This window comes from Amphiprion ocellaris, chromosome 15 (assembly GCF_022539595.1).
Source record: "Amphiprion ocellaris isolate individual 3 ecotype Okinawa chromosome 15, ASM2253959v1, whole genome shotgun sequence".
Lineage (NCBI taxonomy): Eukaryota > Metazoa > Chordata > Actinopteri > Pomacentridae > Amphiprion > Amphiprion ocellaris.
In genome coordinates, this window is record NC_072780.1 from 20819306 (window position 1) to 21279346 (window position 460041).

The window sequence follows — 460041 nt, forward strand, 5'->3', positions numbered from 1 at the left end:
TTCAAGATATCTGTATTTTCCCTTTTAAATAAAATAAGTCTGAACTAGTCAGATTGGTGCAGTGAATATCTCAAACTGAAATTCTGTTGAATAAAAATGCAAGCACGGATATTTGAATTAGAGTTTGGACTAGGCAAAATGACATTGCAGATAATATGTAAATACAGCAGAAGCTACGACAAATGGCAGAGGAAACTCGCTTTTCCAACTTAATATAGTACAACACCCACATACGGCATCTGTTTCACTGCTATGCCAGAGAGGTCTGAGGTTCTAGTACGCTTTGACCATAAGTCACTGATGAATGAATTTCTTCACAAACTTCTTGCTGGGAATTTCTTACGATTTCACGTCATTTTCTAATGGTCTTAACCACCACAACAGCCGCCATTACTTCAAAGTACAATGTTCAAATGCTTTGCCAGACCAAAATCCATTGGGAAGCCACACATGAGCAGTGGTATGCACATAAATTCAGATGAGTCATAATAACATTTGAGATATATGTAACTATTATTTTGACTTGTCAAAGTGACGTTGATATCTATAATTTTGATTCTGGATAGTCAAACAGCTTGACATAGGTGTCTGATGAACTTTTCATTTTGCTTTCCATTTTAAATGATCAGCTGAAGCAACTCAAGGCCTTGTGATAAAATGTTAGCCATAAATTTTGTGCTTACCAAACCTCTTCCATTTATATGTATATTCTGAAAGCACCTGTTGTTGAGTCTGGACAAATACAACCACTTTGGTCCAGACTGAAATATCTAAACAAATACTAGATGAATGCCTGTGAAATTTCATACAACTTTTATAGAAGTACTAATGAAAAATACAAGAAACCAAAGACACATTTGAAGTAATTTAATAACCATTTCAAACTTAAATCCCAGATATTTTAAATTCTTATTTGATTCATGGATGTACTGCTTAATATAATCAGGATGTATGCTGTAGGTGTGTCCAGATTCAAATGGTTTCACTAAAAATAACAAAGAAGCTGCATTTCTCTACATTTGATGAACAGAGATTTTAGAACATTTTAAAGCAGAGTACTTACAGCTGAGTTGGAAAGCAAGTTGTCAAGGTGACAAAAAATGATACAGGAAGCCAGCAGTCAATGTAGGCAGGTCCAGGAGTCAGGAACAAATCCAAACAAAAGAGAAAGAGAGACAGTAGTTAGTGAAAGCACACTTTAAAATGGCACAGGAATTCTCCTTTAGTTCAGCTAGGAGGCTGGCTACCTCCAGAGACTAATGAATAAGTGGACCAATTTACATAAAGACAGGAAATATCAGTCTGGCTCCCTGACTTACTGTACGCACAATGGAAAAATCTAGAAAAAGCTGGAAAACTCTTTTAACAGCAGTCATAAAACACAGGTGTGCTAATAATCTAGAACACAGGTTTCAGTCATTTTTATAAGTCTCCCTCTGATAGCTAACAGACAATAAAGCTACAAGGCTTTCCCTAATTCTTATACATTAATATAATGAAAAAAATGACATGTTAAACCATTATTTTCTACATGAATAAAAGTTTGTTAGTTGAGGTGTGAAGAAATTACCTAATTAATTACACTTTGACTTCATTTGGTCAATGAAATATAAATGTAATAACCCTCACAGTGCATTTTTACTCATCCCTTCAAAAAACAAGAATCTGTATAAAGCTAAATGTGGATGAGAATCATTGATAAGGCCCTAGGACACTATTGTACTATATGACTGACTAAACATTAGGAGGGAATGCTAGCTTTATTGAAAAAATACTGTCAGACAGAGGCAATAAAATTGAGCAGGTTAGAAGAACAGTTTTGAGAATTTTTTTCTGTTGCAGTTGTTACTGTTAAAAAAAAGTAGTGTAGGTACAATTTAGCCAATATTATATATTTCACTTCCTGACTATACTTATGTAGTTTTTAACTCATCCACATCCTTATACAGGATGTGGATGAGTTGTACTGACTACTCACCAAAACCCTTTTCTACATTGAACAAAGGGTTAATATCAGTCACAATTAGCTAACATGTACATGAAAAAACTGCCCAAATGTGCCAGAGAATGAGGGATGATATGGACGTTTTTGTATTCATCAAATAGACACTTTTCATCACCACATTCATGAGAATGCCACTCTAACCGCCTCAGCAAACCAAGCTTGTGAGGGGGAAACCCTGCCAAGTACTGAAGTCTGACTTACAGAAGGTTTCAGTGATCATTTCTAAAACAGATTGTTGACACATGACATTACTACAGTCTTATGGGTGAACAAAGTCTGACCTCCAGTAGAGTAACTGCACAGTATCTTTAAGCAGTTATTTCCCATGTGTTTATAGGAGCTGTCACCAGTTAATCTGAGCATTTAAGATGATGCATCCTCCACTTGTCACACTTTAATTATCTACACACGTAGACATTTCTGACAAGCTACCGGCATACTGGCTTACATCCAAAGGCCCTCTCCTCCCCACCACTTCCTGTTCTGTATACAGTTGACGAACAGCAGAGCAGTCAAACATTCAGACTGAAACAATGTGCAAATGCTGCAAACATAAGCTCATCTCTAATGTGAAGGGGCACACATTACACACAAACACAATGTAACCAATGACAGGGAATCTAGACATTGCTTTTGGTTACATTGTAAGTGATGTTTCTGTACAGTGCTGTACACTTTTATATGCATTTTATAAAGAACATCTGGAGCAGCTGTCTTCTGAATCATTGTGTGAGGTGCTCTGATCTGCACGAGAAATTTCACTTACATCGCCACAGGTGGCAGTTGTAACCACACAATTCACACAAATTACTTTACAAAACAGTTTGCTAAATTGCATCTCAGAAACATGCATTAAATTAACTTGTTTGCGGCAATTACAGCTGCTCGACATAAACACTATTTTAAAAGTAAGCAAAGAAAATGCTTTACAACTTCCTGACTGTGAGGTGTTAACCAAAGGAAGACGGGTTGTTTTAACAAAAGACTCCTTATATGTCACTGAAAAACCGAATCAGTGCAGGGAAGCAATGCAGCAGTAACAGACAGTACAATGCATGGTGCAGTTTGCCGTTTGCTAAATTACCGGAAACAATGCGGTGAGCCTCCCGGAAGCCGGGGTTATGAAGAGGTCCAACCAGCCCAGAGGCTGGGCCCTGAGCACTGAGCATGAATTCAACAGCAGAGAGGATCACAGTGCTTTGTAGACTAAGTTCTTCCCACGACCCTACAAGACATTTCATGCAGCATCCCACACTGTCCTTCCAAACTTCTCTGTTAAACTGGCGTGGCTTCATTTACATTGGCACTTAAATGCCCCAAATTAGATATTCCTCACACACTGGAAGAGATGAGGTTCCAAAGAGACAGGGATTTTACAGTAAATGCCTATCCTCTTACTCTTTATTAAGATGGAGTTACAGGTGTGTTTGCTGATCATCCGTAAGAGTCGCATAACACAACTGGACTTCTCTGCTGTCTAACTGTTGCAGTGCTAATGATCTCTGCAGTATAACTTTGTTAAAAAAAAAAAAAAAAAAAAAAAAAAAGTGTCTCACAGCTGTACGGTTTAGCTAGCTACCTGATGTTCATACTACCATTAAGCTAGGATTTTCAAACACTAACAGGCCTGGAGCTCAATGTCTGTCTGCAGAGAGTATACATTGCTGCTAATGCTGCTAACGTTCAGGTGCAACAGGATTCTGTTTACATGCTTCCAATATTTAAACTACAGTGATGAAGTTTATCTGTGATGCTCCGCTTAGACTATAAATATATTTTAGAGGTATTGATAAATACTGACATATTTCCTGGACTAATAAAGCTACCGTGACAGTAGTTGTTCTATTATCATATGACACAAGAAAACTGTGCATTATTTGTGTGGTTTTTCTTGGCAGATACCCCCACTTGCATATATCGCTTCTTACAAACATACATCCTTGCTGATAATCATGTGTTGCAGCTGTGTGCCACATAAGAACAGTAGGTAACTTGTATGTCAGTAGCAGGTGTCCCCCTTTCCCCCTTTTCATCAGCAGGTACCGTGTAAAACTGTTAGCTCTAAGACAACCTCTGCTTGCAGGCAGCTGTTCCTGATGTGATGAATGTTGCTTTTCTGGTAGTTACACTAGTGAGGCTAGCTGTGCCTACATATCACATCTGTAGGATTACCGTGCCATTTTAAGTTGTTCTGTGTAAAGAGTAGCAGCTGCTAGCAGAAGGACGATAGAATACTGTTTAAACATATTTCACGATCATGTACCAGTCATTCAAAAGTTCTGTTACAAATTGTACTTGTCTAGGATCATTTGCAGCTGTCTGAGAGAAACCCCTCCCCTAACATCCATTGTCTTAGTCTCAAAATCAATGAATAAATTGTTATGATACACCGTTAACACAATGCATCCCAACACTGATATGATGTTGTCTCAGCTTATGATTTTCAACAACCACCATCAATCACATGAGGCTGTGGTATATAATCTGTTCTGAAATAATTACAATTTACAGCTTATTTCAATGCACACACTAATGTTCAAAACAATTCTATTACATATTATTGACAATAATGTAGAAAGAGGAGAGAAACTGAAGACTATAGCTATAGTCACAGGATGACAACTAAACAGACCACAAACAAGACAATGAAATGCCAAAAATAGATGTGGTACTAGCATGGGCAAACCTCTTACTGCATATAGAGAAGGGATAACAAAGTCTTCCCTTCAGATGCACTCAGACATGACTCTACTACACTAAAACAACCTCAGAGCAGACTCAGATCAGTCATTACAGCCTTTCCCTTGGCATTTGACGGCCATGCCACCTTACACTCTCTGTCTGTCTGGCAAAATGCCTGACCTGCCCATCTGCGCTATGTCAATGCCACTATGCAAACACCACAGACAAGAAGTCACTTGTAGCCTTAGATTTTTAATTGCTCATCATGTAGTACCAAATATATATCTCCATCCTGGAGCTCGGGACCACATACTCTCTATTCTCTTCTGAATGACAAGATAAACAGCAGCCGGAAGGAACCAGAAAGTAGTTGACTATTTTGATGATTAGGCGTCACAATAATTAGGCCTGTGTCCCACACATGAACCTATCAGGCTCAAGGATTACATCAACAATGTAAATGATTCATATATAATTGCTCAAGAGAGGAATATTCCTGTGGCTGTCAGTGAAGTAATGCACTTGACATTCCAGTGAGACTCAGCTGACAGACTGGTGTTTGCAGGATAGCAGACTGACCTGTTTCACCACCTGGCAGGATAACTCCTGGAGCCCAGTCCTCTGTTATTCAGTCGCAATTCTGGTAAACAATGAACTTTAACAGCCTTTTAGGCATGTATAGTGGGTTTGATTGCGACAACCGAGAGCTGAGACTTCTTTTGTAACGAGCAGGCTTAACTACGTAGCTACTCACTAGAGGCAAAACAAAGGAACTGCCAGACTAACGAATGAGCCAACGACAGGATGGTTCAAAATGATAAGGTGCGATGCTAAATGTTGTCCAATGACCTCCTAGTCAAACCCCATTAATGAACCAACACGTAGTTTACCATAAACATTTAACTGAAACACTGCCTCAGCATAATTTAACGTTACTAATTAAGCTGTTGTTTGAATGAGGCATAACGTTAAACACCAAACAACAGACAGAAGTAGGGAGCTTCAACTTTTAAACATGGTTTCCATATACTTCCCATAATATTAACAATAGCCCCAGTTGTACCCAAACACATGGTGCGAGCAGCGTGAACAGGGTTCACTTCTAAATAGCTGCCAAACTTCTAGCTAAGGCTACACCAAATTTACCGGAAGACCAACAGCAGTTTGCGAGGTGTGAAGCTTCGCTGGCCGAAGAACAAAGAGAACCAACAGATTTTTACATGAAGTTCGGTGTGATATTGTTCCATGAGCAGAGTTAACCGAGGCTCGGCTAACAAACACTGGCTGACTAGTCCAGAGCGAGTCCCAACTTCACCTCCAAGCTTTTCGGTTCGCTTACAGAGAAAACTCGCTGCTCGCTGAACAAACGCCAAACTATTTAAAAAGTTAAACTAGGCTCAGCTTTACAGAGCACTGAAGGTTTAAAACTCGGAGAAAACTCACCCATTATGCCGCCGTTACCGTCTGCTTCACTGACCAATGTTTCTCCGCCTGACATTCCCTCTCTGAAACTCTGCACACAGCTCGGTGAGTAGTAGTAGTAATAGTGATACCTAGCGGGATACGCACATTATTGGACGTAATGGCATGTGATTGACGAGAGAACGTCAACGCATACTGCGTACGCTCTCTTTGGAGAATACGAGCAATGACATATCGCGAGATTTTCTACCGAATCAAATACCACTTGCAATTACAGCCTAATACGAGACATGGACAGTTTAGAGATTAATAAGAATACCAAGTATATTATTTAAGATAGGACCAGCTAAAAACTGCTATATGACGAAGACTTTCTACACTTCGTCGATACAAACTGATGAAACCACACATACGTTCAGCGTCCATGGAAAATAACCAGCCAATAGCGCCGTTTGGTGGAAATTTGTATGAACTATAGTTTACACTTGGACAGGTGTGTGCAGAGCATCATAATAAATATGTTGGCGGGAGAAGGATCGATGCTATGAAGATGCATAAGCTACCTCTAATTAAAAACAAAGAAAATAGAAAGGAATACCTAGATAAAACATTCATTTTAGTAACAATGCCACAGAAAATGATCAGTCAACGTTGGGTAGAAGCATCAGACAGATATTGCCTGAATCAGCAGTTCATTCACCCTTAGCAGTGGGTAGAAAGTCTTCCGATCATTTACTTAAGCAGAAGTACTCATGTATGAATGTAAAAATGCTCTATTACTAAGTCTAAGTTTGCTTGGTACACAACTGACAATTGGATTCTTAGTCACCTCCCTGACCAAGGTCCTTCTGCTGCAGTTACTCAGTTTGTCTAGACAGCAACCTCTATGAAGGGTCCTGGGGGTTTCAGTGTCCTCCTTGTCACAGTTATTGAGGTCACTGCACTACTGTGCATTAGCATCTTGCCCTGATCTATGCCACACTATTATTTTGTCATGGACATCTGCAAAGAGTACTTTGGATTTCATGGGTCACATGTCCTGAGTTGTGGAAGTTTATATGTGCAGGTGGGTAACTTTCTCAGCAATGTACAGTCAGTTCAGTTTGCCACAGGTGGACCCCTATCAGTCTTAACACAAAATGACTGTATATTAAGATATCACAGACAGACAGACAGACAGAGTAGAACAATGAATTTTTGTGACATATGCAGTAAGGTGAAGTCTATTGTACAAAAAATACAGTACGCCAGAGTGGAGTGACTTCAGTACCAGTGCGAGCATGTGTGTGAGTGAAGGTGTGTGTTAATTATTGCTGTTCATGGCAATTCATCAATCAATCTGAGAGTTGTGAAAATATTTCATTCTGGACCCAAGTGCTGCACTGACTGACTGGCTGCTGCTGGGGCCAAAATCACATATAATTAATTTTTCTGGCTTAATTAATTATGAAGAAAGAAAGAAAGAAAGAAAGAAAGAAAGAAAGAAAGAAAGAAAGAAAGCCTGGCAGAAAAACGCTACAGAATGCTGTGCGGGATTCTGCGTGTTTTGGGGAAAAAATAAACGATCAAAGAACATTGCAGATATGAACCATCCTACGCAAGGCAGCAGTAAAATCAATCCAGTGAGCCTGAGCAGCCTCACTCAGCAGCATATACGTACATGACATCCTCCGGCTGTGAAATCAAATGAAATGGAGTGTGGCAAAGGGGAGAATGAGCTTGTCGCATCACATTATTCCAAGCCGGCAGCTGATGTACAGAAGGCTTTACATGAACCACCTGCGTCTCTGTGCTGCTCAGTGTTATAACTGTGTACTGTTGATTAAGCCGTTGTGATGCTGTTACACATGCTGTAGCTGTTGAAGAAGATCTGCTCAGACTCTATTAAATGTGTAATTACACTGACAATTAACTGCATTCTTGTCTTGATTAATATCCTCCATCCTACTATGGTTATACAGTAACAATGAAAGGAAATATTTACCTCCGTTTCCTTAGCAGAGCTCCGTAACAGCTACATTTAAACAGATTAAAATGGAAATGTGCCTCCATGAAAATATAAACAAATTTCAGTGTATTTCTCTCTCAGTACAGTGTTGATTGATGCAGACCATGCTGTTGACAATAACAAAAACCAGATATTAGTATGTGGTTCAGTTTGATGCATGTGCACAGGTTAGTTTAATTAAAATTACTCCTGCATAACTACAACCTATGGTGGTATATGCATACGCTGTATTAATGTATTTGTCAAATATTTAGATTTATTTATTTTTGAAGAATCGTTTAAAGACATGCATATATATATTTATGCATGTACAGTTAGCCCCAAAATAATTCATACATATGATTTACAGTCAGCCAGGTTTCTTCTGGATCAAAGTGAACTAGGCGTCTGACAAAACATATTAGGTCAATGGGCAAGAGATACAAGTGGAAAAGATTTTATAAACTATTTCTGTTTTTTGTACTGTTCTGTACTTTCTGACTGGGATTCCAGTCTGGACTTTGCCTAGGATGCTCCAAAAATGTTCATTTTGTTTCCTATTAACATTTCTTCACCACTGTGGCTGTTGTTGGGAAGTCCAGTGTTGCAAGGCCAAGTTTTTCTGTGGGCTGCCTGATGTTTTTCTCCGCAATCTTAATACAGTCCTGTTTTAACATGATGTAATTTACTTTGACAAAGTTACTGACAAAAAACATATACACATGACATTTAGCAATGCTTCGACTACTGTAATAGTCCTTCAACTTCGATAAATAAGAGCAACAGAATAAAAAAAAATGTAATAACTAGACTATTATTAAAGGTTATAATATGTTACTAGCCTATATAGAGTTCAGGCAAAGGTATAGTTGTATGTATACAGTGGTGGAAAAAAGTTTTTGAACACCCGGTGCCTTTGTGAAATATTGCATTAGGAATCACTCTTAGGTCTTCAGATGCAATTTCTTTTGGTACAGTCAGAGTCAAAATACTAAACAAATCCTAAAATAGCCATGAAAAAATTGATTGCTTCCCTAGAAATGCATAAGAAATGTTGAGTCCTGGCTCATTCTGGTACCAGTGATCCACTAATGAAGGTTGTGCTCTTTATTAAAAGACACAATTGTTGCTGGGCTTTGTGTTTATAGAAAGCCAGCACATTTGAAAATTCTTCAGAGACAAAAATGGCTAAAACAAGGAACTTGATGCAGGAAACACGGCTGAAGATGCAGATTCTCAGCCAGAAAGGGTGTAGCTGCCACCAGAAAGCCAGGAAGTGCAGATGCAGTCCTTCAGCAGTTGGATACACTCTGCAGAAATACAGATGAACCAACAGCTTGGAAGACAAACCAAGATCTGGGCGTCCAAGGATTTCTTCAGCAAGAAATGACCACATCCTGATAGTAGCTGCCACCAGAAAGCCAGGAAGTGCAGATGCAGTCCTTCAGTGGTTGGATACACTCTGCAGAAATACAGATGAACCAACAGCTTGGAAGACAAACCAAGATCTGGGCGTCCAAGGATTTCTTCAGCAAGAAATGACCACATCCTAATATGCACGTGCAGGAAAACTGCTGCATGACATCACAGGAGCTTCAGCAGCAGTGGTCAAACCAAACTGGTGTCCAGTGTTCCTATGTGGCCGACTTGTAGATCATGACTTAAGGACCTTCAAGGCCGACAAGAAACCCCTGATCAATGAGAGACAGAGGTTAGCTCGGCGTTGTTGGGTCCAAGCACACAAGAACTGGACAGCCAGGAACTGGAATAAGATTCTGTGGTCAGATGAGTCCAGTTTCCAGCTTTATGTTCCTCCTGCTAATGTGAGGGTACACAGAAAGCCAGGCGAAGCATTATCTCCAGCATGGACAGTACCTACTGTCAAGCATGGTGGAGGCAGTATCATGGTTTGAATGCTGCTGGTGTTGGTGATCTCACTGTCTGTGATGGCATATTGAACTCAGCCAAGTATTGTGCCATTCTTGAAACCCACATGCTCACTTGCTCACTCACATGCACTGTTCTGTCAAGGTCAAAACTGGATGTTTCAACAAGATAATGCCCCTTGAACACGTCCAGGGTCAGTAGAACTTGGCTGCTCAATCCCCGGACATGAGTCCCATCGAAAATCTGTGGTGGATTATCAAAAGGTCTGTTCCAGAGAATTTAGAAGAATTAAAAGCAGTGATTCAAGACGAATGCAACAAGATTATCCCTCAACAGTGCGGAAGGTTTGAGGGGAACATGCCAGCCAGGATTAGAGCTCTAATGGCAGGACAACTAAATATGAATTTGTTGATGTGATGGTTTATTTATTTTTTGTTAATTTTGAACATATTTTCTGTTATTTGTTGACTTTGATACTGACAATATTGAGAACTGACATATTGAAACTGTCAAGAATTTAGTTTTGTTAGTTTTTCTTGTAAACAATTACATTTATATATATATATATATATATATATATATATATATATATATATATATATATATATATATATATATATATATATATATACATAAAAATAAAATTTGGATTTGTTTGTGTCTGTCTAATGCAGACACACCTTTTGAAACACAAAAAAGATTTTTTCCACAAACATCTCATGATAATATTTTAGATTGTGTAAAAATTTCAGGGTGTCCGAAAATCTTTTTCCACACCACTGTATATTAAAATATACATGTGTGTAGATACAGATGGGTATATATGTAATTGTGTTTTTGCTTATTTTGTTTTTGGGGTTAGTTTCACATGTTTTATTCTCACTTTTATTATAATCTGTAAATGTATGTGTGCACTGAATATATGTATAGCATTGAAGCTTACACAAGAAACTCCACCTATTCTGTATTGAATGTGACACATTTGTCCTCATGCATATGTAGCATGTTTGTGCTGTATGTACTGTATATATTTCTGAATGTGTGTGGACAGATGTTGGCGTATGCATGCATTTGCAAGTCTTTAATTTTGTAACCAAATTGCATCATATGCATCATATTAAATAAATGACGTGATTAACAAAAGTTCAAAATTAACACGTTTCAATCTCTAACAGAAAATCTGGTTGTTTTGCAGTGGCAGTGAATTATTATTATTGTTTTTATTACTTATGTGTGCGGTTCTGCACTGAGATCCCTGCTGCTGCTCACTCTGCACAGCCCAAGTTATGGCATAATGCTCACACAAGGTGTCAGTGTGGGTAATGTAATACAGCAAGCATGAGCCTGGTATATTTTATGAATAATAGCATAGTTATGTAAGAAAACACTGACCTCATACTTGATTATTTTTGCTGAGAGGTCCAAAAACAGAGTGATGGAAGGCTGACAGTGAATAGCAATGTATGGTGCACGAGGCTAACACCATGATGGAACATTATGAGGCTTAATACCAGTGCTGAGATGAAATGACTGCACAAAACAAAGCCATCTGTGTTTGAAATAGTCTTTTCAGAAATCTAATTTCAAGCTGGGGAAATCAAATTACTATTTAGCATCTTCACGCAATTACAACTTCATCATCAGGGAAGTCGTTTGCTTTCTCCAACATTTAGGCTCTCATTGGTAGAGGCTGAAGGGTATCATTCTCCTGCCTGGTGTGCTATTAAATTGGCAAATGACTCAATGTGTGCAATTGCTTTGTTTGTTTTTTTCTGGTCTATTATTTAGCCGTGGCAAAATGTTGAAACAAATAGAAGCTTCCCTCTGTTTCTCATCAATGTGGTTTGTTTCAGTTTAACAGCAAACAATTGTTCCTTTGCCAATTCACTGTGGATTTTCTCTGCTCATTTTCTGCTCTGTATCTATTTACTGTCCCTTTGTAGCAGGGGGCTCAGGGAGTGGCTGTGCATATGCACTCATGCATGAGCTACACGGGCACGCAGTGTGGTCGCTTTGTACGAAAGAATAATGATTGGAGCTGGTGGAGGAGCTGCCTGTCATCTCCAGCGGCAGCTCATTAGGAAGGAAAAGAAAGTGGGCCCTTCCTCCCAGAGCAGACCAAGGAAAGCTGGAGGCCTGTAGCAGCCTAACAGTTCTCTAACCCCACAGAACATTTTATTATATGCAACCCCAAGAGACACGCAAAAGGGCTTCATCCTCCATTCATTTTACATAGGGGTCACACAGACTGCAGGTCAGATTTTACTATCCTGAAACAAAAAGCTGTGATCTGTGCATTTATGTAAAGAGTTTATGTTTGATGTCTTAGGTTAATTTAATTGGACACAAAAATGATTCAGTAAGGGAAGACAAACACGTAAATAAAATATTTTTTAAAACATGCAAAAAGTGCTGGCATTAATGGAGCAGAAAAGCTGATGGCTTTGTGATTTGTCTCTAATAAATTGCATCATTCAGTATAATCTCTTGTTATTGAATTTCTGCTCTGCTGCCTGGATCCAGGGAGTGAAAAGGAGGAACAGGGAGCATTTTAACTGTGTGCTGTTTTTGCAGTTAATTTCTGTTTTTTTTTTTTCTGTAGCATCATCAACATGTGTAAAATTAGGCCATAACTGATGTATGATTCATGCATGAGGTCGAATAATCACCTATTCACTTTGATAAAGACATCAGCATGCACGAAGCTCTCACTGTCCCCAGTGAAGCATGGCAGCCCAGTATTAGTAGGATCAGATTAAACTAACTTTTTAGATAACAACCACTGAACAAAACAGAAGAACAAACTGTGGTGCTGAAGGTAGGCAGCAGAGGCTTCTTTTTAGTTTCATTATTATCAGTATTCTCATAAATAGTAATGATGATAAGAAAATGCTTAAATTGAATCTGTTGTGTCTGACAGTGAAAAAATGGGGAAAAAAGTAAAGTCTCCAGAAAGCCATGGTGTAGTTTGCTCTCCAGTCATTGATTTAACCCCTTATAACTTGTCTCTGTATCAAAATTAAAATTAAATATCGACATCCTCTGAAAGTAATGGCCAAAGTCATTTTTGGGGGTTTTACAGAAAACACAAAAAACTGAATCACACCACACTGAACCTCGACCTTGGCCATTTTACCACAGGGGTGGAATCACATGATCTGCTCAACCGAGGATTTAGGTGATTTTACCAGAGGTGACTAACATCACGAGGAGATGATTTAGACCAAAAAAAAAAAAAAATAATAATACTAATAATTTTTTTGATGTTGATCAAAAAAATTATTATTATTTTTGTCAAAAAATGACTCAGGCCATTGTTTTGGGAAGGTAACGATATTTGTAAGTTTTTTGATCGAAGTAATCCATTCCTGACTTGAAATGATTTGGATATACACTACCAGTCAAAAGTCTGGACACACCTTCTCATTAAATGGTTATTATTTAATTTATTTTATACATTGTAGATTCATACTGAGGACATCAAAACTATAAAAGAATACATATGGAATTATGTTGTAAACAAAAAAGAGTTAATCTTGAGTATTAATCTACAAGATAGAAAAAAAATACAAATAAATATAAAGCATTGAATGAGAAAGTGTGTCCAAACTTTTGACTTGTAGTGTAAGTCCTCTAGAATATACAGATCTATGAAGTCTTCTCCTCCCTCTCCACCCAACCCTCTGCTACTCACTGCAGATGGAAAGCACAGCTCCCCACCAACTCTGCTTCTGCGTCTCTGTGCTGCTCAGTGTTATAACTGTGTACTGTTGATTAAGCCGTTGTGATGCTGTTACACATGCTGTAGCTGTTGAAGAAGAGCTGCTTAGACGCTATTAAATGTGTAATTGCACTGACAATTAACTGCATTCTTGGCTTGATTAATATCCTCCATCCTACTATGGTTATACAGTAACAATGAAAGGAAATATTTACCTCCGTTTCCTTAGCAGAGCTCCGTAACAGCTACATTTAAACAGATTAAAATGGAAATGTGCCTCCATGAAAATACTAACAAATTACAGTGTATTTCTCTCTCAGTACAAAGAGTTGATTGATGCAGACCATGCTGTTGACAATAACAAAAACCAGATGTTAGTATGTGCTTCAATTTGATGCATGGACACAGGTTAGTTTAACCCTTAGATGCACAAGTGGGTCAAAAATGACCCGGTGAGGTTGTTTTCTTGCAATATCTTTGCAATGAAAAGTTTTTGTCATTTAATATTCCAGCTTTTCCTCAAAAAATATGTTTTTGACATCATTCCATTTAAATTTTTAGGTTACTTGTAATATTTGTATTACTACCCCAAGCTCTTTATTTCTGATAATATCATACAGGAGGTGATGCATCAACTTGAAAGGAACAGAGAGCAGCAACAGCTGCAGGAAAAGAGTGGAAAAATGTCAACAGAATAGATGTTGACATTCTTCTGTTGCTGTTCTGTGTAATATTCTTTTTCAGTTATCAAAATGTTCAAAACATGTTACAAAATGAAAAATAAACATATTTCAAACATGAAATTGTTCTTGTGTGGGCAAAAGCCTAATGCAAATAATAATAAAATGATTATTCTTAACCAAAATGACAAAAAATGGCATAAAAACACAATGACTCTTATATGGGTCATTTTTGACCCACTTATGGTAGAGTGTAGGGTCTAATCACTTGAAGTATGTAAATTTGCAGGCTACTCCTGCCATTCTGACCCACAGTCCTCTGTGCAGCAGAAGATACTTCACATACATCACATCACAAACAAGTGATTTTTCACATCAGACTGTAGAATAGATATACGAGTAAGGCAGTCAAAATAAGGTGCAATATTTTGATGACATAGTGTGTCCCAGTTATATGCATGTAACAGTATGCATTTTGTATAGGCATCTTTAATACACTCTGAAAGGAAAAATACGGAATGCAGGATAGCACTCTGGTGAAGCAGTCCTGTGCTTTCTGTGCTCAACATGCACCCCAATCATGTCTTGGTGATTCTGGTACAGTTCATATGTTGTGTTGTTTTCTTTATTTTTTTTTGTTTTTAAATGATGCTTGTGAACACTATCCAGGCAGTGAGTGAGTGACCAAACAATTTTGCAATATCTGAACATCGTTTCTAGGAAGCAGAGTTTCTGATAAGGATCCGTCCATGTTTAATCTCTTTCAAAAGAGATGTTACAACCTGAGTCACATACAAATAAGTTTACCATGTCTTTTTTTTGCTTTTATACTTTTTTTTTTACTCTTTGGGTCACCTGACTTCACTGAGCCTGACACTACTGATCTTGGATATTAGTATCAGTAATATAACTTCAGAATGTTGAGTGGAGTACATAATAAGATGTTGGCTCAATTTAAAATAATGCAGTGTGGTATTTATTAGGAATAAATTAAAGTGTTTCTGCAGTCAAAGGAACCGTCCCTGATAAGATCTGTCTGGGTGGAATGTCTTATTACTCGGCCAAGGAGGCGGAGCCTCGGCAGAGTTATGTGACGTTGGTTTGTCTGTCTGTCTGTCTGTTTGTTTGTCTGTTAGCAACATTACTCAAAAACAGACAATGGATTTGGATGAGAGTTCAGGGAAGGTCAGAAATGATACAAGGACCAATTGATTAGATTTTGGCAGCGATGTGGCTTATAGTCTGGATCCACGGATTTGTTAAAGATTTTTGTATCATTGCGAGATAGGCGTCACTGTAACTATGACTACAAGTGAACACTACGTCAGCTGCCTGCTGACGATCACATGATTGTGATCCTACTACAAATCGACTGCTGCAGACTTATCAGGACTCATCCGTCTGAAATGATACAAGGAACAATTGATTAAATTGTGGGGGTGTTTCTGAGTCCCATCAATTCCCACCACCCGCTACATATTTAGGTCGTGTGATTCGGTATCCGTACATAATGTACACATGAATAACACACGCCTGTGCTCAGCGCAAGGTCATTTTTAATTAAATATTTCATCCGTTGGAAATCATATGACTGAACAGCCTTGGCTGAGTACTGAGTGCTTTTCATGTTTATGATTATTTTCCAAATAAAAGACAACAGTCTATACATTTTTTCTTCAGATATCATCACATTGTCACCACGTTATTTTGACCAAAAAAATCTTTATGAATGATGAATATGAGATATGATAAAAGCAGGGTAGACATCCCTTCATCCATCCATTATCTATACACCGCTTAGTACTCATTAGGGTCGCGGGGAGCTGGAGTCTATCCCAGCTGACTTAGTGCAAAGGCAGAGGACACCCTGGACAGGTCACCAGTCTACCACAGGACTATATATACAGACAAACAATCACACTCACATTCACACCTGTGGACAATTTAGAGGTACCAATTAACTTCAGCATGTTTTTGGACTGTGGGAGGAAGCTGGAGCACCTGGAGAAAACCCACACATGCACAGCGAGAACATGCAAACTCCATGCAGAAAGATCCCCGGTTCGCATCCCAGCGAACCAGGGACCTTCTAGCTGTGAGGCGACAGTGCTAACCACCAAGCCTCTGTGCAGCCCCAAGGTAGACATAGAAAGTAAAATCTCCAGTTGCTGTTTAGTAGTTATCACTTTAAGGAAGAATGACTTTATTTAAATCTATTTTTTATGAGTGATCTGATTAGTCACATTGTTGATCAGATTTTCACAATAACAATCCAGGCCTTACTCCTTCTCCCTTCCCACTCTCACTCTATTTGCACATTTGTGGCTGGTCTGGAGTAGCACATTAAATGCCATTCCAGACGAAGCAGCATTAGGTGGTATTGTGTTATAAAGAACTCCACCACAGAGTCTGCATCGATGTATGCTTGTTACCCACACTCCATGCAAATCTGTACTGCAGGATATTTCTCACACCTAAACCTAATATGAATTCGACCTCAATAATAAATAAAAAGAAATGGCGTTGATGAAATTATTTCTTCAAGGCACATTGGCAGTGGTATGAGTCTGACATTGAGTGATGTTTTTTTTGCAATCAGTCACTTGTGTTCATTCATATTGTATTTCTATTGTTTTATTATTAAACAAAAAAATAAGAATAGACTTTATTATTGTCCTGTATGCTTTTTCATGTGTCTGCTTTGCAAGACAGACTCATTTCTTCTTTGTACTTTCAGTGGCCTTATTGTGTTTAAGTTTATTGTACCTTAAAGCTTTATCTGCATTTTACAGTAAAGCATGCTCTGCCTCTGTTTTTCAAAAGTTTTTTTAATATATTTTTTTCTTCTTTTCATTATTATTCTTATTAATGTTAGTAATTAAGAACAAGAAAATGGACACAAAATGAAGACACCTGAATGCTACTTAAACAGAATAACTCTATGATAGCATGTAATGGTAATATGATTATCATGACCTGATGGCAGTGTGAATCACCACGTTCTTGAAGTCTGGGTTGAAATCTGGAGATTGACTTGGCCAGTCTAAAACCTTCCACTTCTTGCCCCTGATGAACTCCTTTGTTGTTTTGGCAGTGTGTTTTGGGTCATTATCTTGCTGCACGATGAAGGATCTCTCAATCAGTTTTATGGCATTTTTCTTTAAATTGGCAAACAAAATATTTCTGTAGACTTCTGAGTTCTGAATTCATTTTGCTGCTGCTACCATGTGTTCCATCATCGATGCAGATTAATGAGCCCATCCCAGAAGAAGCTATGCAAACCCATCCACGACATTACTTCCACTGTGTTTCACAGATGAGCTTGTATGTTTGGGATCATGAGCAGATCCTTTCTTTCTCCAAACTTTCGATCACTTTGGTAAAGGTTCATCTTTGTCTCATTAATCCATAAAACTTTGTCCCACAATTTTTGAGGCTCATCTCTGTACTTTTTGGCAAATTCCAGCCTGGCCTTCCTATTCTTCTTGCTAATGAGTGGTTAGCATCTTCTGGTGCAGCCTCTGCATTTTTGTTCATTAAGTCTACTGCCAACAGTAGATTGTGAGACCTTCACTCCTGCCCTCTGGAGGTTGTTGCTGATGTCACTAACAGTTGTTTTAGGGTCTTTCTTTACAGCTCTCACAACGTTTCTGACGTCAACTGCTGTTCGTTTCCTTGGTCTACCTGTTTGACGTCTGTTACTGAGTACACCAGTGGATTCTTTCTTCTTCAGGACATTCCAAATGTTTGTACTGACTATGGCCAATGCTTGTGCAATGGCTCTGAAAGATTTTCCATCTTCTCTCATCTTCACAATTGCTTGTTTTCACCCATAGACAGCTCTCTGGTTTTCATATTGGTTACACCTCTAACTATAGATGCAGTCTGCACAGGTAAAACCCAAACCCGAAACTGAACGTAGACATTGAGCGCTATTTATTGTTGAATAATCAATGTAATAGGTAACACCAGGGCAATAAAATACACCTGCCAGTCACATGTTCCAATACTTTAGCTAACATGAAAAATGGGTATGTTCAGACAAAAGGTGCTATCTTTTAAGTTGTGTATCAGATCCAGATGTAAATACCTGAAAATAAAAGCTGAAATGTTGATCTTGTCCCATATTTATTGACTGATGTCAAACCCAAATGTTTTCAGTCTACAGCAAAAATAAACAAATTGACCATAAAATAATCAGAAAATAGCATAAAATGTACTATCCTTTTGGAATGGCCAAGGAATTGGAGGCAATAATCACCAGATTATGGGCTACTTTTTCCTTCAGCTGGGGATATTAAGCTGATTTGGGATATTTGTTAGAATTGGAGCTGTTTTTTGTATCATTAGCACAGTTTCGATACATAAGCTGGAGCAGGAGGCAAGCACACAGAATTCTGATTAATGCATTTTTATCTTTGGCTCTTTGTTATGGTGATGCTTTAGTAAAGATGATTTTTTGTAATAAAGCATCACTGATGTTTTGGGATAATTAGTACACAGAAGTGAGACCATATTGCAAACAGAAGTGAGGACACATCTGTGCATTATCACTACATGTGTTACGATTTCTATGAGGTGCAGGAAAGAGATGAGACGGGCAGGAACAGTTTAAACGGTTTATTTACAAAGAATAGGTTACAGGAACTGACCCGGGGATTCAACCGGAAGTGATCGACTAAGAAACTAAATAGTTCGACTAAAACACTGCCTCTAGAGGCAGGCAGACTAAACAAGGGAAACTTACAAAAAACAAAGAACGAACCCATGACAGGTAACACCTGGGCAGGGACGCAAAAACTAATTCAGAGACTCAAAGTACCGAGAACTAAAACTAACAAGACTAAGCATAGGATACACAACAAAGAATGACTACACTCCAAATACAGTAACTCAACCAGAACACTACTAAATATACTAACCTGTACAAGAACAAAGAACGTGGCAGGTGTACAAAGAACTGTACGAAAGAGTGACTACACTCATCAAAAATACAGAACACCCAACCAGAATACAACTAAATATACTAACCTGAATAAGAGCTATGAACATGGCTGGTGTACAACGAACAATACAAAAGAATGACTACAATCAATAACAGACACTAACTAGAAATACTCAAGCCAACGCTAGTCTGAACATGCATGGACTGAGACTCAGCTGAGGCCAGGGGACGACAGATGAGACGACAGATGAGCAGAGGGGAGTCCATGAGAGGGGAATGGCGGAGGTTGGAGCTTGTGGCTGAAGGTACGAGGCTGCAGCGGCAGGAATGCAGGAGGGGAGGTCATCAGGAGTAGTGAGGGAAAGAGGGGGATGAACCAGGTGATGGTCCAGGGGGGAAACTTGGTTCGGGAGTTGAGCAATGGTGGATCTGCATGAGCTGTGAGGGCCGAGTGGCCAGGAACATATTGTGCTCGAGCAGGTGGCCGTCCAGACTAGGAGAGACAGAGACACAAGTTACTGAAAGCTACAACAGCTGGACAGAATGAGTCAAGGATTGACCAGTTCATTCAACGATCCAGCATCGAGTGGTGAGAGGCGTCTGGTTATATTGCAATAGAGAGGAATGCTGATTGGCTTGGTCCACCTGCTCGCGCTTCTGCTGATTGCAGATTGGAATCACCTGCCGCCACAGCCTCCATACCAAGCACACCTAAAAAGGAAACAGAAGGAGGGAGAAGGAGGAGCCCTATCCAGAACCTGCAGAGGGAGGCCTTACAACAGGGTCAAATGTAAACTTCCCAATGATTCAATTACGTCAAAGTTGACATGTAGAATATTTCATTTATGAACAATTAAAAATAAACACATCAATAAAACTATACTGGAAATAAAAATCTCAATGTAGAAAATCAATGCAACGAAAATGCATCATAGAAAGAATGTGATCGATGATTTCTAAACACTTTACATTTCCAATAAGCCTGATTGCATGGAGATGGTTATAAATTGAGTGTGTCTATCTGCATGTCTGCATCATAACTCCACATGGAAAAGAATTGCTCAGGAATGGAAAGATTCTCTGGACTGTGAAAAAATACAGGAAGATCAGTGACCAGCTAAAATAAATGGAAACACAGCAGCAGTAAACAGGGGGTATAGAAGAACCATAGTACCACTAATCAGTGCTGCAGTAGTCATCATCCCAAAATGATGCCACATAATACTTGTACAATCTAGTTCTGAAAAACAGACAAGCAGCTGCCATAGACTTGCCACAAGGGTTACAAACGAGTTATAAAAGTGTCTCTGGGAGTTCAGACAATGTGATACACAGCTCACAAAATCAATCTTTATGAAGAAAATTAAACCCTGCTAACCTTCAACACAAAACTACAAGATTAAAGAACATAGGAAGAAGCCTGATGAATATTGGCACCATTTTTTTTGGTCACACAAGACCAAGAGAAATTTGTTTGGCTCAGACTGGGGTGACATGTTTGGTGTGAACGTGGTCAGGACAACCACACTGAATGCATAGTCCTGACAGTGAAGGATGAAGGTGGGAGTGTGAATACGTGGGGGTGCATGACTGCCAAAGAAGGTGCTGAGGAGATGACACTCATAGATGGCACCATAAATGCCAGGTAAAATCCATCCATCCATCCGTTGTCTATACACCACTTAATTCTAATTAGGGTCATGGGGGGCAGAGTCTATCACAGTCGACTTAGGGTGAAGGCAGGGGACACCCTGGAAAGGTCCTTAGTCTATCACAGGACTACATATACAGACAGTCACACTCACATTCACCCCTATGGACAATTTAGAATCACCAATTAACCTCAGCATGTTTTTGAACTGTGGGAGGAAGCTGGAGTACACAGAGAAAACCCACACATGCACAGGGAGAACATTCAAACTCCATGCAGAAAGATCCGGGAAAGGCAGAGACGTGAACCAGGAATCTTTTAACTGTAAGCCAAAAGTGCTAACTACTAAGCCTCGGTGCAGCCGCCTGTTAGAATGACTATTTAATTTTGACAAAAAAGCAAATACGGTACTATTTACTTACACTAATGCTACTACTACTTAGAAGTAATGCAGTTATGGCAAGGTGATACAGTTTGGAATCATTTGACATTAAAGTGATATTGCACAGGGGTGTAGCCACTTCTGTTGCATGTGCATTTCATATTCTATTTCAAATCATTTTTTTGAGGGATGTATGAATACATTTGTCACCATGGCTTATATGTGGCCCAGAATTCCAACTGCATTCCTCTCTTTGATGTTCCTGCAAGTTTGACATAAGAAAGCCTTATTGCCATCCTTTATTTTCATCTGAATGGGTATTTCTGTTTTATCTTCCATCCACTATAGTACAAATCCATGAGCTGTGCTGCACTACATACACAACCTTTATAATGTGGATATCAGGCACACACATGCACACACACACACACACACACACACACACACACACACACACACACACACACACACACACACACACACACACACACAGTGTCCTCCTTGAATTATGATTGGTGTTTTCCAGACTACCTTAAAAAATATCTGAGCATATTCATTCTTTTGGGAGATTTATCATCTTTTCTTTCTCTTCTGTTTTATTTCAAGGAAGTGCAATTACTGAAAAAGTGAAAATTTCCATCCCTGAGGTCGGAATTATACTCCTTCCTCTAGACATTACAATCAAGACCAGTAAGCAAGAGCTACTGAGCAGCTTCTCCATTTATCAGCCTCCACAAAGAGCTGAAAAACCACATATGAGCAGAGAGGCGAACAGACGGGAGGTCTGCATGTGGTGATGTGTGTGTGTGTGTGTGTGTGTGCGTGCGTGTGTGTGTGTGTATACAGTCTTTTCACTTCTTTGTTCATATGTGATAACCAGAGCTCAGAATTTCCCCATCTGCTGCGACATGGAGATGTTCCCTACAGCCATGTGAGCAACGCGCATGTGATAGAATTCAGCTATAGATAGGGGATACACCTATCGCATATTCTCATCCCATAATCACTGTTAAAGAAAAATCTTGAAGCAGTCAGTCGCAATTACAATGATTATGTGTCATAAATGGCTGTATATGAACGTTTAAACATGATTTCAAAGCTTCACTTGCTTTTAAAGCAGATGATGAGATGTTATGAGGAAGATCCCTATAAGAAGACAAAGTGTGAGTTCCACCATCATCTTCTACAGGGTTAAGAATGGATTCCTGATGCAGGTATTGAGTGAAAGAACACACTTTATGAACCATATGGGCTGCTACAGGAAGAGCTAGAACAGGAATGGCACGTAGAGAGCGTACAGAGCGGTTATTGATTCCCACATACTCACTGTTTACTGACTGAACGATTAGGACAGAGCTGAGGTGGGTGAGATCAGAGGGAATGAGAAATGCAGCTTAGGCTAAGAGGATGTGTTAAACAAAACAGTACAGAGCATCTGCGGTACACAGTAGAAATGAAGACACTTCTGTGAAATATTTAAATGTCAAATTGTTCAAAATTGAAGCACCTGTAATTTCTAATTAGCCTAATTTCATGAACATGGTTAAAAAAAATGAGCTGGAAGCACAGAAACTGCATGTCTACATCATGGCACTACGATAAACAGCAACTGCCAGAGAAACAAAAAAAATTTGATTGTGAGACTTCACAGAGATGAAGGGGGCTGCATGAAGATTGGAGACCAACAAAAAATAGTGAATACACAGTTGCAGCCAAAATATGATTCACATTTAAGATTCTTAAAAGCAGCCACTGTTGGCAGTTTCATGAAGTCATAAACTTAGAATGGTTTCCAGTTCCAAAGGTAACTGGTAGAATGTCTTATCTTCTTAATCCTTAATACTGTTCATATTTTATGCCTTCACAGTATGGTCCGGGTCAATTTTGACTAAGAATTCCTGGATTAGAAAGTGTCTAAACCAAATTTTAAATGACAGATCGATTTAGAATCTCTAAATAGCCTATATCACATCAATAAATGCCTGATTAATCCTTAATAAATTTTTCAGAGAGAAGAGAGAGTGTATTTTTTAAGTTTTAAAACACTTGTTTTTAGAGAAAAACATCGACTATTACACAATATCATGTCCTGTTTTACATAAGACATAAAAACATAAAAGCCATAATGATTTAGATATATTGCATTTATTTTAAAAATGACAAGAACATTTTGGAACTGTTGGAATTTATAATATAAGCATGTTTAATGACTGCAACCATTAAACGCTGTCCTCACTACTAAATCATAAGAAATCATAATTATCGATATAAATTCAACATTTACCACTTAGAGCACAAAACATTAAATAATAAAATTCTTATTATAAACTAGTTTATAAACTTTATGTGTGTCTAACTTAGTGTGGAACTAACCCTAACCCTCTTCATCAGAGCAGCTGTATTCTATACTCTGTACTCCACTAGTTTTCTTCGAAATTGTCTTCCTGCTCTGACACATCATCCTCAAAATCACTGTCAACCTCCTCATCTTGGAGGATCAGATCAAGGACCTGTTGCACACTAAGTCTTGTTGCCATGATGTCAGTCACTGAAATGGCAGCTCATGTACCTTTACAACGTTTTAAACCCCCCTCCACCACCCTCCCGACCCAAACTGATTCAAATTTGTTACTTAATGGATTATTGCAGGTTCTTGTGCTTGCAGATGCAGATCTTGTGTCTGTGTCAAGTTGCCCTCTGACTTCTGCATGAATTCTGTTCCCTTTGTGCATCATATATCCATCTATCCATCCATCCATCCATCCATCCATCCATCCATCCATCCATCCATCCATTATCAAGACGCCGCTTAATCCTCATTAGGATCACGGGGGGACTGGAGTCTATCCCAGCTGACTTAGGGTGAAGGCAGGGGATGCCCTGGACAGGTCACAAGTCTATCACAGGGCTACAAATACAGACAAACAATCACACTCCCATTCACACCTCTGGATAATTTAGAATCACCAATTGACCTCAGCATGTTTTTGGACTGTGGGATGAAGCCGGAGTACCCGCAGAAAACCCACTCATGCACAGGGAGAACAAGCAAACTCCACCCAGAAAGATTCCAGGAAGGCTGGGACGTGAACCGGGGATCTTCTAGCTGCAAAGCGGAAGTGCTAACCACCTAGCCCCTGTGCAGGCCTGCACCATGTATGGCCACTCCTATGCTGTTGTACTGTTTAGAGATTCTCCCATGCCCCTTCAAAGTCCAGCAGGTGTCTGTCTCTGCGGGAATATATGGTGGGAACAGACAGTTCTGGTGACAGTGTCGAGGTCCCTCTTGAACTCTGTCACCATTGTCCAATAAAAAAAATACACACAAACATAGCCTGTACAGTTTCACAGTTTCAGTTTCCCTAAAACCACCATTTTCCTTGATTTGACCCACACTGGTAGATGTAAAATCCATCTCAACAGATAAGGGTCAAATTTGACCCGAAACAGCCTCAGTGTACAAACATTTGTAGCACCTGTACAAATATAGGAAATTTTAAAATATTTTCATTTTTGTGTATTTTGGGTCATTTTAGGGAAATTCATCAAATTTCAGGATAAAGAATGACATTAAGGGTACTTTTACTGCTGTCAAAATGGGTCAAATTTGACCCAAACAGTATATAAGGGTTAACGTGTTGGAGAGCATCATTTGTGTGCATGGTCAGTCCTATGCAGTTACTGTAGTAATCTATATAATGGCAAGAACTGCTTAACTGAGAGAAGCAACAGTCGATCAAGACATGAAGTTCAGTTACTCCAGGAAATTTCAAGAACTTTGAAAGTTTTTCAGGGCTTCACAGTGGCCTGATGAATAGCACTTTCGCCTTGCAGCTACAAGATCCCTGGTTCACGTCCTGGCCTTCACAGGATCTTTCTGCATGGACCTGGCATGTTCCGACCCTAATGAGGATTATGTGGTGTATAGATGATGGATGGGTGGATGGATGAAAGTTTTTCAAACGCAGTCACAAAATGCATCAAACACTGTCATGAAACTGGCTCTCATGAGGCAGCTCAAGGTAGGAGAAGACCAAGAGTTCCCTCAGCTGCAGAGGACAAGTTCATTAGCGTGAACAGCCTCACAAATCAAAATTTTACAGCTGCTCAGATTAGAGCCACATCAGTGCTTCCCAGAGTTCAAGTAGCAGACACATCTCACCATCAGCTGTTGGGAGGAGACTGTGTGAATCAGGCCTTAATTGGTGGAACTACTGCTAATGGTGGGAAAAAAACACTACTGAGGGAGACCAAGAAGAAGAAAAAGAGAACTGCAGCCAACAAGAGCTCAGCATATTTGGGAACTCCTTCAAGATTGTTGGAACCTCTCCAGGTGACGACCTCATGAAGCCGGTTGGAGAATGAAGAGAGAAAAGCTGTTATTAAGGCAAACAGTTGCTACTTTGAAGAATCAGAAACATGAAACAGATTTTGTTTAGCCTACACAGTTTTGTTTTCTAATGATTCAGTGTGTTGTTCATAGCCTTGATGTCTTCAGTTTTGTTCTAGTGTAGAAAATAGTAAAAATAAAGAGAATCTTTTGAATGAGTTGGCGTATCCAAACTTTTGACTCATACTGTACATCAGAATGCATTCAATCACACCACAAACTCACAGCCAAATCAATTTTCTGAGTAACCATGCAACCTCTCAGGTAATAAGCTGCTACACATAAAAGCAGGGGCAAATAACACTTCTGATCCTTTTGTTTGCGTTGTCTAAAGAATAGGTGATGACTAATGCAGTAAAACATCCAGTCATCCAGTTCAGGATGAAAAGAGGAGTTTTTGTCCAGATGCTAACTGTCAGAATAACAGTCAAAACCTGGTCCTCTCACAAAGCCCTGCTCGTTCTTATACATTTTATGAGATTTGAGAGAACCTGGCACTTTTCCCATGACTCCCCTCCGCTGTCAAAACTATAGAGCAAACATTGTGAGCTCAGCGAGTTCTGCTGAGAAAGTGGGATTTCTTTGAAACCACCTACACAGTCCTACACAAGTAGAGGCTGCAAGTCAGAGATTTTCTGAGATGGTACCAAATGAATAAACTTTCAAGATAATAGCATGAGGCATTCACTTTTCACAAAGCAGGAGCTAAGACAAAGAAGCTGTCATCAGTGTAAGCCAACTTTGATTGCTTTGTCCATGACGAGAGAAACACACCTTAGAGGGCCTTCAAACATCCACAGTTTCAAACTTTGTTGCACATTTCCGGTGTTTTCCTTGAGCACTTATGCGCCTTTGTTCGAGGGTGTTTGTCTGAAATGTAAATTAGACATGTTTGATCAGATTTCACTGCTGGAGTGCCAAAGCTCTATTACTTGTGTGGAATGAGATTACTTTGATTACTGTGGAAACATAAAAGCAGCAAGCGGACGCTTCTTGTTCTGACTCATCTGACACATGGATTGATTCCTCAGAGGTCAGGAAGTGAGTAATTCACAGACTGGTGACATCTGGGGATGCACATCTTCCCAATGTCCCCTCATTAGTACAGTACAGTAACAGTCACGTACTGCTTCATCTAATTGTACATTTACTCCAAATGTCATGTTTTCCTTTTCAAAGTGTGCTGAGTTCTTGAAAGAGCAAGCCAGGAATTGTGCTTCTTTTTTTACTTAATGACGCTTTGCCCTTCTGAGCTTATCTGGAACCTTGAGGGAGTTGAGGAAATGAATGTTAAAGGAGTGAGAGAAACAAGTGAGCATCAGCAGTCATCAGGTGTGAAAGTGACTAAAAACAGATTGTCTTTAGAGGCGTGCCGTGTGCAGGCTCCTCCGGGTCATCCCACGTACTGTGCAGCATTCAAGAACAGGAGCTGTGACCTCAAACGCAACAGAAAGCATGTTAGAAACAACTACAGTAGCAGCAGAGGTAAAAACAGAAGCACTGTGGGAGTTAATGTGGCCTCAACTTTTCAGACTCGACACAGATGTTGCCACAGGGCAAGATCACCTCAGTTTTACATAACGCTGGCGGAAAACTGTAACTCTGCAGAAGTAAATGTGTGCCCCATACTCGTGTATGGAAAATGCAAAAATCCATGATGGGTGTGAACAAGCAGCATCCTCTGAAATCATGCAAGAACCATGGATGAAGGAATATGTTTTCAGTAGAGGGTCTGAAAACAAACAGCTGACAGATGTGGAATCCTGCTTGAAGGCTGAAGGTGAAATTTACACCAAAATAATATAAAAACTGAACAGTAAAACAATCTTTTGCGTACAGCAGGCTTTGCATATGCAGTACTTTTGTAGGGCTCTGTATATGTAAATAATTGAACTAATAAATACATAAATATCAAACCCCCTACCAAGTCACTACTTAGCACATGCCACAGTGTGAAAGATACCATATGGTGCAATTCCCTTTTATTGGGTTTTCTACATTTTTTAAAAAGATGTAGGCGTAAAATAATAGCTGTGAAAATACGTAGATGTTTACTACTGCCATTCATACCATCCCTCCAAAAGGTAGACAGCCTTCCTGCTTTACAAGCCAGTAAGAATATTATCCAGTTTCTACATTGAAAACAAGAAATGTAAGGATAGCGAATTGGGTGACCTAAATATGTGGCGGGAACTGATGGGACTCGGAAACACCTCAGCAATTGAATCGATTGTTCCTTGTATCATTTCTGACGGATAAGTCCCAGTGGATTTGTAGTAGGATCGCAATCATGTGATCATCAGCAGACAGCAGACACAGAGTTTACTTGTCAAAGTTACAATGATGCCGTTCTGCTATTTTGCAGTACAGAAATCTTTAACAAATCCGTGGAACCAGACTATAAGCTGCATCACTGCCAAAATCTAATCATTTGGTCCTTGTGTCATTTTTGACCTTCCCTGAAAATCTAAATCTGTTAGTCCATTTTTGAGTAATGTTGTTAACAGACAGGCAAACATATACTGATCGCTAATCTGCTGCGTTCCTTGATGGAGTAATGAATAGCCAGTAGTCCTCACTGCCTGCTGCTTCCAGCTGAACCATTCGGAATGAACCACTGCCACTCCGTCTGCCAGGTTTATTTACTTTCTAAAGCTGCTTCTGCTAACTCTCTAATGTCTCAGCTACGAGCAAAGCTCATCGAATTTTCTGCAAAAGTGAATAAAAGCATCTCCATGCACTCCTAGCATCTAGGGAATTTAAGATTCAGTGAATAACCTTTATTACTGATGGCAATGTCCCAAAATCAATAGTACAATCCAGTACTCAGTGTTTGAATGTTGTGCCGCTAATGTGGCTAATGTTACCATTAGGTTTGACTTTATATCCACAAGTCAGAGTTGTGTGGAAAATGTAATGCTGAGAGATAGACGGATGTGAAATCAATTAAAAAGGACTGTGTGGGTTACTGTGTTTTCATGTCACCTGTTGTGCTGAAGTGCCACCGAAACTAAGAATTTTTACGTTTGCTTCTCTCCTGCTCTCTCTGCTCAGATGTACTGCATTTTAATACAGATGAATTCACAATAAAGATGCTCTCATTTACATATTTTTCTGTTTCTTCTGCCAGACAACAGAACGAGTATGAAGCAGTGAATGAAATGCAGAACATTAAGACTGCATGTTACCAGCAGTCACCTCAGTGTCATCTCCAAGCTGCTCGGCATCAATCAACTACTGATATTAAAGACAATAGCTGTGCTGTGATTCGGTGATATTTCCAAGTAAATGTTTGCTCAGGAAGAAAATTAGAAGCATTAGAAAATCCTGGTCTCATACACTCAAACATGTTTGCCAGCTGTTGCACTGTCAGTCATGATGCAAAGAAAATCTTCTTCCTGAATGGTGCTTGGACAGCAGCAACTGCAGACACCAGGGTTTCTACAATCATGGTGAAACAAATCACCTTACAGTATTCAGAATTTTTCAGTCACTCCTCTCTGTGATATTTCCCAGATGCCCTGTAGGCACAGAAAGACCTCCTCACAAATTTCCAGTGATGGTCAGGTCAGGGCCTGAGAGGACCTCTTCTTCAGCTTGTGTTTAATGAAGCATTTCATGGTGGATTCAGAGGCCCGCTTCGGATTTTTGTCCTGCTGTAGAAGCTGCAGTCTCTTCACTTTCACTGTCTTGACAGATTGCATGACATCTGCATCCAGAATTTATTGGAATTTGATGGAACCTGCTCTCCTCTCTATCTGAGCAGCTGTTCTTTTCTTCAAATGCAAAAAATCTGAACCTCATCTGTCCACAGCACATGCTTCCAAAACCCCTCTGAGTGATGCTTTTGCTGCTTTGCAGGCTTCAGGCTTTGAGTTTTGTGATGAGGTGGCAGGCAAAGATTTCCTTCTGATGACTGTTCCCAGTAGACCATGTTTGTGCTTCAACTCTGCACAGTGGAGTAGAACCCTCCTGCAGTGTGATGTCAGCTTTATCTGAAAGTTTTCCTGCTCGTTCACATCACACAGTGTTTTAATCTAATGAAATAAAAACCTTATGAGACGTTAGATTTCAGACTCACTAAGAGAAATGTGGTAGAAAATATTTCATTGGTTTAGTAGCTGTAGAAAATAATATTTCACCAAAATCAAATATTGATTGATTAATTTCACTATAATTGGTCTGGCATTAGATCTTGTTACTTCACCATCAGATTGATGTTAGAGGGAGTTACATGTGATGTCAGAGTAAAGATGCATTAATCACTGGGCTATTTTATATTAATAATGGACTAAATTACATTGTGTAATGTGTCACTGGCTGTGACAAACCCAGCCAAGTCTGCAGTTCCACAAAATTAGTGTTTGACTCCATTGTTTTCATTTCCCAGCCCTCAGGTTTACTGTATGTTTCTCATTTCTCTCACCAGCCTTGTTTCCAGCAGCAGCATCAACAGCCAGTTGTTTTCATTGAAAAAGCTCAGATACGATATCACCATTTCAACAGTGATCATGAGGATACACACAGTGAACAATTTAATAGGAATATCATTCTATCCTGAGTATGGGCTCACTTTGCTCTCAAAAGAGCCTCATAACATGGATTCCTCAAGATGTTGAAAATATTTCTTTAATATTCTGCTCCATGATGGCATGTTTCATCACCTGATTACTGTGGACTTGTCAGCTGGACATTCATGCTGCCAATCTTCAATTCCTCCACATTGCAAAGGTGTTCTGCTGGATTTAGATCTGACGGTGGAGGCCACTAAAGTCCAATAACCTCACTGTCAAATGCATGAAACCAGGCTGAGATGACTTTTACTTTGTGACATGATGCAGTATCCTGCTGGAAGCAGTCATAAGAAGATGGTAAACTGTGGCCTCAAAGGGATGACCAGTACCAAACAGGCTGTACCATTCAGATGGTGGAGTCATGATTTGGGTATTCCCCAAATCATGACTCCACCATCTGCAGCCTCAGCAGACATCAACAGTGTATTTTTACATCTTCAGTTGTATAGTTTTGGTGAGTCTGTACTCAGAGCGGGCTGCACAGTGGCTCGGTGGTTAGCAGTGATCCTCGGTTCGCATCCCACCCTGTACCTGGGATCTTTCTGCATGTTCTCTCTGTGCATGCGTGGGTTTTCTCCAGGTACTTCCTCCCACAGTCCAAAAACCTGCTGATGTTAACTGATACTTCTAAATTGTCCGTAGGTGTGAATGTGATTGTGATTGTTTGTATCTATGTGTATTGCTGTGATAGACTGGTGACCTGTCCAAGATGTCCTCTGCCTTCACCCTAAGTCAGCTGGGATAGACTCCAGCCCAACCATGACCCTAATGAGGATTAAGCGGTGTATAGATAATGGATGGACGGATGTTCTCACAGCTTCAGATTTCTATTCTTAGCTGTCATAGTCCATCTACCTCAAGGTTAGACTTGTTCATTCTGAGCCGTTTTTCATTTTGGGTTAATTAAAAAGAGAAGTTATTGGAGTTATTGTACCCTTTCTATCTGCTTCAACAGGTCTGGTCATTCTTCTCTGAGCTTTCTCATCATTACTGTCTGCAGGTCTACAGCGCTTGTTTTTAGCACCATTCAGTTTCAAACTTTAGAAAATGCTGTAGTAACTAGCAGTTCTGGAAATACTGAAGCCAAACCGTTTGATACCGACAGCCAACACCTTTTGCCCCATTCTGAGGTTGATGTGAACACAACTCAAGCTGCTGGCTGCATCTGCAGGGTTTTATACATTGCACTGCTGCAGTATGATTGGTTGACTAGATAAAAAAGCAGATGCACAGTTATTTCCTAAGTGCTTGGTGGTTTATAGAAGTTATTTCCTAGTAGATTTCTATACAACCAGACTATTTTTTTGCAAGTCCCCCCTGCTGGTACTTGGAAAGAATGCAGGTTTAAGGCAATTTTGCAGTGGCTTTACTTTTCAGACCTAAAGGTTTATAATCACCTGTGTTAACATTTTGTTCGCAACTTGCAAGTTTGAAGTAATGTTCTAAAAAAGCATCAGAATGTTTTAATTTGAATGCATATAATAATCATAAAATGATTAGTAATGTAATAATTATCAAAATCACATCTCCAAAAGACATTAGGGTTTTATCCTGAGTAAAAATGAAATTAAAGTGGTTATGAGAACACAAGCATGTTTTAACAAGATGCATAATATAGAAGTAATTAGTTTGTCATCTCAATAAGTAGCAGCAAATTAAAAGCACCGTTTTAATTGAACTACGTGTGCATCGTGATAATTTTACACGAGTGCACGACTTCAGTCTGCTCACAGTTTTTAGGTTAGGTCCTAAATTTAACAATTTCTTGTGAAGGCATCATTGTCAGAGCTGAGTAATCTGACCGGGAGGTAATGATATGTGTGAGGAGAGTTTGTTCGCGTCATTACATCATCAACATGAAAACATTTCCAGATGGTCCATATTGTCCTTTTGTAAGGCAGACCAGGCGCTTCACTGCCGAGCTCTGCTTCATTTATTACTGTAGACAGAGCAGAAAGGCAGACTGCAGCAGAGGCAATGACTTGAAAATAGCCATGTCAAAAGACAATACTCTAACAAAAAATGCAGTCACATGGAAGAAGTGCTGGCTGAATGCGGAGCCATTCAGCAAATCATGTTTTCAATGTGACCATGAAGGTATTCAAATCTGTGACACCCTTATGACTGTGTCCACTGAATCAAAGCTGCTACACAAAAAGCAATAATGTGTTCTATTCTGATCCCGGATTCAGTAGTTCATCTCAGCCAATTTCATTTTTGTAATATAAAAAGCCTTAAGTCTAAATGTAAAAAGCAGAAGACCCCACATTAATACCCAAGCATCTCTTAAGATTCAAACTATATATTTTTCCACTGTAAGCTTCAGTTAATCTGAACAAGGTCATAATATGGAGATAAATGAATCTTACTAATAGTGATAAATAAGGGTTCTACAAAGCCAGATTTAAAAATGGTCACCGTTTACAAATGCATTGTTCAATCCACAGCTGTTTTACAAAAAAATACACCCTACCTTGAAAAACTCATTATTTCACGTAATAGATCTGACAAAAATTCTTGTGCATATACAACAAATACGTAAAAGAATGTGTGAACTTCTTCCACATTTATTTACAGCTTGTTAAGTTTGTGTGCAACAATTGTCTGATACACATGGATCAAGTTGCATTTGCGTGTGGACTTGTTAGACACATATTTCATACTCCCAAATCCTCAAAATGTGTGCTGCTTTAAAGCGCTGGTGGAAATCTCAGATGTCTTGGGTTTGGATGTCACCTCATTTGTGAGCGCTTTCAAAATGAAAAATATACTTTTCTCAAAAGATTTAATCAGTTGTCAGATGGATGATTCGGGTCCCTTCACCTTTGGAACACTGTTGTAAAAACTATTTTTTAATTAGAATTTACATCTGTGTCAATCAATCAACACATATTAACCCATAATGACACAGGAACAGAAATTTTTTGCAAGTTGATTCAAAATAAATGCAGCTCTCATTTACAAGTATTGAGGCTATAATCCAGTACTTTGTAGTTGTCTGGATTAATGGTCTCTTGTCTCTGCTGCTGAGCAACAGTGCCATTGCATGATGCTGCCACCACCATGCTTCACTGCAGGGATGGTATTAGCAGGTGATAAGCAGTCACAATGTTATGGCTGAGTACACCTTCATACACAGTCTATAGATGTGACAAAAACAGAGTCCTTAGATTGCATTTATTTTGGACCTTTTAGTTATTATTCCTATATTTTAACATGACAAAAAGCCTTCACCAGTCTGTCTGCAGATGAAGGCCAAAATGTGGCTGAAAGCTCTGGAAGATATCTAGTAACTTGACCTGTTGTTAAGGATTTTTTCCAAACTGCATCTGTTGTTTACCAACTGCCTACAACCTACAATATGTCTCCAGATGTTGTAACTGACCTGACAGGGACCTCTATTGGCTGTGTGTCTTAAGCATCTTTTCTGTGCAGAGTTTAAGTAGAGCTTATTGTGGTGCCACAAGCTTCATATAGAGGTCAGAGAAGATGTTGTGCATCAACAAATTGTGCAACTAGAATTATGGTCATAATCTTTTCCTAACTTTAATCAAGTTCTTTTTATAGTTTTTACCATGGCAATGACTAGCAGAATGAAATAGTCCTCTTTTCCAAATACTGGCCTATGGTCAATGTATTCAACATCCCTTCAAATGATGTTTGGCCACCCAACAAAAGTTTAAATGGTCTCTTTCATAGTTTTTATGAAGCTGGCTGTTTGCCTAAACCTGTGAGAGATTTACAGACAAGCCGCAGTTCTTCCATCTCTGTTCTCTGGCACAACAAAAGACAGTGACTTTCCGAGGCCTGCTTAAGATGAGCGGTATGTTTCTGAAGGAGATGAAGTTCAAAAGAGTTTCTTGGGTGGGAACAGAGAAAAGATCCTTAGAGTAATCTAACCTTCTGGAAATGAAAGCATGGATTAGTTTTTAAATCCTGCTGGGACGTGAATCCTCTGAGTCCCAATGAGGTCTGATAGAAGGCAGAATTTGTAATCAAGCTGAAATTGGTGTTTTAACCACGAGACCAAGATTACACAGAGAGACTTAATTGAGATGAACATTTATTTAGACTTCTGTAGTGCTAGATACAATCTCAGTCTTGTCTGAATTTAGCTCGGCAGAGTTAAGGCTCATCCACTTATTTTCTTTGTTCGAGTTACATGTGTTAAGAATGTCTGGGACTGTGGTCACTCAGTGGTAAAGCAAGTAATTAATTAGAGACTGTGTCCCAGATAAAGAAACTCCACCAAATAAACATCCCAAATTTTGCATGAGGGTGTAATGTTTCATCAGAAATCAAAACACCTTTGCCGAATAAGTTCTGATGTAAAAAACATTTAGCTACCAGCTGACATGAAAGAATAATTTCAACTTGCTCTACTGAAAGCCAACACTGATGACTCTGAAGGCCAAATTTTTGATTGTACCTCTTATTTTTGAGGTTATTTAGATCCTGGCAATCATTCTGATTTTGTTTCTGCCCTTTTCTACTACTTTGTTTGTTACAGCTGTGTGCAACTTAGCCTATGTCACCACCTTCCTATGGTACCACTCAACCTAGTCTATTCACTCTATAGCAGGTATTGTCAATAAGGATAATTAGCATTTTCTTTTTAAAAATTTTCTGAACTGTTTCAAAAGGTCACTTCAGAATCTCTCAACAATTATATCAAAACAAGACTGCTGTTTCACTGTTGAATCACAATAACTTTGTCCAGATCTGTGCAGTTTACAGGTCTTATTCTGTCTGTCCACCAACTATTCATTTCATTAATATCTGACTTCTTGATGAATTTCTCTTTCTTTTGTACTCAGTGCATGAATCACAGTCTAACTTCAGTGTTCTTTTATCAGTCATTCATTATGCTTTCTAGCTGTGAAGTGGATACTGGTTAAACATGCTGTTAAGACTTGTTCCTTGCTTAAGAAAATAAAGCTATTTCCTGAGGGAGAGTAGTACGCCACATAACTCTGATAAAGGGTGAGACAGCTGATAGCTCATAAGATAAGATAAGATAAGATAAGATAAGATAAGATAAGATAAGATAAGATAAGATAAGATAAGATAAGATAAGATAAGATAAGATAAGATAAGATAAGATAAACTTTATTGATCCCAGAGTGGGGAAAGTTCACTGTTACAGCAGCTCCAAGGAGAAACAATAGTATAAAGGCAGTACAGAATAAGTTAGAAACACACAGTGCAAAAACGCAGAGAACATTATATACACAGAAGATGGTTGACATCATGTTAAACATGTAAAGTTACACTACCTCTTAAAACTTTGGACACACCTTATCTCATTGAAATCATTCAATGGTTTTAATTTTATTATTTTATACATTGTAGATTAATACTGAAGACATCAAAACTATAAAGAATACATATGGAATTATGTAGTAAACAAGAAAGTGTTCATCTTCAGTATTAATCTACAGTGTAGAAAATACTACAAATAAATAAAAAGCATGGAATGAGAAGGTCTGTTGAGACTTTTGACTGATAGAGTACATGTAAGGGCACAGTTACTGAAATCAGCTCAAAGAGTTGCCTGCCACATGAGGAAAGTATTTGACACTCACCTTCAGAGGAGAACATCAGCTTCGAGGTGCTGTCTGGGCTTCTCTGCATTCTGAAGAAGGCTTCTGACCACACTGCCCACTCTACAGACTGCCCTCACAGCCTTCACCTCGTCGCTATTAAGGAGACGAAGTAGTGTCATTAACTCCTTAACAAATCCTTTCAGAGGATGCGTCTTCTCCACTTCTTTTCCATCATCAAAGCTGCATGCTGAACAAAACTTAATATTTATGGTCTAATGTCAGGATCCCTGATAGAATTTGATGTGCTGATCTTTATGTTTCTGTAATGCTTCACCAAAACACTTTGAATACTTATGCCATTATATTTTACGCTGCAGCAACTCAGTGCTGCTCGCCACTCATTCTGTCTCATTTCACTGGCCATTAGATCAAAGATGAAGCAGCTGCTGAGTTTTTTCCTGCTGAGCTCTTGTTTCCTGACATCATCTGCTTTCATGCAGTTAGGAAGGCTAGTCCTGTGCAAATCTTTAAATTAAAAGCACCCCATCTAAAATACACTGGCAGTCACTGGATGTAATGTAATGTGTGTTCAGAATCAGTCTCATTCTGTCAGCAGACTGTGGTCCTCTTTCTGTGAAATCACTGGAGGCCAGCTTGTGTCACCCACCATACTGATGGATGGAAGCCCTGTGGGTTTGGTGGGGTGATGTGCTGACAGGACCTGCCACTGTTTATCACCACCTGACCGAGAAAGACCTCAGTATCACATCACAGCACCATCAATGAGTCCTTTTGGTTTAATGTGCATTTTGGGCATCTACATATAATATATCTACACTTGTAAATTGTTATTTAATCGCTTGAAATAAGTGTCCGTTGTGATAATGATTGTAGTGACTTGACAAATGTGTTTCTAAAAGTTGACAGATGCATAATAATGTCTCTGCAATGATGTTGATGAAAGCTGACATTTAATTCCATTAAACAATGTTCAGGCCTGAAAACTATTCTGTTTACTGCACTGTTCTATTTTCTGAATCACAGGGGGAAAGCTTGAAAACAGTATTCAGATTCTACCACAACTACAGCTACAAATACTTCTACCACAGTATTTTGACTACAACTTGGCGAGTACTATTATTGCTACTAATATTACATCTGTAGGCACTGCTGCAGTACTCTTCCAAAAGTTAGAACTGTAAATAAAAATGTATTATAAAAATGCAATATATCATTGTACACACCTACATGTGACTTTTCCCTACGTCAGCTGGGGTAGACTCCAGTCCCCCGCAACCCTACAGAGGATTAAGTGGTTTATAGATAATGGGTGGATGGAGGAGGTTACAGCAGCATTAAAAAAAACAAAAAATGTTGGCCATCAGTTTGAAACAAAAAAAGAACAACTGTCTCTTGTGTCGAAGTCCAACGTTTAATCAACCCTCTGCCCACCCCAGCGTCCTCCCTATGTTGACATTGTGGCTCTGTAACAGATGATCGTCCTTCTTTGCTTTTGGCTCCCTTCATAAATACCTTGTAGGGTGGATAATGATGTTATCATGCCACAATGATCTTGTGAGACAGCTAACTTTTGTTGCTGCAATTGAGGATTTTTAGTGTTTGTTTAAGCTTTTAGTGTTGATATCATCAAATTTAGTTTGAATTATTGTACAGAAATATTTACCTGTGAAATGTACAACATATATGTCCTTGTAGAGTTGTGGAGAACATAATTTTGACCTCATGTCCCTTTCCTTCAGCTTGCTTCAGTCAAGAAGAACAGGTTGTTGTAATGGAAGAACATATGAAGAACATAAAAAAGGCATTTAGACAAAAAGCACTGTGACTGCAAATGCAAGAGAGAAATGTTGGCAGATAAATGGTAATCATCTAAGTTGACGTATTTATGAAACCACTCAGTGCACTCCTAATGCCTGCCCCTTATTTCTAACAGCTGCAAATTACAGCTTTTAAACTTTAAACTTCATAGATTTAAACATGATAGGAGGATGAACGATACATGGACACCACTTAAGTTTTTGGCCAGCTCAAAGTGAGATGAATGGGATTGATTGAATATTCTCTGTGAAAAATACTGATCTAATCTGTGTTCTATTAGCTGCAGGACCATAAGTGTAAAATGGACTTCACAGCAAATCAGGGCCAACGATTTTTGCGTTTTCTGCCAGAAGTTAATTTCTACCAAATGAATGCATGTACAGTGGTAGAGAAAGGTATTTGGACACCCCATGCGTTTGTGTAGTATTTCATTAAGAATCATTCTTAAGTTTTCAAGTGCAATTTTTTAGTACAGTTACAGCCAAAATACTAAAAAATGCTTAAAAAAGCCATTAAAAACTTAAAATTCAGTGGTTCCATAAAATACATAAGAAATGTTGAGTATTGGGTCATTTTGGTACCAGTGATCCACTAATAAAGGTTATGCTTTTTATTAAAAGACACAATTGTTGTTGCCGTGCTTCGTGTTTATATAAAGCCAGCACATTTCAAAGTTCTTCAGAGACAAAAATGGCTAAAACAAGGAACTTGATGCAGGAAACACTCCTGAAGATACAGATTCTCAGCCAGGAAGGACAGCTGCCACCAGATAGCCAGGAAGTGCAGATGCAGTCCTTCAGCAGTTGGATACACTCTGCAGAAATACAGATGAACCAACAGCTTGGAAGACAAACCAAGATCTGGGCATCCAAGGGTTTCTTCAGCAAGAAATGACCACATCCTGATATGCATGTGCAGGAAAACTGCCACATGACACCACAGGAGCTTCAGCAGCAGTGGTCAAACCAAACTGGTGTCCAGTGTTCCACCAGCACTGTATGTGGTCAACTTTTAGATCATGGCTTAAGGTCCTACAAGGCTGTCAAGAAACCCCTGATCAACGAGAGACAGAGGTTAGTCCGGCGGCGTCGGGCCCAAGCACACAAGAACTGGACAGCCAGGAACTGGAAGAAGATTCTGAGGTCAGATGAGTCCAGTTTCCAGCTTTATCTTCCTCCTGCTAACGTGTTGCAGAAGGTCAGGCGAAGCATTATCTCCAGCATGTACAGTACCTACTGTCAAGCATGATGGAGGCAGTATCATGATGTGGGCATGCATGAGTGCTGCTGGTGTTGGTCATCTCACAGTCTGTGATGGAACATTGAACTCTGCTGAGTATTGTGTCATTCTCCAAACCCACATGCTCCCTTCTGCACGTGCACTGTTCTGTCGAGGTCAAAACTGGATGTTTCAACAAGATAATTCCCCTTGAACACATCCGGGGTCAGTAGAACTTGGCTGCAGGAGCACAGCATCCAAGTCTTAGAGTGGCCAGCTCAATCCCCGGACATGATTGAAAATCTGTGGTGGATTGTCAATAGGTCAGTTTCAAAGCATAAACCCAAGAATTTAGAAGAATTAAAAGCAGTAATTCAAGAAAAATGGGACAAAATTAGCCCTCAACAGTGTGAAAGGCTCATGAGGAACATGCCAGCTGGAGTTAGAGCTCTACTGCGTATAGTTTGCCTCTTGCAACTACACGGCTTCTTTCAGTGACTTTATTAATGTATGGCTTCACACATTTGCAGGTATAACTTATTCCCTCAGCCGAGAAACTATATTACTCTTATATAATATTAATACTATAAAATATTAATATTACTGTAATAGCTAATATGGTCAGGAAAATACTTGTCAAAAAGATGCTGCTTCTTACAGCTGATATAAATTGCAAACGTAAAACAGATGTGGAGTAGGTTAGCTGTGCAGCATCACATATCATGGTGAATAAATTAACCTTTGTGACAGCAAAAACTCTGGATTGAGGCTCTACATTACCTCACTAACACATTAATCATACTTAACAGTACATCCTGAAAGATTTGCCATTCTGAATGCACCGGTATATTCACTTGACAGTTAAACATTACAGGCTTTTACAGGTTATTCATTATATGGAGGTGTTTATATGGACTGTTCTGACAAATGCACCAACCATTTTGCAAATGTTAAGGATGATTCCAGAACTATAATATTTTTTCTTTTAGTCACGTAGTCACGCTCTACTTCTTTTCCCTTATTTTCTTTTAAAGAAAAAAGGAATCTTTCATTTCATTTTAATTATTTCTTTCACACTAAGCATTCACGGTGCAAGTTAAGGTTTGGAAAAAGATAAACTGATCCCAGTGGAGCTGCAGAAAATGACAAGTGACTGTTCCTGTACTTGGTTGAAATATCAAGTTACTGCCTGCGCTTCATGTAAAATAATACTTTGAAGTGCAATTAAGAAAAGATAGAAGAGCTTATTTCCTGTGATGAGGCAGAAGAAAATTAACAGGAGGGAAATTTCTCCTGAGAGGTGGAGGCAGAGCCCTTATCTTGTTGGCCAAGAAGTGAAATTTATGTGCTTCATGTTAGAGAAAATTACAACTAAATAAGAACTAAAGATTTGGAGTTTTTGCCAAAGTGGAAAACTATGAATTTTACCCAAAGCAAAACTACATTTTTTGTAAAAAGCAGTTTGTGAAGGTCGCCTTTACCAAAACTTTGTTGTGATGAAAAATTAAATGTGTGACACAAACTGAATATAAACCATTGTATTGCAAGTGCTTAAGAGGGGGATGGAGGTTAGAGGGGATGAAGATGATGGTGGGAGAAGGCAGGATGCCGACTGAAGCTAGTGGCTGGCATAGTGGGCTGTAGAGTGAGAGGAAGCGGTTGAGCGAGTGGCAGGCAAGCTGGGTATGATGAGGTAGGGCAGAGTAGAGTGAAAGCAGGGGAGATGACTGAGCGGCTGGTAAAATGGACGCTGGCGAGGCCGGCGAGCAGGCGGGGGTGTAGTACACAAGGAGAGCAGGATCGATCCAAGAATCAAATCATCAGGAGGGATCAAGAGGCTTAGTCATTCCAATAGGCAGAGCAATGTTAGCGGCTGAGTGTACGAGCAGGAGAAGAATGGATGTTGTTGAAATACAGACGGGTTGATGAGTAGATGAGTGAGAGCAGTGGGAGAGAAGCACCACACCCACAACACAGACTTACAGACAGACTGACAGACAGACAGACAGGGAGCTCAGAGGTTTACAGCCTGTTCTACAGAGCAGGATTTGAGGTTATCGAGGTAACTTCATGTTTTCAGGACTATGACTATGAGGGCATCAGCTATGACCAGGGTACATCACCATGGTACCTCATGCTGCACACCTAACCTGCTCTGGAGAGTTTATGCTAGACATAACAGATCGATGCCTAGTTAAACACTGCCGACTGACCAATGAGTTTTCTTGCGTAGAGCTCAGTGTGCAGATAGTGAGAGGGTCTCTGAGGAAGATAAGAAGTTTTACATCTGCAGTTTCAAAGCCACTTCATAGTTGTATAGGCCTTCATACACTGCCGTTCAAAAGTTTGGGGTCATCCAGGCAATTTCATGTTTTCCATGAAAACTCACACTTTTATTCATGTGCTGACATAATTGCACAAGGGTTTTCTAATCATCAGTTAGCCTTTCAACACCATTAGCTAACACAATTTACCATTAGAACACAGGAGTGATGGTTGCTGGAAATGAGCTGCTGTACCCCTATGTCAATAAAAATCAGTTGTTTCCAGCTAAAATAGTCATTTACCACATTAACATTGTCTAGATTGTATTTCTGATTCATTTAATGTTATCTTCATTGAAAAAAAAAAAGATTTTCTTTCAAAAATAAGGACATTTCTAAGTGACCCCAAACCTTTGAACAGTACTGTTTATAAGCAGCTTGGTGTGGCTGCTTAGTGAGATAGTGGTTGTTAGGTTTAGTGAGACGGGCTGCACAGTGGCGTAGTGGTTAGCACTTTCGCCTTGCAGCAAGAAGGTCCCTGGTTCGCGTCCCGGCTTTCCCGGGATCTTTCTGCATGGAGTTTGCATGTTCTCCCTGTGCAGGCGTGGGTTTTCTCCGGGTACTCCGGCTTCCTCCCACAGTCCAAAAATATGCTGAGGTTAATTGATTACTCTAAATTGCCCGTAGGTGTGAATGTGAGAGTGATTGTTTGTCTATATATGTAGCCCTGCGACAGACTGGCGACCTGTCTAGGGTGTCCCCTGCCTTCGCCCGAGTCAGCTGGGATAGACTCCAGCCCCCCCCGCGACCCTAGTGAGGAATAAGCGGTGTATAGAAAATGGATGGAAGGTTTAGTGAGGCCAGATAATAAAACATATCATGGGTATGTTGAACTTGCCTCGTAGCACAAGCCTCTGTACTCTTCAATGTAATATTATACAGTTGTAATTATAGTCAGATGTACTCGTGCCTTAATGATCAGACAGTGATATTAATAAGCTTATTAACTTCAGCAATCCAACAGTCTGCTTTTTTTCTCCTTCCTTCCTACAGCAGCTGTGTTGCCTTTCACCTAGATTATATTTTTCATTTCCACATATTGGTTTATGTGAACGGAATTTGTTCCCCTTGCAAGAAATATGCACCTCTATACCTGTCTATGTTTGTGACTGGTCATCTAGTGCCAACGAAGCCCCTTTTTATGTGAGCATGTTCATAGCTAGATTCAGAAACTGTGGGTTTACGTCACAAGTTAATAACCAGCTTAGTGTGACTGTGGTTGTTAGGTTTAATGAAGCCAGGTAATGAAAAGCTTCGTACTCCAAGCCTCTGGCTCCACAGGAGACACAAGAGAAAGCAGTAACACAAGGGACAAACAGGAGACACATAGATTCAGCTTTTCAATAACTCTTTGACAGAGTGAATTTTAAAACAGTATCTTTTTCATTTTATTTCATACTCGATCTTTATGACAGGCAAAGGAAAACATTGTTTTAAAATTAATTTCAGCTATGAGACACAGAGATGTTTAAAACATCTGATTTCTCCTTTTAGATAGTCAATTCAGAGGTAGGTTGTTCTAAAACCGAAGCTTGAACATGTCAGCAACAATGATGCTGAACAGGAAAATTATGAGGTAAACACCAATAAACAGTTATTCTGTTTCTCAAAATTCAAGTATTATCCTCTGGTTGTGATGAATCTGTGTATAGGCCTAAACACATCTTTATAAAACCTTCAGCACAGAGGTTTGGGGGTTATCCAGTCCTTAACACTAACTTTAGTTAGACTTAAATCAGCAGCAGGCCTTTATACTGGAGTGTGTAGAACAGTGCCAGTGGGGTTTCTGGAGCAGAAAAACCACAGTGATCCTTGAAAAATTCACAAAAGTTTTATGCACAGAGTCTGGTATCTTTGACTTCATTTGTCCAATATGTTGATTCTGGGAACCCCATATAAAAGAAAGCAGTAGAGGAGATGCAACTAAATCTATGGCCCAGTGCAACTTGAGGAAATGCAAATAACATTTCTGGCAAAAGAATAGTGGAAAACGAGACTATCAGAGGATTAGATATCCACAGTGAGGCCAAATGCAGGCAATTAGGCTCCTTCATGACTTAGCTGGTTGCACACTTAAGTGCATCTTTGTCTCAAACTTTCTTAAATTCAGATTAAAGTCATATTTTTCTCCCCTTAAAAAATAGGTTTTTTAAACAGGATTCACATTGGAGATTTGTTTTAAAAAAAAAAAAAAAATACTGCCAAACTTGTGGCAAAACACATAGCAGTGGTGGTAGAATACAACAATAGCACTAGCAAATGGATTCATGCAGTATTGTTGACTTTTTGCCTACTTTGATAGATAGCGAACATAGCGTAGCTATTAACTTTAATTTCAAACTTTCTCTTCTGAAATTGTTGTAGCATGTAATATAAACAAGGCACTCAAAATGCCAGGAAGCCACAGAAGAAATAAAACTGTCCTATGTCTGTTGTCTTAATTTAAAATAAAATCTACATCTAAAGTTAAATTTAATCACAAGCCATGAGGTTCTAATTCAATATGATATAAATAATAAATGTGAATAGGATGAACTTTAGCTATGGCTTGATAGAGAGAGATTCTGCTCCTGTCAGCTCATAGGATCCTTTAGTTCAGCAATAAGCCATTCATTCATCAGGTATCAGATCCCTTAGCAGACAGACTGGCTGAAGTACATGGACAGTATTGGACTTTGGGGGAAAAAGAATTTGAACTTGCATCACATTTCTATGTTAGAGGTCTGTTCAGAGCCATGTCTGTACAACAGTGGCTTCACAATACTGTGGATTTACTCTGTGTATCCTCCTCTCAACAGTTTCTGCACATCAAATAGTGGTTTCCTCATTAATACACTGCTTAATCCTCATTAGGGAAGGCTGGAGTCTATCCCAGCTGACTTAGGGTGAAGGCACCAGTCTATCACAGAGCTACATATAGAGACAAACAATCACACTCACATTCACACCTACGGACCATTCAGAATCACCAGTTAACCTCAGCATGTTTTTGGACTGTACGAGGAAGCTGGAGAACATGGAGAAAATCCACGCATGCACAGGGAGAACATGCAAACTCCACGCAGAAGGATCCCGGGAAGGCCAGGACGCGAACCGGGGATCTTCTAGCTGCACGGCAACAGTGCTAACCACCAAATCACTTTGCAGCCAGCTGTAAGCCAGTAAGCTAATATTACTGAAGCAAGATTCAGAGCCAATAATGGTGCATACAGCTCACCAAAAGTAAATATTATATGACAATATGTTTAACATCAAGACCCGCTATGAATGGCACATTATTGTCCCCAAATCAATATAAAGAGTCTCACAAAGAAATGATAGAGCAGATATATTGTTGTCTACAGCCTGAAGTCGGGAGTTGAATAGCAAACGAGATGTGAGATGATTTCTGATGTGATACAAAGATTCATTAAATTCAGAGGAGCAGTGTGCTTCTTGCAGCTTGTATGTTACAGCCACCATCCTGTGGTGTTTAGATCTAGATCTAGATCTAGATCTATTATTTATTACTAATGGCAAAGTGTCCACAGGCAGCTGAAGCCAATTCTAGCAGAGATTTGAAGGATAGTCTACATATCATGATATTAATAGGAGCAATTTCGGGATACTTGCAACATTAAACCTTTAGGTTATTTCTTTGCCACTTTTAGGAGGCTGGATGTTTTATTCTTTTTCATGTTGTAATCACAGATTTGTCAAACAGTTTTGGTTTGAATAATTAAGACCACAGGTAGTAATTTGTGTTTTTATTGCAAAGAAACATGTCAACAATTAATTTTGCTGCATAAATTGGTGCCACTGAATTATCATTTTGCATCAGACCTAGCAGGAAAAAAACAGTGGACACCAATAGCTCTAATAGCTGTCTAATTTGAAGCGAGAGTGTAGGACTTTTTACTGTAAATTGAAATCTGTTACAGCGAAACCAAATGAATTCACACAATGCTAATCAGCTAATCAGCCAATCAGCACCAAATAAATCTCTTGGTATTTTTGCATGTACCAGAGGTGACATTCTGGTGGTGATATTCCTAGTCAATCAGTGATGTGTGGTTTGACAGAGGTGAAGAAAGGAGAAACCGTTGTGATGGTAGATGGAGGAGCAGGCTACAGCAGCTACAAATATGGTGACATCTGTAGTGGAAAAACCAAATAATTCAGAATTCCAGTTAGGAAAATCGGGATATCATGCTTGGAAGATGGGGATGCTATTCCAAACACTGTGGGGTTGGAACGGATCACTTTACACTGTGGAAAAGAACACAACTTGTGGGGCGCAAAGGGGACATATTCTGTATATTTTTTTGCATCCAAGAAAAATTTCTGATGCTCCAGATTAAAAAGAAGGATTATAGTTTAAAAAATAGAGTGAATACAGGCACACATTGTCATTAATCAAAAGTGGTTTTAAGTAATCTCACTGCCAGAAGAGGCAGACAAAAGTTGGGAACAACAGTGGTATGTCACTGACAGATATCTGACTCCTCTCCAGGTCGGTGTTCGGTTCAGAGGCTGTGGTTTGTGTAGGCCTGTTAAAAACACACCTTATAGCTCGAGTGATAAGGATATTAGTCATATTTTGAGGATGAAGGGAGACAATATCTAGCTTTATTCAAAATGTTTAGACTGTAATGTCTGCAGTAGTTCATAGATAATGAGTGTAATCTTCTCTTTGCTGATCTTTTCCAGCATGTTTCAGAGCAGGTGTGCCACGGCACACTTAGGGAGAAGCTAAATAGATTTATTATTTGCTGGACATTCCTGAAATGCATTTGCTAAAACTTGCGACCAGACACAGTGGATCGTCGGGAATGGCAAACAGTACGGGTGTGAACACTAACCAGTTGCAGTGCCTTTTTTGGCTGCCTGTAGACCGAGTCAGATCTTTCTTTCTCTTGATTCCCAAAGGAATAAAACCAGCCATCCATTCAGAATTCCAATTAGGAAAATTGGGATATCATGCTTGGAAGATGGGGATTCTGCGAATGAAAAATGACTCTCTTTACCCTTACTAAGGTATTTCCTCAGAGCTGGTACTGGCCAAGCACATGATCTATAACTTTGTGGTATCACTTCTCCTGATTTATCAATAAACTTTATTCTCTACCTAAGCCATCTGAGTCTCCAGTGAGTCTCTGTGTTTGCCTCCTCATCTTTCTCTCAACATCGATGAAATTCCACAACAGATGCTACTCCAAACGCTGGGGGGTTGGAATGGATCAGCTTACACTGTGGAAAAGAACACAACTTGTGGGGTGCAAAGGGGATATGTTCTGTAAATTCTGGGTTCTCTTGGGTTTTGTGTGTCTGGGTCATTTGGGTCCCTATCGTTCTTAATTTGTGAGTTGTTTGCCAGGCTGACATGTTTTAGTCCTTCCTGGACATTCCCCTCCTGGCCACACCAAGTCTACACAGTTGAAATGTGAACCACACTTTTCTGACCAGCCCAACAATATTGTCCAGATATACAGGAATGGTGGAGGCTGCCATCTTTAGTGCTTTCCCTGTTTCAGGAAATTCAAGTTTCAGGATGGCTTTAAACACCTCATTGCTACCCATGAATCTGGTGTCATTCAAGTAATTGAATGCAATGAGATGACAGTTATCACCGGCCCTTAGACTCGTCAGGCTGCACTCCTTCCCTGCCTTGCTGCACTGGACAGCAGCACAAAACTCCCCCAGGTTCTCATTTAGAGCATCAGCACCGCAGCTCTCAAAATTACAATCCATCTGTTTTTGTGCAAAGAAGTCTCTCGGTGTGTTGACCCACTTAATAGTTTTTTGGTGTTGATTTCATTTTTTTCATCTTGATCATTTAATTCTTCTGGCGTTACATCCTTGTTGCTATTTCTTTATTTCCTTTTCAATTTCGCAGCTGCATCCAGTCATCAAAATCATCATAAGCTCCCAAAAAGAAAAAGATAGTCGCTCATTTTTTTCAACTAATTTAATGTAAGCTTGTTAATGTGTTACAATACATTGGAAACAGAGGCTTTGGCTGCATTCCTGTTGCTATAGTTTCCTGTTTTCGATACAGCACATTTATTTATTACAGTAAATAGGCAGGTTCAATGAAACAACTTGGTTTCCTCTACTGGGAATTAATGAACAGCCTGCAGCCAGTCAAAACTGAGTATGACGAACAAAGAGTAAAACTGACTGAAGGATCTGAGGACACTACACAGAGCATACAGTAGTGATGTGTCAGTCACAAGGTAGCCTCACCCTGAAACATACTCCGCTTTATCATCTGTTTTACTTTACTGGGACAATCATTTTCAAAACAAACACCAGCCTGTACTGAAGAAGGCCTGAAACGAGCAAGGGACCAGAAACCCGTTTGGAAAATCTTTAGGGAAGTAATGAATCAAGAGAGAAGTAGGGAAATGGTTTCATAGATGCTTGTGCAATCAGACTTCTTTTTGCAACCACAGAAATTGCCCCCTGCTGGCTGGTAGAAGGAATGCATCTTAATGTTGCTTCAGCTTTGGCTTCACTTGTCAGATCTGGAAGCAACGTCCATCTTTATATACGCTACCATTCAAAAGTTTGGGATCACTTAGAAATGTCCTTATTTTTGAAAGAAACCCTTTTTTTTCTCAATGAAGATAATGTTAAATGAATCAGAAATACAGTCTAGACATTGGTAATGTGGTAAATGATTTTTCTAGCTGGAAATGCCTGCTTTTTAATGGAATATCTACATAGGGGTACAGAGGAACATTTCCAGCAACTATCACTCCTGTGTTCTAATGGGATATTGTGTTAGCTAATCCTGTTGAAAGGCTAATTGGTGATTAGAAAACTCTTGTGCAATTATGTTAGCACATGAATAAAAATGTGAGTTTTCGTGGAAAACATGAAATTGCCTGGGTGACCCCAAACTTTTGAACAGTAGCGTATTTTATGGTTCTGACATGCAGTTATAACAGGCATCTGCTGATGGTCATGGTCAAGAAAAGAGCATATAATGTACCAGACCAAGCATATAATGTACCAGACCCACTGAAAACAGTGTAATTTATCAGTAGAAAATGAATTAGGATAGGCAGACTGTATTATAAGTGGACAAACAGTAAAAAGAAATAGTGAACCACACAGCTGGTGTCTGCAGAATAGTCTCTGATAATGTCCCCCTTGTCTTCACTTCAGACACCATTGTCTTCATTGAAATGCAGCACTGATTAGCTCTGTATCTATCAGCTCATGCTTTATTCATGATATGATATTTTGCATTTAGAGATTTCTGTCATATGCAAACGACAAAAACAGTGTCTGAATGGCAGTCTCATTCCTCTAAGAAAAATATTTGCCTCCAAAGGAAAACTAATGTTTGATTCAAATGCCATTACACTGAGCTGGTAAACTGTTATAACAGGCAGTTTGTGAAATGTGTTGAGGGGTTAGTAACAAAACATGTTCATTGCTTTTAATCAAATGCACCTCTGGAGTTGGACAAGTTATTTCAAAGATTTAGACCAAACTAGGCTGTATATTAAAATTTGTTGATACATTCTGAAACCTTTATTTATGTTATTGACACTAACATAGACATAAAATACATCCATCCATCATCTATACACCGTTTAATCTTCATTAGGGTCGCAGGGGGGCTGGAGTCCATCCCAGCTGGCATAGGATGAAGGCTAGTCAGCCGGGATTGGCTTCAGCCAATCACAGGCCACACATAGAGATAAACAATCACACTCGGGATGTGAACTGTGGATCCTCTAGCTGCAAGGCAATAGAGCTAACCACCAAGCCACTGTGCAGCCCTCACAAAATGCTTGTTATTTTAAACTTATCAACATTTGTCAGTGAAAACTGATCTAATTCATGTTATACTGTCTTATCTTATTAACATATGTTAACGGGTGTATACGGGTGGTTGGAGACCGAGACTTCATAGAGCCGAGCATTCTAGAGAGGGCAACAGTGTAGATTTACACTACCAGTCAAAAGTTTGGACACACCTTCTCATTCAATGGCTTTTATTTAATTATTTTCTACATTGTAGATTAATACTGAAGACATCAAAACTATAAAAGAATACATATGGAATTATGTTGTAAACAAAAAAGTGTTAATGTTCAGTATTAATCTACAATGTAGAAGATAATATAAATAAATAAAAAGCACTGACTGACAAGGTGTGTTCAAACTTTTGACTGGAAGTGTACATCTAAAGCATTTTTTCGATCCAAAAACTTATCATGTAAACTTCATTCAGAGAAGAGATGAGATGTGAATTGAATGACACTGAACATCTGGTGACAATACAAGCTCCTGCTGGGATCATCTACTTTGACACTTACCACCCAACTAAACGTTGCCTGAGAACCAAAGAGAACAGCATTCCCTAATGGAAGCGGCATCCCTCAGCAGTACAATGCACGCTGCTACACAGCAATAACCTGCTCAGCAACAGCTCAAGGAACTCTACAAAGATCTGAGCATGGAGCTGGTCTCCAAACTCCCCAGATCCCAACCAGACGGAGCATTCATCTGATGCACTGGAACAAACCTGATCCACAGAGTCCTCACTTCACGTCCCACAGGACCCAAAGAATCTGCTGCCATAGTCCAGGTGCTAGACACCACAGGACACCCTAGAAGTGCTATGTCCAGGGAACGACACTTCAAAATTGTCTCGGCAGCACAAGGGAAGCTACACAATGTTAATGTTGTAGCTGATTGGTGATATAGCACAATATATTCTGGATCACTAAAGACTGTAGGTGTCCATTTCAGGGTTCATGCATTCAGCTGACTGTTATCCCACTAAGTACAGGTGTTTACTCAGATGGTCAAGCTCATTTTGACTTATGGGATTTTACCTTTGCTTTTTGTTACTTTTTAGGAGGCTTTTTTTCTATTTTTTTTTGTTTTTGTTTTGCCATTTTATTACCTGTTTCATTCAACTGTGCTTTTGTTACCCAGCAACTCCACGCTTGCATCGTTTGCCCCAGAGACCAGCTGATCATGCTGTGAGGCTACAGCAGACATCCCCACAGATATCAAAGCAAGACATGCAGAGGATGCAGAGGGGAATGAAAAGAGCTGGGTCCAGACCACAGAGACTGATGGAAAAGAGGAGGGATAAGTCATGGGTAATATCATGGGTAATCTGAGATTTTTGGACCATAAGATGGGGGAGTTAAAAGCCCCAGTGAGAGATGTGGTTACAGAAAAATACTCTGGATCCCATGATTACCATTGATGGCTTTCATATGGTTCTGGGCAGACAGGAAAAAATCTGAGAGTGGCAAGAAAAAGAGGCAGAGCGCTACCACTATGGTCACATAATTGTAAAGGAATGTTTCTGCAGCCCACACAATGAATTATTTGCCATGGGAGTTAGTTATGTCCACACTGCAAGATTGCCACCTTACTTCTTGGTTGCATCCCTACCGCTAACCTGTCAGATGTGTGTGATGTGATCCAGACTTCAGACAATGCACTCCAGTGACTATTTATTTTGTTGCATTCCTTGTATTCTTGTGTGACTTTACAACCTGTAGATATTTGAACAACTGTTGTGGATTACCAAAGTTTTTCTGATTCTGATAATGAAAAATTAACAAAATGTTAAGCAGTTAGAACATCCAGCTTTACAGGCATTAATGCAAAATGCCAAGACTGCTAGCCGTAAAGTCACAGCATTCAAAGTCTAACTGGAATCACCTTCCGTCATCCTGTTGTGCATGAGACAAAGTAAACCATGGGCAGGGCGCCCTTGTAGCTCAACAGGTTGAGTGGGTGATCCATAATAAACAAAGGCTATAGTCCCGATGCAATGGTCATGGGTTTGAGTCTGACCCATACTACATTTCCTGACTGAAGCAGCTTCTTACTGGACTCTATAGACTATATTTGTGAAAGAGTGCTGTTATCTGTTGGTTTGGCATTTGGCCATTGCCATCTTTGTATTTTTAAAAGCAGACATTACGAGCAAGGAGTGGATCTGACTGAGAACTTAAAGACAGGGAGATATAGTAGTGATCTGTCACTGACAGCATAACACCACTCTAAAAAATACCCATCTTCATTGTCTTTTAAATCTAAGTGGAACCAGAATTTATAAAACTAACATTATGTTGTATTCAAAAAAATCTTCAAAATTGCAATTGACACTATAAACATGTTAAAAAATGTTTACTGAGCCAACAGATCAAGGTAGAATTAGAGTCACTTTCTCCTAGATTTCTACAAAATCACACTTCTTTTTACAACCGGAGGAGTCACCCCCTGTTGGCTGTTAGAGATTATGCAGGCTTAAGGCACTTCTGCATTGGCTTCACTGTTCGGACCTGCATGCTACATACATCTTTTATATACAGTTTATGAACAGGGTCCCCAAGCGACATTTGCAGCTATGCTAATGAGCTGCAGCTGATTAGTGATCTCGCCTGCAAACTGACATTAACAGAGTGTGAGATTAATGAATATTAAGAGGGTTGTCAGTATTTACTTCGAAGGTCTGCTGACTCTTCATTGCAATAACCTTATTTTTGTCATGACTTCATTTGATGGAAGGTTAATTTGTAATTGTACCCTTTCTGTATGCATGGCATGTTTATGTTTGAAAAGTATGGGTGTGCTGTGACATTCTGGGCTGCAGCGTTTGTGAAGGAGCTCAGCTGCATAGCTAAAGCCACCAAGTTGTGCCTTTATGTGTGTGGGACAAGATGAGAAGTAGTTGAAGAAAGTTTTCTCTCTTTTTGTTGTTATGAAGTGCTGAAATAAAATTAAACCATATACAAATGTCTGCTTACTGACTAATATGATACCAGTACTCCATCAAATTAATGCAAAATTGCTGGGAGGAATCACAACACGAATAAATATAAACTATAAATTTACTCCTTTTTGCTTCTTTTGAAACATAGAACAAGTGATTGATTGAAGAGATGTCTTTGCTATAGCACGCAAAAAATCTGGAAAAGCATTTTGTCCATTTGAAAAGAAGTATATCAGCTAAATACCATCCATCCCATTCAACGATCCGTTTTCTTTCTTATTTAGAATCAGGTCATGGTGTAAGCAGGCTAAGCAGGGAATTCCAGATGTCCAATCATTTCCAGCTCCTCTTGGAAGATCCTGAAGTGTTCGAGGGTCTCCTCCCACTTTGACATTCTTGGAAAATCCCTAAAGATGCCTGAACCCCTTCAGCTGGCTCCTTTCAACACGAACAAGCAGAAAGTCTACTCTGAGCTCCCCACCCTATCTGTAATTCTGAGCCCAGCCACGCAACGGAGGAAACTCGTTTCAGATGCTTGTTTCCACAATCTCATTATTTCAGTCACTGCCCAGAGCTGATGAATACAGGTGAGGCTTGGAGGGCTGGTAGATCGACTGGTAAATTGAGAATCTTGTCTTCTGGCTCAGGTCCCTCTTTACAATGACAGTCTGGTACAAGCCTGGATTACTGCTGATGCTGCACCAATCTGTCTGTCTCACGCTCTATTTTCCTGTCACTCACCAACAAAATCCCATTTCCTTTACTTGGGGCAGCAACTCACCTCCAAACCAGAGGGAACAATGGTTTCCTCAGACCTGGAGGTGCTGACACTCATCTTGGTCTCGACATAATGAGTTGCGAAGCATCTATACACCACAGAATGGAACAAGAAAAGCACTAAGTGAGCACAGTACTCCACCAAGGCTGCTCAGTCATTGTATTATTTCCAGCGGATGAAATCTTGAAAAAAATTGTGGCAGAAATCACGGCACCATAGAGCGTGGCCATTTAATATAGATGTACCCACAAACAAAATGACCTTGCGCTGAGCACAGGCATGTGTTATGCATGTGTACATTATGTACGGATACCAAATCACATGGCCTAAATATGTAGTGGGTGACGGGAATTGATGGGACTTGAAAACACCCTCACAATTTAATCAGTTGTTCCTTTTATCGTTTCTGCCAGATAAGTCCCGATAAGTCGGCAGCGGTCGATTTGTAGTAGGATCGCAATCATGTGATCGTCAGCAGGTAACTGACATAGTGTTCACTTGTAGTCATAGTTACAGTGATGCCATGCCGCTATCTTGCATATGACAGAAATCTTTAACAAATCCGTGGATCCAGTCTATAAGCGGCCTCACTGCCAAAATCTAATCACTTGGTTTTTCTGTCATTTCTGACCTTCCCTGAAAATTTCATCCAAATCTGTTAGTCCGTTTTTAAGTAATGTTGCTAACAGACAGACAAACAGACGGACAGACAAACGTACGCCGATCGTCACATAACTCCTCCACGCTCCTTGGCAGAGTTATGAACTTTCAATTGGTCCAACCTGTTAACTTTTATTCCCTGCATTGCATAAGTCTGAAGTGAATGCTGTCAGATTAATGTAATCATAATATTACAGACCCAAGCTTCCGTAAGAAAATTTAAAGCTGCACATATCAGTATTTTTATGCACTTTTGCTATTATTGTAATGTAGAACTTATTTACTACCCATAGCTACTTTTTCAATCAGCAGAGAAAAAAAGTATCATAAACACCTCCTTTATTTCATTTTCTGTATGTCATGCCATTACAACACAACCATGATAGTCAGTGCTAACACTGTGTGAGTTATTCTATCACACACAACAAACAACAAATCTACTAAACAGTGAGAATCCTAAAGTAGGAGAGTTCAGAAAAAAGAGTAGAGGTGGAAAAAGAACTGAAATAAAAAAATAAAATGCTGAGAGAAGTATTCAGGCACTTAGAAATACTCTCGGGTCCTTGGCTACACTGTGCTTCATTACGTTGTACATGCATTTTTATAAACTATCCTGATCCTGTCATGAGGAGTATGAGGTTGCCTCTACGATACAAGGCTAAGGGGTGTAGCACATTCAAGAACAACTAATTAAAGGGATTTCAAGTATTTCACAAAACATCAAAGTTCCTATTTACATGTGATTCTAGTGTTCTCTACCTATATATTCTCATTGCATATCCCCCAAGATGTTATTCTAACAAGCATTATTGTACAAATTCTGTGACAAGCAAAACATGAACTGAAAAGAAAATTCACAAGATGTCAGCAACACCCAGAATCCAATGTGATTAATTATGTGTTCTTTTTGTTGTTATTTCATTTTAATAAATTCTGTTTTTTTTTTTGTGGAAAATGTCATTTCCCGAACCTTTACATAGTAATCTTGTCTTTCGATCTGGCTTTTATTGGCATTCTCTGGCCCTATGTTTTAGTGAGCTCCAGTGGCTCTGATGAGAAGGAAGCCATTTGCAAAAAGACAGCATCAATTTTCTCTTCAGCATCTGCTGGGAACATTATCATACACATTGTTATTAAAGGGAAATGATGCATGCATTGCCACCGTGACTTGAATTAGGTTGTTTAAGATGATTTGTCATGACTGAGGCTCTGCTCACACCTGACATTACCATGCGTCTTGCGTGATCTGACAACATGTGGGTGGCTCCAAGTACATCAGTCCACATTGGCATTAGAATGCATCTTAAGTGACCATTTCTGATTGGATCTCATTTCCTCGCTCTATATGCAACAGGTTTATACATAATTTCTGTTTGCAAAAACCAAATGCTTTGTTGTTTTTAACCACAGAAAGAAAGCTAGATGTAAAAACAACACAGACTGGGTCTATTTATTAGTATGTTCCAGACAAACAAATAGCAAAGATGTCTGACATAATGTACTTGTAACATATCAGTGTGGACTTGTTGTTGCACTTTAATAGAATGGCATTGGTGCAGAGGACATCCGTTGAGTAGGCGGTCCTTCAATGTGGCCGAGGACACGCTGTGAAAATTATTTTGCCATCTGTGGTTCAGACCACTTCTGGATTTTGGTCCAGTGATCTGATCTCAATGTACCTCAATATTTCTTAAGTGCATTCACTCCTGTACCAAAAACTGTCCACATGTGACGGGATCACAGAGGAGACATGTTGATGTCAGGTGTGAACAGGACCTGAGATGATACTGACTGCCCACGTCTGAAACATCTGTGGCTCCTTTAAAGACATTAGTAAGAAATAAATGTAGTGAAGGCAAACAATTACCAGTAACAGCATTGACACCGAAGGACCTGACTTACCACCAGACACCAACAAGAAGAAGAGACTGAACTGACATTTAGTCTTGTGCTTACTTCTGCTCAGTACAGATATACAAAGACTGGGTCTGATTGACAACAGCTGGCTAAAGACATCAGGAATAAATGTGGAAATGGAAGGAACAAATGCACAGTACAACACAGACATAGCCTGTCCACAGAAAACCAGAACCACAAACCCCTGATTTGAGAATAGTAGGCTTTTTGACTGCTTATTCCACAGCATTCAGTTATACTATACAGTCATTATCTGCTGGAATTTGTTCAGTTGTCACGGAGAAATTTTAGTTTTCATCACATAACCTAAGTAAGTTTAGTAATATATGAGGGCAATTCTGCAAAACCTGGTGCTCTTACTTACTACACTCTGTGCATGGAAACTATGAGACAGTTATCATGGGGAAAAGAAGGAAACTATAATTAATGGATCATTAGGATTGAAGGACTTAAGCACTTGGTTAAAGTTAGATAATACTCATGGTAAGGATTAATAAAAAGACAAATATTATTCTTATTCTGTAAATGGTTAGGGTTGGGGGTCAAGTCCTTCCACTAACCAAACCTAACCTTTACTTCTTGTCTCGTTTCCATAAAGGGCATACTGCTTCCTACAGTAACACTTGCCATTGGCACTGGACAGAAATCATGAGGTGTGGAATTGACCATCATTTACAGGGCAACAGGTTAGTTGAAAGATGGTCTTTAGTACCAGATCCTTTGCTCTCTTCAGCTGTTTTCTGATTACTGGTCAATGACTCCAATGTCTTCACCACCTGATTTGGATGTCATCATACATTCAACAGCGTTATCAAGGTACCTCATTCCCAAATTTATGGACAGGCAGGAACCCCACCACTTTTCAGTAGCTCAGTAGCTGTTACCATCCCATTTAATAGTGTTCTGTAATTACCTGATTTGATGGAGGTGTAGCCACGATTTAGGTCTTACAAATAGGGACAAAAGTCCACACTTAAAAACTAGAGGGAATGGAGGAGGGGTAAGTCAGACTTTCATTCAGGAGATTTTTTGTCTTCTTGTTTGATTGTTGTTTTTACTTTCACTTTTACTCACTGTGTTTGGTTAGGTTTGGGCACCAAACTACTTGGATAGGTTTATAAAAAGATTGTGGTTTGGGCTAAATACACACTGTTGAGGCATTTATCAGATGTGACAAAGCTCCATTTTGTTCAGTGCATGTAAGTTCCCCACCAAATTTTACATGTACCCACTCTCAAGACCACGGAGGTCGCCAATGTTATCAGGGTTACTTTCTGTTTATCAGTGATCAGACTGGATAACGCACCTCATAGAAAGTAGATGACATTCCTTACTGACTAATATGTATGTGAATGATGTGCACTGATAATTTAAAATTGTATCTGGTGTCTTCACAGACAGTGATGTGATCAGTTTTATTTTGGGTGCACTGACAGCGAATTTGTAAACTTACTGGTGATTCAGTCTTGTGTCCTGGGTTTTTGCTGTTTAACTGTAGTAATAGTTAAGTTTGGGTTATTATATACACAGGAGTTCTTTCATCAGGCTGTGCCAAGCAGAGATCTTAAAGTGTGGAATTGTTTGTTCCAAGCGTGAAATCCCCGGAACTCTGATAAATCCCATTGGACTTCTTCTAGTGGTCCACATTATCTAGCACTGTGCATCCTGGTCTTATGTTGGGTTGACTTTTTTCCCAAAAGTACCAGGAGAAAAAGCTGTTGTCACACGATCAAAGTTCCATACTCAGGTAATGCGACAACAATTAAGCCAACTCCAAGACAAATGAACAAACTCCATCCATCAATGAAGATTGTGATAAAATCAAAACCTCTGGAAAAGGCAAGTAATTGGATTTTTGTCCCAGGGTCAAAACTCGCTCACTCTAGGTTCAATTTCGTGATCCCTTTTAAAATGTTATTAAATATCTACTTATCTTGTACCCTCTAACATTCAGGGTCTTCATCAAATACAGTCTATTACCAAGGATATGCTGTAGCTTCCTTCACATTTATATTCAGAACCAGTGGATATATTGGACACCATTTTCTTGCAGTTCACCATTTGAGGCATAATTATCCTAGAAATCAAACTGAATTTATAAAAAATGAAATTTATTCTGTTTCCTGTAACAAATATGCTTGTGCTTGGTGGGTGACATTCTGAAAAGAGTCAGAATACACTGGTTGTATCCTTCAAATATCTGAAAAGGCCAAGAAAGGGCCAAATTTAATGAGAATGGGAATGGTTTGTGCAATGTGTCCTCCAAACACATCGGAAGTCAAAAGTGTAAAATTGGTTTGAATGACCACCTTCGGATGATGGGTGGATGAAAAGCCAGCCAACATAGAAAGCGGTGAGATGCAACATCACTAAAAAATGGGGATAAAAGTCCACATTTTCAGACGCTCTCTCCAGGAAGACACTCATACCAACATTCACACCCACCACATGCTAATCATAGCGTGAGGTGAGTGTGAAGGTCGGCTTATTGGTTTTGTAAAGTAACAGAAATGGTTGGATACAGCTGCACTTGCTGCATTCCAAGGCAGTGAAAACTTATTTTTCCAATCAGCTTTTTTGTACATGTGATGGGGTGTCCAGTCAGGATTTATCAACATTTAAATCAGAATCTGATAACAGTTGCTGAGTTGTTTGATCACCATCAGTTAAATCTAATCTCCACAAGTTCTGATGAAGCAGTTAGTTTTCAGTGTTTACCTCGAAACAAATAAAACTGCTTATGAACAGGACATGAATATAAATTTTGCAGAGCATTATTTACGATCTGATGCCAAGTTATGGACTTCAATGAGACTGATACACGATTTAAACTGTACTATAGAAGTGAACACATGTTGACACAGTAGAATGGCAGTTTATGCTCTTCAGCTGTGCTTTGGAAGGACTGGTGTAACCATAAAGACAGATTGGGGAATCCCAAAATGCTGTACCAATGGTAAAGTGATGGTAAAACACTACAGATTGCTTCCTACGTGAATATGTGGAATACTGCATTGTATGACAGACACTGTTTTATAGGAGTTTAATGACTCCAAAGTAGCCGAAACACAAGCATATATTGAAAACATGTGACCTGTGTGGATGTTTATTATAGGGTTGAGTCTATGGGTATATGTGAAGTGATTACAAAGCGCATAAAGCAAGTCTACATCTGATGAATTCAACATTAATTTAGTGGTTGTCTAAAGAGTTTGTCATTGCACTTTTGTCTAAATAAACAATAATTTTTATATGTTGTAAAAGTTTTCTTCGACAGAATTATAGACAGGTGGTTATTTGACGTTTTGCCAGGACAGCCTTTCACAGACAATGACCATGTTCATCTTTATTCTACAATAACACATAAAGATCTTGTTGTGTTTATGGATGATGAGCTGTGAAGTAGTGACTCACAGTCTGACCTGTGCAGTTTGGACTGGCAGCCAGCACATTGCTGATACCATGACAAAATGATTTTCTCAGTCTCTTAGTTGAGACCGTTATAACAAGACACTTTCGTGTTATAATTCCTGTTATTACTACACACTAAATTATTAAGTAATTTCTATTTTATTTCATAAAAGGGCATAGATTTGATTTCATAAGTGGTGTGTAAAACTGCTTATTAAGCTTTTCAGAATTAAGTGAGTTTACCAAAAAGGCCACATTAATTTGTTGCATTTCAATGGAATATCCCAGTAATCAATCATAGATTTAAAAAAAAAATATTACTGTTGTACAAGCATGGGTTATACAACAAATGCACTATCTTTGAATGGCCATCAGCTGTCGCATCATTTCAATAATTAAATAAAATAAATTAAATAATAACAACTAAGACATGTCTTTACCTGCAAATGTGAAGGAACTGGATGGAGTTGTTAAAACCTGAAAAATGTTTGCAGTTTTTCTTACATGTTGGATAGAGCTCCAACAACCTCCTCAATGAAGGTAAAGTAGCTTATGTTGCTTGTGAGGCAAAACTCTGTGCAAAAACATCTCTCTAATCAATTGTACTGTTTATAAAGCCCAAATGCTTTTGAGTACATGCTAACTGAAGGTGATACAGTTGAGCAAACAAACATTTTAAACCATCCAGAGCTTCTTCCATGTGGACTTTTGCAGTTGGAGAGGTGCACTTTAGTAAAGAACTAACTATGATCAAGATGTCATGGCTGCTTGTGTAGCTGTACATTACTGTAGTACATACGAATGAAGCAACTTCTGCTACCATGTCTTCTTTTCAGGAATTAACATCTTTATTTCGTAGCATAATATGGAAGTTGAATGTGCTATGTTTATATATGATTATAGTATTGAAGTTTTTTTGTTTTCAAGAAATGTTTTAAAACTACGTAAGTTTTGTCTATGTGATATGTCATTACAATAGCAAATGTTTCTTGTCAAAACAAAGTTATCTGATATAAGTAATAACAACTAAATGTGCAGCTATTTCTGGAATGGAGATCACAATAGGCTGCCCTATCTTTTTATTTATTTATTTTTTAACAAAAACTTGCCATCAGGTAGTGGGTCAGCACAGGATAGAGTGGATTATCCTACTTAAAAAGTGATGTTTTATTTTTCTGCTTGTTTGTTTTTTGTAACAAATTTTAGAGCAGTATATTATTTAATGTACAGCAACTGGAATAACCTGTAGCCTAGTGAGACATAAAATAGCCAGTGATTCATCGGTGAAAATTGAACTCATTGAAAACACCAGTGGGGATGCTACATGAGAGTTATCTAGTATGTTATCCAAATAAATACATCTGGCCAATCAAAATGGGACAAAAATGGCATTACTGCCTGGCCAAAAAAACAATGACATAAATGACGCAAATGTCCAATATAATAATACTACTGGTTGGTTAAAATTGTATTTTACTGAGCCAAAATTCCAAAATAAACCAAAGTAAAAATGATTTTGACCTAGTTTTACAAAATCTTTTTTGTTTGTTTTCGGCTTTTTCTGGGCAGAAGTGGGCCTCCATAGAATCCAGTGTTCTACATAGCCAGATGAAAGACGGTTTACTAAATTTGTTTCAGTGAAATCTTGTCTACCTGACAGTGTTCTGAAAGCAGTCTGCATCTAACAGAGCACCACAGTCCAAGGCAAGCTCAAAGATAAGACTATTTTATATCCCATATCTGCACGCCATAGCAACATCACACTATGTATGGATCAAACAGTCTCCATTAGCATGCCATGGATTCAGAAATATGGAATTTCTCTGCAGAAACTCTTAATTTAGATATATATTTTAAATTTGACTTTATGGGGCATGTAAAATTCAAAACATTTGTTTAGCAAGTGTTCATAAAAATTATTATATATACATCTCATTGTGGGCTTTGAGATTTCCAAAAAGGGTGCTGTCGGATGTCATGTCTTATAAATATTTTTTTTCTCTGATATTCCAAATTGTCATTTAAAAAACCATTACCATGTCAATATTTAAACCTGAGATTCAAATTTTTAAAACTCTGCAAGTATTTCTTTTGTAGAAAAGACGACGTTGGTGTGGCCTCCGTCCTCATCTCATCTCAGATCAGCCATGAACAAACCCTGATAAAGACATACAACAAAGTTTTCAAAATACAAACATTTTGATGCTCACATCACCTAAAAGTTCTAAATAGTAAACACTAGAAATGTGGGTCCTGTTACATAAACATTTTGGTGTTCATTATGTTTGTGGTGGACACAGTCCTGACGACACTGCTGTCAGACAACAGTGCTTATGTCATCAGCCTCGTCAGGTTTCTTGGGCTTGCTGGGCAGAGACTTGAGGTACTCCAGGTGACGCCGGGCGTCCTCCTGGTTCTGACGTACATAATACACTACGTAAGAAATGACCATGGCAAACCATCCGAACATGGTCACCAGCATAGCATAGTCTGTGGTCCTTTTGGCTAGGTTACAGAGGTCAGCATCCACGGCCAAAAAGGGTCGTCCCTCCTGATCACGGAGCTCTGAGCTCCTGCAGAGAACCCGGGCAGCAGCCTCGTGGTTGTGAGCCATTCCTCCGATGGCCTGCTGTAGGGCACAGTCACAATGCCAGGGGTTGTCATCCACAATGATGCGGGCCTTCAGCCGTGCGAAGGCATCCTTATGTACGCTAGTGATGCGGTTGTGGGAGAGATCCAGTACCTGTAAAGTCCCCTCTATGCCACTGAAGGCGCCTTCCCCTAAAGTTTCCACTGCGTTGTAAGAGAGGTTGAGCTCCCTCAAAAGCCTGAGTCCATGGAAGGCTTGATCGGGGACGGCCCCTATCTGGTTGTGGTCCAGCCTCAGCAGGATGGTGTCTACCGGAAGGCTGGGAGGGATCTCTTTGAGGCGGGACTGACTGCAGGTAACATTGAGGCCGTGGAGGTGGGGGTCGCGTTGGCACATGCAGCCCTTTGGACACATGCTGGCCGAAGGGAAGCACAGGGCCATGAGAACAAGGCTCTGAAGGAGCAGGCACATGGGGATGGAGCGCGACAGCCACAAGTCCAGCAGAGTCATACTGACCAGCTGTCAGCAGCATCCCGCCTGGGGCCACAACACCACCGCTGGTCCCTTACACACATCGCATAGTGGCAACTGGTCTTCACAATCCGCCCACTGGAGATACTGGAGTGTGAATGGATGTTATCATGCTGTGTTGTAGCCTGGAATGAGATAAAACAGAAAGTCAGGGTGAAAAAAGGTTGAGGACACTCTTATCATGTATTTTATCTTGTTGTGACATTTTATTCATTGTTCTGTTTGTCATCACCATCACACACCTTCACAGCTTTTTCTTGACAATTTGACAGCAGCCTGCGTTTGTAAGATTTTGCCAACAAAAGATTAAAATCTAGGTTTGATACATGGCGAGTAGACCGGTTTTGTGTCCTTTTGTGTTTCCAAGGTAGAAACCTAATAGCATAACCTTTGCAATTAAGGCTCTGCAATAACAACATTGTGTTGCCATATAAGGCAGCTTGGGTGACAAATTTATTGCCACGTGGCAATTAATAGTGTCTTTATGGTCGACAGGCAGTTGGTTATTCCTTCTTTCAACCTTCTTTGGTCCACACTAAGGTATCTCAGTGTATCTGGGATAGAAAACATTTTGAATGATTTGCTCTCTTTAGGATAGACTGTGATAATGTGTGAGTCATGGACTTACAAGTAACACTGGTGAACTAAACGCTAAATATACCTGTTAAACTCCTGTGTGTTACTGTTTCTATTAGGGGCATGTTAGCATGCTGATGATAGCGGTTTCTTATTTACTCTTTTAAATTACCTATGACACTAGAACCAACAGACAGAATAAGAGACATACATGAGTGAAATTCATGTCATATGGCCTCCAGCTAAAATTTTAATTAGCCTCACACATTTTATTTCAACTCCTATTTCACAGTCTCTTTGAAGTGTTATTTTAGTGGCGTTGCCAGTGTTTGATTTCACAGTTCACAAAAAAATATGTTTTTAGATGAGATATCCCGTAGCCTTGATCTCACACCCAGCTTCATTCAAACTCCATGGCTCAGCTGAAGAAGAAGGAAGGAGGAGCTGGTAAAGACCAAAAAAATAGAGCTCAAGGAATGAATACTGAACAAACACAACTCGTTCTGCAATTGCTGGATGTGCAGTTGTTTGCAAATGAGTTCTGTGTACCATCTGTAACTGTGATGATATGTTAATGTTACTTATTGTTAAACTGGTTTTGGGCTCTCTCATGGCCCAAACAACAAGTTCAGTCATATCATGATCAGTGGTTATTAGGCTCCAGTAATGTGTCCTAACATACAGTTGAGTCAGCTTGAAAAACCTCCTCAAAATCAAATGTATACTGCAATGATGCCATTAGTTTTACTTAATCTGTGTCCACAAAGACTCATTCAGTTGGTGGAGTCGTCATTTGCTACCTTACTTTAAACTTAAAATAGGACTGGGGTCATCCAGATAATTTCATGTCTTCCATGAAAATGCTCACTTTTATTCATGTGCTAACATAACTGCACAAGGGTTTTCTAATCATCAATTAGCCTTTCAACACCATTAGCTAACACAATGTAGCATTAGAACACAGGAGTGATGGTTGCTGGAAATGTTCCTCTGTACCTCTATGTAGATATTCCACTAAAATCAGTCGTTTCCAGCTAGAACAGTCATTTACCACATTAACAATGTCTAGACTGTATTTCTGATTCATTTAATGTTATCTTCATTAAAAAAAACAGCTTTTCTTTCAAAAATAAGGACATTTCTAAGTGACCCCAAACTTTTGAGCGGTAGTCTATGTAGTTTGACTGCTTTGTATTCTATTAAAAATAATGGATATGGCACTTAAGTAGCGAGTCATAGCTCTAATTTGAGTGGGTTTAAATCAATATATGACCCCTTTAACAATTAGTCCACAAATTGCAAGGATTGAAAGATAAATTGGTTACTTAATGTTACTTTGACAGCCATGTTTTATTTCAGTGTTAGTTCACGAACAAAAGAGCTCCATGTAGCTCGAAGTCAATTCAAAGTTGTCATTCAGAGTGAGGAGTTGTTTGTCTGTATTGGGAATAAAGTGGGGACCAAGCAAGCGCAGAAGATAATAATGAGACTCAAAACAAAGCAAAAATCTATCGGTAATGTCAAAGGCTAGACTAAACTAGAAATGGCAAACAAGTTGATGCTCACAGGTCTGTTTATGAACAAATGTAGCGAAGAAAAAGGCTTTCATAACTGCATAGTGATTCAAAGGTGCTCTGTACAATATCGGCAAACAAGTTTTCATGTCAAAAATCTAGAGAAGGCTTCACGTCCAGAGCTGTAGAAGATACAGCACAACATGCAGCATGCAATCCAGTGGAACTTAAACACAGAAAGGTCAGGCTGCAGTTCAGTTCAGGTCTATTAAAGTGATGGAATGAGGTAAGTGTAGTGAAATAAAAGGAACAGCTCATGACCAAAACACCACCTCATCTGTCAGGTATGATGGTGTTTCTGTTAAAGCTCGGGCAAGCATGGCTGTCAGTGGAACCGAGATGCTGTAAACAGAGGCAGCAGGATGAATATAGGAGTATACAGGAGAACTCTGTGAGCTCATGTTCAGACAAATGCATCAAAACCTGTAAAGCACATTTTACTGTTCATTGATCAGGACAAAAATCTAAAAACAAGGCCCAAAGTAATCAAAGAGCTTCTGAAGATAAAGAGGAGTATCCTTGACTGGTCAAGTCAGACACAGATCACCGATCACAGTCCACCTGCTGAGCCTGCTGTAGTATCCATTATTTCATTTCACACACGATGTACTAGTCTGATAAACAGCAAATGTGTAACTGTGCAAATTCTTAGAGCCACTTGCAGCTACAGTATATCCACAACATTCACTGTTTGGTAAGGAAGGAACTAACAGAATTTATAAGTTTATCAACGCAGCTAATGCTACCACACCACCTCACATTTGTTTTTCCTTCTTTGTTTGATAAATGTAAGCTGTCATTAAAGGTAAACTGGAAAATACATTTTGTCAGCCCACCCTTGTAGTTTATTTATAGTTTTTAATTGCACTGTTAAAGTGTGGAGATATAAATCTCAGCTTGGGCGCCTGACAGCTATCTCACTCACAGCAGTGAATGTCACGCTTCAGTTCACCGCGGTAGTTAAAGGGAAGACAAAATGCAGAACAACTCAGCTGTGTGGAAACTTTAAATGGAGTGATGATAAGATGAAGGCGATGTATTAAATATGCAATTTGAAACTGGACGCCAGGGTGACACAAGGACAAAAACTAACCTGAATGCTGTGGATACCTGGCTGTTGTTTGACAGTGTAAAAATAATTGTTGTCCTGCCGCTATGATGAAGCTGCCTAGGTTTGTGCTGGTCGATATCAACACAAACCTAAGTCCAATACTTTGTTTACATCCACTGTCACACAGGTGTTATAAAGGAAGAGCTCAATTTGTGGCAGGACGCTAGGGATACAAATGTTTGATAGCATGGCTATTCAGAAATGTATTAATTGATGACACAAATTGTACATAGCAGACATTTGTCCTTTGCAGGTTTCAGTGGCTCTCAAACTTTTTCTGTCAGGCCCTGCTTCGGAGGACAAAAAACCTTCGCACTCCCCCCAATAACTCTGTAATCTGGGGGGTGTTACACTGCACATTAACGATGCGTTCTATCATCCTCAGGAGTCCGTACTACCGAGTACATACTTGCAAGTACGCAGATCGGACGTAAGTACGGACTTGCGTACTTGGTATTGAGAAATGGCCAGTGCAGTTTGAGTATTCTTGTGCGCCACAAAAAGAAGCCAACATTAAGACAACAGTTCAGTTAATTAGTTCCACATAAACGGACCTTTCCTCCCAGTCACTTGCGCCTCCCTTGTCACGCATCTGCACCCCACACTTTCAGAAAGACCTGATTTGCATCACCCACATACTCTAGCAGGAGACCATTAAGTGTCACAGAGGACTTTATTATGGTGCTACATTGCTAGCTAAACACCCACAATGCTCTCTGCAGTCCAAGTGACATCCCCATGAGGTCACTACAGTGCTAAACTATAGGAGGCTCCACCTCGGCGCGCAAACAGATACTAGTGCTAATCTACAACACACTTGCCAACATGCAGGTACAGGTTTTTGCCCTCTTTTTGGAGCCATAGTATACCCTACCCTCTCCACACTACATTTCAGACAGTGGCTTACTGGAACTTTACAACAAGGTGTATGATCATCTACAGTTAACAAGCATATACACTGGATTGATTTTATCAACTTGATTGTAATAGAAGTGCACATTATCTTAGAAAATGGCCCCAGATTAGATTCTAAATATTAAATGACTTGGATTGGATCAGCATCAGAATACATTTAATCTTACAGGTGTTACATCCTCTACTACTTATGTGGTTGGTAATGGACTTTATACAGTCTCTGAATGTCTGGATGGCATGTGGAGACCTTAGTGATGTACAGCTGGCTGAAGACCAAGCTCCAGCTCCCTGGTATTCATCAGGATTGATTGGCCTGGAGCTCCAGACCTGCTCACAGCCCTGGTTCACCACACCTCCCGACTTGTTGGATTGGTCCACCGCCACAACACCTCCTCCCACAAATCACACATGAAGAGTATAAATCTGCAACCAAGCTCTCAGTCAGGGTGGCTGGGATGTAATGTGACCAATTTGCCCTGGTGCCTCTTTGTGTTATTGTGTGGTCCGTAGGTGCCGTAGCTACTGAGGGGTGGCTACAGAAATTCAAGCTTCGTGTCCTGTGTTTCGCCGAGATGTCAGTTTTGAAGCACCAGTTATATTTTGTTAATTCGGCACACTAGTCACTCATTTGGATTAGTTTCTGTTGTTTGTGGTGGGTGTTGCTGTTGTGTTTAGGTTTGGCTACAGATTTAGTTGTTTTGTTTGCGTTTAGCTAGATTAGAAACTCTGTCTTTTTTTTTCTTGTTGGAGCACTTTTATGTTAAACTTGTCACTGAGCATGAAATTGTTTTACCTAAACCAACTACATCTGGTTACTTTTGTTGCTCCCAGCTGACCCTAACGGGTGGGTCGTAACATTAGGTAGAGACAACAGATGCCATAGTGGAGTTCATCACTATGGATATGAGACCTATTAACGAAGTTAGAGGATAAAAAGCTTTGAATATTTGTGGCTGATTACTACTGAACCTCCAGAGCCCAAAATGCGGCATTCAGGACAGCCTCGCTTCACGATGATCTCAAACACATCCTATTGTCAGAGTAAATCACAGTCTTGCATCAGCTCTCGAGAATGCAAAAAGAGACAACACCTTGACCTGTGGGAAAAACATTACACTGACCCTCTTACCACCATTCTGTATTAGTTCAGCTGTTTTCTTCTATTCACTGTAGTTTTAAACATAATACACCGCCAATTAGTTGGTTCATGAAAGTTATAACGATTATTGTTCTTTGAGCCCGATAGCTCTTATCAAAGAAAAATGTTGCAATGTAATTGATGCATTTTACAGCCTCAGTTTGTCTGGAATTCAGTACATGGGGGCAGAAAGAGAAAATGATGTTTTACATCATTATTTCATACTTGTAAACTGGAAGGTATGAACTGATTTTTCTGAAGAGCCTTGAGGAAGATGAAAAGATATACATCTAGAACATCACTTTTTCTTCACCACATGCCAGGAAGCAGGCTCGGAAAGGCTGTGTATCACTCTTAGAGGCGTCTCCCATTCATCTGCTGGCACAGACAAAGCAATAATGTCTTACAACAGCCTATGAGGAAGGGGAGAGTCGAGGGATCATCTGTTTTCTGCAGCACTGTGAGGACCAGTGGTAGCTCCCAGCCCCTCAGCAAGCTGTTTATCCAGCTGCTGCTCTGCAAACAAACCTGTTTTTGTATGAAAACAGACTTTGTCTTCAATCTATTAAACCTGCATGGTGCTTATGGGAGGTTTGACACACATCCTCATTATTACAGGTCATTAAATCCCCTTACAAATTACCTCACTGCTACAGGTTTGATCATCAGAAAGAGTCAGAGCGCAGTGGGAACAACAACTGTCAGTGGATCCACATAAAATGAACGGAATAGCAGAAAACTGTTCCAACGCAATTCAGGCATGAGGGGAAAGGTTGGAATGCTTCATTTCTGTTGATACATTCAAGGTTTTTTTTTTTTTTTTTTAAGACTGCCATTTGTAATGTTCCTATTCAGTGTCATTACTCAAACAACTGTCACTGTAGCATGTCACATAGCGTTTGCCAATTCCCTGTACTGCGTCACAGCATATCATAATAATTCCCCTTAGAATCAAATACTCTCTTCTAAATTTGATTGTTAGTGGCGAACAATGCCACTGGATTCAGATTGTTTTTTCATTATTTCACCTAGGAGTGCTAATCACTTGTCTAGGGATGCTAGTGTTTAGCAAAGTTGGTTAAATATCTAGTAGTGAGCCTGTCAGTAGTTGGATCAATCACTGGTCTGACCATGGGGGTGCAAATTCTGATAGATTTCTTAATAATCAGCAGTGCATCAAATCAATAACATAAATCAATTTCAGAGAACTTTATTTAATAAATGTCAGGTGATATGAACCCTTCACCCAGCTTAAATATTTACACTATTGAGCAGAACACTGTCCAAACAGACTTCAGCTCATTTTAAAAGCATGTAAGCTCGCTGGTGCTCATTAGCCGTCACAGAAGACTTTTGTCATGGTGTCCCTTTCCTAGCTAAACCCCGACGATGCTCCATGCTTGCCAACACAAAGCTACCTGAAGTCTGAGTTAGTCAGGCCCATCACTCCTCCTGAAGCATAGGCCGCCGACAACAGTCCGCCAGAGTGCTCTGTCCTGGGCTGCTCTCTCCAGCTGTCTTCATGTCTTTCCCATCTTCTTGATGTCAGCATCGAGGTCTCGTTGCCAGGTGTTTCTTGGCTTTCCTCTCTTCCGCTTCCCTTCGGGGGTTCCACTTGAGTGCTAGCCTTGTGGTGTTACTGGCTGGCTTCCTCAGGGTGTGCCGAATCCATCCCCATCTTCTGCGCTGGATCTCGTCCTCGGCTGGCAGCTGGTTGGTACGCTGCCACAGGTCTGCATTGCTGATGGTCGCCCTGCTTGTCAGTGATGCTGCCCAAGTGTGTGAAGGCCTCTACCTTTTCCAGCTCACTCCCATGCAGTGTGACTGGGTCCTCATTTGCTGTGTCGATCTTGAGGATCTTGGTCTTGCCCTCGTGGATCTTGAGGTCAACCTGTGCTGAGGTGGCTGCCAACTCTGTTGTCTTGTCTTGCATCTGCTGGTGGCTGTGGGAGAGCAGGGCCAGGTCGTCTGCAAAGTCCAGATCATCTAGCTGGTCAAACAGTGTCCACTGGATTCCGTTTTTTCTGTCTGCTGTTGCATGGTCCAGTCGGTCATCAGGAGGAAGTCTGAGTGACCACCTAAAATGCTCCACCTGGTGGTGCAACATGGTACTACAGCCACACTACTGTACATTTTCTGACATGCGTGTGTCGTGTCTCCTGTTTTCTTCACTTTCAATTTTGTAATTATTACGGTCCGATTTCTCCATCAAACGCAACATGATGGTTTGGTTGTATTGGAAACAGGTAAACCTCATCTTCTGCTAACACAGTAACCATAGGATTTTAATTTATAGCTAAATGCTGCTGTCAGCATGCTAACATGCTCACAATAACAACATTAATACTAATGCTGCTGCTGATGTTTAGCTGGTATAATGTTTAGCATTTTCAGGATCAGTTATGTTTCTGCATGCCAACATTTGCTTATTAGCTGTGTACACAATGTAGTGTAGCGCAGTTTTACAGATACTGAGCCATCCATCAAAGTACTAGACAGAGTGAAATTTTGGTGCTAGTTGAAAAATCATGGGATTACTAAAGAAGTTTCATTCCATCCAGATGGACAAGAAGGATATCTGAACCAAATTTCATGCCAATCCAGTCCAACCATTCAAGTCACCTCATGCAAAACCACCCATCAGGCTCATGAAGGTACGTGAGGAAAAATCTGGGGATTATCAAAGGCATTAGGACTCCTCTTCTGTACAAAATGTCATGACAATCCATGGAACAGTTGTTGAGATACTTCAGTCTGGATCAGAGTGATGGATTGATAGACACTGACACCAATAAAGCCACACAGCCAGCGTGACTAAAAAATATCTTGCTGTCAAATAAATTTGGAACCCTTAGCTTGAAGGATCTTTCAGATGACATGAATATACTTCTGTGTGAAGTCTTGCTCTGGCTGACATGTTCCTTCATCACTATGAACACACACATGCTGCAGTTTATTTAGACTCAGTAACATAGACACCACCCTGCTGGCAGAAATACTCACAAGTGCACCAAATGGGTATTAATCCACAGCTGAAAATAGTCCCCATCAACAGTTTGAGTAATATTTGTTCGTGCCCAGCTGTTTTAGGAAATTAGTGAAGCTTTTTAAAAATGAAACGCCCAATTTATGACACTGCACTGTCTTATAGAGGGACTACTAGTAAATATCTTGTTTTAATACTTCTAATTCATATTGTGTACACATGGTGTATAAAACTAAGTTGTGTCAAAATGTGTGACTGCATTGTCAATTACCACAAACTAACTGACACAGAAAAAAAAATATGGGGCCATGCACTACTTCAGCACTGAAGCACTGCTTGGTCTCTGAGCGAATAACGAAGTTGCCAAGTGTAGTTTACTGTGTGGTGTGGACTTAATAGGAGAATGGAAGTGACTGCAGCAGGTGGGAGGACTATGGGGCATGGGATGGTGGTCAGTAGGGGCCCAACCCAGTTGTTTTGCCCTGCGGTTATGCAGAAACTCAGAACAGGTTCCCAGCGACCACCCGGGAGGCCCACTGTGTGTGCAGCAGGTAACAACACAGCAGACAAAAGAAGAGGTTATATACAAGGCCAGTGAGTTGCAGAAACGCTGAAGATCCCCAGTAATTCTCCTGGGTGTAACCGTTTCCTACTGCTCTAAACTAAATGGAAGATCTGTATATATGTTATTTGGTCAGTAGGAAATACATTTATTTTAAATGTTCTAGGGCAGCAACAAACACCACGAGATTTAACACACTTGTTGCTTGTTACATCCCATCTCTGCAGCTGCTCTTTGTAAATAACAATATTTCAGTTTATGGCCTTGGCAAACAACAGTGGGACCAGTGGACAGACTGGGCTCCCTTGTTGATGCCCCAGAGTGGACCCATTGGTGGAAAAGACCAGAGCAGAACAGCCATAAGTGTAAAAGAAGCAGAGGAAAGGTACAAAAGACAAATCTCACACTGAGCTGAAACAACATGAGTTTGCATTAATCAGGTCAATCACATAAATAAAATATTCTATTTTTGCATTTATTTATTTATTTTTTGGCATTTTGGGAACTGACTGTGGAGGGCCAACAGTTTCAAAGGGAGGGACTTACATGTACTAATATGTACACAAGCTGGACCAGTTGGAAAAACATAGAACAGAGAATCTTGGATTACAACACTCACAGAGGAACCATGACTTTATTCTCCTCTGAGGACAGCATTGCTCAACTATATCTTTACATAACAGATGTTAGGTTAATGCAATCTTATGGTCAAAATCTTGCACAATGCATCTTTAAAACACAAGAAGTTCTGACATGTAAAATGAAAAAAATGGTAAATTCTGCTGTATTTCTAGGTCAGCAATCAAACGAAAGCACCTTAATGGCAGTGACCATGTTAACTCCTTTGTACAAAGGTCAGACGTCTTAGAGTTGGATCCTTCCACAGATGAAACACAGTTGGATTTCATCGACTCATGAGGAAATTAAATCAATTTGCCAGCATAGTGTCCAATAGAACATTCCAACAATCAACTCTACCCTATCCAAGGAGATATAACAGGGCATGCTTGGGAGATCCTCTGGTTTGCATCTTTGAAATACTACTTGAAGGTCACACAACACCAAGTAGAACTGACCGTCATGGACTTTCCTCACAGTCAACTTACATAAACCCCACTGAGAACTTTGTATCCCACTGTATTGAATGGACATTACAATTTTAACCACCCTGGAATGGAATAGGAGAGACACAGCTGGAGAAATTTCAAAACCCAGCATGGTGTGAAGGAGTATGACCTCAACGACCTCTGCTTCCTCCGTTCTATCACTCTGCATTTCATATTAGTCATTCAAAATACTGGGCCATTCCAGATGTGAGAGATCCTCCTTGATTTGAGAAAGAAGATGATCTGTTGTCTTCTTTTCCTCCATTAGAGGTACACAACCGTCTGAACTACAGTCTTGTCTCATCTGATCCCCAGGCTGCAGAGGCTCAGATTTCGGTGGTATTTAAAACTAATCCCTGTCTCACAATCTGAAATCATTCATTTAAGGCTAAAATTGAATACTACAGAGTTTCCAGTGGATATCTTTCACATATAGATTCCTCTAATGCACTTAAATTGAATGTTTTTGAAAGACATGAAGAAATTGTTGTTCTCACACAGAATTTCTTGTTTAGGATTACAGTATGTGCAACTGAGATATCTCCTGTGTCAGGGCAGGGATTGTTGACAAACGCCTCTTCAATAGTTCTGTGTTTCTTAACAGCATCTCAAGGATTCTTGGCCTGGGTTATGAAACCTCCCTTTATTATTCATTGCTTGTGTACCAGTCAATTAAGTTGCCTAATGATTCAAGGCTGTATTGGGAAAAGGGATAAAATGTCCCACAGAGAAAGAGCAATGCTTCTGAGATTAATTAAAAAAGCTTACCCAGGGATGTCAGAACTAGACTCAGTTTGTCAGATTTTTATAGCTTTTTCCAGGTTCTATATAGATAGTCTAGACTATTGGGATTCTAAAGCATACATTTTAAGAGTGTTGCTTGTGTTGTATCTACTCTCAGATGTGCGTTGCTTTGGATAAAAGTGTCTGCTAAATGAATTTGTAGAGAGTTTTGGTAGTAGATTAAGGATTGCCCTAAAGCGACTACACACATGCATATCTGTAATGAAGACTGTCCATTGGAATGATTCAGTGATTTGTTTTTCAAAATAAGCCTAGTCAATCTGGGATAAACCTGGCTGGTCTAGGTTACATGTTAAATGAGTTTGTACAACACTGGATCATGTCTAAAGCCAAGCGTATTTATAGCTGTTCTAAATGGCCACACTCAAAGATGAAGAGATAAACCTTCCATTGTAGATTCTTGCTTCTAGAAATTACATTTCTGTACAACTAAACTGCAACAGCAAATATGTTTGGAAGGAAATGTAACTGCTTTTCCATTAACACAAGCCACAAACTGAGCTTATGAGTAAGATGTTAACTGACAATGCAAACTTGCAGGTTGATATTGACTTATAATGACTACATCAAAGTGCTTTTGTTGTCTAAACAGGTTCACATCTAGACAGCAGGGAGTCTAGATGTGAACCTCAAGCTCTGGTGTAGCATCAGATCATAATCCTTACAGCAACTGGAACTGTATGGCAAAAAATTTAGAACTTTGCTACCCTGAGTTAGGGCAGTCCCCTGATTTCTTTCACCAAATTTTAAAATCTATGGCTTGAAATCTCTAGCGCCACCAATGGATTGAAGTTTGGGGTGCAATTAAGCTTGTAAATTTTGATCTACACTACCAGTCAAAAATTTGGACACACCTTCTCATTTGATGGTTTTTCTTTATTTTCATGACTATTCACATTGTAGATTCTCACTGCAGGCATCAAAACGATGAATGAACACATATGGAATTATGTCGTAAACGAAAAAGTGCGAAATAAGTCAAAACATGTTTTATATTTTAGATTCTTCAAAATAGCCACCCGTTGCTTTGATTACTGCTTTGTACACGCTTGGCATTCTCTCGATGAGCCCTTTTCTTACACTTTTCAACTAATTGGGCACAGATCATCATCATACCGATCGTCACGTGTAACAAAAGTTATCATATGGAATTTTGATTTTTGAAAATATTTGTCAGTTGCAACCAATCAGTATTGTCGTTGAGGTCAAACAGAAAGCAAAGTCATGTCTCAGCAATGCTTTGGTCTATTAGCAAAACTAAATATGGTACATGGATTCAGGAAAACATTTTGAGGAAGCATAAAGCACTTTGTAGCAAATTTTATATTACTGCCTGTTGCTAGCTGATTTTGCTGCAGATTAATAATGTCATACTGGACCTGTAACAGCCTTATCATGCTCATAATTTATGAATAAGCTCTCTTGTATAAATTTTACATTCATCAAGTTACCTCAGGGGCTGCACAGTGGCTTAGTGGTTAGCACTTCACCTTGCAGCTAGAAGATCCCTGGTTTGCGTCCCGGCCATCCTGGGATCTTTCTGCATGGAGTTTATATGTTCTCCCTGTGCATGCGTGGGTTTTCTCCAGGTTCTCCGGCTTCCTGCCACAGTCCAAAAACATGCTGAGGTTAATTGGTAACTCTAAATTGTTCATAGCTGTGAATGTGGGCGTGTTTGTTTGTCTCTATGTGTGGCTGTGATAGACTGGTGACCTGTCCAGGTGTCCCCTGCCTTCACCCTAAGTCAGCTGAGATAGACTCCAGCCCCCCCACGACCCTAAAGAGGATTAAGCGGTGTATAAATAATGGATGCATGGAAGTTATTTCAGTTTCACAATTGGAAAAGAAAGTTGAAATAACTTTAAAATTACGGGGGTATAGGAATAGGAAGGGAGGAATTAATAAGAAGACAAAAAATGTCAGTGGAAAATGGAGTGAAGATACGATTAAATGAAGAGGAAACGTAACATTGGTTGCTAGGCAACAGTGGAAGGAAGAAAGTAGCGGAAGGCAAGAAGTATCGAGAAAATATGAACTACCAGCTTTCAAGCAAGTGAGTAGTCTGAAAACATGGTGCAGTCAGTGGTCCATAACACTGCAGCTGAAGAAAAGTTGAAAAAGTTAAGTAAAGTACAGCAGCACAGTGCGTGAAAAGAAACACAGACAGTGGAGGAACCTGACAGCTGTGGCTGCAGAAACAGAAGGATTGCTTGATCACTGTAGCTGGTATGTCAGCCAGCCTTTGTGGTGAAATACAGTTTAACTGAGCATCTTTTTAGCCATTTTTTTGGAATTAGAATATTTTCTGCTGTTGGAAACAAGATGTTTCTAAATCGTTTAGGGGGCATCAATTGAGAAATGGCCTCTTAACATGTATATATGCAACGATATGTTAACTAGCCATATGTTTGGTGTATCTTATGATAATTAACCACGTGGAGTTCTTGTTAGTGGCTGGTTGTGAAGTACGCTGGTCAGTTCAGGTAACTGAATTTGTGTATGGACCCTCCAACAGAGATGTGCATTCCTCTGTGACTGAAAAAGCTACGCAGCCATCAGAGCCAGATTAAACCGATTCCAATAGTTAGTAAAATGTCTTATTGGCACCAATTATTGGTTGACTTCTAGAATCACTAGTAGATAGATTGATTGTTGTCAAATTAAGCCGCTGAAAACTGGATTTCAGATGCTGTTTGCATATAGCGGAGCCTTAACCGCAGTTTCAACTGCATTTCAATAATGTTGTACAGGGTGTCCCTAAAGTCTGGATACATAGACAAAAATTCATATTTTCAAGAAATTAAATTTTGAACAACATTTTATTCAATATATTATTTTTAAAAATATTGAATTTAATGTATATTGGATAATTAATCAAATACATAATTAAAAAATAGCCATATTTAATCTGTGGAGGCAAAAAAAATTATAGTTAGTGAGATTTCCTATGTGTCCAGACTTTAGGGACACTCTGAATAGGTATGTAAGTAGTTTTTCCAGTAAAACAATGTGTTTTTTGGGGCTGAATGATTGCTTGAATAGTAAACAGCAATGGCTGCAATGTAGGATCCATGTTATGCAGCACGCGTGACATCCGGTATAAAATGTTGTATCAGTGTTTTACAAATTCATGCCATCCTCCTTGTGTAACAGTCATGAGATGGTATCTCAAGTGTTGATGCTCTATTCTCTGTTATAAATCTATTACACCACAAATATTAAAGTGAAGCTTGACTTTATAAAATATCCCAAATCAAATTGCAATCTGTCAGAAAGTCTTTCTTTCAGAGAAGGTGGTATTATCTATGTACTTTATGTAGAATCTTGTTAGAAAACATATCGTGTATTTTTAACTAGATACTTTAAGGTTTTCCCATTCACTTCAGTACAAACATCCAGTTGGAAGGCAGCATTAAGTGGCCATTTGAGGAACTGCACCTCAGTGGAATCATCATGTCCCACGACAACCATGACTAAAACTTTGCGCTTAGTCTATACCAATATTAAAACCTCGCAGCTGCTTTTTCAGTATTACAGTTTAACAAGATTCAGACAATTAGATAATGATAGTTATATATTAAAGCTTCAATTATCAATGAATGAATTGTATTTTCAATCTTACTCTGGAAAAGATTGTGGAACAAAATATCTGGCAAGTTGCAGAAGACTAACTCAAACAAAATCTCTCAGTTGCTCTGCCGATGACGCTTGTGCAGGTCTCCTGAGGTGTGCTAGTCTGCAGCTGCCACCAGACCCCCACTGGTGGTCGCTTCAGTTTGAATGTTAGCAATGTTAGCAGCGTTAGCAGGTACAGCTGCTCTCTGTTGACAGACACTCAGATCCTGGTCTGTGCTAGTGTTTAAAAATCTTAGTTAAACATTAGAATGAGCCTCAGGTAGCTAGCTAAACGAGACAAACTGTCAGACACCTTTCTGGCAACTTTTGATGCTGCAGAGTTCATCAACACAGCTGATTCCGTTAGCAGTTAGACAGCAGAGAGCACTTATGGACTTTTATAGGTAGTCAGCTAACACATCTTTAACTTCATCTTAACAATCAGTGAGAAGCTCCACCAGGTGGTAAGACCAGGTGCTACAGCAAATCTGCAATACATTTTCTGATATCACGTCCTCAGCTTCTGTTCAGTTAATGTATTTTTAATCAGTTACACTGTAAGGCAGTTAATTGATTAACTAGTAATCATTAACATCCCTAATCTGTATCAAGATGAGGGAATTTTCCTGTACCCTTATTAATTTCTATTTATGACTGTAAATGTATTTGTGTTTTTCATTTGTGTGTTTACCATGCAATTGTTCTCTTTACATTGATCAATATTTATCAATTGTAATACAACATTTTTTGATACATTTTTTTTTAACCTGTACTGCCCAGCTGTAATTCACATATATCAACTGCTTAAAAATATAATTTCAATGCATACTAGCTGTGGACATTGACTAACACATCAGCTATTAAAACTCAATAAGGTGATAATATTCAGTGCTGTCTTATTAGTTTATCCTGATGCACATAGCAAAAATAAATAAATAAAAAATTTAGGTTGACCTGACTGAAACAATGCCATAAGATAAGACAGAACAGGAAGCTGAGCTGAATCACTGCATCAAATTCAGTTAGCCATTGAGATGGTGTCACTATAAATCCTCAATTACACAACATGCACAGATATGAATGTTCAAAGTGCAACCAGTAGACAGAATTGATTCATACACAGCATTCGCCCTTCATTCTGCCACAGAGTAAAAGCTGTCTAACAGAGCTCTACTTTCAAAGGAGGCAAATTCGAGGAAAATAGGGCTGTTACCACCTGCCTCAAAATTGCTTGCAATCAAAATGTTTGTTTTTTTCCTGTGAGGGGAGGAGTTGGCAATCAATGAAGCATTAGCCTGCTGGTGAGAAGCTCTTACTGTCTCTGCTGTTCTTTCAGCTGCAATGATTACAAATCAAGGCTGGTCTGACATGCTACAACCTCCACATGCAGAGCAAAGCTGCTGCACTGCTATGGCAGGTTAGATCGTGAAAGATCAGCTCACCTCTCCTGTGACAGTGAGGGATTACATGCTAACAGGCTAAAATAACAGGAAATATGTCCCCACACTGCAGCAGCGTTTACTGAAGGGAAGCTAATGCACAGTGTCTAGTAGCAGTGACGGTAATGTCCTAAGATTAATAATAGGGCCGGTAATGAGTTCAAATTAACCGCACATCCATAAAAACTCAGTTTTTCACCTTCATTTTGTATTTAGAGTCGGCTTCTCTTGGCTACTGGCATATATGTGAAAACCACAGCTATGCGCATAACACACTGAGTGTTTATCATCAAAGTCATGTAGGCCATCATGTGGCCAAACTGAATACATGCAATCAATTACGTATTTGACTGGTGAATGTCTACATGATTTTATGGAAAACTTGCCACTTGATGGACCATAAATGATAATAATTTACCATATAACCACTCAAAAAACCCATAATTCTCCATGTATTATATTGCTTGCATTGTTGTAAATCACAAGTGGCTGTGTTTAACCATCCATCCATCCATCCATCCATCCATTTTCTATACACCAATTAATCCTCATTAGGGTCGCGGGGGACTGGAGTCTATCCCAGCTGACTTAGGGTGAAGACAGGGCACAGGTCTCCAGTCCATTGCCACATAGAGACAAACAGTATCACACTTACTTTCACACCTATGGACAATTTAGAATCACCAATTAACCTAGGCATGTTTTTGGACTGTGGGAGAAAGCCGGAGAACCCGGAGAAAACCCACACATGCACAGGGAGAACATGCAAACACCATGCAGAAAGATCCTGGGATGATTGGGACACGAACTTCTAGCTGCAAGGCAAAAGTGCTAACCACCAAGCCACTGTGCAGCCCTTGTGTTTAACCAGCATTTTCTAAACATTTTGTCAATACCATAAACAAGCTACTATATTTTTGTATCCAGGCAGATCACACAAGCTTTGCAGCATGATTGACATTGACAGACAAAAATAAGTAGTAAGAAGGAGGCTAATCTGCTGCATGTTGAGAACAGAAAACTCAGTATTTTGGATGGACTGAAGGCCCAAGGTGGACCATTCACAGCAGCTGAGCATGTTGATGAGTACCTGCAAAATACAGCAGATGACCTAAAGACAAAGACCAAGAGAATGACAGATGAAGTGACATATGTCAGAGATACCTCAGTGTCCCTATCCAGAACAAGCCATGTCTTCAGGATGTTCAACACCGAAGGACGAAACCGGAAGATGTTTACTCCTAAACAGTTTGGCGACAACCTTAAGGTTCTATTATTCAGGACCAAGGACAGCTCTGCAGTGACACTGAGACACTTTTGTTTGGTCATAGAGCAACTCCTCTTACATTAGGTCTTGGCTGAATGAGCATAGCTTTTCGTGTGTCAGACATACAAAGATGCATACTGAACATTCTCTGGAAAAATAGCGATTTTGAGCATAATTATGGTATCTCATAAAATGCCAGTAGCTGCAAGAAGCAAAATTGCACAGAAAAATAAAGCTAGGATATCTTCTTGTTCTACAATAAAGATTGATTTTAACTCATTGCCGGGTGTTTTTCCTCCCAAAAGGCATTTCTAGCCTCCCCCTATTAATAATAAGGTAACTGTTAAGGCAGATATGTTGCACAGACAGTCAAGTTTTTAGACGGATCTGAATCCAGGAAACGTTCCTGTAGAAGCTTTTTCAGGGACATTTTCAAAGGAGAAAAATAGTACTTCTGAGCACTTTTCTACACGTTTGCTATCCTTTTCCAGTAGCAGTTTTCTCTTTTCAAACATCACCACACAACAGCACACCAGCTCCCTCAGGTGTCTCCATTGTTTAGCCGTGCTCAGAAACTGATGTAATGTTTAAAGCTGTCACAAAATGATTCCATCACGCTATGAGTCTGGTGGATCCCATATCACAATGAAGACAGAAAAAGTGGAAAGGGCCGATTAGGGAGCCTCCACCTCACACCTGCCCTGAGTTGCTGCAGTGGAAAGACACTTAATGTCAGTGCAGCTTGTCCTGCTCCCGTCAAGTGGCAAAAACCCCTCCACAAATAACAGAAAAAAAAAAATCTTCCAAATGCATCTCTAAAAAAAATATCCCAGTAAACAGAATAACTATGGACATAAATCCTCGTGAAAATAAAAACAGAAATGTAATTATCAAACCTGTGGTTCTTGCACTATGGGAATATGGCAGCCTTGCGGAGTAGGCTATAAATTACCTTACCCGGACAAGCGGCCAGTGGTGGTCAAATGTGACATAATCAGTGCATTCCATGGTCGCATTAGAGCATTTTAGCCTCATTAAAATCCCTCCAGCTGCATCGTTTAACCTATTGTAGCAGGCTGTTAAGAGCACAGAGTCACATCCTGCAGCCGGTAGGGTAATGGAGTAAGTATTACTAACAAGTAAGATGGCTTTTTAAAGGCACATTAGACGGAGTATGCTGATGCATTTTTAGCTGGAGTTGATTACAACCAATGATTTGTGCCAATATTTTAACTTCACTATGGCCATTTTCACATAGGAATAAAAATTTTAAAGTGACAAGCATCATTGCAGAACAGGAGTTTATGTTACTAAAGTTAGAAACCTAAAAATTAAGCATATTGTAAAGACCAATTTTAGTATATTTGGACTCATTATACTTAGATTTGACAGATAGGCAGTTATTTTCCAACTCATTTCACCTGCTTACTGATACAAATATATGCACATAATTGTTCCACCTAATTGCAGAAAACATCAAGTTTCTCCTCTAATGGAATTAACTTATTTTATGACTGATCCTACAGGGGATGTGAGGACAAAACACACAAAGCTTTTCAAACGTGCACATTCACTGGCAAAGTAAGAAAAGCACATGCAACACCTGCCATTTTTATTTCTATGCAGCATTTTCAAACAAAACTGGAAGCGTGAAAGGTGTTACCACCTGTAGATATCAATTTAATTGGATGCAAATGTTTCATTTTAAGGCATTTATTGGTCAATACAGATGACGTGCCAATACAATCATGCAATATGTTAGAAACTTTTATGTTACGTTCGGACATTTTTTTTTAAAGTGACAAATAAGTGAAAACAGCACAATGCTTTGACGGATAAGCATTTCCAAAATCAAACATTGGCTAAGTTTTGCAAAGTTTTGTGGGGCCTGTACCACAAAGCAAGTTCAACATACCCGGGGTATCTTTGTATGATATGGCTTCACATAACTAAACAAATGCAGTGTGAAAAACAATCTTAAGAAGCTGCTTATTGAGCAGCTAAGTCAACTCAGAGCTTCTGAACCTGGATATGAGACGTGAACGAAGAGGAGCTGGCAACAGATGACCACAGACATGGACACAGAGTGATGAAAAGCAAACTAGAATATTATATTCCAGAACGGACTAAAAGCAGCAGCAGCAGACGAAGCAGGAGGGAAACCTGCAAAAACCTGCAGACTGTGTGAATGTTAACAGGTTGATCAACATCACTACCACATTATCAGGGCATGAGTAGATGTGATTATAATCATAACTGTATATTCTATACATGGTTGTGATGCTTAGCTGTATTCTTTTGGTGTGTACCCCAGTTTAGTTTCTGCAGCTGAAGCCATGGTGATGTCTGAGAGAGTAAAAGAAATGGCCATAAAAGCATTAAGTAGGCTGACTCTCATATGGTGACAACTTTCTCACAAGAACAAACTATGATCCTTAACCAATACGAGGAGTTTACAATATATTACAGGCTACAAAATGCACAACTGGGTGCTCAGATAGCTCAGCTGGCTGAGTGGGCGACCCACAAACAGGGGCTACAGCTTCCGATGCAGCAGTGATGGGTTTGAATCCAGCTCATGGTCATTTACTGCATGTTATTCCCTCATTCTTCTACTCACATTTCCTCTCTCTCTCCACTGTCCTATATAATGAAGGCCAAAAAAATAACCTTTAAAAAAAAACACCACAACTGCTGCAGCCGGAGTCACAAAGCTCCAAACAACACAGACTGTGTCAACCCATAATTAATATGCTGATTCATATCACTAATAAATTGTGTATAGGTTGCTTAGATGTATGTTTCTTATTCAAGATTAGTTTAATTATCATCATGCATCACAAGACTGCATAATGAAATTACAGATGCTGTCATTTTACGGCACTCATTAAGAAGACACATTAATCAACGAAATAATCAAGTCATAAAAAACTATTTTCATGGTGATGTGGACGACGAATTCAGTAGTCTCACATTTAGTTACATTCTGCTACTGAGTGGATCTTCTAAAGCTGATGTCCTTTTCCAAGAGCACTGATTGGTCAGTAGGAGTTTGCTTTTATATGTTTTGATGCTGTACGTGGAACATAACCTACTCCAAAGTAGGTTGGGTGTTCAACCTAAGTTACTATAATAATCACAATAGTCCTAAAACACAGAGATAAACCTGAAGTTACCTCACTAACTTCAAATCCTGCTTCGTAGTACTTATTCAGGGGTGTCAAATTCATTTTAGTTCAGGGGCCACATTCAGCCCAGTTGGATCTTAAGTGGGCCAGACCAGTAAAATCATAAAATAATAACCTATAAATAACAACAACTCCAAATTTTCCCCTGTTTTAGTGCAAAAAAAGTACATTCTGACAATGTTCACATTAAATGAACTATTTTTAACAAAAAATTATGAACAAACTGAAATTTCTGAAGATTTTCAACAATATTATGCCTCACTTTATCATTTGTGTATCACAACTTACAGGTCACAGTGTATCTACATAGGCACATAACATTTAGTCACAGGTATCTGGAAAAGAACAATATTTTACATTCATTCCGACGGATAAAATCTTTAATAAAAAATGACCTTGCAGTGAGCACAGGAGTGTTTTATGCATGTGTTCGTTATATATGGATACAGAATCACGTGACCTAAATAGGGGGTGGCAGGAATTGATGAGAAACACGCCCACAATTTAATCAATTGTTCCTTGTATCATTTGTGGCTGATAAGTCTTGACAAGTCTGCAACAATCGATTTGTAGTGGGATCGCAATCGTGTGATCGTCAGCTTGCAGCTGACATCGTTTTCACTGGAAATCATAGTTACAGTGACGCCATGCCGCTATCTTGCAATGATAGAGAAATCTTTAACTAATCTGTGGATCCAAACTATAACCTGCATCACTGCCAAAATCTAATCATTTGGTCCTTGTGTCAATTTTGACCTTTCCTGAAAATTTCATTGAAATCCGTTAGTCCATTTTTGAGTAATGTTGCTAACAGACAGACAGACCAACAGACGGACAAACATATGCCGATCGTCACATAACTTGTTGGCGGAGTAATAAAAAAAATACATAAAAGTTGTGCCAGTGCATCAACAAAAGGGTTCTACCAAACCAAACTCTGTCGTACTGAAGCTGCTGACTCACATTATATTGCACAATGTTCAATGTCTTTATATATTTTAACAGTAAAGATTCCTTTTCACATTTGTCATTTTTACACCTTGCAAAGTCATCCTGGGGGTCGGATTGGACCGTCTGGTGGGCCGGTTTTGGCCCACAAGCCTTATGTTTGACACCTCTGTACTAATTCAGATCAGCGCTTTATGCTAGTGTAGGACCATCCTCACATGCCGATTCCAAAAAAGACGATCTGACTTCACATATTAAGTAGATATATTTATATGTATACAGTATACGTGTATATTATAATGTATTTCAAATGTATATGTTTGCTTTACATCTTACATACATAGACCTCAACTAGTTCAACCCAGATGTGGATCCCAAGTCGAACCAATCGGTCACATCAACATGCAGCCACACAACAAATCGACTCCACACCCACTGCTGAGGAACAATCAAATTCCCTGCAGGAGGGCCCACATGAATATAATGATAGTGGATCCTGCAGACTGCTGTACATGCTGTCGTTTGTCGCCATTTAGGCCAAGCGTACATGTGGGCTTAAATCGGCAAATCAATAAGCCGGTAAAAAAACAACAGACCAAGTATTTTTCACTGGTTTCTTTGGAGCAACACTCAGAGCGATGAAAACATATTGTTCTCACCAAGAAATGTATGAAGATTTGACACAAAGAACCGTGAAGAACAGGCAGAGTCGGTTCCTGGAAATTTGGGCAAAGTTTGGGAAGCATTTCATTATAAGAAATTTACATTAAAATATAAGTGAACAAACAGGAAAAAAAATCCCGTCTCAACCCAGCCATTCTCTGCAGAATCATAAACATTAATCTGGATACCAATGAATGTGAACGTTGAAGACCTTCAGACTCTCCTCACTATCAATTCTATTTTAAACTGCTTCCTAAAAATATGTCACATGTTGGTAGACGAATAAATAAAAACAACTGATTCATTTTCTACAGTCTAACTGAAAAGTTATTCTCAAACTCACTGTTTGTCGAACTAAATTATATCTACATAGTTCTGTATTTAAATGTTCTCATAAACAATAGCAGTCGCTGTTTATTTTAGAGTGATATTTAAAATTGACACTAGGGCTGCACAATATATTATTTCAGTATCGATGCTGTGATACGTGCAGGTGCAGCAGTCACATGGCAGGGAATGTGATGTGAAATAATTCGAATGAACTCAAACACATCATCACAGCTTCTTTTCTGTTTGATGCATAAACAACTTGCACAGTTCTCATTCTAGTCTGATAGAACATCTTTTACTCTGATTTAATGATTCTTCGATACTTTCTAGAAGACACAATTTGTTGACATGTATGGTCCACATGTGCACAGGAAAATTCAAAATTCATCTCCTCACCCTCAAAGCACTTCTTCACCATCATGATTTGTCATTTCAGTGCAGATGCCCTCCACTACAAAATTGTAAAGAAGATGGGGTTTTCCAAGTCATCTGCTGAAAATTCTTGTATTTTTTCATATTGCAGAATAAATGCAATCTCTGCAATCTTGTTATACATTGTATAATGACAATAAAGAATGTTCTTTTCTATTTTAAATAAATCTCAGAATGTCATTTTAATTAATCCCCAGCATACAATACCAGAGCTCATAGCAAAAAAACGGTCTATTCCTGAAAGTTACAGCTCTGGTCTGAACAGCCTATACATGTGGATAAAGCTTTAAATAGACAGTTTAATGGAGTTTATGTCACTGCTCTCTATGCAAATGAGACAGGACTCCATCAGGGTGGAGGGGTTTTCCTCGTCCGTAGGGAGTCTGGTTGCTGCTCTGACAGTCTGAATGAATTTCCCAGATGTAACCTGACTGGGATGTACCTGCAGTCTGATAGGATGCACCTATAATCCCTGGAGCATCCAGCTGTTGCCTCACGTGGAAAGCCTCTGCGTGAAAACTGTTTAACTGCTGCATGCATTTGATGCATTGAACGCTGAGCTGCTACATTACAGACAAGTCTCTGAAAACACCGATCTAGAAGAACAGTAGCAGACGACATAACAATTAGCTATCAGCTCTTCTAGAACAGTAGCCTACACCGAATGCTGTTTGAACTGTGGACGCGATGAAATGAAAAGGACGTCACGCAAAACTCTATTCAATAATTGAGTAATTTAATATGCTCGCCTATACGGGCAAACAATAGCTATTCTTATTGTGAAATAAATAACCTGCTAGGAATCTACTGGAAATATGCTATAATTCGGCATACAACAAACACACCCAGCAGTGGTTATTTCAAAAATATTCTAACTTTTATGAATGGTTCACACCGGCCGATACCGCCCTGCGAGCTGCGTTTTGCTGAGAAAAGATCGCTAGGAATTGCGGATGAAACAGGAACAAAGTTTAAATAATACAATAAGGAAATAGTTTTTTGCGGCTTTCTTATAAGCCGAATTAATGTGTGACTTCTCTGCTCTTGAATAACATCTTGACATAAATTTAAGGTGCAGTGGTATTTCGATAATAACCAAATAAAAGTGAAATTCTATTTTTTAAAATGGCGTCTGGCACGACGTTCCCTGTGAAAACATCACGCATCAGCCTACCTGAACTGCCGACAGCAAATCAAAGCTTTGCTTAGTCCAATTAAATGAGGCAAATTACGAGATACAAGTAGATGCTCAAAACCAGCCATCATCAACGTTATTAATCAAATGCATCAAAATTGTTGTTCCCTGCAAACATGAATGAAAGCAGCGACCGTGGCAGAGGACAGACAGCTCAACCTAATACAGGCACACAGACAAGAGCAACAGGCGACACAAGCCTCCTCACCTGCAGACAGTCAGATGCAGTGGAGTGAAGCTGTCCTCAACACATGAAGCAGCTCAGACAGAGACAGCAGCCTCCTGCTCTACTGTCCGCTCACTGTCTACAAGTCGCAGTGTGAATTCGCATCTTTTACCTTTCAGTCTGAAACCCTGCACAGGAGTGAATGGGAGGAAGGGAGGGGTTCTCTGTGTGAAGGCACCGATCACACACTCAGCCACACTTCCAGCCTCAGCTTTCAGTGTAAAACGGTTCCCATCTCAAATCATGCAAGTTGTACAGAAGGAAAGCAAGTATTTTGGGTGTTTCTATAGTGTGCCCACATTTAAGAGCTGATTAAATCACAAATTAAAATCATATTGCATTTTCAGAGAAATGTTTCCATCTATTTTTCATTTATTGTTTTCCGCTTATCAGGGTGTTGTTGCATTGCCATCCCAAACATCCCACAGCAATGGCAGTTCCTCCTAGGGATTCCCAAGGTGTTCCCAGGCCAGATGAGATACATAATAACTCCAGAGAGTTCAAAAGTTCTTTATTGTCATTGCTGTAAAACGAGAAGCACTGCATCTCCAGTGCCACAAAAAATAGGCTGTAATAAAATAAATGAAATTAAAGCATTCATAGAAAAATAGAAATCTTAAATGCTGAAGGTAACATAATTTTTACAGAGCACATTGCATAGCGTGAGTCAGTCACAGTGCAGTGGTGGTGAGTGGCAATGTGCTTGATCCCAGATCAAGTCTTGTGGCCATGGTGGGGGGTCGGGGGTAGTAGGGGTGGGACGCCCTGTTGTTGAGGAGTTTTATGGATTGTGGAAAGAAGCTGTTGGCCACTCTGGAAGTTCTTGTTTGGATGGATCTGAACCTTCTCCCTGATGTTAGCAGTTGAAACAGATGGTGGGCAGGGTGTGAGGTGTCTCTGATGATTCGGTGTGTGCGTTGCAAGGAGCGGGAGGTGGAGATGGTGGTGATATCTGGTTGTGGAACCCCAGTGATTCTACTAGCTGTTTTTATGACTGACTGTCTGGCTGCCTGCTCTGCCTTCGTGCAGCTGCTGACCCAGACAGCCACACAGTAAGTCAGCACGCTCTCAATAATAGCACACCTGTAGAAATTTACCAGCAGTTTCTGTGGTAGCTTCTGTCTCCTCAGCTTCCTCAGGTAGTAGAGACGCAGCTGGGCCTTGACTGATGCGGTGTTGGTTCTGGGTCTTCCTCATGTGCTGACCCAAAAATTTCCATTATAAGGTGCCAAATAGGCGTCCTAACAGCCACCTGAACCATCTGCTGACCTTCCTGCTAATGTCTAAGGCTAAGTGCACTTTCAGGTAGAACATGGTTTGCGCAGCACTCGTCCACGTTTCAGTGCTCTGCTCAAAGAGAGTTGTGGAGCACAGAGAGGACTACACTACCTCGTAATTTAAAATGGGAAGCTCCCAGACACCTCGACAAGAAAGACACCTCATTTCTATTGGCCACACAGGTACATGTCATAGACCACAGCACTTAGAAGTTCACCATAGTTAAATCTGGAGTTCTGCAGGCGTGTAAGCTTGCCGAACAGAGTGTTGTGATGTGTTTGCACTTTTCTTGGTACAGCGGAAAGCCGTCAACGCATGCTGCAAGCCATTGGAATGAGCACTGTAATGCTGTTGCTGAATCCTGTGTGAAGTGGTCATAAGCCCAGTTACCCTACAGAGGGAACTCACGCTTATCTGTGACCTCATTCGTTTGGCCACTACCCAGATCTCATGACCATAGGTGAGGGCTGGAATGTAGATCGACTGGTTAATTGAGAACCCTGCCTTCAACAGCAGATAGCTACTTTCAGAAGCACTTCTGATTCAAGACAAACTAAAGCTTTGTTGGGTTTTGAAAGTTGTGGCACCTCCACTCTTTACTACAGCTTAGCAGACAGCAGCTAAAAGCCAAGATCTTCCGAGAGTGTGGGTTTGTGAGATTTTGTGACTTCCCAAGTCGGAAAGTTTGACCTGAAAAACTTCTTGCCTGTCTATAGGAGCTGGTCCAAGCACCTACGATAACTTTATGAGACTCCCTTAGTTTCTCTCAGCACTGAACTGGACATATCTTGACCACTGGACTATTTAGAGCTCACTATGTCTGAGCTTAGTTAATTTTTATGCTCTGATTCACTAATGACATGAATCCATCAGTAGCCTCAACTGCATTCATCTCCAGAAAGACCCCAAAATACTTCAATCTCACTAGTATCACACAACTGATGCTGATCAGCAAACTGGACATCCTGGTGCTGCACCGTCATCTTGCTGTCACAGTGGGCTAAAAAAGACAAACTTCTTTATCAGTGTGTCTGTACTAGTTCACAGTAACAGCGAGACAACAGTGCTATCATCTTTAGCCCTGTAAATGTTTAGTTTAAAACATTAGAAATAACATTTTGACAACTGAACATTGTTAAAGACTAACAGTTTGAGATGAACCAGGGAGCTGCTTAATTGTACACAAAAGCACAGAAAAGCTTGCAAACATGTTGTTTTTCAGGTTAGAAAAACAGTTTGGTGAACAGAAAACAGGCAGAGGCAGAATCCATGCTACAAGTGAGGTCCAAAAACTGGAGTACAAACTGAGTAACAAGTAGAGAACTGAAACTGAAAAGCAGTTTTAGAATAAAGCAGCCATAAATGTAGCAGAATAATTTGTAAGTTTTGCCTTTGAGCTAATTTATTTTGCTTTCAGCTTATTTTGATTTACTCTTTATTCCTTTAGCCTACTACTGTTTAAATGTTGAGATTTTCAGTTATTGTCACACAGATTTCATTTAATTTAAATAATTTATCTACTAATATTAATTGACTGTTTCAGTCATTAATGTTACTTTTAACCTTTTCACAATGTCCACTTAGTTAGCTTTCAGCTGTTTATCCACTCAGTGTTACTTTTAGACAACTAGTTTAACAGGTTATTTTAGCTTTCAGTCATTTCTGCTATCTACTACTTTCAGTCCTTTCTTAAAAATATTTTATAGCCGACTACTACAACTGAAAAAAACAAGTGATATTTTAAGTTTGGAAGTACAGACTGGTGTGATCCACGCTGTAGTTATCCGAGATCGGAATTCTGATGATCTGCTTTTACTTTGATAAGAAAATCCTGAGGAATTCAGGCAGCGTTGTGGTGAACTATTGCAGCTTGATGCAGCTGATATGTTCATGTAGAGAGCAGAAGAAATGAATGGAAACTCCTCATTTGGCAGATAGGTAATAGGTCCTGCATGTGTTAGCATGTTAATGACAATGAATTTCCAAAGAAAAATGATTCATTTTGTTATTAGCGATAATAAATAACGATGTCGTTGTTATTGGATCTGTATTGCTTAATTATTGTCGTTTTATCACACCTGAAAGGATAATTTTCCCCTGGAATTTTGCTGATGATTACTGGATGTTCAGTAATTTTTCAGTTAAACAGTGACAAGGCAAAACGGTGGGACAAAATTGTTATTTGAAAGTGTAATCGTCTTTGAAAAGCGTCGCACATGTTGGAACCCTTGGTGTTACACCGGACACTGACCACCAAAGGCAATTTATCATTCAATAAATATTGCGAATGGATGGTGATCTTTATCAAAGGAGGATACTGGAAAAGTTGCTCTTTATGGAATTCTAATCAGCTAGACTAATCTAATGCGCCGCTCACAGAGATATTCAAAAAATATCTCATCGACAGCTGCTACTCCAGATTGCAGCTACCACAGATTGAAAAAGAAAATGTGACCACGGAACACCTGTTCTGAGGTCTTTACAGTCATTTCTAGTAAATTTTAGAGTTGATTTTACAATTTTAATGCTAGCTTTTAAGACACTACATGCTCAATTATAGTACAATGGCTGTAATCCTACCATATCTTAAAATTACACTGAAAATGGTCCTTTTTAACTGCACCTTTCAGCTTATTTCACCAGTATGGTTTGCTGGTCTTGATTATTATTTTATTATTACTTCTTTTATTGGTTTCAACTTGAATTCTTTTTTATATTTTATTGGCAAGCTTTTAGCCTTCACTAATAATTTATCTTTTCTTTTTTTATTGCGTTTGATTCATATGTATTATTCACTGTCACAGGCTAGTTTGCAAATCTTAATTAGTCTATTAGATTATTGTTTTTTAAAATCTCTCTTTGGTCGCTGATTAAACTGATAAAATTTCATCTCTGAGTATCAAAGTTACATATGAAGATTTTTTTTTTCAATGAAAATAATCATTCACACCTCATGCCTTAGATGTAACTCTACACTGTTGCTTCCTGTAGAATTTATTTATTTACCTTTATTTAACCAGGAAGTCCCATTGAGAATAGAGCTCTTTTTTTACAAGGGAGACCTGGATATAAAACAGATACATAACAAACAATTAAACAATAAACAGGAAAACAATAAAACAGATTGACAGCTATTCAAAGACAGTGACCTCTCAGTGATCACTGAACTCCCTGCTTCTCTCTCCACCTACTCCTCTCTATTTACAGCAGCTCAAGCACACCAGCTCACCTGCGACTCCAGTCAAACATTGTAAGACTACTCTATGTAACACAATGACAAGTCGTGTTATTGGAGTGATTCAGTCATAGAGGTCCACAGTAAACAGATCCCACCCTGCAAGTTGGCAGGATTTGTTCTTTAGATTTACTACATGACAAACCCTGGAAGTCTGAATCCTTGCTTTTACGACTATTAGTCCACTGCTATTTCAAGGTGGAAATTCTCAGCCATTGTGTTGACTTCCTCCCTATGTGCTTTCCAGCATATAACAAACCCCATATGGACATGTTAACAAGGTAAATAGGCTGATTTTCACTGGAGGTGGTCTTTAACTCACATGTACACTGATCAGGCAAAACATTATGACCACCTGCCTAATATTGTGTTGGTCACCTTTATGCTGCTACAACTCCTCTGACCCAGTGGGGCATGAACACAGGACCTCTGGGAGACCACAGGGTGGGACCTACCTAGATCAGGCTTATCCTGGCACATCACACAGATGCTCAGTGAGATTTTTATCTGATCAATGTGGAACCCAAATGAACAGCTTAGCTCTGTCATGTTCCCTGGGCCACTCCTGAGCAGTTTTTGCAGTGTGTTGGGGTGCATTGTCAAATGGTGAAACATGTTAAACATCCACATGAATGTCAGGACTCAGGGTTTCCCAGCAGAACGCTGCATTATAACAAGATGGTCGATGTCATTCACTTCAGTGTTGTGGCTGATCGGTGTATGAGTTTGTTTTTGGGTTTTTACTTACACAACTGTTCAAAAGTTTGGGGTCACCCAGACAATTTCATGTGTTCCATGAAAACTTACACTTTTATTCATGTGCTAATGTAATTGTAATGTACAATGTACCATTACAACACAGGAGTGATGGTTGCTGGAAATGTTCCTTTGTACTCCAATGTAGATATTCCATTAAAAAGCAGCCATTCCAGCTAGAATAATCATTTACCACATTAACAATGTCTAGACTGGATTTCTGATTCATTTAATGTTTTCTTCATTGAAAAACACTACTTTTCTTTCAAAAAATAAGGACATTTCAAATTGACTCCCAAATTTTTGAAAGGTAGTATATGTCTAATGGATTCTCTTTGCACTGTCCACATAGTTTATGTGGCTAGAACCTCCATGTTAGCTCATGTTTGGTGCAGAACCTTTTGCTTCCACCTGGAACACCTTGCTTGTTTACAGTGCTATGTGTAGTTGCTTGGGGAGGGGGTTTGCCGAGGGTTATTATTTAAGGGCCCCACAGCTGCTGGAGCCCTGTAACATGCCAGACAAATTTTCCATCTCCACATCTATAAGTTCATCTGTACACTGCGTATACCAGAGATAGACTTGTTTTTGATTTTCAGAGCATAACATTTTAGCTTTGTTCTGTAACTGAATGTGAAGCTGTTGCAGGACATTAAAGTTATGAGAGTCATTTGCTTGTCAAATTGTCCCGGCCTTTCAGCAAGTCACACCGACACAAAGAGAACGAGGTCACATGCATTCCTACCAATCCAGGCCACGGCTGTGTTCCTGCCTGCCAGTCATTCTTCACCCTCGTTCAATCCCAGCACAGTGAGACATGTATACTCAATAATTCAGCTAAGTGTTGTCCATCACATTTAATTATCACATCTGACAATCATTACGGCATTCTACCTCAGGCAAGAAGCAGAGATTTCATGTCTGCCCCCATCTGGTCTGTTTAACTGATATACAGAAAACACAGCAATGAGGTTTTCACTGGTATAAAATTCCCTCTTCCACCATTTCCCCAAACAACACCATCAGGCTTTCTGTTTTCTCAGAACATTCCTGGGCTGCACAGTCGCTATCCAAATACCCTTTTGCTCAGTTTCAGCATCAGGCTGAATTATTTTGGTTACCTTAATCTACTCAGCACAGTATTGAAAGTTACATAACTTAGAGCTTAGGGCTTGGTGGAAATGTGCTCTGTATAAACTGCTTTCATATAACCGCAGGATTGAAGAAGCTTTGTCTAACAGACCTGGCATTATGGGTGGGTCCTTTTGGCCCTGCCAGGACAAGTCAGCATTATTATTGCTATTTTCAAATATTTTTTAGTTAGTTATGATATATTATTGTTGTTGTTTTTGTTATTGGAGATATGTGGGCGTAATCCAGGTGCTTCTTTTGTATTCGGCTTCTTTAACCCAACAATTCAAAGTTTCCTTTGGATTCCCTGAGCAGCTCTAACTATAAGCTTTATCTGAGAGGATAGTTTTAAGCCCAATCTTAAAAGTAGAGATGGTGTCTGCCTCCCAAACCCAAACCTGGAGCTGATTTCACAACAGAGGAGCTGAGAACTGAAGACTCTGTCTCCCATTCTACTTCTGGAAACTCTGGAAACCACAAGTACACCTGCAGTCTGAGAGCGAAGTGCTCTGTTAGGATGATAACAGAGCACTTCTTTAATATATGATGCAGCTAGGTCATTAAGAGCTTTATATGTTAGAAGCAGGATTTTAAAATCTATCCCAAAGCCAACGAAGAGAAGCTAATATGGGAGAAATATGATCTCTGTTACTGGTTCCTGTCAGACCTCTGGCTGCAACATTTTGTATCAGCTAGAGGTTTTTAAGAGAGTTATTTGGACATCCCGATAATAAGGAATTACAGTAGTCCAACTTAGAAGTTACATGTTACAAGAGTTGTACATTCGTTTAAATCATTAAGATGCTTCACTTCAGCCAATATGTGGCTATTTTTGTCTAAGTACTAACAAACATCTTTCTCTAGAAAAGTGGACATAAGAAAATTGTTCACCAACAAGAAAAGCTGACCTAATGAGGATAGTCACTCAGCAAGTACAGAACCACTAAAATTAGCCCCGCCAGCAATTTTGTAGATTCCCGGAATGAAACAGGAACAAGGATTGATCTTGCACCTTATTTGGATATTATCAGCCCATTAAATTGACCATTATCAGTGCACTCCCATACATATGGGCCAGTAGGGACCTGCTCCACCTTCTAGTCTGCTCAGCAGGCACGTTATCATGCATCCTGATCACTGATAAACAGAAAGCTCCTCTGATAATGTCAGTGACTTCTTGCAGTCATTTGAATAAGTGTCTGTAAAATCTCTGGTGCAAAACACTGGACTAAGTTGAACCAAACAGTGAAAAACAGAGGGAAAGCTGAAGTCAAAATGAGACCTAAGCCAAAATAGAAAACTACGTTATGGTCCGAGTTAAGATTCAAGCTCAAGTTACCCGACTGAAAGCCCTCTGATTGATGCCTCCTCCACCCATTCCAGCCTCAAAGTGTTAGCCTTTCCTTCCTTTCCTTAAGTGCTATATCACAGCTACACTGTCATTAAAAGGGGTGACATTGGAGCACTATTGCTGGTGTACTAAAAGCTAGTGAATCTTCCAGAGGGTGGAGAAGGTCTCTACCTGTCCGTATGTATGATATATGGTAATGATATATGGTAAACAAGCATAACATTTCATGGTGGTCCTTTAACACATAAGCAATAAAAAAAAAAAATCCTCAAAAAAAGACCGATTGTCAGGGTCAGCTAATGAAAATCTCATGCTGACCAGTTATGTTCCTTTGGGACTGGGACTGGTAATGATGCCAGTCGTCTAAAATATCGATCTTCAGCAACTTGGTATGTCTGAATAACCTAAAATCTCTCTCTTGTTTTTGATTTAATGTCTAAAAACTCATCTTTGTGTAGTAACATACACTAGCATTCAAAAGTTTGGGGTCACTTAGAAACGTCCTTATTTTTAAAAGAAAATCTTCTTTTTTTCAATGAAGAGAACAAATTAATCAATAATACAGTCTAGACATTGTAAATGAAGTAAATGACTATTCTATCTGTAAACGGCTGATTTTTAATGGAATATCTACATAGAGGTACAGAGGAACATTTCCAGCAGCCATCACTCCTGTGTTCTAATGCTACATTGTGTTAGGGTTTTTTTAATCATCAATTAACCTTTCAAAGGTTAATTGATGATTAGAAAACCCTTGTGCAATTATGTTAGCACATGAATAAAAGCATGAGTTTTCATGGAAAATATGAAATTGACGGGTGACCTCAAACTTTTGAACGGTACAGTATGTAGATGAAGACTTTTTCATGAAAAAAAATACCTTCATGCCTTAAAATGTCTTAAAGGCAACATTACACTGTTCCTTGTTTCTGGTTGTGCAGATCCATCAGGTCCCACCTCTCTCCACTCATACCTCTGCTACTTGCTGCAACTCAAGCACACCAGCTCACCTACAACTCAAGCTACAAGTTCAAGCACTGTGAAACTACTCAAGGCAACACAATAACAAGTTGTGATATTGGAGTAATTTAGCTATACATGTGTAAACTGAAGACTGATCTTTTGCTCTGAGACCCTTCCTGAGGTACAGACTGTTGACAATGGAACTCTAGAGAAACTGGTCTTTGGCTTTTCCTTCCAGCTGGGTCCAGGTGTACGCAAGTCTCTTCATGTCTGTTTGTAGATCCCTACTACATTATACATTCTTTATCACAGTCTGAGGTTTAACTGGGGGGTTTTCAATTAGACCTTTTTTTTGTACATCTTCTGTTCCTTCTACTGTGGTTCAATGATCTTCTCGACAAACCAGCTCCTAATATTACAACAGTGACGGCTGTATAACTGGCATTAACTTACTTTTATGTTCTGGACCTTTTTCCTGAAATTAACTGAAATTCTGAGCTATATTTGAACACATTTTTTAGTTGCCTTTTAGCAATCTTGACCTTACATAATAAAATTGGGATTTTTCTTCTTCTCTTGGGTGATCCACTAACCACAGTAATTGTATTGTCTTCACCAGTTACTTCAGCATTTTAAATGCTCTCATGACCAGGCCGTTTGACTAAAACTAAACCAAAATCAGGAGCAAGACTGAGGCTTTGTGACACTCTAACCCAATAGTTTGCAGGTCCCAGGGATGGGGCTTATTTCACACAATTTTCTGGCCTACACAATAATACAATGGCTGTCAGTGGAGACATTTCATCTAAATTGTTGTTGTTATTGTGATTATAGTTGAACTATTGATACTATCTTAATTACCATGTTCTATTAATAAGTCACAGACTGGTTACATAGATTCTTGTTTAAATTCCTTGGCAACTCTATTGTCACGAGAAACCAACTCTGTTCAGCTGAGCTGCTCATTTATTATGATGAGTACATCTCCAGAAGATTCATTAGCACAAGATGAGTCACTGTCCCAGAATATGAGGGCCAAAACCCCTTTTCACTGTACTTCAATGCTCCTTCGAAGTGTTTCCGCTGACATTTAGAGGGACAACACACTGAGGAAATCCATTTAATATACAGGAAACAATGGCATGATTTGTTCCTGTCTACACTAAGTGGTCAATCTTCCTGTAGCTTGTAATTGTATGCTGTGTATAGAGCCACAGGAAAGAGAAGGATAATAGATGCTTCCGAAGCTTTTATCTGCTCAGTGCACAGCTCATTATACCATTCACCTGGTGTGAAACTTAAACAATGTTTCCTGTTCAAATGTCACACTATGACTCATGTGCGTTCATTAATTTTTTGCATACAATCGTTGGCCAAGTATTCTTACAAATATATTTATACACACAGAAACCTGACAGAAGAAACACTTAAAAAAAAATCCTCACAAAAGGAATATCAGCAGCTCATAAATCATTCATGAATCATTACTGTCTTGAGTTTGGATGATACAATGGCCCTGCACAATTTCTTTGAACATCAACATGACCGTCAAATAACATTTCATCGATCTGCGATGCTCTCGTGGAAAGGTCAGCCGCTCTGATGTAGTGAGTTAGCGGAGTCTCAGTGGTGGATAAAAGCAGAGGGATGGTGGAGAGTTTGACAGCAGAGCACAGATGGAGGGATTTGCTGAACGGCTGCTCATCACCGACAGTATGTTGTTGTTTTTATATCTGCTAAAAGAAGATAAGATTATATTTATATATTTGTACAGCTAAAAATTGTCAGACTGCTCTAGCCTAATTACCATCTATCTGTCTGTCTGTCTATCTATCTACTGTGGATGTTTGTGGTCCCCGGAGGATGAAACTACATTCTCTTGAGCACTACCACTGACCAGTATTTTAAAACTTTAAGAATAGTTTTCATTTTTTATGGATAACAGTTGTCCCTACAAAGTCAAAATTGTGGTGACCTGTTATTTTACAGCTTGAGCCATCAGACAAAAATAAAATTTTCACTTGCAGATAAGAATAGTCGAAATGCAGCAGAACCTTATGGGAGCACCGTCATCAGGCCAAAGTAGTAACTCTGCATTCAAGCAGTCACACAACCAAATGGACATTTTGTCATCAAACTTGTGTTATTTTGATACCTACGTTAGCTATAGACACTTATTCTTGAGGGCCACAGGTATCTGGGACCAATTCCAGCTGACACTGGGTGAGTGGGTTGCAAGTTTTTGCAAGTAAATCACACTGTTGACAGAAATGGAGAACATTCATGTTTACATTTACACTGATGGGAATTTAACCAAGCAAAGCAATAAACCAATGAAAGTCCTCATAGACATTTAAATTTATATCCACACTGAAAGACCCCAGCTGGCCAGAGGATTTCAACCCAGAACCTTTACTCCTTGACAGTGTGACTTACTGTGTCACCCAAAATCCATTAAAATTTGACTTTCTAAGGCCTAGGCAAGATATATGAGCAGTGAGATGATCAGTGCGGCATTTGCACATGCCAACAGTTAAACCGATCACCTAATATCACCTTTGAGACAGAGGAACAGCTGTGCTTCAAGCTAAATACTAAAATCAACATGCTACTTGCTCACAATGACAATGCTAACATGCTAATGTTTTGAGAGTATAATATAATCTACAGCAGAAGTGAGTATAAATCTGTGCAAGATCACTTAAATATCAAATGATTACAAATTGTACCACCCCTCAATATTTGTGGTATTTCTAAGTTGAAGAGTAGAGTATTTCCTCTGATAACCAATCAATCAATCAATCAATCAATCAATACTATATTGAGACACTGGTGATCACTGACACTAATTAGAAAACCTGTGATCACTGAAACAACACTGAGTAAACCTGTGATAATCAATCAGCCTAACTGCACGAGCATGTTTCTAAAATGAGGTGTAAAAAACAGTGAAAACTTTCCCAGTTTTAGATCTATGCCTTCCCTTCTTCCTTCACACAGAAAAGAAATGAAATGGAAAACTCCAATTCTAAGACTTCACAAAGATCGAAAAATATACAGAAGCATTGGTGACCAGCCAGTGGACCAAATCAGTGAACACACCATCAGAGATGTAAACAAGCCATAATTCCACAGTTCAGTTGAAGTGGCTATCCTCCTAAAATAATGCCACAGACAGTGCACTATTTGCACAGTCTAGCTGCCTTTAAAAATCACAGATGGGCAAGTGCTTCTGACTTAACATAGAGGTTATCAATGGAAATCAGAGTTTCTGTAACAACTGAGACAGTGTGAAGCATGTGTCAACTTCTATGGATGGTGTCCAAGAGAAAAACCCTTTCTTGCTCGTCAACACTACAATGCAAGGTAAAAATTTGCTAAAAAAAAAAAAAAAAGAAAGAAAAAACACCAACAGAAACCTGATGAATAGCTCATTCATGCAGGAGCACATTCTTAGGTCAAATGAGACCATCATACATTTGTTCAGCTTAGATGGAGTCCAACAAGTTTGGCATGAATCTGACCAGGACTACTATAGTGAATGTATCATCCTGAGAGTGATAGTTGATAACCTGAGAATAGATCTGTAAATATCCAACATGGCTCTTAACACTAAGCAATTAATTTAAACCCTGTAATGGTTAAAAAAAAAAAAAAGGTGCAAGTACAAATTAAATGCAATCCTCAAAGCAAATACTGTATACTACGAGAACACTTGATGTATGGTGGCATGTAGAGTTCCTGACTTGTGCTGCAGCTAAACTTGCCCTGCTGATAAAAGGGCTAAAAATGGCCTTCTTTCATGCAGCAATTAAATATGAAGAGGACATGATTATCCAGCCATTTCACCCTCCGATCTTCTCGTCTCATTCCTCTGGGAAGGTTTTCACCCTTCTCATCCCCAGCTTAACTTCAGTATGGAAGAATGAGGAACACCTTCTTTGTCATTTACAGTTAATTAACGGTTTGCAGAACTGAAATAGGGTGAGATCTCTGGGTTGTATTTAGATCTCAAAAAAAAAAAAAAAAAGACTTCTGGGGTGACTTTTCAGTTCGTTCATATTTAGAAGCAAGCTTTAACACTTATGTTTGAAGACACAAAGACACATTATAAATGGTAATTGCTGGAAAACTGTGCAGAAGACAAATGCTATGTGGAATCATCTGAACTCCTTCACTCCTGAAACACAACTTTTACCTTCTCTGAAAATAATATTTCTTTCAGACTTTTAGCACAAAGTTTCAAGAATAAAGAGAGGTCCTTCAAAGCAAATTGTATTCACTTCAGGATGCAGTAGGAACATAACCTTGGTGAAAAATGGAAGAATTTTGGAACATGTGCTTATTTTCTTTCTGTCCAAGAATATAATGAGAAGATCAATATCACTCTTGAAGTAAACTGACTATAATGAATATTAGATGACTGTTAAAGCTGCTGACAGCTCTGATGTATACATTGACAAAATTGTTGGTACCCCTCGGTTAATGAAAGAAAAACCCACAATGGTCACAGAAATAATTTGAATCTGACAAAAGTAATAATAAATAAAAAAAATTCTATAAAAATTATCCAATGAAAATCAGACATTGCTTTTGAACCATGGTTTAACAGAATTATTTTAAAAAATAAACTCATGAAACAGGCCTGGACAAAAATGATGGTACCCCTAGAAAAGACTGAAAATAATGTGAACATAGGGACATGTTCAATCAAGGTGTGTCCTCTAATTAGCATCACAGGTGTCTACAAATTTGTAATCAGTCAGTCGGCCTATTTATAGGGTTACAAGTAGTCATTGTGCTGTTTGGTGACATGGTGTGTACCACACTAAACATGGACCAGAGGAAGTGAAGGAGAGAGTTGTCTCAGGAGATTAGAAAGAAAATTATAGACAAGCATGTTAAAGGTAAAGGCTATGAGACCATCTCCAAGCAGCTTGATGTTCCTGTGACTACAGTTGCACATATTATTCAGAAATTTTAGATCCATGGGACTGTAGCCAACCTCCCTGGACGTGGCCACAGGAGGAAAATTGATGACAAATGGAAGAGATGGATAATACGAATGGTAACAAAAGAGCCCAGAACAACCTCTAAAGACATTAAAGGTGAACTCCAAGGTCAAGGTACATCAGTGTCAGATCGTACCATCCGTCATTGTTTGAGCCAAAGTGGACTTCATGGGAGACGACCAAGGAGGACACCATTGTTGAAAACAAATCATAAAAAAGCCAGACTGGAATTTGCCAAACTGCATGTTGAGAAGCCACAAAGCTTCTGGGAGAATGTCCTATGGACAGATGAGACAAAACTGGAACTTTCTGGCAAGGCACATCAGCTCTATGTTCACAGATGCAGAAATGAAGCATATGAAGAAAAGAACACTGTCCCTACTGTGAAACATGGAGGAGGCTCTGTTATGTTCTGGGGCTGCTTTGCTGCATCTGGTACAGGGTGTCTGGAATCTGTGCAGGTACAATGAAATCTCATGACTATCAAGGAATTCTAGAGAGAAATGTGCTGCCCAGTGTCAGAAAGCTTGGTCTCAGTCGCAGGTCATGGGTCTTGCAACAGGATAATGACCCAGAACACACAGCTAAAAACACCCAAGAATGGCTAAGAGGAAAACATTGGACTATTCTGAAGTGTCCTTCTATGAGCCCTGATCTAAATCCTATTGAACATCTGTGGAAGGAGCTGAAACATGCCGTCTGGAGAAGGAACCTTCAAACCTGAGACAACTGGAGCAGTCTGCTCATGAGGAGTGGACCAGAATACCTGCTGAGAGGTGCAGAAGTCTCACTGACAGTTACAGAAATCATTTGATTGCAGTGATTGCCTCAAAAGGTTGTGCAACAAAATATTAAGTTAAGGGTACCATCATTTTTGTACAGGCCTGTTTCATAAGTTTATTTTTTTAAAAATAATTCTGTTAAACCACAGTTCAAAAGCAATGTCTGATTTTCACTGGTTAATTTTCATAGAACTTTTATTTATTATTACTTTTGTCATATTCAAATTATTTCTGTGACCATTGTGGGTTTTTCTTTCATTAACCGAGGGGTACCAACTATTTTGTCCATGTGTGTATAACCAGCTGCCGAGCAGTTGGCTGATTTTATACTGAGCTAACTGTAATGCCTTAAACTAGCAGACTAAAGATACTACTGACTGAAGACAGTCCTAATCAGACCTGTCACTGTGTATAATGATATGGCACTTCATACTGTATGTAGTGCCCTTGCATAGTGCGATTGCTAAGCTTAGGGTAAAGTGAAAATAAAAAACAGACACTGTGCTATAAATCATCAAAGTGATTCATGATTTCTCCAGTGTTAAGAAGACGACTGGTCCAGGGCTATATCAGGGAAGAAAAAGTCAAAAATTTGTTTACTGTAACTTTAGAAAAAGCCACGGTAGCTGTATGCTATTCTCAGTTGGTATTGTCCTGGAAGCATTAATGAGCATTAAGGTAGTGTCTGCAATTCTGAGAAAGACTGTTGAAATGTAGCTAGTTATCTCCTATCTGTGCATCAGACAAACTGCAACACTGTTGTGTGGATCAGTTGAAGCCACTTAATTTCCCACTACAGCTAGCGGTCCATGAGGAGATATTCACTTAATTTGCAAGTATATGAGATTACAATCACTGACTTTATCTTCAATGTTCACTGTAAATTTTAAGCTTCAGTTCAAAAGGTCATCACATAACCACTACACTTTGGCATCTGATGTCTCCCTTAGCTAAAATGTCATTGAACAAATCAGACAAACAGAACTGGAAAATAAGACGTGGTAACTTCCAGAATCCTTCAGTGTACTGAGTTGAATATAGTCACTAGCAGGCATGTGGATCCTCTTGGCTGGGTCAGGACTGACAGGCTCTCATGGTGAGCACGGCAGGTTGTTTCCCCTGATATTTGGCGTAATAACTTCTACATTGCCTGCACTGACAGCTGCAGCTGTGGTCTTCCTTCTCCTTTCCCTGGTCGGACATTAATAACACTCGACATGCTCGCACACCATGAGCAGCACACTCTACATAGGGGTCAGTATACTATCAAATGGCAAGTAATACAAACATTATACTTGACAAAATACTGAATGCGTGTTGCTGCTTTTGGCCTTTAAAATGGTTCAATGCAATGCAACGGACCAGCTCTATCAAGTACTACGAACAATGATTTGGCAATGATATTTCAAGTAGTGCATTAGAATAAAAAGAGAGGCTAATGTATGGCTGTTTCAAAAGTTGCATAAATTAAATTTTGCTTGAATGTCAGTTTGCATTTGTGTAGTTCTATTTTTGGTTACAAAAGCGGAAAACATTAATATTCTTGGAGGTCACAAGGAACCCCAGAGTGACATCAAAGAATCTAGGCCTCTCTGGCATTGGCTGACATCATTGTTGACAAGTCCATGATTCGACAGCCACCGAACCACAAAGGTATAAAGCAAGGAGGAAACCACTGGTCTGCAAAAACAATACAATGTTGCACATCTAATATGAACCCATTTTCCTTAAATGAGAATCTCTATATCCAGAAAAAAAGCAAGCCATGTGTTTCAGCATATGACCCTCATCCCACCTGTAAAACATCAGCAGTATTATGGTTTATGGCCACTTGCTATAACTGATGGAACTGTAAATTCACTTTTGTACCAGCAAAAGTCAGGACAGAAAAAGACAGCAACGCTACACACATAAGCCAAGTTAAAGTCTGGGCCTCAACCTCTTAACATTCATTGCTTTTTTTCCACAAAAGATGCTAAAATATTGGAAGCATTATGTTTGTTTGACATGAAAACAATGTGCAACACATAAGAAACTTAAGGCACTACTATTTGTTTTCTGTCTGCACATTTAAAACACAAAATACAAATTATTGCTCCTGAGTTATCTTAAAATGTTAAACCTTGAGGCTTTGTGATTTTAAGCATGTATAGTTTGTCAGAATAATATAGACTCACTGAGCACCCTACAAAATATAACTGTTACAGAGCATTTTAGCATTATCTGACTATTTAGCTTTATAGAACCCAGTGCTACTGTTTTGGGTCTCTCACACCAGCAGCATTTACAGCCAAAAAAGTACTAAAACCCCACTGTACACTACCTGCATCGCCACAAGCAGTACAAAAGAAATGAGCAACTAGTAGGGAACATAGTGGATCATTTAGCAGCTAAAGAGACCAGACAGCATCCTGTTATTGCAGATGGTTTCTCTCAACACAAATGTAGTACACTCAGTGGCACCGTTTAACAGATTTTAGTGCAGGCAGTCTTTATAATGGAGCAGGAATCCAGGGGTGGGTATCTGTAGATGAGCAGTTTGCTGCTGGTGAGTATTTGGTGTTTTGCAATGCGAGGCACATGACAGTTGGTTCTGAGTGTGGCCTTGATAGATGGCTGTCTGACCGTTTAGAGATGAAGGAGTTGACCACAGGGTTATGACCTGGGTCAAAATGGCCACAACAAAAGGAGAGGCAAACCAAGTATAACTGTCACGGTACAGGGAGGATTTCAAACACAAGGTGTGTGCATACAGAGCAGGTGGCAGGCAGGTCACAGTCAACAGGTTTTGTTCTCAAAAAATAAACAATTATGCCACTCAGGCAAAAACTCACAACGCCCTTTCTCCAGAGGGCAACAGGGGTCTCCGTCCTTTCCCGAAGGACGGCAGGGGGAAGTCTGGCTGTTCCCCGGCTCAGCGCTGCAGCGTCTTCTCAGAACAAGAAACAAAGCAGTATGGTTTCCCCTGCCGTGTGAAGCTGGTCTGTGTAGCAGCAGATGGAACCAGTTGCAGGTGTGAGGTTCTCGCAGCTGCACCAAATCCAGTAATCAGCAGCTGCAGAGAACCTCACAGACTGGTTACACACCGGCAGGGGAACGTATGGCCAGAAGGGGGCGGTGCTGGGTTAGGCCCGTGACAAAAACACTTAAAGCTAGGTTTTAATAAATCCAGTCAAATTAAAGTCAAAACAATCTGGGGTTGTAAAAGACATTAGAATCAGTGATGTGTGTGTGTGGTGAATGTGTGAATAATGTCTGTGCAGGTGTTGTCAGGAGCAAACCAAATCGAAGCGGCTCACAGTTTCGCAAGGTCTTTTTTTTTTTTTTTTTTTTAAAGATTTCATCCGTCAGAAATGATACAAGACTAAGCAGCCTTGGCGAAGTACTGCACTGTCTGATTGCTTTTCTTCTTACATTAAGCAGACACTTGAACCAATAGAAATGAACTATCACTCCCACCCTCAAGATAACCTCAGGGGTCATCACAATGGTGAATGTTAATAATTTCAGATAGTTGTACTATGCACTATACCACATCCAGATGACATGGAGCAACATCGGCATTCAGTAAAAGTTGTGTTTTAGTAGTCAGTATACATATAATTTTTTAAAGCTCTGTTTTGTTCGTCAACAACAAAAAATATCTAGCTGCTCAGTTGCTGAATGCAATCTACAGAGCACCAAACAGCAAATGGTTTATCAGAGTGTTTTTACTGAAAACAGCCGCCTGCTGCTGCTGCTTGAAAATAGACTGATGGGAGTTTCTGATCCAAAAAGCCAAAATAACCAGTTAAGAGGCTAAAAGCTCAGCTGGGCTTAGAGGAATTGCAAATTTGGGAGATTTATCTCTCTAGCTAGTGACTCTTTGCACATAATTTCATCCATTGTTAATATAAATGGACTAGTGCTGCTTTAAAGAAAGTATTAATGTGTTTACTAGCTGCCAATAACCAGCAGGCTCATTTGAAATTTTAAATATTAGTCTCAGTCTGTCAGATTTAGTATTCAATTCCATGTTGTCATGCTGCTTAAGACTCTGAAACAGCATAGCTAGCAGAGGAAAAGATGTTTCCCCTGACACCCAGAATGAAAGTGGTGTCACATTGCTACATCACATTACATAGTGATCAGTCATTGGATCAGTGGACACAAATTAGAGTTGTGGGCACAGTAATCATTTGTTGACATTGCATTTTCACCAAAACTTGATAAATTCTGTCTCAGGAGAAAAGTTGTCCAGGACTTTCTCATCTTACATGATAACTGACTGAACATAAACTGTTCATGACCTCCCTTTATCTTTACACCGAGTTCTGTTTTCACTGATTACAGCTTTCACACATCTTACAAACAGTTAGTGAAATCTTTGTTTATTGTGTTTCAACGAGTCTATTGTTGCTGGTTCTGCTTTGTCATGGAATAAACAAGAAGTATGGGAACATTCCTTTGAGATTCTGATCATTTTAGTTCTGCAGATTTGTTAGCTGCACAGTCATGCTGCCACAGTCAAAGTCACTATAATTTCCCCCCTTTCTGATGTTTTATATGAACATAAACTAAGGCTTCTGAGTTGTATGCACTGCACTGCTGCCATATGGTTGTTAAAAGAAGTACAGAGGAATGTGTATTAGATTCTTACACATCACAAACACTATCATAGAGGCATCTTATCGCCCCAAATTCTTTCTGCAGCGGGACAATGGGACCAATGATGACATGGTTCCCACAGAGCTGATCTCAGCATCATGTCCGGGATTAAGAGACAGAAGACACAGTGGCAGCCTTAAACCACAGAGAAACTGCAGCAAGTTCTCTTGGCAGTGCTTAAAATTTTTCCACATCTTATAAACACTTGATGTTGGTATGATCTTGAACTGGTGTGTTTCACCGAATCCATCTTTTGTTACTGTTTCAGCTGGCAGATACTGGAGAGCTGAAGTGGCACAGACTGAACCATGAATCCAGTACAGTTATACTTGCAGCATATATCCAGGATTAGGATGACAAGAACAGGCAGCAGTCTCATCAGCACTGAAGTGTATGAGAGCTTACAAGGCTTTCTGTCAGTCTATTAAAGGTGCTAAGATTTGCTATAACCTGAAATAAACCTGCACCTACATTTTTAGAGAAAGAAGTGGCAGCATAGTCAATACACAGTGTAATCCAGTATCTGGCATTATGAACTGTGAGCACAAATGCTGGCTGTCATCCACATACGTAGTTTGTGAGCATGAAAATAATGTATTATTGAAGTATATGATCATCTGGCTATCTGAGTTTACATGTGTGTAATATGCATGTGGAAATATATTAGCTAACAAGAAAAGTCTTCAGAGAGCGCAGTACTCTGCCAAGGTTGCTCAGTCGTTGTATGATTTTTGACGGATGAAATGTTTAAAAAAATCTGTGGTCTGCAGCAGTCGATTTGTAGTAGGATCGCAATCGTGATCGTCAGCATACAGCTGACGTAGTGTTCACTTGTATTCATAGTTACAGTGACCCCGTGCCGCTATCTCGTAATGATACAGAAATCTTAAACAAATCCGTGGATCCAGACTATAAGCCGCATCACTGCCAAAATCTAATCACTTGGTTGTTGTGTCATTTCTGATCTTCCCTGAAAATTTCAACCAAATCTGTTAGTCCATTTTTTAGTACTGTTGCTAACAGACAGACAGACAGACAGACAGACAGACAGACAGAGAGACAGACAGACCAACGCTGATCATCACATAACTCCAAAGTGTTCCTTGGTAATGTAAGTAAAGATGGTAAATATTATGAAAGTTGAAAATCATAATATCTAAGGAAAGGTCCATGCATCAACTGTCTAAGTGAGCTCCGATAAGAATGTTTTTAAAAGCAACTGCTTTATTTCTCCTGCTCAGGAGACACTGTACAAGGTCGCAGCATTCAGGAAACAAGATCGGCTGAATAGAGATTCTGTGAGGTTTCAGTGTAAACAGGACATACAGCTCCTGAACATGAGGGAAGAATCAGACGATTATGCAACATGTTGGGAGAACTCTATAAGGCATGTGTTCTGTGACAATATTTAGTTGCTCTTCAGACTAGTACAGTTTGTTCGTACTCTCTGTGAAGTGTAGACTATGATAAATTTAGTGAAGATCACTGACTTTTATTTTGTTCTTCTCAAGTATTTTGGGATGATTTAGAATAATTTAGTGAATGCAGTAGTCAGAAAAAACTCCCCATCTCTTCTCAGTTGGGATAAAAGGGCTGCATTCATCCTGGTTCTCCAATGGTTTTACATGTAATTACACAGTTTTCTCCTTAAAAACTGAATACTGAATCAATTCAAGAGAGCATTTTGAATGAAGCTAAATCTTAGCAGCAGAAATTACCATTAAACACAGGACACTTTTATTAACAAAAGCAGCCCTTTGTTCAATGAACAAATGTGAAAACAAAAAGTCTTGGAGTTCGAGCTAAAAGGAGAAAAAACATTCAAGAAGTATTTTCAGTATTAAGTATTTTCTGTTACATTCCTCTTTTATATTCAGCATGCCGACATTATTGGCTTTAGACCAGGGCTATACAAACCTTCTTTGATGCAAACGAGTAAAGATAAGGACTGGTCTCTCATAAAGTTAAATCATAAGGCCCTATAAACAGTGAGGCCCTGAGTTCAAAGTGTCACCTTAATACCTGCCTAAGTATCTGACTTTTACTCATTTGTACCATGTACGTGTTTGCATATATAAATCCAGTAGGCACAGAGCAGCATTAATATTGATTTAAAGCGATCTTTGAATCCACATGTATGTGAAACATGTATTCTCTTTTAGCTCTGTTGTTGTCTCCTGAGGAAAATATGTACCTCATTAAATGCTTCACAGTACAAAATGTGAGTATATAATGTGAGTTCCAGGCTTTTTAAACTAAGAACAGCTAGTCAGTGAGTGGAACAATAAAGCTCTAGGCCATGAAAGCAAAGCCGTGAGCTAAAAGACCCAATGGTAGGTTGTAGAGATGGGACAGATGGGTTTGGAGGGTGGTGATTAGTAATTGTCTTAGGGTCAAACCAGACAGTGGCACAGCCACACACTTGGGGAGATGTTGGAATGTACATCATTTGGATCCTACTATACCCTTGTGCAGTCATACAACACTGGCCTAAGTCTGTCAAAATAGCCTTCCAAGCTTCTACCTACTTTGCCTGTACAATTACTTTCGATTATCATTGGAGTTGTTTTTTTTTAAATCAGGATTGTACATTATTTAATTCAGCAAAGATTCTTTTATTTAAACGTAGTCAATCTCATGAATTTGCTAACTCATTGTTCAATTGTTTGCTAATGAGACAATACATCTGATGGATGTGATGGATGCATAACCAGGACAACCTGAATCCAGTGGCAGGATCTGGTGGCTTTGTTAAACTGTGGGGGGTAATTTTTTTTTGCATGGTTTGGGTCCACTTGGCTCCTTGGAGAGAAGAGCCATTGCAAATCAAGCCGAAGTAATTCTGAGGAAATCATTTCTATTCTAATCTCTTTCAGAATAACAATAACCCCATCCATAGGACACGAGGGCTCAGCCAATGGTTTTGATGAGGTTGAAAATGATATGAATCCTATGCTCTAGCCTTCACCATCACCAGATCTCCACCCAGTTGAACACTGATGGGTGGGTTTGGACTGACATGTCAAACTGCACCCTCCACCATCATTAAAACACCAAATGACAGAATATCTGTTCAAATAATGGTGTTCCATTTCTCCACAAGAGTTCCAGAGACAAGGCATGCTGAAGCTGTTCTGCTGGCACGTAGTGACCCAACATCTTACAAAGGTTTCATCTGGGCTTCTCCTTTTGTTTGTCACTTATGTGAATGTACACTTATTCAAAGAAACTCTCCCCAGGGAACAGGAATTTTTTGAAGAAGTTATTCTGAATTAAGTTCTAAATGAGTTTTTCCCACTGAAAAGGTCCCTACTCATGGTGTAGTATTTTTTGAAGGTTCAGGGACTTTTGGGTTTTGACTCATTCAAAGTTTGGTGGATAAGCATCCACAGTATATTTCGACTCCGGTCATATAACTGCAAAACATGTCTCTATTGGTTAGAAATTTATATTCCAAAAAAGGACATAATTAAAAAATTGACACTACAATTGCTAATAAGCTACAACAGCTTCTGCTATTTAAGATGTTTCAGCTGTCTGTTCCCTGAAAGGTCAGTGCTACCAGATAGCTCACTGTTGGTCAGTGCCTCTAATTTGTTGGTCAAGTTTAAGCTGAATTCAATGTAAAAATGTGCTATTCCCAATAAACCCATTTATGAACTGAGCAAAAAAGTCATAAAAATCCATTTTGTTTAAGGGGCAAAAATAAAGCTGTGTTATCTCATAAATACAGTTACACAAGAGAAGTGGGGAAATGAGAATAAGAACAATGTTTCTGACTCATTTGTTATAAAAAAGAAATTAAACATCAAAAGTGGATCGTGGGTTGTTCCATGTCCTGTTGCTGGCTCTCTGCTGAGCGCAAGTGAATATCATTATCAAAATGACCATTTTAGCATCACAATGAACTGCCTCTTTCACTGCCTAAGAAGCAGCTCATTGTGATTTCACAGCAAATGCTAACATCTTGGGACTTATAGTATTTGTCATTAAAAAATTAATTGATTTCATGAGATGAATCAGATTTGCATGTCTCAACAAGGCCAGGAGACTGAAGTCAAAGTAAGTCTAAGAGTCTAGAAGAGAGAATACAGCACTTTTCAAGACTTATGCTCCAGTAGTTCAAATAGTCCTGTTGGCGCCGAATTGAGTTAAATCCAATGTTGTTTTTATTGATGTGAGTAATAATAGAATGGACAGTTGGGTGGATGTCAGTAGCATCAACTAAAAGTCCAACCATGTCCAGAATTTTGATGCTAGATCAGTAGTAGTAGTATGTATGTATTTCCATTTTGAGTTTGAACAAACCTTGGACAATGAAGTCTCCAACTAAGAAAAACTCAGGTTCTCTGTCTGCACAACCTCCACTCTAGATCGCAAGGTTCATGGGAGCCCCATCATGGATGAGGACAGCATTATTTGTAGCACCAATGTCAGTGATGACCACAGGTGCATCTTCTGCATGCATGACTCTCTGCAAGCCTGGGATCAGTGCTGCACAGTCATTTCTGTGGTCTGCTTGTAAAGGTGAGGGTGCAGGCCTTCCAGAGTTACCAAACAGGAGCTCATGTAGGTGGTACAGTATACTGAGCATTTTCTTACTTGCAGCACAGCCCTTTGGTCATGCACTATGAATCTGCTCACTGGAGTCTATCAGAGAGATCATGTAAGTATGCAAAGGAGTCTGAGAGAGGCGGGGTAGTGTCATCGCTGCTTGGATCAAAGACAGAGAGAGATCCTGTGCTTCTCCATTCACAACATCAGCCATCATCCCACAAGTTGGCTTCAATAGATTTGGTACATCTTGCTGAAGCTTCAGGGTGACAAATCAGGCATTTGCCACTGAAAAAGGTTATTTATTTAGTTCTCAGTGGAAAGCAGCTCAGATTTGATGCTTGAGGCAGATTGTTAGTCCCAATATTGCATCTCTGTCTATCAACAGCTCTGGCAGTTTGGACTCATCCTGAGTACATGGCTGCTTTGTTCCTAGTGATTTCGCTGTAGAAACTTGGATTGTGTGCAGAAGACCGAATATCAAATGAGTATTTAGGTTTAATAAGCTCACCATAACATCACAATGATATGTCAGATGAGCTAAATGGTAAACGAAGTTACCGCTACTGTGCCACATGCATGAAACTGAGCATAACCCCTCTCTTAATGTAGAGACACACCCATTGATCCTGCTGCTGTGTGATGATTATAGCTGATAATTAAAATTTAAAAAGTTAGTCTTTGTCCTACATTTGTTTGGGTAGCAGGAGAAAATATTTTAACCCAGTTGCCTGAGCCAAAAGTGTGACAGTTAACAATGTTGAAAGGATGCCATGTGGTTTTCAGCAGGGCTAGAGTCCAGATCACCCCTTGCTTGTACAGGGTTATGGTGATGTTTTCGTCTGTCAGTGCTAGCTGTGATACACCTATTTTGCGGACACACTGGAAGGAGGTACAATATATCATCACCACCAAATATGTAGCCAATCACAGTGTGAAGTGGTTTTGGAAAGTTATAGAAAATGGATGACACAGACTGTGACTATCTGACATCAGAAAGGTATAGGGAAAGGATATCTGATCCTATCTGTAAATGTATAAATCCTCCTTTGGTATGTTTCAGTTGAAACTTTGGTTTTTGGGTAGTTGAACAGCTACCATTTTGACGCCTCAAGTTTGGCAATTTGGCAGACACTGTCTTGTTGGGGTTTTTTCAGTCAAAAGAGTTAGGAGCTGGAGAGGAGTTGTGGTGGATGTGACTGAGGATACTACGTGCCCACATACAGTAGCAACTATTCAATCATAAAGTTGCCACGCACTAAAACATGCCCTCCCTTGTGTCTATTTTACTCTAAATAGGACTATGATTTATTGAATAAATGTTGTGCTGTATTGAAGGAGACTTTAAACTAGTGACTGAGGTCATAAACTCGTGAAGAAAATGTTTACTGAGGTAAAAGATAGATGGAGAAGTAAGGCTATTCTATTGTAGTTTCCTATACAATCAGACTGTCTTTTTGAGCCAATAAAATCGCCCCTGCTGGCTGTTAGAAAGAATGCAGGTTAGAAAGACTTTTGCATTGGCTTCACATTTGAGACTCAGAGGCCATGTCTGCTTCTTTTATAGTCTGTGTTCCACATCTTTACAGTTATATTGTTTAAGATATCAGAAAGTTTTAAACTCAGGTGTCTTTTTCTAGACATCAGTGCACCAGTGTTTCAGATACGGATGATGATATGAGACATGTGTTACAACATGGTTGCTTGTTGTGCCTAGCTGTAATGTAGAATAATCAATAATAATTGCATGCATGATCAGTGGTTACCAGAGACATTATGGATTCTAGTGGCGTTGTGAAATGCTAATGAAACTGTAAAAGGCCTTGCAGTGGAGTTATGGTTTCTGCTGGTGATCCTGGCTTGTGGGACTGTGTTTTGAGAAATGTTTCCATCTGTGCTGTGAGAAGCGTCTGTTGAATTCCTGACAGCTCATGGAGGCTGTCTAAACACTACAATGGTGCTACTCCAACAATTTCAGAAAACAATAAAAAGGCCATTGTCATTCTCATGAGTATGTTTTTTTAGAAAGGGGAAAAGGTACCTAATCTTGCTTATGTGATATAAACGTGATTCAAACATGCAGACAAGACAGAAGAAAAACGTTTTATGGTAACACAATAAATAAACTGACATTTAACAATCTGGTATCTCCTCGTGAGGCCTTGTTCTTCCAAAAAAAGAAAAGAAACAGTTTGCAGAGGCCTCACATCCTTTCTACTACTCACTGCAATCTGTCAGAGAAGAAGATCAAGATGTTTCTTGGTAATATCTCACAATGAATGTGTCACACTAAAGCCATTAGCCCATAGAGGCTTTTATGATCTTCAGGGGAAAAGTCTATTTGGCTTAATTAGGTAGTGTTTACAGAGGTAAGTAGTTCATCAGGAAAGTTTATTCTGCAGTCAGTTGGTAGTGTTTTATCAGTGTTCTTTAATGACAAGACAAATAGGATGAGAGAATCCATGACAACGTCTCACCCACAGCTGGTTTTAGACAAACAGATGGTAGTCTTTACCCCTATCAAACCTCAGTCATATGGGTCAAACATTAATCTTATAAATGACACGGAATACACAAGCTGCCATCTGCTTCTATCATACATAAATTACTTTCAAAGCTACGATATGGTATACATGGTTTGAAATGACATGACTGCAATCAATAATTTGATTCTGAAGCTTTCCTAACCCCGGTCTCAAAGAAATTACAAACATCTAATGTGTAAAAGCAAACACAGTGCCCTCCAAAAAGATGTAAGAAGGAATTTCAGTCTATCATTTCGTCTATTGACATTATGTTTTGAGCCAGAAGGCAGATACCAACATGAAGACCGGAGAACTGACAATAACAGATCATCTCCAAGTAGAGAAGACCAAAAAATCATTGACAGCCACAGCACAGGAAATGGATATATCAAGCACAGCAGTGTGGAAAGTTCTGAAGAAAAAAGGAACCACTGTGGGACTCCAAAATAAACATAGGAGGTTGCCCATGGAAGACAGCTGCAGCTGATGACAGAAAATCCGTCGAGCTGTGAAGACAAACCCCAAAGCAATGGCAAAAGACGTCAGCGCTGGTCTAGAGAGCAGGTGTTAAAGAATCCAATCCACAATTCATAGATGACTTCAACGTCACAGAATTATAGAGGCTGTGCTGCAAGATACAAACCTCTTATCAGCTGCAATAGTCCATAGACTAGACTGGAATTTGCCCAAAAACACAAAAAAAAGCCAGAAATGTTGTGGAGCAAAGTTTTTCATCCAGATGAGACCAAAACCAAACTTTAGCCAAGTGATGGAAGTTGGAGAAGGTTGAGTGATAGCCTGGACCTCTACAGACACATGACAAAGTAAAGTAAAAACATACATTAATTGTAAAAACAGCTTCAATGCCCCTTTACATTGATTCTTCAAGCCTCTGGAACTCTACTGGATGAATGAAGCAGAATTCTTCCCCAAATTAGCCTCTCAGTTTTCATGATGATGGTGGGGTGCGCTGTCTAATGCATCGGTCCAAAACCTCCCATAGCTGCTCAAACAGGTTGAAATCTGGTGACTGTGAAAGTTGTAGTGTATAACATCATTTACATCAAACCGTTCAGTGACCCCTCATGCCCTGTGGATAGCAGCACTGTGTTCCTGGAAGAACCCACTTCCATCAGTATAGAAATGTTTCATTACAGGATAACGGTGATCACTCAGAACTATTTTGTATTAATTTGCAATGACTCTTCCCTAAGAGGTAGACTAAAACCATTGCAGCAAAATGCCATCCATGGTGTAACAGAACCACCCAATCACCTCAGTGCAGGGGACAAGGTTTCAGGTTTTTCCCGTAAATATGTCTGTATGGCTACTTCTCAGGCTGGTTCACTCATCTTCAGTTTTTATTAATGGTGGAACAGATCATAGCAGCTGCAATTTCCAGAGTGTAGACAACCACATTCCGTCTGGCGGCATTTAAAGCAATTCCTTCAATTTCATTGGCTTTGACCTTCATCGTGCAACAACACAGTGAGGCCAAGCACAGCTTCCATCAACCAAAGCTTTTGTCAGTGACAGAAAATGAAAGGCCTCAGACTGGTAGAAAAAAACATCAAATCACTCTACTGTTAGCATTCTTCTGGAGGGCCCCAGCATTTGAAGATAACAATAATGCAGATTAAACTACATTTTCTATCAACATAAAAAGGAAATTGTTGTTGATTAGGTATTTCAGCAAGTAACAAGATGATACTAAATGTACAAGTAATAAGTTCATCCATTCATCATTCTTACCCTGCTTAATCCTCATTAGGGTCGTGGGGGGTGGGTGGGGGTGGGGGTGTTGGAGTCTATCCCAGCTGACTTAGAGTGAAGCCAGGGGACACCCTGCACAGGTCATCAGTCTATCACAGGGCTACATATACAGACAAACAATCACAGTCGCAGGCCAGAAGGTGAACCGGGGATCTTCTAGCTGCAAGGTGAAAGTGCTAACCACCAAGCCACTGTGCAGCTTGTACTAAGTTCAGTTACAATTTTTTTTTTGACAAAATATCTAAATTCATATTTGTAATTGTACTGAGGGCATGTGGATAGGAACTGATGCGGTATATCTGGTGGGACACATTAAGAGGACGGAATCTAGTGTAATGTATGGACTGAGTGATCAGTGATACTAAAAGTTTTAGTTCTAAGAGTTACCACTACCTCCCGACTTACTGGTCCTATCGTGCATGGTCAGACATAATAGTACAGTAATGACTATGGCATTATTAACCCTTTCAATCCCAGAGCATCCTGTGTCAGGACCAGACCTTTCTTTTAATTCAAACGCAACCCTGGCCATTTGTCAAAGGTTGCCCTGTGCCGCATTCATTGAAGAGGCCACCTGGTACTACTGTGACTAAAATGGTTTTGGTTTTGGCATGGTTGTGCTTCATTTCTGTTTCATCACATTTGGTAGAGTTGCAGAGGAGAATTTATAGAACAGGCTCAATAACGTCATTGTCACTGACTCATTGTCATAAGGCTATTTACTCTCTAATTTCCAGTTTGGATTATGAGGAAGTAAATGAGTGTTTTTGCTTTAGTGTTTCAGATCTGGTGAAGGAGACACAGAGGTGTATTGCATTTCAAAATTCTAGTCTGATCTGAGTCCAATGTTGAATTTGGCCCCACACCTGTGGAGCTGTGGCCAACTGCACTTGTTTTCTCTGTCGGAAGTTTTAAAAAATAGGCTAGGGTTTAAGGGGTCAAATACTTTCACTGTAGTCTTGCACAGCCAGACCATTCTTTAGGTGACAGAGTGTTGAGTAGTCTAGCAAAAGGAGGAACAAAAAGGTCTGCCATATTTGTAAATCACATTCCTCTTGTGTGGGGTTAAGAACAGGATGTACCAATCGTGTTCACTCAAAATAGTGACAGGAAAATTGTTATGCTGGACCATTTCCATGCAGAGACTAATTAAAATTGAAGATTCGAGAATTTGAGACAGAGCATACCTGCTTTTCCAAAACCATAGATTAGTGCTTGTCATTGTACCTTCCAATACAGAGTATCAGGGTGACCTCGTTATATCTGAATGCAATTTTCTAGTCAGCTTGCAGTCTTAGCTTTACCTCCAAACTTTACACATGGGCATGGAATTGATATTGATCTTGTCATCTCATTCTCGGAAAATAAGGTCTATTTCATTTATGTAGCCCATTATCACCAATTTGCCTGAAGGGGTTTTATAAGTTGTACAGCATATGACACTCCTTGTTCTATGAGCCCCAGTTTGATTTGCAACATTTACATACAAAAGAAAAGTAACAGAGCAGATTTAGAATGTGGAAAATTATCGTGAGAAATTTTTATTATACATTATTATTATTAAACTAGTCCAGTAGGACAGACAGAAATGTGAATTAGAAAAGAATTCATTCAACTACAGTATTTCTCATATTGTTGGAAAGTGAAAATCTGCATTTCAAAATCTCAGTACACCCCCTCCCCAAACAACATCTGTTTGGTTCCTAAATAGAGCATCAACACACAGGTTCTTCCCAGCACACTAGCGGCAATAACAGTCTGAGGGAAAAGGGAAATCTATAGAAGTGAGATGGATAATTAGGACAGAAAGATTAGACTGTCCTAAAAGGAGGAACAGAAATCTGTTTACCCTCGAACACAAGCAACTCAGCATCCCAGTGAAGTGGGTGAATACTGAATAAGGATACACTCATATGAAAAAAGCATGAATGAACATGTGCTGGCTTTCATTTGTTTTCACAAAGCTACCGAAAATGCTTTATTAGTATGTATTAAAGACATAATTTCTATGCTAATAAATGTGAGTGACTCTCAGCACTGCTCTGATGACTTGATGTTTTTTTCTAACTAGGCTGGAGAGACTCATCACATTATGCAAAGCGACTGCTGCAGTCCTTGACTATAACTGTTGCAGCAAAATGTTCTCTTTTGGTAGATAATTACTAGGACGACAGCAGAATGCAGGACAGTATTAACCACTTTTTAATTGGCTAATTACAGTGCATATGGTGCTTTATAATGACTGATAATCACCAAATATGATTACAGCTTGTAAACAGCTCATGTGAATGTCGTAAGGATCATAATGGCCATTGTAATGATATGCAACAGCTGTTCAGGTGGAGGTCGGAAGGATAACTTTTGTTACGAGGGAATGAATGTCTGGTGAAAGGACAGAAAAGGTGTTTTTTATTTGTGACATTCATGCTTTAGTGCAGTATGTCAGTTTTGCTGAGTGCACAAACTCTCAAAACATCTTTTCAATAGCTGTGCTCTGCTTTCACAGGTACAGAATAGCTCATGGTAACAAGGTCAAAAAGATACAGCGGCTTTTGATTCTTTAATTCTGGTTACCAAAGATGACCAACAAAAGATGTGCTTCACCTACCTGTACCTGTTTACAAGTCACTGAAATATCAGGAGATTGCTAACTTTAACAATTTAATGAACATATCTTTGTTGTGTGTGGATACACTTCTGTGCAGGGAGACTTACAGAATGCAACAATTGCATATACAAACAATTGCATATAATTGAATTGCTTCTAAGTTGAACACTTGAGTATGTCGTCTCATGAGCAATCAGAAAAAAAGACTTTAGGAGGACAGTATTGGAAAATACAGGCCCCAAAGTAGAATATCAATGCATCAAAGAAAAATCTAACACACAAATTAGAAAACCTGTGTTAACTGAAACCAAGACTGAGAACACCAGTGAACTACAATTAGTCTAACTGCATGATCATGGCTATAAAATAAACTGTGAACACGAGAACCTTGTCAGTTTTGAGTCTATGTATTGTGTCTATCTGCATATCTATATCATGGCTCCATATAGAATAGAATTGTCAGAGAAATTGAAAACTTTGATTGTGAGGCTTCACAAAGATAGATAAGGATACAGGAAGCTCGGAGACCAACTAAAAATCAGTGGAAACACAGCTGCAGCATTAATCAAGAGGTACAGAACAAGCCACAGTACCACTAATCAGAGCTGCAGTTGGTTGTTCTGCTAAAATGATGCCAGGGACAGTGTAGCATTGTTACAAATCTAGCTCTGAAGAAGGCTGTTTTAGACTTAGCACAAGGATTATCAGTGGTAACAGCTTAGACAGTGTGAAGGACATTGCAAAAAGTCAGCACCTATGGATGGATTTATACATGAAATATTCCCATTTCAAGCTTACATTGAAAATCTGACTGTTCTGTTTGTAAAGTTTCTGGCTCTTGGTAATTTATTAAAGAAAACATACCTTCCAAATCCAGAAGACACGTTTCTGAGAGTCAACAGCTTGGGGCTGTTTTGCTGGATCCAGGGTTGGTGACTTGTACAGAGTGAGAGGAACCCTGAACCAAAACAGCTACCACAGTATTCTGCAGCACCATGCAGTATCCTCTGGTATGTTAACAGTTGGTCAGGGGTTCATCCTACAGCAAGATAATGACCCAAAACATAAGTCCAAGCTATGCCAGAACTACCTTAGGAAGAAAGAACAAGATGTTAAGTTTGAAAACATGGAGTGGCAGCACAGTCTCCAGACTTAAAGCCCATGGAGCTTGTTTGGGATGAACTGGACAGAAGAGTGAAAGCAAAGCAACCTACAAGTACCATACATTTATGGGAACTTCTGTAACAGAGATGGAAAGAACTTTCTGAGAAATATTTGATTTCCATTGTGGAAAGAATGCCACAAGTGTGTTCAGCTGTTATATCTGCCAAAGGTGGCCACTTTGATGAGTCAAGAGTTTAGAATACATTTTGGTTTATAAATAGATTTTTTTCAACTTCATTTGTTTGTTTGTTCTATGCTTTCATTTCAGAGTACAATGAGACAATAACATGCATCATTTCCAATAAAAAAAACTGGAAAAACTGGGGCGCCCCAAAACTTTTGACTGGTAGGATATATTTGCCAAATAAATGTGTAGTTTCAATGAAATGACCTGTTGACCTCTTCAGCATTTGGACTGTCTTCTCACCGCACCATCAGTCTGCATAAAATTAAGTTTTAATCAGGATTTTGTGACTAGTGCTACTCCACCACCAACACATTAGTTGGACATTTCAGTGTGTTATGCCTTATACAGACGTTTTTGGTTGTCAGAACTTTAGCCCCAGCTAACACTGGTTTAAGTCCTCAACTGACATTAACTCAAGACATTTACCAGACTTCACACTTTTTCATCTGGAGGCACTCAGGCTTTCCAGTGCTGTCACATATGTAGCACTACTCTCCAACACCTACACCAGACAGTGAGGTGTAAAATCAATGGAGGTCCGCAAGTGAACAAGCATACTTTGTCATGTTAGAGTCATGTTTTTCCTTATATTGAGTTAACTGTCCTTTTTATTACTGACTTTTGTTCATCACCTAAATAATAAAATGTTCTGTCAGTATGAGCCAAAAGATTCTGGCCACTCACAGTAAAGTGAATGATACTGATTTTCTTGTAACTACAGGTAAGTGTTAAGTCATATGCAGGAGAAATTGACTTTATAGCTAATCAACTGGGTTGGAGCATCTCCAAAGTAGCAAGCCATATGTGGTGATAACTCCGTGGTCTGTGGAGAAACAAACCATGAATTGATGACTGGGTGTTGTTCTGATGTGTAAAGTCTCCAACCCTAACTCAGGGCTTTCAGACTTGAAGGATCTGTTGCCAACATCTGGTAGCAGGGCACCTTCTGAGTTCTTGTGGAGTTCATGACTGGGTAATGTTGTGATTGCACACCCAGGACAAAATGGTGGTCATGATGGTTTGGCTGATCTATTTTGACAGACTGGTGCCAGATACTCAGATCTTTTTCTTTAGGTCAGCGGTTCAGTTTTAGTACCTCACCTTATGGAGTCACTGACTTTGATATGTAGTATGGTACAATTGTGAGTCAGAAAAAGCAAAGTTGGGATAATGAATCTTTTTAATTGTAATCATACGTTGTTACGCATGATCATGGTATGTGTGCTTTATCTAATGATGGCATGATAGTGACTTTCAAAATATGCCACAAGAACTAAAGGAGAGAAAAACACTTTCACCACGCAGTCTGAAATAGCATCACACTGCAGTGTCCACAGAAATGTCTGTCTCAGTGTTTCACACAGTGCTGTCCTATCACTCATACAGCATTTCACCATTACAGCCTTCACACATTCCTGCTCTCAGGACACTTACAGTGAGGTCACATGAGGCCTGGTTTAGTTATGACTCTGTTTTTCTTTGCCTTTTCTCCTTCACCATGCTGTCCTCCACGATTTTGGCTCCACAAACATTGGACAGACTGCTGGGAAATTTCTTTAGGTATTCTCGAGCCCAGCAGCATGAATCCTAAGAGACTGAATTGACTTTTCTCCTTTACTTTAATCAGCATAATTGACATAGTTTTATTGGTATAATTAGGCAGCAACTTGGTGCAGCAATAAAAGAGTGCTTTACAAGACTTGTAACGTTTGTGTTTTAGCTGGAAAAGTAGACCCTGAGGTTGGAGTAACGGTTAAGAGGTTTCCTGGGGATGAGGGAAGTGGGTGCTGCAGTTGGCAGGCTTAGAGAATCTGTCTAGGGCAGGAAGAGATGTTGGCTTAAGCAGAGGAGGCAGTCTTGAATGTAGAAATCCTTCATCCACAGGAGCAGCTTGGTGAGTGGTCAAGGATGCACAGAGAGCAGTTAGTGGCAAGAAAAGGAAGCTCAAACAACCAACACGTGCAAGAATCTGCTGCCACACATAGTTGCCTGACAATCAAGTAACCAGTTATTAGGGAATTGGTGTCTTCACACTGTGGAGGGTGATCAGATCAGGACCAGGTGCTTGGGTGCTGAATGTAGCGCAGGTGAAGAGGGAAGCAGAGGGGTGACACTCAGGCAGAGCAGCAAGGAGAACAGAAATAGTCACAAAACACTCTAAATACAGTCAATCTTCTGGAGGATATTACATTGAATTCCAGAATTAGACTGTAAACAGATGTAAGCTTCACAAAACTTATGTCACAGAACTATGGCTTGGTAGCCAAATAATAATTTAAACAGAAAGGAAGCCGACATTTGGTTTTGTCAGCCATCAGTAATCTGTATCAGACACTGTGTGACAAGTCTATTGAACAGCCCATGTAACACTGCGCAGTTCTTTGTTCAGTTTGCACTATTAAAATAAATCAAGTAAAAAGGGGTTTTAACTTTGATCATCGTTTTTTTTTTTTTTTTGATTGATTGATTAATGAATGCATTAATTCATTTTTACATTCTTATGTTTGTGTTGTAGGGCTGCACAGTGTGTTGGTGGTTATCACTTTCACCTTGCAGCTAGAAGATCCCTGATTCATGCTCCCACCTTCCCGGGATCTTTCTGCATGGAGTTTGCATGTTCTTCCTGCACATGCATGGGTTTTCTCCGGGTTCTCTGGCTTCCTCCCACAGTCCAAAAACATGCTCAGAATAATTGGTAGCTCTAAATTGTCCGTAGGTGTGAATGTGAGTGTGATTGCTTGTCTCTATATGTAGCCCTCTGATAGACTGGTGACCTGTCCAGGGTGTCCCCTGCCTTCACCCTAAGTCAGCTGGAATAGACTCCAGCCCTCCTACGGCCCTAATGAGGATTAAACGGTGTATAGATAATGGATGTATGTTTGTGTTGCTGGTTCAACATTATTTCTGAAAAAATAACACAACAACAGTACCAATACAGTGTTTCCAGTCAGTGTCTTCTAACCCACTGAAACAAGGGTGGCCAGTATGCTTGCATGGTCAGATGCGCTACATGCATAATGCAGTTGTGCTAATGGGTTTCTGGGCCGAGTGTAGGTGACTCCCCTGGGTGCTACTGTTACAGTTCAACTACAAGCACAAAACAAAAATAGAAAATTATAATACCAACATATTTTAAACACCTAATTATGAATCAGAAAGCCAAATGTGACCGATTAACAGTTGAATCAAGAGACAACTGACCATTTGTAAAGCAGTTAAAAAACCAAAACAATGGATAATAAAAGTTTAAAATCATAGACTGAATATTAAAGCTGGGTACAGTGACTTGACATCAAGGCCCTGCCTTAAAGTATACCCTGCTTCACTCAAAACAGGACCGTAATTGTCAACATCAACATCAAGCCATACTGCATAAGAGGCATTTTTGAGTTTTCATAGAGGTGCAGGATTTTGTTGCAGTAAAAAAATGAGCCTATCATGTGTAAAAATGTAATATCCAGAAATATCTAGGAATTCAGAGGGTAAACAAAGTTTCCTCTTAATGTTGGTAGTAAACACGAGTTGCTCAAATAGTGTTTGCTGTTTCAGTTTAGCAGTACAGGATTGTTATATATTTATGAAGTCATTAGCATTGATTTCTACTCATGTTGAAAAGTTGTCTGCCTGTGCACCAACATAGTGAATTTGTGTCTACACATGCATTATGACTAAGGATTTCTGCAGATGACTGACCTCTAAATCTCCCTTAATGCATTTCTCATTTAAACAGAGTCTTCTCTAGCGTTACCTTAAATTGGAATGGATTCTTAATGTTTGTCTTACATTATTACTTTTTAAATATTTGTCAGAAGTTATTAATTAGCACATGAATACTGGCTCGTGTTCATTTCAAAAAATTATTCCCCATCATGTGTTTATGGGTTCAACATCCAGTTACTACTGCAATCATGTGACATCTTTTTAGCCTGTTAACGTCAGTGTGTTTAGAGTGAAGCATATCTGTGTTTGCCCTCCTGTTAATTACAAGAGTGGAAATAAACTAATGAAAACACAGCACTGTAAGCATTGTTTCTTTCCCACTATTGTGCAAATGCTTTTGGAGTGCCACTGTGAGGACATCATCTTATGCACTCTATTGTGTGCTTTCATCAAAGCAGTTTTCACACATACTTAAAGCCTGGGAGCTGGTGGAAAGGAAGCCTCTGCGCTTTTTCATATTGCTTAATAACTTAATGAATTCAAATTCCAGTTAGTACCTTTGGTGAAGTTCCTGTCTGTCGACGCTTCTCCAGGAAAGAAAAAAAACTATTCACTAGAGGTGAGGTTTGGAGAAGGGTTTGAATAAAATTACAAGGCTGCAGCCAGGTATTATTATCCACCTTTGTGAAGAGATCATAAACATTGCTCTTTGTTGTTAAAGCTGGTAAATTGTACATGTGTTTATCAGAAGTTGTGCCCTCACTCTGACTGGCATTTTATTAAAGTTAGAAGCTGAAGAGCACAGTACCACTGATGTATAATCTGATGCAACAGCTGTGTCATGAGTCAGGTCTTGCCATCCTTGACCCAAGCTGCCTGCACTGCCCCATGGTTTATTACTATAAGCCTTGACTATAGGACTCACCATTCCTTACATATCTTATAAACTGTAGCTTCATTTCAAATGCATAGGTGCTCAGCCTGTTACGTTTGCTCTATGGAGAGTATCAGCTTCCCTCTGGAGTATAGATAAGTCACATGACAGTGTGACTGTGGCTTTAGATACTTGTATGTACACATAGAGTCCCAACTGGGCCTCAGAATGTCCTTTGTTCACCATTTGTCAATTATTTTTGCTAATCTGAGAGCAAATTGCGTCAGAGAAATCAATTCAGCTTGACTTGTAGAAGAGAAGCCCATTATTTATTGTTATTTCAATTCATACAGATCGTTTTTAACCCTTTGAAACTCAAGTTTTAGTTTTTTGTTTTGCCCCTGTAACATTTTTTCTGACTATGTACTCATTTTCCACTGCAATATAAAGCCCTGCACCTCTATGGAAAGACACAACTATGGCTAGAATTCTAGAGAATTCAAAGATGTCTCTTGTGTAGTATAGTAAAGTAACAATGCCACAAACCATTAAAAATGTGAAAATGAAGCATTTTTGATTATTTGTTTAATAAACACTGCCAACTTAATCAATAGGCACAATAGTTTCAAAGTCCCCACAGGTGTTACCAGTGCTGTAAAAGATAACAGTGGCTCTGCATACTACATACTACAGAACCTCAACAAACTTTGTGCTCCTCGGACTACTCTGCTCATCAATTCTAGAAAGCTATTTCACCATGTTCAATGTATCTTCCAGCAACTTGATAACATCTTGCTCTCTGTATACAGTTTATATGCTGTGCTGTATTGCCTCCGGTGGTTTATTGCTCTGTAAGATTTTTACTCTCTGTGGGCTCATTTTTCACTTCTTCATTATTTTCCACTGACTGGCTTGTTCCACTGTATGTGTTGGGAAACTAGTGAGCTGCAACCAGTCTGGCACAGACTTGACTAGGCTGATGTTTTGATGTTTTCTCTCATGTGGATTATCAAGAATATTTACCTTTACCAAATCACAATAGTGAGGCATTTTCACTACAGCAGTCATTGTTGTTTTTACTTCACATGACTGTGCAAGTACTTGGCCGCATTCTGAAACATGCACCAGCATCCTAGTTTCTACCAGAGTGCTCCAGTTAGCATTTCAAGGTTCTCAATAATAATATAATATTAAACATCGTTTAAATGAAGTATATAACACTTATCATGTCATTACAAAGCAATGTTTTGCTGGTAACTAGCATTAATGTTAATGTTACTCTGATACACATCACTATCCTAAACAGTACTCCCTGACATCCCCAAGAAGAACAGTGGATCCTGCAATGCCACTGCAACTCAATAACTGCTCAGGAACAGCTTAAGGAACACGACCAAGAGCCCAAGACATTGACTCAACCTCTAACTCGACCGGAAGAAGCCTCCTTCCTGGTGGCACCACCACCTGACCAAAGCTTCCAAAAGATCCACTGAAAACGTCCTGATACCAGACACCACAGGACATCCTCAGAGCTCTCATGCCCATGACCTGATGGATCAGAGCTGTTTGGTGCGTGAAGAGGACCTATACAATATTAGGCAGGTGGTGTTAATGTTGTGGCTCGTCAAGGGTATGTCATACACTCATTGTGAGGATACTTGCCATATTCTTACAATGTGCCTGTGGTGCTTTCATACCTTATGGGTGCATAACATCAAATCCAACCAAAGCCTCGCATTAAAACCTGTGTTTCATGTACCATTGCGCATTTGCAATCAAGAAAATCTGCCAGTTGACAATGGTTTATAAAATGTCCATCACAATTTCCAAACCACAATTTCAAGTCAAATCACATCTTTTTATTTGTATTGTCCAATATCATAATTCACAAAGCTACAAACTCTGTATAGCATGCTGCACCTTCTAAACACTTTTCCCTGATATGAACTGTAGACTGTATGTACAGATATACTATGCATCACCACTTCCTTCCATTGCACAAAGGTGATGCAATATATTATGGAAATGGACGATGCCATCTTGTGTCTTGTGCTTTTGACATTATTTGCAACATAGTGTGCACAATACTGATGAAGTGGAGATGTAGTATCGAGATCAAACCTAATGCAAGGCTCAAATTTGAGCTCACATCACTTGAATATGAAGAGGACTGTTGTTTGAAACCAGGTACCTGGGTGTAATGAATATATTTTTGACTTCCCTTCCAAAGAGCTGTCATGTCATCTAACTGTATATACAGTCTATGGACATGGAATGTGTGTACATTTAGGGAATTATAGATAGAGTGTACACATGATGAGTAGATCTGGGAGGACAATGAGCAACTTGCAAACAGATAAGACCTGAGTCATAAGACCTTTTCGGTATGGAGGCCTGGGAAGAGGACATACCCACACAAACACAAGAGGCAAAGCTCAAGCACACTTTTCACACATCGAGGAGAAAGATAATAAAAACACAGAAGGACAGGGAGAGATGAGGACAACATGTACACAAGGATAAGACAGAGAGACACAAAAAAGGTGTGACTCCCTGTGTGATGTCATGTGTTTTCTAAATAACAGTCCAAAACACAAAGATATTCAACTTAAGTGAAGCCAAGAAAAGCAACAAATCCTCATTTAACAAGCTCTATGATTGCCTGTACTACTATGAGAAAAACACTGTGCAGCATTTGGGCATTTGATAAGCCTCACATTTGATAAGACTCACGTATCCATTGCTCAAATCAGCCATCCTGGATCACATTTCATTTCCTGGATCATATTTGTACTGGATCCATATAGCGACATGACTGCAACACCTTACATTGTTGTAACACTATGCTGTCTTTGGTCTCAACATCCACCCATGAATTTATATAAAAAGAATCAGATATCAGATGAAAGCAAGATCATCCTCCTTGATTCTTTGGGAGAATATGAGCTGCAGCGAAATGTAAATGGAGGTGGTAATAAAGCAAATGAAACTTTCACAAGTGGTTGTAAACCCTGTTAACAAGTGACTCTTCAAAACAAAATAAAAATCAGCTCACAACTCCTTGTCAGTGTTAACGCATCAAACAAAGGGATTAATTATTGTCAAACAACACAGAAATTTAAGTGAAATCTAGGTTTTCTTGTTAGTTAGTGTACATAGTGATATTTTATTTTAAATTAACCCTATTAGCTCTATAGGCTATTTTGAGTACTTGTGTTCTTATCGTGGTTATTATGATGGCTATAATCATACGTATTGCAGCTTGTTTTTTCTAAATAGCCTTGGCTGTCCAGATCTTAAATCATTCTACAATACCAGTCAAAAGTTTCGACACATCTTCTGATTTAGTGGTCTTTCTTTATTTTCATGATTATTTACATTTTAGATTCTCACCGAAGGCATCGGAACAATGAATGAACACATAAGGAATTCTGCAGTAAATAAAAAAGTGTGAAATAAGTCAAAACATGTTTTATATTTTAGATTCTTCTAAACAGTCACCCTTTGTTTTGACTACTGCTTTGCACACTCTTGGCATTCTCTCCATGAGCTTCATGAGGTAGTCACCTGAAATGGTTTTCTAACAGTCTAGAAGGAGTTCCCAGAGATGCTGAGCACTTGGTGGCTCTTTTTCCTTCACTTTAGGTCCATCTCATCCCAAACCATCTGGATTGGGTAGTGTATATATACACTACACACACACACACACACACACACACACACACATATATATGTATATATGGAAACTTAGAATTCTGCTTTTTTTTTTTTAAATTGACATATTGCATGTCAAAATGTATTACTATTGATGCAATGACTGAACTGCACAGATATAAACATATCTATACAATGATGGGTTCGTGAGAACTTCAAACTAGAATAATGGTTTTGGAGATGGATGCAGAACTATATGAAGGTTGTAACCTCATTAAATTTGATGTAAATTCAATCTAATAGTTGTTTTAGCTGACACTTCCTAAAACAAACAAGCAACAAGCATTATTAAAAAGATCAAGATCCTATCTGTTCCACCTCACTGTAAAAAAATATTTTAAGCACAGTTCAACCAGGATGCAGGGATGTGAATTTGGATTGTCATCATCCTCAGCATGCACTGAGATTCACTTTTTAGTTTAGTTTTTTAATTACAAAAAACACTCATCATGACTGTCAGCGTGATGCAATCATCCATTCAGCTGAACATTTTAAGCTAATTAACTTGGATGTTCAAGTTCAGTTAACCTAACCCAGCTTCCAAGATGACTTTTAATTAACTATTCAGCCTGAGTTCAGCAGATACTTTTTAACTGAGCTGGGCAACTGCTTTTCTGCTTTGAAAAATGTTTGATTAATGAACAAAATCCTAAATAAGTAAATAGAGTTGATAGAAAAATATCACTGACATTTATCTCTAGACTTATGGGATGTCCCATGGGAATAGGAGCAAGTGCTTCAGATAAGATGTATGTAAATCTAACTGCATTTATTGTGTCCACAATAAATGCAGAAACATACTTATTTGACCAAACTTATAAATGCTACAATTCCATAACTCAAAAGCTCAACAAAAATGCTAACACTGGACCTGAATAATGGTCACAGCAGAGGAATGAAAGCCATCTAGCATGTGCCACAGAGTGAGAGGTCTAATTTTAGAAGCTAGTGATGAGCTGTGCTCCCCGTGGGACAGGGTGATATCAAAGGGAATGCATGCTGACTCTGTTGCCATGGTGATCGTAATTCAGCTTGGATTTCTCCTAATTAGGAAGCAGGGATGTAAAAAAAAAAAAAAAAAGAAAAAGAAAGAAAAAAAGACAGAGACCAGAAGGAATACCATGAACAAAAGTCTTCATCATTACAGCAGCATGAATCAATAGGCTAAGACACTATTGATACAGATGGAGGAAAGGGGACTGTCAGGAAATCATAAAACAGATAAGCCTGGAATCACTATGCAGCAGCAGCTGCAAAATGCTCCTCCTCAAGACTATGCGTTAATAGTGTAAAATATTTTTTTGTACAGATACCTGATCACCTTTAATACAGTGTAAAGGGAAGAGATCTCATTCACAAAATGATGCTGTGGTTAGAATTTGATGTGGAGAAAGTCAGTAGTGCATGTTAGGTGTTGTTGTAATTTTTGGGAAACTGTAAGAAACTGCAGAAAGACACCTACAGATATACTGGGTGTTTCATCTCAGCATGAGACCCTGAGTTAAACAGAGAGTGATGTATAATGCCCTAAGGTCAAAATATTCCTCATGAAGATGCTGGGTTTTCCTTTCAAACCTGGAAAAAACTTGCTGCAGCTCATTTATCTGTGTCGGATTATTTCAAATTTTTAAAAAATAGATGAATAATTTATTTATTCATTAGCTGGATGTGACATGCAGAAGAGTTAATAAAACGTAATCTCTAAAAATGGCTCTGGAAAGACATTCCCCAGTATAGTAATTCATCATTTGTGTCCGGCTCTACTTCATGCTATTAAATTCAGTAGGGACAGTGCCACTATTCATCAAATGAAATACAGAACAAGAAGTCAAAGCTGGCCTTTTACAGGACACGAAGCAAAGGTTTCAGTTTCAGGCTTTAGTTCAATTTGGCTTCACGTAATGCTCACAAGGCATCGCTGCAAAAATAGGAATGTTTGAGTTGCTGGCTTTGGAATTAGGGCTACATTTTAAGTAATTTATATTAATGATTTTTAATCCAACTCAGGATGTACTACTACTGGCCAGATTTCCATGATATTTGGAATGAATATTCATGGTCCTCAGAAGCAGTCCCCTGAGGAGGCCTATGAGAGGAAAATAAAACATAAATACATTGGGGACACTGGATGAGTGGGCCAGGGGCAACAATGTGGTGTTGGGCCCCTGTGTGCATGTCGTTTTCATTATTTCCCCAAACATTCAGAAATCAGCCAACAACCTAGAGCTGAAATAATTGAGTTGATTTAATAATTAGTAAATTAACAGCAAAGTTACTTGACAATTTGTTAAGTGATTCATCAGTTAAGTAATTTTTAAACAAATCTGTCAAAATTCACTTGCTCTAGTTTCACATATGTGTTTTGCTAGAATTTTCAAAGCAGTTAAAATCATTTTTTTGTTTTCTGGCTGTTGGCCAGCAAAATAATAAACTACACTACTGTTCAAAAGTTTGGGGTCACTCAGGCAATTTCATGTTTTCCATGAAAACTCACACAATTGCACTATTGTTTTTCTGATCATCAATTAGTCTTTCAACACCATTAGCTAACACAATGTAGCATTAGAACACAGGAGAGATGGTTGCTGGAAATGGGCCTCTTTACCCCTATGGAGATATTCCATTAAAAATCAGCTGTTTCCAGCTAGAATAGTCATTTACCAAGTTAACAATGTCTAGACTGTATTTCTGATTTATCTAATGCTATGTTAAGTATCTATCTATCTATCTATCTATCTATCTATCTATCTATCTATCTATCTATCTATCTATCTATCTATCTATCTATCTATCTATCTATCTATCTATCTAACTAGCTATCTAGCTATCTAGCTATCATTTAATATAGATGTACCTACAAACAAAACGACCTTGTGCTGAGCATAGGCATGTGTTATGCATGTACACATTATGTATGTATACTGAATCACGTGACCTAAATATATAATGGGCCGTGAAAATTGATTGGATTCAGAAACACTCCCATGATTTAATTAGTTGTTCCTTGTGTCATGCCATATCGCTATCTAGCAATGACACAGAAATCTTTCACAAATCTGTGGATCCAAACTATAAGCCACATCACTGCCAAAATCTAATCACTTGATCCTTGTGTCATTTCTGACCTTCCCTGAAAATGTCATCCAAATTTGTTAGTGCGTTTTTGAGTAATTTTGCTAACAGGCAGACAGACAAACCAATGCCAGTCGTCACATAACTCTGCCGAGGCTCCGCCTCCTTGGCAGACTAATAATACACGATGATGTGTTATATTTCATTTTATGGTACAACACTTGCACATCCTTTAGTTCGTTGATGGTTGATGACCCTCAGACCTTGACTGTGGTAGCACTATCGAAAAAGATATTCTACATAAACCATACAGTGGACACTTGCTGTGGATATTCAAGGTTCCCAAAGGACAGATATTTTTGGTGACCCTCAATCTTTCCTCTAGTACCACCATCAGGCCAAAAATATTCTCTGTACACAAAGAATATCAAAACCTAATAATAAACCTAATAAGCTGGACAAAGTGTAATTTGATCAGCAGTAACCTTAGAATAGGAGAATATGACAAAAGCACAAAGTGTCATAATAAGGGTGTTAAGGTAGATCCTGTTACACCTCGAGGCCCCAAGTCAAAACCCATTTTTTTCAGAACCTCTAGTATTTCAGCTGGTGTTGGGCATCCATGGTACACATTTCTAAATTCATTTCTGTTCAGTCCAGTCACTGCAGTGATTGTACACTACAGCATTCATTTAAAAAAAAGTATAGGTAAGATGATTAAATACAACCCAGTAAGTACAGTGTGAGTGACAGATGCCTACATCTGAAGTCTTATCAGTCATTATATTTCGAGGCCTATCAGATTCTTTACTCTGAGTCTATAGAACAGTGCAGAGTAATTACTGTGACAGTCATTTTCTCAGTGATTGTGAGGCAAATTGTGGAACGCTGCTCATGTTACAGAATAATCTTCCAGGATCATGCACATGACCCTACTGATTGGCCAAAGCAGGTGCTGCTGCTTATGTGAAAGTATAATCAATCATTAGCTCTTAGGTTATCATTCATTATTTGTGTGTTCATTTCATGGTCATGTATCTTTGTTGCTGTGGAACTATTTCTGTTAGTAGATTAGCTATCTGGAAGCTCAGCATAACTGTTGCGTAAAAGTCAAAAGAAGAACGTTAGAGGTTTGAGACGAACCAGAGCATGGTATCTTTCTGTGTGGAGTTTGCATGTTCGTGGGTTTTCTCTGGGTTCTCCAGCTTCCTCCCAAAGTCCAAAAACATTTTAAACAAGAAAAGCACTCAGAAAGTGCAGTACTCCGCCAAGGCTGCTCAGTCATTGTATAATTTCTGACTGATAAGTCCAGATAAGACCACAGTGGTCAAATTGTAGTAGGATCGCAATTATTTGATCGTCAGCAAGCAGCTGACGTATCTTGCAATGATACGGAAATCTTTAACAAATCCATGGATCCGGACTATGAGCCACATCACTGCCAAAATCTAATGAGGCTGTCCTTGTGTTATTTCTGACCTTCCCTGAAATTTTCATCCATATCCGTTTGTCTGTTTTTGAGTGATGTTGCGCACAGACAGACAGATTAACAGACAAACGTAAGTTCCTTGTCTAAGTAACAACAGGTTAATTGAGGATTCTAAATTGTCCATAGGTGTGAATGTGAGTGTGATTGTTTGTCTCTATATGTAGCCCTGTGATAGACTGGTGACCTGTCCAGGGTGTCCCCTGCCTTTAACCTAAGTCAGCTGGGATAGTTTTGTATTGAATAATCCATCCATGCTGTACTCCAATATGGTCAGTCCTTCATATTACAGTCACCACTGTAAATTACCAAGCAAAAGTTTTTGTTTCAGTTGAAAGTTATGCTTATATTCAGTGTTTCCTATTGAAAGTCACTGTCTAATCCTTTGATGCCTTTGATATACTGAATGCATAAACATTTGGAAAGGAACCTTTATAGGATTTTTTTTAGCCTTGAAAATTGCATTTCTTTCAAGTTTACTTGCTTGCAGTATTCTTTCTTCTGCCTTTATTGTTTTTGTTGTTGTTGTTGTTTTGATACATTCCTTGGCATGTTGTTTTCACCAGTAGTGTGAGACCTTTGGCAGGGAGGGTATCATGTCATCTGCATGCTTCAGCATGTTCATTTTAGGGATGCATGAGAACAAACAAAACATTGACTGTAAAAGTCATAACAACAATGTTACATACTACCATTAGCGTTGAAAAATCTCACTGGATACTTTTAACTCTCCTCGAAACTAGAAACTAGTTGGGGGTTTTACCTTTCTGTTTGTGTAAGAACTGAACAAACACTACCAAGGTTGCAGCTGAAAGAAAAAGGCTAAAATCGCCTTTACACACCATAAGAATGAGACTGAATGTGATATTGCTGAGTTCATCCCCCACATCGCCATGAAAATAATTATAATTTAATTAGTTTATGTATTCTTTAAATACTTTGTCTTCTTTTGTGAGTAGCATAATGGGACAACATATTTCATTGCACAATCTTGTGATGCATTGTTAAGAAAAAAATGAATCTTGAATAAGAAACTACATCTAAGCAACTTATATACAATAGGATAATCTTATTGATAAGCATATTATACTATTTTCTGTATTATACACATTCACACAGTCTACTGTTCTGTGCCAGCTTTCCTTCCTGACTCTGGCTGCAGCAGCTCTGTTGCTTTTGTCCTGTAATATATTTTAAATCTCCTTATACTGCTATAATCCATTCTTTGTGCAGCTTTAAACCCATCCATGTTTGTGACTAGTCAACTGGTACCGACACCACCACTTTTATGTATTTTATGTATCTAGTTTTGACTTGAAAAGTTGGTAACCTGCTTCTTAGCAGCATATGACCACTCTTTAGATCATATACACTTAATTCTAGAATTATTTTCAGATGAACCTCCAGAGCACTGATTAGAAGGAGGTAATTTAACAAAAAAGTCAGAATTACTTGTGGAAAAAAATATCGAATTAACTTTTTATGATGATTTCTGAATGGGAGTTGATGGGAGCCAGAGCTTTCTGACTGGTCTTTATGTACAAACTGTTGTGCCTCCTGGCTGCAGCTCCGTGCATAAAATACAGACATGGGATGGGAAAATGGTGTATTTCCAAAAATGTTTAACCATACTTTTGGAAAAAATACCAGATTAATCAGCAAAGGCAATGTTCATTACTCCGCCAAGGAATGCGGCAGAGTTATGTGACGATTGGCGTTGGTTTGCCTGTCGGTCTGTTTGTCTGTTAGCAAAATTACTCAAAAACGGACTAAGATTAGATTTTGTCAGTAATGTGGCTTATAGTCTGGATCCACAGATTTGTGAAAGATTTCTATATCTAGCAAGATAGTGGCGCAGCATCACTGTAACTATGACAGTAAGTGAACACCACGTCAGCTTACTGCTGATGATCACATGATTGCGATCCTACTACAAATCTACCATTGCAGACTTATAAGGACTTATCCGTCAGAAATGATACAAGGAACAACTGATTAAATTGTGGGGGTGTTTCTGTGTCCAATCAATTCCCACCGCCCACTACTGTTGTGGCATTTTATGACTGAACAAATGATGAAGTCTGATGAATAGGATGTGTGAATCAAATTTAAGAGTAAACAATGAGAAGATTGGAAGACCCAACATGTCTACTGAAATTATGAACACAATAAATAATCCTGTGGAAAGCAACAGCCCAATGGAAGCCCATGGAGCCCATATAAGACGTGAGACCAGAAGTGGATGCCCTCTCTTTGTCTGCGCTCGTGAGTTGAAACCAAGGTCACGCTAAGCTAAGCAGAAATAATGCCAACCTAGCAGACATAAAAAAGAGGAGGTGGTTTAACTTTTGATACAGTTACATAATATACATCCTGATTGGGTCTTAAGACAATGGGTTGTGGCTTTCCTGAACAGAAGAGGGGTGTTTAGAAGTATTTTGCATAGGTATAAAAGATGATGTAACACTTTGTGTAGTCAGTTAAAATTTCAAGATTTTGCTAATGCTTGTTCTTACAGCCTCTGTATTGAATAAACATTATTCGCATCAGACTCTGAGGACTGTTTGAAGACTCTTTCTTGAAAACTTTTTGAAGACTCTAAATTTTGATCCAGAATTGATTTTTGACTGTATGTTTGACAAAGCTGCTTGATCATCGCTGGCAGACTGAGTCACAACACTACATATTTAGGTCATGCGATTCGGTATCCGTACATAACGTGCACATGCATAACACAAGCCTGTGCTCAGCGCAAAGTCATTTTGTTTGTAGGTACATCTATATTAAATGGCCACATTCTATGTTGCTGTAATTTCTGATCATCAATAATTAATAAACAAATGCTGCAATTAGAAAAAAAAATGCTGCATTTCTGATGATGCTATATGGGGGAATGAACAGCCTTGGCGGAGTACTGCACTCTGAGTGATTTTCTAATTCTAGCTACTTTTACACAGCAGGATTTAAAGAACACTATGGCACTGTATTAGCTGCTCTGTTTAATGTTGGTCCATTTATTACACTATTAAACCTGTTCTTCTCCTGCTCTCAGCGGAATATGATTTACTGTCAAATGTGACATTTCTTTCTTTTCTTAAAATGGCTAGGGGTGTTTCACAGCCTCCAAAATCATCGTGGGAAAATTTAAACACATACAGTATATTCAAAGCAATCATATCTGCAGGGATATGAGGCCCAAAGCAGTCATTCAGTGTCCCCTATATAGTCATTATGTGTCTCCTCCAGGAAGGAAGAAAAGTCCTGAGTATCTCCTCTTCCCTGTAAAGCTGCAGAATAATAATAATGCTGTTCAAACTTTTAAGAATAATTGGAAAACAGTCCCCTTAAGGGGTGTGTTCATAGGAACTGTTTTCCTGCTTCCTTCACATTTCTCCTGAAATAACAACACTTCATTCTGATTTATCCTCTGCCACTCTTCCTTTTCTTTTGTTATTTTTTTTTAGTTGTTTCCCCACCACTAAAAGTAAAAAGGTCGAAGCAGGCTGAATTAAAAGGAGCAACACAGAGTCAGAGGTCTTGCTTCGTAAAGTGCCTTCATAAGTGATCATAAAAGGCTCTGTTGTGAGATCACGCCTCTCTTAGGAAGTTATTAAGGTCCACCGTGAACACTTACAGCACCACTTATTTCCTAATAGCATAAATTGGCCAAGCTTTTTGGAGTGTGTGTTCCTGTTAAAAGATCACAGCAGGTTGGATGTAGGAGGCTAACAGCAAGCAATTAACAGTCATTTTTGTGTTGTTAACTTTTTCTCCTGAAAGATTATTGAATAGAGATTTCAATCAGATTTCAATACAAAAATTTTCAGTCTATTTACTTTCATGGAGCCAAAAGTCTTTTTGTCTCGGATTTGCTATTTCTTTTCCACACACACACATATTCCACAGCATCTCTCTGGCCAGGTATGATGCATATATTCCTATAGAAAAGCTACACTACTGTTCAAAAGCTTGAGGTCACTTAGAAATGTCCTTATTTTTGAAAGAAAGTAATGCTCTTTAATGAAGATAGAATTAATCAGAAATGCAGCCTAGACGTTGTTTGTGTGGTGAATGACTATTCTAGCTGGAAATGACTGATTTTTAATGGAATATCTACACAGGGGTCCAGAGGTCCATTTCCAGCAACCATCATTCTTGTGTTCTAATGCTACATTGTGTTAGCTAATGGTGTTGAAATGCTAATTGATCATTAGAAAACCCTCAGTGCAATTATGTTAGCACATGAATAAAAGTATGAGTTTTCATGGAAAACGTGAAATTGTCTTCGGTGACCCCAAACTTTTGAATGGTAGTGTATACATAGATATTTACAGTTATTTAGAATTTTTAAGCTACACCTTTTTATTTTCTTCTTCAGCTCCAGCATTTCTGTTTTCTTGCTGTTATATTTCTTTACATTACTGTTCTGACACTTAAACCAAAACAAAATGTCACTACACAGACACTGGGAGAAAAAAGAGGGACTATGTCTGAACATCCCTGAGCCGTGACCTGTGACTCCAGTCAATTTCAATGATTGTAAATGTAGTAATGTTTATTTTTCTGTCCGTGACCAGATTGACCTCCTAAGGGGCAAGGATATGTTGTCAGGCACCTCCTGACCTTACTCTATTATTTCAGATCAGTTTTATTCACATAGCTACATTATAACTGAGGTTTTCTCAGGGCACTTCACATAGAAACACAACAAATCCAACAATTTATACATGGTACATTAATTATTTCCTCAGGCACCAGGAAGTCAGCCAGTGGTAAATGATTATTTGATGAATTAATTTGTCAAAACTGTTGTTGTTTTCACCTTGCCAGTTGTTCACACATACAGTTGATGAGTTCCTGATTGTTTGGAGATTTACATTACTTTGCCTTGGTCTTCAAATCTCTTCAAACCCAATGTCCTCTGACTCAATCACCTGAGTAACACTGCCATTGTTTTGAGAGCTCAGTATTTACACAATGAGAGATTTAAAAGACTTTTTTGCAAGTCAAGTCACCTCATGGCACATTTAAACACGATATTAGACAAATGAAACCATTAAAACTAATTAAAACAAATCAGTCAAATATAAAAAGAAAAAACATAAAGCAATTCTAAAATAGAAATTAGAAGGAGACAGAGAAGGGTAAATTTGGGACTTTCGGGTCCTCTGAGCAGTTGCCTGTTTTCTTTTTCACACTTAAATGCCGACTGCATGCATACAATCAAAACTGCAGTGGAATATTAGGGGGAGAAAGTCACATATGCACACGATTTGCTGTGAGTCTATGCCACCTACTGGTGTCAGGCAACACACACACACACACACACACACACACACACACACACACACACACACACACACACACACACACACACACACACACACACACACACACACACACACACACACACACACTCACTCTCTCTCTCTCTCTCTTCAGCCTCATTGTGAGCAGGTGGAGGTTACAAAATGCACATCAATCATGTCTTTTCTGACTTGATTCTCACTTGTTCTTTAGTGTATACTTTTTTCTGTGTACTGTATGTGATCCCCATTATGAAGTATAACTCATTTCAGACAGCTGATCATCCTTTGTATTATACAACCTATCCTTTCCTTTTGTTTGTCACACTGTCGAACTAAAATTTAACTACTGGTAGTATATTTTCAAATTAGTCAAATGAGTCCATTTCAGTTACAAGACATAAGCAAAAGAGAATTCCCAGGCATTCCCCACATTTTTTATACAACATTATGTTTTACAAAGATGAAACTATTGTTTACATTATTTTCATTTTTATTGACAACTTCTTTTGACTTTCTAGAACTAGAGAGGAGACTTTCTGGGATAATGGTTGCTTTAATTCATCCTGAAAAACATACAGTCTGACACTGTAGCAGTTAGGTGCAAACTAAACAGTTTAGGTTACACTATAAATTGCAGCTAGTTTCTGTTTTCTTCCCCCATTCAGCGGTGAACTGACTGAATTACTGACATTGTCTTTATACAGACCATAATGTTGCAGTATAACTTCACTGGTCTACTTCATTTAGTGCTGAACTTTTTTTTCTTCTTATATACACATTCCATTGCCTTACATGTGATAATTTGTACAACCTCATCCTTTTGTACATAGTGTTCTTGAAGATTTCATCTTGTATATACATTTTCTGCAATTTTTGCACTGCTTTTGATGTCTTTTGAGCTGCTGTAATGGTGAACTTTCCTCACTGTGGGATCAATAAAGTTTATCTTATCTTATTTCAATACATTTCCATCTAATTTTGTCTGTATATTTGATTATTTGGGTTTCAAAACAAACAAAAAATGACAGACATTGAGTGTTACCATCATAACTCTTTATCAGTACAATCTAAAGTCAATCACTGAAAATCCAGTACAAACAAGTCCAATCATGTGTGGAAGAAACCACAATACAATCAGTTCATAGGACCAACTAAAAGCTGCATTAATCAACTCTCTAAATAAATATTTACTCACTATGTGAGTCTGTGATGTGATCAATGGTAAATATTACAGACTGGATCAGATCTGGTGGTTAATATAAAGTCAACACTCAGTCTCAGAGTGTCATCGGATGCTGCTGAGACATAATGAGGCGTTGGTACCACCGAATCCAAATGAGTTTGTGAGGGCGACCCTTCGACCCTGAGTCCTCCATGGCTGCATCGTGCAGGGAACATAATTCAGATCAAACTCCGGCTCTGTGCGGTCCAGGTTGAGGGTCGGGGGCAGGACTCCATGATAGCAAGCCAGAGCAGTGAAGGCTGCTTCCAGAGCCCCAGCAGCCCCAAGCAGATGTCCTGTGGCTCCCTTGGTGGAGGAGACAGCCAGGTTGTCAGTGCTTTGCTGGAAGAGCCTCTTGATGGCTGCATTTTCTGCGGCATCACCCAAAGGTGTCGATGTGGCGTGAGCGTTGATGTATGTGACATCTGAAGGTGAGACGCCACCATCTCTGAGGGCTGCAGACATGCACCTGTAGAAACAAATGGTTGATAGATAAGGATAGTGCAAATTTATCACAATCTGGGTCTTACTGTTGTTGTTTTGGCTGACAAAAGATGTACAATTACCTGCTTCAGTGGGAGCATGTAGTTTTGTGGAATAATTTATAGCATTTGTTTTATTTTTTTAAAATGGAATATCAGGAAAAAAAAACATACTAAACCTCTGATTACACTGAAATAAGTCACCTGAATGCCCCATCTCCATCCGCAGTGGGTGCAGTGATATGGCTAGCATCTCCTGAGAGTCCATATCCCAGGACCTCTGCATAGATCCTAGCTCCTCTCTTCACTGCGTGGTCCAGCTCCTCCAGTAGGAGCACCGCTGCTCCTTCTCCCATCACAAAGCCCTCTCTATCTGGGTGAAAGGGTCTTGAAGCCAGTGTAGGGCTGTTGTTCCATTTCGTGGCAAGTGCGCGAGCCCTAGCAAAGCCGGCAATTGAAAGAGGCCCTACGCAGGATTCTGTACCTCCTGTAACCATAGCAACTGCATCCCCATGGGCAATGAACCTTGCTGCATCGCCTATGGCATGTGCACCCGTGGTGCAAGCTGTGGACACAGCATGGTTGGGACCCTTCAGTTTGTGTTTGATGCTTATGTGCCCAGCAGCCATGTTGACAAGGATGCGAGGCACGAAAAAGGGACTGACTTTGTTGTAGCCCTGTTTTTGGAAGGCAGAGGAAGTACGAGCAATCTCATCCAGCGACACCATGCCCATGCCAACAGCCACCCCTGTGCTGAGCTGCTCCTCTGGGCTTTTGGGGCTCCACCCTGAGTCCTCCAGAGCCAGCTGAGCAGCTCCAAGAGCCATTACAGTGGCTGGTGACATGCTATTGATTTCCCCACGAGAGGCAAAATTCTCCCCCTTAAACTGACCCTCCTCAGTCCCTCTAGGTACCAGAGCTGCCACTTTACAGGGGACAGTCTTGTACTCCTCTGAATCCAGAGCAACAATCCCACTGTGGCCTTGGATCAGGCGTTCCCAGGGCAGAGTAGTGCCTGTGCCCAGAGGACACACTAACCCCATGCCAGTAATAACAACCCTCCTTCTCTGCTGCTGTCCGGAGCTGTGGCGCTTGGAGTCTTGGTTTGGACAAACACTGACAAACTTTTGAAGAAGAGTCCTTCTGTTCTGTGTTCTCAGCTGGAGTTTCGTCCAGCAGCTCAGCGATAGAGCAGCCATCCTGCTCTCTCTGTCAACTGTAACAGCGAACTAACCTGAAGCTTTGGTGAATGACAATGAGAGGCAAGACTTAAAGGTGAAATGTCCTTCACACAAAACGGAACTCAAGCTGGTATACTCCTCAGCAGAACACACACCAAAGTCAACTGTTACTCGCCAAAACACGCGTCCATGCCATCCTTGTATTTACCTTTAGCTAACTTTAGGCAGCATTTGCGAACGCCTGATCAGTATAACTATTAAATATTCAATAAAATGCAAGCACCACAATTCCATTGTAAGCAATCGAGTAAATGTCCTTAATCAAATATTAATACGGTAAAACACAAATATGCACAGCATTTTTAAAGCTGCGAACATGTATTCAGGCGTTCATATGACAGCTACATCCAGGACCCCAAACACAGTCGAAAGACACCAGACTGAGTTAGCCAGGTTGCACTGTTAGCATTAGCTACCATATTTAAAAGTGACAGGACTTTCCAGTTTGCCGAAGAAACAGCAACATGGCTGTGTCACCAGCAGTCACAGCACTGTGTGAGAATCCAAACGAAGTCTTCTTAGACGTCGCAAAGTTGCTCCTTACGTACGCGGACAATATTTTAAGGTAAGGTTGTGAACTTACCAACGCAATGACACACCACAGCAGTAGGACATGTCAAACTGAGATTGTGTTAGAAACATTTTGTACATTACAAATAAACGCCACAATAGCTACACCATGTTGTCAGCAAAACGCTAGGAAAAGATACCTAAGTTGTAAAGGATCCGCGATATAAGCTGCTATAAGTTACTGTTCACACACAGTGTGAACCAAACTAAAAAAAAATCTGTTCTTTTACTTTGGTGTTATGTCTCAGCACACGCCCATTCACGCAGGATCCTGGAACAAGTTCAGGTTTTTTAGGGAACTGGACATATAGGTGACTCGGCAGAAAGCAGTTTTCAATTGTTAAAGTATCCACGAAGTTACTCACTTCTTCCTCCGCGATATATGTCAAGCTAAAGTTGGCCCATTGATGACTGTTACTACAGAAAACAAAACTGTAGGAAGTTTCAGCAAAAAAAGAAATATGTATGTGGCCATTTCTGGAGATATGCTCTGCCATTCTTAAGTGACTATTTTTCCCTCTACCCTTTTTCTGTGCTTTTTTTTTTTTTTTTTTTTTTTTTTTGGCCAAGTTTCATCTTGCAGTTTTGTGCCATTGAACAAGCAAGGGTATTCTTCTGTATGCACTGTTCTTCACAATGTCACAGATTGTTTTTTTTGGTGATATTTCTTGTGCCAAGTCTGGAACACTTGTCCATCTATTTTTCACAGGTAGATTAAGTAAATAGTGCGTCATTTTAGGTGGACGGCCACTCATAAGAGGAATTTCTATTGCTTGTCAACTTAGAACTCATGCAGTTACCAAGAGATGTTTCAATTTTGTATCACTTGACTAACGTTTAAGTAACATTGCACGAGTGCACTCACTTCTGCTGTATACAGTGTATGCATATGTAAAGTATGACATCAGTATGTTTGTGATAAATTAACACAGAACTCTTTTATTCTTAGAGCACACATTTGCTTTGGTTGAGAATTTACTGTGCACTAACCAGATAGTGTGCTGATACTTCCTTATATGATCATCATATGCCACCCCGACAGGTATCCCAATGAGGAGAAGTACAGATCAATTCGTATTGGCAATCCCACTTTCTCTACCAAAGTGTTGCCCATCAAAGGTGCTGTGGAATGTCTCTTTGAAATGGGATTTGAGGAGGTAATTGATAATTAACTTCTTGGTATCTATAGTAGTAGGTTAAATTAAGTGTATCATTTACATCATTGCCTAGAGCTTTATTGGTCATTTGAATAACTATGGGTAAACTACTTCTTTTCAGGCTGAGACTCACTTAGTCTTTCCCAAATCTGCATCTGTGGAACAGCTGAAGTTCATCAGGGAATCTATTGCAGAGGAGAGGGATCAGAGGCTGCGTGGAGGATGTCCTATCCAACCTGCTACTCAGGCTGCTTCAGCTTCAGCTTCAACTTCAGCTCCAGACAGAGCTGCTGCTACCTCCAGCCAGCCAGTAGTACCACCTCCACAGCAGCCATCTTCCCTGGTAAACACGGTTCTCCTCAGTGAACTGAATGGTTGAAACTGTGAATGAACACGTGGAATATTCTGCTGTAGTATCAGTATAACTCTACAGTTTTATTATGAAGTTTAGAATGATGGACATGTCTGCTTGATGGAGAGCTGGATAGCTCAGTGACTAGCACCCCTGACTTTGGCATGGGAGATTGGTGGCGCAGTTGTCCAGTGAGGTCCCCTAGGTCCTTAGTGCTGCCCCGCCTACCTACCTCGAGTTGTATCTACTCTCAGATGTATGTGACTTTGGATAAAAGCGTCTACTAATTGAAATCGTAAATTGTAATTAGAAGTGAATGCTACCAGACCAGATAAGAAGGTTGGCACTGAGATATCTTTACATCATACAGAAACTCTAATTTATGCAGGTATCTGAATGTTGCCAGAGACATTTTGAATAGTATAGTGTAGTATTGTAGTAATGGAAAATACTGTTAGGACTGTTAGCTTTCTTCTGTCTATTTATTCATCTACCTGTATGTTTTTTTGTCTATGTGACAGGAGAGCAGTATGAGCTTTTTTGTGACTCTACAGTCTAACTTCCAACACGTTATGCTGTATGAAAACCCTGAGTTGCAGCTGAAAGCCAGGAGCGCCATCCCTCACCAAGAGCTATCTTCTGCTGCTCAAAAAAAGCTCAAGGAGGCTAAAGAAGCTGACCCAGGTGAAGTCCCATCACTCATTCATAAGACCCTTTATGTGTAATGAAATGTATTCAAATTGATTCTTTAATTGCACTACATTTATAATTTGCTGTGTGTTTGTAGAGTGTAAACTTGGAATAGAAGATTTCCTGGTGCTGGAGTTGCTCAGGTGGTTCAAACAGGACTTTTTCTCCTGGGTGGACTGCTTGCCTTGCAGCCGCTGTGGAGGTCCGACCCAACATGGCAGCTCCCTCAGTCCGAGCACTGATGATCTCCGCTGGGGAGCTCAGCGAGTGGAGAACCATTACTGTCAGAGCTGCCGAATCTCCACCCGATTCCCCAGGTGTGTGTGCGTGTGTGTGTTTGCATTTTTGCTCATTAAAATTAAGATTGCGTTGTAGAACAAGTTAGACATTAGTAGTACCAGTTAAAAGTTCGGACACACCTATTCATTAAAGCTTTTTTTTTAGATTCTTCTAATTTCTACCATGTAGAACAAAACTGAAGACATTAATATTTTTAAAATAGCACAGACTGAATTATGTAGTAATCAAACAATTGTAAATCAAGCCAAATATGCTTTAAAAGTGAGCTTTTTAAAAAAGTAGTCGCCTTTTGCTTCCATAATAGTTTTGCACATTCTTCATTCTCCAACAGCTTCATGAGTTCGTCACTTGCAGCTGTTCCAACAGTCTTGAAAGAGTTCACACATATGCTGAGTTCTTGCTGACTGCTTTTCATTCACTGTGTTCCAACTCGTTCCAAAGTATTTCTGATGGGTTTTGGTCAAGTGACTGTGGAGGTCGAGTCATCTGATGCAGCTCCATCACTCTGTTTCTTGATCAAGCAGCCTTATTGTCCTTCTAGAAGCCTAATCATGGACCCACTGAGCTCAAAACAGATGAGATGTTGAGTCTCTGCAGAATGTTGTGGTAGTCATGCTGCCTTTAATTCTGAATAAATCTCCAACAGTGTCACCAGTACAATTCCTCACATCATCAAAGTTTGTGTTCCTTGGTCCAACCAGTTCTTTTCTTCCTCTTCTTGTTCTCCCCTCAGTAGTGGTTTCTTTGCAGCAGTCTCACAATGAAGGTCCGATTCATGCAGTTGATGTTGACGTGTCTACTGCTTTAACTCTGTGAGGCACTGACATGGGCTTGATGGTTTTTGCCTTGAAGGAATTCTTATTTTGGTTCATTAATACTTTTTGCCCATTTGCGTCATTTTATAGTTTAGATATCTTCAGTTCAAATTACTTTTATTTTTAACATTAACTGTCAGTCAGTTTTAAAAATAACTTGTGCTGCATATGGAGTACATTTGATTGCTTTGGTTGATGTAGATTTTCTGTGCTTATTTTGTTGTTATTGATAACCCCAGGTACAACAATCCTGAGAAGTTGCTGGAAACCAGAAGAGGGCGCTGTGGGGAGTGGGCCAACTGTTTTACCCTGTGCTGCAGAGCTCTTGGACTTGAGGCCAGGTACATCTGGGACAGCACAGGTATGTCCATGAGTGGCCGATGAGGCTCCTAAATTACTTATTTGATTTTCTGCACGAAAACAAAAACTAGGAGTTTACTTACACTGCTCTGTTTCATATATTCATCACAATCTTCAACATCACACAATTTTAAGCAGTCCAATCTGAATACTGGTTTTTGTTACTTTAGATTTTAAACTACTCATCCTGGCATTGATTCAAACCCATAAAATGTTATATTATGATTATAATATAATAAAAATTATTACAAATATAATAATTACATTTAAAAGTTCTTTTTTTTTCAATGAACATAATCCCTTCATGTTTTCAAATGACTTCTATGTAACGTGCCTTTTGGCTCTTTTACTATGTATGGATCTAGTATCCCCAACCCTCTCACCACCCACCCCTTTGCTACTTGCTGCAGCTCGAGCACACCTGCTCAACTTTGACTCTTTTCAGAGACACACATCAACTCTACTCTACACTGTGGCACAGTGGCAAGTTGTAATGTTAAAGAAAGTCAGCCAGACATGTTTGAACTGGAAACCAAAGCTGAAGACTGATTGGTTCCTTAGGTTTGTTATGTATGAAACTCTGGCTGTTTGAGTCCGTGTTTGTGAGACTGTCACCAGTAGCATCAAGATGAAATTGGTCAGCCATGTTGTTGACTGCTTTTTTATTTACTCATGATTTGTCTTCTAACACATAAAAACAGAACATGAATATGTAACCACAGACAAATTATTATTATTTTTTTTTAACCTCATGACATCTTGTCAGTGTCTCAGAGTACAGTTTCAGTGTATGTTGGCAGGGCTCTTTGATACATGTGTTTGATATATTAAGTGCATGTCACCACATCTCTTAACTTCTTGGTCTGCTATTAAAACTATCGCCGCTTACAAGTATGTGTTGTTTCAGACCATGTGTGGACAGAGATTTACTCAGCTGCCCAGCGTCGTTGGCTGCACTGTGACTCCTGTGAGAATGTCTGTGATAAACCGCTGTTGTATGAAATCGGCTGGGGAAAGAAGCTGGCCTACGTTTTGGCTTTCTCTAAGGACCAGGTCAGACACATACTAATACTGTCACTACTTTTACTATCAATTGTTCAACTAAGCACTATCAGTCGAGTTTCATTTTTAGTTGAGATTTTTGTCTTTTTATGATCTCTTTTCTGGGGTCCATTAAAACAACTGTCAAGTAAAGAATAATGTAAAAGTATCATGCCCTTAAAGATGGGTTCAGTTATATACTTTATTTGCTATTAGCAAATCTATTAACCAAAACCAATAATGCATAAGTCCAATCACTTTATACTTTCTGTCTTTCTTCTTTGCCTGTGACAATAAAATTAAATATATGAACTGCATGGAAACCCCCCCACATCCACAAACTCTTCTAACAATTGAAAAGTGCAGTCTGTGGTAGCTATGAACTAATTTAATTCATGGATTCATTGTATGTCTCTATCTAGCTTTTCTTCTTTGAATGGGTACAACCCATATGTACTGTTAAACTATCTCCATTTTGAGAAGGTCTGAGAATGTGCGGTGTGTTATTCCCATTTTTGAACAATACTGTGTCTTCCCCTTTTCTGTGACAGCCTGCTTTCACTTTGCTTACCAGCACTAACTTTGGAAATGACTATAAACATGTTTTCTACATGGTTGAACATCATGTCTTAAGACGGGTACATTTTTTATCAGATGTTCTCAAACATTAGTAATTGCTGGGGACTGCTTTCAGCTGCAGATTAATGTATATAGCATACGAGCATTTGGACAATAATTGACCTCAGTGGCACAGACAAATGAGATATATTAAGCTTTGGATAAAACACTACTTGTAAGTTGTGATTTTCTGAATTACAGGAACTATGAACTATCTCTAGACTACTCCTTGAAGAAGTTTACATTCAGCGTTACTCAGTAAAACACACGTACCTCCTTGAGGTCTAACAAACAGGTTGAATGTATTTCCATCCTCATAAAACATATGCGAAAGCAGTTTGCCTGATAGGTTTGAAACCTGCATCTTTTACTTCTGAGGAATCTTCTTCAGTTAGTGTAAAAATTAGCACCATCTGTTGTGTTGTTTTGAAATGCACAAATTCCTCATACCTCTTTAGTTGTGTTGGAGGCGCTCGACACAGTTTACTGTCGTTTACAGAGGGATTGTCTTCCGGGTTCAACAGATTCTTGAAATAGTTTAGTGTGTATGTTGCTTTGCATTGCTGTTCTTCTGAGGACGTTTCAGTCTTAAACCATTTCAATGAAAACATTTATGCATTTTAAGGACATATGGGCCAGTCCACACCATAGACTGTATATAAAGACTTTATATATAGTATATGGTCCACACTACCTCAAGGGGCTGTTTGAGGGTTAAGAATCTGTTTCAAGGATAAAATTAGTAATTAGGTTTAGGTTAGGCATTTAATTGTGATTGTTATGGTGTTGGAAAGGGCATGCATTATGTTAATGAGGGCCCTTACAAGTATAGAAAGACAATTGTGTGTGTTCATGCTGCAGGTGGTTGATGTGACGTGGAGGTATTCCTGCAAACATCCAGAGGTTTTGTCAAGAAGGACCAGGGTACAGGAAGCCTGGCTCCTGCACACCATTAATGGACTCTGTGCCTCGGTAAGTCTAGACCCTTTTAGCCCTCTCTGTAAGATTAATTGCTGTGGTGGCTGTGATGTAAACCACCATTTTTCTGCTCTAAACACTGAAGAGGCAGCAGTCCCTGAGTCCAGACAGGAAGAAGGAGCTGACAGAGAGGCTCCTGGTAGAGCTGGTAGAGTTCATTTCCCCAAAGAAACCAAAACCAGGAGAACTGGGGGGTCGCAACTCTGGCTCTCTGGCCTGGAGGGTAGCACGGGGAGAGACTGGTGGAGCTGACACTGGGACCTCCACACAGGTACATTACATTACATTATATAGGGGCTTAAACATATATCTGTTTTACTAGCCCTGTCAGTAGGCCTGTTCCCATCAACAAAATAATTGTGCCACAAAGAATTTCTTTAAATTTTGGCTAGGGAACAATATCAGGCTTCAAACTATATTTTGGATGGTCTTTACAGATAAGTGAAGCTACTTTTTTGTCTAAGTTCTGAAATCCTCGCTGGAAAACCAGAGTGTATTTACATTGTGCCTGTGAACTCAGGACAATAGTTCGGTTGCTTAAGATAACATTACAATTACAAAGTAACTGCTGAGAAAACAAAAGCTAATGGAAACATGATTCCTGAGACTTGCTGCTTTGCTTTGACCTACTGAACTTTTTGGACAATTTTTCTATACACCAACAGAATATTACAGACACAACTGGGGCAACCATTTTCAGTTTACCTCCGAATAGTGGAGACTGATCTGGCTTAGGTTCATCAGTTTGTTGCCTGTCACCATGATATACGGTATTTTTGTGACTACAGTACTACCACTACTAATAGAACCCACAGCTAAAAAATTAAACCCCCAGATATAGTACAGTTTTTGCAAATTGCATGTACATTTCAGACCCTAAGAATTTGGACAATTGCAAAGATGATGTAAGTCATCAATACTCAGTTGCCATTTTATTAGGTACACCTAACTAAAATGATACAGTCTAAATAAGTCCTTCCTTAAAGAAGGCTGTACTATTCTGTTTGTGTTGAAACTTTTTTTGAAATAAAGTGAGACAGGTCAAATGGAGATAACAATAAATGAGTTGACAACAATTATTAACATTCATTCAGTGTATTTTTTTGTTGGTTTTCTTTCATAAGAATGAAAGAAACGTATTGGGAGGTGGGGCCAACATGCCTGTTTGTTTTGGTCTGAGATGCTGACATCCAGTGGTTTGGAATGTCCCATACAGCACCATGAATAGATTTTTTCCATAGACTGATTGTGGTTCTGGCTAACGCTAGTATTAACTTACTAGTTAAGTTCAAGACACAAACTTAACTTACAGAAAAACACAGTCATGGCTAGAAATTATGATAACAGTTTTTATAGCCTCAAACAATTAATTCAAAACATTTTGATTCTTTTTTCAATGTATTTATTTAAGTTTTCTACTGACCATCCTCTGACATGAAGGGAGCTATACTGCAATCAGCCACCATGGAGCAATCAAAATGTTTTGGCATCACTCACGAGGAGCTATCGTCTGCATCCATCTTTATATATGGCAAAACTGACCGTTTCAACATTCATGAAGATCATTTTATTTCAAGGTTGATGATGATCAACTGTAGTCATTTTAGTTCAATATACCTAGAAAAAGTGGCAACTGAGAGTGCATTAGAATTATTTAATTTTCCACATACAACCAGTTTGTATTAATACAATAATTCAGTATTCACAACAGCATTAGAAACACACAGGGAGATCAGTGTTGGATGCTAAGCCACCTGTATTGTATTCTTATAATTTTAGGAGTTTTGCACGTCATACCTGGATTGTTTTAATAGGTGGATGTATAATTCAGCAGTGTATTTTGCTGAAAAAAGTGTGTCTGTGCTTTTTTTTCAGGATGCAGGTTTCGTGTTTACTCCTACTGAGAACGAAAAGAGTGACAAGATACTACATGTACGCTACAATATCACCAAAGATCAGTACTGCCGAGTATCCAACAACTGTGAAAAGATCCAGAACTGGGATCAGTGCGTGTGGAGGAAAGAGTCAGTTTTCAAAAAAGTGGAACATGACTGGAATATGGTATGTTTAATATTAACAAAGTTGTAGTTTTCAATTCATTTTTTTTATCAACCCTAAATGTAACAGTGTCTTTATCATGCATTGCATACATTTATAATGACAACAAAAATATAAAAGTAAAACCAGAAGTCCTCTTTAATTGCATGCACGATTATTTTAAAGACCAAAGTGAAAAATGATTAATGTAAATTCATATGTTTTTTCATTTAGTTTGTGTCCAAAGGGATATGTTACAGCCCTGGGCCACTACACTTTTCCACCTCCAGCTATCCTAGACAACTGGGTCGCAACAGGATGTTTTGTTATGTGCACACATCTTGTTTGTGTTTTGTAAATCAGTTTTGACCTGTTTAGGCTCACTAACTTTTTTTTTAGTTCCCGATTGGATCAAAAACAGATTTATCCCCAGGGACTTAGTCTTACACATCAGCAGGTTAGAGACTTGTACAGACTAATCTCATAAAAAAGAAAACATATTGAAAATGTATGTAGCAGAGGAGATATCTTGACTTTCACTTATTTAGTATGTTTTTTTTTTTTTTTTTTTTAAGTAGTTGAACTGGTCAAGCCTGATGAAGCTCTGCAGTTGCCACAGAAAAAACAAGAAAAGCACTCGGAGAGCGCAGTACTGGGCCAAGGTTGCTCAGTCATTGTATGATTTCTGATGGATAAGTCCATAGTAATCGACCTTCCCTGAAAATTTCATTCAAACCCGTTTGTCCGTTTTTGAGTAATGTTGCGAACGGACAGACAGACCAACAGACAGACAAACGTACACTGATCATCACATAACACTGTGGCGTTCCTTGACGGAGTAACAAAATAAAATTCTATGTGGAACTAGTGACTAGTTTGATTATCAATGAATCTGTTCATTTGTTGGTGAATGAAACATAAACAGACCAGAGCCTGCAGTGGTGTCCTTACATTGTTTTATCTTCACAGTCCAAAACCAAACAATATTGAATTTAATATTGTATGATGAAAACAAGCCTTAAATCTTCTTATCTGGAACCAGCAATTATTTTGTGTTCTTTCTAGTAATCTGACAGTAAGCAATCCCCAAGATAGATATTAATTTTCTTGCAACTGATTGACAATTTGTCAAATAATCAATTGCTCAACTCTCAATAGAAGAGCCAAAAAATCAGCAAACATCAACACTGTCAGGCTGACTGAATGAAATTATACTAAATGACAATTTAGTCTGATGTGAGGATAGATGAACAGCTGTCAGTTGTTGAATGTGACGAAGATTAACAACAGATTGTAAATGTTTATCACGATATAAGCTCAGTATGGTGATGTGTATTAGTAAGGGAATAGAGGAAATGAAAAGAATCTCTGGATATGTGGGAAGACATACAGTTGCAAATGTGATACCTAATTGTATTGCTTTCTTTAGGTGTACATAGCCCGAACAGAAGAGTCTTCTATGGGAAGAATCAGCTGGAAGTTTGACTTTGCTTCAGCAGGATTGAAGATAAAGCAGGCCTCTATCATAGCCAGTAGCCAGACTTTCCACTCTGGGAAAGTGTGTTGGCGCTTACATTCAAGCCAGACTACTACAGAATTCTCTGGAGGTACAGTCGTGTGCTATATTATGTAAAATACTCCAAATGTTAGCGTGATCTTTCCTGATAGTTTCCTCCCCTGTTTCTGAATCTTAAGATGGGAAGATGCAGTCGTTCTCTAGTCTGTGCGGTTCTTCAGAGTTCATCGTTTCTGCAGAACTCAGCGGGGGAGAAGGGGACCAGTCATGGCAGCATTCTCAGTTGTTCAGACAGAGCTTGAAGGAGGAAGAGGAGACATCATTTGAAATCATCATCCACCTACAAGATGCTTAACACCTGTTTTTACCTATAAAAAAAAATAAGGGACCTCTACTTTTACAGTTTTTTTTTTAAATTATTGTTCTGACAAATTTGAAGCTAACTGTTGGGGTGATAGTTTGGGCTCTACAATTGACCTGTGTTGATAAATCAGTGCAATATTTAAACGTGTAAATCCTCCAGGGTGATTAAACATGCATGGCCTAATGATAGATGAATAAAAAAAATATGAAATTTGTATCTGTAACAAACTTAATTTGACCTAAGGGCCAATTAACCTATGAGACACGGACAGTTAACAAAGTTGTAGTTTGTTGGTAAAATTTGCCTCTACTGTGAATGTGTCTGTACTTTGTGATGCATGGGGACATTCTACATAGCAAACCACGGTTGATGTTATCAACTCAGTTTGCTCCAGATCTCGTTTTAGTAATAAACTCTTTTTTTTGTTGTTCCCTCTGTTGCTAAATAATAAATTAAGATATTTTTACATCTTCTCATTTCCCTTGTTATACATTAAATAAATGCAGGTTAGTGTGGGTGTAATGGGGAGGGATGGACCTTAGTAAACGTGTAGAGGTAGAGTAATGAATTACGATATTTTTGCAGTCGAGTCTAGTGTAAAGCAAGGGCAATGTATCTATCGCACTGTGGGTTTTGCAGCGCCAAAGCTTAAGTGGATTTGCCGCCATCTTGCGTTGAAAACAGAGCAAGGGTCACTACAAGCGGACTTATCCTATTGGTCAAACAACCGGCGCTTTTGAAAAGCAGCCGTCTGATTGGTCGGTTTATCTGCGAGACGATTCGCCGTCTATCTTGCAGATGGCGGAGCCGGACAGCGGGCGCTGTTGTTAGCTAATATTCGTTTTATTACTAAATGAAAAGGATTTAATTATATCCTTTCAGAGCTTTTCAATTAAACTGCTCTTTCATTATATTTTGTTTGCACATGTCGTTGTAAACCTTTTTAATACGTGCGTTTTGTACAGTATTTATTTTGCAGCAAGTAGCCGGGTTAGCATCTTTGTTGGAAGTTTAGGCCTACTGTGCCACCGCTTGTCGATTTTAACAATAGCTGGGATTACACTCCCCTCTCCTTGTTTTGATACACTCCAGGGATTATATATAAAGCAGACGGAGAAAGAACATGAGAGAAAAACAGGTTTGGGTACCTTTCAGCAAGTGAGACATTTGTTATGTAGACGGACTTTTAATTTTACTGGGACTGAAGACATTTTGCGAGCTGCATCACGAAAAATAAGGATCACAAAGGAAGATGTCCAACGGCGCTGCAGGAAGCGGGGCTCTGGCTTGGATGGTAAGTTAGTTTGGCTTATAACTAACCAACTTACGTTGTTCAAAATTTTCGTGGCACCTTTGTAATGCCTAATAGTGCTTTTAAAGCCAAGCACAAGCCGCTAGCTCGCTCTTAGCTTTCGTTAGCATTTAAATCCCCCAGGAAGTCCATCATGTTTATTTTCCTGCCCATTCATACCTAGTTAAAGTCCGCCGGCTGCGGTCTCCATTTAAATTTCTGACCGGTATACAAAGGCTGTAATCCTGATTCAGGACGGTTGAACGGTAATCTCAACGCTAAAACTATCTAAAAACCAAAGTAGTCTCTTTAATCACTCGTGGGACGTCAACCGTAACGCTGATGCAGCCCGAAGCGTCCGTAGATTACAGCGTGAATGAAAGTTAGGGAAATAAATCGTCCCAACCCGCTTTACTGAAAGTTGATTTTAGAAATTAAACTTTGATACACAGTAGAGCCTTACGGCCTAACTTACCACAGTGCATTGTTTATTACAATGGACTCACGCGATGCCCAACACAGTAGATCACTTATTACGTCTACTCCATGTGTAACTAGTCCACGTCCTGAAATATGTGGTGGGAGATGTGGAGGCTACTGTTGGCCAGGAGCTGGGATTCCCAGCAGCGTAGGGACAGATAGTTCACACAGGGCTGGACACCAGTATGCTGACCCACATCCCAGAGGCCTACACACACACACACACACACACACACACACAGTCTACAACTGTCTGCTCTGGAGCTGCATTGGTTATGCGTGTAGCTTTAGATTTTATTACCAATTTTTTTTTTTTTTTACTATAAATTGGACTTTTTGTGTACAGGTTAATAACAAACAGTACTACAGGGTTATAACAGGGACAGATAAAAACGAGTGCACAAGTATGCTCTGACAAGCTATTGTTTACCTGCTTTGTAGCAAGGGTAAACTAAGAAAACAGTTAGGTACATGACACAAACAATTGGCTAGTAAGAAAACTACAGTGTAAGGTGACAGTACTGCTTCTTACTTTCATACAGGACACTTACTGTCACAAGTTATATTCTGAATAGTTGTGTGTAGATGGTAGATGCTGTACCTTTTAAATCCACTACTCTTTAAATGCTATTGTGATGTTTGTCTCGTTACATTGTGTCTTTTATCTGTAGTCCTAATACCCTATATGACATATATAAAGAATATTCACTTGTGTTGTTGTTTAAAAGGTTCTGAATGAATTAACGTTCTCTGCCTTGTCTCACCATATGTTGCATTATGGTGTTGCAAATGATTGAAGCTAGCATTGAAGAATATTTCTGCACTCTTGAAATTGTTGCTTCATTCAAGTAAAATGTTATTGAGATAAATTTACCTCTAGCCAGCTCAGTGTTCAACAGCAGTTTTGGAATTCAGCTCACTATCTGCCTCATGTTATAGTTTGTTATTGTCTTTTATTGAGTGCAGTCTAAGGGGCTGAACTCGGGTCGCTGCACTGTCTTCATATACTAAATGCATGTTGATGAGAGGCCATTCTTGAGGGAAATCATGCAGAGACTGCCGTTTATGTCAATGTGATTTTAGTGAGGGGTCTGAGGACATCTGGGTCACCATACTGGTCTCTGCACTTGTATGAAGTGTCTAGCTCCACGCCATTGGGATTTCCTTGTTATTAGTATAATAGTGTAAAATGATGTACCAGAAGGACATTCCTGACAAAGAAAAGAAACAGTTTACCTTTTATAGTATAGACAAAGATGAAAATGTAGATGCCTTTGTCTCTAGTCAGACGGCAAATTGTTTGGTTTTTGTCTTGGATGTAAAATGTTAAACACAACCTGCAAGTATCTGATTTTCTTGTACGTTCTCATAAATTCATCTTATAGTCACCAACAGAGTGTGTGATTTTTTTGTAGATATTACTGTAGTTTGGAATAAAGAATGAGGATTTAAAAAGCTGCCTTAAAGTTACTTTAAAATCGTCACTAGTTTGCCTCTGGTGCCTATTTTTCACCAAACTCACAAGCCCCATTATGGGTTCTTAATACTGGTAAGCGCCAGTAATAATGTTAACAACACAGCACAGTCGTTTTCTCACATGTTCTAGGGTCTTCTCCAAATGTAGATCTACTAACAACACAAACAATTTCACCAAACAGGAGGCTGCAAACGGCAGAGGTGATAGTGTAAAGATGGAAGGGTCCAAGAAAGACAAGGCAAGCTCCAAATTATCTGTGGAGCGAGTGTACCAGAAGAAGACCCAGCTAGAGCACATTCTTCTCCGTCCAGACACATACATTGGCAGCGTGGAGCCCATCACTCAGGTGAGTTGGACATGAACTGCTTTCTGACAGATTTGCACTGTAATTCAGAAACACTGCTAATTTTAAATGGTGGCATTATTTTAAAAGAGGACCTCTAGACATGTCTCTGTAAAAGTTAGTATTCTGCTAACTGAGAACCCTGTGACATTTTGTATCAATACCTTCAGCGCAGATGTGAGCAAGAGCAGCTACATCAAGCTGGTTTATGTGTAGATAGTCGGTTATTTGTGACGTATGACTAATCAGATAACGTTGTGGGCAGCACATTGCTTGAGACCACAGAGTGGGGACTACAGATAAAGAAGAGCGACTGCATCGGAGAAACAATAATACATTTTAAAATTAATTTAGCTCATCTGAAATTGGTTAAAAATACTGACAATTCTGATAAGTGTAAAAAGGATGAATATCAGATTGTAAAATTGGTTGATTCCTAGTTGATCCCAAAAAGATGCTCTTTTATCACCATTACAATGTCCGTGTACTGGTGCTGTCCTTCCATGCTCAGGTGGTGATAACAGAACAGCTCAGCAGCATGCTGTGGTAAACAACCTCTCATGCAATATGTAACTTCCTGTCAAGCTTCGCAGTCTGTTTACAATCTGAGCACTTCTTGCAACTGCATAATGATATAGAACTTCTCCTTATCAGAAACCAAGTGTATGTGTAAAAGGCGGAAAGCTGTTATTTCTACACATGCATTTAGGCTAATATGATATTTATGTCATCCAGTACTGTTACACAAGTTCTTTCTTTGACCTCTGTCTGTAAAAACTAAAGTACACTTCTATGTTAAATGTTAATTGGTAAATCAGGTGTCCTCCATGTATTGTATTTTATTTTATTTTAAGGCTACTAGCTTCTCCAACCACCTGAGTAGATGTGTTAGTGTGCCATTGTAGTTTGTGTCAATTGAGAAGCTGCTGAGCAAAAATTTTACAAAATTACGACCAATAAAAATCTTGTTGAATTATTAATCTTTTAAACCTTTTAGAAATTAAATATCTATTATCTAGAATCTCCTTTCACTTCCTCAAAAGTTGTCAATTATTTATTTAATTAATAATCATCTGAATTAATGAATAATCAGTTGCCTATTTATATTTAGAATTCCATATCCGGCTTTAGTTAAGACTGCGCCAGATGAGCTGATACATGACTGGCCTAATAAATCATCATTTCCTTATACTTGATGCTTTGGGTATCACCAGTATGTTCTTTGTGCCTTACAATGCTGTGGTCTCAGTGTTTTTATTCTGAACTTTTCAGCAAATGTGGGTGTTTGATGAAGAAATTGGAATGAACCAGAGGGAAATCACCTATGTTCCTGGACTGTACAAAATCTTTGATGAAATCCTTGGTGAGTAAATGTGAATCCTTCATCTTACTCTGCTCCGTTAATGTAAAGGCCCATTTGTCATTTGAGACTGTCCTTCCATACTTGGGATATTAAAGGTTTATTGTCACTGTGAAATTGTCAGCATCATTTACTGAGTCAGTCTGCTGCTGGTGCTGCTCAGCAGCACTGATCTGGGACTGGATGCAGAGATTAGTTTCCCTCTGTGAGCTTATCTTTTTGTGCTTGAATGCAGACATTTGTGACAAATGAAAAGCCGACTGAGAAATGATTTCAGGTGTTGGAGGCAGCTTATAGTCAGAGCTGCAGCCTTATTTATTTTCTTCTGTAAAGGGCAGTCACACTCAGTCAGCTCTCCTTGGCTAAATGAGACTTAATAAAGCAGCCTGCCTGTCAAATATTGTTTTTAATGCTTAAGTTAATTGTGGGAGTAATGCTGTTCTTGATGCCTGTACTAGTAAAGTGCACCGTTGTAATCAGCTTTTAAATGATGCTACTAAACACTGTGCTCACCACATGGGAGAGATGTTGATCATCACTTTCCTCTCTACACACTTGGCCCTCTTAGCCTGCGTGTCTATAATGGTGTTTGATTTTTGCTGTTTCATAGTCAGGCTATTACTGCTGTGTCCATGTAGTTATAAAAGAGGCACATGGCTGGAGTGGATGTTTTTAAGTAAGAAACACTCTCACAAAAAAAAAAAAAAGAAAACATGTTTCCTTAAGCCCTTTTAAGATCATGTCTCTTTGTGGGCATTGAACTTAACCAAGTAGGGTACACGGTTCATCTTCTTCTTAATTTTATCTAGATGTGTTCAGTGATTATTTCTCTCATTTTGAAAGGTATACCCTGCAGTTTTTGTATCATGAGTATTTCCCTTACTATGCCCTTCTTATAGTCTTTTACAGGTAAAATGTGGAGTATAGGCTATTGTATGTACTGCCGTAGTTCTAAAAATAAAGTTTCATAGCTTATGATGACAAGTTTTAACTGTTTGTCTCTCTGAAGCAGTTGTAGCCAGAGAATGGTAGAATTGGCAGTACTGCTTGAAGAATGGCTTAGTCCTATGAACCTAAAGCATTTTTTGTGTCTTTTTTTGCTAATAGATAGATAGATAGATACTTTATTAATCCAGAGGGAAATTCCAGGATTAACCATCAACATAACACTACAAAGCAGGAGCATAGTTGCAAAACACAATGCGGCACAGTAATTCTTTTATTTGGATTATTTTGGTTCCATAATTGTTAGAATTCAAAATTTATACTGAAAATAAATTCAGTTAATTGCCCAGCCCTTGGGTGTTTTCTCAAATTTCTTAAACTAAGCAATTAATTGTAACAATAGTAGATAAATTGATGATAAAAAAATAATCTTTAGTTGCAGCCCAAGTCAATTTTGTCATCTAAAAGCATCAGTTGAATACTGTTTTGTGTCTCACTTTGTTTTTTGACATTTTCCTTGACAGTTAATGCAGCAGACAACAAACAAAGGGACAAGAGCATGACTGGCATTAAGATCACCATAGACCCGTGAGTACATTGTTATATAATTACCAAAAAGAGTGAACTTCTGTCAAAGTACTGTTGGATTTACATTCTTAAAAAGAAACGGGCGGCTTCTTGTGTGTCCCCTATTCTCAGAGATTGTTATTTTGTTTTTGTCTGTAACTTGTGTAATTAATTGTCTAGCTAGAAATCTGCCTCTGTCAATATCCAGCCGTATGTTCGTTATCTTCATGCTTGGAGCACAAGTGTCTCCTGTTTAAACCAACTTACCAGGGTGTGGTAAATGCATATAGTAGATGGAGGAAGTTTGAGACATGGATCCAGATGAAACACGGTATCATGAGCTTGTGCTGAAAGCTGAGCACTGAGCACTTCTTTGTATGCAGTTCACCTCTAGACTGCCAACTGCATCCACATCTTAATGCTGAAACATCAGTGTGTCCTTCAGCCAAGCTGTTGCTCTCACTAATGTCCCCTGCTGTATGAATGCTACCATTAGCCCTGCTGCACTCAGGTGTCTGCTGCTAATGTGGTTTCATAGAGATGTTAATGTTCCCCTCCACAGCTCCCTCAGCCTGTTTGTATCTGAGCCTATTAAGCATCTTTCTTTTGAGTTACTGCAAACCAAACTGCATCACAGTTTATCAGATGTAATGGTCTCTTACATATTTAAAAATTTAGGTTTAATATTTATTTTGCATTTGACAAACCTGCACCCAGAAAAGCACCCCATTGTTACCCCAGGCTCTTTCCTCATATTTAAACAGGATATTTTTGCAGTGCAAATCACTATTTAAAGGGCGTCTGGTCATCCAGAAAGCATAGAACCCAACTGACATATTAACTCATATTTTCACATGTATTCTGGCTGCGTAATGACTCGTGTTGTCCCTGTGACCTGAAGTGTTTGTTACCAACTTAGTGAGGCTTTAACAGATGCAGAGACACTGGACAGATAGAAAATAGAGGTTTATGACTGACAGAAAGAATGCAGTGTTTTTGTAAAATTGAGATAAACTCTACTTGTATGAAAGGGAGCAGCTAACTAACATTGTAGTCTACCGGTGCAGTAGTAGTACAAGCAAACTACCCAAATACTATCAAATGAATGCAGCTCAGATGTTTCTGTTTTTATACGGATTCCAAGACAATGCACGGCTCAGCACTGATAACAAAACAATCCTTCTTTTGTTTTGCCACATAGAGTAATAGGAAAATGTTTTCCTACAAACCCCCCTATTGTATTGGAGGAAATAAATCACCAAATTCTCAAATGCATCAGCTTACCTTTGTCTTAATACAATTTCATGTCATTTGACAAACAAGTATTGCAGTATTTCTGAAAAGCAAAACAGCTTGCAGTTGTTCACAATACACTTAGACATAAACAAAAGATATAATTCAGATAGACTGATTTCAGATTCTACTCATATAGCCTCTGTAACTCATCCCTGCTATTATTTTGCCTTCACCAGTGAATCCAACACTATTTCCATCTGGAACAATGGTAAAGGAATTCCTGTGGTGGAGCATAAGGATGAGAAGATGTTTGTCCCAGCTCTCATTTTTGGCCACCTGCTCACCTCCAGCAACTATGATGATGAAGAGAAGAAGGTCACAGGTTAGAGCAGCTACCTTCATATCTTGATCAGTTGTTTTTACTGTGTGCCGACAGATGAATGTTGCCACTTACTATATGGAATGCTAATTGTTTGTCTTCAGGTGGAAGAAATGGGTACGGTGCTAAACTCTGCAACATCTTCAGTACCAAGTTCACAGTGGAAACTGCCTGCAAGGAGTACAGACAAAGTTTCAAACAGGTAATGTAGCTCTTCTCTTGAATAAACTACAGAGTAACAGCAGTAGTTTTTATACTTTGATATAATCGCCATACCTTTTTCAAAGTATTAATCTTCATGTTAGCATGGATTTTATTGAAGACTACAATACTCCCTTGCCCTTGTGCTTATCTAAAAGTGAATGTTTTTCGATTTATTTTTGCTCAAATATGATTTTTACCACTACACTAAAAGATAAAATTTTGACTCGAACAATCAATATCTTTTTGTTTTCATTCTGTCTTCATCTGAAACTCTGCATACTTTTTGCAGCATGTATTATGAGCAGTGCTTATTTCCTGTCTGGTACTTTAATTACAGTGAATGCAGCATATTTCCTGTAACGTCTAACTACCACATGATGGTTTACATGCTATAGAGGCTGTTATATGCTGTACTTAAATTTATGTTCTGTCACAGTAACCCCAAGGCCATAGTCTTCCATGTGTACAGACCGTAAAACCCAAGTTCATCTAATTGTAGCACTTTGTGATATAAAAGTTTCACCAGTGCCACTTGATCTGTGAATAAAGTAATTGCTGTTTTTCTAGGGTTGTGACTTGTGGTCATACCTCAGGTAAGGTTGTGTATATTATCACTACTGAAAGGGTTGTAAAACCACAGTAATTAAGTCACAAGGTGTTTTCGCATCGAGGCTCTAATGGACAAACACTAAATGCACTTGATACACGGAGGGTGTTCTGAGTTTAATATTTAAATCTGTATACAGGATGGGTTTTTACTCATGCAAGTCATGGAATAAAAGACATTTGAAGTGGACTTTTTAGTAAGCACAAGGCATACATCTGTGTGTTACTAAGTTTTTACCCTCCTCAGACGTGGCAGAACAACATGAGCAAGACCTCAGACCCCAAGATCAAGTTGTTTGACGGGGACGACTTCACCTGCGTAACCTTCCAGCCAGACCTGTCCAAGTTCAAGATGGAGAAACTAGACAAGGATATTGTAGCGCTTCTTACCCGCAGAGCATATGATGTAGCCGGCTCCTGCAAGGGCGTTAAAGTGTCACTGAATGGCAAAAAATTACCCGTAAGTGTCTTTTTCCAACTTCATATATTTTCCCTTTTTATGCCGCACATGCTTTAAAGTTAGTGTTGAGTTTTAAAACGGCTGAGCACTTCATTTCAAATTGAAATCACAGCTTGAAATATTGCAATTAGCAAATCGCAAAGACTGCAGTTTTGGATAAACGTTGTACAGTGTGTCTGACTCAGTTTAAACTGCTGTGTCAGTGCTTTTACATATTCATGGGATCCTTCTTGTGTGACAATCATGCTTTTGATGATGTTACGTATGATAATGCTCCATCATGTTTTAAAACCTATTACACAGGGAATATTAAGGCTCTGCTTGATTTGAAAAAATATAATCAAAAAATTAGATCTTCCCCAAATCGTAACGCTATAGGGTTAAACTAGTGTGACATTATAGCTACTCTTAGTCCCAAGTGTAATTGTACACTTTAGGTTATTATATTATTAATTATGTTAGCACATGAATAAAAGTATGAGTTTTTGTGGAAAAAATGACATTGTGTGGGTGACCCCAAACTTTTGAATGGTAGTGTATACTGTATATTGTGACATTTCTTCGTACAAGGATGATCCAGCTTGGCATTTTTACAGTTCCCTCTGACTCTGCCTGGTGTCTGCAAACAGCACATACCTTAAGTGCCCTGATATGACATATGTTTAAATATTTTAAAAACTGAATTGAATGACAGGCTTGGAGCAGTTGTGATTGTTAAAGTTATTTTGCACGAGTGAATATCACTTATCAAACCTAATCTTTATCCTGCTTCTTTGCCACTAAAGGTTAATGGATTCCGCAGCTATGTGGATCTGTATGTGAAGGACAAACTGGATGAGACAGGCGTGGCCCTGAAGGTGGTGAATGAAAATGTGAACGATCGTTGGGAGGTTTGCCTGACCATGAGTGAGAAAGGATTCCAACAGATCAGCTTTGTTAACAGCATCGCCACTACTAAGGTGTTTGGATTTGTCAGGGTGCATGCGAAGTGGAACAAGTTGACAGAGAAGCAAAGTAAAATGTGTTTCTAACATGGAGACTGTATGTTTCAGGGTGGCAGACACATTGACTATGTGGTAGACCAGATTGTTTCTAAACTTATTGAAGTGGTAAAGAAGAAGAACAAGGCAGGAGTGTCGGTCAAACCCTTCCAGGTAGCTTAACAAAGACTTTATGAAAAATTTATGTTGGTGTAACTGTAATTGATTCATTACAGACATGATTAAACCCGTATTGTCTCATACTGTCTCATACAGGTAAAGAACCACATCTGGGTCTTTGTGAACGCGTTGATTGAGAATCCATCCTTTGACTCCCAGACCAAGGAGAACATGACACTGCAGACCAAGAGCTTCGGGTCCAAGTGCCTTTTGTCAGAGAAGTTCATCAGGGCTGTAAGGACATTTCTCACGTGTTTTCAAATCTCCATTGTTTTTGGGTCATCTAATCTCACCTATGATGGTTGTACATCAATCATGAAAGAACGCTTTTGTCACCCACAGGCAACCAACTGCGGAATCGTGGAGAGTATACTCAACTGGGTGAAATTCAAAGCTCAGACGCAGCTGAATAAGAAGTGCTCATCTGTGAAGCACAGCAAGATCAAAGGCATCCCCAAGCTAGATGACGCCAATGATGCTGGTGTGTTAACAGTGTGGTCAATATTTAACGTGTATAGAAGAATGGGTTACAATGAATGTCCACCACCAGCTGCACAGCGGTGGTTGTTGCCCTTCAAACTAAATCATGAGTGTTGATGTGGAGGAGAGAGTGAGCTTTCAGGGCACTGCAACAGGTCTGTAGAGATGCCTGCAAGGAATTACAAGGCCTCAGGAGTAATGAATATTATCAGTATTACTTCAGAAGTCTATATTTATCCCAACTATAGAGTGGACTAGGCTTTTATTTGACACAGGCTTTTGCTAGAGACAGGCTTTTATTTCCAATTTTCTGTGTTTTTTTAAGTGTATCGATTCCAGTTATTCCAACATGTTGATTCTAGTTGTGGATAATGTCAAAATAGAGTTGTGACTTACTTACATCTATTAGCATTAGTTTCTGTATTGAACAAAGGCCGTTCCCACTCACTTCATCTCATTTCAGTTTTTCATTGTCAGTGAAATTTGCCACTTTGTTTGCAGTCTTTGTGCCTCCTCCAGATGAGTCCTTTTCAGTCGTTAGAGATATTATTCAAGTTTCATCTAGACCGCAGAAGCAAACATTAAGCACTCAGTTTAAAAAAGTTATATTAATGTTAAGCACTTGCAGCTTTGTACAGTGAGCAGCCTTGATACGCCACTGTCATTCTATTGTTGTTTTAAGGTTTGTCACAATTAAAGCTGGGATGTAGTGAGGCATTTTACATCAAACTGCCATTATTGGCTTGCCAGAGCTGAAGAGAGCAACCATAGTGACATGGATGGAGTAAGAAGAATTATAGTCTAATAAAAAAAACTGTCTTGAAAGCTGATAGACTGACTCAAAGGAATTTGAGTCAGCATAAAGACTGTACAAAGTTACATACTGATGAGTTGTTAATCCTTTTCACATCTGTGTCCAAGGTGGCAAACACTCCTCTGAATGCACCCTCATCCTCACTGAAGGAGACTCAGCTAAGTCTCTGGCTGTCTCTGGTTTGGGAGTGATCGGACGCGATCGCTATGGAGTGTTCCCGCTGAGAGGGAAGATCCTTAATGTGCGAGAGGCAACACACAAGCAGGTATGATATTCAGATGACTTGCCCAGGTAAAGAATGCATTAGTGAAATGTTTACTGACTGAATAACTTGAACATTGCAGACATAATGACACCCCATGAAAAGTACCTGTAGAAACTAAATATTATTTACAGACAAATCTATTAAGGTGAGTCATAGAGTAAGGATGTGTTTAAAAATTGGGTGTCTACCAGACGGTGAGAGCCTAGTAAACAAATGCCATCCAGATGTATTATGGAAAGAGTATGGTCCAGGTTTTTTGGAGCCTAATCTATATTTGATATGAAAGTCAGTACATGTGCTATGATCATTCCCCCAGCTGTCTGGACCTGCAATACAAGATTGGTGGAGAACTCTTTTCATAAAAATAGCATCAAAGAAATTGCACATGTAAACAATATTCAAATATTCAAATCTCATTATCAGTCTTGTTGGCAGTAAATAGACAATTAAATAATAAAATTGTTAAACTTCAATGTCCATTTTTGTGTAGATGAGTAAAACAGGGCTTTTTTTGTTTGTTTTCTATATACTGACCCTTTTGTCTGCTGCAAAATCAGAATGACTGCAGTAAGAGTTTGAAGAATGTATACCAAAAAATCTTGAATTCATTTAAAATGACAGCGCCCTCCTCTGCTTCTACGTGACAGTCGGCATGATAAAATCCAAAGTGTCAAAAACGGAAAACAGCAGCACAGCTTTGTTGGATCCGACTGGATATGTTGGACTCATTTAACAATTTTAACATTATTTGACCCAGTTTTCATTTATTAAAAAGCCTTCAACAGTAAATAAACTGCAGCCTTATCAAATAGATATAAATCCTGGCTTGCCAAAGTCACTCCACAGCAGGCTTAAATCATATTGGTTTATTATAAAATAGCATGCATGTCTGTTCATTGTAGTTAAGGTTAGTCAAGCTGCTGGAAACAGCTACTCAGCTGAAACAGATGTCTGCAAATACTGTTGCAGCAACTTCATCAGTGCAGGAAATCTGTCAGTATTTACTCCCACCTCTAAAATGGATTTTTACTCAGGGTAGAGGAGTGTCATTGATTCAGTTCCACACATTAGGTTTAATGTTGTTTGAATCTGCTGCTCCTGTATATTACCAGTGATAGCTGCTCTAGTTGCTCTCTGATGTCTGGTACAAAGCAAAATTTCCAACCCCTAAACTTTTACAGAACTATATTGTTGAGAAACAACAGAAGCAAAGAAAAATAAATGTATTCTTGGCTTTGGTCCTTTGTATAAATATATTGTAAGATGCTACTCAGTTTTTGGCTAAATAGATATGTCGTTACAAATCTGATAGTCTCTTTGCTCTGACTCCTATATGTCAGGTATTCACTGGTCAGTTCTGGTTTGGATTTCTAACTCTGGACAAAACCTTCTACGTGTTTTTGGGGTCACTTAAATGTTCTGCTTTTCTTATCACCTGTATGTTTACTTCACTTCTCTGCCATTTGCTGCAAAGGAGGTAGTGTATTATGAATGTACACAGGCATTTTTGCAGGAGGAATCTGCCTTCACTTTACTGTATGGTACGGTTTTGCCAAATCAGTAAACTTAAATCTTATCAACTGGAATTTATCATCAGTGGACATAATCTCCTTCTGAATTATGTTTTTACGTTGCTCTTTGTCCTACATCTGACATTGCATTTTTTTTTGTCAACAGATAATGGAAAATGCTGAGATAAACAACATCATCAAAATTGTTGGCCTCCAGTACAAGAAGAGCTATGACGATGCAGAATCATTGAGGAGTCTTCGCTATGGCAAAATCATGATCATGACAGATCAGGTGAGCTCCTCATGGACAAGGTCTCACAGCTCTGTTCTGATCAACGCTAGTGCCTGTGATTGTAACATTTCTTGACTTGTCCCAGGATCAAGATGGCTCCCATATCAAAGGTCTGCTAATCAACTTCTTCCACCACAACTGGCCTTCGCTGCTGAAGCACACATTCCTGGAGGAGTTCATCACACCCATTGTCAAAGTAAGAGATAGACACATTCACTAACAAAACTTGTACATTACTGTTTAAATACACCTCATGACAACCAGCACATATTCAGCCCAAATTTTATTCAGTTCACCAGGCATGTTGCAGTTGACATCACAGTCCACAGTTATCAGATATCCAAGTGAAGCAGCTTACAGCTGTGGCAGGCTATGAATGCTCTATTTCAAGGGTGTCAAGCATAAGGCCCGCAGGCTAAAACTGGCCTGCCAGAGGGTCCAATCCGGCCCGCGGGATGACTTTGCAAAGTGTAAAAATTACAGAGATGAAAATGAATCCTTACTCTGTGGAAATATTTAAAGACATTGAACATTGTGCAGTATAATGTCAGTCAGCAGCTTGAGTACGACAGAGTTTTGTTGAACGCTTTTGTTGATGCACTGCCACAACTTTTATGTGTTTTTTTTTTTTATGTATAATTTTTCTACATTTACAAGACAGGGGAATACTTTAACATTTTTCCTCAGTAGTTCCCACTTTAATTTGTGTGTTGTGTTACTGGGTATCTACACAGATGTGGAAATGAATGGGAATTTAAAATAATTCGTAGATCTTAACAAGTTGTAAAATACTGTATTGTTCAGTTCCATATACCTGCGACTAAATGTTTTGTGCCTTTGTAGATACACTGATCTGTAAGTTTTGATACACAAATGATCAACTGAGGCTTTATGTTGTTGAAATTTCACTTACTTTGCTTAAGAAATTTCTGGTTGTTCATAGTGTTTTCTAAAAAGATAGTTCATTAAATGTGAACATTGTCAGAAGATACTTTTTTGCACTGAAACAAAGGGAAATACTTGGAGTTGTCGTTATTTATAGGTTATTATGTTATGATTTTACTGGTCTGGCCCACTTGAGATCAAATTGGGCTGAATGTGGCCCCTGAACTACAATGAGTTTGACACCCCTGCTCTGTTTGGTGCACAAGATAAAAACTGAACACAAACGTACAATAAACCTTGTCCTGAGCATTGTTGATTATTTGTCTGCAGGCGACCAAGAACAAGCAGGAGATGGCTTTTTACAGCATTCCAGAGTTTGACGAGTGGAAGAAACAAACAGAGAATTATAAAACCTGGCATATAAAGTACTACAAAGGTTTGCTGTTAAAATATTTATTATCAACATTATAAAAGGAAACTTTTATTATCTCAACCAGAGTTTCTGTTTGAAAAATAGTTATGTGTTCCAATTTATGTTACAGGTTTGGGTACAAATACAGGCAAAGAGGCAAAAGAATATTTTGCTGACATGGAGAAACACCGCATCACATTCAGATACAGCGGTGCAGAGGACGATGCTGCCATCACTTTGGTGAGTTTATGTCAGGAAGACTGTAAGAAACACCTTTCTGTGTAAATCAGTACTATGATACACCACCACGAACTGTCGCCACAAAGAAAGTGCAAGTCAACGTGGGGATGCTGCAGTGATGTGGTATTAGGCTCCCAAGGTACTCATAGAAAGGACATTACCTGCCTGTATGTGTGGATGCTAAGAGCCAAAATAAATAAATGGAGGCTAATGTGCTTGCTTTGTTCCAGGCCTTCAGTAAGAAGAAGACAGATGACAGGAAGGAGTGGCTGACTAACTTCATGGAGGACAGACGTCAGAGGAGGATGCATGGCCTGCCGGAGGTTTGTTTTTTTCTCAACAGTTGTGTGGTTCGGTGATGAGAAGTGGAAAGTTTATATCTGAATATGTTTTGGGTTTTTATGTGTGATCCTTCAACTGTGAAAATTATTTGGACAGAGAGTTTAAAAACTCTTGTTACATCACACTGGTTTATTGGTAGTTGATGATGTTGGAATTGAAATGTAAACAGACAAATGATCACATGACATTTGATGACATTGACATTCCTGAATGAATTGTTTTCTCAGCAATACCTTTATGGAAATCAAGCCAGGCACCTCTCCTACAATGACTTCATCAACAAAGAGCTGATTCTGTTCTCTAACTCTGACAATGAGAGATCCATCCCATCCTTGGTTGACGGTTTGTATAATTCCTCCTCCTCTGAACTGTGCCACTATGCTTTGCCATAGGAATTTCCTTTTTTCTGACACTGCAGTGAAAGAATCATGAGCCCATGCTAACACGTAAATTCAGTATTTAGCAAAACTATGATGGATATAACCATCATATTTTGTTTTGACTTTGGAAGAAGGATGATGTGTTGATAATGTGCGTCTTATTTTCAGGTTTAAAGCCAGGTCAGAGGAAGGTGTTGTTTACCTGCTTAAAAAGGAATGACAAGAGGGAAGTGAAGGTGGCGCAGCTTGCTGGCTCCGTGGCAGAGATGTCTGCCTACCATCATGGAGAGGTACAGTCAACTCATTACATGAATTAAGAGCAATAGTAACTATAGGCAAGATGCACAGCAATTAGGGTAGTTTGAGATTTCTATACAGCATTCCATCCAGTGTAAAATAATGAGCTGAGCTTGGAAAAGATAACCACGTGTATGTATTAGGATATAAGTTTGACAGAGCCAGGCTTTATTTGTTTTGGCTGACTTGACAAAACCTAAAACCCCAGTCAGTGGTAATGAGTACCTCAGTGGTTATCAACTCTTGCTTCTGTTAAAAGTACTGTTACTGCAAATGATAAAAAAAAGAAGAAAAGCTGTCAATTGTGGAAGTCTATATGTTTATTTTACCACGCATTGAACTCTTAATGCAGCCACTTACTCCTAATACCACAGCTGCACATTACAGCCCTTAGACTTTAAACTTCCTACATTTAAACATGATAACTGAGAAAGTGCATTTCTCTGACAATGTACCATACTGAATCAAAGTAAAACGTAAGTAAAGTAAGTAACTTTAGTATTACTGATTGAATATTCACAGTGATAAATACCCGCATCTAGTCAGACTTTCTAATCTGGGGGAATCACTTTGACTGGGCCTGATGCAGCTAGTAAAGGTAATAAAAGAATTGTTATCTATTAATTCTTAGACTGACAGGTGTTTTATTAAAGGGAGGATTGTTAGAATCAAGCCTGCTCCCAATAGTTCAGTTCACTCACAAACTGTGCAATAAAAATGTAAAAAAAGATGCTGTGCAATTTCATAGGAATTTTGCTGTAAATATTGTATTTTTTCTTCTAGAAGAAGAAAATATATCTATATACTGTGTGCATTGTGTGCTGCTCTCTTTTTTATTCAAACTGTTCTATTTGCTGCTGTTACACTGTAAATTTCCCCGCTGTGGGATCAATAAAGGTTTTATCTATCTATCTATCTATCTATCTATCTATCTATCTATCTATCTATCTATCTATCTATCTATCTATCTATCTATCTATCTATCTATCTATCTATCTATCTATCTATCTATCTATCTATCTATCTATCTATCTATCTATCTATCTATCTCTAATCTAGTGGCAATACTGGGTATCAGTTGTGACTGTGTGGCTATGGAAAAATGGTTTGCATGGCTCACTGGTCAGATAGGAGGGTACCTTAGCAACATTTTGCCAGGGCCCTGAAATCTAAATGTAACCAAATTTAAATTAACACATAAAGAAAATGAAGTTGGTTAAAAATTGTGATTAAAATAATTGATATTCAATCAGCTATCAAAACAATATGTTGTTTTCTGGTTCTATTACAATGACACAACACTTCCAAAAGACAAATCGCTTGCCCTCATACCCATCGACCTGTTTTAATCTTTGTATCTTGTTGACCTAATGACAACCAGAATACTCATGTCCACATAAACACACTTATTGATTCTGCCTTTTGTTCACTGTTACTGACCACCCATTTCCCATTTGTCCATTGCAGCAAGCTCTCATGATGACCATCGTGAACTTGGCCCAGAACTTTGTGGGTAGCAACAATGTGAACATCCTCCAGCCTCTGGGTCAGTTTGGTACTCGCATCAATGGTGGCAAAGATGCTGCCAGCCCTCGTTACATCTTCACCATGCTCAGGTATAGCAAACAAGAAACATAGTAGATGATTCTTCTGCTTATGCCAGTTGGCAATTATAGTATAGTTTTACTTTTAATTTGACATTCACATTCCTTTTTTTCTGACAAATTTTAGTTTTTCACAAAAGTGGTTTCTTGTCTGAAACCTTTACATAAACTCTAAAGATTAATTTTAATGCTCAAAATGGTGATCTCCTTTGTTGCAGTCCTCTTGCCAAGCTGTTGTTCCCAGCAGTGGACGCCAACCTGCTCAAGTTCCTGTATGATGACAACCAGAAAGTGGAGCCAGAGTGGTACATTCCCATCATTCCAATGGTTCTGGTGAATGGTGCAGAGGGCATTGGAACTGGCTGGGCGTGTAAAATCCCCAACTACGACCCCCGAGAGATTGTCAACAACATCAACAGAATGCTCAACCACCAGGAACCCATGCCAATGGTAAACAGTCTGAAAACTCACAACACAAAAAGAAAACCATTTATTTAAGCCAAGTGGATTTACTGCTTTAATTGGAAGCAGCCGAGTCAATCAGTCCCTGATTTCTTACAGGCCAAGAGTAGGACTTGAAGGTGTGATCACATCTAATCTCTGACACATTGACTCACCGTCTTTTCCATACTTAAACAGTTTTTTTTAATTGCCATTACATTATTGAGGACAATGTTTCATACATATAAAGTAATCTGCCTTATGTCAATCTGGGATTCATAGAGTGTATCTGTGTATGACATAGCTGTTTTTTGCCAAAAATATTCCACTCAGTTATTTTGTTGACCTGAACAGTCTAAATTGAATCACAGAAAGTTTAATGTATACAACATATATCAAATGCTCTATATTAGTGATGTCCTGACCCATTCCATTTATGCCTGGATTGATCCAGGAATATTTAATGGATCCTTATCTTATGATTAGCTAAAATGGATCTGATCAAAGTGTGATACTCTCTCTGATGAAGTCTACTGTATGTTGTGGACGTCAGCTTGCTAATGTTGCTACTGAATAGGAAGCTAATCTCCTGAATGCAGTGAGTATCCACAGTTCACAAGATGCAGAAATAAAAATCAAAAGTAAAGCAGCCAGTTCCAAAGGAGGGAGAACCTTAAACGACAAATAAACAAACAGCAGGATAATCATTACTAGTCAAACTAATGTTAGGATCAATCAAATCTGAATGTCAGCAGGGTTCTGATGGCTTACATGTATTCAATCATTGTGGGAATCTTAATGTCCAAAATGACTGTTTCAGTGCAGCCAGATATTAATGGGTAAATAGGCCAAATGGGGATGGGGTGTTTGACAGAAAACCTTCTAACCAAACAGGCATACTATTCATTTGGGTATTTACAAAAACATTAGGAGGAACAATTGTAAGTAATATAAGAAGACTAGCACACCCTTCCTACAAATTGAAAACCCATTCCATTAGTTAAAACACCAGTCAACAATAGAGCCTGGTGACAGCCAAATGCTCTCAAACTTCAGATTATGCAGCGCAGCAACTGATACCTAGGTTGCTTAGTTCTAACTGTTCTAATTCCAAAAATGAACTCACATTGGCTGTTGGAAACAAAACACAGGAGACCTTTTGGCAGCTGTCACCACATTTAGTAGGGAAACACAAATCAGCTGTTTCCCCTATTCCCCTAAAGACCAGCATGGCTTGTTGTTTGGTACGTTTGGTGAACTCCTTCAGTTATTCTTTCTGTGTAATTTTTTGTCTACAGCTTCCCAGCTACAAAAACTTCAAAGGGGTGATTCATGAACTGGGTCAAAACCAGTACCTTGTCAGTGGAGAGGTGTCAGTCATAGACAAAAACACCGTTGAGATCACAGAGCTTCCAGTCCGGACATGGACACAGGTACGACGAGCTTCTTTTCCTAGAATATCTTGCATTAATGTGTATAAATAACAATAGACCACAGCAAAAAACAGTTGAACACGTGAGGTAAACGTTTCTGTTTCTGTATTGTTAGATGTATAATTGGAATAACTGTATCTTTGGTCCTGTGTGCAGGCCTATAAGGAGTCTGTGCTGGAACCCATGCTGCAGGGCACTGACAAGACACCAGCTCTCATCAACGATTATAAAGAATACCACACAGATACTACAGTCAAGTTTGTGGTTCGTATGTCTGAGGAGAAGCTGGCCCAGGCTGAGGCAGTCGGCCTTCACAAAGTCTTCAAACTGCAGTCCAGTCTCACCTGCAACTCCATGGTAAATGACGACATTGGTTGATTGTCTTCGTTATTTTACTGTTTTAAAATATGGATGTTACGTATTGAACAGGTCATTTTGAAATACTTAATTGTCAGGTGCTGTTTGATCACATGGGCTGTATGAAGAGATATGATTCAGTCCACGACATCCTCAGAGAGTTCTTTGAGCTCCGCCTGCACTACTATAAACTGAGGAAGGACTGGTTACTAGGCAGCTTGGGGGCTGAGGCCTCCAAACTGTCCAACCAGGCTCGCTTTGTACTGGAGAAGATCGAAGGAAAAATTACAATTGGTAAAATACTTCAGTGATTACGTTTACTTCTGTCAGCTCCGTATGTTATGGAGAATGTTTGTTTGAATACATTTTCTTTTCTAACTCTTTTTTTTTCTTTTTAAACAGAGAACAAATCCAAGCGTGAACTGATCCGCATGCTGGTCCAGAAAGGCTATGAATCTGATCCTGTGGCTGCCTGGACCAAATCTCAGGAAAAGGTACAATAGAACTGCTAGAAAACACATCTGCACTCTCCTGCACATCTTACGAAGTCAAAGAAAATCAATAAAAATACAGTGATTAGTACTGGTAACTACCACAAGAGGGAGACCCTCCTCTGAACATGTCATGGCAGCAGATCAGCAAATCTGCATTAGACATGGCAGAAAGTACAGACAGCAACATGAGTGTGATTTTCTGCTGTGTGATGGGATCTTGTTTTTCCTCTGACAGTCTCAGGAAGAAGATTACCGTGACGGAAATGACAGTGACGGCTCAGTGGGCTCTGGCTCCTCGTCAGGGCCAGACTTCAACTACATCCTCAACATGCCTCTGTGGTGCTTGACTAAAGAGAAGGTGGATGGGCTGCTGAAACAGAGGGACATAAAGGTATTTATCAACAATATTTATTTGCGTTGTCTCATCTAGTGACTTTCGTCAGAGGTTTTCTCTTTATTCATGCCTGCCAGGATTTTGTGGATATTCTGGGTATTGTAGTGGTTGTATTTATTCATCAGGACTTAACTAAATGGGAGCCCAGACATGATGATAAACTCACCACGATCAAGGACCGTAGCTGAGATATAGTATGTGAAAATGTGTGGTGGATTTGTGTTGATTAGCAGGTGAATGTGTGTTTGTGCAGAGAGGAGAGCTGAATGATCTGCAGAAGAAATCTCCTGAGGATCTGTGGAAGGAGGACTTGGCCATCTTCATTGAAGAGCTGAATGTAAGTTTTGTGTTGAAGTCAGTTATTGTGGTGGTGGTGTAGTTACAAACGACTGAACATATTCATAATAGTGAACATCGATGCTGCCAGACAGCAGCTGCAAAGGCGACTGACTGACCGTCTGAAACATCTTAACAGTGCTCATGAAAAAAAAAACATAAACAAAATAGAACTAAATAAACTAAATCAATTAGTGAAATAAAACAGAACTTCTCTCATCTCAACTCCAAGCAGTTTTTGTTTCATGTTTACTCACCCTTCACCCCTCATTGCAGTAAAAAATCCTGCACCTCTGTGGAAACAACACAACACAAGTTGTCTTGTCTCCTCTCTGCTCTATGTAAACACAGCCTGCACTTCAGCTGAATAGTTCCTGAATTTCTGTCACATGACTGCTGTTTGCTACTGAGACAGTTAGGACTTCTCAGTTGTTTAGAATATTATTATTTTTTTATATTACCTGGTTTATTTGGTTTATTTTGGGTTGATCTTAAAATATGACATGTCCAATAAAGTGATATTGATGAAATACCATGATTTTAAGTTTAGATTGGGTTTATTCCAAACCAGATTGCACATCACACACAGTTTGTTCAAGGTCTGTCAGAAAGTTGAATTATTCGATGATTCTTTCTGTTTTTCCTATTTCTGCCTTTGATAAATTTTTATGATTTTGGTGATATTTTTTCCATTTAAAAGATAACATGCTCTTTAAACCTGCTGGCAGGTTTTAGGCTTCAGTGGGCTACAAAGGAGGCCAGTGGAGTGTGACCTTTCTGATGGAATTAAACGTACAATTGAATCATGTGCTATTAGATGACAGACATGTCCACTTCTCCTAAATGGTCTTATCTGACCTTCATTTTATTTGTTTGTGAGCTTTTGACTACCGTGATGAATGGACAGAAAGCAATGTTGCGTTATCATTTTGGTGTTTTGTTTGTCAGAATGTGGAGACTCAGGAGCGAGAGGAGCAGAATTCAGGGAAGGCCATCAAACTGGTGAAGGGTAAAGTGGGCAAACCTAAAGCGAAGAAGCTGAACCTGCAGGAGACAATGCCTTCACCCTTTGGCCGCAGGGTGGAACCTCCAACTCAGCCAATTAAAGCTGATGCTGCCAAGAAACTGACCAAAAAGAAGAAGGTAACTACTTTATTTGGGTTTAAAAACACCTGCAGAATGATGGATGAGATAAATGTAACTGGTGTGAAACTAGCAACATACACATACATAATGTAGCTTCTACTGTAAAATTACTAAAACACAAATCATCACACAGGTATAACAACACTTACTCTTGTAAACATTTACTCAGTTTCTCATTTTGGCTTTAACAATAACATTTTGCGTTCCTCCCCTCAGAGTGATTCCGACCCTGCAGTGAAGTTGGAGTTTGATGATGATGGTTTGGGAGGTGAGGGAGGAACAGGAGGAGCAGGAGAAAACTCTGTACCCAAACCCAAAGCTCCCCGTGTCAAGAAAGAAAAGAAAGAGCCTGGTCAGTACTTTTCATTGCACATATTGAAACCATTTCACTAAGCTTCATATTTGTGATTTATTTGATAAGAATACTAAAAACAGATTAACAGCACTTTGGTATCAGTACTAATTGCTGTTTTTATTCCAATGTGTTACGTGAAAAAGGATAGATTCTCAGCTGGTTTTTTGAAGGTTGAGGAGGAAATCGAGGTTGTGAGCACTGCACTTGTAGGTGTAAATAAATAATTCATTATTGGAGACAGATTGACGTTTTTGCGTGTCAGAAAGTGTGTCAGTTCTCCTCTGTATGTTGTGTTGAAGCAATATGAAAAGTACATTTTACCCCAAGCCTGTTTGATGCTTTGTAGTGCAGTGAGAAATAAAACTCATCCATTTTTGAAGAAGCAGGAGCTCCTCCTTCCAAAGTGAAAATAGTCAACAAAGAGTCTGGTAATCTTGTTTACTGTGTTACAGGAGCTCCCAGAGTTAAAAAGCCTCCAGGACCCAAAGGTGCTTCTGCAAAGAAGATGAAGAAGAGAAACCCCTGGTCTGATGACGAGTCCAAGTCAGACAGTGACGTAGAGAACAGTGAACCTGTCATTCCTAGAGAGACCAAGTCCCAGAGGGCGTCAGGTACACTTTCAGTTACAATAAATATTTACTTTCACCGCCAGCATTCTGTTTCTTGCAGGGACTGTTCATTGTTTACATCTGTTTTTAGTCTATCGACATGCTGTGTGTGTAGCAAAGCCTGATATATTCCTCTGTGCCTTAGAATTTCATTGTTCTCCAGAAACTATTAAAAACATGCCAGTCAGTGAGTCACAATAGCTCTGTTTACATGTAACTGTCAGTTATAGATCGAAATGTCGCAGAAAAAGAAGGACTAATATATGAGGCAGTGTAGTGTCATCAGAAGGTGCTATTTACAAATGGCTGAGATGAACAGAGTAGAAAAACCAGAAACAATACCAGCGTGCCATATCACATACTTTTTACTCCGCCAAGGAATGTGGTGGAGTTATGTGACGATCGGCGTTGGGTTGTCAGTCTGTCTGTCCATTCTCGACATTACTCAAAAACAGAGTAACGGATTTGGATGAAATTTTCAGAGCTCAAGCTTATTTATCCTCAGATGAGATACCATGACCTGTCACGTATCTGCACAGATGATAGAGGGTCAGATTGGCCAAAAACAGAATGCTGACTGGCAGGCCGCAAAATCCGACCAAATGAACATGCTGGTGTTTTTAGCGTACTGTATTTGACATACTTTGAGTAGGAAAGAGTCACTCTTTTTTAGGCATACTAAATAGTGTGGATATTGGAACACACCCCGGTTCTTTGCTAACCACTGAAAACCCTTACAGACGAAACAAACAAAACTTTGTCCATCTGTGAGAAAAAAATGGAGAGAAGTCTTCAAAAATTATTTTCACTTAAGCAAGTTGTAATTATTCTGTCTCATGCGTCCTGGTGTGAAGACAGTGGAAGTCATCTCAGTCTCAGTCATCTGACCTAAATATTTACTACGTCAGAACTTAGTCGGAAAAGGTTTTTCCATCTGCAGTTATGTGCATTAAATCAAAAACCACCTCAAGTCAGCGGAAAAACTTTTTTTGTGAAATTAAGGACGTTTTTCTGTTTTTTGCCATTTCCACTAACATAGGAAACAGGTTGAAGCTTTTAAAATAATTTGATTAAAAGGTTCAGACAAGCCTCACTGACAGTTTAAAGTACTTTGGACATAAATTTTAATTATAAAACTGTACACTATTAAGTGAGGCCAACTACACTTATACAGATTTTTACTTACTGTACAAAGCAGTTTGCCAGATATCTGTATGTACACAAGATGAAAAAACACGTTCACTAAACAATAACTCCTTCAGTGTGTGTACTGTATCTGAGTGTTCTATAAAAACCTTTAAAAACATGCTAATCCACATCAGCAAGATGAGAAATTTCAAAGAATCTGAATAAATAAATAATTAGTAGTAGATATAGCAGTAATTTATTAGTGATTTGAGATTTCCTGTTTTAACTTGTTTTCCTGGTACAGTATCTAGCTGGTTTCTCTTTTTAATACATCTGAATTCTTTGATACGACCCACCGTCAGCATCAGGTAGCTGGTTACTGTGCCTGGGAGTATTTCATTTCAATCCACAGTGAACTCCTTCACTTCAAACCGCCTGGGGCTGAAAATAACTGATTAGCCTCTGACGGCTTCAGGTGTCTGAGGGCGCTGAGTGATGTAACCCAACTGCAACAGAAACAATAATTGTACAAGGCATCAGAATCCTCGGCAATAATAATGTGCTGTGACACACTCTCTGCTCTCATCTTTCAGCTTCCAAGCCTAAGTACACGTTTGACTTCTCGGAGGAGGAGGCAGACGAAGAGGAGAACGGAGACGACGATGTGGCTTCTTCCCCGGTGAGGTCGTTCAAAGATGACTTCACTTTCTCCGGCACCAAGGACCGCTACAATGACCACGACAACGACGACGACGAAGATGAAGACAACGAAGACTCCTACCCTCCACCCAAACAAAAGACCACGTAAGATTTAGGAATCACGCTGTGTGTTCAAAGTACAGTGCTAGTTGTTGTAGTTGCTTTGCAGTCATTTGTGTTACATGTCTAATACTTTCCATCATCCTTGTGCCCAAAAGAGTGCAAGACACTGACAATGTAGCTGCAGTGTCCCCAGTTCAAATCCATTTGTGCTGCATGCCTGTTACCCTCTTTCTCCCACTAACATCCTGTCATCTCTGTACTTGTCTGCTTTCTAATGAAGACAAAAATGTCCAAAAATATTTGGAATGATGATAAATGTTGAATGCATGTCTCTGCTTCTCCGAAGGTCTGCACCTGTAGCTAAAAAGAAAGACACAACCAGCATCTTCTCATCCAAGTCAGCCTTATCTGAAAAGAGCAATGACAGTGGTGAGTATCAACGCAGTGTCAATATGCAGTCACACAACCTACCTGGACTCTGTAGTGACACGAGTGTCACCGTCTTTCAACCTTCTACCGTGCTGACTCACTCTATAACTCACTGAACATGGAATGTGCAAATGGTTCACAGAGCAGCTGCCACATCACTACATTTTCACTCTTGTCAATCAAACTGGCTACACCAAGCTAGAACAGCAAGTAGTGTGTATGCACCAAAGAGGTCCACGCTGCAAACGTAGAAATTAGGGCTGGGACTTTAATGCGTTAATTTAGATTAATTAATAATGAAAAAAAATAATGCGTTAAAAAAAATAAAATAACGCATTTAATCGCATCTTTCTCAGTTCCCTAATTTCTGGCACATCAGTAACACTGATGCACACTCCAGCCTGGTAGATGAAGTAATGAACCTAAAATCTATTTTCCAGCTGCAAAGAAGATGCACAGGATGCACTGAGTGATGTCAGCGCATAAGAAAGTCTGGTGAACAGTGAAGGAAGATCAGACCGTATTGAGCTTGTTGGGTGGAAAGTTTTCTTTAAAAAACTTCCCGATGGCAGCTTGGATAAAAGCGTGGTTTTGTGAAATTTGTGCAACAAAGAGTTTTCTGATCACTGCAGCACTTGAAGCCAACAGTCTCATTTCAATACAAAACATGTCGCTGTTAGCACCAGAGCTAACGTTAGCTACGACAGCGGTACCAGCAAACGATGTATCCAGCACATAATAGACCACTTTTCAAGACATTGAAAGTGCTTGAGTTTAGTCTTAAAAAGTTGAATATAGCTGTTATAATTGGACACTGAGTTTGCAGTAATCTGTGAATGTAGTAGACAGATGAAAAATGCACATATAAATATAAATGAAACAAACAGTTTTGCTGTTGAAGTTCACGTATATGTCTGTTCATCGATTCAGTCATCAACCAAAATTTATTTGAATTGAAAAACTTTGCTTATTGTGTCAAATATTACAATTTGACAAAAAATGTGATTAATTGTGATAAATTAATTAAAAGCCTCTAATTAATTAGATAAATGTTTTTAATCGCGTCCCACCACTAGTAAAAATAGACCCGCCTTCTATTTATATTTTTGCAATAGGTTTGCACAGCCCTCGAATTGTTTTCACAGTGCTCATCTGGGTCCCAGAACTGGCACAACCCCAAAATGGAAGTTCACTGTCTTGGTGTAGCCAGTAACAAGATAGATTCCACGGCACTTGCACTTCACAAACAGTCCACATATGTTATGTGTTCAGTGTAGTTACAGCAGTATGTTCTTTTCCTCCATCAATCCATTTTCTATGCACTGCTTCTTTGTCTATAGAGGATTTGGGGGCTGGAGCTCCCAGCTGACATGGGTTGAAATGCAGGTTACATCCTTCACAGGACCAACACAAAGAGAAAAAGCCAGCACTGCCTGCTCACACTCACACTTAAAGTTTAAAATCACAGTTAACCTACGCTTGTTTTTGGATTGTGGAAGGAAGTCCGAGCACCGGGAAAACCCACCCAGGCATCAGTGCAAATCACCTTACCAACATTCCACCCTGTATAATCAATAACGGGAAAAGATTAAGTTGCTTTTAAAGTAATGGAATAGTAAACTTGTTTTTCGATTTGTTTTTGAATGAAGACGTGATGACACTTTTCAGTTTAATTTTTATTTTTCCTGTTCTGATGTGTATGTCTGTCATATTCCACCTCAGTTCATTCCTGCCCCGCCTTACATCAACACAGTTTCATGTTTGCTGTACTTTAAGGATGTTTCCTTTTTACTGTGCCGCCCATGAGTTAAAGGTGACCTGTGGAATTGTCCTGTAAACAAACAGAAGGTTACTCACCAGAGTGTATTGTGTGAGCTGTAGCAGATGTGCTGAACGTGTTTCATCTTTATAAGTTTTACATTTTATTATTCTTTTATTATTTAGTTGCTAGCAGCTGTCTTTGTCGCTGTTTTTGCTGATGCACCATATTAGTACCTGTAGGTTAGTCTGTTAGTGTGAGTGAACTAAAAATCATTGCAACTAAAAACATAGAACTCAACTGAATGGCAGCTTTAAGCATCCAAACTTCCATGTAAAACCCTGAAGGAGGTCAGATTGCCCAACTGTTCTGTCATAAAGAGCATCTTTACATCAAAGCAAACTGTCACTCTTACAAGAAGTAAAAAATTATTTGCAAGATGGAATATGAGACATAAGTAACACATCACATACACATTTATAAATTGATAAATTAAGGAAATACAGATCCATCCATCCATTGTCTATGCAGCCCTTAATCCACATTAGGGTCGCGGGGTGCTGGAGTCTATCCCTGCTGACTTACGGTGAAGACAGGGGACACCCTGGGGACAGGTCACCAGTCTATCACAGGGCTACATATAGATTTAATTTTAGTGTTAAATAGCAAATCGATGAAGTCAAAACAAGCACATTTGGAACATGACTGAGTCATCTGATGGACCTTCTTTATCTGAGCTCAGATCTTTTGGAATCACTGATTTTAAAATCAAATCACATGAAAATTATCTGTTGCAAACGTAATAAAACTAACAATTAAGCACTGGACTGAATACAACAAAGAAAGGTTGCAGATTTGAGGAGATGATATTTTGAGGAGATGAAGGTGAAGATGTGGATGTTCTCTTTACTGCAGTGACGTGTACTGAAAGTGCAGCAGCTGAACGCTGGTTTGTGTTTGTCTTGTAGACGGGTCCAAGTCTGACAGCGATGATGACAACGGTCCAGTGTTCTCCACTTATTCCAGCAGCTCTGCGTTTGACAAACTATCGCCAGCAAAGAAAGGTAATGTCCCAGTATGTCCAGCAGAGGGTGTTCCAATGCTACCACACAGTATCAGTTCAATGTGAATCAGGACATAGTGGATGCTACATAATGTGTTACGAAATGGAGCTTCCTACATGAAACATTGTGGCAGATAACTCACTGTGTAAATGACCCTGTGAGGTCCGTGTGTGCAGTATTTAAACGCCTGCTTTTTCTTTGTGATGTGTAGCAGCTAAAAAACCCTCTGATGCAGCTCCCAAACCGAAGAAACCACCAGCACCCAAAGCAAAGAAACCAGACAAATCCATCTGGGATTCTGACTCCGACACTGGGTCCAAGAAGCCAGCACCAGCTCTTAAAGGTACGGAGCACATTCAGTGTTTCCTTTTATAGAAAAACAAAACAATAAGAGTCATATTGCTGGCAGTGAGCTTTTGGTCACTTTAAGTTTATGTTGCAGGTAAAGGTCGGGGGAGGAAGAGGAAGGGCTCTGGTTCTGAAGACGAGTACAGTCCGATGAAGAAAGCAGCAAAACTTGTTGGCAGAGTGAGTACCCTCCTGTGTTTGAAGGCAACATCTTAATGGAAGTTTTTTGAGGCGACATACAAATTAGAAATATCTGCTTTATCTGCCTATGTAAAAAACAGAACATGAAAAAGTGTGAGCAAAGACAACAAGAACACAGTATTAAGACTCAGGAAAATGTATTTAGAAATTACTGAAAGACATCTGAAAAACAATTAAATTCCATATACGAGATTACTACAGTCAGTAGTTCGTCTTTAACAGAGGATTTATATTGGAAATGTATTTTCAGATTACACTATGAAAGTAATTTTATTTCCAAAACACTGAAAAGAAGTAGTTCAGACACAAAAACAGCTAAATTAAAAGTCTGTAGAGGAGAAGTAAAAAACGTGCTGAGTTAAGTGACCATTGATGTTTCCTGAAATCTCTACAATGGAGTTGTAAAGTGTGAAGTTAGCACAAGCCACAGAGCCACAATAGCCACATTAATGAGAAATGCACCAGGTGGAAATAATCCATGAAGGACTTATCCTTCTAGTGACATTTTGAACACAGAAACTGACTGTATGTGCATTTTATGCACACTACTGTTCAAAAGTTTGGGGTCACCCAGGCAATGTCATGTCTTCCATGAAAACTCACACTTTTATTCATGTGCTAACATAATTGCACAAGGGTTTTCTAATCATCAATTAGCCTTTCAACACCATTAGCTAACACAATGTAGCATTAGAACACAGGAGTGATGGTTGCTGGAAATGTTCCTCTGTACCCCTATGGAGATATTCCATTAAAAATCAGTCATTTCCAGCTAGAATAGTCATTTACCACATTAACAATGTCTGGACTGTATTTCTGATTCATTTAATGTTATCTTCATTGCAAAAACCTGCTTTTCTTTCAAAAATAAGGACATTTCTAAGTGACCCAAAACTTTTGAATGGTAGTATAAATGAAGGCTATGGATTGCTATCATACGCTTCCCATGCAGTGCAGTAATAATGTAAGTGGTCACCATAAAAAGCATTTTATCATCTTTTTGCACAGAAGCCGCAGAAACCTCCATCTGATGACGAGGACGACGACAGCAACAGCCTGAGCGCCCTGAGTGCTCCGTCCCGTGACCGGCCGGGCCGCGCCAAGAAAGAGGTGAAGTACTTTCACGAGTCGGACAACGAGGAAGACGATGACGACGATGACATGTTCGATTAAAGCAACCTTCAGTCACGTTCAAACACACTCCACTCTTATTATGGAAGTTTCCTCCTCCTGTGTCCCCACAGACTTTTGTACATTTCCCGTTCTGTTTTATTTTCATTAATGGTGACGTTCAATGATTTTTAATGTGTAGGTGTTTTACACTTTTTATTATTATACATATACAGGTTTCTTTTTTTATGCTCATTGAATTGTTCTGTATTTGTCCGAAGCGGCTTTTAGAAGTTTAGAATGCTGTGCTTTAGCACATTTTAATTGTTAAAATACTATGTAACTTTTTGAACATGAGGTTGAAAGTAAACAATGAAATGTTCCTGGGTTTGCTTCTGACTCTTTCATAATATTGCAGGTCGAAGGACTGAAATGAAGTCATCACACGATATTAATATATTAATAAGTGCAGTTACACAGAACGTGCTCTTGGTGATGGAAAGGAAGTCCGTTTGATTCAGTGGTGTATAAAGTGTTGATGACATCATTGGCTGGAGCAGTTGCTACATGAAGTCAGACTTCAGGATGACGCAGAACGTAAAAGGGACTTTAAAAGAGTCTTTTTTTACTCCGCCAAATAACGCGGCAGTCATGACAAGTGGCGCACGTTTTTCTGTTCACAACATTATTCAAAAACATATTAGCAGATTTGGTTGAAATTTTCAGGGAAGGTCAGAAATGACACAAGGACAAGTGATTAGACTTTGGCAGTGATGCAGCTTACAGTGTGGATCCATGGAAGATTTCTGTATCATTGCGAGATAACGGCATGGCGTCACTGTAACTAACAACAAGTGAACATTGCCTGCTAACAATCACAGGATTGTGATCCTACTACAAATCGCCTGCTGCAGACTTTTCGGGACTTATCCGTTGGAAATGATACAAGAAATAATTGATTAAATTGTGGGGGTGTTTCTCAGTCCCATCACTTCCTGCCGCCTGCTACATATTTAGGTCATGTGATTCAGTACCCGTACATAACATACACATGCATAACACACGCCTGTGCTCAGCACAAGGTCATTTTGTTTGTGGGTACATCTATATTAAATGGCCACATTCTATGGTGCCATGATTTCTGATGATCAATAACAAACGCTGCATTTCTGACGATGCCATATGGGGGAATGAACAGCCTTGGTGGAGTACTGCGCTCTCTGAGTGCTTTCCTAGTTTTAGTGATGTGATGCTTTGAAGAAATGATTTCCTTGTTGGGTTTGAATTCTGTGCTGCTCCAGAACACATAAAATGTTGAACCAGATCCAGAGGGAAATAATCGGAAATCTGTCCATATCTGATGTGCATAAATAAATGATGAAGCAAACAGAGAGCCAATCCAAAACATGGTTGTCCTGAAGAGACCCAAGCAGAGAAGCAAACACTGGCAACAGCATGATGGGATTTACGATCAATCAATTCGATTATATACCAAGCAGTGGCAGTGGGAAAGAACAGCCGTGTTATAGGGAGAAGAAAACCAAAATAATTAGCTTATATGGAACTGAAATCATGTATACTTTAGAAACACATTCTCATGAATGCAGGAGTAACGGGTTTGCAAGCCTTTTGGAGTGTGGCTACCATTATAAAAAAACATGAATTTCATTATAGTTTTTTAGAACACTCCAGTTATTTTGAACACATTTGTGGCATTCTTTTCACAGTGGAAATCAAATATTCCTCAGAAAGTTCTTTCCATCTCTGTTACAGAAGTTCCCATAAATGTGTGGTACTTGTAGGTTGCTTTGCTTTCACTCTTTTGTCCCGTTCGTCCCAAACCAGCTCCATGGGGTTTCAGTCTGGAGACTGTGCTGCCACTCCATGTTTTCAAACTTACCATCTTGTTCTTTTTTCCTAAGGTAGTTCTGGCATAGCTTGGACTTATGTTTTGAGTCATTATCTTGCTATAGGATGAACCCTTAACCAACTAGGAACATACCAGAGGATACTGCATGGTGCTGCAGAATGCTGTGGTAGCTGTTTTGGTTCAGGGTTCCTCTCACTCTGTACAAGTCACCAAACCTGGATCCAGCAAAACAGCCCCAGACCATCACACTTCCTCCTCCATGCTTGACAGTTGATGTCACACACTGAGGAACCATCCTTTCGCCTACTCAACAGCGTACAAATATCCTGCATGATGAACCAAAGACTTCAGATTGTGATTCTTCAGTCCATAGTACCTTCTTCTAGTCTTCAGTAATCCATTGGTGGTGTTTCATGGTCCAAGCAAGCCTCTTTTCCTTATTTTGATGTCTGATCTGCCGAACCTGCAAATCCAAGTCTTCCCTTCACAGCTGAAACTGAGACTTCTTACTACGACCACTATCAAGCTGTGCTTAGAAATGTTGTCCTGTGAGCTGCCTATCACCAAGCTGTTGACTCTCAGAAACTTGTCTTCTGATTCTGTTGTGGCTTTGGGTCTTCCAGACATCTTCCTGTCAGAGTTACCCCCCAGTTTCTGAGTGCCTATTGATGGTGAAGAAAACTGGACTCACTGACACCTTGACTTTCTTCGCAATTTCTCTGTAGGAAAGACGTACATTTTTAAGTGCTATGATGGTCTGTCTCTCTTCTATTGTTAAATGCCTTTTCCTCGCCATTTTTGTAGCAACACACTACTTTCTGCTGTACAATACTGTTCAAATAATGCTCTGGAGGGTGTGGTGCCAAAATGTATTCCAGCACTACTTTTATGCAGACAGAGGGGGTTGTAAGTAATCAAGAAAAGTTGGAACATCTGTAGGATTTGGTAGCACCAGTTTTCAAGACTTGACTGACCTCCATTGGTGCAGAACAGCTTTAAGTTGTTAACCCATTTCTTGTCCCCTGAAAAAGGCCTTTTTGTATAATTGTGAAATGTACATTATTCTTCAGTTTTGAGTAACCTTACCTTTTTTTAACCCCTGGCAAATCACCACTTACCTTTGTACCATTTCAAGCTATTTGTTGGACTTGAATACTTGAATTTCAATTTTTTTAAAAAATGGAAAAAAATGGGGCATTCTAAAATTTTTGACGTGTAGTGTGCATTATATAAAACATATCTGACACATATTTTTAGTGTCTTAAATGTAAATAATAGGACTATAGTAAAGAGTTGGTTTCTCGTCTGGGTATCCATATGACTGAATGATGGAGTTTCTGAGTGTGAAGAGCAATGTCCTGAAGACTGTGAGTACACATTAAATATACTGTATACTGTCTGAAAGTTTTCTCATCTGATCAGTTTGCTTATGCTCAGTTATTTGTTCTATTTTGACTATAAACAGTTTATGTTGTTCTGACTGACAGCTGCTCTGAATCAGGTAGTCCTGGAGGCAGCTGTTCAGTAACTGTACATGTTGTCCAGTCATGCACACGTCACAGTCTTAAAATAAATATATTTTATTACTTTGCCAGGACAGTTCATGGTAAAGTTAAACAGTATATGAACATAAAAAGCATATGTTAATGTACAAACAAAGACAATATTTAAAATGGAGCGCAGAAACAGATCGAAGCTCAAACCTTGGAGCAGCTCCAGAGGTCGACTTCACCCTACAGGCCGGAAGCAGGGGCTGATGGGAACAGCCCCCACACCTCCCCTTCCCTCCCCTCATGTCCAATAAGATGTGAGCTTCATGTCTCATATTAACACGACTATACAACACTGCATATGATCAGTGGTGAGGTTCTCTGATACTGATGGGAAAAGGCGACTGTGGACACCGATGTTTACCAAGAACACCTTCAGGACAGACGACAACAGAGCTACTGGTAATGATTGATACTGAGGTTCACAGTCATGAGCTCTGGCTCCTGGTTCAGCTGCTTCATCTGGTGTCGGACCGATATGTGGGGCTGATGTGGGGCCTTTACACCCCTCATGTTTTTCTCTTTTTCTGAATGTAATGACATCACTGTGACACAATAGAGTAACAGTTTCAAATCTGCTACTTCTTAAATTTGAGTCAGAAAAAACTACAAGTTGTCAACAAATTTGTGGCATATCAAGTTGATATAGTTATGAATATTAAAACCAATATTCCTTCTGCACTCTTGGCTTCACTTTGGTTCAATTTATGGCCGTGAACAAACCAAAACTCAATATTTCGGGCAGTAAAACCAAAGCACTGCTCTAAAAGAGGCTAAAACACAGATTATTGTTTAGTGCAGCTTTAAATTCCCAGCTGAGGATCTGAAGATCTACTTTACCTTGGACTGAATATTGGCACATAATATTGACTGCAGCTGATTCATTTATTGTCCGTTAGTTTTCAAAACCACATATCGGTCAAACCCACGTTCATTAGCTGGCCTGTTCACCAAATAGCTGTCAATTGATTGGGTTTGATTGATTGACGACAGCTGATTGGCTTCCTGGCTGAGGAGGAGGGGCAGCAGCTCTGCTGTTTGACATGAACAGTAACAGAACATACCAATGATATCTAATGCTGAGGTGACTTGGTCGTCCATTTCTTACATTCCTGGGCTTCTCTTTCCTGTTGTCCTAAATGACATTATGTGTTGTGTGTGACCTGGATGTCCAAACCAGCGCACCATGTTCCAGTTCCTCCTCTATTTTTCTTCTTTTTTTTTTTTTTTTTCTGGATGTGAGTTGATGTTACCAAGGACAAATAACAGAGCGTCTTTTCCACAGAGCTGCCAATTGGAATGCAAAGCACACGCCATTTATATAATCTCTGCAGTGAGCTAGATAGTAGAGTATTACAGTTACGTCGGTACAACATTCAACAGAAACGAACAAGAGTAATTCAGCATTGTGAAATTGTTTCCTAAAGGAACAGATAACAGTCCCTGCTGCATCCAGGTGCCCAAAGGCTGGCCTGACGCTGCAGAGATGGATGTGGACATTCTTCGGCTGTGAAGGTTTTCCAGCTTCAAAAAAAAAAAACAAAAAGGAAAGAAAGAAAGAAAAATAAAGAAAGAAAGGAAAACACCAAAACATCTCCCTTCATCTCTCACCAGGAGAGCAAGACAGAGAGAAAACCAAGGGAGAGAATTTCCTTTGTTACATTGAGATAGAAGTAAGTATTCCTTAACACTGCATATCATTCTTCTGACAGAGTCCATGATATTATTCACATTCAAACACGCTAAAACAAAACAAAACAAAAAAAAACTGAAACAGCTCTGGTTTCCCTTATGATATGTATTTCCTAGCAGGGATGGAATGCAGATGTTCTTTTTTACTTTGTGCCGCTGGGACCCAGAACCCGTCACTGCCCTAAAGGGTCGCCTGGCCGGTTCGAGTTGTTTAGGATGATGTGTATGAGAAGATGTCAACAGTGAGGCGCCCACAGTTCTGTCACAGTTGAACCAACGTGTGTCTGAAACCACTCCTTCATCCTCTACTCCGGATACAACAGACATGACGACAGTAAACAGTGAATGAGATTTTGGAACTTTTGGTCGATCTACATCTATCGAATGTGAGTCTTGCCAGAAAATACGTGCCGTGGATGCAATGTTTGGTGAAATTCTTTGCATAAAGCATAACTAAAAAGTTCAGAATCTGCACACTTTGGACACAAAATGCCAGTGTAAATGTTGTGCAATGAGGAGTGATTTCAAATTTCATGAGAACCAAAAAGGGGTTAGGGTTAGTAAGTTTTTTTCAACTCAAAAATGAATGGTCATGCTTAACCTTTAAAGGGACAGATTTACAGCAGTGTCGTGTGATTTATAGGTTTCTTGGTGATCAATAGCAACATTGAGGGGTCTTGTTACTGGCTACCAAGAAACCGTTCCACAAGTAACTTTGTCAAAAACTACAGATTAAAGAAACCAATGAGGTTTAAATGTGTAGTCTGCTAAATTAAATCTTTATGCTGAGGAATGTTATTAAACTCGGGGCTCTAGTTTCGTTAGTGCACAGCCAGTGAGAAATGAATTCTCTCATTTTACTATCAGCAAGAAATGATAAATTATTGCTTTCAGCTATCTCATAAAAGGTTTCATGTCACCTAAACAAATTCTATTTGCTAGATGAAGAAAATGTGAGCAAGTGCACCTTGAGAGAGACTGTTTTGTTGTCCAAGCAACTGTCGAGCCCTACACAATTAGATAAGATCCAATAAGATAGACGAAATGTTTTTTAACAATCATTTCAACTAAAGAATTTTGTTCTGCAAAATTCCAAGTTGGACACAAAAGAGAACAGATTCAACCATTTGACTGTTTGAAAAGCTTGACACATATCAGTCCTTTGAGCAACCACTGTCTGAATTTCAGTTTAAGAACTGTAGCGCAATTTAATTTGGGTCAAATTCAAAACTCAATCCACAGTTTGAAATAAAAACACAATCACATTTACAAAAGTCAACACCTGCTGGCACAAATATCTGCTAAAAAGTCTCATTTCGTGCCAAAACTGAAACTGAGATGTCTACTCCTTACTGCATTTACTTTGTATAAGGGGAGTGAAAGTCATTCCAAAGCTGTTTAATATCAGTGTTTTCTGTGATCTATAACTTTTGTGCTTAATGAGTTTATAGTTGAACTTGGTCTCGGTCTTGGCTGTTAGCCTTCATATTGTTCTGTTTCAGTACTACAGCCACCTTTCAAAGGTTCAGCAGGTTTAAGTGCTACAGTTAGTTTGTCCCTGTGCCGTCAGTGAACAGACACTTAATATTACAGTGAATGGAGTTATTATTCGGCCAGCAGGGACAGTGGGGTAGTGAGGGATCTGGGTCCTACAAGAGGATATAAGAGAGTTTATTTCTTATTGTTCACTATCATATGTGACCTCGGCTGTGGAGAAAAGCAGCTTTCCAGGATCATCTTTTAATTTCAGCGGGACCAGCTCATCGGATGTAAGACACACCATCCACTTCCCTGCCAATGAGATTAAGAGCTCAGTTGGATCGACTGTCCAAAGAGAAGCTTTACTCGACTGCACTTCTCAGAGGGGGTAAAAGGTCATGTGGAATCTCCTTTTGCATCGTTAAATGTAGCTTACACTGTCAAGTCTGAAGAGCAAGGCGAACGTTTGGAGTGGATTCGTGGATCCTACCCCAACGTGTGCTTTCTACATTAGTGTACAATCGTCCCGACCCACGCGGCTCGGTCATCAGTGTGTTTTAAGGATTGCATTGCCCCCGTGTTTCACCGGTTGAAACAAGACACTTCTGAAAAGGGAGAGAAAAGCGGGTTGAGGAGCTCATCTCGTAAGGCCATAACAGAGCCCATGTGCGGTTGGTAGTACATGCTGTTAGCGGTAGATACACACTCATTAGGCGGACATTCAGGCATTCATTTTTTAAAAGTCAAAGCTGCTGAAGGCTGTGATCACAATGGAGAGTCAGACACAAACCTTAGCACTGCTAGCCAACGAAGAAAGCAAGAATTCTAATGGCACAAGTGAAGGGAACAATACAGATAGAGACTTGTGAATCACTTAGGGAGGGTCTCTTCCTCAGGACATGGCGGCAGCTGATTGGAGGAATCCCATGCCAAAAGGCTGAGGGCATGCCTGTGCACCAACAACAGAGGGCTAAGTCTAAACCATGACTCCTAGCCAACAGTTTTTAACCAATAAGATTGTAGCACATTTCATAAAAAGACTCTGTGTACAGTGAACTTCATCCATTCCTGGGAAGATGTCTACAGATGAACACTTTGTTGACAGTAGTTCTCTGAACAGTCCTTGATATCAAGCTAATCTTGCATTGCAGAATAAACAACTTTAATAGAAAGAAGTTGCTTGTCTTCAATCTCAAACAATAAACATTCTCAACAGCAACAATAAACAAACCCTACAGTTTCACAAAATGTGAGTCTTATTTTTGTAAATTTGACTGGTCAGACCATCAGATAAGTTGTGAGTAAGCTAACACTTTAATGAAATTAGCTACTGCTTTATTTGATGGTGAAACTGCAAGTAGGTGTATCCATAATGTGGCAAACATTAGACTGGTTTTCATTGCAGGAATTTGCAGGTAGCTTTAGGGCTACCTGAACCTTTTGCGGTTCTGACTGCAGGAATTGAACTCGGAGAAAAAAGAGAAAAAAGTACCAGCCCATGCGTAGCTATTTCTGAGCAGCCCTGAAATACTGCTGTCTGGGTGTCAACCCTGATCGGAGATGTTGGAGAAGAAAGATGCTGACTGGTTAACTCAGAGCAGCAGTATTCTCCTCTAAAAAATCACAATCACCAAGTAGAATTCACCGTAGAGTCTAACATAACAATCCTGCACATAATGAAAAAAGAAAAGCTGAAAGAAACAATTACAGGGCTGCTTACACCACCTTGTGTCTGCCTCAAGTTCCTGCAGTGGAAAGTTGCCAAATTTTCATATATTGGTGCTACTGTCATATTATGTTTTAGAAAGCTACCATCTTTATTTCTTAGGCAACTGTTCAGCAAAAATTACACAGAGTGAGTTAAAACTACACCAGAACTGTCTCTGCATTCTACAGCAGAAAGCTAACCAGCAAGTCTGGAAACACAGATACATGACATCCATTTCAGGGATTTATTTTTAGCTTTCTTTGATGTTGTGCCAGCATCTGTATTCTCTAAGTTCCTGGCTATGAGACATTTTTTTGTATTTTTTCTACCGAACAAGGAAATCATGTTGGTGGAAATTAGATTAATAAAGAGCAAATAGACTAATTACATTTTCCTGATATCAGTGAATCAATAGACACCAGTGCAAATTGACTTGATACTTTAAAGAGCATTTCTTTAAAGAGGAAACAAAATTGTTAAACTTTTAACTGAACACGTTATTAATAATAAAGTGCGACAGGGTTAAACCTGAATCATGGGGAAGTATAAGGTAACAGAGAGAGGGGTCTATGTGATCACAGCCTGCTGCAGAAAAATCTCTGGCATCTATCAGCAACCTAATTTCCCCGATCTGTTTGGACAGTGAGGTAAACTGATTTACTGAGGACATACATCCACCAAATGAGCTCATTTCATAGACTGGTTTACTGTAAATCTAATCTGCTACGTCAGGTCTCGGCGGTTCATGTTAAGACTGGAAAGTGGAACAGACGCTGTCAGTCTGATGAGTGTGTATCGAAGGCTTCTGCTGTTGTGCTTCCCTCCTTTGAGGAAACAGTTGAACAGACTCGGCTGTCGATATGGAGAGAAGCTTTGCATTCTGGCGGTGTGGATGCACACTCATTCATGTAGAGACATGAACCAATAAGTGTTATAAAAGACAAAGACAGTTTTAAATATAGGAACAAATATAAAATATTAGACTTCCATAATGTCTATATGCAATAACATTCTAGATAACTTTTTGACGGACTTAGAATTAGTCCGGCTTTAAACCTTGATGCATCGCCTCAAAGATAATATTTAAGACAATGAAAAAAGCACCACAAAATTCATCATAGAAACAGAGACCTAACCATACAATGGTATGTACAATGTATGTATGCCAACAATACGAGAGATGGAAAGAGATGACAGAGAAAAAGAGAAAGAGAGAGAAACCACTTATCAAACTCCCATCATGCAGAATTTACACAGGAGACCTGAGGAGTATCATCTCTGGCGGTTTGCGTGGGCCATGCCCTTCCTGTCACAGTCCCAGTCCCAGAGACACCACGCCAAATTAGAGCTCAATTCAGAATTATACACAAAGCACTGATCCTTTGAGGCCTCCGTGTTGACGTTTTCTTTTTAAGGAGTGAATTTAGGGAATCTGGAGAGAAAACTAGGACGAGGATATAAAGATAACGTAATACCAAGCGAAGGAGTTGGGGTAGGGGGGTTATAGGGGGTTGGCGCCTTGCCAGGCTGTTCTTTTTTGTGCAAAGGAATGTCAGAGAGAGTTTCAGAGGTACCCGCGGGCCCCTCCTAGGGCTCGTCGCTGGGTGGTGTGGCCGTTGCCCCCTCGGTGTCCAAGGACTCCGGTGACTCCAGAGCGGTGGCATCCTCGCTGGGGCTGCCCTTGCTGCTGGGACTGGCCCCCGCCTCGGCTGAAGTGCTGCTGCTGCTGCTGCTGCTGCTGCTGCTGCTGCTTTTGCTGTTGCTGCTTTTGCTGCTGCTGCTTTTGCTGCTGCTGCTGCTGCTGCTGCTGCTGCTGCTGCTGCTGCTCTGGCCGTCTTGGCCCTCTGAATTCTCCAGCATCTCCTGGATGAGTGGCGGCATGGAACCAGGAATCTCCATCTTCAGGGAGATGACCCGCTCTGCTCCTGCAAATTAGGTTTAAAATTGGAACATGAAATCTTAACCACTTACTTGCTTTTCTGGTCTTTAAGGACCTCTCATGGTCTTGATCGACCCCTACCCCATGACCAGTGTTAATGACCAAAGTCTCACTCTGATGCAACAGAAATCCAGCAAGCATCCCGGCCTTCCTGGGATCTTCCTGCATGGAGTTTGCATGTTCTCCCTCTGCATGCATGGGTTTTCTCCGGGTACTCCGGCTTCCTCCCACAGTCCAAAAACATGCTGAGGTTAATTGGTATCTCTAAATTGTCCATAGGAATGAATGTGAGTGTGATTATTTGTCTCTGTATGTGGCCTTGTGATAAACTGGTGACCTGTCCAGGGTGTCCCCTGCCTTCACCCTAAGTCAGCTGGGATAGACTCCAGCCCCCCCGTGGCCCTAATGAGGATTAAGAGTTGTATAGATAATGGATGGATGGATGTATATTTTAGTCATAGCCATTTTTAATGCAAATGAGGCAGGTTTCATTGCTGTTTTTACACACTGTTGAGTGAAGTCAACACGAGTCCAACTTTTGTAGTACAAATATAATAAAATGCTGTTTTAAAGGACACCAAAAAGGGGAAAATAAAGCCAAAGAGTAAAACCCACAATCTACGATACTTAAGGGATTGGGAGACAAATAAAAGCCGCACAAACAGTAAAAGTGTCAGTAAGAACATAAGCTGGTAAAGCAACCAGATAAACCTGTATAATGTTATAGAAAGGCAAGTTTAAAGGACTGGGTTTAGAGAAAGATGTAGAGGAGGTGAAGTATAGGGAAGTCTCAAATAACTTCTTCAAGCCCTTCTGAAGTCGAGGGGCACAAGTGTGAAAAAGGTTCCAGAGAGGCACTTGAGGATCGTTAAGTAGACACCAGCTCATATGGCGTTAAAGGCTCAGCACTATAGGCAAGTTCAGAATGTGAAAGAATGTGTTAAAAGTTAGCAACAGAAAGTTAAAATCGATAGTTTTACAGGAAGCTGGAATAGGGCAGGTAAAAGCTTCATCCTTTGTCATCGCTCCTGCTCTGTTGGACAATATTTGTTTGGATTCTCAAACAGATCACTGACATTCATGATGGTGGGCAGAAGCGTCTGCCCACCATTATAGCGGCAAGTCTAGTAAAATACGATGGCAGTTCCCCGAGTCAGAGACATCTGAATAAGGCTGAAACTTTTTCAAATTGTTCAAAACTACTTTTGCTCTATGGGAGCTTCATGACCTGTACATTGGAGCTCCTCATACCCCCAACCAAACAAGGTCACCTCTGTTGAGCTTTGTCACTGTATTCTACTGGGTGGGAAGATTCGGACAAATGTTACACAAATGTTACTGAAAAGGCAACAGCAGGACAGACGTCCTCACTTTTATGTGTCCAGTATGTACTCCACTCTATTCTTCATTCTGAAAAGCTTTAAATGTCCTCATCAATATGCAAACAGAAATTCATCCATCCATCCATCCATTATCTTTACACCTCTTAATCCTCATTAAGGTCACTGGGGGCTGGAGTCTATCCCAGCTGACTTAGAGTAAAGACAGGGGACACACTGGACAGGTTACCAGTGTATGACAGGGCTACACATAGAGACAAACAATCACACTCACATTGACACCTACTGACAATTTAGAGTTACCAATTAACCTCAGCATGTTTTTGGACTGTGGGAGGAAGCCGTAGAACCCAGAGAAAACCCACACATGCCCATGCAGAACATGCAAACTCCACATGGAAAGATCCCATGCCCATTCCGGGACACGAACCAGGGACCTTCTAGCTGCAAGGCAACTGTGCTAACCCAAACAGAAATGAAAAGCTATGTTCTGATATGTTGTTGTGTCAAAACCCACCGTCTTGTGAGCACCCACCTCCTGCAACTTGTTCCAACTACAAGTTCAGTCATGGATCTTAAAATTCCTGTATATGTAAACAGGTACTTTTGTGACATGGAAAGCTGGGAGGAATTCAAATTGGACTAATCAAGGCTGAACTCAGCGACCAGTGTGGAGTCACATATGACTGCCACTAAGGTATTAAATGCAAATGTATGAATATCTACCTGACACAACACAACAAGGGGGTTGTTCATGGACATTTCTGTATCCTGTACAGATACGGATCTGTAAAAGCCAAAAGTTTGTCTACAAATCAGTTTTATGCACAGGAGTTTACCTATCTGTTTCCAATTTAATGGAGTGGTAGTGGAAAAGGACTTCATATTGAAAATGTGTTAGCATGAACAGTGAGGAGTCCATGTCAGAGGTTTTATTCACAATAGGTGCTTTTCTCCAAATGTCCTAGGAACTCAAATTTTCCAAGAGCTAATGTCCAAGAACTGTAATCCAGGTTTCTTTAGGACTGTGAACTGTGTTTCCACAGCAGGATCAAGGCCCCCAAAAAAGGAAGTCCTCTGGAGACATGATGACATCAAACTCCCTCTGACTGTTGGCATCTTCTAAGAAAATGGACAACAAGCCTTGTTGGACTAGACACTGGAGGCCACAAAAAAAAGAACAAAACCAAGTGATCGGCGCTGCAGGTTTTTAAAAATTGCAAGTCTAAAGTACTTGAACTTTCTGAAAGTGCTGGCTTAGAAATAAGGACATTGTAGAGGGTTAAGTACCTTCTGGACTCCACTTTGGAGTCTGGTTCCCTCGGTCAAAATAAACCCAACAAACATGTAACCATTAGTATTTGAGTCCATATGTGTGACAGACAGATAATTCCCCCCACCTGCTGCAGACCTGTACCTCTCCTTTATGAAATATCCTGCTATCTGTAACAGGAATTTCTCTATATTACTGTATGTTGATCTCCTTCCTACCTTTAGCACTGATGCTTCGCAGATCTGTGATCTTCATCAGGGTTTTGGGGAACATGTGTGGTTTGCTGGGTCGCCGCTTCCTCACATAGATCTTCAGAGCTTCCAGCAGTGGCTCCTGAAGCTGGTCCACCTTAGAGGGCTCCTCCAGGTCCTGACGGTCTGATGCACACACAAATGCACACACAAATCAAGTCAGACTCCAGCAGGGTTAGTCATGACAAATCCACGTCTTAGCTTTATCTGATGTAGACGAGCTGGAAGCTAATACATGTACCACAGCGTGAAGCCTGGTCTGATTAAGAAAGAAGAGTTTATCTCATTATGTCAGCTCATTCGCTGCAGAGGAGAGATCGCAGAGATAGCTACAATTAGATAACTTGAGCCGAAAACTTATTTCAATCCCTATGTTTTGATAAGTGCTGCTCAGTCCTGATAAGTGTGAAATCTCACACAGCAGGGAGGCAATAACTCAACGCATCAGAACTGATCTGCAGATTTGGTATTCAAAGCTATGCATCTCTTTAGACAAAGTGGTCAAATGGACCAGCGGCTCTGCTCTCTGAACAGACACTGGCTCAAATCCGCCATCAAATCATGTTTTGGAATTTTGGTTCCCTTTGACTCTTGCTTTTATTAGTCTTTTCTATTTGGCTTATTCGGCTTTCTGGGGCTCAGCTGGCAGAGCGGGCTGTTCACTAGTTATCAGGTTTGCGGTTCAATTCCAGGCCCCTAATGTGTCGACGTGTCCTTGAGCATGACTCTGGACTCTAAGTTGCTCCCTGTGGTAGTTGAGCGCTTTGCATAGCAGCTCTGTTGCCATTGGTGTGTAAGTGTGTGTGTGACTGAGTGAATGAGAAACATGTTGTAAATTACTTTGAAGAACCTAGCTCAGGTTTAAAAGGTACTAGATAGGTGCAGACCATTTACTAGTTACTTTATTATATATCATTTCCAGTCATAGGAAATATTTAAAACATATATCTTGATTCATTTTGCAGCAGATTACAAAATTCTGGCTGACTGTTACAAGTGGTAGCTTTTTAATTTTAAACTTGATGATAATTCAAATTATTTTGACTTGAAAAGATACCAACCATGGAAATAAAATAACGTGCAAAGAACAATTTCAAGAAGTCCTCACAATAATTTATTGGCCGTTATACAATACAGTGCACTCTGCACTGAATCAATGTTCCCTTTTTTATTACTTTTATATCACTTCAAAACATACTATATACTGTACACTACTGTTCAAAAGTTTGGGGTCACTTAGAAATGTCCTTAGTTTTGAAAGAAAAGCTTTCTTTCAATAAAGATAACATTAAATGAATCAGAAATCCAGTCTAGATATTGTTAATGTGGTAATGACTATTCTAGCTGGAAACAGCTGATTTTTAATGGAATATCTCCATAGGGGTACAGAGGAACATTTCCAGCAACCATCACTCCTGTGTTCTAATGCTACATTGTGTTAGCTAATGGTGTTGAAAGGCTAATTGATGATTAGAAAAACCTTGTGCAATTATGTTAGCACATGAATAAATGTGTAAGTTTTCATGGAAAACATAAAATTGTCTGGGTGACCCCAAACTTTTCAACGGTAGTGTATGTCTTGCTAATGTAACTATTGAGTCTCTATGAGTCTTGATAACTTCACACTCCACACTTCCGTTGTAGAGATTTGTGGAAGAGTTGCACAAAAGATCGTGTGATCAATTTGCAGCTTTCCAAAATACAGAGTTTTTACCTGAATCATTGTAAATGTTTGTTTTCAAGCCTGCAATGCAATTTTGGCTGGATGATGCTCAGAGGTAACAACTGGTTTGTAATGAATGAAGCATTACGTTAATGAACTGTATTAGTGTCAATAGGGTCAATAGAGAGCAAAAACATTTGGTATGGGATGTTAGGATTTTAAAAATAACATCTGAACAGGTCTTTCAGCCCTGATAGTCTGAATATCTGACAGATCAATAATGAAAGCTGTTATCTTGCATTTCTTTCTACTGTACTTGATTATTTATCAGTGTTTTCATTTATTTATGTAGCCTGAGCAGGACAGGTCTGATCAACTGATTTATATACAGCAGCAAACTGATTTGACAAATGAAAAATTCATGTAAACTGGAGGCTGAATTATGAACAGAGATCACAGATCACTTATACAGTATCTATAGGATATCCTGTAATAATTAGCTTTTAAAAAACTGCAGAGACTGCATATAAACTGATATATGGATCTGATAACATTTTAATAAATCATGTTCCTGTAAGTTTCTGTACAGACTGAAGACAGCTGGAAATTTTCCATCTGGACTGCTGACCTTTAGCTCCGCAACTGCTGTAAATATACACACATGGACAAAATTGTTGGTACCCCTCAGTTAATAAAAGAAAAACCCACAATGGTCACAGAAATAATTTGAATCTGACAAAAGTAATAATAAAGAAAAATTCTATGAAAATTAACCAATGAAAATCAGACATTGCTTTTGAACTGTGGTTTAACAGAATTATTTTAAAAAATAAACTCATGAAACAGGCCTAGACAAAAATGATGGTACCCTTAATATTTTGTTGCACAATCTTTTGAGGCAATCACTGCAATCAAATGATTTCTGTAACTATCAGTGAGACTTCTGCACTTCTCAGCAGGTATTCTGGTCCACTCCTCATGAACAGACTGCTCCAGTTGTCTCAGGTTTGAAGGTTCCTTCTCCAGACGGCATGTTTCAGCTCCTTCCACAGATGTTCAATAGGATTTAGATCAGGGCTCACAGAAGGACACTTCAGAATAGTCCAATGTTCTCCTCTTAGCCATTCTTGGGTGTTTTTAGCTGTGTGTTTTGGCTCATTATCCTGTTGGAAGACCCATGACCTGCGACTGAGACCAAGCTTTCTGACACTGGGCAGCACATTTCTCTCTAGAATACCTTGATAGTCATGAGATTTCATTGTAACCTGCACAGATTCAAGACACCCTGTGCCAGATGCAGCAAAGCAGCCCCAGAACATAACAGAGCCTCCTCCATGTTTCACAATAGGGACAGTGTTCTTTTCTTGATATGCTTCATTTTTGCATCTGTGAACAGAGAGCTGATGTGCCTTGCCAGAAAGTTCCAGTTTTGTCTCTTCTGTTCATAGGACATTCTCCCAGAAGCTTTGTGGCTTGTCAACATGCAGTTTGGCAAATTCCAGTCTGGCTTTTTTATGATTTGTTTTCAACAATGGTGTCCTCCTTGGTCGTCTCCCATGAAGTCCACTTTGGCTCAAACAATGACGGATGGTGAGATCTGACACTGATGTACCTTGACTTTGGAGTTCACCTTTAATGTCTTTAGAGGTTGTTCTGGGCTCTTTTGTTACCATTCGTATTATCCATCTCTTCCATTTGTCATCAATTTTCCTCCTGCAGCCACATCCAGGGAGGTTGGCTACAGTCCCATGGATCTTAAATTTCTGAATAATATGTACAACTGTAGTCACAGGAACATCAAGCTGATTGGAGATGGTCTTATAGCCTTTACCTTTAACATGCTTGTCTATAATTTTCTTTCTAATCTCCTGAGACAACTCTCTCCTTGGCTTCCTCTGGTCCATGTTTAGTGTGGTACACACCATGTCACCAAACAGCACAGTGACTACTTGTAACCTTATAAATAGGCCGACTGACTGATTACAAATTTGTAGACACCTGTGATGCTAATTAGAGGACACACCTTGATTGAACATGTCCATATGGTCACATTATTTTCAGTCTTTTCTAGGGGTACCATCATTTTTGTCCAGGCCTGTTTCATGAGTTTATTTTTTAAAATAATTCTGTTAAACCACAGTTCAGAAGCAATGTCTGATTTTCATTGGTTAATTTTCATAGAATTTTTCTTTATTATTACGTTTGTCAGATTCCAATTATTTCTGTGACCATTGTGGGTTTTTCTTTCATTAACCGAGGGGTACCAACTATTTTGTCCATGTGTGTATATGTTGTATATTTAACCCTTAGATGCACAAGTGGATCAAAAATGACCGGTGTGGTCGTTTTCTTGCAATATCTTTGTAATGAAACATTTTTTATCATTTCATTCTTCAGTTATTCATCAAAAAAAGATGTTTTTGATGTCATTCCTTTTACATTTTTAAGTTACCTTTTATATTTTTAAAGAAATTATAATATTTGTATGACTACCCCAAGCTCTTTATCAATGATAATATCATATAAGAGGTGATGCACAAATTTATAGGGATGGAGAGCAGCAACAGCTGGAGGAAAAGAGAGGAAAAATGTCAACAAAATGGAGGTTGACATTCTTCTATTGCTGTTCTGTGTAATATTCTTCTTGTTCAATTATCAAAATGTTCAAAATCCATCATAAAGAAAACCTATTTCAAACATGAAATCATTCTTGCGTGGACAAAAAAATATTACAAACAATAATACAAATTATTATTTTCAACCAAAATGACAAAAATGGCAAAAAAAACATTGATTTTTATACGAGTCATTTTTGACCCACTTATGGAAGAGTGTAGGGTCCAGTCACTTGTGCATGTAAGGCTTAAAGGATTTCTTAATCAGTGCAGTGTTAATCATCAATAACTGATTCATTTGTACGATAAATTGAACAATCTGGACATTTATCTTCTGCTGATACTACCAGGGGTGAAAAAAACTTGACTTCAAACTCTTCATTAGTTATATGGATCTGGACAGACATGGATGTGAGCTGCGACTAGACTGGTTGTTGGAGGGACACAACCATGAGGCGGTGATTCTAGTTATAGTAATATCATGAGTTCTGAGATTCCAGGAAAGGCTTTGGTAAGTACCCTTCTATTGCAATCAATAAAACTAATGGCTTTAATAAAGACCCAAATTATCTGTAAATTGCAGTATTACTTTAAAGTTTATTAAAGTTACTGTTCCACACTAGGATCATCAACAGTTACAGAAATACTGAAACTTAAGACACTATATTTATATTATATATTATATTAAGTTCCCAGCAAACCGCCCTCAGTGCAATGAATGATAAAGTTCAGCTAAAGGTAATATATCAAATCAAATATATCAGGTACAGTTATACTCTATATATACGTGGGAGAGTGGCAGAATATTCTCATTTTTTTCTGGCTGCACCTACAACACAACTCAACAGGGAAGCAGAATAGAATATTTTCTTTACTAAAATTCTTTGGAAAATATCCACTTCATTTGTCTCACATTTTAAGGCAGGCTTGACAGAACTATGCACTTTTCTTTTAAAATCAATGTGGTAGTTCAACCAAAACTTACTGAATTTACTGAGTTGTTTAATGTTGTGTTGCTGTATGTTTGAAGGTTTAAACAGTTGCATAAAACAAGACAGTTTCTAATGACTATAATAAATAATCAGTAGATTAAATAAGTGTTTGTATAAAGTAGACCACAGTTATCCATGGGATTATTATTTACAACTATGTTTCAGATATTGAACACAGATGTTGAATAAGCATTTTCAAGATAGTATGTCACACTGAACACACACTACACCTGCAAGCCATAAGGTGGCAGTGTGTGCAATGAAATCAGAATATGTTGGAGCTGCAGGCAAGGTGTGTGATTACAGATGCAATCAGAGGTGTCTTGTACTTTTCATGGATTATGCAAGAGCCTGTAATATGTGCCAAGGCTCTGTGGGTTGAGTATATAAATATATACTGTTGAATGAAAAGCCAGCAGTGATGAAGTCTGAGCACCGATGAAAATGACGGGTAGAAGGGAGAGATGAGAGCGATAATGAGAAGTGAAGCTGTACAACTTTTTGGGTGAACGTACAGTAAAACTCTGTGCATGTGTGTGTGTGTGTGTGTGTGTGTGTGTGTGTGTGTGTGTGTATGTAGGGGGAGAGGACAGAAATTTGTGTGTTATTTTTTTGTGTAGCCAGACATGAGGGAGTTAGTCATGCCTCAGGTATCCTGGTGGAAAACAAGCAGCGCAGGCTCATTTCCTCTGGGAGGGCAGTTCAAACATTCCACTCTGCTACGTGACGCTGCTGTGACATACCTGTACATCATCCCTCTCTGCCCTCTCCTTCCCATGTTTGGCAGGCAGAATAATGCTGCCTCACTGACAGCAACCTGTGGTTGACCTGGTTTCAGACTCCCGCAGAGGCTGGCTTACTTTCATCCCAAACTGGGCTGCAGCTCCACTCAATATTTAACTGGAGGAATCAATATGGGCTGACGGTGTTGAATGGAGAGCAGTCAAGCATAGTTTGGTGTGGACTGGATCAGTTTATTTATTCCAGTTGATGTACTCAGCTCTATTTATGTCTTCAAATCAGGATTTATGCTAAATATATGATGTAATCAGGCTGCAAACAGCCTTTAATTTGATGTTTCTATCTTGGACTGATACAGATGGTTCCTGAGCTGAAGCTGTCCAGACTTAATACTTTGCACTTGCAGTTCCTTAACCTGAATTTGAGGCACTCCAGGTGGTCACAACATTAATCTGAAGGGCCCTGAGGAAAACAAAAGACTCATTTTTTCTTGAAATTTCACCTAATATGATTTTAAATTTGTTTTTATGAATCAGTGACAGCAGTACTGATCCGCCTAATGTCTCCTTTTAGAAAGCACTTACACTACCATTCAAAAGTTTGGGGTCATCCAGGCAATTTCATGTTTTCCATGAAAACTCACACTTTTATTCATGTGCTAACATAATTGCACAAGGGTTTTCTAACCATCAATTAGCCTTTCAACACCATTAGCTAACACAATGTAGCATTAGAACACAGGAGTGATGGTTGCTGGAAATGTTCCTCTGTACCCCTATGGAGATATTCCATTAAAAATCAGCTGTTTCCAGCTAGAATAGTCATTTACCACATTAACAATGTCTAGACTGGATTTCTGATTCATTTAATGCTACCTTCACTGAAAAAAAAAATTTTCTTTCAAAAATAAGAACATCTCTAAGTGACCCAAACTTTTGAACGGTAGTGTATATTAGATTACATTTAGGTTTGCTTTAAGTTTGATAGTTGTTCCACGCTGTCGTTGTCAACACTGAGAGAAATACTACAACCCAACGCTGCAAACTTCCATCAAAGTGAAATATTCTGCATGTTTACAGCAACATATATCCTAAAAATGCACAAACAAAATCCAAAGCCCTTGGAAAAAGATGGAGCGAATTTTACAGCTCAAGATACTATCAAGTTAGACTGAAGGTAGTATATAATTGTGGTTTTTGTGACTGTCCCCCTACTGCAGCTTAATGAAGAAGCACTACAGGAAGATACTCCTGATACTTCTACTACTACTAAAACTATTACTACTAATAATACCTTCATGCTGTGGTTGAACAGCTCACAGCCTGTATACAACATGCCATTCGGAGTTTCAAGTATTGCTTATGAAGCAGTGCTTGAAGCTGATATTTGTGTCCTTTCTCAGTAAGTTACAGTCTTATCTTGTCCTTCCTTCTTTGCTGTCCCCCCTCACCCTCCCCTCACTAGATGCCCAGCACTCTGCCCCCGTTTGCCCACCTCCCGAGATGAGACAGATGGCGCTGAGGAGGCCTGTCTCCGTGTCGTCCATCTCGATGGGCAGCAGCTGGTTGGCAAAAGTGAACACCAAGTCGGTGAGCGGGCCGAAGCCAGCGTTGTGCATCTGCGTCCGGTTGAGAGTCAGCCCGTCTGAAAAAGTCATGGTGTCCTGGTCGGGGGTGTACCTCGTACAGATGCGCAGGATCTGACAGAGAGAGAACGAAGGTATAGAGACTATCAGTCAGCAGGGATTTGGTGCACAGAAAGCTGCAGGTGAAACACAGCTGGGGGTTGTTTTATGAAAGATTGGCTTTAAACATTTTTAGGCTGACCAGTTTTTTTTGCAAAAGTTGACACGGATTGAATGCTTACCTCAGACTTTTACTCTTGTCAGGATAAAAATGGTCTTCAGAAAGCATTAAATCACATTATGGATACTAAAATACCAGGCTGTGTCCTCAATCACTCCTTATTCACTATACAGAGCACTACAATTACTGTCTGCCATTTTATTTCAGTGTCTGAATTCTGAGTGTGAACTTTTATCGACTGTATAGCGGTTTTAAAATTCTGCAATGGAATGAAGCAAGTGGAGTCCATCCCATGTGCACTGCTGTCTGTTAACAGATGTTTAGTATGTGTCCTAAATCACACTTTTGTGCTCACTTTCAAGTGTCTAACATGTAAGGTGTAACTAATGGTTGTGCAAGAAGGTGATTTTGGACAAAACTCCAGTGTAACTTCAACATAAGAAGAATAACTCACTCATTATGTGACAGGATACAGGATATTTTCATCTGATATGATGGTCACTGTGTTACATTAGAAAATCGTAGTATCAGAAATTCTCGCTGTCACTTAGCCGAGTGCGTAGCATTCATTTAAAAAATAGACAGCCACCATTACGCATTTTGCCCAATTGCCGCCTGGGGTATGTTTTTAAACCGGTTCTAACTGAGAGCTCAAGGATGCGATGCACACATACATGGCTGCAACCTGTCAATCACAAGGTAGACCCGCCCTAAAATATACCCCGCTTTATTGTCTGTTTCACTCTAAATGGGACCAAGATTTACAAAATGAACATCATGTTTCATTAAAGGAGACGTGAGCTAATGACTAAGACCATAAACTCAATGGGTAAATGTTTGCCAAGGTAATAAATCAAGGAAAAGTTAGACTTCTTTTTGCAACCACAGGAGTCGCCCCCTGCTGGCCCCCTGATCTACTGAACAAAATGGCATCTGCAGCAGTGATCCTGGCCTCCTGTGTGTTTTTTGTTGGGCTGATGTTGTAGAGTGCTACAGCAAGTTGGTGATCATCTTTATGAATCTTTCATGTCTTGGTGTCAGATTTTTTTTTGCTTATTTCAACAAAAATGTCATGCTCGAAGCTAAACTTCACTGATGTCAGTCTAAGAAGTTCACAAGTCATGATTTATAAAAGAATTTTTTTAAAAAGTAAGATAGGGCATACTTTATGAAGTGTTTATGAGTCTAAACTGATGACTTTTTTAGTGTTCAGTAAATCAGTTACAAATGCTTTATGGATCGGTAATAAGCCATTTATGAGAACAACTTTTTGGTGTTTGAGTGATTAGACCGTACGACAGCTCTGCACCACAATCCATTTGTTAACAATGTAGAAATCATTTATTCATAAATTAATACTCTTTTTGCTGATCTTAGAGATAACTTTTCACATCAAACAGTCTACAGTTGTGCTGAAGTTGTTGGGGTGGCCTGTCCTCAAAAAAACTAACATAGTTATTAATTCTCCTCACGGTAGAATAATTTCTAATACCTTGCAGACTCACAGGCTGTGGGGGTCCTTTTGACAGTCTGTAGATATTGTGTTGATGACACCAAACATGTAAATATTGCAGAAAACTGCAGCCCCTAGATGTCAGATGTCAAGTTTACCACCTGCAGAGATTCTGATCTTTGGGATCTAATATGGGACCCCTGGTTGTAATTTGGGAGATTTGAAGGTGTGATAAATGTAGGGCAGTTTGAATATCACTTTTATTAATGTACTGTGTAATAAGATCAAATGTTTGCTTGTTCTAATATGTCCAAAAAGTTAACAATTATTGAACCTAGATTTCTCCAGTGGGGAGTCCAGAATCCACTAATGATAAAGCTTTTTGTGTTGTCACTCGATCCAGTACCTGCCTGTCAGGTTCAATGTGTGTTTTGTAATGGATGCGAAATGCAGTATTTTTTTCAGCAAGACAAATCTACCTATGGGTATAAATAAAGTAAGCTTGAACCTTGAAGTGACCAGAGACACAAGTCTATATGAATGTTAATGTTACGCTGCAGTATGCTGAACTGATCATATCCTTTGATACAGCTTTGAAGTGAGAAGACAAACAGACGTAAAATGGACGTGGAATAACTGGAATCCAGGTTCAACAACCTACCACCTCTAACACAATGCCTCATTTTTATTTTCATACCATTACATACCAGACATATCAGTGGAATCCATCATAAACACAAGAGTAACAAGTAGATTATATGTCAGAACTCTGAAGCAGGTCTATCAAGCTTCCCATAAACAGCAGCACAACCAAAACAATGACCTTCCACACACTCAAAGAGAACAACCTTTGGGTCTCCCTGCTGCACTGCACGTGTGTGTTTGTGTGTGTGTGTGTGTGCACCTAATGAAGCAACTGATGGTGGATGTGAAGCCTACAGTTGCCTTTGAAGCTATTTGAGTGGGCTGGCTCTGACAGTGAGTGGCAGGCGTGTCTGCAACATGAAACAGAATAAAACATGGCTACTGGCGGTGACTCGCACCGGCTGGCCAGGCCTGCGCTTAGACACACGCACACACACACACACACACACACATACACACACAGTGTTTGATCTTTTCTCTGACGCTCCCTCACCCAGCCCTTGTGCACAATATCTACGCCCTTCACCATAAAAATGTGCTGGTGAGCCGATGTTGATGGCTGAGCGAGAGCCAGAAAGTCATCACAGTCGGCCTTCAACTTCTCACCTCCGTGTCTCTGGGAGTTCACTCCACTGCTTTGTCACGTCTGACAAGTATGACTTGGTCAATACAAACTCCCAAACAGCAGTGCCACTGAAACTGAACCCTTTAAAAACATATACACGCGGAATAATAAATACTATACATGCAGCCAACCACTCCTCATTTTCATCAGCATTCATTTATCCACGCTGCGTCTGGATCTGATTTAGCTACTTTGCATTTCCACTTCACATTATTATGCACCTTCATGCATTAATCATCAATTTTACATTCCCTCTTCAAAATATAGATCATCCTGTATGTCAGGCCTTGTGTTATATTTCATGTCTTTTAACATTTCTTTATGACATGTTTTTGATTTTTAATTAATGAGTTGGTCAATGGTTAACAAACCATTTATGTGTGTACACAGGCTAGTTTATGTAGATGTGTATGTAATGAAGGGTGCAGCATATTTGTGTTCGATTAGATGGTCACTGTGCCACATTAGACGACTATAGAGTCGTGATTCTTGTCATGACTTGGCCAAGTCCAATGACAGACTGTACGTTGGCCCCTGACCAATCAGAGGTTGCTGTCTTAACCCCTTGATGCCTGAATTTATTTAGAATTAAATTTAAAAAAAAAAAAAATTGTGTGTTGCTTTTGCAGCTGATGCTAAAAAAGGGGAGATTGTTAATTTATCTATTACACATAGAACAGATATATAATAACAGATATATAATAATTAGGTCTCACTCTGACCGGTCCTACAAGAAACCAGTGCTTGCAAAAGGTTCCGAGGTACGTATTGAATATGCACAAACCGGCATTGGGGGAATGAATATGCTATCTCAGCTGCAGTCTGAATGAAAGTAGTATGTGGCGAATTTGCAACAATAGGCGTCAAGGGGTTAATGTTTGATGTGACCGATTTCCAGAAACAAATGAAAAGCAATAATGTGTAAAAAAATAAATAAATAAATAAAATTATTAGAAACCAAAAAGGAGTGTGGAAAGTGAATGTAGTCTGTGCTTTTCAGTCATTTATGGAGGAGCATTATCTGCTTCTTTTAGTAAGTGTCTTGGAACACATTAGGAAGATGCCAAAGAAAACCAATGAAATGCATAAAACATCTTTATAAATGATTTAGGGAAAAAAGTGTCAATAAAAACTATGATGAAAAATACATATCAAATAAATCTGTAAACTATAATTAAACAAGAAAAGCACTCAGAGAATGCAGTACTCTGCCGAGGCTGCTCAGTCGTTGTATCATTTCCGATGGCTGAAATCTTGAAAAAAATTTGAGGCAGAAATCACTGCACTTATAGAATGTGGTCATTTAATATAGATGTACTCACAGACAAAATGACCTTGCACCGCTGAGCACAGGCGTGTGTTATGCATGTGTATGGTATGCACGGATGCCGAATCGCATGACCTAAATCTGCAGCGGGCAGCGGGAATTGATGGGACTCGGAAACACCTCCACAATTTAATCAATTGTTCCTTGTATCATTTCCGACAGATAAATCCAGATAAGTCCATAGCGCTGGATTTGTAGTAGGATCGCAATCATGTCATCGTCAGCAGGCAGCTGACGTAGTGTTCACTTGTTGTCATAGTTACAGTGATGCCATGCCGCTATCTCACAATGATACAGAAATCTTTAACAAATCCATGGTTCTAGACTATAAGCCACATCACTGCCAAAATCTAATCAGGTCGCCCTTGTGTCATTTCTGACCTTCCCTGAAAATTTCATCCAAATCCGTTAAGTCCGTTTTTGAGTAATATTGCGAACAAACAGACAAACCAACGTCGTCACATAATTCCACCTCTGCCTCCATGGCGGAGTATTAAAATGTATTATTCCAAGACAAGAACCATGATGAATAAACAAATAAAAGCTCAAAGATAATGTTAAAGACAAATAGAAAACTAATGATATAGGGAGGTGTTACAAACATACGACTTGATAGGATTCAAATTTATATTAGAATAACTAAAAACACACCTTAACAGACTCCTCTTTTGAGATTGATGTTGATGGGGAATTTTTGTCATTGTAATACTGTAAGAGACCACCAGGAAAGATTTGTTGCAAGAATGAGTTACAGAGCTGCATTCAGCTGTATTAATATGTCTCTGGTTCTCACATTGGGACCAGGAAAGAGGTTGGACCTCGATGTTTCCACCTTTCAATTACTACTAAGTACGCTCCAGTTTCATATCACAGCAGTGCCCATTTCTGTTTGCTGTCGCTGTTGTGATGATGTCTTGTGGCTCCATATACAGGCTGTTATAGCAGCATAGGACAACATACACTATCAAAAGTTTGGAATCACCCAGGCAATTTCATGTTTTCCATGAAAACTCTCTTTTTTTTCATGTGCTAACATAATTGTAATGTATAATGTACCATTAGAACACAGGAGTGATGGTTGCTGGAAATGTTCCTCTGTACCCCTATGTAGACAATCCATTAAAAAGCAGCTATTTCCAGCTGAAATAGTCATTTAGCACATTAACAATGTCTAGAGTGTATTTCTGATTCATTTAATGTTATCTTCATTGAAAAAACTCCCCTTCTTTCAAAAATGAGGACATTTCTAAGTGATCCCAAATTTTTGAAGAGTAGTGTATATGATAACATAAAACATGTCTGTGTCTCCTACAGCTCATTGCCACATTTAGAGACATTCTCTGTTGAAATCCTCGATAATCTAAAAGCAATGAAGTGATTCTAGTACTGAGAGTTAAACTCTGAATTTCAGTTCAGGTCACAAAATAAAACACAACAATCCTGCCATCACTTTCTTCCCACTTTCTCTTCCTTCCTCTCCCTCTGAGCAATGAATGCTAATCAAATCACTGCCTCCCCAACACCCTGTGCCTCCTCCCTCTCTGAAACACCACAACAGCCAAGCATGCATGATAGAGACAGAAAAGGAACAGAGACAGCCATTTGCCTTTTTCCATCTCATTACTGCGGCTACATTAGTACAGTACATCGCTCCACTTAACAACCCCTAAATAACAAACAAACACTGAGCCGCCGGCAGCCTGCAGACATTTCCGCATCTGTACTCCATAAAGAACACACTGCATCATTAACAAATGGAGAGCGACTGACTGCCCAATGTTTAAAAAAAAGTCCTAAAAAAGATTAGAGACTGAGAAATGTCTCTCTGTGTGTAATCTAATCTCCACAGCTACTCCACATGATGAATTGAATTGAATGGAATGATCAATTAATCGGATCTTACCGAATCCTATTGGCCGGCTGAGTAGGTCATCCAATAAGGTATGAGGGCTGTTCTAATGGGAGCTGGACTGGAGGTTAAACCCACCAATCCCCCAGAGGTCTGAGGCTAATGACTCACCACACAGTTTAAAGGAATGAATGGATTCTTACATGCTGAGGAACAACAGGGAAATTAGAAAATAAATACTTAAATATACTCAAGTAGACATCTCACTGTCTGGTAAAGAGGTGTGTTTATGTAACTGTGTTATGTCACTGCTGTGAATAGTTTGGGGAGGTTTTTAGCTTATTGCTGAATATTTTAGGAGAGCTTAGACTCTGGTGAAAATGCATCTAGACTTTGCATTCTGGAGTGATTGTATTAAAGGGAAGCTGGTTCACAGTATGATGACTAATGTATGCAAGGAAGGTAAAGTGACAGAAATTCATACTGCGCACACTGCAAACTTGTGAAAATGTCAACACGTTTTTTTTAGTGAGTTTTATTGTTTTACTGATTCAAAATGGGGGCTGCACAGTGGCTCAGTGGTTAGCACTTTCACCTTGCAGCTAGAAGATCCCTGGTTCGTGTCCTACCTTCCCGGGATCTTTCTGCATGGAGTTTATATGTTCTCACTGTGCATCCATGGGTTTTCTCCAAGTACTGCAACTTCCTTCCACAGTCCAAAAACATGCTGAGGTTAACTAGAGATTCTAAATTGTCCATAAGTGTGACTGTGATTGTGATTGTTTGTCTCTATATGTAGCCCTGTGATTGACTGGTGACCTGTCCAGAGTGTCCCCTGCCTTCACTCTACGTCAGCTGGGATAGACTCCAGCACTCTAGATAATGCATGGATGGATGATTCAAAATGATTGGAAATTTACAAAGATGTGCCTTCTAAAGGTGATCAGATAGAAGCAGTACAGACTACCCAAGTCCTAATGGTGAATACCTAACCAGTAACAGTATTCTGTTGTCAAACATGATTAAAATCTTGTTTCTCTAATGATTTCATCTAATACTTGTGTCCCTTATTTGATGACAAATACCTTTTTTTTGTATTTTAAATGAAAGGAATGTTAGAGATATAACAAACCTTTACAGTGTCTATGTTTTTGCGTGTTTTAAAACTTTTTTTGCTACATGTGCAGTAGGGAGGCTATCCCCTTCCATCACCACTGGCCTGGCTGCTCAGTGTGCTCTCTTACCCGTCAATGCCCCCCCCCAAGGGTGGGCTCATTATACTAGCAGTGGTGGTAACTAGCAGGCTCTGTGGCAAGTTAGCTGACAAGCACACTCTCGCCTCTCATGCAGGGAGACAGCAATAGTCAGCAACATGCAGTTCCTGGCATTCCAGACCACAACAGCAGCTCTGCTCATCTGCATCGATGATGTCAGGACACTACGAGCACCTCACTGACAGGCCACTGGCTGCTCCATGGTCGTTGTGTCTCTGCCTCCTGCCCAGTGTGGAGCCAGTAGGGGTGGAAGTGCAGTGCAGGAGTCATGCAGGGTTTCCGTTGTGAATAAAGGGTGCTGACCCAAACCTTACAGCTGCCTGCAGAGTTTTATTCCTGCAGTCACACAGGTGAGCTCAGATGTTGGCTTAAGCAGAGGGGGAGAGACTGGTACACAGCAGTACCTGTATTCTGCTGACAAATTAAATGATTATTAAATCATATATAATGTGTTAACCCTCATATCATGAATAATGTGGGGGTGAACAGGACGACTGGAGATCATACACTTGATGTGGCCCAACGAATCTGGCACCAGATTGGCTGGCCGGTTGCCGGCCTATTGTCAAATGGGGAGAATGCTCAGCGCTCACTTTAGTTCTCTGTGAAACCAGCCCCCGTGCTCTGAGGGTGGACGCCTTCAATCATCATCAGTGTAGGAGCTGCATATCTGAACCCTGTATACTCAAACTCCTGGTAAAAAACTTTCCGATTGGCCGTTATGTCCCCAGCTTGTTAGAAACGTTTGTGCTAAAGTCGCTTCACCATGTGGCCACTTTTGCAACAGAAGAACTAGTCACCACTCCCACCCCACATGTTTGCACTTTAAACCACAAGAACCAACACCAACCAGAATGTCCAGGCAGGCAGCTTTCAGGAGCGTGATCTGGTCCGCGATGGTCAGCCCCGTGAAGCCAGGCACTCTTTTGGCAAACTCCACGATCTTGATAATGCACTTAGTGGCCAGCTCACTGAACTTGTCCCACAGGCCCAGGTCCAGCCTCACACGGTGGTCTGCACTCGAGTTCTGCAACACACATGTGCATACAAACACACAGACAAACAGAGAACAAGGCATCAGGCGAAGCAGCAGCTACTTTTGTCATTGCACAGACTGGTGCTAATGATCTCCTCAGCGCACCGTCTTCACTCTGCTCTATATGTGTCACACTTACATACAGTAAATAGGCTCCATAAGACCCAAGCTCTCAAGAACACTGGCAGGATTGTTGTTGTGAATACGCTGAGCTGAGCCGAGCCGGGTGGCCAGGCCCTGCGATAATGAGCGTAACAGTGTCAGTGGGATGCTTTGGCAATGATGGGATGCAGAAACAGAGCGGTGACAGGTAGCGCTGAGTGGTTTGAAGCCAGAGGTGCCATTAATACAGATATATGGTCCAGAACCTACACAAACGCGAGGGGAGCGGGGATGGGTGGAAGCCACAGAGCAATAAAGACAGTGTTCAGAAAGAGGAAAAAGTGGAAGGAAAAGTGCTGTAAGGTACCAGAGAGAGGAAAGAAAGAGAGGAAATGACAGATGAAAGGGAGGGAAGTTAACTATGTGAGAGCAGTGAGATAATGTGGGAAGAGGGAGGCAAGAGAAGTGCTTGGAGATTCTCTCATGGGAGGTTATGGATAAGGCAAGGTGAGACTGATGCATGAGTTTGTTGATTTACGGGCTGATACTGGCTTTGACTAAAGATCATTAGACAGCAAATGGCATGCACCTCTAATATGTTTCTTTCTGGTTTTAATTTTGTTTGCCAAAAGGAATCAGTCAGAACTTTGAACACCCTTAGTTATAAGGGATAATTCTAGTTCATTGTCATTTTTGCCTTCTTTTTTGCACTTATACATTTGTGCTTTCCATCAGTAGGAGTAACAATCGGCTATCATTTTATCAATAAAGCTAACAGTGTACTCGTAAACGTAACCAGTGAAAGGGGAACATGTCAGCACTGTTGCAACAAAGTCAAGTAGAGCAAAAAAGCATTTTAAACAGATTATCTAAACCACATTCTTTGTAGATAAAACTGAGTGTGTTTGAAATGTTGGGTAATAACTGTTTACAATGCACAACTCATAGTATAAGGGGTGTAGACAGTCGATCCATTAAAATGGGTGAGATGGGGGATTACAACAGGTGTTTGGTGGTTCTGCTACCAAACTTGCACCAAACGGTCTAAAAATATTTTAGATTCTGTGTTGGATTTGGATGGTTTTGTTGTGTAAAGCTTGGCTTTGTGTGCATCTGCATGTTGGGAATAATACAGGACCTTTAAAGGAATCCGGTTCACATCTCTGTTTATGAGTCTAACATACACAAATGGTTGTGTGTGGTTGCATGGAACAAAGAGGAAGTCGCTGCTGTCCAAAAAGCGCATCAATATGTGCTTGAAGTTTGCCAAAGAGCACCTTAATACACAACAGTGCAGGGAAAATGTTTTTGGACTAATAATCAACCCAGGTGGATGGCTTTAAAACAATACAGCGCTGCATACGGTGTAAGAAGGCCCCTGAGCACTAACAACTTCATCACAGACGTGAAGCACGTTGGAGGCAGCACCATGATGTGGCATCCAAAAGATCTTTCTGAGCTGTAATAATTCTGTGGGGAATAATGGTCCAAGATTCCTCCTGAACATTGTGCAAGTTTGACCTGCAGCTACATGAAACACATGTCTGGTTGGAGGTTTGATCAGTTATTAAACCAAGAGTTTACTTACTCTGTCCACCAGCACTCAGAACATGTAATAGATGGGTTCAATAAAGCCGTGAAACATAATAATTGTGTACGTATCCCACTGTGTTTGTCTACAGTTGTGACTTACATGAAGCTCACATCACTTCTTCAAAGAATAAAAACAAAGGAATAATTACAGAAGTCTTCATGATTGGCATGGTTTTTAACTCATTGGATACAGTAGTAATCATTTTAATCTCAACCATTTCAATATGGTCGTAACAATGAAACTCAAGTTGTCACAAAGTAGGATTTTTCTCAAATTACATGCTGTTTTACCTTCATACCTTGCAGCACTGTAGACATTCTATCCTTAGAAGAGACAAATACTATATCAGAATTACAAAAATATCAGCATATCAGTATTCCTCTTGACTTGTTAGAAACTTTGTCAAAAGAAGCTGCCAGTGTCAAACTTTTCTTTGTCTGTCTTCTGTTATGTGCCTACAGAATCCCCAGTCTAGCAGAGTTATCTTCCTTTTCTTGAGCCTCTTATTAGCTGTCAGAAAAAAATTCAGTAACTGTGTCAACTAATGAAGTTTTCAATGATCAATTTCTATATGTAGCCCTGTGATATACTGGTGACCTGCCAAGGGTGTCTCCTGCCATCACCCTACGTCAGCTGGGATAGACTCCAGCACTCCCATGACCCTAACAAGGATTGAGCGGTATATAGATAATGGATGGATGGATGGAAGGAATTTGTTGCCAATTAATCAAAAACACTCAATCATTTAGTCTTAAGTTTCAAGAAAATAAAGGTGTGGTAATAAAAAGGTTGATTATCTGTTCTAAATGAGCAAATCCTTCACACTTTAAGCCTGCAGGAGGTTTGAACGTCTACGATACAGCAGTCTGACCATGATGGAACACCAAAACTCTCCAGTAATTACTCAGACTAATGAAATTCTTCCAATTCTAGACTCTAACGGATGTATCAGCTTCACTACATTTTCAACAACATGCTTCTGAATGAACACTGAACAGCAATTCTGAGTTTGCCATAACAGGAAACAGCCAGGAGAAGAGAGAGAGAGGGAGAGAGAGAGGAGAAGGCCATCAGAGCAGAAGATAGCATGATCCAGGCAGACAGAGAAGAAATGAGCAGCAGTTGGGGAATTGTTCGGGTGTAAGTGGGGGAAAGTGGTGTTGTGCCGGCTGATGGTGGGGACGGAGCATCTGATGATCATTTGTTTGTTTTCTGATGGTTTACAGTGAAATAGCCCATCTGTCCTGCATGAATGAGTCTCCACATGTAGCAAGGACGCAGCAGCCACACTGATAGACACAAACACGCTGAGCAGCTCTTTACAAAGGATGTGTTCTGGTTGGACACCAGAAAAAACAGGCCTTTGAACCCTGTGAAATGTAGTTATCCCACTGCCTGACTTCATAGTAACCATGGCTCTCAAAATTACAAGAGAGATAATATTTCTACCTGTAGTCTTTTTTCCATTTTTTTAACAGCATATTTGGTCTTAGCTATTTAGTTCTTATTCCTGCTGCCTTGGATATTTTACTACAAATCTTCTAAAAAATACTACTTAATACTTTTTTAAAAAATTCTTTCATTATTCATTTGGCACAAATTGAAAAAAAAAACATTAAAAATTAAAAACATTTTACCAACAGCTGGTACGATAATGGAAAAAAAAAGGGGGGGGCTTCTCGTGCATCACATATTTACATTTTACAACCTCTCCAAAGTAAAGACTTTTCTTTTCTACTAATAGAGTATATATCTTCCAATCCAGTATGTTTTACTTTGCTCTCAACCTCTCTAATGTGTTTCCATACTTGAACAGTTTTACTTTTTTTTTTTTTTTTTTTTTAACAGGACCTGGTGCAAACAATTTATTTTTTCACACATGATCTATTTATGAAAAATTGAAAATCTGATGATTCTTCCTGCTTTTACAGTGTCTGGCTCTGATCAATTGTATAATTTTATCCATTTTGTGTAGGTAAAATTTCTAAAGACATGCACATTCCAAAGGAACACAGGACATGCAAGAAAGCCACGATGAACACCGTAAGCTTTAGGCAAGATTTTTATAGGGACTCCAAATATTTTCTGATGCTATAAAACAGTTTGTTAAGAAATGCAAACACAGCGATAACAATTTGTTTACACAAATTATACTCACAGATGTGAATGTACATGTAATTTAAATGATCTAATGTCAGTTACAAGTTCTAGAAAAAATTGACAAGTGGACCTTGAGTCCAGGTTATTTTGTCCAGATGATATCAGTCAGTATCTGTTTTACACTATATTTTACACCACAAGGAGAATGTTTGGCAGTGCAGAAAAGAACTGTCAGTGCTCTCTAGTGGACAAATTTTGTAGTGGCAATGTTTCGAAGTATCTTGAAAATATACTACCAGTCAAAAGTTTTAGAACGCCTCAATTTTTCCAGTTTTCTGCTGAAATTCAAGTAGTTCAAGTCCAGTGAATAGCTTGAAATGATACAAAGGGAAATGGTGAACTGCCAGAGGTTAAAAAAGGTAAGGTTATCCAAAACTGAAAAATAATGTACATTTCACAATTATACACAAAGGGCTTGTTCGGGGAATGAGAGATGGGTGAACAACTTAAAGCTGTTTGCAGCAATGGAGGTTGATCAAGCCTTGAAAGTTGGTGCTACCAAATCCTACAGATGTTCCAACTTTTCTTGATTACTTACAACCCCCTCTGTCTGTATAAATGTAGTGTTGAAACACACTGTGGCACCACACCCTCCAGAGCATTATTTGAACAGTATAGTACTGCAGAAAGTAGTGTGCTGCTATAAAATGGTGAGGAAAAGGGATTTAACAATAGAAGAGAGACAGATCATCATAACACTTAAAAATGTAGGTCTTTCCTACAGAGAAATTGCGAAGAAAGTGAAGACGTCAGTGAGTCCAGTTTTCTTCACCATCAAAATCACTCAGAAACTGGGAAAAACTCTGACAGGAAGAGGTCTTGAAGACCCAAAGCCACAACAGAATCTGAAGACAAGTTTCTGAGAGTCAACAGCTTGGTGATAGGCAGCTCACAGGACAACATCTCTAAGCACAGCTTAATAGTGGTCGTAGTAAGAAGTCTCAGTTTCAGCTGTGAAGGGAAGACTTGGATTTGTAGGTTTAACAGGTCGAGTTGAAGCAAGTAAGCCATTGCTAAGATGTGAGAATGAGAAAAAGAGGCTTGCCTGGGCCATGAAACACAACCAATGGACTACTGAACACAGGAAGAAGGTATTATGGACTGATGAATCAAAATCTGAAATCTTTGGTTCATCACACAGGATTTTTGTATGTCGTCTAGTAGGCAAAAGGATGGTTCCTCAATGTGTGACATCAACTGTCAAACATGGAGGAGGAAGTGTGATGGTCTGGGGCTGTTTTGCTGGATCCAGGGTTGATGACTTGTACAGAATGAGAGGAACCCTGAACCAAAACAGCTACCACAGCATTCTGCAGCACCATGCAGTATCCTCTGGTATGTTAACAGTTGGTCATGGGTTCATCCTACAGCAAGATAATTAACCCAACCCATAAGTCCAAGCTATGCCAGAACTACCTTAGGAAAAAAGAACAAGATAGTAAGCTTGAAAACATGGAGCAGCAGCACAGTCTCCAGACTTAAACCCCATGCGGCTGGCTTGGGATGAACTGGACAGAAGAGTGAAAGCAAAGCAACCTACAAGTGCCACACATTTATGAGAACTTCTGCAATAGAGCTGGGAAGAACTTTCTGATGAATATTTAATTTCCATTGTGGAAAGAATGCCACGAGTGTGCTCAGCTGTTATATCTGCCAAAGATCTTTAGAATACATTTTGGTTTCTAAATTGATTTTTTTCAACTTTAGTTGTTTATTTGTTATATGCTGTTATTTCAGAGTACAATGAGAAATTAATATGCACAATTTCCAGTAAAAAACTGCAAACTGGAAAATTTGAAGTATTCTAAAACTTTTGACCTTTATATCTGCTGTTTCTTTAGCACAATCACTGTTGGTTATCAGCCAACATAACTTATAAACAGACTGTGACTGATGTATACAAATATTACACTGTATAAGCAATGACCATGTATCAGTCTGGCACTGAAACTACTTTGTATTCATTTATTTATTTTTTATCATAGGTAACATGTTTTTCTACTTCTCCACTGTTTGATTCCCCATTGCATAACAGCTTTAGCATATTAACAGCTTTCGCATATGAACACACAATATACAACGGTATAAAAAGTGCTCTTGACAGCATCAAATGTTTGGTGGCATGACCCCGGCCAGCACAAACCGTGTGATGTGTGGAGTGTACACAGTATGATTCACAGGCCTCAGGAGACGTGGAAACAAAGCCGTCATGCTGCTGTAATTGACTGTTGCATAGCCTTTTTTTTATTTTCTGATCATGAATGCAACGGCAAAGAGACGCTGACAAAGAGCGCTTTGTGTCTTCAAGCAAACTCCTTGGACACTTAGCTTGTTTATTCAGCATGAACAACTGTAATGAAGTCAGCGCATAGTATCTCCATCCAAATTAGATTTGCAGACCACCTGGAGCGACTGATCAGAATGTTTGTGTATTTTAGTCGGTATTAATGACAAGACCTGTACACAGCTGCAGCTTGAGATTTACGACGGTCCTGACATTTAATGTGGTTATATCTGACACTTTTATTTTTATTTGGAAAATGAAAATAAACCCTACCATCAGTCTCTGCAGTGTTAAAAGCACTCAATTAACTTAACTGACAGAGGAAGCAATGAACACGTAAAAAATAGGGCATTATATAACTATGCATATTAAAACACAGATATAGGGAATATTTAAGTACAACTAAGAAAATCAGTCTCTTAAATTCTGATTTTCAAGTCTAAACTTTTATCAGTCCGTGTCTACTCAGCTTTCACAAGAATATTCTTTCTTAAGTCTAGTAAAAGGAGTGTTATGTAATCATGTGATCAAACCATTCATGCCAAATATGACATCATTGTCTTTTTGTGTTTTGTTCATGTCAGGGATCTTCTGTAAGATTCAGACCAACAACTCAATACTGAAACCCAGACTGAGGATTATTCACTCCTTGTACATAATTAGAAGTACAAACACTGTGTGTTCGATGGGACTTTTAGTGGCCAATGGAGAGAAGTGACAACGATCCCACTGGCTGCCATTACAATTTGTACACCTCTGAGTTTCACTTCTGGATCTCAAAATGTAATAATTAAAATTTTGTGTTCCAGCAGTGGTCGGTTTTTCCACCTGTCGTCACCCTCCTACACATGAGCAGTAAACTAAACTGCTTTGCTCTCCTTTACAGTGTACAGCAGAAGTAATTACACCCAAAATGACCCAAATGTCAAATCATTCCAAATGGTATCACCTCTCAATAACTGCTTTATTTCTAAGTTGAACAGCAGAGTATTTCCACTTAGAAAAATCCAAAACAAATAGGCTACTTTAAAATAGACTATATTGAAAGTACAAGCCCCAAATTACAAACCCATTGCAACAAAAGTGAATACAGCTGTGATCGCTGAAACTAAATTAAACACAACAGAGCAAACCTGTAATTTTCAGTTAGGCTAAATGTATTGACATGGTTCTAAAATGAGCTGTGAACACCAGAACCTTTTCAGTTACGAACCTGTCAGCTGTGTCTATCTGCACGTCCATGGCTCTAAGTGGAAAAGAATTGCCAGAGGATCTAAAAAGTCATTTCAAGGCTTCACAAAGATTAAAAAGGATACAAGAAGATCAGTTACCAACTAAAAATCAGTGGAAATTAAGTTGCAGCTGTAATCAGAAGATATGGAACAAGCTATAGTACTACTAATCAGAGCTGCAGTGGTCGTCGTAAAATTATGCCATAGACAGGGTGCTACTAGCTTTGAAAAACAGACTGGAAAGTGCTTAACACGTTGCACAGGACTTGCCTCTATGGATGGTGTCCCTAGAAAAAAAACTGTTGCTGCAAGGCTAAAGTTTTCTAAAGAACACAAAAAGAATCCTGATGAATATTCAGAGCATATTCTTTGGTCAGATGAGACAAAGATACATTTTTTTGCCTCAGGTGGGATCAAACATATTTGACATGAACCTCATCAGTACCACCACAGTGAATGCATAGTCCTGACAGTGAAGCACAGAATTGGGAATGTGATATCATGGGGCTGCGTAAGTGCAACATTTTTAGATGAAATTATGAATTTTCTGAATATACCAAAAATACTGGCTGAAAAGATGGCTCCCAGTCTGAAAAAAGCTAGGCAGAGAAGAAATATTTCAGCATAATAACAATCCAAAGCACAGTGTCAGAATCACACGAGTTTCTGAAGAAAGAAAAAAGTGAAAGGTATGACCTGGCTGCATGTGTTGTCTGGATTAAATCCAATAGAACGCTTTTGGGGCATCTGAAAAAAAAAAGAATGCTAGAGCAACACAACCCCTCTATCACAGGACTACACACAAAAACAGACAATTACAATCACACTCACATTCACACCTACGGACAATTTAGAGTTACCAGTTAACTGCAACATGTTTTTGGACTGTGGGAGGAAGCCGGAGAACCCAGAGAAAACCCACACATACACAGGGAGAACATGAAAACTCCATGCAGAAAGAAAAAATAAAAGATGTGAATCTCAGTAATAAGCGTCCTGACTTTTGCTGCATTGAGTTCTTAATTGTTGACTTGTGTTTTCACTGCTGTAAATCTAAACTGCTAGTTTTTAAGGCTACATAAGAGAAAGTACTCTACTGTTCAACTTAGAAGCATTCCAATTACTGTCAGGTTATCCAATGTGGAATCATTTGACATGTAGGTGATACTGCACACACTTCTGTTGTATACTGTGCAGGGTAACACTGTCTTCTGCAAATGAAAAGTACAACAAATAGCAATCACAAGTTAAAAATAAGGTAAGTTAAAAACCCAGTATACTTTCTTTACATCGTTGACCAGTCATGATGTGAAGAGGTTGTGAATGTCAGATTTTTGGTTTCGGAAAGTTACAAATACGATATCAGAGAGGTATGGGAGGAGAGGGTGTCTGAGGTTATACCGCCATCCAACAAGCAGCTGGCTTAAGTGTATTTCCCAAAATGTCAAAGTCTTTACCTTAACAGTTCTTGTAAACCCAGCAGAGCAACATGACCAATATGACAACATACTGGTTTTGAGCTCAGGTGGATCATATGTAGTACAGTGAGGCGGGTTTTACACCCCTGAAGCTACTGAGGAAAAAGGAACAGGTGAGAAAACTGACAACCTAATAAGACATCCTTTTCTGAAAATCCAATATGTACTCAATATGTTGGCAAACTTCACCATCAGTCTAAGCCCAGCCCCGGGAGCTCTTTCAGCGTGAGAGGACTTGAACCAGCAACACACTGAAGTGAGTGCAGAGACAGCTGGAGCAGCCCTTACCCTCACAGCACATCCATCCCCCTGAGGTTGTTACTGTGAGGCAGTTAACACCACAGCTGCTGGACACCGTCACAAGCAAACAATCTATTCTGTGGTCACCCGAGAGCGAGGGAGATAAAGGGAGACAGAGAACAGCAGAGAGAGAGAGAGAGAGAGAGATCATTAAATATGATCTGGGGTTAAGTGAGAGGCACATTAGGGCCGTGCTTAAATCACAGACAACGAGCTGCAGTCGACACAACAGCACTACGGACGCACATTCCACTGATTGACGTCCGATTTGATGGGGAAGGAGGAGGTGTAGGTGCAGCCCTCTAGCGTGCACGTGTGTGTGTGTGTGTGTGTGTGTGTGTGTGTGTGTGTGTGTGTGTGTGAGAGAGAGAGAGAGAGGGAGACTGTGTTTGCTCAATGCACATATGTTGGGGAGGGTGGCAGTGGCTGATATTAAAGCAACTTATCTTGTTCTTCCCTCTGGGTGGAGAGGCAAAGGGAAAGGAGGGAGAAAGGGAGAGTCGAGGAGGGAAGAGGATGAGATAATTTGCAGTTGGATTTTTTTTTTTTTTATACCCCCACACCCTCCCACACTCCACCCCCAATCTCAGTCAATTACACCAACCCCATAATTCAATAGAGCAAAACAAGGAAGTTGCCGGGGAATTCTAATTTCATTTAAGAACATTTATCCAAACAAATTAGACAAGTTGCAACATTAGAAAAGAAGCTGGCAGTGTAGAAATGGGCGCTCTGCAGTACATCAGCAGGCTCGTGTGTACAGATGCAGAAAGGGAAAAGGCAGTAAAAGCAGCCAGCACCTGTGACGGATGGTGACAGCGGACAAACTCTAATGTGGCTAATATCAGCAGGCTGAGCCGTGTACTGCACAGCAGCAACCGCCGCCGCTGCCTGGAGCCTGCCGGGCCCCCTCGCCGAACGCTAATGTTTTATTTTGTCTTTGAAACTGCCAGGCTCGTTTTTCATCACCATCACTGTCAATGAAGCGTTATTCATTGTGGAGCTAAGCCCTCTCACTCGCGCAGCTATCTCTGCTAACCCAGCAATGAACTCCTAAATCACTGCAGACTAGGATTTGAATATTTCACCACATAATTGGAGCTTTAACCTAATCTAGGGGCGCGGGAGTTCCTCTACTGTTTCCGACGAGGAGGACTCAAAAGGCGCATCAGGATCCAATCGCTTGTAATAATGAGGAACTTCTCACAGTCTGTGAGCAAGCATAATTACCACTGATCCAGATTACTGCTTTATCTGAGGCCCGACTGCCACTCCAACAAACAGCAAACACTGGCTTATATCATAACCAGGGAGCAATATTTCTGATATCATGTCCTATTTTCAGCTGTGGATTTTGTCTCAATACGGTCTGTTTGTTTAGTAAAATCAGAAAGTGTCTCATGAGAAGGGGAATGGGATGAGGGTGGAGTAGAGAGGAGCTACAGTGATTAGGAGCTTTGCGTTGGGATTGAAAGGAGAAAAAACAGATATAGAGATGGAAGCTTACTGTACACTGAGACGACAGCAGCGGCAGTGTACAGCTGCACACAGTGGAGAGCTAATAGCTGCACTGTGTGCCAATTTGCTCCATTTTAGCATCTCTTAGCCATCTTCGCTCTGAAGTTTATTGTCAGCGGCTGAATGAATTTCATCACCGCAACAAGAGAGATATTACTGCACATTATGGCTGCCACCGGATTTGTTTATCTTAGTATAAACAGTACTTTACATGATTGACAGGTGTCATGAGAATTCTAAAACTGGCACTACCAAATAATTAAACATACACCTCCCCCCTCCTGCTCCCAAACACTCCCTACTGAAGAGTGTTTGTGGAGCTCTGGTGTCAATCATAACTCACTCCCGCCGACTGTAATCTATATGTAAGTCAGCTTAAAAACAAACACATTAAACGCTGTCAGCTCCCTGCACAATGCTGCCATGGCTATGTGTCAATCAAAGCACCGCCATCTCTACTTGCTATCGAGCTATCAGCCGTCCTGCAGCTCCAACCATTTGCCTGTCAAGGCATCACAAAACTCAGCTGAACAAGGGTTTGCCGACATCAAGTGCGTGATGGCATTCCCTTTGGAGCTTTCCTTGACATTTCTATGACCTCTAACTTTTACACAGAGTCACGATGAGTGCAGAACTGTCCCTCTGGGCGGACAGAGAAGCTGGTTGGTGCACAGATGAGGTGGATGTACCCTCCTTTCCATGCAGGGTCGGCCACTTTGAGACAGGATGAGCACGGCCCTGACGTGTCCAACTGACGACATCATTCTACAAGCCCCTGCATAGTTTAGCCTCCCCTCGCAATCTGGTGCTGTCCTGTCATGGGTTACTAGTTTAGCACAGGGACCGACATTTGAAGGTTCAGGGGACAGCACAGAACTTGACATCTATTGGGAGATGAATAAAAAAGAGGAATAAAGCCCTCACATGCCTTGACAAGCATTCTTGATACCCAGCTTAGCTCTGTCACGCAAATCCATCGCTTGATTTACGGAAGCCGATAAAGACGCAAGTTGGATTAACCACATTTATTCCACTTTTCAGACATGTCAAAAACTGGAGGCTGAAGGGAGCCCCAGCCAGATTGATGGGCAGGTGCCTGGTTTGCAAGCACTTCCCTGATGAGGGTTTGCTGTTGGCAGCTGTACATATTCCAGTCCTGACAACTTCTTTTAAATTTCTCCTCTCCGTTGCGACATATAAAAACTGGGGTAAACAGACCCAGTTGCCATTGCACATCCGTCTCTGCAGAGACAGCTGGAAGTCATGATGTGTTAGCTGCACAGTGCTATTATGATGTGTGTTTTTTTAAGTCTTTCCATCACACTTAAGGTCCAATCAATAGCTACTGAGAGAAGAATAAGAAGCGTTGGTGAGGATTTGCCTGGACAGTCAGAGGCGTACGTCTTAGGGTCTCCGTTTGCATTAGAGGGGGAATTGATTATCATTATGAGCTCTGCACCCACGGTGAGTTTGCAAGATCAGATCAAAGAAGCACAGTGCAGTCAGCAATACATGGTTGTGGTGTCAAAGAAACATGTTTAGGACTGAAAAATGAGCGTAACCAAACTTTCACTGATCTATTGTAAAGATGTGCAGAAAGATGTTTTTCCATCTCCTCAGGTCAGCTTACTCACCGTGGTGTATTTGCCAAGCTGGCAGAGGGAGGGGAAGGTTTCTTGATGGGCCTTACGAATCTTTTCAATGATGGTCTCCAGCTCGGCTGTCAGCTCGTAGCTCTCTGCCAGCTCTGGCTTTGGGCTCTCCTTCTTCTTCTTATTCCGGTCATTTCGAACAGCTGGAGGAGAACAAAGGATTAGGATTAGCATCAACAATGGCAACTGCAAAAGGATGGCTCGATCACTGTAGCAAATGTGGATGTTGGTGAAACAAAGCAAAAGGCAACTAATGGAGGAATAGCAGAACTTTGTTGCTGCTAAGCATTTTTGCGGTTACTTTCTAGAGATGCAGCAAGTTGTCAAGTTATAAACTAAGACCTTACATAAGGGCAAAAAGTTTCAAGCTACAGTCTGCACTGTCAGCTCAACCACTCTCTATCAGCTTATTGCCGCCAGCAAAGTCTCAAAGAGGGAGACAACAAAAGTGGCTGTAAAGACTCAAATACTTTTCAAATGGATTGTATGATTTATGTGGCCATTTTAGATTAATTGTTTTGATTGTTCTCCTCTCAGAGCTATGTAAGTGCTTTTTGTGGCCCATCTGATCTATCTAAACTGTCAGACAGAGACATTGCCCTTTTCTGTCGTACATAAGTTGAATGAAAGATTATAAAATGTAGCCCAATTTTTATTAATCTCTAATTCTAAAAATGGTGTGCTGTTTCATTGTTAGGGAGCTAATTACTAACAAAACCACAATACAAAACTGAGAAAACACTAAAATATAGATTTTGCTACAAAAAAATCTGTCAGATGAAGCCTCAAAGAAACACTGTTTTTGGTTGTATTCCATGTAGTAACATTTTATCATATCAACAAACAAACTGTCAGATCTAAATTTAAGAATTGTATTCCCAGAGCTATAAACAAGAATTATAAATATGAACAACAGGATTTTAAGTCAGAATACAAACTCTATCTGGATTGAGAGGAAAAAATAGTCACTCACTGCTCATGAAGCTGATACATAATCTATGTTGGCCCTGATTTTCTGGCATGTACACATTCAAGAGTTTTTTCTCTTTGCTTTTTTCCTCTGTTTGTTCTTGGAACAAAACTGAAGACATCAAACTAAGAAATGTAAATAAACCAAAATATGTTTTCAGTTTTACACTCTTCATAGTAGCCTCCTTCTGCTTTGACAACAGCTTTGCTCTCTTGATTCTCCAACCAGCTTCATGCGGTCGTCACCTGCAGCTTTTCCAACAGTCTTGAAGGAGTTAACACATATGCAGAGTTCTTGTTGACTGCTTTTCCTTCATTCTGTGTTCCAACTCATCCCAAACCATCTCAGTCCTGTGTTTAGGGTCACTAAGCATAAACCAGATGGGATGTAGAGTCTCTGCAGGATGTTGTGGTAGTCATGCTGTTTAAATGTTGGCTTTAATTCTGAATAAATCTCCAACAGTGTCACCAGAAAAGCTCCCCTTCACCATCACAGCTCCTCCTCCATGCTTCACGGTGGAAACCACACATGAAGTTAGCATCACTTCACCTTCTCATAAAGACAAAGCAGCTGGAACCAACACACATTTTACATTTCAACTCAGTGGATCAAAATCCAGATTTCTGGTCTGTCCTTTGTGTTTCTTTGTCCAGTCAGTTCTCTTCCTCTTGTTGTTCATCCTCAGTAGTGGTTTCTCTGCAGCAGTTCTACTATGAATGTCTGATTCACACAGTCTGATGTTGGTAAGTGCCTTCTGCTTGAACTCTGAAAAACATTGTTGTGGGTTCAAATCTGAGTTGCTATTAATCGTTGATTTCTGAGGCCGGTAACTTCTCTCTGAGGAGGGATGAAAAGGGAACTTCTGATCTTCCTTTCCTGGAGCGGCCCACATGAGTTTCATTACAGCATTTGATGATTCTTGACCTTAAAGAGATATTTCCTTGAAATTCTCTGGACTGACTGACCTTCATGTCTTAAAGTGATGATGGTTGTTTGTTGTTTCGCTTTACTTAGTCAAGTATTTCTTGCATTAATGTGCATTGTTACAGTGGTTGCACAGAGCCATTCATTGTATACCAACAGAACCTCAGCACGACACAAATGATGGTCTCAAACACATTAAGAAGGCTCCTGGTAACTTCAAACCACTGCAGGTGACACCTCATGAAGCTGGTTAACATATTACTGACAGTCTGCAGAACTGTCAATGAGGCAAACAGCATCTAGCTCAAAAATCCAAATTATGAAACATATTTAGATTTGTTTATTTTTTTCACAACATAATTGCCTATCTGTTATTTGACAGTTTTGATGTATTCAACTTTGTTCTACACTGAACAAAATAGTAAAAACACAGAAATACCTTTCAGTGAGAGGGACTGCGTAAACTTTTGACTGCATGCACATAGGTGACATGGATGTAGTGTTGCCAGAGGCTTCGTGTTGTTCCACTGATCAACAGTTAGTGGCACCACTGTGTCAAAAATGAAGGAATGCATCTACAAGGACGGTGAAAACTGATAGCTGGCAAATACAGACGTCAACAGTGTCGGTCCCATTTTCACCGAATATTTGTTCTGCTAGTGTTGAGAAAGGAAATGTATTCAACACATACAATGAGCCTTCAGAACATATACCTGTTTGCTTACAACACAGTAGGACACCTGTATTGTAGTAGATACAGGGTGATAATTAGCCTAGATGAGCATGCCATTTTGTATTTAACAACCTAGATCTTGTCTTCTATTAATTATGCTAACTGAACATTAAGAGATCCTGAATAGTGGACTACATGTAGAAAATGCTTTTAAAAATCACAAATAAAAAGGTTCAGAAAACCCCTAGGAGAGTCCCACTGTACAAAGCAGGCATGAGCTACAACAAAAGCTCACGCTTGTTGTGTGTAAAGTGCACCCTGCGAGACCGCAGTCCACCGAGTGCTTTGCTTCATTAGGTGCAGATCTTTGAAGTCTGTCACAGCAAGAGATTCAAACAAACCAGCCAGGTTTATTACTCAACACGCAACACGATCACCCCAACATCACACGTCTCTGATCAGCTGCATACTCCGCTTTAAAATAAGAAGGATAGGAGCAGGAGGGAGAGGGATGGGGAGAGAAAGCTGGGCCAATTGTCGATGCTGAGACACCCAAGGGACCTGTCTTGACTGACAACACAACAGTCACATCCTCTGCCCTAGTTTACAATGAAAGACTCTTTATAATCACGAACTACAGCCATGGCTGGAAACCGTTAAAACCAATCTATAGACATGCACACACACACACGCACACACACACACACACACGCACACACAGACACACACATAGCTCTGAACACGGTTTCTGAGAAACCCTGTGACATGTGCATTCATGCTCTAACTGTAACACAAAAGGCATAAGGAACATAGTGTAATAAAAAAAACAAAACAACAAATGTGAATTGTCTGGAGAAGGTTTTCTGGAGCCTGAAGGCCACAGAACCTAAGGCTTGCATTGGACTAAGAGGATGCTGGGTTTATTTCTGATTCAGATACACAGTCGGGAAGCAATAAGAAGACATGGGAAATGTTACAAAGGTGCACTACCGGTCAAAAGTTTGGACACACCTATTCATTCAATGCTTTTTTTTAATTTGTATTATTTTCTACAGTATTATTGTATTCTTTTATAGTTTTGATGTTTTCAATATTAATCTACAATGTAGAAAATAATGAAATAAAAACCATCGAATGAGAAGGTGTCCAGACTTTTGACTGGTAGTGTAGGTCCAAGGAAGGGTTTTAATTTGTGTCAACCTGATAACCATCAATATGTGTGATAAAGTATTTAGTCTTGTTAACATGAATCAAAGTTCATCTCAAGATAATTCACAGTCTACATCAAAATTGTTCTTCTTTGCAGTTCTTTATTTAATTATCATTACATATTTACCCAGAACACCTTCCACCTTAAAGTAGCCTCAGTAGGTGCAATAGCATCTTTTCTGATCACTGACAATTTAAACATAATCCAAATCTCTGGTGGAGTCATCATCCTGACAGCATACAGAATGGAGCTTTGCGATGGAACACCAGTAAAAATCAGCTGTAAATACCTGAGAACTGTGACCATACATGAGAATTGTATGTGCTTATAATAGTAATTTAATGGGCCGATGGCACCCAGGATGTATGGCTGCTGAATAAAAATAATTATTTACACTAGAATTCAAAAGTTTGGGGTCACACAGGAAAGTTCATGTTTTCCATGAAAACTCACACTTTTATTCATGTGCTAACATAATTGCACAAGGGTTTTCTAATCATCAATTGGTCTTTCAACACCATTAGCTAACACAATGTAGCATTAGAACACAGGAGTGATGGTTGCTGGAAATGTTCCTCTGTACCTCTATGTAGATATTCCATTAAAAATCTGCCGTTTCCAGCTAGAATAGTCATTTACCACATTAACAATGTCTAGACTGTATTTCTGATTCATTTAATGTCATCTTCATTGGAAAAAAAATGCTTTTCTTTCAAACATAAGGACATTTCTAAGGGACCCCAAACTTTTGAATGGTAATGTAAATCTGCAAACTGATGTACAGGACATGTATCAGGACAGGAGTTACTAACATTAACATTTTAGTCTCTTCATGTTTTGGCTTCAGATTTGAAAAGTTTGTATCTATCAACCTAATTTCCAGGGTTTGGCAGCAGTGACGTATCATTTAACAAGGGCTGGATACAACTTATTCAATAACTTAGTTTTTATTAATTATATTCATTTGTGTAGCGTAGCCGTTTTGCTATGTTTAAAGAAGTGTAGCGTTTCCAGCAACAAGCAGTTTTTCCACGAAGCAGCAGTATACCACTAACAGTACTTTATTTCAACAATGTCCCCCAAAAACATGCTGGTCTTACACAACTAAACTCCATTAATTTGTGTTGAAACAAATGTATTTTTTCAGTGAAAAGTAAGGCTGATTGTTTTGCCTGCTTGCTACAGTACAAAAGCTCCCACTGTACACTACCTATGGGGCTTACATTTGTGAGGAGGACACAAACACCACTCCAAATAAATGATAGCATTGATCTGTGTCTGCTGGATGTAAACAGTACAGAGTAAACTGCACTCTACCCTTTACACTTTCATATAATGAAGTAATCAGTGTTATATTTTTAACTGTCATGCTGCCCCCAAACAGCAAAAATTCATTCATGTAATTTTGTTTAACAGGCGGCAGTGTGGGGGTTACATCTGCTTATTTCTATACAATCAGGTGACTACTTTTAGCTTAATGCAGTCTATATACTCTAATCCCGGAGTGTCATACTGATGTGTGCTTAGGGATAAATCAACAAATCTCCATACAGTATGCTGACCACGACTGTTTTCCCTGGAATCTGCTGCAAAGACCTCGGCAGATCTGAAAACAAGGTTATGTTTTTGACTTTCACAGTTTTTCCACCTGTGTGCTAAGCTAGGGTCAATACACACCACAGCTGTGTCAGATGCAAACATATAAAACCGATACCAGTGATATAATAGAACTTTGGATGTGTATAATATGACAAAGGTAGCGGAAGCACATAACTAAAGCTCAGTTCCATGAACAAACCTCACATGTGCTCCCTCCCTGACTCACACAGCCCATCATATCTCTGAAAATCGAGTCCCTTCGTCCTTCATTGTTCTCCCCATGCCTTCCATGCAGCCTTCTGAGGCTGCTGCTTGTGGAACAGGTTCAGTCCATACAGTAGCAGTTATGGGTTAAATACATGTGTATTATTAGTAATATATATCATATTCACTACCAGTCAGAAGTTTGGACTCACCTTCTCATTCAATCCTTTTTATTTATTTGTATTATTTTCTACATTGTGGATTAATACTGAAGATTACCACCTTTTAGTTTACAGTATAATTCCACATGTATTCTTTTAGAGTTTTGATGTCTTCAGTATTAATCTACAATGTAGAAACTAATTAAATAAAAACCATTGAATGAGAAGGTGTGTCCAAACTTTTGACTGGTAGTGTGTGTGTATGTATATATATATATATATATATATATATATATATATATATATATATATATATATATATATATATATATATATATATATATATATATATATATATATATATATACCACACAATCTCCTAAAAATAAGTTTTTCCTGCCTTACCGCTCCCCTTTTGCTTTCGTGTTCTTAGAGAGAGGTAAGCCAGATTGCGCTGTTGTAATTTGTGTGTTTTAATGTAATATAATTCTACTTACAAGTTCACTAAACCATCCTAATATGGTTATGCACGACTTAATTTCTGTAGGAGTACAATTCTGCGTGACAGAAGATTTTGTGTGTCTTTTTTATCGACTGTAAAGGGCTGAAATAAACGGAGATTGCCTCCAAAAAAAGATCTATGTGTCGACTGAATTAATACAACGCAGAGGAGAGAAGCCACCGGTTACACTTGGACGAGGTGGCTGCCCTTGCAACCAATTTATTTTACAGTCAAAAAAATCCCCACCACTCTGACAGATTTGAGGGGTACATACAGAAGCTTTTTGGAGGGTCCTCATCTGTGGATCATTCCTTCATCCTTGTTTGTTTTTATTCATGTGTGTAAATGCATTACTTCTCTGTGTTTTTCATAGTTGTGACATCAAAAGTCTTTCCTCTGTGATTTGACAAAAAGCCTAAAGGGGTTAAAGTCAAATGAATCCTTTTCCTTCCTGTTTTTTTTTAAAGTACAGTAATTAAAAATGATGAATGATTATCTGTATCAACTGAAAATAATACATTTTATTGTGACAAATCTTTCAACTAAATCGCCCAGCCCTATTTGGGAATATTTGAAAAATGCTTGACCTCGCTTTAATAGTAGCACACTGATGCTAAGACAGCATGCAACCACCACTGTTCCCACCACCATCAAGACCAGACTGTGTGTTGACTGACTCTAGTGCTTATCTCCATAATCAGGCATTAACTCCAGATGGAGTCCCGTTTCATCAGCAACACTACATATCTCCTTAAACCTGTCTCTCTCGATTGAAATGATGCCTGCATCCACACAACTCAGCAAAGATGCATAAAGCCCATATGTACAACAGACAATTTTGAAATTGTGAGCTCTATATAGTCTTAGAGCTAAACCCATCCCAACCAGGGAGGGCATATGTTGAGTACAGCATCTTTAACTCTAACATATAGGACATTCCACATTGCAATCGCTGTCTTTGTCTTTGCAATTTATCTAATGTATCTACCTCACTGACAATTTGCACCTTGTTCATCTGTATTTGCACTAGTATGTCACTAAGTTGTGTGTTTTCTTTTCTTTCTTTCATTTCATTCTATTTTTTATTCTTATTTTAGTACTTGTTCTATATTTGTACAAATATTTATCTCTATTTGTTTTATTTATGTTACTTATCTCTAATTTCTTGTTTTTTACTCAATTTCTTACGTCATTGTTGCACTGCCCCATGAGGACAAATAAAGTTTTCTGAATCTGAATCTGACTCTTGTCTCACCAGATCATCTAAAGGAATCAAAATGGGAGCTCTTTCACAAACCTATACTGGTTTTAGTCAGAAGTAGGCTTGTTCTGATTACTGTCACTGCTGAGAGGCAGCAGTAATGTCCTGACATTAATTGCTCCATACATTTTGACCTACATCTGTGACCTATATAACCATAATATTAGAGTATATGGTTGTGCAGTGGACCTTCCACTCCATCAACTACTATTACATTGTCATTAAAGCAAACACTGACAGTAGAAATGCTAATGACTTCATTAGGACAGATTAAAATAAAGACTGCATCTAACCAGACAAATGAAACAAAGAACAGAGGGATCCTGGGCACTGACTGCACCACTTTAAACTGTATTTCTTCCTCCGTACCTGGTAACGATAATCTTCAAAGATGTGAAATAAAACCAGTGACATAAGAATTGATCCTAACTGTGTCTGTCATCAGGGTTTATAGTGTCAGTGTGGGGGCATGTGGGAGGGGCTCGACTGACAGGATAGAGAGCTCTGGGCATCATTCTATCTGCTGCTCCACAGAGAAAAGCTGCCATTGCTGAGCACAGCTGCAGCAGATAAAGGAGACAGTAGGGATTTAGAATGGAGCAAGAGACCTGCTACACCAGCTCTTACTGCATGTAAACAAAAAATTATTAGGAATTTATGTGAAAGCAGCTATTTAAATTTGCAGCAATGAACAATATAATAATATTAATAATAAGCAGAAACACATTAGGGACTTTATTCCTCTATATTTTGCTAAATTTCTAATGTACTGATATTTAACATACACTACTGCTCAAAAGTTTGGGGTCACTTGGAAATGTCATTATTTTTGAAAGACATCAAATTGTCTGGGTGATCCCAAACTTTTCAACGGTAGTGTATATTTTTTAAACTAATGTGAAGCTGTATTATTGTGTTTTGGGACTTCAGGTTTCACAAAAGTAAACTTTATTTACACTGTGGTGCCTCTCTGTGTAGGCTATTAACCAATCATTCCACCCAAGTTATTGCAATTACATGTCAGGTTGTTTTCAAATGTGATATCAGAGAAATCCCAAGTGCACTTTAGCATTAAAATCTGTTACATATGAAGGGTCTTTAAACCACAATTACTTGCAATATGAGAAAAAACCACATCACAAGTGACAAGAAAAGCACTCAGAGAGCACAGTACTCCACAGTTGTATCATTTCCAACAGAAAAGTCCCGATAAGTCCGCAGCGGTGGATTTGTAGTAGGATCACATTTGTAGTCATAGTTACAGTGACACCGTGCCGCTATCTCGCAATGATACAGACATTTTTAGCAAATCTGTGGATCCAGACTATAAGCTGCATCACTGCCAAAATCTAATCACTTGGTCCTTGTGTCATTTCTGACCTTCCCTGAAAATTTCATCCAAATCTGTCCATTTTTCAGCAATGTTGCACACAGACAAACAGACGGACAAACAGACAAACAAACAGAAGGACAAATGAATGCCGACTGTCACGTAATTCCTCCACTTTCCATGGTGGAGTAAATATATCAAATATTTAAAATGCCTTACTATGCAATATGACTTCAAAATCGGATACTTCCATTTACAATAAGTGTAAGTGATTCAAAATTGTGATTTTAAAATGACTGCCTAGAACAATCTATTTCAGTATTGTGCAGGCAAACACATTAAGGGTTATGATCTCTATTGACAAGAAGGGTAGAATTGTTCCTTACATCAGTTATGATTATTATTATTTGATGACTGCTACCCAGCAAGGTCAAACAAACATTGTAATAACCAGCTCTGTACAAAACTCTGCTGTCAATCATGGTGCTGGAGTGAGGGCTGAACCAAAACACCTCCATACACACCAAACAAAATAAAACATGCTGCTCCACGGGAAGGGGGATGGTACAGAATAATGGTGCAGAAAGGGGGATGGTCCACAATCTGTTCACGTGTGTGTGTGTGTGTGTGTGTGTGTGTGTCATTTATCACAGTGCGGTGACAAACTATGTCTGGAGAGGGGGTTGTGGTCCTCACAGAGGCCAGAGAGCCACGAGATGTGATTTAGGAAGACAGCAACTTGGCAAGTGCAGCCCACACCCACCCAGGGCAATCAATTACCACTACACTCCAAGGAAATTACCGCGAGCATGAGCAGATACATCCAAATGATGCATCAGACAAGAGGCCATGAAAATATATGGCCTTTTAATACTCACAAAAGGGGCAGAGGGAACCCATCCAGTGCAGTGCCTCTCATCATAATATAGTGTCTGTGATTACTACTGCTAACTTCCATGAGAAAACTATCTGTCTTCACTCCCCTATATTGTGCTTAATTTGCTTTGCTTAATTGTTGCTATGGGATTTTCATAAGTAATATGAAGGTTTAAGAAAGTAAACATTTTTCTCACATATTATTATCAGTGACATAAAAAACAATCCAGGCTGGGTTAAGCAACAGATCAGTGTTCCTGTTACATATGAGAAGCACCATTGTGAGCAGTATGTAAAAGCATATGGCGGCTTAAATGGAATGCTAGACTTTCTTTTCATAATTAGCTCGATTTCGTTTTCAGAAAAATAGTTTTCCGGCCAAATTTATAAATGTTTCATAAATCCCACACCTTTTATCTATACAGATCTTTAAAAGGAAAGAAAAAAATCTAGATTTATGTGGCCATAAATCTCTTTCTCCTTGGAACCAGATTTGTGATTTTTACTTGTCATGTTCTTGTCCGGTTTGGTCACCATATATAGGAACTTGTGGAATCGTTAACTTAAATTTTTTATACCAATTCCAAATCATAAAAACCCTATACAGACATTAATACAATGTCTGTATAGGGTTTTGAGTCTGAAGTCCCTGATTTTTGCTGGATGATCCTGTGTTTTTTTGCAAGCTTGCTTTGTATTTGTAGCCTTAAAGCTGTGGCCTTGAAATGAATGAGACTGCTGTGTTTATTTATTCAGTGCTGTTCTGTGTTTGAACGCAGCTTTGCTTCCTGTATCTGTGAACAGATTTCGCCTGGAAAAATGAATTCAAATATTAATCAAATATTTATTTTAATTTTGCAATTTTACAATCATTCTGTGTGAAAACACACCCTTCAACATTTTCCTAATAGACTGTGTCCTTCTGTTTTTTACACAACTAGTGGAACATCATGTTTAAAACCTGCAAATGTTTTGCATTTCTGTGGCATAAATTAATTACTTAAAGCTGCACTAATACATTTTTTTGGCCATAAGCAAGCTGAACATGGAGTCACATGTATACATAGACTCTGTTATAGGACAAATATGTCAAACATGTTGATAAAAAGTTGCTTAAAAGTAGCATCAATAAAGCATAATGAAATGGTCAAGACCTTAAAGCAGCTTGAATCTGTTGACTTCATCAGCTAGTTGGTAAAAGTTTCTGTCTGCTGTTTGGTGCTGAAAACTAAACAGTCACCTGTCGTTAATAGTTACATGCAAAACTAAACCCAAACCAGCTTAAACAAGCTAAAACAACCCTGAGGGGCGCTGCTTAGCAGGTCATACTTCTCAGTGGACTCATCAATACAAGCAACCATTTTCAAGCTACATTTAGTCGACTGAGAAATTGTGAATATAAAAATATTGATTAGTACAGCTTTAAAATTATTTTACACAATTAACACATACATTTAAAAATATATTATGTCCTCTAATGAAAGGTAATCCTCTAACATCATGGAATAAAGTCCAACATTCATATTACCACAGAAATGTGTTTACCTGCTGTGTGGCTCCGTCCATTCTGAAATCAGAGTATTTACAGTAAAACATGGTTCAACTGGTGGACAGAGCGCAGGGCACCAGAACTAACTGTATTCAAAGAGTGATCTCTGAAAAGTTGTCTATGCTGTGAAAAGATGGGAGCACAAGCCGCCATCTGATTTCTATCCAGAACTGAAAGCTGAAAGATGTGGGTGTTCGGCATTTACTAGGCCCCAGCCGCTCTGTCAGGCTTGGAGGCAGCGCTGTGAATGAGCGAGTGTCGAGTGTTTCTGGATTGCTCTCCAGAGTGTAAGACCAGGGGATGAAGGGTCATTGAGTGGAGTTCAGACATGCTGTTAAATACACTCTTCTAAGCGATGCCTAGTGTGACACTCCCATCCCTCAGCTTTCCAGGGCACTCATGTCCCCCTCTTTTACTCAGTGAGCTATGTCCCACCCTCTGTCTTTTGTCCCGCTCAGTTTTTGTTGTTGTTTTTTTACAGCTGCCTTTAGCCCTACCGGAGCAGCCTGGTTTTTTTTGTTCTCTGCTCTGCTGCTTTAGCGGGATGCCGTGAGGCTCGGCGGCAGCAGACGTGGACGGGGGTCGTTTTGAGAGGCCGCTGGACAGCCATCTGCGTGCTGCCAAGCTCTGCACAGTGTCTCTGTGAACAAACAGATGCAGGAGTAAATAAACACCATCTATCTGGAGCTCACGTGGTGAAGCCCGTGGGCGGCTTGCCACAGCACTTAACATGGCAGCTCCCTAACACTAACCAGGTGGGTGTCGAGGAACGATGATAATTCTTTGCTGCCTAGGGAGCATTGAGATTAGGCTAATGGTCCTGATGGGAAAAGAGGTAGAGGGAAGAACGGGGACCTGCATTGTGAAAATACGACCTTGGAGCAACAGGGGAATGACAGTGGCAACTTTGTCTCATTATGGTGTCACTGCTGGTTTAGAGGCCTTTTCCACCCTAATATTACAAACAAAAAAAGAAATAACAGCAGCGCAGCTTTTGGCAATTGCTGTATGCAGATTGGTATTATACCAAGATGAAATGATCAATTATAGTTTTAATTATGAGCATCCAGTATCAGTAAATATTACCTCCATCATAACATAACAAGACTATGAATCCACAGTCATGTTAGTGGCTCTGTGAGGCTGTACATGTGCACAGTAGTGCTTTTAGTGGAATGCTACTGTCAGCAAGCTAATATTTGCCATGTCATGAACCAATATATTGGGCAAAATGAAAACTTTACCTCTGGTACAAGAAAGGTCAGCGGACTCTCCATGCCCCTGTACAAAGGGTACAATGCTTCCAGATCACACATGACTGCAGCTCACACGCTATAGTGTTACACTAGTATTCAAAAGTTTGGGGTCACCAAGACAAGTTCATTTTTTCCATGAAAACTCACACTTTTATTCATGTGCTAACATAATTGCACAAGGGTTTTCTAATCATCAATTAGCCTTTCAACACCATTAGCTAACACAATGTAGCATTAGAACACAGGAGTGATGGTTGCTGGAAATGTTCCTCTGTACCCCTATGGAGATATTCCATTAAAAATCATCCGTTTCCAGCTAGAATAGTCATTTACCCCATTAACAATACCTAAGCTATAATTCTGATTTATTTAATTTTATCTTCATTGAAAAAATTGCTTTTGTCTTAATAATAAGGACATTTCCAAGTGAGCCCAAACTTTTGAACGGTAGTGTACAAATGGTATTCCTAAGGATTCAGAGCTTTGCCACTGTCGCCCAATGATGCTAGGGAAAAAGGATCACAGTCCTTCCATGTTGCATAGGTTACTGACAGTTTCAGGAAATCCTCTGTGATCTATTGCTGCCCATCATCTTCTGTTGGGTTATGTAAAGTCATCTTGGTGGGATCTTGAGTGGAGCAGCTGGTCTGGTACAACTTCTGTAAGCTTGTGAGACTTCTGTCTGTTTGCTGGTCTTGTCTGTCAACACCCAGACTGGACCTTGTTGCAGTCACTTCAGACGCTCTGCCAGTGTGGTGCCACACTGGGTGACTGATATCTGTCCATCTCCTTTGACCTCTTATACTACCACCGCCACCCAACACCTGCTATACACATATATGGACATAGTTCACATGCATATAAAAGCCAAAGCTCTCTACTTGTACAGCCCAAGCAGCAGCAAACATGGCGTGAGGCTAAAAAACAATGTACAAATAAGTACCATACTCTGAATGGCCCATAGATGCTGGCTCCAAAAAATCCCTGGCTCCAAATAACTCCCATCCTTTGTATTACCATATTGTTGTTCTCAGCTAGTGTTCACCCTGGTGTGAGTCCAAAATATGAAAGGTTATGAATACCTTACACACCTTATTTGGAAAATCCTGACTCAAAGCCTAAAATCTGGTGATAAGCTGCAACTCTGGGTTTCAAACTGATGAAGGCCAGAGATGCAGCCATCTTCATTAACAGCAAATGTTAAGAAAGATCCGTTAAAAAACAACAAAAAACACACATTTTTGAACATGAAAATAATGACACTTCAGAAACTGAAAATTGGCATTGAAGAGTTCCATTACAACCAGATATTTTGTTTTCAAAACGGACTTCTGTTAAACTTCCATATCATCACAAGAGTTATCTTACTAGCTGTGGCAGATCACACACAGTTAATAAAAAAACACACAGTGCAGGTCGAAACAGTGCTCCTCTTTTTCCTCTGCACATTCAACAAATCAATAATGAAGCAAATCTGTACTCATGATGCTATGAACTCATGATCAGTTACCAAGGAAAACATACAAAGAGGCATCTTGTGGAATGACGCATTCAATCACGTACCTATTGGTGCTACATACACCCACACATAGATGGACACAATTATGGAGACACAAACACACAAGCTCATACATGCACAAACCCAACATTGCTCCCTTTGTGCTCCCAGTAACAGCTGAGTTATCTCCACAGGCACATGACAGCACGAGTCCTGTGTCCAAAAGCAGAAGTTCCATCCTCTGACTCAGACTAAGCTCTCAGCAACCTGCTTTCATTATGAACTATCACTACTAACAGAAGATTTTCAGACAGCCCGTGGTGGTCATTTTGGACATTGTAGCATTAATCTGGAGTCATGTGTCCAACCCGCGCTCCCTTTTTAGCTCTGTTTTGGTCTCACCAACTCTAGAGAGAAAAATATCATTCTCTTAAGCTCATATGAAAATATTTATTAGTGCAGCTTTTAGACAGACTGCTATTGTTTTTAAGCTTTGCAATGCCATGGTTTCCAATCAGAAGTTACTTGTAAAACTGAAATTTATAGCCTGAGCATAGCTGAATTCCTACAAATCCTGCAGCTGTTCCTTCTCAAATGTCCACTCTGGGAATACATAGTCATATTAATCTAAATTTGTGTACATATTTACCTTCGCAAACAATCATACACCAATACTTCTTCCCTGTCACGTTGCTATGTATTTGGACATTCACCTTGACCATCACTTTCAGGGAATTTCTCTGACAGTGTCATCTTTGGTTTCTAAAAAGGTATGTGAAAGAGGCTGCTGCAGGGACTATCTGGCTGGTATGGACCTTCTGCAGCAGACGTTCAGTGCAGGAAGCTGGGGCACCACTACATCACCTCCATCCACAGATATAGGAAGGAGAATAGTCCCCCTTTCATCAGCGGCCCTGTAGGGGGGTTTAGCCTGAGGATATCAAGACATCATCTTTTCCACGACTCCTCTGCTGAGCTGTGAAACAGATATAACAGAAGGGAATGGCAGCCCCCCCCCCCCCCGATTGAGACTAATGGAGCATGAAGTGGACCTGAGCTATAAATGCTGATGCAATCAAAGGGTGCCAATAACCTGTGAAATGCAAACTGTTCCTATGGATGACAATGGAGCAGAGAGGACAGGAGGGCCTGCAAGTGACTGGATTTCCTAAATACACATAGGGTCTGAAAACCCATTTTATTGTGGGTTAACTTTTTTGTTTGCTCACTCATTTGCATCTCTTCATGGTTTCACCAATAAGACCTTCAATTTGAGCAACCTTGTAGGTCATTTATGCCGATACTAACCCACCGAAGTGTTTGAAAATATAGAACAGATATTTTTTGCCTCTAGTTAGGTTTAAGGGGAGATCAAGATTTGAATAAAAATAGTTTGTTGTCATATGTACAAATATGAACACAAGGTTCAACCTATATAAAGGTCATTATTACTCTGCCAAGGAACAGCGGAGTTATGTGACAATTGGCGCATGTTTGTCCATCTGTCTGTCTGTTAGCAGCATTACTCAAAAACGGACTAACGGATTTGGATGAAATTTTCAGGGAAGGTCAGAAATGAACACAATTGCCAATTGATTAGATTTTGGCAGTGATGCAGCTTATAGTCTGGATCCATGGATTTGTTAAAGATTTCTGTATCACTGTCAGATAGCGGCACGGTGTCACTGTAACTATGACTACAAGTGAACACTACGTCAGCTGCCTGCGGACGATCACATGATTGCGATCCTACTACAAATCCACCATTGCGGACATATCGGGACTTATTCAGAAATGATACAAGGAACAACTGATTAAATTGTGGAGGTGTTTCCGAGTCTGTATGTAGCTGCCCGCTACATATTTAGGTCACGTGACTCAGCATCCTTACATAACGTACACATGCATAACACACGCCTGTACTCAGCGGATGGTCATTGTGTTTGTGGGGACATCTATATAAATGGCCACATTCTTTGTTGTCATGATTTCTGCCACAAATTTTTTCAAGACTTCAGTCATCGGAAATGATGCAAGGAAAGAGCAGCCTTCGTGGAGTACTGCGCTCTCTGAGTGCTTTTCTTGTTAAAAGAAGTGTTGACTTTCAGTTTGAAAAATGCAACAAACAGCTTCCTCCTGTGATATGTCCAATGTTTTGTTGACCTGTCCATCTACACTGCCCTCCTCCATATTTGAGCATTATATTTATGTTGTTTCACTTCTTCTTTTGCAACCACCATAATTATTACAGTCAGTAGAGAGCAATGTCACAATAAAGCATAACCATCGGTTGTAACAAACGGTCTACAGGGTCATTTTTTGTGGGAAGAAAGTCTCGATTCCTCAGACAGCGCTGAGCGGATGTTAAATAAAACTCTGTGAATGATGCAACTTCACCTCACTGGCTGAAATACTGGTCAGTATTTGGAACATAAGACTGAATGAAACATGCCTCAGATCAACTAAGTTACCGTGACAATCCATCCAGCAGCTGCCATACCTCACGAGTGATCATCCCCGCATCATACTGATAACAATAAAGCTATTACTGTGATAATTCAGTGCTGTTGACCAGCTCAAATCTTATCTGAGATAAAATGCTGTCCACTCATATTAATTTTCACACCTTTTACCCTACAGTGTGTAGCCAAGGCCACATGGCTTTCCTGCGTTTATTGTATATTTTGTCATGGAATATACAGACTACTCTATATTTTTATTTTGGAAAATGTAATGAAATGTTTGGTTTGACATTGCATTGTTTTCAGTTTTAATGAAAAAAATCATAGAATGTGTGGTCATTTATTTCTACTGTTAAAAACCAACTAAAATTTAATAACAAAACAGCTAATAAATTTAGGTCACAGTCTAATTTAAAAAATAGCACTTGATATGTACTGTAACTGTTGTTTCATTGCTCTGAAAGACTCCTGCTACATAATCATTTGCATATGCAGTTCATTTGCATTTAATACCCAATTCCCCCTCACAGTCTATTACTGGAAACATATTTTTTTTCAGTGTGAACTGTAAACAATGCTGAATACTGTCTTCATACAACAGCAAATGTCATATCCAATGACTGAGGGCATACAATTTGGCTGAAAAAGGCCTTTTCTGCAGCCTATTTTTCACTTGTTCAATCAGAAAAAGTATGCATGGTACAAGTAACATCAACAATGGTTCTGTTCCGTTCAATTGTCCCAGTAAATCATGACAATGTGACAGCATAAAGTAGAATGGGGATCCTAAAATTGAAGCGCTAAACAGTATTCAGTCATCATTCATTTGACTATTTATACCTGCAGTTTTGTTACTGTTCAAGGTCAAACTAGCCAGGCTGGATCAGAGGTTAGATTTCTGTCTGACTTCCTCTCAATTTGGTATGACATCATATAGACAGTGGTGATGACATGCTCAGGAGATCAGCGTGGGTTTTGGAACCACACTTCATGTTTGCCGGGCATGATGGGAAATGCTTGGCTTTAGCTTGATCGAATAGCTAATTGGTTTGGACGATGGATCAGGAACATGACATTAATCTAATATACTATAGTCTGCAAATAATCTATCAGTTCAAATCAATTATATATGAACATTAGGTTCCTGATTTAATTTTCAAAGTATTTAGTGACACAAACCCTTGTGGTAAATGGGGTGTGGGATGTGTGCAGATGGTTAAGCCCTGACAGCCTGTATATTGCAAATCAATAATGAAAGCTATTGTTGTGTATTTATTTCCTCCAACAGTGTAGCTGACTATTTTTACATTTATCGGTGTAGTTTGAGAAGGACAGGTGCAGCATTAAAGTCAGTTCAGCTGAAATTATGCTGCTTTAGCTGTGAGGTCACAAAAGATGGAACGATAAACACAGGTAATGGCATTTTACTATAGCTATTCTTTCACAATTAAGACAACTGGAGACAGATGTAAAAGCTGAATAGGTTGGTCTGATAGCATTTTATTAAAGTGGAATCAGATATAACCGGATGTGAGTGCTGCTGTGACCTGCTGTACAGACTGAGACATGAGACATTCTTGCTTTCCAGGTGGGTTTGTCTGGAACAAGCCCACTGTTTTTCTGTGACAAAGGATCATCCTTTACCCAGACGATCCCTTAGGACAGCCCTGCAGGTGTTTTCACTTGTACCTGGTCAGAAACATTCTCAGGACTGTCCGTCACTCTTCTGTCTCTTCTCTTCCACCTGTTAGCTCCAATCAACTCCAGCCTAAGCAGAATTTAATGCAGTCTTAAGTAAAAACACCTGCAGGGAAGTGCAGGACCATTCAAAAAGAGCCACTCTAAATGAATGCTGCATTCATTCAATGTTGGCAAAAACTTATTGTGGGAGCATTATTTAAGGTGTTTCGGTGCGTGCAATGGCATCACCCAATTAGGGGAGAGCCAAACTAATAAGCAGACTCATAGTCAACAGTTGTGCAAGACTGCAGGCTGCCTCCACACTGACTGCCTTTCTCAAACTACCCCCTCCACCCGCTCCCTTCTCACTTCCACTTTGTCTGTGAGCTTGCATTAAGTGCCAACCTAAACCAACTAATGAGGAGTTTGAGGTAGTTATAAACTCTCTAACTGTGCATCTGCATCTATATTGGCTTACTGACAAAGTGGAACACTGGACGTAATAGACGTTTAATGAAGCAGACGTCAACATTTTGAAGGTTACACTGTATTTATTTCAAATATATCAGAGTCTGTTGTCTAGCCTATGGCAGACGCGGTCATTTGATTGTATGGTTCATCCTGAGACGTTCATCCTGAAGCTTACCTCTGTATTTAGACTCTAAATGTTAATGAAGGTGCTTTATTCAGCTAGTTACACTCCATGACCGAGTGGGGAGTCCGGTTTGAGAAATGCCCTTTGTCAGACTGATAGTTGTTCAGTTGTGGCTCTGGTTTTTTGAATCTGTGTTCTTTTATCAATGTGCTAGGGGGCACAAGCATTCGGAAGTGTTATACTTTCCTTATCCTCATGACAGAGCGGGTCTGTCGTGACTTTTACTGTGACAATGCTCTCTTTGTCTACAGCACAGAGCACTGGCTGCTGTTTATTTCAGTGTTTTTTCTAGTAAGGTTAAATGTAAGTTGTATTCAGCCATGTACAATAGATTTTTTTAGCAACTACATTGTGATGTGTGCATGATCAGTAATCACACTGCAGGAACTGCTTTAATATACTCATCTATGACAGAAATATATGTAATAGAACATTATGAAGTCAGATTTAAGTGTTCTTAAATAGAGTTTTTAAAAAACTAAACTGTATTTACAAGATATGAAGATGGCTGATATGCTGGATCACATGTGCAGTGCCTTGCATTTGTCGCAACACAACTGGTTTGTTTGTTTAAACCACAAAGCCTGATCTGAATGTCATCCAAAGCACCATATGACCAAGGTTCCAAGTGGTAATATAGAGCTTATCAACATCATTTTTAATTTTTGATGTATGGTGATTACCCTGCAAAGGCACCTCAATTGTTTTAGAATGTTTCATTCTTTCTGAAAAGGAATTACTGACATCATCTGAGTCCTAATTTTTCATATCATGATAACTATTGCAGAAAACCAAATATTGATATGTCAGTTTTTACCAGTATTGTTCTGGCCTGCTTGTATTTATCTTTTTATTGCATGTATTTGTCACAAATCTTTTAGCATTTATTCTAATCTTGACTAAGGGTCCTAATTCAGTTTCTCAGATTTTTTTCTATGGGTACGGTCAATGTGCAGGGAGTTCAAATTGTACATTTTGAAGGCGGTGCACATTTTGTGACAGTACTGAAGACTGGTATTGGGTATTGAAAGAAATATGTAGCTATGTAGCAAAATAACATGTTTACCAGACATCACCAAGATGGCTGCACCTATTTCTCAAATTTTTCAATTCAATTCAATTCAGTTTTATTTATATAGCGCCAATTACAGTCAAATTGTCTCGAGACGCTTTACAGAACCCATATGCCTGACCCCCAGAGCAAGCCAAAAGGTGACAATGGCAAGGAAAACATCCTTTTAACAGGGAAAAAAGCCTCGAGCAGAACCCTGCTCTTTTTGGCTTCACTTCTGTATTTACAGCCAATTGTGTGATCAGACAGAAAGCACTGTCAATCTGTCAAGCCATCCTGGTGAATTTATACATTTTTGCATGTTGAATAATGTATTTTCATTGACTCTGTAGGCAGTCGGGCCATTTTACCTAAGCTTGTTCTAAATTTCATACACTTGGAGCTAAGATATAATACTAGTTATTTTCTCTATGTGACTTAAGCATAGTTATAACAGTAAAAGCTTAAACCAACATTTACTTTCATATTTGTCCTTTTTGAATGTTAAAACTGTCTGAAAATTCTTATAAAAAATACTTTGTCATTTTCTTGAATGATACACTGGAAAGCAGTGGATAGTAAAATTTTCCTTTCTAACCCATGACAATATTTAATGTAATCCCACGCCAGCATACTGTGAATTGCTTGTGAAACTCACACTCTTTGGACATCCCCACTCCGAAGCACTTCTGCAGGCGGCAGTACTGACAGCGGTTCCTCGTCACCTTGTTGATAATGCAGTTCTTGTCCCGATGACACGTGTACACCATATTCTTCTGGATGCTTCGACGGAAAAAACCCTGAAGAAACAGACAGATGGGGAGGTGTGCCATGAAAAGGAAGCTCTCACGATGTTAACCTCATTTTGCTTCTAATCTTCTGTAGCTGCCTATTTTCTAAAACATCCACACAGCTCCATTAAAATTCTCCTGCCACTGGATATCATAATGTCACGACAGTCTGTATAACAATGGGCTGGATGTTTTGTCTATTCATTGCCATTAAGGCTGAGAGAAAAGAGAGTTGGTGTGTCCCTGCTGGGAGCTCTGTGGAGCTTCAAATGCTGAATTTAAGCTCAGAAACAGAGTACTAATGGGAACAGAGTGAGGAACCTCAGGGTATCAAGCAGTGAGGCTGCTGGTGCAGTATGGAAGCATAACGGAGGACTTTGGTTCAGCTGCAGGCGGGGAGCCTCATGTCTGAACTTGACAAGGTGACATTGAGCTTCTGTGGAAGACCAAAGCCATTTGTCTTTCAAATGAATGCTTTCATTGTAATTCAGTGGCACAGCAGTGAAGTAATGGATCTTAATTGGGCTCATTCACTGTGTTAGTGTTCAAAAAGATATAAGTACCTAAGTACCAAAAACAGTTGTGACAGTGGAAGAGCTTGTGTTGGTGGAGGGGATCATTACAGTTTGAGGCACTGTGCTTTGGGATTCACGTCAAGCTCAGGGGCTGTAGTTACAAAGACTTTGATTACCTCTAGGACTCTTCTAAATGGCACTAAAAGTTCTTAGCTAAGAGTCTCCTCCTAAGAAGTGCTCCTAAGCGCATCTTTTAGTAAGGAGCAAAGAGAACCCGGAAGCTAAAGGAATGCTGCTATGGATGACACCATCTTTGACAAATGAACACTTCATAAATTATCCGAGTTAAGTTAGCACAAGGTCCACAGTGACTGGTTGACAAGTTACCAGTCACTACGAGTTAAAGTGAGGGATAAATCTGAGATACACAGAATGCATTAAACTGCAAGTATGGTTTGAAGAGCAGTTTTGGTTTGATGAATAATTCTGTCAGACAGCTGAGAGATTGCAGTTTCATCAGAGCTGCAGATGCTATTTTTCCAGTGTCTATGTAGCAGAGCTAAATGCATTTTCTCTTGTGTTTTTGGTTTGTTTAGACCTGAGCTGCCTGAGTCGTTAACATGCTACCATCAAAATATCTCAAATGCAGTGACACGCATTACCTTTAGCACAGTACGATGAGCAGGATTTGGTGACTCTGGAGTCATCTAAACTGAGATGCACAACGGTTCAAACTTAACAATAATCTGGATTCATGATCAGGCACTTACAGTCCTGACATGCCTCAGGTGAGAGACATGACAGAGAGTATGTTGATTCCTGACCAGTCATGGATTGAATAGCTTTATTACAGGTACTTTTAACTCACTTGTGTATATGTATTAAGAAAAAAAATAACAAACTTATTCTCTTTTAAATGTGGCTGCACTCTTTGCATTAATTTTGATTTCATCAGTTTGAATTGCGTATACATTTACTTCTTCTCTCAGTGTCAGACACTCTGCATGTCTGAAACTACCACAGCCCACTTAAGTTTCCACAGTTTCACCTGGACACAGACCACTATTTTGCAATTTTGACTTTGGAAATTAGGCATCTTGTTTTTTTAACCAGGTCTGACACAGACTACTTGAATAGTTGTTGCTAATTGTAACTCATGCTTTTCCGTTCTATAGTCTTCTATTTGCTGCTCAAACACAGTTGGAAGTTGTCCACCCACTGTGCTTGGTACACAACCCAGTCTGTAACTAGCAGCTATAAGCTGAAAAAAAGTGCAAACAGTTTAAGAAAATTCACAGAAGCCTTATGTGTGTTCTTATGTGTTTGATCTGATTTGCAGTGTGACTGTTTGCATAGCTGACCAAAGCTTACCAATTGTAATAAGCATGCAATTAAATTTGTCTGTCTGAATTTCAAATTCATTCATCTATTATCTAAACACCACTTAATCCTCTGTAGGGTGGCAGTGAGGCTGGAGTCTATCCCAGCTGACTTAGGGTGAAGGCAGGGGACACCATGGACAGGTCACCAATCTATCACAGGGCTACATATAGAGACAAAGAAGCACACTTACATTCACACCTACGGACAATTTAGAGTTACCAATGAACCTCAACAACCGCATGTTGTCGGGCTTTGGTCGAAGCCTGTGAACCCAGTGAGAACCCACGTATGCACAGGGAGAACATACAAACTCCACACAGAAACATCCCAGGCTCAGGCCGGGACACGAACTGGGGATCTTCTTGCAATATATGGTTTGCATGCCAAATTTAACCAAAATTTTGAGTAACTTTTGACTATGAATCATGCAAAGCATACTTGGTTCACTTTGCAGCAATAGATTTATGGATTTTTTAAAAATTAAACGTGTGAAAATGCCAGCCTACTTTTTGCATTTCATCACATTTTTCCTTCCATTTTTACACAATGCATATTTTGAGCTGCACTGCTTCAAGAGAACAAATAATGAGTCGAATACCATATTTTTAGAGGTGAATTTTATTTAGACTTTCGCTAGGTGAAATCATCAAAAAAAGAAATTGATGGGTGTCATTTCTGTAAGGGAACACAGTGTTATGTGCCAAAAACAATCAATTGTGTCTCAGTTTTCATGGCAACTGACCAGTTCGAGGTCTCTTTCCATACAGTTAGTATTAATTTTCTTAATAGAGGCCTTGATCCTGGCTGATATAAACTGAGTGAGTTGGTCGACTATGCCGGTGAGATTTGACGGATGACCATGGAACATGAGGGAACTCAAATGTAAATTCAATAACCTTAGTGTCGTAAGTCTACCTGAGGATCTAGATGCTTGATGCTGACCAAAAGATGTTTCCAGCTTTCGAATACCTTTGATCCAGAAGGATGCTTTCTGCTCTCATACCATCAAAAACCTTAACAAAGCTAATACAACGAGCTCACATCTAAAAATCCTACATTTAGCTGTCACGCTTGTGTGATGCCATAAATGACCCTTTAGGACCGTCTTTATCTAAAATCACATTTAGCCATGTGGTGTGACACCACACACACACTGGACTACTACAAGAAACATGATAATGAAGACAATGTGTATCCTCCTTGAAAGTCTCAGGACACAGAACCAAGGCCTGAACTCGGCTGCCTTGTTCCCAAGCAGAGCAACAGAAAGCAGAGGTGCATCTATTTGAAGCAGGAGTCTTCACTGATTTTTTTTTCCACTCGATATTAATTTGACGTTGGCGTCTTTTGCAAGGATCGTCTATCATCCAGTCCTTTTGCACATGTTTGCGGGCGCTGCCTGAGGAGCTTTGGGGTGGGGGGGGGGGGGTGGGGGGGTTAAATTTCCATTTACCATAGCTCCCTGTGACAGATGGGACCTTGCCTTTTCATTAGTGAAGCAGGATGCATGATGGGTAACAGATTAGATCACAGGACTGAAACGACTGACTCTGTAGCCCATCTCGCCTCGGCCTCAAGCATCCGTCAACTGCCGGGCCACCCCCTCGGTAGCATAGATACTAGCCAAAAGCAGCCAATCGTGATTGAGCCTTGATGGCACGTGACCAGTCCGAGGTCACCTCCCCTCAGTTGGTATTATTCATTTTCTTAATAGAGGCCTTTATCCTGGCTGATGTAAGCTGGGTGAGTTGGTCGACATTACTTGTGAGGTCTGATGGATGACAATGGAAGCGGCCTGCATCCCCATCAACTGCTATATAAGTGTGTTCAGGTTGGGTGCAGAACCCAAGGCTACTCAGGTACTTATGCCATTCAAAGCTGAAAGCATGCAGGTCACTTAGCCTTGGAAATCTATCTGTGTGTGTATTAAGTGCTGTACAGTGTGATGGGAGGTTATACTGGGAGCTAGGCTACTGCAGTTTGGGTGTTGTGCACTTACTACAGAATGTTTCCCAAGACAGATTTGCATTTTGTGAGCTTCAGCTATAATGCGGAGGCTTCATAACAGTTCAAGGTGTGGGCTGCAATGCTCCTCATTTAAACTTTCTTATCTACATTTTGGATATATTGCATTTAATATACAGAATGATGAAAAAAGAAAACATTTTACTAGTATAAGAAGTAATAATCTGCAGTGTTTGTAGAATAATTTAGTTCAACTTAAATTTGCTGTGAGACATCATTAGGTGAAGTTTAATTTAATGCAGCTTCGCGCTACTTCATACAGGCACGGATTCAGGCCGGTCATAAGGTTCTACGCTGTCCAGTCGTGCTCGTAGTAAGTCCACTCCTTCCTATTAGCACGCCTTATAACTTAGGCAGCATTCATTCATTCTTCCCGCTCTATGCTTGCCACATCGCCGCTGCTTCAGACTTGAGTCATCAGCCTTCTCCTCCTCCTCTCCAGCTTCCTCCTTGTTATAAGAAAGATCTGTGCATGTATAGATTTGCTTCCTGTTTAGACTGTTCCATTCTGTATTCCTTTTAAAACAATGTCAACATCAGGCTCTGCAGGGGGGTTTGTGATCTCAGGGACAGTCTGTGTCCAGAGCATCACTCAAGCAGAGTCACCGCCAAACACATATGCATGTCAGTCTGAAATAAATGGTTAAAATCTGACAAAGTGTCCTGGCTGAAACTGGTTAAGCTGAGACTGGGTCTAATTAGGCTACATTTCAGAAAAAACAAACTAACTGCTTGGATTTCTTCCTACTGAAAATAAATAATATGGTATTTATTAATTTTCCTGGCAACTTGTTTTCTTGTGAGACTGTTAAATTGTCTATTAAATGTCAGTCTCACTGCTTACATTTATACATTTTATGAAATTAGGGCTATAATGTACTGCTATAATGTACTGCTCAAGTCTTTCGTTTGATTCACTGTGCAGGGTATGAGATTAAGGTTTGTCTGCTTGTCTGAGACGTGTACATTTTATGTGGCACAAGTGAAATTGAAATTTACTTGCGCCACAAGATAAGTTAAAAGTCCTTTAAAAAAGTCCCTAGAAATTGACCCTATCCCAGCTGACTTAGGGTGAAGGCAGGGGACACACTGGACAGGTCACCAGTCTATCACAGGGCTGCATAGAGAGACAAACAATCACACTCACATTCACACCTACAGACAATTTAGAGTTACCAATTACCTCAGCATGTTTTTGGACTGTGAGAGGAACCTAGAGGAACCCCATGCATGTACAGGGAGAACATACAAACTCAAAGCAAAAAGATTCCAGGAAGGCCACCAAGCCAATGTGCAGCCTGGACTCAGTGCTTTTTATTATATTTTAATATCCCTTAAACATTAATGTTTGAAAAATCTTTCTTATTATTTCTTCTTTTTTTGCTTGCTGTATCTTTTTTCTTGTGGATTTTCAATAATTGTGAAGTGTGTTGGGACTGTCCTGATTGGTGTACATTATACATACTGACTGAGAAACCTGAATGTGCTTATACGCTGCAACTGGGATAAGGGAGCCAGGCCATTTGGGTTCTGTAAAGCATCTTGAGACAATCTGGATTGTAATTGATGCTATATAAATAAAATTAAATTGAATTTGAATTGAGTTGCAGTGCTGCTGTGAGATCTACTGTTTACACAAGATCAAATTTTCGAAGGATTTTTATTGTTAAAACTAAAATAATTAATAGGACTGGTCTTATTTAAGCAATAGCACATGTAGGCATAAGCCTGAATGCAAAGCCAGTAGTGCTGTCTCAATTATGTTACTGATTTAATAAAAGAACATTCTGCAGTGACGTAAACAAAGCTTTTGGTTTGCTTTGAAGATTTTGTTTTGGTCCTTGGCCAAGAAAATCTCACTCTATTCTCTTTTGCTAAGCAGCTTCATGAACTTTATGGAATCTTATAGCACACTGTGTCATTGTTGGTTAGTACAGACAAAGTACGGTATATTGCTCATAGTGAGAGAAAATAAGCAGCACAACCACTGTTGTAGTACACTTTTAAGTACATTTAAAATTTTGTTCTCTGCATTAATAAGCCTCATACTTCAGTTACTGTTCCTGTCATGATTTGCAGCCTCACACCACATATACAGTAGGTTGCATACACAATGACTAGTGGCAAATTTGTATGTACTCAGTATGTATTCAGATCATTACTTAAGTAAAAGTACCAATGCAGCAATGTAAAAATAATCAATTTCAAGTGAAAGTCCTGCACGACAACTCATACATATGTTAAAGTACATAAGTATTAGCAGCAAAATGTAGTGAAACTGTTAAAGTATACAGTCATAAATATTTGGATATTGACACAGTTTTCAGCATTTCAGCTCTGTACACCACCACAATGGATCTGAAATGAAACAATCAAGATGTAATTTAAGTGCAGACATTCGGCTTTAATTTGAAGGTATTTACATTCAAATCAGGTGAACAGTGTAGGAATTACAACACATTTTATATGTGCCCTCCTTCTTTTCAAGGGACCAAAGGTAATTGGACAATTCGTTGCTCTGCTGTCCCATGGCCAGGTGTGTGTTATTCCCTCATTATTTCATTTACAAGGAGCAGATAAAAGATCTAGAATTCATTTCAAGTGTGGTATTTGCATTTGGAATCTGGTGAAGTCAACTCTCACTATGAAGATCAAAGAGCATCACTATCAGTGAAGCAAGCCATCATTAGGCTGAAAAATCTAAACAAACCCATGAGAGAGATAGCAAAAATATTTGGTGTAGCCAAATCAGCTGTTTGGTACAATCTTAAAAAGAAAGAACACACCAGTGGGTTCAGCAATGCCAAAAGACCCGGTAGACCTCAGAAAACAAGTGTGGTGGATGACAGAAGAATCCTTTCCCTAGTCAAAAAAAACCCTTTCACAATAGTTGGCCACATCTAGAACACTCTCCAGGAGGTAAAATTCGACAATTCAGAGAAGACTTCACCAGAGTGAATACAGAGGGTTCACCACAAGGTGGAAACCATTGGTGAGCCTCAAAAACAGAAAGGCCAGATTAGAGTTTGCCAAAACACATCTAAAAGTGCCTGTGCAGTCCTGGAACAATGTCCTACGGACAGATGAGACAAAGAGAAATTTGTACCACAATAATGGAAAGAGAAGAGTCTGGAGAAGGGAAGGAACTGCTCAAAATCCAAAGCATACCACCTCATCAGTGAAACATGGTGGTGGTAGTATCATGACGTGGGCATGTATGGCAGCCAGTGGAACGGGTTCTCTGATATTTATTGATGATGTGACTGCTGACAAAAGCAGCAGGATGAATTCTGAAGTGTTTCAGCCAATATAATCTACTCATATTCAGCCAAATGCTTCAGAACTCATTGGACGGTGCTGGAAGTGATGACAGCAGCAGTAGAGGCCTGGCAGAGCATCACCAGGGACCAAACCCAGCGTTTGGTGATCTCCATGGGTGCCAGACTTTAGGCTGTAATTGACTGTAAACAATTTACAACCAAATATTAATTGTGACACTTTGATTTATGATTATGCTAGTCTGTCCAATTACTTCTGGCCCCTTAAAAAGGTGGAGGACACATATAAAATGTGTTGTGATTTCTACACTGTTCACCTTATTTCGATGTAAAAAACCTCAAATGAAAGTTGAAAGTCTGCACTTAAAGCACATCATGATTATTTCATTTCAAATCAATTGTGGTGGTGTACAGAGCTGAAAATTGTGTCACTGTCCAAATATTTATGGACCTGACTGTAAGTCTTGGTTTGGTCCCTGTGACAGGTTAGATCAATAATAGTGAAGCACCAGTGTGTCAGCAGAATGTTACTAATGAAGCTGCTTCAGGTGGAGAAAGTTTGAAGTACTTTATATCCAGTTATGTATACAGGGGAAGCAGACAAATCTGAGTGCTCCTTGCATGATTAATAGGAGAGGAAAGAAGAAAACAAAGTTCTTGATCCACAAATCTGTTTTGGATTTAGGACTATTTCTTTAATTTCTGAGTTTTGGTGAGATATTGAACCAATGGAATATTTATTTAGGTAAGTTGGTTGAAAACATCATATCCAAATCCCTCTTTATTGTACAAGCATGACTAATTTTAAACTTGGAATCTTGTAAAAGGGAAGTGATGACTCACATTTCTTGCTCAAAGACAGAGGCTAACGGTATCAGACCTCAGGTAAAAAGTTTACAAAATCAGTTTATGATCCATGTAGGAAACATGAACATAAACAGTTTTGTGGAGAATGTGTTAGTCCTTGTATCATAAGTATGAAAAGGTAAATGTAAGATGAAACTGTTATTTTGTTGAGATGCAACCTTATTTGACTGCTTAAAAACTACACTATATTGCCAAAAGTATTCGCTCACACATCCAAATAATCAGAATCAGGTGTTCCAATTATTTCCATGGCCACAGGTGTATAAAATCAAGCACCTAGGCATGCAGACTGCTTTTACAAACATTTGTGAAAGAATGGGTCGCTCTCAGGAGCTCAGTGAATTCCAGCGTGGAACTGTGATAGGATGTCACCTGTGCAATAAATTCAGTTGTGACATTTCCTCGCTCCTAAATATTCCACAGTCAACAGTCAGCTGTATTATAAGAAAGTGGAAGTGTGTGGGAATGACAGCAACTCAGCTACCAAGTGGTAGGCCACGTAAACTGATGGAGGGGGGTCAGCAGATGCTGAGGCGCATAGTGCCAAGAGGTCGCCAACTTTCTGCAGAGTCAATCACTACAGACCTTCAAACTTCATGTGGCCTTCAGATTAGCTCAAGAACAGTGCTTCAGCAGAGAGCTTCATGGAATGGGTTTCCATGGCCGAGCAGCTGCATCCAAGCCATACATCACCAAGTGCAATGCAAAGCGTGGGATGCAGTGGTGTAAAGCAGGCCACCACTGGACTCTAGAGCAGTGGAGACGCCTTCTCTGGAGTGACGAATCGTGCTTCTCCATCTGGCAATCTGATGGACCAGTCTGGGTTTGGTGGTTGCCAGGAGAACCATACTTGTCAAACTGCATTGTGCCAAGTGTAAAGTTTGGTGGAGGGGGGATTATGGTGTGGGGTTGTTTTTCAGGAGCTGGGCTTGGCCCCTTAGTTCCAGTGAAAGGAACTCTGAATGCTTCAGCATACCAAGACATTTTGGACAATTCCATGCCCCCAACTTTGTGGGAACAGTTTGGAGCTGGCCCCTTCCTCTTCCAACATGACTGTGCACCAGTGCACAAAGCAAGGTCCATAAAGACATGGATGACAGAGTCTGGTGTGGATGAACTTGACTGGCCTGCACAGAGTCCTGACCTCAACCCCATAGAACACCTGTGGGATGAATTAGAGTGGAGACTGAGAGCCAGGCCTTCTGGTCCAACATCAGTGTGTGACCTCACAAATGCACTTCTGGAAGAAAAAAATCTAAAATTCCCATAAACACACTCCTAAACCTTGTGGACAGCCTTCCCAGAACAGTTGAAGCTGTTCTAGCTGCAAAGGGTGGACCGATGTCATATGGAACCCTATGGATTAGGAATGGGATGTCACTTACGTTCATATGGGAGTCAAGGCAGGTGAGCGAATACTTTTGGCAATATAATGTATTTGCTTATTGTGCTAAAAAAGACACCTTCCAAACCCAAGGTTTGACAGGAGACATGACACACATTACACTGATCAGTAGCTTCCTCAACACACTAACCCCCCACAATGTAAAGCCTTTTCACTGTATAGGCTGTAATTGTATGTATAATGTGTGTGAAGAAGGGCTGTTGTGTACCTCCAGCGGCAGTAGTGAACAGATGCCACCACTCAAAGCACTTCATCTCTACAAGCCTTCAGGGAAACACCATCAGTGTCTGCGATGACACTGAGACACACACAATCATCACGGAGACACACAAACATAACATCTGCTCTTTTGCCTTGATTCTTTCCCTCCTTGATCCTCTTTGTTTCCTTCACCCACCAGTATTTTCTCTTTTCTCCTTCCTGTGTCTTCCACTTCTCTTTTCATTCTCTTCCACCGCCACAGGACACAAGTATTGACCCGAGACTGCAGACTGCTCTGATATTTGCCAGCTCGTGTCCTGCGGGTTTACTCATTTGAAGCTTATAAATGTGCAACCAAAGGACACCCTTGAGCTGAGCGTTTTACAAAGGTGTTTACCCAGGTCGCATGCAGCGGGGGGAGGAGGAGGGCTGCTGTTGGGCTAAATAAATGATAGGATCAGAGGTTTCAGCTGTGAGGACATGCTGAGAATGAATCACACCTCATACACAAGGATGCGGAGGAGGGCAGAGCTGCTAAACTCAGTTTACCCTCCTGCAGCATCTGTCTGCAGAATACAGAGCTCAAGAGTTGTTTCTTCAAGGAAATCTTGATATTCTTCTATATTTTCTAAAGCTGGGCTGCACCGTGATTCGGTGGTTAGCGCTGTTGCCTCACAGCTAGAAGATCCCAGACCGGGGCACGAACCAGGGCTTGGGATCTGTCTGTGTGGAATTTACGACCCTACAGAGGATTAAGGGGCATATAGAGGATGTATGTATGTATGTATGTATGGATGTATGGATGTATGTATGTATGGATGGATGGATGGATGGATGTATGGATGGATGGATGGATGGATGGATGGATGTATGTATGGATGGATGGATGTATGTATGTATGTATGGATGGATGGATGTATGGATGTATGTATGTATGTATGGATGGATGGATGGATGGATGGATGGATGGATGGATGGATGGACTTTTTGAAGCTGCTGAACAGCTTTTGTTGCAATACTGAACTTTTTTTTAATCATGGTTCAGATATTCACCAATCAGCATTTTATTACAGGATAAAAACCTTCAACTCTTTTTTGAGTTAAATAACCAAAGGCAATACAACATAAGAAAAGAGAAAATGATCTTAATTCTGTAAACCTCTGAAAGGAGTTTCTGGGCCTTCTTTTCTTTTGTTGCATTTTTACTTACTGTGGTCTTTTCATTGCAATATAATATATAAAATATATTAATGGAAATGGCTTAACCCTGACTACAAGTAGATAGAACTTTAAAAATAGATATATTTTGTGAGGACAACGTAGCTAAAATGCCCTTAACCAAAAAGAAAGAAAAAATGTTAATTTTTAAAATTTCTTTTATTTTCTAAAAAAAAAAAAAAAAGTAAAAAAAAACAAACAAACACTGAAATCAACATTTTCCCCATCTCCATTACTGGACAATCCACTTTCTCTGGTGTGCAAACAGACCACCAAGAGGCAAAATCGATTGAATAAAGTTGCCAAACAACTTCAAAAGCCACAAAAGTACCACTAACAGATGCAAAATGACCAGAAAACACTTAACCAAGAAACAGAAATGACCAAAAAATGTACATAAATAGCTGCAAAACAACCGCAAAGCGACACAAAAGGACCCCCTCAAGATGCAAAACAACCATAAAAATATACAAAGCAACTACAAAATAATGCAAAGTGACCAGAAACAGATGATTAAACTATGCCATAGGTTTTCACCAAATAGTTATAGATAATCCTCTCTCCAAAGGTAATTGTGTTCACGTTGACAACTACAGGCCTCTTCATATCAGAGCTCTCTTTACTCTATTCTGTAGATAAGGTCATGTTGAGATGTAATGTCGGGGCATCAGGGGACATGGGCCCAGCCACCTGGGAGACGAGGCCACTTCCCCCTGGACTGATAAACTGCACCTTAACCGAGATCATTATCCAACATCTTGTTATCTTAATGGGCCAGGGATAGGGTGTCAGAGCGACGGCCCCGCCATCTTAGGCCTTCTCATTTACAGATTAAAAAACGAAAGTGCCGCCCATTAATTATTTAGCTACAATCCAACCCCTTGTCCACCTGGCCTCCTCCTCTTTCTCTCTCCCTCTTCTCTCTCTCTGCCTCGCTCTGCTCCTGCCATCCACTGGCTGTCCGGGTTGCTCGGCCCGGCTCTTTGGACTGGGCCGTGGTGTTTTGTGTTGCCTGAGCATTCAGTACAGCCAAGGGGGGAGAGAGGATTAGCTTTCGCTCTTAATCGTGTCGACATCTTATCACTGCCGTGGAAAGTGGAGAGGACACTGGAGACCCTGGGGGGTTCCAGAAAAATGAGGAGCGGTAGAGTAGAGAGTAGAGAGAGGGAGGGGTGTGTGTGTCTGTGTCTCTGTGTGTGTGTGTGTGTGTGTGTGTGTGTGTGTGTGTGTGTGGAGGGTTGATATTTATCCAGGTTTATCCAGACCAGGCTATTACTTACACCTGGAGTTCACTGGAAAGACATGACAGAGTTCAGGGAGGGGACTGGGCCAGCTGAACCAGTATGGGCAGAAACAGAAGTTAGAAAGAGAGAGGACAATGATGGAGGAGAGAAAAGTGTTTCCTTTAAAAAAATGTTCCTTTTCGGAAGCAAAACAGACAAATTAAGTGTAAAATGAGAAAATAATAGTACAAAAAGTCAAATTATTTTGGAGGGTTGCAATTAACGCAGGAAATGCTAAAATGCCTTCATCTTATACACGATTATATTTCAAAAGTGAAACTTAATTAAGGGTAAGACTTGACACTTTAGTGTAGGATCCATTATTTTATATTCTTTCATTTGAACATGCTGAAGCACAGGGGCCAAAAAAAAAAAAAAAAATTGACGATGGTCCCTTCACACAAGCATGTGCAAGGTCTCCCCCTCCACCTCTTTTGCATAGTAGCAAAACATTTTGCAACTCTTATGGTGTGTTTTGCACATTTTGTGTCTCTTTTGTTTTGTTTGTTTTTTCTACATCTCTCTGTAGCTATATTGTGTCTACTTTAGTCATTTGGATTCTCTTAGTGGTTATTACTCTGGCAATGAATGCGGCGGAGTTTTGTCATGATCAGTGTATATTTGTCTGTCTGTTTGTCTGTCCGTCTGTGTGTTAGCAACATGACTCAAAAATGGACTAATGGATTTGGATGAAATTTTCAGGGAAGGCCAGAAATGACACCAGGACCACCTGATTAGATTTTGACAGTGATGCAGCTTATAGTCTGGATCCATGGATTTGTTAAAGATTTCTATATCATTGCGAGACAGTGGCATGGCGTCACTGTAACTATTACTATGACAAGTCAACACTATGTCAGCTGTCTGCTAACGATCACATGATTGTGATCCTACTACAAATCGACTGTTGTGGACTTATCGGAACTTATCCATCGGACATGATACAAGGAACAACTGAATAAATTGTGGGGGTGTTTCCGAGTCCCATCAACTCCTGCTACAAATTTAGGTCACATGATTCAGCATCTGTACATAACGTACACATGTATAACACAAGCTTGTGCTCAGGCAAGGACATTTTCTTTGTGGATACATCTATATTAAATGCGACTGAGCAGCCTTGGCGGAGTACTGCACTCTCTGAGTACTTTTTTTTTGTTTTGATTGGGGAAATTTATAAATAATGGCACTGAAGATTTTCAAGATTTTATTGAGCCACATGGTTTAAAGAATTCATTATTAGGTGTCTGGCTGACAGTGAATGGAAACAATGGACTGTTCTTACCATTTGTGTTACTTTGGTCATTAAACAATTAATCTATCATTTTTAACAGTCTAAAACTTGTCCAATAGCAGAACAAGCAGAGAACAGGATGTCTGGTAACAGACTCTATGTAAAGTTGACTAGTTTTACATCACAACATAAGCTACCAGGTATACCAGGTCAAAAAGGGAGACTAAGTGTCTAAATGCAAAGTTTAGACACTTAGTCCCCCTCAAGCATTTTATTTTTTTTTAATCAAACCATGACAAATCCTCTTGGATCAGTTGTAAAGTTCAATGACTGACTTTTATCTCGACCTAAATGTGAAAAATTTGAAGATAAATGGTTTTCAACTAACACTGACAATGCCACATCTTTATATTAAATTATCTGTCCTTGCACCTTCTCCATTAAGCAGATCACTGAGTATGTGTGCTATGTGGGTTTTGTAAAAGCTAAAAGCTGACAATTTGGAAGCACAAAATGTCACAGCATTGATGTTGTGGTTCACCTACTGTATCAGCTGAAAATACGGAACAACTGGACAAAAAAGGAGTCCAGATCGCACAAAGACCTGCATTGTTACTGCGGCAAACGTGAAACCTCAACAGATAAGGCACAAACAGAGCAGCAGTCAACAGGTAACACACAGAAAACAAGACACAGCTCTCGCAGACCCCCACTCCTCTCTTCTGTTCCTGTCCTCACCAACTCCCCCCGAAACCCAATCAGTGCTTATCTGTCCGTCCGAGCACCTGAAAAGCACAGATGGAGCAAGAGATACGGTAGAGATTGAAAAGTGAATAAAGGAAAAGTAGAAGGGAGAGAGCAAAAAAGGAGGAAGAGAACAAGAGGAGGAAGGAAAGCGAGAGATAGCTAGTGAAAGGCCTGAACAGAGGAGCTGTGTGACTCACCCCGTCTGCTCTGAATAGCTGCAAAGACAGAGAACTGGAGACCGAGCGAGGGACATAAAAAGACAACGGAGGAGAGAATGAGAAGGATTCAGATCACCCAGTCCTCCCCAGACACCCCACTGTGGCCCTTTTCTCCTCGCCATTCTGTGCTTGTCTTTCAGCCCCGAACCTGGCGAGGGCCCTCAAAGCGATCAGAAGCCATCTTTAAGCTCTCTCGCTCTCTGATTGGAGGCCTCCACTCTGCTCACTTACACATTAACACACACCACACAGACTCAGGCCTGTTGTGTGTCTTTGTGGTCGGAGCTGTTGCTGACCCCTTCCATCCAGCACAGCGAGGCCTGCACTCACTGTCATAGTGGTGTGTCACTTTGGAAGGCCAAGGCTGGTTTTGATTAGGCAGATTTAATTTTTTTTTTTGTGTTGGGGACAAAGGGGACTTATTGTATTCTAAAAATCTCTGCTCTATTGAGCCCAAGGATGTTCATTTTGGCCTCGCAGTTGTGGAGCTAGAACTGACTAAATTTAAGATGTTTTTTCAGATAGAAATTTGGGGAAAAAAATACCCTAAGGCTTAAAAAGCTATTATGAGAAATATTGATTAGTGTAGCTTTAAGTGTCAGGCACAGCAGCATTTAATACCAGCACTGTGACGACCACAGTCAGTTATTTTCAGAGGAACTGCCACAATCAGCGGATTAGCTGGAGGGCATACATTTCCAATTGCATAAATTTTAGCTTTGGCAAAGATGCAAATTTGCACTGTTACCAAGGCTGCAAGACATTGTGGCACTGCTAACCTTATAACAGAAGGAACTGTTGGAGGGTTGTTATTGCGTAAACTGTATGCCACACTGGCACCATAAAAACTGTGCCCTTCCTGATCATAAATTAGTCCACAAAGGGGAATAGAATGGAGCAAAAAATAAACTGGCAGATAGGTAACAAGCAAGAGTGGAAGTTTTGGAAAATTTTCAGTGTCAATTTAAGGTGTGGCTTGACATACATGCACAAAGGAGATGATTAAAAGGAAAAACTTAGTGATGTCTTCAGTCACAATGTCCCACCAGTTTCATTCCTCCTAAACAAGAGGTCGGCAACCTGAGGCTCCAGAGCCATATGTGGCTCTTTCAACCCTCTGCTGCTCCTCCTGTAGCTTTGGAAAATAAATAATGACTATTTAATTCACATTTATTTTATTTTAGCTTGTTTGTTTTTATAAATGTAATTCTAAATTTGAAGATTATGGTGATCTTGTAACATCAAAATAAAACATGTTTAATTGTACATGTATTCTGTTTTTGTTGTTCATCTTGTTGTGTGCCACCTCTTCACTAGGCTGTTATTGTAAATGAGAACTAGTTCTCAACTAACTTACCTGGTAAAATAAAGGTAAAATAAAAAAATACAAAAAATAAAAGATTTTTTTGTTGCTCAAAATATGCGTCACAGCTACCAATGTGCGACACCCGCCGGTATGCGAGTATACATTTGGAGTCCTGTCGATCTTCGGATCCTCATACATATGTGAGCAGGTCTTCTACAACATGAAATACAATAAAAATAGACATCCCTCACACCTCACAGACGACAGCCTGCAATCCTATGTGAAGATGAAGGTGACATCTTACAGCCCTGATGTGCAGATGCTGTGCGTTGAGATTCAGGAGCAAAAATCACATTAACCAAGTAAGATAAATATTTTAATTGCCGATTATTTTGCACATATTCATATGATTAGGGTTCATGTAATTTCATTTTCTCTGTAGCAGTTCTCTGATTTCATGAATGCAACACATTATAGTTTTTTATGCATAGCATAAAGGTGATATATGCAGTGTTATCCTGATTTTAAATGTCAGAGGGGTTTTGTAGCTCTTGGTGTTTTCTTTTCTGTGGGAAATGGGTCCAAATGGCTCTTTGATTGTCTAAGGTTGCTGACCCCCGTCTTAGTGATTCTCCAAGTCCTTTTCCACTAAGGCAGCTGAAGGGGTCTTTTGGAGGCGGTCCCTAATCTTTACGTTTTGACAGCCAAAGAACCAGGAAAACTGGCCAAGAGTAGCACCAATATTTTGCTGGTCTAGAACCAAGAATAATTTATGTCAGGGGCTGGGGTGGGATTATTGCAACCATCAAAACCAACTAAAATGGCCACCATAAAAAAAAAAAACCCTAACCCAAGCTTTAAATATATTTCCCTGTGTGTGTCTCTCCTGTTCAGCACCTTCCTCATACTGATATGGTAAAAAGACCGTTAGTAAAACCATGGAGGCTGATGCACGCAGCATGCTAACTCAATTGATGTTTCCAGCCCAGCTGCAGTGCTTCAGTTAGAAGGCAACATGATTTCTTTTTTGGTTCCCTTAGACATTCCACATCTCATTCAAGAGGCTCTTTTTGAAAATCTATCTGTACCTCCTCATGCCTGCCGGCTCTGTAACTGATGGTAAACACAGATATGTAACAGTGTTGCTGATGATTCTGCAGCACGACCAGATACGGCACCTGGTGCAACCACAGCTGCAGACCTCATAAAGGTTCAGCTCAGGTTGGGTCTGCTCTGAATCCCTCTCATACACACTCCATGACCAAACAAGACACAGAGAGGACTGGGCTCAAAGGAAAGAGTTAAAAGATGAGGAGATGGGGAAAAAATTACATATATCACTGTTTTTTGCAAGCAAATTTTCTAAACAGTTTTAAACTTCAGATCCAGATATTATCTTTAATAAAACAGCTAAACCACAGCAAACCCTGCTTGCACTGTAATATCAGCTAACATCACATTAAGGTGTGCAAACCCTCTAATCCAGTACAATGATTAGAGGGGAATAGGATTTTCCATTTTGCATTGGCAATACATTGTATGTATAGTACACAGTATATGTAATATAAATATATAAATATTACCAGGTTGCTGTTTCTCTGTTTGTTTTTGTGTTTTCTGGGGCTTGTTACCACAAATCGGACCTGATATCATTTTGTCATTAGCGGAATAAGCATCTACTCAGTGCCTGGTTTATGCCTCAGTGCCAGACAGAGTACATAATTGGTGCACAGGAAAGTACAAATTCATCGGTCAAAGAGCAGGAAGGATTCAAATCCACCATCACAGCGGCATGTGAAAGCACACTTCACATACTGTTACACCACTTCACACATCCATAACAACCTGCTCTGCCCAAACATGGACACCCTACAGGAAACACACAGAAAAAATCGCAAGTTGCCTTTTAACTGGCCATCTAGTGATGGCTGAAAAAGACACGGCAGCTTCATCGGTTTAGCAGCGGAGTGCACTGCAGGGAGAGGAGAGGGATGTCATGGCATAACAAACAAATCCATTTCCTGTCACAGCTCTGCCACGTTGACCCTCTCTGTTTGATTCTTCTCTCTCTATTAGTGCTTGCGCCTCTTTTATTTTGTATAACGTTGACAAATCACATTATGGAGTATGTGTTAGCACTAAGGGGAGCTGTATAGATTATTGTGACAGGCAGAGAAAGGCCCAGGCAGATCCATGTCCTCTTTTTGCTTTCTGTCTCTGCAGTAAACTGTCAGCTCAACTGGGTTCTTCATCATTAGCGTCCTGCAGCAGCAGGGAGTAAATAAAGATATGAAGAGCACATGGGTGGATGGAAGAAACTGCTGTGGACGTATGGGTTAACTCTGAGCTGTCATCATATGGCAAACAATACGATTTGGGGATCAAAGTGTTCACTGAACCCAGGGGCAGACAGATTAAACTAATAAGCAGATTCAAAATGTGTGTATGCACAGAAAAAGAAATATGCAGATGCAGTCTTGTTACCACTTTTGTAAACTCCTGCATAATTTATTGTTACACCAAGGAGAATATATTTTTAGTCCTGTTTATGTGTTTGTTACTCAGCAGGATATCGCAAAACTATGACGCTTTGTGCTGCACACACAACCTCCAAAACAGAATAAAACAGCCACATGTTAAATTTAAGAACACAGTTATTCGTGCCGCATGGCGAGAAAAAAATATTTGTGTTTTAAAAAAATGTATGTTTTTAATCTTTTCTTTTCTTCCCTGCAGAGTCCTACATGGTTCCAGTTTTGTTAACCCATACTATACCATACATAAGTGTCCCTTTGTCTCCAGATATCGCAACACCAGGTCTGCAGCTTGGGTCATGCCAAACATTAGCCTAGCTTAGCAAAAACACTGACTTCTTAAACATTCTGTTGCAGTTTGCATGTAGTGAACTGGATATGAAGCAAAGTAAATATAGAAGTTCTTTGTTTAGACCAGTGGCCCCCAACCACCGGGACACAGACCAGTACCAGGCCATGGGTCATTTGGTACTGGGCCACACAGACAGAATAAAAACACTTTATTTTATATTTTATTTCAGAGGGAGTCTGCAGGGTGTTTTATTTTGAAAAATGACTAGCTCATCTTCCTGTCACTTCTGTCTGTGCTTCTTTCCTGCATTTGATGTTAAATGAAGCTGTCAATCTGCCAAAATTAATAAAAAAGACAAATGTCTCTGGAGAGCTTCTTTTAAAAGAGCGAGAGACTTGATGCTGACAGAAGAAAAAGCAAGTAAATATTTAGCAAAAGCAAGCAATTTTATTTATTTAGTACTCTTTTAAAAACAAACAAACAAAAAAACAATCATTATCACTCCGCCAGGGAACATGCATTATGTGACAATTGGCATACGTTTGTCTGTCTGCCTGTCTGTCTGTTAGCAACATTACTCAAAAACGGACTAACAGATTTGGATGAAATTTTCAGTGAAGGTCAGAAATGACACAAGGACCAAGTGATTAGATTTTGGCAGTGATGCAGCTTATAGTCTGGATCCACGGATTTGTTAAAGATTTCTGTATCATTGCGAGATAGTGGCATGGCGTCACTGCAACTATGACAAAAAGTGAACGCTGCATCAGCTGCCTGCTGATGATCACATGATTGCGATCCTACTACAAACTGACCATTGTGGACTTATTGGGACTTATCTGCTGGAAATGGTACAGGGAACAATTGATTAAATTGTAGGGTATTTCTGAGTCCCATCAATTCCCACTGTCTGCTATACATATTTATGTCACGCAATTCGGTATCCGTACATAACATACACATGCATAACACTCGCTGCAGGGTAATTTTTTATCAAAAATTTCATCCGTCGGAACTGATACAACGACTGAGCAGCCTTGGCAGGGTTCTGCGCTCTCTGAGTGCTTTTCTTGTTTGTTGTGTGTGTGATGACCGTTCCATAGAAAATTGTCTTGCTTGAATCCGGTCCGTGTTGCAAAAAAGGTCAGAGACCACTGGTTTAAACCCTTACCAAAGCTATGTATTATTTACCCATCAGGTCCCTGGTGAAATGTAGGCTCTGAGAAAAGTGAAAAAAACTCTGTCTAAAAACTTGATAATCTGGTGTGTTAAGAAATCAGAATTGTAGGTGAATATAGGTGTGATTTCTCCTACACTTTATCCCTGCATGTGGGTTTGAGGTGGAAAAACAGAGAAGAGAGGGCTGTGGGGCTCAGAGAGAAAAGTGCTTCTTTTCCAATGTGAGCATTCTGAATTGTGTTTTTATTCGCAGAGGTTATGGTCTCTCGCTTGTCAAACCAGTTCCATCAAACTAATCCCGCTGTGTCAACGCCTCAGGACCCAACAAGTAGAAAAGAGAGGAGGAGGAGTGTTCGCAGCTCAAAGTTTTGTCTTCGTCCCCAAAGAGCTGTCAGCGCTGAGGACACGCGTACAGATTCAAGCCGTCTTTCTTTCTGGACATTTCAGGGCTTATGCAAAACAACCTTAACACGTCATTTTCTGAAGTGTTCACTGAGGAAAATACATGGTCTTCTTATCCCCTCCCTGTGGTATGCATTCATCCACATAGATATGATTTGTACAAGGTTTTGTCTCTTTAGAGGTCATCATAATATTCCATGAAAAAGGATATATATAAACCCTTTTTAATATTACTGGATTCAGATCTCAATGCCCTTTTCTCTTTCAGTCATGGACTGTTACATAAATGTTTATGGTTTCATCCAAATAAAACAAGTCCATGACAGAAACGCCAAAATGTTCAAGTTGAGTAATAACAACATGTCAGTGTTAACAATGTATTACTGATGAGGTGTGATGACTAAAGCAGACACTAACAAGTTTCATCATTTATCAGGGATTTCCATTTTATAATGTCCAGCTGTGCACAGACACACTTATATTGCAAGATGTTAATGCTGGAACTGAGTCCTACTTTCCTACAGGAGAGATATTCACAGTTTCTTCAAATTGACATGACTAAAACTGAAGATGTGGCGAGAGTGTTCACTTGATAATTGTATTTGTACCATGTTTTCTCTGCTATCATATGAAGAATTGTGTTTTCCAACTTAAACACAGAGAGGGACAAGACATGCTTTTAAACTTGTATTTCTTCTTTTTGCTTCTTTGCTAGTTCGTCACCGGGTTTTTGCCCCTTGGGGCAACAAGATTAAATGTCAATACAACAACAACATAACACTTGACTCCTGACATTAGCAACATGTTTATGTCCGCCTGATAAATGCAAGTATTCGGTATTAGGTGTGGGGCAGGTAGTGCACAGGGGCTTTATCAGTGGTGTTTTTTTAATTAAAGCAGTTTCTTGCCGCTGCTGGAGGAAAGCTGATGAGAGCACTGAGAGTGAATCAGAATGGTTAAGTTGCAGACTGTACAACTAAAATAATGAACTACAAGATGCTGAACAATTCACACCGAGAAAAACTGCAGAATCAGGCAATAATTCCCTGTTGGTCTGCCATTATCAAAGATCCCTTTTACATGACATAGAGATTTAAACTATTGTTAATATAAAAATACTGATATGTGCAGCTTTAATTTTTCTTATGAAAGTTGGGGCCTCTGATTACATTAATCTGACAGCATTCACTTCAGACTTATGCCATGCAGGAAGTAAATCTGAACAGGTTGGACTAATTGAAAGTTCATAACTCTGCCAAGGAACACAACAGACTTACATGACAATTAGCGTACGTTTGTCTGTCCATCTGTCTGTTTGTCTGTTAGCAACATTACTCAAAAACAGACTAACAGATTTGGATGAAATTTTCAGGGAAGGTCAAAAACGACACAAGGACCAAGTGATCAGATTTTGGCAGTAATGCCACTCATAGTCTGGATCCACAGATTTGTTTAAGATTTTTGTAAGATTTTTGCAGGATAATGGCACGGCGTCACTGTTACTATGACTACAAGTGAACACTACGTCAGCTGCCTGCTGACAATCACATGATTGCAATCCTACTACAAATCGACTGTTGTGGACTTATCAGGAATTATCCATTGGAAATCATACAACGACTGAGTAGCCTTGGCGTAGTACTGCGCTCTCTGAGTGCTTTTCTTGTTTAGACATGTGATCTTCATGTAAATCATCACATTTATGTAACGGTGCATGTTTGAAAGAGGCAATAAAATGTACTGCAGTATGTAGTATTCATCAAATCTGTCTAGTGAATGACTGGCAACTTTAAAATCAATGAAAAACAACGAGGTTTATGGAGACAGATACTATCGTGTTACAGCTTTTAAATTTTGTTTCATTTCTATGGCTCTGTGCTGGTGACAGATGTGGTCGGAGGCACTATGTTTTTGAGATGTCATGCATTTTTTTCCAGTCTCATGAATGTAAAACCTCTTAAATACTATATATCTAATGCTCACTTGAACCTGAAGATTAGCTGAGTAGAATTTAGTGGCCTAAGGTCAGGGCCTGGAAAGACAAGGGTGTAAACTGCAGCTTGACCAGTTGGCAGAGTCATACAACTACAAGGTAGTATTTCTGGTTTGATTTGAACCTGTCCTGAACCAGTCCCTTAAGTTTCCTGTTCCATGAGAACTGTAGTTGTTGTTCTGTAAAGCGTCTTGAGACAATTTGACCTGTAATTGGCACTGTACAAATAAAATTGAATTGAACTGAATTGAATAGTGCACTTGATTAGGAGTGAAACAATAACTACAGAAGTAAATGGCAAAGTAAAAGGTTCACAGGTAGAAAGACAGCTGATAGCCAGAAGTTCCTCATGCTTCAAAAGCTAACTATAACAACGTGGAGTCAAGAATATCACTTTCATTTGTTTTTTTCCTCATCTGTTTGTCATCGGAATGAACAGCAGGTGCACATAACGCTAAGCTAAAGTTACGGGAACTTATTTTAGATTACTTCTGTCATTTTCAAAGTGGTTCAATGGCACTTGGTGAAGTTTTCACCTGGAGTTTTCGGAAGGACACTGTCTCTTCTGAGCAGGAAGTGTAGAGGGTGACTGAATGTGAAGGCTGCCTTGACTTTGGAGCATTTCTTGACTTTGGGTCAACACAAATGAGACTGTCATCTGCTGCATATGCATGTGCTTCTGGAGGCCCATATGCCTGCACCCTGTTTTAACAATTCAAATCAGCTCTGTCCACGCAGCAGATCTGCAGAGGCTGGGAAACACACTAACTCAGTCACTGCTAAAATCAAACACTGCTAAAAGTACAGCCAACATCTATTAATGCTGTTTTTTAACTGGTGATCATGAAGCTGCTCTCATGCTGGAATGATTGAGAACTTACAGAAACAATTTTACAACAATTTTAATAATCAATCAGCTGTTCTGTATTATTGCCAACTTCTATAGTTCCAGTTTCTGAAATGTGAGGTTTTATCCTCCTTCTTCTCTAAGAAAAAGTTTGAGGATTTCGATGTGAGAATTTCTGACATGTAAAATGAAGAAGAAATATTTCAGAATCTTCTGTATTTCTAGGTCAGCAATTCAATTTTCAATCAACTTTGTACAAAGATCAGATTTCTTTGAGTTGGTGGACTTGATCTCTTCATCAGAGGACGATCAACTGAATCAATCTGACTGCAGTGACCAATCACTATATAGCATTGTGATAGTGAGAAACATGGCACCAGAACTAAGAGAAAGCAGTAGAGGTCAAATTTTTGGCCAGAGCCAAAGCTTCTAAGGGAGCAGTGCATTGAGTTATAAAACACTTTGTGGAACCTGGATGAGTTGCATCCAAAGCGGGATCTGTCGGACAAACACTGAGCACAGCATCACAAGATCAATGCATCAAGCTTTGCTCACTGAGCAACAGAAAAGCAGCTTCATCACAGATACAGGGATTGCTCAATAAAGAACGGGAGACTCCAATCAGCAAAAGAAGGCTGTCTAGTAGTGTCTCCCAGGATGAGGAGGGTTTTGAAACCACATCTCAGGAGGGAAAAGAAGGCCAAATGTATAGAGTGGGATAAGACACACCAGCAGAAGGTTGCATGTAAGGAAACCAACAGGAGACAGGATGATACCACAGTGGATCAAACCCAGAGAGAAACACGTTGCTGGGAATATTCAAGAATATTCTCTGGAGTTGGACACCTGCAGCAAATTAACTCCACCCTGACCGAGGAGAAGTAGAGCTCCATTCTTCAGAGACACACTCCAGCCTCTGGTTTGCATCTTTATGGAGAAGAGTTCATGCTACAGCAGGATAATGAGCCCAAACACACTGCAAAGCTTTAAAGAACTATTTAAGACCACGAAGTGCTGACTGTCATGTACTTTCCTCCATAGTCCCTGTAAATGTGCGCAACTCTCTCACTTTGGAGAACATATAGATGCTGCTGCTGTTTGATGCTGCAGGTACTGACTCCTACAAACAGCTAAAAGCGGTACACTAAACTTAAACTCCTCATAAAATTTTTATTAAAACCCGGATTACATTCATTATTAGTGAGTCACAATATGAGTGTATTCCCATACACAGTCCAATATGTAAGAGAAGTGAAATTATAGAGCAAAAAGAATTAACTCACAAAGAAAGCAACCAAAATGTGTCTCTGTGATGCTGGTGTTAAAAAGTGTGGAAAAAGCCTGATATTCATAGTTTGTCTTCTGTGCAGATAAATACTGTTTAACATTTATTTTTTTCATAAAAGAAGGGCTGTGAGGCTTCCTTTTATTTGGCGTGAGATTTGTTTGGACGGTGTGAGATCCTGAGACAGAGCTGGTGTCTTACCCTGAAAGCATGATCGTTGATAACACTAGCATGGTAGGCCAATATTGTTTTTATATAATTATAAATCTGCTATTAATCCCAATTTTTACCGAATACATTGCTAATCTTTTTACTTTTGTTTTTTAACCTGAATAGAATACAGCAATCTTTTGCGCTTCATATTTCCTTAACCCTGTGCTGTGTATTCTGTTACCCTTCAAACCTGCTTTTTTACATGTTTAGATGTTACACAGAAACTATATTGTCTGAATGGGATCTCTGGTTTGGGAGTTAACAGACAGACAAGAAATGAGGAGAGGAGCAGGGCACAAAAGGTTAACATACCCCGTGTTCTAAATTGCAAGCTTTTCCCCGTTCCTTTCAGTACATAATACAGCTGCCCTTACCAAGTTCATACTGTTGCATACAGTATCATGACATAGTACTTTGTCATATTATTGCATCTTAATCTTTGACTATCTTGCTCATACATTCACTGCAGTCTGCAGGGTGAAATCATCTCTCTGTGTGCTCTTCGCAGTTCAGGCTTGTTACTTGAGTGAGACACCATGACGTATGTAACTTATCTTCTGCTGCGCAGGGGATTGTGGGTCAGACTGGGCAGAAAAGTGTGCTGCCTTGCAAAATCCAGTTGAATATAGCTCAAGCTCATACTGCCATGGACATACTATGTGTTAGAAGATACTATATTTTCACTCACATACTGTATATTATGATAGCATGTGTATTAAAATATGACCCCAATGTAATATTTCCTCTGTCTATCCTTACTCCACCAAGGAACTGATTGGCGTTTGTCTGTCTGTCTGTCTGTCTGTCTGTCTGTCTGTCTGTTCGCAACATTACTCAAAAACTGACTAACTGATGTGGATGAAATTTTCAGGGAAGGTCAGAAATGACACAAGGACCAAGTGATTATATTTTGGCAGTGATGCAACTTATAGTCTGGATCCACGGATTTGTTAAAGATTTCTGTATCATTGCACGGCATCACTGTAACTATAAACACAAGTGAACACTATGTCAGCTACCTGCTGACGATCACATGATTGTGATCCTACTACAGATTCACTGTTGTGGACTTATTGGGACTTATCCATCAGAAATGACACAAGGAACAATTGATTAAATTGTGGGGGTGTTTCTGAGTCACATCAATTCCTGCCTCCTGCTGCATAATTAGGTCACACAATTCGGTATCTGTACATAATGTACATATGCATAACACACGCCTGCGCTCGGTGCAAGGTCATTTTGTTTGTGGGTACATCTATATTAAATGGCCACATTCTATGCTGTGATTTGCATTTCAAAAAAATACTGCATTTCTGACAATGGTATACGGGGGAATGAACAGCCTTGGTGGAGTACTGCGCTCTCTGAGTGCTTTTCTAGTTTTATGATGTCATGTCTGTAAGTTAAATTCACTGTGGAAGTAAATATTGAGTGTCTTTGTAGTGAATGAATGATCAAGCGAATGATTTCTGACAACAGTTTAGTACAAATGTTCATAAAAATAAGTGATGAAACTTAAATAACCATATATTATGGCAGATTTTGGCCAATATTTGAATTAAATTCTATGGTTGTGTATAAAAACATCAGATTTATTGGTACTGAAGACCTCAAAATGCATTGGCAATAAATTCAAATGAACGATTATATGTTTCTGTAAGGGCTGAGAAAAACCAACAATTGTATGGATGCTCATTAGTAAAATAGTTATTTACACAGCTGGGACTGGCCCTCTGTGCAAACAGTTTCTTAATATATTGCTGCATATGTGTCCTTTAAAAAGTTCTTCTTCACACACCCATCCACGGAGCCTAAGTGTCCTCACAGAAACCCTCCGTGTCTCTCTTTGAGTCTATTTGTGGCTCTAATTGGCACATTCACTGGGCAGTAAAAGGCTCTTCTTGTTGGCTAAAAGCCTACAGCTGTACAGCATGCTTGGTTGCATCTGTCCAATAGAAGAGGCTTGCCCCTCGCACCACAGACAACAATGCCTTTGCCATGGAGACAGAAATACAACACAGAAAAAACCTATAATCCGCTGGCTAATCCTCTTGAGTCAGGATGTCACAAAAATCAAGGCCATTCTGTCATGATTTGAACTATTTTTACATCAGTGTTGTAGAGCAGGAGCAGACGGATGGAATGAACCTCTGCCATATTGTTTTCTCAGAAACACTCTGACAGCAATTTCGGTTCATTCGCCGCCTGCGTCTGTCATTAGCGAAGCACAATCTGCACTCAGGGTGCTCGGTTCTACCGCCATGTGATCCACTAATGTGATGATGAGTCTTCACTCATGTGCCAATGTGGGCTGTATGTGCCTGAGCTGAGCGATTGTGTTTATACCGCAATAAACACTGTAGATACATTTCTGTGATTTCTGTATTGTGGGCTCCTGTTTAACCAAGGACCTAACAGAGAGGTCAGAGGGCACCACAGGCCTTTACGATGAGGCTTATATTGGCACATAAACGGCATGGGAGTCCACCGAGAACTTAGTTTGACCCAGAGCTTAGTGAGTGAGCTGATCACCACCTCCCTCTGGGCCAAAAACTCCAAAGGATTCCTGGCATACCACTGCTTCAATTACAGAGGCGGGGAGGAGAGAGGACATCACGTTGCAGTCTGACTGCATGGGAGAAAACTGCATTGCCCACTAAGGAATTATACAGTCCGTCTGCAACAAATACATGTGGATTTCTCAGAAAAACCTCACTGTCACTTACAGTTTCCACTAACTGATTCCTGTACATCTTTGCATGTGAAATGTTATAAGCCGAAATCTTCAGCAACACTTTAAAATCCACACTTAGCAGCCTATTCACTGACTAGCCTACTTATTGCTGTTTGTATGTGTCTATGTGCATGTGGGCGTGAGAAGTTGCCTAGCAACAGCTGCTGGAAGGAGGGAGAAGACAGACAAGTGCTGGCAGGACAGATGTTGGAAGGAATTTCTAAAAGTAGAACATTTGAGAATGGCAGACAGAGACTGAGCAGTGGCGCTGTCATGTCTTAAAGAAGCAGTGCAGACAAAGTAGAAGAATAATCAGATTATCTCACTAACATCTAATGGGTTTTACTCCTGCAGATAGGTAAATGGAATTTATTTTATTAAGCAATGAAAAACCAGCACAAATAAAGCTGACATTTAGAGAGCAAATTATTCTTCGAGGTAAGTGAGAAAATTGGATCAAGTGACCCTTTAATAAAGACCTTTTTTGTGTTGTTACTTCAAAGATTCATTCTGTGTTACTTCTAGAATACAACCATTTACACTCACAGTTACACGAGTTACATCGATGGCTATTTAGGATATAGTGTGAGTAGTGCTGGTTAGTGATTATTGTGGCCAGTACCAAAATCAGTATTTGAGAACTGAAATAAAAATGTTCAAGATTTAACCCACACCGATGATTTGTAGGTCGCAAAAGTGTTTGGTAAGTGAGTTCATGGTCAGAATAGCAATTATGCAAAATGATGCAAAATGTGAAACTGAAAATGTAATTTTCTATCTGCTACTGTTATGTGAGGAGTTGATTTATAAAGATAAGCAGCTGGGGGAGCTAATTCTCCTGGCAGTGGCATCTACTCAGTGGACACTGAAGTCAGATGCTCCATTACATCATTATTTATCCACCAAGTCTGTTCCTCTAACATTTTCTTGTTATTTTGTTGTTTTTTTTTTATTGATAAACTAATGTTTATCAATAAAAAAAGCTTTGTCTGCGATACTGCAAGACTTTTTCCACACTTGGCATTTCCACTTGGGGTGTTTTGTACACAAATGAAAAACAGGTATACAGAAACACACATGAACGTTTATACGTTTACAAGGTTTGTCGAATAATAATTTTATGTTTTGTTTATTATTGTTAGATTTCATGTGTATTCTCTGACTGTCATTTAGTATATTCAGATTTCTGTTGCTCCAGTTTACAAAATCAGTCAACTATTTTTACACTAACCTCAAACCTATCTTTATCTCCCTGCACTGCAGTGCACAGGTTAGAAACTTAAGGGTTTACCACACATAAAGGTGGAGAATGTGCAAACTTCATACTGAAAAGCCCTTTAAAACCTTCTTGATACAAGGAAACAGAGAAAATGACTGAAACTGTGTCACACAAAGTGTCAAAAGACAAGGCTACAAAAGGCCACAACCAGGGCTGATTATAGCTTTTGAATGCAACTCCAGGATCTTTCAGGGTGCTAAACTTGTGACAAGGGGTAAAGGAATGGAAATAACTGTACCCTTTATACTTGCAGTCTGCTCTTTGTGGAAGGAGCACAGCAGTAAAAAATAAAAATAGTAACTTCCTTAAGTAGTCAGGACTTTACTTTCAGAAAAGGCTTCCAGGCTTGTCAACATGTAATTTAGACTGAGTACAGCCTTGATTATTGGATCAGTTTTAAATCAGCAAATTCCATAAATTGGTTTAAAGAAGTATAATAAAACCTAGAAAAATCCCAGCACTACCCTCTGAAGGTACAGTAGTTGTATGAAACCCTGTCCTTTGTCTCTGTACCATAGATAGAAAACACAGCTCCCTGCTTGGTGAGATGAGGTAAGGCGGTCCTACCTTGCAGCCCTCACATGCACTGACACCATAGTGGTATCCAGAGGACTTGTCCTGGCAGACAAAGCAGGGCTTGTAGACCCGGGGAGGGGGCGGCGGGGATGGCGGGCTGGGGACGAGCTCCTCAGAACTGGTGCTCTGCGTTTCAATGGCTGCAGGGAATGCAAACAAGAGGAGGAAGATGAACAAGCTTGTTCTCAAATGACTAAATGATTCAGTTAGACATGTAGAACCAGACAAGGACATTTACATTTTAAACAAGGAAACAAGACATTATTTAAAACAGCCACAGTACAGTTTCCTTCTCACAGGCATAGATTCTGTTGGCCACAAATTCCACTTGTAAATTTTTCGCATCAGATTCAGTTTTCTATTGCATCTCATGATTTGTCGACTTTCAGTGAGTGTGAGGCTTGGTGCTGGTAGGCTGACTGGGTTTTGACTAACAAAAAGCGTTCCCTGCTAACATGCTCATGTCTGTTAGTGTAAAACAAAATGTAAATGTAGCCTGATATTCTTTATTTTATTCTTTATTTTACCAGGTAAGCGAAAAATTTCTCATTTACCATGATGACCTGGTCATGTATTAGAATTTTAAAAGTATTTATTTTTGTCTAGTCTCAATATCAGGGTTATCTGTTAATATACATGTCAAAAATTCAAAAAAAGCAGGTTAGTTGTGTTCCTGTTCAAGCGGTGGTTAACAGTGACTACGCTGCTTGTCTATTACTTCATCTTAACAGTAGCCTTTGGATTTTTCAAACTGCACAGGAAATTTCTTGAAAATAACCTTCATTTTTCCATCTTCATCTCAGCTCATTTTTAGTTAATTGCATGTCTTAGCAGAAGCATTAAATAGTTGTATTTATGTGGGATGTTCCTGTAATATACAGATAAAATAAAGCACTAACAGTACTACAGGACAGAGGCTGGCAATCACAGTGCACTTAGCACTTTGAAGTGAAACTGTACCAGACTTTGAACCTACACAGAGACCAGGCAGCCGTCCACACAAGCACAACCTATCTGCATAGAAAATGGAGAGCAGTCTCTCCAGCATCTCTGCTGATTAGATTACATTCTTCCGTACTTCATCAGAGTAAACTCAATTACTGATGGTAAGGGACAAGCTCTTATAATTACTAGACCCTCGTCCCTGTATGGAATTCCCTGGTGGTTTAATCTAATCTTCCGCTACATTCACCCTGTGTGACTTTTTGCGCATGTCGACTTCGCAGCTTTGCGTTTGGCAACTTCAGTGGCTCGAGGGAAGATTTAACAAGTCCACGGCACATACAGTGCTATAAGTGAGGAGAGAAGTTACCTCTGTAATAAAGAACAAGAAAGTAAGATGAGCACTGAGGTTAATTAGAATGAGATGATTTATACAAATCTATCGATTGTCCTTCTTATCTGGCTTTGAGAAGCAGTTTGGGCAGCGAGGAGAAGTCTCAGGGAGTCGTTATGAAACAGTGACAGCATCGTTGGCTTCAAACTTCTGCAGACTCTTTAAGTAGACTTGCATAAAGCTGACATAATGGTGCTGCGTTCGGATTTAGAAAAGTTTGTTGGTCTGAATTTCAAGTGGTATTCATCTGAAAGTAAACAATTTCAGCAGTGGAAGTCCACCATGTTATTTCTTCATTCTTTAAACGACTGCAGTGCGGCCTGGTTTCATTGATGAGGACAGAAACCGACATTGGTTTTCATTGAAGTCAGGTCATTTCATTGCTCCAAATGCTCCAAATGGTTTCCCTCTGTGGTTGGCAGAGAGCAGGCAGAAGCAGCTTGCACATAAAGCAGATGTATGTTTAGACACCAAACTGGAGACAAGCCAGTGGTGTGACACACAAAGCCATCTGAAAGAGGAGGAGGGAGAAAACAGACACTTTTTGTGCATCTATTCACGGATATAATTAATACAGTACGAATGCGGTAAGCTGAGCTGGAGATTCTTTGTATAAAATAATGTGGAACAAATGGTTTTCTACAAATCTGATAGTGAAACCAAATGCCCTACTTACCAGTGTCATTTAAAGTGTCTCGGAAAATCCAGATGCAATTTCTTACATTTTTTTTTCACATTGAGCCACATGTACAGTATGTCCCTGTTGGCCAGATTAGAAATCTGACTGTAATGTGTCTTGGTTTTCTTACACCATATGTAAATCCAAGTCTGACAATGCAGCTGATTTTATGCATTGGAAAAAAACAGTCAGTCAACAAAATCACATGCATGAATTTGCCACAAAAAAAGTGATGGTTGTCTTTACAGACATGAATAAGCTGCCACTATTATCACAATAATAATACATTGTCAGGGGCTATTTCTACAGAACACTGACTGACTAGTTACTCTTAGAGAAAGAGACATTTTAATAACTGACTAGAATGAGTCTCCAACCACCCATCAGCCAGGCTTTAGTCCATCTTTACTGCTCCTATGTTGCATTTGCACTGCTGTTTAATAGCTTTCCAACCAGTCCGTGATGCATCAAGTGGGTAAAGACTAAGTGCAGGAATTAACTGGCAAATTTTGGTTAAGATTGAAATAAAAAACAAACTAAGAATTCAGAATAAATCTGACCAGACATATAAGGCAATTTCTAGTTACCGAAAACATTCCGCTTTTTCACCTTTACCATGGAACTTACGTTGGTATTGTGTTTGTTGGTCTGTTTTTATTTTTTTTATTTTTATTGTGCAAACACTACCAAGCTGAATTTCATGAAACTAGAAGGTAAAGGAAGAACCCATTATATTTTGGTGCAGATCTGGTTTGGGGTGTAAAATTGCTCACATAGATGAGTGAACCACTGGCCATGGTGGAGACCTGTTCTCTCCATAAGCTCTTCTAGTTGGCCGATAAATTGCTTTAATGAATAAACTGAATATTTAAACTGAACAACTGAATTTAATTCATTTTCCAAGTACATGCACCTTATGTAAGACACATTTAAAATACAAAAATAAAACCTACGGGCAAATGACAGTTTTGTGTTCGAGGTTGCTGCACACTGCCTGCCATTTTCCAACAGCTATCATCAAGATTTTAACTCGCAAACATGAAACAGGTTTGAAATTCATCGGCGTGGCCCTGATGAGCCTGTGAGCAGTTTGGGAGGTTTCAGCCTGAATCTGTAAATGCTTCACTTTACCAAATAATCTGGGCCAACATCGGTTTAGACTGAGGTCCGAGGCCAGATTTATCCTCCAATTCTCAGTAGGGTTGAAATTTGGCCCAAAACTCCTGCAGTGAGGACCTGGCTTCAGAGACTGTGCTGCAAAGCTAGAAATTACAAAACTAGGATGCTTCACATATTTTCACCCCACAGCAAGGAAGATCTATACTACCATTCAAAAGTTTAGGGTCACTTAGAAATGCCCTTATTTTTGAAAGAAAAGCAGTTTTTTCAATGAAGATGACATTAAATGAATCAGAAATACAATCTAGACATTGTTAATGTGGATAATGACTATTCTAGCTGGAAACGGCTGATTTTTAATGGAATATCTCCATAGAGGTACAGAGGAACATTTCCAGCAACCATCACTCCTGTGTTCTAATGCTACATTGTGTTAGTTAATGGTGTTGAAAGGCTAATTGATGATTAGAAAACCCTTGTGCAGTTATGTTAGCACATGAATAAAAGTGTGAGTTTCCATGGAAAACATGAAACTGTCTGGGTGACCCCAAACTTTTGAACGGTAGTGTACATAATCAGCATAGTCTGAAGGATGTGTGTCATTAATTCAGGATCTGAGCAAATATGAAATATGATCAGCAGAAAAGTGTCTTTGCATTTGTTTTCATTATTTTTTGTGAATTGAACTTTGACTTTGCGGATCTAAAATCTCTTCACTTGATAATTTTATCCTGTTGCACATTTTTGTTAAATTTTCTTTTGTTTTGTGTACAAGACTTGCATGAATATTTCATAACGTTAGAGTAACCTTGATCTTTAACCTTTAAGTGCCAAATTCTCATCAGTTAATGCTTGAGTCCAAGTGAACATTTTGCTAAATTTGAATAAATTCCCTGAAGGCGTGCCATGACGTGATAATCGGATGGACAGACAGAGGGACGGATGCTCAACCTCAAAACACCCGCCGGCAAAGGGTGAATTTAAAATAGCTTCCAATATAGTTTTGGACATGACATGCAATTTGTAGTTCACATTTATTTTGCTAAAATGAATTACCTAGCAATGTAAAAAGACAACAAGTTAGTGAAGTATATTTTCTTCAGAATGACACCTTGTTATCCCACTTAATGCACATGAGATCAAAAGGTCACAAAACATGCGTACAGGTAAACGCATAAAAACTCAAAATAGCATTTTATTTTTTCATGCAATAAATGCAGATTTGAAAACATCAAATTGAGAACTGGATTAATTTTAATGTTTAATGCTGACACAAATGGATAATGTTTTCTTTTAATTAGAATTCATTATTTGACTGTAACATTGCCAGTTCTTGACTTGAATGCATTCTGTACACATATGTGGTTCCAGTTGTGGGGGATAGCTAGAAATGGTGAAGAATAAAGAGGCACACTTTTCTACTTTTATCACATTTATTTCAACCAATCCTTTTAGCACTATAATTCCTGTAACGCATTTTGCAATTTAGTTCTGAAATGATATTGATATATATAAAAATGCATCACTTCTAGGATAAGTATGGCTTCTTGTTATGACTACAATATGGATAGAAACCTCCTGTTCTCAACAGCTCAGTTACAAGATGTGTTCATTTTACTCACAGGCTCAGTTGATCCTTTGCTGCCCTCTTCACAGACAAACCACACAGTAATATCACACATCGTATCAGACATGTAATAAGTGAAACAAGGTGTTCGCGTTAGGTGATAATGAGCACCTATGACTACCGGAGCACAAAAACAATGTGCAATAGCCTTCACCAGGTGGTGCGGCACACTTTAACATACATCTAGAGGAAAAATACTTTTTGCTACTGATATGCCTTTGGAGCATTTGTGACGGCTGGATGGTCCCACGCTGAGGAGAGGCAGCGGCAACAATTCAGCCCCGCCGCCTATTTGAAACTCATGGCTGCTTCTAAGAGGCAGTGTGACCACCTGCAGACAGATGGGACGCATAAACGTAGATGCATTACAGCCGTCAGCGTGCATGTGTGTGTGAGTGAGAGTGTGGGGGTGGTCACTGGGTACCTGTATGGGCCCTATCAGGTGCAGGGGAGCCTTTTTCCATTTTCTGCGTGATTAAACTTTGAGTCGACTTCTCTGCATGTTAACATACACAGAAAGCTCCATTAGAGGAATAAAGGCCGGTGACAGACAAACGCGCATGATGAGTCTGGCTTAGGAGCAGGCAGAGAAAAATGTGCGGCTGCTGAACCCTTAGCCTCTGGCTGAACCTGCCGGTGGGGTCAAACAGGAAAGCACACACTCCCTGCTGGAGGCTGCAAGCTGAATGAGGGGAAAGACTAGAGAAAACAGCTCCTCTGATTAGGCCGTCCACTGGGACCGAGGCTACTGACACCAGGAGCACGCTGATGTACACGGCCGACACCGGCTTTTATTATATATCAGGCTGTCGGTGTGAGAGATGAGTTCAAGGCACACATCTGCCAAACTGGAAAATTTTGCTTTTAACCCGTTGGACCCCAGCCGTCCCAGAAGCAGGAACAGACCATTTTAGGCTTTAAAAATAACTCTGGAGACTGAAATGGATGTACCACTGAAAATGTTTTAAACCTCACTCTGGCCCGGTGATGAGGAGGCCGAGACTTATTATAATTCTCTTAACCTTTAAGCCCAATGTTGCTTTTTCCCCCCGCCAGCTGTGGAGTCATTGTTGTTTGAGTATATTTTCTACATATATTTTCTATATATATATATATATATATATATATATATATATATATATATATATATATATATATATATATATATAAATAAAATATTTTTCAGGGCCGATACCACTTTCAGTTATTAGTAATCAAGGAGACAGATAAATGATGTCTTGAATCATATACATTTGGAGAAAAAAATGAAAATCTCGGCATCAAAATTCCGAGTAACTCAAAACTTTGTTTATGTTTTACATCTTTAATTCAAAAGCATATTTAAAAACATATAATCTCAAACCATAATAAAATTTGCACAGCAATTTTTGCACTTCTGCATCTTGCACTTTTACATTTATTTTACAAGCCACTTTATATTGCTGTTGTCTACAGTGTGTTAATACTGTATTTATTCATTTTCCCTCCTTGTACATATTATTATTATTGTTATTATTATTATACATATGTTTATTGCTGCTGTAAAAATGTTGCTGCTGTAACAATGTAAATTTCCACTGGCATGGGGAGCAATAAATGTTTATCTTATCTTATATTTTTCAACATTTGTCCTTTAGTGTTGATTGGCTTGATTGCTCGTGATGGTGATGTAACAGTGCTGTGGGCAGAGCAAGAGGGACTACAGACAGAGGGAGCTACATCAGAGGCAACATTTTGAATCTTTAATAATGATTTTCATCAGTTTAAAAACAAAACAAACAATACAGATAATTTTGAAAATGCTTGATACTGGATCTGATAATCAGCTGGGCAGATAATCTGTCGACCCGTAGTGAAGACATGACCTGATAATCTCACTACATCTTGATCTGACAAAGTCACGATCAGTTCTAGTCATGTGCCATTAGCAGCAATATTTCATATAAGTTCTCTTTAGGTGAGACTTTGAAAGTAGAAGTAACACATGTGAATGTGAATGTTCTTCTAAAAAATTTAAATATTAATTCATAAACAACAGGAACAGCAGCTTCATCAGAGCTTTGAGCTGAAGGATTAAACCAGAGCAGAAAACATGATAAAAAAAAATATTCATTCGTGGATTACTTTGGGCAGGAAATGTAACAAATTACTATGATTTTTTTTTCTGTTGTCCACGTATTAAGAATAATTAAATAAGCCTTGAAGAGGTTCAGTTCAACAGGATCACATGACTACATGCCACTATGTGCACATCATGTTTTTCTTTTTTCTAATTAATAATTTCAGTTTACTGACCTCTTGAACATTTACTTGTTTATTTATTTTATCTGTTTTTTGGTCATCTATCTGAACTAGCCCTTTGAACATTTTTGAATGATTTTCTGGATCTAGTCTGGGCGATGTTGTTTGTTTAACCTGGACGAACTGATCCTTTTCCATTTTTTATTTGTTGATAATCGAACTGAACTGAACCTTTGAACATTTTAAATGTTTTTCAGGATCTGGGGTTACTTGAAGGTAACGTAGGAATAATGGAGCCGTGGCGTCATCTATCCGCTCTGCACCCTCTACATCCTTAGATCCAGTTCCCCCAGTCAGGAAACCAGTGACATGTAAAACTCTGCCCACATGTCCACACAACCAACAGATGGCAAAGAACCTGAACCAAAGTCTGTCGCTGCACACAGGCAATTTAACACAATGATGCTGCTTTCGAAATTAGGACAAAGCTGCTCTTCTGTAGGCAGGAGAGGTGCGCTTAAAATCTAGCGCTTCCTTTTAATTTAAATAAAAATTGATTGAGTGCTACAACCATAAATCACGAGATTGAATTAAAGCTGACAAATTATAACAGATCACCAGAGACAGGATGAAGGGGAGGAAAAGAACAAAAAGAGGAGGGGGAGCAGGAGAGGCATTTCCTGAAGCTCCTCGGGGTATTTGTGTATTTGGTTTGTTTTAAGGAGAAAGCTGTGGTGATTTGGGTGTGGAGCGCTGGGCATAGCCTGGGAGGATTAGAGGAATATTACTCCCAGTCGGTGGATCAAGCCCCTCTCCTCTTCCTCCTCCTCCGCTCAGCTGACGCTCCTTCCAGTCTGGAAGTGTTTTTCTTCCAGGTTTTCTCTGCAGGAGCGCAGAGCACATAGCTCACATACAGCAGGCCCAGTCAGAGGAAATGCTCAAAGTTCACCCAAAGTACAGCGAATTAGAAGCAGCTTTGCGCCGCTCTCCAATGTGCTTCACTGAAAGGCATATTTAGAGGAGCTTTAAACATTCAGGAAAAGAAAATAACAATGGGGTACGGTCATTTGACTTCATGTCTGGTGGAGAAATGTTAGAGGAGAGAGGTGAGGATCTGTTTTTCATCAGGGCTTCAAAATCTAGTAAGCGTTTGACAGGAAAAACCTGCCAAACCTGACTTTGCATCCGACAAAGTCATCAGGTGGGTTGAAAAATTCGCAGGTGGTCACATGACCAAACCCTCCCCGTTCTGACCTCCTCTCTGACCCGGCAGCGACCTCGGGATGACGGCAGCACAGAGGTCAAACTGCAAGTCGACGGGAAGCTGGTCGACTCTATGCGGCGAACACAACAGGTGCAAACTACTTCAAAGCTTCCATAAAAACGACCGACATGGCCATAAAAGCAGATGACAGGGGAGGCAGAGAGCTCAGGGAAGGAACAAGGAATAAAGTGGTTGAAATGTGAGAGGATTCTTTTTAATCTGCAGGAATTTGTGGCCTTAAAAGCACAGCAGCAGTATGAATTTATTCCCCCCTCTGCCAGCTGTGGGGTGGGTGTGGCAAACACAGGAAAATAAAATACAATTCAAAATTCTTTTTTTTCCTTTATGAGGGAGAAAAAGTGCTTGAAATGACTAATGTAGCAATCATATAACAAGAAAATGTAACACCTTAATTTTATGTCAATAAAAGCTCCATACACTTCCCATATAGAAGTTTATGTAAATTAAATTAATTGATAAAACAGATTAAAAACTGATGGTAAAGAGATCAAAATCTAGGTTGACTGTGAAATACTCACAACATACACTACCGTTCAAAAGTTTGGGGTCACCCAGGCAATTTCTTGTTTTCCATGAAAACTCACACTTTTATTCATGTGCTAACATAACTGCACAAGGGTTTTCTAATCATCAATTAGCCTTTCAACATGATTAGCTAACACAATGTAGCATTAGAACACAGGAGTGATGGTTGCTGGAAATGTTCCTCTGTACCCCTATGGAGATATTCATAGATATTCATTTGAAAGAAAATGCCTTTCTTTCAAAAATAAGGACATTTCTAAGTGACCCCAAACTTTTGAACAGTTGTGTATTTATGCTATGAGTTATAAGCAACAAGCATTTCATAATGAATATGAGATATACTAATATTGAAATCTGTAAGCCCCTGAAATAAATAAAGTCTAATAAATTGCAATTGAATCTTTGAATTAAATGGTTTAAAGTGTGATCAAGCAGGAAACCGTAAAAGATACATCTCACTGACTTAATCATTTCTTTTGAAGATAAAAGTGACTAACAGATGTTTTTGATGCCAAAAAGGAATAATTATAAGCCAGCAATCATCCTGAATTTTAGAAGCTTGGTGTAGTTACAGACTCAGAGCTTATTGTCACACTTCAGTGCAGCTGGACTCCTCTCTGACAATAAAAAGGTCAACGACATTATTCCAGATCTATACATCCTGTTCATCAAAGAACTGGTTTTAGACCATCCATTTATAAAGTGCTGAAGGGTTTAGATCCAAGCAGACCTCTCAGCTGGTCTGGGGCAGGCTTTACTTTCTGTTTCCACCATCATATCTGGAAAGAACTCACACAAAACTGGGAGTGTTGCTCCCCTTCCGGCTTTTAATTGGAGCTTAAAAACATTTGTCTGTTCCTTCCTTTAATTATCAACATTTTCCTAAAGTCTCCCTTTCTTACTGATTAAGAGTTTTTTGTTTTGTTTTTTTTTTTTAAAAAAAAGCCTGATCCAAGGGTCTGAAGATAGAGGATAATGTGTGCTGGACAGATTGTAAAGCCCCTTGTTTTTGTATATTACAAATATTACATATTTGTGATTTGTAAAATGAGTTTATGTAAACTGTGACTTGACTTGAGCAAACATTCAATAACTGTTTATAACACAATGTGACAGTTAGTCACCTAATCACTTCATCAACCAAAAATAATAATAATCTGCTGCTTTTCTGACAACAGAATAATCATTGTAGTCATTTTTCAACACAAAATAAGACTTCTAACTTGTCACGTCTTAGGATTTTATCTTTTCTTGGGATTTATGTGGTGTCTGGACAACCGATCAGACGAAACAAGATGTAAAGATGCAACCTTGAGCTGGAAGAAATTAAAATGAGCTTCTGACATTTTCTTTAATCAGCAGATTAATCGACAATTAGAATGAATTAAGATACACATTGTTCCCTAACAGTTCACTAAAATGTCACTCCACTGCAAACAATGTTTTGTATATATACAAACTTTGAATATATATACATATATATATATATATATATATATATATATATATATATATATATATATATATATATATATATATATATATATATATATATACACACACACAAATGTAACGTTCTGCACAAACCAAAAATATCACTTTAACTGTACACTGTTGACATACTCTTTTAGGGCACTGTCTGTGTTAGTTAAACTGTAGGTCCCATCCCATAAACACTGCTGTAATCACAAAATGAAGGAAACCTGAGACAAATGGGTTTATATTTGCTTACAACCTTTTAAAGCCTTTATTAAATGTTTATTTACTGCTACATTTAATTAGAATGTGCTTCTTATTCACACTTCTCCAATTCTTTTACCCCACTGTAACTCACTCTGTATTTTGTCTTACTTTTAAATGCATCTATATGCATCGGTGTGCATTCTATGCCTGTTCTTAATGCTTTTGAATATCCCACCTGAATTGCCTTATTGCTGAAAAGTGCTACACAAACCATTTTGCCTTGTATCCTTTCCAAAAATAATGATAATCAGTTTTGAGTTTTTTAGAATTGAGTAAAAGCCTCTGAAACAGCAGGTATTCTATTGTGCGAAAGTAAAATTCTCCACTTTATATAAAAAACACAAAAGAAAAGAGGGGCCTACATAAAGCCTACATTTAGAGTTTCCAAAGGCCATTATTTTGACATAAGAAACTGTGGAAAGTCTTGAAATGAATCATTGTTGAAGATAGGAAACATGAAGGTGTGCGTATCTGCAGCTGCGGTCCAGCCTGTTGGTATTTGATATTTATTAAAAGGCCAGCATCTCCGCTGACACGCAGTATCAGTGTAACCCTGGTGGGACCTTAACGCCGTCCTAATCATGTCGATTAAACATGCCTGGCATCAGACAGCTCTCCTTTCATTTCACTGTTGTACACGGCTTTTTATTTCCCCCCATCCGCCTTTCATTTCACACGCCCACTAAATTAGCTTGGTGTGCAAGCTGTGCTAATGGCCTTTCATGTCCATATCAGAGGCGCTTAAGCCTTGAAGACAAAAAGGCCCCAATTATCCCATAACACACATCAGCCGTACAATACATATCCTGCTGCAGCATCACAGTCTGTCTTTTTAAGTCACCTTTCTGCCGATTTGTCTGATGGCTTTTTGGATTTGTTTTGATGCCACAAAATGATGCTTTTAATGTGAAATCCAGTTGCTTCTTTATTCGCTGTGGGTATCATGTGCAGCCATTTCTCAGCCGCAAAGCCCATTTTATCTGTGTAAAGGAGGTCCTTGATCATTCTTAATTAACATCTAAACTGGAAGAGGAAGTGCATTAATGGTCGGCTCGTTGTCAATGCAGCTAATTAACACCCAGGAGGTTTCCATTATCCCGAATAAATAAATGAATAAACCAGCATTTCAGTGACCCTGGGAGAGGCTTTCTCAAATCAAAGTCTTATTTAAACAGCATCTTATTGAAACAGCAAAAGGGCAGCGGGGAGGCTGGTCCTGTCTCATCGCACAAAAGGCCAACGTGCGGCTTTGCGGGCCGAGGACGAGTTTGTCGTGAGAAAACGTGAAGAGAAACATCAACACTGTCTACTTCCGTCCCATTTAGCGCTCCATGAGTCCTACCTTAAAGGCCAGGGTGAACACGTGTTAAAGGCCACTGGCTGTCTAATCGCAAGGCAAATCAAAAGCATCTCGGCGTGCTGCTGCTATAATTTGATGGGTTATGGAAAATGACGTGACGTTGGAGGAACAATGTAAACCAAATATTATGTTAAGTGCCCTGGGAGACGAGATGTGCTCTTCTTGCTGATCTAATTGAATTCCATGATAACTGGAATACATTAATGGAGAGATTATAATTAAACTTAAACATCTAAATCACTAAAAAGAAAAACAGAATTTTTATGGGAATTTTGAGGGGATTTTTTGGGACCTAAATTTAGTAAATTAGTGTGCACACAGTGAAAAGCAGGATGTGACCTCGGCTATGGACCAATCAAAGAGCAGGTTAAAGGCATGGGCCTGTATTGCTACTATTTAAATGGATCAATATGCATACTTCAGTGTGTACTTTTTGTTTTGCCACTAATTTCAAAATTTACAACTAATGTTAAAAATGATTTTGGATGTTTTTAGCAATAAACATCAGGTATGAGCTGTTTCACTGAAAGATGTGACTTCACAGGATTAATGTCCACAAAATATATATATATTTTTAAATGTAACAACTACCTCTGTGTTATAGGTTAAAAAAGTGCAAAGACAAATTATAGTTTTCAAAGATAATGGAATAACAGAAAAGGACATAAAAAATCTAATTCTTATTGGTGTGTGGTCAAAATGTTCTAAAGGAGGAGGAGGGCAGGAGGTTTGGAGCAGACTATGGCCCAGTCGCAGCAGCTTCTGCCTGGACTGCAAATATTTAAACAGGTAAATAAGCAGAAGCTGCTGCGTTCTCCTCAGTCTACTCTCAATTTAATTTAAACTTTTTTGAAGTATTCAGCCCCGTTATGGATTTTATGAAAGAGCTGATCTGATGTTGAGCGTTTGTTGAAGAGATTAAGTCTTTCTAGCCTCTATAATTTCAGTGTTTCTACTTGACTTGAAAACGATGTGGGATGAGCCTCTCCTGATGAAGACAAGGAACCTATGGATTTGCTGAAGAACGTGACCTCACGGGATTAAATTCTAAACCAATTTTAATTTAAATAAAAACCAGTGTAAAGACCAAATTTATTTTTTCACACTTAACAGAACAAGTGAGGAAATAATAAATATAATAGTTTTTGGTGTTTGGTCACAATTCAGTAAGTAGTTTGACAGCCTGATCATTTGTAAAATCCTGCTTTTGGCCTGTCAAAGAGCAGCTAATTACGCATAAGAATGCATATAAAATTAATAGGGAATGTGGAATTTTATTAGCAATGATGAAGACTTATTTTCTTTAGACATAAATGAATGCTTAAAAAGTTTTAGGTTTACAAGTGTGTCTGAATTATTACTGATGTGTTTCAAAGCTGAATCTTTTAGATGACTAATTAATTAGTGGATTATTGGAAAATTATTGCAAACTATTTTATTAATCACTTGTCGAAACTTAAATGAATCCCTAAAGATATTTTGCTTTTCTTCAGGTTGCTGCTGCTTGGACGGAGATTCAAAGACATCACATTGGGAACAAATTCATTTAGAAAGTCTTTAGAAAAATCTATTGATAATAGGGACAATAGTGAGAAGATTTATTTGTAAGACAAACATTGCAGCTCCCTCTACCTCAGACCGTGGACTGCAGCAGAGTGCTGCATTTGTGAGGCAGCTGCAGCTGGAACTTCTGCATTTTAACTGCCGAGTAGAGCTGCTTGGATTGAAGTGCCCTTGAGCAAACCCTTGGTGAGGAATGACAGCTGGAGGCTGGTCATTATCAGATAAGGATAAATCACAGAGCAGCAGCAAGGCCTCAGAGAAAAACAAACACCGACAAGTGTCTACAGTGCAGTCTGATGGCCTGGTTCAAATACGCACTTAATTTAGTGACAGCAGTTTTATTCAGGTGTATTTTTCTTTCTAAAGAATAACTATAATTGTCCTCACTCATAATGCCCCTACATGTTATTGCTCTGATTAGAATAATTATGATGTGGTGTTAATGTGGTTTTATTCTCATATGATGCACTTCAGTTTGCAGTGCCAGCTAATTTTATTTTAACCAGATATTTCTGTATTTCTCACCTTTAAAAAAAATAAGACTAATCACTTCTTCTACTCCAAGAACTGCAGCTGCCCTTAATGCATCCACTCTGTCTGCTGAATAAAAACTAGCAGCAGTCCATCAATCAGACTTGGCCAATCCGTGTTCCGATAGCAGACCGCTAATCTTGTTGAAAAGTCCGCAGGGTCGTTTATCTAAATCAGTGTCAGAGAGCGCAGGTCGCGGCTCGTCAGGCCGCCCCTCCTGTCATGTGCGGCCCGCGGAGGGAGGTGTGGAAACAGCGCCTGTGTTTACGCTCTGCATTCCTCCAGCCAGCACGCTGCTCTCTGAACTGAGCTGATCTGAGACAAGCCATACATCAGCAGGTCCGAGCTGCTTCCACTGCGCACGATTTATGGAGGCGAACGGCAGGCGTGAAATATGACGTTGGGGAGAGTTTTCTACTCAATCTGACATCAAAAATAAACTTTAAAAAAATATCTGACAAGCAGCAGACATCACACTTTATCCAGGCTACATAAAGTATCCCCTCCATGAATCCTGTGTGTTTATTAATAATTATTCCTTCTGATATTTTATGATGCGTCCTGCTGTCAAGAGTCCCTCTAAAACTCTTCCCTGCCTGTTTGAAATACGCTGCTTGACTTTTTCACTATAATTATCACCTGCAGGCCCTTTATGGCAACTTGTTGTGGATCATGTGGATGATGGACTCAGCCAGCATCATCATTTAGAGCTCATCCCCGCAGCTCTAAGAGGCAATAAACACAACAACAACAACAACAACAACAACAGATGATGATGAGAAGTTGGACCTACAGTGTGCGCTCCGGCGGTGCTGCCACTCTCTGTGCGCCAGTCCGCTGATGCAGGCTTTCAGAGCTTTCTCCTGCAGCATGCAGGAGGACGGACTGGACGTGTAGAAATCCAGCATCTGCCCGGGACTCACGGCCAGCACGTCCATGCAGTCAAACATGATGACGGCGCTTCGTTCAACTACTCTTGTGCGTTATGGATAAAAATCGCCGGCATAAGCGCACGCAACTCCATCAAACTCCTCTGCTTCCCCCTCCTCCTCCTTCTCCTCCTCCTCCTCTTCTTCTTCTCCCTCTTATTCTTCTTGGCACGGTAGATTTCGCTTCTCTTCTTCTCCTTCGTCCCGCACCGGGATGATGAATTATTTCGGACCAAAACGCTCCGCGGCTTCTTCTAAATGCTCATTTACCATTTTCTCACACAGAGTCCAGTGTGCGCGCTGCCGGGGACGTCCGAACGGGACTCCTCCATAATAATAACAATAATATTCGGACGAGTTTTCACTGAATCGCACCGTCCCGGTTGCCGACAGCGGTGAAAACGGCGCTGAAGCCCGCCCGAACTGGAGGATCTTTCTTTTCTAATATCAAAAATAACACGGACGGCGTTTAAAAGCACACCTTTTCCTCTGCGATGACGAATGGGTTATCCGTCCCCCCGTGCAGCTCATTTCCAACTAGTTTTGCCACAGAGAATGAAAGATTGAATTGCCTAATATATGCGAGTGAACTTTGTATGAACCCTTCCGAGGCTGCTGACCTTCAAATGACCCAGGCAGGCTGACATCACTGCAGCTCCGCAGCGCGGAACAGGCGGAGAGAAGAAACGCAGGGGGAAAATAATCAAGATTTTTTTTCTTTTCTTTTTTTTTTTTTTTTTTTTTTGCTCTTGGAAAAGAACAAAACACACGACGGTCCCCAAAAATTAAAACTAGCTCCTTTTCCCACTACCACAGCTCCAAGTGTCTGCGGTCTGATTGTGTTGCTTTTTACGCACGGCGACCCGAAAATGCCCAATTCAGCGGGATAAATGGTCACGTAAAACACCACACTGCCGATTTATGCGCTTATTAAACAGCAGAGTAAAGAAATAAAGTCTCTGGCTCATCTTCTTTATGACATTTCTGATGATAAACTGCTCGATGACTGATGTTTTAATATCTGCTCACTGTGATCCAACATGAGGGTCGTTTTTAGAGAAAACTTTCTGAGAAGAAGTTTATTTTCACATTTCTGGAGGTTGCTGTTTAGTTTGCTCTTTATTAAATTACAATTTTTCATCAGAAATAATACAAGATTTAAACCTGGTTAACTTTATTTGGACAGTTTTGCTTATTGTTTTGTTAAATAAGAATAAATTGTTTAAGAATAAACTGAGGAAGTTTTCCTGAGTGAAATGCCCGTGATTGCCATAAGTATTGATGTTTAGTGGCACGATTTCTGCATGGCTTTGTAATGACATTAACTGGCTGGGTTAAAGAACAAATGGGAGCCGGTAGAGAAGAAAACACTTCTGCATTAGGCTCATTACAGTAACTATTACAATAACTCACAGACTGATTAAAATGTGCATGTTCATGGTAGATCAGTGTGCTCTAGTTTACATTCTGCAAACTGTGTGTGTTTTTATTGTAAGCTGAAGTACAGCACTGTGGACAACCTGCAGCAGTGACCGATAACTAATGTGTTATTATCTACTCAGCATGATCAATCAGGACGGCCAGACTAAAGAAAGCACCATTTCAGATACGGATACTGATAAAAACTTCATTTTCACATTATTGGAGTTTTCTGTTTCTTAATTAAAATGATACATTCTTGAGTTAAAATAATACAAGAATTGAACCGGTTCAACTTTTTTTGGAGAGTCTGGAGAATAATATCACGTCACATACGAAGAAAAAACATAGAATTTCATGAGGAAAATATGTGTGTGTGCTGTCAGTGTTGATTCTCTATGGCATGATTTCTGCATGACTTTATAATGAAATTAATTAGCTGAGTTAAAGAACAAATGGGAGTCACTGGGCAATGAACTTCAAAACGCTTCTGCATTAGGATGCATTACAGCATATAACTGATAAACTAATTAAATGAACATTTTCACAGTTGATTGATCACAGCGTGCACTGGTGTACACTCTCCACACTGTTACTGTTTTATTGTAAGCTGAAGGATTACTACAGCTCTGCTGACAACCTGCAGTGACTGATGACCGACATGTTATCATCTAGTCAGTGTAATCAATCACACAAGTGTCATTTTAAAGAAGACATTATTTCTGAAGGTTATACTGTTAAGAACTTCATGCCTCTGAAACTTCCTTAAAAGGATTTTCCATTTCATTAAAATAACACAAACGTCATGATACGATGTAATTTACACTTTATATGTTAAAGAGAAAGATGTAGAAAAATAATCTGTAAAATGTATATATTTTATGATTTCAGAAAGAAAATATTACAAAAAATGACCACTTGAGTTGGATAGAACAACAGTCACAATACAGTTTGTAACTCATAAACTGATTAAAATGAGTTTATTCACAGTTGCTCAGTGTGCAACAGGGAACATTCTGGAGAAAAAAAAGCTGAATAAATGTCCTACAGGTTTATTATTAATGTGACTTATCAAGTGTGATTAATTATTAAGTCATAGGAGTGCCATTTCCAGATCTTCAAGTCTTGAAATCTTTGAAAAGTTACAATATATAACCTGCAACCTGCAGAAGTATCCACAATAAGCTTATTTAAGATTTATCATTGAGTGATAATAATAAGCTTTTGGGAATTTGAATGGAGTGTCTAGCGTAGAGATGCCTTCACAAACTGTGATGCATTATGCAGTTTATAGCATATGCAGCTTAGACATGCTTTGAGTTGCTGAAATATGCACATGATTGTAGATTGAACAGTTATTGGCATGACTAATTATTGGATCGAATATTTAGCATTTTCCCAATTATTAGTGGTGCTTTAATCAATTCCAGATAAAATTAGTTGAAACGTGCTACTTCAACTCTGATTTAATCGCTTCTCTCTATCTGCTGTTCTCTGCAGTGGAATTTGTATTATTCTTCATTGTTGACAGCAAGATTTTCCTTTACACTCTTGGATACTGGCTCTAAATATTACTTTTCTGTCTCCTTGATTACCAACAATCTATATCAGCACTGGCCCTGAACAAGCCGTATTGGTCGACTCCTACTCATAAGCATTTCTCTGAACATTATCTTTTTAATTTTGGCATGTATTGTTCATTTACCCACAACTATAAATACATGAAATTCCTGATCATAAGATATAAGATTTATGTCATTTGTTATTAAAGTGACAAAACATTTCTGCCAATAACTGTAAAATCCAGTGTGCTAATCATGCATGATAAACCAGTTCAAATAAATTATATGATGGTTGTTTTTAAGACTATGGAGAAGCACTTCAACTACTTTACTACAACTTTGCAAGTATAGATTTAAGGGGTTAGTACTTTATACATCCTCTGCTTTGTACTTCTTTTCCTCTATAATTCAGAGGTTAACATTGTACCATTGCTACATTTTAGTAGATGGACAGGGTTTTAAAAATACTGAGGTCATGAATTTAGGGCAAACCATGAACTTGGTTATATCATGGTTATATAAGGACTTATCCACTGCATAGGAGACAACTAGAACCAAGTACTACATTGCAAAACAAAAGATGGTTTGGTCAATAATCGTGATAATGGACAACGATCTTAGGATTTCCTTTTTGCTGACAAGAACTTCGGTGTCTTCAGTGATAGCTGTGGCCTGGACTGGATTTATTTGGCAGCACTATTTGTTACAGTACAACTTGAGGTTTTGCACCGTATTAACACAGGTATATACAGACAATATTACATGATTAAGCTGTGATTAAGGGGCTGCATCTCTGATGGACAAATGAAGAACAGCCCAAACCATTTCTTCTGAAAGATTCAATTGGAAAGTAAGAAAATTTAGAAGACTGTTGTACAATACTAAAAGTTATATTATTTTTGCATAAATCACCATTAAAACTTGTTAGGTGTGGGAAACATGAAATATCAGCAAGTAAAGCTGGAACAGAAACCTGATATCTTAAATTGTTTGATCCTTTACAAGCATAGAAAGCTCCCACATTCTTTAGTTGAAAAATGCAGAAAAACAGTTCACTCAGTGTTTACTTTATCCTGTGAACTGTATAATCTCAACTAAGAAAAGTTATATTTGATAAACCTTTCTTACATTTCATTATTTAATTATCACTTTCAGAGCTAAAATCATGAGTTTGTTAACTAAGTGCATATTGAATCCTTAACTCATCGAATTTAGTTACTTGTTAGCTTATTTCCTTGCTCACATGAATTTTAACCCATTAGGATTAAAATTGTCCTGAATTGAATCATTTTCTCATATGGAAAAATTTTGATAGATGTCATTATGTGCCTCTAAATACATCATGTGTCTCAGAGGAGTCAACAGTGTATATAGGTGTGTACTTCACATACTTCTTACATGTGAAGTACACATGATGTGGTGTTGAGTCACAGTGGTCATTTATGTATATTTAACAACTATGTTTCTTGTCGTAACCTGTAGATATAATTGAGTTTTACTAACGTATAGACAAAGCTTACAAAATCAGCACTATTGTTCACATGACCACGTACTTTCTGAAGTAAGAGAGAACATCTACTAGGGTCTAAAAATCTCTGGCTGAAAAGAATATCTTCACTGTGAACGTCAGCTCACACACAGCATAAACAGAAACCAAGGTGACACTTAAGGAGGTTGCAATGTTTTGCATTTTGAGATCACAACAGAAAAAAATATAGATGGATTGTCAGTTGGAGAAAGTCTGGGAGTCTTTCTTCAAAACTTTCCTTCATTGTTGTGGTGCTCCAAAACTGCTGCTGACCTTTCTTTTTAACACTACTCACCGTTCCTGTGCTGAATTGCATCTCACAGATGCAAGCGTTTATTTGTGAGAATGTGCATAACCACTTTCCCAGGGAGGTAGCCTTGGAGTGTAAACAAATGCGTCGTTCAAAGCAAGTAAAATGGTGGCTTTGTCGTGACTGTTCGCAGCATTCCAAAAACCTAACAGAAAAATTAACAGAAGCAAAAGTTCAGAGTTGCGATGGTGTAAATTCTAATATGTTACTCTAACTTTGCTGCTAGCAGTATAAAAAAAACCCCAATCAGATGCTGTAGCTTATAAGAGAACAGACTTGACAGCGTAGTGACGGGATAACAGAGTAGCAAAATACAAAATTTTAACAATAGGGGAAAGTATAGATTTGAGTTATTTTAACAGAAATGAACATTTAAAATGACTTGAGATACTCTGTTTAATCAGATCTTTCTTTTATAAGGTCTGCAATGGAAAGAACAGAAAAACTATATATTTGCTTCAGAGCTTTCTTGTTACAGTTAACCTAATGTTGTTCAACTGAGACTCCCCTCATTGACTAAGTTTTGATTGGTCAGTTAATCACAGGAAAAAAAAAGACAGACATTATCCTTTACTATCCCCTGTAGTCATTGGATAGTCCTTACAAATGTCCTGCAGGCAATGCAAAATGTGTAAACATTTCAGAGGGCCAAGGATGATCCCAGGAAGGTGATATACAAACATAGGGTATCCACCAAGGTAGTTGTTAGATTCAGTGGCTGGGATCAGGCATGGTAGAGCTTTTTGCAAACACTGAATGGCAGTCACAACAAGAGGCCAGGTAAAGAGACAGACAACCCCAGTAAAAAGCATCCATACATTGTCTAAATCTCTTAACCATTTTAAGGTTGCAGGAACAACAGGGGAAACAGAGACACTCGGACCTCGCTGTCTCCTGAAATTTCCTCCAACTCCTCCTAATGGATCTTCAGCTGCTCCCAGGCCAGCTAGGAGATATAACCCCTCCAGAAAGTCCTAGGTTTGCTCCAGGGCCTCCACCCAGATAGTTTTCCCTGGTACACCTTTAAAAGGACACACCCAGAGGGCATCCTTAGTAGGTACTAAAACAACCTCATCTGACTACCTGCTTCCTGGATTATCGAACTTCTCACCAAATCTTGACAGAAAGGACAGCCACCCCGCAGAGAAAACTCATTTCTGCCACTATCTCATTCTTTCTATCATTACCCAAGGCTCACAAACACAGGTGAGGGTAGGGATGTTGAAAAGATTGCAACAGACTGGTAAATCAAAAGTTTTGCCTTAGCTTAGCTCCCTCTTTGCTATGGTATGGCACAGTGACTACATCACTATAGAAGCTGCATCTAACTTATGGTCAATCCAATGAACCCTTTTCCTGTCTCTTGTGAGCAAAACCAGGACAGACTGTCCCTCTTTGACCTGTTTAACAACCATGGGCTCAGATTTGTAAGTGCTGATTAAGTCACATTACACTCAGCTACAAACCATTCAAGTGGGTGCTGGAGGCCCTTGTGTGATGGGTACAGAAGGACAACACTATCTGTATGGAGTAAAGATGTGACTTTCTGATCCCCATCGTGGGTACGCTTGATTTCCTGTTCATGAATCACCAACAGTTGTGGAGACAAAATACAACCTTTGAGAAGCCTTATGGCCAATTTAAGCATGTCTAACTGACTGCTGTGCATGCAAAAAGAGCTCTCACTCCCAGTGTATAGGGGCCTAACAGTACACAAAGACAGTGATGGTACCCCATAGTCCCAAAGTACCTTCTACTGAATCCCTTAGGGAACCTGAGGGGCCCACTGAATCAGCTATGCAAGAGAAAAAACTCATCATAGTGAGCATCATTGCTTCTCTTGAATCCAAGACTTGACCATTGGTCTTTACCTCCTCTTCAGTACTTTGGCATAGCGCTCAATGTCATGCCATGCTAACTGGCACTCATACTTTGATCCTTCACCCTGTTTACAAGTCTTGAGGTACCTCTTCAGAGGTCCATATAGGGAGCATGTCAAACAGGATAGTGTCTTCTAGAGCCATCCAGAGCCTTCAGCAACTCTAGACAAATCTTATTCATCCACAAAGTTTCTGTGACTTTGGCTTGAGAGGTAAATTCAGACCCACTGGAAGCCTTCAGCGATGCCTTCTTTGGATTCATTAGTTTCTCTGAGTGCTTCAAGGTTAGAGCATCACCTTCCTTGTTGAACACAGCTTGGGTGATGTCCCCCCTTCCTTTCCTGAGCTTTTTCCAGAGCCTATTCAGGGCCAACTGATGGTCCCTCTCCATGGCCTTTCAAAACTTCTCCCAGGCCACAGAGTTTACATGTGCTGCTCCAGTGGCCTTTTTTTTTTGTCTCCAGTACATATTGGTGGAATATGGGGTTCCCCAGGACAGCCTATCCCAGAGAGCCTCTGTTTTTAACCTGACAGCCTATGGCATCCAGCAGTGGGTCTTGTGTTGCTACCATGAGTGGCCAGAACAAGATTCAGACCACAGCTATATGTAGCAACTTATACAACAGTGTTCTTGAAAAGGGTCCCTTTGGACACTATTCTCTACATCTCCTCCAGAATGCAAGGAAAGCTCTCTTGGACATGGGATTTGAATTGGGTCTTTTCCCCCAACAACTTGCTTGGGTCTACAAGGTCTCTCTGGCAGCCTCCTCATCATCTGATCCATTTCTCCAGCAGATGGTGATCAGTTGACAGCCTTGCTCCTCTCTACACCCAAATGCCCAAAACATTAAACTGGGACAAAGTTCACCCAAAGCATGTTGTAAAAATTCACTGTGTAAGTCAGGCTAATGTATTTGCCACTACTTTGCTAAGTATGTTAGTTCTGCTACATCCTTCACTCTTTTGACAAAGTAGTGACTAACAGACTCGCACTGTGATGGTTTACTATTAAATATACCTAATAGATTCAAATAATTCTTATTTGGATATAATCCCTAGAAAATTATCATAATTATATCATCATGTCATTTACTGTCCTGCTGCCCCAATAAACATTCATCCTCCTATACACAGTGCACATCATATTTATGACACTGTGTTCTGATTAGGTTCTATAATCCTGCAGTCACAATGCATTATGTGATGCCATAGTACAACATGTGAGGATCCCTTCTTGTGCATACTTCCAATTTTGCAGAAACACAATTTTTTGTGAGGAATATAGACATCATAAAACGAGGGAATTGGAAATGTGCACTGTTTGCCAGCTAAAGTGAGCCTAATAGAGAAAATGAGTTTTCAATCCACCTTTAACAACTTTATTCCTATATCCTGAGACCCACACATGGCCCAACAGTTACGGCTCAGAATCTTGTACCTATCTTTATAATAGGTACAAGATGTACCTATTATAAATATATATATAAATAGATGTAGGCAAATGGATATTTACCTAAACCAAAGCCAAATGAACCCTCCTTGGAGTCCTGGGGCAAAAGTGACCTGTAGGCTTCTGATGACACCTCATTCAAACACACGTCTTGGCAGACATTCATCAAGGTTGAAAACTACTTACTCCAAAAATCACATTTACATTTTGTTTCACCAATCCACTACCCCATCAGCACCACTCCCAGAAGTCTAAACCACAGAAAATGTTGTTTTGCACTACTTTACAGAGTGCTTTTTAAAAAAAAAAAAAAAAAGGTAACCATTCTGTTCAATGACATGGGACACCTCTGAGCAATGCCAAACCAATGTAGGAACAGCTTTAAAAACTTTTCAAGCTGCTTTCTCTCCAGTGAAAGTATATTTATGATACCTTTCTCTGGGGCCAACTGAACAGATTAGACATCTGAAAAGTTAACAGTTTGAGAGATTTTACACACATTTTGGTTTTGGAATGATGTTCTCTTTTCTTATAGATTACATTGTAAAGAGTATCCAAAACAAGTGAAACTACCTCCACCTCAAACATCTTCTGCAGTAAAAAGCTGCCTTCACAGGAATTCAGCATAATCCAATAATAGAATGTAGCACTCACAAGGGACATAAAATTAATAAAGAGATACTGTAAGTAATTTCTTGTTGTAAGTTAAAACTTTCTAAATCTGCGAGGCCCGTGTACACCTGTTCTAGTATTAGATCATTAATTTTTAGGGTGGCTTAGGTAGTAGAGTGGGTTGTCCACTGATTGCAAGGTAGGCAGTTTGATCTCCAGCCCCTCTGCATGCTGAAATGTCCTTGGGCAAGATGCTGAACCCCAAGTTGCAGGCACTTTACACGGAAGCTCTGTCACCGTGTGTGAATGTGTGTGTGAATGACTGAATGGGAAACATTGTAAAACACTTTGATTACCACTAAGGTACAAAGGCACAGATCATTTACTCTCTACATTTTCAAACTTTACAGGCTACGTATGTGCCTACATGTAACTGCACAACCATTAAGACCCTGCTGCAAACACATATGCTAAAAATCAAATTTTGGTGTTTGTTTAATGCTTTAAATGGGTTTTAGAAACATATTTTATTAACTTTTTTAAAAACACATTTTTCTTTATATAATGTATGATAAAGACACAAGCCAGCTCTTGTCTTTTAACATCAGATCTTATTTAAAGCTTCAAAGTCTAACTATTAGCAATGTGAAAGCTAGCCTTGATCCATGAACTTCACCATTAGTCTTTGGGGTCCAATGTGAGCAGTTCACGTAGTTCTTTTAGTAGTGGCATCATACACAGAGAACCATGCCGCTTTTTTAGATTTTAGACATAAAGGCATCAACATTTTAATTTCCTGCTTATCTGAGTTGCCTAGGGAATATTTTCTAAACCTAAACTTCCAGTAATGTACAAGCAGGGAGATAAATCTCGTTAGTGTCCACCAACTTAAGTATGTATTCATGAATAATTCCTTCATTATCTAATTAATGTTTTACTTTAATTTCTAGAGCGCATACAGTTCCTCATTGAAGAATGTACTGTATATGGAACATGGTTTAAAGTAATATAAATTCAAATGCTACAGGAAGAGATCTTAGAGCTTCCTGTCTATTATGGACACACAGCACTTTTTTCATGTTCTTCATCTATTGAAGTAAGGACTTTAAGAATAAATAATTGGAAAGACACACCAGGCAGACAATGATCATATCTGAAATCACAATTTAAAATTCTTGTAAAAGATTCAACTAACTGCTTTACAATATGTTATGTTTGTCAATGTAGTAATATTTATTTATTATTATTTCTTTTGTTCTAGGCAGGATTTTAAACTAAGCAAAATTACAGCAAGTTGTCTCTAATAGACATGCACTTTCAGCAGGGCAAACCAAGGCAGAAAGAAAATGAGCAGGAATAAACATCCATAAATTTGCTTAGAAATCAAAACTTTCAAAAGATGCTTCATAATATAAAAGTTTCTTTAGGTTCAGAGTTATCCAGCAATGGTTGTCTATACATACAGTATTTGGGTACATTACAAACAGCAACTGCTGCAAATTCAGCAACTCTGAATAGCACCAATTTAATGAAATATAGGCAAAATCAGGGCTGATGAGGGAAAAGCAACCTGTTGCAGACAGTGCACTGCCATTACACCATTAACAAATTTGGGAGTTGTAGCCCTCCTTAAGGCTTTAATTTCTTTCCACCTTTGTATCTGTTCCTAAATAGCCTATATGATGCTGTTAACATGTTTTCATCAGATAGGGAAAAACATTATCAGCTTCCTCCATTTTCACACAAAGGTAGAATGACACTGGGCTGATCAAATGCAAGTGAAGGAAAGAAGATCTTCCTGTGAAAAAAGATTCAGATTCACTTTAAAATACAAGGACATGACTCAGGTTGGGATTGAAATTAGAGTCAATGTTACACCCACATAAATTCCAGGGCCCAGCGGCAGAACATTGCATTGTCCGAAAATGATCAATGTTTCATTGTATGTACTCCATCTTTTTTTCTATACTGTTGCCTATTTCCCAGTAGGAAGTTTGTAAGCAGTTACTAACAGTAATAAACTAATAATGCCTATTTAAGTGTCCTAGTAAGCCATGACAGTGTAATAACAAATCAACAATACATGGGCCAACAAGGACATTGTAACTGAAGCAGTAAAATAGACCACCTTCTACCAGTGGTTGCTGCTTGGTTATAAAGAGTGACTAGATAAAAGAGATAATGGAAGCAGCAAACTAAACCTCTTGTAAGAAAAAAGGAAGTTCAATTCACAAATCACACATTATCTTCAGACTTTTTCCAGAACACGTCTCAATATCTTGTCATAGGCTTCTGATGGCTCCCTTCTTGGATGACTGTCATTAGAAACTAGCCACTGCTGGCTGGAGGAACCCCAAAATCTTTTCTGCTTTAGAGATGTTCCAAACAAGTCCTTTAATGATTCAACCTTTGTCAAAGTTTCTCAGGTCTTTACATCCACTCGTTTCTCATCCAACAAGAGCCAACTGTTCACTTACTGTCTAATATATACTAGATCTTGACATGTGCTGCTAATTAACATTGTGTTATGTTATTGTGAGTAGTCATAATATGCAATTTCCACTGCAAGAAGTTTGTGGGCTGGTTCATGGTGGCCCCAACATTTGTGTGTGTTTGATCTCAGGAACTGCCCCGTGGACCGTCTTACAGGTTCATGTGTAGGTGAGAAACGCTGCCTCCCCCAGGCTAGGTACTTCTGAGTGGAGACTGGTTTAACTTGGAGGAGGCATCACTGAACAGAATGGCTGAAGGGACCAATGAGGGGGCGATCCTGTAAATGCTTGTGCTCCCTTGCACCTGCCCTGAGTTCCTGCAATGGAAAACTACCTATTGCTTTGACTTATCAATATACACTGATCAGGCATAACACTGTGACCACCTGCCTAATATTGTGTTGGTCCACCTTTTGGACATGGGTATGTATTCCGCTAGAGCCCTGAAGGTGTGCTGTGGCATCTGGCACCAAGATGTTAGCAGCAGATCCTTTAAGTTCTGTAAGTTGCGAGGTGGAGCCTTCATGGATTGGACTTGTTTTTCCAGCACATCCCTCAGATGCTGCATTGGACCAAGTCAATACCTCAAACTTGTTGTTGTGCTCCTCAAACCTTTCCTGAACCATTCTTAATTTGTAGCATGGTGCATTATCCTGCTGGAAGAGGCCACAGCCATCAGGGAATACCATTTCCATGAAAGGGTGTATATGACCATGGTCCAGTTCTGATGCTCACGTGCCCATTGTTGGCACTTTCAGCGGTACACAGGGGTCAGCATGGGCACACTGACTAGTCTGCAGCTATGCAGCCCCATACACAACAACTGTGATGCTCTGTATATTCTGACACCTTTCTGTCAGAACCGGCATTAACTTCTTCAGCAATTTCAGCAACAGCAGCTCGTCTGTTGAATCGGACTACACAGGCCAGCATTCACTCCCCATGTGAATCAATGAGCCTTGGCCGCCCAAGACCCTGTCGCTGGTTCACCACTGTTCATTCCTTGAACCACTTTTGATAGATACAGACCACTGCAGACTGGGAACAACCCACATGAGCTGCAGTTTTGGAGATGCTCTGACCCAGTCGTCCAGCCATCACAATTTGATCTTTGTTAAACTCGCTCAAATCCTTGCACTTGCCCATTTTCCTCCTTCTGACACATCAGCTTTGAGGAAACAATGTTAACTTGCTGCCTAATATATCCAACTCACTAACAGTTGCCATGATGAAGAGAAAATAAGTATTATTCACTTCACCTGTTAGTGACTATAATGTTATGCCTCATCAGTGTATATTCATAAGCTGTAAACATTTCAGCACAAAACATCATAATCTTTAAAGATTTAACCATTCTAGAGGCCCAAATGGCCAAAAACTCTCCAGCACTTGTCATAATTCTGAAAAACACACCAAAGTTTGAGCAGCATAGATGTTTTTTTTCCCTTTTCCCAAGCTCTCAGATTTATCTTGTGTTTTCTTTGGGGGGTTGGTATGTACTGGTTTAAAAAGCTAAAGTGAGGAGTTAAAAAAACAGTTTGACTGTGTGGTTATCGAAGCTCTCTGTTGTGAAACTGTGTCTAACAGGAATGCTGCATCCATAGTTGGATGATTGAGTGTTATTAGGAGTAATGAGAAGGAATGATGGTTACACTGTCTGTATTTATGTTTAAGAAGGGGTTTTTCCAGCTACAATAACAGCATTAATTTAGAGACATTTACCTGATACTGTACTTTATTAGGGCTAGAAACCAGGAGGAACAACAAACTAAGAGTGTTTTTTATTTCAACTAAAGTTGACACAGCGTTAATTTTCACGTCTTTGATTTAAAGAGGCAGTCATATTCAGCCAGCATTATGTTCATCATGAGAAGTCCTACACAGCCTGTGAAAACAGTTACATACAGTGATGCCTACTGTGGTCCTGTAGGTGCAAATCTGTGAAAATAACTCCATAATTATGTCATAGAGTTGTCATCAGGGTTGAAATCATGGGCATTTCCCAGACAGGGAGAGTCTTATAAATAGATACAATCAATTTGCATCATGGGAAATGTGGGGTCGAGCTGCTTTGGAACCTGACCCATATTAAGTAGTAAAAGCTTAAATTCTGAACAGTCTTGTTGACCAATAAATCTCCTAACTTTGTGGAAGTGTAATACTGAGTTGCTGAAGAATCCCTTTAAATGATCATTAAGAAGTTCACTAAATGTCTGTAGAAAGGATACATTCTCTTGTTTGGCATCAATTTTATTCCACTTAAAGGGGAAACTTGTGGAAAAATATTGGTTTTAAATTGACAGATGTATTATATATTAACATATACAACTTTAGAGATACTAAATATTCTTAAAGGGCTCCCAGTATTCACAGCTTCAGTCCGAAAATATCACTATCAGCTTCAAATCCCACGCTAGACACCCACTGAAAAATTCATGTATGTAGAAAAACTGCAAACGGCAATGTTAGAGCTTCATATTCACCCCATATACAGAATATATAGTACATGTACTGCAGCCACAGTGGTCATTGTGCTGAAAACCAGATGCACACTACCACTGGTGATAGTGTATGATGGAGTAAAGGAGGTGGTTTGAGAGGCAGAGCCGGCTGGAGCGCTGCACAGCACACTGATCCCCATGGAGCTCATGAATATTGCAGAGAGCCTACAGCAGAGCTGAAACAGAAACCCCTGGACCCCCCCAACACACACCGGCTGACCCCTTGCAGTTCAGCCAGTGTAACAGTAACCCCTGGACGCACACATACACACAACCCCGGTCAGCACAGGTAATGAATACACCTGAAAATCCACCTGTAATTAGAAGGTGATAATGAACCCATCCATCAAGATAAGCCGCTTTTTGGCATCAGTGCTCCACAGCTCGTGGCTGCTGCTGCCAAAACTCACCAGGCTGTGACAATACACATCGTAGCTGATCATTTAATAAGGCCGGGTAAAGCCTGACAGCTTCGAGGACGACACACGTGCAGCGGCTGCTTTTCACTCTGTACTGAGCCTCAACACAACCAGTAAGTGGATAACTTATCCACATCATCTGCAGCTTCACGTACACTTTTAATTCCCATTTCTTTTCCACAAGAAACCCTGATTTCATAGCATATTTATGAGCACAGCTGAATTTGGTGCTCACAATTCACTTGTGGGTCAAACCCCGTTCAAACAGCTATATTTAGTTACACTTGCACTTAGCCTATTGGTAATTTAATTGAAGCTGCATGGCAGAAGCAAATATATTTTCCACTCGGGTTGTGTATCATGCATGCTCTGGAATTATGCCTTTGTGTTGCAATATGATACACAGTGAAACTGAAGATTAGGATTAATTTTGGTACACATCATTAGCATAAATTCTTCATATCTGAAAAGTGGGGGAGCATTTATGGATACTCATACCTTTCTATTTCAGATGTTTTATTCAAAATAGAAATCTTGTTAAATATTAATTACATGTAGAAATATAAGCTTTAACAACGTTTGTATTCGATCTGTGTGGAGCGTAGGCAAAGGTGTGAGCATGCTGAGGATCAAAAGCTTAGGCTTTCAGGGTGTATTTACAATAAACTAGTCAAAAAATAAGTAAATAAATGGAGCGCCTGAGTTGAATGAGTGGATTTCATGCATTATATTAACCCTTAATATATCAAAAGTCTATTCTTATAAAATATAAGCACCAATCTTATAAATTATTCTGGTGTGGCATTTCCTCTTCTGCAGTAGTGAGCAAAGTTGTGAGTCAAAATGACGCTCTAACTCTTTGGAAGCGCAGAAAGCACAGAAGCACTTTATTCTGAGATTCACAAACCAAGCAAAGCCAAAGGGTTGAAAATGTATTTATCATCCCTTCACTACATTTTGTTTTTCTACTATCTTTTGCAGTTTGACTATATATCCTGACTTCAACAAACATCAGACTTAAAAGTTTGGAAAGTGAGCACATGCAATGTTTCTTTCTTTGAAATTTCTCTTTGAAGAAAAAAGTGAGTGAGAAAAAGTAGATTTTTCCCATCAGGAAAAGATAAAGCACAGGATACGAAAAGCAGGAAGCATGTTGACGCGCAGATACTGAGGAAAGCGAGAATGTGGAGGTTAAGCAGAGTTTCAGTGTGGAAATATTTACCTTTAACTCTGACTAACTGGGTTCATTTTCCAAACCAAAGATGTCTGATGCATCAAAGAGTCTGAAGAGTCAGTTCTCTAATTAAAATGAAAAAACTATAGCAAAATTAATGAGCTTTGAAACGCAGCTCCCATCTGGAGATAAAGAGGCAAAAATGCTGAAAATGCGCAAAAAGCTTGTAAGTAAACCTCGAGGTAAGAATACTCAAAGTATTCCTTCAAAGGTCAAGAACTCAACATAATTAAACATGCCAATCAAACTACAGAGTGATCATCATGCCTAAATGTCTTCTGCAGGCCGGTTGTATCAGCATCACTATGGTCATATTAAACAAGAAAAGCACTCAGAGAGCACAGTACTCCACCAAGGCTGCTCAGTCATTGTATCATTTCCAATGGCTGAAATCTTGAAAAAATTTGTGCCAGAAACCACGGCACTACAGAATGTGGCCATTTAATATAGATGTACCCACAAACAAAATGATGTTGCGCTAAGCACAGGTGTGTGTTATGCATGTGTACGTTATGTACTGATACACTGAATCACGTGACCTAAATATGTAGCGGGCGACAGGAATTGATGGGACTCAGAAACACCCCCACAATTTATTCAATTGTTCCTTGTATCATTTCCAATGGATAAGTCCTGATAAGTCCGCAGTTGTGAATTTGTGGTAGGAACGCAATCATGTGATCATCAGCAGGCAGCTGACGTAGTGTTCACTTGTTGTCATAGTTACAGTTACGCTGTGTCGCTATCTCGCAATGATACAGAAATCTTTAACAAATCTGTGGATCCAGACAATAAGCTGCATCACTGCCAAAATCTAATCAATTGGTCCTTGTGTCATTTCTGACCTTCCCTGAAAATTTCATCTAAATCCATTAGTCTGTTTTTGAGTAATGTTGCTGACAGACGGACAGACAGAGAGATGGACAGACAGACAGACAGACAGACGCCGGTCATCACGTAACTCTGCCACATTCTTGGCAGAGTAATAGCATTTTATTACAAATATTTTCCTAATTCATTTTACTTAAAGAGGGTTTGTTACAAATCCATCTATGCTGAGGGCTCCATGGAGACTCATAGCTGTTTTGGATTATCCCATCAAACCTCTCCAAGTGCTCAAACGAGGATGTCTATTATTTTAACCAGTTCTTTGATCATTCAATTTTTAAAACTAGGTGCAATTTTTGTTTGCTTTTTGTTAAAAAGACTGCTTTATCTGTTGATTGTTTTTTTTTTTTTTGCATTATTCTTCCTTTCTGGTTGTTTTCAAGATTCCTATTGTCCCAATAGTTAAATCTGGCCCTTTGTAGCATGTTTTAAAAACACAGACAAAAACAATAAAAAATATCTTCCAGAATGAATGGATTGCTTGTTTTCACTTACTCAAAACTAGAGCGTGAGATTTCTTCAAACCTGTAACCCAAGGCCTCAGGCAACAAATAGAAGCATCAGTTGATGACTTTTTCAGTCACTCGTGAATTTCCAATCATTCATGATGGAAAAAACCATAGACGTTAAACTGACCATTCTTTTCCAGGTCGTTTTTGCTTTCAGTCAGACAGAAAACAAATTTGAAAAATGATTTGTGTAAAAATCTGTTTTTGGAAAGCTGCATGGAGCTTGAGCTTCTGCACATGCACAGTTTTTCATGTAAATTCCTTGTTTCCCCAAATCTCTGAAATGGAGGCAGGGAGTGCAAAGTGAGCAGGACATACAGCGCACCAAAAATCACATTAATAGGGAGCATGCCTGGTTGAAATGAACCAGAAATGAATGATCAATTATCAATGATTCCACTGATTACTTGGATGGAAAAAGAAATCCCCATTGCATTTAGAGGTGGTTTGAATTGAGACCCCTTCGTAGAAATGTATTTGGAAGTACATGTCAGACAGTTTGACATCTCAGATCTGATTTCAAAGTGTCTGTTTTTATTACTGGCACTGTAATTAACAGTGGTGATGACAAATTCAGAATACAAAGGTGCTAAGCAGTACTGATGGACCTCTATTTCTCCTGCATTTGTGTTGGAAAGCTGCGAGACCAGAATGGATATATTGTTACTGATTCATTAGTCACTATCGCATCAACTGATGTAGATATCTGGACCGATCAGATCACTTGCAAATGACAGTGCAAGATCTTGTTGGAGTAACAAATCTGATCTCCCTGCAGCCTGAACAAGACCTTTGTGGTTATTTTGTGTCTTCTTATTACTCCACCAAGGAACGCGATGGAGTTATGTGATGATCGGCATTCGTTTGTTCGTCTGTTTGTGTGTCTATTCGCAACATTACTCAAAAACGGACTTGGATGAAATTTTCAGGTAAGCTCAGAAATGACACAAGGACCAATTGATTAGATTTTGGCAGTGATGCGGTTTACAATCTGGATCCATGGATTTGGTAAAGATTTCTGTATCATTGCGAGATAGTGGCATGGCAACTCTGTAATTATGACTACAAGTGGACAGTACATCAGCTGCCTGCTGACGATCACATGATTGCAATCCAACTACAAATCGACCGCTGTGGACGTATTGGGAATGAGAAACCTTGGCAGAGTGCTGCGCTCTCTGAGTGCTTTTCTTGTTGTTTTCTATGTCTTTGCTGTTGTTTCGTCTCTTTGTACTCCCTCACTTGTCTGTACACACTTGTTTTACCTTTTTTTGTCATTTTTTGTTTCTTTGCAGTTACTTTGCATTGCTTTGCAGTAATTTTGTATTGTGTGTCTTTGTGGTAACATTGTATCTCTGCTGTTGTGTGCCTCTTGTTTTGCCATTTTTTGTGGTTGGTTTACTTCTCAGTGTAGTCATTTTCGTTTTTGTGGTTGCTGTGCTTCACTTTATGGTTGATTCTGTCTTTTCCCCTACAACAATAGCCTTCATTAGCTTTGGCTGGTTTGTTAATCTGTTTGTCTGTCTGTCTGTCAGCAGGATGATTCAAAAACTACCAGTCTGATAGTTACGAGAGTTGGAGGAGAGATGGACTGTTGGCAAAAGAAGAACTGAATCTTGAATCTGAATCTTGGTGTCTATCAGGATTTTCGATGTAGATTAATAGAACAGTGGGTCTTTTGCCTTGAGCAAGGTCAGCGCTGTTTGACTGCCCTTCTAGTTGTAGGGTTTTTAATATCTCATTGTATACACTGAGCATCTCTTTGTAGTTGTTTAGGTCTTTTTGTACTTTATTTATGACTCTCCTTCTCAGAGTGTGTCTCTTTTAGTGATATTTTGTATGTGAAGCTCAGGTTCATTCAGCAATCCAGCGAAATAAAGTAGCTAAAAACTCTTCACTAGACATGGTTTGTGTTTACATGATGTAGCATGGGTTCTAGATTTGGGCTCACTTCAGGGAGACTTCACCGCCAACACTTTCCACTTATTGTGCGTCTGTGTTTGGTTTAGTCACCGTCTGATAACAACATAGGAAGCTGGTTCCAGTCCTGCAATTCACCCAGTCACAGTGACCCCGTGACCCTGAGGGGGGCCGTCTGCGTCGCCTTCCTTCTCTCTCAGCAACAGACTCAGAGACAATAATACATTTCAGTAATAATAAAACAGACTTAATGCTCTCAGTTGATCTGTTATGGACAGCTATTTCCCCCAAACTGCTCCATACATACTCAAACTGTGATACCAGGACAGGGTGAAGCTGTTTAGCATGGCGGTGGTACTTATTTGAAATCCTTTTCTTACTGTCCTCAGTCATAACAACAGTCACTATGAATGTAGTAGAAGTTCAACATCAGATTTTATTTTATTTTTTGATATACTACATCATATTTTTGATATGATATTCTGTGGAGTTGAAATATGTGTAAGGTTTTTAAAGAGTGCATCTGGAATTTCGCTCGGGATTAATTAGGTATCTATCTATCTATCTATCTATCTATCTATCTATCTATCTGTCTGTCTATCTATCTATCTATCTATCTATCTATCTATCTATCTATCTATCTATCTATCTGTCTGTCTGTCTGTCTATCTATCTATCTATCTATCTATCTATCTATCTATCTATCTATCTATCTATCTATCTATCTATCTATCTAATCACAGAATGAACTGATTTTGGTAAATCATAAGTTCTTCCATGAGTAACATTTAAGTCATATATTTTCTCCATTTCTGTACCCTGACTCAAAAATGTACATGCTTTTTTCAGTTCTCATTCTTAATCCTTCAAACTGTGACTAAAACGAGTTTTCACTCATATTGTTAGATTTACTCAGACTGTTCTTGATTGTTGCTGTAGTTTATGTCTCCTCTACCCATTCGGCCTCCTAATGTGGAATTTGCTCCCTTTTTTATGGAAAGTGATAGATACTTACAAATCAAGTGAAGTACAGCGTCTCACAATTTTACATTCTTTACTGTTAAAATAATGTTTTTTTTAAGTCTCTAATTTTTTGGTTTTAATTTCTAACTTTTAACCTTCAATCTTCAAACACTTCCTAGTTCCTTTGTTTGATATGCATGCTAAACTAGCTAATTACTCATTTACTATTTATTTTAATTAACTATTGTGCTTTGTCTCCTTATGTCTTGCTTGCTTGATTGTGTTTGCATGTTTTGACTGTCAAAGCACCTTGTGAACGCTGTTTTTAAGGGTGCTATGTAAATAAAGTTACAAGTATTATATTTTTATACCTTTGTTAGCATATGTGACAATAATCTGTAATTGCAGGTATGTGTGGTTTTTTATTGTTAATTATGTTTTGCATGTTTATATAAAAAAGAACTTCCACACATTTATCCATCAGCACTGATTGGCTCCTACTGATGATCTGTAACCAATCAGACACTGCTGTGGCTGGGACATTGACCAAGAAAACACAGAGATGGCGACAGACAGAGAGAGGTGACTGCATCAGAGCCAAAGCATTTTTAAATTAATTACTTTGACCAGAAATCAGTTGAAAAAAAAAGATAAAGATATTGGATAAAACACTGAATATTAGATGTGATATTTGGCCAGGCCAGTAATCATCAATCCTTATTTTCAACCTTATTTCCCAGAGATGCACACAACATCAGCTGTGCGACGTCAAAAGTTAAATGGACCATTTCATGGTCACCACACATGAAAGCAAAAGGTCTTCTTCTACCATTTTCAAACTCAATGTCATTTTCCTGCAAATCCTTACAAAATATCTGTTTATTCTGAATCTACGTCCTCTCCTTGAGTCAGCTGTTTAATCTGTGGCATTTAATTAGATGTAATTTCAATGCTTTTATGAACGTGTAACTCTTCTGTGTTCATTTAGCATGTCCACAAACTGCAGAACACACCCTCTGTGGTGAAGGTCATGAAAAGAATGCAGCAGCTGTGTGATATATGGAAGTGTAAGAACAATGTGATGTTGATGAAGTGTACATATAAAGGTCCTACAGCAATAATAAAAAACCTGAGAAACAGCAGAAACAGAAATACTACTGATTAATGGGAAGGGAACATCTATTTTTTGCAAAGAAACATGTTTCTGAAAATAACAAACACTGTGGCCGCACAACTAAGCACTAACAAGCTAAAGATGCTACAAGGTTAGAGGTGAAAAAGGAGATCCAGTCCTATGAACCGCTCACTTTTGTTCATGCTTGTGTTTGTATATTAATCATACGATGACTTGAATTTCATGATTCATCTTGCAATCTGCTGCCTTTTGAGCTGCTGTCTAGAATTGCACTAGGACAGATGATTTCCATCCTCAGATGTTTCCAGCAGGTCAAACTGCTGCCAGCTCCATGCGTCTCAAAATTTAAATGCAAATAATCTCTTTAATGAGCAAATACAACAACAAAAAATGAGCAATTCATGAGGCTGGTTCCAGATTGCGGAGGACATTGTGAGGTTAGTGTCAGTCATATAGAGAAAAGTAGGACATTTATACATTATTTAACTGAGCTTTTCTATAGAAACACAGAAACAAAGTTGAATCCAGTTGTGGAGGGATTATGAAACAACGTGTCCCAAGAACAGACATGTGAAAGGCCTACTTCCCGCCAATGTGGAAACGGACGCCAAGAATGAAAGAGACACAGAACGTTGTTTCATAGTCGGTTTGTTTTGTGCCTCTTTGCAGTTGCTTTGTGTCTCTTTGTGGTTATATGGTGGCTCTCAGTAGTCATTTTGCATCTTTTTGTCATTGTCTGTATGGCTGTTTTGTCTCTCTCTAGTCATTTTATGTCTCTCTGTAGCTGTTTTGTGTCTATCTAATCTCTTTTTGATTGTTTTGCATCTCTTTTAACTATGAGCTATTCATGCCATAATGTATTATTTTTTGTACATTTTGTATCTGTTCATTTTGTATCTTATTGTAGTTGGGTTTGTGGTCATATCTCTTTTGTTTGTTTTTTTCACAGTAGCCGTCTTGTGTCTCTTTTGGGTCCTTTTGTGTGTCTGTATGACCATTTTTCCTCCATTAGTAGTGTTTTCATGTCTCACTATAGCTGTTTAATGTCTATCCTGGGATAATTTTCTGTGTCTTTGTAGTTGTTTGAACCTCTGTGTAGTCACTTTATACAGTGCCGTGAAAAAGTATTTGCCCCCTTCTCAAATTCTTATTTTTACTCATTTTAATGTTTAAGATCATCAAACAAATGTAAATGCTAGACAAAGATAATCAAAGTAAACACAAAATGCATTTTTTTAAATTATGATTTATTGAGGAAAAAAAACTATTCAAAGCTACCAGACCCTGTGTGAAAAAGTAATTGCCCCCTAAACCTAATAACTGGTTGGGTCACCCTCAGCAGCAATAGCTGAAATCAAGCATTTACTATAACTGGCAATGGATCGTTCACATCTCTATGGAGATATTTTGGTCCACTCTTCTTTGCACAAGTGTTTTACTTCAGCAACACTGAAAGGTTTTCCAGCATGAACAACCTTTTAAAGACCATGCCACAGCATTTCAATTGGATTCAAGTCTGGACTTTGACTAGGCCACTCCAAAACCTTCATTTTGCTTTTTTAAGCCATTCAGAAGTTGACTTGCTTGTGTGTTTTGGATCGTTGTCCTTCTGCAGAACCCAAGTGTGCTTCAGTTTGAGGTCACTAACTGATGGCCAAACATTCTCCTTCAGAATTTTCTGATAGAGAGCAGAATTAATGGCTCCATCAATCACAGCAAGTCGTCCAGGTTCTGAAGCATGAAAGCAGCGCCAGACCATCACACTTCCATCACCATGTTTGACTGTTGGTATGATGTTCTTTTTCTGGCATGCTGTGGTACTTTTACTCCAGATATAACACACCTTCTAAAAACTTCAGCTTTCGTCTCATCAGTCCATAGAATATTCTCCCAAAAGTCTTGGGGATCATTCAGACATTTGTTTGCAAAAGTAAGACGAGCCTTTATGTTCTTTTTGGTCAGCAGTGGCTTTTGCCTTGGAACTCTTCCATGGATGCCATTTTTGTCCAGTCTCTTCCTTATTGTTGAGTCGTGAACACTGACCTTAACTGAGGCAAGGGAGGCCTGCAGTTCTTCAGATGTTGTCTTGGGTTACTTTGTGACCTCCTGGATGAGTCGTTGCTGTGCTTTTGGGGTAATTTTGGTAGGCTGGCTACTCCTGGGAAGGTTCACCACTGTTCCAAGTTTTCTCCATTTGCGGATAAGGTCTCTCACCATGGTTTGCTTTAGAAATGGCTTTGTATCCCTTTCCAGACTGATAGATGTCAGTTACTTTATTTCTCATCTGTTATTGAATTTGTTTGGAATGTGGCATTCTGCTGCAGCTTTCCGAGATCTTTTGGCCGACTTCATTTTGTCAGACAGGTTCTATTCAAGTGATTTCTTCATTGAATAGGTCTGGAGGTAATCAGGCTGGGTGTGTGGTCAGTGAAATTGATCTCGATTTCCACAAAATGTGATTAGCCACAGCTAAGTCATGATTTAACAAAGGAGGCAATTACTTTTTCACATAGGGCCAGGTAGGTTTAGATAGCTTTTTTCCCTTAAAACATTAAATCATCATTTTAAAATTGCATTTTGTGTTTACTTTGGTTATCTTTGTCTAATATCTAAAGTTGTTTGATGGTCTCAAACATTTAAGTGGGGGGGGGATGAGAATTCAAGAAGGGGCAAGTATTTTTTCAAGGCACTGTACATAGACTTTGTGTATGACCCCTTTGTCCTCTGGTTATAAGAATGATAAGACAATTCAATAATCCATCAACGAGTCCATTCAGAAGTTCTTCAGTTTATATGCAGATCACCAAGATGAACCCACTCATAATCACTGAATGATATCCGTCCCGTATGCATTAAGTTCAGAGCACAAAGTCATAATGTGGTTGACCAAACTGAGTTTGGATAAAAGGGGCAAATAGTTAGCTCAGCACTGTCCAAAGTCAGACACTATACCAACCAACAAGTGATATTAAGGTGTTGTTTATGTCAAATTAATGTTATTGTTTATGTTTTCCAAAAATTAAATATTTAATAGTCCACACTTATACAGCACCTATTAAATATTTTGTGTTTCTTGTTACACTCTCACACTCACATATCAGTGGTGGCAGAGCTGCTGTCACCACAGTGATCACCTGCCATCAGGAGCAGCATGGAGTTTAAGTGTCTTGTCCGAAGACACTATGGCATGTAAACAGGCCATGGACTGAACCATCGACTTTGCAATCAGTGTACAGCTCCTAAAAATGAATTCCATTAAACCATTGCCTCAAATGATGTTAGTGATACAGATGGAAGAAGGCAGCACACAATGTACCCTGGATCAGCTGATACAACAGCTAACTTCATCAACGGACAGTCTATTTGTCAGTCTGTCAGGTTCATGCTCTGTCCTCAGTCAGTGCTGCAGCTGGTTGTCATCTCCCTCTACATCCACCTGCATGCTCCTCATGGTTCACCTCGACAGGCTTGTATTGATCTCTCTCTGCCTTCGCTTCTTCTGGCTTTAAGTCAGCCGATAGTGATAGAAAACAGAGCCTTGGTGCCAAAATACAATTTAGATTTACATCTATTCTCAGTTAATGAGGTGGCCTGCTGCTTGACTTTGATCTTTGGAGTCTCTGTTTGCTTTTAAGAGCAGGAAAATAAGATCAGATGAAAGATGAGATGAGATATGATGAGATAAGCGTTTTGGATCCTACACAAGGAAATTAAAGTGTCACATCTACAAGGAAATACAAATGGGATCTACTATATATATATATATAAATCTCCCTCACACTCCCACTTGGAGGGTTGGTGTATGTCTCAAGCTGCATAGAGTCTGAAGCTCCTGAGTTGGAGGGTTCTGAGCAGTATTTTAGCTGTTCCTAGGACTTGACTCTTCTGGACAGAGACCTCAGTGGTTGTATCTTTGGCCAATATGTATTATATATTATTGTCTAATATATTATGTTATTGTAGTCAAAACGTATGTAATCACCGCACTGTGATCAGGTAAACAGTGCACTGGAGTGCCCATGTACCATCACACCACAGGCCAGGTTGTGTGCATTGAATGTTGTCATTCAGACACCTCAGGACTTTATAGTAGAACTCTGTATCAACAGTCCAACCATGGAGGATTAATTCCCAGTGCACAGCAACGTGAAAACTGCAGAAAACAAGCGTGTTCCTATTGCTCCTGACCTGATCTGCTTTGTCCAGCATTTGAGACTGTGGCTCTTTCACTGTGAAAAATGTCTTTTGGTCTGTGGGTCACCACCTCTCATTACCAGTGAGAATCCTCCATGTGAAGAGTGGATCAACCCACCAACTAACTGATAGAAAGTGATTTTTCCTTTCTGCTCCAGTGTGAGATCCATGGAGAAATTATTGGAATTGTTTGATTAACATCCATACATTAACCAGCTGGCAGCACTATGTTAAATTCAGGAAATCGCCCAAATTATTCGGATTCATCCTCTGAGAATCAAGACTTTTAGTAATATGTTTTATAACATTGTAGCCAATAGTTGTTGCTGGAACTGCTGGACTTGTTGTCTGTACATCCCTACAGCTGCAGCAGGAGGTAGCACAGTAAACTGAATCTGTGCCTTTGTGAATATATATCGTTTGCTTTCTTGCTAGGCTGCTGGACTAGAGACATCCAGCCACCATGGCTTTCCGAAACTATTCGAAACTATCCGAAAACTATCCGAAACGAATTTCTGTCTTAAATTTGGGAATAAATGGGTTGGCACCACCATATTTAGCAAAGTTCTTACATCTTCACAACCTGCCTAGAATCTGGGGTCTACTAACCAAATGCTCCTGGATGTTCTGAGATCTAGGCTCACAAATTAAGGTGATCAAGCCCTCACAGGCTGCTCCTAATCTCTGGAAGCTTTTCATGTGAAAGCTGCTCAGACTTTGGAAATTTTAAGGTAACTGCTGAAGATCCTCCTTTTCATAGTTCAGCTTCACACTCTGACTTCATCTCTTATTGTCTTGTATCCTTTACTCTTGCTAATTCATTCAATTTTATTCAGATTCGTCCTTTTCTTGTTCTGTTAATGGCCTGCTATTTTAACCATACAGCACTTTTGTTCAACTCCTGTTGTTTGTAAATGTGCTTTATAAATAAATTTAAATCTGACTTTGACTTTTTGTTTCCTATTCTTTTTGTGCTGGGGCATTTATACCCTCTATGAAAGCTTCCCCTATGTTCAACTCTCAACAGTCAGCACTGTTAAGACGGCTTGCTATTGGTATCACAATAGAACTAGAGAGTTTCACTTGATATGAAGAATTAGCAAGGAAATCCACAAATTTATAGCACGTCAGTTGGAATTAATGGATTTTCCTTCAAGGTATTACTACTTTCACCTGACCTGTTGTTTAGAGCAATTCATTTTGCTTTCTGTCTATTTTATTGTCATACTTAGTTCCACTGATTTACATGATATACTTTCACTAGCCTTGTTCTCATCATAATCATTTTAACCTTACTTGGAAAATGTAAAACAAATTCATTAACTGGCTAAAAGATATTCTGATATAAGAAATTATGTTATATTAGGGGGTTGCACAGCGGCTTGGTGGTTAGCACTTTCGCCTTGCAGCTAGAAGATCCCTGGTTTGCATCCTGGCTTTCCCGGGATCTTTCTGCACGGACTTTGCATGTTCTCCCTGTGCATACGTGGGTTTTCTCCAGGTATTACGGCTTCCTCCCACAGTCCAAAAACATGCTGAGGTTAATTGGTAACTCTAAATTGTGAATGTGAGTGTGATTGTTTGTCTCTCTGTGTAACCCCTGTGATAGACTGGTGACCTGTCCAGGGTGTCCCCTGTATAGGTGATGGATGGATGGATGTTGTAATAGTAAACACTGAGCTGATACTGAGCACCTTCCATAAAAAAATTCCCATTGAATAAATGTTACCTGTTGTGTTGCACAGCAGAAGATTCTGCAAACTGACTGCAGTTCTAATGCAGACATTTGACCAGACACGTATGAACAAAAGCCAATATATACATGAATATATTCATCTGCTGCTGTGTGGAAGACAAGGATCAACAATAAAACCCCTCCACCCCTAATCTGCACAGTGCACTGAACTGTACTGAGTCGTAAGGACAAGCCTCCTGTGGTCATGACAGGGCATTTCAAGTCAAGTGCACATTATTGTCTGCTCTGTACAAGACAATAGCTAATAAACATTGACTGTGTGGGCTGACTGTGATTGGTTAAAGATGTGTACCGCTGGCCAGAGGTATGGAAGAGAGACCCATTTCAAACTAGAAGGCAATAAACTGAGCTCATTTACTCCTAACAGCCTAAGTACCTTCAGCGATGGGTCCCCTGCTGGAAATTTGGGTCGATGGAGAAGCAGTAATTACACTTCTGTCTAAGTGTCTTAATGTGACTGCCTCCATTGTTTACTTTTCTGTCTCCTACAAAACACTCGCTGACAGATCGTTTTCATTTCCAATCAAATCTACTAGTGCATGTGTGTATCTCCTTGTCGCCACATGCATGTGCAATAAGTATGTTGGTGTATTTTCTCAAACATAATGTAATGTAATGTCTTAATTAGTCTAACACGATTTGTTCCCACAGAAAACAAAGGCTTTCTTGGAAAATTGCTCCTGTCTTAATCATGTTTTTCAGACTTGTTTTTATACACTTAGTCTCTGGTGCTAAGTACTCATTGCTTTTTATTTACTACGTTTTGCAGTATTACAGAGATCCCCTTTCAATACAACCTGTCTCATGTCCCCACAATTACAATCTATACATCTAAACTACATTCTCAATTATGTCTGGGGGGGAACACATTTTATATTGGATTACATTTATGAGATTTTTATTGAACATATCTTTGCTATTTATTTTATTGTGTTACAGCCGCTCCTGTTCAGCCAACCAATCATAGATGGAGTGGGACTCAACAGCTTGGTAACTCATAATACTGGAAAAGCTCCATACATGTTGCGAAAAGGTCGTATCTTAACCCAAACCGTGACATTCTGCTAAACTGAAAACTTTAATTTCTTTGTCAAAACTTAATGTCTGAGAAGTAGTTATCATTGTGAAAGTGTCAGTCAAATCGTGATATGTCCTAAACCTAATCAGACAGTCTTAGTGCCAAAAACTAACAAAACAGTGAGTGAAAATTGGAAATAAACAAGTTAAAATGAAAGTTGAGTCTAAGAATATTGGTCCCACATATGACATAAACCTTCATCGCCTGGATGACAGTCCTGTTACTGACTTCACAGACTTTGTAGCTCTTTCTCACTGGAACCCACAGTCATACCTTTCGGTGAGAAAATATGTTTACTTCAAATTGAAATTGCATTTCTTTCAAAACATGAATGAAAATGCAGTTTACTTGTACAGGAACATTATTTCTGGGCAGCAGGGTGGATCTAATAGTGTGACTGCTGCTGTAATGCTAAGGCTTTTGGAACAGATGTTGGGTCAGGCCCACCTTGGCTTGACTCATGTCTAGAAATTATCATTCTAGCAGAGCAAAATCTCACACTGTAAGCAAATAATTTCAACAGAACCTGTATGTGAAGACTCTCTCAGGCTTTGCAGTCATGTAGATCTATCGTATAGCATACATCCATTAATTCATCCCTCTGTCCATCAGTCCTACAGCCTAGACATCATTTTCCTGAACATCCTGAGATGTTTTCATCACAGATGCGCTTCCTCCAGTTTGTTCTGCCCTACAGTTGTCCCTCTGTTGCATCCTAACAAATGTTAAATCTCCTCACCCTGTCTCAAAGGCTAAACCTTGTGACAAACTTACTTTTAGTGACTAGGCAAAGCTCATGACCGTGGGTGTGTATTGGAATGTAAACTAACCGGTAAACTGCGTCGCTGTCACAGATCAGAGCTGCCAAATCACTGAGTCAGTCTGGTAGCATGTTTGAATTATTTCTGATGGCCAACAATCTTCCTGTTGATCTTGCTTTCAGTTGTGTGCCCCGCTGTGAACAAAACCCAGAGGCTGCTTCATTTGGGGCAGCAGCTCACTGCCAGTCCACAGTCTGTGATTCAGTGTATCCCCAGCAGCAGGCTCTCACATGTGGTGCTGCCGCTCACACACAATTTTATGCAACAAACTACCCACTAAAAAAGCTTTGAGGCTTTTGGTTGCTGTTGAGACAGTTGTGCGTCCATTGTACAAAGATGCTCTGTCATATTTAATTTACCTAGGACATTCATCCATCCATTATCTATAAACGCTTAATCCTCATTAGGGTTGCAGGGGGGCTGGAGTCTATCCCAGTTAGGGTGAAGGCAGGGGACACCCTGGACAGGTCACCAGCCTATCACAGGGCTACAAATAGAGACGAACAATCACACTCACATTCACACCTACGGACAGTTTAGAATTACCTCAGTATGTCTTTGGACTGTGGGAGGAAGCCGGAGAAAACCCACGCATGCACAGGGAGAACATACAAACTCCATGCAGAAAGATCCCAGGCCCAGACCAGGACATGAACAAGGGATCTTCTAGCTGCAAGGCAACAGTGCTAACCACCGAGCCACTGTGCAACCCTACCCAGGACATGTACACTACCGTTCAAACATTTGGGATCACCCAGACAATTTCATGTTTTCCATGAAAACTCACTTTATTCATGTGCTAACATAATTGCACAAGGGTTTTCTAATCATCAATTAGCCTTTCAACACGATGCACTATTAGAACACAGGAGTGATGGTTCCTGGAAATTGGCCTCCGTACCCCTATGTAGATATTCCATTAAAAATCTGCCAATTCCAACTAGAATAGTCATTTACCACATTAACAATGTCTAGACTATATTTCTGATTCATTTAATATTATCTTCATTGAAAAAAGCTACTTTTCTTTCAAAAATAAGGACATTTCTAACTGACCCCAAAGTTTTGAACAGTAGTGTATACATGGTAGACCTATAGTCATTGAAAACACTTTTTGCAAGTCAAATATCATATGAACCAGTACTTCCAAGCGCACCCTGTCTGTCAGACATTTTAACAAACGACCAAAGCTGTTGGTTTTCATGTGAGCACAGTTTAATATATGGGCTGAATTACAGGACCTACAAGCCCTCTGAAGGTGTCCTGTGGTATCTGGCACCAGTTGCAAGATGCAGCAGCTGTGAACCAGACTTGACCCAGCACATCCTGCAACACGCTGTCACTGGTTCATGGTTTGTCTCTCCTCGGACCGCTGTGGGCTGGAGGTGTTGACCACTGCAGGCCAGGGACACAGAGCATCTGGAGATGTTCCAAGCGACTTGTCTGGTGATTAGGATTTGACCCACTCAGGTCTTTACATCTGCCATTTTCACCTGCATCCTACACACCGACTCCAAGAGCAGACGGTTCATTTACTTTCAGTTTTGTTCCAGACTTTGACTGGCAACACTGTCATGAGTCAATCAGCATTATTTACTTCCTGTGTGACTGGTCATAGCGGTTTGGATGATATATGTATGTAGACAATGACAGCAATGAAAATGATTTTACTTTGAATCCAAAAATGAACAGTAGTGTTGGAAAACAGCAACATCACACTGCTGTGATCTCTCAGGTTATTTGGCAGCAAAATCAACTTTCTCCTCGGCTCTCCCCACTAAACCATCACCTCAGCCCTCACCTCCTTAACCTACCTGTAGTCTTCCCAGTCCCGGCCGTGATGAAGTGTTTTAGAGGCAGAAGCCTGGTGTTTGCAGTGAGGGAAGCTGCCCATCAGTCAGGCGGGCTTCTCTGTGGCTCGGGGAGGGATTACTGGGCATTCAGGCGGCTTCACACGGTGAGCCACAGCCCGTCTGATCAGAGAGGCACTCGTCTATCTCCCCACCTCACCCCTGGGGCCCGTGATTTCACAGGGATTAGCACACAAAGTCGCCTAATCTCTCCCTCCACTCTCTTTCTATTGATGGCCATCTCAAACATAAATGCACACATACACTGGCAAACGCACACACACATGATGAAATACACAGACAATGATGTAAAACAATTTATTAACCAACAAACTGCATAGAAACCCAGCTGCATACTTTGGTAGACAATTGATTCACGAATCAAATGAAATGGAATTGTTGGATAAAGCATCTTAAAGGAACAGCGTTTCAAAAGTCCTTGTAGATCAGTATCAATCTCATGTTTGTTGGAGTCAGAGGATGGTATACAAACTGGAACTGACTCCCAGCTTCCCTAAAACGTGTAACTACCCCACTAAGAGTTTCCTTATAAATTCACTTGGAAGGCACTTTTACACAAAAGCACATTCAAACAGGAGTGTTTCTTGAAAGATAGTTCATCTTTAAGCTGTTTCTTTTATCTCAAAGAATTCCTTAAAATCTCCAGATCATCTGCCTTTTTCAAAGAAGACAGTTTGACATGTTTCCCAGCAGAAAAAGCACAAAAGTCAAAGATAAAATGAATGAATTTCATGTACAGTTCTGCTATTGTGCATGCTGGCTCTGTCACTCTGTCATGGCTTACTGGGATAATGTTAACGTCATTTATGTAACATGATGGTGACCTCAAGTCAATGTCTACTACTGAAACGGATGATTACACAAACATAGTTATCAATTAAAATCCAATGACGGAAGTTAGTTGTGAATCTAAACTAAGTTATTATGTAACATCAGCTTTTTTTAGGGGCCTGCCTCTGTTTTGGGACACACAGACAGTTTCTACGAGTCCTCATAATGTAAAAAATTAAATTTACTGAGCCGTGGTTAGCACTGTTGCCTTGCATCTAGAAGATCCCAGGCTCATGTCCCGGCCTGGGCCTGGGATCTTTCTGCGTGGAGTTTGCATGTTCTCCCTGTGCATGCATGGGTTTTCTCTGGTACTCCGGCTTCCTCCCACATTCTAAAAACATGCTGAGGTTAATCGGTAACTCTAAATTGTCCGTAGGTGTGAATGTGTGTATGCTTGTTTGTCTCTGTATGTAGCCCTGTGATTGACTGGTGACCTGTTCATGGTGTCCCCTGCCTTCACCCTACATCAGCTGGGATAGACTCCAACCCCCGCGACTCTAATGAGGATTAAGCAGTGTATAGATAAAGGATGGATGGATGGATGGATGGATGGATGGATGGATGGATGGATGGATGGATACTTATGGTTGGAAATGAATCTATGTCAGTGTAATGCCCTCTGAAGTGATGGAAACATGACTCTGTGTGTGTGTGTGTGTGTGTGTGTGTGTGTGTGTGTGTGTGTGTGCTTGTGTCAGTTAAATACCTCTGAATATCCAGTTTTTTACCTTTCTGAGATGCGGTGTGTTTATATACTGGAAGGCACATCATGAGCTAAATTAACAGGCATGTCCACCTTGAAACTGCAGCATACCAATAACAGTCTCAAAAACACATATTCAGAACCTAACTTTAAAAAAAACTTTCAGAGTATGTATATATCTCTGTATTCTTGGGGTCCAGTTCAAACATATATGGCTGACTTACCATTGTGTAGCACATATTAGTTTTACAGTGTTTGAACAGAGTCATAGATGAGCTGGTGTGCTCAAGCTGCAGTGAGTGAGGAGGGGTGAGAAGAGAAAGAGGAGGAGACTTCATAGATCTGTGCATTCTTAGCTGTTTTAAGGCTGAAAAACTTCTAATTATGTACTTTTGATACACAGAGATGAATTTTCAGGGGATAAATCAACACCCAGAAAGGAACTCTCAACAACAGAGTTAGCCAGTATTTAGCTGGGATAATGCTTCAGATACATGAAGCAGATGATATGTACAGTTCTGCTACTGTATCATCATACAAAATGCTTTAAACAGGTTAAACTGGTAAAACTGTCTACACTTTAAATGATGCTAAATGTGGTCCAAAAAAAGAAAGTTGTGTACAACAGGGTGCTGATTGCAGTTATTTTATGGTGTTTTGATATATGCTTTGATTTAGTGCAGACACCACAGTGCTGCTTAGATTAGTAAAGTGTGTGTACTGTACTGCAGTCACAGGCTTTTGCACAAGAATCTAAATCCTGTATGAAATGTGCTGATGCATTATGTGCACAGGCAGTCACAGCATGGCATATAAGGAAAAGTAAACAGTTTATATTAGCTGCAAGAAAGCTGGGACACTCTTAATTACTGAATTTATGAACAGCAGCATTGTTCATTTTTTCAAATCCCCTCTTTAAACAGTAAATAACTTCTGCCCCCATTAAGTGTTGGGAATACTTCAGACTGGTACCAAATGGCAGAACACAGACGCCTGATTCAATTAGAAAGCCCAAGGGCGGCCCAGCATGGCTAACTACATCACCGTTAAGCATCTTGATTTTGTCAGAATTATAGAAAATGACAAGTGAACTCGACATGAACCAGAGAGTCGGGGTGGAATCCTCGTATTGGCATTTCTTAATCTAAGCAGGGCGGTGCCAGAAAATCAATACTTTTCAGCTGAGATCCTGTTCTGCTGTTTTTTCCCCACGAGCCTGAAGACAAGAACTCCCAAGCATCACAGTACAGCATAACAATAACAAACAGATTCTGTACCGTCATGAGGCACAAGGTAGAAAAAAACAACAAAAAACCCCAGAGTATTGCTTTGTTGTCATTTGTTTAAATTCATACGCACAAGATCTGATTTAATTTACTCATAAATTACCTTCATCTCCGTTATATGAAGTCAAGTAAAGACAAGACAGACCGGTAAAGACAGTTAAGTTTCCTGTCGATGTAATCATTTATATACTAACTTGGCTTTTAAAAAGTAGCAACAGAATAATTGGTAGACAACAAAATGTTTACTGTGGCTTATAACAGTATGAAATATCAACATTTTGCACATCTGAAGATAAAGAACACAGGAAGGTTCATACCTTCTCTACACTAGAGAATTTTAGTCAAATTTGAAATTCATCTGACTCACAACAGTGCAGCAGTCTACAATGACTACAAGATGGCTCACACACTACATACAACACACAATATTGTAATTGTATGATGTTTTATAGGTTCGTTTATTGTAATTTTTCTATTTCTCTGTTACAGTAGTGAGGTAGATAAAGTAGACATTAAATTAAGCCTTTCAGTGCAGTTAAAAAAACAATGATAGAATAATACGTCAAGCGGTTGCAAACAGCTGTGTATATATATATATATATATATATATATATATATATATATATATATATATATATATATATATATATATATATATATAGCAAACAAAAAACTATATTTAATTAGACCTGATATTAATCACTGTATTACATTAAAATCACTATAATCAGAGATGATGGTCATGGTGCCTCCTAAAGGCAGATCTTGTAAAGCTGCTCTTTCCACAACTGAAGTCTGAATGTTCCTTATTTTGTTGAATATTGGACATTAAACTTTTCTTTTTTACAATTTGAAGCACATTTGAAATATCCACAGTGTATTTTTGAGTAATGATTATTTGCTTGTTTGTATTTATTTGTTGTGGATCAGAAGTGGGTCTGACTATTGTAAAGACATTGAAAATGGAAGGGGGTGTTTGTGTTGTTTTATTGAGTCGTTTTCTGTCTCTTAAAATAAAACCTGTTAATGTAACTTCATGGTGAATGTGACCATGGTGGCCTGTTGTTCTTTACACAGCTAACATCCTACACTGTGATATGTGGTCCTATTTAGAGCACTGACAATTCTTTAAAAAGTTGTTTTCTTGATCCGAGTTATGAAATCCAATGTTACTTTGTAAAAACCAACACAAAAGTAAGATTAATCATCTTGTTTTTGGAATTTCAAATGAAATGTTTTGAACAACTGGGCTCAGAGGATGCAGTTTTGGGTTTTTTTTAATTATTATAGTTGTTTTTTCCTCATTGATTGTGAAGCAAATTTTAGACTCAGGGTTGCATGTAAGAGCAATAAAGAGATGCTTGATTGGATACAGTGGATTCAGTAGCTGCACAATAGCTGCAAAAATTTGTTCGCTAATAGTATTCCACTTGACCAAAAAAAACCAAACAAAAAAAACCCCACTCATCCAGGGCTGTATGAACGTCATAATCAATATGAGAGAAAAAAGAGAGAATAAAAGTGGAGTCCCTGGTCTCTGATCAGTTAGAGGGTCATGTATCACATAAAACAGAAACATGGAATTGTGCGTTCCTGGCACTGTGGCCCGTTGACTGTTTAATGCAAACAACTGCAAAACTCCATATCAGATCACCACATTGTCTTATAGTATACTGCTTTGTGGTAATCGGTATGTTGCATTTAGATTGAAAATGGTAAAATTTTGTCCTTGCAGTGATTTATCTTTTTACAACCTAAAAAGTTAGTTTAGCAGTGAAAGTGGGCTTTGGTCTCATTGCCTCCTTGTATAGTTTCCTGTAGTTTCCTGATACAAACACGGGACCATGGGGAGAAAGCAAAACACAGAGTGGAAAAAAAAAGTAGAAGAAAAGGAAAAACTCAGAGGGACTCCTTTCAGTACAAACAAACTTACTTTTCATCAGGTGCTATTACACGTCCCATTCACATTTATTGGATTGGGTCCATGCAGCATAACCAAGGTGCTGACAGGGGCTGATTACTCCAATAAGTCTGGCAGCCCTACAGGAGGGGTCACCCAGAGGACAGGAATGCAGAAGGGCCTTCCTGAGGGCCAACAGTGACCCGGACTAGAGCCCTGGCCAAAGGACAGCTAACATCTCCTCACCCCCACCACAAACGCTGAACTCTTCCTCTGCTGCACTCATTCTTCTTCAGTCTGGCCTTCAGATATCCTACTTCCTTACACTTCTCCTTTCCCCTCCTGTCCTTTTGCTTTGACTCATTATTAGTTTTGTGTTTCTAATCCTTTAATCAACATGGCATTTTGGGTTGAACATGTTTAAACATTTTAATGACAAAGGCCCAAAACAGATATTTTAATGTATGTATTAGACCAAGACTGTGCCCAAAAGGGGCCAAAAAATGGCCAAAATAAATCTGAGGGGCCAATATAACAGTGCTTTGAGCTTTAAATCTAATTAGTGACCTCAGAAACTGACTGAATAAAGTCAAAGCCAACATATTATATTTAGTATCTGCATTAAATGAATATTTGCTCAGGTTTTGGTCACAATATGTGAACAGGAGAAACATCTGGAAAATGATTAACAATCTTGGCATGGAATTATTTATTATTTTAACACACTGGATTTGTTTTACTCATACTTTAGTATCAACTAAAATCTGAGAAGGATAAACCTCTCTTATTAAACCCACTGCTAATGTCCAAAAGGCCTTGTTTAAAGGGCTCACAAATATTCTCTGAAATGTTGGTAAGACGGGCACCATCTTTGTAAATCATCTGTTTATCACAACACAGACAGACTTTTGGAGCTTTGAACATTTTTTTAAATCTTTACTAATACCACTGTATTCTTCACATTAAGCGGTGAGTTCAGGGAATGTGGCGATATTGCTAGACTGAAGTGCAACAATGCTCGAAACACAATTCCTCAGAGGATCAGAGAGGTTGAAAACCGGCAAAAAGTTTTTCTTAAAGTTGGTCTGAGTATCATTAACCTTACCAAGCTTCACCTGTCTCCAGAGGCTGGATGTAACCACACCTGAAGAGCTCAATTGACAAAATCTGTGTCGCTATTTTAAATAAACTTTTCTAGCTAGGTAAAACAAAACAAACAAAACAAACAAAAAAACAAACAGGTGATTCCAACTTGTGCCAAAACGGATATCGTTGCAGATTTTCTGTCGGAGGTTTCCCATGCATGAGCCTGCTCAGGGCACTGGATTAAAGCTTATCTCAGGCATTTATAGTCCACTGGAAGGAAAGAAGGGAGAATAAAGGCTCTTTCTATCTACATGCAGAAAATTATTTGACTGGAAGAGGAATGTTTCTGCTTCTGTGAGATTGTCCTGACATATAAAAATTGCACGCATGCTAAACCATGCAAAATCAATCATTATCCAGTCAATATATCATCCCTTGGTATTTCATTTCCTTGTCTGTCATTGAAATCATTTAATGTTTGTTTTGTTTTGTAAATTATGCTGAACTGGTGGAGTACAACGTTGTTGCGAGTGAAACCATCAATCTGTCACTAAGCTGTTTGCTCTCCGTTTGTCTTTTGTCTCTCTCGGCTATTTTCTGCCTCAGCTCCATACATCCAGCGGTTGTTAATCAGTCGCTGGAGCGCTACAGTGCTGCTGCTGCTGCTGCTGCTGTTCTGCAGGACCCAGGAGTATGTGGCTTAGGACCGTTCAAAGCCTGCCTGCCTGCATTGGAACAAACAGACGCAGCGAACCCAGCTCCCTCTAAGAGAGAACAGCTTCCACACATAAACAACCTTTTGTTCAGGCTCTCAAACCCCCCAAAAAAGGCTCCACAGTCTGCTGGCCTTTCCCCAAGACAAACTCACTCGATTAAAGGGATCTGTTCATGGGCTGTGCGTGCTGGTGGAGGCCAGGAACCAGCAGCCAAGTACAAAATGGAGATACTGAAGAAAGCCGCCTCTATGTGATGGCCCTAAAGTCCCGATAATGCTATCTCTTCAGCCTACCGCTGCACCAACAACCATACATCCAGTAGCCGTACGCTAGAAGAATGCACTCAGTCTAGTGTAATTGATGAGCTAGGAGCTAAGTTGTGACCAGAGGCTAAATATAGTGCTGTGGCTAAACAAAGGGCTCAGCCGAGGCAGACACTGCAAACACAACCGCTCAGTGTGTAGACCACAGCATGACGGATCGCGGCAGAGGCAGCAGGGCTCAGAGCGTCTGTGGGAACTGGCCCCTTTCATACTTCCAAATGTTACGTGGCCATATGATCTCTATTTACTTGTTTGTTTGCCAGCAGCAGTGCACATAAATCAATCCTAAAGGGTAATTCCAGTTTATCCAGCCCAGTATTCCTGGGAAATGTGTTTATATTGGACGAATCTGTAGTGCGTGATTCACGTCCAGTGCCAAGTGTGGAGGTTTGTGAAACATCTGACTTCCATGCTACAGTTTCCCTTCTCCAGCTAGCAGCTAATGCCTCACAAAAAGGAAACCACAATGTTTCCTTAACCCTAATCATACTTACTGTACAGCAATAGTTCATTCAGCTGAATCACATATAATGGAGTGTTATTTGAGTGCAGAGCATCTATAGCATTGTTATGTTAATAAATGGCATCTAGGCTCCGATTTCATTACTCTCCAAAAGGGTTTCAGCATAGCAGGAGTGTCAAGAAACTTAACCCTGTAAATTAAGATCCAGAGTTTAAAGGTAGATGTTGAGGTGGAGGGAGGGCTTTGTGATGCTGTATGAACGTCAGGAGAGAAGAGAGCATAACACCAAGTGAGAGCATAGTTTTCAGGTAAGTTTTCAGTGCAGCAGCAGAAAAAGCAGCAAGAAAGTATGGAGCGCAAGGAGAATATCACCATGGGCATGATAGATATTTTCGGTTTAATTTTGTTCGTAGTAACTTCAGTCTTTCTCTTATTTTACATGGATGACATCTTAGAATGAAACAACCTTAAAAGCATTAGCACTGGACATCATGGAGTACATATCCCTTGGTTTCCAAAATACTGTTTTCTGCTAAAGAAGTTCCGTTCATCACAGCTTTGATCGTAGTTTTCTAGCTTTAAACATCATGGTGACGTATAATAATGCCACTGTTTTCATCAAAATATGTGACGAGTTGAGCAAAAGTGGCAATATTGCTAGAGTGAAGTCCAGCGGAACAGGAAACACAAATGGAAAGTTTGAAAGTTAAATTAAAAGTGAGCACACCAGAAATAATAATAATTTGCACTCAATGTACAGGCAAACTGAGAACTCTGGTAAGTAGGACAGGCGGCTGAAACTGGAAATTTCTCTGCAAAATGTGATGGACATTTACAAAGAACAGCCTGGAGGTTTTATACTTTTAGCAATATTTCCATGTTCCATATTTTAGGAAGGAACTTGGTGTGTTATTATTCCAAAAGCAAATGGTGACCAATACTATGAAAATAAGACCCATGTTGGTCTAAATTTGAATGATCTTTTCAGTGCATTCACTTAATGTTGCTTTCCAGGATGTCAGAATGACCTACCTGCACAATAAAGTAAGTATGTGAGTGTGTTTGCTTATATAGAGAACACTTGTGTGCTTGTGCCTTTTTACTGATATCCCCTTGTTGTTCCATGTCTGTGTGTATTTCAGAGTCACACAGCATGTTGTGGAGTATCCCCAGCCCATTTAGCAGAGTAAAGCGCATTGGCTTCCTATGAATGAGAGCGAACATCCGTCCAACTTATCTCTGAGTGCAGACTTGGGCTCTGTGCCTCATAATTGCAGGTTCATACACACAACTCATGGACACACACTAAATAGCTTCTTTGTGGGAAGCTTAAGAATACCAGTCATTTCCCATCTCCTCTTTCCATTTCTGAGTCCAGATCAAATGAAGGAAAACACAGTGTGAAAACTGGACTTCGCTCCCCATCTTGCTGCGACTACCAGGTTCTATTTGCATCGTCGCATAAGACTCTTATGAAAACCACAGTTGCAAAAACATGATACATGTCCTGTGATCATGTATCTAAATCTCAAACCTCAACCATATTTTAAAAGTGGGTGCATCCTCTGCAGGGCACAAGCCTGGGTGCGGTAAAGTGTCCTATAGACACAAACCAAATTTAGCACTGAAAAGTTCACATTGGCCCGTGTTTGACTCCTGGATCTCCAGCTCCACCTCACTCTCCCTGCCCCCACATCCCTTCCTGTGATGAAATCTAGTCCTTATGGTTAGTTTCAGAGCCCCTCCTCCACTCCCTTACCACCCACTACTACCAAAAAAGAAGCAATCTTTGAAGTGAGCCGCATCTCTGCTGGCCCTGTCGAACAATGAGATGCTCTCCGGCTGCTTTGTGCTGCGGGCCTCTCAATGCAAACACAGCTCTGAGAACTGCTTTTTCATTGTCTCATCTTCAAGGGGTAATAAATAAGAGTCTGGACAGCTAGACAAGCTGCTACAGGGCGAGAATAAGAATGCCGTTGTTAAAAAGACCAGCTTTCAATCAAAGTCCATTCAAAGAATAGTTGGGGTTTTGTATGAACGCATGTTGTGCCTATTAATGAACACACAAAAGGAGCCATTTTCTTGATTTATGGACGGCTACCATGGAGATTGCACCGTGACCACAGGCAGAGGAGGCCATATGTTAAGATGGGCATTTGGATATTTACCTCTGACAAACCACCAGCATCACTTGAAGAACAGAATCCTGATGATTTGCTTGTTGATAAAGAAGTCAATATACTTTCCAAGAGAAAAATCTAAAATGAGCTTGGATTCAGGCTGCACAGTGGCGTAGTGGTTAGCACTTTCGCCTTGCAGCGAGAAGGTCCCTGGTTCGCGTCCCGGCTTTCCCGGGATCTTTCTGCATGGAGTTTGCATGTTCTCCCTGTGCATGCGTGGGTTTTCTCCGGGTACTCCGGCTTCCTCCCACAGTCCAAAAATATGCTGAGGTTAATTGATCATTCTAAATTGCCCGTAGGTGTGAATGTGTGAGTGATTGTTTGTCTTTGTATGTAGCCCTGCGATAGACTGGCGACCTGTCCAGGGTGTCCCCTGCCTTCGCCCGAGTCAGCTGGGATAGGCTCCAGCCCCCCCCGCGACCCTAGTGAGGATTAAGCGGTGTATAGATAATGGATGGATGGATGGAGCTTGGATTCAGTCCCAGCAACAATCTCTTCCTTGTTGTTGAGCAGATTCTCATGGCTCTGAGGTGCAAACACAGTGTAGAGAAGCCCTCGGTCTGCCCACAGGTGCAAAGCACAGGCATGATATCAATAAGCTACAGTAAGCTCTACAATCAGCACAGCTCGGATCACAGGTTGCTTATTGCTTTGGGGAGTAAATACCCTAAGATGCATTTCTAAACTGAAGCTCTTCCCTAATCAGTTTTGCTCCATTTTAAAATTTTTCCCCTTACAGACTGTTATCATTTATGTATCGACATCATTTGGCTTTTGCCAGAGAGGAGATGAGGGCTGAAGTCTCTTGACATCTTGATAATGAAGCGGATTGATGGTGGGCTCGGAGAGAAGAGTTGGGCAGACCGAGCCTCTCATTAAAGAGCTCCAGATGTGTGCCAGATGTCGGGGGGTCTCTCCCATAAAAGAAATTAAAAAAAACATTTTAAAAAACCCCATGGTCGGTGTGATCACAGCGGGAAAGTGGTGTTCCTTGCAGCAGCAGCTCAGTCGCGTTGCCAAAAACGAGACGAACTGCAGCTCCTGTCGTAAACACTGCTTTAGTATATGTATGGAATGTGCGGTGGCATGTACGCATAGGATTCTAAAACGCTACGCAGGGAAGGTGGGGGGTGCGGAGACTCTTGGCAATGTGAACTGTGGTTGAACTGTAGGAGGGAGTGCACTGAAAGGTTGGAAACAGTGGGGGTAAAAAAACTCCCAGCCCCTTCTTTAATCAGTCATACAGCACCGACAATGCTCTCGTTCTCAGACATTCCTCTATGCATTGTCAATGACCAGTAATCTTTTTCTTGCTTTTGTAGTTTTTGTTCCACGGGCCTTGTTCTCATCACATTGAGCCTTCAGTGAATGAAGACACAGCGCCTCTCTCACACAGCACATGAAAAGCATATCGTAGTTGGCAAAGGCTTGGAACCTGTTAAAATAAAAATGCTGTTAAACCTTAAGGGTACACCATGAGGTGTAGTCCCTGCTTTCCTGTCCTTCTCTTGGCGGAGCGACTGGCCAGTTAGCTCCATTCATTTGCCAGCCACTTGAGTGCACATTGATTTTCAATCCAGAAGGTTCGCACATGGTGTAATGAGAGAAGTCTGCATTATTCATACTTTGCCAGGGCTAGAAACCGCATGTGACCTAAATACCCTGCAATGGATTCTAAAATAACAACAGGGAAACACTGACAGACAGTCAGGCAGACAGTGACTTGAAATGAGTGAGCTAGACAAAGAGAGGGGTAGGGAGAGAGGAGGGGGTAAATCTGGGGGGGAAACAGATGAATGTGTAGGTGTGATTGTGCATTTGCCAAGTTTGAGTGCAACCTGACAGCGGAGTCTCTTTTAAGATTTGTTAGCATGCAGACATGTTGTTTCAGGATGTTAGAGCAGTGCACAGACAACATGAAAGCAAACAGTATGTAGAAGGTGTGTCCAGGCTTTCATGTAATGCAGCATCTTTCACATCACATATGGATTTTATTATAATGAAAATTGGAGTAAGTGTCCTCCTAGTGTAGTGGTGTTATGAATTCTGTCTGACACCACTCCCCCAGCTCATTCATCACACTTTAAGTGCTTCGGCTGCTTTAAAGGTGACATGCATCAATTTTTAACATGTTACGTAAGAAGTGATGGTTGATAAAAAGGTGATCTCCAACATATTAATTGAACACCATCCCTGTAAGAAAGAAGACTAGAAGAATAACAGTGGAATTGGATGGAACTGAAGGGTCGTTTTACTTCATTTCTTCTAGCGCTGTAACAGATAAAATGGCAAAAGAATTGTGGAATATGTGCAGTTTTTCAGTGATAGTCCAGCGAGAATCAAGTTTTATGTAAAAAGGGCCCAAAACTCTTGGCCTTTGATGTAGTGTTGCATACTCATATCATTCTCTACAGTGTTGTGGAGAATGGTCTGACTATACCTATTCAAATCAATACAGTCAGCTTAGGAGGTGCAGAGGATGCAGAATTGTGTCAGGGGAGTTTTCATGGAAAATATTTCATCAGAATTTTTTTGGGCCATAGATGTCACTGGCCAAATTAACACTGCTTCAGTGAAAAGACTTGATTAGTTGTTTTTGTTTTTTTAATAATATAGTTCAAGTAGAACAGAATGAGTTTCAATCATCATATTGCGTTAAAATCTGTTGCATATTTTCATGTGATTGCATCCCCCGAGTGATGTCTCTTTATTTGATGTTGTAATGTAAATTGTAACTTCTAAGGATAAACTGGTCTAATTACTTTGTTACAGCAGCAAGTTAACATGCAGACAACCCACAAACCCGACAGAACACCAACACTAATAGTCATCAAGTATGACCACATGCGTAGCATATAAATTAGAAAAATTATAAAAGTTAAAAACATGTGCATGGCATATAAATCATGAAGTTAAAAACTTAATGTCCATTGAAAAGCCTGATAGGAAGGACTTCCTACTGCGGTCAAATCTGCAATGAGGAGGGATGAGTCTGTGGCTGAAGGTGCTCTGACTGTCGAAACATCTCCAGATTGTGTAGTGGGTTTACACCTGAATTAAACCTGGGACACTTGTCTTGATGGTCGGCTCTTACACAACACCTTTAACTTTAACACTGTGTTTCTAATGGTGGTGGAACTGCCACGCAGGGTACTCGGGAGCAACTTTGGTTTCGGTGTTTTGCCTGGGAACCCTCTAACATATGAAGAGGCTTAGATTGAACCCTCCAACCTTGTGATTAGTGAACAACCTGCTCGACCACGTAAACCATTTGAACAATATTTAAACAATTGGCCTCAAATATTTAGACCCACTGTACCATTCAAAAGTTTGAGGTCACCCAGGCAATTTCATGTTTACCACGAAAACTCACACTTTTATTCATGTGCTAACATAACTGCACAAGGGTTTTCTAATCATCAATTAGCTTCTCAACACCATTAGCTAACGCAATGTACCATGAAAACACAGGAGTAGTGGTTGCTGGAAATGTTCCTCTGTACCCCTATGTAGATATTCCATTAAAAATCAGCCGTTTCCAGCTACAATAGTCATTTATCACATCAGCAATGTCTAGACTGTATTTCTGATTCATTTAATGTCATCGTCATTGAAAAAAATGCTTTTCTTTCAAAAATACAGACATTTCTAAGTGACCCCAAACTGTTGAACGGTAGTGTATTTGTACTATATTTGAGTGTCATTGACAGTTTCTGAACAGTGACTGGAAAGAGGGCAAAGATACATTAACAGGAACTTATAACATGCAATCAAATGCTGTAAGAGTTGAGAAACCTAAAGCAGTGAAGTAGTGATGTGACTTTGTAGTCCTGATAAAATCAGTGCTGTGGAATTCGACATGTAATGACCACGTGTCACCATTATGGTTCAGGTCCCTCTATCACTTTGTCTCACCTTACTTACTGACCACCATTAGACATTTTTATCTCTTCTTAGTTCTGTCTTCTCATTCAGATGAACTACACACATACAGTATAAGATAAGACTATCTAAATCCTAAGACCAAAGGAATTTCATTTGTGGTTCTCACAGCATTGAACAATTACATTCAAAATACATTTTAGGTAGTTTGAATCAAAATGTCACATCATCCAGAGTAACCGGTGCACTGTTTAAACTTGTTTAAACCCCAACTACCTGCAAGGCCAGAGACTACCAAGAGAGTTTTATTCCTTTTCACTATTTGGGTACCTAAACCATTAAATTCTGCTTCTTTCCTGTCATATTAGTACAATGCATCTTGCTGTAATGTTGCTACACTGTAAGTTTGCCTCAGAAGATGTTTGCCTTATCACAGTTGACAGGTCGCTTGAGGCCTCATGGAGGAGAGAGAATAAAGCTTTTCCTGGAAGATGGGAAAGGAATGTTTCCGTTAGCATCTTGGTAGAAGACATGGAGCATGTCGACGCTCCCCTGTCAGATGAAGGCTTTGATAATCTGTTGGGGTCATAAGCAGGTAGGACACTGACAGGTTGGAAGTACAGGTATCCCCTCCCCCATCCCCCTCAAGGCCAGATGGGAGGAGAGTACAGGGAGGGGGAGAGACAGATGGGGAGAGGCTGGAAGTGTTTGAGTGACAGGATCCATTAACCAACTTCCTGACATGCTCACTGTATGTGATGTTTTTTTATACTGTCTAAGAATCTGCTGATGATGCCTTCACTGATCTTTGAACTGATGGCAAATCATGTGCTTCTGTTTCATTGGACCTTCAATCAGCAGTTTAAGAGTTTTTTTTTCATTAATCTTCTTCTATGCCAGGTATCATTCACCTCTGCATGATGAATAAGACATAGATTAAAACTATTCTAATATTTGTTACTCCACTTAGGAATGCAGTGGAGTTATGTGACGATTGCTGTACATTTGTCTGTCTGTCTGTCAGCAACATTACTCAAAAATGGACTAACGGATTTGGATGACATTTTCAGGGAATGTCAGGAATGACACAAGGACCAAGTGATTAGATTTTGGCAGTGATGCAGCTTATAGTCTGGAGCCACGGATTTGTTAAAGATTTCTGTAACACTGCGAGATAGCAGCATAGCATCACTGTAACTATGACAACAACACAGAGTTTCTCAACTCTTACAACACTACATCAGCTGTCTGCTGACGATCACATGATTGCGAATCTACCGCTGTGGACCACAGATGTTTTAAAGATTGCATCCATTGGAAATCATACAACTGAGCAGCCTTAGCGGAGGAGCACTGCACTCTCTGAGTGCTTTTCTTGTTCTAGAATAAACTGATTCTGCACACTGAAAGTCACTGGGTTCAATGTTTTGGCCTATCAAGCACAGATGCACTGGCCATGTTGTTAACTTTATGTAGTGTCAAAAAGTTATTTTAACCTAGTTTTCAATGTGGCATCACATGACTTAAATTGGGCCAAACAGCACTGAGGACAGGCCAACCTTGTTTCAACCATAAATCAACATCTAATTAACAAACCCTGTCTCTTACAAATGAGGCTTCCATACAGCTAAATTGCAACTGGAAATGTGGTTTTGAGGAAATAAAATTGTGACCCAGTTACATTCTTTCACGGTAATGAGGCAATGTTGTTAATTAACACATTTGGCAAAATGCAGATTCTTTGATATGGAACATAACAGCATTATGTTCACTGAAAACATGTCGTTTTCTGCCAAAATATGCAATATTACATTAAGCATACATCAGGCAATAACAGTACCTGTTTAAGGTTAGAGAAAGACTGGTCTGATCCACAGGTCCCGTTTTCTCTGTTTGCAGCTCTTTTTTTAAATGCTGCTCCCATAATGCTCTCCAAGGCCACAGGCTCCCCGTACATCTTCACTAAACCAACTCAAACACTGATACAGTCCTTCACCTCTCTGAACCCCAAAACCCACTCGTGTGTTTAAAAGGCATATTACATAAACACCATTTATCTGAGCCAGAAAATGTAAAAACAGGACTTTCTAATGGTCCTCGATCGTATGATGTGTGCCGTGCTCTTCCATCAGATAAATTAAACAAATCTTTAATTCTAAAACAACACTGACCTGCAGAGAGACAATTAGCAATTTCAGTCAAGTAAAAACAGAAAAGAATCAAATGCATCAGGCTTCAAATGATCCCATCTGTTGAACTCCTGTTGTGTATTGAGACAAAAGCTGCAGTGTGAATGTAAATTTCAAAATAAATGTATTAATATGTGCGCCTGATTATAATTTTCTTTTGTCTTTTCATCTATCTCATGCATACACATCCTCTCTCACACATGTTGACTGGGCCACTGGAGCTCCCAGGAGGTGTGTGATGTATGCAGCACAGTTCAGCTTCCTTTGTGAATCCCCCAGTGGAGGTAGAAGGCAGCAGGCAGGGGGACCAGACCACTGACCCACAGCAGTGTGTCCCCCGCAGGGACGCTGCCATGGCAATCATTTATATGAATCTACAAATAACAGCATTCATTACTATACTGTTTGTTTCATCTGTTTTGATTTTTTATTATGTCCAAAGTTCAGACATGCTCAGACATATCTATATCAGACGGCTGGCATTCATTCTTTTGTCTCTTTGTCTCTAATGTTGGAAATAATACGGTCTCTGCTTTAGTCTGTTTCACACACCAAAGGATGATCAAGGAGGAGACAGCATCTGTTGTCTTTTTGTCTCATTTTTGATATTGTTGTTATTCTTTATATTGATGTTTCTACATATTTCGTATCTAAACTTTGTCCTGCCCCAGTCAGTAAGGTGAGATCATACTAATGTACTGACATGCCTTTTATCATGCTTCCTCTCACAGAAACTGCCTCAGTGCAATGATATTTTTGAACAAACAAACAAAAAAATCAATGTTGTTTTTCTATAGTTTGACTCATTGATTGACATGAGTATCTTTACACTACCGTTCAAAAGTTTGTGGCCACCCAGGCAATTTCATGTTTTCCATGAAAACTCACACTTTTATTCATGTGATACATAATTGCACAAGGGTTTTCTAATCATCAATTAGCTTTTCATTACAATTAACTAACACAATGTAGCATTAGAACACAGGAGTGATGGTTGCTGGAAATGTTCCTCTGTACCTCTATGTAGATATTCCATTAAAAATCTGCTGTTTCCAGCTAGAATAGTCATTTACCACATTAACAATATCTAGATTTATGATTCATTTAATGTTATCTTCATTGAAAAACTGCTTTTCTTTCAAAAATAAGGACATTTCTAAGTGACCACAAACTTTTGAAGGGTAATATATATAGTACGTGTTGATGTGTAGGCACTCCTAGGAAAATATTTTTGAATCTTTGTTTTCTGTGACTCCTGCATTTAATTTTTAAAAAGAGCCTTTCTTCTGCACCGACAATTACTATTTTATGACATTCAAAAAAAAAAAAAATTGTGGCATGCCACTCAGCTAAGTCTCTGAACTTGATAAACTTTTACATACTAAAATGAAGCTAACTGATGCCTACAAAGCAAAGTGAGATGATGATCAACGGACATCAGAGCACTTCTAGCTTCAGTTTCCACCGTATGAAATGTCGTTAGAAACTGTGGAAGTCAACACCAGGTGTGGAAGAGTAAGAAAACTTTTAGATGTGCCGGGCAGAAAGGCAAAACTAAACCCCTGAGCGACTGCAGAGGAGCTGCAGGGAGGTTCAGCTGACACTGGAATGGTGGGGAAAAAGGAGCACCATTTGAAGAAAAGGACCACTGTTAAACATGAATGTGGAATAGTGTGCTTTGGGGTTGTGTAGCAGTCAGCAGTACAGAAACACTGCAGCCAGGCAAGAAAGTGAAAGTGCAAAGAGGCTGGCTTCTACAGCAGACAATGATCCAAAGCAGACCTCAGGATTCAGCATTTCAAGAAGCACAAGCTCTTGGAGTGTCCCTCAAAGGCCCCTGACCTGACTACCACTGCAAATCTGTGGGGAGAACCTTAACATGCCGCGCTGCTGAGAATATGCAGGAAGAGTGGCTGGAAATTCATCACTCAAGAACCAAAAGGTCAAGGCGAGTTACTGACTCAGGAGAGTGCCCAAACTTTGCTGGTGCTGCAGTAACTATTTAATTTTAAAAAAAAATGAAATGATATGCATTACTATTTGAAAGACACATTTACAAGGATGTCATTTACTTTTGTTTTTCAATTACAAATCCAGTAATCTGTAATTTGTTCAGGAAGCCACAACATTTGGATGCACATCTATGTACTAACACATACTTCACCTGCCTGCCATTCCACTGAACATTTCTCCAAGGTGTAACTAAAACAAACTGGGGTGAAATGTTTTTAATGTCAAGCATTAGTGCTTCAATCACAACAGCTTCACAATCAACGGACAAGCACAAAAATACAAGCAAATGGCTGAATTAGTGAGTAAAAACAGCATTTAGGTAAAGCCTTGATTATCTTCCCTTGTAGATGTGCACATGGACAGTTGCAGACACGACAGATGTGTAGCCATTGCTTTTGTTCCACTAGAGTCCTGGAGAACCCTGATTCATACATGTGCAGTAGGTCATATCTATGTATTCTCTGTATGCACACTACTGCACTTTGAGCATAAACTGTCACAAATTTTGGAGAGAGATGAAACTACATCAAACCCTTGCGACCTCAAAGACGTGAAAAGTTTAGCACCGATTTAACATTGTCGTTAAAAGGCAAAGTTCAACGTCAAAGCGGTGTAGGTACAGCATGACGGAAAAGATGCTGAGTTTCTCTTTGCAGCAAATTCCAGACATGAACAAAACCAAACTGAATAGGGAAGCTCTGTGGAAACTGAAAATTAGAAATAAACTCTAAAAAATAAATTCTTTGGCCACCATGTGAGGGTATACAGCAATATTAAAATGTAATGTTGCTTGTTGTCCATGCTGAGACAGGCCTGCAGAGTGTGCCCTGTATATTGAACTGAGTTTATTTCCATCCCAGACTGCAAGCACACTCTCACTGATCTTAAGACATGTCTAACTAGCTGTTGCTCTGATGAATGAGAAAATAGAGATTTTCCATTTTGATTTAGATGCTGAACATCCAATTCCCCTACACATTAGAGGACGAGGCAAATTAACAGGAATAAAACCTCTGCTCCACAAAAACAACCAATATTGAAATTGCCTGTCTCTCTGTGTTGTGTCTATTTACACTTCAGAGTTCAGCAGCACACAGAGCTGCACACCTGAGCTCTTTGCCGGAAGACGGATCCCCCCTGGGTGAACCCGCCTGCTGGTTTTCATGTCGGAGCAGATTTTTTAGGTGGTGGTGAAAAGACAGGAGGGAGAGAACGAGAGGGAATAAATATGCGGAGCTGAAAACAGCGGTGCTCAGGCGAAGGCAACACAAACCAGAGTGTGTCAGAATATTTCTACTCAGCGGGAAATACCAGGGGCCACTTACAGAGAGGAAATAATTCAGCAGCCGTCTGGTTTAGTCACCGCTGTCTGAGATCTTATCGTCATGTTCTGACTGATTAGCTTCAAACTCTCAACTGTGACGCCTTCACTTTTTGTTTCACAGCCAGTGTAGTCTTCTCAATGTAAATCAACCTGAATTTCAATCTGCACATGAAAACTAAGGTTTATGTTCAATAATAGAAATTGAACATAATAGTTTGCCTCAATCTTAGTACATTAGTGCAACATGTTCCATCAAAAGTAGTAGCAAGTGTAGCCTAAACACTGTGCACGATTCCACAGTTCACATCACAACTGAAAATATGCCCAAATGGACTGCTTTAGTAGAATTTACTTGTAAAAGAAATGAGACTCACCTTGAAATGTCCCTTGCATCATGTTTGTTTAGCCTACAAGATCCTGCCACACAATCTTACGATATCCAGGTAGGCAGGGGAGGGGACTTTAAATCATGAGCTCAAGGTGAAGAAAGTTGCCATTTTCATTAAGTTACCGACTTATATCAAATCAATTTTTAAATCATGTCATTATTATGTCAACCCAACCTATCAGAATAATGTTTGCAACTTAAAAGGTTAATCTAACTCCTTAATTTAACTCCTTTACTTAATTTTTACTCTGCCAACGAGTGGCTGAGTTATGTGATGGTCAGCGTACGTTTGTCTGTCTGTCCGTCTGTTTGTCTGTCAGCAACATTACTCAAAAACGGACTAACGAATTTGGATGAAATTTTCAGGGAAGGTCAGAAATGACACAAGGACCAAGTGATTAGATTTTGGCAGTGATGCAGCTTATAGTCTGGATCCACTGATTTGTTAAAGATTTCTGTAACACTGCAAGATAGCAGCATAGCATCACTGTAACCATGACAACAAGCGAACACTATGTCAGCTGCCTGCTGACGATCATGATTGCAATCCTACTACAACTCAACCGCTGCGGACTTATCAGGACTTATCCACTGGAAATCGAGCAAGGAACAATTGAATAAATTGTGGGGGTGTTTCTGAGTCCCATCAATTCCCACCGTTCGCTACATATTTAGGCCACGCGATTCGGTATCCGTACATAATGTACACATGCATAACACACGCCTGTGCTCAGCGCAAGATCATTTTTGTGGGGACATCTATATTAAATGGCCACATTATATGTTGCTGTGATTTCTGGCACAATTTTTTTTGAAGATTTCAGCTGTTGGAAATGATATAATGACTGAGCAGCCTTGGTGGAGTACTGTGCTCTCTGAGTGCTTTTCTAGTTTATTCATGCAACTATGTATTTAATGAAGTGGTGGGAATATGTCGGCTAAATTGCTTTTTAGAGTGAACCCCAAGAGACTAAACCTGATTTTACTGTCGGACATTTAAGACTCCCTTTATCAAGCAAATTAAATGCTATTTTAAGTGTCTTGTTTGAAGTAGGTTTTCCATGTCACAGACAGGTTTACTAACCACTTTAAGCTTTTTCCTCTGACCACATGTTCTTGTAGTCATTCACTCATTTAAACATGCACAGCAGGTGTGAGTGGAGGGTCGGCAGGACTCACCAACAGGCGACGGGGTGCTGCCGCTGCTGGACGGCTGCTGGATCTGCAGTCTCTGAGGTGATGGCGGCGGCAGCTGAGGCAGGGAGCTGATGACAGAGGGGAACAGGAAGGGATAGACAGCGGGCGTGTAGCGCCTCATCTGGACCAGCGGAGGACTGCTGCGGGGCTGGGCACGGCTGGCAGTCTTCATCACAGCGATGGGCGAAGGACGCGCTGAGCACTGAGCGAGCTGAGGTGTGGAGAGGCTGGGAGGCCATCGGGTGACCCCCTGGCTGCAGTTAGTGTGTCTGGAGCAGGCGTGGTACCACCTCAGCACTCCAGAGATGCATGGTGGTGGAGTTCAGCATCACCCAGGTGGACTCAGTGGCTTGTTGCACTAACTCTGTAACACAGACACACATTAGCTACGGTTAGCTCCAGCTCTACAGGACATGATGAATGAAATTGTATATTCTCATCAACAGAAATCCAATCTGATTCACTATCATGACAAGCCCAGGGGATTTGACTGGATAAAACAAGGTGTACGACTGTCAGTTTGTATTTGTCTGTTGCTCTTTTCCTGTCTCCAGTTCTTCCTCACTGGCTTCTACCGATACAGGCAGAATGCCGGATCAACTTCTCATTGGCACATCTGCAATCTGGCTGTCCAGTCACTGTCACTAACACTAAAACTTTGTAAATCCAAAGCTTGTCCACTTTCTTTTACTGTATACAACTGCCACGCCATTTAATTGTTATAATATTTCTATCGCTGTCCAAGAACATTTGAAAGTACACATCCCTTATTTAAACAGATCACATTTGATACTCAGGTTTTACCCAGGCTTGTGGTTTTGCTCTCTCTGTTGCTGAGTTATGTTGTCAGTGGGTCCACCACTGAATTTTGATACACATATCAAGATCTCCTGAGTCTATTGCCTTCAGGAATTCCTCTGATTTTCCTTTCAGCATCACCAGCAGGTTATAGTTTTCATTTATCTAGTCAAACATCTCAACATCCTTCATGGTGTGCATGTGAAGAAGGCAGGATTACTGGATGTCATTTTAGAAAGATTTAAAAGCACAATCCCTCTTAACATTTAAAGATTACATTCATAAGCAACCAGGTTTAGACTCACACAACGGTGCTGTTTTTAGTACATTCTAAGCTGGATACATTGTCTGAACAAAATAGTCGAATGCATTAGCATTGGGATCCCGCAGGTCCCAATGCAAACTATGAGGGAGCGGGAAGTCAAAAAATAAACTAGATTGCCTGCATCCAGAAGGAGGAGACAACAAAAATTTGCAGGTTTTTACAATAGAAAAGCAAAGCTAGTCTGACATGGATAAATTTCTCTGTTGTTACGGATGTAGTTAGAGAAGAACTGGACATTGTTGCGTCAGTTGTGCAAAGTATTGCAATAATTATGAAGGCATAAATCTGCCTCTCTGGGTTGTAGTGACACCGGCTCCAATCTCCCAGGTCAGAGTAAGCGCTCCTTAAAAGATAAAACACTTCTTCTGCACATATTAAACAAGATAATATCAAGAAATGTATGAGAGCTGTACTTATTGCTTTAGAAGAACAAATTGTTATGAATGCAATTGTAATTTTGTTACGTTAATATTGACAGTTATGCATCTTTTTATACAACACAGTAAAATAATGTGTTTTCTCTGTGGGATGGGAAAAGACATACGGTCATTGGAACGCTCCATTTTGTGGGTGTGAATGTTTGTGGGTGCAGATCGGAGAGAAACACACTTTGTGCGAGTGGAGGTTAATGGTCAGAAATCCAGCATGGCGACTTTAACCCTTAGATGCAGAAGTGGGTCAAAAATGACCCAGTCGGGTCGTTTTCTTGCAATATCTTTGTTTGTTCATGAAGACCACTGGATGTCCTTCTCTATAAAGATGACTTTAAAGTGAGCTATCGGTGCAGCAGCACTTAACATTGTCACAAAGAGAGAAAACTTGTTGACAGAGACTCTTTAAAAGTCTCAAGCCTTCCACGCTGTAAAGTAACAGTTACTGCAAGCTTGGTTCGGCCATTGAAACTGATACAGTAATGGGGGATATCTGAGCTATTCCCTGCAGAGAATTTGTCTTCATAAATCAACTGGAGCTCTTTTCATCTTGCACATCCACCGTGCATCTCCTCATGCCAAGGTCGCTGCCTCCTGACTGGAGGTGCAGATGAAGATGAGCAGGGTGGGGCTGGGGTCTGATCAGGAGCCTCTGCAGGATTCTGGTTAACAGAGTTATAAACTGCTACAGTATAATGGTGCTCATAACGCTCTAATCTGCAGTCAAGGGGCCATTAATATGATATGTAACCACACTTTGTAATTAACAACCACCAGATAGTGTCTTGGCTCTGGGCTGCATGCTGCTGAGAAGAGCAGGGATGTAGTATTAAAATGTGATCCAGATTTCTTAATACAAGATCTGAAAGCTCAGCATACACCAGGCGTGTCAAACAGCCAGCCTGCAGGCCAAAAGCGGCCCACCAGAGGGTCCAGTCTGGCCCATGGGATTGTCATTTTGTGTCTCATTTTTGTAATATTTTGTCTTGTTTTTGTTGTTTTTTGCTATAATTGTTCTTTGTCTGACTTTTGTCATTTGTCTCACATTTTTGTCGCTTTGAGTTTCGCTTTATTCATTGTTTTGTATTGTTTTTGTCATTTTGTTCCACGTTTTTGGCATTTTTTGTCTCGTTTGTGTCATTTGTCCATTTATTTTCTTGCTTTGTAACTTGTTTGTCAAATTTTTTGTCTCGTTTTGTTTTGTGTTTGTCTCATTTTTTGCAATTTTGTTTCTCGCTTATGTTGTTTTGTGTCTCATTTTTGTCCTTTTGTGTCCCGTTTTTGTAGTGTTTTGTCTTGTTTTTGTAGTTTTTTGTTGTTTTTTAAAGTAAAATACTACATCATTCAGTTCCAGATACCTATGACTAAATGTTTTGTGCCTTTGGTGATCCACAGTGATCTGGAAGTTGTAATGTGTAAATGATAAACTGAAGCATAATGTTGGTGAAACTGAATTTATTTTTCTTAACAAATTTCAGTTTGCTCATAATGTTTTGTAAAAAGATAGCTCCTTCAATGTGAACATTTTTGCATTAAAACAAAGGGAACATTTGGAGTTGTCGCTATGATTTTACCAGTCCGGTCCACTTCTATGTGGCCTCTGAACTACGATGAGTTTGACACTCCTGGCATAGACTATGACCTAAAGTTACACTCTTACAAATTTTCTTGTGAAAATTACAGTAAAATACTTTCAGATGTGCTTGCTGTTGTGACAAATCCTTTTGTTTAATTCACGTTTTTACAGCATTCTGCTGTGGTTGATCATTTTTGTTTTTAGTTCCACAAAAGCTTCAGATTTTATTTTAATGAACTGCATTATTGCAAAACAATACATTACTGCTTGAAATGTATTGTGATTTGTTACAGTGAAGCAAATGATCTCTTTACATGTAATTTATGGGATTTAATCCATAATAAGTCTAGTTTTAAAGAACATTTTCTGTGTGCAGGTTGTCAGCAAGCCTCTTTTTAAGCTGGATGAAGTAACTTAAGTCTCTGCTGGCTGCAAGGTAGTTACAACTTAGAATGTTAACCCTTAGATGCATAAGTGGGTCAAAAATGACCCAGTGAGGTCATTTTCTTGCAAGATCTTTGCAATAGAAAGTTTTTGTCATTTAATATTCCAGCTATTACTAAAAAAAACATGTTTATAATATCATTCCATTTATATTTTTAAGCTACCTTTTATACTTTTAAAGAAATTGTAATATTTATATTACTACCCCAAGCTCTTTATCATTGATAATATCATGCAAGAGGTGATGCACAAACTTGGAGGGACAGAGAGCAGCAACAGCTGGAGGAAGAGAGTGGAAAAATGACAACAAAATGGATGTTGACATTCTTCTATTACTGTTCTGAGTGATATTCTTCTTTTTCAATTATCAAAATATTCAAAATCTGTTATAAAGTGAAAAATAAACATGTTTCAAACATGAAATCATTCTTGTGTGGTCAAAAATATAACACAAATAGATTATTATTCTTCACCAAAATGACAAAATGCCGTAAAAAAACACACTGATTCTTTTACGGGTCATTTTTGACCCACTTATCGGAGAGTGTAGAGTCTAATCCCTTGTGCGTCCATTTAAAGGTTAAATATGTTACAACATTATATATATTTTATTTTTAAGAGAACCAACATCCACTGCTGTGTCAGCTTCATTCACTTTTTTCATCATCAGGCTGATGATTACTTATTTGTCGCATTGCATGAATCTGTGTGGAAGTTACATCAGCTAACAAACACTGTTCTCCAACACTGACAGTCATTAGGAAGTGTTGAGCTGGCATCTAAAAGAGGCATTTTTTTGACGTTTAAAGGAATATGTATAGCGAAATTTGTGTTTAATATATGGTTAATGAGAAAGTTGTGTGTAAATGTATAAAGTATTCTCTCTACCTCCTGTGAATAAAAGTCATCTGAGGTTGTGGGAGGGGAGCTGTCTGTGTCTCAGTAACAGGTTGAAGCAGTAGGAGATAAGAGAGGCTGCAGCTTCCAGCAGGAGGAGAGCTGCTGCTCGTTTGGCTGCAGCAGACTTTTCTCTCCTGTGGTTTCCTGCTGTCATACGCACATTACTGTAACAAGTTCAATCAGGAGGGATGGAGGAAACACACACACACACACACACACACACACACACACACACACACACACACACACACTTTCAGCAAGTTCGGTTCTCACGCAGAAAGGCTCAAGCTGACCTAGAGATTCAAACCCTGGACCTTCTAGCTGTGAAGAAACAGTGCTAGACACTGAGAGACAGTTTATACTGAACTTATCTAACTGCATGACACAAGCCACATAACATGCTAGTGAGAGAGGTGCTGTTCTGAAGCTGGATTTGAGGTTTTTAGCTCTGTCAGTGGGATTTTAAATAAGGTTATCCTACTTATGGAATAGAACCTGGAAGTTTTAGTTCACCGAAAAAATCATCAAGGCTTTGATGAAGTAACACCAAACTACAATTTCTTTATAGATTGGTTACTTAATTACAAAGCGGCATTAATTCAAGCTAGTATCACAGATATGTGCATACATTTAGAAATACTTTAAACCGTGTAACAACAGTGAATATTTATCATTGACTTGTTTCATCCATATTCACTGTTGTAAAAATGGATTTCCTTCTCTGACAGATTCATACAAACCTGTTGTTCCTTTTGCTTCTACTATTTTGGTTTCTGTTTTTAGGCGCACTACCGTTGAAAAGTTTGGGGTCACCCAGGCATTTTCATGTTTTCCATGAAAACTCATACTATTATTCATGTGCTAACATAATGGCACAAGGGTTTTCTAGTCATATATCAGCCTTTCAACAGCATTAGCTAACACAATGTAGCATTAGAACACAGGAGTGATGGTTGCTGGAAATGTTCCTCTGTACCCCTATGGAGATATTCCATTAAAAATCAGCTGTTTCCAGCTAGAATAGTCATTTACCACATTAACAGTATCTAGACTGGATTTTTGATTAAGTTAATGTTATTGTCATTGAAAAAAAAACAAAACATATTTTCTTTCAAAAAATAAGGACATTTCTAATGACCCCAAACTTTTGAACAGTAGTGTATGTGTTTGCATCTTCACCAAAATATTCTCTGAAAAAGTAACTACGAAATGTTACACCGACCAGTATACAGTATTCTGCGTTATTTTCTGTATATGTTTTGATTGCTTGGTTTGCATTTGCATTGGACATAGCAGCATCACATTCATAGAATCTGGTCCTAAATTCCTGATTGAGTTTTGCAGTAGGTTGTCTTTGGTTGCCCAGCCACTAAATCTTCTTTCCATGAACGTATTCTACAGTTGGATCGACAACCAGATTTTATTACGAGATTTTATTTATGATTTTCATCTCAGACATTAAAAATCACACATTAGGAAGACTTAAGGCAACTTTATTGTTTCTGTTTGGGTTCTAATCATCATATGTCATGTTAGCTTAAATTGTTAAGACTGATGAGCCAGATAAACCTACCTTATATATTCAAATTTAAGAGGAAAGTAAACAAACAGAGTCGCAGGTAACGTTATAGGTTTGGATAAGGATGGATGTTTTTGGATAAAAACATCAATTATGAAAGTCCATTAAAGAAAAGCACTTACAGAGAAAAGTTCGGATTGTGCTTCTTATGTACTTGTCATGTCGTCATGGTAATGCTTTGGTGCTCTCAATAAGTAAACAGCCTCTTCAGTACTATTGTGAGGAAATTATTCCTAATCACTGCAAAAGTATTGAGTGCTTTTTTGAAGAAATGAGTCACTCAGAGGAAGGCAACTGGCTTAGTTTGGAGTATTATTATAACCAGAAGTAAGAATTTGCCAGAAATGTATAAAATTATCCAATTGACATCCAATCATCAGAATTTTCAAGGACCTGCTAATGCTTTTAAGTAACAGTCCAGACATCTAGCTCCACATTTAGATGTAATAAGATGATGTTTGGACACATGGCAGGGTAAACGGTGCTATTCTAACGATTTGACAAGCTAAAGAGAATGGAAAAACAATTGTCAAGGAAGAAGCCTCAATACAGAGGAGGATGACGAATTCTTCTGGGAATACTTTGTGAGATGTTAATACTGCGGATAACTTTTTACAGTCTGGTATTATTCACTCAGCAGTTACAGTCTTCTGCAGGTGCATCTTGCAACATCTAAACAATCTGCATTCGCTGTAGCAGAAAACAAGGGGTAACACAATGCAAGAATAATTCATGAGGCTTAATTTAGAAATGTAGCTCCTGCTGCTGCAGCGGATAGAAACCACAGCCACTGAGCCAAATAAAAATAGAAGACATTAAAAACAGCAAGTTCGTGCACGTGGAGATGACAGCTTGACAGACCTCACATGTGGCACTGAAATACACTAGCCTCCACTTGGCTGGAACCTTCTGTGTGTGGTGCACTTTTGTACTTCTAAAAAAGTCAGGGTACATGTAATTTATTACATACACACTTAAATGTACGTCGGGGTGCAGCCTCCTAAATATTGTACTCTATGCACTGAATTTCAGGCAGTTCATCTGGGATAGCATCAGTTAGTGGTTAGGAATATTATATTCCTGACTTAATGGAGCAGTAAAAAGAAAATTGTTGTAAAGTTCTGTCTTTTGTCTTATACATTGTATTTTTCAACCTATACTTCTACAAGCAAACATTATTATTAATTTATTAATGTCCTGTTCTGAGCCTCCTGGTCAGCTGGGGTCTTCCTGTGTGGAGTTTCAATGTTCTCCCTGTTCTTCCTGCATTGGTTTCCTCTGTATGCTTTCTCCAACGGTCCAAAGACATGCAGTGTAGGTTAACTGGTGATTCTAAATTGGCTGGGTGTCCGTCTCCCTGTTAGCCCTGTGATGGAATGTCAACCTGTTCAGGATGTGAGCAACCTCTGTCAGCAAAAGTAAGCTCCAGTCCCCCACCAGACTCTGTGGATGAAGCAGGTAAAGAAATGGATGGATAGGTGTGCTGTTCTTTCTTTCAAGTACATTGATTAAGTGGCTATGATCAAGATGTTAAAGGCTACTTTCGATATGTCTAAATGTCTATTTCACAAGTCCTTTTAAAACCTTAGATGCATATTTGTCCATTCTTATGTGCACAAGCATTAAAGTTGTCAGTGAAATGACAAGATAGATATACAGTACGTATATCTTGAGTGTGTGCCATTAGTCAAGATGTAGTTAGCTTAATTTTGTATAAGGTCTGAAAACAAACAAAAACATACATCCACTAACACCTCTGAAGTTTGATATTCAACCTCATTTTTTGAATCTATGTACAAACTGAAGAGTACAAACAACTATTGGTGTTTTGGAGGAAGTTAGACAACCTGGCAAACAACAGCCAGGGAGAATATATGCTTTCTAGAGTCTTGTCGTCACAATCAGGCTGCCAGATTTGGTACCATCATGTGTGTACAAAGACCAGAGACGGTTTCTTTGAGACTCCTGTAATTCTGAACTGAACCTGACAATGGATGTTCTGACTATACTGATCTTCAGTCAGTGGTTTTTCCAGTTACTGGAGCTGGATATTGAGCTGGTCAGTAAAGTAGCTTAAAACAAACCAGAAGCTGTTTGTTGGCACAGACTAAGCATGTAGATCCCATTTCCTCAGGCTCTGTTCAGGCCTTAATCCACTTCACTTTGGCGTTGGTCTGTTTCTCATCTTTTCAAATGGAAATGTACATCAGAGCTCTAGGAAAGTCATATGTACCAGGTACAAATTTGTCACTGCAAAACACAGCAGGCTAGGAGACGCAATGAACATGTAAGTTATGCTTTCAGAGTAAAGGAATTCAAAATTTATTTTGGTCGAATGCTAGTTAAAAATGTCAATTTCCCATCAATAGTAGTTTTTGATGTCATCTATGTTAGTACAATATGTTTATCTCTGTCTTTCTGATCCTTCTTTTCCCTTGTCTCCATCCTATAGTATTTTCTTCTCGCTTGGTTTAGCAACTCCTCTGATAGATGGAGGTTTCCCCGATGCCGACCTCTGGCATCTGGAACATTGCCGTAATGACCAGGCCAAGTGGTGCTAACATGCGTCAGAGAAAGGTCAATAGACCTGAATGGCAGTACAGATATCGACAGTGTCATCTATCAGAGACTGGAGGGCCTCTGACAACAATTGATTGTACATCAGTCACATGGGGATCAATTACAAAATCATTTCTGCATCATTTTCAGTTGCAGGGAAATCAAAGTGAGCAGTCTCTGCACCCTTAAGGGACAAGATATATGACAGGCTCTCACCTAATCAGACAAACCGCACAAACACGTTACCTTCATTATTCATACAGGAGCTATGAAGGTTTTTTTTTCTTTCATGGTGTGCATTATTCATTATGCTGCATGAGAGGAATTTCCTCAGTGTGGAAGACATGCAGGCGAGCAGCGTGTTTCATGTTGAGCGCAGAGATGCTCCAACTGGGAGTCTTGGGACCCATTGTGAGTATCAGGTGTTAGGAAGACACCAGAGTACAACTCGCTTTATTAATTCACATGCACTCACGGTCACACACAAGCACAAAGACGCTCACATGAAACAGTTGACTGGAGAAAATGACAGGAATGTGGTACACCCTCATTATTCTGTACTCTGCTGTTAGGAAGAATACTTTTACATACATGAAGATTTATTTTTCAGGCTTGTTGAGGAGAAACAAAAGGTAAAGCAAGGAGCAATGATCAGCAACAGATGCATAAAAAGAAAGTACAAAGAGGTTCTTTGTGTAATTACTATGAATAAACTGAAAAAAACCTTTAAAACGGGCACTCCGGGATTAATACTACACTTGCATGAATCTGGATGAATCACAACAGAGGTTGTGAGAGTGGGAGTGTATTTTATTCCTTTGTATATCAAGCCTTTGTGCTTTGTGTGGCTTTGTATGGCTTGACATGTCCAGGCCTGAGCCACAGAACACCGTTAGTCTGTCTCAACACCTTATGTAGATATACACCCACCACAAGTTCTAGACAAAACCAACATTAATCCACAGATTAATGTTGGTTAATCCAAAGTTTCAGCTTATGTCATGTTGGAATCAGGATGAATATAATTAGTCAATTCATATTAAAACACTACGAAGTTAGACAGAATTTTCACGTGTTCTTTATTTACAGTTAAACTAACACTGTCAATACAAATATAAAATATATCCTCTCATCAGAGACAACAATTGGTTCCACAGAATAATAAACAAGATATTATTTTGTCTCTTCCAACCCTATAAAACTCATCTGAACTTGTGTTATTGTACAGTATTTCTATTTGCATTACAAATGTCATTAATTAAGCCTCTGCCAGTGAGCTCAACATAAACTAAATTTTTTTACAGTTCTATACTGCAAATGTGGATACCAGGGGGAGGTATCACACATCTGCCTTAAAAACTGAGTAGTCCTAGTAGTCATGATATCTGTATTATGTCCTCCCAACTCTACACAATGCATTTTGACACAACATACACTACCGTTCAAAAGTTTGGGTTCTCCCAGACAATTTCATGTTGTCCATGAAAATCACACTTTTATTCATGTGCTAACAGAATTGTGCCAGTATTGTCTAAACATCAATTAGCCTTTCGACATGATTAGCTAACACAATATAGCATTAGAACACAGGAGTGATGGTTGCTGGAAATGGACCTCTGTACCTCTATGTAGATATTCTATTAAAAATCTGCCGTTTCCAGCGAGAATAGTCATCTGCCACATTAACAATGTCTAGACTGGATTTCTGATTCATTTAATGTTATCTTCATTTAAAAAAAAGCACTTCTTTCAAAAATAAGGACATTTCTAAGTGACCCCAAACCTTTGAACGGTAGTGTAGATGAACATACACTAACCAAATACCTGTATTTCTACCTTTACTTCTACTCTTGCATACAGTCCTGCAGATACAGGTGAGGAGCTTCAATTAATGTTCAATTGAAGCATGAGAATGAGGAAAGAATGTGATCTCAGTGACCGTAATATGATTGTTTGTGGCAGACAGACTTCTTTGAGTATTGGGTTTTTTCATAGAGCAGTCTCTGGAGCTTACTCAGAATCATGTAAAAACATAAAACATCCAGTGAGCAGTAGTTCTGCGGACTAAGACACTTTGTTAATACAAGACTGTCCAAGGCCAGACTGTTTGGAGCTGACAGAATGGCAGCAGTAACTTAGATAACCATAGATTCTTTGTGCCAAGAAGAATAGCAATGAACAACCCTGAGATGGATAGATATCAGGTTTCACTCCTGTCTCTGTTCGAATCTCAATCCCTACTAAAGCTGTAGATGGTAGCCTCATGGCTTAACAGTTTTGGGTCAACTGTCCAGGCTGCCACTGCTGCTGATGTAGGAAGTATTTTCTTGGCCTGTTTGTGGTCCTAATTGTTGCTGACCATGGTTACCATGATGAGTCCATGCTATGAGACTGCTTTAAGAGCAAAAGGAATGTCTACTGAGTAATACCACAGTTGTATTTGTAATGAAGTCCTTGGGCAGTACCATACCAAAGGAGAGATCAAGCAAACCACCAAAGAACTTCTTTCAACAAAAGAACACAGTCCTGAACAAGAAGAGTAGCTCAGTTTCTTTTCAATAACACCAGCTACATTTCACAAAATTTTTTAAACAATCTTTTGATTTTTGATCAAAAGGAAAATCAGCACACAGAGAGATGCAGAGAATGTCTAAAATGTAATATTAGGTTAATCACAGTGCCTTGAGATATTTACAGTAAACACATGAGATCAGACTTGCATTCCCAATGACACTAGATTAATAATTTTCTTTTTTTGGTGGATGATTTAAGAATTCTGGCAGGCAGAACAAAAGGCGTGAAAGTTAAATAGGTGATGCTAGACTTCTGTTGACGTACTGTACACTCACAGAGACTACAAACCAGGTTAGCTATCCACCGACATGCTACACAAACAGAAACATGAACTGCAAATTAGTGCTGCTTAAAAGATAGAATAAAGATATGGTATGTTTCGGTCAGCAGTAATAAAAGTGATCAGAATTTCTGGGCTAAAACAGGGAAGGATATATTTTGCAGTGAGCTCACATTCACAAATACAGATACCTGCACGTGTCTGACAGGCTCAGAAAGGTGTCCAAACTGAGCCTGTTCCTCTGGGTGTTATTATCTCCACACAGAGGCACTCTGGGAAAATGTCTGAAAGCTGCTCCTAATCATGCTAAGTGTGACTAACCAACCCTAGCCACTGTTTCCTCAGGACACACACAAACAGACGTACGGCTGTGATGATAACTTCTGAGGGATATACCGTTACAAGCAGACATTTACTCCTCTGTCACTGGTGTGATGAGTGGACCCATCTACTCCAGCAGGTATACTATGTATGCTATATAGTACAGAGGCTGCTGCCAAACACAAACACTGCAAAGAACATGTTTTTTTTAATTATTATAAAGAGTGTTGTAAGGATCAACAACCATATTGGAAGCAGCTATTCCATAACACCATGTCATTAGAAGTGCTACATACAGTGTTTAGGTAAACTGAGGTAATTTCAAGACACAATGTAACACTGTTCAGGATGCTTTGTGGCTATTACACCTTAACAGTTTATCACTGCTGTTCTTTTCTTATTCCACTCTCCCTAACTACACTGCCTGTCCAAATAAAAGTCACCACTTGGATTTAACTAAGCAAATAGGTAAGAGCCTTCCATTGGATAATTACTGCAGTGATGAATATGTTTCAGCTGCAACAACTTATTTAACTCTAGCTGATGCAGTGAGGAGCTTCTCATTTCTTAAACAACCATGTTGGAAGACATATCCTGTGGTCATGGAAAGGATGTTAATCTGATTCAGCAGCATCAAATTATTGGCCTGTATCATGTATCAAGCAAAGAAAACAACTAAGGAGATGTCTGAAACTACTAAAGAACTATCCAACACATTAGTAAAACTTGAAGGATAGTGGTGAACCATCATCTTCAAGGAACAAATGTGGTCAGAAGATGATTGTAGGAAATCAACAGTAGAAGTCATGGCTATGTTTCATAGTGACAGTAAGAGCATTTTTACTTGTACAATGAGAAGGAAACTCAAAGGATTGGGACTAAACAGCTGTGTAGCCCTAAGAACTGATCAGTGTGGCTAATCAAAAAGGCTTCAATTTGCCAGTTAGCAAAAAGTTTGCAAACTGGAAAAGTGATGGGTGCATAAAGGTAAGAAGAGAGACGGATGAAGTGATGCACCCATCATGCCTAATGCCTACTAGCCTGTGGGGGTTAGGGTTATGATCTGGGGTTGGTCAGGTTCAGCAACATTATGTTCCCAAAGAATGAGGTCAGCTACTACCTGAATATATTGAATGACCAGATCTTTCCATCAATGGAGTTTTTCTTCCCTGATGGCATGGACATGTTCCAAGCTGATGATGCCAGGATTCATGGGGCTCACATTGTGAATGAGTGGTTCAGGGAGTATGAGACATCATTTTCACACATGGATTGGCCTCCACAGAGTCCAGACCTCAGTCCCACTGAGAATCTTTGGGATGTGCTGGAGAAGACTTTGCACAGCACTCTGACTCTCCCATCATCAATATAAGATCTTGGTAGATAATTTATGCAACTCTGGACAGAATTAATGCTGTGACATTGCAGAAGCTTATCGAAATGATGCCACAGCGAATGTGTGTCATTCTCAGAGCTATAGGCGATCCAATGAAATATTAGTGTGCGACTTCTTTTTCGGACAGGCAGTGTAGTTGAGGCTGATGGTCAACCTCATTGAGCCTGGTTCTGCCAGAGTTTTCTTCTCTCTCCATGTGCAGCTCAAATGGATATTGTCGGATTTGTTGGGATTCTCTCAATATTAACACACCGCCATTGTGCTATTTAATACAAGCTCATAAAAGTGGAGTTACATCCACTAACTATTAACTGTTGTTATTTTGGTGCACTTGGATTGATTGTTTTAATCTGATCTGTTGGATTCTGCACCACACTAGTAACATAAAGGCTGAAAGTGCCGGTTACAGGGTTGTTCTTGTCAATTTGTACACTACCTTGCATGGAAAGCTGCCTAATGTAGTCATCCTGCTACAGTACCTGGGCTGGCCACTTTTGAAACTGTTTTTGATGGTCCTGTTTTTGGCTTCCTTTCCTTGTCAAATCCTGCAAGGAAGTGCAATATTTATTTTTGAGCATCTCTGGCATTTTATTTTGGTCTTGTGCAGATTACATAAACAATAGGAATCTCTGGTAACAGAAGCAGAACACTCCATGTAATTGTCGACCTAATGCATTGTTTTCCATCTAAAAAACAAACTTTCTACAAGTCTTGCTTTTCACTAATGCAGTCACATCTTCACCTCAATTTGTCATCTCCTATCTTTCTATTTACTGCACATGCAGTCACACTGATTCAAAACTCCATGCCCAACCACCTTTGAGAAACTCTGCCGTGATACTGAATCGAAAAAAACATGTAATGATGCTCTCACATGCCTCACAATGACCACTTTCACTAAACTTACCAAAAAACATACAACACTTCTTTGTATAATAACATATAGATTTATGTTTGTTAGCTATGCACTACCAGTCAAAAGTTTGGACACACCTTCTCATTTAATAGTTTTTCTTCATTTTCATGACCATGTACTTTGCTGATTCTCACTGAAGTCATCAATATTATGAATGAACACATATGGAATTGCTGCTTTGCACATTCTTGGTGTTCTCTCCATGAGCTTCATGAGGTAGTCACCTGAAATAGTTTTCCAATGGTCTTGAAGGAGTTCCAAGAGATGCTGAGCACTCGGTGGCCCTTTTGCCTTCACTCTGCAGTTCATCTCATCCCAAACCATCTGGATTGGGTTTAGATCAGGTGACTGTGGAGGCCAGGTCATCTGATGCAGCACTCCATCACTCTCCTTCTTGGTCAAATAGTCCTTACACAGCCTGGAGGTGTGTTTGAGGTCATTATCCTGTTGAAAAATAATTGATGGTCCAACTAAAGGCAAACTGGATGAGATGGCATGTCGCTGCAGGAAGCTGTGGTAGCCATGCTGGTTCAATGTGCCTTCAGTTTTGAAAAAATCCTCAACAGTGTCAACATCAAAGCACCCCCACACCATCACACCTCCTCCTCCATGCTTCACAGTGGGAACCATGCACGTAGAGACCATCCGTTCACCTTTTCTGCATCGCACAAAGACACAGCGGGTGGAACTAAAGATCTCAAATTTGGACTCATCAAACCAAAGCACAGATTTCCACTGGTCTAATGTCCATTCCTTGTGTTTCTTAGCCCAACAAATCTCTTCTGCTTGTTGCTTTTCCTTAGTAGTGGTTTCTTAGCAGCTATTTGACCATAAAGGCCTGACTGACGCAGTCTCCTCTGAACAGTTGATGTAGAAATTAAACCTTACAAGACACACCTGTGAAGTGAAAACCATTTCAGATGATTACCTCATGAAGCTCACTGAGAGAAGGCCAAGGGTTTGCAAAGCTGTCATCAAAGCAAAGGGTGGCTACTTTGAGGAATCTAAAATATAAAACATACTTAGAGATATTTCACAGTTGTTTGTTTGCTACATAATTCCATATATCTTACTTCATAGTTTTGATGTCTTCAGTATGTATCTATAATGTAGAAAGTAGTAAAAACAAAAACATTGAATGAGAAAATGTGTCCAAACTTTTAACTGGTAGTGTACATGGACATAAGGATGCATGAAATATACTACATGTACAACGTTATGAAATAAGTTTTAATCTGAAGAAAGAAATGCTTAGGCCAGTCTTTAACAGCTTCAGTCCACTAAATGTGGATTAGAGCTTCCAGCAATCCCCTTCTACAGCCTGTCAGCCTGATAACTGCCTGGCTTTGGCTGGAAAATGGAAACACTTTTCAGGAAGATACAGTAACTGCTAATCATGACATACATTTTCTAGCTTTAGCTCAAAAGAAAACCTGCTCAATGTAATGTGTGATGTTATCATCAGTGTCAACATGAGTAGAAAAATATGCTCTCAGCGGCAAGCAGCTTACAGCCAAACAGTGCTTCCATCAGGACTCTGACATTTAATATGCTGAGCCTTATATTTCTCATTTCATCAGGGCCAAAGGACGCGGTCATTATATAATGGTGTAATTAGTGGGGTTTGGTATAAAAACAGACTCAGGAAAGCACAGTCCCTGATAAGATGCCAATAAGGAGAGGAGGCGCAGCATGTTAACACCAGCACTAAGGGACATAAGCCCCCTTTTTAGATTTGAAGAGAAACCCTTAAAGACAGTCTATCACAGCTACATCCTCTGCTGTTTTCCTAAACTCGAAGCCACCCCAAGTTGTCTGTCCCCTCGCTGAGCCTGGAGCAAAGCCAGGCACAATATTGTTTCATTTCTCACCAAGGCTCCAGAGGAAAGAGGCCTTTTCTCCTCCTGCCTCACACTCACAGATCTACAAACTCAGCTCTTCATCTCAGGTTTATGCACTTACAAGCAAATCTAGCATCAAAAAACTCCATTCAGGTTCTGTGTTGGGCTCTGCGTGCCGGAATTCTGTCATCACTGAGTATATGAGCAAGTTAGAAGAGCCACATTCACACCCTGAGGCAGTCAACCAGCTCGGCTCATCACCTTGTTTGTACAAGCAGTGCTGGCAACAGTCGCCAGGCTCTGTCTTTTGTTTCCTCTTACCCCCTCAGCATCCTGTTGTCTGCTTTGCATGGAATAGCCTTGTCCTCAATAGTGCTGTTGTCCTGATTAAGCTCTATCCGTCCAATTAGCTCTGCCTGCTCATGAGCTCCAGCAAAACTTTCTCAAGTCTGAGAAACTGTTTCAGTTACACTTTACTTGAGGAGCATGGTGATGCATCACAAGTAGATTATGGATTCAGCTGGAAAGGACATAAAGCTTTCATACAGTGCAGTCAATAAACACAACAACATTTAGTATACTGGCAGTGGCTTCCAGAGCTTAACTTCAGGCAGCTCAAACCAGCCAATGCAAAAAATAGGATGTTTAGGATCGGCTTCACTCTGTGAACACTTTCTTGTAGATTTGACTTTAGTTATCACTTTGTTTCAGTGAGGCAGACAGGACTCCTACTGGCCCTGAACCAATGTGTTGATTGTCAGCGATTTAGAGGTCTTCATGGGTCCACTCAATTCTGAGAAACCAAAACCTGAACCAGAACCTGGAGTGGACTAGATCCAAAATCATCTCAATATGTTTGGTCCTTTTGTGCTCTTCTGTCTGTGTGATCGATATGTCCAATACCCAAACAAATCTGAATGGTTTGTCATGGTTAATCACTCACTGATGCAAGAAACAGTTCATATGGAAAGTGCTTCTAAGCCGAAATATGACAAAGCACTATTATTGCTTCCTTTGATGTTTCCTTCCAAGATGTTTGTGTTGGACCTCTAAGGGGCGATTCTGAAGCACAGGGTTATCCTCTCTGTGTGTTAGTTCTGGAAACCTGGTGCCCAATGTCAACTGAGATAGCCACCAACCTCCCACCAACCTCTACAGGATAAACCAGGTATAGATAATGTGTGGATGGATGTAAATAAACCAAATAAAAATAAAGATAAAATGTATTAAGCAGCTATGTTTTGATGAGAAACTTAAGCCAAAAAAATTTTTTAAACATTTTTACTGTTTTAATTATTACTGGAAGAGACTTTATATATTTGTGTTGTCTTTCTGCTGGGGTCTGTTTGACAACAGCAAATTTTGGATCAGGTCTAATTATCCTCAAGTCTGACATGGCAGGAGTTCTACTGCATAATGAGTCTCTCTCTCTTTTTTTTTTTTTTTAAAAAAAAGAGTTTTTCATTTTTTTCTAATGATTTATGGATTCAAATACTTGATTTAATTTAATACTTAATTTAATAAGCAACTGGTAGATAAGATAATATCTTTACGTTTTATTTCTTCACCTCAGGATTACTAAACACCCACTTTGTGATTCACTGTAGAAGCTAAAATGATAACTTTCACAAAAATATGTGCCAGTGATACTCAAATAGATTATTATTGGGCTTTAACAATATGGACATTTCAGCATTTGAGTTAAATAATATAGATCTCTATTGACTGCTAGACCTGACTATGACCAGCTGTTGTGGTAATACAATCAATATGGAGCAATTTAATGATGTACCTACTGTCAAATTATTAGTTTGTTTTAATCTTTTAAAAAGATTTTAAAAAATATAATATTTTTCCAAAAATATAAAATGTCTTCCAAAAAGGCTTAATAATAATATTGAAAATCCCACCTTTTCCCATTTGTTTTTGTCTCACATAAACAAACATGAGATCCTGTCTTTTTCTTCTGCTAATTCCCTGCAGTATCGACACACAAATACACAGACACTCTTGTTTATCCGTGTTGGTGTTCACTTTCCTTATGGATTATTCTTCTGGATGATTTCTGTCTGTGTGTGAAGCTCCTGACTCAGACGCTCACAGTCCCTGTGGCAGGTTGACAGCAGCCAGGTTCCTGTACCAGCATTTTTATGCAAATTATGATGAACTGAATAAGAAAAGCTGAATGGAAACTGCATATTTAAATGAAAATTTGTTCTCAAGTTTTTAGAGTTGCTTGAGGCTAAAAATATTTATAATGCTAAATTGCAATTTATAATGACATATGTTTGGCACATTCAGTCCGATGAATAGTTTAATGGCTGTTTACGACATCTAGAAAAGTAGCATTGGACACAGTTTTGCAGAAGCTCCCTGTAATGTTTGTATTTATAAGTGGACTTCTTTGTTTTTCTCTTTGGACTTTGTGAAATTTTGGCCAGAAAAACACTAACCAGTTTGACATGAGCATGTTTTTGACAGTGATGAGCTAGTTTAGGCTCTTCATCTGAGTCGTGTCATTTTTTTGTGACATAAAGATTCTCATTACGAGGTTTAGACAGTCAGACATCAGGCAGATGGAAAATAAGGGAAGAAGCCAAACAAACAATGTTGCCTTCAAAGTCACACAAATCATGGTCACAGAAACAAGCAGAGTATTTTGCAATAAGCTGCATGCAGTTTAGTATTAAATTGCCTCACTCCGGATTAGAGGCTGGGATCTGTGGCATGCTAAATCTGTGCTTGACTAACTCCAAATGATACAGCTGGATCCCACATCTGCACGCATGATGTGCATTACAAGAAATGATTTTTGGGATGAACCACCAGATTAACTGAGGGAGTGACTTTTCACAGATCCTCATCAAAGCTTAGTTTACTTACGCTTTTATAAGATTCAGGCCCCGTTTATACCACAACGGTTTTGAGATGAAGGTTTTGTTGCATTTCGGCCTCCCACTTATACAAAATGGTGTTTTAGATGATCTAAAATGGAAAGTTTTGAATACTGCCTCCAGAGTCGAATGTTTCTCAAACGTAACAGCCGCCGTCGACGTGTCTTCAAGTAGCCAGAGTTTTCAGTGACAGCGTTGACGTCCCACTCCACTTTGTGCATGCATATTACACTGAATTCTAGTTGTCATGCACGAACCGGACAACAACAGCAACAATGGTGGACTACTGTGTTAGGCTTGTGCTGCTGATTCTACTGAATTTACTGAATCCCCTTCAGGAAAATGTGCATTTGTTGTGCCATTACTGCAATCAGCGAACACGCATTCAAGATATATGCCAGATAATCAGCCTACCTCTACATCAGCGGCTGTACTTCTTCTGGTCTGTGGAGGAACGGATAGTGGTCACATGGGATGTGTCTCTAAAGTTAGATCGTCGACTACCAGCTCGGCATGCACACTAGAGCATTTTCAGTCCTTCCAGCATTCCAGTGTAAATGCTGATTTTTTTTTTCACTCCGTTGTCGTGTAAACCCAACAAGGCAAAGTAAATACTTTTGTGTTTTCGGGTGAAACGCTGTCATGTAAACGGGGTCTCAGTCTACGGTTTTGCACAGCAGGTCCAGCCCAACCTTCTCTGGAGCCCAGACATAGGTCTCCTTGACTCCACCCACCCTTAAAGTGTAAGATGAAGCAGAACTGCTAAATAATTAGTTTTTGTCAGATTTTCCCAGAGTTGAATAGCAGAGGCAGCATGGTAAGCAGGTTATTCCACACACCCCTCTACCCACCAATGCTTTCCTGCTCCTCCTGGGGGACCTGGAGGTTCCCAGACCCAATGAGATATGCAGTCCCTCCAGCAAGCTCTGGGTCTACCCCGAGGTCTCCTTCCAGTTAGACATGTCTGTAAAACTTCTAAAGGAAGGTCCCCAGGATGAGGCATCCCAATCAGATCCCTGAACCACCTCAAGTAGGACTTCTGGACACTTAGGGAGGAGTGTTTTCTCACCATATCTCTGATATAAGCTGAGTGCAGCCATTCTACAGAAGAAATTCATTTTGGTCGCTTATACATGTGATCTAATTTTTTAAACCGAATTAATAACCATATGTGAGGGTTGAAACATAGATGGACTGGTAAATCGAAGGCTTGTCCTCACATTACAATAAACTCCATTTAATCTGCAGGTGTCCCAAGAACAGCTAAAGTGCTGTATTACTCTTCTCTTTTCCATTGATTTACTTTTGGAGCCATTTTTGCCACCTCATTGTTAAATTCAGTTTTCAGTCCTGTATGTTGCCTCACAGATATCGTTCTGTGGGAGGAGCAGTCAGGGAGCAGGGCAGCACCTCATGTGATCTCATGGGAAAGCAGATAAAAACAAAATGGAGACTGTGGTGCAACAATCTGCTGAGATGATAATAATATCTTACAGTTAGAAAAACAGAATCAATGAATCTCGGTGGGAAAATGGTTGAGGAGATTTGGTCAAGATGGGATGTGTATTCTTTAGCGAGAACTCGAAGCAAGATTTTATGATTAGTCATAATGTTTGTAGCTAATGTTAGCCTCAAGGGTTTGAATGTTTAGCTTGTAAATATCAAACATGTTTTTTTAATTAGGGGGACCTTAATGAGTCTATTATTCTTCTCCAGCTTGGATACAACTCTATGTGGTTAAAGGTATAGTCCGATCAGGCTCATGAACAAGCCATGATTGGTTGCACCTGCGCCTTAGCATTAGCAGTGACTACATTACCATGTTACAAACAGTAACATTAAACATCATGCTTTATGTCAGTGGACCTACACAACTTTTCTTTGTAACATACAGTACATAATTGCAGAAGCCTGCTACAACATGAATTCATCTTAATAACTAGCATTAAGATACCAGTGACCTCTATTGACCTGTACACTGCAACATCATTAACACATGCTACATTAGCAAACTGGGTCTCCTACACTAACAGCCTATGGAGATATCTATTGCTCCTCTTCATTCTTTTTCAGGAGGATGACCCATGATAGACATAAACCCCTTTTTCAAGTTTTGAAGTGTTTTTGGTTTTTGTTTCCACATGAATTAAACTTGAAACTACATTGATGTTCAGGGAAAGGATGAACAAATCCAGACACAAAGGAAAAGCCCCGACATGATAACAGCACATGAGGGGATGATGAAGTGGAGAGGAGTTGCTGTGTTGGATCAGTGGTCCAACACAAACATCTTGTGAGGAAATGTCTAATGGAATAAAAACAGTGCTTTGTCATATTTCGGCTCAAAAACACTTCCCATATGAACTGTGTCTTGCATCAATGAGTGATTATAAATGGAAAAAGGTAGGAAAGGTGATTTATTGTGTCTGGAAACTCTGAGGAGTTCAGAGTTTATGCTTATATTGAGTATAATACCACTGGTTTAAATAAGTTACGTACAAATGTTAAAATTATTTAAAGATAATTCAGTCTTGAGTATATCACTAGGGCATTTCCACCAATGCATAGGAATTTAATTCTGGTTCACAAACCTAAATTTGAATCATTCAGGGGCTGGTTCTTTTTGGAAACCACAGAATAGTATTACCTAAAGTAGAGAACAATATGGACTTTGAATAAGGGTACGCATGCGATTCTATTCACAATGGAATATGATATACATCTTTGTCTTCTGCGAATGGCAGAATTGCCCCTCATGTCAAACACAGAAAAACATACAGGGATCCTGTGGATGTTTCTGAAGAGCTGTGAGTTTGCATTTTTCACAGGACAGAGCAACTGGTAATAGATTAGACTAAAGCACTATGTCACTGATTATTCCTCACAGTGGGAAGACATAGCACAGGATCTCTGGAGAATTTAGAAGTTACCACAATGTTTGGGTTTCGTTGTTGGAAAGCATGTACAAACCAAAGCTCCTCCAAAGTCCAGCAGTGACTACTTCAATTTCTTTCAGTGGTGAATTACTGTATAAAGGTGTGGATGATGGACAATTCCATTTACAGTCTCTCCTCAAAACAAGCATGTCTTTTAAACACCATTTGTTTCGTGGCACATGTCCGATGAAACCGTCTGCATGGTCACATATTTTGGGCTGCATGCAGACATCAGCAGAGGGGTCTTGGGTGAATGACAAAATTTATATCACTTGGACCCTTGCAAATATGTGGATGTGGAAAGCATGAATTGGCTTCTATGGTGACTCAACACTTGCAAATTAGTGGAGAAGATGTCACCATGGTTACATGGTTCAAAAACAGAACTGCTGAAAGCAGCAGATTATGTGCATGCCACTGCGCAAAATCTGCTGCTTTCGCCCACCCACTTTTTTGTGTTTTTTCTTTCTCTTGCTCTTTTTTAATGTGCCCACCTAATTGCCCCTCAAAGACAAAGAAAGTTTTTCTGATTCGGATCCTGATTCTGAAATTTTCTGGTGGGAAAGCTGTTTCAACAAGAAAAGCACTCAGAGAGCACAGTACTCCGTCAAGGCTGCTCTAAAATCTTGAAAAAATGTGTGGTCTGCAGTGGTCAATTTGTAGTAGGATCGCAATCATGTGACTGTCAGCAGGCAGTTGACGTAGTGTTCACTTGTAGCCATAGTTTCAGTTACGCTGTGCCACTATCTCGCAATGATGCAGAAATCTTTAACAAATTCATGGATACAGACTATAAACTGCATCACTGCCAAAATCTAATCACTTGGTCCATATGTCATTTCTGACTTTCCCTAATAATTTCATCCAAATCCGTTGCTGACAGACAGACGGAAAGACAGACAGACAGGCAGAAACACCAATGCTGATCATCACAGAACTCCTCTGCGTTCCTTGGCGGAGTGAAACTTTTCAAAGAAGAAAATCATCTTAGCTACACAGACTAAAACCTGATAAATCCAGTGGCTACAGGGCCTCCCAGACCTGATAACAACTGTAGCAGAAAATCTAGTGACTCCAACTGTAGAGGTAACAACAGTTTAATGCATCAGTAAGTGAACTATAATCAAAGCTCAGTGACTGCATCACAATCCAACCATGTCTCCAGGAAAACCAGTTTATATATAACAAAAGTAACATACTTTTTGTTACTTTGTTACATTTGTCAATTTACTGTCAGGTGATATAAATGGTTCAGTAAGATCATCACAGATCATGTATTTCTTTCTGACAAAATTTTGCAATAAAAATATCTACTTCTAATGACTCCAGTTATATTCAACATTTTTATGACTGTGTTTGGCCACTGATGCTGGTAGTCATGGTTTAACATAGAAAAACTGCACCATGAACTGATACACATGTATTTTCACTTAAAATCACAGTTTCTCCAAACCTTACCAAAATGTTTCTATTGCCCATGTCTCTCTGTCTTAGTCTCTGATGTGTAAGTTAAGAGCTTTGTATACCCACTCTCCACCCCAACCGCCTCCTAATGATGGTCATCAAAGTGGCACCTGCTCCTGCCTCTGAACATTAACTAGCCAGAGATTACTTTGCACCTTGGAAAAACATTTGAGTTGAACAGAAGTGTATTTTCTCTGAGACAGGGTTGATACATTTATGAAGTAGAATCATAAAAGGCAGGGTTTAACTGACACTTTTCCAACATGTTCCAGCATTTTCAACTCACGTCAACACATCTCAGTTAGCTCCACCTGGGGCAAATGTACCTTTGAAAGTAGGTGTATCATTCCATTGACTTCAATTGACATGCATTGACCATGCCATCATACTTAGGCTTTGTTCTACTTTGACACGCCTTTTGTCTTGTTTCATCATTAAAACATCTTTGAAATTTCTGTTTTTCTTTGTTGAAAAACGAGGTAATTTAGAACCTTACGCTAAGACTGATACATTTCTTCAGACCTAACTGCAGGGTTTATGTTTTCTTTCCCTTGCAAACAGTAGAGAGTGGGCTATAGGGAGATATGAAAAGATGTTGGTGACTTGAAGTTTCATTACCTAACTAGAATTGTTGCAAATGCTCAATCAGCAATTTAGCTTTCCCTAGAATATTACGCATATCACTACAACTGTTAGATGTTGAGACTGCACAGTGGATTGGTGGTTAGCACTTTCGCCTTGCAGCTAGAAGATCACCGGTTTGCATCCCGGCTTTCCTGGGATCTGTATGTGTAGCCCTGTGATAGACTGGTACCTTCACCCTAAGTCTGCTGGGATAGACTCCAGCCGTCCCACAACCCTGATAAGGATTGAGCGGTGTATAGATAATGGATGGATGGATGTTAGATGTCGCTGCTGTCATGAAAACTATGTATATGCACAGTCAAATCTAGGTCAACTTCAAAGCCAAACTGGAAAAATGTAACACCAAAGATGCCAAATAAAATCACAGAAAACACAAAGACTCAGAGGATGATCTTTACCAGATTGTACTTGAAGGTCTCATGCAGATAATAGACGAGCATAACCGAGAAAAGAAAATTCACCACCAACTGTGAGCTCCGTTATCATAGAAGAGTTCTCTTTTCTGATTTTCAGATTTACATCTGAGGATGTGCTGTGCATCAACATCTCACTATATTGTCATAAGCTGCTGGTTTTGTCTTGAGGCGCGTTAATCATGTACAGTACGTGCCAATCTACACATCACTGACAACAAATAAAAAGCCTCAGAATAATCTGCACAAGTACATGAACATGCCCTGCTCACATTTACACAAATTTCACGCATTTAAAGTAAATATCTGCAGGATATCCAGTATCTGGAGAACTCATTAGAGTATTTTTGTCATTTTCAAGTCAAGTTTGTTGACTCATTTTCAGGCTTCATTTATGATTTGAAAGCAGACAGCAAAGCCTCTGTAAATCCCTTCATTCTGTCGGCAAGTGACTCACACTGACTCGACAACACACTTCATTTGCTGATCATCTTGGCCATCATTATAGGCCAAACAAACAAACGCCACAGTGTAATGGATTAGTTATGCAGCAAAAACTGGGCCAAGTGGGGCGGGTGGAGTTTGCGTTGGAACAGGGCGGGAGGGGATTGAAAGATGCTGTGATGTGGCATAACTGCAGTGGGGAAAAAAATCCTTTGAAGGTGTCAGAGCGTGGACAAATTAGAAACGAAGACAACTCCATCCCATCCGATTCTATTAAGAGACAAAAGCAACATTAAGTGATGCAGATTAACATCGCACATGCACGAGCAACAGCCATGATCAAAGATGGAGAGATGAGGCTTTTGGAAACATCTCCACTTAACTGCAGCTCCTGGAAAAAGCTGGGGGTCGTACAGCTGTCGTGTTGCTGCTGCCTCTTCCCCCATTTTTATGTATGCCCCCCCACTCCCCCAATCCCTCCCCCCACCCGCTGATGCCAGAAGAACACAATGCATGCTGGAGCCCTTAGGAATAGTGCATCAGCTCAGTGCCAATATGAACAAAAAAATAAAAAATGAAAAAATGAAAAAGCAACAACGAGGCAGCGGGAAGGAGATTAACATATAACGCAGAGGAGAAGAAAAGGGCTCCATTCATCAGACATACAGAGTTTGCTGCACCAAAGAAACAGACAAGCACACTGTACAAGCAGGAGCACACACTGCATACAGTATAAACACTAAAGTGCTCCATACACACTGACAACACAGTGGTATGCATATAGGGGGGGAGGTTTTTTTTCTGGAAATGCATAAGATTAATGTTAAATGTTGCACTGAGCTGTAGTCTTTTCAGTTTTCTTCCCTCCTACCAGAGCTCTGGTTGATATACTGCTTTTACACCAGAAATGTTCTGATTCTGCAACCAGTTTCAATGAGGATGTCACCTCTTGAATCAACATGTGTTGCTAATGTAATTGGTAGCACAAAGCATCAGCATAACAATATTTTTCATTCCTTTATTCATTTTTTATTTCAAAAGATGTAGGTCAGGCAAAACTAACAAAGATGGCAGACGTCTTGTTGTTTATCTGTTATTTTTTAGCATCTTATTGTAAATAATTTCACCAGGTTAGGAGTTACGCAGGGCACTAATGGATATCGCACAGACGTACATGCAAGACGAATGTATGTAAATAGTAGTTTTTATTTGTAGACCTCTTCACTGTTTGTGCCTCTTAAAGCTGGTGACATTGTCCTAGTTTGTGCAGTATTGTGTCCTACTGACTTTTCTAACGTCTCTTTTCTTTTTTTTTGGGGGGGGGGGGGGTCAATAGTGGAGTGAAATAGTTCTATGTTGGTGGAGATGCTCTCTTTTCAGATTTTTGGTAAAGCTCCCAAGAGATAAAGACTGCAATTTATTATGACCTGTAATGAAGCTTTATTGTTAAGGAACCTCTAGCAGTCATGTCACTGCATAAATTCTGTTAATACTCCCAAACCATATATGTTCACACTGAAGTGACAGCACCCTGTAGTGGCTTTAGTAACTATGATGATTGCAAAAGAGGAAGTCAGGTGATATTCTTATAGCACAACAAAAACGTACAGTAGTTCAATAAAACACTGTACTTTGCCATGAGAGTTTTAACCATGGGCCTATTATTGTAGCCATGATGACAAAGATCCCCTTGTATTCTAATTCAAGCCACACCGTTTTTTTAAAAACCTAACCAAACCTTTACCCTAGCACTGCCACATTAACAAAAATGAGTTATTGTGGATCGAAATCAAGGACTAGTGTTATATTTTATTGCCATGGAACCAAGCACTAACCTACAGCGCTGAAAAATGCAGCCAAGTGCTAAAAGCTGCATTTCCTCGAAAGCTCACTTGAGACTGCAAAAGAGAGTCAATCCCCATAGACCCCCATGTTAAAATGTTCAACTTTAGAGCAGAAATAATCATGTTTATAGCCTGATACAAAGGATGCTCTTTGTCTCTGTAGCTAATTTCTTGGTTCATTCCAACTATGTTGTATCTATTTGTTTACATTTTAGGCACTATTTTAGACAATATTGCAAAACGGCAAGGGACAAAATGATAATGAGAAGAAAATACAGAAAATAAAAAATGATCTTGAAAATCAGTGGAATGGTTCAAGTTATTAGGGCTCCTGTTGTTAAGCTTCGTCTGTAGTTGCTTTAAGCACAATACAAAAATTGTAGTTTATTTTTGCTGTTTAAAAGGCAGATGGATGTAAGAGATTTCTCCCAAGCATGCTAATATTTTCCTCTCTCTTTCAGCAGGTTATTCATGGAGTGTAAAAATAAACACCACTAGCTTTTCACCAGTGGTGAACGCTGATTAAATGATTGAAAGAAAGTTTAAAATGAAGACTTCAGGAATCAAGTGCTAACACAGGACCTATAGTGTCCGGCAGATGACGGAAGATACAGCAGGTGAAGTGTGCAAATGCTGGTGAAAATAACACCACTCTGGCACAGGATGAACTAAACAGCTTAATGGATCCTCACTCTCATTTTCGTCCAAGAAGCGAGCGCGTGCAGCTCTGCCGCTTGAGCCCAGTGACTCATAATCCATGTCGTCTTTCATTTAGCGGGAAGAGCAGTTGGCGTATTGCGATATGGAAATAAGAGGAGCTGATCAAAGCTCTCCTCCCCTGGATGAGCTCCTCATCTGTCTCTCCAAGGACTCCCAGCCTGCCAAGCGCTGCAGCTCCTAATACAGACGTTTCAGCACTCATGCCCAACCACCCGCCATCATTAAAATTTCATACTGACACGCGGCGTACAGATTCCTGCGAGCCCTACAGGCTCCACTGTATCCACTCGACTGACTCCGATGCTTGATGCTTCTCCCCTCCTCGCTGCAGTCAGCTGATTGGACTGGTCTGAGGTCTGAGGAGAGATGTGTATCAGTGGATGACTGATTTATTAGGGCACTACTGAGAGGGAGAGTGACGGTGGAGGTGAAGCAGAAGGTTCAAATTTAGATATTTATCAGCTGATCTCAGCTCAGTTCATGCCTGTGAAAGTCTGAGAGTGTGTTAAGAGGCTGCACAGACATTCTGGAGGAGGATGGTAGTTGGATTTTCACTCTGAATTACCAAATTAACAGAAAAATGGACTTCATGTCAGGTGCAACATTTATGAACATTAGTATCCTGTTAAACTAAGGTTAATTATAATTACAGAGGATAGAATTATCATGATTTTAATCCCACTGATCAACCAATATTTGACGATCACATCATAAATTTATCCCTAATGCTAATCTACAGTATGATATAGTCTGTTTCAGGACATTACCACCAGCTTCCAGTTTGTTTTTATGGTCATATTGATTTTTATGCTCTTCATATGCCAGACACATGCATTTATGTGTAAGAGGAAAGGATATGTTTTGAGATGCAATTCTGTTTCTGTGTGATCTGTAAAAAAATCGGTTCAGTTGAAGGAAAAACATGTCCCTTGACTTTTTATCTTGAATTTATACATTGCCTCTTATTTTTACAAAAACAAAGTCAAATTCTAAAAGGAACTCCACAAAAAGGCGCAGTATATATCAGCTTACATCTTTCTTACCTAAAATTTGTTCTTCTTTTACACTGCGTGACACGTATTTGTAGGAAATACATGGTACAACTAATTTTGGTGTAAATGCTGTGAAATATGTTGAGGCAAACTTTTTAATGAGAGACCTTTGTCAAACATCAATAAAGATATTTTTACACTACAATGCCAATAAAAAGTATTCCGTTTCTTTTGAAGTTTTCTTAACATTGTCCTTTCAGCATTGAATCGTAATCAATAAAAGTTTGCCTTTTGGACAGGAAACACTCATTCATGCCAAAGCCAATTATTAAGTAATATCTTACTTCTTATTAAAGTAATGCAAATTTTAAAATGTAAAAAGTGTTTACCACCTCTAAAGTGACTCAGGTAATTTAACCCACATACAGCCACCTGGTGCAAAAATATCCCACATTCAGATTGGTAAGAAAATATGTTGGATCCAAATCTAAAATTATCTTTCATTCAATGTTAATGCAGTTCAGTTGTATATGAATATAAATTTGGTTTACAAGGTGTCTTCTATTATATGTCGTTCCATCCATCCATCCATTATCTATACACCGCTTAATCCTCACTAGGGTCGCGGGGGGGGCTGGAGTCTATCCCAGCTGACTCAGGTGAAGGCAGGGGACACCCTAGACAGGTCGCCAGTCTGTCACAGGGCTACATATAAAGACAAACAAGCACTCTCACATTCACACCTACGGGCAATTTAGAGTAATCAATTAACCTCAGCATATTTTTGGACTGTGGGAGGAAGCCGGAGTACCCGGAGAGAACCCATGCATGCACAGGGAGAACATGCAAACTCCATGCAGAAAGATCCCGGGAAAGCCGGGACGCGAACCAGGGATCTTCTCACTGCAAGGCGAAAGTGCTAACCACTACAGCACTGTGCAGCCCTATTATATGTAGTTTCCCAATTTAAACCAAAATTGAACAGGTTCTTCCTTTGCCGACATTCCACACCCCTACAAAGATTTCTGCAAACGGGTTTGGTAGTTTCATTACAATATTGCTGAGAGATAGACCAACAACCAGTAATAAAAACTTAATCTCTTTGGTGGAAGTAAAGACAGTAAAGTCCCTGGTGAGAAAGAGTTGAAATAATATGTTGAACAGTTTCTTATTCCCACATCAACCGGTCCAGTACTCATTCTCTTGTAGTTCTGGTTTTGGTCTCCTCCAACTCCTCAGGGGACAAATAAATCACATGTTCACCAGCTTTTGTCTAACTTTGCATGTCTAATGTTTTTGCTAAGCAGTTGCTGTACAGTGGAATTATTTAGGGTAAGGTTTGTTTTTTTTCTCCCCCTGAAAACAGCTACCTACTGTGGTATGCGAGCAGGAAGAGTGGATCGAATAGTAAAGATGCAGTCAACAGTTAAACAATAAACTGAGACTCAATGTAAACCTCCTTAAAGCCACAGGAAGCAGCACATTCAGCTAAAAATTCTCTGCAGGTATTGTCACATTGTTTCCACTTATAATTCAATACATTGTTTACGAAAAATACTTATTAGTGCAGCTTTCATTTTTTGTTTGTTCATTTCTTGTTTTTGTTGGTTCTGTAATGGGCTGCACAGTGGCTTGGTGGTTAGGATTTTTGCCTCCGGTTCGTGTCCCTGCCTTCCCGTGATCTTTCTGTGTGGAGTTTAATCCCGTGACCCTAATGAGGATTATGGTGGATGGAGGTTCTTCAATTATTGTTAAAGTGAGAATTCAGGACATTTAAAGAAACATAAAAATTACTGCTGCTTTAAATTTTCAGACAAATGAATGACACAGTAGTTGCACCTTGAAGAACATAAGATTCTGTAACAGAGTAAGAGGACAGGCAGTTTCATATCTTGTTGCTCTCTCACAAAGCAATCTTTCATCAAAGTGACACAACTGTCACACTCTCCTTGTCTTTATTCCTCTGCAGTTAAAATCCACACTAGTCTTCCTAACTGTGCATTGTGATGCGCTGAGAAAAAAGAGACACCTCCTGCTTTGATCAACATTATCTTCATGCAAATTCCCACCCTGGGGGGCAGAGGCACGTGGCACCTCACTGCTCTGTGCCCTTGCTGATTGTATTTGGGGGACACCAGGATGAAAACGCATCAAGACGCCCGGAGAGGCGTTCCATCTTCCTCCCCGTCGTTATTCAGGCATGGCAGGAATGAGCGCAGAGACGCCTCCGGTCCTATTGTCATTCAGCTGCAGTGTCAGGACGGAGGGGAAAGGAAATGATGCAGGGGCGCCAAGGCTAAATTTGTGTCATCTGCCAAAACTCTGTTCTAGCACGATACACCCCGTTTAACCAACTTGACTGGAAAAAATTGATTTTGCCCGTTTTCACAGAAAGCAGCGGGAAGTTGGAAGCAATGGCGGGATATGAGAAAGAGGAATGTTAAATAAAGAAAGCTCTGTCTCGGTTTTTTCCCCCTCTTCTCATGCTTCATACTTCACACTGTAGATTTGATGCAGCTCTGTTCCGCACAAGAGACACATAAGAAATCAACCTGACGTGTAAAAAGACAGTTGTGTCAGGTGTGAGGGGGAAGGATGGCAAATTTAGTGGGAGATGGATGTCAAAACAGCTGCAAGATGATAAATCCCCAACAACACAATGCCTCAGAAAATTTTAATGTTAAAACATTTACTATATCCACAAATGAAACGGTCAAATTTGTCACTTTACTGCAGCCACGGCCATAGATATAAGACAATTATAGGCATCAATGTTTTTTTTTTTCCAAAGTAAAACATATTCATTATACAGAATGGCTTACTTCATATTGTATGCTGTGTTATTAATTTATAATAAATGATGCATGAATGTGTATCTCTTTAGTGCTGTAGCTGATAAAGAAAGGGGAAATTATAATTGATTTACATACTGCGACTTAGCTTGAGCTCATGGATCAATGAAATGTTATCACAACATAGAATTCCTTTGTTGATTATATTTTGTATTCAGTCTGAACTAGTAACTGAAATAATCAACAATATCTACTGGAGTTGAAAATACAGTTTTTTAATGGGGGTGGGGGGGTGGTGTGGGGTGAGTAGGAGTAGAAAGCAGCATGAAAGGGAAATGTTCCAGTACTTTGTACATACTATAGTAGCTCCAGCTCGATGAGGATGTAGAATACAGAACAATGGAGGTTTGTTCTGTTAACCTCGATAGTGACTGTTACGTTGTGGAAGGTGAGGCTAAAGAGGAGAAAGAGGAGAAGACAACAGCTCAATGAGAGAGACATGAGAGGGTAGAAAAATGCCATTTGTTGTTCTTCCTCAGGTTAACCAATCCGTGTTGTCTTGTCTCAGTTTGACCAGTCAGGGTCCAGACCTGCACAGCAGATTTTCAGGGTTGCTCAGAAAGGTTTAGTCCAGCATAGGTTATTATTATTCCCTAAAACTGACCCTAAATGCAGTTCCTCTTGATGTGGAAAACAGCCTAATGACTTAAGGTTTGTCTACATTTAACCAAAACCACAATCTTCCTAACCAAAATGTCTTTGAATGTGAGTCCGTTCATTGTGTGACAGTCGTGTGCTTTGAAAGCCCACCATCCATCCTAACCAGACCAATGGAGTAGAATTACAAATTTACAATTCATGATTCCATATTTGTTTCATTGCATTTTTTTTTTTTACTTAAAATCTGAAAAATGTCTTGTAAAAGTGAACTGCAAACAGAGAGTACCATCAGTGCTACAAGGGTTCTTTAAAACGTTCTTGGCCTCATCTGGAAAAAAGGGTCATAGCTGCCATTTTTGGAGCACAACTGTATACTATAAAGTCTTTTCACTGTCCACAAAAACTGTTGTTTGATGTGTGAAGCAATCAAAGAATAAAGGACAGGAAAGCTTCAAGCTGGTGTGTTGTTGGTCCAGTACAATGCAATTGAAGTAAAAGGAGGCTATGTTGAAAAGTAATGCAAGAACAAGCTTTCTCAGGTAAAGGTATCTGCTGAGAGTGAAAACTTGTTGAAGTACCCTTGTAGCTATGGTTCACTTCCGAAACCTATCATAGCGAGCATTGCATTGAATTTATTTCCTTGAGCAGAGGTTTGTAAATGGTGTAAATTTAAAAAAAATCAAAAATTCAAGCTTCATTGTTGGAGTCCATTGTAATATGTACAGTATTAGTATGATGCTGCTGTTTTTTGTAGTTTGCAGATGTATATTTTGTAAATGTATCCATTTTAGGGCTAAAAATAAATAAATAAAGGATGTAGTGTTTGCTCACCATAGTTTTTAGGTGAATTGCAGGTTTAAAAAGCCTTTAGACCTTTAAGTTGGTAAGTAACATTTACTCAAAATGAAAAGAACTGTTAGCTAAATACAGAAAATATCAACATAATCTGTACAGCTACAGAAGAATGTGTGGGGACGTTCATGTGTGACCGCCTTTTCACAGCCCTGCCTTCAACTACCCCAATGTAAAGCTTCAGAAACAGATGTAACGGCAGCTCTCTGCAGTGCAGCAACAAACGCACACTTCTCCCTCACATTTCCAAAGTGCTGACTGCTTTTACTGAACCATAAAATGCCAGGACAGAAAAGTCATGACAAGCCAGCGAGTTTGTTGACCTATCATCAATAGTATAGCATAGCAGCACCATTTAACATAATGTGGATCAGACTGGGCATTGATACTCATTATGGGCTGTGTTGAGGCTCGGGGAGAAATCAATACAGACATAAATTAGTCGGAGAGGAAAAAATGCTGAACATAACTCTTGGAAAAATAAGACGTTAGAGCTACTGTGCAGCATACTGGACTGGCAGGTTGGAAGATTGTTGATGCCTCTATGCAAACAGCTCTGTGCATAATCAGCAGCTGACATGCTATAGCTGCCCAGTGTAATTTAGGCTGCTATTTAAAAATAGGGACAAACACTGATGGTGCTCTATTGTGAAATCCTTCATTTAAAAGCAATAACAAGAGTAATCTGTTAATGATTTCCCCTTCTGTTAATGGATGTTTCTTTGTCTACCAAGGTCTTTCTGGAATAACATCCAAACAATGCCAGGCATTGTCCTGCAGGGCGGAGGCGGACGATTGTGTACGTAGCGTTGATGTTTTTAAAGAGCTTCTGGGAGCACATGACTGATTTGTGGAGTCCGAATGGAAAGGCAAACAAAAAACAAAGATGAGAACTTCCTCTGCCAAAACCGCCTTCTACTAAGTCATGGGATTCTATGGCCTTGAACACTAAGTCACTGTTTCTAGGTCAGCCTTGTCAAGTCTGGACTGCCCTGAAACTTTAATACTGTTTGATACTGTGTGCTGTTTGAGATAAAAACAGACAAGACTTCTTAAATAAATCCTCTCTTTGTGAATCCATTCAATAGTCTATCCATAGTTTATATCTGCTTCACCCTAATCAGGGTTAAAGGGCTTGTGCTTGTTTCAAGATGATGTGACCGATAGCAAGCAAATATTATGGAAGGCTTTATTCTTTATCCCTGCAAGCGACCTTACTGTATTTTTTTTATCTTATATGGTGGATTAGAGGTCAGAAACTGTATAATGATGCATTAAGTGCCAATTCTATACACTGTTAAAGCTTAACATAGGGTTCATCGTGTTTTTACAAATTCAATTTGAGAATTTTGAATACCTCCTTTACAATCACCTAGACAAAGTAATAAAGTATAATGGAAAACCAGTGCGGACAATATGGAGCACAACTCCTTCTCACACAGTCTCATAAAGACAGAGCAGCTGCAACAAAAGATGTTATATTTGGACTCATTAGTTTAAAATCCAGATTTCTGGTCTGATGTCTGTTCTTTGTGTTTCTTGGTCCAGACATTTCTCTTCATCCTGATGTCCCTCACTAGTGGTTTCTAGTTCCACCATGATGACTTGATTCACACAGTTTCTTCCTGACAGCTGATGTTGAAATGTGTCTGCTGCTTAAACATTTTTGAAAAGGATCACTTAACTGAAAACCATTCCAACCAATATACAGAAGGGTGTGGCATTAATGTAAAAAGTACCATAAAATCTGGCTGGATCAATCAAATACTAAAGATGAAATAAAGTTCACTTTATTTTGTTCCTAAAAATCAACACTTTTGCACTGTAAGCTGATGAGTTTCCCAAGTATTGTAGCTTGCAGTCTCGGCAGCGTTCACTGCAGGTCTGATGGTGCTGAGTGAAACAAACAAGTGAACAGCTTCTTGCAGCACAAATAACTGCCCCATCAAGCCCACTTTTAGTTTTTAGATGGATGCATTCTCCTGACAGCCCACTGCAGGATTAGAACCCTGTTAAGGTCTTTTGAGGAATTAATTTCACCACTATTTAAGACCATTTAGAACGTGCAGAGGTCCTTAATGTAAACACGTTACTGACAGTTTATAAACCAGAAATTTACATTGTATTCTGTCACATGACATGGACCAGAGTTTACCATTGGACGCCTCTTGATCATCCCACAGACATATTTAGACACATTCACCAAATGAGCGCAAAACATATTGAAGGCAGATCTTTGACTTTGGTTTTAAATTATCTGTTATGCAGAACTTGACTCAGTAGATATTCTTTATTAGTAGTACAAATTTAGAGTTAATCAAACTACCAAAAGCCAAGGGAAACACAGTGAACCTGTGTTGGTTTAAGGGACTCTTGGGGCCCGTGAAGCCCTAACTGCTCTTGTTGACCAGGTGGTATTCAAGCCTCTGGGTACATCAGGGATTCTTCTGATACATCACTTCACGCTGTGCAGTTACTGATTGTCACCTTTGCTCATGTTTGTCTTTGCCTCCAGTATATTCTGTGCTTTAGCAAAGCTTCACTCCCCAACGCAGGAGGTTCAGCTTCAAACAACGTTTCGACTTCAATCAGTTATGACAATTAGCCACAACATTAAGACCAACTGTCTAATATTGTATAGGACACCTTGAAACAGTTCTGATTCATCAGGTCACTGACAAAGGACTTCTGGGAGATTCTATGGTATATGACACCAAGGATGAAGTGAGTCCTTTGGGTCCTGTGGGTGGTGCAGTGACTTCTCCATGGATCAGGCTTGTTCCTGCACATTTCATGGATGCTTGGTAAGACTGGGGTCTGGGGATTGGGGAGGCCGGGTCTTTGAACTGCCGTCTTTGTCATGTTCGTGAGCAGTTCTAGCAGCGCAGCAGGGGGTATCACCCTGCTGGGAGATACCACTGGTGTAGGGGGCTGCTGTTGCCATGGGGATGTGCTTTATCTGGAACATTGTTTAGGCCACATAATTGTCAGGACCCACAGTTTCCCATCAGAACATTGCATTGTAACAAGATGATCAGTGTAACTCGCTTCACCTGTCGGCAGTTTTAATGTTGTGGCTGATCAGTGTGTTTTTCTGTTTAAAGTGTCTGCATCTGCTCCTCATGTGTAATCTTTACATTTTCATATATTTACTGAGCACAGAACATGTGAAAACTCCAACTCCAGAGTGGCATTTGACTGATCTGCAGTTACTGGTCTCAACAGCCAGTCCAGTGTTTGTGGTTATTCTGGTTCTTGCTTCTCTCATCTTTTGCCTCTCCTCTCTCCTCACCCTAACCCATCGATGCAGATAGCCATCCTCCCTGAGCCTGGTTCTGTTGGAGGTTGGGACCATGCAATTTAAAGTATCCTGAGATGATTTATGTTTTGATTTGGTGCTATAGGAATAAAAACTGACTTGCATTATGTTGACCTGAGTGACACTTAGCTGTCCCCTCTAGTGCTGCTATGACTGTATGACATGGAAAACAATCAGAAGTGATGTAAATAAGATTCCACTTATGATTTAGTGTGAAATAATTCCCATCTACTAAAATGAAACGTAATAATGTGTGGTCAGAGAACATTCACAGAGTGTGAGCAGCTGAGTTTGGTGGAGTGTACTGCAGACTACTCAAACGAAGTCGAAGGAAGATCCCACTCTTGATGGCGGGATAATCGGCTTCCAATCCCTCTCCTCTCTGATAGCAGCCCCAGGGCCTTGATCCAGTCCAAAAGCACTGATTAAAACACCAGCAGAGAGTCCAGCCAGACCCTGGCAAATCATGTCCTTCTCTAACTCAGGCCACAGTACACAGGGACAGCCCACGGTGGGAAACTAGCAGAGATTAGGACTTATGAGCCAGGTTTTGTGATGTTGAATCACTGTAAAGTTACAGAGAAGATCTAAGAGTATGATTCCTTTTCAAGTGGTTGTTAACCCCAGTACTTCTTTGAAAGCTTTCCAGGTGGTAGCATCTCAAGCAGTCATTTAAAAAGCATGTAACAATAGCGCCAGGCATTCCAGTCAGCACACAGATGCACAGTACCTCTATCCAAGATGTTTGAATCTATGAAAACATCTTGAAAACATACAATGGGATTGAGTTTAATAATAGGAATTTAAGTGTTGGAATAAGTACTCTGATCCTAAACACAGGTAAAACCAATACCACAAATACTTCAGATCAAGCTTACATAAATAAAAGTGGATGAGTGTTTTAGATAAATGTACTTAAAGGGATAAAAGTACCTGTTCTTAACAGAAAGATATGGCTCTATATGTGATTGTTTGATAACGAAATCTAATGTATCAATGTTAAAGTATTATTTTACTGCTGTAGCTTGTTTTAACTTCTTTATTTACAGTTAATTATTTTTGTCCAGTGGTTTCCTTCCTAGAGGTCAAGAAGAAGTCTGAAGGGTGACAAAATAAGGTGACTGATGGGAGTAGAAATACAGCAGCTGAGAGGGTTCAGGTATCTGGTTGAGATGCCTCCTAGACACCTTCCTTTTTCCAGGCACATCCAAACAGGAGGAGATTGTTGAGCAGACCCAGAGCTCACTGGAGGGATTACATATCTCATCTGGCCTGGGAACACTCAGAAGGCTCTAGAAAGTGTTACTGGGCAGAGGGACACCTGGTTTGCCCCCTTAGCCTGCTGCCACCACGAAGCAGAAAGAAATGGATGGATGAAGGGATGGAGTTATCAGGGTTTTCCAAACATTGGCATATGTCGTAATTGCTGTAATTTTGTTATGTGTGGTATTTTTGGTCATTAAATATTTTACAATTGTATCATTATTCCTGGAGCTATATCAGAGTACAATTTACAGCTCAGTGGTTTTATTTGCAGTTTAGCCATGCTTTATGTTAACATTGACATGAATATCCCAATAGCACTATACAGTCTGACTATGGTTGTTAAATAAATGTAGAATGGAAAATAGTAGAGTACAGTATAGCACATAATGATGCTACTTTTCAGCACTTTTGAATTTTGAATCCTATAATCATTTCTTTATTTATTTGGACTGGACAGTGCACATTAATGAACATACAATATTATAGGTTTACACAAGGTTGCAGTAAATAAGCCAGATTCAGCACAAGTTGCTAATTTACATCTGTTGTCCACTAACCATAACTTATGTATAAAAACTGTGAGCCCGATTCTAAGTTTGATTCTTGATTAGATAGTCGTCACTTCTCAATAAATAAAATTCTAATCTGCTAGAATTACTGCTGTAAAACAGTTATCCTAACTGTTGTTGTATTTCTACATGGGATGTTGTTCATGCTTGCAGAAATCTACACTAAGCCAAACAAGCTATGTGGAATGTCTGACTGGACACATATCATATCAGTCCAAATAATTTTTGTAGCCAAGCAGTGGATTTACTTCTGACCCAACAGTGGAAGGCATCTCTGTTTCCAGGCTCTCCTTTAGTGCAGCAGCTGCAGAGCTTAGATCCCACTAGAATATTATGAAACTGACCTAATTTCCAAAGCCCGCTGCAGGCAGCGATATGGCTCCTTTTGTACTTTTCATTTTAGCCTAAATAATTGATTCAACCCTCCTTTGCCCGTAATCTTTCCCGCAAAATACCAGCTCATGATAGACTCGTAGCTTGCGCCATTATAAATTAAAATGGATAAATATGTAATAACTGTTGTCTCAATCCAATTGCAAACTCGTGAGACATGCAGTTCAATTTCATTCCTGCAAAAACATTCTTTATTATAAGCCACTTTCTGCTCATATTTAAGCAGCAGTACTGGTTATATCTAGAAATGGGTAAAGCACTCAGTGAAATAAGTTTCCATTTCTATTCTAAAAAAATTAACAATTTGAGAAGTATGACAGTCCAAATTTAAAATGCAGCATGGTTCGTAAAGACTACTTTACTGACACACGTGTGCATATGCCAAGAGGACATGAGCAGATCAATTTACATTGTAACTGGAATCATGCCAGCCCGAAACAGGCTTCCTAGCTATTTCCCCCCCAAATAAAGCCCCCATTGCAAACATCTTCCAGTGCTGGTATACACAACGCCTCGGGACTTTTCCACATTCTGTTTGACACCTCCAGTCAAGTGCTCTCCGGCAGCCCAGGGTCTGATAAAACATTCAGAGCAGGATCCTGGCGCCTACTACTGCTGCTGCTGCTGCTGCTGCTGCTGCATCTGCTCCTGTGATAAGAACCCTCCTTCTCTAATTAAAGCCAAGTAAGCCCATGCTGGAGCTGCCTGCAGTGAGAAACCCACAGAAACTGCTGGGGATGGCTGTTTGAGGAAGCCACTGAAATATTAAGACGCCGCTGACAAATGGAGGCTCAGGTGAGCATTCTGCTGTCAGCCTCTCAGCTTCACTTCCATCACGGCTCATTGAGACGGCTTACCGGTGGAGAGAGGCTGGAGGGTACTCAACTGGATTTGACCAGTGAGGAGTTTAAAGAGCCATACTGATATTTTCTGGCATGAACAGCTACCTAGATACCATTACACTTGACAATTTTCATGCCAAAACATTGCAAAATCTTCAAGTGTTCAAGGATAAGACTGGCTATATTTTATATTTTTCACATATTTTGCCAAAAGCAGCAGTGAACACGTAAAGCCAGATTTTTCTTTGCGCTACAGATCTTGATTGCTGTCCACAGGAGCAGCCTTGGAATAATCTTCCTCAGCAGCATGTTGTGCTGTTCACTGCACATGTCTATCAGACATAAACCACTTAAAGGTTCTCTGTATGACATTCAGAAAATCTTTGTTATTTATGATACTGCTGACCATTAAGTGAACTGCTGTCAGCTTCCTGTTGCTCAGGCTCACGTGTGTGCTCACATTGTGTAGCTAGGTGAAAGTACACTGGGCAAAAGCCAGAAAGGTGCTGTGACATCTACACGACCAGTCAAAAGCTTGGACACACCATCTCATTCAGTGGTTTTTATTTAATTATTTTCTACATTGTATATTAATACTGAAGGCATCAAAACTATAAAAGAATATATATGGAATTATGTAAACAAAAAAAGTGTTAAAATATTCAGATACCATCGTCAAGACCGAGTATTCAGATATCGGGGTCCAGCCCTAGTTATTGCTAACCAACCACCCTGACCATGTGTCAGTCTTTGTCAAAGATATTTATGTTCAGTAGGAGACAGAGTTCTGGGGGCTGAGAGCCACAGACAGGAGGTGAAAGAAAAGTTTCAAAAGATAGACTAATACATGCAATTTAATTACTCCGCCAAGGAATGCAGCAGAGTTATGTGACAATCGGTGATGGTTTGTCTGTTTGTCTGTCAGCAAAATTACTCAAAAACGGAATAATGGGTGTGGATTAAATTTTCAGGCAAGGTCAGAAATGACACAAGGTCCAACTGATTAGGTTTTGGCAGTGATGTGGCTTATAGTCTGGATCCATGGATTTGTTAAAGATTTCTGTATCATTGTGAGATAGTGGCACAGCGTCACTGTAACTGACTAAGTGAACACTATGTCAGCTGCGTGCTGACGATCACATGATTGCAATCCTACAACGCATTGCTGCAGACCACAAATTTTTGTAAAGATTTCATCTTTTGGAAATCATACAACGGCTGAGCAGCCTTGGCAGATTGCATAAAGGGGAATTTCACAAATTAAACAGACACAATTCTAATTTTCAAAAGACTTAAAATTCACAAAAGAAGTTCAAATACACAGACAGCAGTGACCAGTTCATAGCTGCCAGCAGGGTTCAACACATGTTAAAAAGGGTAGTGGTTGTTGGCTCAGGTCTGTTTATGAGGTTTGATGACAATATTAACATTCTAGAACAACGCTAGCATTATCCTGTATGTGTTTCTCAACAAATTTGTATTCTTGGGATAAAAAAGGTCCACCAGTCTTCTAAACCTCAAGTAAAGCATGTATGCACACATATGCCTTGTAGTTGGTGAGTCATGCTTAGAGGCAAAGCTTTGTACCTGGCATCAAACAAGCAACCTTTCAACTGTATGGCCTTGATTAAAAAAGCAGAGAATAAAAGTCAATATTCTATTTCACCCTGTGGGCAAAACATTGCACCGTGAAGTTCAAAGTCAAATACATCTGTGACAAAAGGGGAGAAAAACACTTGTTAACAATGATAACTGACCTGAGAGTCTCACAAAGTCAGAATAATTGGGTCTCATATTCTGTAATGAGATTCTTCATTCGATCAGAGCTAGACAAATGGACTGTGGAAGTATTGACACATAATGAATAACCTTTCATTTCATGAAGAGAGAGAAAGCAATGGGAGCCATAATGCCAGGACCATTTTCCACAGTTATTCTATTTTCAGAGTAATCATGCCATTAACAATTCATTACCTTTTTATGAAATCAGAACGACAGCACTGAGAGCAGCTAATATTCCTCACAGTGCATATTTATACACAAAATGTACAACTCATTCGGGGTATGACTGCATGGCCTAATCCACAGCTCTGATGACTGAAGTCATTAACCGGGCTGCTGATGACAGCGTTTGTCATTAGTGTCAGATTTAAGGTGTCATGGAGTCAACACATTAGCGGCGTGATGTAGGCGATCGTGGACGGTAGAACGCGATCATTCAGCATACATGATGGGCTGTGAGTGGGCGGGGCAGCATGGGAGAGGTGACTGAGGTGGGGGGGTTCTAATATGCAGTGACATCTGACAGAAAAGGATCTGTGGGTACATGGGTGCAAAATACAAAAACAACCGAAAATATCACATTAAATACAACACATGCACAACTGCAATCAGTTGAATGTGAATTAGGTTCAGTACTTTTATTTTTCCAAAAAGAAGACTTAAGCTTGCATGGGATTTATGTCTCTAGGGAGGTAGACTGATTTTAATATTACCTGACTTGGTTAGTGATTTTAGTCCTGCCCTGAGCAGATGAGTGACTCATTCTTTCCCACTTTACCAATAACTACGACTGTGGTGAATCATTTTTCTGCAAACTTACAGGTTCTTCTGTCATTCAAATCCCATCCAGAGGAGGAAGGTGACTGAAAATGTTGTTGCCAATCTAATCTAAAGCATGTTGACACCTACATATAGGTCTATTTGGAAACCAGTACAGTGAGTGAATTCCATTGTTTTCCTTAGTATCGAGATGAAGGTAGAGATTTAAACTGAGACGCTCTGTATGGTTAGATACTACTTAAATTATTTTTCTTTGTTGTGGCAGCCTAGATTTTCAAACTGAGTTGTAGGTACTTTTTGCAGCTCTTCAGTCATACAATTATTATCTGCCCGTCAAGATTCTCAGAACTGTGTCCTGAATGGTGCACTGAGTGTTTACCCTAGATATTCTTGATGATTCAACCCTTATGGAACACTAAAGGCCTCTATTTAGAACCAGGATATTAACAATAATGGCCAACTAAACATTAATTAAACAGACAATACTAGCGACCAATGTGGTATTGATCAAATGCTGGGACTATCACACACAGATAGCCCGAAGCAGAATAAATAGTTTAAGAGAATATGAATTAATTCATAAACTATACATCTCTTTTTAGTTATGTCCTTTGAGGAATATACATCCACACTGGCAGGTCTACAAAGATGTGCTTAGGCACAGTTTTTCTTCCATTGCTTCCAGCTAAATGCTAACATCAGAATGCCAACATGTAATTTTTTAAACCTCTTGTTTGAGGTACATGGTACCATGAGGTTACATAAATAGAGGCACCAGCAACATTATCAGCTATTAAGGAGTGCACTGCATGTCGATTTAGCAGTCCTGTTTGTTGAAATTCACACATTCTATCTGCAGATGATACATATTTTCAGCTATTACAGCCAGTATTTGCCTTGTGTTAGCAAGCTAAAGATTGGGCAAAAATAATGGTAACCAAGTGGTAACTTCTAGGGTTAAAAAATGAGGCCATTGTGGAAATGCCAAAAACTGCAACTCCTCAAATGACCACTTGAATTTCTCTCGGGATTAATAAAGCATCTATCTATCTATCTATTTGAGGCTGTCGCTACAAGTGAGTCAATCCCCATAGATCTCTATGTTAAAATGCTCAACTTCACCGTAGAAATATACATGTTTACAGCTTGGTACAACAAATGTTTTGGTCTGTTTAACTAATTTCACCATCCATAACAAATGTACAGGGGGTACACTTTTATATAAATTACCCATTTAAATTGTATTATGGTTTACAGTTATGCATATATAAGGGCCACTTTGAGCAAATAATGGGTACCATCACAGGACAGTCGGTGGCTCAGACATGTTTGCATGGCTCGCCTCAACTCTACTGACACTCCATCTCTTTGTTCACTTTTGGATTAGCCAGGAGTTAGGACGAGTCAGGTACTGCCAAGATGACAGATGTCAAGAAGTCAGAGTCACCACAGTAAGATTTTAAACTGCTGTTCAGGAAACCTATGGGTGATGGAGAGTTTGTTCATCTTTATACACAGTCTCTGATTTTAACTCAAGCTCCTCTTTCTTAGACTGGCACTTCCACCCACATCTTAAGATGGAAATAGAATTTTGCAAACTCCATCAGCCAATCAAGGCTGAGAGATCTGTGTGACAGATCTGGAAAAACTCGAACTTCAGTTTAAATCATTCTGTCAAACTATCTTCAACACTCCAGGCAGAGACATACCAAAAGTAAGGGAACCTGGAGGCTTAGTGGTGTAGGGCCCTTTCAGAATAACTGCTTCACAGACCCTTGTTTCATCACATCCCCTCTGTCTCTTTCCATGTTGTTTCTATATCAACTACCAGTAAAGGAAAATTAAGAGGAAGAGAAAGAAAGAGTAGCAAAAAGGTCTTTATGGTGTAATGGGATTGTGTTCTGGATTTTCTGGTAGCCAGAAACCTTGGTGGAATATTGGCATACTTGGCTGTGGTCTGGCAGCAGGGGAAGGCAGCTCCAGCCTAAATCCTACATCTGGAGTCAGATGCTATGCTGTGAGGGTGCCGACTTGGGCAGACTTGGGTCAAACACCGGTTCCAGCTGGGAACACTTGGGGCCAGTATCGGCCCATGGGACTGGCATGAATAGTCTGCCAACCAGGCATGTCGGATTTAGGCCCCTGTTGGCCCCAGTCATTATGAAAACAAGATAAACAGACGTAGTTTAAGAGTTTTCTGTATTGATTAAAATAAGTGTCTAGCTACAAGCCTGGAAAAAGTGTCTATTTTTTCTGGCAGCATCAAGTGTATTGTTCTAAGCCCAGTATTTCTGATGAAGACTTACCTAACTTATCAAAACATAGCAGTCATGATGCTCCAGGCTTTTTCCTCATGTTTTTACCTCTTTACACATTCTGTCACTCCCATTTCAAGCACGATGTTTTTAAGATAATTCAGTGCTGAGGCAGAAGTGAATATTTGCACAGAGCTTTGTTAGACTTCTAAATCACAAACTGTTTCATAAATCCCCATGTTTGTAGTGTTTCTTTTTCTTTTTTTTAAGCCATTTTGTCCTCGATGTGTCAAGTGAGGAAATGTGCCTGGGCACAGACGCTCATAAATATAGTGAATACATTTCTAAGAACACCTCAGAGGGATTGGAGAAAAGAAATCCCTGTTGTGGAGCAGTGGGATATTTCTGTGAACTTGTATTTACCTCGTGTTGAACTTCTTCTCACTTATTTACTTTTTTATTTTGCATTATATTTCTAATACAAGCAGCCATTCATCTATGTGGAAGGCTGGAATTACAGTTTTTCGAGCTAAATGTGGAATTTACAGTATTTCTCATTTTGGCACGGTGATATTAATGTACTCATAAAAAGTGCAACACTTTATCTCTGTCACACACATACATGCACAAACGCACAAAATGCTCTCACTTTTTCCCAGCTTCCATTAATCTCTCTTTCCCGGTCTCTTCCTCTCTCTGTATATCTCTTGCCCATTCTCTTTCTCCACTGACCTGTGTTTCACTCCATTTGAAGACCCGTATTAACAGTAACTGAATCTACACAGACTTTGAAACTCTATTCACCATGGCCAGAAATTAGGCTATTTAAACGGCTTCTAAAAACATGCTTCAGTCTGGCTGGAATGTCAAAGATTGCTTCCATATGTGCTGAACGCAGATCAAAGTTTTTCCTCCTCCTTTCTGGCAAAAATGAATTGTCAGACGAAAGTCAGGTTGCAAGCAAGCTTTTTATGAAGTTACTTGTGATGTGTGAGTCCATCTAGGGATGTTTTTTTTTTTCTGTTGAGAGATCACTCATCTTGTTCAACAAGGCCTATTGCATCCAATATAACAAACAGATCAAGAAAAAGAGGAAACTGTAGTTGACGTATGTTAAGCATCAACCTGGTGGCTTTACATCAGCACTGATAATAGCTATAACAGTAAATACAGAAATGAGTTTGGTCTCATGAGACGCAGTCCAAGCTCTCAGCATATTTATTCCCTCTCTCATGTCCCTGCAGTGGAGTGTGTCTACAAATTTAATCAATAGAATTTTTACTTTTTTTTTATCTTAAAAGAAGAGACTATATCTCTCTGTGGCTGAAATGAATTTCTGACATCCTTACAGTATCAATGTTAATATGCTGATGTTGAACATGTTAATATCATGCTATTATTCCAATATGTCATGATTATCATCAAACACTAAGAATAACAGAGACTATGGGGTCTGTTTATGGCACATATTTGTTTTGTTGGAGGACATTTGGGCTTCAACATTTTTGAAAAATAAACCTCTCTTTTACAGTTTTCTGCTCCATATTCATCAATAATACATAAGAAACAATCAAAGTGTTGATTGGCTCAGCTTACACATCAATGGTACCATTTTTATTCCATGTTCTATTTGTTATTTGCTAATCCTACTCTAATCACAGTAACAGGGTTGCTAATCCATAATAAAGTTAGCTTTTTCTCAGGAGTAGAAGCTAGATATTTAGCTAACTGTTACTGCTGACCAAGAGGACAAACTTACTGATGGAAAACAGTCAGCAAAAAAGTAAAAAAATAATTAGTCTTATCCTGATATTATGTATAACAGGGTTGCATGAGGTAATGAGACATTCAATCAATGCTGACAATGTTATGAAAATATGAAAAATAGAAGAGAGGACATAGCTTTGATCTACCCATTCTTTTGGAAAACTGTTTGATGATATTTCAGTATATCATGTGATTCACTGTTTTCTTCTTCTTCTACCAGCTAAAACGGTTAAGCTAAAATGGTTGCTTGTATGTTGTGGGACACACGTTCCATGCATAATAATTATTATTTCAAATATTATGCTAATTTAAAAACATTTTCCCATAATTACAAGATGATTTATTTTTAATTCCAGATTCAATTTGGTCATCAGGGGGTTGGGACAAGAGAAAAATGGCATTTTAGGGAGAACGCCAGACTTATTTTCAAACATTCTTTTCTTCTAGCTTTTTGTTAGATTTGGTCTCAGGACAAGTACATTTACAACAAGAACTGCAAGTTTTAGTATTTTGTACATGGATTATTTGAAATTTGATGGGTGGGACGTAAAATGTCTTCCAATTTTGGAATGACCCACTTGCTGTCGAGCAAACTGTAAAAGTTCAAAGTGTTTATACCTGATCCGCATGATGAAACCCAAAGTTGGAGTGAAAACTCAGCAGTCACATTTTGAGACAGTCTCTCCAGAAATGCATTTATAGTGATGCATTAGGCTGTAACCATGAAAAGTGCCACAGACAGTTGTAACTAGGGCTGCATGATATTGGGAAAATACTGACATTTAGATATTTAATTTTGGAAATATGAAAAACAGCTCACTAAATGTAGCATGTGTCCAAATTAACTGCAAGATGATCTGCAGCCTGATCCGCTTGTTTAGGACAGCAGCCACCTCATTGTAATGTCATCGAGGCCTCAAGCAGCCAACACTTCTCTCATCTACAATGTTCTCACTTGCATAACTATCGAGGAAAAATGCTGTGTGTGACTTTTAAGCTGGAAGTTCTCATTAATAAAGTGGACAGACTTATGAAGGACCCTCTTGTCTGTTTAGCTGCATAATATTCCACTGAAACACCTCAGTTTCAACTTGCACCTTTTATTTTCCATACAACTCTGGGATAGCAAATGAAGTAAAATAGGCGTCTGATGGTTACACTTGTCAAGCAACTGTATCATATTTTCAAAACCTTCTTTGCTGGGTGTAATGATTAATATGTCTCATGAAGGGATTTTGCTCTGCTGTTTGAATCTTTTTTTACATGGAGAAACAAAGACAAAATAGTTGACATTAAGATCTGGTTTCACTCTCATATGGAGCTTTGTGGTGCTGATTTAAATGGTCAACAAAGCAAAGTCATGTTGCCTCATGTACCAGTAAAAATTGTAGGGCACTACCAACAAACTACCTGTTTTTGGTCAATACCATCCTTTCTGTAGCCAAAATGTTTCAATATTGAAAGTGACACAGATCCACCTTTCCAATGTTTCTCTTTTGTTCCCTTCTCATTCTATCGTGTACATGTGGAGTCTATACAATAACCTCCAAAAGTTTGGGGTCACCCAGGCAATTTCATGTTTTCCATGAAAACTCACACTTTTATTCATGTTCTAACATAACTGCACAAGGGTTTTCTAATCATCAATTAGCCTTTCAACACCATTAACTAACACAATGTAGCATTAGAACACAGGGGTGATGGTTGCTGGAAATGTTCCTCTGTACCTCTATGTAGACTATGTACAGGAGTGACTGACAAAGAGAGAAGCATTTATACATGTGGGTACTGACAACTCTGTTTTTTATACAGTTTTCTTAATAACCTTTAAAATGTCACTTCTTTAACTTTAAAAAATGCACAAAGTTGGGGCTTTGTACCATTTGATTATACCAAGATGTATTTTTGGATTCTTGCAAAGGTGCACTAGCACAGCTACTGGGTCTGTACTGGAAGTGTATTTTAGCAGGAAGTCTGCAGAACCTCACAGGACCACTTATCAAACTTTCTGATCTCTCCTCCTTGCATAGGAGAGATCAGTAATGAAGCTTGTGGCTTTTGAAAATAAAATGTCAGATGTGCTTCTTTTAACTTTTACATAAGCAGCTATTTAATAAAATATTTAGTGTGCCTACTTTACCAGTCCTTGATAATTTTCTCTTCCAGCTGCCCTCTGCTGCCTGCCTCATACACCTTCTCCCACTGCAAGCACTTACATCTCAGTGTTTAATCTTAGACAGGCAAACTTTAGCATAGCAAAATTGTGTAGAATAATGAGATGCTGTAATTTGTTGATCATTTACATACCAAATTAAAAATTGACCATGGCGTGAACATAAATCCATGGCTGACATTTGGAATGAAAAATAGGAAATTTATCAATTACGGAGCTATAATTGCTTTGCGAGTGCAATCCCTCCTCCCCCTATTGATTCAGTTTGACAGCTTCCTTCATATTGACAAATCCAGGCAGGCGGAGCAGTGTTCCATCCCCCTCCAGGGTGTCATCCATCTCCCACCCCGAGTCTCTGAGCAAACCTCACGCCCTAATGCTCATTTAAATGGTACACAAATCATCATCCAAGACGAATGGCCTATTCAGATGTAGCGTAGCATCAGCAGCAGCAGGCTGTGTCATACAGCATGGAACTGGAGCAAGAACGTCACGGAACAAGTCGCGTGAAAAATCTCAGGGCTGTGCGGGAAGTGATATGCAGAAGCTCTGATTTGCTTGATCGAGTGACTTATCGATACGAGTAAAACTTAATCTCTGTGATATGCGTTTGCATTACATATAGTGTGAATACACACCTGTAAACTGATCCGAGTCCCAACATGAATTTCAAAATCAAAAATTAGGCAAACTAGAGATTTTATTTTCTCATTGTTTCATCTTATTCTGTTCATGTAGAAAAAACATGAAGTTGTTCTGCTTATTTTATATAAATTGCAAATACAAACCTTGAGTTCATTAAATGTGATGAATTTCAATCATAATATTTCTCAGAAAATTTGCTATAACATACTTTTCTCAGGGCTGCACAGTGGCTCGATGGTTAGCACCATCGCCTTGCAGCTAGAAGATCCCTGGTTTGTGTCCTGGCCTGGGCCTGGGATCTTTCTGCAGTTTAGAAGTTCTCTCTGTGCATGTGCAGGTTTTCTCTGGCTTCCTCCCACAGTCTGAAAACATGCTGAGGTTGGTGATTCTAAATTGTTCGTACATGTGAATGCGAGTGTGATTGTCTCTATATGTATGCCTGTGATAGGCTGGTGACCTGTCCAGGGTGTCCCCTACCTTCATCCTGAGTCAGCTGGGATGGACTGCAGCCCCCCACGACCCTAATAAGGATTAAGTTGTGTATAGATGATGGATGGATATTTTTCTCAAATCCTTCAGCCTTATCTCAAAGTGAGACCAAACCAATGTGTGGCTCTGACTAACTAAGGTGCTAAATCACACCAACACCTCACAACTGAGCTGTTTTCTCAATTAACCAAGTCGTATACACAGCTCCTCTAGAGGCCATAAAATACAAGTACCCCTTGGGGTAGAATGTACTACCACAGTATGGTTAAAGCTATCCTTTCCTCCAAACACACTTTATTGTTGCTTCATTTTGATCACCAGTGCCATAAAAATGAATGAGTGACAGAAATAATGCATAGTTAGGTTCTAAAGCCAGCTGCAGCAGTTGTTGTAAGGGTCAATAATTTAAACTAGATAAGACTTACAATTGGTTTTAAGGTGCTAAATGACATATAAAGTTTTACCCTGAGGACACATCACCACCACGGCTGCTATTGCTTTAAACAGTAAATAGAGCATGCTACATCCAATGCAGCACTCTCTGGATGATTTGGATATTGCATCGCTCTTTCATCAGATATTATGAAAGCAAGGAGGAGTAATCATTGCACTCATTACTCACAGTTTTGATGATGTGTGTAGGGGGAATGCTAAAGGTATGGTTAGCAGATGTGGACTTTGTCCTGAGGCAAGCCCTTGAAATCTTCAAGTGACAGGTTCATTGGCTTGACCGCCAGGTGGGTGCTCAGCACCACAACCTCTGTCCATTTTCCTAGGCATGTTCTCATCATAAAAAAAACAGCTGTGTAAACACACAGGGATAAATCTCTCATTTTAAAACCACAGGAGGCCTGGACCAAAGGAGGAGCCTGGCAGCTAAATACTAAGGGGGATGTATGAAGAAAAGTTGGACGATTGGAAAAGCCACAAAGTGTTTGCCGGGTTTGTCATGTTGGGAGTGTGGCTCTAACTTCCTGTTGGCAAAAACTGAGATAATAGTGTGCATGTAATAGATTGTGGTTGAAGGTTTTCAAGGCTTTGAAGATGTAGTTTTCAATAGTTTTATGATAACAGTGGGTTGAATGATGACTCATAATGTCAAAGTGGACACTAGCAGCAAAGAACCCACAGAGAATTATCATCCAACTTGGCCGTTCCCTTGAGTCTGAGTATTACCACCGTTGGGCAGGTTTGAGTTTACAGCCTGCGTCTTTACTTTTTTGGTTTAGTAGTGCTGCTTGTTTCACATCAGTCAAGCTCAGATAAAGCCACTGTATAATACCTGCTCAGCAGTAAAGAGCAAAGTGCGAAGTCTGGACATAGGAGTGTTTCACTAAGAACAAAATACGTTTCCCAGGAGAGGTTACGGAATAAAGCAGAACTAAATGAAGAGTGAATTTAGATTCATCATTTATCAAGCATCACTAGACAAAACTCAGATTTGGTAATCAAGTCACTCGTTATTTGTAGAAATTTGACCTCTAGGAAGAAGTGATACTGATAAACTAAGTCACCCATTCATGACAAATGTAAAAAAAAGACATCTCAAACAAATATTGATTTATACTGATTAACATTGAGGACTCAGCTAAACAGTGAAATTCTGAGTTACACTCAGCAGTGTCAAATACTACATAACAATAAGGAAGATGGAGTTACTGAACAGCATAAAATAGGTTGGACTGGGATTTTGATCTTATAATTCATGATGTCCTTTAATGGACTGTTTGGGGTTTTGTTTTTTTATTTAGTTTTCAGCACTCTACCCAATTTTTTATGTTCACTATAACACAATTTCACTGGGTGTGGGGTGTTCATACACTAAGTTGACTGTGGTTTAGGAAGCTCCTTTCAAAATTACTATCATTATGTCTGGGTGGAAAAGGGTGAGGCTTGCAAGTCAAAGACTGCATTCAGAATCAGGGAGCATGCTGGTGGTAGCATCAGGTGCTTTGTTGCAAGAGAGACCACTGCACTTCACAAAATAGTTGGCTTCATGAGGAATGAAAATTATGTGGATATATTATAACAACATCTCAAGACATCAGTCAGGATGTTAAAACTCAGTCACAAATAGGTCTTCCAAATACACAGTGATCGTAAGCAGAATTCTGAAGTTACGATGATAGAAACCATCATTTTACTTTAAAAAATATTGGCTGGTGCAAGTCATGTGTATGAAATGTACAACCCAGAGGCACAAAATTAACAAATCAAAAAAGAGTAGCGTAGATTTTTTTAAGTTTCAGGCAACTAGTGTAAGATAGAACCTAAAGAGGACATCCTGGTAAATGTGTTCATAACTACTAAGGAAAGTTATAGCTGCAACAAGAGATGAGATGTCATCATACTTCAGCACATTTACTTCAAGAACAGTATTTGACTTCATTGGTTTTGGCATCAGTGTGAAAGCTCACACAAACTGTAGCTCATACGTCAAAGAGCAACAGGTATGGTTTGTTGTTACTCAGTGTTATTATTGTTTATTCAGTCCTGAGTTACAGGCTGACTTGGAGGAAGAAGAAATACAACCAGAATGCTTGCAGGTAGATGTACACTGTCAACTTTTGTCTTGTTGTCTAGCCTGAGTGACTGTATATGAGGCAGTCCTGGATGGTTCCCATAGAAACGTTTAAGGAAGTGGTTGTGTGCTGCTCTGATGCAGAAGTGGGTAGGTTAACCAGGCCGGTTCTATCAAACCAGCCAGTCAGTCTTCATCCTTGAAATTTATTCTCTTGTCACACCAAAGACTACTTTTGAAAACACTTCTGTTAAAGTACAAACCTTACCTTTGTGTTGCTTGTTAAAGTTTGTTGATGAAAGATGGAATACAGAGTCAGACGAGCAACATGAAGCTGAGGTTTTGCTTACTGGCAGATTTTTAAAATGATACTTTCATTTTTACAGGAGAAAAAACTTGAAGGTTGAGGATTAAGCAGTTGATTTCCATAAACTTTCTATGGGAACCATCAAGGACTATAAGAACTCAAATGGTCAGGACGTGGGCAAATCTTCCACTTCTATCACACTGCAGTGTGAGTGAATTTTGTCAGTACTGACTCAGACCCAAGCCCCTTTTGGTTTGTGGCTTGATACTGCTCATATTAGGACTTGTCTTGGACATAAGTGGATTCGACTTACAGCTCAGTCTGTAGAGATCTGCTGGCTTCAAAGTCTAGACTGTCCTTCTGTATTTTCTCTGTCCATCAGGCTTTTTCTCCCTCTCCCGACATTAACATCCTTTTCGATGATGCAAACACACTGGTGCTTATTAAATTTATCTGGGGAATGGAGGCCAACTGTCGCTAGTCTCCATCATGACCTTCTCACCAGGGTCACATCCAGGTCACACCCATCAATCTCCCGTTTACTTGACAGTGACAGCAGCAGTTTGATGTTCAGGGTTTAAAATTATCCTTTCATTTCCTTCAACTTAAGTAAAAGCTCAGAGGAAGGCTTGACACTGTCGAATAATAAGACCACGTGATCCTTCAGTTTGCAGTGAAAAAGAGGGGGAATGATATTTTTTGTCCTAGAAATGGAATTAGAGGTGTAACACTGCATTGTTTTTACAGGAGTAAGATATTACTGACATATTCATAACTCCATAAAGGTGGTATCGCCATCATTTGGAAAAGAAAGCAACAGATCATAGAAAATCAGACAAAAACACTGAATGAGAAAGTTCATTCTTGACAAAGGAAACATCTGTTTGAAAAAATATGCTTTAAAAGGTAAGATGTTGCTGGTATCAAAGACTGTGAGCATGTAACTAAAAGCAGAAACAATAGGCAGCAAACACAACCGGGAAACATTTTCCAGGATGACTCAACAAATTCCATTTACTAATAAAGTGTTGACCAGTGTCACATGCACACCATACTGGACCACAGTGCCCACTATATGAGAGCAGAAACATAGAAAGTAGACATGCACATAAAACTGTCAAAAACACAAACACAATTTTACCCTTAGTTTTGGCCATGTTTACTTTGCCAAGGAATGCGATGGAGTAATGGTTGGTTTGCCCATCTGTCTGTCTGTAAGCAATATTACTCAAAAAAGGAGTAATAGATTTAAATAAAATTTTCAGGGAAGGTCAAAAATGACACAAGGACCGACTGATCAGATTCCGGCAGTGATGTGTCTACGTCAGCTGCCTGTTGACGATCACATGATTGCGATCCTACTACAAATGCATCGCTGCGGACTTATCCATCGGAAATGGAACAATTGATTAAATTGTGGGGGTGTTTCCGAGTCCCATCTATTCCCACCACCTGCTACATATTTAGATCTCGCGATTCGGTATCCGTACATAACGTACACATGCATAGCACACACCTGTGCTCAGCACAAGGTCATTTTGTTTGTGGGTACATCTATATTAAATGGCCACATTCTATGGTGCCATGATTTCTGATCATCAATAACTAACAAACAAATGCTGCAATTTTACAAAACAATGCTGCATGTACAGCCTTGGCAGAGTACTGCACTGTCTGAGTGCTTTTCTAGTTTCTTAGTGGTGGTAATTACAGTCATCAAAGCACAAACAGGTTATAATCAACTGCTCAAGGAACCAAGACTATGAAGGGACACAAAAACCTAGAGATTCATCAGTAGATTTACTGATTTCATTAGTAACAAATTTGTAGTTATTTGCACAACTAAAGCACAATATCTAGGGTAAGTTCTGCATCACATTATCAGCTAACTAGTTCACATTCCTCCACCAAGGCCAATTACCTATTTCACAGTCTTAAAGAAAACAAACCAGATCCACACCAAAATTAAAAAATATTCTTCCTCTGGCCATGCTGCACTTCTTAACCAAACTTTATGAAATTAGACCTAGGAGATTTTGTGTAATCTTGCTGAAAGACAGACAGGCAAACAGACAAAAGGCAGTTGTTTTCAATTAAATTTAATTAAGTTGGATGAAATGGATGTAAAATGTGCACACACTAGAGGCTAGAGAGTCCTGGGTTTGAATCTTCTGGTCAGCTGAGGTCTTTCTGTTTGTTGCATGTTATCCCTGTGCTTATGTTTTCTTAGTGTTCTGTGGGTTCCTACAAGTGTCTAGAGGCATCTGTAGTAGGTGACTGATGATTCTAAAAGGGTCGTAGGTGTGACAGTGAGTGTGCTTGGTTGTCTGTCTCTTTGTGTTGGTCCTCCGTTGGACTGTCGACCTTTCCCAGGTGAGTCCTGCCTTTTGCTGTTAATCTGGAATCAGCTCCATCCCCTGGTGACCCTCCACAGGATCAAGTAGGTAGAACTAACGAATACATGTAATTAAACTATCACAAACTATGACACATTATTGTTTCAGCACAGGAAGTGCTATGGCAAGTTGTAATGAGAACTTGGTGATGTTAGAGTTTATGCTCAGTAAAAGCCAGCTTGGCAGTCAGTGGGGGGCCCAGAAAATGTTTGCCCAGGAACCCTTAAACAAGCTAATCATGCCATGGCTGCACTGAAACATCCATGCTAGCAAGACTTATTTGGAAGATATGACTGCAAACTTTGGTTTAACCACTTTTAGAACCTTGACAGATCATTTGTATGAACTACAGCCATGTCCAGTACAGTGTGATAGATGGATTTAGATTAAGAAAGTGGTACTTTCATAATAAGCAATAGAAACAATGGAGATTCATCTATAAATTGAATGTCATGTCAAAAACAGAGAAGCAGAGTTATAAAAACTCTTGAATGTCAGATCAGTCTAAAAATACAGTCTTGTAAAAGAGGTTAAATGCTTGTTTAAAAGGGACTGAAAAGACTAGAAACTGCTCAAATGTATCAATAAGCTGAGAAGTTATCAGGGTCCTTGAACCACTTATTTAAACATGAGGATTAATGAGAACGATTGATTGCTCATGACTGCAGAGGCCAGAAGGGGGAGCTCTCGACCGTGATGCTCCATTAAGCTGCCAGAGGAAGCATTGAGTGTCCTGAGCATTCTTTTTCATATGCCCTTCTTCAGGTGTGAAATGTATAAAATGAGGTTGTGAAAATGCTTGCATGTCTTTTTACTCGATCAAGTAACATGGCAGAGTTATGGGACGATCGGCGTTGGTTTGTCCGTCTGTTGGTCTGTCCGTCTGTTGGTCTGTCTGTCCATTACTCAACATTACTCAAAAACTCAGAAATAATTTTGGCAGTGATGCGGCTTATAGTCTGGATCCACAGATTTTTCAAAGGTTTCTGTATCATTGTGAGATACCGTCAAGGCATCACTGTAACTATGACAACAAGTGAACACTATGTCAGCTGCCTGCTGACGATCACATGATTGCAATCCTACTACAAATCCACTGCTGTGGACTACGAATTTTTTAAAGACTTTATCCATTGAAAATGATACGACTGAGCAGCCTTGGCAGAGTACTGCACTCTCTGAGTACTTTTCTTGCACTGTTTCTTGTTTGTTTGTGTTTTGGTAATTATTGTGCTATTGTGTTTAAGAAACAAGGCTTTTTTATATACACTCACTGGCCACTTTATTAGGTACACCAGTTCAATTGCTTGGTAACACAAATAGCTAACCAGCCAATCACGTGGCAGCAACTCAACGCATTTAGGCATGTAGACGTTGTCAAGACAACTTACTGAAGTTCAAACTGAGCATCAGAATGGGGAAGAAAGGGGATTTAAGTGACTTTGAACATGGCATGGTTGTTGGTGCCAGACGGGCTGGTTTGAGTATTTCACAAACTGCTGATCTACTTTGACTTTCACATACGTACAACCATCTCTACAGTTTACAGAGAATGGTCTGAAAAAGAGAAAATATCCAGCAAGCAGCAGTTGTGTGGATGAAAATGTCTTGTTGATATGAGAGGTCAGAGGAGAATGGGCAGACTGGTTGGAGATGATAGAAAGGCAACAGTAACTCAAATAACCACACATTACAACCAAGGAATGCAGAATATCATCTCTGAACGTACAACATGTTGAACCTTGAAGAAGACGGGATACAGCAGCAGCAGCCGACAAATCTGCAGCAACTGTGTGATGCTATTATGTCAATATGAACCACCACCTCTGAGGAATGTTTCCAACACCTTATTGAAAGTATACCACGAAGAATTAAGGCAGTTCTGATGGGGGTCCAACCTTTTATTAGCAAAGTGTACCTAATAAAGTCGCCAGTGAGTGTGGAGTGCTGTGATTATGCTGTGTTATTTGAAAGAAAAATTAATATTTTTGTCAGAAAAATTGTTGTTTGTACGTATGTTTATTAATTGTAAATAAATTCGGATTGAAGCTGCCAAAGGAAGCGTATTCTTTCTCATATTCTCTTCTTCAGGCCTTAACAACAGCGGGAGTCTGCTAGATTCAAACTCTAACCTCTCCAGTGTTTTGTATCCATTACAGGCTTAGATAATTAAGCTAAACTGGTTTCATGCTCGTGGCTTCTGCCATGATGACTTTTGTTGTCACAATGAAACTATGTCCTAAGATGTCTGTAATTAACTTTGGTTCTGTTCTTTTCACAAATACAAATTAAGGAAAATAAAATTGCATAATGTAATCAAAACAAATTAAAACAAATCTTCATTGGCAGTTTGCGTAGTACTGAATTCTGTTTTTGAAAAATTTCCTGAGCTTTCAGATATACCTCATGAGCTTCACCAGGAGCTAGCTGAGATGTTATAATTTGGTAAGAAAATTCCAGAAATGTTTTTTTTTCTGCTTTTTGAGATAAGGAATAATTCATTATTACAGCACAAATTTTAGGACATAAGATGTAATAAAACAGCACTTTCAAAACAGTACTGAATTTTTATATATAAAAGCTGTGGAACAAAAGCTAACAATTGTCTTCATCCTGATATACAGATTCATCTCTTAAAATACCACTGTTCATTTGGTAGTGTGCTCTTACATTACAGGTAGAGAAGCGCTTTCACCTGAGCGGAATGGAAAAATATTATATATATTTCAGGAAGTGCTGTGAAATACCATCACCCTGGCTTCACCGCATGCACACTGATCTCTTCAAACCTGCACCGAATGTGGTGAATCAAAGTGTATAGAGCAAAGCATGCTGGGTAAAGAGCCTGAGAGCACATACCAGCTATGACAAATGCAGCTTTGGTGGATACAAATTGAATTATTCAGACTCTGAGGCTTTGGGCTGGATGGGAAAAAGATCATTGGTTTGTGTTCTCGCGTCCATCCTTCATGCTGTGGGACAATGACAACAGCAAAGGCAAAACAGAGGTCACCATCTATCATCCGCCGCAACATGCAATTAATCAGCATTTTTGTTTGCCAGTGTGTGTCTGTGTGTGCGAGTACAAGAGAAAGCTATGGAGTGATGGGGGTGGGAGAGGGAGTTTTATTTCAATCCCGACGTGATCAATGCACCACATTAAATTTGTCTGACTGAGTGTGAGTAGTGAAAATCGAAGAAACTGCAGCAAGGTCAGAAGAGCTTACTGGCCTACAGTACACACTATTGTATACAGTAACACACGTACATATACTGCTGCAATCAAACAGCAGGATCCTCCACACTGCAGTTGTCCTGGACTCCTTCACTGGAGTTTTAAAACCAAACAAAGGTTATTTATCAGACGGAACACTATCACCGCTGTCTTGTAGAACGCTTGTAGGTATTTTTGCTCTTTGGTCTGTTTCAAACAGTAACATAAACTGTAGAATTATGTTATATTGTGGTCACGCTTTCAGCTAGTAAGTCAGTTACACAAGTAGTTATTCAGTTTGTCAGTCTGTCAATGACTCTGTCAGACACTTAATTTGTCTGAAAGTCTGTTAGTATGTAAATGTAAAATCACAAATTAGAGTCAGCTAATCAGACTGTTAGTTTTTCAGTTATTTAGCGAGTCAGTAATTGTTTATTGACTGGCCTGTAGTAGTGGCATCACAAAATTCTGACTTTGATATGTTCATACATTTTAATGTCTGACCAGTTCATGGTGAAAAAGTTCTCTCATTACAAAATAAATCACTCATTTGACTTGTATTTTACATGCACAATGTAATAACGTTATTATTATATAGAACATACATATGATTGATTGACTGATTTCTGTGTTTTCGTGTCATGCACACAAGCATGCCCAACCCTCATGGGTTTACAACACACCAATATACTAGCATTGCAGCAGCACATCCAAAACATGCATTATTCAGCTGCTCAGTTCTCAAACTAAATACGTTGCCTTTTATCCCAGGCTTGGCAAAGAAATTCTGCTAGGAAAAAGGTTCCCCTTCTAAAACATAACCCAAGTTTGCCATGGTCATCCAACCTAAAGAAATCAAAATAAACAGAGGACATCTTACTGAAAAGTACCTCCCTGATATCTTTGTATACAGGACAGTAAAACGTGAAATGAATCCACCAGTGTAGTAAAGTGTGGGAGTGTAATCTGTCACATTTGCTGACCTGCCACTTTCTGAATCCTTTGAAGAAAACATGTCTGTCAGAATGATACTTTGCACAGTCGGACATGTTGGCTCCCTCGATCTGTGCAGGTTAAACATCTTTGTTCATGGTCTCGCCCTGACTGTTCAGTGTAAGTAATTTATGGTCATATTTTGCTGTGTGTGTCTTTGTGGACAATCTGTGGACAACTGACAAGAGCAGTTGTTTCTGTAACCTCTCATTTTGTCACCATGAGAGCTGCAGTGTGCTTTTGAGAGGAGAAAAAAAGAGGTTGCACACCTATTATACCTGCAGAGAGTGGAAGCAAAGTGTTCCACACACTGCACTGCTGTAGCACATCAAGGCAACTCATAGGAAACAAAGCTTCTGTTAAAACACTGTCATTTCTTAAGTACCTGTACTAATAAAATATGAAATAGCACCATATTAACTACATTGTATTGCAATACTTTTCCAGTAACTGTATACTGTGCAACAACAGCCTGTAGAAAAACATACTTAGCTTAATTTTAGCATACAAGAGTATAAATTACAGAAATTCAACTTTTTAATAATCAGCACAATTTATTTTAATTTCACAGTTTTGATGCATGTTGGTCAAGCATAAGATCAAAAATCAGAAAGAGGCTGAACCCACAGTTTTATCCCTTACATACAAAACCCTCCAACCCAGAGAGACAACTCTGTTTTATTCAGATGTATTTCCATTATTTTACACAGGACTTGGTTTGACGTGAACATATCTGTTTTCTGCATTTATCCAAATCATTGTTTGTGTGTCTATTCTTTTATCTCCGGGTATTCTTCTACTGTTAACATCCACACTGTTATTGTGCTGTATTTAACACATTTGCTTTGATGTAAATTGTGACATATGTTCCTTTCTCCATCCTAATTTCTGTTTTGTTTTTCTTTTGCTGAACCCTATTACAACACATTGAGCTTCAGTTCCTCACAGGGATCGTCATTTTATCTAATCATTAATCACATCGTTTCTTATCCTCCCCGGGACACAGACTAAGTGCTGCTGGGAAAAATAAACAGAAAGCTCATGTCTGATGTCAAAAGCTGCTCTCTGCAGCACACTGCAAATCATTGAGCCTTTGGTGCACATGAGTAACACTTTCCTCCAGGGCCAAATATGAAAGTAGCCATTTGTATTCTGTTGGTCGCCCAGTCAGCAGTACTCTCTGTTTTTTTCTTTCTTTCTTTCTTTGGATGCCTCTGTGGAGTCCATCTCGCTAAAGAGGTGGAAATCAAACCAGCATTTGAAAGGCTCCTCATATCCCAGCATCATTTGCTAGATTGGTTCGGCATTGTGAAGTCCAAAAGCTTTAGTATGGATTTTGCCTCTGAGAAGCCGGTGCCGTCTCAGTGAGATCAAAGCGGCTGAGACTAGATGATCTGTGCTGTGTTTAAGACAGCTCTGAGGGCCCACAGACGTGACTGGACTGCCTGGACCAGGTCACAGGCCTCAGAAAAGGTGATGGATTCCATCAGCCCCGAGGTGAGATGGATGAAATGTGAAGCGATAGAAGCGTGTTAGCTGCTGATGTGTTGAACAGGTGAAAAGGTGTTGAATGTAGTTGGGATTGCATGGCTGTATTAAAGTGTTTTAGAGAATAATGATTACAGGCAGGACACACATGATGTGGTGGCTTCCTTACATGAGTTAAGACTGTGTGTGTCGATGCATTCAAGCCTTACAGATTAATCTGGACACTGCTGTGTAGCGATGTCACAGTACCAGAAATTTGGTATATAGCACCAAAAACACTGAAGTTGCACCAATTTCTATACTACAACCAACAAGAAAAGTACTCATTTTGCCACTTTCACTTGGATTTTCAGCATGAAAACAGTAGGAATCCATAAGCTCATGGGGTTCTCTTGTCTGTAAAAGACAACTGCTCAGTCAGGGGCAGAGAGAATATCGTGTTAACTGGTTTATTCATGAAAACAGAGAGACGCTCAGTCAAAGGTTCATGTAGGCAGATTAACCTGAATAAGGCCTGAGCCAGAATACAGACAACAGCTCAGAATCTAAATGTGACTTAATCAAAACGCCAGGCGGCCGAGAGTGTCACTGCATCATCACATGTATGGCTGAACACAGATTACAGTGTATACGTTGTTTGTCTAGATGCTAAAATAGTGATTAAAAATGATTAAATCCACAATGATGTTCTTGAATTCTTTCCATTTACAACCATCACTGGTGATTATTTCTTGATGTCTTTCATGTTTTTTCTCATTCACTCCATTCCAGCTTTCTCCGGGGTAATAGAACAAGCAATTATCTCTATGGTGATACTGTTTTTACAGTAACTGCATCAAATTCAATTTAGGATTCTCACGTACACCATCAGCTCCTAATTCTGGAGGAATCACTGCTTGCAGAGCAGCGCTGCGAGCTCGACACACTCACACATGACAAAAGACAGAGAGACGAGCCCTCTGCTTCCTTCGTTTATTCTGAAGCTGAGCAGGAATGTCAGGAATGTCTTCCCCAGGGCCAGAAATGCGTACAGCAGTGAAATGAAAGCACCTCATTAACATTCCAGCTTCTTGTTAGTGATCATGCTGTCCCCCTCGACTGAATATCTAACCAAATTTGATTTTGACAATAAAAAAAATCCTAATGACGCCACATGAGCATCATGAGGAACTGTAATCACATGGCAAGTGCATGATAATTATTAAACTCAGAGTGTCACATAATTAGCAGAATGTGCAAATTGGAAGAGAACACAAGCCTACATATAGGCTGTCAGAGCTGAAATATTCCAAGCTCGCTGGTTCACACCTCATCCCTGTGAGGTAAACACGAAGTTTAACATTTTACTTTCATTCTAAGAGTGAGATTAGAAGATTGACATTAATCTTGTGTGTGTGTATTAAGCCAGTGTTGACAACTGAGAGATTTATTTGCTACATTTAGCAGCTTCTAACACTTCTTTAGAAACTTGAAAAAAGCGGCAAGTTTTCGGGCGGACTTTAAATATTCTTTCTGATTAAGTCAAGTCGGATCAATTTTATTTATACCTATAGCTCCCTACATCAGCTCTGCTGAGCTGCAAATTGCTCTGCATATAGTACCCTGTAGTCTTCAGTTCTTAAAAGAAAACAAAAACCTTTTAATGACGAAAAATTAAAGAAGGCTCAGAAAGAACATCAGAGGATAACAGAATGACTTCAGGAACTTGAGAGTTAATCACTGATAGTCAGTGTTAGTATTGGCCTTGAAATAAACACACCAATCAACCCTTAGAGAGGATGATATATATATATATATATATATATATATATATATATATATATATATATATATATATATATATATATATATAAATAAAAGTATATGAGTTTCGGGGTGGTTCTAAGGGCCTGGTGTATTTTGAAAATGATTTTGTCAAGTCTCTAAATGTGAGGCAGTTTTATTCTGTGGTACAGCATTCAAAGTCATGTTCTGATTTATTCTTATAAACCATGTCGTTATTTATCACACACTGGTCATCACTCTTTACAGTTTTTCTCAGTCGCTTTGGTACATTTCTCAGATAAGAACTGAAATTCTCAAAACTATTTGTTCAATCTTCACATCATTGTGTCACTTGTGCACATCAAAAAAGCAGTTTCTCATTTCTTTGAACAAGTTGCAAATGCTTTGGTACATCCATGCAAATGATTTTGTACAATTCTCTGCTGTTTCCTACATTATCAATTGTTTATGTCATGTTTATCAAAATGTATTATAATGGGTCTCTATTGAATAGTCTCACCCTCCACATTTAGACATTAGTTCATTGCATAAGTCTTTGTGTGCAAAATGGTTGAACAAGTTGTCATAATATGTCAAGGATATTTCTATACATTTCAATTAGACTTTTTTTTCTAAATCTGTCCTGAATTGGTAAATTGCTCCCAGGTGAATCTTGAATTTCTCTAACAAAGGGAAATGTGTGAAGGGTTAGGATTTTCTGAAATCACTCAGACGCAAGAGAAGATATTCATGATGTGGATGACAATTTGTGGCCCAACAGACAGGAACATCAGGAGGTGTAGGAAGACTGCACTGTAATTCCTACAGCACTGCATGTACAGTTTTCTCTAAGGAGATTGTTCTATGTTCACATTTCTATTTTTGTTTTTTGTTTTTTTCTTTGTGCTATGCAGAGCTGTTTTCCTTCCTGTATCACAATGATGTGGTCTGACAAATTACAGTACAAACAGTAAAAGCATAAATGTGAATCTTGTCCAGTCTCTTGCAATCAATCTCCCACATACACTGAGGTGTAACTTACAATTTATAATAATTGTCATCAAAACTTTAGCCATAGTTTACATCAGAACATCCACCCAGAGTCCACTGTTATAATGACAACATTACTAAGTAATCTGACTGTCTTATCCACACACAATGACACAAGGACTTGTTATTCTGATGACAGTGACATGTTCATTGATACAGATATTTACTCTTGAGAGATGAACTAAAGATTTTGAACAAGAGACTGGCTTTTGCAGGTAATCCATGATGTTTTGCTATTTGTACAAATTGTTTTGAGAAATGCACTTACTGTTTTGCAAATGTCCAGGATGATTCGAGAAATGTACCAAAGCGACTGAGAAAAACTGTAACATGAATTTGTAATTTCCTAAAATGGATATCCACTGAACTCATTTCAACAGATTTTTTCCACTCACCTATTTCATGGAACAGATCACAGTACAGACAACATAGCTCCTCACCATTTACTCTGCTATTTGTATGTTAGGCCGTCTTCGAGCAGCCCACATCTCTGTGCATACGCCAACCCAAACAACTGCCCCGGTAGAACCTCTTTAATAGTTGCTTTGAATGATAAAAACTGCTGTGTGGGTCAAAACACTGATTTGTTAAACTAATCCAAATTGATTAAAACTAAGCTCCATTTTTCTGTCCTTTTACTGTCCTCATCAGGTAGCAGTCTTCTTTTCTTTAACATCACCATCAACACACCAGTAGTTCTCTTTTGTGGTTGTTGTGGCACAAAGCTGTTGGATCCTACGCCTACATGGGGTTGTTCTTGTAAAGATGCCCTGCCCCTTGTGCCTGTCCTAAGTCCCTGCAATGGAAATCTGCCCATTTTTACACTCTTACAAAGGTCTTGTCTCTCTTGTCTTTGTTATGATTTGTATTGTGAACAGCTGCGAGCCTGTCAAACACATTCATCTGCCCCGCCTCCGTGGTTTTGCCCCGCCTACAGCCAAAGGAGTGGAAGATGGATTGGTCCAGGACAAGCGACCTCCTCCAATCATGGTGTCAGGTGCACATCAAAAGGTTCATTCATGCATTTTTCGGCGGCAGTTTTTAGGAGAAGTTGAGCTACCCGGTTAGCGATTTGTGAACATTGGTGTCTGTGCTCAGTGTGCATGTGCGGCACTAAATGCTAGTGAGTGGTTCTTGTTTTTCTTGTGTTCTTGTGTCTAGAAATACTGATTGAGAATTCATTGTTAGTTCAGCCAGGGGTGCTACTGCACTGTATTTTGATTAACAGCTTTCTTTGTATCAATTATCTTTAATTTTCTTCCAGTATGTTAATATCCACTTCTGAGTAAAGTTTGCTTTCGGTTCTGTTTTGTTCTTTTATTTCAGTAGCACCCATTTGTATTTAATCCCCTCACTTTTTGTGTTTTATTGTGAACATATTCCTTCCAAGATAAATTCCGGTCCGTCACTCTGTAGCTCAGCATTGGTTTTGCTTTCTTTTGTTGCTTTAGCTGGGTCGTAACAATCTAATAAAGCGAACCTGTGCTCGACTCGTGTACAACTGAAACACAGGTGACCGACACTCAATGCTGTGCCTGAATGTCTCCCATGTAGACACAGATGAAGCAGTAAAACTTCTGAGGTGCTCGGCTAACCTGCAGCTACGCTTCCTGTTACAACACTGTGTTTAAAGTGCAGTTTCAAGTCAAATACTGCAACATCATATTATCATACTGTCGAAGCACCATTTGAAGCACCAAAAACAATACTGAGGTGTCTGCAGGACACAAGGACTATTCATCCAGTTATCTCTCATTCAGTGACACTGCTCGGTGTCAGCTGTCTGAGAGGATGCTGAAGCTCCACAGGCCTACCGACTGACAGGAGCATGGCCCGGGATGCTGCAACCCGACAGGGATGAAGAGGCTCAAGGAAGACAGGGTGGAGTAAAGAGTAAAGAGCCATGTCCTTGCTCTGAACCAGCCTTCATCTCAGCTAACTTCGCTAAAACAACCTCTGGAATGCCACGCACAAGGGCATAAATAACCCTGAGTGACAGTTAAATACCAGGGCCATGCTTGTTGATACAGCGCTCCCTCTGCCCATCTTCATTGGGCAGGATTTTTAGGAACATACTGAATAGTTATGGCCCCACTTGCTGCGAGTCTGAAGAGGATTTTTCGCAGCCCCTCCTCCCCTCCCCTCCCTCTCCACCCACCCACCACCCCTGTTATCATTGTCGTCTTTGAGGGTTGGGGGGAGAGGGGTGGGTGGGTGGGTGGGGTGGCTAGATGCCAGGGACACCCCCATCGCCAGACACAGCGGACGGGTACAAACGCTTGGCACAGTGTGGCAACAGATTTGCCAACAGCCACTCTGGCAACCATTAGCTCTGAAGGTTCAGTGAGAGGTGAATCATCACTCACTGGCAGCAAACACACAGACGCACTGCATCCTCTACTGTACACACTGCAAACACCATCAGCCGCAAGTTACAAACCAAGATAATGCAAACTATGTTAAACACCAGCAAATGGTAACACTTGTGTGAATTTGTGTTGTGGAACTGCTGAAACCAAGCAGTTACAGGAAGTAAATGTGTAACATTCTGAAGGTATGTGATTATTTGCAACTTACTTTTACAACACGCATTTTATTAGGGGGATTTGTACAAAATCACTGCTGGGACTATTCCACCATTTCAAACTGTGTTTATTTCCACTGCAGGAACTGGAGACAGGAACAATGTGACTGCTTCAACTGTGACTTTACTGCAAATAGCAGTTACTGTAACTCCAGTCCTGTGAGCTCATGGGAAATAGAACAATGGAGGGTTTGTTATTTTTGGCTGTTTGCTGAATTTTACATTGTTGAAGATGTTTGAGAGGTGGTCAGGAGTATCATGTCTCCTGCATTTATTTTCCTTGAGAGTATGTGAAGAGGAGCAGGGAGGTTCATCAACACTATTGTAAAATTTAAATTAGAAATGAGTCAGTTCATCAGTAGTATGGTCAAGAAGTTTGACATGGCACAGGATATTTTGTGATACACGTTTGTGTCGTCTTGGTCTGAGACACAGGCAAAATGGAAAAGCCAAGAAAAGTTTCATGTGTTACAACACAAGTTGATACAAGCTTTTCTTGTTTAATGCTAGAAACTAAGCCGGGAGTTTCATTTGGAGATGAGCTAACAATCAATACAAAAACTGCAATTCTGTATTAGTTCTTCCTCAAATCATTCACTCTTCATACAGCAGAAAAGTCAGTTTGCAGACTCAGGTGGCACATTGTCTATACTGTAATCCACCACACAAAATGATGTGAAAGCTTTACATTTTTATTTATTAACGTCAAATTTTGCTGTGGTGAAGTAATGAAATTATAATCACGTACTGTGCCAGCTTGGAGAATCTAAAACGTAGAACTGCAAACATCCACATCCACATTATCTTTCACCCAGCATCTACAGCATGTTTGCCTATCGTTTGTTTTCTAAATTTGACTTTCCAAAAACACAGCTTAGTCAGGTTTTTCTGCAGACAACTGTGAGGCTTCAGACACTTCAGTGTCCTTGAATGAAACACCAAGAGGATTATAAACATCTTCTCAGCCTGCAACCCCAAAGACACTGACATGACAAATCAAACACAAATGGTTCCATTATGTTTAATATATACACTACCATTTAAAAGTTTGGGGTCAACCAGGCAATTTCAAATTTTCCATGAAAACTCACCATTTTATTCACGTGCTAACATAACTGCACAAGGGTTTTCTAATCATCAATCCTCTCAACAGCATTAGCTAACACAATGTAGCATTAGAACACAGGAGTGATGGTTGCTGGAAATGTTCCTCTGTACCACTATGTAGATATTCCATTAAAAATCAGCCATTTCCAGCTAGAATAGTCATTTACCACATTAACAATGTCTAGACTGTATATCTGATTGATTTAATGTTATCCTTGTTGAAAAAAAGCTGCTTTTCTTTCAAAAGTGAAGACATTTCTAAGTGACCCCAAACTTTTGAACTGAAGTGTATGTGTGCGAGCTAATTGTCATAACTCACTAACTGTACATGTGTGAATAGAACCTTGTTTATGAATATTTTGGAATAAACCAGAGGATAAAACTCTGGTGAACTGACTCATATTTACCCTAATTAGTGACTTGATTCTTGGCTTTCAGCAGAAAAAAAAGAACAGAAACTACCATGAGATCCAAGTGTGAGCAGCATGACGGTTCATCTGTTGTTAACTACACTTGCTCAACTGTAGTTCATTATGGCAGCCTACTTTCTGCATGTTAAAGGCAGCTAAGTCACACTGCTGAGCGGGGAGTGCATTTCAACTCCATTTTCCAGTGTGGCTGCTTTAATTACCAGCAGAAAAGCCCAGAATAGAAAGAAATAAACTAATTTAAAAAGTGAGGGATAAGGGAGCGGGAAGTAGAGGAGGCAGGGACCCAGATGAGGGTGAGGAAGGGAAAGAAGTGTTAGAAAGTGATGGAGAAAATCAGGGTTGGTCTCTGCTCTTGTTATAGTCACCATTAGAACTAAAGCATTGCACTTCTCTGCTATTATGTCAAATATAAATCCACATTTCAGAAAGTTTGACAGCAACTCAGTAGCCATGGAAGGAAAAATTCCACCTGTACTGTTCCATGTGGAAACAGCAGGGAGAAGGTCACTGCTGAGCTGGAGAACTAACTTCCTTAAACTTTACCACAGTCTTCTTTTTAGTAAACTAACTCTGCAACACTGAACATCCCCTGATGTGCCAAATGAGGAGACAATAATGATGTGTAAGCTGTGCATGTTGCATAGAGCTGGTTTGTATTTGCTGGTTATAAAAAACTGTTTTAGGGTGATTTTTGCTCCTGTCACGTTTTTCTTCACTGTGGTTCATTTTTCACTACAATATAAAGTCATTCACCTCTATTGAACAGAACAACCAAGTGATTTTAATTAATTATGACATTTTTAAGCTTAGATTTGTTTGTTTTTGCTGATGGAACCATACATCACACATAATACATTCCAGGACCCCTGGAAAGGTGAAAATGTAAAGATCCTCTGTGTTTTTACAGTTTCTGTAAATTGTGCAATTTTATTTTCTTTATCTTTTGCATTGTTTTGTTTGTTTGTTTTGCTTAGAAACAAAAATATTTTTTAAACCTATCAATGGGCTTTGGGTATCAAAGCATTAAAGTGTGTTGAGACAAAACACAAAGCAAATTTCAGCATTAGAATTTATCATCGCAGCCTCAGAAATATCTTCATCTGCAGAGCTGCTGTCAGCAAATGTCAGCGAAGCTGCTGTTCTGCACTAAACCTCTAACCAGCTGAAGCTCCATCATGGTACTTTGACAAGGAGCCAAACAAACACGTTTGTATCATCCAGATCTGAAAAGTGATGTGGAACTGCCTTAAATTTGCAACAGCCAGCAGGGGGCGACTCTTCTAGTTTCAAGAAGAAGTCAGATTGTATAGAAGTTTCTGAGAAAATTACTCTATTTGTCACTTGATTTAATAGTAAACATTTTCCTAATGACTTTTTGGTCCCAATCAAAACTTTCAAGACTTTTTCAATACATCCTGATGTCCTTTTAGCAATTTGAGCTCCCATTTAAAGTAATATAGACAAGAATAATGAGTGTGAGGGTGGGGCTACGTTGTGATTGACAGGTCACTACCATATCACCATGTGTAGTGTCAGTGGGGTCTCCAGGCAAATCTACCATTTGCTCATTATATCTGTTTTCAAAAGACTGTGATGGCAATGACTGAATTCCAGACTTGAGGCTTTAAACAGTACTCAACAAACCAATTGATTTATATACAGTCACTGGTGCAAACTTAGGGTGTCTGTGCATTTGTATCGTTTGAAAATGTAACTTGTGCAAAAAGCATATACAAGACTGTAGCAGCCTAAAAGTCCTGCTTTACGGTGGTGTGTTCACCTTGACAGTCAGCCTTGTTGTTTCAGAGATGCTCCTCACCAGTTGTCTGACCATGACTATTTGATCCTGGTCAAAGTGAATCAGGCTTTTACATTTGGCCATCTCTCCTCCATCCAACGCAACCATAAGAACAGACTGTTCACTTTCATCTAATACCTTATCATATGTTATTGTTTTGAGATAATCACAGTTTTTTGCTTCATTTCTGAGTGACTGAAACGTTTTGTCTCACTGGTGCACGCTAAACTGTGGTGCTTCTGCTCGAAAAAGTCAGAATATCAACTTCTAAATCCTCATGAATCCAGCTATATTTAGCATCGTGTGACCTGCCCAGCGCTGAGACCCCGTTCATGCTGGCCAGTGAGAAGGTGTAAAACAGTTCCTGCGAGTGTGTTAATGCTGTTTGACCTATTAGCTGAGGGAGCAGGGACTGACAAAGAGTGTGAGAAGTCTGCCCCAGCAGCAAGCCTGTGACAGACACATTACAGAGCATGATGATGCCAGAGTATTAGGTAACCAAGAGGATTATTCAGATGAGAATGAAGCCATTTGCATTGCAAATTAAAACAGTATTTAAAGCACAGTAACATGCCCTTCAAATAACTTCTGCTGCAGAGAAATCCCAGTTCCCCTCCCTTTTTAAAATAGTTATAAGGCGGGAAGCGCAGCACATGAAAGAGTCAGCGTTTCCACACCGAACATCACCATCACACTGAATTATCATCGGCTCAGCCTCCTCTCTTAGATACGGCAGACTGTGTCATAATCATTTCATGGACAGTTTTGTTAGGGAACTGAACATGTGATTAATTCATTAAAATCACTGTGTTCCTCCCGCAGGTTAAATAGCTTAAAGAATCAATAAGCCCTTGCAACGAACTGTCTGGTGTTAAAATTGAAGAGGAAAGTGGTAGTGAGATGCACCGGGATACAGTGTGCAAAGACTGTGTTTGTGCGTGGGTGGTTGTGCAGACTTTTTGTTATTGTGGATTTTGAAGATGATGGAAAAGAAAGAAAAACAGTGAAACGTGTCTTCTTATGTGATTTGAGTGCTCAGAGGCAGGTCAGAAGAAGTTTACAGCTACGCATTTAATTGATCATATATGCTATCAGATCAGTGCTTACATTCTTAGGAGTTCATCATCTTTGTAGTTAAGAATTCACACCATCGACATGATACAGATAGTACACAGAGATGATCAGATAACAAATGAAAAGAATGTTAGTTTATCTTTCTGTTAAAATAATAAGCTACATTTTGAATCTGCATCTATCTGTACATAACATCTTCAGTGTTGCAAAATGTTCACTGATAACATTCACTGACATTTGTTTCTCCATAAAAAAAAACCCTCAAGAAAATCCAGTCTGACTAATTATGAACTCAGGCTTTGTGATTAGGCATCACAGAGTACTTTGCTGAATAAAAATAATAAAGGATGAGGTTGGTAATATTTTATTTTACGACTTCCCTCTATGTCCCGAGCCCATTATCGGGTACAAAAAATGTAAATCTTTGAATGACAAACACTAATTTTATTAATCTATTAAAACAGTACTGTAGTTTTAGAGTTATGATGCAGTTGTTGGGGACTATTTTCACCAGCAGATGAATGCACATTTGGAGCTCTGCTGAGTGTTTCTGGTAGCATAGTGCACAAGGTGTGTTTTGTTGCAAGAAAGAGCGCTATCGCAGGTCCTTCATCCCATCTGCTATAAGACTTTACAACATCAGCATCACTGGCTGATGTTAACATAAACTGGACTATATCATTACCACCCCAAACCATAAAATTTGCACAGACATTCTTGCACTGCACATCTTTGCACTTTTAAACTTTATTTTTATTTTTATTTTTTCTGTTAAAAATTTTGCCACCCTTGTATATATTGTAAATAAAACTGCTGTAACAATGTAAATTTCCCCTGAAGTGGGGAGAAATAAAGAACTTTATCTTATCTTATCTTATCTTGTTCATAGTCATGCTTTTCACTTTCTTTCTTCCTCAGAAACTCTTGTGTGAGTCTGGCTGTGAGCTTTAGATTGTTATTATGCTAGAATCTTCCTCTTCGTCTAGCTTCTGCAGCCTGGGAGTCTTTTCAGCCAGTATTTTTGTATATCCATAGACATTCATATTGCCATCTATAACTGTTATCACACCTTAACAACACACTTGTGCACCTCCACATCATTATACTCCCACCTCTGTGCTTCACTGTCAGGACTATGCTTTCAGTGCAGTTGTCTGGCCATGTTCAAACCAAATATGCTGAACCCTATATGAGTCAAACTAATTTTTGTTGGTCTTATCCGTGCAAAGAATGTGCCCAACAATCTATTGCTGTCAAGTTTCATCTCGCAATGATTTGCAAGAGCAAGCAAGGGTTTTGTTCTCAGACATTGTCTGGAGAGACATTATACAGGGTGTCCCTATAGTCTGAACACACAGGAAGTCTCATTAACTATATATATATATATTTTTTGCCTCCACAGATTAAATATGGCTTTGTTGAAAGAAGAAAGAGTTGAACTGGTACTTCTCAGTGGACATGAAGGATGAACATATCGAAAGATAGGGTTAGGTTTAGGGTTAGGGTTGGGTTAGGGAAGTGATTTTTTGGGGCTAGCATTGCAGGGATAGGCATATCATGGCTGAATTTGACCAGTTCTTTAGTTTGTGATACATTTCGTCATCCAGAACGGGGTTTGTCCATGACACTGGCCGTTTCTTTACACTTTTTAACCACCTTCACCACCATGGAAAAGCCAAGTGGAGTCCTCCTTGGATGACGTACATTAAATTCATCTGCTATCTTTTGATATGTCCATCCTTCACATCCAATAAGAAGTACCAGTTCAACTCGTTCTTCTTTCATCAAAGCCATATTTAATCTGTGGAGGTATAAAAAATATAGCTAACGAGATTTCCTATGTGTCCAGACTTTGGGGACACCCTGTACAATGCCCCTCACACTGTCTAAGTTGTAATGGAAACTTTGATTTCCACTAATAACCCCAGTGCCAAATCTAAAGCATTTGCTCATCTGTTTTTTCCAGCTAGATTGTGCAAGTACTGCACTGTTGGTGGAACAGTGGAACACTGTGACTCTGATTAGTGGTACTATGGCTCGTTCTGTACCTCCTGATTACTGCTCACACTGTGTTTCTACTGATTTGCAGTTGGTCACTGATCTTTCTGGATCCTATCCAAGTTTTACAAAGTATCACAATCAGAGTTTTCAGTTCCTCTGGCAATTCTTTCCCATGTGGAACCATGATGCTGACATGCAGACAGACACAGCCAAGAAGTCCAAGCTGAGAAAATTCTGGTGTTCCAAGCTCATTCTATAACTGTGTTCATGCAGATAGGATAAGTGGAGATCACAGTGTACTCAGTGTTGTTCCACTGATCAGATGTTTTCTAATTTGTGTATTTGTGATCATAAGTGCACATCACTTCTGTTGTACTGAGTTTCTACTTGGGTTTGTATTTTCAGTTTAGTCTTTCTAAAGTTTTAGTTTTTGATTTGTCATAAGAGGAAATACTGTTCAGCTTAGAAATAAAGCATTTTTTAGAAGTGATGCAATTTTGAGTCATCTCACATTTAGGTGATATTGCAGAAGGGAGTGCGCACTTCTGTTGTATATTGTGAGTATAAAATTTTAAGTAGGACCAGTAGCCTGTAGCCTTTAGCCTTCTAGGCTATGAGCACAGTGTTTTGATTAAAATTATAAACTAAATGGAAACATTCTTGCAGACCAGCTATTTAAACTGGCTATGTTTAGATAAATGTTGCCATTATAGCTGGATAAACCAAAGATTGTATGAGTTAAATACAGTTTTCAAGTTGATAAAAACATTAGAAAAGTCACTTTAACAGCAAACGCTTGTATATATTTAAAGGTTTGGTTTGGTGCTACACACCTTCCAATGTCCTGTCTGTAAAGCCTGACAGATCATTTGTGCTCCTGAATTACTGCAATTTTGTATTACTAAGTAGTTATCCAAATGAACTCTTGTGTTGAAATGTTTGCACTGCCCAAATGCCGCATATATGCAACACAGGGTTAAAATAATGCAACATTTTTTTTCAGTTCAAACACTGTATCAGTCAACTGTACAAGCCGTTGTTGTAGAAAAACATCTCACAGATTCTATGGATACAGTCAGTTCTTTATCATGGAAACAAATAATACCTCATCAGTTAACAAACCATTCAAAGCTGTGAAATTTGGGAAAATAAGATAAAGTCTTCTCCCTTTGCTATTGTTTCCACATCACACCCAATCTCCTCCATTGTCATCAGTGGTAGCTCCTTATCTGGCTAATGAAGCATAGCAAACATCCTGATGCAATTTTTACATAAGGTTCATGGTAACAAATCAGTATGCCAGTTAAGTTCAGTCTTCCACTGAACAAGATATCTTTCATTCATTATTGATGTTGTGTGAGAGCAGCTTTCCCCTGAAGGCACACTAGGATTCCCATAGCCAGACTCAGCATCAAAGGCTTCTCTATAATCTTGTCTTCTCTTTTTCTCACCCCTCCACTCCCTGACTCTCCACATTACATGGTCCATCTTACTCATTTACAGCTTTCCCTTGCCATACGTGTTTAATTATGCTATCACTTGTAGTAGATGATATGATAGTGGGATGAGCGGTGCATCGGCTGCTATTTCAGAGATGCTTCCTGAGAGCTGCATTTCCTTATATAAGAGCATTTATTTGATATATTGTACTGTACTGTATAGCTTACATTTGTTCAGACCTGCTTTACCTTACTAATACAAGGCGTACATTAACACACTGTAGCTTAAATGATCAGGTTTGTATAGCTCTGTGTTAGGGTGATATTGTAACCAAGCAGAGATGTCAGTTGTGTAGGAAATTATTTATGAACTGTGCCTCAGTGTTATGACTACACCACAATTCTTGGCTTGGTTTGAGGTCTTGTGGTAATGTTGTCCCCTAAAAGAGAGCACTGGATGTGAATCATTTCTCATTGTGGCCAAAAACAATCATTTGTTCGAAGCACCTGTTCAGCACTATGAACCCAGAGTCACCAGTGATTATTCTATTCCAATTAATGAGTGTAAATGTTGAACATAATAGGCCCAAGCATCAAGCCTTGGGGAATTCCTCAAACACTCACATCATCACCAAGCAGTCCCTACACTTTTTTCCAGTCTGTCCAGTAATATGTTACATTGATCCATTCCAGTTTAGAAAGAGACAGAAACTTTTAGACTGTCTGTGTAAAAGTGTATAGATGGATGTTATTCAAGCTGCTGTTTTGCTGTGGTGGTGTCAATGATTTTACTTTAAAACAGTAGGTTTGATACTGTCATTGTTCAATAGTGCGTTGTTTTCAAAGTACTTATTTATCTATCCATCCATTATCTGTACACCACTTTATCCTCATTAGGGTCGCTGGACTGTTTGAGTCTCTCCCAGCTGGCTTAGACTGAAGGCAGGGGACACTCTGGACAGGTCACCAGTCTATCACAGGGCTACATATTTACACCTACAGACAATTTAGAATCACCAATTAACCTCTGCATATTTTGAGCATGGCTTCATAATTACAGACATGCTACAGCCCCAGTGAACCACTGGTATAGCTGTAGACTTTTGTTTCAAAAACAGCAGCAATGTAAAAGAGAAAACCTGACACTTGGTCGGACCAATGTGCAAAAAAAAGATCATATTATGATTATTTTGACAGCTATTGCAATTGTGACCCCCGATTTTGATGGGAATGGTAATTTCTGTATGTCTTTACACGCACGCACGCACGCATGCACACACACACACAAAAAAAACCTTTATGTGGAAAAAAATATGATGTGATTTGTCCTGCAGTTTGTTTCCTTGCATGTGTTGAATATAATTTGTAGGGCATCTCTTTAACACCACAATTCTTCATTCATAATGTTTCTTTTTTTTTGCAACAATTTTACCTGTATCAAAAACTTGCAGCTCTTTTGATGTGAATAATGTATTTGTCCATATTGTGATTTCAACAATATGCTGATGAATTGTTCCGCCCAACCTGAAGCCAAACACAGTTTCTGTGATGCTCCTGCGTTGCCTCTACAAATGTCTGCGTCCAGCTAATCCCAGCACCACAGACACCTATTACTAACAGAAGCTACAGCAACACTTTGATGCAGAAGTATAAATTATGCTTAATGCTTTCAGGGTTAGGAGCTCCATTACTTAGAGCAAGTCACTAAGGGCCTGTGTTCACTGAAAATCTCCTTATTTTCCTTGGAAAGCTTACACTTTAGTCATCAGGACCTGAGCAGTTCACTGACCTCTTCCTTTCACCGAGCACTGGAAGCATTAAACTCATCTCGGGTAAAAAAGAAAAGAAAAACTTTTTTGCAGTGACAAAAGAAGCAGCCATTTAGACCTCTGTAACTTAAATCATGAACAATGCTTGACTCTCGGCTGAATAAGAATAAAACTCTTGATTGTAAGTCTGCTGTTGGACAGGCTGCCCATGACTAACACGACTGTACTGATGCTGGCGCTGCCAGAGTTTGAGGTTCCATTCCCCAAAGCAAGGCACAGACACTGCCAGGGTTTCCATCCTGGTATGCAGAGAGGGAACGTCTCCAAACGATTCCTCTCTACAGCCGTACATAGCCTACAACATGTATTCATCATTAGAAGCAATTGCAGTCAATCTCTTTCTGACATAATGTTTAGCTCGCTGACACCTCTGCTCCTCCCCTTCATCTTGAGCTGCGTGGAGGAGAATATGTTAACTCCTCGGCAGTGTTTGTTAAGCAGCGAGTGGAGACTCTGAGGGGCAGACTGGAGCTGTCACCCCCCTGCTCGCTGTTAGCCTCAGTGCAGTCTGGGAGCTAACAGGGCAAAAACACAGAAATGACAGAAGGAGGGGAAAAGGATTCATCACGAGGGAAATGATACGATACTGTTTGTACACTACAGAGGCTGCTTCGGTTATGTACACAGTCAGGGCTGGTTTAGTTTTTATAAGATATTACTGCTTTAATGTGCTTTCCACTGCTAATATAATAGAAGTCAGGCTGTTACAAACATAAACAAGCAGCTGCTAATTATGCAGTTTTCCATTATTAATTCTTAATTTATTCAGCACTGCCATATCCAAGGTTTTCCTTTCATTGAACTGGTTCATCACCACCCACTTTTGAGAAAACTAAAAAAAAAAAGACAATGATTAACACATTTTAGAAACCTTGGCAAAAACTCAAAAAATTCTGAAATATCCGGATATCACCAAAAGAAGTGAAAAAGCACTCATAGAGTACAGTTCTCCGCCAAGGCTGCTCAGTTGTTTTATCATTTCTCACAGATGAAATCTATAATAAAAAATGACCTTGCAGTGAGCACAGGCGTGTGTTATGCATGTATACGTTATGTACGGATACCGAATTGTTTGACCTAAATATGTAGCGAGCGGCGGGAATTGATGAGACTCAGAAACACCCCCACAATTTAATCTTCCTTGTATCATTTCCAACGGATAATTCCTGATAATTCCACAGCAGTTGAGTTGTTTTAGGATTGCAATCATGTGATAGTCAGCAGGAAGCTGACGTAACGTTCACTTGTTGTCATAGTTACAGTGACACCGTGCCGCTATCTCACAATGATCCAGAAGTCTTTAACAAATCCGTGGATCCAGACTAGACACCGCATCACTTCCAAAATCTAATCACTGGGCCCTTGTGTCATTTTTGACCTTCCCTGAAAATTTCATCTGAATCCATTGGTCCAGTTTTGAGTAATGTAGCTAACAGTCAGACAGACAAACAGAAAAACCAACGCCAATCATCACATAACTCTGCTGCGTTCCTTGGCGGAGTGAAAAATTGGGGATCTAGTGATTATCAGTTTACACAATTAGATATTTAGCAGTTTTCTGATTATCTATCTATCTATCCATCTATCCATCTATCCATCTATCCATCCATCCATCCATCCATCCATCCATCTATCTAAACTGTAGTAGAACTATTTGATTGGTTGCATGTCATAAGTAATAGCCTTTCAACATTGACGGAAAAAGTTCAAAAATCATTTGTATTATTGTTTGTACTATACTTTTGTCCACCCAAGAATAATTTCATGTTTGAAATATGCTTATTTTTCACTTTATAAGAGATTTTGAATATTTTTATAATTGAAAAAAAGAAGAATATTACACAGAACAGCAATAGAAGAATGCAACATCCATTTTGTTAACATTTTTCCACTTTTTTCCTCCAGCTGTTGCTGCTCTCTGTCCCTCCAAGATAGTGTATCGCCTCTTGTGTAATATTATCAGTGATAAAGAGCTTGTGTAGTAATACAAATATCACTATTTCTTTAAAAGTACAAAAGGTAACTTAAAATTTTAAATTAAATGTTATCAGAAACATGTTTTTTGAGAATAGCTAGAATATGAAATGATAAAAAAAAAACTTTTCATTACTAAAATATTGCAAGAAAACGACCACACCAGATCATCTTTGACCCACTGATGCATCTATGGGTTGAAGAAATAAGGAATGCTTTCAAATAGTTTCCTTTTAACACTAGGGCTGCAACTAACAATTATTTCCTTAAATGTTTGTGACTGTATTCTGAAGCCAGGGGCAAAGTCATCAAATTGCCTGTTTAAAATACAAAAAAATACTAAAGTTACTGAAAAAAACAGAAAAGCTTCACAAATAACAAGCTGGAACTGGGAAAAATTTGACATTTTTACTTTAGAAGTAACTTCTGTGATAAATTAATTAACAAAATAGTCGTCAGTTTTTTGTCCTGTAATCAATTAACAGACTAATCCTTGGAGCAGTGAACGAAACAGAGTATCAAGCCTAACTGATTTGGGGTGATTTTTCTCAGATAAAGTTAGAGTAATTTCAGGACCGAATGTCTGCATGTTGCTGTCAGTTCTTTTGTTGACCACAGCAGCGCCTCGTAAACAGAACATGTTTATCATCCGTTTCCCTGCAGCCCGCCTCAGGTGATTGGCTGCTGCTGCTGCTGCTGCACTGATTCAAAGTATATCCAAATATTGTCGAGCAAATTAAGAGTTTCTATAATAGAATTTTTCGTCCCCGGGCTTGGGAAGGATATGAAGTCATTCTGAGTTAAACGGCTAAAGTTCACATGAAGTCATGAGCCATTGGTGTTTTAATTATCACTCCGACATTATTTGAATATATTATTTAAGCATATCATGGTAGAATTAATCTGTTTGGTGGCCGTGGGGCAAACATTTCTTGTTGAAATAAGCACTTTATAACAATATGACTGTAGCCTGACCTTGATTACTGTATATGCTAGAAGTAGAAATAGTACAATATGTATGTTACAGTGTTTGCAATGTATTTTTTTGATTCATTATTTGGCATAAATGCATCCATCCATCCATCCATTATCTATACACCGCTTAATCCTCACTAGGGTCGCGGGGGGCCTGGAGTCTATCCCAGCTGACTCGGGCGAAGGCAGGGGACACCCTAGACAGGTCGCCAGTCTGTCGCAGGGCCACATACAAAGACAAACAATCACTCTCACATTCACACCTACGGGCAATTTAGAATAATCAATTAACCTCAGCATATTTTTGGACTGTGGGAGGAAGCCGGAGTACCCGGAGAGAACCCACGCATGCACAGGGAGAACATGCAAACTCCATGCAGAAAGATCCCGGGAAAGCCGGGACGCGAACCAGGGATCTTCTTGCTGCAAGGCGAAAGTGCTAACCACTACGCCACTGTGCAGCCCTGGCATAAATGCATACACGAAAAAATATGGATGCACATTGTATTGGAATTATTTTTTACACTGTTGCATGTTTATACACTACCGTTCAAAAGTTTGGGGTCACTTACAAATGTCCTTGTTTTTGAAAGAAAAGTATTTTTTTTCAATGAAGATAACATTAAATAAGCAGAAATACAGTCTGGACATTGTTTATGTGGTAAATAACTATTCCAGTTGGAAACAGCTGATTTTAAAGGAATATCTACATAGGGGTGCAATTCTGTTGAAATTGTCTGGGTGACCCCAAACTTTTGAACGGTAGTGTACATATTAAACATAATGGAACAATTTGTGTTTGATTTGTCATGTCAGTGTCTTTGGGGTTGCAGGCTGAAATGATTTTTAAACTGGTGCTTTCTGGGTGCCTGATGAAATAGTGATTCTCCTGAGGGTCACCAGGGGCCCAACAACAAATCTTTGCCCCGCGGGCCCCCTATAGGAGGTTAATCTGGCCCTGAGAAAAGTTATTTGAAGCCGACACTCTCTGACAGTACAGAGAGGAACATTCTCGCACTGCAATAAGGTTGAATGTGTTTCTTTAATGAGTCCTGAGTTTCATCCTCGGCAGACTTAAATAGGATGAGACAGAGAAGCAGCGGCGACGTGTTTGAAACTCAACTGAGTCTCTGAGTGTAGGAGCTGCCCTTCAGAATGTCACTGATAGATCTCCTCTTATCCTTGAGAGCATTTTGCCACCTGCTGACTGTTGGTGGTAATCACATGACTGATGGCACTTTACATGAACTTTCTCACACAGTACACGCCTGGTGCAGCAGTGCAAGCTGTGTTATCCACGATTAAAAAGTCACATTTGGAGAGAAAGAATAATCCACGATGACAAATGTAAGGAGATGTTTTCTGTGTTGATACTGAGCTTTAAAAGAGAAGGGAAAAAAACTTGGAAAAAGAGGAAAGGGATACACACATCTGAGTAATGTAAATCTCAAGAAAATGAAAATGTATGGAATAATTAAAAGGCGTTGATTTGGAGGCAAGGCTCAACATGAAAGTGCTGAAGAAACATTGCTGATGGAATTAAACACATTATTAATGTAGGCTTACTTCAGGCTATTGCATCTCTGAGGTTCATCCTTTGATATCTTCCTCAGTCATTAATATTGCATAGTGTAGCTGAAGTCTTAATCAGCCTCCAACACTATACTGTATATAAAGTGACTTTTATTAGAAAAAGAAAAAAAATCTGGGGCAAAGATTTCTCACAGAAATAAGTTGCAGACAATATCAAGCCAATCGTCATTTAAAGCACAAACTGCCATTGACTTTGAAATTCCCATTGACAGCATGTCACTCTGCCATGGCTCCGTTTCCCCCATGATGGCATTTCACAGAGGACAATGCTGCGGTGCGCATACAAGTGGGTTAATTAAAAGATTCATAAGTCAATCAGAGAACATTAACATACTCGAGAGCGGTTTCAATGCACAGGTTTCAGCGAGAGAAAACATCAAAGGGTTTAAACTGCAGGCATGAAAGGCATGGGAAATGAGCTTTGAAAAGGAGCTGCTGCCAGAGGCTGCAGGAGCTCAAGTACCAGGGAGCCCCCAGACCCCCACAACAGGAGGGGCAGGACAGCAGCTCACACTATGTCTTGTTTTCTTTATCACCCTCTGTGTTTATGGATCAAGTTGCAATATTTGCACCCAGTTGTAATGTAATGTCACGTATTTGATTAAGGCGGTGTTTCTGCTGGATATGCGTAAATTCATGCGTAAATTGCAGCTTTTTATGGTGAAAACCTGCACTTGTAAAGCACTTCGACATTCATGAGATGCATGTGCAAAGTAGCTGTTTGATATATGTATGATATGTTCAGCTGCACGTGTTGTTTTTGTCAAATGCAAGCAGAAATGCAGCCCTGCGCCTCCACCTGATGGCCCGTCTCACACCGGTCATCTGTGGGGCTGCAACAAGTGCCATTACATCCACCAGCATCCAAACTGAGTCCAGCGCACCACATTCACCACCTGCGGTCCTGACGACCAGCAGCAGCATCCGAAGTCTGAATCATCACCACTAAATGCAAACTACAGGGCTAAAGGACGACTGTGACTTCGTGTGTGCGGCTCCATCACTTCCCCAGACGCGCCAAAACAAACCCTCCAGGTGCCTGGATGAGCGTCATTCTCTGACCCACTTCACTGCTGCAGCATTTCACACAACTTTTCTCGTGCATTTATTTATTTATTTATGTTAATTTCACAGAAATCCAATATCATCCACTGCAGAATTCCATCCAGACATGAAAGCACGGAAGAAACTTACCCGCATCCCGCAGCCGCTTCTTGACATCCTCATGTCAAACGCGCATCCTACAGTTGACGCTCCTCGCCCTCGGCAGATAAACCTTTGTCAGGCGAGCAGGGAGGACAGCCGCCGTTATTTCCTCTCTGGGGAGGCGAGGTGAAGTCCTTTTGGCACCGGTTACCCGACCCGACGGCGCGCAGCCGCTGCTCTCACACGGAGCTCTGTGTTATTTCTAACGGGCGCGCTACCGCAACATGGCAACACGGGGTCTCACCCAGCGTGAGGGGAGCTCCCGTTAAACTGACACCGTTAACCACATGACACGAGCATTTAGCTGGCGCTTCTACCCGCACAGAAACAGTTCATCCTCCCTGATGACTTCAGAGGGGAGCAGAACCCCTGCTGCGGAGGTCTGTGGGAAATCTCTGGAAATACATGCGCTTCACAATGTATGTTAAAATAGAGAGAACACAGCATTAAGTAGTTTGGAATCCTTTAAGAGCTATTTAAAGTTACACTACCAGTCAAAAGTTTGGACACACCTTCTCATGCAATGTTTTTTTTAAAAAAATATTTTATACACTGTACATTAATACTGAAGACATCAAAACTACAAAAGAATACATATGGAATTATGTTGTAAACAAAAAAGTGCTCATCTTCAAGGTTAATGTACAATGTAGAAAATAATACAAATAAATAAAGCATGGAATGAGAAGGTGTGTCCAAATTTTGTGGTGTAAGTCACAATTAAGATTTATTCTCAATTTGTACATTTTCCCTCACAGTTCCTTCCACTATTCCATCAAAATGAGAGAGAATAACAGCGAATCACCTGTTCAGCCTCACATTTCACCTAAATATGAGCTTTTGGGATGTTTTGTGAATGCTGAATTATAGAGTGCCTCCTAAAGATTAATAAAATGCATATATTATGATTATGTATCATCTATTGCTCTGACATTTATTCCTTGTATTTACCGTTATTTAACCAGGAAGTCCCATTGAGATTAGAGATCTTGTTTACAAGGGAGACATGGCAAGGTAGCAGCCATACAAAATTTAAAAGTTCTACAAAATAGATACATGATACACAAATAAACAGTAAAACAATAAAACAGATTGACAGCTATTCAAGGATAGTGGCCTCTAAAGAAAAACAGACATTCCTCCTTCAGTGTATTCTTTATGATACTCTGAAACTTATTAATGGATAAGAATGGTTCTAGTTTAAGAGTTTTTTGAAGATTATTCCATGACGATGGTGCATGATGGGAGAACGCTGTTTTGCCAAAGTCAGTTAGAGTCCGGGGAACATTCAAAAGCAACCACTTGGAGGTGCAGATGATAACTACTAGAACTGAAAGTGAGAAGGGTGCTGAGGTATTGTGGGCCCAGCAGAGCTTTATAGATGAACATGTACCAGTCTTGTTGTCTACAAATGCTTAGTGATGTCCAGCCAACCAGATCATAGAGAATACAGGGGTAGGTGAGAGATTTTGCATTTGAAATGAAACGCAGTGAAACATGACACACTGAATCAAGTCTCTTTAAGGTGGAGGAGGCTACATGGCTGCACAGTAGATCACTATTATCAATCACAGATAGAAATATATGAGAACATTTAAAATGAATAAATTCCAGAAGGGAGTTTGTGATTCCTTTTTTTTATTTTGCCAACAAGACATAAACTTAAAGACATTCAAAACAGTTTTACACTCACACTGTCTGAGCACATTAATAATGTTTTTCTGACTTTCTGTCACTCTACATGGCAAAGGAACCCAACGATCATTTATTTGTGCTTTCACTCCACTGAGCTCAGGAGGATTTGATCAGCTGAAGCTTGTAAGACCTCTGACCTTTGTGTCAAGAAGCTGGCAAGGAGGCTCCTGGAGGCTCAGGTCTTTTTCATTAGAGTGGAAGTGTTACAACAGAGACTGGAAAGTATCACATCACTGGCACTAAAGATTTCACTTTTTTTCTTTTTTCATTTAAAAAAAAAAAAAAAAAGAAAGAAACTTTGCATGAAATAAATGTACACTACCGTTCAAAAGTTTGGTGTCACGCAGACAATTTCACGTTTTCCATGAAAGCTCACACTTTTATTCATGTGCTAATATAACTGCACAAGGGTTTTCTAATCATCAATTAGCCTTTCAACATCATTAGCTAACACAATGTAGCATTAAAACACAGGAGTGATGGTTGCTGGAAATGTTCCTCTGTACCTCTATGGAGATATTCCTTTAAAAATCAGACGTTTCCAGCTAGAACAGTCATTTACCACACTGACAATGTCTAGAGTGTATTTCTAATACATTTAATATTGTCATCATTGAAAAAAATGCTTTTCTTTTAAAAATAAAGACATTTCTAAGTGACCCCAAACTTTTGAATGGCAGTGTATGCATTTCCTCACACAGTCGTGACTCCAACCACTTGAACAGTAGTGCAAATCAATCACTCTTATCACTTTCTCTACAGCACAAACTTATCTGGTGATTACAGCTATTTTACAGGTATTATACACACTGAGCCGCTTCATGTAGAACAAATCTGAGGTGTAGTGGTAAAAGAAGTTGACACTTTGCTTGTTCTAAAAAAAACACTCTTGAATAACCTCTGTGTAAAGTAAGGTGCTATGTAAAAAGAATTGTTTGCTTTTGGCCTTTGGGTAGTTTTCTTTTCTGGTGCTGCTCAGCTAAAAATGTGACTTTATCTGATTAGACACTTTTCTCTCTTGTTGACTTGTAGAAATGTATGAAGGCCCAGTATGAGTGAGTTTATAAAAGCATTACAAGTGATGATAATTTGGCAAATTCATCTAAATGTCTTTAGGAGATGTAAAGATTTTGTTTGCATCAGCATAGAGGTAAAGCTGGAAACTCCTATCAGAGCAATGTCAACATCAAGAACGGAAATTATCTCATTACATGAATTACTGTTTAGTCATGTCAAATTAAAATATTCCCACACACCCAGTATGAAGATACTGGATTTACATTACTGTGGATTTACTGAGGGCTGCACAGGGGCCCATTGGGTAGCACCGTCGCCTCTGAGGTGGAAATTAAGTCCCAAATCATGGGCCAGAGTCTTGACTTGACCATGTTCAAATGTCTAAAAAGCTTCTTTAAAGATCTTCCAAGAATCACAAGGAGAAGTCAACATTCAAGGGAAGCAGGATTTGTTTGAACCCAGGAGCATTCCCTGGAGGTCATTTATTCCCATCAAGAAAAACCAGAGATACTGAGCTGTGCATCGTCTTTTATGCTGTGAGAGTTGGTCATTTTTCCACATCTATAGAGTGTATTATTGGAATGACAGTTTTGACACCATTATATTTTTCTAAGTCTATTGATCAGATCTCGACATCAGGTTATCATATTTTACCATTAGCTCACACCCTACAGAGGACATGCCCATTAGGTTGTTCAGATTTTGCCCTGTTATTTTGTGACAGTTTTTCTGCATGTTACACCATTATATGCTGTTCTTAGTTCTTAGTTGTTGTTAGTTGTTGCCCGGCTCTAATTTTGCTTCCTTTGTTCTTTTTTGCCCTTTAATATCTTATTTTCTAAGTGTTTATTTAATGTCTACTGTTGCACGAAGAGAGAGTAACGAAATTTCGATTCTTTGTATGTCATGTACATATTGAAGAACTGACAATAAAGCTGACTTTGACTTTTGACTTTGATATGTTATGTTTGTAATATATTTTAACAGTTCTAATGCCTTGAGTTTACACCATTATGTTTTGAGCACCCCACATTTCATTTTAAAAAGCATATGATTTGTCTTTTCACCAAAACTTTATGACTCTACTTTATGATCTTCCAGCTGTGTGTGTGTCCTCCATAGACACACACAATACCATCAAAACATCAGTGATTAACAGAACATCCATTATTATGTAGTTCATACCCATTTCTTAAGTCTATTCTTCAGTTTAACAGCATTTGCTATAATTATATCAACTTTTACTTTTAATATATTGTACCCAAAAATGCTACACTACACCTCACAGCTAGAAGTTAGATTCCAGCACCCCACAGCCCCAATGAGGATTAAGTGGTGTATAGATAATGGATAGATGGATGGAGTTATTGACAAAGGTTTCTCTTAAATTTTACATCTAGCTTATCCTTACAATGAGCATGGATTCACCTGTGAAGAGGCCCCTGGGCAGAAATTTACAGTTGACCCCTCGCTGCTCCTTCAAGTTACTGTTAAGTGCAGCAACCAGACCGCCTGAGCTGAAATAATACTTACTTTGTAACAGTTTGATTGAACCCAACTTTATTCAGCTCCACCTGGGAACTACAAGTCATTAAGTAAAATAGTAAAAGACTGACAGATGTGGCTCTCCCATTGCAATGATTTATTTAAAGTCCCTCTTCGTTATTGATTAAATGACTACAACTCATCTCTGTGTCTGAAAGTTACATTTTTAGAAGTTTTTTGCATGAAAGTAATCCCTTCCTGCTATAACTAGCTCAGATGTAACTTCACACAGCTGCTTCCTTGAAGCCTCGATTGTTCTCTGGAGTGCATACAGACACCTGCAGACACCCATGGACCTGTTCTTAACTGTTATTATACTATATATCTAGTTCACAGTCTGCTTGTAGGACACTGTTCCATTAATCCACAGTAAGTCATATCTACGTATCCCACACATACATACTCCTGTCAAGCATGGCGAACACAGCCCTTGTGCTGCATGTGGATGTGTGAGGATTGGTCCGATTAGATTCAGATTTGGGAAGATTGTGAATTCATGTCATGCTAATGCTCCTGTAATAATACCAGCCTTATGAATTGATTCATTTGCACATTTCTGCATCACTCTTGTATATTCTGTAGATCTTTTCTAAATTATATTTTCTATATTTTTATTTCATTTTACTTTATTATATCTCACCTTAATATTCTGTGTTGTCTTATTGTTTACCCCTTTATTGAATATCCATGCTGCTGTAACAACAGAGTTTCCCTCCAGGGATGAAGTCAGTTTAAGTCTAAGGATCAATGAACTCACTGCCTCCTTTTCCACCCACCCCTCCTCACTTGCTGCAGCTGGAGCACACCAGCTCACCTATGAGTGCTCAAACACTGTAAAACTTTAATTTGGTAAGAAGCCGGTAAGCACCTTGAGCTTTAAGATTAATGCGGGTTTTGGCCTACATTGTACTTTCCTTAATGCCAGAAACTGCCATCAACACCAACAGCTTGTTTCCATGTTCTCAAGAATGCACAGACCCAATTGAAACATGTCAGCAAGGTAAAAACCATCTTTTCCTTACTCAGTAGTTGATTTAAAAGTAACACTGTTCTAAACCATTTTTAATTCTTGACTATGCAGATGTAATTTTCATGCTTGCTACTGTCCATTTCCACAAGCCCCATGATGACACATCTCTTTACAGATGACAGTTTGAGAAACCATCACTGAATCCTCTCTGAGCAGGTGGGTTGGCCATCACTTGCTATGCAAAGGGAACAAATCTGTCTTTTTTTAATTTCAAATTTCATATCTATCATCACTTTTAAGTCTTGTGTTACTGTATGTGTTCTCAGGATTGGATTTCATTGAATATTCCACCTTATTAGGTGGAGTGGAGACATTTATTAACCTTAAAACAGTTTAACATGTTGGAGACAGATACTGCAGTTTTTATACTTGTATTATATTTTTCATGTTGTATTTCAGGGCACCACTGAAAGAAAATCTTGCTCTGAATTGTTTAGTTTCTGATTAAATAAAGGATACCAACCAATCAAAACCTGGAGCAGCAGGTTAGCATACAGGTGTGTAGGAGTCATAATAAGCCACAGTGTGTGCATTGTACATGTCACCCAGTACAACAGTGTCACTCACTGGTGTGTTTTAAGAGTTTAAGGGGTGAAATGGAGCTCTGAGGAGCAGAGGAATAAGATATACCCAGCTCTGATACAGACTGGTTGGCAAGATAAGCTTTGTTCGTTTAAGGCTTTGTGACATCTGAATAGGAAAAATATAGAACAATGTCAGCTTTACCAAGACACAATAGGGAGATTACGTCAACACCATGTTCGGTATACAATGACCTAGTTACTGGAACATCAGTGACTGCAGAGTGGCATTTTCCAACAACCGCATTTCCTTTTATTTTGGATAAACAGTAAATCATCGTATTATAATTGTCACGGTCGTGTACCCAAAATAGTTTTTCTGAATTTGCCTGTCAAACACTAGCACACCAGACAGCGGACGCCATTCTGACCCATTTACTGTTCATCAAGAGTCTCTAGTAGAAGTAGAGATCTTCCAATTTCTGTTAACGGTTTCTGCCTACACCTTTGGCACATTTCAACGAAGATGACGTTCAAATGTTTGAAGTTGTTTAAAACTTGCCAAAGAGAGGCACGTTAGACAAAGGCTGAAGGAAAAGTTTCACTTGTTACAGGAGGGGTCAGAACCCAGGCGTAGGCACAGATAGTGGTGGTCAACAGGAAAATGGGTCTTTATTTAAACAAAACGGGAACTAAACCAATACAGAATGCGGAAAACCAAATAGGTGGAAAACTAAACCAAATCTATACTAAAAGAAGTCACACTACAAAACCTACAAAACCCACAGCTAATCTACAAAAAAACAAACAGCAATAAACGGAAACAGGCAACAAAACAGAGTACTTACAAAGTCTGGGAAGCCAAGCTACAGGAGCAAGGTAGGTAGACAAGGAACAAAAAACAGGGACTGGCAGGAATCCAGGGGGAAGAAGAGCAGAGTCCATGGAGCTGAAGCAGTCAGGGAGTAAGCAGGGCTTGGTGAGGGGAACATAATCCAAGGGGGGAAATGGAGTCCAGAAGTGGGGAAGCAGCGTCCATGAGGAAACAGAGTTTCAGTGGGGATGTGAGTCTGTGGTCCAACAGAGAGCAAACGACAGAGCTGGCTTAAATACTGGGAGGTGGAATTGCAAACAGGTGACTGGTGTGAGTTAATTATGACAGCTGATTCTCATTGCAGCAATCAGACTGCAGGCAGGTGGAAGATTCAGGGAGCAGAGAAACACAGGAGAGAGGAAGACAGAGGAAGCCAGAGGTACAAGACAAGGAGAGAGATGACATGGGATGAGTGAGGGAGAGATATGAGAGAGAGAGAGAATAGGGAGAGACAGATGACAGACAGGAAAAAGGAGGGAGAAGGAAGAAAAGAGGGAGAAGGAGAAAGAAGGGCAGGAGCAGGAGCAGGATCATAACACCACCATCATGAAAGGTGAGAGATTATCATTCCCCTCCATACAGTCTTTGGAAGTCCTCCCTCTGAAGAGCCTGAACTGATGTGACATGTTTCACTGAAGGCAGCATCACTTTGGTCCTGATGGTACCTGCTCTGCTTCCCCTTCTTTGCCCCCTCAGTTTTGAATCCTCTATTCTGTCCTATGGCAACTGCACACACTGCAGATCCCTCCATGTTGTCAATCTCCACTTTTCCACCAGATGCACTCACAATCTAAACCTGATCTTCCTCGTCCTTGTGCACCTGAACATCATTTCCTCGCTGAGCCCCAGCAGATCTACACCAGCCAGTCTGATCCTTACCCAGATTGTCAGTGTTGCTTTGCTGCCATTTCTATCCTGTCATTTAGTCCTGCAGTGTCTGACCTGCCTTCTTGTCCTCTCGTTGCTCATTTGCTTGTTTAACGACCATAATCTCTTGTAAAGTCCTTTAATACCACCTGCTCTTTCACTGGGGTCCATTCCTCAGTTGCCTTTTATACTTAAACCATAAACACTGACTTGAAATTATGACATTTTCTTTCTACTGTGATTCAAGACATGTTGATCCACTGTAAGAGAATATATAAGATGACTGTTGTACACAGAGCGGGGCAGCTTGTTAGTGAAGAGGACAAAGAAAGTAGCTGCAACAGGTTCAGGTGTCTCTGGGATGACAGGTTTAAGGAGCTGATGTCTCTACTCTGACTTAAGACAAGTGAACATTGTTAACTTCCTGAAATCCAAGCAGTTTCTAGGTGCTTTTTGCTCCTGTCACATTTTGATTCACTGTGGGCCTTTTTATTTACTGCACCATAAAGTCTTTCACTTTGATAGAAACAGCACAACCATGAATAGAAGTAAAGGGAGACCAGAAACGTTCCTTGTAAGACAAAGTTGTAATGCCATAAATCATGAAAAAGACAAAAAAAAACAACTGAAAGCTAAATTTATTTATTTATTTTACAAAGAAATTTAAAAATCAATGGAATCCAACATTTTCCCAACTATCCACAGGTGTTACCTATACTGAAAAGAAATGATAACTCTCCAAAGTGCATAGAATTTAATATTTACATTTTTACAACCTCTACGAATGCTGCCTTTTTCACACACTCTGCACTTCAGCTCTAGAAAGATATTTCACCAGGCTGAAAGTATCTCATCAATTTGCTGACAGCTTGCTCTTCTGCTTAACATTTCTGAACCATGCTACATTTATTACTCCGCCAAGGAACACGGCAGAGTTATGTGATGATCGACATATGTTTGTCCGACTGTTTGTGTGTCTGTCCGTCTGTCTGTTCGCAACATTTCTCAAAAACAAACTAAAGGATTTGGATGAAATTTTCAGGGAAGGTCAGAAATGAGACAAGAACCGACTGATTAGATTTTGGCAGTGATGCGGCTTATAATCTGGATCAACAGATTTGTTAAAGATTTCTGTATCATTGCGAGATCGCAGCACAGCGTCACTGTAACTATGGCAACAAGTGAACACTATGTCAGCTGCCTGCTGACGGTCACATGATTGCAATCACACTACAATTCACCGCTGCGGATTTATCAGGACTTATCTGTCAGAAATAATACAAGGAATAATTGATTATATTGTGGGGGTGTTTCCGAATCCCATCAATTCCCATGGCCTGCTCCATACTTAGGTCACGCAATTCGATGTCCATATATAACGTAAACATGCATAACGCACGCCTGTGCTCGCCGCAAGGTAATTTTGTAATTCTGACTGGAACAAAGAAATATGACCACATCTCACCAGTGTTAATCTCACTCCATTCGCTCCCAGTTCACGCTAGAGCTGATTTTAAGATACTGCTATTAACATATAAAGCTGCAAATGGCACTGGGCCATCATATTTAAAAGGGCTTGTAGTCCCATATGAACCAGCAAGGTCCTTGCAGTCCCAGGGGACAGGTCTGCTGACTGTCCATAGAGTTAAAAGGAAGACAGTCAGTGCACGGGCTTTTTATTTCCGTGCACCGTCTTTATGGAACACTCTTCATCTGACATTAAGCAAGCTTGCTCAGTAGAGGTGTTCAAAGCAAAGCTAAAGACTCACTTGTTCTCTGCTGCATATGAATCATGACTTGTGTCTTCTTAGATATCGTTGTGTCTTCTCAGCCATTGTTTTTATCAGTTATCATTTTATTGTAATTTATCGGTTACTTGCCCTGTAAAGCACTTTGACTTGAAAGTGCTATATAAATAAATTTATTATTATTATTATTATTATTATTATTATTATTATTATTATTATTATTATTATTATTATTATTATTATTATTATTATTATTATTGTTATTATTGTTGTTTGTGGGTACATCTATATTAAATGGCTGTATTCTATGGTGCTGTGATTTCTGATCATCAATAACTAATAAACAAACAAATGCTGCATTTCTTAAAAAAAAAAAAAAAGTATTTCTGACAGTGCCATATGGGGGAATGAACATGGCGCTGTACTGTGCTCTCTGAGTACTTTTCTAGTTTTATGGATCAAATGTGTTTATTTTACTGTCAGTCTCTATAGAATCTTTTCATACTTGTTTCCTCTCTGCTCTGTTAGCACAGCCCCAACTGAGGTGTTAGTTTTTGATCTTTCACGAGATCAAACACTTACCTGTTCAACGTAGAAGTAATGCAGTTATTGAGAGGTGATACAATTTGGAGTCAGGGGTGCAATATCTATTAAATGATACAATATTCACTTCTGTTGACTCCTGTAACCAGATCAGTTGTTTGCATAAAGAATACTGACTGCAGCTTTAAGTAATCAACTTAAAGCTGCATTTAATGTTGCTTGATGATTAACAGTAAATCCTTCCATATTTTAATGATGCTGCCACTTCTTTCTGTCATGGCCTGGAGCCCGTTGAGCTTCATTTCCAAGAGCGTTCCATCATTAAACATTCTGTCAATAATATACAGTAGGAATTAACTTGGAGGCTGGAAGGCAGCATACTAATGAGATCAAAGTAATCTGAGAGCTAACCATGCCTTTAAGCAGGACCCAGTAGCTTATTCAGTATTATAGAGTAATATATATACAGATACAGTATACAGTCATGGCTCTGCTGTTACTCCAGATGTACAAACCAGCCCAGATATTGTACTGTTTGCCAGTGACTTCCTAATGTACTCCATACACCCCCTCTGCAGCCCATTCAGTGGCAAAAGATGATGTTGTTATCAGCACTAAGGGCTGAGTGTGCATTCCTCTTCCTGGAGATATTATCTGTGCCCTCCTCTGCAGACAGCCACAGAAAGGAAAGACTGATGGCAGGAAAGAGGAGGGAAACTCCTCTTTTTGACACCATATCAACTCGGCGCTCCTTATCGCTCCCATTTGCTGCTGAGCCAGACGATTACCAGAGTGGCTTTATTCACACAGCCCCGACACTCAATTAGTCTCCCACACCCACTCGCTCTGTTAGCGCTCAGTGCCAGAGACCCACAGCAGCAGACACAAGAGGGGAAAATGCAGATGAGCTGACCCACATCAACAAATCGAAGCTCGCCGTGTTTTAAGTAATATCCACTCCTGACCTCATGTCTTGGATAATGATTTTTTGTGTAGCGTGAAAGAAACATTTGTTTCTAAGTGCTCTAATGCAGCGTTTTGTGCCTTTGTTTTATCTTAAGTAGAGCAGTGGGAATGAATACAGATGTTAGTGACCACTGGAACAAACCAAGCACAGCAGCGACGCACCTCCTCGCTCATGTTGTGAAAAGCAGTAGCAAACGACTGTGTGAGGAAATACATACACTGCCATTCAAAAGTTTGGGGTCACGTAGAAATGTCCTTATTTTTGAAGGAAAAGCTTTTTTCAATGAAGGTAATATTAAATGAATCAGAAATACAGTCTAGGCATTGTTAATGTGGTAAATGACTATTCTAGCTGGAAACAGCTGATTTTTAATGGAATATCTACATAGAGGTACAGAGGAACATTTCCAGCAACCATCACTCCTGTGTTCTAATGGTACACTGTGTTAGCTAATCATGATGAAAGGGTTAGCACATGGATAAAAATGTGAATTTTCATGGAAAACATGAAATTGCCTGGGTGACCCCAAACTTTTGAATGGTAGTGTAATCTGAAACAGAAATATAATATACACAGACATGGACGCATCATTAGGAACACCTCCACATCTGCTTATTAATGTAATTTTCCAATCAGCCAATCATGTGGCAACAGTGCAATGTATAAAATCGTGCAGATGCAAGTCAGGAGCTTCAATTAAGTTCACATCAAACACCAGAAAGAGGACAGAATGTGATATTCAGTGACTCTGTGGCAGCGTTGATGGGCTGATTTTCTGCATTTTCACCACAGCCTTTTCTAGAGTTTACTCCTGGCAGTGTGAAAAACAAGAAACACCAGTGAGGAAAAGACTCACCAAAAGTGTACAGCTGAAGATGCAACCTGGTCGGATGAAGCTCCGTTTCTGCTGAGGCTGCAGATGGTAAAGTCACAGTTGGGTGTCAACAGTATAAATCCATGGAGCTAACCTGCCTTGCCTCAATAGTCCAGGCTGCTGCTGCTGCTGGAAAACGTTTTCTTGCCACAGATTTTATAACAACGGTTTGAATGGTCCAACGGTGGTCCATGGTTGACCATGTTTGTGCCTTTGTAACCACAGTTTACCATCTTCCAAAGCCGTCTGAAACTGACTTCATGAGCAATGTTACATAAAAGAAGTGAATTAGGCTTGTTTCCATTAACTGCTTTGAAGTGAGTAATCTAGGCTGAGCTGTGTCATCAGAAGTAGGCTCCATTATGCATGGCTGAAATAAACACAGTAGAAGAAGCTGGACACAAAACCAGTCGATGGGAAGAAGAAGAAACAAACAAAACTTTTTTTTTTCATGTACGAGTGAAAAATGGAGAGAAGTCTTCAGGTTTTCAATCGGAAACGTCAGAATAATTCTAACATGTCAGCCGTGTTTCATACTGTACAGAGAAAAAGACAATGAAAGAAACACTTGGTGATAAGGTTTACTACATCAGAACTTCTTCCATCTCCCATGAAGCTCATTAACTCTTCTTCAAAAAAGCCACCTCAACTGAGTGGGAATTTTTTTTTTTTAAATTTTCGCAAAATCCATTTATTTTTTCTAATCTAATACATAACTAAGCTTCACAAACAGGTCTTCCTCCTAGTAAAGAGGGCTTTGCTCTTGCCAGTGAGAAGGAACACATTGTCTCATAATCTGTCCTTGCACAGCAGAGTTAATGCCATCTCTTGCTTTTTCATTTCAAGAACCATTTATTCAGTCAATTTGATCAAATCTGACTCCAGATACTTTTAGAGCTACACATACTTAAAAACCTCATCTGTGTCACTCAGAGTCATCTTTCCAAACAAGACAAATTCTCTTGTCACTTACCTGGTAATCACAGTCAGAGTCAGTTTGCAGAGAGAAAATTGCAACATCTGTAGCTGTTGGCCAGTGCTGATGCTTTGAAAATGGCCTTTCCCACATTTCTGCCTGACAGTCTTACAGATAACCAAATAACATCTGTATCGTGTCTGGATCAGCTAACGAAAGCCTCAGCACACCCCCTTAGAAACACAATCGAGATCTCAATCTTTGTGACAGCTCATCTGTGATCTCAGGCTCAGCTTGCACTGAAAGAAATGTCTTGATGTGGTTGTTTCTCACACTAACAGAGACCTGGCTGCTGTTAACATGCCCCAGCATCTGATAGGAAGTGTTGTCATTTGTCCATCTATTGACTCACGCTGAATGTGGAGAAGATTCCCAGGAGCTGAGAGGATGAATGTTCCTTCCCACTGCTCCAGTCTACCAAAATAATTACACAAATGACACTATTTGCCTGGGAGGCTTTGCTCCTGCTCAGCTTTTGATAAATGTGTGCATGGAAACTCCCCGTCCTGTTCCACTTAACCGTCACTGTCAGCTCAGCTGCTTCACACTATTCAGTTCCTCTGCCCTGTTTTTTCTACAGGACATATTTACAGGGTTGCATCTTTTTTTTTTAAAAAGAATGTAAAGTCAGCAAGTGAGGTGTAATGTCAGCCATATTTCAGCATGATGGGCATCGATGGCACTGCACACTCCTCGTACAGAGTTTTTGATTATTGCAGTCAGCTCAGTTCCTTCAGACACAACCAAGCTGATGGGATTTTGCACCTTCAGCAGATGCTTCCATCTCACTGTTTCATCTGTTTTAATTCAATCTCCTTTAACAGATTTCAGTCAGTGGCTGTAGATTTATATTTCAAGTGCGCCTACATACAGTAAACAATCAGATTCATTCCAGACTATGGGAACATTAGCCTCATTGCAGGCCTCTGGATGGCTCTTCATGATTTCTTCATTTTTTAAAATAGTTCTGGTGTTGTGCCCGTTGACGACCGGTGTCCGACTAATTAGAGCCTAGTATGATCAATATGGAAGCATTATTGTAGCTATATTATATGTTAATGTGTGTGGGCCATTATGAAACTGCATATCAAACTGTATGTGTGGACCCTGTTTCTGAAAATGGAAAAGAAAATAAAGGTGAACACAAATCTGTAAATGCAAAATATGTTATGTACAGTCATGGCTGAAAATATTGGCACCCCTGGAATTTTTCCAGAAAGAACAGCATTCCTCCCAGAAATTGTTGCAATTACAAATGTTTTTGGGATACACGTGTTTATTTCCTTCATGTGCATTGGAAAAACACAAAAAAGCAGGAGAAAAAAGCCAAAATTGACATAATTTTACACAAAACTCAGAAAATGTAAAAATTCCAGGGGTGCCAATATTTTCGGCCATGACTGTACATTAGAATAGTGTTATTTTTTTATCAAGTAATGAAAAATGGTTTTTACTTGCTGGCATGTTTCAGTTGCATCTGCAGTCATCTGACGTGTGATGACATGTCATTTTTATCAGGTGCCACATCCCCCGCCGTCCAATGGTCTCTGGAGGATGGAATCCCAGGTGTGTAAGAGGGTGCAGGTCCCTTCATCCCGGTTCATGGAATTGCTCGCCCACTTCCTGATCTCTATGGCCTCCTTAATCCACCCTTTGTATTTGTTAGCCTCTGATGTTATGATCCTGCCCTTGATCCTGGCCTTGTGAGATAACCCATAATGTGGGTATCTCTTTTGCCGTGGTCCGTGATGGCTGATTTTGAATTTTCTTGTTCGGCTTTGTCTTTGTGTATTCTTGTGAGTCATCCAACTGTTTCTTTTCCACATGCAAGGTAAAAACCATCTTTTCCTTACTCAGTTGCCGGTTAAAAAGTAACGCTATTCTAAAGTAAACAAAATGAACATAATCCATCTATGATTTGTACATGTGTAGATGAATATGTGCAGTCAAAAAACAGAATGTAATTATTTCTGTTATTTTATCCATCCATCATCTACATACCGCTTAATCCTCATTAGGGCCGAGGGAGGCTGGAGTCTATCCCAGCTGACTTTGGGTGAAGACAAGGGACACCCTGGACAGGTCACCAGTCTATCACAGGGCTACACATACATAATCACACTCACATTCACACCTACGGACAATTTAGAATTACCAGTTAACCTCAGCATGTTTTTGGACTGTGGGAGGAAGCCGGAGTACTCCATGGAGAAAGATTCCAGACCCAGAACCGTGGATCTTCTAGCTGCAAGGCGAAAGTGCTAACCACCAAGCCACTGTACAGCCCTTCTGTTCTTTTATTATGAGGTATTTTGCAGTATTCAGCTACAAGAGCTGGACAAATATTTAATTCTGTGTGATAGCTGTAAAGGTATTTTTTCTCCCTAAGTCAGTCTTACATCCTCATGTTCACCACTCATAACAGCAGCTAATAAAACATGAATATGTGCTGACAACCAGCTACTGAGACCAGATTACATACTTTGACTGCCTGTTGGTATGTAATGTATGTAGAGGCTGCATAGCCACTGAGGCATATTGTAAGGTGAGCATATTTATATCTAAGGATGTCACAAGATTCAATACTTTGGTACCGATTTGACGCCAAAATCAGAACATGATGTGTAGCTGCCAGTTACTTTGCTATGTTGTTGTATACAGTGTAGATGTTGTAGGTAGTGTAGATTCTGGACAACAACAACATGTGGAAGGACTGCAGCAAGCACGGGTGCAGCAACAGATCCACTGTGACTTGTGCATGTATGGAGGTATTTAGCATTTGAGTCAGATGTTTAGGAAGAGTTACAGAAGATCATAATATGAAATGCAATGCTGTGTGTCACAGACACCCAGATCTGAACACAGAATCCAGGCTGAGAGAGTTCCGGCCGTTACTTTATACTAACACTAACATTACCATTCTTTCTGTCAATATATGTTCCTGCATGTGTGTGTACACATTCTATATGCAGCAGGGTTTTTTGTTTTTGTTTTTTTGCATGAAAATGTTGTTGAGATAGATTTGTTTCTTATTGTATAATTTTCAGTGTTACATTTGCCATCAAGAATAATGAAAGTTGACTGGTAATAGCAAAGACCAACAAGTTTCTGGTGTCTGGTGTGACATTCCTGCTTTGGTCACATAAGAAACACAAGCACACAAGCAGTCATGCATGTAAGAGCACAAGAAAATACAGCAACTTAGCCTCCGAGTTACCCTGCATGAATACACATAGGCCAAACGCCAAGTACTCTTACATGAAGCTCACTGATGCAGTTAGCAATATGCCCATCCAGGTGGCTAATTTGTGTTTTTACTCTTGGTCTTTAGTGGGAGCTAGCCTGTTGCAATTAAGCAAAACTGTCCTTTAAAATCCTCCTCTGTTGAGTGTTTTTATTTGCTGGGCAGCATATCATGAGCCAACACCATGGCAGAGTATTTCTAACCTTAAAATTGTAGTGAACCAATCCCATTCTCAGGAACATGGATTCAGATTTCTGCATTTTCAAACTTTGCAAACCTGAGGAACCAATTCTGTCAACTTGCACCTTGTATCTGGAATTGGTGTCCAGTTTAAGTGTGCCTGACTGAAGTACTCTAATATTACGATTTGTCAATGTGTAGTGCAGGATAGTTGTGCAGTGTGTGAGCAGAGACCTGGAGAGCTGGTGAGCTTGAGCTGCAGCAGTCGACAGACGGTGGATGGAAACAGAGGCGGGAACATCATCTGCATATTACGGTGCGTGAATCTACAGTCAAAAGAACAAAATCTAAACAGAAAGATGTTGGATATTGTTGCTTCAGTGACTGGGAGCAGTCACTTCTCTGTGAGGAGAAAACGGGGCAACAAAGGCTGCTGGCACAATAACGATGGAAAATGTCTGAGTCTGATGGAGAATGAAGAAAGAGGCATGCTGACTCAGTTTTAACAGAGTTTCAAGCTTACAACTTAAACCCCATCACAGAGTAAAGTGAATCCTGTCTACCAGTGTGTTCACACTTCAAAAAGTATTTTATTATATAAAAACTACAGCATCGTTGGTTTGACTCTAACCAGAGACCTGTGCTGCATGTCGTATTCATTTTTTCACTCCATATTTCCTAATTCCTTTCAATATAGACTAAATATGCCCAAAAAAGTCTATTACAAACACTTCCAGATGTGAACACATCCCCCCTGACCTTTATGCTCTCCACTGGCTTCAGGTTGAGAATTATTTTTAAACTTTTAATGTTTGTTTTTAAAGTTCTTAACGGTCTTGCTCCACCGTCTTTATCCGAGCCGTTAACTTTATTACACCAAAAAAGAGCTCTGAGGTCGTCTAATCAGCGTCTCCTTGAAGTACCTAGGTCAAAATATAAACATTGGGGTGACGGGGCAATTTCTGTAGCTGCACCCATTCTCTGGAACAAGCTCCCCATCACCATCAATGACCTCAAAGCTCAAAAGCTTTCTGCTTCAAATGGCTTTTAATACCTAGCTGCCATGTGACATTTAATTTTGATTTTTATGTACTAACTTTTAGATGTTTAGTTTAGTGTTGTTTTATTGCTGTTTATTTTTATTGTTTTATTGTATATTTTACTGCTTCCTCTGTTGTATGTTATTGTTACTGTGTTGTTTTTAAGTTATTATTTTATTTTCACTGTGAAGCACTTTGGGCTGTTGTAAAGGGCTACATAAATCAACTTTGATTGACTCATTGATTGATTGATATTAAGATTAAATATGCATCTTTTTGGGTGGCATGGCGATGCTGTGGTGAGCACTGTCGCCTCACAGTTAGACAGTCTTGAGTTCATATCTGGGCCTGGGATCTTTCTGCATAGAGTTCACATGTTCTCCCTGTGCATGCATGGGTTTTCTCCAGGTACTCCATCTTCCTCCCACAGTCCAAAAACATGCTGAAATTAATTGGTAACCCTAAATTGTCCATAGGTGTGAATGTGAGTGTGACGATTTGTCTCTATACATAGCACTTTGACAGACTGGTGACCTGTCCAGGGAGTTCCCTGCCTTCACCCTAAGTCAGCTGTAGTGACCTGAGGAACTTGAGCATCAGGAGGAGTCTTGGAGTAGAATCGCTGCTCCTTCATGATAAAATAAATCAGCTGAAGTGGTTTGGGCATCTGATTAGAACGTCACCTTGGCTCCTTCCTTTGGTGGTTTAATAATATTAAAAATAATTTTAGATTAGACTTTGATTGTTTGATAGATATTTTAGGATACTGAATCTCGGACTCATGAGAATATACAAAGCTAAAGTAGTATTATTGCTTATTCACCACTGGCATATGGCCTTATGAAGGTTTTTATATTCTTTTGGCCTTTTCATGTTTCATAATTGAAGAGACACAGAAAAGGGGGAATAGCAGAGGGGACGACTCGCAACGAACATTCATATCCCTGAATCAAAGCAAGGAGTCAAGCCTTTGTAGACAAGGTTCCTGCTCAACCAGGTGAACTAACAGTACGTCTCTGAAGTCAGTATTGGTAATGTGTCAGCAAACTGTTGTTATTTCACTGATAACACACACAGAGCAACACTGTGTATCTGAGGTCCCATGTTTGAGCCATTTTAGCTGGTTTTCATCGTTAACCATCTCCTGAGGAGTCCGTGTTCCACAGCTAGTCTCTAGTTTGGCGCTGTGCAGGTAATCTACCTTGAGGTTCAGAGTTTTTGTCCTTTTTCTTGTTTGGCTGATGAATCTAGAGTTTGCAAAGCTGAGTACCAAAACAATGAGCCAAATGTGACTCCAAGGCTCAGGGCTGAGTGATCATTCTCTGTCATTTTACACAGTCATTGATAAAGAAGGCAAAGTGTAAATATGAGAGCTTTGAAACGAGATTAGTTTTTTTTTTTTTGTTTGTTTGATGGAGACTAATGTTTCGTCTGCTCAGTCTTTTAGCACTTTGTGTACCTGAGAGACATAATTGATATTGATCTTCTCATTTGAAAGTAAGGCTGATAAAATATCATCTTATTAGCTGAAATTAGCCCTTTAAGAGGTCTGATAATAGCTCGTGTTCCATAACGTCTCAATGCACCTTTTCATGTTAAAGGTGCAGATGACACACATCACATCACACCTTATTTGCAATGAAAAGCCCTATTCAGTCCATATACAGTATTCACTGGACGTGTCTGTAGCCTGTATTTAATGATGTGTTACAGACTGGCCCTGCCCATACAAAGACGGACATAAAGCCACTGGAGTCCATCATCTCCTTTTCATACTGAATGATGCTCCAGGACCGGATGCTTCTTCATGTCTGGGACTGTACAGATGAACTTATGTGTTCTCAACATGTTTAGCACAAACACTCCACACAGATCGATGTCTGCCTCGTCCCCAGGCTCCAAGGGCTTGTACCCGCCATATACTGATGGAAGGAGAAGAGCTGCCAGGTCTGTGCCGGAGAAAAAAATAATTATTGAACTGATGTGAGAGGATAAACTATGGCTCATCCTGGCTTAGTGGACAACTATACAGTAGAGATGCCGCTGATAAACGGTGTCCTGCTCACACTGAGCTGCACGGCTGACAGCAGCTCTGCTCCCTGAGGGGATGTGGCGGCTTTTTCTTTTATCACTTTCATTTCAAAATTCTGCTTTTCAAAGGACTTACGCGGCACAGCGGTTTGGGCCAGTAACGACAGGATCAGATCAAAGTTTGAAAAAAACAAACAAACCCTGGTCTGGTCCAATCAGCAGAGGAGTAGAGCATAATCCAAGATAGAGGAGGGACTCATAAATCATTTGGTGATTCTAGTTGTGCCATTCAGTTCATTTCAAAGATTTTTAGACATTTACTCAGTAGTTTTATTTTATTTCATATACCTTTATTTAACCAGGAAGTCCCACTGAGATTAGAGATCTCTTTTACAAGGGAGACCTGGCCAAAGTAGCAGCCATACAAAATGTAAAAGTTCTATAAAACATATATATGATACACGAATAAACAATAAACAGTAAAACAATAAAACAGATTGACAGCTATTCAAGGATAGTGACCTCTCAAGAAAAACATAGACATTCCTCCTTCACTTGATTCTTTATGATACTCTTAAACTCATTAATGGATATGAATGTTTCTAGTTTTTTGGAGATTATTCCATGACCATGGTGCATGATGGGAGAACACAGGTTTGCCAAAGCCTGTTAGGGTCCAGGGAACATTCAAAAGCGACCACTTAGAGGTGTGCAGATGATAACTACTAGAACTGAAAGTGAGAATGGTGCTGAGGTATTGTGGGAGTTTGCCCAGGAGAGCTTTATAGATGAACTTGTATCAGTTTCGTTGTCTACGAATGTTTAGTGATGTCCAGCCAATCAGATCATAGGGAACGCAGTGGTGAGTGAGAGATTTTGCATTTGAAATGAAACGCAGTGAAGCATGATTCACTGAACCAAGTCTCTTTTAGGTGGAGGAGGCTGCATGGCTGTACAGTAGATCACCATTATCAATCACAGATAGAAAGATGGTTTCCACAAGTTTTTTCTTTGCAGAGAATGTGGAGCATGTTTTATTTTTAAATAAAAGCCAATCTTCAATTTGAGTTTCTTAACTAAATTAGAGATATATGCATTAAATGAAAGCTTTTCATCGAGATGTGTTCATTCAGTTATCACTCCCTCTTTGAAATAAAAGTCCTATAAGGGTTGTCCTGAAGACAGACGTTCCATCCACAACATCTCCTCTTCAAACATTCTTTGTAAGAGTAAACAGCAAGTGGTAAGTTGTGTGTTTGTCTTGTTTTGTAGAGGGATTGTTTTTGTGTTTGTGTTTAATTTAAATGTTTAATAATTTGTTTATTCTGTTATTGTTCTGTTTTCATTCATGTTTTTGATTGATTTAGTGCATTTGTGGTTCATTTTTGCCAGTTTGTTTGCTTTTGTTTATTTTATGCCAGCTTATTTCTGTTTTCATTTTAATTTTCTGATTGTTTATATATTTATTTGGCTCTTGCTTGCTTATTCATAATTTTAATTTCTGCAGATTTATTTGTGTTTTATGTGTGAAACAGCGCAGTGTACTCGGCTGTTTGTGTTTTGATTTTAAGTGTTTGTATTGTTTTGTTTGTTTGTTTTTTACTGTTATTAAATGCTTGATCTTGTTTTTCTGTGTGTGTTTATTTGTGTGTGGATTTGATTGTTTATCAAGCAAATGTCACATTCAGTGATGCTGAATGTGAAAAGTGATCAGCTGTGAGAACTCATCTAAACCTCTTTAGCAGCTGCCCTTGAACTTTAACTCCCTGCAGCTCTTGTTCGTTCCTGTTCACAAAAGCTTAATCACATGAGATAAGATGGAACAAAATCATGTGAAATTTGTAGTTATGATGGATGAGTTGGTGTTACGGTTTCATCAAGCTCTGGCCGATATAATTTGATCCTCTGGAGTCTCCGGAGGGAGGGGGTTAGGTTTGATCCAGCCTTCCACAGTCCAAAGATTGGTCCTCGAATGCATCATCGCAGAAACAGAAGAATCTATCACTAAGAGATGAAAACACTGACAGTGGAGGTTCATCAAAACACGCAGCATTCGTCACTCAGTCTCACATTCAGAAACCACACAAGCGCATCCATCTTCTTCAGTCTCTAGCCCCTTTTTGGATTTTCCTAAGCTCCTCGCAGAGCTCTCAGCAAAGCACCAACGCTGTAGTTAAATGATATTGTTCAAAGGTTTTTGCTGAGAACAACACCTCTCATTCCAGATGGATGCTAGTCGGTGTTCACCCTGTGGTGTATGATTTCTTATCTCTGTCAGCAGGCAGTGGTGGAGGCTCACCAGGCTTCAGAGTACTATCTATCTGAGTTTGCAGCATAGCTCAGGGGAACTATTGAAGGGGTCAAACTGAGGGCAGCACAGGAAACAATAACACGGAGCAGATAATGACACAATACAATAGAGTCCCCTGAAAATGGCTGTCTTATCATCAAGGATATCATATGTCGGGGAATATTGTGAGAGCGATATGAAAAGCAAGTACTCCCCCTAGTGAAGGAACACAGGTGGTCCGGTCATGCTTTAAACATGTCATGTTTCACCTGAGCAGCACTGAGGTTTGACAAAACTGTGACAACTGCACAAAGGCTTTGATTCCGAAAAAATACCAGTGTAAAATACTCTATTACAAGTAGACAAGTGATATACAGATCATACACTACCATTCAAAACTTTTGGGTCATCCAGACAATTTCATGTTTTCCATGAAAACACTGAATTTGCAGAGCTGTAGAGAAGAAAAAGGAGCTGTCTTAAAAGTTGAGACTATAAATAATGCTAATAATAACATAATAATTCCAGCTCAGGACTTCAGGGCATCCTGGAAAATGCATGTGTTTCAAAGAACACGTTGCTTTTGCACCCGAAGAACTGGATATAATTCTTAAAAAGAAGCATTAGAATCTTATGAGAAACTACAGGAAACATTTAGTGGAGGTCATAAAAATCTTTGGTGCTATCGGTATGTTCATTATGTTCTCAAAATTCACTCAAATGTCTGTTGTTAAACTTTCTTTGAGTGTTTACCAAGGCTTTATCTGACATACGCTAGATTGGGGTCACTTAGAAATGTCCCTATTTTTGAAAGAAAAGCAGTTTTTTCAATGAAGATAACTAATCTATCAGAAATCCAGTCTAGACATTGTTAATGTGCTAAATGACTATTCTAGCTGGAAACAGCTGATTTTTATTGGAATATCTACATAGAGGTACAGAGGAACATTTCCAGCAACCATCACTCCTGTGTTCTAATGCTACATTGTGTTAGCTAATAGTGTTGAAAGGCTAATTGATGATTAGAAAACCCTTGTGCAGTTATGTTAGCACATGAATAAAAGTGTGAGTTTTGGAAAATATGAAATTGTCTGGGTGAACCCAAACTTTTAAGTGGTAGGGCAGTTCCACTAACTTTTATTCACATTACTGGAATGTCTTCTAGGTTCAGGAGGTTGCATCATTTTGACAAACTTGTTGGCACCGTTGTTGGACTCATGCAAAGATTCCTTCTAGCTGTGTTCAGATTCCATCCTCACTTTCAGTAGGGTATCAGTATGTTGTGTGCTTGGACCAAATAAAGTGACAAAATAACATTTAATCAAAACTAAAACAAAAAAATAAATAAATGAATGCGTTGTTGGTGGACTCTGCTGTCCCACAATGCAGTGCAGCAGTGGAGACTCAGCTGCATATAATAAGTAAATAATAAGCACACTGTGAACGATGGTGAGACCAGATCTTAAAGTTTGATTTATTGAGATGCATTGTTTTCTGTCAGAATAACATTGTAAAGTAGGATGGTTTCATGCATGCTACCTGCACAAACAGTATACTGTAAAACTATTAGTGAATACTGTGAATACTTTGTATGTTATATGGAATTATGACACAACCTCTGAGTATTTTGATACTTTTAGCTATTACGATGTATGAGGTCGACTGTTGCTAGGCAATTCCGTAGTCTTCTTCATTCTTTTATTACATTTTTGTTTGTTTTAGCTCTAAATTACTCTTCTGTTGCAAAACTGAAAACAACACTGAAAGTGAATGTGGCACAAAACATCTGCCTCACAGTCTAATCAATGGCTTATCTCCTAAGTCATATCAGCTGGTTTGTGCACTCATTTCAATCTCATTTTAGAAGCTTGAAATTAATATTTTTTTTCATCAGTTCAGGCTGTTTCTAAACGCACAATATTAGGGGGAAAAATGAGGAGAAAGTTGGAAATACTTGAAGTCACTGTATTATAAATAAAATCGAATGTATGAGTGCAATGTTTGCCCTGATAGTGAAAATATGTTATTGCATTTATAAGTTTGAAATATCAAATATTAGATTGACAGTAAATGAACACGGACATATTATGTGTTCTGGTGACCAAATATACGACCATTCAACAGTTTGGGGTCACCCAAGCAATGCCATGTTTTCCATGAAAACTCACACTTTTATCCATGTGCTAACATAACTGCACAAGGGTTTTCTAATCATCAATTAGCCTTTCAACACCATTAGCTAACACAATGTAGCATTAGAACACAGGAGTGATGGTTGCTAGAAATGTTCCTCTGTACCCCTATGGAGATATTCCATTAAAAATCAGCCGTTTCCAGCTAGAATAGTCATTTACCACATTAACAATGTCTAGACTGTATTTCTGATTCATTTAATGTTATCTTCATTGGGGAAGACCTGCTTTTCTTTCAAAAATAAGGACATTTGTAAGTGACCCCAAACTTTTGAACAGTAGTGTATGAATCATGAATTGTTATTCCAGTCATTTTGTTGAGGGCTTTTGTCTGAAACACACAGTAAGAAGTAACCTCACAAATAAAGAAATACATAAACACATCATGAAGGGATTTTCAATGATGCGTCTAATTCTAATTCTCCAGAGGGAGTTTGACAGAAATGCAGTTCCCATGTGCACCACTCGATGGCAGCAGCAGACTGTGGTTTCCATGTTGCACAATTTGGCACAAGAAGACCACGGAATTTTCCCTACCTATCAGATAAAAGCATAAAGCTGCCACACATCCCAAGCACTTATGTGATTAACTCTTGTTTTATATGTGTTTATTCATTCAGTGAAGCAAGACACTGCAGTGAAAGGTCCATATCAAAGTCACATTTATCAAGACTGTAGGAGAACTGCCAGGATGCAGTAAAATATTTGGATTTAGCAGCTGGGGAAGGTTTCGTGGTGACACAGTGAGAGCCTGAGGTTACTGTGTGTGTTTAAACTGTCTAACCAGCTGGTGACTTGATACACTGGAAGAGCAGCAACAGTGCAGAGAAATCTCCACAACACCAGAACCTCTCCTCCTCGCTGCGTCTGTGACCTGAAGTGAACTCGGCAGCACTCTCTGGGTGTAATTCAGCTGCTCCTAGATGACGCTGGATGATAACACACTGTCTTTAGTTTCAGGGCTTGTTAAATGGCTGTGCTTTGAACTTATCAGACGTGAATACAGTGAGAGGAGAAAACAGTTGGGAGACATGCCAAGCTTCTGAATTCCATAACTCAACACGAGTGTGAACTGAACACTTGCATAACAAGGCATGTTTTCATATATCTTTATGTAGGTGGTGCTCATTGGATTATCTGGTGCTCACTAAGGAAGATCCTTTGACTTAATTTAACTAAATAGCATTTGCTTTGTCTTGATAAGCAACTTTGTCTTTGAGTTATTTCTAACTTGATGCAAAGGACATGTCTACATGTAGGCTTCATTTTCATTAACTAGGCTTAATTTGAAATTAATTTATTTTTATTTCAAGATTTTATGTGTAATAATGACAGCTGGACAGGCTGACAACTGATCAAGTAAAATTTCCTTTTGCAGTGGACTTTACATCAGTCTGATTTGATACCACATTGTGTGTCTCATGCAGGTTGGATGGATTTGTTCTAAGTAATGTGATCTGTTTCAGAAAATGTCTTGCTTCTTTTACAAATTAAATTCGAAATTGGTCCAGACTTGCCATATGAGTCATAACTAAACAGTCTGCCTTTCCTCACAGGGGGGAAACCCACTTGTTTAACTTATGGTGACTTAATCTGAATGAATTTGGAGTTTAAATGTGGATCCAAAATTTAGTTACATGCAAAATGGAACAGTGTTTTTATGATATTGTTTTACTTTGCTGGCATTATTTTCTCCTTCTCAAATATTGCTATTACAATAAATTTGCCTGAGAGACCTAAAGTAAAAGGAAAAAACATATTCAGATGTAGCTGCACAGTAGCACTTTCACCTTGCAGCTGGAAGATCCGGTTCACATCCCGTCCTTCCCAGGATCTTTCTGCATGGAGTTTGCATGTTCTTCCTGTGCATGTGTGGATTTTCTCCGGGTTCTCTGGCTTCCTCCCATAGTCCACAAACATGCTGAGGTTAATCTAAATTGTCCATAGGTGTGAATGTGAGAGTGCTTGTTTGTCTGTGTAAGTAGCCCTGTGATAGACTGGTGATCTGTTACACAGACGTTGCTGTGTAACTGATGTTGAGTAGGATTATTACTGAGTCAGCTACATCCATCCATTATCTATACACCACTTAATCCTCATTAGGGTGAAGGCAGGGGTTTTAAACTGTATAACCTTACAATAACTATATTATTTCTAAATTAATAAAGTAGATGCTCTCATGCCAAAAATAAAAACAAACAGTTAAGATTTTCTATGATGAACATGTAGCAGAAACCCAAGGCAGCAAAAGTCATTACTGAGATTAAAATATTTTATTTCAAGCTTTAAGACCTTTATTTGTCGCAAACACAATTATACACAGCAGTGAAATGTGTTGAGCACCTGATCCTAACCAAAATTATAATAAGAGTACATAATAAAAGCACACAATAAATAAATACACTACTTTTCAAAAGTTTGTGGTCACTTAGAAATGTCCTTATTTTTGAAACAAAGGCAGTTTTCAATGAAGATGACATTAAATCAATCAGATATACAGTCTAGACATTGTTAATGTGCTAAATGGCTATTCTAGCTGGAAACAACAGATTTTTAATGGAATATCTCCATAGAGGTACAGAGGAACATTTTCAGCAACCATCACTCCTGTGTTCTAATGCTACATTGTGTTAACTAATTATGTTGAAAGGCTAATTGATGATTAGAAAACCCTTGTGCAGTTATGTTAGCACATGGATAAAAGTGTGAGTTTTCATGGAAAACATGCGATATATATGTATATATATATATATATATATATATATATATATATATATATATATATATATATATATATATATATATATATACAAGGTGAAGAGTAAACACTATATTGGATAGGATTTGCAGGATGATTGTCTCTTGAGCCTTACTTTCCCAGGTTCAGTAGGTGGACAGCCTGTGGGAAGGAGCTCCTCCTCATCGTCTCTGTGTTTGCCTTCAGGCAGCGGTAACGCCGCCCTGATGGCAGCAGAGAGAACAGTCTGTGGCTGGGGTGGGTGTGCTCACTTACAATCTTCCTGGTCTTTACCCTGAATCGCTTGTTGTAAATGTCCTGCAGATTGGGGAGTGTGGTTCTGGTGCTGTGCTCAGCCAAGCAGACCACCCTCCTCAGGGCCAAAAAAATCCTGCTGGGTGCTGCTGTCCTTCCAGGTGGTGATACTCCCAGCCATAGCACTCTGAGTGGTACAGGTGCAGAAGTTCCTGAGCACCTTGAGGGTGAGCTTAATGTCCTTCAGGTGTCTGAGGTGTTAGAGATGCATTTTATCAATGCTTCATATGTCCATTATTATTTTTGGTGACTCAGTCCTCCTCAGCATGGAGGATACCAGTGTCTACACATTTCTGCAGAGATGTTCTGTCATTCTCTATTGACATTTTTCGCTGCTTTTTGCTGGAAGGGCTGTGTTGCCTTACCTTTCTTTTTAAATGCCCAAAGTTGTTCTAATGGATTTAGGTCAGGTGGCAAACTTACATCATTGTTTTACATTTTTTCTTCTTAAGAAACACTTGTGTGGGGGTGCCCGGACAGCTCAACTGGTTGAGCGGGCAACCCATGAACAGGGTCTATAGTTCCTGACGCAGTGGCCTGGGTTTGATTCCCGCTCATGGCTTTTTAATGCCTGTCTTCACCCCCTACTTTTCTGTCTGTCTCTTCACTTACCTATCAAATAAAGCCACAAAGGCCAAAAAATAACTGAAAAACAAACTCGTGTGATTTTGGCAGTATTGTGCTGCAATATTACTATTCTGTCAAACTTCTGTTCCTGTCATTTAGCAAAGCTCCATCTTGCAGTTTTGCATAGAACGCGAGCAAATGTGCTTTTATTGTACGCCACCCATAGAGGTTGACTTTTTGCACCTTTTCACACTGTCTGAGCTTTTCCAGGAACTCCGCTTTTCACTCTGATAACCCCAGTGCCAAGTCTGAAGCAACTATCTGCCAGTTTTTCACAGCTAGATTGCATTAGTAGCACATTGTCTGTGGCCTTATTCTAAGTGGATGACCTCTGCAGCTGTGATTAGTGGTATTATGGCTTGTTCCATACCTCCTGATTACTGCTGCAACTGTGTTTGGGATGTTTTGAATGATTTTTTCAGTTCTTATTGTAATTTTTTTCCATGTCAATCGAAAACTTAGTTTTAAAGATCACAGGTGTATTCACTGTTGTTGCATTGAGTTTCTACTTTGAGGCCTGTGACTTCAATATACTTTTTTTAAGGTATTTGGTTTTAATTGCCCATAAGAAGAAATAGTCTACTTGTCACATAAGAAATAATGTATTTACTGTAAGGTGATTCAATTTTGAATCAGTTGACATTTAGGTGATCTTGCACAAGATGTACTCAAAACCATGTCCATGCTCTTTCACTTTAACAACCCACAGGGACCTACACTGACCATCATGTTATTGAATTTTATTTTTCAGAATGTTTCTGAAAGGGAAATTACTCTTGAAGTATTAAAAATATAACACAAGTTGTTGAGAGTCAAATGTCAGTATCTTCACGATATCCTGCAGCATTTTTCTTTGCTCACTAATCTCAAAACAAGGTAATCTGTGTCATTACCAAGGTGGTTAGAAAACAACCTTCAAATGTGTTAAATCACGTTTACTTCTACATTATGGGGACGCACCTTCCAACATATTACAAATTATGTTTTTATTGGGCTACGTAATGCATTAATGTATGACCTCATGTATGATGGAGCATTTTCTGATGCATTAGTCCACAAGACATCTTATCTCTGTGATAATCAGATTTAGCAACCAGACTGCCGAGACCCGGGCCCAGAGCTCTCTGGTTAATGTCAGTTTACCTGCATGGTGACCTGTGAAACAACTCGTTATGAGATGTTTTTGTGTGTGTGTGTGTGTATGTGTGTGTGTGTCCACAGCATGTGTGTGAGTGTGAACTGGCCTGCAGGGCTCTGTGTTGATGTTGATCGTAACACTACTTGACAGCTCCCAGAACAAAATGCCCCAGTTGCTAGAGGGAGCAGGCACTCAACTGCACCCAGATACTTTATTTATAGGTGGAGGAGATCAAGGAGTGGACAGGTTCATGAGGTCAGCTGCCAGCACATCACCGTTTGTTTTTTACATTGCTGAATGGCACCGCAGACAAACCACAAAAATGAGAAGCCTGCTGTTTGAAGCAGGCAGGTTGTAGCACTTTTTGGCCATTTTTTGCTAGGAACGTTTACTTTAGTCTGACATAGGCATGTCTTGTATGAAAAGTCAGGGATGTCAAATTTGTCATGCAAAAAGCTCCATGCTGGTCATTTTGTGAGGCAGAAACAACAACAGTTACAGTGATGTCAAATCAGACAACAATCAGGGTCTGTTCAAATCCCTTCAATTGTCACAAGCCTTTAAACTCGCTTTGTTGAGTCTTGGCAGGAGTGCTGTTAGAAATCTTTTGATCCTAGTAGCCCCGATAACATTTCAAAAAATGCTCAGACACTGTCAAAAACAATACCAGGTATAGTTTAGGGCCCATGTCCAGCCCTGGGCCATAATTCAAGGACTTCCCAGTAACGCTGCCCTGGAGTCTTGGCGAACCTAACAGAAAATGAGACTTTAGACTTGTTGGATTACCTGTCATTGCCTGTAAGTTTGCATGATTGGACACTAAGTGGTCATACGTTAGCAAATCTTTTAAAAATTGTAACTGACTAAGTATGTTTAATTTTCCCCTCAATTGCTCTAATTTGTCTTCATACTTGTCTCCTGTCTGCTCTGCTCGAACATTCTCGGGCCTCACAGCCTCAGTTTGCCAGGACTGGCCCATGGTGAGGCTACAGTGATGTGTAATGACCCAACTTTGAATTTTGGCAGATTTTCCAAATTACTTGGAGTTCTGTCTATTACCATTGCTCTGTCTTCCTACATTCATATTATAACCTGAAAGATTAAAAAAACTGTCATAATTTGAAATAAATATAGGATGTAAGTGTCTGCGTTACCTATATTGAGTAACAAGTCATCCGCATATAAGCTAAGTTGGAATTGCTTCTGGCCAATTATTGTACCATTTTTTTTCTTCCATCTATTTTATGAAATGCAACGAAATATGCTATATAGGCTGATAGTCCAGGTCGGTACTAGGGTTAAAAGCATTTTTAACAAATCTGATCTTGGTTCCTATTGCAGTTATCAGATCTTTGTTATTTTTTTTTATAATTGGGGAATTAAGATCACAAAGTGAAACTCATCACTGGTAATTGGGATTTAGCTATTACCAGACAAGCATGACAATGACACGATGCTACTTGCAAATCAAACTTCAGACTTTCACCACATACTATATTACTCTTTTCTGACATTATTCAAATCTTAGGTAACTCATTTTTCATTTTGCTGTGAAACAATATTTGCTTCTCACAGGTGGGCTGTGCTGCAGCTACAGAAGCTGTCAAAGCTCATTTAGCATACACTGAATAGGACTCAAATAAATAGCTTGTGTTTAGCATGCATTATGCACTACTTTTAGTTTTTTTTTTCTTTGGAAGTGACTGTTGTGTCAGAAAGACTCAGAAGATACTATACAGAAGTTACAGAAGGTAGCAGAATTTGTTGACTGCAGAGCTTAAAGAGTTCATCACATGCATATTTACAGCTTCATAATTTTATTCCAGGGTTCTATCACAATATGTTTCAACAATGAACCTCAGGCTATTTTAAGTGAAATTTCATTACCTTTAACTTTAAATTCTTATTTTGGTCATCATATGGAGTAGGCATACATGTATCTCATTTTGTTTTGTTTTGGGGTTTTCTTCAAACAGTCTACGCTATCCAGATCTTCCATCATTTTATGTGGTAATACTTCCAGATTTTTTAAGCCCTCTATCAAGGAAAAAGTGCTTCAAGAAGTTATGTTTGTCAACTGTATGCCATCATAAAATGGTGGCTGTACAGATATCTATTTTTAATTGTGTCAGCGAGATAATCCAGAATCAGGCAATATCAGAACCATGATGGTGGGATACTCTGCGACTTGGAAATGTTAAATAATATGTGCATAGTGCCTATCAGAAATAACTGTGCACTTACAGTAACCTACTGCAGAGCTGGAGAGCCAGACTAATGTTAATTTTTTTCACACATCTGGGATGTAATGCCAGCCCGGTGTTGGAGACGATGCAGACATCTGCTGTGCTTTCAAAACCAGATAACATGACAATGCACAGAGAAAAAAAAAGTTGTGTTTATTTTGATATGTGGTCGGTCTGCATTATAAAATGGCATTTTGTGACTTTCTCTACCAAGAAGCAGAAGTGAGAAAATGGGTGAAGACAATAGTGGAGATATCATTTCATGTCAGAAGTTTGATCTGTCTTTACAACATTATTATTTCAGTATGTGAAATATGCAGTAAGGAACCTCTGACCTTCCAATCAGGAGCTCAGAGTCTTAACTGTTTAGCCACCACTGCAACAAAGGCCAGTGGATCAGTTCAGTTCTATGTCTTAATTTTCAAAAAGCCCAGTCTGCTGTGATTTGTCAGCTGCTGGAACACAACATCTTTGAGTCAAAGTGGACTAAACGGAAACTGTTAATTCTAAGTTTGAGAGCAAAACACTGGTCCCAAGGCAGGTGTTACACAAATGTGTTATGCTTTAATGTGAATAAGTGATGGCCCAGATCATAACTTGACAGACCTTCAACCCATGACTTTCTTACAAGGAGGCTATTCACATCTCACAACAAACACCAGTCTCAAATCAAGATGGGGTTAGCATCTGCCCTCTGTATGAAGCCTCTTCTTGTTATCATATCAAATCAAATGACTGAGTAGAAGTCAGGAGATCACTCCTCAGTTAGTTCCAGACTGACTGACTGACTGACTGTAAAATGGGGTAGAGAAGTCTGAACCTAGGAGTTCAGTTATGCAAAATGAGTAGAAATCACAGGATTCTGCAGCTGAATGTGGCATAATGAGGTCTTGGTAATCTGCTTTTTTGGAACAGGATTGCTACAATATTAATAAAATTATCAGTAGAATTCTCACTAAGCATGATTGTTTGGGAATATTTGAAGGTGTCTTGCAGTGAAATCATATTTTAGCTCTCAAATTTTCATGTTTGCAGTAGATCTGAGGAGGATATTGACAAGTTCCCAGGGATGATTTCACAGGCAGCCCAATGCATAACTTACGATTGAAGTTCAAACTGGCTGTAATGGAAAACTCATCAGCACCAGTCTGAAGGAACGATTTTCTTGTCAAACTCAAGAGAAAGATTTTCTAAGCAAAACACATCTAACCTGAAAAAGCCACAACCCCATAAGGAAAGAAATCCTGCTTTGCTAAACACTTCTATCTCAAGACAGTCATTAAGATAAGACATCACCAGTCTAACTGTACTGTTAAGTTCAAATCTCTCAGTGCTCGAAGCCTATTAAGATCCACTAAAAACAGCCCAAATAGGCCATACAAACATCAAAGCCAAAGTTAGAGTAATATTAGATCAGATTATATTACATTGGATCAGATGAAAGTTTAATGATCCTGGAGAATCTGGGTCACTGCAGCAAGCAAAGAAATATAAAAGAAAAAGAAAATGGAGAGAACTGAGAAGGGCAAAACAATTACAAAAACGAATACACTGAGAATAATTGTCTCTAAATTAATAAAGATACAATATATCTATTCTAACAGGGTTCTTATTGATTTACAAGAACAGATTCTACAGTTTGGTATCTGTTTATATTACATAAGCATAGCTGGCATATATACACTGATCAAGAGGTGGAATGTGTTAGACAGCACACATTGTAGTGGCTAGATAACTGAGTCAGAGCACCTCCAAAACATCAAGTCTTGTGGGTGTTCCTGGTATACAGTGGTTAGTGTCGACCAACAGTGGAAGACAATTGCTGAACCAGTGACAAAGTCATGGAGTGCTAACTGATGTGCATGTGGAGTGAAGGCTGACTGTGGTCTGGGCCCTCAGAAGAGCTACTGTGGTACAAGTGGCTGAAAAAAAAGGTGTCAGAACATGCAATGCACCACAGCATGCTGTGTGTGGGGCTGCATAGGTCAGACTGCCCATACTGACCCCGGCCCATTGCTGAAAGCAGCTACAATAGGAATGTGACCATCAGAACTGAACCATGGAAAAAGATGCAGTCAAAGAAGATGGTCTGCCCTGATTAATCATTTTGCATCATGTGGATGCTGGGTGCATGTTCAGCATTTAGCTCTGAAAAAAATGGCAGCAAGTTGCACTGTGGGGAGAATATAATAAGGGGACTGAACCATTTGAAGCTGGGCAAAGGCATAGCTTGATAGCAAACTGTCAGCTGTAGCAGATGTAGTAACTGATCTCTTTGCTTCCCTTGAATACTGAACCAGTGAGTAGTTTTTAATAAGGTAAATTGGTAAATTGGTTGCACTGAAGCAACAGCCACAATGTGTTGCAAATATTAGGCTAGGTCAGTGTCCTCTAGCATGTTTTCAGTGGGTGATCTGGCATTCTCCCACAGTCAAAATACATGCTATTACTGGTGATTCTGAATTGACAATAATTGTGAGTGTGCTTGGTTGTCTGTCTCTATGTGTAGTCCTGTGATAGACTTGTGACCTGTCCAGGGTGTCCCCTGCCTTCACCCTAAGTCAGCTGGGATAGACTCCAGCCCCCTACAATCATACAGAGGATAAAGTGGTGAATAGACGATGAATGGGTGAGTAGTTAATATATCTGGTTTGTGACAAACTCAGAACACATATTTACCACTGCTCTACATGAACTTTGAAGTTGGCATCTGGAAAAGTTTGTGTTATATTTAGCTCCTTAGTAGATTTTGATAGTTAGCACGCACCAGATTTACCGTCCGTCTTCTTCCCATCTCCTTTCTATTATCCTTTTCCTGTGTCCTGTGCAAACCACCCACAACCAGGGATGTGTACAAACATAGTTTTTTTTTTTCATGCAAACACTGACCTGACTGCAAACATGAAGAGATTTTCACAGAGTTTCACTAAAAGTGCACTAAGCTTGAATTGCCAACTATATCTTTAATTGTATGAATTTCCCTTGTAATAATTTAGAAGTTTGGGCTCATTGTCTGTAGAAGCAATCGCTGTGATGGTGTCACTTCAAGGTGTAGAACCATTTTCTGAATGTACAAACCAAACAATGAATGATTTTTCTGCACTGCTTATTTCTGTTTTTTTTTTAACACAGGGTCCTGAGCCTGTACTGTTGATCTGATAAAGTGGGGTCACAGTTTTGATCTAATGCAAGGGTTTCATGGTCTCTCCATGTCTTACAATGTATTGCAAGTCTAGTGCTGGGAACTGAAATTTAGGTCTGAAAGTCTTTTCATCATGGAGGGGTCCCAAACTTTTGATGTAATGCAAAGGTCAACTACAGGGTCTCAAAATAGGCATATGATTGGCAAAAGACAAAAAAAGCAGTAAAATATACATAAAGGAGAGAAGATAAGAACTGAGCTTCTCGTGGTTTTTAAACCACACAATCTGTAAATAGTTTAGTATTTAAAACCCCATCTAATTATTTTTGATGAGAACTTTAGGAATTAAGAATACTTACAAAAGGAGTTATAAAACTACTTAGAAAAGTAGTTTGATTACCATTCTACAAAAGACAATAAATTACATAATGCCAAAAATGGAAATTAAAAACATGGATTGGTAGTTGTTGACTGTCCTCATTCTTTCTGGATGTTTTCCAAACCATGACTGGTGAGGTCTGTAAACACTGAGCAACTCCCTCAGGGTTGGACTCTCAGACAGATGTAGTGTGAATGCAAATGGCCAACAGTTAAGCAAACTGTCTTAGGAGACATTCAGAGACATCTTTAATAAGAGGATGTTGATATATGGTGTAAATAGGCTTCGCAAGGTTTACTATCATCCAGAATCTGCAGTCATTTGTAATCAATGGCTTAAGAAGTCTCAAGGCATTGTTTTACTGCTTAACTTTTGTTGAACATAAGTAGCTAAGTAGTGTCAACACCAGTGGCATCCTGGTTGCTCACCTTGTAGAGAACACATGCCATGATGAATCCGTACCACAGTGGCCTGGGTTGGACTCTAGCCAACAGTCTTTGTTGCATGTCATCCCCCCTCTCTTTCCCCCTTTCCTGTTTCTCCTCAGCTGGGCCTATCGACTAAATAAACTAACAGCGCTTTGGGTTAGTTTTCCTCCTGTTTATTGAGTCAGCAGCCACCACTGTTGTAGAGTTCTCAACATTCTTTTTTTTTTTTTTTTTTTGTAATTCAAATTTTTATTGTGTTTTCACAAACATGGTACATGGTTTCAACAACAAGCAAGGCCCAAAATAAGTATCAACACTAAAGACACGGTCCAAGGCAGGAAACTGTCCAGTTCAGTCAACTTTTATGTGATCCCAAAGTCTGTCCCAGGGTGACCTGTCTTCAACTTGTGAAGTATCGGACAGTCTTCTTAGCATACGTTCATACGACACAATTTCACTCATAGCGTCAGCCCACTCCCGGACACTTGGGGCAGTGGGGGCTTTCCAATGCCTCAAAATAATTCGACATGTTGTGATTAAACTCATTGAAATAACAACAAATTGTTTTTTAGAAACGTTTGGCAAACAGCTTCTGTCTCCCAATAAACAAATCTCAGGGCAAGAGGGTACATTTGCACCTAACCAGCTACTTAGAATCTGTGTAACCTGTTCCCAAAGAGGCCTAACTAGTGCACAGTCCCAAATACAGTGAATAAATGTTCCCCTTTCATTTTTACATTTCCAACACAAATCATTTCCCAACAGCTTCATTCTATACAATCTTGAAGCTCTCAACATTCTTAATCTAGTGCATGGATGTCATATCTTTTGATTGAATTCTAATTCTGTGGAGTCACACTTGAAGCTTTAGATGATCTCGTAATTACGAGGTAGGTTAATAAACGTCAGCTAGCCTGAGGAAGTTCTCACCTTTCTGGGGCATGAGTCTATCCCTGCTGACTTAGTGTGAAGACAGGGGACACCCTGAACAGGTTGAGTTTACCCAAGATGCACTTTAGAAGTTTTCTCTGTTGAATTATCAAAAAACAGAAAACACATTAAGTGTACCAATTCTTGTTTATAATACTTTACACAATATATATTAAACTAGTACAGTTTTACTATTGAAATTATAATATATTCCATGATATTGAAGCTTATTTTCGGTATAGGAAAATTGTACTGAACAAATGAGATTTTGTCTTCATATTGTGACACTGAGGAAGGATGTAAATTATTTATTTGTTTATTTATACTGCCCGGCCAAATAAATAAATAAATATAAAGTCACACACTCTAATATTTTGTTGGATTGCCTGTAGCTTTGAGTTTGGCACTCATTCGCTGCGACATCATTTCGATAAGCTTCTGCAGTGTCACAGCATTTATTTCTGTCCAGAGATACATTAATTTTCACCAAGATCTTATATTGATGATGGGAGAGTCGGACCACTGCGCAAAGTCTTCTCCAGAACATCCCAAAGATTCTCAGTGGGGCTGAAGTCTGGACTCTGTGGAGGACAATCCATGTGTGAAAATAATGTCTCATGCTCCCTGAACCACTCATTCACAATATGAGCCCCATGAATCCTGGCATCGTTTCTTCGGAATATACCCGTGCCATCAGGGAAGAAAAACTGCACTGATGGGAAGACCTGTTCATTCAGTACATTCAGGTAGTCAGCTGACCTCATTCTTTGGTCGCACAACGTTTCTGAATCTGACCAACCCCAGATCATAACCCTAACCCCTACAGGCTAGTAGGCACTAGGCATGATGAGTGCATCACTTCATCCACCTCTCTTCTTGCTGTGAGGCGCCCATCACTTTGGAACAGGGTAAATCTGGACTCATCAGACCACATGACTGACCATATTTGTTCCTCAAAAATGATGGTTCACCACTATCCTTCAGGTTTTAATAATGCATTGGACAATTCAAACCCTGATTTTAGTAGTTTCAGCAATCTCTTTAGTTGTTTTCTTTGCTTGATGCAGGCCAGTAATTTGACCCTTCTGAGACAGATTAACATCCTTTCCATGACCACAGGATGTGTCTTCCGACATAGTTGTTTCAGAAATGAGAAGCTCCTCACTGCATCAGCTAGGGTTAAATTAGTTGTTGCAGCTGAAACATATTCATGACTGCAGTAATTATCCCATGGAAGGCTGTTACCTATTTGCTTAGTTAAATCCAGATGATGACTTTTTTGGCCAGGCAGTGTATTTATTTTTTCCTTATCGGAGCTGAATGCGTTTTTCACTCCTGAAAGTTTCATGTGTATGTCTCTTGTACTTAAGAAATTATGAGGGTCTAAAAGAGCTAGAATTGTATACTCTATTCACAACTGAAAGACTTTTAGCTCTACCTTGCCTATTTGAATATGTATGCTATTGTAATTCCACATTATATTGTTAATATTAAAAAAATATATATTTGAATTCGTAACATTTTATTACCTTTTCAACACTAAAAATGTGTAGGTGTGTGTGGTGGTTTCTTTACTTTTAAAGCCCAAAAGGCCAGGGAACAGAAGTATCAGCTGAGTATTTTACAAGTAGAGAGACACCAGAGGGTTAAGATGGAAAATACTAATTAATGCAGCTTAAATGGAATTGGTAAGATTGCTAATAAGGTAGTTTGTGTGACAAATTGTGTTGTTGAAAATCTGTCAAAATGCCAATGTGAGAACTTGCCAGTCAATCGATGTAACCTTACTTGCCCTGTTACATTTATGTGACTTTAAAAACACTATGTTCACCAGATCTATAACACAATGTTCATCTCTAGAACGGACAGACTTGATGAAAACAGGTTCTGCATTTTTCATCAACCAGCAGACAACAACAGGTCCCGTGGTTTACATGTGCTGTTGTGGTTTGGCATGCCACAAGCCATATCCTCTGCTGTTTTTGCATTCCAGCTCTTGTTCCACATGCTCTGTAATCAAGGTGTGTGTGTGTGTGTGTGTGTGTGTGTGTGTGTGTGTGTGTGTGCGTGTGTGCGTGCGTGCGTGTGTGTGTGGGTCTGTGTGTGTGTGTGTGTGTGTGTGTGTGTGTGTGTGTGTGTGTGTGTGTGTGTGTGTGCGTGCGTATTTGTGTGTGTGTGCTTGCGTGCGTGCGTGTGTGCGTGTGTGTGTGGGTCTGTGTGTGTGTGTGTGTGTGTGTGTGTGTGTGTGTGTGTGTGTGTGTGTGTGTGTGTGTGTTTGTGTGGTTTGCCTTACTTTCTTCTGACAGAATGATCACATCACTCTTAAAACAAAAATTGAAACAACCTGTTTAAACAATCAGTGAAGTAAAAAGTTTAGGCACTACTCTCAAATGTACGTTGCTTTGGATAAAAGCATCAGCTGAATGAAATTGTAGAATTGTAGGTAACCCTGATATTTTTGTAAAATTGAAGTGTCACACCTGCAGTAACTACACATCAAAAACTATGCCTTTGTACAAATCTTAATGCACTGAAATCTTTCATCTCAGGAACTTAAACTGCAAAAGTTTGTGAACATTTCTTTGTGCCAAGGCTTATAACTACATTAACCCATTAGTCATTAACTGACTTGTTATTAGAAATTGTCATCTGATAGAGCTGGTAAATTACATAAGGAGTGCAAGTCAAAGGGAATTGTGAATATTAAACTGAGGTCTGGAGTAGTAAAGAAATCTTCAGGTAAACTGCATGTCTAAAGAGCAGAAAAACAGCAAAACCTCTGTATGACTGCAGAGGAGCTGCAGAAAGGTGTAGCTGAGACAAATGGTGGTGCATCATTCACTATGTGATGTGCAGACACAGGTCTACATAAGAGAATCACCAGAATGAAACTTTACCTTCCAACTCCTGTTGTCTGTAAATCTTTTTGGTAACAGGTGCTGTCAACTGAGGAAGTTCAAACTGAGCTCTACAGTTACAAACACCAAAGGTTTGTGTTTTTTTGTTTTTTTTGGGGGGGGCGCAGCTTTCGAAGAAAAGAAGAGTTGTTCAGCATAAAGGTTGAAATTTTGTGCTTTGGGGTTGTGTGGATTATAAAAAACATGTATGTATCGACTGTGATGCCACCCAATTGTTTGTGGGCTATGGTTCTGAAGTCTGGAGTTTGGAATTGAAACCCATCTGCTTTTTTTTTTTTTTTTAAATTAATACAGCAAATGACGGGAGAACTCAAGGACACTTGACACAGCTACAGTAATGACCTGTCAATCATAAGGTAGCCACGCCTTGATACTCTGTTTCATCATCTTTACTACTCAAAATAGGATCATAATTTACAAAATGAACATTATAGCCATACAGTCTTAAAACTAGAGATTGAGATCTTAAACTCATTAGGAAAATGTTTACTGAGGTCACAGATAGACTCATAGACTTCTATACAATCACATGTCTTTTGCAACCAGAGGAGTCGCGCCCTGCTGGCTGTTAGAAATAATGCAGATTTAAGGCTGGCTTCATTTTTCAGACCTGGAGGCTCCCACCGGCCTTTATCTGCAGTCTGTGCTAGTGATACAGAAACACTGCTCTGATAGACTGAAGAATGGATTCCATTAAATACTAGCAAATTCTAGATACAGAAGTCATGCAGTCAGTCAAGACAGCCAAAATGAAAATAAGCTGGCTTCTAGAACAGGACCTCAAAACCCACCATGAAACACAAGTTGAAGCTCTTCAAGGCTCCCTCACAGGCCCCTGACCTGACCATCACTGAAAATCTATGAGGAGATCTTAAACATGCTGCGCCAGCAAGACAGCTGGAAAATATCTTAGAACTAGAAGTGATCTGCACTGAAAGTGTCTGAAAATTCATCACAACTTTGTGAAACATGTGCAATCTGCCAAATATGGGATCTTTGCACATTCCACAATCACTGTTCGTTAGCCAAAATACAGTTTTCCATAGGTGTCGTGCATCTGTTGGACTTTCCAGACTTACATGATATACAGTCCTGTAAGTTTCTCTGTGATGTTTGTGTTAGACAAACTTTGGGTGAAGCATCCACTCCAGCATAAAACAGTCAGACTGCCCCTTTACCCTTGGAGAACATCCAAGTTAAACATACAGTACACAGAAACAAAGGTGAAATAAGGTAAATGAACAGCTCTAGTAAAAGTCACCTGGGCCATCCAAGGTACTGTATGCATGACAGGGAACACCATTCACCTCAATGCCAAAAGACTTTGAAACCCTCTACTAATAATTTACCTGCAAGCTACACACACACACACACACACACACACACACACACACACACACACACACACACACACACACACACACACACACACACAAATGAGTAAAACTCAAATATCAAGTTCTGTAACATTTTGAGTTACTGATAACAACTTACCTTAAATGCAGGCTACAGTTACAATAAATCCTGTTTTAGCTTTTTGTCAGTTTAGGATGTAATCAATTGGCAACCCCCTGGATGAAGAAATAAAGCCACCCTACACTACCGTTCAAAAGCTTGGGTCACCCAGGCAATTTCACGTTTTCCACAAAAACCACTTTTATTCATGTGCAACATAATAGCACAAGGGCTTTCTCATCATCAGTTAGCCTTTCAACCCCATTAGCTAACACAATGTAGCATTAGAACACAGGAGTGATGGTTGCTGGAAATGTTCCTCTGTACCCCTATGGAGATATTCCATTAAAAATCAGCCATTTCCAGTTAGAATAGTCATTTACCACATTAACAATGTCTAGACTGGATTTCTGATTTAATATTCTGATTTCTTAAAGACAAAAAACTTCTCTTTCAAAAAAAACCACTTCTAAGTGATGCCAAACTTTTGAACAGTAATGAACAAGTGTCAAAAACTGTAGTTCCTTAAACGTCCAGGTGAGGTTGGCCCCATAAGTCAGTCAAGCCCCTCTGACACTGTTTACCTTCACAGATGAAATGAGCATGTTTACAACCTGTTACAAAAAAAGCTATTTTGGTCTCTATTGCTAATTTCCTTTTCTTTTTATAGCATTTTGGCATTGAGTGACAGGTGGGAACCACCACAGGCCAGTCATTGACCCAGAGATGTTTGCATGGCATACATAAGCTCCACTGACTCTCCACCTCTTTGCTTTGTTTTGAATTCGCTGGGAATTAAGCTTTGAGTATGGTCCCCTGTAGACACACACATGGACAGCTCCACCATGGATGTGTATGTGCGTCATTACCAATGAAGTGTGATTGCCACACTAATGCAGATGTTGGGCTGCATGCAGATATTTGCGAAGGTGACTCTCACAGATTTGGGAAGCAGATGAAATTTACATCCTGTGGACTGTTGTGGACTCTCATGTAACTGTGAATCCAGAAAGTATAACATTGGAACAAGGCCAAAGTCAAAAACTCTACCACACTGGGCTTTGAAACTCCTCTTCAGGAAACATATGGAGGGTACACTACCATTCAAAAGTTTGGGGTCACTTAGAAATGTCCCTATTTTTGAAAGAGAAGCAGCAGAGAAACATTTCATAATTTGAAGATTTTAAGTTGTGAAAGTAATAAACAGTTTGCTACTTTACTATCCTTTCAAACCCTTGATCTATTAAGAAGGGATTTTATTGAAAGCGTAATATAATTCAGTATGAGATTTTACAGCAAAAAAGGAAAAACACTGAGTGAAAATAGTTTTTCCTGCATTCCACAACTTAAGAACACATGATCACTCTCACTTTGTGATGAATCACAGATTAAGGATTTAAGATAAAGGATCCGCTGCCTTTCACTGAAACAAAGGAGGAACTTGATTATTAGCAGAATTGCTAAGTTTACTTTAAGTTTTTTAAATGTGAAACCTTTAAACAACTTGAAATGTTATTTATGCCAAAGAATTTAAGTTGGTATACATTGGAACTACTTAACAAATAAATTCCTATTGAAATTAATTAAATTATCAATTAGTTTTTGTGTTTTATTTATAATTAACCCTTAGATGCATAACTGAGTCAAAAAGAACCAGGTGAGGTCGTTTTCTTGCAATAGCTTTGTAATGAAAAGTTTTTATCAATTCATTTTCCAGTTCATCAAGAAAACATGTTTTTGATACCATTCTATTTAAATTTTAAAGTTACCTTACATACTTTTAAAGAAATTGAACTATTTGTGTTACTACCACAAGCTCTTTGTCACTGATAATATCATACAGGAGGTGATGCACAAACTTGGCGGGAGGGAGAGCAGCAACAGCTGGAGGAAAAGAGGGGAAAAATGTCAACAGAATGGATGCTGACATTCTTCCATTGCTGTTCTGTGTAATATTCTTTTTTTTAAATTACCAAAATGTTCAAAATCTGTTACAAAGTGAAAAATAAGCATATTTCAAACATGAACTCATTCTTGTGTCTACAAAAATATAATACAAACAATAATCCAAATTATTATTCTTAACCAAAATGACAAAAATGGTATAAAAACACATTGATTCCTTTAGGGGTCATTTTTGACCCACTTATGGAAGAGTGTAGGGTCCAATACAAAACGTGCAGATTTGCTCTAAAATCTGTAATAAATAAATAAATACAA

General features: G+C 39.5%; 5 protein-coding genes across 9 annotated transcripts; 2 read left to right on the forward strand and 3 right to left on the reverse strand.

Annotated features, from left to right (window-relative positions):
* Positions 1–53754: 53754 nt before the first annotated feature.
* On the reverse strand, positions 53755–86106 carry lrrc3b (leucine rich repeat containing 3B). Of its 3 annotated transcripts, none has more exons than XM_055018195.1 (3): positions 85939–86106; positions 74144–74255; positions 53755–62006 (listed from the first exon to the last, which is right to left on the reverse strand). In XM_055018195.1, exon 3 carries the CDS (start codon positions 61858–61860, stop codon positions 61078–61080), a length of 783 nt encoding a protein of 260 aa, XP_054874170.1. In that variant the 5' UTR covers positions 61861–62006; positions 74144–74255; positions 85939–86106; the 3' UTR covers positions 53755–61077. The 3 variants fall into 3 exon arrangements, with proteins under 3 accessions (XP_054874170.1, XP_054874168.1, XP_035812911.2); XM_055018193.1 differs by having other exon boundaries at positions 74105–74255; XM_035957018.2 differs by lacking the exon at positions 74144–74255.
* Positions 86107–137075: 50969 nt separating this feature from the next.
* Positions 137076–139207, reverse strand: oxsm (3-oxoacyl-ACP synthase, mitochondrial). The gene is made up of 2 exons (XM_023277557.3): positions 137946–139207; positions 137076–137728 (listed from the first exon to the last, which is right to left on the reverse strand). The coding sequence occupies exons 1-2, from the start codon at positions 138938–138940 to the stop codon at positions 137323–137325; spliced, it is 1401 nt and encodes a 466-aa protein (XP_023133325.1). The 5' UTR covers positions 138941–139207; the 3' UTR covers positions 137076–137322.
* A 132-nt stretch (positions 139208–139339) lies between these two features.
* On the forward strand, positions 139340–150210 carry ngly1 (N-glycanase 1). The gene is made up of 12 exons (XM_023277556.3): positions 139340–139547; positions 140595–140709; positions 140831–141052; positions 141583–141745; positions 141849–142068; positions 143106–143227; positions 144134–144279; positions 145747–145857; positions 145949–146134; positions 147739–147924; positions 149330–149507; positions 149596–150210. Exons 1-12 carry the CDS (start codon positions 139447–139449, stop codon positions 149769–149771), a joined length of 1926 nt encoding a protein of 641 aa, XP_023133324.2. The 5' UTR covers positions 139340–139446; the 3' UTR covers positions 149772–150210.
* A 348-nt stretch (positions 150211–150558) lies between these two features.
* top2b (DNA topoisomerase II beta) lies at positions 150559–180557 on the forward strand. Of its 2 annotated transcripts, XM_023277547.3 has the most exons (36): positions 150560–151074; positions 153210–153374; positions 154644–154734; positions 156201–156264; positions 157716–157861; positions 157963–158060; positions 158916–159128; positions 159914–160087; positions 160181–160282; positions 160385–160522; positions 160631–160769; positions 161690–161847; positions 163525–163650; positions 163736–163846; positions 164866–164971; positions 165078–165187; positions 165418–165510; positions 165757–165871; positions 166078–166199; positions 167674–167822; positions 168029–168260; positions 169550–169684; positions 169841–170041; positions 170140–170335; positions 170444–170535; positions 170771–170926; positions 171183–171266; positions 172214–172408; positions 172628–172763; positions 173219–173377; positions 175096–175306; positions 175611–175693; positions 178421–178516; positions 178728–178859; positions 178959–179044; positions 180074–180557. In XM_023277547.3, exons 1-36 carry the CDS (start codon positions 151033–151035, stop codon positions 180236–180238), a joined length of 4821 nt encoding a protein of 1606 aa, XP_023133315.2. In that variant the 5' UTR covers positions 150560–151032; the 3' UTR covers positions 180239–180557. The 2 variants fall into 2 exon arrangements, with proteins under 2 accessions (XP_023133313.2, XP_023133315.2); XM_023277545.3 differs by having other exon boundaries at positions 150559–151074; positions 160385–160769.
* A 3052-nt stretch (positions 180558–183609) lies between these two features.
* LOC111573403 (retinoic acid receptor beta) lies at positions 183610–418180 on the reverse strand. Of its 2 annotated transcripts, XM_035951539.2 has the most exons (9): positions 417861–418180; positions 337235–337616; positions 271283–271431; positions 242142–242283; positions 221605–221765; positions 209117–209293; positions 200783–200987; positions 193245–193403; positions 183610–190399 (listed from the first exon to the last, which is right to left on the reverse strand). In XM_035951539.2, exons 2-9 carry the CDS (start codon positions 337422–337424, stop codon positions 190062–190064), a joined length of 1521 nt encoding a protein of 506 aa, XP_035807432.2. In that variant the 5' UTR covers positions 337425–337616; positions 417861–418180; the 3' UTR covers positions 183610–190061. The 2 variants fall into 2 exon arrangements, with proteins under 2 accessions (XP_035807432.2, XP_035807434.2); XM_035951541.2 differs by lacking the exons at positions 337235–337616; positions 417861–418180 and adding an exon at positions 286094–286971.
* Between the last annotated feature and the right edge of the window lie 41861 nt (positions 418181–460041).

Bases quoted from the DNA above. Each gene is read 5' to 3' on its own strand.
- lrrc3b (XM_035957018.2), bottom strand. From the start codon at position 61,860: ATGACTCTGCTGGACTTGTGGCTGTCGCGCTCCATCCCCATGTGCCTG.
- oxsm (XM_023277557.3), bottom strand. From the start codon at position 138,940: ATGGCTGCTCTATCGCTGAGCTGCTGGACGAAACTCCAGCTGAGAACA. The intron at 137,729-137,945 runs GTGACTTATTTC...TTGTTTCTACAG, and splicing joins GATGGAGATGGGGCATTCAG to GTGCATGTCTGCAGCCCTCA.
- ngly1 (XM_023277556.3), top strand. From the start codon at position 139,447: ATGGCTGTGTCACCAGCAGTCACAGCACTGTGTGAGAATCCAAACGAA. The intron at 139,548-140,594 runs GTAAGGTTGTGA...CCACCCCGACAG, and splicing joins TACGCGGACAATATTTTAAG to GTATCCCAATGAGGAGAAGT. The intron at 141,746-141,848 runs GTGAAGTCCCAT...GTGTGTTTGTAG, and splicing joins GGCTAAAGAAGCTGACCCAG to AGTGTAAACTTGGAATAGAA.
- top2b (XM_023277545.3), top strand. From the start codon at position 151,033: ATGTCCAACGGCGCTGCAGGAAGCGGGGCTCTGGCTTGGATG. The intron at 163,651-163,735 runs GTGAGCTCCTCA...GACTTGTCCCAG, and splicing joins TCATGATCATGACAGATCAG to GATCAAGATGGCTCCCATAT. The intron at 172,409-172,627 runs GTAACTACTTTA...TCCTCCCCTCAG, and splicing joins AACTGACCAAAAAGAAGAAG to AGTGATTCCGACCCTGCAGT.
- LOC111573403 (XM_035951539.2), bottom strand. From the start codon at position 337,424: ATGAAGACTGCCAGCCGTGCCCAGCCCCGCAGCAGTCCTCCGCTGGTC. The intron at 221,766-242,141 runs GTGAGTTTCACA...GTTCTCCTCCAG, and splicing joins AGTGGGGATGTCCAAAGAGT to CTGTTCGAAATGACCGGAAT. The intron at 200,988-209,116 runs GTTGGTGTTGGT...TCTCTCTGTCAG, and splicing joins CTGCCTGCCTGGACATTCTG to ATCCTGCGCATCTGTACGAG.